Raw genomic sequence first — 453,960 nt, forward strand, 5'->3', positions numbered from 1 at the left:
CTCTGTCTACAGCCAAAATCCCTGCTATAGAGTAGTCAATATCAATATTATTTCAAAATAGTAAGAGTTTTAAAAAGTTCTCTAAAAGCCATATTTGCTGCCTGAGGTATTTCGATGCGGTTAGTTACGGCCTCCGGGTCGGAAGGTCCCGGGGCTGCTACGGGGATTATTTTTTTTTGCCGTTGCCGGTTTTTGGGGAGCGGAGCGATTCTTCGCGGGGAGCGCAGGGCGCTGCAGCCTGTGCTATTGCTTTCCCAGCTGGCACGGCCTGCCCTGCTCTCCCGCCTCCGGGCCCCGCTGGCTGCTCTGCCCGGGCTTCCACGTCCCCGCAAGGCACGGGGCGGCCCAGGAGAACGACCCCAGCTCACCCCGTCCTGCCCCCCGCAGCCGCGGGGACGGAGGGAGGGAGGGGAGGCCCCGCCCCGCCGCTCCGCCCCGCTCCGCCCCGCCGCCTACTCCCCAGAGAGGCGCCCCGGGACGGGCAGAAGGAGGCGGCCGCAGGCGGAAGCGAAGGCGCGGAGGCACCGGCAGCGCTGGCGAGTGAGTGCCGGGGGGCGGCCGCCGGGGTGGCGGGGGCGAGCGCTAGGACCTGCGCCGCCGGGGCAGAGCGGGGGCGGGGCAGCCCGCCCTCGCCGCCACGTGACGCGGCGGCCCCGCGCGGTTCGAGCGGCCGGTGCCCTTCGCGCGCCCTACTTCCCCCGCTCCCGGTGACGCCGCTGTGGAGCTTCCTGCGGCTCAGAGCGGTCGGCGCGCGCGGCAGGGGCGGGTCTCCGCGGCAGCCGTTGGGCAGGAGCGTTCCCCTGGCCGTGCCTCGCCGCCCGGCCGCGGCCAGCCATCGCCCGGCGGCCGGAGGGGCAGCGGCGGGGGAGCCCTCCGGCGGGAGGAAGGGGCTCCCCGGCACCGGCGGAGAGCACCCCGCCCTGAGGGCTGCGGAACCCGGTGGGGCAGCGGCGCGGCGCGGCCCTGCCGCCGGCTCGTCGCTAGGGCCGGGAGCTCCCAGGCCGGGCGCCGCGCTGCCTCTGTCGCCGCGGGAAGCCGGGTGCCCGTGGTGCGTCAGGCCTGTCAGGTGGGAGCAGCGTGCCTCGGCGTGCTGGGGGCTGCTGAAAGGCTTTTGCTGCCGTAATACGACCTAGCTCAGGGCGAGCGGCCCGGAACGCTGAAGTCGAAGCGGTGCTGATGGGCCAGGGTAACGAGCAGCTCGCGTGCTCCTGGTACTGAGGAGCTGAGAGCATCCTCCCACCACAAGTGTTCATTATCATCCAAATACTCATTTTAGGAACGTACCCTTACCTTGTAAGGATTGGTGGAGCGGATTTGAAGAACGAATATCTAAATTACAGGGAGAACGGAAAGAAAATAGTTTCAGGCTATCATAGATGAACAGAAGCTGTGGCAGGTGATACCCATGTCGTTACAAGATAACGCTTCAGAGAAGTATCTTTTTGCCTACATTGCCTGGACTAGATTGTGGGGGTGTTTTATCTTTTTTAGCCTCCTGGGTTTTCATTTCAGTATATTTTCATTTTCTGCTTTTTCTGTATCCCTTTCTGTTTTAGAGTTATGTAAACCTTTTGCTTTTGAGTTAAGGTTTATTTAGCTGTATCTGTGTTAACTCCAGACAATTAACTTCCTCATTTTTTGCTTCAGGGCTTTTTAATTTGCTACTTCTGTAATTTTTGCCATGGTTTGAAAATACCGAGGTAGCAACTTATACAGAGCTTAATGTACGGTGGCACAACTATAAATATCTCCATGACCACGTTGTTTCATGTAGGACTGTGTGAAGAGTGGACTTGTTTTATATACTCTGTAGTTTAAGCAGGCAGTCAAGCTGGAAAAGCAATTTCTTGACAATTAAAATTGTTCATTGTGTGACATAGGCCATTGAGAGAGGCTTTAAATTTCACATGTCTGAATTAAAGATGAGCGTATTTCCATCTTTCTTCTTCCCTCCCCTTGAGAAAAGCCTTAAAAACCTAGTCTGTGTCTGTAAAGCGTATGTATCCTCAGCCAGCACTCATCTCCTGCCCTTGCTCCATCACAGCTGTCAAAGTTGTATGAAAACTAGCATGTCTTGTTACTGAAGTGTATTACAGTATTCTGCTGCCATCGGTAAATAAAAGCTAAACAGAACAGATGTCTCTGTTACTGTCTGTCTCGAAACATGAATTGTCAAGGGTGTTACATGTTAAAACAAAAAACCGCACTTCCCATACCTTGCTAATGTGTTAAAATCTGCACTCTATTGCTGACAAATATTAACTACTTAATATGTGTGTCATACTTCATTTTGCTTGGGTTCTTGCAGCCTGTTTGCTCCTCACTTTCCAGATTACTGTGGTGGTCTGCATCAGCTTTGCAAGCAAGCTTCTTTGAGCTTGTTCATGAGTTCGTTTTGAGACCGCTGGAATACTGAACAAAGCTTTGCTCTGTCGCAGAAGAGAATGGGTCGCGTTGTCAATATCTGTTATGTCATCTGCTCCTTACAAATTTTCTTTTGGTGATTTCTTTATATGTCATCAGAGTTTTTTGCTGATCATTTTCTCATATCAATTCAGGGTAGAAATATTGCTTTGAATGCTTCACTTACTGCAGTGTCTGCTTTTTTATCCTTTAGAAAGGATCGTCATGTCAGTTCATGCTTTCCTGAGCTGATTTTTGACGTGGAAAGCTAGGTGCCCCCGGAGAGTACCGAGCACAAACCAGGACTGGTTTTGCACCGGGCCTCCTGCTGTCTCTCCCACCTGCTGTTAGGCTGAGCACAGCCTCTTCGCTTGAAAAAGCGTCGCCTACTGTTGGCTTTAGCCCTGCTCTGAGGGGGAGGCTGGGCTGGGTGACCTTCAAAGGTCCCTTCCAACCAACGTTCCTCTCACTCTGTCTATACATTTTCATGACTCCCAATAGTAACCCAACTACCTATTTCAAAAGAAGTTTCCTCTTGACAATGACTTTGATCTGACCGCTGATGTAACCACGATTTTTGCCTGTTCTGCTTCTGTTGTTCATATAGTTGTGTTTGCTCTTCTTGGGGAACTTTTGGGAAATGAGGTTATGTGACTGCCTGATCTACGTTTTGAATTTGGGAGCATAGGTACGGGCACAAAGGTGTAGTCATGAGGGTGTCATGAAGTGAAATAAGAGAATAATAAATTCTGGGGTATGTTGTGGCATTTGCTTTCTGCTACTAGCTCCGGTACGCTTTTGCTCTCTGATGGATTAGCCAAATTACTTTTCTGTGTAATCATAAGCAGCATTAATAGTTACTGTCATAGCCAAAAATACACTGTATTTTTTGTCATCTCTTTTGGAGCAATGTACTTTTTTTTTTTTTTTCCTGTTCAAGTCTTGTTGTATGTTTCTCATGCTCTAAAAGCATATGCTCTTTGACCTTGAGCCTGGTTAAATAATTTTCATAACTCTCTTAAGTAGAATTGAATGTGAAACTTGCATAACATTTTAAGTGACATGAACTGCCTAAGCAGAGAACACTTGCCATGATAGGATGCATTTTCTATACGAACTGGTGCTACCTTTCTTATCTTTCAAAATATTTTTTGCAGCATTCTGTCAGAGAGAGTAGGTATTACATAGCTAATTTAATAAGAGACAGAGGAGATGTATGGATGTAGTCACGTCATTGAGTTTGCAAATGTAATACCTTTTTTGTTCTATCTAAAGAGTGTGCTTAATACTTTTTTTTTTCTTCAAAAATAGAACTACTCAAGCAGTAGTAAATGATTTTTCTTAACTCAAGATCTGTAGCTAGTTAGAATTTTCTGCTCTTTTTCACTTCAAAAGTTTAATTACATTTTATGGACCATGTCAGATACAGTTCTCTTTTCCTCACTTCCAAAAACCAATTAATGCTAAAGAAGGACAGACTACACCACCATAGTATAACATTGTCTTGATTTACCATTATAGTGTTTTTTAAGAATGTCCTTTATGTTAAGCTTTTTGGCCACTGTAATTTCTTTAAGTGTGTCAGCTATTTGCTCTTAACATCTTGAGAAAACATATTGAGTATTGCTGTCACTCCTGATTTATAAGACACTCTGTCTTATAAGACACCTCTTTTCCTTTGGAATTACCCGTATATCCACCTCTCTCTGCAACATTTTGACTGTAATTGCTCATGCCCTTTACAAACAGCCGGAGTTACCGTCGTATTGCTGACGTCTGGCAGAAGTGCTTGGCCACATAGAATTGCTTTTTCCCCTCCCTTCCCCCAAATATTGCCTTTTCCCAGCACTGGGTGTTGCCACCATAGCTGCGAGGGAGATCATCCCACCCACACCAGGCTTCAGCTGTGCGAGAGGATCTGTATTAGGACGATACTTCAATTTTAAATGTATGTGCTGTCAAATAATACCAGAGTAATTACAAGTCTGTTTATCTTCTTTCCCTCCACTCATTTTGTCTAGCCCGATACAGTCCCACAGCTGTTACCATAGTATAATTCAGGTTGGAAAGGACCTTGGGAGTCTCTAGCCCAACCTCCTCATTCAAAGCAGGGTCAGCTGCGTGGGCAGACCAGGCTGTTCAGGGCTTCGTCTGATGTGTCTTGAAAACCTACAGGGACAGAGGCTACACAACCCCTCTGGGCAGCTTGCGTCAATGTTTGTCTGCGTCATGAAAACCCTTCTCCTTGAATCTAGTCAGGGCCTCTCTTGTTTTGGTTTATACCTGTTGTTTCTCCAACTCCCACATGCACTGCTGTGAAGAGCCTAGCTGCATCTGCTGGATAACTTCCCCATAGGTATGGGAAGACTGCTATTAGGTCACACCAAAGCCGTCTCTTCTCAAGTTGAACAAGCCCAGTCTCCTGAGCTTCTTTTCACAGAGCACGTGCTTCCAGCCCATCACCATCTGAACTCACTGCAGTTTATCAGTATCTTCCTTGTACTGGGGAGCCCAAAACTGGATGTGGTTTTGTAGGTGTGGTCTCACGAGTGTCAAGTAAAGGGAGATCATCACTCCCCTCAATCTGCTGGCTATGCTCCCATCAATACAGTGCAGGGCGCTCGCCACCTTTGCTGCTTTCTTTGTTCATCAAGGTGTATTCATGAATTTTAAGGTAAAGATGATTAAGGTAAATGATTGAGATATTAGAGGAAACATGAATCCCAGCCAGCATCATCCTGACTGCTGTACTGCACTTCTGGCTGAGTCCTGGCTCTCCAATAACAGTCAGGGGTTTAGCTTTCCTGTTAGTGAGGAGGGAGACATAGATGTTCATACCTCATCACAGGTCTGAAACTCTCACTGTTTGGTTATATTTTCCACAAGTCTCAGGAATACTTGTTGGTATTATGTTACTTTCTGGTAACAGTATTGTGGACAATTTGAATAGTGTTTTGGAATGGTAGTACAAAAGACTTCTCTTTTTTCCAAAATATTTTTTGCTGCTGATCTGGACTCAATCTTCTACAGTTCTTCTCTTGTATCTCTCCATATGCTGGGTATCAACCTGTACCTCTGCTGCGGCCTTCTGCATCACAGGGAGTGAGAGTTGTCTGCCTATCTAGTGGAATATGTCATTTGATACATTTTGCCTTCTGGTAGGCAGACCAGTTTGTGTACAGGACTTTAGAAAAAATAAAACCTTAATTATTTACTGATGCATAGTACTGAGAAGAATTGTGGTTTTGGACCTCACCACTGTCCCCCTCTTTCATCTACTTCTTTAGATGACAGACCTGCATTTGAAATGTGAGTTTCATTTGTAGTTGGTGGCAAGAGATTCAGCTCACATTTCTTTACATCAACTGGTGAAGCCTAAATGACCAGTCTAGATTACAAACTTTAGGAAATTAAAGTTAAGTGAGGTGAATATTACCGTCTTGTTCATAAGAAGTTATTAATAGCATTCTTTCTGAATTCTTTTACATTTTACCGAAGTGTTTGTTGTTTAATTGCATATTTAAAAGGCTACAGTATGGACACTGAATTTTAGCACTAAAATCAGTATTTAATTTTAATTGTGTCTATGGATTCTATCCACTGTAACTTCTGTAAATAACAGTTTTGTTGTTGCTTGGATCTCAGAATGTGTGAATTTCTGTAGAAATCAAGGGTAACAGGTTAGATTATTTCCCATCAGGAGAGGCACAGTCCGCATATACAGTAATACTGAAAGCTAGAAGGAAAATATAAACAAACCAATTTTCTTCAAAACATTGCTGAGAAAAATTATATTGGAAGTGAGACTGTAAGTGAGAAATGAGGGTCTTGGTTTTTTTGTTGGAAGAATGGTGATTGTGGTGGTTTTGAATGACATTTAGACCTAGTGATGAACAAGGGATTCATGTTAGTTGTGATATGAGAGTAAGGCCATGACAGAATTTCATTAGCTAATAGCTTAATTAGAAGAAATTATAGGTTGTTTTAATGTAGAAGGAAATGGTAGGTAGATAGGCCAAAGTACATAAAGGGCCCCACTTGAAGTTGTAATTCTCTTTAATTTTGCTTTTATTCTTTAAATTAACTCTTTTAATTCTTTTGTTAGCTTTGTATTTTTTAAGCTAATTTAACTAATTGTATGACCTGCAATTCGCTGTGGGTGCTGGAATAAAACATTTCAGATTCTGGTAGCACATAGCAGGTGCTTCAAGCTTGAAAGGAAGCATTTAAGGCTGTTTAATCGTTGATTTAGCATCTACAGTTGCAATTACTAAACTAGAAGTTACAAAATAATTGGTATCACAAGAAAGCGAACTTGCAGGCTCCAGTGGTTTGCAAGTCCAGAAGTGTGATTGGAAGATGTTGCCCAGTAAAGTAACTGTTTCTGCGTCAACATCTTCACAGCTGTCCAGTAAGGAGATATTGGCCCCTTCTTTGGGATTTCTTTAGTTTTAGCTTGTAAGACAGCATGTAATTGCTCTTCCCCATGCAGCCTATCTCCATACTGCTAGTCACCAGCCTTCTGTTTATCTTTCTGCGCAACTCCTGCCTCCCTTTTGTGATGACATTCTTCTGGCCTCTGTTTTTATTTATTTTCCTGTGCTCAAGGGGTGAGGGGGCTGTACACCAGCGATACATCGAATGACTCCCAGAACACAGTCTCTTATCTCAATTCACCCAACCCAGTTCACCTGGACCGAGAGGACATTGTTCTCCAGTGAGGCAACAGGTTCTTACCAGTGTTTTGGTCTGGGCCACAATGGGAATCCTTCATGGGTTTTGTTAAAAGCTCATGGAGAAGGAAGAGAAATGTTAATAACATAGTTACAAACTGAAGAGAAAATTACTGGATTCAGGTTTTTATCATTGAGATAGGATTTAAGCTCGCAACAGGACTTGTTCAGAGGTGAACTGTTATCAGAATATGTGGGTGGAAAAACTGGAGGCAACTGAAGAAAAGAGTTTTAAGCAATAGCAGTTGGGTACAGATGATCAGATGAGGGATGAAAAAAAAATTACTTGCCATGGTTGCCGGCTGAGATGTGATGGTCTTGGATTTATAGATAGGGTAGAAGAAGGATATAGGCATTAGGTTTCATTATTCCCCTGACTGCATGCCTGCACAGGTGCTCAACAGAGATTGTGGCTTGAAGAACTACTTAAGCCCAAATTTATTCTGGGCAAAAGAAGAACTCTAAAGAGGATGCAACAACCCTATAGAGATTAGGAAAGTTTAGGGAAAAGATTACTAGAGATTACTAGGTGGAAAATGTAATCTTGGAGTCAATGTCAGCATTTAAATATGTTCAAGAGTGTATATCAATTGCAATTGATTTTCTCTGAGGCTATCAAAACTTGGATTTTCTGTAGAATGAGTAAGTGAGAATTGAGCTCAGTGTTGCATAGTATTTTCACTGAAAGGAGATGGAGTACAGCACACATATCAAGTGTGGCAACGTGTGCTTCGAAGCAGTGCTTTAAAACTACATCGCTCTGCACAACGCTAAGTCCTGCTTTGTCTTGTGTTGCCCGTAAGATGTGGAGATACTGTTTGGTAAGTATTATGTTGGGATGTGGGCATAGGAGAATAACTAAATTGAATTTAGATGGGGTTGCACTATATTAGGAAAAATTATGAATAACTGAGAAACAATATGAACGAGAGAAATGTTTCGACACAATTTATGGAGTGGAGCCCCAGGCTTAATCTTGCTTTAGCTGAAGATTATGTAGGCAGTAAGTCCCAGCAGGACGCTTATTATACACATGCACGTTTCGCACATCAAACCACTAACCTGCTGCAAGGCTGCAGTGCTTGCTGTTATGTAGTTCAAATATACCAGCTATGAAAACTTGCAGAATATGAATCCAGCCACTAGCCAAATCTTACTAAAGCTTTCTGAATCTCATTTCAAACATGAAAAGTAACACAAAGTTAGATGCTTATGAACTTTGTCTGGTTGGGAAGAGCATCTTTGGGGATGGTGATATGAAGGGCTCAGAAAGAAGAATCTCTGCCTTCTGTGGACTCTGAATAAAAACCTGTTCTCTTAACTGTTGTCTCTAACATGAGTCAAATTCAAGAGGAAGTGAACAGAAAATCAACATTTAAGAGACTTAAATTATATTTTAGGTTAATGTTTTCTTTCTTTGGATTAAACTGTCCTAAGGCAGTGGGCCTTATTTCATGATTGTGGTTTCAGACATAATAAATTTCTCAGTAATGTGATTATTTATGTATGTAGTTATGTGAAGCTTCAGGAAACCTGCTTAACAGAAACAAAACATCCTGGAGAAGATAAACAGGTGCATTAAAGGGAGAAAAGAGGTTGTTGGTGTTTTTCCGTCTTTCTGGTATGGGGCTTCTTAATGAGATATGCTGCCTGTTTTTTCCTCTCTTCTATTCTTGTTTATATTTACCTTTATTTATCTTGTTGAAATATCAAGAAATTTAGGTCAAAATATATCTGGATCCATCTGCTCATCTAGTCTGTTCTTTTACTGCTAGTAGTTATCATATCTTTTAATTAAGTATGCTTAATGACAGTTTACTACATTAACGGGTGGCATCAAGTATCTTTAATTTTGTACATGATGAACTTACTAATGCAGAGAAGGTTTTTTCCTAATTTCCATATATCAAAACAATAATCTCTTTAATTTGTCAAATTCTATTCTATATGTCTTATCTATAACTTCTGTTTCATTGTTGTTTTAGGTGGAAACTCAACTAGGCTCTATAATTCAGCTGCCTTTTGCAGAGATATATTATTATCACAGTCATGTTATGAATACAGGAAATGTTTACTCATTGGCACAGTGATCCATTTCAGTTTTGAGTCTTGTTAACTACAGTTATTTTTGTGATAGAAGAACTTTGTGCTCTAAATTTTATGACAAACTTAAAAAATTATAAAGTCTGTGACTGACCTTTCAATTCTAGGTTCATCAAATGTTTTAATTTTTATTTTGTTTTTTGTGGTTGACCATCAATGTAACCTGATTTTAAACAGGGATCTGCAGAGTGGTGCAGCAGACACATCACCTGGTTGGTATGATACTAGAAGTAAGGAGCAGGTGATACTGCCTTTAGGATAATCTGCCTTTCATGACCCTGTCAAATCAGGTAATTCAGTTTCATGTTGGACAGGTCAAAAATTAATCTATTGGGCTAATTTTTGAGATTATATATGGGATGGAATATTTCTTTGACATTGCCCCCACCGTTCTCTGGTTCTCTACCCACTCAGTGGGCTAGCCCACCAAATCCATCAGCCCAACTACATTATCAGCTGGATTTTTACTTTGGGTAGTAGTGATGCCTTAGGAGTGTGTTCAGAGAAAAGTGTTAGGAAATATTTTCAGTGACAGTGGAGCAGACAATCTTAAGACTAATGATTTTATCTCTTACCAGGAATAAACTCCCCAGTAATCTTAATCACAAACCTGTGTAGCTTTCTACCTGAGAAGCAGAAGCTTCAGAGAGGGAATGGTAACAGTGAGCTGCACAGCTGTTCTTGAGGCTGTGGCAGCGCAGTCCGGGGTCGTTCTCGCACTTTGCCTTCTTTCGGTGCTTTAATCAGCCAAAGATGTACAGCTGGCCTGGCAGTGCTTTACCTTTGAGCCACACATACCTCATGTGTACCAGATCCAGCCAAAGCCACTTCAGGACTAGCAGCAGTGTTTGGTTGCGCCATCTCCTAGAAAGTAGAAAAGTCAGATTTGTGCCCTCTGTCCCGAGGGCTCAAACCCACGTCTCTTAAGAGTTTTTGGCCTTGTTTGGCCTTTTGAAGCTGGATCACAGTGCAGAAAGCGATGCAAGATTTGTGGGGTCAGAGAGCGTTCAATGTGGTACCTCAGGATTATATCTTGGAGTGTATTTGGAAGGTGCTACGTGGAGCAGGAATGGGTGGGAATACAACATTTCATTCTCTCCTTTCAGGGTTATTGCTTTTCGGGGAAAAAACCCTCCAAAATCAAGTAATTGCATAGTGTACAATTAAGAGCAGGGAGTGGGATTTAGAAATCTCTTCTTGAGGTAACAGGAATCTAATGACTAGATGAAAGAATCAGTCTCCCTAAGTCTAGTATTCCTTTCCATGCATAGCATGTGAATCAAACTGCCTTTTATTTTTACTGTTTAAAGGAGACCTGTCCAATTCCTTGGCAAAAGGCGAGTTTGGCAGTAGCAGTGTTACCTCTCATAGAGATTTGACTAACTTGCTGTTTAGGTTGGTAGCGAAGGATTCCCAACCTTCTGGATGGTTCCTAGGCACTGTGCTTACCAGTAAATGGTTAGTCTTTACTCATGTCCATTTTTGGAATTTAAGCTCATTGAGTCTTCTGTCCAAATAGATGCAGAAAGAAGCTTAGTGCCTCTCTTTTTCTACTACAGTATGCTTTCATATACTTAAAGGCACAACCCTATTTTCTCTAAAATAAGTGAGCACAGTACAGTCTCTTTTTTTTTCCTCTATAGGTTGTGCTTTCTTGACCTGTGATTGCTCTCTCTCTTCTTTCTGTCCAACTGATCACATTTCTCTAGAAGTACGGTGCTCAAAGCTGGACATACTACTCTATTTGTGACCAGATCAGAGCAGGAGATTGTGTTCACGTGTCTTACTAATGATGCACCCATTTGTACATAAACATTAGGATATTTTTTCCAAGAATACCACATTGTTGACTCATGTTGAGTTCGTGATCATTCTAACTGCCAAATCTCTTTCTGTAGAACTGCTGTTACACTAATCTTTCCCCAGATTTTGTTTATGCAGTTGATTATTCCTGGCTAATCTTAGAACTCTGCATTGGCCTTACTTGAATGGCTGCTGCAGAGCAGAGGCTTGCAGTTGTGTCAATAGCCTTGTGCACAGCCTTTTGCATTGTGGCATTGCCTGCATCTTTCACATCATTGACTATTTTCATTACCAGTATTTCCCTGCTACTGGAGTGAATATAACAAATTTTCTACATATGTCCAATTTGAGATGAACCTCTGAGGAATATTAAATAGTCTTTCTAAACAGTTTTTTACCTAAGTACCGACAGTTCTTGTTAAATCATCTTTTTCTAGCTTGCTTGTGGGAATATCATGAGCAGCAGTGTTGAAAGTTCTACCAAGATCAAGATAAATAACTAATATAGATCAAGATAGATGACTGCTTTTCAGCATCTGCACATCTTACCAGCTGTAGAGGTAGGAAGCTACTTCTGTACATATTCTAAATATTAATATTTATCACTAGAAGTTCTGCATCCCTTCTGTCTCCCATAGGAACTGACACTGGAAATATTAGGTGTCTCCATCCAAGTGGTGTCTCCTAGGTCTGCCTTGGCAGTCTTTTCCTGCTCAGCCTCTCCTGCAGAGCACAGGTCAGGCAGGAGATGTCAGGCTACTCTGCTGAGCAGCTCTAGACAAACCTTTTTGACCTGTGCATTACTTCACCAGTTGTACTTCACTTCTGCTCCTGTTCATGACAAGTTTAAGCATGTTCTGATTCAGTGACCACTGAATGCTTGTATCTTTTGGGAGAAAGGGGTCCTTTATGACCTGTTTTTGGTTGGGGTTTTTTTTGTTGTGTTTGGTTTGGTTTTTTACCTTTTAAAAAGGGATGAGGGGCTAGGGAGTCCTAAAATAACTGACACTTGTTTTACAGAAAACTTCTGGTGTTTGTTTGGTTTATTTTTTGTTGTCGTTGTTGGGGGGGGGTGTTGGTTTTGAAATGCTGCAGAAGCTGGACAGAACAAGTGGTGGTGTTCCACTAAATAAATCATGCACGTAAAACCTGTCTAACTCTGCTAGCTCACCAGACTTAGGTAGTCTCTTTTAAAAATTATTTGTTTATGTTAACGTCTATTTAAATCAAGCATTTGGGAGAAAAGCTCCATTTTACTAATGGCACAGCATCCCTCTTCTCAGGCTTCAGCTTTTTTCCTGCTTTCCATGATATTTTTTTCTTTATATGGGGTTATGTTATTTGATAGCAATATTCAAGGTTGTGTTGCTTGCCTATCTTCTTTTTAGGTGATCTTCTATCATCAAAAAAGCTGTGTGTACCCCTGCCCAATCAGTTACGAGCTAGTAAGTGCTTGCTGGAGCATAGGGATCTCCTCCAAACATTGTCTATGGATCCTAGATATGTGTTCACCTGAAAATCATAGAATGATTTGGGTTGGAAGGGACCTCAATGATCATCTAGTTCTACCCTCCCTGCCACAGACAGGGACACCCTCCACTAGACCACGTTGCCCAAAGCCCCATCCAACCTGGCCTTGAACACTGCCAGGGAGGGGGTATCCACAACCTCTCTGGGCAACCTGTTCCCGTGCCTCATCAGCCTTACAGTAGAGAATTTCTTCCTAATATCTAATCTAAACCTGCCCTCCTTCAGCTTAAGGCCATTACCCCTTGTCCTATCACTCCATGCCCCTGATAAACAGTCCCTCTCCAGCTTTTCTGTAGGCCCCTTCAGGTACTGGAAGGCCACAATTAGATCTCCCCGGAGCCGCCTTTTCTCCAGGCTGAACAATCCCAACTCTCTCAGCCTGTCCTCATAGGAGAGGTGCTCCAGCCCTCTGATCAGCTTCATGGCCCTCCTCTGGACTCACTCCAGCAGCTCCATGTCTTTCTTGTACTGGGGCCCCCAGAGCTGGATGCAGTACTGCAGGTGGGGTCTCATGAGAGCAGAGTAGAGGGGCAGGATCACCTCCCTCGACCTGCTGGTCACACCTCTTTTGATGCAGCCCAGGACACGGTTGGCTTTCTGGGCTGCAAGCGCACACTGCTGGCTCACGTTGAGCTTCTCATCAATCAATACCCCCAAGTCCTTCTCCTCAGGGCTGCTTTCAATCCATTCCTCGCCCAGCCTATAGTCGTGGTTGGGATTGCGCCGACCCACGTGCAGGACCTTGCACTTGGCCTTGTTCAACTTCATGCGGTTCGCATGGGCCCGCCTCTCCAGCCTGTCAAGGTCCCTCTGGATGGCATCCCTTCCCTCCAGCATGTCGACCACACCACACAGCTTGGTGTCATATATAATTCCTGGTTTGGCGTTAGCCTTTTTGTTCTAGCTTTAAAATCCACACTGGTTGGACTGAAACTTATAGAAGCCCCTATATCTTACTGAAAAAATACTGAAAGACAATATGACTTTTGGAAAGTCTGCTGTAGAAAACTTGTGTAATTAGTAGAAGGGAAGCGTCAGTCTGAATATGTTTTTACAAACTGAATTACAAATATCTTGACTACATCTTCCTCTGTTTTCCAATACAGAACTTTCTTTCAGAATAGAATCAAAAGGTTCTGAAGTCTCTAAAGTATTGCATTCATTTGTTATAATACAGTATTTTCAATCTTCCTTGTATAACAAGCTTATGACTCTTCTTTCAAAAGTTCAGGATTCTTTCACTTATTTATTTGAAAAGCTGTATTTAAAAAAAAAAAAAGCACAACTTAAATCTTACACCAGTTGATCTAACTGCCTCCCATAATTCTATTTGGAATAAGCATCAAAAACTGAGAAAGCTTTCATTCTCTTATGCTTGTTATCTAAAGTTTAAAGCAAATAAATACATGTACTTTCTCATTATTTTAATGAAATACAGCATTACCAATTCTGACTCTCTTTGTATTTTCCATGAATTTGTCAATTTTTTATTGGCTCTGTCTTGCTGATAGAGTGGAAGGAAGGAGAGACTGAGATTAATTAAATCTTCTTTGATATTTAATTTTTTTATTTTGTATCTTGGAGATTCAAGGAGCTCCAAACAATAATCAATCTATTGAGTCTATTCTCAGTGGAACCATCATAATAACCAATTAATACAGCCCTAGACTAGACAGAAAAGCAGCGATTAGCCAGTACAAAAATCGATTGCAATTAGCTAAATTCTGATGTAGCAGAAGTCACCAGTTAAAGCCTTTTTGCAAAGCAGGTGTAGGATTTAGCTTGTCCAAAATATGGTGATACAGCAGAATTTTTCACTTTGTTTTAGACCTCTTCTGACCTTGACTGAAGGATGAAGGCTTTTAGACACCTTGAGTTTCATTTTTAAAATGACCTGTCATGGTCAGTTAACTGATAATGTGTCATTTAATGACAAAAATCATCTATGTGCATCGCTTCCCATAATTTTCTATGGTTCCACTTCTTTTGAAGTATTACTGCCCTAAAATCAAAGCACACACAACTGCAGAGCATTTTAGAAATATACGGCGTTATTCTGGTGACACCAGGTGTTGAAAGTAAAAAATGTAATGCATTATGTATTCAGAAGCATGCCTTTATTGATAGTTATCATGGAGTAAATGGTGAACTGATGATAGTTTGTCATTCGACAATAATTCGAGTTATCTATTTTAAAAGAAATGTTCACATGTTGAAAATCAGAAGTGATTTTTAAGCTATATCAAAAAGACAAAAATAAATTCTTGTATGGTTTCTCTTCTTCATATGTCTTAAGTAATATGCTGTTTCTTGATTTACATCTAGTGTAACTCTCTAATTTTCTGATTAAATTTTTCTTTAGTTAATTAGCATCAGTAAGTGATTATTTGCTTAAAGAATGCAGAAGTAAAATTAATTGAGATTTCTAAACGTCCCTAGATACTGTCTGTCAAATCTGGGACAAATGATGTTTGGAATAATAACATATATCTGTATTTGGGGATTGGGAGTTACCAGAGACTGCTGTACTACATGTTTGGGCGGGGGAAGTGGCACTGGGAGGGCAGTGATTGATTTGTTCAAGAGCTGAAATGTAACTTTCTGCTGTCAGGTTGGACTAAGCAGTTATTTAGTAATGTTGGGTGCATTTTCAACATTGTATGGATAATGTTTATCTTTAAAATTTTCAGTTAACATCATTGTAAATCCAAAAATATGATATTTGGTTAATCCATAAAATCATCCCTTCTTATTTCAGCTGTCCATTGTGAAATGTATTTGATGTGAGGGTGTACAAGTGTTCACCCAGAACTACCTCTTGAAACTCCCAGGCCATTGTTGCTATGAGCCAAGACCTTTCAGTGGAAGCAATCTGTTTTTAAAAGCGTGGCGCTGACTTCTCCATGGTATTTAGTGAAGGTTCTTCTCTTTAGTTGTGGCAGAAAAATAAATAAGTGGTGGTTATAAATATAAATTAGGGGAAAAGCTGCTAACAAGAAAAGCACTTGTTGGTTTTATATCATACAGCAGTTTGTGCTGAGAGGAGATGTGTGTTGAAAATGTTTGTTGATCCCAGTGCAAGAAGCAAGTTTTCACTTAGAAGGATAGAGAAGTCCTAGGACTTGTTCTTCCTGTTCTACTTATCCTGTTCATTGACACTGAAACTGGAAAAAGTAAAGTATAAGGAAGTGAATTGGAGCATGCTCTACATATTACTGGGTATTTGGGACCTGTTTTTTCAGCTACTCTATATGTTGTCATGATGCAGGAACATATTGCAGATGGAAACCATTTGGTCCATAGAAGGAAAATCCTTCACAAAATTACCTGCTGCTGGAAAATATGAAACTTTTAGGTGCACAGGAACACCTTCAAGTCATTATGTGCAGACATCCATAACTGCAGAAAAAGAAGTATTAGATGCTTGCCCTAAGATAATGCAACTTGCACAACTGTAAAAACAATAACAGTCTGTATTTGCAAGTCTAAGCTGTTCCACCTCTTTATTTTTAACCCTATACAGTGAGCAAGGAAATGAACAACTTTCCCGTCTGTGCAGTTGTTGAACCTTTCATTGATGTTTCTGAGTACAGATGAGGTGACTTTCTTGCGATTTTTCTAAATGAGATTTTACTAGTACCTTTTGTGATGTCTCCAGTGTTTCCTTGAAATACTTGTTCCAGTTGTGCTGCCCTCTTACAACCATGTTGTCTTGATGGCTGGCACATCTGTGTCTTATAGCTGATAAGGATGATGTCCTGTGCTGGTATTTACTTCCAACATCCATGCACTCATTCATGTGAGAAGAGGGAAATCTCTGAATGGGAGTGGTTGGAAAACGAACACGTGAATTTCTGAGGACTGCAAAACATACACGATTATTCTTGAGTATTATTTTCTCCTGGCCTACAGCTTGTTTTTGTACACTTGTCATTCTGTGATCAGCCAAAATATACAAGAGTGTTTCCTTTTCTGACAAAATCACACATCTAATTGGCCAAGGGAAGCCAGTAGATATGGTGTTCTTGGATTTTAGCAAAGCTATTTCTGGACAAAATGTCCAGCACAGAGCTAGACAAGTCCATAATACATTGTGTGAGCAATTGGCTGATGGGTTGGGCTCAAAGAGTTTTAGTAAATGAAGTTACATCAGGCTAGTGGCCAGTCACCAGTGGGGTTTCCCAGCACTCAATTTTAGGGCCAGTGCTCTTTAATGTTTTTGTAAATTATCTGGACGCAAGATTCGAATGTGCATTAAGTAAGTTTGTTAATGATACTAAACTAGGAGGAGCTGTGGACTCCCACGAGGGTGGAGAAGCCTTACAGAGAGATCTGGAAAGACTAGAGAGCTTGGCAATCCCCAACCATATGAAATTTAACAAGAGCAAGCACCAGATTCTCCACCTGGGATGGGGTAATCCTGGTTATATGTACAATTGGGGGATGAGAGGCTGGAGAGCAGCCCCACAGAAAGAGAGCTGGGGGTTTGGGTTGATGGCAAGTTGAGTGTGAGTCACCAGTGTGCCCTGGCAGCCAGAAGGGTCAGCCATGTCCTGGGCTGCATCCAGCACAGCATAGCTAGCTGGTTGAGGGAGGTGATTGTCCCACTCTACGCCGCACAGGTGCTGCTCCACCTCGAGTACTGTGTGCAGTTTTGGGCACCTCAATACATGAAGGACATCAGACTATTAGAGTGTGTCCAGAGGAGGGTGACCAAGATGGTGAAAGGTCTTGAGGGCAAGACTTAGGAGGAATGACTGAGGTCACTTGGTTTGTTCAGCCTAGAGAAGAGAAAGCTGAGGGGTGACCTCATTGGGTCACCTCTTCCAAGCTCAGGAGCGATGCATCCCAACAAAGAAGTCAAGCGAATCTACCAAGAGGCCCCATGGATGAACAAAGAGCTCCTGGGCAAAGTCAAACAAAAAAAGGAAGCCTACAGAGGGTGGAAGCAAGGGCAGGTAGCCTGGGAAGAATATAGAGAAACTGTCCAAGCAGCCAGGGAGCAGGTTAGGAAAGCCAAAGCCCTGATAGAAATTAGTCTGGCCAGGGATGTCAAGGACAACAAGAAAAGCTTCTATAGGTATGTCAGTGATAGGAGGAGGAGGAGGGAAAATGTGGGTCCCCTCCAGAATGAAATGGGTGACCTGGTTACCCAGGATATGGAGAAGGCTGAGGTACTCAACGACTTCTTTGCCTCAGTCTTCACTGGCAAGTGCTTGAGCCACACTGCCCAGGTCACAGAAGACAGGGACTGGGAGAATGCAGAACCGCCCACTGCAGGAGAAGATCAGGTTCAAGAATATCTGAGGAACCTGAAGGTGCACAAGTCCATGGGACCTGATGAGTTGCATCTGCGGGAACTGGCAGATGAAGTGGCCAGGCCACTCTCCATCATATTTGAGAAGTCCTGGCAGTCTGGCGAAGCTCCCGCCGACTGGAAGAGGGGGAACATAACCCCCATTTTTAAGAAGGGAAAAAAGGAAGACCCAGGGAACTACAGGCCAGTGAGTCTCACCTCTGTGCCTGGCAAGGTCATGGAGCAGACCCTCCTGGAGACTATGCTCAGGCACATGGAAAATAAGGAGGTGATTGGTGACAGCCAACATGGCTTTAGTAGGGGCAAATCGTGCCTGACAAATTTGGTGGCCTTCTATGATGGGGTTACAGCATCGGTGGATAAGGGAAGGGCAACTGATGTCATCTAGCTGGACTTGTGCAAGGCATTTGACACTGTCCCGCACGACATCCTTGTCTCTAAAATGGAGAGACATGGATTCGATGGATGGACCACTCGGTGGATAAGGAATTGGCTGCATGGTCGCACTCAAAGAGTTGTGGTCAACGGCTCAACATCCAAGTGGAGACCAGTGACGAGTGGTGTTCCTCAGGGGTTGGTACTGGGACCGGCACTGTTTAACATCTTTGTCAGCGACATGGGCAGTGGGATTGAGTGCACCCTCAGCACGTTTGCCGACAACACCAAGCTGTGTGGTGTGGTCGACATGCTGGAGGGAAGGGATGCCATCCAGAGGGACCTTGACAGGCTGGAGAGGTGGGCCTGTGCAAACCTCATGAAGCTGAACAAGGCCAAGTGCAAGGTCCTGCACATGGGTCGGCGCAATCCCAAGCACGACTATAGGCTGGGCGAGGAATGGATTGAAAGCAGCCCTGAGGAGAAGGACTTGGGGGTGTTGGTGGATGAGAAGCTCAACATGAGCCAGCAGTGTGCGCTTGCAGCCCGGAAAGCCAACCGTGTCCTGGGCTGCATCAAAAGAGGTGTGACCAGCAGGTCGAGGGAGGTGATCCTGCCCCTCTACTCCGCTCTTGTGAGACCCCACCTGGAGTATTGCATCCAGCTCTGGGGGCCCCAGTACAGGAGAGACATGGAGCTGTTGGAGTGAGTCCAGAGGAGGGCCACGAAGCTGATCAGAGGGCTGGAGCACCTCTCCTATGAGGACAGGCTGAGAGAGTTGGGATTGTTCAGCCTGGAGAAAAGAAGGCTCTGGGGAGATCTAATTGCAGCCTTCCAGTACCTGAAGGGGCCTACAGGAAAGCTGGAGAGGGACTGTTTATGAGGGAGTGTAGCGACAGGACAAGGGGTAATGGCCTTAAGCTGAAGGAGGGTCGATTTAGATTAGATGTTAGGAAGAAATTCTGTACTGTGAGAGTGGTGAGGCACTGGAAGAGGTTGTCGAGAGAGGTTGTGGAGGCCCCATCCCTGGAAGCGTTTAAGACCAGGTTGGATGGGGCTTTGGGCAACGTGGTCTAGTGGAGGGTGTCCCTGCCCACGGCAGGGGGGTTGGAACTAGATGATCTTTGAGGTCCCTTCCAACCTAACCATTCTATGGTTCTATGATTGCAGTCTACAACTTCCTCAAGGTGAGCAGCGGAGGGGGGGTGCTGATCTCTGTCTGGTGACCAGTGACAGGACATGAGGAAATGGAATGAAGCTTTGTCAGGGGAAATTCGGATTAGACATTAGGAAAAGGCTCTTCACTGAGAGGGCAGTCGGTCACTGGAACAGTCTGCCCAGGGACGTGGTCACGGCACCAAGCCTGTCAGAGTTCAAGGAGCATCTGGACGATGCTCTTAGTCATAATATGGTTTGGTTTTAGGTAGTCCCGTGAGGAGCAGGGAGATGGGCTCAATGATCCCTGTGGGTCCCTTCCAACTTGAGATATTCTATGATTCCTTCATTGCCTTCAAGGGATGAGTCTCTAGAAGTTCTTGTCAGTGGTCCCTAAGCATATGTTTCTGCACCTTGTATCATTAAAAGCCATCTTATTTCAATTATACAGTTCACAGGCGATCTAATATGTCTGTAGCATGAACCAGACCTCCTCAGGATGCATCATGCACAGATGCAGTAGGCACACAACTACTTGCTGTAGCAACACCACTAATAAACAATATAACATTGATTCCTGAGGAATATGACCAGTAACTTCTATCTGGTCCTTATTTCAATACAGTCCATTATAATTTCTCCTTAACTAACTCCTTATTCATATACAGTTCTTCTCTATGACTTGATCTGGAGGTATTTTCACTGCATGTTAAATAAAGTGTTTTATTTGACTCCAAGTCCATTGTGTTACTCTTGTCAAAGGAGGTTGTTTTAATTACATTGGTCTGGCTTTTTTGCATTCAGAACCACATTGCATATTATTCCCCTTCTCATTTACTTCCACTACTTGATTCTGTTCTTCTGCCTTTATCAAGTTAGTAACAGAAATTCCTTCTCAAAGGTCACGCAAAAGAGGCTGCACAGCATGTATAAGGCTATTTTCATTTATATAAACATTTTATTTGTAAATAATTCTATCTCATATAAATGTCTATGTAATTCAGATGAATATTATATAATGTTTTCGTATTAGAGCCAGACCTCTGGTTTAAGATGCCTTTCATTAAGGCTTCCTTCCAGGGATCCGGGACACTGCCAAAGAGACCTTCAATTACAGTAAATTTTACATACCATCATAAAACTAAAATAGCTTTATTTTTGCAAGTGTATATCTGAGTAGAGATATGGAATTATTTTCATCAGTATTTTTGGGAACCTCTGTGGCTCCAGGAGATTTAAGGGCTTGCGTAGCTGGTTTTCCTTGTTCTTCAGTAAATACAGACCTGTGTTAAATTTTGCGTCAGAATACAAAACCTGTTTCTCCATCAGAGACCAAATCACTCCTTACCTGAAATAAACATTTAATTCAACACATCCTTATAGGACGGAAACAAACAAATTTGGAATCTCTTGTTTTCTTGCTTATCTTTGATTTGACAAGGCAGGAGGGTATGTGAGATTCTGGTCAGTACACTTTCTGGATCTGAAAGCAATTACTCCAGTGCCTTGCTGAGTGCCATTTTAGGATTTTTTGGATGCCCCCAGAATATGTATTTTTCTTCTGTGTAGAAGGCAGCCAGGCCAGTAAATGTATTTACTTTGAGGTAAGGATGCTTTCCCAGTTAATGAAGAACGATATGAGGTATTTTTCATTGCAAAACTTTATAAGTCTATCTTGGAGAACAAAAATCAGGACCAGGACAGTTGAACTCATTAGTTTTCATGCTGATATGTGACTTTTTATCTTTTCTATAGTAAACTCAGTACTAATTTCTAAACAGAAGTGATATGCTTTGCTGGGACTGAAGTAATTATATACATTTGTTCATGGTTCTTTGTAATTTTGATTTGGTGTTCTGTTTTGGTTTGTATTTTCTTACCTTTTATTATATTAGAAAATGGTGGAAGAGAACAATTAAGTCTTTTCAGTAAATAAAACTACCTACATTGCTTATCAAAGTAAAAGACTTGCATACACATTTAATTAATTAGGCAAATAAAATAACTGCAGTTAGTGAATTAGAATAGAATAGAATCATTGGAAAGGGACCTTTAAGATCATCAAGGCCAACCGTTAACCTAGCACTGCCAAGTCCACCACTAAACCATGTCCCTAAGCACCACATCTACACATCTTTTAAATACCTCCAGGGACGGTGACTCAACCATTTCCCTGGGCAGCCTGGTGAGCTGATTTGTTTTGTTACCAGTATGTCACATGTTAAATATTATGCTTTTCCACAAATTTGATTCATAGACTGAAAGGATGGTACAAGTACAAGGATGGTACAAAAAAAATAACAAAAAACAGAGAGGGGGAAAAACGAACACACACACACACACACCCCCAAACCCCCCCCCCCAACCATATTTAGTTTACAGCTTTCAAAAACTTGACCTGAAGAAATTAAATGGAAGAAAAATATTTCTGCGTATCACGGAAAGAAGATCTATTGAAATTTTTTAAACTTTTCAAATTTTCCACTGTTTGTCCAATTGCTGTCCCCACACCAGTGGTTTGACTTGCTTCAGAGCTGTAGCAGCAAACCAGTGATTCTACAATTCTCCATTATTATTACATGAATACTCCACTTTTCCTTTTTTGCACCCTTAGTAACCTCAGCTGTGGTCATCCAAGTATCAAGAAGGGCCTCCTCTTCTTCCAGTGCTATCTAGAGACATGCATACAAATAAAAACCATTAGTGTTATCTTCTATATGTATACATATGCCATATTATCCACCACCCCTTCCAAAACTCACAAAATTCGTGTGACCCTGCTTCTGAGCGAACGTGCTTGGCCATTACCCTGTGCCATTTGTACCCTTCTGTGTTGAGTATTTTAAAATATTGTTTGCATTTAAATCCGGTGGTTCCTCCAGTACAGCTGGTTTTAATCTTCCTCTCTCCTTTTTCGTGGGCCACTAACACTTTACAAGCAAAGCATGGCTCTGTAGATAATCTTTGTGTGTATACATGGATGCTGTAAATGTGTATGAAGTGCCTTTCCTTGGCCCCTAAAAGCAGCCTGTAGCTCCCCAAGGAATTGCAGACTGAAACCCCCCCGCAAAAAAACAGTCTGTTGGGGTATTCCAATGCTTCATTTCTGCCACGTTGGTCAAAGGTTTGTGTCTCAGTACCTGGTCCACGCTGGGGTACGTAGATGGTTTCCAGGGGAAAAATAATTTAGCATTATATGACGACATTCCCAGATTTGTGCCTGGAATTTCTGTTTGGCTCATTTAATGGAGCAGATTTTGTTTCCCCAACGCCCACACTTCCGTTTGGTTCTTAGTGAGGGTCGGTGCTGCGGGTTCAGTGACCCCAGGAGCCCGTCCCGGAGAGCCACCTGCCGGAGCCGTTGGGAAGTCGGGCCGCCATCGCCCCGGCCCAGCCAGGCCCAGCCGCGCTGCTGGGCACTCGCGGGGCTGCCGGCCCTCACCTGGGCAGAGCCCATCTCAATGGCAGCCCTGCGCTGCGGCACCGGCCAGAGCACAGGCATGAGATGGCCTCCAGGGCCATGGGCTCCTGCCACAGGGGTGCTGCTGTTGCTGAATGATGGGGCTTTAACTAACATCTCCTTTCGAGGCTCAGTCACGCTCCCAAAGGACAAGGGACGGTGCCGTGACCTGGGCACCTCTCCCTTCCTCTCAGAGCACCGTTGTACAGACGTCCCCCATTTCCCATGTGTAAAGGCACCTCACGATCTCGCACAGACCCCATCTTTTCTCCCTCCCCCTTCTCTCTCTCACCATCTTTTCAGTGTACAAAAATACGTTCCCATGCCTAGGTACTCAGTGTTTGCCGTGTTTCGCAGGCTGGGATGCTCTTCTCGATCCAAAACAGCAAACTGACCGCTCCGGGTATTGGCATGTAAATCAGTGTGCTGACCTCGCGGGGAACCCATCCAAGCTGCAGGCTGTGTCCTGAGTTTCAGGATGTCGGTGGTTTGAAACCCTGGGCTACGCTCTGCATGTCAATGATGGAAACCACTTCAAATTCACAGTAGCGTCTGAAACGGTACCGGCAGCAGGACTGGCATAGCAGGGCTGCCCTATCAAAAGTTGTTTGCTACTTTTTTTTCCTGTAACAGCGATCTGGCATTTAAATATAATGCTCCGGTTTGAGTGGGTATTTTTCCAATTTATGTAGATATAATAAACATTTATGCTAAAGGTGCAAAGATGAAACATTTCTATATGTATGTCATTTAAATTAATTGTTATATACTTGAAACAGCATCATAAGGACCCACCATGTGAGTGGATTTTTGAGAAGCCATCTAGTCTGCTACCTTACCCTAAGGCAAAATTAACTGTAGTATCCATGATAGTTTGGGCAAATATCTATTTTTCAAGAATTCTAGTTTTCAAGGCTTTGACACTGTTGGATTTTTGGTAAACGCTTCACACACCAGTTGCCACTCGCGACTAAGATGCTTGAGGTATTGTTGTATTCTTCCAAAACGTCCATCCATTGCTCAACAGCAGTCAAAAAGGCTTTGGGGGAAAGGAGTGTGAATGAAAGAGGAGACATGATTTATGTTCTCAAATATATTCTCAAATATTTAAGTTCTGGTTTCCCTATCTCAAAAATCTATAGGAGAACTAGAAAAGTTAGAGGAAGAGGTGGCAAAGATGATCACAGGTAAGGACTGGGTTTCACTCTGTTAAATACACAGGGACTCATCAGCCTAGACGAGAGCAAGAGCTGAGAAAGTATCATCTGGTGGCACGGAGGAAGTGCACAGAGACCCCCTGGCTCAGAGGAAGAGCCATCAGATGAAGCGAGCAGGTGGCAGGGGAAAAAAAAAAAAAAACAAAACAAAACCCAAAGCAATCTGCGTTTCATGCACCCGCGTGCAGCAGAGCCACGGGGCTGCCTGCCGTGTGCTGCCGCTGATGGTGACCGTTCACAGAAGAGGTTGTGCAAGCTCACAGGAGCAAAAGACCGTTATGCACCACGGCGCTCATCACCGCTGGCTTAGGAAGCGTCTGGACCCAAGTCTGGAAATGCATCACTGTCGTCTAGCCCTGTTCCTGTGCTCTTGCTGAGGTATCTGCTGTTGACCACCCCCAGGTAGGGAACAGTGGGCTCACAGGACTTTTTGTGGTGTCTTATTATGGTTGTTCTTATGCCCCGTCTGTTCTTATGATTAGAAAGCTGTTCCTATCCATGTTAATTACTCTGTGCAGAGATTTTGCCCAGCTGTGTTTTCATGTACGTGGCGAACCAATTGTCCCTTCTGTAAGACCTTCACCTATATCTGTGACTATGCCCCATCTCGTCAGCTCCTGGTTAAGCTACAGAGCCTCCGCTTGTTCAGTCTGTGCCCCAAAAAAACAGTCCTGGACTCTTTTTCTCAGTGCTCTGCCCTGACGTCTTTCTAACTGCTTTTGTAGTCAACAAGTTTCTGAATTGTGGCAGCAAGAACTTGATATAGTACTCTCTCTGAGGCTCTAACAATCATACTTAATATTATTACTTAATATTAGGGCAAAACAGTCAATACTTAATAATACTAATATAATACTCTCTCTGGGGGACTTCCCCCCCCAACTCATTTTGTCCACATCCACTGACTTTCCATTTTCTTCATCCTCCTCTTCTTGTCCTCCTGATGTGCCGGCAATCCCCTCTTGTCTCTGCATTGCCTAGAAATTGTTTGTTAATCAGTCTAACGGTGTGTCCAGCATGTTTCTGCGTCGCATCCCCAGCATCTTTTTTTGCATGTGGTGGTTTTATCGGATTGTCACTTGGAGGCCTCTGTAGCTGCTCCTAACAGTCACCTTGGAAATGGAACTCTTTCTGGCAATAGTAAAAATTAATCTAGCAAAGTTGCAGTAGAGTTGAAAGTCATTTGAAACAGTTTCGAACAAACAAAAGGCAAACGTTTGTTTGCTGTGATGCAGAATGGGTGCAAGGCACGGGAGCAACGCTGTGATTGATGCTTGTCCAAAGGCGAGAGACGTCCTCGCTCTGCCTCCCCATGATACACACCTCCAAGATCCTCCAGTTTAAGTGCAGGCGTATTTGTTGCGTTTGGGATGTAAAGTATCCAAAAGTGAAAAGAAAAGTATCTGTGAAGTAGATTAAATGGTGTTTCACGTAGTGCCTGGTAGCGTCCAGCGTGGCAGTGGTTACTCTAATACTCTTGTTTGTTTTCACAAACCAGCAGCTCACCGTTTCTGAGCGGACGACCGCTGCGAGGAGACCGTAACCTCTTGATTTCAAAGGAGCCATCATTTCGCTGGTGCCTCTGTGGTTAATGTAAGAAAGGTGTCTTGCCATAAACTTTTTCCGAGGTATTCAGCAAGGTTGGAAAGGGGTCGGCCCGGGCAGGAAGCCCTTGTCTGTGCTATAAAGAAAATAGCAAGCAACAAAATGAAAGCATCAAAGGACCAACAGGATGCGGTCCCAGGAGTCCTCTCTGGCATGTTAGTCCTTCTTGAAAGTTAGCATTGAGTGAAGAGTGACCTTAAAACTCGCTCCATTCAAACAGACTGGGCTCAAGTTTAAAGTTCAAGGCATTTTGTTTTTTCACCTGTTTCCTACAGTTTTAAGAAACTTCTGAAGAATTAATGTGTAACTATATCTGGTCACTGAGCCAACACAGAGAATTTTTCTCAAGGGAAAATAGTGTTACTGTATGGAAGGAGAGAAATGGATACTTTCTGAGTTGGGAGAAAAAGTTTCAAGAAAATAAAACCAAACTCCCTGCTACTGCAATTGCAAACAGCCCTGGAGCCAACATAGTACATGGGCTATTTCTTATTTTATTTTCAAAAGAAGCTGGTAGGATCCAGTAATTAATTGTCTGAATCGTGTTAAAAGGATGTTTATTGTCGAAGCTGCTGCTGCTTGGGAAGCGAGGTCTTGTTTGGGGCACAACCTGGGAGCAAAGAGCCTGGTTGCGGCAGTTCAGCTTCATGTGTGAGCGCTGACCGAGCCAGCGACTCACCCGTGGCCGCCCATCCCTCTCTCATGGCACTGGAGCTGCTGGGCCCTGAGAGGGGAAACTAAAACCCTGACCCGAAGCTGTGCCGGTAGTCGAGGGCAGGCGTGAATATGGTGATGAAGCCCTACCACCGCTAATGCCGAGCGGCAGCCTGGGCTGCTGGCTGGGCATCGGTTATGAGCCGCTTTTATTTTCACCCAACAGCATCTTCTGCTTTCGTGATCCTGAAGTAGTGACTTTACTTTCTGGTCTTTGCATCTCGCATAACGAAGTAACCAGTAATTGATCTTGTGAGCAGTTCGGCAGGTCATCTTTCGTAGCTAAAAGAAATAGTTTGGAGAGATGACATACAGATTTCGCTCGTGTTTCCCCTTGCCATTAAATTTTAATGATTCTGGCATGAATAGTTCATGAAAGTACCTTCTGAATGGGTTGGTTTTGTCCTGGCAGCCAATACTCAGTATGGGGGGGTGGGGGGGGTGTTTGGTTTTTGGTGAGTTTTCTTTTCCTCTTAGGTGCTTTAATGTAGGTAAGAAGCATGAAGCTAGATTAAGTGAGAAAAGGCAACTTCTTGTTGGTGATTCAGTGACGGGATGCCGTCTATAACGCTTTTCAGCTGCTTTGTAAAGTCTGTGAAATGACCCTTAAGTAAAATTCTGCTCTTTACTCTCCTGCCACAAGGTGGCTAAAAATGTTTTGAAAGCCCACGACATGCGAGTGCCAGAAATGATGCTAATACATCTAACAGCCTTTTGGCATCGCAATACACAGCGCACAGGAGACCAGATTTATTTCACAGAAAATTGTATATGTCTTACTTATATGGAGCGATGTTCAGAAAATGTTTTCACCAAGTTTATTTCAATTGCTCCTCAGCTGGGGTTGTCTGGGCTTGGCTTTGGGTTGTTTTTTTTTTAATAGAAGGAGAAATTGCACCCAGCCCATCCCACATGAACAACAGGGCCGTGGGTCGCAGCGATGTGACGGGGAGCTCCGCAGCCACCTGCCTGCGAAGCCACAGATTTACCGGTACAGCAGCCTCACGGCTTGTTTGTAACCACAAAATGTGGTTGGAACTTCAGATTCCCACTCCAGCTCCACTTGCGCTGCCTGCCAAATCCATCTGCTCAAATGCTAAATGGGAAACACTTCTCCAAACCCGGGTTAGCAAGGTTTGTTGTTGCGGAATTTTGTAGGACCTGCACTGGGATGCTGGGTATGTTTCTTTACATCGATGTTAATGTAATATTTCTGAATAGCCGGCTGCTGTGCCATCAGAATTTCTGATTTCTGGAGGGGTAACACTCTTCCCTGCAAACTTTTTGGATGCTTATCTCCAGCTGCACAGTAGGGACAGAGCTTTTGTTTAATGGAAATGAAGCGTATCTTTTTCTTACAGATGCACCACTTGCTATTGAGCTTTTTATGTGCGTTTTAGGTTTCCCTTTTTATTTTTTAATTTATTAACTCTGACAAGTAACCTCTTGGTTGTGAACAATTTAATTCACAATTCATTTTTCTGATTCAAAGTGAACACGAGTGCCCTAATCCCCTAATGGGAATTAATTGCATGTTTCAGTGCTTAACTCTGATCCTTTCTCAATCCCCACTGGGACAAGTTTCTTCCTGAAGGATCTGTGTTTGTTATTCAAAACACAATCTGAAAGGTAATGATTTCTCTTATAAAAGGGAGTCAGACCGACTGAATATTAATGCTCTTTTTATTGTGAGGGAATGAGCTGCATAAAAAAAAAAAAACCACAACTCGTTTATGTCATGAAGGATAAATTATGCTGAAGTATATCTGATAAAATACAGGGCAAAAAATCAGCATGGTCTTTTTTCCTTAAGTGAAAGCTGTTTGCCAATAAATAAGGCATGCACCATTTTTGCTTGGAAAACTGTACTCTGTTACAGAGAAAAACTGTTTACTTCACCAAGGGGGAAATTGCTTTGCTACTGTGTATGTTAAATGACACTGCTCTCGGCCAGCAACGTACCCTTTTGGATAACTACCTGATAACAGTTTACTTAAAAAAGAGTAAAGAGCAGAAAAAGGATTAAGTTTCTACATCCAGTCTGTTTTTAAATATTTTTTCAAACTTGAAAGACATTGTTTAATCACCCTCCTTCCAAAAAGAGCTGCACATGCTCCTCTGATGCTGGGGGTCTGGCCCAGCATTGGGGCTCTACCCAGTCAGCGACCAAGGGCAAAATGTGGGAAACCATCAAATGGTGCAAGAACTGCTTCTGCCCTACAGAACCAATGGGGGATGAACGGGGCACAGCGTGAAAAATAACCCAGGAACTGTGATAGTACCTTTTTTTCCACCTGCCTTTCAGTGAAGCCAGCCTTTATCACATTTAAACCAATTTTGAGTGTTTAATGCTCACAGATAAAACAAATGTCGAGCATCATCTTTCAGGGTCTGTTTTCAAGAAACGGCTAGCACATCTGCAGATTGGCTACTTCAGGTGGCTTAGCACTTTGGGGTACCTGGGGAAGAGGGGAGGAGCCCGGCATTACCTGGCCTAACTTCCAGTTTTGTCAGGGCTGAAATACTGCATCCCTGTCCCAGCCCAGCGCCAAGGTAAACAAATGGAAATAACACGTGCACAGCTCTCTTGGACGGGGGGCGGGGGGTGTGAAGGTGCTTGTGAAGACATTACCAGCTCTGCAAATGAGGTTTGTCACCTAGGATTGGTGAGGGAGGAGAGCCGTCATCGTTGTTCCCCTTCCCTGAAGGAGCAGGACAAAGGTGTCCTTGCGCTGGCAGTGGGACCTCGGTGCTGGGGTTACCGAAAATCCTTCAGCGTGTCTGTGAAATGACTCAACGCCAGGTTAAATTTGCCCCGCTGCCGCGCCGGCGTGCCTCATTTTGCTTGTAAGGTCTGGCGTGAAAGCCTTTTCATCCCTCTTCGTGACAGACAGGTCCTCTGTTCGTCTCGGTGATGTCCCAGTTTGTACATAGTTAGCTTGCTGCAGCTATGAGTATTGCGCTGCTTGCTTTTCTTTTCCCTTTTTTTTATTAAGACTGTTTTTTTGAAAAAACACCATCGAGTGCGTGCAACTGCAGCGCAACAGGACCAGAAGTTTGAATGCATTAATTTGCTTTCGGATAATTAATGCCACTGTGCTTTCTTTTACTGTGAAACAAGACGACACTCAAACTTCCAAACCGCATCCAGGCTCTTCTGTCTCCGAATAAAACGTTGTTTCTCAAATCCTGAGTGTGGCCACGGTGAAAGGAGAGCCTGAGCAGAAGAGGGGGAGGCAGGCACTTCCCCTGCGCCTGCTGGACTGCACCGGGAGGCAGCAGTGCCGGGTGTCCCGGGTAGCGTGTGACTCAGTCCGTCAGTTCAGGCTTTAAAAAACAACCCCCCCACCCCAACGAGGGAAGACAAACTAACTGTGGCTTCGCTCCTGCAAGTTGTACTAACGGGCTTGACCTGGGCTACTTTAACCATAAATGCAGTGGAGCAGCACAGGAAGGTGCCTGTGTAGCTGAGCTGAACCATGATTGTTTAATTTATTTTTTCCCCTATAAAGGATGTGCTAAGTGGAGCGTGTTTCCATTAGGGGAATGGCTCCTGGGTTGCTTTTGGGGTGCTACTGAGCATGACATCACACCGCAGTACAGCTCCAGTAGTGGTAAGAAGGAAAAGAATTGAGGTTTGGAGTTTTTCCCAAGGCTCGGGGATGCATTGGCTGATTTTGGGGATTCCTTAGAGAAACTGTGGGATGTAATTTGATTACAGCAATGAACTGCAAGGGTGACTTCCTCCTGGTGTCTGTTTTTCACTGTTACAGTTTTTGACTGAAAAGTTTAAAGAGAGATTTGAATTTTGTATGATATTTAAATGAGGTGTAGGACTATGAGACCAGTTCTGTACAAGCCCGAACAGTCTTGTGCGTACAACACACCTTGGCGTCAGCCAGAGCAGCCACATGGGTAACGTACGCCTTTGTCTTTCAGCAGCTTTTGCAGGTACGATGGCTCGTGTCTTCGTCTACGGCACGCTGAAGAAGGGCCAGCCCAACTACAAGCACATGATCAACACGGCCAAGGGGCTAGCAAAATTCCAAGGAAGGGGCCGCACGGTGGAGAAGTACCCGCTGGTGATCGCAGGAAAATACAACATTCCCTACATGCTGAACATCCCGGGGACGGGACACCACGTTGCCGGGGAGATTTACTCGGTTGACGACCAGATGCTGCAGTTCCTGGATGAGTTTGAAGGCTGCCCAGACATGTACCAGCGTACCCTGATGAGAATCGAGGTGGTGGAGTGGGAAGGGAAGGGTGGCACGGGTGAGGCGTGGGCAGCTGCCGAGGGCGTCGTGGAGTGCTTCGTGTACAGCACGACGACATACCCGCCCGAGTGGGTCGGCCTCCCCTACCATGACAGTTACGACTCCTCGGGGAAACACGGCCTCTCCTACGTCCTACGCGAAAGCCGGGATTAGAAATGGGAGATAACACAGCCTGGCCGAAGACGTAGTACTAAGCACGTGTCGATCGGTAACCTTTCCAGGAAAGCTGTAATACCTTTTTATTAAAACACAGGATCTCTCGTAACCTTCCCAACCCGGGAGCCTTGGCGCTAGCGTTGAAGTCTTGTAGGCCCAGAGATGGGGACTCCTCCCGGGTTAGTCAGCGTCCTCCTCGCCCCCGCTAACCTGATGCGAGTAACTGCGTTTGCACGAGGTGTAAAGTCACTGTATCTGTGCACGTTGGTTCTGGGGTCTTACTAGTTTCTCAGTCTCCCCCGTTGCCTCAGTGCATGACTAAGGTCAGTGCAAGGCAGAGGAACAGGCTAATTTTTTTTTTTTTTTTTACCTGAATTGACAAATTTCATTGTGTAGTTCTCCAAGGTGGGTGGAATAATGATGATACTATTGCACTAATAGCTGAAACTGATTTAAAAAAAAAAAGTCTGCAAAGTAAAGCACAACTCGCATTTAATATTGACTTGTAATGGTGTTTGGTAGGTTACTGAATGTGAACAGGGAGAGGTGACCATATAGATACTATGCGCTTCAAGACAAATAAGAAATTGCTGGAGAAAGAGAGAAAATTTACAGACTATTCTTACTCTGTATTGCAATGTTTTTCTGAACTGGAAAGGAGTATTTTTAAACCATGTTTAGTTTTATAAGGTACTGTGAAGAAGTATTAAAAGAGTAAAAGAGAATTACATTTAAAATTGTATTTTTAATTTAGCATTCTAAGCACTTTCGGTACCACTTCAGTTCAGTGAGTGACTCTGGGATTTGGGGGGCGGGAAGGTGTTGGGGACCAGGAAAAGCAAAGCTGATTTCAGCTGCCCACCAGGCTACAGCGGATGCAGCTGTTGTGAGCACTTACTGTCAAGGTGACTTTTTGCCAAGCACTTTAATGCAGAACTTGCAACCATATGCACACTGAATTTCCTGTTGTGGGGGGGAAGATTTTATATAGATTCTAAAAAATATCCAAAGGACCTGTATTGTGATTATTACAACATTTCAACTGGGGAAAAAAAAAAAAAAAAAGATGGAAAGGAAGACTATCATCCCCCTGACCCAACCAACTGTGCTGGTTTCTGTACAATCTGGGAGAATCGTGGCTTTCTGTTGTTACGCTCCTGTGCCTTATATTTTCCTTCAGCTGCAGTGTTTGGTACATACAGATTGTACAGTATACAAAGCTGCCAAAGGGATGTGAGCAGGGAATGTATGCCGTGCAGTGAGCCAGAGTACGATTAAATGTACTAAGGATACCACTTTTGCTTCACTGCCAGTAGCCCTGTGATGGCCGGAGGAGATCCGGGGTAGGGAATCAGCCCAGGGATCCAGGGTAAGGAATCAGCCTAAACTTTATCTGTAGTAGGCACTGCTGCATCTCATGTAGAAAAACAGAGAGAAAGCTTGTGTTGCTGCAGTAAGCAAATTAAGTCATTTTAAAGTAGAATACTTGTGTCTTTTTACAATACTTGGTTTTTTGGTAAGGGCAGCCTGCAGAAGCTGAACTGTGCTCCTGTTGGAAGGGGCAAGATGGCATTAAGAAGATTAGGAGGAGGATCTGCAGGGCGTCTGCCTCAGTTTCTCCAACTGCAAAAGCATTAATTTTCCTGGAGGGCAGGTAGTACCCAAACACTCTCCTTACTCATCTTGATGGGTTTTGTAAAATAATTAACAAAGCAGATCCCTGTACTACATTACTCCCCCTTGGCCATGCAATGTAGTTGTCAGTGTCTCAGTAACATGAAAAATGCCTCTTCAATCAGAAGGTTCAAGCAGAATCATGAACCTTTCTGGTCAAATACAAGTCACCAGGCCTGTCACAGACTGTTTTCATCCTTCACCTTCCGGTAGAGGACCCAGGTGCCTCTGGCCAGAGGTGTGGGGCGGTTTCTGGGAAGTAGCATGACTTTGCACGTCCTAGGCAAGAAAATAAGAGCAGGTCCCCTCCTCTCATTTGGGGTAGTGGCCAAGGCACAGCAGAAATGGTGACTTAGCTGTAGGAGGTGAGTGGGCAGCAGCGGAGACCTAGACAAGATCACAGGGACAGGGATGATGCTTGCAATGTGCAGGGACCGTGGAGGTATCACTGCATCTAGTGAGCTGCTGACTTAGAGAGCCTCTGTTAACCACACACTAATATTTTGAACCCAGTAAACTTCTGCTGTCTACACCTTCTTGTGCCATGGAGTTCCTGAGCAAGGAGGGGGGAAAAAAAAAATACATCATCTTACCTGTTCTGAACGAAGTCATCATCCCTCTTGCTTCTGTTCAAGTCTCTTAAATCTTCCTCCTCCCCAGGCCCTCTCTAGTTTCCCATACTGGATACACAGCTCTTCCAGCAGGATACAGTCCTGTATCATGAACAGTCCTAGTTCTTCGCACAGTGTTTAGTAAGAGCCTCTGCACAACAAAACATCAGACGCTTGGTCTCCCTTTCCTGTAAGAGTTCAGGAGGAGGCTTGGCCTGAGGGACAGCAAGCGCCTCTAGCGATACCTTGGGGTGGCAAAGGGGATTCAAGGACAGCGCCAGCTCCTGTAAAGGCTTGCAACCAGTAATCGATAGAAAGAAGATAAAGGGAGGGGGAAATTTGAGTATGGAGTCTGAATAAAAGAAGAAAATTCCCTTACAACTGTAAGTGAAAATACATGGGGGAAGTCTGCAATTTAAATCTAGTCTATACAAAGGCTTCAAAATATTACAACGAACCTGATCAGAATTTAAGCCATCAGCAGTACTTGTTCAGCACTGACACAGAGTGTAGGAAAACTGGTGAGTTCACTCAGTGGGTAATTTTTCACTCTTACCAACCATTCTGTACAGTTTGGCTGGGGCCTCAAACCAGTGAGACTGCCATGGAGAAGACAAATCGGATTTGGGCTTTTGTTGTGTGTTCTTTTTTTTTAAAAAAGAGGCTTTTTCTGTTTTAAAGCAGAAATGGTATTTTATTGATTTTATTTGATCCTGAAAAATCAAAGAATTACAAAGGTTATGTACAAGTATTTCTGGAAGTAAGAATCTGGGATCTGTTGCCAAGGTTTAACATCTGTGTTTGCTGTCTTAACCACTGATACAATAAATATGACTGTATAAAACCTTGCACGTAGGACTGTCCATTTTCCGTGTGCCTTTCTGTCTGGATTGCCTTAATCTTACATTACGGATGAAAATAATAAAGGCTTAGCTAATTCCAACAGTGTGGAGGCAACCTTTCATTCCAGTTCCACCAGCAGATCTCCTTCTCCAACGGTATCACCAGCTTTGCAGTGCACAGCTTTCACCTACAGTACAGAAACAGAAATAATTTCAAACCTTCCTCAACAGCATGATTAAAGAAATGGCTTGCTTGACAGTGCTTACATAGAGTATCACATCTGCACACACAGGGTAAACGGGTACTATGCAACATTATGACCATCACAGGGATCACAGATGAATGTATGTTGGAAGGACCTCAAGAGGTTGACAGCTCAACCTCCAGTGTTCAGAGTCCAGCTGAGTTTTGAGTGTCTCTGAGAGTGGAGACTCCACCACCTCTCCAGTGCTTGAGCAGATCGAACTCCATCAGGGTATTTAGGCACCTACCACTGCCTGGTTTTCTTATGACTTAGGTGCCTGAAGACCTGAACGTCAGATGGAGATGGCATTTTTAAAAATTAAAAGGCACCTTTCTTCCACCTGTTTGCACTGCTGTTCATTTACTACTAAAATTTTAAATCTTTTAGAGGAAAGGCTAACTCTTCAACACTCACGCCTGATGTTTCAATGAAATATTCCAGTATTTCTTGCATTACAGATTTTAAGTCTAACTGAATTTGAGGACTGCAGCCATGAAGTGGGTTTCCCTCAGTCTCTGGACGGCTAGGATAGATTGATTCAAATCCGAACTGGGATCCTTTAACATAACTGAACTTGGCAAAGGGCTACCACTGTCAGATAAATGCAGCTACATCTGTAGATGAATTATATACTCACGTGCAGATTCCTGAATTTTAAAACACAAACATCTTGTACTAGTCCTTCATTTCCTCTATAAAAGGCTGTAACGTGTTTGAATTCCCTTTCAGCACATGGAGCTCCAGAAAATATTTGAAGCTGTATATGAGAGTTTGCTTGCAATATTAATTCAGAGCTCACACTGACATGCCCAAATCCTTGGTCAAAACCTTGTTCAGCAGTTAGCTTAGTATAGTCATCCAAACATTACCTTGGGTCAGCAGTTAGCTTAGTTTAGTCATCCAAACATTACCTTGGGCTCCTAAGGGAAACCTGCAGCATACCCCAACTACCAGGCTACTACAGCTACACTATCGCCCACGTCCGAGTTCGGCAGCCTACAGCCACGTGAGCTGCGAGCGTAGCTCTGGCTCTGCAGCCAGGCATATTCACGGCACTGCTCGAGAAATGGAGCTGAACGCTGTACACAGGCAAAGACACCGTGAGATGTACAAAAAGGGGCTTTATTTCTAAATCAATAGCCAGGCAGCCTACCCGATTTCCGAGTCTCAATCTTTTGAGAGATGAAAGCAGTGTGGAAAATACTCTATTTCTTTCTTTTCTTTTTCTACAAAGCCCAAAGTTCAGCAAACATTGTAGCTGACTAGTGTTTCAAACTCCCCAGTGATTTCTGACACGCAGCGGGGCCAACTCCTCGTCCTGACCCACGCGCAGCTGTCCCGCAGGAGAGAGGAGGCATGCCAGTTCCTCTCCATCTTTCCCTCGTTTTTAAACCACCTGCAGCTGGAGTAAACTCAAAGTAGATAAAAAACAAGCCACTTTTCTCACAATTACAAACAGGAAGATGAGGTTTGATGCAGAAAAAGAACTCAGCCGGGAATGAAAATGGGAACGTCTTCCAGCTGAAGACAAACGAACTGAGTTTCAAAACACGGTTTCAAAGCATCAAAACGTGGACTAACAGCCAGGGCCAAACATCCCATTCCTGTGGAGGGGCCAAGTTATTTTAGCACTCAGAGCCATGACTTTGTACTGCAGAATGGGATGAATTCTGTTCAGCAGCTTCATTTCTACACAGCCCAAAACGTTTTGCTTTTTCAAATTCTTAAAACTCTAAAGAACCAAATAATTTGCTTATTATTAAAATGGAAACATCAAGGGGACACTACACAGTTAACATCGGGCCCACTGAATGGCCTGTGCACCATTCACATCCCGCTTTGAAGGATAAATAAGCCAAATGGGGGGTTTATGTGGCACCTGTGCAGAATGAAGGGGAGATGTTTATCACTGGGAGAAGGACTAGCAGGATTTTAAGGAACAGGCCCACGGGTTGCAGCACACCTTGGCGGGAAAGGGAAGGTTAAAGTAAAAATTAAAAGGGGGTGGGTGGGAGAGGGAATGGCATTTTAATTACCAGTACTCACTAGTTAAAAACAGTGGATGCAAAGAGCAGCAATAAGGGGTTAAACAAAAGAAGCAAAGATGAAAAACTAAATGCCGGGGAATATTAATCAAGTGAGAAAATAAATTATATAGGATTTAACGCATGAAATAAAATAATAAAGTGGCAATGTTAGAGCGACGGGAGAAGGTACGTTCTCCCTCTCTCCACAATTTTTTTCCTCGAGACCCAGTTTTGCACTAGACTCACTGGAAGAGGCAAGCCCTGGGCCCCAGTCTCAGCGACAATTTCGCTGCTGTGCCAAATAAGCCTTTCTTGTAAACACACAAACAGTCCTTGGCATAGAGACCCATCTTGAGATCTCAGCGAATCTTGCCAGTGACCAACCTCCTCCCTGCCCCGGGGAGTCAGGCTCCTTGCTGCCTCCCCCTGGGCTAAGGCACTTCGCGTCAGGGTTTAGCTTGTTATTTTTAATAGCAAAATGGCAGTGCTTCAGGGAGAGAAGAGGGGCCTGTCCCCAGGCGGAAAAGGGCTTGGACACGCTGGGAAATACGAGAATATATAACGCAGATCTTTGGCAAGGACTCTGACCAGCGACTCCTGAGGAGTGACTCTGCTCTCCCTTTGAAAAGGATGGAGCAGGGGCTCGTGTCTAGATGATGGTTTCACACTGTGAATTCTAATCTGGCACAGGGATGCTCTGAGGCCCCGATTTAGGGGCTGACAGTCCCCAGACCAGATGGGGTTTAAGGCATGCCCTTGTCATATAAGCTTAATTGGTTCCCTGCCCAGAGTGCTGGGTTTGGTACATCCTGCGCTGCAGGAGGAGAGTCCCAGCTCCGGGGCCGCAACGCTGATCCCCCTAGAAGCAGGACACCGCAATGCACAGCCTTGCAAAGCCTAAAACATTTGCAGATCTAGGCTTCATATTTAACAGTCACAGTAATAAAAAAAATTTCACTTTTCTCATCTTCCTGCAAAAGCACTTTCTGTGCCTTGTTCTGAGTGGTTTTTTTAACGTCAAATTGTTTGCCATTAATGAATTAACTGGCAAAGAGAGATCTCTTCTTCAGTTGCTCTCTGGAAAGATGGGATTTGGAGAAACGGTCTGCAACACCTTTCAATTCAACTTGGCATTGTAACATCATAGAAAACAAATCATTTAGGAAAAAAAAGAGTTATATGAATTTCTGAAGCCAGTAAAACTATTTCCTGCTGTGCTATCTAGGGCTCAGAACTACTTAACAGCATTCACAGCAAATGTGAATGTTAAAAATTAAAGACACCTTGCTTCGAAAGACTTACAACAATCAGACTTAATTCCTTAACAACCAGAATCTTCCTTTTTTCCTTTTTAAATTCCAACCTATTTGACAAGCTCCATATGGTTTTAAGTGACCCAAGGTATCTTACCTTGCCTGTTTTAGCAGCAATCATACTGTTCTGCATTTTCATTGCTTCAATTACACAAATCTCTTGACCTTCTGAAACCTGGTGAAATTAAAGCAGTACAAAATGAGGATAGAGGATTTGAAATGCTCTAAATGTGTATGATTCTTCTGGAAAATAAAGGGATTATTTCATTAAATGCTAAAAAGACTTTAGTGGCACAAGTCAAGTCAGCACGACACAAACCCCAATCACAAATCGCAGTTGCCTTTGACAAACTAGTGGTGACATGGGGAAAAAGGAATCACCTACTTAAAACTAGCACCCCAGGCAAAATTGAAATGCTCTTCTCCCATCCCATCCATTCAGCTCCAACTTCTACAGTTCATGTTTGACATCCATCACAGTTCGACATTAAATCCAGAGCAAAATTTAATCTGTGCAGTTTTGGCCGGGAAGCCTTTCCTTTGCTTCCCTGGCGCAGATCCTGCGGATACTAATCCTGATTCAGAAGCCAGAAGTTTCTTGGCACGTGTCCGTGGGACCATGGGCCGAAGCTCCGGCAATACCCAACGGGCTAATGCTGAGCAGAAACTCACACCTCTGCACGTGGCGGGATCCCGATGGCGGCTGATGACTTAGGGCTGAGGGAAGGGAGCACGCCTGCATGGAACCACCGCCTCTCATCCGCAAGGGAGGCATCGCAGAGGCGAAACCATCATTTCCACCACAGCTGATAGCCCTTAAAGGGAAACATTCAAGTGCCCTCTTTCTGCTTCTCTGTGCTCTGCTAACAGGCGTGTGCAAGCTCAAGGTCACCAGTGACCCACTGGGCTGCTCTGCTGGGCTCCCTGTGCCTCCCAGTCAGATCCTCCCTCCAACGCCTTGGGCCACGCTGTGCAGAGGAAACAGCTGCTCGGGGCTTTACAGCAGGCGGGGGGGGGGGCTGCCTACAGATGAGGGAAAAAGCAGGGGATTCAGAACTGATCCTTCATGTAACCCAGCGATCAGCCAGTCATCCTAAAAAGATGATTTATGCTGGAGAGGGAAGGGTGCTGGGCCCTACGCACCAGTATTTAGGACTTGTGCAGGTACACCCCTCTGGGACGCCTGGCTCCAAGCACCCACTGCAAGTCTTTTCAGCAGGCTCTTTTGCAGATGCAGTCTGCCATTCACTCATTACCCCAGCAAATTTGGGATGCTTTCACTCTGATGTCAAAGTTTCATTAAAGAGGGTAATTTGAGACCCACAGAGATCTGGTCTATGCATTGTTATATGTGCTAGTTCCCTCAAAATGTGTTTATTTATATACATACATATAGTTCTCTAAATATATGTAAAATGAATAATACATATTTAAGGACAAGTGTGTACCACTTTGGAGGAATACACTAACAGACAGGTGTGAAGTCAAAATGCCTATTGCATGAGGTACATTCTGAAAATTTAAATAAAGGGGGTTTCTTCCTCTAAAGTGTGCACTAGTGTTAAGCATTTCCCAGTGCTACTCTTGGCCAACGTCAACTGTACATTTTATAAGCACTGACTGAGAAGCATTGATGTCTGCCTATGGATCCTGAGCAAGACAGAAGAAAAGACGTTATGTTAAAAGGTGCTTACAAGGGGGTGGGTTTTTGGGGGTAAATAAGGAAAGTTTTTGCTATGGGAACATGGTGTGCCAACCGGATACAGAGAATAACCAACACCCAACACTTCACCTGCAGAAATTCCATCCCAAGCTTCAGGTCAGCATTTAAGTCATTAGCAGTGTCAAATTCAGTGAATAGTATCAGACTCGTTCTTTGTCCCCAGTTATTTCCCTTCTCTTCCATTTCCCCATCTTTTGTCTCCCTCCTTCCACACCTGCTGCTCTGCCTGTAGCTTTGTCCAAGCTGCTCTTTCTTCCCTTCCTCACTTTTCCTCCTCTTCTGCCTACCTCACTGCTCAGCTTTTCTTCCACCTGCTCTGAACTTTCCAGACATTTGTGAGGTTAAGAGGAAGCAATAAATATCTACTTCTAAAGAAGAAAAGAAGAGAAAAGAAAAGAAGAGAAAAGAAGAAAAGAGTTTTTTGGAGGGTTCTTACAGCATATTTCAGAAACAAATTTGCCACCCTCTGGTTAAACTCAGCTACCAGAGCTCCAAGAACATGGGCCTCTAAAGGCTGCTGAAGATTGAGACACTAAGGGCTGCAGATCTGAATTAAGTGGCCTAATTTTAAGGGCACGAGACACTCTCCTCTTGAGCCCCAGCCTGATTCAGCTTGCCAAAGTGTAAGATGGCTTCGCCAGGTGCATGTCATGCAAACGGATCAGTTAGCAATTATCTAAACAGAGTTCTGGAAACGGAAATACATCTGCTGGAAAAGCGCAGAATTGTGGCTGTAGATCTTAAGTACACCTGTAAAATGCAAAGAAGTATTAGAGGCTGTGGCATAGAAATGTCCTCCTCAGTTTCCCCCCCTTTCACAAAAATAAAGTTTTTGTGTTTTATAGAATACCTGCTGGGTTTATGACAAAGGAAGCAGCGTCTGAGAAAGAAATAACCCACCCAACCCACAAAATATATAGACAAAGTATCCAGTTAACATCTAGTCTTACTAATTTGGAAGGAAGGAGGCACTTTCAGCACGTACCACATGTGTAAATGCTGTGGCAGTACTTCTGATGATGTGCAATTTGTTGAAAATTACCTTGGCGAAAGTGTCACTTAAGCACAGAAGTTTAATTACTGGTCTTATGTAAAACCTTTACAGCTCCACTCATTGTGTTGCAAAGCGACAAATCCTAAAATTAGGCACTTGTATCTCTCTCTTCTCTTTTTCAGTCTTTTGGGCATTGTCCAATTTCTTTCATTCCATAATTGCACATATCCTTTTGCCTGTTATTTAGCCTGCAAATGAAAACCACAGCGATGCATATGAGTTCTTGCTTTCTAACTTATTTAAGGATTTATCTGGACCATTTTTAATGTTGCATTTTCATCGTATAATTTCTTTCTTTCAGTGGATGGTAAACCAATGTAAACCACCATCTTTACATTTCAATTCAGAGAGGTCTCAGTGATGACCCAAATCTGTCAAAACAGGCAAGTAAAATCAAACAAAAAATCTGATTGACTGGAACCAAGTAAAATAAAAGGGCTCCTTTTCTTAAAAGAAATTAAACTCAGGTATCTTTCTCACGGAGTTACGCTACAGACAAATAGACCTTTACATTGCTTGGAATATCAAAATGAACAAGTGATTAACTGTTAGACTTGCAGTCTGTATTTTAGTAGTTTATTTCTGCATGGAGCAGTTCAAAATATCTGTTCAGATTTGGACTCCATAGAATGAAAAGAGAAAAAAGGAAAAAAAAAAAGGGGGGGGGAGGGAAAAAAAAAGTCCTTGAAGAGGAGTGTACTTAACATCTCGATGTTGCTAACAATTCTGACATGAATTTGGGAACAGTCAACAGCGCTGCTCGAATAACTTGGGGACCGCACGGTGGTTGTTATCTCCTCTGGCCGAAAGGTTACAGGCAGGACAGAGAACTGACTCCAGCCACTTCCCAACCAAGCAACTCACGACACGGGCTGGAAGCCAAATTTGAGAAGCAGCAACCCCGAGCCGTTTTCACCGTACCTACGGGGGGACCGTAAAGACTAATTGCGCTTACGGATGGGTCTCCTTAAAACTCACGAGACACAAAAAGACAGCGCGCACCCGAGGGCACTGCTGCCACAGGATCTTTGTGAATATGGTACACTTTTCTCAGACTTTTGTGCGTCATCTGATAAAGCCTTAATGCTTGTGACAGGACGTCTTCGATGTTAGGCTTACAAAATGGTCACAAGCCCCACAAGTCTTTCTGATAAACCCAATGGGCGCTGATGTATTTCCCCGCTCCCCGTCTAATTGGTGTAAAGTTTGCGGATCTGAATCCCCGATCTTTTATCCAGCTTGCTGCGTCCTCTCCTTTGACATGAGGTCAGAGTTCACATTCGCATCCGATTATCGAAGTGGCACTCATTAACCGGCAGCCTGCCTCGCACCAAAATGAGTTCGCTGGAAGGGGAACTCGGCCCATTTACTCAGCAGATTTTAGCATTTTAAGGAGGCCTGAATGTCACACAGTATTGCTACGTTTTGAGGAGTTTCAGACATCTCCAGCTGATGATTAATTGTGAGTGATGGGAAATAAAATCCAGTAAAGCCAGCTGCTTGCCATGGTCGGCAAAATTACTATAATGGATATAGGCTGCCAATTTTCCAGTTTTACTGGCAAGTCTTCCAAGTGTAATTAAGGGAAGTTATAAATGATATGGAAATCTATCAAGTCCCATTTATTTTCAGAGGAGTCTTTCCCCTGAGACTTTTATCTTCAAGCTTATAGTTTGCTTTGTTGTGCTAATGATTTAAACCACTTCTTATTTCTGATTAAAGCCCCCAATATCCTTCATAAGAAGTTAGATCCACTTTATTCGGAAGGATTTAAAGAAACAGAAACCTTTTTAAAGTTGTGTTTGTTAACTGTGCTGAGCTCTCGCTTCCTCTGTGGAGGCACAGCAGAGCATCCTCCATCTTAGGCACCTCGCTACCGTCTGGACATCTGCTTCCGACAAAGTCTGAGGATTGGGAAAGATCTGGGGGTAGGGGGAGGGAAAAGAGGGAGTAATAAAAATGAAATTTAAAAAAAATCCACCACCACCAAAACCCCAACTTGCCTCCAAATCCTAAATCCTCCAAAAACAAAGATCGTAGGTGCTGCCTTAGACACCAGGCATTTAGCACAGGGTGGTGTTGCTCACTAATGTTGTTTGATTTGGAATAAAAGCATGAAAATGATGTGCAAAGGCCTAAAATTGGAGATGTAAAGGATGACTGCACAGTATTCCATTTCTCAATTTCATCCTTCAGAGCCACAAAATGGGGGTGATACAGTTACTGGATGAGATTTACAGTAACAGCTGTGGTCTTCCCACACAAGGGAGGACCTTCTAATGGGCTAAGGTCTGTTTTGAACAGACGGGGAGTAGCAAAACAAGGTTCCCTATTAAGGCTGTGCAGTAATATTCCTGATAAAGAAAATGAGTAGTGGTAGTCAGATTGCTTTAAGAGACTTAAATCTCCTTTCGCTGTTTAAAAAAAAAAAAAAAAAAAAATAGAGCTATTTTAGAAAGTGCTAACTGCTAAATAAATGAAAAACATGTAAATGTAAGGGTTTGGTTTTTTTCTTAATCTCATCGCTACGAACTGTAAAGAATGCATAGGAACCACTGCCAGGGGCATATGGCTTTCTCCTGTGCTGAACATTCATACAAAAGACAGGTTCATCAGTCATTGGAGTATCTGGATAAAAAATTAGCTCCTGATGGATGGTATTTAGAGCTTACCTGCTGCTAGTACATTACCAGAGAAACACAGGTTTTGAAACCCACATGACATTAGAAACTGCAGACCATGAAATACCCCACGTGCAAGAGCACTCACAATGTACGCCAGGTTATACAAAATAAGAAATAAGCTATTTAAACCCTCTGCCTAAAATTGGGCCCGCTGCAAGGAACCCTGGGTCAGCCCTACACAGGCCAATTAATGCACAGCATCTGCTGTATAGAAGCCGTGCATGAAGCACTTCCGAATGATTTCAGCAATTAAAAGAAAACTGTTTCCTGCCTGTTCTGACAGCAACTGTTTCAATGCAAGAGTGAGCACCAAATCATTGTGTGCAGCTGAAAAAATTAAGTCCTTTTTTTTTTTTTTTTTTTAATCTTGTGAAAAGGGGGTGGGAGGGATGAAGATTTCTTACGGAATCGGATCGTTCTTTTGTTGTCCGACATTCTGTGTTTTTCTGCCAAATTAGACAGAAGGCTCCGAGGGTTTACGGGGCCCTCTACAGTATCACCTTCTGGTGCACTGTGGCTCCCTAAAAAGATGGATCAATATCAACCCTGCTGATTTGCCTACAAAAGTGAAAATCCCTCAATTACATTTTTAAGACCGTTATATTTAGAACACAGGTGCTCCGATGTGTAACACTTTTAAGGCTCTTGGAGCTGAAGGGAAGAAAAAAAAAAAAATGATGAGAGCCCTAAGCAAAAAAGATCTTAGATTTGGTTAAAAGTGAAGCAAGAATTGGATTTTAATGATATCTCCCTTTCTCAGCTTTGGGGAGACACCAGTAAACATCCCTCATGATTTCCACTCTGCTGAGACTTGTGTCCCTATTGAGCCTTGTAAGTAACACGGGACAATGCAAGACGGTGCCATATGAAATACAGCTACCCTCTCGTGGAGCCTTCTGCAAAATAATTACACACATTCATCTTGTTTATGCTTGTGCAAAACCACCAAACAGTGAATTCAGTATGCATTCACTATCTGAATCCCTTATGAAGATACTGGGAGGGGGTGTTTGTTTATTTGTTGTTTAAACTAAAGGCTATGCCGGTATCATTCCCTTCCTGGATTTTTTTCTCTCTGACTTGTTGGCAATCTGGCAGCAAGCGTCCAACAAGAAAACAAATCAAGAGGAATTGGATGAACAGCAATTGAAATTCCTTGACACTGTCCATTACCATGTAAAATAATTAGTGCACGTTTTCCCTTCTTTCCAAATTAACTTTGAAATGGGAGCTACAGAGCTGCAAACGTAATTAGCGGCAATTAATAGTACTTGACAAATCATTATTAAACTTTTTTTTGCCACACTCCTTTAATGAAAGACTCCAAAGATAGCACATCCCAAATTTTGTGACCTCTGGCTAAGCAAAGGTCAGTGATGTCCCCATGACAGCAATCAGCACTGGCCATTGCACTCCCACTTATCCAAAACATGCTTCCCCGACTGCGCCTGAGATCCCAGCGTGTTGGGGAAACGATACGCGGACCGAGCGCTTCTGGGGGCGATTCTTGTGCTACTCAGCCCGAGGCAAGGCTTAGTTTCCATCGCAGCAATCTTTACCTGTCAACTTTTTCAGTTACAGCTAAAAAGTTGCTTACCATTTGAAAAGGTGAAGTGCACCAATTAAAAAAAAAAAGAATCTGTGAATTCTTTTCAAAGGACGGTAACATTTTTCCCCCTAGGAGGAAACTCTAATATTATTGACTATTTGTACCTCATCATCAGAATGGGATTTCATTCTTAATCTCACTGTACTCCAACACAAATCTTAGACTGTGCAATTGCATAAAGATATAGAAGAAAAATTTATTGAAGTCAAATATAAAAAAACTGCATAAACATGCTATGAGCAATTACTATAGTTAAGGGGTTTTTTTTAATGTAACCACAATTAGTACTTGAAGCTTCATGTTATAAAAGAATGGTGAAATATTTGAATGCTTTTACTCTTGAAATTTCACAACTGTGAAAATGTTTTGACTTCCCGTTTACCAATAGTTTTCACACACACACACACAAATACACTCCCCCAAAAAAATTTAGTACACAGAATCATAAAACCTACATGAGGTTTGTGATCACATTTGGTCAAGTTTGCAATTTCCCTTGAACTGAAAAATGCAGTTTATATTTGCACTGGGATCGCTGAAGAACAGGAGGGAGGAAAGGAGGTAAAGGGAAAAGGAAAAACAACAAGGAAAAAAAAGGGTTCACACACAAGAGAAAAATCTTATTTGAATTTAAGAATATCTTACTAAATTATTGATACCATATTAATCTAAATAAAACCTGAAATTGTTACTTAAGCAAATCCATTTCTACTGTTTTTCCTGGTTGTTATTTCTCTGTTATGAATTCCAACCAGTAGAATTATAAGATCAGAAAGAGAAATTTTTTTTTTTTTTTATTTTTTTTTTTAGATTTTGAGGTCTGAAGAGCAGGCAAGATTTAAAACAACACATAACTGGCTGATGGCAACAGGTAACTTTACAATTCCACCTTTTCCTTCACAAGAAAGGACGATGTAGTAAGAAACAGAATTTAGGAAGCTGGTTTGGTTTGGTTTTTAGTAGTGAGCATTTCAGCAGTAGAGGTCAAGAAAAACATATCTTTTCCCATAGCAAGAACTTTCCTAGGCTTGTGAAATGGAAAATTGTGGAGAAAGATTTTTTTTTTTAAACTACTTTTCTAAAGAACAGGAAAGTAAATTGAAATTATGTGCATGCAAATGAACTGGAAGAGAACAACTGGAATGCAGCTTAAAGCTTCTTCCTCAGTTGTTTTTAAAACGTGGGATCACTGACAGGAGTGTGTTTTATAAGTCATACAACTAAAAAAGCAGCCTTCAAGATACCCAGTTTCAAAATCACTGACTTAGCATATACATTTAATAGCTTACATCTTGGTAGAAAAAAATCATCCTGTGCAGTATCAATACCCGTGGCTACAGTAGCACCAATTTGAAATCATAAGAAATGAGAAAAGTCGATTCAAAGAGTGGTTTGAATGGTGATAACTTCCAAAACCTGGGGTAATCTTGAATTACTGGATAGAGGAAATTTAGACACTTAAGTCATAATAACTCACTGTCTCTTCTTTTGGCCGTAGTCCTACAAAGATTCAGTAATGCTGGGGTGTTTACCCAGAGGTGCTTTTCTTTTACGTATTTATGGACGGGGGAATCATTAAAATGATTTTGGCTATCAGCACTGGTGTTAGCTTATTGACCAATGCTGGGCTTAGTAATGCCACCTGTTCTGCCTAATTTAATTAAAAAAGAAAAACAACCAACAGAAACATACAGCTAAAAGGAAAAAATACCCCTTTGCATTTCTGAGACACAGAAAATTGGAAAAGCAAAAACTGTATTCACAGGTGAAAATACAGCAAAGGCTACAAGGCAATCAGGACAGTTGAGATCTTCTTTTGTTGCTGTGCTCAGGTAAGACTATCAAATTCGGAAGCAGTTGTGGGAGCACCTTGGGTGGCTTGCTTTAAACAGGGTACGACAACATTGCTTTACCTGTTCAACCATTAAGATCTTGGCCTTTCCCTGCTCCTGCAGTTTCAGTGCACAGAATCCTACACGCACAAAAATCAAGCCAGCAACTTGAGACGAAGAAGCAATATTTGCAAGTGCCTGCGTACTTCCTTGCCTCTAAGCAAAGCAGGGAATTTGTGCAGCTTCAGTAGTTTTCATGGTGCTGTATTTGTGGTAGCAGTGGGGAGATTAAAACCACGTGCAGTGCCATCTCCACGCTCTGGCATGAAAACACCGTCGTGTGCTGGCAGGGTTGGCTTGCGCTGCCATCGGCGTCGGCAGAGACAGAGCGAGTCCCTTGCCTGGACTCTTGAAGCCCAGTGGTTTCTCTTGCCCTTGGCACCACGGGGAACCAAAAAGTAACTCTCCCCATACCGAATTACATCCCGATGCACGCTCGGCATTAACCATCTACTTACAAAATAAACGTGCTAACACCATCCCTCTCCAAATGGATGTTTCCTACATAGTGTGACTGTGTTACCGTGAGGAATGTAAGTTAAATTTAAACCTTCTTTCCCTAAATAATATTAACCTTCTTTCCATTCAGCCAGATTTCAAATTGTTTTGTTGTTTACGTTGTTTTCTGCTTCTGAGTGCCTTCATTGTGTTTTCAGGAACAATTGAGTGACAACTAATTACAGTCTTCTGATCACATGAAGGAAAATAAAGAACGTAGAAAGTAACTAAAAAGCTAAAAAAATTGGCAGCATCACAAGTTCTGCTTCTCCCTAAATGACAAACAGCACTTCCCCACTGTGTTACTAAGATCTATAGATCATCTTACAGACAAAAGAAAATAAATTCCTTGCATATGCACTATCTTTTGGCAAAAATTAATTGAAAACTGCTTATCTGACCAGCTGGATAGAGGATGCTCACACAATCTTCTATCAGCCTTCATCAGACCAAAGTAGTTTTCAGCAACAGCAGCCAAATGAGAACACCGTGCTTCAAGGAAAAACAATGATACATCGAGTGGGGAAAACTAACACGGAGATCAGCATCGCCTTGTCATTTGGCTAAGGACACGCAGAGAGGGACTAACAAACACCCTATGCTTTACCTGACCAGGCGTGATGCCCTACAGCTGAACCGCAGGCAATAAACACCAGTTTGCAAACGCGGTCATTCAGACAAAGACTAGATGTTCCTCTCTAGGAGTTTCTTCACCATTTGTAAAGTTACACCTGAAGGAGGGGTACCGCAGCCCAGCTCCCCGTGCTACTGACCGCTCTGAGAGCATCTCTGTGAGCGCAGCGCTGTTGCGGGGACTGTGCTGCACTAACGCCATTTACCACAGACCACAGGTTAGGAGAAAACAATCTCAGAGCAGCTAGTAACCAGCAGCAACACCTGAGTGGAAGGACAGACAACTGCCTCGCGCTCTCCCATTTTTCAGCTGTGCTGTTTTCACACACCGTTGCAAATCCGAGCTGCCAAACCCAGCGTTCGCTCTACAGAATAGGAGCTACTTAAATTCCCATTTCTCCAGCAAGCTAAAGAAATCAGACTTTTCCCAAGCAGTGCAACAAAAAGAGCTGTATTTATCAGGGAGCTACAGTTCCCTGCCCATCATGCCTTGAACAGCTGTAGTGGGTGAGCTGGTTTGTGACGGACAGCCAAGACGTGTAATCTGAATCACACCATCCCACTGCTTATTCAGTGCCGATAGCTGATGCTACCCTCATCTCGCTCGCTGGCTCGCTTTTTTTTTTTTTTTTTTTAACGTTTTGACACTAGTCCTGAAAAGGAAGGATTTAAGTGAAACCCTTTTCAATAACGCAAATGTGTTTTTGCAATTAAAGCCACACAATTAGCATTGACAAGCTCAGGTCAGCAGAACGTAGATTATGCCGTTCAAATGTTCTGCCACTCAGTGCCTCCAGCAAAAAGCTGCAGGAAAGGAGAAAGAAAAATAAAATCTCCAGACATTATTTAACAACTTGTGCTCTGATGCACTGCACCACTTGTGGATTTGTGGAGGGAGGTTCATTTATTTATTTATTTACTTAAAATCTCTTTGGCTCTGGCCTCATTCTCCACTGGTTCTATTCCTTCAAGACAACAAGAACTATTCTTCAAGACCAGAAGGCTGATAACATTTCACAGAATTAACTTCTCCAAAAAATTTTAAACAAATTAAATAAGGCTTAAAATCCTTGCCTTAAAAAACATTTCCTTTTGTTCTTTGCAAAAAAAGTATTTGCTTAAGAGCTCCCTCATTCAACCACTCTTACTGCCCAGACACAGAAATCAGAGATTTCTCTATCCAGGCGATGACCTAGTGATTAATTCTAATTGAATACTGCTGGTTTTAAAGGTACAGACAGTGTGTGTGCACGTATAGATCACAAAACCAGAAAGCTAAGTGTAGAAGCTAAAAGAATTTCTCTCTTGCTAATTTTCACTCAGCTGTACTTAGTTCTGTTTTCTCAGAAATGTCTTTATTTCATTAATATAAACATTTGCACCTACAGATCTTTCATATTAACACGATGACTCCCTTCTCTCTGTAAATAGTTAGAAATATCCATATATTCTAAAATCAAAAATGGCATCATAGCAAAATGTAGGCAAACAAATCTCTTTACCAGCACGACTGATGATCGTCACATAGTAAGTGCAGTGCTAATTTTGGACTTGAGATCTCGATCCCACTTCTACATCATCTCTCAAGAAAATCTAGGTTTTATTGCCATAAATTCTGAACTCTGTGACTAAAGCTTTCTGTTTGTATCGAAGTGCCACAGACATGTTTATGGCATCATTTAACTGACAAGAGTACTTTAAAATTAATCTGCACATTCCGATTCAAATATTCCTGGACTGCATCATTCTATTGCTTTAAGTGGTTATAAGAGATAAGGGCCCTGACCTTAGAAATAACATATGATACAATGTGGTAGAGTTTCACATAAAGCTGAGTTCAAGTGAGTATTTATATGTTAAGTTACATTCGTTTCCAGCTCAATGTGAGGTAAGAAGCACTGGAAATCCCCAGGACAGCAATGGCACGTTCTGTTGCCCTTTTGTGTGTCGTTTATTCCGTCTGCAGGACAAGAGGATTCCCATAAGAGACTGGGAATTCCCAGCATGGAATTCCCAATTCAGGAAAGTCATATGTGATGCAAAATGCTAACATGAGTATTCTTAAAAAAAACAGGGGACAGGGATGGAACAGACACGGACAGGACACACAAGACAGTTAGGTAACTATCCTGTCCCCCTTGTGCTTAGTAATATTTTCATCGCTTTAGGGCAGAAAAATCAACAATTCTCTCCTGCTTGCACTAATAGCATAAATATACTTACATATATTTACATGCACATATTCACACACAAACACTTCCCCCCCTCCCCCCCACCAAGGCATTTGTGACCAAAAAACCCAAGCTTTTCATTGAGTTTCTTGCACCCAGCTAAGAATGTTCTTTTTACAGCCAGTTTAATTTGAATTGTGCTTATTAGTTTTTATAATTTAAATGAAAAGCAGCACACATCCTTCAGCACACTTTATTCTACAGGTGAGGTTAAAAAAAAAAAAAAAAGCAACTGTGACCTGTGGTTTCAGTTGCACCAAGGAGAAATTTGTGTGGAATATATAATGAAAATGCAGATACATAAATCACATTTCTTACCATGTCCCCAGGCTTGACAGAAACTGCCACCACTGCTCCAGGCATGGGAGATCTCAAAATGCTGGAGGTGTCCTCTGCTGCTTTCTCTGGCATGTACTTGCTCAGCTCTGCAGCAACCTTCGTCAGTATTTGTAATTTGTACTAAAGAATAGGAAGAGGAATGTTTTAGAAAACTACACCTTGGTGAATTCCAGTCAATAATCTGCACTATTTTATGGCATGTTTTTGTATAATACATCTGTTATCTATTCTTCCAGGAGTGTCTAAAAAATACTGTTTGAAATCCTTATTCAGAGTTTCATTTTCAGGATGTAGAAAGAAAAATAACACAACCCCAATTTGCAGCAAGGAGCACATAAAAGGAAATAATCGAGTACAGTAAAGAAATGTCGGATTCATTTCAAAAATAGAGGGTAGAGAGGGGAGATACAAATTTTTAAAAGAGCAATATCCTTATGCTTACTGCACATTATCTTTAGTGGATACAGAATATTGAGGGATTTGTTTCCAGTGCTGTACTGAATTGGAAATTAACCTTTTGGGAAAGTCTGCCAGATTTCCAATGACATGACTGATTTGAAACTTTAATGTTTACTTACATTACATACAGTAAAACTGAGTGTTTACTTTTTAAACACTTCTTTCAATCATGTATTTAATGTTTGAAATGAATAACTTGTTCAGATTTTGCAATTAGAACATGTTAAACAATTTCACTTCCATTTTTGCATGCAGAGGCAGAATGGTGAAACATTTTGGAAATATATCACCTGAATATATTTTTTTTCTGTAATAAAAACTGTTCAGCAGCTGTTATCTACCTTGAGAAAAAAAAAAAAAAGAAATGGTTTCTCTAGTACGTTTTATAGCAATTAGAAATGGCAAAGAACACAATGAACCTCAAGTACCTGAGAGCATCCCTTTAAACAAAATCTTTCTGAAAACGTGTAAGTGCGTGCAGCGATTTCAGCTCCAGGCTTTCAGGTTTTTAAAAAAAAACTTGTAATCACTTTGAGAGATAATTCATTGCACTTAGACAGATGGCCTTCACGTTTGTCCCAGTGCACTTGAAAATGAATGCAAGAAAGCCAGTAGATGGCAGCAGGTCTCTGCGTGAAACTCCTCCGCCTCACCAAGGCCAACTGAGTGGAGACCAGCACCACACTTCATCAATAATTTAAACAAAGGTATTAATAATAAGCATTGGGTGAACCACATTTACAATTCAAATGCATATTTTGCTGATGTAAAGTTCAACACCTTGCTTTGAACAGTATGTTTTCCTCCAAAACAATTAGCTATTGTTTTATTAGCAATAAAATGTCTTTACTTTTCATTTTTACACAGACAGAAAAAATCCGATATCCTTATGGTGAAGGTAAAGGGGGACTCTACCTTCTGCTTCTGTAGAGAGTAGAACAAGGTATTCAGAAATGCATGCAAAAGGTGATTAACTCTGCAATGACATCTTTAAAAAGCAGCTTTCAAAGCCAAACTAAAACAACGTAAGAGAGGATTATCATCCTCCATCAATGGCGTTTGGGCACACAAGGTTGCGTACAATGAACAGTGCAGCCGTTCCGTTAGAAATACTAGTTTCTAATCAGAAACACAAGCAAATGGTTAAATGAACCGATCCTCCACCACCACCCCAGTAAATGTAATCAAATGCCACAACAATATGCCCAGAAGCTCTAAGTGGCACCCAAAGATTTGGGAACCCATTCCCAAACGTGTGCCTTGGTTACAATTGATGGGGCACAGGGAAACCAACACCATTTTGTATGCAAAAAGCTGCTTTGACATCAAGCCTCCTGCAGGCATCATCATGACAATTAAGGCTGTGGCATTCACATTTTTCCAACCCAAAATACAGCTAGCTCTCTCCCAGCACAAGCAACTACATTCAGTGCGGTGTGCTCCTTGCGCTTTTTCTTTCTGAAAGTAAAGCGTGCGTGCGTGTGTGTGCGTACGCGTGCACGTATTCACGGGAGAGGGGAGGTGATGCCTATAGGAGATTTGATGACATAAGTTGCAAATAGAATTGCAGCAGTGTGACAAGTCAAATAATAACATCTTATGCATGTTTCTTTACTCTTGAGTGTCTGTTTTGCAATCAAGACATATAAGTGTCTGCCAGTTTCTGAAGGATATGATCCTTAAGTGAAATTACTGTGCAAATAAAAGCTTTTTACTCCTATTAAAATTCATCTGAGTCATAAGTGGCAAGGAAAAAAAGCTTGTAGAGTGTATTCTGCTGTCAATCTAATAAACATTCTGTGCAGAGGGACTATTTATCAAAGATAAATTGTACTTAAAAGTCCTTCATTAAATCTATGGGGGGGAATATAATTACACCAAATTGCACAGTTTCAGTATCTATGGTTAGTGTCTTCTTTGTACTCAGAGTTTGAAAATACAAAAATAAAAAAAAAAAAGGAAGAACACAGAAATAAGTTAGATTTGCGGACTGTATCGTTGCCTCTTGCAAGGGACTATTTTGATACAATTTCAAAGGATTATGTTTAGGTGCCATTTTTAGTTTTTTAAGCCACACACAACACTTCCAAGCTGCCCAATTTCCAAATTCTAACTAGAAGTGAAAGCTAGACCTTCTGTGTTCATCTAGGTCAGAGTATTTCGCAGGGACCGAAACACAGAATTCCCTATGCACTCCACAACGTACAGCACTGTGGAAAAAAGCTTGTTCCTCAGTACGCTGCACTTTAAAGCTCAGTTCTCCACACCAAGTTAAAATATCCCTACCCAACATTGTTTTCAGTATCTTTATAATTTTCATATCTTTTGGATTCCTTTCTCTGCAGGACTCCTGCTTTTCTTGGAGTGAGATGTAAGAGTCAGTACACTCAAAGCTTTAAAACGCAGGTCTTTGTTATTGATGAGCTGTTCCTTTTCCTTTTGTATTTGTTTATTGTTCTTTAGTCTGTTTGGGGGATAAGCAAGTTACTGTAATCAAAAAGTAAAAAATAACAACAGTAAACTTCTGGGGAAAAGCCTTTTTTGGCACAGTTGGTTCACAAATGACCTTTCAGAATATAAAAAGACAAAGCCGCAAAGAAAGGTTCCTTCTTTAAGATTACCTTTGATGTATTTCTGCTGCTGGCTGGACCCCACTAAATACACGCATAAGCATCTCTTTGTAACGCTGGGTCTTATCCCTCGGGGATGAGCTGTGCAAGGGGGTGCAGGGGGGGGCTGTTCACCTAAGGGAGGTGCAACGCCTGCCAGTGCTGCTACAACCAAGACAACTAAGAATATACCAGATTTTTTTCATTACGTGATTAACACTGCCGCTATGCCTTTGGTTCGGCGAGGACAGAGCTGAACGTACGAAGCAGAAGTTTTGATATGCTACTAATGGAGCATGGCCAAGATTTGGGTTTTCTTCCTTTATCCTCCGGAGGAGATGGGAGAAGGAAGGGGCGTAAATTGGGGAAGGCTGTGAAGTTTGGGTTATAAATAAGAGACCAGAAGGTTTCCACAGGCCTAAACCAGAAGAAACATCTGTTGGAGTCATAAATAGATTGTGGGATTGGACTCTCAGAGCAAGAAAATCTGCTAGCCATCAGATCTGCGCTGATGAGTAGTTGTCACCAGCCACCGTTCCACTCCGCAGGGTTTCAGAGCCTAATTCTGCCAGCCAAAGTCAAGTCAATAAAAGAGGTACCCGAAAGGAGCCGTACAGCTTTTGATGGCACAGAAAACAGGTGTTTCTTTTCCACAAGACTGTTGGAGTCCACAATCAGCTGACAAAAATTATAGTAGGGAAACATGATGTTACTTAATAGTTTTCTAACGGTAACAGTATCCTGTCCTACCTCTCCCACTAAATGAATTGGATGTTTATGTAATGCAAAACTACCTCTTACAACCAAATCTCCGTGACAAAAAAGAAGAAAACAAAAAGGTGTAATAATAGCAGTGCAAAGGAGTAAGGGGGGAACAGGGGGACGCAAATGCAGTGAAAATTGTACCTTGGGTTTTGTGGAGGGTTTTTGTAGATATATACTGTACTGATCCCCCAAGGCAGTAGGCGAGAAGTAGACCAGCTGCTACAAAAAAAGTGGCCAGGGCACATCTGACCCTATCTTTGCTTAAAAACAAGTTCTGCAGTTTGCAGATACGGTTCCCTCGCTGTGTACAACAGAATATTGTGAACCTTCAGTAAAATGCTGAAAACTGCACTCTGTTGCATCTCACGTTAAATATGATCTTCCCTGTACGCCTGAAACTCATGTCCCCAGAAGCTGTAAATGTTCAAACTCCATTGGAGATTTTATAGAGCAATCTAATGTATCACTACCCGTATGTTACTTACGGCAGTGTTTGGACTGCTGACCAGATGTGGATTTTCAGTATGCTTTACCTAAATGTTCACCCGGGCTTTTCAAACGCCTGTCATTCTTGTGGTCAGAAGGGTGAAAATCTCATGTAGCTCAGATTTCAGCAGAGAAACTGTCTGCTGGGCGTCCTCATTATTTTCACTAACCTTACAGGCTCCTTTTTGGAATCAGTGAAATTTATTAACTGTGGTCACATAACTTCCCTCTAACATTCCTAATCCTCATCCTGCCTCAAGTAACTTAACTGTTGTCACCTGCAGTTTGACCATCGTAGATTCACAAGCAGTATGTTATTCAGTATTCATTCAGAGCAATGCTAAGCGATGTTCCCATGCTGAATACAATAAGCACGCTACCTTTTTTATTAACCGTTTTACATTTTAACATCGCGACCATACCGTTGCTTAGATTTCCACCACGACATCTGAACAGGAAAATGATGTATTTATTCCCCATTACTTGAAGGTGTCAGGCAGCACCTTCTTTCAGAATCAAGGATTTCTTACTCAACAAGGAGATGCATGACATTTTGCAAATCACAGAGGCTTTTTTCCGAGCTCTGAGTTCCAGAGCTAATTTACTTCCACAGGGTGGTGGTGAGGGCTGGCATTAACACCTGCACAAAATAACGGCACTTTTAGTCTAATGGAGGAGCAACCACTCACCCTGCCATGGAGACGGTTAAAAAAACCCAAACCAAACCAAACCACCCCAAGCCAAAACAGCCACAAAAATCATGAGCCTTTAGTAGCAGCAAAAGGGAAAAAAAAAAAAAAGAGAGAAGCCTCACCACCACATAGCACACACTCCAGCAGCAGAAACTTAATTAGAATTGTAATTCAGCCACATTTCCCACTTTCCATTCCTCGTGTGATACATAATTAACACTCTCCAGCACCCTAACACGGGTTAAAAGCCACGTAAAAACCGTATTCCCCTCCGCTTCAGACTAAGGCTGAGCAGGCAGAATCCGAGAGGCACAGACTGCAAGCTTTGGAGGTGTCCTTCTCCTGGAGCCAGCACGCAGCCGAGCAAGGTGAAACGAGCGGGGAGGGAGCGGAGGAGCCGGCTGGAGCTGCAGCGGCTGGAGCAGCCTGTTCGCATAATGCTTTGACAACTCCATCAGCGCAGTCTCAAGGTAGCTGTCAATCAGGATGCATCATTTAATACAACAGCACTACTGAGGATTTTCTCCTACAACCCACATGACAGCGTATCTACAGCTCTATTTATATCAGCGCCCAGTTGTGTTTACAATGCCGTTGTAATTAGAAAAGATGCAACAGGCAGCAATATTATTCAGATTTCCATTTTGCCATGCTGCCATGTAAAGTGCGATCTTGCTTCACAGAGTCATGCTAAATGACAAAAGCGCTATTTTCTTCAGTCTCTGTGCTCAGACAGCACTTCATTTGCAGCTATCTATAATTAGATTAATGGTGTAGTGCCGTACAAAGCAGGCCCACTTCACATCAGATAGCATATGAATTAGGACAAACACTTATTTCAATTCCAGGCAGAGAAAGCAGTGACTGGGGTATTTAGCATACCCTTTATGGTGGAATGAGATGTTAATTGTGTACCATTACCTCTAAACTGCTTGCTTGTTGTATAAATCACTGTGCTAATTGATGCAGAGATAGAAACGTAGCCACGGGCAAGAAAGCAACGGAATGAGAGCTGAAGATGGTGGATAAAGGATTATCGAGTAAAACCATATGGAGATGAGGTTCCTTTGAAACCTGCCCACAAGCAGTACCACTAGGAACTACAGGGGGAAAAGTGCTGCACTGATGCTTCAGGGGAAAAAAAAAAAAAAAAAAAAAGAAAATATATGTATATTTTACATCATGGTTTCAGAACAGAATCTTAGTAGCAAATCCGAGCCAAGCAGAAAACTGAAGAATAAATGTGCGTAATGAACCTCAGCACACACCACCAGAAGACAAGTAGCAGGCTAAGCACGCCCTGGGAATAGACATCACACTGCCCAGATTCTGGGGGCCTGAGTTAATAAGTAACACTTGCAAACTATCCGGAGCAGATGTTCCCCTGACCCACCTGGGGACTAGAAATGCAGACCTTTAAACAGAAACTGTGTCTGTGCTAAAAAAAAAACCAACCCAAGACATTCAACTGGCTGCTGAGAAGTTAAATGTTGTAATAAGGGAGGAAGAAGGGAAGCAGCTTTACACACCAGTAGTAACAACTACATGTATTCTAGCTCGTGCACATACAGAGACAAAAAAATCCCCCTCCACGTACTGCGGACGCAGGAGAGGAGACTCTCTCAAAGTAACAAGTAGCTGTGGCAGCACCAGGACGAATGAAGCCCGCTGTCTCACAGGTGGGCTCTGAAGCTGGCTCTCATCTCTAAAACAGCATTACAGCTGCGGGGGCGTTCATTAACTGCACTGCCCAGTGTAGATTCCCTCGCCTTAACTAAACGGTGAGTTTGACCAAGCCCTCTGCCCATGCTCCCTACCACACAGAGTTGCAGCTTTCTCCTCTAGCTGGGCACCTTTTATTCACAGAATGGGAAGGACCATAATGCTTTTAGGACCCTTCTCCCTGTGCTACACTTGGCTGAAGCCCATCAACTGAGTCAAAGCTACGGGGGAGCTGCGGGACAAGCACCCACGACAGACATCCAGCACGCCTGCCCCGGCCTTGGTTTCCTGGCAAAGGTGACTAAAAATAGCATTAGGAACGGAAGACAAGCTACGATGCCATCTTCAGCGCCACATTCAAGGACAAGGCAACTGGGGGCCATGCTCACCTTTGAGCCATGCTTCTTCCCCTACAAACACTGCAAATCTGTTTGGCATAACTATTGTGCAGAAAAGTGGCTCTAGTATACATGCTGGAGCCAACGCCACTGCACTCTAAATCACCTCCCCTCTGCCCCCAAATTATTACAGAAACTTTTTCTTAAGCTCCTTGTTCAGAAAACTTGGTTGAACTTGCACACAGCCAGGACTTAGCTTCATACTTTGATCACTAACAAAATGCCAAGATAAAATGCTAGCAACTAAAATACTACTCCATGTCCTATTCTAAGAAAATATGTTCCCCTCACAACACGATACGTAAGAGCAAATGCTGACTTTCAGCCACGAGCTCCAAGATCTTAGCAACGTGAAATAAACTTCTGAAAAACACAAGTTATTTTCCCCTTGCATGTTCAATCCCCACTATTCTTCAGCATTTGATACTGCCTTAGCTTAAAAGAGCAAAGAGAATGCATTATATATACTAGCTATCTCACTGTCCTAAGATTCATTAAAAAGTGAGATGCTGGATTTTTCAATCTTGTTTTTAATTTTCTTTTGGAACTACTCATTTTTCCTACTAATGGCAGCTAATTATTACTTAGGGGTGTGGGTTGTAAAGTATTGCAGTAGTGCTTATTGACCTCAGTTACCAAAGTAATACACATAACAAATACATATATGCATAGGTGTATCCATGTATACAAGGGAGGGCTTAGGGTGGACAGTTACCCATTACAAACAAACAGTGCTAATGTACAAATTATTGCTCGCTTCAAAATCAAGTGAATAGCAGAAGGGAATCACTTATTGTTTGATGAAGTGCTTCAATTATTTTGGAAGAACCTTAAAATTATTTCCAACAGAACACACCAAACAGGAGTAAGATGAAGGGTGTTAAAGACAGCGTTCCCTGTTCTGAAATGACAGTAGGGTTCAACAGTTTAGATTTTGGTCACTGGACACACAAAGCCTGGGGATTATCCTCCTTTATCACTGAAGCTTACAACTTTAAGGAAACCCTAGCTGTATCTGGCCAACCAAAGGGACCTATGAAATAGAAACAAATGGCAGTAGAAAAAAACCCCACAACCCTGCGCTGACTACTTTGAAATAACACCTCCCAAGTGTGCGCTAGTTGACATAAATGGAAACGCATTGAGGAAAAGAGCTGCGAAGCTGTGTAACAGTCCTGTTCCTAATCATTAATCACTTTTTTTAGACCATTTAAACTAGCCCATTAGAGCCTGCAGCAAAATGCCAACACTCCCATCACTTGCATGTCAGCAGCGCTGGTGTTAACAGGAGAAAATATATGGTTTCTATGACTGTGCCCCAGTTCTACAGCATTTGCTACCTTTAATTGAAAAAGGCAGTTAAACACAAGGTAAATCATTCAGTTAGCTAAGCTGTTTAATAACACATAATTGATAATGTCAATATGCTACAGTGACATAATGCATCACTTTCATCACTCTTATGCTTCAAATACGGTCAACTTATACTTCAAACATTTACTTTATATCTGCTATTTAATGAAAAACCCAGGGAGAACTGCCTGGAGTACCACGTGTGGAACATACGTACAACACATACCACTGCTTCAACTCATCTGCGGGTTGGTTAGAAACAGGTTCCTGCCACAACGTTTGCAACTTTGTGAAAATGGTTTAGTTATGTCACTAGCAACTTGCTTTTTGTCTCGAAACACCAGCAGGTCCTACTGGAGTAATATATATCTCTCTGATAAAATCAGTTGAAAAAGAGCATGAAAAAAAATCTGCACAAGAAAAAGCAACTACTTGTTTTCTGAAATGTGTCCCAATCCCGCAAGCTTTTGCCTAACTTTTCACATGTAACCTGGCCAACAGTAGCCATCAGGACTTGTTGTTAGTATAAGGCAAATCACATGCCTAAGTGTTTACAAAATCATACCCCTGAAATATGGAATATGATCTGAAGTATGAAAAAATATATCTTATCAGCTGTGTACACACAGTGTGGTTAAACATGACTAATACCATTATACAATACAGTGGGTTTTAACATGTATTAATAAAAAACCCCCACACATTTTATTTCTATAAGTGTTTTAACTGGGCAAGATACATTTGACCTGTTTATTATATAATAATAAAAATGTCACTACTGACAAGAACTATGCAATTCCCTCTTCATCGTATAGTAGAGAACAAGCAAGAAGGTTGCAAAATAGGAGGGGTTTGGGGTTTTGTTTTTAAAAATAATACACCCCCCTCAAAAAAACCTCACCACCAAAACCAACCCCAAACACAAAAACCAACCAAAACAAACAAACAAACAAACAAAAGGCGCAATCAACTTTTAGTGACAGCTGTTATATGATGCATGCAGGAAAAGGCGACGGAGCAGGCTCAGCAGTAGCAGGCGAGACAAAGTGCACTGCCACTTTGAACCTCCGTTACCTACATTTAACTATAATATTTGTTTGCCCTGAGATTTCAGTTGTGTCATAGACAAAATGGCTAGGGTGGCTCAGTATTCTGAAAATAAATATATGCTGCCTCGTAAGTAGCCACTTGCCCTCTTCCTGTTCTTACAATTGGAAAGTAGGTAGTGGTAATGATATCACCACGACCAAGTCTTTAATCATCTTTCAAAGAGAAGTTTGGTTCAACTGTCCTGGAGTTCACTGTCCGAGGAGAAGAGTTACGCAGATGTCCAACTAATGAAGGTTGCAATGAACTGCACTGGCCACAGGTGACTGCCAAGATGTCTTCATGTCTTGCTAAGGTAACTTGCTAGGGTAAAGGATTCTCACAACCACAGTAACAAGTCCATTGATCGTGAAGCGCGCAAGGCTTGCAAAAGCAACCTGCAGAGTTTATTTTGACTAGAGACCTGGGTGATGTACGTAAGGTAATGACTTATAAAAAGAGAAAAGCCAACAAAGATGGGTAAAACTGTAGTACAAATTATATAGCAACCCAATGCCTGTAAGATACGCACTATTTTTCAGCCTGGTTTGTTTTGGTTAACTACAAATTTGTAAGTTATTCAGTACGTTCAGTAAGGAAGTACTTTTTGAAAAGTACTGTCTGATTTGGGGCACAACACATCCCCTTCTAGGAAAAAAAAATATTGAGTAGAACTGATTTACAGAAATGTCAAGCAAATGCTGTTTAATTTCTAGACACCAATGTTTTTCCCCCCCTGGGTGGTCAGGGAATAATACGTGTTTGACTCCTCTTCCCTTCAAGCTCAGCACTACTTTTGGCACTCACTTAAATGGAAGAAAAAGCAGAGCACAGTGGCCTTTCGTTCACCGCGAGGCTACCTACAACCATACGGAACATTTAGATAGGTCTTATTTTCCACTGACTGCAAAAATGGGTTTAGTCTGTGCATTTCATAGGGAGAAAATTGCAGAGCAAACTGCATTCTTTCACAGCTTACAAAGTTTTTTAATGGTTGGGCAAGCACTGGTTAGAGCTTGGTCTGTTAATTTGCCTTGGAGTGCTTCCAAACACTAGTTGGTAAGCCACAGCATCTTTCTGTTTTGTTTTGTACAGCAGGTAGCACAAAGACATCTACAACTGGAGAAAAATGTTTTCAAGAAGCCAAAGCCTTTTTACAGAGATTTGATTCAGGTTACAAAGCTCTCTGGATTGAAATATGGATTTAGAGAAGTTAACATATAAAGCCTCTTGAACCTGGGCAAGTCCAGATGTCTTAGTGAGGCTGTGGCAAACTCAAAATTCAAAGCAGGAGTCTAGTTGGTCATGAGGGGAAGCTGTGAGAAAGGAGTGACTACATGTATGAGAACTCAAGCCATTAAAGATGGTGCATAAACTGTGTCATAGTCTCTTCTGGACGTCTTTCTGCCAGACGCTCTGCTCTCACATCGTGGCAATTACACAGCCTGGCAACTGATTTAGGGGTTTTAGTAGCATTACTCTTCAGGTTAGAGATAGAGAGGCTTTAAATCCTGGATCTGTTTTTGTCCTGGACTTGTTTCTGTCAGTAGTCCCACTGATTTCAGTAAGTTCATGGTCTCACCCAAGTGTGTTGGGTTTGCGTGGCAAGGTTTTGGTAGCGGGGGGGCTACAGGGGTGGCTTCTGTGAGAAGCTGCTAGAAGCTCCCCCTGTGTCTGACAGAGCCAATGCCAGCCAGCTCTAAGACGGGCCCGCCGCTGGCCAAGGCCAAGCCAATCAGCGCCTCTGTGATAACATATTTAAGAAGAAGAAAAACACTTAGAGAGAGAGAGCTTTTGCAGCCAGAGAGAGGAGTGAGAAGACGTAAGAAACTCTGCAGACACCAAGGTCAGTGCAGAAGGAGGGGGAGGAGGTGCTCCAGGCGCCGGAGCAGAGATCCCCCTGCAGCCCGTGGTGAAGACCATGGTGAAGCAGGCTGTCCCCCTGCAGCCCATGGAGGAAGGATGAGGGGGTGTAGAGATTCCACCTGCAGCCCGTGGAGGACCCCACGCCGGAGCAGGTGGAGGCACCTGAAGGAGGCTGTGGCCTGTGGGAAGCCCACGCTGGAGCAAGTTCCTGGCCAGACCGGTGGACCCGTGAAGAGGGGAGCCCACGCCAGGGCAGGTTTGCTGGCAGGACTTGTGACCCCGTGGGGGACCCCACGCTGGAGCAGTTTGCTCCTGAAGGTCTGCACCCCGTGAGAGGGACTCCATGCTGGAGCAGGGGAACGATGAGAGGAGTCCTCCCCCGAGGATGAAGAAGCGGCAGAAACACCGTGAGATGAACTGACCATAACCCCCATTCCCCGTCCCCCTGTGCCGCTGAGGGGGGAAGGTTGAAGCTGGGAGTGAAGTCGAGCCCGGGAAGATGGGAGGGGTGGGGGGAGGTGTTTTAAGAGTTGATTTTATTTTCTCATTCCTCTACTCTGTTTTGCCTAGTAATAAATTAGATGAATTCCCTCTCTAAGTTTGGTCTGTTTTGCTCGTGACAATAATTAGTGAGTGATCTCTCCCTGTCCTTATCTCGACCCACAAGCATTTCATTATGCCTTTTCTCCCCTGTTTAGTGAATAAGGGGAGTGAGAGAGCGGCTCTGGTGGGCACCTGGCCCCCAGCCAGGGTCAACCCACCACACCAAGATACTTCAGGGAGAACTTTCAATTCAGTAAGAACTAAGTGAGCTGCTACACTGCACATTAATACTGACATACCTGCCTGGAAAAAAATTGTTTGAAAAATTAATCCTTCATCCTTACTGTCTTCTTCAGGGCGGGGCTGGTAAAAAACCTACTAAATAATAGAGGGAAAATTGTGCTCCACTTTTTCATTCCTTAGTTTAAGGAAGCTTAGGTTTTATTTCAGATGCAATAAAATTAACAAAAAAGACTGATGGCAAGATTATGCAAATCCACAAAAACTCTATAAATTTTATTATATGTAATAAAACATGTTTTAATTATGTTTCTTAATTATTCTGGATACTAAATCACCACAAAAGTCTCAGCAATAGTGCAGCTACAGCACCAGTATTCTACCTGTTTCCTACCATTAAATTTCCAGGGATTATTTCATGGCATTAGGATGGGTATCTACATTAGCAATAGATACACATTCTCTCATCTTTGTAATTCAGAAATACACGCTGCTGCATCTATGACTACTAGCAGCACTATTCATGTAGGACTTGAAATGCTCTTTTACATTACAGACTAGTGGTTCTATAATTCAAGCCTTACGTGACAATCTTTGCTAATATCTAAGGGCTAGAGCCAATAAAAAACTTACATACCCAAAACAGGACACTTAGGCAGAAGTGAAGCACCTAAATCCAAAACGGCAATACGAGCACCTGATCATCTGTCATCTAACTCCGAAGGTACTTACATTCTATCCTCCTCCTTTGTTCAAAGTATGTGTTTAGAGTTGTGCTGCTGCATCTCCTCAGAACCAAGTAATACATCTACTTCCTTCTCTAAGCCCAGATGTGACCCACAAGTCAGGAAAGCAAGGTCCAGTTCTGCTCCAGGGACTGTTTCTACATTTTTCTTTCAACTGACATTGCATATCACTCATAAAATCAAGAGCAGACAGGAAAAAAATAGAAAATTTAAGATCACATGGATAGTAAAAAATTGAAAAAAGAAAACTCTCAAAGACTATCCTCTTATTTTCAGCTTTAAGCACTCATGTAAGTTAAACATATCCCTTATGTGTGCTGGTGAATTGGAGCAGTTATTTCAAAAACAGGCTTATATTTATAAATATTTCACTCAGATACAAAGTTAATAATTGTCAAATACTCATTTGACAATTTATGGCTGAGCTGCCTTAGCCCAAAGCCATAACTCTCAAACAAGAGGTTCAGGTAAGAAGTGAGTCCTGGGAGTCATTTACCAGTGAACAGCAACGTTATTCAGTGGGTTTGGGACTGGGGATGAAGTGACGAACATCACCATATCCAATTATGCTTGACAGGGCAGTGAAATACAATCACCCAAACGAAGATCGGACTAGAACACCTCAGTTAACAACTCATAACCACCCCCCCCAAAGTTATTACTGTGTGAGCTTTGGCTGCTACTTCGTAATTTGATTTTACCTCTGTCCTCGGGGCAATATTTTGAAGTTGTTGGTTAAAGCGATTCAGTATTTATTTTTTTAATTAGACTAAGTTTTTGTGAGCCATTCAGAGCACAGAGTATATTGATCTCTCTATTTTCATCTCTGCTCCTGACTCAATTTTTGACATAACAATTAAAGGACTGTTTCAAAAGATCATAATGAAAACAGTAGAGAAAGCAAGCTAGGAATATGTCTTTAAATGCAAATGAAACTCAAAGATAACGGACTTTGAATAAATATTTTATCAGTCCTACTCTTCACAATCATTTTTTTATGCCATGGGAAATATATTTGCAATTGCCATTAAAGGATTTCTTTAGAGATGCATTTTATACATCTGTTCTATCTTATTATGTATCTAAACTATGTTTATTTCTCACACCATCATTTTTCCGAGTGTAATCTGACAGAATGATTGCTCAGACAACCTACAGTAGATTTGGACTATTACACTTGCAGTTACTACTGCTTTAGGCCCAAGAGTTATTTTCCAGTGTCACCAGGCTAATTTCTCTGCTGGTTTAAAAGGTGACATGCAACTTGTAGTGCACTGATTTTGATCCCCAGAGAACTTGGTCATGTTCCTTTAACTGTGGGTCCTTGCATCCAAAAGAACACCACCACTTTTCACAAGAAACCTCAACTAATTCTCAGCTCCGTTGTGAATTTTTCTACCCCAGGAGAAGACAAGACCAGGTTGGATGAGGCTTTGGGCAACCTGGTCTAGTGGAGGGTGTCCCTGCCCATGGCAGGGGGGTTGGAACTAGATGGTCTTTAAGGTCCCTTCCAACCCAAACCATTCTGCGATTCTATGATTCTAAGACTAGGAGTGATCCACTGGCCACAAGGTAAAAACCAGTCAACTGGAAAGAATTTTAACAGCGATAACATGGTAGGGTACCACATCCATAGTTACATACCTATTTTCAACATAGCAGTTAATCACACTTTGCATAAATAGCAACCTGAGTGAGTCTGTGTATCAATAATTATATAATTCTGGTGTGGGAACAGGAAAAGAAACTAGTAACAACAAAGAACACTGATGAGAAATACAAATTCCTGAGCATTGCTGTGTAGAGTAAAATAAGGACGGAGAGAAGGAAAGGGTTGTAAGACTGGAAATAGCTAGTACTGATTTTATCCATCACAATACTCTTACTACTCAGTATAATGTTAGGAAGAAACATGCAGGTTATCCTGATGCTTTAAAGCTTCCCAGTTTGTCTGTCAAATTTGCAAAGAAATAGAACTGAGAATGTTTCACAGTGGGATAAGATCAAACTTGAATAGATCAGTCTTATTAAAATTTTATTAGTAAATAATGTTAAGTGAGACATTGCAAAAAAAAAAAAGTCTCCTTTCCTTTCCCTTTCCTCTTTTTTTAAAAAATGTATCCAACATGGCTAGAATTTGGCTGACAAGGCATTCCTTGTGCTAAAAGAGGACTTTCATCAGTAGATGACTAAAACTGCACCACATGTGACCAAGCAGGGTAAATATACTGAAAGAACAACCAAGATGCAGCCCAGCACTCCATACTTCAAAAATGGACTGAGTAATTTAAACATTTACAAATTTGACTACAGGGTGCTCCAAGACCACCGCTCCTGCTGTGTAAGGCAGGCCATTGTGCAGTCACAATTGGAGAAAGGGGACAAGGAAGGAACAAAACTGGTTCTGTGCCTTAAAGGCTAAGGAACTCAGCTGGGGTGAGGAGAAAACTGCCTTCTGGTCTCTGCTCCAAGAGCTACCCGGCTGCCTAGTCTGACACAGGGAAATGGTTCAGAAAATGGGGACCAGAATCTGCTTTCCCAGCAGAATGGCTCAAGCACTGGGTTTCTCCTGCTACCTCAAGACTTGACAATTACAACATACTGGAGGGACAGAGCAGGTTTTAATCCCATCACGTGGAAGTCAGCACAGAACCCCTATCTCCAGCCTTCTAGGCAAGTGCTCTCGGCAGCAAGGGGAGCTGCAAAAAGTGAGCGTCTCTGCCTTCTTCCACTAGGAATTTTGATGAATGTGGCTACAGCCGCTAGGCTTTGGGTTGAACTCAATCCTGCCCACCCGTGCTAGATGTTTTCTGAAGACTATTCTCTCAGGAGACTTGAGATGAGTTAAAGTACTTTGTTTCAGCAGCACAGTGAGGAGAAATGAACATTTGACATCTGGTTCCCCCAGAGCAGGGCTGCTGAGAAGATGCAGGCATCTTTAGTTAGACAGCTGTGAAACCTATTTTAGGTGTTCTGAGGACACTCAGAAGGTTACCGGATCTTAAGTTTCCTGGATCATTTTCTTTGACTCAGACACTTAAATTGTACTTGAATCTTGCCGGAGGTGGTAAAATTGAGCCCCTCTGGACCTTTAAGCCTGATGCCTAAGGACATCTGAATATATGATACTGAAGTACTGTTGTCAAAAAACCCATCATACCAATGTTTATGTCGATTTCTGTAACATTGATTAGTGATAATTATTCATCTACCTTCATTTCTCTATGGATTACTTTCTACAGACAAATTTCACTCGAGATAAAATTGTATCCACCAGTTATAGCCATGTGGCTCACATCCTCTGCCTCCTCTTCAAATATGGACAACTGTGTTTATTCCTCCAGCTCTTTTGACCTCACTACTGTTTCCAAAAGTGTTGAATTCTAGATAGCTGTTAAACCAGCTACAACTCAGTTGCAAGTTATTTGATCTTAAATATTTAAAATGAAACAAGGGTCACAGGGCACTGGCAGAATTCTCAGTGTCTCCTGCTCTCTTCATATGGTATGTGATAATCAATAACTTATTTTGTCATATACTAATACTTCAAGATTAATTGTACAGCCCATGAAGATGAAGTTTGGGGTATATGACCAATGACTAAATCTTGATTGCCTGTAATCCAAAAAGGGTTCCATGTTTCACAGTTTTGTTGCTTTAGCTGCTGCTGTTGAACAACTTTACTGTAGTACAGTTCCTTAACATTAGAGGAGAATAGATGCAAAAGCAATTGTGAAACTACCTCCATGGCTTACTCCTGTTTGTGGTAGTTGTGCTTATTGCACTTGTCCTTCCTTGCTACTCTTCATAGAGCCAATAGCTTGAAAGATGATCAAGCAAAAAGGTATAATCAACACAACACCCTTCTCCCATTCCGGATTATTTGCTTATTTTGGAAGATAAAGAGTTTTGACAGCAGAGTACATTAGTCAGAATAATATTTGAAGCTTCAAAATCTGCTGACCTACAACATAACCGAGAACCTGGTTTGCTGCAGTCAGTAAAGACTATAGTTCCACTTACAGAGTGTCAGAGGATTTGGCACCAATTGGGATCCTACTTTAAGATCGATTACAGGCATTGGATTTCTCTTCCTCCTTTAATACAAAACAAAAACAAAATGTGTTTACTGCTATTATGGAGGGGTAACCTTGCTAAAGCTTGCAGCTGTAACTTGCCTCATGATATCATATTATTACATGACCTTCACTGTTTATAAGTCGATAGAACATAATTAAATGACTTCATAGAATCAAATTAATTTCTCCTATGCCGTATTCATTTTAAAATAAAATCAATATTATTTACCCTACCTGACAATAATGGCCCGTGCTTCACATAAGATTGATTCAATACCAGCAGGTAGTTATCAATGAATGCACTTTGCTGTGGTAAATGAACACAATCAATACTCAGAAATGTGAGTTTTCTGGCATATGACTGAATTGTAACTGAAGTGAAGGCTGTGTTTTGTTCAAGTCTTTTTACTTCTTCTTTTAGGTTTCATTTAAGGAGAATTTGAATTTCATAGGCAGCACTGGTACAGTAACCATCTGAAAAATTACCAGGCAGCACCATTGCACATTGAACTTCATTATCCTCTGACAAGGTTATGTCATACAAGATAGTGGACAGAAAAAAGGCAAAACTCAAGAAATATCAGAGATTCTCAGCATTTCTTGAACAACATGATTGTTTGAACTCTTAAGCATCACATGAGTACCACGTGAAAGACAACGCTGTATTGCAAAGGGCACCTTGCATGAATTTCAATTTGTTCTGTTCAAAACAGAGTAAGAGAGAAAAAGCTATAGTTCTTGGAAGGATATCCCAAGACATCATTTTTCATTTCGAAAAAATGTATGAATGTAATACCAGTTAATACAAGCTAAGAATCATTTTGTTACATTACATACATTGAAAACAAAACTAACGTCAACCAGATTGATGTAACTTCTCTGTTAACTTTAAAATGAACTAAAATGAGGGACTTTGCCAAAGTAATTTCATTTAGGGTAATTTTAAAGTAAAATGTGTGAAAATGACTTTTTAGAAGACATTAAAGATATGGGTGACCATAACCACTGACTTTCAGAGGCAGCTGGTCTTCTGGTTGCTTTCTCCCTTATGAAATGTGTCCTTGAATCCCTACAATCCTTCAGCTTTTTAATCTTTTTAAGGCAGTCCTCATTTTTTCCTAGAGTAACTTAACCTACTTTGCACTATTTCTGAAGTGTTGCTGCACCGGTCAGTTCCCCAGCTACCAAAGCGCCGCTCCTTCTTTCAAGCAAGTTCCTCAACCTTTACACGTACCGAGGAATCTTGCTTTCACTTTATAGAAAATTCTAGGAAGTACACTGAAGAAAAGCACTTCCATAGCACACTTGATCTCATGTTTTACTACTGATTTAGTATTCAGATTCTTTGTGTAAGAGCCAAGAAAACAAAAGCAGAATGCTTTAGAATAACATTGGCACATTTTTATATATTTACTGAGAGAGAGGTGAATGGCCATTTTAAATATAAACAGTCTTTACAGTTCACATCTTTCAGAAATCCACTACAACTTCACAGCTTTTTTATACGTGTGTTTTAAGACTGAAGTTGGCTTTCTTGGAAAAAACTGTGAATTCCTGAAAATCTAAAGTAGCTCCTCTCCTTAAAAAAAAACCCCACCTGATCATATATAACATCTATTATTGTTTTGATGTCTGCTTGCAAAAAATATGGCAAGCCAGCATATGTTATCCACCTTTCCTCCCCTTTACCTGCGTTTCATAAAAACATGCTTATGTCAACCACAATCTACCACAATTCTCCCTCAAAAAGCATTAATGCTATATCTAGCTTCACAGAATAAAGATAAAACTGAATTGCAATTAACAATCTACACTTAAAATTATTTCCCCTAAAATATTAAACTACAAGCAGAAGAGAAGCTTGCATAATTTACATTTCAAGTGCACATAATGACAAACAGTAATCAATACAACATATGTTCAATGCAGAAGAGCTACTGTAACTGCTGGAGTCCACAAAACTGAAGGTTTGCCAGTGGGGCAGCGAGGCAATTTAACATGTAGCAGTCAACAACAACCACCAAGGAATACTTTTTCTTTTCTCTGCTGTTTTTTATTTTATTCCTCCCAGCCTCATTTTCCCAATGTTTGACTATTTAATTTAAAATACCAGTTATTAACTGGCTTTATAATTCCACCAATTCATTTAACATTCACATCCACAAAGTTACACACAGAGGAAAAAAAACAACCAACAAATTAAGCTTCTCTGTCACATGCTACTACCCAAACACACAAAGTGCAATCATCATCTGGTTCGTTTATATTTACATTAAACTGTTTCCTTTTTATCAAAGTTTAATCTTTATAAACAATATTGATAGATAAGCATATAAATCTATACTGCGTATAATATATACATATTTACATGTGTGCATATACATATTTATGTAAGTAGATATAGATGTAAGAATTTACTTATGTTTTGAGGTTTATAAAACTTTTTCTCTTACAATTTTAAGAGTTTTCCTGTACAAGAATGTATTTAGGGGGGTTAAATGGAGGGGGGCTTATTGTGATTGGCAACATGGAACAAAACAATGCTTTCTCTTGTTCTCAATGTGTTTTGAAAGGCATCCTAATGGAAGTTTTGTTCTGCGTATTAGATAGTATGTCACACATTGAAGAGAAACTCTGTTGGCAATGCTCCTGGTAAATTCTAGGCTCTAACAGAAACTTCCAAAACATCTCACCCAGCTTTAGGGGTGAGATTCAGGTTTGCCATTTTGGATGCTTTAAGATGTCCCATCTGGCTTCTGGATGCTGCTCCAAAAAACTGCAGGGCACCTGTAGGTCCTGCATTATTGCTGTCAGCTCCCTGCAGCTGTCTTGGGCACATTACACGCATGAAAGTTAGATACCGAAGTTTGAACAGGGGCACTTTGACCCCTTTACAGTCCCCTTTACAGACCCAGCAGAGAAGCACATGGAAGAGAATTGCCCCTGGAAGTACCCCATTCTCTCTACTGACTGAGTAACCTCAGATTGTGATGTCTAATTTTTGGCCGCTTCCGTTAGGGTGGGTGAAAGTCAGCCTACTGCTTTTCTTTTCAATTCTGGAAAATGCTGTCCCCAGTTCAGGAAACATTAGCAAAAAAGGACACGGGACAGAAAAACACAACTACGCTCTCCTTAAAAAGGAAGCACAGCTACATAGTTTTATCAGAGTGGAATAATGGGAAAGAGCTCTTCACAAAAGGCTCTTTGTGAAAAAACAAAAATGAGGCAAGTCACTGTTTCATAAATTTGCTGGTGGATGGCTGGGAGGGAGTTTCGTGGCTTTCCTCCATGACGGTTAAGTTTACTTAAAACAAAATACAAATAGCTTCTGAATTTTCTGCAGGCAGTTTGTCTAAAGACATTACTGGACCTGGAGATGTGGAAAGGACCCAGGACTGTGGGGCCAGCAGATAAGGACTCATCCACAAAGTATACACCAAAGACTTTTGCATAGCCTTTGAGTAAAGAAGAGCTTGTAGGAGTGGGGCAGGAGCTTGGCAGAGTGTGAGCATGTGCACACGCACATGGTGAAGGAGAACAGGGCTGAAAGGGCCCATGGTCATCAAAAGGCATAATTTTCCTTGCACTTCTTGCCAGTCCTGGGCATCACTGCAGTGCATGCCCTCTCCCTTCAAACAACTCCGTGAAGTGCAGAGGATTTGCCTGCGTGGCATGGTAGCGTAAATACATGTGACCATATATAATTTCTGCATCGAGCAATACATCATTTACTCACTGCTCAACATGGAATTCCAAACAGACAAGTTTAATCATTTTAATTTCCGGTTATTTTACCCACTTTACTAATTACCATTACAGCACTGATTAGTTTGCAATAGTTATTCATTAGCTGTAAGTTGAACAAGAGCTGATTTGAGGTAATTGCTTCCTTGACACGTGCTGGGGATTAAGTATTTCATAGTCACCAGATAATGACTCTGACAAAATGCATGGTCAATAGCAAAGACTCAAAGAATCACTGGTGAAACTCTAAAATATTCTCAGAATCACCCCTGCTTTTCTGCATGAAGACTATTTGGTAAAACCAGCTTTCCTCCAGCCAGAGCAACCAAGGATGTTACTATAGATCATCCATTACAGAACTGAATATCAGACTTTGAGACAGCTCAGTATTATGCCTTACGTACTTTGTCTTGGGGAAAGATTGTATTTTGCCTATCTGTGGCTGTCCTTACAAATGATTACAATATCTTGTTTCTGGAGAACAGTGGTTTGTCCTCACACTCAGCTTCCTCCTCCTTATCCCATTGATCCTCCATGACAAAAACATCTTCCTCATTGACAAATCACACATGAGGACAATATCTCGTTTCATTGGCTTGGAGTTGTCATGACTGGAAATACAGGATATTTCACAGGGAAGACATTGAAATCAGGGCCAGAGGATATGTCTCCGAAACATCCCCAGGCAACTTCCTCATCCCCCTCAGTCCATTTACATGTTTAGCTTTCTCTTGCCATTTTGTTGGGGATTGTGTTTTGGATCTCATCTTGAGGAAGCATCGATCAAGCCCCCATCATTCTTACTACCTACCATTTAACTGGAAGACAAGTGCAGGATACAAGAAGTGATATGGTCCTAGAGACAGAATATTGATTCCTTTTTCCTCCGAGCAGTAATTTGTTATGCATGAGATATTCCTTTATCCACTTGTAGAAACTCACGGAAATTTCTGACTTTGATGTGGCCAAGTAAACAGGGTGTGCTGCCCTCGGACTCATCCCAGTAAATCTCCAATTGGAGCAAGCTGCTCTAGTGGTTACGTTCCTGACCTTAAACACCAGATGTGATCTCAGGAAAACGTATTATCAGGGAGGAGTGAGTTAAACCCTGTTAAAAACTGTTCACGTTCAAATCATCTAAGAGCATGGGTGAAGTGAAGATAGCTTCAGCAGAATTTCCTTGCTTTTACTGCTCAGCTCTCTTTAAAGTCCTGTCACTTACAATTTTGGCTACAACAGGCTACAAATTGAAGACTGGAGCTTTCCAATTCTGTTTCATGATCCTTACCTTAGAGATTGAATGGATTTGTTTTCAGATCCAGACTGTGCCCCCAAAGATGAGAACTCACAGTGAGGGACAAACATGAGGTTTAGAAGGATGGCAGCAATATAACACTACTCCCTCAAACGATTTGAAACAACTCAGAATTAAAAACAATGGAAGAAAACAAAACAGTGGCTGAGTTCGTATGCCCAGAACTAGAAAACCTAAGATGTAATTATTTGGGAAACACCCAAGCCTTTTCCTCTAAGCCTTGAGTCATTCCTTTACCCGATGGAACACAAATACAAAGCACAACACTTAGCAGAAACAAACCAATACAGAAATACCAAAACGGGTACAGAACAGGTCAGAAGAACTTCAAAGGGGAATGGGGTTTGTTACAGCTAATCATGGCACTGAGGACAGATAAAATGACCTCCCAATATATCTTGTACTCTATGAACCTTTAACAATGCTTGAAAAAAAAGTACATGGTAGGGGAAGATGGAAGTCTAGAATTTACTTTAGCTGCCTTTCTTAGCAACTTCTATTTTTACGTGATCTGATCTGTCGCCTTTGCTCATCACCCAAAATAATACTGACACCCCTCCTCCCCTGCCAAAGTCACCCCCGCCCCCCAAGTTCCACAATGAGTTCCATTGATTTTCGAGACATATTGTCAACTACCTAATAATTTAACTGGTGGCACAGCTCTTTCAGTTGAAGCTTCAGTTTCCCAAACAAAAGCTAACCACCTGAGACCACAGAGGACAGGATATGAGCTACTTATAGCAACACTGGACCAGTGAACAAGAATAGCAGGAAAGCTGCTTATTTTATTTTTTTTTTTCTCTCCAGCAAAGGCCTTTGAAGTAAACTATTTATTAAACATTATAATACTCGAAACAAAAATCTTTGAAGGCAGGTTATCCTCCTCTGCACCATGTCCCGTTGTGAATGAATTGCTTCCTTTTCCTTTTCGGATTTTTTTCACTTGTGAAACTGACACTCAAATTGTTCTCTTAAGCTACTTGGGTGAGCCCTCGCCTTCGCCAAGAGGAATAATCCATCCATCAACAAAGGGATCATTAAAAATATTTATAACTCAAACTACTTCAATATCACCGCACTGTAAGCGGCCACCCTGTTCATCAGGCGGCATTATATAAATACAATAAATAAGTTCCTTGTGCATGGAAAAATAGTATCGATTAATAAGTAATGATGCAGCCAGATCATTTGAAACAGAAACAAGTGGTCTAACAGTGAGACTTAATTTTTCACTTTTTTAATTAAAAAAAAGTAAATTCTCCCCACTAACCCTGTTACTGACGAGTACACGGGGGTTTTCTTTGTTCTTCTGATTAAAACATTTGTCTCTCTCCCTCTCTGTTGTTGAAAAAACTCATTTTTCTCTACAGTACCACCAAGATCATTGGGAGTTTCAAAACCAGACTTACAGAACTGCCGTTTCAAATACACGAATTTGAGCTGCAGAGATGGAACTGTCGCACATTATACTGCATTTGCATCTTTGAAAATCTGGCACTGACGTGCAGCAAAGGAGGGGATTGCTCTGAAACAATCACTCAGAACCATCTGAGCCTGAGAAATTCTCTGGCCAAAGCCTGGGAAATAATCAGAAGAGAACTGAAACTCCCACTGGGCCACCATGCATGCCTGCATAGTAAAGATGTCACTGGCAAGCTACAGACAAATTCACATTAAAAAAGGTCTTAACAATTCTCTGTTGAGAGAAACAACTTACTCCAAGCGAAAGACAGTGGAGAAACGTAGACTATCAATATCCTGTTTTCTGAAAGACGTAAGAATTTGCAACTTCCACTGATTTGCATGGAAGTAGTAGTGATCTACCACCTGTGAAAATCAAATCACAAAAATATGACTCAGTTTCTCAGTATTTTCCTAACTAAGGAGCAGATCCAGTCTTTATTCATGCAAAATAAGACCGAATAGGCACATTTTCTCCATTTGTTCTGCCTTCTGCTTTCAGGTGCAACCTGGCACATGTACAAGCAATGATCAAGCACTAAGAATTTTGAATAATTTTCTTCCCCATCTCCAAAACATTGTCCATCTGACAAATGTATCGTATTTCTGCGTTTCACCTTCCACAAACACCTATGAGCAATTTTTAAAACATGTATAAGGACTTTTGGTGGGCTGCTTCAATCAAAGCAAAGCTCTCCCTGCACAAAAAAGTAGAGCTAGCCTCCAATAAAATGCTCTTTTGGGTATGAAAGTATTCTAGATGCCTCCTACTTGAAGTCTGTCACTGCTAACTAGCCTTAATTTATCTGTGCTACGTATAAATCTTATCGTTTTATACTAGTGAGCAAGTGACTCATTTTGTATCCCCACCAGGCTAAGCCAAAATTCAGTAGACTTATTCAGCTCCATGGTAATGACTTTTGAAAAATAAAGAGTCCATCCTTTAACCATTTTTCTTGCTATTGGAGGGCATATACATGCCTGTAGCCATGTTGTTGCCTCTACCATAACGACACAGCATCAAGAAGCTGGATAAGTGACACACATTTGTAAAATTTGTACCAGTGGTAATCACTAAAGTTCTGGAGAATTTGCAGGATTCTCTCTGGTGGGGAAAAGCAGAGTGTAAGCTTATAATTTGCAGGAGATTTTACAGGCTTTCTATGGAACTGAAGTGCAGGACGGCTCTGAAAATACACTGTCATAAATGAAGAAAAATTCCTTGGGTATTCATAATTTTGTTACTTATGAATCCTTATTCACATGCAAATCACTGGGAAAACAAACTGGAGGGTGTATCCTAGTTTTCTCTGAGCTCACACAGGTTTTGATGGATCAAGATAAAAACGTCTATGCAGGTCTCAGCTCATAAAAGTTTGCCAGTATTTTAAGTGCTCCTAAAGTCACATTTTAAGTGCTTTCAAGGATAAGGACAGGGACAGGCTGATCCACACACTTAAGCACTTTTGTGACTAAGGGCCTTAAAATGTGTCAGCAGCCTCTAGTTCTGCCAGCTCTAAGGTGCAGTTGATAGTCTGGAGTCTCTTCTGAACGGACAATTTCAGTGGTTCCATTCCCAAATCTTTTTAAAAGCCTAGTAAGTTATTTGGAGAAATTGCTAATTTATTTTGAACGATCTCAGGAACAGCCATAAGATTAAAACTCTTCAGTTCCTCTGTCAACTTGCTTCGCTTAAAAATTCAGGAAGACTACGAGTCAAAGGGAGAAGGAGGTGGTTGTAGGCTCTTCCCACCACAGAACTGTTCCGATCTGAAGATTTTTCAGCAGTTTGCCTTCACATCTCCAAGCAGAATCGGATCTCATTCATGAGCTCCCCCATAGCATGCCCCATTTGTTCCAGCTGTTTAAATCTGAGCCTGCATTTCAGAGTCAACTCGCCCTCTGGCAAGCCAGGCACAAATAAATAAGGAACTTGCAGGGTAAAATGAAGACACTAATAAAAGATTTCCATGATTTCTCCAAGATCATTCAATTAAGTTTCACAATGACTGAACTAAATGTTTTATTTGCATAGCAAATTTCAATGTATTTTTTGATTTATAATCCTGAATTAATTTTTACAACTTTTTTGTGTTTCCATTTTTGCTATAGAGTAAATAAAAAGGTTTCGGCTATTACTTTAGAAAACACTTTTCCAGTCATGCATTGAGCTGCAGTTTACTTAGCTCATATATTGTATTCCTCACCAGTGCACATTCTGTGCTTCTTCACAAAGTGGTATGTGTCCTCACAGATCAAAACTTTAAATCAAGTTTTGCTCATCTTTCCAACTTCATTACAATCCTCACTGAACCAGCCGCAAAGCCATTGCATGTTCAATAACCGTGGTCTGGAACTGCGATGGGGAGGAGACAGGCATTCAGGGAAAATCAGAGGGTAAACTCGGGACCGGGCAAAAATAATTAGCAATTAATAAAGTAGCTTCAATAAAGTTTCATTCATACTTTTAGCTTTGTTGGTTAGAACAATCAGAGATACTCTCCTAGCAATGTAAGCAGAATCTCAGCTTTAATATGCATACACCTTTGCAAAATGCTTTCAAGTGTATGAAAAAGAGCTTTGAAATAAAGGCAAAACCGCTCATTACATCATTTTCAGACACCATTTATATCAGCTAGTGCCATCTCCAAGATTCATAATAGCATGATTTTATTAATTCTCATAAAGCCTGATTCTGCATTCAGGCAGTCAACATGATTTTAAGTGCCAATATCTCAACCTGAAAGTCAGCAAAATATAAAATAACATCAGTAGAATATTAAAATCTCCCACTGAGATAAACAGAAATATGAAGGTTCAGACAGAGCCAAATAGATTAGTGCTCACTTCCTACTCATTATGTGCTTTCAGCTAGCACAGTACAGTTTTATAATTTGATGGAAAGAAATTACACTTTTTAGCTATTTTCCAGCCTGACTTTCTAAGGCTGCACCTCCTTTTAAAAGCGGCATAGTATTATTACCCATAAAATAAAACTATGGCTACAGAACAAGCTCAGTTCAATGATGTCCGTGTTGCTGGGTTATATATTCTTTTCTCAAAACGCATCTTGGGAGGAACAGCAAAACCCAGAGTGGAAAAAAGGGGGGGGGGGGGGAAGGGGGAAATTGTTCTTTGACATCCTCCTTACTTCAGAACTTATTTGTAGTTCAGAATGGAGTCAAATGTCATATCGGCAATTAAACTTTGACTCCTACTAGAGCAATATTAAGGCAGAGCGGGTCCCAGAGCAGCACTGCCCAGCCCTGCGCTTGGGGTTAGCTCCAGTGCTAAACAGCACGTTGCTGACCGACACAGGAAATCCCTCTCCTGTTCCTTGAGTTGAACTGGAGGGCTGGCATAAAGAAAATGTCCAAAGTATTAACAGCAACAAAAACTACAGGCTCCGAGCCAGATTTCAAAGGCATTTAGGTGCCTAACTTGCATTAATTTTAGTGGGACTAAGTTGCCTCTGAAAATCTGGCCTTCAGTCTTCACTTTTCTTAAGCCACTCCAGATCCTGTGGCTCTGTCAGGATGTAGAAGCAATTACATTTCACAACTTTGAATTCAACAATGTATTTTGGAAATCATTCAAAGTACAGTGCTTTTTTAACATGAAGTTTCCTTGTCCAATAAAATACACTGGAATTTTATATACTTGGTATTTGCAGGTCTCACTCCTTTTTATTTAGATTGAGGCCAGAAGCTAACAGTACGTTGAAGCCACTGACATCCAAATAAAACCTGCTTTCTTCCTTTAGGTGGGAGAAGTGTTTAATGGATACGGATGATTTGACAAACACTTTATAAAGAGTAAAATACACAATTTCAGCTTTACTGAACACTAATGTAATCGCTCCTGAACAAAACCATTGCCTAAAGAATGCTAATCCCAAAAGAAATAATGTAGGTGTTACAGTGCGTATAGAAATCAGAAATTAGCATTTGAGGTGTCCATTCCCATACAACTCCAAAATGAGCTCAGCCAAACAAATACCAGCTTGGCTTGTAAAGGAATCCAGTGTAATGAAACACATTGAAAATGAGAAAACCAAATCCTCACTTTGATTCACAAGGCAGATGTGCATGCACTTCAGGTAACAAAATTGATCTGAGAATATTTTAATAAAAATAAACACAAGTAGCTGTAATATCTGTTAATGCCAGGCCATTTCATGAGATGATGCTCACACTGCACCAACAGATCACGCTCCAGCGCAGAAGCTGAATGTCCTCTCCTCACCCGTGCCCACGTCCCTTGCACTGGTTCCAGCTCCACAATGTCAAAGTATGGGGATGGAGCTTGTAAAAAGGTCGCAGGCAAAACTTTATCCTCCTTCCCCACTAAAGCTGCAGCAGAGAACAGGCCAAGATCTTAGTGCTGCCCTTTTTCCCCCCAGCATCATCGGTTGGTCTAATAAAAGATGCTGTGTTTTCCTGTGGAACTTGCCTCTCTAGTTTATACTAGTCAGTTGTTTTCCTTGCAGCAAGCCTTGCTTTTAGTATCTAGTGATATTATACAAAGAAAACACAGTGAAAATACATGTATTGCTATTTAAACACTCTTTTTTCCCCACTGGAAAAGGGTCTGCGGACCAGCACGTTAACCTCCTCCATGGCACAAGGCACATTGTCTCTCACAGAGAAGAGCAGAAATCTCGTTGTCTTCCAGGAGCACGCCACTTTCTCCCTGACCCTACGAGGCCGCATCCTTCTCCTCCCCAAAGGAGTTTCTTCCTCGTTGGTCTCAGACCTCCTTGTAGTTGGCTCACACACTTCTGAAAAATCACTCCTTAAGAGAATAACCCACCTCCCTTTAAGCACCTGCTTGAGTATAATTTCAGGAAATTTGTTCCTGACTGAGGCTAATCCTTCCTGGCTAGTCATCTTCCCTTTCCTCCCCAACTCGCTATTATCCTTTAATTGTTGATTTGATCCCTTACGTCCCAAGTCATCAGAGCTCCTTCCGCGCTCCTGCGCAGGACTGGTTCAGCAGGAATCCCTAGGACGGTTAACACCTGGTCAGCCCCATGGCACTGTATGAGGAACCCTTGTTTCAAACAGAAACTGCAGGCAGTAGCTTTGGCTTAGAGAAGACAAGGTTTTATTCTTCTTTTAATAAGGTGTAAAATTAAAGAATTTACTGCTGCTTATGTAACCTAACAGTTATTCAGGGTTTTTACTCCTTTGCCCTGGTTTAACCTTAGACACGAAACCTGTTGGGGGATGGAACCCAAAAGATTTAAAGTAGTTGCAGCATTTTTTTTCTCATCTTTCTTCTGGAACTCAAACAAAACTACCAGCTGATGAATGGCCATTTGTAACACAGATGTTAATGCAATACTAAATGAGACAAAAATCACCAATGCAGTTTGCAAGGCTCCCTGTGATGTACTGTCATCAGGCAACACTGAGACCAACCCTAACCTAAACTGGCTTTGTGTATGCAACCAATACATGTTTTGTTATTCATTTCAATGTTCTTATCATACCCAGTTGGGTTAATTGAATGTAACAACGATCACATTCCCCCAAACTGTACTAAAAAATATAAATAGTTTTTAAAGCGAGTACTAGCAACATCCAAAGGAAACACTCAAGATGCTTTCACAGATAATTTGACAACCTGTACTTGCAAGGTGAAGTACCCGTTACTGGCAGAACGTATGGACAGGCCGTCCAGCATATTCAAAATAACAGTTTAAGCCATCATTTGGCTCGATTCGCAACACATTCCAGGAACCCCATAAACAAAGACAACATGTGCAATGTTAACTTTCTCTTTTATGCTGACAGCTTTTTTCTCCCGTATAATGACCTTCCTGCACAGTGTGTGTTACCATAAAAAGAAACAGAGCCCAGTAAAATTAGAGGAACTGCTTAATATCAAAACGTTTTATCTGAGGAAGACACCACCGCCAGTGTAAATATAAAAAGCACAAGAATTAAAAAGTATTTGTTTTGCTGTCTCTTCTTTAAGTTTAGATTGTTCAAACAAACCTAGCTCGAGTTTTCAGTTACTCTGCACTAGACAGTCCTCCCAAAGGCTGAAACGGTACTCCAGAGAATGTGAGCTTGGCTCCAATTTCAGACAATTTTCATCTTCTTTTTTTTGACACAGAGAAAAGTATTTGAATGCTTTGTCTGTAGCCAAGAATTTGGATATGAAAGACGCACCAGTAAACAAGTCACCAAAATGGGCCACCACTACACAGACCATAGTGCATGCTTGTTTTTAAAAAAAAAAAAAAAACAAAACTTCTCTGGCCCAAAGGATACTGTTTTATTTTACAAGCAGAATGCTAATGTGAAATTTTAGTTAGAGATTATCCCTCTCATCTAAGTACAAAAGAAAAGCTACATGCATTTTTGACAGACAGAGCCTAAGTTTGCTATCTTGTTTGTACAAAGAAAAGTAAAAAGGAAGATAAAACAAGAACCTCACAGCTAGTCAGCTTGCTAAATGCTGCACCAAACAGAATTATTTTTTTTATAGTTTTATTTAAAATGCTGCAGAAAGCAAACAACCCTTATTCTTAGCATTCGTCTATCAGCATTCCCAGAATAAAAACTGAAACTTTAAAAATATCATTGCTTTGTACCAAACACACACTAGCTTCCACCATAGCAACTATCCCACAAAACTCAGGCAACGCTAATCACAGTTTCTAGATTTATCATCTTTTATGTCAGGGAGACATTCAAAAGCACTACGGCTGCCTGGCAGCTAAGGCAGATAATCGCCCTCACCCAAAAGAGTTTTAATTTCAGCCTCATACATTTGGTGAAAATACAGATCTGGAAATCAGAGAGCGTGCCAGGCAAGAGCTTACATACACCAGCTCCAGCACGGAGCTTCTTGCTCCGCAAAGTGGCACATACGAGAACGGAGCAATAGCTCGGTGATGCCAGGGAGACTTCACTGAACATGCCAGTAAAGTCTCCCTAAGCCAGCCAGAAACCCAAGGGAAGGAAATGAGAGTGATTATATACAGCTGAGCAAGCACAGTACAGAGACTCCTAAATCAGTGATATGGTGCTCGCTGCTGGTGTTCTGTGGTAAAAATGTTTACCATCTGTGTTAGTCTCTCTTTGTTATGGACACTAATGGAGCCTTCAAACATAAAAGCATGGGGGTGGGGAACAAAAACACGATTAAGCCAAAGTACTTTAAAATCACTTCTAGCTGTATATTACATAAGGAAATCCTGACACTAAATGAAAAATGGATCGAAACCAAAACAGAGCAGTTTCAGGCTGAGCTCAGGAGGGCTGTGCAGAGGTGGGTTACTCTGCCCTCGAGGTCTAGTTCTGAGCTGTCAGGCGCAGACAAATCCCTTAGGTACTGAGCAGCGGCTCTAGTTTGGACACAAGAGAGCGAGCTACACTCTAATCACTGCTAGGCCTTTCAGCCCCATCCTCTCGCCGAGCATGCCTCTGGCAGTGAGTTTCCTCGGAAGCAGCTGCGTTTGCACAAAGCTTTTCTGCAGGGGAACTTCGCCGACGCTCATCTGCTGCAGAGAGGCCACGATGGCCCGGGGAGTATGACAGTCTGCAGCGAAACCAAAAACTAATATACGCCATTCAGTTTGCAGTCGGCATGTAAACCCAAGCATCCGACTTGCTCGTGCCAGACGTCTCACACTGCCATCCATGAAAATAGGTGGAAATCACAGCCACCAGCCTGACTTCCATCTCAGCCATTTTTCACTCTGCTTGTCAAAATTTACGTAAGGGAAAGGAGTTCCAACAACCCGATATCTCCACTACAAGCTCAAGTAGATGTTTCAGGTAGGTTGTTACATCTCTCATGTTACTGATGCCGGTTCCAACGTAATTCTAGCAGAGCAGGAGTGGACTTCATGAACCACAAACCAAGCCAGGAAGAATAAAATCAGAAGTGTAATAGCATTTTGTTTTATCTTCAGCTGGAGGGGCCTCCTAGCAGTCTCAAAATGCTGAAATTTGCGCCATCTGCAACATGACCAAAACTGAAACACCACATGAGTTTGAAAAATACTTCCAGAGTTGTCACAAAGTTGGAGGAGCTTCCCCACCTGAAAAGACTGCATGGTCTCAGCAGATGAACCACTGAGGGTGGATCATTCAATGGTGTGCTTGTGAAAACCCCTTTCTGAATTCCAGGGAACATATTGACTTTCAACTCATGCCTCTCAACAAGCGCTCTATAGTTAGCAGTAAAAGGGAGAAGGGTAAAAGGCACTGTTTGCCACAAGTAGAGCTTCTCCTGGAGCGCAGTAAAAAACACTGTAGGGAAACCTGCGTGGAAATGAGCCAGCAATCATAATCCTAATAATAAAGGAAAACTCCATAACTAAAAGAGCAAAGAACAAACCACTGACTCTTCAGATCATGGAGGGAAATTAATCAGACAGCATTGATACTATTTTTCTAATAATTACCTTCTAAGTGAACCCTCATGTTACTGAGGCATGCACCTAGGGTTCTCAAAGTCATGCACTTTTTCTCTCTCTAATAATTTACCTACCATCCAAAAGAAAAATGGTGAACTTACATCTACAAAATCCACAGATTTACTTTTTAGCGTTTAACTGTGACATGGTTATAAAGTGTTTACTAGGAGGAGGCAGGGAGCCCTCTGTTTTGTATACCGATTCCCTTTGCTTGACTCTGCTTCTGAAATTCTGTTTCCTGCGTACCCTACAGATGTTTCTATTAAAATCTTTATTCCTTCTAGGCACTAATGGTAGACTGTTTGAGAGTTCAATTCATCTCTGGTGATAATCTCTTCTTAACCTTCTCTACAGCTTCCATCATCGCCTTTCCAGCTGGATTTTGACAGCTTAAGAAGCATCCACCTGCCAGAGCTCTCTTGATCTTCAAACCTGTACAACACTACCAGTGCATTCTGCTCCGTGCCTGTTTCCACCACAAGCGTCCATCCTTTTTCAGATTAGAAATGGAGCTTCTGACCTCTCCTCAACTGGATGCTTCTCAGTAAAGTCATACAAGTTCTTGTAAAGAACGATTATTCCATTTTACACTCAGCATTACCACAGACCTGGAATTGCCTGAACTGATTTTCTCCATCTATATTACTTCTGTGTCACTCCTCTGTAAAGCCTCCAGGGACACCCAAGAATTTGCAAAAACACTGAATACATTGTCAGGACGTGGAGTTGTGGAGTCCCTACAGATATTCAAAAGCCAGCTGGGCACAGCCCTGATCAGCCTGCTCTACTCGACTCTGCTTTGAATGGGCAGGGGGGATGTGGTCCCTTCCCACCTCAAATATTCTGACTATGAGAGTCTTCTCTGGCGTCTCTGAGAGTGCAAGTGTGTTCGTACAGTTACTGCACAGGTAACGTTGCATTTCTATTTGGCTATTTAAGATAAATTAGGAAACAGTAATGTTCTGGGTTTTCATCTTGCCTGCAGCGTGGTGAGAAACATTTTAAGGGTGGAGAAACTCACTGCCTCTCTTGCATCTTGAGATGCTTCCCAACTTCTCAAAGGTATCCTCTGCTTCACAGAAAAGATTAGTACAGTTTGTGCCTCATAAAAGCCATCACTTGATGCCATAAACCAGGATATTTTCATCATCACATACTCCTTTCCTAAGTCAGTGTGTCAAAAATGGGCGGTAGGACAGATGCCCTTCAGGATGTAGCTGTGATGATCTTGATGCAGTGTCCAGATCTGGCTTAGGTACAGTGACCACATCAGGTTGTTCTGCTCACTGAGTATTTGTCAAGTGTTAACAGTGGGCTTGGAACTCACAAGGCTAAGGGAGGGCTTCCCTGCAGCTCTTTTATAACTAAAAGATAAACCTAGAGAGAAAAAAAACCAAAATAACACAAAATCCTCAGAAAAAAACAAGGAACGCCCAAAGATTTGTAACAGAACACTAATGTAAGTATTTTAAACCTCAAACATCTTTGCTTTTCCTCACATGAAGACTGACATCAAAGAAAGCAGTGAGAGTTGGTTCTGAGGGCATGTGAGGAGAAATCGCTCTGAAGTAGGGAGGAGGAGGAGGTAGCAGTGGAAACGCAGGACATGACCACAGCTTTCCTACCTATGGGGCTTTTCGGCCTCAATGGAATATTCCTGTGTCCCGCTCAGCGCTGCTGTGTCATATACGTTGAAGTTCTCTGGCACAGGGGCAGTTTGTTTTCACTGTCCTTACAATAGTGTGGGCCTTTCCTTTTCATCCGCGATGCCCTGACCTCCCTTTTCTCCCTCCCTCCCCCCAATCAAACAATTATCATTAGATGCAGGAAGAACCTTGTTGTAGTTCTGCTGCTCATAACACAATTTGCTATGCAAATACTTCCTGTGCACCCTGCCAACATGGCACCTCTCCAAGACATAAGACTGGCGTTTGGGAGATGGTCACGCAAGCACGATACTTCCTACTACAACTGCTCTGCCCTTCACCTTCCTTCACCTTGCTATGGGCAAGGGCTATAAATAACAAATGCCATGAATGAAACAAAGATGGAGGCTGCCTGTACCAGTCTGAGCGTTTGCAGCAGTGTGGATTGCCGCCTTTCAGATAAGCAGGGATGCACGCAATCTTTGTTAAAGCATTGTTAACATAATTTTCAATGTACTTTACACAGAAGAGTATTTACATGAAACTTCAATTTCATAAAAAGTGAAATAAACTGTCTGTCCCTGCATGGTAAATTCAGCTCCCCCATGTGCTGGTTTTGGCTGGGATGGAGTTACCTTTCCTCACAGTAGCTACTATGGGGCTATGTTTTGGATTTGTGCTGAAAACAGTGTTGATAACTCAGGGATGTTTTCATTACTGCTGAGCAGTGCTTACACAGAGCCAAGGCCTTTGCTGCTCCTCACACCACCCCACCAGCGAGGAGGCTGGGGGTGCACAAGGAGTTGGGAGAGGACACAGCTGGGACAGCTGACCCCAACTGACCAAAGGGATATTCCATGCCATATGACGTCACGCTCAGCACAGAAAGCTGGGGGGAAAAGGAGGAAGGGGGGGGACGTTCACAGTGATGGTGTTTGTCTTCCCAAGTAACGATTACATGTGAGAGAGCCCTGCTTTCCTGGAGATGGCTGAACGCCTGCTTGCCACAGGGAAGTGGAGAATGAATTCCTTGGTTTGCTTTGCTTGCATGCACAGCTTTTGCTTTACCTTTAAACTGTCTTTATCCCAACCCACAAGTTTTCTCACTTTCACTCTTCCAACTCTCTCCTCCATCCCACTGTGGTGGGGGAGCGAGCGAGCAGCTGCGTGGGGCTTAGCTGCTGGCTGGGGTTAAACCACGACACCCTGTTATTTGCATAGAGCCTTAAACAACTACTAGGAAATTTTACAGAGATTCAAAATATCGATGGAAGGCTAACATTAGATTTACACGCAATGAATAAACTGGACCCAGATACTGTAAGATACAACAGGGACAAAGGAAAGACTTTTGTCTTACAAGAGTCCCTGGTGTTGCCTGTCTGTAGTACTTGTATGTTAACTCTGGTAGCTGTATGACTTGCTGATGCATAGCAATTTTTCTATAGTTTATTCTAATTCTCATACTTCTCCTAAATGCTATTTACAACATAAGACTTAATGTGGGATTAATAGTAATACCTCTCCTCTCGACCCATATATCTCTCTAGCAAAAAAACCAAGTATGCCTAAAAAAACTTGACGCAGGAAATGCACAAGAGAAGCAATCCGAGAAAAGATGGAGAAGATAAATATGGCAGTAAAAGGAAAAGATGACTAGAAGGAACAAATGAAGTATTAGGAAAAAGAAGATTTGACATGGCATAGCACAAAGTAATACAAGCCTTTGGTGATGAAGACAGGAGGACTGAACTTCATGTATAAGGCAATAAATCCTATCAAAAGAGACAACACAGAAGCAGAACATTTTAAAGACAGCATGGTTGAACACATATTCTGGAGTCCATGAAAGGCATCTGGAAAGAGGAACTGAAACCAGTTTTAGTTAAGAGACAGATGCACAGGCAGGGTTTCAGCTGTGGGAACAAAAAGAGTATGGAACGCAAGTAAAAGCCAACTGAGCGCACGATGACAGCACTTAGAGCCCCACGCCGGCTTCCTACCTGCTTCAAAGCACCGCACAGTGTGTTAAGTTTGACCTCTGACATGGTCCGAGAGTTGGCCTTTCCCTCATTGATGGTCCTAGCAGTAGAGAGATTTTAGCTCATAGACAGCCAAAATGCAATGAAATGGAAAAGTAAAAAAATTAGAGTTATTTCATCATTTTGTGAATTTAATTACATATCCTACTGTTTACTCATTTTTTGTCACATGTTCCACTGCTTTAACAATGGGAAAACAAAATTCACGAAACTAATTTACAGGAATCTCTTTATCTGAACTTAGGATACAACCCACAGTAATTATGAGCAGTCTGTGGCAATATTTTCACTATTTAGAACAGGAAGTGAAAAATACCAAATACATCTAAAATTGCATTAGGGATTTGTGCAGACAGAAGGCAATTACACAAAGTGGACTTTGGCCAAGACTCTCAGAATATGAAGCGGTCTCAGAACCTTGTGGAAATCACCATGGGATCTTTAATGATAAGTGGGCTAAATCTTTGTTTCAAATTGTCCTAAAAAAACGATGCCTTCTCTAACAGCGTGTTGTCCCTTTGCTACATGGATTGACAGCACCATCGTACTCCAAAATTAGATGGCGCATCCTACACTACAGCACACAACTAGAAAAACAAAAACAAAAAAACCCCAGAAACCCCAAAGCATAGCCATTTAAAAAACAGACCAGGAGTAGACATCTCAAGTGTTTCACATGCACAGAATTACTTGCTTCCCCTTCTAATTTATTTCAGATTAGTAAGAGATCCCCGTATTTTAGGTCAGTGCTATGACAATGGAATGATGCCAACGTAACCTTCATTTTCTTAATTAGCATTTAACAAGAAGTTTGTCCTCCTCTAGAAATATTTCCTTCCATAAGGAAGAATAACCTTGAACAGAAGACAAAACTAAGCCAAGGAGAGGAAAAAAATGAAACTGAAGCTCCCGATATATTTACATGCCTTTAAAATATATTTGTTTACATACTCTTAAAATTTAAGTAAAATAGATCTGAGTGAAAAATGACTTCATCTCCCAGAAGCAAGCACAGCACTGTATCTGTATTCATAACTACTCCGGGGAAAACCAACCACAAAGAAAGTCCCTCTTTTACACGTGCTTCCTACCATGGAGCATGTGCTCATGTAACCCATTGTTTATCTAGTCCAGAAACAAAAATGCCACGAAAAAGCAATCACAAGGCAGATGGCCGGTTTCACTAATCTGACCCTATTTCTTCCAAGTAAATCTAGTCAACTGTTACAACGGTGATGCCCTAAATAATCCACCGTTCCTATAATACTTAGATTTGCATATTTAGGTTAGAAATGGCTGGTATCGCTGGATCAAGATTTTCCTCCCAGTAAAACAATGCGTTGTCATAAATTCTACTCCAGCGACCATGCCGATTCTTAAACCAGAGGTGTCCACGCACTGAAAACCTCAATGGAAGCACGCCCGCAAAACATTCTTACCAACGCTCACCTCTATAGCTGAAATGCGTTTGGAAGCTTCCTTTTACTCTACTTAAACCCGACCGTAAAGAGTGACAAATGCAAAGATTCTCTCTGTAGCCGCCCCCATGATAACAGATGACAAGATGCAGCACAAGCTTCATCTCTTGCTAATTAAACGAATCAATTAAGAGACTATTGTTGCAACTGTGTAACTGCTGTTCTATAGTGGCAATAACAACCCCACGGGGAGGTCTTTTACTACATTAAAATGCTGTCCTCCACAACTCCATTTGATATTATTAGAAACAGTTATTTGCGTCTTGCTGTCATATTAGTAGCAAAGGCAAATTATGGAAATACGCAGACCAGAATGGTCCCAGTATGAGATCAGGTTTGGTTTTCAGCCTCCAAGGGAACAATTGCTGAAATTCCAAAGTTCCCTAAAGTTCTCTAATGGAACTGATAAATCTATCAGCACAGCATCCATTTAGATTCTAGGTAAGGGTCACATATTTGCATACTTTCCTGCTAAGCTGATACAATTCAACTAGATAAATTATCATATTAAGTTTACCCTCCTGAGTTAAACTGATGGAGTTCAAAATTGTTTTCGATGGTTGCCATTAATCGCTGTTACATCCTAAATGCTCACTTTGAAATCTAATTGTGCTGGTGTACCAAGGGTCATATTAATAGCATTTTTAATGTTAAATCTTTGTAAAACATGTTTATTTTACTGATATTACCACTGAAGCCTAGAAGACTAATGAGAAACAAAGTATATTTATTATCAATAAAAACTTCATTTAAAATTTACATTCAGAGACTTGAATTAGCTTTACTAACTTCATCGTGCCTTTGTTTCATTAAGATCCCTGGTTAAGCTTCAAAGCCATATAAATTAATACCTCCTAAATAGTTCCTGGGTACATGCCAAAGTTGCAGCCATCAAAAAGCTGTTTAAAAACAGGGGCTACACATATGTTTATTACTTGGCAGTAGGCATCATCTTCAGAAGAAAACACTAGATCTTCACTATGATGTAACAGTCTTGATACAGTTAAAAAAACCCCAACAATACTTCTTTGGCCAAACAAAGCAACTAATAATTATTTCGACATTGGTATATCTTAGTCTACTGAAGGAAATCACTTGAGTTACACTTGGGTAACCTGTCCACTTGTGTTCCAAGAAGTAACAGGCTAATCAATCAAGTTCAGTCCTTGTCCTTAAAGCATTACCGAGCTCAATAAGAAAGAAACTTGTTAAATGAAGTATGGAAAATCAGAAATCCTTATTTTTCCATTTGCTTATTTCTGAGGGATAAGGGGCATAATTTATTATAAGCAAAGACTACTATACTACAGATAACAAATGCACTGCAGAATCCAACATTAAGGACGTTCACAGGAACTCTGCCCTACTTGTGATGTTATCACACTTTTTTTTCTCTGCAAATTAAAACCTTAATTGAAAACAGAAGAAAAGACCAAGATTAAAAATTAACAAATAAAAAGCAAAACATTAGAATTTAAATGTAACAGCTCATTTCCAGTCTGGTTTTGTGAGAAAGCAAGGCTTGCAATTCAGATTTCTGCCTCTCAATCCCCATCCTCACCCTATTCCAGCTAATGATCCCACTTGCACTCACACACACTATATTAACCTGCTGATCAATTTCAACCAAATTTGAAGAAAAGGTAGATAGGTCCAACTCCCTAGAAGTATTGTAGGAACTGTAACTATGTTTCCAGAAATCTTCTGAATCATGGGCTGTGATAAGGAAACAAGAGACCTAAATCCATGCTCCAGCTGAGGGAAATTTGGCAGCAGCCAACTGGCCAGCCAACAAGCACATATCCAGCTTCAGCTTCACCTTGACACCACCACCTCTCGCTCAAGGTCGTCTCCGGCAAAGACTACAAGAAGTTGTTCTGTGGGAACTTGTGGCACTTCTGGTTTCTTTTAAGTCACAAAAGCAAAATTCAGAAAGAAATCCAAGTGCTTTCTTATTTCTCTTTCCAAAGGAATCCTGAGCAAGATTCCCAAAATAATCTAAGTGATTTTAGGACGTGGCTTTTGGTAATACCGGTATATCTAAATCTCTCAGTTGCTTTTGAGTTTGCCCCCAATGGACAGCTTTAATATATTCACTATAGCTTCTGCTTTAAAGCATACAAACATCTAACAGAGTTGAAATGAGAACAGCATGTACAGCTGTGTGGTTGCACCCGAACATCCCCATCACATGGGCCGGAACAATTCTCACTGAGCAGTCCTAATGATGGGTCAAAGTATCACTACTTTCACAAGTGAAATCCTTGTTGCATGAATTACCCACTTTCTGCAGAATACTGCAGCAGCTAGTAGCCAGTCTCAGGATTCTCACCACCCATGTTCAAAAGGGACTTGCAAAACTTAATGCTTCCAGAAGCAACTGTGCTTTTTTCCTTCTGCACTACGGAAATGCTGCTGCTGATAGCTCTACTACTAGAAGCACTGTGGTTCACAATGCCTCTGAAGCTGAGTGGAAAGAAAAAAAAAAATCTATACAAGAGTAGAATTCCCTTTAGATCAGCAGGGACCCTAATCTTAAGGCTTGTGAAAAGGAAAAGTACAAAAACCATTTTAAAAAAAGACATTAGCTTTCAAAATAAACACCTACTGGACTATATTTATTTTCTTGTGGTTAATACTCCACATATTCCAATAAATACAACCTTTGTAACCTCTGCAGGTTTTCGACCAATGTTTGAAAGTCTGCATAAATCTTCAGTATATAGTTTCAGAAGCGTCACATATAGAGAGAATAGCAGAAAGAAAGAAAACCTGTTAAGAACTGCAATGATTTGTAAGGGTGAAAGAAGCAGGTTGTTAAACATTTGTCATTGTGAGCTATGTCAGATTCATACAGTCAAAGCTTCCATCTTTATTGCTATTTAATTGGTCTTCGTAAGAATGCAGGGAGAAAGAAAAAAGGAGGAAGCTGTCTGGAAGTTGATGAGATTATATACAGACTGAAAAGTTCCAGGACAATTCATAAGCCTCAGTAATGGAACAGAAAGTTGGACGTTTGCTGTTGAAGTTATGGCAGGAGGGAGCAGGCAGAGGAATCGGCAGTGAGAAGCAAAGTTGGTACACTGACTTATAGCTCCTAGAGTTACCTTAGATACAGAAATGATTAATATGCAATAAGCCAGGAAGCAAAGGCAAAAATTTTGAGGAATGCCTTTTCTGTAAAGCTCTCCACTTCTGACTGACTTCATGAACAACATACATAACTAATAAGCCCAAGTGTGTATGAAACATCCTTTTCCCAATCTATCTGGAAGCAGCTAAAGAACAAAGTCATTAACACTGAATGATCACTACTGTACTAGAACATATACCAACTATGCTAAAAAAGCATGGCCAGGGCTTCATAGAGACTAGTTTTCCTAAATCCAGTGTTCTCAACCTGGAGTTTGCAGATCTGGTCATAGCAGTGGGTCTCTGGACTACTTTAAATGGTCTGCAAAAAGGCTGAAGAACAGCAAGCGTAGCATTAACAGGCTAGTAGTAATCATACGAGAGCATAAGCCTCCACAGCAAAACTTCAGATGTTTTGTAAATCAAAGGTGGCAAAAAGAACCCCATCAGGGATGAGACTGAAGGAATGGAAAGATCTCCAGTGAGAAGGCTGAACCAAGAAGCTCGGAAGAACCTAAAAATGGCTTGAATCTTAGGCCAGAGCAATTCCACTCTGTTCCATGTGGGTTCCTATATTGTGTTCGCCACTGAAGGAACATTGTAAAGTACTACACTGAGCAACATGACTAACATCTGTCACATAGGTCCTTTCATCCTTCCCCGGAGGACAAAACTAACTGTTCTTCTCTATATTGCTGCTCTGATGTTAGAGAACAGATCAAAGAAATGGCATGAATTATGAGCAGAGCATAGCGAAATTTTCCACTGTGGCTGGGACTCTCTCTTTTAAGGAGAGCATTTAAGGAAATTCTACACAGAGGCCATTACACACAGTCTAGAATAAGTTTAATGCTTCCATAATAATCTGCAGTTCTCTGTATATACTTGAAGCTTTCCTAGTGTTAATGACTGCCTGCCCAGATGTATTTCATTGCTGAAGTTCAGCTGACAGAGGTGTGAATAACCAGCAAATGATTGGGGCCGTCAGTGGGCCAGCAAAAAACATTCCTCTCACGTAAGAGAACAGAAGGTGGAGATACAATAGAAACTGGAACCTAACTAGAAAGAGGAACAAAGGGCGGCTTTTTGGTTCTCCAGAAGACTACTCAAACATACAAGGGCTTTTCAACTGCAGAGTTGAAGCAGAAGCTCTGTGTACACACCTTAATATTTCTCTATGGATCTTTATGTTTGTTACAAACCTACTTCTGTGAGCTGCCTGCACACAGGAAACAACCCCTAAAGGACTGCCTCCTGGTTTCCTGGCACTCTTGCTTTTGGGCACAGTTTTGGACATTAATCTGAAGCATGGATTATCTTGCTTCCTTTTTCTTTGTACAATATATAGCACAATAAGATTCCTTGGAGTCACGGTAATGCTATTAATAAATACACTATGTGAATAATTCTAGCTTAAAGTGGCAGAATAGCAGGACTCCATCAGCACATGATATCTAGTCATGTCCACCAGAGAGGAACAACGAGTAAAAACTTGTATCGAGTCTCAATTACAGCAATAACCCATCATCTGTTCTGAAATAATTTAATTAGAACTCAAAATGTTATCATCCCAAGAAAATTAAATCAAATCAGTGCAGTCGTCTATTCACCAACCATTTCATACAGATAAAAAGTATATAAAAGTTGCTTGCTCCTCAGGCAGAAACATCCTTGTACGTCCTCCAATAGCATGAGTCCTACATCAGATCTGATACTCATAACCCTCTACTGAAAAACAATTCAGAGAAAATAAGCTAATGCCACTACATTTTGAAGAGAAATGGTCAAGTAGCAAAGAATTTCTACTCATTATCAGAAACAAACAAAAATATTATTACAAATCCATGCAGACCCCCAAATGATGCTAACAGTGTGCACTCAAAGCTGTGATTTCACTGGGGAAAGCAACATGATTTTTCCTGTTCTCCTCCAGAACAACAGAAATATGCTGCTACACTGACAGAAACATTTGTCCAACTGTCCCCATGTTTATCATAAGTTATGCAGCAGAATTCATATTATAAACTGTTGTCTTTCTGCTCCAAAGTAGTTCTCTCTGTCCTTCACCTAGCTAAGTGGGACAGCAAGGATGTCTCTAATAGAGAAGCATACCTTTCACTTCTCCTCTGAGTGTCAGCTGGCTTCCTGAAGCAGGAGCTTGTGTTTTATCAAAAACCAGTAGCAGAATTGTTTCTGCTGTCCAATGTCAAAAAAAAATCAAACGAAGCCGTTTATCGAAGCTGATGCCCTCCTGACAAACCAGGGAGCTGTGCTCCTGATCAGCTGGTTCTAAAAATACGTTCTGATGGACAGGTCAGCAGTGTGTACACTCAGTAGCACCACGCTGCCTGCCACCACTGAAGTGCCATCAACATTTGCCCCCATCAAAAGGAACAAAAAATGTTCAAAGCTATCCCTAGCGTTTTCTACTACCAAAAAAAAAACCCCAAACCCACAGGGCAATACTTCACAAACTGTTTATTATGTTGGTAACAATACAGTATAATAATAATGAGCAACCAAGAGTTTCTTGCTGCTAAATATTCTTTTCAAACACTTACTGTCTTAATTGCACTTCTATGTTAGCAAAGGTTTAGTAAGAGATACCTAATGGTGAGCCCAAAATGTATTTCTAAGACCTTCATTCAAGATGAAATGCTTTTGACTGAACATTTACATTTGTGGGTGCGTACACATACACATGCAGGTACAGACATACAGACTGTATAGATCTGTATGCGTAAGTAATTTGTAGAGAACATGATTGTAAGGAAAATCCATCCTTCCCTCCCCTTTACCTAAGCTGAGGGTATTAAGTTGAAATCAAAGAGTGCAGAAGGATGTTAAAGGAGTGAAGGGCAAATTAAATAAAGAAAAGGACTTGGGGAAAGAAGGATGGTAGGCTAGAGGAACTGATAGGAACACAGGTGCAGGCTCTGGCTTGGATTCTGTGGGGAAACTGGTATCAGCGCAAACCCTGGGAAGCAGACTTCATTACTGTACTGCTTCTCTACCCTGCTCTCTCTGGGTTTGATCAGCACTATGTGCATAATTTATATTAAATAAAAATGGTGCATAGAGTACTGCAGGCTTTTCTTTTTAGTCCTCTTGAGAATTTTAGTGTAATCACATATTTGATTTCCCAAAATAGCTAGGATCCAATAAACACACATGAGCTAGTAGGATCTGATATATATTACAATCCATCGGCTGTTTCATCATCGATTTTTTAAAGCTAAAAACACATCAATACTATATCCTTTTTTGTCATCTTTTGCTGTTGCGCAAAACTCAGCACAAGAGTTCTAGTATGCAAGTGAGACCCCAGGGCACTTCTAACATGAATACAAAATATTTTCTTACCTAACTTAACAAAAAATTTAATTTTTAACATCACTAAGTACATACTTAATCAGATTTTTTTCTGCTACAATACCCACTTACAGGGGATCAATTAAAATATTTTCAGTATTGTCAAGCTGCATTTGTGTTTATATCTTATCTACTTGGAGTAATTATTTTCTTCTCACACAAAGACTATCAGATCAGTCAGCTAGCAGCAATCTCGCATATACAAGATGCAACTCCAGAGCCGAAGCATCATTAGGAATACAATAGCTTAGAACAAAACTTTTATTTTATGTCTTATTTGGAACTGCTGCTCTGCTTGATATTGAATAAGACAAATAATGTATCGAGATATATTTATAGAAGCAAAAAAATATTAGGGGCGCTTTTCATCTCTAAAAAACAACATGCAAGTCTACAGGTATTCTTGTTAAGTTTACTCTTACTGTGTTATACCTCCCAAAAAATGGCTTCATAAAACTTGCAGAAGAACTAATCATAAGTAGAATGAAAGCATTACCACATGCAATCTTAATCTACTTTTGTCCAAAACAAGTGCACAGATGTCAGGACTAAATTCTAAAGGGAACATTTCATTCCCAGGCTGTTCACTGTTAATGTCACTATAGAGAAACCTGTTGGCAGCAATCAGGACAACTTACTTTAGAGGATACTTCACTTTTATTTCATTTTCAGAACTATTTTTAGATGCATAAGGAACATGGAAAAATTAAATGACTGCATTTTAATCATGCAAATCATGGAAATGGATGCCACTTCAATCACATATATGTTTATAAGCATCCATCACCTAACACGAAACTTTATTACTTTCTATATTAACATGACTGCTCAAGACAATAGCAGACAAAAAAAAAAATCTACTTTGAGTGAATTCTGTCTAATGGTGTAAAATCTGATTAGAATTTTAAATGTACTTCTCTCCAACAAAGAAAATCTGGGGAGAACCACAGAACACTTTGCATCATTATACAGTCTTTTTATAAAACAGTTACTGACCTGCCTCTGGGACGTGAGGGTACGTGGTATGGTGCAGCAACAGAGATCAGAAAGTTGAGGTGGTGGGGAAGAGTGGGCTTGATCCTGATGTGGATCAAACCTGAGCATGTTACAATAAACTTACAAGTCTACAACCAGTTACTCTTAAATCCCTTGTAAATGAAACAGAGGCAGACTTGAATCAATTGAAATGTGGAATGCAGGTACTGTGCACTGTGCCTTGGCAGTCAGCTTCAGAAATTTGCCTTAATTCAGCTGTTAAGCTCAGAATATTTACACATAATACTAACCTTGAGAAATACAAGCATAAATGTGCTGCCAGTGTCATTTAACTATTTTCTATTTAGATTATATCCTTCTACCAACATAACTTTTGACAACAGTTATACATACTTACCACTGTGCCGAGAAACTGAATGCTTGTATCTCCAGAGGCATTCCGAGAAAGTCGCTGAAAAAAACAACAGATGTAAAAAAAAACGATTAGAAGCTTCTCTGGAACTTGAAACCATTCCATTTTCTTTCTGTCACATCACTGTAAAGTAATCAAAACTCATCAAGTACACAAAACTACACATAAAACAGATAAAATATAACCATTGCCTTCAAGAATTTCAGTACTAGAAGTCTAATTCATACTTCAACTCTCAGTTTTGTTTCAGTCAACTCAATAAAACTTATTTCTGGAGAACAATGACAACAAGTACAGTCAAGTACAACACAGAACAACCTTGGGCTTGCAGAAAGATGAATGTCATGAATAATGAGGCTTTCACCATCTCTAAGCACTTGTGATTTTGTATTCCCGTTACTCATATTTAGTATTATCTTCATTTTCTTCTAATGAGAGACATTTTAATCTCTTTTTAAAATGCAAACCTCCAATGATGCTACTTTGAAAACAGGGGGGGAAAAAATGACCTTATGAAATGTCTGGTCACCTACTGGGGTTCAGGAGTTGATTGAAGGTATTAAACAGTCTTCGAATATTTCATTATCAGTAAGCCACATGACAATGCAAAGGAAAATATGTTATTGATTTAACACAGTATCATCCATACTCTAAATATGCAAAACGCACAAAGAATTCTTTCCTCTTGTGAATTGTCTCCTCCTTCAATGTGAGAAGTTTCTTCTCCCTTTTTCTTCCTGCTGTCAAATTACAGCACATGTAGACCCAAAATCAGGGCCTTAATGAGAGAACACAACCCTAATACACAATGCCAGGCATACATACAAGTACGGTAGCACAGATTTGAGAAGGTGAGTATAAACTGCAAACAAAGAGCTGCACGAAGATCTTCCACATTTTAAGGACAACGAATCCTAGGAACAGGGCTGCAAATCATCTTGAGAGATCTTCTAGTCTGGTACCCCTGGCAGACTCAAAACACACCAGTGTCACTCCTAAATGATGTGTGTCTATAACCCATTCTTAAAATCTTTCCAATGCAGAGATTTCATGATCTCCCTGAGCAATTTATCCCACTGTTCAGTATCCTGATCATTAGGAAGGTTTTTTTCCTAATATGTGACTAAAATAACCCTTACTGCAACTGCAGCACATTAGTTCTCCTCTCTTTCATCACAGACAGGAAACACAGATTATTCCCTTTCTTTTTACAGCTACCTACAAGTATGTGAAGAGCCATTATCACGGCTCCCTTTAGTCTTGTCTTCTCCAGACTAAGCGAGAAAGTGCTATACAATAGCTAGATATCCCCCGAAACAATTTTAATAGCAATACATTAAATCCTTGTGCCTTTTCAATAACGGTGCGTATTCCTCAGCTACATTTTATGAAGTAATAATTACTACAGCACAAACATGCTTATTTTTTGACTTAACAGGTCACACACTGACACTGCAATCTGTACAATCATATGAAAACAAAGGATGATGTGCCAAAGCCTGACAAATTTCAACAATAATGATTAATGGAATGGAAAATATGGGAAATAAAATTTCATACAAAACCTGACGTTTACTTTTATAAAGGAAACAGGAATATACACTTTTCCCACAGTCTAGGATAAACACAATCAGGTTTTGGAAACCACAAAGAAGAACAAAGTACCAGCTGCCTACAATGAATGAGCCACATGCCAAAACAAACAAGTCCCAACCACTTGATAAGCTGTCAGAAAATGGCAAGCCGAAAAAAATTAAAGGATTTAATTTCTTTTTTTCCTGGAATGCCCTCCACCCTTGTTAGAGTTCTGTCACTTATTGTACTACCCTTTTGTCCGCTTTCAAGGGTCATTAGAGACCTTTTCATGTCCTAATAAAAATTCCATTTTTTTGGCTAATCTCCCTGTCACACAGAAAAACACAACTTAAAAAACAAAACAAAACAAAAAAGAAAAATAGAGCCCTTTTGTCATTTTCTTTAAAGGCTTTCAAAGTAAAGCCAGGTATCTTGACAACTTGACTTATTTTTCACAACTGAAAACCAAATCATTAAAGTATTTCCTCACACAGATTCTCTTTACTCACAACTAAACTAGCATAATCAAGCCCTTTCAAAAATAATTTAATATCCAATTTAATAACGCCAAATATACACATATATCAAGAAGGCACCTTCTAAAGCCACAGACTCAAGACAAGGCAGAGAGATAAGCAGCCTTCTTCCTGCTCTGATGCTGTTGAAGTGCACTGGTATCACAGTATAGTAAATCCTCACTGCTACTGTTTGCTGTGTCTAAAATACACAGCAGTGCGTTCAGTTGTCGATAGCATTAAGAATCGGTAAAAGCACTAAAATCCATCTCTTGAATTAACAGCCAGGGGCAGGGGGGGGGAAATAAATAACGAGGAAAGTGAGGAAAACCGTTAACAACCAGAGGAGAATGAAATATACCCAGAAGGGAAATTTCTAAAAAACAAAACCAAGAAAGAAAGGTAGAGGAATTCTCCAAGTCACAAAACATATGTTACATCAAGACCAAAAAGAGAACTGCCAAGCTTTTGAGAACCATGTTACAAAAGAAGTCAGCACATTATCATAATTAATGTTTCAAATTACAGTTGTAAATAAATTTCAGCTGTTAGATGTGATTAGATTTTTTGAAGCATATTGAAAGGAGTTATTTCTGTTCCACTGTTGGGCTTCTGTTTCTAGGATTTGTAAATGTAATTGATGTTTTCAAGAAAATGAAAGGACATGGTTAACAATTATTCTTTTATTTTCCACCTCTTTAGAAAAAGGACCAGTCTCCAGTTTCTCTTGTAAAGTTAGATATTTACATATTCTATACCTCATAATAGATGGTTTCATATTGCATGTGATAGCAGGAAAGTAATCAAATAGACGTAACAAAAGAGAATAGCTAATTATATGCATTGTCATTGTTTTCCTAATAAATTGCAAATTATTTACCAGGAGGTTTACACCGAAAAGCAAGGGAAGTCTACCATCTGAGCAAAGACAAAACACTATGTTTACCTGCCAATACCGTAAAATTACATTGTTGGCATCAATTACGTGATCGTAGACATAACCAATGCTTTTCTGGTTGACTCAACCGATAGAGCTTCAGACTAACTTAATTACCATAATATGAGTTAAAAGTATAAATTTTTTCCTTATGAGAAAGTAACAAGCTAAATCAAATCTGAAAAAAAAAATAATCACAACTTCAAAAAATCCATCTGCAGTCTCAAAGCTGTCAAATGGGTGTGAGTGTTACATAAATATTATATGTATTTTTACACACACAGGTTACAGTATGCTATACCGCATATGCTATGTATATACAAACAAAACGCTTATGCACGCATGTAAAAATAGACAAGTGTATGCAATCATACAAAATGTGTTTGATCTTAAGTGTATGCTATACCACAGTGATTTCACAAATAATCGTTTTAATCTGTAAATCCCCGTAAATTACCAGAGGTTAGTGTGATATGACTTTAAATTCCTCTGCTTTGCCATAGAAAATTATTTCCACTTAGTTGGGTATCAATGATCTATTCATCGTAAGATGCAGTAGGGTTACAATCAGCTTTGCATTAAGCCTGCAGTGGATGAGCACTTGCAGATAAAAATGCTAACAACCTTTACATGAAGAAGGATAAAGAAACCCAGCCAAACATAAAATATGTATTATTGAAAGACATTCTAAACCAACATAGACATTATTAGAAGACAGCAAGATCTCAGAGTATTTTCCACAAATCTTCTAGTATCTTGGGCTCTCCAAGCTACTGGAGAGGAGCAGCTGCAGGGAAGGAATGATACCAAAACAAAGAAACGCCAACAGACCAAAAGCAATTTTTTTTTTTTTGCTTTGCTTGCAAATGAAAAAGTAACATGTCAAATCAAAATGAATATGAACTGGCAAAGGAAATCATATATACATATATATATGTGTGTGTGTGTGTGTTTCCCAAACACATTTATCTTGAACTACTATATACTGCTTTTATTTGTTGAAAGCTGGAGACCATTTGTTACAGTAAATGTACAGATTGTCACTTGGCCAACGCTTTCTGAAACTTTTTCAAGCCATGGCATGACTACCTTAACAGTCACACAACATGTATCAGACTATACAGAAAAAAAGAAAAAAAAAGCCTAGAAAACCTATAGATAGGCTATAGAGAAAATTTTGAGTGAAACATGTAGTTTCCCAGCATGGTACTGTTTTTCAGAATGCAGAAGTTCTTGTAGCCCCTATGGCTTCATTTCAAATTCATTTACCAGAAATTCTGAACATCTTATGCCATGAATTTCAAATGGAGAATGCTATCCACATTTTGGCCAATATTTATAAATTCTTGAAGATTCAACCTAGCAAAATACAGGCCAGAATCATCCCCAGACAGGTTTAATTAAAAAACAAATTATTCCCACAATAGGGAAGTCAGGGGAAAGAAAAAAACCTTATAAAGTTATAGCAGATTCATCTGCTAGTACCTTATCTATGAGATTTTGTGAGGGTGCTTGGACATCTAGAAAGCTCCATCATCCATCTATGTCACTCTCCATCTTTGGAGTCCCATGCTGGGTCAGAGAGGAAGAGAAAGCTGCAGAAGTAGCTGTGAAACCCTGAAGTCATCATCTTGTCAAAACATGAGGATTGGTTTGACTTGGTCAAACTCTTTTTCCCCCTCTCCTCCTAGAACTTTTGCATAAAGCAGAACTTCATTTCAGCACTCCCTTTCCACTGTGTAAAAACCAAGTCTAGGGATGTGACCCCAGACTAGCAATGTATCTGAGCTTCCTGGTCACAGAGAGTTAGAGACTGTCTACACAGCACTATACCTTCAGACCTGTGCAGCCTCACAAACCTTTCTGCTTAGAGAATAACTCTACCTTTGTCACAATTTTAGTGTTCTCCACTGGTGGTGCCATCCTTTCCTCCCCTTCATGCGTTAACCTACAGATGGAAACATAGCTCGATTTTGTGTGCTGCTCTACCCTTAGCCATTATCAGGTTTAGATCACACTTTACAGAAAATAAATCCTCAGTTAGCTGTTCTTCCTCAGAGCATGTCCACATTTCCCAGGTTCTCACAAGGGCAGCAGTCACTCAGTGGGGAACGAGATGAACAAGTCCTGCTGTATATGAAGCATTTTGATACGTGAAAGATGTTCAAGACTGGCATAAATGGTACTATGCCAAAGTGGTCTTTCCCTTTACAAGGGATTCTGCCAGGATGCTGAGATACTAGCTTCCCCTGTTGCAAGCTCTCTCAGTCCTTTCCCAGGGACTAAATGGAATCTGCTCCCAAATAGTACAAATACAGATATTCAACACAGCGTGAATGGCTTACAGGGCATCAGTCCACACAGAGAAATTGCACCTGCACCTTTGTAAGGGGCTGAGGCACCATATTACTACTTTTAAAAGAACCACCATTCTCTGAACGCCTGGGATTTAATTACAGTAGATGGCTTAGGAACTCCTGTCCTCCTATAAACAGCAAAACGGAAACAAAGATCCTTCCCAATATTTCTTTAGGTGATACCCAATGTTACTATCACTTGTTACTTCTTTCTGCCAAGCTTTAGATGTGCATATGTTTAATATTAGTACCACTGCAGTATTGCTATTTTATATATATAGAGCGCCTTCTAAGAATGCCCATGTGCTTCTTTAAAACAAACAAGCAAAACCCACCAAAAACCCCACAGGAAAGACTGTTTATTTGGTGTTAGTAAAGAATGAATCTAAAAGACATTTACTCCAGCCCAACATTTCCAGCTATTCACAATAATGAAGAGTTTAGTCCTCCCTGTGAACTTCTGAATTTTTGCTGTTACTACATTAAAATCACAAACCAACGAAGATTTTTAGAAACTCCACCCATGTTTTGACATGCTGCAATATGTTTTGCTCTTTGCAGGTAATATGCTGCCATGTGATTCTAGATCTGATAATGTTTATGACTGCCCTGAGACAGACTTTACAGGATCCATAGTCCTTTCTGGCTCTTTGATGTCCCTCCTCTTCCTTCCCCTTTGCTCACTGAATGTGTTACCATATTCAAGTGAACCATTCCTTGTCTTTCAAGGTTTAGTTATCATAAAATTACAATGTCTGTCAACTACTGAATACAGTGCTTTGGTCTTTGGATGCATATAGAATCCTTATAGTTATTCATCTTGAATATTGTCTGTCATTAAAATTTATAGCTCCTTTGGGAAAAAAATGGTATAAGATACTGCGACAACTAACGTTATTTGATTAACCCCTTGAGTAGCACAGGATATTACTAATCCCATTAGGTTAAAGAAAGGCAGAAGTATGTTATTTGTAGATAGAGCTTTATTGTGGGAGACCTCTCTGAAAAAGTGGACAATATAAATTCCAGAGGGATTGATTTGGCATAGCAGTTGATCATTCATTTCCTTCCCGGCTGAAAAGAAAAATCATTTTCACAAAGAATCAGTAAGGGTGGTGGTATGTGCTTTTTGCTTCTGCTCAATTAGAAAAAAAGAGCAGCAATAATCTGTAATTTCATGATCTTTTATCTCCTTGAATTTCCTGCTTCCCTTCACACATTCTCCATCCAAACCATGGACAAGAATGTGGAGTCAGCCTTGAGTTAAACTGATTTCACACAAATTGCAGCTCACTCATGAGATTCAGGTACTTGCTATTTAAAGCACACATTAATACAAATACTCTGGTAAAGGATAACCGATACTTTTAAAGGCTTCATGACTCAGGAGCTAGGCATGCTGCTGTCATAGGCATACATGTATCCAGGGCTTATTATAAAAATTAATAATTTAAAAAATTTTGACAAACATCCGCGTCAATGAAGCCATAATAGCAATATTTGTTTCAATATGCATTATCGGCAATTACACCAAGAAGCAGTAAAAAGGCCAGCTTTTATACACCTTCCCTCTCCCTATAACCCTTGGAAGTAAAGGAAGTCTCAGTCCTTCCTTAGATCACCCATGATCAAACTACAAAATCTAAGTGATACAATCACTGATTTTCTCATACATAATCTTTCACAAACTCAGCAAGTTGAATTATCTAATCATTATCTAAAGCAGATCACTCAGGTCTTTCCAAGTACACCTAGGAGGTACGCATTGAATGTATGCTGATCAAGTTTCAGAATCCTTCTATGACTTTTCTCTGCTTCTGTGTCTGATCCTTTGGGAAGGATCCACCTCCACTCACAAGAACAACTATGTTGTTTGCCAAAGGCAACACCAGGACCTCAATATCTGTGCTCTAGAAAGTGGCACAGCTTCAACATTTCCTGGTAAAGCCTCGTTGCCAAGAGGAGGCTTTTCCTTGCCCACATGGTTTCCTTCCCCAGCCATTACCGACCAGAAGTGGTAATTCAATAGGAACATCAGCTCCATGCTTGGTTTTGGCCAAAAAAGCCAAAGGAAACATTTGACATTATTAATGAGAACAGATAACAAATCAGTGAACATCATTAAGTTATGGTAGAAGTCTAAGTTCTGCCCGTGCTTTTAACACTGAGCACAGTTCCTACAGCTCAGAAAGGAGGTAACAGAAATGGAAGATATTCAGAGAGCACCATAGACATAAAGACAGGTTTCTCTGCAAGGAACAGCTCTGCACCACTGAAGAGAGGCAACTGAGTGAGGATACAAGCAGCATGGACACAGTGGGTAAGGATCAACGGCTCACAGTCTCTTCTACTACAGGAACTAGGAGCAATTCAAATGAAGTTAAAGACACTGCCACAGCAATTATTAGGCAATGATAAGGCCGCAACAAGTAACTTGCCAAAATCTATGGTTCTCTCTGTGCAACTGCAGGGAAAGAAGTAAAAACAATCCCAGTGAGCTGACCAACAGATATTAATTCTTTCCAAAAAGATTTAGAAGCCTGAAACACAGCAAGACATACTACACTGTATGCAACAGGCTTTTGTATTTCTCTTCTACCTGGGATATTTGAGTCCTCGTTTGTACTTGTCTCAAATGCCAAGAGAGTGTCAAGTGAGGCGATAAAAATCAGTTTCTCTGTATCATATCCACTGATCATTTTTGGAGTTTCAAGGCTGAGCTCTGTTTTCTCAGATGACTGTGGTTGGATGAGCAAACTGGAAACCACAGGCAGCCTGTGTTTCTGTACTGCTAAACAAAAGAGAGCCATGGACTGATGCCTGGTCCCAAAGCCAAATGGCAATGACTATCTGAGTCCCACTCCTTGGGTCTATAGAGCAATGGTATAAATCTATACCAGATTTGTCTAGCTCAGACATAACTGGAACAGGCTGAAACAAAGACCGGGAGCAAGCTACCGATTAATCGATACGGGCCATCAGGAATTCAGTGCTGGGGCTCACACTCTGGCTTTTCCTTACCCAACAGAATAGCTATCTGGACATAGTATATGCAAATGTCTGCCACGTTTGCAAATCATCGCGTGCCCCACTTATAGAGACAATCTAGCAAAAATAATTCAGAAATCCTGGGTAAATGACAACAGTGTGTGTGCAGTAATTGCACAGCACTAAAAGAACAAACTGCGAGCAGTCTTCGTGTACACTGCTCACTAAAGCTTCCCAAAATAATTTTCAGGGTTTAAGAAAATAAGTGTGCTGAAGTAATGGTAATCATTATCACAGATTACATCTGAGATCTCAAAACAGTAAAAAAATATATATAGGTAATTTTTCTAAAAAAATAATAATAAAAAAAAAAAATCACACGTTTGAAAAAAGTCTCCACAGGGTTGAAGGAAATGAATACTTGGGCATAGGCTTTGTTCTCCTGTCAGACATTTCCCAGAATGTCAGACATTTCCCAGGAACAAAGGCTTCATAACCTACAGCATTTTCGTTTCTGTTCTTATAAACCAAAATAATAATCAAAAGAAACATTGTATCAGAGAAGCACTTAAATTTGTCATATCCCAGGATGTAGGATATACTCCTCCTGCTGCAATTGTTGATGCAATAAATAAATTAAATCAAAAAATTAGTAAGTGATGCTATCACTGAATTCCCTGTAACACTAAGTAGAGAAAACTCCACTGATAAATCTTCATCTGTTTTGTTCACAATGAGATTGATGATTTCAGTGTTACAGGATCATATTCTTGTTCAGTAACTTCATTAGTCTCTTAATTACACCTTGCTGTAACTGATAAAGACCTTTTTACTGTAGAGTTTGAAATGTCCAGAGTCACAGAACAGTTGGGCTGGAAGGGAACTCTGGAAATTAGATAGTCATATTCCCTGTTCAAAGCAAGGCTAATGTCAAAGTAATATTGAGCTGCTCAGGACCTTGTCCAGTTGAGTTCTGTCTACATCCTACAGAGCTTCAGTTCAGCCAAGACCAATCCTCTGAAAGCCAGGAAATACAAAGAGAAGGCATTGCCACTGCCGTTGTAGAATTGCTTTACTGAAGCTGCCAAAAGCCACCAAGAGTTTTCCGGGCTCCAGGCAGAATGTCCACGCTACCCTTTGGAGGGTGGGAGGTTTCATTACAGCAAGATAGCAGAGCTGTGAAACCAGTGTGGGCTGACAACATGTCAGTGGAAAGGCTGGGTGTGTATGATATGACAAAGAGGTACAAAAGTGTTGGCAAAAGATGGTGACAAATAATTCTAGCTCAGAATCCTTTTGCTATAGGGAACTGTCTGCAAGTAAATGGTATATAAGGTTGGGTTGAGTGTTTGATGATGGGATTAATGAAAGCAGAGCATTTAACAGCACTAAGATGTTGTAAAATTTGTCCATGTGGTGTTGCCATAGAGCAGCCTCAGAATTTGAATGGTCGGTGGCGTGTTTTTTGAGAACTTGCCCAAACACAAGTAGTGCCAAACCAAAGAGGGCTTGAGGATCTCCTACAAGCTTTTTTTTTCCTTGGGCAACCTGCTCTCTCTGCAGATACCTGCTCTTTCTGCGCAGTGTCCTAGCAGAAGGCAGCTACTTGCAACCTGACTGTAGCAAGGACAGGCTTAAAGTTAGGTGCAAGTCTATCTGCTGGACTTCATGGATTCATTGATTTATCTTGAGGTCCTCTTGGATTCTGGTTCACATGATGGAATAAAAGGAGATGTTCAGCTCTATGGAAAAGGCAGCTTATTCCCTTCTCTCCTTCTACCCACTCCCCATTTCATACACACAGGGAGAGAAAGAGGTCATAGACGACAGCTTCTGCAGGCACAGGGCTCACTGAAAGCCATCTTACTTGTACATGGGAGCAGAACTAGAGGGACAGAAATGCCCTCATTGTCCCAAAATACGCCTGCTGCCTTTTTTCCAACTGTTGTTACTTTCCAGGATACCATTCTGAACCCCCACTCTCCCTTCCAGGTTCCACTTGAGTTCTTGAGGTTCTTTTCCACAACTCAACCAACTTCCTCTTTTCTACTCGCTCTTCAGAGGAATCATTAAAGCACCTCATTTATTTGTTTGTTTTTACTCTAAATATTGCCTGAAAGGCTACATCATATTCAAATGAGATTTTATAGATAAATGTATTTTAAATAAGTATTTTCAATTACTAACAGCCAATCCCTTCAAATCTGAATCCTCAGGAAGACATACCGTAACTGCCTGTCTATAGTTACTTCTCTGATTTTCAGCAAAGGCAGATTCCGAATTCAAAATAGCTAGGTGTAAGTCAGATTCTCAGTCACAAGTGTCTTTGGAAACAGGTAGGGGAAACCATTTTGGCAAAGTATTTCCACATACAAAAATTTCATTTGCTTGGTGAACAAAACTCTACACTTCACAATGCCTTAAATTCAGCCTCTCCAAGTGAGAAGTAGAGTCTAGTTGTAAGTGTAGAAAATGCTGAGAAATTGAGATTAGCTGAGGAATTACTGAAAACAACAACAACAAAAAACCCACGATGGAATCTGACTACTACAAGAAATGCTACAGGATCTGCCCACACCCTCATCCCTGGAGGTTGTATCTCAGAAATATCCTGCTCAAGTGATCCCAAGTTTTCATCAGTTCATCACCTTCTGTAGCATCCTATGGATTTCACAGTAACCCAACGCAGCACAAAGATTTCAGAGCCCCTTACGCTGCAGCCAAACAGGCCTGCAGCGTACACCCCAGGGTTTTGGTCCCTCTATCATCTGGGGACCTGGCCAGGCACTCCGCAGCGCCCATCTGCCGCACACAGATGGGCTTCCTTGCAAAGGAAACAAAAGCGGGAGGGAGGGGGCTGCCACGCATCCTAGTTATGCCCTGACATGCCCTAGACAGACTGTGACCAGGGCATATACCTCTCCTCGGGTGCTCAGATGTATTCCCAGGTCCCGTACTCTAGAAACAGTCTTAGAAAACCTGGGTTTTAAACTCATAGGCCTTCTTAACTCTCTGCCAGAGTTGGTGCTCTGCTTTGCTCTAATACGCATTGAGCCTTCAGCAGAGGAGTGGAAATACAGGAGCATGCTTAATTACTTATTTTTAAATGTGTGACAGATATGCAACTATTTGAATGTCTAGACTATAATTTACATAAATACATTTTAAACCACAACATTTTAAAATTGTTTATTTCCTGCTTCTGTGCTTAAGTGCTTTGCTGGATTGGGGCCAGACTGCAGGATCGAGCTGAAGGTGCATAAATCAAACCTTCAAAGAAATATAATGTTCACAAAGACTGTATTTGGTTGAGCAAATTTAGAAGAATGAAACCAACTATGAAGAGAAATTAGATTGGCTGAAAATTAATAAAGCACAGCTGGAATTATTCGATTCATCCATATTTGTTGCTTAAATGGCTCTAGGGCTAAGTCTTGCTGAAAGAAGATACTTCAAGACTCAGGGGTCAATTGCTTTTGGAGACAAATTGACCTACAGGAATACACTTGTTTAATTTGGTTCTTGCAGCGGGGCAAGTCGACAGAAATATATAGCCAAAAAACCAATTTAGATTCCAGTGAGCGGATATCAGAGGTCAAGTTTAAGGTTCCCATAAATTTACATACATACACTAAAAGATTAATAACTTTTCAAGCTACTGGGTTTCTTTGCTAAAAGCAAACACTTATAGATAACATCTGAGAAAGAAACAACATATGTGCTTATTCCACATTCTGTCGAATAGATACCAAGTAGCCAGCTCATTGCTTGTCGCTGTGGCTAGCCCTGCAGTGTTTCATACTGTTTGGTCATACTCAGGGATTGCAAGTAGTACTATTGCTGGCTTAGCTCCTAGAAGAAAGCATGTTCAGACCTCACAATCATTAATTTTGAAACTAATTTCATGTGCCAGTTCAAATATTACAGTTTTAATTAACTGGTCTTACTACTATTAGTGTATGGAGACCTGTATCCAGCCATATAGTTATTATATAGTTTGCAATGAGACCTCCTGAATGTGTTTATCTGTTCTAAATCTAATGCTTTTCTCCTAGACAGATTTTTATATGTTCACACATCAGTATTGTTTCCTACTCATAATTAGAAATTTCCTTTATAAAATAGCAGCAAAATGGACCAGTATTAAAATACAAAGATACACTTTAGAATACAAAATTATTTTAGATACACGCAAGCCCTGAAACTGGCATTAGCCATCCAAGAAATCTACAAAACTTAAGTCCTGAATTTACTTCGGGCACATCATGAAAGTTTCACTCTCAGCCAATACTATCCTTGAAAGATACAATATTTTTAATCTGCAAGTCATGGTTTTTTAAATTCAGTCACAGCAAAAATAACATTTCCATTTGAGTAATTTACCATGGATGAAAATGAAAAAATAAATTCATATATTTCACTGTAAATTATCAGAAATCTGACCACTGTACCATTGATAAATATACAACATTATCTGTTTATTTTGTGTATGTACGAAATACTTTTAAAAACCTGAAAAATTTCTTACTTTGTTTCCTTTCACTACTTCAAGGATCAATAGATATTTACAAATGAATGATTTCTCAACAAATATATAAATCCTGGCCGGCATTGCCTTCAGAAAATTTGCATGGCAGTTAAAGGCACACCCTTTTGTTTGGAGTTATTTTCAAACACATTATTGGTCGGAAGGAATAACGTGTATTAATCTTTTTAGATCTCTTTTCTTAGAAACACATAGATTTGGGATGATCTCTACATTTTTCTTTTCAAGTCGTGAACTTATATTTTGTAAAAGCATGTATAAAAACACATCATGTGGGAGATGCACTGTCCTGCGTCTTTCAATCCGCAAAGGCCCAGAAGTGGAAAAACCACACAATCCAAACATGAGGAGAAGAATAGTTTTACTGCAGGACCCCACTTTTTTTGTAAACAGTAATATGTTCTTTATTTCTTAAGTGAGTAAGAAACTGTATCTCCTCACAGCCATTAAGTAAAGAGATCCTAGAAATTGGGCTACATTTCTGGCTAAAATAAGCAACTTCTTTTTAAATGAAAGGTGTTCAAAATTCTAGATGAGTAAGCCTGAGACAAGCTCACTCCACTGAAGCTCTGGATGCATCCAAAGTAGAAAGACTACGTTATATGCACAACGTAGCATAATTTTTATGATGCAGCAAGTTTAGACCCCACATATCAGTACTATTTGTATACTCAAAGGCTCCTGGTTATCTCAGCTGTAGAAACGAAGCGTTGGTGAGTTTACCTGTATAGTCCTCTGAGTGCCATCAATGGTGACAGACAATAAGGGTGAAGCCAGGTTCCACTCGCTGGTCACGTTTAGTTTCATCCCATCAACGTCCACCTGTTGTGACACCAAACAAGGCTGTTACTATGAAGACAGACAGAAAACTGATCTCAAGTTCATTACTGCATACAAAGCAGCAACCATTTTAAAACAGATGGCTCCCAAACAACCTGTCATGTTTACTGCTTCTGCCATAAAAGACAGGGTCCAACAACAGAGTCTTCCAGCTATCTCTGGGGAGAGGTGAAGGACCTGTGAACAGCTGCCTCTGAGTAGCAAGGTTTCAAGTGATTTCCAGCAAGTAACAAACAGCCATCCAACTTTTAAACCTATCTGGACATGCTACATTTACTGCAATTAGACAAGTAATGCATATAAATTCCAGTGACACCTTGCAACCCACACAACAGGGCTTGCATATAATATTCTCTCCAAGGACCAAGGAAGAACTTTTCCTATGCTTCTAATGAAGGGTTTTGCATTGTTATCTTAATTAATATGAGTCAGTAATTAATTCTTCGGTGTTTTGCATCCAAGTCCTGAAAAACTTTGTAAATTCTGTCATGTTTTCTTCCAATATACAGCTGATCAGAGGAATACAATTTCTGACTTGAATGCCAATATGGTTATCCAGAGAGAAATTTTTAAAAAATTTAATAATCATCCTATGATTTTTATATAAGAATATTTCTAAGCGAAGAGCAAAAATCCTGAGTTCTGAAAAAACTGTAGATACACACAAAGTAGCTATAATGACACTTTGTTATTCTTCCATTGTATAATACTGTCTAAAAACACATATCACATTCAACACTGTTAGAGCCTCAGAAGAAGAACTGAAAAAAAATATTGCTATACAAGGAACAATGTAATTACTGATTAATGTTTGTGGCATGTTTTGAACACTCATCATGCTAGTCAAGGTACATAAATATGATTTCAGTTATATATTTTACTATAAAGAGAAGAAAAATCATGGTTGGCTGATTTCGTTCGTCTCTCAAAATCTTCAAAATATTTTCAATCAGTAAGTTACAGACAATATTGATAATGACACAAATACCACATATATTCTCAGTAACCTAGAAGAAAATTACTGCATTTAGAATAAAAGCTGAGCCCATATTTTGCAAAATAAAACTTATAAAGCCTGCTCTTTCAGATCTCAGACTAATCATTATTTCATCTCATAATAAGAACAGGCAACTGTAATCTTAGCGTAACTTAAAAGAAATCCATAACAGACAAGTGCAGAGGAGCAATATGTAATTTGGTAATTTTATTTCAGTTAAGAAGAAAAACTCTGGCTTAAAAAACTTCTAATTTTATAGACCTTAGTTTAGAACACAAAACCTGTCTTTTAGTGATACGATCTACCCAATTTCTATGGGCTTTAACTATAAATAAAGTTACATGTAAAGAACATGAAGAAAAACAAGTCATTTATAATGGTTCACCAATAGGCCAGATTAGCTGGCATGCTTCAGGTACTTTACACTGCTCCAGTGATGCAAACCAGCCATAAACCTGGCTTGAGTTAAACCAGACCTGCAGCTGGTTTGCATTGCCAGAGCACTGCAAAGCAGCTGGAACACGCCAGTGAACTTAGCCCGGTCTCAGCAAACCTGAATCAGCAAATACTGTCTTTATTGAGAACAGCGGAAACATCTGAAAAAGACTTTTCAACTGGAGAAAAGCAAATCTGTCTCATCTCTCTGATTAGCAATTGAACTTTGGTAAGGCAGTTATTTAAAAAGCTGTCTGTCACTATCGCTATAACCAAAGAAAGACTGTCTATGCTGGAGCCTAGGTCTGAAAACATCATTTACCATATTTCTCCAGGGAAGGAAGGGAGATGGTATGAAAGCATACCAGGCTACTGGCCACCAAAAAAAGTTCAACTGTACACTGTGCTTGTTGCACTGCAGGATTCACACACAGCCTTGTGGAAAATCTGCAGCCGATATCTATAATCCTAGTGAAGGGTGCTCCAGTGGCACGATGAAAGTTGATACCTCTGCAACAAACTCAATTTCATCATTAGCTCTTTTGTCACTGTACAGATGAACAAAAGAAAAGTAAACTAAGTGTGTCACAGCAGTAAATGACCTGTTTAAAATCCCTCATGAGGGCCTATAGAAGTCTAGCCATCATTGATTCCAGATTACGTTAGTATCAAAAAATTTCTGGTGGAAATCACCCTGAAAGAAGAGACACAAGCAGTCAGATGGTAGGTCTAAACAAATCATGGCACTCTAGGAACACTATGGCTGTTTATGTGCAATAGAAAAACCAGCAGACAATATATTACCTCTTCTATGTCCTCCCTGTTCAAGAAAGAATAAATGGATGGGGAGAGGGGGGAGAAGTGTTATTTGAACTAATGCATACCCCACTAAACTGCAGCAGTCTTCTCACAGAACAGAGCTACAGGCTCCTAGCTGCCTTCACCTGGGGCTCACCGCAGCATGTGCAACTGGGGAAGATGATGTGAAGCCAAGAGGATCACAAGGAAGTTGGCTATCTCTGCTCTAGTGGGTAGGCTGATAAAGCCAGGAGGTCAAGCCATCAGAGAAAATGAATAAGGACCGAGGGCGAGAGATGTACCATGTAGCAAGCATATTACTTTCACTACAAATGAGGGGAAAGCAGAGGAAGGGGGAAAAATACCAAAAAAACCCCAAAAAAACCTACCCCACAGATGCGGGTCAAAATCAAACCAGTGCTTTACATGATAGAGCAAATCCTTCCTTCTGCAGCTCAGCAGCCAACAGCCAAGCAAGGTTAGTTGGTGGAGGTAGGGGAATAGATAAGATGTTTGAAGACCTTGTCAGAAGTTTGCATTTGTTTTCATTCCTCCTCTAGCAATAGATATGATAATAGAACCTAACAAATACTGCAATAAAACCAGGACCTTTTTGCTTTAGTCTTGAGGGGAGTGAGGATGGGGGTGAAGGGGGACACAGGGAAGACTAATGAAGAGTTACATTGACTATTTCCTGGTTTATTTTGTTTCTGTGCTCCTAAGACAGCCAGGAATGAATCACCACTTGATGAATACTAACACTTGAACCGTAGGGAGGAGATCCAGTCAAATCACTCATGCAGTGGGCCACACTGTGCTTTACACCACTGTTACATAGTCTAGCTTTATTCTCAACTACTCAGTTCCAAGTGTGGGCAGGTGTGTGTATGCGTGCACATGCGCATCGTGCTGTGTGCACAGGGGAATTACTCTGTATGTTTGTAACTATGGTTGGTTGAACCATTATAGTAACTATGGTTGTTTGTACCATTGCTACACTATATCAATGTGGCATGGTGGTAGTGGAAATTTTTTTTTTTTTTAAATAGGTTGGTTTGTCCCTGTGTAAGGGCATAAAAGATAAAAGCAGCCATGGTCCTCCTTTAGAATTATTTCCAATTCAAAAGCTATTGTAAATGAGGTCTCAGAAAGAAGAATGACAAGTCCAAGACACGATGCTAGAAAAAGGTCAACAGCTTACTCTACTGTCATAACTTTGCAGACTTTCGCTGGCATGCACCTGAACTACACAAGTAGCAGCCCCTTCACCTCTCGTGGACTGAGTTCCTGATGTTCAGCATGATAGGTACCAGCTAACCAATAGTGCAAAGAGCTGCGAAGCATAATCTGCATTCAGTTTCCTTTAGAGAACATCATTTGGCATTCTATATGCATGTCAGGCAATTAAAGGAGGCAGCACAAGCCTGAGTGTTATAGCCCTGTTAATTTACTAATGCAGAGTCTCGCATACATCTGGCACATGTCATTTCTTTTCTCCTGGAAATGAAGGTGGTTTTCCAGGAGACTGGAGGGCAGCTCCAGCAGTTGTTTCCTGCCTGATGCTTCAAAACATTATGCCTGAAGTTCCTCATGCCAGCCTTGAGTCTGACTAACTCTAGTCTGCTGACTTAATCCCATGGTTCCAATTTTGCCTCCCAGCACAGTGTTTAACTCGACTTTAACTTGATGCTTTTGGTTTAACTCCTGGCCCTAACTACCAGGTTATGCCACCCCAACCCTGATTCTTTACATCCCTTAATTCTGCCTCTCACTATAGCAGAAGTAATGGTTTTCCCTAGTCGATCAGATCAACCACATGAAAAGTCATCCTCTGCAGACTTGCCTTGCTGAAATCTTTCTCTGACCAAGACAGCTGCTCATGAAGATGTTACCTTTCAGGAAAACAGACGTTACTATTCACAGGAGATTTATGAATATTCCGTGTCATAGACTCCAATCCCTTCAACTGGCATTAATTTAGCTGTAAATCTAAAGCACATCCAGTGGGCAGCAGGACCTCTACAAACTGAAACCTTAAAATCATTCTGCAAGGAAGCAACAATGGTAGCAAGCATCGCTGTTGTAAACATGAAGTAGCATACACGTTTGAGGACTTCCCTCAAGCCTACACAAAGTAAAGATGTCCCTTTCTCTGGGAAAAGTAACTGTCTCGGGCAGAAGCCTCTTCACCTCCATTACTGCTAAACACCACCACCCGTGTCAAAATAGCAAGATTATTTTAATTTTCATGAGTCAGGTAAAGGATAAATATTGCTTCTTGTGCAGAAGAGGGGGCAGGCAGAGGACTCATAGCATGGTGTGGCAACAGAAGATCCATCTGTAGGCTGCAGTATTCGGTAACAGTCTGCAGTGACCTCAGACTGAGCCAAATCGAGTTGGACAAAGTGGCTGCTTTTGGTTCCCAAACAGTTTTCACAAAATTCCTGAAATTCTCATCTAATCTACTGTCCAGCTAATGGAGAAGCCCATGGAATTGAAAAGGCAAGTGAAAGCTGTGCTGTGCCAAAGCTATTGTCCCTTACCTTCTGCAGTTCCATGTAACCTTAGGAATGACAGCAAAGTCTTTATGGGGTTGATGAAACTAAGGCTTCCTTTAGAAGCCTGACACATGAAACTCCAGACATTTTGTAAAATATTTTGCTAGTCCTCAATGTAAAAAACCTATTTCTCAGCCGAAAGGAGAGCTCAAACACTATCTTGCATCTCTCTGTATATTCCCAAAGCTAATAACTACAACGCACTTCCTTATCATGAAAATTACCATCCACCTGGAGGCTGTAAGGACTTGTGGTCATTTGCAGAGCTTTCCTGGCAATTATTAGGTCTTCCTACACCATTTTCTCCAACTCCCTCACGTTGTCTTTAAGTACCTTCAATAAAAAGGGAGTCATATGTGCCACGTTACGAAATATTATTAACCAAATAGTACTTCACATGTTGTCATTCATAAATGCAAAGAAACTCATGAAGATTTTCCACGTGGGCAGTTTTTATTACTTAAGCTTCTCCTTCTTCTATATGCTTCCTCTCCTGTTCTTTGGACTGTATTTGCCAGTGCCAGAGGGTCTGATTACCCATAAAGCGTTTGACGTTTTTCACAGTCATGTCCTGGAAAAGGTGACAGCATACTCTGGTCAAGTCTGCAGATGGCACAAAACTGGGGCTAACAGTTAACACGCTCTAGGGCAGGGCTGCCATCCAGGGAGGCCTAGACAGGCAAGAGGAAGGGGGTCATGGAAACTTTGTGAAATTCAAGACAAATTGTTAAGTCCAGCATGTTAGAAGAAGAGCCCATGGCAACGATACAGGATGGGACCTGACTGGCTGGGGAGCAGCTCTGTAGAGAAGAACTTGGAGATGTGGGCAGACACGTCAGCTGGACATGGAGTCAGCAGCATGCCCTGGCAGCAAAGGTGGCTAACAACATCCTGTGCTCTGTTAACAAACGTATAATCTGCTGATAGAGAGAAGTGATTAGCCCCCTCTACTCAAAACTCAGACGACGTGTAGATACTGTGTCCGCAAGAAAGACATTAACTTTGTTTAATTATACAAAGTTCCCATTAGCCCACTCCTCTTGCCTGTCTAGGTCCCACTGGGTGGCAGCATTGCCTTTGACTGTATCGAGCAGCTTCCCCGATTCTACACCTTCTGTAAATTTTATGACCGTGCACTCACTCCCATTGCCTCCTCCAGGTCATTGATAAGGTTGGTGAACAGGACTGGTCACAATGCAGACCCTTTGTGATCTCTGAGTAACAACCCGTTAACCATGATCCACTGAGCCTGACCACTCAGCTGGCCTTTTATCCATCTGATTGTGTGAGATGGTGTCAAAAGACTTGTTAAAGTCAAGGTAAACGGCATTCACTGCTCTCCTCTAGCCTACAAATCCTGTTAATTTTTCATAGGAGGCTGTCAGGTTGATCAGCCCTCAGTAAATTCATGCTGACTGTTCCCTATCACCTTTATGTGCCCAGAAACGTGCTCCAAGAGGACTCACTTTATGAACTTCCCAGGGATTGGAGTGAAGCTGACCCTGTTCCATGGTGTTTGCTTTTGGCCTTTTCTGAAGACTGGTGAAACATTTGCTTTTCTCTAGTAATGAGGGACCTCCTTCAACCGTCATGACCTTTCAAAGCTATAGAGTGCAGTCCTGCTACCACATCAGTCAGCTCTCTTGGCACTCTCAGATGCAGTCTGTCCGGTCCCATGGATTTTCCATGCTCCCCCAATTGCTGACTGGATCTGCATTTGCCTCCTTCTTGAACTCTTGTCACTAATAACAGAGGCCTGGGAGACTGTGCTGGTGAAGACCGAAGCAAAGAAGTCATTAGGTGTCTCAGGCTTATCTGTGTCTGTTTCCAAACCACTTGTGATCCCTTTGTTGATGCAGCTTTTTCTTAGTAACACAGTGGTAGAAGCTCCTCTTCTTGCTCCTAACATTCCTTGCAACTGTCCTGGTAAGCTTCGGCTTTCCTAACACCATCCCCTTCACGTCCAGGCAACTTTTCTAAATTCTTCCTTTGTATCCTATCCCTGCTTCCACCTCCCAAATCCTGCCTTTTTGCACTGGAGCTCTGCCATTATACCTGCTCTTAACGAAGCTGTTTTCCTGATAAAGGTGCTTATTCTCCTGCGTATTCTTGCACTTAGAGGATGCTGTCCTTAAAGACCTGCCAGCTTTTCTAAGCTCTTTTGCTCTTCAGAGCTGTCTCCCATGGAACTCCTCCTACCTGCTAAACAAAGAAAGAATAAGCTGAAGTCTGCTAACCTAAAGTCAAGAGTCTGTACCCTGCTAATCTTGTTTCTTGCTCCCTGGATGTGAAGCACTTATTTCATGTTTGCCACAGCCAATGCCATCACTGACTATCATGTCTTCGACCAGTTCTTCCTTGAGAGTGAATAGTAGATCCAGCTGTGTCAACACCAGTTCACCCATCCAGTACCAGTATCAACCAGTTATTCCAAACATCCTTCAGAAATCTTCATCCTTGGATCCCACCATGTTGCCCTTCCAGAAGCTGTCAGGGTCCCCTGTGAGGACCACGTTCTGTGACACAGAGATTTCCTCCAGTTGTTTAAAGAAGGCCTAGCCTACTTCCTCATCTAGATCAGGGTGGTCTGCAACATGGTCCCACCATGCTATTTTAATATTTTTAGTTGATCAAGTCAGTAGCCTTCACCTACCTGAGTGATTTCATAACCTGGATACTTGGTTTTCAGCTTCTCTGTAGGCACAGAATGATTTGCTCTCCCAAAACCCATGGCAAATCTATAAACATAGATGGCCTTCTCCTTACTCTGGTGAAAGATCCTTGTGGCCACCAAGCGCTCACAGTCATCTCTGCTTCTTAAGCTCTGCCCAGTCACATTTGCACACAACATACATGCTGGTGCTGGTCCTTGTACTACTGTGGTGCATACACACACCAGCACGTATCTGAAGATTAACATCCATGCCAGCAACACGCACCAGTCCCTTTGCCACCATCACCACCCTGGCCTGCAGGCAATGCTGCCACTAAAACCCCAGTTCTACATGCATAGGTCATACAGGCTTTTTCAGGGAAATGCACATTGATGCCACTTTTCAAGATGACGGGTCTTATCTCAATGAAAAAAGAATCAAAGCTGAAAATGCCATAAAAAGGGAGACGACTTCCTTTTTTTTTTTCCCCATAGATAACTATTTTTTGTGCTTTCTTTTGAGAATGCCACTTGAGGAAACTTGGTAGATGGATGCTTCCTTTAGCACACTAAAATGTCTTAAAAGTTTTGCTTATCACAATCAGCAACAGTCCAAAAACCTGCAAGATTAGCCATCAAAAAGTGCATGTAATAGTAAATAGGTCAGAGACCCTGTGGCCAACAGTGCAGTGTATCAACAAACTCATAAAAACATCATAAAGAGAAGTTTCTTTAAGCCCAAAATAGTGGCTTTCAAATGAAACCCAAATTCACTGATGCGGCAATTTCTTTGATTCAAATTAACTAGTTGTTCTAGCGTGCATTTTCAGCTTGTAGTTATTGACCATATATTCACATCAGATTAACAGACTGACCTTTTTTCTTCTTTTCTTCAAGTGACTGTAAGGTTAGCTTTTTGGACTTTTGAAGTGGTTGGCCAGATGCTTTCAAAAGGAAGTTAAAATAAGTGAGTTTCAATCTCATTAAAAAGGCCTTTTTTTTTAAAACAAACTTTCCTTTTGTTCATATCAGCACTCACTTTTAAAAAAGACCCCAAGAGAGAGTTCCAGTCTATAGATCACTTGTCCTGAAGAAAGCTCTGTTAACTATTTATAGATCATGTCCTTTTGTACCAAACTAGATCAAGCAATTTATTCAGTGCATGACTGCAGGAGAGAAATTCATTTGCTCCAAATGTCATCAAGGCAGCCTTTTACCTGCTATGAACAAGACCAGAAGATCTGAATTGCTGGGCTTTTACTTCAAATGCACATTTTGACATTGTGTCATCATTTCTTTCAAGTTTTCAAAGTATTAAGTGCATTCATAGAATGGGCAGTCCTTAATCACAAGAGCAGCAACTAGCCCATCACCACTAAAATAAAGCAAACACACGTACACACATTCAAATTATCTCTCTTCTTTAAAGTAGCACATATAGATGCAAATTACCACTAGCTGCTTTGGTGTATCTCACTTTAGAATGGGAGTATGCCAGCCCAGATACCAAGGAGAAGAGCACACAACAGGCATCAGCTCCTCAGCTTAACAGCAGCAGAATCAAAAGACAAGAGAGAAGCGATGGCCTTCATCACCTCTCATCAGCAAGGCCTTCCTTCGAGCATTCACCAGGGAAGTGATCCTCTCTGTAAAACCTAGCTGAGAGGCTGTACACAGCAAAAACGCTCCACTGTGGCAAATACTTTGTTTTATTAGTTCAGCTTGCTTTGTGGAATCATTAATAAGATGGTATTTCGTATTTGTAACCTGCCTAAGCCCACTAAGGTTTAAAAAAAAAAAGTTAAAAATACCGCAAGAAAATAAGTCAGCTATTAAAAATCATTGACATTTGCTGCCAACAGCTTCAGACACAAAAAGCACAGCTGGTTTGGGGAATATGGGTGACTATTGTTATAGGACCAATGTGGAAGAAAAGAAGAAAGAAGATGCCTTACTTTCCTTTACCAGCTGCTCTACTGAGACAAATTCCCTGTCTCTGCCTAGCTAAATACGCTCCAGCTTGGCCACAAGTATTGCTCCTAGATGGCAGGAAAACGGTGCAGGTGTTCAAACAGTATTGCTCCCATCATGTGCATACCGGGCACTTCCGAAGTTGCTCCGCACTCCAACTTCCCTTGGCCAACAGGATAATGTCTTGGGGATATTCTCGTTTTCTGTCTTGAAAAGGGGTCTACAATAGAGACCAATGACAGAACCTGGGTCTTCAAGAGCGTTATGTTGAGAGTTAAAAATACATTGGTAAAATAAATACTGACAAGGTAGATACTGCTGTTTTAGTAGCTTTTGACTCATGATTCATGTCTATATACTGAAATCACAAGCAAGCCTGATTCCTAAATGACTTTCATCTGCGGAGTCTCCAGTCTTTCCCTTCGGAGGCACACAGGGATCCCAAGCCCTCTCCCTCTTGACGGTAGAAATTCTCAAAGAGTAGTATGACATTATCATACCAAAGTGCCACTATAAAACATGACAGCCTAAAACTTATACTACCGTTTTTGACACCGAACACATTTTGGAATAGTTTGGGGTTTTTTAAGCATTCATCTAATACATATATTCATTTAGTGAAAGTTAATAAGGATACACAAGCTAAGAACAGAATTTTTTTTGTTTTTTAAACCACCATATAACCAGAAGCTGGATCTCAAGCTTAGAGTCAAGAATTAATGAATTCCTGCCTTGACTGCCAATGTGCTGCTGACAAGTCATACATAACTCTCCAGTCTCTAATTTTTGTTTTCTTAACTGGGGGAGAGAGGTGGGCATTAACACTGGCTATCAAGGAACTCCCAGTACCACTACCCATATATCTATTTGGAAAATATCACAGAATATAAATTAGGAAGATTATTTTTAGAAGAATTTTTTTTGTAAGACAACAAGCAGATCAACATATGCACACACATCCCCAACATTAAAAAAAATGTGTTAGTCCCTACTGGTCTCCTTTCTAAAATCAAGAATTATGCATTAGGTAGACTTCCACATCTGGTCTAAGCAAAGCATACCACAGCAATTTGAAGAGCATTTGAAATCATGAGGACCATATCCATCAACTGAGAAGTGTTTTATTTCACATGCCATTTACAACTTGATACAGAGATCCAACAAAATCAGCAGGCTCCAAAATGGCTAATGAGAAAGAAAAGCATCACTTTATTATATTTGGAAGTTGTACTCTACCTCGGCCTAGTTATGTAGGGCAGATGCCCACACTGGACAGAATCTGCCACTGATTTCAATTCCTTTTCCCACTACACTACCATGGCAGCAAGGCTATCCTCTCTTCGAATTAGTAAACAGCTAGAATAAGCAACAGTTTAAAAAAAAAAAAAGTGTCTTTGATTTGACATTGTGTAGTGACAAGAAGAACGTACAGTGGGCAACTGGGTATGGATTTCATCCAGCAGTTCCAACCTGCTGCTCTCAGCTGTCACAACAGGATATAGGTCAGCAGTAGTCCTTCGGATATCCCAGCCCAAGGTTATTCACCACTTAAACTAAAAGCTTTACATGCAAAATATCTGCTGTTGCGTATCTTCCCCAAACCGCCCCAGATGCTTCAGGACAGTAAGCGCATCATGGAATGAAACTTGATTCTTTTTAAAGCCAAAGCTATTTTGATATCACCTGTGATTCAATGTATGCCCTTCAATCAAGCAGCTGAAGGGAACATTTCTACATGCTACATAAATCCACTGGATTAAGGCGGGGGGAGAAAAAAGGTAACAGCTAGACTAGTTATATGCTTTCCCAAATATAAGAAAAATAGTGGTTGTAGGAAACCTTTTCTTTCTTACAGCCAGAAGATAAAAAAAGCTATTTTCTTTTTTTTTTAAATAAAAATAAACACTGGGGAAGAGGAGACTAGATGTAATAAAAAAACGCCTGTAAACCTATTCCCATTGTTTGGTTTGTTTCCAAGTTTAATAACTTTAAAATCAAAGCAAGTGTTCTAAGTGATAACTTCTGACCAGCTTCTTGAAAGTAAGAGCATCACCAGATGCTCACCAAATCCCTTGCACCATTCCCTGCTCCACCATCACACACTTGATTCATCTCTCTTGGGCATGTTTGACCAGCACCAAGACAACAATAAGAATTTTTATCAAAACACACCAGACATCTTGCAGGGGAAAGAAAGAACCACAAGGAATTATCAGGGGTAATAGTAGGCATATTCCCTCTTTAGAAACCCCTCCTCTAGGTTTTTAAAATAAGCCCAGAAAAGGGAGTAAGAATGTCACTGCTCCAGAGGTGTCAGTCATAAAAAGGGAAGAACACAGGCCAGTGCATGAGGGGTAAGGATGCAAAGCTGACACAGGAGGGAAAAGGTGAGATATCAGAAGAGTTGTAAGCCACTTGCACAAAAGAGGAAATGATAAACATTTTTGAAGCATTTCCATAATCAGAAGAAATCAAGTCATGCTGCAATGTAAAAAAGATGTTTACATCTAATGCTACTTACCTTAGCAGTTAATGGGATTGCATTGTTTATGTTAAATCAATTACCATGAATCCACTCAAAAGGCATAAAAGTACTGTTTGTGAATAGACATCTCTTCGAATTCAGTATTTCCTCGTGGTTCCAGCTACTTACATTTAAATAAGTGATAGTGGCTTGCTACTGATTTTTACCAGGATAAACTCAAATTCACCGTGCTAATAGAACCAGTTAAATAAGAAACAATATTTCCTTCAAAAATGCCATATAAATTAAATTTGAGTTCTTTTTTATGTTTTGGGTTGCACAATCCTAATTACATTTTTAGCACATAAAAGTTGATATGGAAACTGTTCCACAAGTTGTTTGGAACATTCAGTTTTCCAATCTACGTAAACGTAGGGGAAAAGTAAAGTGCACACCCTGAAATAATTTGGCATTAGAGACAGATTACCCACATCCTTTAGCATTAAACAAAGATAATTTCCTCAACAGAGAAACCTCATGAAGTGATTATGATACTGTAACTACAAAATTGCAGTCAGCACCTGCTAAACAACCTCTTTATTTTAATCACCTATAAATATTCAGACTTCGGGCAAATCAAAAATATACATCTTTATAACAGTTGTCAACAAGAACAGAATAAGGTTTATACTGTCCTAAATAAAACATGCGATCACCACACGTTAAGATGTATATTTACTACAACACAGTAAAATTCTGGAGATATGAATTAGATATCAATTAGATGCCAGATCAGAAGAAAATGCACAGAGAATACAAAACAATCATGAGATCTGCTTCTCAGGCAGCAATGAATGGGGCATCCCGACACCACAGTTTCGATTGCCTTCGCTGGTTTAAAAACCACAGGGAACGTACAGGCTTCTTTTTTGAAGGTTTTGCCACAAAAGGCTTATCTTTCAGGGAATCATATCACGGAGCTATCTCTAAACACATTCTGGGATTGTTCAGAAACTCCATAAATATTTCTTTGTAGACCTGCTGCAGATATGGGTACGGCCTGGCGCAAGACTTAAACCCTCTCCCCCGGATTTCCATGGGCCAGCAAGAGCTCACCAGATGCCACCAGAACCGTCACGCTTTCCAAGGCGCGGGCCCCTCTCTCGGGGCGAAGCCATAACTGCAGCAGGTCTCCAAGGATGCACGGAGCCTCTGGGCCAGTCACGACGGGGTGCTTTTCCCAGTCATTCCCAGTTAGACTCACTTCAGCCTCCAGCAGAGTCAACTGTTGGGATCCCCCTGTCACACCAGAAATAGAGATGGGTTCCACCCCTTCATAGCTGGATGGCGTTAAAGTACACTGTGCACCGGTGTCCACTAGAGCCTTGTACTCCTGTGGGTCCGATGTACCAGGCCATCGGATCCACACAGTGCAGTAAACCCGATTGCCCCTTCACCACCACTATTTCACTCTCTAACTATGTTCAGTCCATGTTTTGCCCATTACCTCTTCCAATTACTATCCTTATCTCAATTTTCTCATGCCCCACACTGGGCGCCAAAAAAGACTGTGGTGGGTTGACCCTGGCTGGGGGCCAGGTGCCCACCAGAGACGCTCTATCACTCCCCTCCTTCACTAGACAGGGGAGAGAAGGCATAACGAAATGCTTGTGGGTTGAGATAAGGACAGGGAGAGATCACTCACTTATCGTCACAAGCAAAACAGACTGAACCTGGAGAAAAATTCATCTAATTTGTTATCAAACAAAACAGAGCAGAGCAATAAGAAATAAAATAAAACCTTAAAACACCTCCCCCCACCCCTCCCTTCTTCCCGGGCTCAACTTCACTCCCCATTTCTCACCCTCCTCCCCCCAGCAGCACAGGGGGATGGGGAATGGGGGTTGTGGTCAGTTCATCACACATTGTCTCTGCTGCTTCTTCCTTGTCAGGGGGAGGACTCCTCACACTCTGCCCCTGCTCCAGTGTGGGGTCCCTCCCATGGGACACAGTCCTCCACCAACTTCTCCAACGTGAGTCCTTCCCACTGGCTGCAGTTCTTCACCAACTGCTCCAGCGTGGGTCCCTTCCATGGGGTACAGTCCTTCAGGAACAGACTGCTCCAGTGTGGGTCCCCCACAGGGTCACAAGTCCTGCCAGCAAACCTGCCCTGGCGTGGGCTCCTCTCTCCATGGGGCCACAGGTCCTGCCAGGAGCCTGCTCCAGCGTGGGCTTCCCACGGGCCACAGCCTCCTTCAGGTGTCTCCACCTGCTCCAGTGTGGGGTCCTCCACGGGCTGCAGGTGGAATCGCTACACCCCCTCATCCTTCCTCCATGGGCTGCAGGGGGACAGCCTGCCTCACCATGGTCTTCACCACGGGCTGCAGGGGGATCTCTGCTCCGGCGCCTGGAGCTCCTCCTGCCCCTCCATCTGCACTGACCTTGGTGTCTGCAGAGTTTCTTACATCTTCTCACTCCTCTCTCTGGCTGAAAAAAACCTCTCCCTAGGTTGTTTTTTTTCCTTCTTAAATATGGTACCCCAGAGGCACTACCACTGTCACTGATGGGCTCAGCCTTGGCCAGCGACGGGTCCGCCTTGGAGCCGGCTGGCATTGGCTCTATCAGACACAAGGGAAGCTTCTAGCAGCTTCTCACAGAAGCCACGCCTGTAGCCCCACTGCTACCAAAACCTTGCCACACAAACCGAATACAGTGAGTAATTATTAACCTAATTTTTCTATCATCTTTTTCTAAAAACCTAGAAAACAGAACCTTTCAGTCTAATAGCTATCACTTCATATTCTCCAATGTAGCCACAAAACATCAGGGAAATTACAAAGATGGCAAAACGCGGGCAGTTTACCTGTGGATCATATCACTTCCATATTCAAAGCCCTGCCAGTCTGCAGAGATACTAACATTTTCCTGCTTTTCCCTAACACTAAACAGGGGTCCATTTCCTGAGCCCAGTAAACCTGGCTGGAAAACATCCTCCATAGCATACGGGGACCCTCGTACCCTCATTGTATAGAGGGTAGATTGTATGACCATCCCAGTCATTTAAAACAGTCCCCACACCAGAGCACAGAGATGCTCCAGCCAGGGATCAAAGAATAGGAAAATCTCCATAAGAGAAGTTCCTTCTCTTAAGAGACAGAAGAGCTCAATGCAAGGAATGCAGTGCCCCTGAACTAATTCTGTTCTATTTTCACAGTAAACTCTCTGCCAGGGCCATCCCTGCTCTTAAAGCAATAAGCCAGTCCAAATCATTCAACCAGGTATTACAAAGACAGTATGTACCTATGGTGTAGAAACAATTAGAGTTTACCTCCAGTGATGTGCTATAGGGGAGCAATCAGCTGACCATCTTAATTTTTTTTTTTAAAGGTGTCTCACTGAGAAGCAAGATTTAATGTTGACATTATAATAGAAAGAAGTAGTTGGAAGCATCACGGAAACTGGAAGGTACAAGACAAAAGAGCACATTAAAGATTTTGCTCTGTACAAGCTTTAATTCAGAACAAACATATGAGAAAAATATAACTGCACAAGGCATTCTTTGGAGAACTAGGGCTTTCGGCAAGTTGCACCTAAAATCCAAAGAATCAATGCAGCTCACGTGGGCAATTTAGGAGATGGTCAATGAAACAAAGCAAAGCCAAAACAAAAATGTTAAGACTTCCCTAATATTTTTAAAGAGCTTAAGAGCAGTTCTATGCAAGAGTATCAATGGGAAGTATAATATAGTACTAGTGCAAAAGTAGGTAAAACGAAAAATGAAGAAGCAGTGTTTAAAAGCTGAACATTAAAAAAAAATGCACAAGCAAGTTAGAAACATTGGGGAAACACCCCAGGAAACTTAAAAGAAAACACCAAACAAAAAAATTAGTTTGGGATTCAGTAAAAAGCCACAATAGCTAGTATAACCCCAGGTCAAAAAGGCAAGGGACATGATCTCAGAGAAGGGAAATCACAGTCCCTGTCTATACAGGGGCCCTACCTAGAAAACCATGTTAACAAAGCTAACTTCACACATTAAAAATCAAACATATCCTAAGTGGTAGGGAGAGGACTACGAAAAACCTGGTACAATCGTGTGTCCATACTTCAAGGCCTCATTATTCAATTGGTGGTGACAAATCGAGGACAGCACAGAAAGAGCAACAAGGACTGAAGGTGGGCTTGAATATACTGTTATGAAACACAGAAAAAAGTTGAAAGGGTCAGCATTCAAAATATCAGCAAGAGACCTACATAATACCACCGCACCACACTTGCTTCCCTCTAGACACCACCATGTCGAATGCTTTCACTTACAGATAGACTTTGTCGAACAGAAGACAGGCAGGAATAAAAACAACCATTTGAAAATCTCCAACAGACATAATCATCATGGCTCTTGACTGCTGTGAGTAATGGGACAGAATTAAGGAGAAAAACAAGGACGAGTCAGGAAGAATCTTACAAGCCAACGAACAAGAAACTTCCCTTGGGAACAAACGCCACCTCCACGTCAGTGGCCAAGGCTTCCCCAGCTAGCTGTGGGATAAAAACCCAAGAGAGAAGGTAGCACTGTACCTTCAGATTTCCCTCCACTGTCTTTCCCAAGCACAAGGACACAGATGTTTTACAGCACAACTGCTCCTATGAGAGGGAGTGGGATGACCCTCAGATCCACGAGCCAGTGTTTGGGCTCTATTACCCTCTGCACCAGGTGGGATGCAGCAAAGGACAGCCAGGAAACACAGCAACACCCCAGTCCCGATTCTTCCTGAAGGGCTCCTCGTAAGGGAGCTGTGCATCAGCCTTACTTGCGGTTTCAGAAGATAGGCTTTCCTTAACCCTGCGACATTAACAGCAGCATTTAGCATGCTTAAAAACAGATGCAATTCTACCCTAACAATAATTTCAGCTTATCCTGTATCTTAGGAACTTTCGGAGTAAGCCGCAGAACTTCCTATCACACATTATCAGCTGTACCAAGTAATGAGCTGTGTCTATAAACACTCTTTTAGGCAAGCTGGTTAACCTAGTGTTGCATGTACCAAGGGTCAGCAGATGTGAATGGAAGATTTGGCTGGCTTTGAATATTTAAAATAAAATTGTTATGCGGATCTAAACAATTTTGAACGATGCTAGCATGGTATTTTAACTTCCAAAAGAATCCAATAAGCTTTTGTGAACGCCATTGATAGAACAGCACACGATACTACAAGAGCTATTAGGAAGCAACTTCTTGGAAATGAATGATAGCACAAATCACGGACAAGCCCTAGTTTTCATACGGCCATTAAATACATGTCATTTTCAACTTGCCACTACTTGCACCTCCCGTAACAATTATTCTCAATTTCTTTTCATCTGTCCCATAAAAAATGATTGCTTCTGCTTTACTTAATCCTCCACTTACATCAACCCTATTGTTCGCTTCCTTCCCTTTCATCTTCTCCACATTAATTCCCCACATTGCTTTTGATCTAGCTGTTTGTTTCCTTTTTTCCCCCTACAGATTCTTCCTGATGAAGAATTTACAGCCATAATGTTCATCTGACATGCACGGTGATATTTTATTGATTCGCTACTCTATTAGTTTTGTATAATGAATAGCATTACACAAGACACAAGATGGGTTGCCTATATCTTGGATCTTAAAAATCAATTTAACTGAACTTGAAAAATGCTCCATTTTATTGGTAAATATTCATATTTAATTGTAATTGGAGCAGCATATGCAAGGAGCAGCCAGAGAAAACAAACATTTCCTCCTCACAGTCCAAAGAATTCCTCCTTGCCATAGTGGCAAGCCAAGTAAATAGAATAATTGCAATTTTCACTGCTGCTAAATAAGAAATATAAAACCTCTCCAGGAACTGTTCTGTGTGGCTGTAATAAATGCCCACAGAAACAAGCTAACCTGCATTATTTATCCCCCTGCAGAAAGGATGGTCCTTTTAGAACTGGAAAGACTGCAAGAAGTAGAGCAGCTGATTTTAGCTCATATAAACCGTAAGTTATATTTAAATACATGCTGTATTTAACTTTTAAGAAAAAATGGTATTTAGTTCAGGCAATTCTTAAAACTTAATGCTGAACAAGTACAGGTTTTATGTTGATAAATTAACAGCAATACACAAGTATATAAACCTCTCAAAAATTATTTTACTTACCATACCATACTTTACTTACTGCAAGATCATATAACCTAAGCTAGATTTTGTGTTTACTCAGTTGTGTCAAAACCAGTCACTGGATAAAATCCCTGAGCAGTCCCAGAAGTAGAAACCAAGTACAAGTACCAACCCTCTACACAGTTTTACTGGCAAAAAAAGCCCCAAACATTAAGCACCTGAAGTCTCTCACATACATTAAAGGTTAATCCTGGGTTTTGATGAAGGGAATTAAAGATCACCGTACCATCTGCATACAACACTGAGTTCTTCTACAGACCTAGGCTGGTTCTTCGGTATGCACAGTGACTCATGTGTGATGTTTACCCTCACATACTCACTAAGACTAGGGCAAAACCAGACAGGTTTAGGGAACTAAGTTCAACCATCCTCCCTCTCTGCCCTGCTCCAACTACTGGCTGGGGACAAACGCTCCTTCTTTAAGGAAAACTGAGAAATACTTCACTAAGGGAAAAAGATCCAAAATGCAGGTTTTAGGTCTCCTCACCTTTTCTTTTACCTGCTAGTGTTATTGTTATGAAAACAGAGCCTTTGCATTTTGGCCATACCCGCCACCTCTCCTAACCCACAAATTAAGCTCTCCCCATAACACGAGTATGAACGCTCGATGACTGCCTGGGCAAGACGACGACTTGGCAAGGGCACCATTTGGTCTGGGAAGCACTGCCCACAGCACAGCTGTTGCCAAACCTCGGGCTCGCTGTTTTGCGGGCATCCGGACAGAAAAGCTTTGGGGAAGGACTGGAGAAGAGGGTAACTATGTAATGGGTAAATTGAAACGATGTCTGTTGTTCTTCTAGTCAATAGATGGTAGAATGGAAAACTTAAGTATCCCTGAGCTTATTAATTTATATTATAAGCAATAAGTAACAGGAACAATCCTTCAGCAGAGACAACTGAAGTTGACAAAAAAAGCCTATTTTTTCTGCTCTCGAGAAAGCTCAGGAAACAAATCTTTTCTGTCTAACTATCTACAGCAACTTTCAAAGCAATCATACTCATAACTGCCAGCTATGAATACTGACACACATACACACCTTTGGCAGTTCACAGGTGAAGTACTCAGGAAAGGTCAAAATACCTAGAACAATTAACAAGACCAGCTGTCAAAGCCCTAAACGCATAACGAAATGCTAAAATTCTAACAATGAATCTTTTATAGCTACAAAATGATGACACAATAAAGCAAAACAGATACATTTTATGTATTGATTTTCTCATCAGTCCTGAAAATTTTTTGGCATGTTCCTGAATAATAATTCCATGAAAACTGAATTCAGACAGGCTCATTCTGCAACAGCAGACCCCATGAGCTAAAGCACCCATCGTTCTGGTTTACTGTTAACTCCTGTTCTCTACAATGAACAATCTCTGCTTTTTCCACAGAGGTAGCTTAAAATCTGAGATTTCTTAAATAGTTAAGGGACCCCTCTATTTTGCATCACAGCACCTATTGACTACAAAAATAATCAAAGCTTGTTAACATACATATAAAGTATAATTACCTGGCTGTGCACTGATCTTCACTGTGGGGAGTTTCCTTGTTATAACTACAACAAAGGTGGTGTCTAATGATAGTAACTGCAAGTAGGACCGGGAAAAATGAATATTCAGAATTATATGATTAATGAAAAGAAACTCTCAAAATCCCTGGAGTTTGACAAACTTTCTATCCAAGAAGCTGCCAGTTATAAGCATTAAGTTTACAGGTCTTCTGTTTGGTAATAATTGCAACATTTGATCATTTTGTAGCTTTGCACATCTCTATAGGAATCTAATATTATCCTGCCCATTGTTCGGGTTGAATTAGCTTTGATGCCATTAAGAGTGAGGCCCTGGGCATTGATATTTTCTGATACAAAGAATTTCAGCCACTTCACAATGGAAACTTTTCATACGTTTTTCCTCTGTGCAGCCAGATAATGTAAAACAAAGAGGGATCTCTCTTTTCAAATTCTCCAATTCTTTCAACATCTCAAGCCACTACACTACTTGCTGCTTAGGGAAAAAACCCACAATATAGATACATTAGTATTACATTTCATATCAAATATGTGCCAATTTTTTCTTCACACATTTATTTCCAGACAAAAGACAGCAGAACTGCCTTATAAGTGATAAAAACTGAATATACTTTCAGTACAGGCACGTATTCTGTATCTGTACTATTGCTGAAGGCATTAGTTCAGTTAATAAAGCTCAAACTTGCAAAATCCTCCTTGCCATTATGTTATGTGGAAAGGAGCCTTACATCTTCAGAAGCAGAGAAATACCAAATAAAGTAGCTCAACTAGGCGGAAAATAGAGGTTTGAAGTACTTTGCTCACCTAGTTAGTTAACCTAGTTGTGAATTAGGAGAATGACAAGATGGAGCCATATCAATAGGAGCACTGGTTTAACTGCTTTTACTTCATCTGTTGCTGGGACTTTGACATGTGAGGAAATGGGGACTATTTGGAAATAATCAATCCTTTTGTCATTCCAAACTCTGTATGTCAAACCACACACCTATTTATTGATTATTTTTTCCTTGAGGTGCATCCTGCTTTATTACAGCCCTAAAAATGAAATCTAGGTTTTATTCAGTTTGCTCAGTTCAACCAAATGCAGTTGAACTGAGGCTTGCAACAACAAATGTCTGCTGGGACATAAGCTGTAGTAAGTTAGTTCCACTTTAAGTTTAGGCAGTAGTAGCTTTAGGAGAAAATATCTGTGGGTCTTACGAGTTGTTGTCAGAATCGCAGCAATTACCGGGATAGCAAAAAAAGACAGTGCCCCTACTGTCGAAGAATAAATTTTTACTCCATTTCCTAGATCTCCTATTAGAAATAAAATAGATTTCTTTTATTTTGACAGTAAATGCTTTAACAGTAACTTTCACAGTCTGCCAGCCCTCCGTGCCCCTGGAAACTAAGTACTCACTCTCTTGTGAAGCTTCCAAAGGCTCAAGATTTTCCTGAAAGTGGCCACAACATGGTTCCACTCCCCTTAATCCAGCTTCTCAGTGCAGAGTCCACTTGCCTGGGAGATTTGCCTGCTTCTGGTGTGAGTAGTTCACAGACAAAGACCTCTCCATGAGAAGGTACCCTTTGTCCTTTCTTGAAAGGGCATGACTGTGCCATTTACATAGATGCTGCTGCTGTGTTGTCGATCATGTTAAGAGCGTACTTTTCCTCAAAAACAGCTTCTGAGACTTGATAATGACAGTGTGGTATCCTTCAACCCAAACCAGGCACAGCTCCCCTTCTGATCCGGCATGAACCATGCTCTCTGCATAGGGCTGATGACAAAAAGAATCTCCAATAAACTCGCTACTAAGAAAGCTGGAAGAGGAAAAGGAAGAGTTTTCAACTTACACCTACTTTGACATAACCGATTTCTTCCTGTTCCCCGCACTCATGGAGCCCGGCGTAGGGGTGTTGAGTGCGATATGCTCTTCACACTGAACAGGGTCTTTGCTTTTACACATACAGAGTGATGTATGGATGCTGACATTAGGCAGACAGACACTGGCCACCAGAAGAGCTCTTTCAGCGATGAGGATGGATCTCCTCTTTGGCATGGAGACAGCAAAGTATGCTACCCACAAGCAATTTAAAATACTGTAACGGACTTGCTTTTCACTGTCACTCAGGAATCTGGGGAGAACTGAAAAGAGATGGTATCTCAGGCATGCTTTAACTAATGTAGTCATTGTACATACTTTTTATGGAATTGTACAGTTCCTACAAGACCTTGCATGTTGAAGCACTTTGGGTAAAAAAAAAAAAACAAAAACACTTTGTTTCTGTGGAGAGAAACGATGGACAGGCTTTTCCTACAAGATGAGCACGCTTCTTATCCATAAAGTAACAAGTGCCAGACAATCAGCAGTTCCTCAGTGAGAAGAGAAAGATTTTGGTATCATTAGAATCCTTTTACCAATCAGCAACCAATGACCAATTAAACGAACATTGAAATACTTTCTCATGCAATTAAAACCACTCATCATCTATTCAGGTAACAAAATTATAAAGCTTGTACCATGAAGTTTCAGTAAAGCCACAAGTTTTAGAGCTTTCCATGATCCTAATAAGCCATTTCATTGCGTTAGATCTGGTATCTAAACTGCCAATAGCCCACACCTATAAAAGCCTCATTTCATGTCATTCAACATAATGCAGAATGATTTAATAAAACCATAATATAACCCTTAAATTTACAGAAACAAAACAAAAACCTCAAGCCCAGAACAATAAAAAATTGTATGTCTTATCCCTAGTGTTGCAAAAATCACTTCTTTCAAAGTAAGACATACTCCAGTCACCACTGTTAGTCCAACAAATACTGCTTAGCCTTAGATGCACGCAATCAAAATGGATATTATCCCTACTATTTTAAATACAGGTGCCTTACACTGGAACAAGGAGGAAAAACATCCTAGTCTTCCACAGCAGACTGCGCTAATGATAAAGTTTCCATAGAAGTTAAAGGATAGCATGCAACTCAGAGCAGAATTCCTACAGCACTGAAGCTGAAGGTTATCTAAACCCAAGAGATTGTTTACACACAACTATTTCCTTAGAAAGGCCAAAAGGTGCAACCAGGGAAAGAAGAATGCAAAAAAAAAAAAAAAAATCACAGCTCTCCCTGATTGAGAGATTGAAGACACTATGATGCTAAGAGAGTAATAACGCTATGCTTTTTTAATAATGTGCTAGAATATGATTAAATAGGATGCATAAATTTATAGATGTGTGCACTTAAACACATATACCAAAAACTTAAAAATACAACTGTGAATATCCACGTAAAAATCATACAAGAAGCATCAATGTACAATATTGGCACAAACAGAATGATCACTGGCATTCCTTTCTTTCAAATCACATCTTTATCATCAGCAAAAAATTATATGACTTAACATTTAAAAGAAACCAGACAGTTCCATCATGCCCTAATGATCACCGCATAAGAAAACCATTCATTAAAAGAGTCCTTGTCTACATAACTCATTTCATTCCTTCAAATCAAACGGTGCAAGCCTAGATAGCTACTTGTATAGGTAAAGACCACCAACAGATGTGCACCATAAAGCCATATCCAAGCTATATGTAGAACTCTCCTCCCGTGTTTTTGCTTTAGCAGAAAATAATGAATACCCTCTTCATAAATAACAGTTACATGAAAAGCATCATAATGGATAGGCCTTAACTTTGTATTTACAATGTCCTTAAACTTGAGAATAGACATTTTATCTTTGTTAATTCTCCCTTTAATTGTTTCTAATAGGAAGCATATATCAGTTAAGCAAAAAAATAAAGACACATTCATTTAAGCCAAACAAATATTTAAAGCCTTCAGTGGGAGAGGATAACAGATTAATACACAGTATTGGCATTACAGGAGTTATTCAAAGTATAAAGGGCAGCATGGATGGGGGGGGGGCGCGGAATCAAGATACCTGTTGGGGAAGATGACAAATAGGAATAAAGGCTGGCAAACTCAGCTGGAGATAAAGGGTACCTTACAGGTGAAAGGATCAGACATCTCTTTTTCCCAATGTTAATTAATCTTCTACGTGCTTTGCACAGACTGGTTCTTAATGTCATTACTTAACAAGAAAAAGATTTAACATAATAAGATATACTCAGAGATTATTCAAAGTCATGAGGCTAAATCTTATTGTTCTGAAAGTTACCTGTGCTTTTTATTTACTCTTCAGATATTTCTTAGGGATAAGACCAAATTGCAAAATTTGCATTGAGCTTTCTTCAGTACTGGTGCCAATGACGGGCACCACTGACACAGGTTCAGAGCTGGAGCGCTGTGTTCCAGTTCAAACGCAATGCAGGCTAGTGCCATTTTAACAACAACAAACAAAGCCAATCACCACAATAGTTTAAGTGAAAAATCCACCAAACTATGTCATGTGGATTGAAACAATTCTTGATTTAATATTTTAAAGAGATAATAAGGCCTAAATGAGAGAGAAAAATACAACATTATCAGATTTTGAAGAAATAATATGTCAGCCCATGTTGTTTTTCATTCTGATCTGAAGGAGTAACATGTGCTTTAAAATTCTAAGTACTAATATATGCTGGTAATTAGGAAAGCATACAGAGATAAAATAAAACCTAGAAGACCAAATGAGAATTTATACTCTGAAGTAATTTCATCAGTTAATCACTCCAGCTAACTGTACCAGAAGTAAACTTGCTAAAAAGATAAAGTAATGGAGACCATTTAAAAATTCCAGCTGAGGAATAAAAAAAAAAAAACCCAAACCCAGCACATATCCACAGAAAGCATTAGGCAAATCTAGTAAAGCAGACTAACAGTTCCAAATGACTGAAAAATGCCAGAGTTGTGTGTAACATCTAACATATTTCCTACTACCATTTTCAAAATAATTTCCCACCTATTCTGGAAAGCATTACTAATGTTGAACTTTCTGCGGCACACCCTCAGCTATTGAAACAGCTTCTGTTGGGAATGTGAATTGTTCAACAAATGCAAAAGATCCCACTCAGAAATGCTCTTAAAAGAATTTATTCTTAAGGCCATCTAGCACTTTGGTTGTTTCAAGCACATTTTTACAAAGCAAACCCACATACTGTGAATTGGGATTTATGACATAAGTTACATAAACCAAGCAATGAGTATTCACACTCTGCAGGGTCAGCCTGAGCAACTTTAAATCACCTTTGGTTCAACTGGGATTGCAGATGTATCCAACATAATGTGCCAACATGATTTGATCTCTCCATGGACTTTGGCTGGGGAGACGGACAGACAGATTGATTGTGACTGACAATGACCATCCCTTGGCCCTCTCCCCTCTGTTCCTCTTAACTCGCCTATTTCATAAAGTTTTCCTTTGCCAAAGCCAGAAAAAAATCCATTAGCTGTGTAAGGCAGAGGGTCTATTTCTCTTAAGAGTTGCTGCTGTCTTGTTCAAGAGTATCCTATTCCGGCTGGTTTTGTTCTTGGTCTGTTTAACTGTTAAACAAAGGAGGCCCAGGCTCTCAGTTTCCTGAGATTTGGCTATACTATCTATCTCTATCCTTCTATTCCTTTATTACTGTTATCTAAATTGGTCTTCATTCTTGCTTATTGTCTATTAAGTGTTTAAGGACAGGTTGGATGGGGCTTTGAGCAACCTGATCTAGTGAAAGACGTCCCTGCCCATGGCAGGGGGGTTAGACCAGATGATCGTTAAACATCCCTTGCGACCCAAACCATTCTATGATTCTATTATGCTGATTGGCTATCACTGTAGCTTTCCTTTGAGAGAGTTTAGATGATAAAACTAAAAGATCCTAAATTACTCAAAAGTATGTTTCTTATAAATTAACAATATGCAAAGCTCACCATCGTTAAAATAAAGATGCCAGTTTAACCGTACACGTTTTTCATTAAACTATTTCCCTCCTACCCTATCAGCTAGGAGAAAACACTAAATTAAAAGGGGATAAAGTGTGCATGCAAGCTAGTCTGTGAGCATCAAACAGCTGGGCTGCTCCAACAGTGACAAAGGGGTCACTGTGTGAAAATACAGTGATTACGGCAATAAAGGAAACAGCTGATAGAGGTTAGATAGTGGAAACAAGAGGGCAGCCACAACAGAAAGACAAGGTTGGAATGAAGACAGAAGGAGCATGGGAGGAGCAGAGGAAGAGCCTGCCAAAAGGCAAGGGTCTGGGACACGGAGCTACGGCATGAAGGGGAAGGGAAGAGCCTTAGTGCCAAAGTTGTCCAACTCCTCCCATCATCACACTGTATTTTCAGTTTCTTACAACTCAGACGAACTCTATTTAGGATGAACAGTCATTTAGAAGTGATTTCAGAAAGGGGAAATTTCAAGAGAAATATGCAGCCATTTCTGACACAGAACAAGACTACATTTTTGGCCATATTACATTCTATTGACTTTTCTATGAAAGGCCACACCATCTCATTTAAGATTTGGAACAGAGGCTTGAAAATCTGCCTGGGAAGTCAAACTGTTGGAATGCACCTGTACCATCCTCCTGTAAACTGTATAACTTTGGATGAGTTCTATGCATTTCAGAAAACAAATCCTATCTATATCTGTAGATCACCACACTTCACAGCTACATTTCTAGAAGACACTTGTATTTAACATGAACCAGCCCAGGGCTGAACATGGCTTCCCCTGAAATTGTGGTTCTGAATTACAGAATACCAGGTCAAGTATAAACCTAATAAGATTGTCACCTCTGTGGTTTCAGTGCTTACCCCTGTGAGGGCAGAGCACCAAAGGAAGAAGCAGCAGTATAAACAACCCACAAGCAACAAAAACAGGACACTGAGGGCCCTGTGACTGCAGAAAGCAGACTGGAATAAAGATTGGAAGTGTCAGTGAAGGAGGTGCAGAAAAGATGGAAAGTGTGGAACAACTAGTAAGGTGTAGGGGACTCACTGAGCAAGACGACAAAAAATGGAGAAAGGAAATGGAAGTGGTAACAGAAACATATGAAACCTAGTTCAGAGAATGGAAGAGATGGAAGCATGCACTGATTGTGCAAGTAAGAATGGGCTAGAAGCATAGGATGAAGGAAAAGAGAGAACTATCTAAGGAGTAAGAGAGTAGTCTTATAAAAAGGACTAGCCAGACAAATACTAAGGTAGAAGAAATAGGACTAGCAAAAACAATGCTGAGGCCCTGGGAAAGGAAAATGGAAATGAGAACCAATGCATGGATGAAAGCCTGGAGGCCTGTGGAGCAGCGCACAGCTTCATGGGAGAAGGTCCTGTAGAAGAGAAGCAAGACTGATCGCTATGTGGAAGTCCAAAGGGGACACTCGGACTGGCCAGACAATGAGCACAGACCAGGTAAGAAGACTGAAGAGTGGAAACTAGGACTAGCCAGAAGAATGAAACCAGAACAAAGAGACACGCTGGGAAGAGGGAGGACTTGAAAAATGACACAGTAGTAGCAGTGTGCAAAAATCAGCAAACACGTGGAAGGCACAACCTTTGAGTGCCTGACCACCCTTTAGAAATGGAGTCTGGAATAAAACTCAAATTCTTGGCCTTCACTGTTCATTTTTATTACTGTGCTGCACAGAAAATGGCAGTAATACCAGCAATTACACTCTCAGCTCACTGCAGAGGTCCATGCAATGACCTTAATGGATCCAACCCAGCTAACAAATCCTCAGAGCATCAGCAAATGGCGGGGGGATGGGGGGGTAAAGAACGAACTATTACATAACAACATAGGGAGTTCTCTCTCTCACACAGCGCTGCTAAATTCAGATACAACTTTATGTGAATGCGAATATCAAGAACTGACAAAATTTGAGATATGAAGCACTACCTGGCTTTGTCTCCTTTATATACATATTTTAAACAGATTGAAATGCTGTGGACATGTTACTGAACAATGCTCAATGAAATGAGTCTCCAAATTGTTCAGGTAGGCTTACTGCATGCTACTCAAGTCCTAGTCCAAAGACAGAAGTATTACTTTCATCATAGTTTTCATGTCTCCCTTAGTATTTCACTCTCTAACATTAGAGAAACATCAGTTTATTTTCACCACATTCCCATCATCTCCCACCATTTAGTAGAGGTGAGGCATCAAGAGATTACAGTTTAAAAAGACCCTACTCAGCAGATGATGCACATGAAACCCGAGATTGCAGAGTACTTTGCTTGGTAAGTTTAAATGTTCTGACAGCAGTGATTTCCCCGGCAGCTGTAAGTATTCAGCATTTCCATGACCGATTCTAGTGCGAAGTCTGAGGCCCAGAGAGTGAAGAGCATACAAAAGCGATTGCATTTATAGAAAGTATGGTTTCAAAGATTTGGCTAGCACCTCTGAAAGATTTTGGCAGAGGCAGAGATAGAAGTCAGCACACAGTCCCATTAACCACAAGATTGAGCTGCCCTTCCTTACCCTCCCCTCATACGTTGCCTCTCATTTCATTTCCCCAACAAATGAAACAGAGGTCTATAGACAACAGTCCCATCACTACACAAACTATGGGAAAACACTCAGAGCTGGCCTATAGAACGTACCAAACAGCGAAGGGATTCTGCATTCAGTCACATAGTTAACACTACGGCAAAATGCACACCTGACATCTGGCATTCCTTAAAGCTGAGTGATTTTGGAACTGCAACAGTCTTTGAAATAAAGACTGGTGCATACCATATTACCTGAAATAATTCTAGCATTGTGGAGCTATAGGTCTATTTTGGTTTCCAGTTGATTTCAATTTATTGTATGTCCTTGAGATCTGTAGGTTTTCTCTGGAAAATGAAATAAACCATTGGCAGTAGGTTATGACTACTTAAATCAGGTTCCTTTTTTTTGTTCTTTATATGAGCCACAGACAGTGATGCAACTCATTTTTAATAATTTAAAATAATTTCCCTCCTCTTGCATTCAGAACAACCTTGTTCTTTCTTTAACCCTTTCAATAACAGTACCTTTATCTTGGAAGGAAAAAAGTAGTTAAAAAAATGCACTGTTTATTTGTGAGTCCCTCTTCTAAATCTCCATCACACACTTAACTTTTGAGCCCACTGACCGGTCAGTATTAACCAAATATATTAAAATCCTTTTAAGTTTTATGAAAATGAGAAGCTGCACAGAGAACAAAATGAGTGCCACCATTCAACTCTTGGACAGACAAGGACAATTTGGTTGTCACACAGCAGCTGGGCTGGCCAACCTGTATGGGAGGGACTGCACAGCAGACCCAGACCTGCTTCTGGCAGGACAAACTGGGAATTTGAAGCTGCCTGCGGACAAGCAGAGGATGTAAGAAAGGAGGGTGACACGGTGAGAGGCAAATGGAGGAAACGACTGGGTGAAGCCAGGGGCAGGAAGAAATACTGCAGTAAGAGTTTCCTAGCAGACATGCAAGTTTGCTGTAGTTACTGATGTGGACAAGTAACGAGGACATGAAAGACAACCCTGCAGACCAGCCAGTTCCGCTAACACCAGACTGCTCACAGCCCATCATGCCACCAAGACATTACACAGCTACCTGAGCAGCCAGTGCTGCAGGGATCTTGAGTTTCTTCATGCACCTAAGAGACCGTCTCCTCTCCTATCATGTCCTAGGTGCCACCATCTGAGAAGGCTGGGCAGGACTGCCCTTCCTTTGACAAGGAAGAGAAGAGGTGAATGGCAACCGCCAGAGGCAAAACCACCTCAGCCACATTGCTGGGGAGCAGAGAAGCAGAGCCAGCACAATCAGCCTGTGTCTACAAACTGATTTCCCTTACTCTAAAGAAGATCATGACTGCAAAGCAGCCAGTGGGGAATAGACACAGGCAGAGCATCTGTCACCTTGCCTTCCTTCCACTCATTTTCCTTAAGTATCAACCACAACAGTATCCGAGTTTCACTGAATATTTTACGCTGATCAATCAGACGCCTACCACTACAACTTTTGTGATACACTTTGTTGTAGAGGTGTCACAACATGGCACAACGCAGTGTCATGTGGAGAGGTGCGTGCCAGCTCTGAACAAGTTAGTTCAGCAAGGAGCAGTACAGCAGCATTAATGCAGCACTGCCCAAACTAGGTTAGCCAGCAGAGGTTCCTTTGTACTGTACTAAACTGTGCCACGTAAACATATCTTAAAGGGTGAACAGTACAGAGTGCAATGCCTCTTTGGTGCCTACTGTATACAAATAATAAATGGGAATGCTATCCATTGATGAGCCTGATCATTTGTACCTCTAATCTTCATTTTCCTCCTCGTACAACCCAGGTTCCCTGGTTTTATTAGAACATCCTGCCTGCATTCAAATCTTCCTTACAATGAGCTTAATAACCAGACGTACAGCTGTCCCACTAGTCTCGTATAGCAAGATCTATTCCACAGATCTCTGACTTCTACCAATAGCCAACACTGATACCAAATGAACTCTCATGAACAAAGCTATGTTTTCTTAATAATAACAGTTGTATAAACATAAGGTCTTCTCAGTTAAAGGGAAACCAACATCAAAAAGCAGTAAAACATGGAACCCTAAACCCTTCTTTCTTTGAAGAAACACGTTTGAAGCGAGGTGTTTCTAGTTATGGGTGAATGAAATGAGAATTCAGCTGCAACAAACGGACTTCCAGTCCGTATGAAAGACTAATTAGATCCATCTGAGAAGCTGTGTCTAAAACTGCTTCACATATTTCAAAGGAAAGCTCTTCTAGTCTATCTTTTGAGAAGACTACATCAAAACATTTAGTCACAGCTGACACACATCTATCCACTACAGCAGCATTATTTTTTATAAGCCACAAAAGCTACATTAAAGTAATGTTAATAGTCTGGCTTACTTAAAAATTAAATTAAAGAGGGGGAAAAAAGCAGCAAAGAAATTTAGAGCTAAGAAAGCAACTCAAAGCAGCAACGACCTTATAGTTCCCCCCTATGCTAAAGCATCAAGAGATCCCAAAGTCGAGTGTCATACTGAATAGTAAATGTGCTGAGATTTGCTCAGAGAACAGAATTAAAGATGAAACGCCATCCAGGAGCTGCAGAGTTAACTATGGCTTTTGTGGTAATAAACCAGGCTCTTAACATTACATTAGCATGCTTTTAATTGTAACTACTGCTACTGCTGAACCAGCAGGAGGAGCTCACAACATTTTTTAATCTATTCATTCTACAAATTTGGGATGGGGGGGTGGGAAGTTGTTTTTGAGGGCAGGGAGAAGTTGGCTGGGCTTTTTCTTTCCAGTTTTGTTGGATGCAAAATCAATGGTAAAGAAAAGCATCCAAGTGATGTTCATGTAAACATTGTTTTCAGAAACCAGAAAATAATGATATGAATATTGTGGTGCAGGATCTGAAGTGTGCATGGTACGCAAATGAATTGCAAACACCCATGCCCCGAGGAGTTTTCAGTCTTACACCAAAAGACCACAAAAGGACTGGAAGGGTGACATTAAATGCTGTTATGCCAGAAACAATGGTATGTTATTGCTCTGTATCATTATGGATATTTCAGTTTATTGTTCACTGGAATTCTTGGAATCATTGGATCATGGCAGAACACAGTGTCCATTTTCATACCACAGGACTTCATCCTATGAAGCCACCTGTGTGGGCAAAACTCTTCATTAGGTAATTGAGAATTAATCATTGTAAAAACCTTGCTCCTTCTCTGCCTTCTAAGAACTATGCTTTAAAACAATGACGAGAAGCCTGATTCTAACACAAGGAAAATAAGTATCCAAACCGACCATGCTGGCTTTTAAAATATTTTACATTTTAGCATTTCAGACCTTTCATTGCATTTTGTTTTTAAACATTTCTTGTAGGCTACACAGCAGTACCAGACCATATGTTACTGTGAGTTTTGTAGCAGAACTACAAATCTCAAAAATCTACTATAACCAAGCTATTACACTGCCCTGACGTACAGGGGAGAGTGTATTTAAAACAACACAACTAATTCTTTACTTTTCATGTCATTTTTATTTCTCAACCTTGTAGATATTTGCTCTATATGCTTATGGAGTACTGTGTGAATAAACTAATCTGAGACATAAAACCCAGGCCAACAATCTCTCTTTACAAATCAAACACACACCAACCATACCAGTCCCTTACACATACTTACCGCTAAACTGGCACAGTATTTAAAAAAACATGCAATCCAGACACACTCTGCTTCTGTTTTTGCTTAGTATGCAAGCAAACCTAACACAAGTAAATACAAATATTATACAGGTATACTTAATATTTACCTAAGCATTTTTACCTCTATCTCATCTAACATGTCCCAGCATCTAAATTCTCTGTGAGACTCAATGCATCAGAGTGGAAATGCACACCAGAAACACTGAGTTCTCAACGAGATACTGAGGCCAAGGCCACATTCATTTAAAAACCACAACATCAGCAGCCACAGAAACCTAGCAATTAAAGCACTTGCCCACAGACTCAGAACACAAAGATCAATGCTCCCCTCAGATTGAAGGGTTCAAGTGCACAGTGTTTGCCTCTCAAGCAAAACTGTCCCCACTCCACCAGGATAGGATGGGACAGCCTCTAACCTTCCAGTAAATCTGCCACTGTACAGAAAGGAATGCAGGATCCGTAAAGCCAGAGAATCGGTCAACAAGTAGCAGCACTACTAGAGCCCAGTGAGCCATCTCATCAACGCTTACAAATATCTAAAGGGTGGGTGTCAAGAGGAAGGGGCCAGATTCTTTTCAGTGGTGCCCAGTGACAGGACAGGGGGCAATGGGCACAAACTGGAACACAGGAAGTTCCATCTCAATATGAGAAAAAACTTCACTGTGAGGGTGGAACAGGCTGCCCAGAGAGGTTGTGGACTCTCCTTCTCTGGAGACATTCAAAACCCACCTGGATGCAACGCTGTGCAACCTGCTCTGGGTGATCCTGCTCTAGCAGGGGGGTTGGACTAGATATGACCTCCAGAGGTCCCTTCCAATCCCTGCCAAGCTGCGAGTCTGTGATAACTAGTGCTTTGCAAGGGTGGAAATCACAGGTTCTGCTGTTGCCACAGGGCTAGCTTATGCATACCGCATTAAAATGCCATGACACGAACTACATAATTCTTACAAACAGAAAATGCTCTGGATTTGGACCTGAATTAAAAGAGTAAAAGGAGGTACGCAACCTCTAGAACCATAGTTCTATAGGTATATAAACTACAGAACTTGGTAATGAAGAGTTTTGTTTGCACAACTGCACGTGTACTGCAATGCAGAATTTGTGTGCTACTCTACAAGTAAAATATAAACCACCTGGAAAAAGGCAGGAAAAGTTTTCTGCTTACAGCTGTTAAGGATTATCTAATTGATCTACCCCCTCAACCCATGCCTTTAAAGATGCACTTTCCCTTCATTCACACTAAGACAGGAATTGGAATAACTATATTCTATTCCATACAGATAACAACATTCTGATATATAATTATATATATATATTTAGAACTAGACTACCAAAAAAAAAAAATCTTCATTTGCTGCTCCTATGGGTATATATTAATTTGTATCTCTACTGGCTACCTCTCTTATTGTTTTAATTCCTATAGGTATTTGCTTTTCATCCCTATTAATACAGCCCTCGTATTTCTTTTATATGACCAATTAGCTATATATTATGTACCTGAAGCATACCAGAAATGTAAAATAATAATAATTCTGGTATTTTATCAATTCTCTTAAGATTATTAATTTTATACTCATAGGGCTGGGCAATGTTGTTATTCTACATGGACTACTTGAAAGACAGAACTTAATATGCACTGAATTATGATCCCGCTCCATTCATGTTTGTGTTTAAGGAATTAAATGTGGACTAAGTTTGCTTAAAGCAACTTTCTGTATCATTGCTCTAATTTTACATTATGCTATTCCTTTTTACGCTTGATGCTTTGCATACTTCATCTGCATCTAGTTTGGTTTTGGGGTGATATTTCTTCTTTAGCATTTTTTGCTCCCCCTGAAGAGAATTTACAAAACAAAGAAAACCTTTCCTGATATAATTTTAAAATCAACTTACCCCTCAGTCATAAAATTTACAGCAAATGAATACAGCAGAGTTCTCCTAATTAAATGTTTATTACATTTTAATTTGAAGTCAAAGCTTAATCATAATAGATATACATGAATTCACTAACTAAACTAAAGCATAGAGACAACTACTTATCTACTCTGTGCCGACGATACAGGATGTATTCAAATAACGACAGTAATGCCTTAGATTTATATTTTTATGCTCTCATTTATGTACTATGCAATAGGTTTTCTCTTGCAAGTATTAAAAGGTAGAAAGGCCAATTTTCCACCTACACAGATGTCTAATAAATTCTTTACTTCTCATGAAAGAGATAGGAGAAAAAACATTGCTTCTTCCTAAAAATTACTAAAAACATTCATTAATCATTTTCTCAGTGGGCTGAACAAGCTTCACAAATTTGTCGTAGAGATTTCATGTCTGTACTTCCTAATTTGAATTTAGGAAGTGATCCAATATTTTGTGAAAATGGTAGTCCGTTCTCGTAGTAATCTGAAAAAAGTAATTAAGCTTTCTCTCCTCTTATTCAGCATTTGACCTATACAGGTCCCTCTGGAAATATATCAAATTTCCATTTGCTCAAAGTAACTTGTGAACTATTTCACCTTACACTTTAAAAAAAAACCAAACAACTTTCTTTCACCACAACTTCAATGATAAGAAGCTACTTTATAACTGAAAACATCTGGAAATTCTTTCTCAACTGAACAGTTGAGAAGATGAGGATAAGTAGTCTGGGAAGGTATGCATCTACTACAGAGAAGAACAACCGTAACAGAAAAGGCTGTTTTCAAACATGAAAAAGGAAAGTAACAACAATTACTTGCAAAGAAATTATGCAAATCAGCAATAAAAAATTCTCAAGACAGAGGATTCCTATACTATAGCAAGGAATCAGAAAACGGATTATGCCAAAAAGGTTTTCAAGAATGCAGTTTATTGCATAAAATACAGCTACAAATTCCTTGTTGAACTAAAATTAGGTCTTCCATCTACAGATAGAGCAACAAACTTCAAACAAAAAGAAACAAGACTATCTCCCAAAGTGTAATTATTTACTGCTGGTATTCATCATTTGAGCCTTTGGATTCATCCATTGCTTTTGTGAAACCAGAGACAGACAAAAATCAAAATGACCCATCCCTTACCTACCACCTCCTCTACCACAAAGATATTAACACAAACCATTCTTTAGTTGTCTAATTCAAGTGACATTCATAAAAGAAACATAAAACTGTAGAATATTGAAAGAAGTAAGGAGGGCGGGTTATAGCACTGAAAAGATTGCACTACAGTCATGTAATTACTTATCTTTCATTCTTTTGTGGAATTAAAATTATACGGTAGTGGATCCAATAAATTGAACTTTATTATTGTATACCTGGTCCAATGTATTTATGTTCCCCCTCACTTAGGCTACTTACACTCTTTGTTGTTATTATTCGTATTATACATTCTAAGTGTATTACCTATATGAAATGTATCCACATTGGAGAAGGTTGGTTCATGGCTGTCTGAGAGACCAAAGTCCTAACACACTGGTGGCTAAGGGTCTGCTCACAATGTGGCTGGGGAGGGCAGCTCCCATCCAGCACACCATTAGCAAAGGGACTCTACGCTGGCTCTGAGCAGTCAGGAGCAGGAAATCTGCAAATAGGCAACAAAGCCACCATCCCATGGATCCAGAGCGTCCTTAGTGGTTGACATCTGGCTTTGAAGGGTCAATTTGATATGGTGCAAGGAAACCACACAGCTGCCAGGTTTGCTCATTCATGAAGATCATAGGAGAGGCGCTCCAGCCCTCTGATCAACACAGGCTGAGAGCATTGGGGTTGGTCAGCCTGGAGAAGAGAAGGCTCCAGGGAGACTTTACAGCAGCCTTCCAGTACCTGAAGGGGCCTACAGGAAAGCTGGAGAGGGACTGTTTACAAGGGCATGGAGTGACAGGACAAGAGTAATGGGTTTAAACTAAAAGAGGGTAGATTTAGATTAGATATTAGGAAGAAATTGTTTATGATGAGAGTGGCAAGACACTGGAACAGGTTGCCCAGAGAAGCTGTGGACGCCCCCTCCCTGGAAGTGTTCAAGGCCAGGTTGGATGGGGCTTTTGGCAACCTGGTCAAGTGGAGGGTGTCCCTGCCCATGGCCGGGGGGTTGGAACTAGATGATCTTTAAAGTCACTTCCAACCCAAACCATTCTATGATTCTATGTAGGTTCCCATTTGCTTTTGTCTCTCTCACCCTTTGGTACTCTGCAGAACACTCAAGCTTTGTAAAGAAAGAACAGACTCCAACCTTCATGAGCCAAACTGGATCAAGTTTTTTATCAATGAAATTATAAAATAAACACATTTCATAGCCAGACTGGCAACCAAAAATGGCAAGATGAAAAAGATTCTTGTCTGAAACTGAACTAAAAAATTCCAGAGTTTGGTGGCAGGATGCTTCGCTGTTTGTTACTCTTTTACATTAGTCGCACGTAAAGGAGGATATTCTTCCTTCAAATTCTATTTTAGCATTAATCATGATTGTTAAGATCTTTAACTCCATTGATGAGAGGAAAAATTGTAAGCATAAGAATACTAATCAAAGCCCACAATCTGACCATCTGTCCTCCAGAGAACTAAATGGATATATAAGACAAGCAGTTAGCTTAAAGATTCTTCTAACAATTAATATATAGGACAAAAAACAAAGAAAAAAAGAATAAATGACATCTACATTAATTTAGTTGGTGAGTTCTTGGTACACAAGCAAGCAGATCTCACTAAAGTTGCTGAATTTTCATTCTCAAGTCAGGTCATTAGAATCTCTTAATTGAGAAAGCGTTTGTTCTGAAAAGTCTAGTATGCTAATTTTACACAAACTCAAGTATCAGCATATATGCTGCTGGCCCCAGAACAATAACAGAGCTACTTCTATTTTAAAAGAAAAAAAAATCAAATTAGGATTCACAAAAATTGTCTAACCTCTACTGGAAACAAGAAAATGGTATTTTTGTTTGCACTGCATCAGGCACACAGTATTGCTCACACTTGACCACTTATCTTTTAAGTCCTTCAGTTTGGGGAAGCAAGGACTCTGAAGCGGTCTAAACCCAGCTTGCATCAAGGACCTCTATTACAAATGAAGTGGTTAAAAACAGATGGTTACAAAACTCAAAATCCTGAAAAATAAAGAGCAGCAAAGAGCTGTTAACACTGCACGATTCATTAAGATTCTCATGATAAAGGAAGAAAACCACAGATGACCCATAGACCGAGATGCTGACGAATGATCTGCTCGCGAACAGCGGGATCCATGGAGAAGCCTGCTGCTCGCACTCCCTGCACAGAGAGCAAAGCACTGCACACTGTGAGGTGGCGAGGTTTCGGCTGGCAAGAGTAGAAGAGTTAAGGAAAAAAGAAAGGAGTCACTGTTGGAAGAGTCCCAGTGGTAAACAAAGTAAATCAGGATGCAAACGCTGCTGCTGCAATGCACAGTTTGCAGCGGGAGCAAACTTCTGAAGGGGAATGCGAAGGTGGCCCTCCCACTGGGCTATCTAACTGCACCACAGATTCAGCTATCTTTGTCACATGCCACAAGGGGACACAACCCACAAAGTCAGGAGCCTGTGTCACACCAATTTAATCGCAAAAAGTAAATGCAGAAGTTCAAAAAGTGAGGCTTGTGTTTCTGACAGCAAAGTTTTAATAAAGAAGGCTTTGAATTTCCCCATTTTTTCTGATGGTATGTTATACCTCCTGATCAGAAACAAGATTTCTCGTTCCTAGTCTGACTTTTCTCCTTTGAAGTTTTAAGGCAATTGTTTTTCCATTGTAAAGCTTTGAATAATAATTCAGAAGATTTTAGATTGCGCTGTCTTTACTATATTCTCGTGTCTGCAGCACAATCACACAAGAATCCCAGCAAAAAGAAAGAAAAGTATTAATAAAGAATAACATGCCTTCTGCTATTTATCCAGTAACAATGAAAAATAAGTGCAACTCTAAACAACCCTAGTATTCAAAAATAGTTACCTGCTTTTTTACAAACCCAAGCTCAGGAGTTAGTTTTACTACATTACACCTTCAGGTTTAAATGAGACAGACCTCTGGTCATAGAGAAGTCTACCTACTGTGATTTATTTCACCAGCTAAGAAATTTTCCAGATAGAAATGAATAAGGAATTATCTCTCCCCAAGTATATACGCTTGGTTAGGGTAGATCAGAATGCAAAACCTGCTGTCGCCAATCCCTCTGGCCCAACCTGGGGTGCTCCCCTCTCCTTACCAAGCAGTGAGAGGGAACAGCAGTAACATACCACAGGGACGCAGTATTGTTCCCTTCCCCACCCTGATGGGATTCATGCTGCTAAATCCCTCTGTGCTTTCCCTGCTAAGGAAAAACAGCAAAGGGGGGTCCAAGCAACTTTTTGAAAGATAAAGGAATTTACCAAAAAAAGCAACAAAAATAAGGTCATGCTCAACTACTCATTCTTGCCAGACCAGCTACTCGATTATGTTGGAGGTGTTCGAGTATGAGAAACAAATTGAAGGACCAGAAGTCAGACTCCATATATGCTTTGTTAAACTGGGCTTACATCAGCTGTAATGCTCGCACTGCTGCAAGACACCAGAACTGTGTAGCAGTCCCATTTAAACTGAAACAGGTTTGGACCGTGGTTATAGGTATTTTCTGTATGTTAAAATGATACATCAGCAGCAATAGCATTACGTGTTCGGCACCCTTTCTCAGATTTCGTACCTCCTGGAGATACACAGTGCAGTTTACAACACAGCTCAGCCTGCAAGTGGAATCCAGGACTGACCCACAGACAAGCTTGTATGTTCAGTTGCCTTCACAATCGAGACACAAAAGTATGAAAGGATGCTTAGGCCTCCTCTGTCTGTGAACTTTCCCCTGGCTTATTTAAAGATATATCTTTACTGAATTTAACTAAGCAAGTATAAGCAAGAGCCTAGATAACTAAACGAAACCGAAGTAAATCACTCAAAAAATACATATGCATGCATGCATGCACACAGGTGCAGGCCTGTGTAATTAACTGTGCTAAACCAAACCCCTAGTTTGGGGACGTCCAGCTATGGGAATTAGATTTCTGCGCTCACAGCAGAAAGGGTCTATGCAACACGCACAGCGACCAGCAGCCCCCCTGTGTCTTCCTCACAGCAGCCAGCAGCTCCAGGCTGACCACTGTCAGCAGCACTGCAACAGAAAGGGGGCAAGGCTGGAGCAACCACCACTCCCGCGAAGGGCTCTGTCACACCAACCCGCACCAGTCCAACTCTAAATCTGGTGGAGATGTTTTGTTGTTTGAGCAATGGGTGCATCCAACTTCACAGGATGCCTGTTAGGGCCATTATATAAATTTAATTCAGTAAAAAGCTGCAGGCAGACATTCGCTCCTGAAGCACCATTCCACAAGTGGGGTGAGTGTCCCAGCCATAGAGCAACATCATGTATTAGGTACTGAGTAAACAGCTGTTCAAGACCACCTGGAATTCTTTCTAAAAGAAAGACTACAACTAAAATGACCGTCGTCTTTCACACTTAAAGTAGTACACTTGCAAAAAAAAATTTTTAAAGGTGCCAACCACAACGACTGATCCTCTCCAAATCCTTTTTATGGTGTGCCTGTGATCCACATGGAACAGAAAGTATCCCTGCTCTCCATACTCTCACATTCATCAGGAGTATATGTAAAATACAGCGTGACAGAGGTAAAGGCAATATTAGAAAGGATATTGGTTAGGCATCTTCTTGCCCCAACTAGGCCAACAAAAAGATTGAAGAAAAAAAAAGTAATTCAGTTTTTTGTTACCTCGATTCACGTAAGTGAAAATAACCACCTAAAAACACGACCAGTTTCAATTAAAAATGTCTTTTATATTGAAATTTCAGTAGAGCAAAGCAAAAGTGAATCATTGAGACAATAATGTCTTTGTTGTATGAAATATTAATTTAAATGTCCTTTCTGAAAGGAATCTCACGATTCTGAATGCAACATAGGTATAAGCATCATGACTATAAAAAAATGTCACAGAGCAGATCTTGCAGAATTTTCTGCAATGAAGACACGCTCCTTGTACTCAGCACCGGTGAGGCCACACCTCGAGTCCTGTATTCAGTTTTGGGTCCCTCCCTACAAGAAGGACATTGAGGTGCTGGAGCATGTCCAGAGAAGGGCAACGAAGCTGGGGAAGGGTCTGGAGCACAAGTCTGATGAGGAGCAGCTGAGGGAACTGATGTTGTTTAGCCTGGAGAAAAGGAGGCTGAGGGGAGACCTTCTCGCTCTCTACAACTGCCTGAAAGGAGGTTGTAGCCAGGTGGGTGTTGGTCTCTTCTCCCAAGTGACAAGCGATAGGACAAGATGAAATGGCCTCAAGTTGTGCCAGGGGAGGTTTAGGTTGGATATTAGGAAACATTTCTTCACCGAAAGGGTTGTCAATCATTGGAACAGGCTGCCCAGGGAAGTGGTGGAGTCACCATCCCTGGAGGTATTTAAAAGACGTGTAGATGTGGTGCTTAGGGACATAGTTTAGTGGTGGACTTGGCAGTGTTAGGTTTACAGTTGGACTCCATGATCTTAAGAGTCTTTTCCAACCTAAGAGATTCTATGATTCTATAAAAGTAAACAGCTGTCAGAGGTAAACTAGAGAACTTCCGGGATTCCTCATAGTCCTACTTTTCAATGATTCTAAGACTGACTGACTTCTTTAGACCCTTTTGAAAACTTTTGCTTAAGAGTCAACAGATACTATGCAAGTCAGCTGCATATTTTCAAAAAAATCTCGGTTTGGTTGTGGAATTACCATTAACAGGCTTAAAAAAGGGTTCTCTATAAATTTACCTTCTCAGTACTCCAAGTAGCTTGTGTCTTAGCTTTATTTTGCTGAACAGCTGAGCTACTGAACAGAGCATTACCATTCTTCTACTGTCATGGTCTCTCTTTCTGCCTTTTATGCGGACAACATTAAGTGCTTATGTAATTATCTTAGAATATCTATAAAAACAATTGTTTATACACACGCATCTGAAGTGGCCTAGAAACATCTTGAAACACTGACATTTTACTATGACCACATACAGTTTTACCACTGAGGTACTGAATAATTCCATTCCAGTATGGTTATGCATTCAACTTGCTTGGTTCTATGATTTATTTTTTTAATCACTAACTTAAGCAAATGTAATTTTTGTCAACACTGCACTTATTTTCTTGCTCTCATATATCTACAATGGAGCATAAGACCTTATTTCTAAACAAGACACTAAACAAGGTTGTTAATTAGAAAACTAATTTAATAAACAAGTAGATACAAAAATGTTCCACAGGCATGAGCAGAGAAAACTCTTTGTACACTAGCACTATTTAATTAACAGAGAATCTTGTTTTGCAATTCACAGCAATGCCTACAAAAGAAAAAACAAATATCTATGTTTGGTCACTGAACAGATAGAGAATTGTAGTAGGTGTCAAGGATAATATATATTGACTCATGTGGTGGGTTGAGCCTGGCTGGGGGCCAGGTGCCCACCAGAGCCGCTCTCTCACTCCCCTCATTCACTAGACAGGGGAGAAAAGGCATAACGAAACGCTTGTAGGTCGAGATAAGGACAGGGAGAGATCACTCACTAATTATCATCACGAGCAAAACAGACCGAACTTAGAGAGGGAATTCATCTAATTTATTACTAGGCAAAACAGAGTGGAGGAATGAGAAAATAAAATCAACTCTTAAAACACCTCCCCCCACCCCTCCCATCTTCCCGGGCTCAACTTCACTCCCGGCTTCAACCTTCCCCCCCTTAGCAGCACAGGGGGACGGGGAATGGGGGTTACGGTCAGTTCATCTCACGGTGTTTCTGCCGCTTCTTCATCCTCAGGGGGAGGACTCCTCTCATCGTTCCCCTGCTCCAGCATGGAGTCCCTCTCACGGGGTGCAGACCTTCAGGAGCAAACTGCTCCAGTGTGGGGTCCCCCACGGGGTCACAAGTCCTGCCAGCAAACCTGCCCTGGCGTGGGCTCCCCTCTTCACGGGTCCACCGGTCCGGCCAGGAGCCTGCTCCAGCGTGGGCTTCCCACGGGCCGCAGCCTCCTTCAGGTGCCTCCACCTGCTCCAGCGTGGGGTCCTCCATGGGCTGCAGGTGGAATCTCTACACCCCCTCATCCTTCCTCAATGGGCTGCAGGGGGACAGCCTGCCTCACCATGGTCTTCACCACAGGCTGCAGGGGGATCTCTGCTCCGGCGCCTGGAGCACCTCCTCCCCCTCCATCTGCACTGACCTGGGTGTCTGCAGAGTTTCTTACATCTTCTCACTCCTCTCTCTGGCTGCAAAAACTCTCTCTCTAAGTGTTTTTCTTCTTCTTAAATATGTTATCACAGAGGCGCTGATGGGCTCAGCCTTGGCCAGCGGCGGGCCCATCTTAGAGCTGGCTGGCATTGGCTCTGTCAGACACAGGGGGAGCTTCTAACAGCTCCTCACAGAAGCCACCCCTGTAGCCCCCCCGCTACCAAAACCTTGCCACGCAAACCCAACACACTCAATACACTGAATTTCTTAGAAAATGAGCAGAACTTACAGAAAATGATGTGCCATCCTTTGAAATTGCAACTGGGTAAATTCCATCTCCTAGACGCACAGAGAGCTCCCAGCTACTTCTCTTTGATTTAGCAATAGGAATTCTAAAAAAGAAACAGACAGAAGAAGAATTTTTAACAGAGATTTCATGCTTCTCCCATTTTAACCAGAAGCTCTTGCCTCATAGGATGGTCATGAAGGATACAAAATATCATTAATCTATGGACACAGTTGGAGAGCATACTTAAAAAAAATACTAAATACATTTTTCTGTCAAATGGCATATAAGGAGAAAATACACTCCGCTCTCTTTCTAGATTTGCCTTGACACACTGGGTACGCTGATAAAGTTATAGGAGGCTCTTGAATACAGCCAGCACTTGCTGTAGAATTAGCTCAAACAGGATGAAAAGCAGATGAGAATGTGGGTTGGCAGGAGAATAGCAACAGCAATAGCTGGAGCATTCTTTTTAAGGGCAAAATATAATCACTATGTCTTTCATCTTGTTTTCAGTAAACCTTAATTAAAGGCCAATTACAGACAAAAGATTCAGTCAAACAAGTAATACAAGTAATTTTATAACTAATATACATTTTAGAGTATCTCGTCCACAGAGCCCTTCAAGCAAACTGAAAAAATAATGATGTATCATCACAGCCCACATGCAGGATTATACCTACTCCTGCAGCATTCTGTGGCTGCGCCATTTATCAGGCAATACAAGAAACCTGAATCTTTTCAAGTTCAGCTTAAAGAAGCACACCTGACAGCAAAGGAATAAGACCTGAGGCTCCATTCTTGGAAGTTCAGAGTGAAACAAGTAATTTTCAGCTATTTCATTTAAACGTATATTTGATTTCAGTTTCCTCATCCTAACTTTTCAAGTCTCTTCCACTTTGTTGTAACAACTGGTGTCCAAAGGCATGCCGCAACTTTTCTGATGAGTGGTTGCCATGTATTCACATAGGCAAGCACCATGTAGCCTAAAGAGAAGGTATGATGGTGGAATTTTGATACAGCTTTTCTTCCACACCAACTCTTACACATGTTCAGATTCTCTGTAAGAAATCTATAGAGATAACAAGCTCATCACCTTTAGGTCTCTTCTTCAGGATAATTTCTGCTATAATGTTCATCCATTGTATGTTATAGAACTTACTACATTATTTTACTGCAGCTTTCAGTCTTAAAACTTGGAAAGACATCTTTCTGTGCTGTGCCCCATGTGTCCTCCTGAGGACTCGGGTGCCCAGTGAACCGCATCTCCCCAAAGGGAGTGCTGGGGCTCCCTGGGGAATCAATGGGGAGAAGCATCTCTGAGGCCTCCAGGGGCCACAGGAGGAAAAATAACACTGACTTGCTAAGGATTTCAGCAATTATTTTAAGAAGGTTGGTGTTTTAGATATCCAAAATCCAAGCAAGTACAAGGCTCAGGTACCTAATCGGGAAAGGCATTTCTGAAAATTGTGCCTTGCAATGTGCCTGAAAAGAGGAAACGGAAACACTAAATGTATTAGCTCGACAAATAGATGGTACTTATCATTAGTTACTTTTACCTAAGCTACACCAGATTTTGCCTAACATCTTAGCTCACCTCTACCACTACCCACAAAGTTCATGAAAACAGATATTGAAAATAACCTGTTCCCATACTAATGATGCCAAGCCTTACCTTTTGCATTTCGTATACAGGGACAATTGTCAAAACAACAAATCTGAGGAAATATCTATGGCTCATTGGGTGCAATGACATTTCTCAGCACCTCATCTTCAAATTCCTGTATTTCACCAAAACATTTAGACTGGCTGATAGGAAACATGACAGACACGGGGGTTCCTGAAGAAGGGGAACAGGAATTTCCTGCACAGGTATCAGGCAGCAAGCTGAGAGATGTTTTCATTGCACTTCCTGGCATCCGAGCACCAGTAAGGAGAAACGTAGCGGGGTTTTGGCAGAGCCTGGCTGAATTCGCCACGGTACTCCACTGCAATAGCCCGACAGGATTTAGTGGTTTATAGAAACTTCATGTTTCTTGTGTAAGAGGTAAGACCTTACCTCAAACACAGTTTAGCAGATCCGCTTCACTGGTGGCATGAGATTCCTTATAACCTTGCTGGCACGGCCCTGCTTCATATTGCATCTGACCGGAAGTGACCTCATGAATCTGGCTGCTGGCCATCAAAGGAAAGACAGTCTTGTTCTCCAGCAGGGATTATTTTTGTTCGGTCCTGTCTTGCTGAGCTTTGTCAAGTGTATCTCCAAACAGGATGCATGCCTCTTGAAAGGCATGACTATGATCACGGCTTTGCCTGGGTTTCAAACAGCCACACAGGCATATAATTCCTCTTTCTGCAACACTGGTGGTCAGGAGGGCAAGGTCCAGAGCTGCATCTAATACCAAGTACATGGCAAGATGTACTTCCCTCCTGCAACTGCTAGATCCATTTGCACATGGACATTTTTCAGCTTTGCTAATCAAACACTTGCGGCTTTGTAACTGTAACCTACAGTTACAACGGCTAAGACAGATACATTAACTCGTAACAACTCTATTTATTCTTCATTAAATCAAATTTCTTTCAAATAAGTCATCTTGCAGTACTAGACTCTATTTTGATGGATTCAGAGGGGGATTTTTTTATATTAGTAAGGATTACAAAGTCCAAAAAGTAAGGATCAAAGTCCAAGTTTCTTGGATACAGAAAGGAAGTTGCTCAAGTCTGTGAACTACTTTAGAAACGCAGAAGTTTCTATCAGGATAAGAAAGGGGCTTTTTGGTGGGGATTTTTTTCTTGGTGGTGTGGGCTGTTGGTTTGTTTTTTTGTTTTTTTTTTTTTTAATGTCTGAGAAGTCCCAGTACACGGGAAATAATCTCTTTGTTCTCAAGTAAGGTTGCTTCCTTAGCTGAGAACTCTTCTAAGTCCTCCAAAGAGAAAATGTCTGGACTTCTGAATATATTTTCCACTAGTTCACAGAAAACTCCCCAAACTTTTGGCTATTTTCAAAAATGTGTAACTTTTAAAATTCTACATACGGGGCTGCAATCTGACACATTCTATTTACAGAAAAAAATACCAAAAGAAAAAATAATGTCATTTTTACCATCATAAAAGGCACAAAAAACTTAAGGCACTTCCCCTTCAACCCTAGATTCAGAATCCACACACTGTGTCTTTCACAGGGTTCAGCACGCCCTCCCTTTCTTCTCCCAGTTTTGGTAAATGACATATCATCAAAAAAAATCACTTTCTTTACGTATAAAGATCACCAGCTGCAGGGAGAAACGCAAGTTTGGCAGCAAGATGAGTGCCAGGTGAAGAGGAAGCAGGACCAGAGAGTTGTGCACTGTTGTCCCTTGCCAGGAGTATTACAGAGGAGGAGGAGGAGGAGACAGCAAAGGCAGCACCGTGGCTGCAGCGACAGGATGCAGGTGGGAGAAGGGCGTTATGAACTCCCTCAATACAAAAACGGGGAGTTCTGAACCTCTCTACTCCAAACTGTCTGCTAAAGGCAAGTACTACGAGCAATAGGGGCACATAGGAAGAGTACAGCGATGGCCTGGCTCTAAGTCATAAAGGCGTTACTCTAAAACACTGAAGTCATAAAAACACGTAAGCGGTTCAAGAAGAAAACCGGCAGTGCTTGCCTGCTTATTTATTTTCAATCTCTGTCGTTTGTTCAACTACAGATGATGACATGGTCCAATAATTTATTTCATACATTGCACAGCGTATTATGTCCCTTTTACCCCCAACTGCCAGGGGGGGACAGGGAGGACAGACGGATACTTTATAATAATGCAGCAATTATAGCTCCTGCTTTCTTTGCAAGTTTTCAATGAGGAAAGCAGACAACTGTTAAAAATTTTAGATCGACACACACTTACTGTGCTCATGGAAAACAGACACTAGTTAAACTATTATCTATTCTAGTCAAAAACAACGAAAGAAAACAGACATTCACAAAAGCAAGTCAAGTAATAACTCTGCCCTGGCCCGTCCATTTTGATTGTCATCAACCAATCACATAGAAGGAACTCAATAAAACCACAATCTTCTGCAGTTTGTGGCAAATAAACTCCCCTCTCCCAATTACTGTTGATGATGTAATGAGCTATGATAAATGTCACCAGCTCCTAAAGGGTCAGGAAATTGAGTATAGATTTTTTTACTTCCAATTCAAAATGTGAGTTCTCACACTGGGGGAAAAAACTTACAGATTCTCTTTACTTCTGATATTTTTGCTGCATAATACTTTACGTAAACACAGAGAAATCCCAAACTATCGTAACAAATTCTCCTGTTATGAAAGATTACAAGCATTTGAAAACCACATTATATGACACTCCATAAAGCTGTTTTTCAATTGCGCAATTACCTATTCAGCAGTTAAATAAAAGTGAAATATTGACTTAAAACAATGTTAATGGTCAAAGAATCATTAAGAAATCCTTCATCATAACTTTCACAGCAGGTGGCCTGTAAAATGATCAAGAATAATGTGCTGGATTCTGTAGCCACCAAGGTCAGTTTCTGCATACAAATCTTTGCAGGGGGAGAAAAAAAGACCTTCAGAAAGTGGGCCATTCATCTGAACCAAGTTCAGAGAATTTCCAGCACTGTGAAAAGATATGTTATGCAAGCACATAGATGTATTCAGTGGGGGTAGACTGAACCAGCTACATGGAGACTACAAAGGAGCCCTCCCATGGCTCATGAATAAGTCGAGGAAATGATCAGAAAAAAATGGAGAGATGTTTAGACAGATGGCCCACTTAAAATGCCTGGGACAGGGCATAAGCAATTTTAATGAAACTTTAGATCTACCATATAAATTGTTTCTTATTTTCTCTGCCCTCCCCCCAAAAAACTCAAGAAAGACAAATAGAAATTTAACAACTCAAACAAGAGCCTATCTTAGGGTGTAAAAAAAGGAAAAAGGGAAGCAAATCTCACACTTTTGAGCACTATTAGTTTAATAAGTTCATATACAAAGAAATATCCTTCACAGAACCTTCAACTATCAGATGAATATAAAAGCAGGGAATGGATAGATTAAAAGAATTCTAAACAGAAGTGTACTGCCAAACAAAACAAAAATCTAAGCTTTACTATCTGAGTACTTTCAACACTTTCCAACATAAAAGTTCATCGTTGCACAGAAAAGATAAAAGCAGCACTTTCACAGGATTATTTTAAGAACTAAAAAATTATGTGAAAGGAACCTAAGGATCTGGGAATATTTTATTCAGCAATTTGAAGTATTTTCTACATCTATTCACACAGATTTTCTACATATATTCAGATTGATCCATCTATACATATCACATGCACTTTTACATAAAAATGGGTTTTCCTTCCTTCTGCTTTATGTGTGCATACATATACACATACCCCTTTCACCAAGAGTATGAAAATATACCATCATTAGAGTAAATTATAGTTCTTCATATGTCATACAAAATAATAACCTCAACTAGCCTGTGTGCCAGCTGATCAGACAAAGGCTGAATTACTCAATGGTTTTGTCAAAATGATTTTACATTACATTTTCTTACATATTCCATTTAGATCAATAACAAATATGCATATTTATAGACATGTACTCTAGCTGAATAGTGACCAAAGGAAAAAAATTAAATTACATGGAAGGTAAACTATAAAATAAAAAGCACTGCTTTAAAAGGATGCTATGGAGTGCACTGTGCTTTGACTCAGAACAGCATACATCTGGATGCTTCCCTTTCCTTTAACAGAAGCCTCTGGGGTGATTTGCATTGACATAAGGGCCTGCAATCCAATGAAAACCTCCAGCACCTTCATCAGTGAACCCCAGATCAAAGCTAAATAAAAAGAGTTAAAGCTAGATCTTATAAATCTAGGGTGAATTTAGCTACCCAGATCTGAATGTGGGGTTCACCTTCATTTAACCAGTAAGTAACCCTGCAGACAACCTGAGCTCACCCTAGGTCACCCTCTTCCACTCTGAAGGTCTCTAAGCATGCATGGGTTGGGTCCTGCACAGAGGTTCGCCCTAACCCAAACGCTGTGCGGCTGGCTCCCCGTCAGGGCAGTAGGAACTAGGGGCTCCTCCGCCAAAGCTGTCTCCATAGCCTTAAGGAGAACGTGTGCTCCAAGCATGCAGGCAAACATCAACAATGCTAAGCCTCTTGAAAAATCTTTTATCTTAGCTTCAAATCTATGAGGCAAAGGAAGCAGGATCACTGCTTTTGCCCATCTTGCTATAACAGATTCATGCTTGCAGTGCATACGTCCAGAGAATGAAAGATCTGGGTTATCGTTCTCCCTCAGCCTGTGAGAGGTCACATCCACCTCCCATCTCTCAAGAGAAGGAGCCAGGGCCCAGGTAAGCATTAGGGGACTTGCCATCCTAACCTGCTGATGGTAGGAAGGAATGAGAGATCAGTGAAGACGCAGAGAACACAGCTTTGCAGCCTGATGACGCCTCCTCTGGGACAAAGAGTTTTGGCATTTGGTCCTATGCCAGGAAATTTCTACGCACTCTGCATTTAACAAACTGGATGAAACACAAAGCAAGCCTGGGAGCTGTAAGTACAGCCCAAGACCTCTCAGTTTCAGAGGAGGGTCAGACTGCCCAGTCCTTCAGCAGATGCCAGCATACCTTGAAAATTACAAATAAATAAATGTAAAACATGATATCTGAAACTCATTTCCTCTCCTATGACATGTTAGGGCCTACTTTAGCATTTGGTTTCTCTTGGAAAAAGGAAACATCACAAGTATTAATGCTGGATAAGAAACATTGCTCCTTGTCTCATTGCAAGCATTTGCGAGACGGGAAGCAAAGAAGATTGAAATCACGTTGTTCGCAAGTACAGAGAAAAGACATTTATTTTCCATATAATTTACAAGTTTGTGCTTCCAATCTGTTCTTTCAAATCATCTTTCCTAAATCAGCAAAACTATTTACCAAAGAAAGAACTACTTCCAAGCAGGTGTTTTTAATCAGGTCAGTCAACAATATTGACTTGTGCATGCTGACAATTGTTAAAGGGAGAAAAATCTGAAAATCTGTTTGTCATCAAAAAAAATTTTGGGCTATTTCTCCTCCTTTAAAGTATTTAGTTTCACAGCTTTGTCTCTCTCTAACACTCTTTATTTTCAGTAAGAGTTTACTTTGGGCAGTTGGAAAAACTAATAGTAATAATGATACACTCCACAAAGGGAAAATTATAAACTCATTTTCCTGTATTTCCTTGAACAAGGAAGCTTATTATTCCTAAATATCTGCACAATAAGAGAATTAGTCTTACAATAATTATCTCACTTTTATTTAATTCTCAGAGAGCTTCAGAACAAGTCACTGCGATGCAGCAGGGAGTACTACAGCTCTTCTGTTAGCATCATCCTGTAGCAGTCATATCCTTCCATGTAACACAACGGTATTGGGACTTAGCTGGTTGTTGGGCAGCTTGCTTCCCGCACTTCCATTCAAATAACAGTTATGCCCAGGAATAATGTGCTATTTTTCACTTTGTATTAAGTTTAGAAGACTACAGGTTTTCTGTGCATGTTAAAAATAGGCAGCAAGCAATCTCTAAACTGCTAATATGAAAAAGGAGGTGAAATGATTGAAAGATTACCTACTGATAAGTCTGATAATGTAATAGTCATTCAGTTTTACATCTACACATAAGACCACTTGCCATACTCTATTTTTTGAAACATCCAGGCAAACTTGGTGTTAGGTTTGCTGTAATCAACCCAGTAGTGAAATCTGCCTGACTTGTAGCCTAATAATCTTGAACTAAATTACCACTAACTGCTGTAAACCTGAATTCAAAACACATTTGCTATTTTAATCCGTCATCCCTTTTGTCAGAACTTAGAATTTCAGTTATTCACCCACTTTTTCAGCAGAAGTTCTGGAAAGTATGATATCTGAGAAGTAATCAAGACAACACATGCAGTGGGTGAGAGAACATCAGTGGTTTAGTTCAGATCAGGAGTAGTTCTCACAACTGGACCAGAACTAATCAAAAGTCAAATACATATAGCGAGGGTATCAATTCCACATCATGAACTGGAAATCCACTTGTACTAGTACACACTCTAATGATAACTAGATTAAATATCGAAGAATCTTTTATTCACATAAAGAGATTTTGATCTTAATGACAATTTCTGCAATTGCACTCCCTCAAAAGCATAAGCTCTGTATGTAGTTTAGATATTGGGCCATAGTTTAAAAGGTAAACAAAAACCTGATACTTAAATTCAGGCTCAAAACCCCTTATTCAGTAGTCCCAGTAAAAAAGAGTTATGTTAAGAAGTGCATAGCACCTGCCAGCTCCTCTCATTTGAAAGCAACGAGAATAGTGCAGTGCAGCACATTTGAAAATTCATTCTGCCAATTTGGAGGACAAAATACATACATTAGAATCAAATTTAAAACTTTCATTTTGAAAAAAATATCGGCCTGACATTCCAGTGCTGCCCCTATCCTGTTATATAACAACATCTTCTTGAACACATTGCCAGTTTTCCAACTGGGCAAAAGCAATTTTAATGAAACTTTACCCAAAAATGTTAATCCCAAAAAACACATTAATGTTTCTCCTTCTTATTCAGAGATACACATCTACACCCATAGACTGCCATATCCACCATTAAAGGCAGTAACATCTGACTGAAACGCAGTATCTCTTTAAAGAACAAAATTTATAAGACCCACTACAGTGAAACTTGTCAGCAACCTGCTCAACTTACTAAATGAAGCACCAGATCAGGAGTGAGATACAACTATTACAGTTAAGGGAAAATGGAAGATATCCGAATAAGGCCACCTCTGAGGAAATTTGGCAACAGTACTGTGAGAACATCAGCCTTCTTCAAGGCCCACAGGGAACACAGTGTGCAAACTAATGTAAAATCATTAATTAAGCTAACAAAAACACTCCAACGAACTGTCCTGGAGCCAAAGTGGAAACACCTTCTTATAGAACACCACCTCCAAATACCTTTTCGAGGTTATTGTGAGGAACTATGCATTGAATGCTATCTTTCCTGTGTTTAAGAGTTTAATTTAGGTCTCTCACCTAGGCCTTACTACTGTCCCCTTTTGATCTGTCAGTCCCTTCAGAACTAACCAGATTATATTGCCAGAAGTAAGGAATTTCTGCCTCACTGTAGTACCAATGCTTTGACTTGGCCTCTCTGAAGCCTGTTACATGCGCAATATCCCAAAGGTCACTATTTAAAACAGAATTCTACTCATTTTTTGGTGCATTTTGGAAAACAATGCATCAGATTTCAGTAAGGTTCTAGAGTATGGTAAGAGCTCACCCATCACACAGAGCTTACCACCTCCTGCAAACTTGGTTGCAGCAGAACCAGAAGAGTACATACAAGAGCTTAACCATCTCATGCCAATGAGATCAGTTTTGTAATACAGCTGTACTGATCATATTTGTTCTGTTGTGATTTCTCCTCTATAGGAGACTTAATTCAGGAAATACGTAGAATGCACATGCAGGGTGGCATGCAGTCCCAGAAAAGGATGGTCAAACTTTCCCTTACTAGTCATCCTATATGCCTTAGTGTTAAGAAACAGAAGCTGGCCAAGCACCATGATTAATTTGCAGCAATATACTCTTCTAGAGAGTGGCTAGCTTTTTGAAAAGATGCTTCTTTACTGCATACACATGACCTAGTGCTGGCTGACAACACAAATATCAATGATGTATCTACCAAACCACAGACAAATGTGATTAGAGCATTTGGCTAGAGGTACTCAAGCCAGCTTTCGACATGCAACGTGACAGCTACTTCCTCTCCCTAACACGTAAAAAATGTGGCATGTTTCACAGATTCTAAAGCTTTGCTCTCCATTTCTTCTGCACTAGATTCCTATGAAACAAATTGATGTCACTCTGTTAAGGTAAAGAGAAAAAATAGCAGATTAGAAAACCCCCAAGAGTTCATTAAAAATTATAGTTTTAACAAAAAAACACGCATGTCTTCAGTAAGTCCTAATTCTTCATGTTTAGATGATTATAGCACACAGCAGAGCTCCAGTGACTCACATTAACTTCAATAGATCTTCTACTGCACTTTCAGCTCACATCCAGAGTTCACAACACTGAGCTTTCACCACCTGGTATTAACCATCTTTTCCCTTTGTAACTAATGGAAAGGGAAAGGTGTCTCTCCATAATGAGTTAGACCATAGATAGGCTGAACTACCTGTAGGTGACGCTTACCTGTATTCACTACATTACTTAGGCACTACAAGTCTGGGCCACAGAAACCCAGGCTCTAATTGTTATTTAACAAAGCCATATATATTCAAAAGAAGATAAATCTCTATCGCCCTCCGCATATTTTCATCCTTTCAGTTGGACACCTGCCATTGTTCATGTTATGGTCTCACAGGAGAAGAAAGTCAGTAAGAAAAAAAATTGCGTGTAGGTTTCCTATTTAGCTATAGTTATAGGCATCAGATGGGAATGAAAGAATTCCAGAAGAAACGATTAGCTGAACTAGGGTTGATTGTGAACGCCAAAAAGTTTGTAACAGCTAGTGCCTCATGCTCAGTATTAGTAAAAAAGACAAAAGCTTTCTGCTCACTAAAGTCGAAGTAGAGAAGCCAGGCTGCGTAGGTGGGATGGACCCAAGGAGTGGCAGTAACACAACTGCACAGAAAGTTTAACACAAAGTGGGTCTTCTACTTAGATTTCCTTCCGCTTATTTTGCAAGAATCGCGATCAGTATACCATGGGAACATAAAAATGGTCATACTGGGTGGCACAAACGGCCTTCTAGTCCAATATTTAATGATCAACAGTAGATAGTTAAATAAGGTATAAGAACAGTACAAGACTGTAGTCACACTTCTACAACGTACTGAACTTGAAGATCTTTCTCCTTCCTTGTCCTTCGCTAAGACAATTAGCACTAATCAAAGTAGTTTACAAAGCAAAGAAATAAATTTCCTAAATATATATATTGTGTGTGAAAATTTTTTATATAAATAACATGACCCATATATATGTTATGTGCCACACAGTTACATTTTCATATGCTATAGAAAACACATTTTTCTTTAAACATGATTTCTTACACATCCAATTATTATTTAATGAATATGATTACACATATTGTTTAAAAAGATGGTACTGTTCCTTGTTCTTGGTAAGCTAATACATAAAACTATATTTTTCTGTGAATGTTCCTATAAAGAACCACAAGCAAACAACTTCTTTGTGGTCAAGAGGATGTTCAAAAAGAACATCAAGACTATTTTTTCTGACATGGAAAACACAGACACATTTTCAACAGAAAAAGTAAAGTACAACTGTTGCACAAACATGAGATGGCATACATTACCTAACTGGCTTTGATCCAGTGTCTGCAACTATGGTCACCGGTATCTCCTGAAAATTTAGATGGAAAACTACCAATAATCAGTAAAGAAACAAATAGCAAGGGAAGAGCCAAAGCATTTTCAAAATACACCTTCAGAAGTAGCATATGGCAGCTGAGAGAGAATACCTTAGGAAAACGTTCAGAAATGGTTCTCACAACTTTGCCTTCAACCATAACCCTTCCTTTGTGCGCTCCTGCTGAAGGAATCCATACATGATGACAGCCACGTTCCCTCTGAGCCAAAGTCTCCTCACCCGTACCCAACATAACTTCTCTAAAACACAAATCACTGCAGCCCCTTCTGGGCCTTCCTGTGTGAGACGAGCTGGCCCCATCTCTAAAGAGTTGAGTTCCACCCTTTACAGGCTGTGAATGCAATGATTTTTCACAACAATCCACTGTTTTTAAACTGTAAAACAGCAAAATGCTATCAGCTCTCACTAACCCTTGCTTCTGGGAAGACACGTATGAATGACTGAAGCTGAGGAAGCTGAAGAGTTGTGGAATGATGCTGCAATGCCTGATGTAAAGAGACTGAAGCTTAAATGGCCATAAGTCTACCAAGAGTTTGGAAGTCACCAGAATAGAGATTCACTTGCTTTCCTCAGAAGGGTTCACTTAAAATAGGTGTTAAGACTTGGGAAAAAGAAGCCTGTAGTAGAGGCAGACATGCAATGTCCGAGATCAAAGAATGGAAAAATCACTGCTAACAGAGGAATAAGGTGGACTTAATGTTAGTAAACATTTTTAAATTATTGTGATTTGCCTGAGGATATGAGTAACAAGAAAAAAGGATTTGCTACAGGGGGGTGTGGGGAAAATGTAGGATTTAGAAGAGAAGTGCTCTCTAGTTCAAGGAAACGAACAGAGAAGAGCTGTTGGTTTATGGTGTCTCCCTTGTCTAGGGACATCAAGGGCTGGGTGCAGCCAGATGAGGACCTGCTTTAAATTCCAGTGTCTGGTAGAAAAATGGGCAACAGGGCCTGGAGAAAATCATTACTGCGTGACCAAGGTATATCAGATCACGACCCGTGGCAGAGAGGAGCCTCAGAAACACGCACCACAACAATGGGGTAAAGACAGAAGTTAAAAGCCTCAGAAGGATAAAATTTTACAGATAGCCCAGATTTTTTGAGGTGTTTTTTAAATCTGGAATTCAATAGGCAAATAAATTATTTTATCATCCCACTACTAACTGCAGCAAGACTAATTTTACTAAGCACCGCAGAGAGACAGGATAAAGACCTGTCATCATCTCCTTTCTAAGTCAATGGGTAAACATCCCTGGTTTCAAAAGAATTGGGTCCTGCGCCGTTCTTTCCTGCCCAGTCTCTCTCACACTACAGGCTTTGAAGATACGTGTTAAAGGGAAGCCACAGCCAAAACAAACTCCAAGCACCACATTTAATTACACAGAGAAGTAAACCACTAAAGAATGGTCTGTGGAAGATATTAAAGAATTATCCATAATCACAAAAGAAAAAGTCATCTGAGCAGTCTCAACACCAATCCAGGGAAAAATACCCAGGCCTTTGAGCACTTACTATGAGCCAACAGAAATCGGGATATTTTTTATTTAAGGCACTATCTCTCCCAAGTATCCCATCTGAAATATGATTACATATCCATGTAGTTTTTCTTTTAAGGTCCACAACACCACCAGGTTACAGGGAGAAAAATATACGGCATCTGAGGTGGAACAAAGAGGGCTACCTCAACTGCAGGTAGCAGATCACTGATTTTGAGTTGTGCAAGTCTCAGGCATGACATTCAACTCCAAGAGAGTGAATAACAGCACAATTAGCAACGTTACCTCTCAAATACTTCTCCTATTAGAACTGGACAAATCTACATTGTCACAGGGCAACAAATGGGCCTGTACTCTTACATATAAAGAAATGAAAAATGTTCTTTTTTTTCCATTATTGCTTGGTAATGCATATACCAGGAAATTTCTTATCAAGAAAGTGAAGAAAGAGGTCTCCAAGACTTCTGAAAGGCAGGACTCATTTTTCTCGTGAAAATGTTTCTTTAATATTTTCACTTAAACACACACACAATAAAGCTATGCAGAAGCGAAAAGAAAGAAGCCTTAGCTCAATCTTACATGTTTACACTTTTAATCTTACCCTTAAACAAGACTGAATTGAGCATAACCGTACTGAAGGTCAGCTTCTATACTGGGATATCAAATTTCAAGCCAACAGCTCTTTTATTTAAAATATGTTAGATAAAAAGGTAATATGCTCTCTGTAAGAGTTCCCTTGAGGTTAGAAGAACCAATAAATTAACTGTTACCATATGTTTGGCTCCTTTTGGCAAAATTCAGTAACAAAACACTGCCAAACCTCTTTTGGCAGGTAGTAATATTTGGTAGCTCATAGTACAACTTGGGAAAAAAGGAAACTGGATAGAAAGCTTGGAAATTAATAGAAGAAAGTGCAAGTTTACCCTTGTATAGTTAGCTATATGCTGTTGAAAGAAAAATTCTAACAAAGTCAACTCTATGGGTCTGATCTATAATATGCAGCTGTCTCCTCAGAAAAAAAAAAAAAGCTGTATCAAATGCAAACCCAAACACTCCAGTTAGTACAGTAATGCAAATATTCCGCATTTGGGGTTTTCTAAACAATGCGAGATATGCATGATCTGTTTTGCAAATGAGAAGCTTTGTAAAATTAGTATTACAAAGAGTTAAATTGCATATTATTAGTGCTTTCATTATAGTGGGTTTATTTCATTATAAATGACCAAAGTCCGGACTTATTTGCAATTCCATGTTCTTAAGTTTCACTTTTGTTAAAATTAACTACTTCTTTTTCCACATCCTTTATACCTATATAATTGAGAATAGAACATGACAGATAAAAAGCCTGTAATACCATACCTCTAATTATAATTATAGACAGAGAATATGAAATTCTGTGTATTTTAAGGACATCTATTACAGACTTTTTTTACATTCCAGCTAAACAGGTGGGGGCAAACCTATCTGGTCCTATTCCTTTACCAAGACAAGCAGGACTTGCCCTGTAAGGTCACAGTTATATGAAATCAATGCTTTTTCAGATATGAAAATGTCCATTTCGTTTTATTTTTGTAATCATCTATGATAATGTACTCTAGTTTCATTATTATTCTCATTTCCAATAAAATAAATATAGCCTGTTGTTCATGCCATGATGGTTTGCATGTACAGGAAACACTTAAAAATTCCATATTTCTTTAATCAATTGCATCATCCCATTAAATTCTCTTTCTTCTTTTCTTTTTTTTTTTTAAATAAATCACTTGTTATTCAGCTTACAGTTTCACACACACATCTGGCAAGCAGTTTGAAGCAGGTTGACAGGTACAGGCCACACATTTCACTTCTTAAAGTCATGTTATTGCATGGTTAATCCTATATTTGCATTAATTTGATTACAAGCACTTACAGGTAAAAGTAATCCTAAAGTGTAGGTTTTTAAAGATTATGATATAAGCTTCTGGAAGGTTTTTCCAGAAGAAAAATATTTTTGCTATTCTACAGCTGCTTGCCTCATCCAGCCATTTGAGATTTTATTAATAATCTTCTCATTACCGTATTCATCTTCTGATTTCTTATTTTTTATTTTAAGTAAGGCAATTTCTGTGAAGACTTGACACTGAAATCAGAGACTTCATTACCCTGCAAAATATATCCCCAGTTCAAAGTATTTAAGAGGGTTAAACAAAATGCAAACATTTAATGCAACATTAAGCATGTGAAATAAAAACTTGATTGCCTAAAGAAAGCATGCTATGCTGTTACCCTGGTGACAGGTTAAAAAAGGATTGTGAGCTGAATGGCTGTATGATATGAAATTAAAATGTTTCACATTGAACAATCCAAAATGAATTGGGAAAGGTTAGAGCAGAGGAGAGAGAAATCAATTCTCCAATGGCAATGGTGAATGGAAGTGAAGCCTGAATAGGATTTGCCAGTGGGGTGCAACAGCTGCCAAATATCCTGCAGCCAAAGAATTACAATAATACTGATGAAGTGTGCAAGAGCTTTTGGAATCATTGCAGGGAACAGAGAAATACTCCTACAATAATGAGGCCATTCTGTGTCCCATCCCACTTTCGCAGTTGAATCAAAGGAAAAAGAAACGGTTGAAAATTGTAATACTCAATAACAAAGGTATAAATGAATTATCTATCCCTTCAATCAGTATCTTATATTTAACTATAGCCTTTGTGAACCATGAATGAAGCAAGCATGCTAAAGAATGGACAAATCAAGACACACACATGTAAAAGTATGCAGACAATATTGAATGAGACTTTTTCTTCCCATATTATTTTGTTGATAACATTTCTTCTGCAACAGCATCCAGAATGAGCTATACGCTACACAAACAGCAGGACACAGCCAGTGCCCCAAGGAACTTCACAAGGTAAGGTCCTGATGTCTGTGCTTATCATTTTTACGTTAATAATCTTAGGAAAGAAACATCAATAAAACTTCTCATGCGAATGCAGTCACACATGCATTTACTGAGCTTAGAGTCCCCCACAGTCAGGAGAAACTTTGCCCTTCCACAAAATCCTCCAATACAACTTCATTTCTGCCCTTCGAAACTCCAAATGAAACATACAGGTGGCAAGCAAAAACTATACTAAAAATAGCTGTAAAATGGCAAGGGAGCACGTGGCGATTAGCACATACCTTGTTAGTTCTGCTGTTTCATGCATATGTTTTTACACACAGACAAATATTGAAGAACAGGTTTAGGAGTTGTAAACCTGAATGAGAGGAAAGAATTGTTTGGCTTATAAAAGGGATCAAAGTAAAGGAAAGAGCGAGAGGTCTTGTGCTAAAGAGATGAACTTGCAGAAGAGAAATTCATAAGCAAAGCATGGATGAGAAAAGGGCCAGATTCACAACTGAAAAGAGCCAGGAATATGGCAGCACAGCAGAAAACACTCACATGTCTACACTATGTAAATTTAAGTTTCAGCACAAAGTGAACAGTAGCCACAGAAGCTATAAAGCTCCTATAGCAGCTGCTGTTTTCCCAGCAGACGTGGTGAAAATAAAAAAAATGAACACAGGGACTTAGCCAGGTCCATTTACTTTGAACGGCTTTCCCACCAGCAATCACCTCAGCAAGCTGTGTACCACTGCTTAGGGGATCTTCCCAAGAGATGCTCAGTGAGGTTCAAACTTTTCATAACTATTATCTTCATCATGATTTCATAATGTTTATCAACTCTAAAGACTGAGCAAGCATTGATACCTGAGTGGCCAGGACACTTTTTCCCTACAAATGACATAGGGATGACAGGCTATGAAAATTTCTCCGAACAGACCATTCTGTTTCTGGAATACACGTTCATGAATGACATGGAATGATGGCTCTGCTTTCAAATTACTATATAAATACCTCGTATTACTTATGTTATAAATTCTGATTCCATTAATTTAATCCAATCAAAGAAAAAATATAATACATACATTCTGCAGAAACAGTCATAAATGCTACCTTGAAATGTCCCATTTCAACTTTTATATTTTACATAAAAGTTCTTTTCCACTGGCCAAAAATACCCATTCATATATTTACATCTGCTTGTTTGTATCTAGCACATATGATCCTCTTTCAGTAAGCAACTGAACAATGTAGAAGGGTAAATAATGCCAGACCTTAAAGATAACTAGAATATTATATAGGGCAGTTGGTTTAGCAGTGATTAAGCAAGACTACAAAAAAAAAAAAAGAATTTAAGTAATTATTTATGAGAGGTCCAATAACAACATTAAATAACACCTAAAAGACAAGAGAAGGTTGTCACAATCAGAAGAGCCCATTATAAACAAGAATATTACAGGCAAAAAGGGAGAACAGAGTCTTAGTACCCTGCTAGTCTATGGGGAAAGAAAAAAAAACCCCACACAGTGGAATAATGGTCTGAAGCTGCAGTATTAGATAAACATATCAAGGACTTTCAAAGGCGTACCAGTAAATCATGAAAAGAATGCCTGACTTGTTGACCAGGGGACCAGAACAGTAAGGATAAGACAGGATTATTTTCATGAGCTAAGGATGACTGCATAACTCCAAAGCGAGGGAATGAAGAAAGCCGCAAGTGGGCTGGACTTAGTCATCCTTAGCAAATGAAAACAAAGTGGTTTATCTTTATATCACACTAGAGGGTATTTGTAGGGTAATGCAAAGTATAAATATTTAGCTGTACTTGCAATAACTGTTCATGTTATTACTGCAGTTTGGGGGGGGGGGGGCGGGGCAGGGGGATATAAAAATCATGTAATGCAATTGATACAATTCAGTGGTATCTGTGGTTGTGCTGCAAGTAAGAAACTCTCCCTCTTTCCAAGTGGCCAGTTTGGGTGACTCCAGTGAATTTTCCTGACATCATCTTCCTTCTTAAAATTAATGTAACATAACCTGATTTTGCGCTGCTCCAGCAGTGCGGGAGCGCCAGAAAGCTCTCCTGTTGGGCAGCCGACCATCCTTCCATATGGGGAAGCCCTAGGCTGGCAAAGAGCTGGCTCTGTCCCAGACTCCAGCAGGGTAATAGGTGTAGTCTATGTGAAAGCAGGCATGCCTGAGAGGTGTGGGGCTCCGCTGCTCGCTGAGCGGTTCCCTCGCTGTCCTAATCACGCAAGGCAAGGCAAAGCAGGCATCCAAACCAGCATTACTAAGTGTGCCCGAGGATTTATGTCAATGTATCTGTATCAAATCAACCTAGACACAAATCTACAATAATTCATTCAATAAAAAGCTAAATATGTCCATTTCTGTTCTTGCAGCTCACCAGTTATGTCTGCTGCACCAGACCCCTGGATTTTCAGAATTTTAAAACACATAAAAATTCAACCCAGCTATTTCAAAACTTGACATAAACTTGCTTGTACTTTATCTGTAATTTCTCACTATACACTTACCCTTCCTGTGAAAGTATTATTTTATGCTTAGAAAGCATCATCCATCAAAATACTTTATACATGTTGATAAATAGTTACAAAACCTCAATAACATGGTAAAATATTACGGCCATTTTGTCTTTTTCCAAACTGAGGCCCAATCCAACTGACTCTCTAAGGTCTCACAAGAACAGTTAGGAGTTAACTCAAGACTCCCTAATCCCAGTCTTCTATATTAAACACACAAGCAAGAAAAACCTTTACTTTTTTTTGCTACCAAAAAAACCCCTATTCTCCAATGTGTTACCATCTTTTTGCACATAGTATCAGGTAATACGGGCACGCAGCCTCACTGTTTTTTTCCAAGTCATAAATGATGAAAGGGTAAAACCCATAGAAAAATTAGGAAAATACACTTAGCAGCCAACACAAGCAATGCATAGGAAGTGCTGTAGGCAATTGGGTTTAGAAGTATAAACATCACATTAGTAGACCCATGAGATAGCATGATGTAGCCACACCTGGAGAGTCACTCTCCTATTCCCCTCCCAGCCCACTAATGAAAACAAGTCTGAAGCCAAAATGTGAAGATTCAACTGTACAACATCATTTTTGGTCTCAAAGGCTAACTACATCAAACAGACGTAAAATAAGCTGGATTCACTTCAGCCAAAATATGTTTCCACTTGAAATAAGATCAAGTTCTGTCTAGAAGACCTTGGGATTTTACTAGATGCTGTAAATCTGTTCAGCAGCTGTGGGTGGCACCAGTTTCACAATAAACTGGACTATGGAATAAGTAGGAAAAGTCCTAGGTAAAATAACTGAAAGCTGAACAATGAAACAATCATCAATCATTCATGGCTCTTTCCTGTAGGAAATATGCACCCCTTTTATCTGGATATCATGGTGAAATATTCACATTAGCATCTGGCTCACAAAATACCAAGCATTTTCATTAGCTAATTATGTCTTTTTTAAAAAGAAACCCAAAACACACCCCACACCAATCTTTTTCCCAAGAAACCTGGTGAAATAACAACCCGTTGTAAAAAAAAAAAAAAAAAAAAAACGAGCAAACACACACACACACACAGAGAAAATGCTCTAAATATTAGATTGCATAACAAAAGTAAGTATCTATATTCTTGTACCTCTGAGCATGCACAGGTCTTCAGCAGCTGTTCTAGCTAAAGGTTGGCGAATGAATCCTAGGAGACTGTTGGTGAGGCCAGGGGCACACAGCAATGCACACAGTGGAAACTCACCTGTGGGTGCTCCACCCAAATCATAATACAATTTATTCTAACACAGGAAAGGCAAACCAGCCTTCAGCTTGTGGCCTGTATTAACCTCAACACCACACAAACCACTGCAACAAAGAATGCCACTACAGGGGTCACATCTAATTGAAACTAGCTGAAGTTGAGTGTTTGATCCTAATGAGGCAATAGCTTGCTGAACTTCAGAGCACATTCCAGAAAGAACCTTACAGTTGATGATTCAGTCACCCAGAGGATTGCAAAATATGTATTTTCCAGTCACATCCCTGCAAATATCATCAACTGTAGAGGAGAACCCCCTCAAGAGACTGCTACCAGTCTGATCTGTGGCACAGAGCTAAGGCCCTCCTCTGCATCCCTTTTACAAGCCATCCTCTGCTCATCTCTTCCTCCTCGCTACACATTCCCACCCTTCTACCTCTTGCAGAATAATTCCATGCCATGAGTACTTAACCTGGTTCTGTCAGAATTTTCTAGGCTAACATAGGTCATTTTAGCAGAGCCAGAGTAGAAATCAACTGCACAAAGTCACGCCTGCGTATCTAGAGGAGGAGGGAAAAGGCAGAGACCAAGGGAGGAGCAGGCTGGGGAAACAGTTCCTTCATCTGGCTCAGCTCCACTTCATCTGATCACAGCCTCAGTAGCACTGCTAGTGAAAGGTGGAGCTTCTGTGAAGACTTCCAGGCACAGTTCTTTCTATCTATCTGTCTGGTAAGAATAACAATCCTCAGCTTGGGCTGAATAAATCATGGAGAAAAAAAGGGAATTCAAAATACCCCTGCAGTTGTGAAAAGAATGCATATTATACATATGGCTCCCAAAAGGGAAAAGAAAACAAACCAAAACCAAAGACAAGCATATAACTCAAGTTCAGCAAAAAATTTGTCTATTTGGCAGCTGTGACAAGTTTAGAAGAAATAATGCATGATTTCAGAATACCACTTTTCAGTGCAATTCCTCACACAAAAATTTCTCAACTGTTTTCAGTGCACGCAAAAGAAAAAAATGCCATCAACACGAATAGGGCCAGAGAGCTGAAATTTTGAAGATGATCATCAACATGGTGATGTAGTTTTCCAAACCATTAGGAGAATGTTATGGATCAACTCTGGAACGTGCAGTCTGTCTAATCCCCTTACATCCTCCAACATGGGTTTAAAATTCACACAGACTCCAAACACCCAATTCCGCCACAGTGAACTGCATCCAAGATTACAAATGGCCTTTTTGATTTGTTGCCAGTAGCACAGGTTCCTACTCTGCACTTTTTATTCACTAATATTTTTCAAACAGATTGCAGTCATACCAATAAAGATGCGCTTTCTGTGGCCACAATCCTGCTCCCTAAAAAGCACCCATGACGTAGAACGCCTTCAAAAACAAGTCAGATGCAGTTTGGGTAAGTTAAGGAGATGTTGCGAGGGATCCTTGATGGGGCTGCAGTAACTCATATGCTCCACAGTTCTCAGTCCCCTCTAGAGGGAGTCCACTAGCTGCTCTAAAGAGTGGAGAACACTGTCCAGGACACTGCACAATCCTTTGACCTCATTCTGCTTTTGTTTCCTTGACTTTTCCTCTGAAGAAGCTGGGGATTTCCTCTGAAGGATTTTGAGGAAGGGCTATCATTATCAGGTTTGGATTTCTTCAGAAGTTACATACCATAAGCATTTTGCCTTAACCTCGTCCTTATTTGGCCTCAGGCAGGTTTTCTATCACTAAGACAAGCAGATCTAACAATGTATGTGGACGGAAACAATGACCTATTCACTAAGAACCACACTCAGACACCACTTTGAGAAATCTTAAGGCTCATCTTCTGAAGGATTAGTTCCAGAGCTCCATATGTCACAACAGACAGAAAAGATCATCCTTTGAAAGTTGAGCTGAACATAAGTACACCTCATCATAGCAAAAGAAGGTGATCTTCCCTCTACTGAAAAGATTTGTTACCTCCACCATTTAAAATCTTAAAAAAACCCAGACCTTAATCTAGTCTTACCAAGCACAAACTTCATGTGGTCAGACTTTGCTGCCTTCTCTGCTCATGCTGGAATGGAGGAAGCTAGATTAGGACTCAAAAAGTAAGCTGTTGGGTTTTTTTTTTCAAAGCAGGAGCATATTTGTTTCCCTGATGCAGCACAAAAATAGATGAATGACCATGGCTGGCTGCTCAACGCAATACTTTGTTTATGTATTTGACATCTCTTAAAATAGTTGCGTATGCCTCTTTTTATTAAGATACACGGATACCTAGTACTGAAAGAAAATACTTGCAATAGAAAGAAAACATTAAAAGATTCTTCAACAATTGGACTCCTTTTCTCTTCTTATTAGCAAGTAAGAACAGGCCGGGGGGCGGGGGGGGAAATTCAAATCAGAGCAGGGAATGCAACAGCAGCTTGAGAATCAAGTACTTAAATCAACAATTCTATCCTTATGCTATGTACAAAGCAATCCATTACTTCTCTATAGCAGTACCAGACTACTTAACTTCCTATGTTGGCCAATAAAAACTACAATCAAGGCTCCTCCTAATTTTCCCTCATTCATCTTTTATTTAGGGAATAGTGGCCTTTGAGTGTCTGTTCTTCTCCTTATGCTATTTACTATGGAGGATATAACTTGTGGAAGGAAATAAAGAGGTGCTTTACTTTCCCCTATAGGTGCATAAGACAAGCAATGACCTAGCCCTACATATGCTATATATTACAAAGCCATTATGCTTGCTCTAAGTGTCTCTCTTTTTTTTCTTTTTTTTTTCCTGTTTTTTTTAACACCATATGGTACTATTTATCCTTGTGGGTACAAATAAAAATAAAGACTTCTTGAAACCACATTTGATTTATTCCTGACCACTGTAAAATCAGTAATAGAATACACTGTCAAACCACTGGCATGGAATGTGAATAATGTCTATCCTGCATTCTGACTTCCCCCTCTCTCACACAAACACACACACATGCAACTACACTAAATAACATGAGGCAAGACGAAAGAGTCCTGCTGAAGTTAGGATTCACTGTATGCAGCTGTTGCAAACACCAACTACCCAAGCAAGGTTTGCAAACTCAGTTGTTCTAGTAGAAGGTCTCAAGCCATTGACAATGATGAGCCGGAAGACAACGAAAGCTAGAAACATCCTAGAGGAAAAAAGCATACTGTTCCAAAAAGCCAAAGAAGTGAATTAGCATTTTGACACAAGGTACTGCAATGGTTGGCCAATTCACACTACCACCTAGGTTACTAGCAGCTACTATCCAAAAGAATGAGGGAGCGGGGAAACAAAAGCACCCAAAACACATACTTAAAGCAAGGTATTGACTCTTCTAAGCATTTACCAGTCAGAAAGTATTTTCAGAATTAGACCCTTAACTATTAAGGTTCCTCATCAATGTAGCAAATTACTCATGAATCCACAATATTTTAAAGCTCTGTAGCTGAATATTCATATTATCCCAAAGTGCTTAGATCGTTTCAAATGGACACATGGGAAATTTGTGATGCTCAATTTGTGGTTAGTTACTAATGCAGCAACATTTTGCATTAATGAAACTCCTGATGTGCATTAATTACTGTACTGGCTTGTAACACATTTTTGTGCCTATTAGTTTGCTAATATGTAGAATAAAAATAATCATGTATGACTTGTGTGAGTAGGGAAATGTAAGCCGCAGCTCATTTGAATTTAGAAAAAACAGACTATATTATTAAGAAACCATGCAGTTTCTCACCAGTGTGTCTCGTGCATGAGAAGATGCCATTAACAAAACGCATCAGCACATCTGAGTTCCTAAAAATGAACTTACCTTGGAGTCCCTAGAAATCGCTGTGATCTCAGTTGTTCAGCCACATACAAAGATGCTGCTGTTGCCAGTAGTTCTCTCCTTTCAAGATCTGTCAACTTGTGTCCTAGTTTTCAAAAAGCAGTTAAAAAAAATTAGATACCAGAGACCAACACAGACACAAAGAGTAACAACTACCAGTGAAGACATTGTTCAGTCCTTATACATGAAACCTACATTTTTTCCCCTAAATTAAGATGAGGCTCAGCATAGCAGACGCTCTGAGTTTCAGAGTTTAAATTGCATGTTTTCATACAGACCAGCCCTACTGCTAACACTGGTATCTCTGTTAAAAACAATTTGACAACTGAAAGAAAAAAAACTGAACGATGCTGCAGCATCTTGTTTTCGTTACTGAAATGTCACTGGTTGACATATTGTGCCTCATGCTGGTAAGGAATCCATCTGTACATTAGAACTTACTCAAAATATACAGCATTCTTTTGCAGTACTTTACCTTGCAAAGGCTACAGATCTGCCAGGCAAAAGGGATAACACAACAATATAAACCCCAGAAATAAATGTGTATAAAACTACTTGTCAGCCCTAGATCATTTAGTGGCATTTGTGCAATCATTAGTTTGTGACTAATGGAGTCAGTGTCATGTTTGGCACTTCATAAGCAAAAAATGGCTCAAAGCGGCCTACAAACTGAAGGCAGGCAAGCTAATAAAGATTTGGACAAAAAGGTGGAAACCAGGGCAACTGGAAACAGGTTTTCTCCCAACCTGGTTTTGTTGCAGAAAGTGAAGATAATTAGAAATTCTATTGTCCATTCAGCAGGCTAAAAGAGCACAGTGACAGAACTTTGCCTGTCACAACCTTTAAGATGTGAAAACTGAAAGAAACCGCACAACACAGATTTGGTATGAGAAGCTGGCAAATAGGTGGCCAAGACTGGCGTCACCAGAGAAGCAGAACAGTCAAATCTGATCTGAGAGGGAGCAAAAGGACAAGTAGCCAGTCCATAAGGCAGTGGTAGGAAGTTAAAGTTGACACAGAAGAGGACAAGAAGTGAAAAGGACTGGAGAGGCAAATGCACAATTTCAAAACAGGATATCTTCTGCACAGGATCCATCCTTCCACTGGGCACATTCAATATGGATAGGAAAGGAGGCTGCAATGCAGTCATGGCACGGTGATGGAAACACGCTCGTTACAGTTCCAGCTAACAGTACAAAGGAGCTGTCACAGACCAAAAAAATGTAAATTTAAAAATAACAAAAGCCAGCGAATCTGCATCAATTTATTTTTAATTTAGTCCATATTAACATATTCTGGCTAAAGATTACTGCAACTTCCTTTGCTCAGTGTTTATTATTTTTTATCTGCTTTCAAATGGAAACTGTCTTTAACAAACATATGCAGAAATACCAATGTTGAAAGGTTGAGACACTGGGTTAAGAAACAAACTTGATCTGTCCTTTGCCAGTTACTGGAAAAACTGATTGCAAAGCAAAAGTCAAAAAATGCTGAAGTTTTGTACTATTTGTGTATATATACATGTATATGTTTGTATGTATAAGCCTTATATAATTATACAATGCCATAACTTCAACTATCTGGCTCTGAAATGTGCCAATTTTCCATTTGTTTACACACAGCAAAGAAGCTCCGAGATAATTTTTCCAAAATGCTGTATCTAAAATTGTTAATTTGTTTACATGTCTCAGCTAAAGATACATCAGGAAATCCATCCTAAAAACCCTGGCTTTTCAGTCACTCTGCTTAACACCCATGACAAGTTCATGTGACCAAAACTGCATGTTCCCACCTGCTCCAATGCACGCTGGTACTATCAATTCATATAAAGGAACAAGGTAAAACTAGAAAGATCCCAATTTGAAGGTTTTATTGCATGACCTTCATCTTGGATGAAATCAATAACTGCTTTTGCACTTGCTGTGCTGCAAAAACTATTTTCTCCCTCTATCTTCAATAAAAATCAAACTCCAAACAGTGAACAAAGGTCAATAATTTGAAACAGGTTAACAACCGATCAAGAGTTACATTCACCTCTTCATTATCACAAACATGGGAAAAAAAAAAGGTTTATTCACTTTCTCCATTTGTCACTATTTGCATCAGTTGTGGCACAGACATGGCAAACAGAAACCCAGTCGTGACTGTAGTATCCAATGTAGACAATTCGCATTTAATTTCCTAAGTCTCGGAGATAATATAAACTGTTAACAAGAACATACCAAAATTAGGTTTTGGTCTTTGGCACTCTAGATAGAAACCTACCACGGAACGTCCTTAGCATGACTTTGGAGGCATACCTCAGAAGCTTGATTAAAGGCTGCTTCCTAAGGATGGCAATTTACCTTTATTATACAAGACAGACTGTCCTAGTTCTCTGAACTCCAGCCCCATTTCCCTTGCCTTCTGCTCTTGCTCTGCTGCTACACTCAGCGGAATTTTAAGCAGTTTTAAAGTTAAACTTTCAATTACATTACTATATTTGGAAATACACAAATGCGCCAGATAGCAACACCTTTGTTTCACTTCAAGTCTTATTTTACCTTACAAGCTACCCCTTAGGATTTCAACTGGATGTCTTGAGGTATAAGTTCATATTCATCATCAATAAAGATATAACAATACAGACTTTCTTGTTCACCATGCAGAAGATCGATCTGAAAAGTAAGAAAGCTACCTCTGGGGCATCTGTCCAAGTGCTGCCTTAATAGGGAGTGAAAGGAGTAAGTGGCAAAGGTTCTCCAGCTTCCAACATGGGAAGTTCTGTCATTGTTCTTTCCTACCCTCATCGCTGCAGACTCCTGGGCTACACGGAGATTTCACCTCCACCACAAAACGTAAGCCAGCTCCCAAATCTCTCTGCGCAACTTGGGATGTATTTCTGCATTCTCACTGTCATGACTGAACTGAATTATATAAAGTGAACATAAAATAGGATTAATGGCTATAAAATTAAGTCACAACTGAAGGAGTGGAAGCACTGTTGTTCAGGTTATTTAAAACTAAACCACACGCATCTATTACTACTGATGATAGAACCCTGGTCGGAAGGAAGACAAGAAAAAAGTATTTCTCTCTCATTTCCCTGATGTTATGATTGCTTAAATCAATATTATCCCAGTATCCCCCAAGCTGAGTCAAAAAGGTTCATGCAATTACTTTACATAACCAACTTCAAATTAAATTACATAAAAGGTCATTTTTCCCATAACAGTCTCATTTGCATTTTGTCCTAGAAATGTATTTCCTACTATCAATTACAGGGGGGGGAAAAATCCACAAAACAAACAAGTCCTGGTTCTATGCCTGGGTCTGTTACTTAATACTTGAAAAGTGACTGCCTTCTGATTGGAAAGAATAAAAATTAAAAGCAAACTGGGTAAGACAAAGTACAATGCATAATTCAGATCCATACCAATGCAGGCAATGTTTACATCATTCCTAGGTTCTGTTCTAGCTTGAGTTTTTTCCCTGATGGATTTTGAAGTTGATCATTACAGATGGCACGTATACCAAGTAGGCTGAGGTAGAAAACAAAGTTGCATGTTATTAGAGGTTTTAACTTCTTCTGAAGTCCGGCAGAGCTTTGCTCCACCCAGATGGTCATCATTGTCTGCATATGCAATCTCAAACCATTCAGAATAGTGAAGATGCGTCTCAGATCTCGTAATCACTTACAAGATGGATGCTATAGCATACAGAAAGCAAAACGTCTACTATTTTGAATTATAAAGGGATTAGTGACAGACCAAGAAACTTTTCTTGGCTTCACCTGTCAGAAAGAAGAAAGTGAAGCAAGCTATCTGTTAAGTCAATTTTTATAATCCAGTAGCTTTGTAGAATGAAGACAAAGATTAGATTCCAGTGTGGAGAAGATGAGTGGAATTAACAGCAACCATCCTCTCCCTTCTGACAGTAACACAGACATTCCCCCTTCCAACTAATGACAAAAATCTCCCGACTTAAAAGTCCCATTCACCTAAAAAGCAGTTTCATTCATAACGGAGTCACAGAACAACGAAGGTTGAAGGGACTTTGGGAGGTCTTTAGTGTATTCAGAGTGCCACCCCCACCCCGAGCAATCTCAACATCAAATTCAGACCAGGGTGCTCAGAGGTTTGTGCAGTTGTGTCTTGAAAATCTCCAATTTATGTGTACCTCACTGAAGAGCCTGGCTCTGTCTTTTTGGGAACCCCCTCAGAGGTATGCAAAGACTTTCTTGTTTCCAGGCTAAACAAGCCTGGTTCTCCCAGCCTCTCCTCATCAGTCCTCTGTTCGAACACCACCACAACCCTGGTGGCTCTTCGCCAGACTTACTGAAGTTTATTGACATCTTTCTTATACATGTGAGAGGGTTAAAACTGGACACGGTATTCCAGGGGTGGTTTAGTAAGTGTTGGCTAAAGTGGAGTAATCAATCCCTTCAACCCATACAATTATAACAAACGCAATGTGTCTACAAGCCTTCACCTCATACACACTCTCTGGAGCCAATATACGATTGCAGGAGGGAGGTGTTTCCTCTTTCTTCCCTTCTGTATTAGAAATTAGTTAACATAAAGGATTGCCCATCAGAACAAATGCTCTTTCTCTCTACCCAAATGAGGAAAGCGTGCTAGAAGAGGGGCAAGTATTCTTTTTCCTTTTCCCCTGTGTTTTGGTATGGCTCTTGCAATAATCTCTTGGAAAAGGCCTCATTTCTCATTTGCACAGGATTTGTCTCCCAAAGAGAGCGACCAAGCATTTGAGATGTCATTTAGTAACCAGGAAAAGGAGACCATTTAAAAAAAAAAATCACAGCATTCAAACAGATATCCAGGAAGAGATGGATTAACTGTGAAACACACTGAATCCAAAGAACGATCCAATGCATTTGGTACTAACCTAAGAATCCTTGAGTTTCATTTGCTCTTTGTCAAGGACTCCTCTTAGATCTTTGTGAAAACAGAGACACTTTCTTTGCCTATAAAATAAGGATAATAGATAGTTCATTTCTTTCTCACCAGGCAGGTTAGGAAATACAGAGGCGTCCCAGGCTGCTTGGAAGCCGTTGAAGGACAACTCATCTGACAATACCCTATCCAATAGTATGGGCTACTCCCACATGCCTGGCAAACATTTTTATTCTGTGACCAAAGTGCTTGGAGACCACTCTAAGACCGATGTATTTGTGTCATCTGACCCAGTCAGCGCCACTGCATCCACCCTCCTCCCAAAATATGCACGTGTGCTCAGAGCAATAATCCACTGCCAGCCGGCATTCTAACCATCCATCCCTCCTCCTATAGACAACAGGAGGGTACGACAGCAGCTGTTTTCCCACGCTAATCGTACCCTAAGCAAGCTTAGTTTCAGCACAGTAATATTTTAAAATAACTTGGAATACACAAACCGGTTTTGTTAATGAATGCTTATTTAAAGAATGGAAGAAAAAGAGTTAAATCCTGATCATGAAAATTACTAAACATTCCCATTCTAGATGTAATTTGAAGTGGGCATCACAGGTTAATGGAAAAGCTGCCAAGATATTTCTAATAATTAATTTTTCTTAACTTAGAGTAAAATCCTTCTAATAAAGGACTTATAACAAAACCCTTGAAAATGAGACTGGAAAACAAAGCATCTCTTATTTTACTCTTAACTAAAACTAAAGTCAATGTTTAGATTTGAAGAAAAATGCACATAAGAAATGGGCCAATACTTCATGCAGTCACCAGAAAACACAGCTGATGTTCATTACCAAAGACCAACAGTGGCAATTGTGTCATTTACAAAAGAAACACACTGGATTGCGCTCAAACATTAATATAGCACACATCTTCGTTGATTTTTTTTTTATTTTTTAAGTTTTCCAAATTTAAACACTTCTGATATGAATTTCTACTGTTAACACCACCACATATTTCTAGGTATTTCCAAATCTACTTTGGCTACACATTGCTCTAATTTTTCACATTATCTCAGATCTTTCTTTACAGCTATACATCTTTTATAAATAATATTAAGATATATGAAACCACTTCATTTTCAAATCCTCTGAGAAAGTTTACCCTGGGTATTTATATAAAAGGGTTAGATGAACTGAGTAGGCGACTTACATTGCATAAGTTAACTTGCCTTTGTTTCTCTTGCTGAGCTTCTATCCATCATCTGCCCACCACCCTTTCTTGCCTTCAACGGTTCCCATTAGAGTCTTTGCATTTGCAAAAATATTATTGAACAGGTACTTAAAAAAATATTCTCTAACTCAATACACCGATTTTTTTTTTTTTTTTTAGCCGTAAGAGTCTGATCCAGAGCAAGCTACATCATTACAAGGGTTCTCAATTACTTCAGGGAGCTTTGAATCAGTATTCAATGGATAATTACTCCTGACTTGAAATACGAATGCTTTCTAATAATGATATCTGCATTTTTTTTGTCATTAAGGTGGCTAACGTATGCTTGTATTTGATACATGCAAGGAGAAGAGCGAAATTTTCATACAGCAGGAACAAAGTCCAGTAATTTCACATGTCCCATTCATTAGTTTATCTTATGAACTGTCATAATATCTCTTTTTGTGTATTCTGGTGTCTAGAGCAAAAGCTTATCTTTAACGCTCTGTTAATATAAGACTACTGTTTACCTCAGTGACGTGAATCAGCCATTTGCATCAGCGTGTATGTGCACACAAATACGTGCATCTACAGTTCAAGTCAGATAACCCCAAAACAAATTTCTTGTAATCCTTCAATTTATGGACCAACAAGTAATTAACTGATTCTATACAGCTTAACATTGCAATATAAAATATTAAAACAAAAATAAAAGAACAAAAGACAAGAGTGCCTTTCCATCGTCAAAAATACAGAGCAAGCGGTCTCCTCCTGGTTCAGTAAAACTTGTTCCAGCTTCTTACAAGTGACCAAGGACCCCAACAGACACATTATGACAAATGAGGGTAGAATGGTTTGGGGTTTTGTTGTTCCCAGTTGTGTGCCAGGTGAGGCTGGCTTTTCACAACATGGTACGAACCTACCTAGCATCTTGCATCCTCGCCTTTCTCCCTCATTCCCTTTTCCCCATTCCTAGCCTACCACTCACTTTGCACATCTGAAGTTTACCAGATTCCTTCATGAACTAAGTCAATGCAAGAATTCTCAAAAAAACCTACCTGAACAAAAGCAGCAACAATAAAAAAAATGCCATTTTCTGGTGGTTTAGGGAACTGAATCCACTCAGGAAAAAGACTGAAGAGTCCCAGAACCATCAAAGAGACAGGACATGGGATTTCATATGAAAGTGTCTGGGAAGAGAGACAGACCAGCTTATCAGCAGCACTGAGCCTTCAGAGCAGATCAGAGCACCCTCAAGTCTATGCTGGATGAAAACCAGCTGACTGACTTGGCAATTAGTTAAGCACACCTTAGCAAAGATAACAAAGGAACATTTGAGAGCTTCAACCATCACAAGCTTACTGCCACCCAAGGTGACTAACTCCTACTGCTTTGGTTGCAGTCAGGAGCCAAAAACAAGCCGGATGCATTAATCCCACATGTAGGACTGTATCACACAGAGTTGCCAATTACATCATGATATAAAGTAGTTCTGTGGATGAATATTCTTTGCACCAAACTCACACACTGAGTCCTGAAGTAAGAAAAATCTGTTCTCCTCCTTAATGAGACTAGAATTTGGCAAAGCGCCCGTCAGGTCCGGTGACTGCCAACCTGGCAGCGTTGTCTCCAAAGGGGGATAAGGATTCTGTCACATTGGATTAATGATGAATGGGGGAGAAAGGAATCTCCGTGGGATTCATGAAGGACCCATGAATGATGAGCTGTAAACATTGCTGGTTTTTTTTTTTTTAAATAAGGAAGAGGTTGTGCCTGATGAATGCCAGCTGAGGTGTGAGGCCTGTATGGAAGGACTGGGCCTCTGACCACACAGATGAAGAAAGCATCTACAGCAGATTGGCTGGGAGAGAAGACAACCTTTTAAAATTTGATCCTTGTAAAAGGAAACCAATCTGTTTAGTTACATTTCTCTATCAACTGGTGTTATACAGTTTTGAAACAGAGTTGTTTGGGATGTTGTAAGGAAACATTTGCATTTGTGCTAACCTAGTGTATGAGTTACTAACTTCAAAGTGATGCCCATTACTGTGTGTAACGAGCATTAAGACCAGGTGACTGAAATACTCTGATAAAATGCCAGATCCTCCAGACAATGCTAAAGTGACTACAAAGGATGCCAAACAGCAATTCTAAAGATGCTGCACAAACTCACTGGAAATGCAATAGTGTTGAGTAAAGAGAAAAACTCATCTTCAGTTAACAGTAGGAGCACAGTCTGTAATGAAGCACAATAGCATGGTATAGTTGAATTGATGTTTATTTTTCATATTTCATATCAGCTACGAATCATTTTTCTTGACTTTGGGCATACTTCATTTACTATTTTGTCACTAGAAGTATGTATTTTGCCTTCTTGAAAGTAAATTAACTGTTTCAATCATGCATTATTTAAAAAATCTAATTGCATGTATGCACAGATACATTTGAGAAAAAATCTAAAGTGACTGGGGAACGCATCAGTCTATAAACATAAAGGAATAATTATCAGAAACAACACCTCAAGAAAAAATCTAAATGGAACAAACCTTTAAAACCATCAGGATAGACTTCAGGAAGGAATTTAGTGCTGATGTCTCCTTGAACAAAGCGTGGATGGACAATCACTTCTCGAAGTAAAGAAATATTGTGAGCCACACCTGCAAACAAAGTATCAATACAAAATCAGGTAAACGTATTAAACACAAATTACAGTAGGAAACAACTTGTAAAAATATGAGTTCTCATCTTTGTAGAATAAATACTTGTTCACAACTGAGAGACCATAGTAGTGATGTAATCAATACCAGACTTAACATTTTTGTTCCACTCCTGCCTCAAGATACCCTCCCTCAAATACTCAGTTTAATTAAGAAGCAAACCTTCCAAATCTTCCCCTCAACAAGTCTAATTCAAACAGTTAAGTCAATGACAGCACGCACAACCAAAAGACTTTTGGTTCAGTCCTAGCAGATGCAGGCAAGACCAGAGCCATCTCCTCAAAATGACAGATTAGTCATGACCAAAAGTACCAGCTCGGTTCCAGTGAACTCTGGCCCAACTTGTCATCTTGCCACCTTACCTACACACTCTCCTGGGGACGATATGTGCCATGGTACACCCCAATCACAGTAATGGATGATAGTAAAAAGTTTAATCACTTATATCATCTTCTAACATTTTTATCATTTGTAAATCATAAGAGACTCCTATGGAACTTACAAAGAAAGAAAGAAACCCTATTGCTTGCTCCATATATACTTTTATCCAACTTTGCCTGGCCAATTCTTTTGTTCCCCCTTTAGCACGATTCCATGATCCTGCTAGGCATAGAGGCCCCCCCCATATTTCTTTAATTCAAAAATTACTCATTATAGAGCCCTTATATCCTTTGTCCTTTAATTTCTTTGAATATTCAAAGTATTTTCTTTTTTCTGGATTTCATCTCCTTTCATTCCACTTCTCAGCCTGTTTTTTCATATTTTTCATTCCCTTCTTTTCCCCTGCTTTTTGTGCCAACAAAGACAGACAACTTCTAAGAAATGCAATCTAAAGCTACACAGGTCAAAGGATGCTGCCAGTGTTAGTCTGGTACTTGCACACAAAACAGTACGCCCTCTGCCCCTTTCTCACAGATGAGTAAAAGATTAATTTGTTTTCTCAGAGAGGAAAGGAATAAACCATATCCCGTTTCCAGCATAGGATGGAAAAACCATAATCAGGAGTAAATGTCAGCACAAGGTATGTACTCAGGATAGTTAACATCGGAAAAAAGATTGCCCAGGGAAAGATTCTGGAGTTAGTGAAAATGTTTAAAAAGAGGTTAAAGAAACACCTGTCAGGACGCAGATATAGTTGGTATACCTTAGTTCAGGCAGTGGGACTAGATGACTTTCTGAAATCCTTCAGGTTTTATTTTTTCTTTGAATTTAACAGGGCTGTGTAACTGAGTAACTTAAAGCTAAACTGCACTTTGCCAGAAGTACTTGCAGTTTAGTACTGAATATTATGGTCATTAAAAGCCATTTCACTGAAATTTTAAATACAAAGAAATATTTACAGGAGGTGGGAGAGAAACAGGAGGTGCAAAAAAATCCCCGAGAAAAAAATCCCCAGATAATTTAAATTATCTTCTGCCTCCTACACTCCAAACAATTTTCAAAGTATCAGAAGATACTTTCTCTTTTGGGAGTAGCACACAGGTCATCTCTGGAAAGTGTAAGATTATGCAAGTAAGAGGAAAACCACCATCTTTACCTCAACTCTCTTGTCAATTTTGGAAAGAGATTGTAACAGAAAATTTGAAGAGCCACCATAGTTCAATCCCAATACAACTACACAGAATAACACTGCCTTATAAACATGAATATTTCTGAAGAGAAGCTGAAAGAGACATGCAATTCAGGGGCACAAACGCTGTTACATCCAGTCCAGGTCTGGCTAAATGAGGAAGGTGCTATAGGAAAGAGGTTATCCAACCTTAGCTGTGCGGTGTGCACATTCTCACCCTTCAGGAAATACAAAGTAATTCAAATTCTTTCCTCTCAGCGTCAGAGGGACAGGCAACTCAAATCACATTGTGTTTTCCAGGTCACATGAACTTTGGTGTTAGGTGCACACCTAAATGCAGAGCACATCGCAAACTAGTTTATTTGTAAAAATTTGTCTGTGCACCCGTCTCTCTTGTAAAGCATGAGATTCTGAAGTTCAACTTTGCATATATTTACTTACAAGTTAATATGATTAATACCATGATGACACAACTATGAAAGTCATTTGCACATTTTTTTCTAATAGCTCTAGTTTAAAATAACATGAATAAGAATTCATTGTAAACTCAGGTCTCTCAACTGTAAATTAAGCTATTTGGATTTTTTTCCCCCATCGAGATCTCACCAAAGCAAAAACACTAGCAGTGCAGCAACTGTGAACTGCTGTAGCTCAGAAGGAGATTGTTCTGCACTCCTACTTCTTTTCCCTTTGTGTTTTTCCAGTTTAGAAGCATGAATAACATTCTTGTTATTTTATGTGCAGACCAGTTCAAACAGTTTCAAAGCTTTTTTCCCCTACAGTCTGCTGCTGGTGTGAATTTTCAAGCTCTCTGTGTGGCCGTCACTGAAACCACTTTCAACACACAGAGTCAGACTCAGCCTCATTGAATCATGAAGTCATAGCTTTAAAGACTTGTTCATGAGCCATTAAGTAGCACATTACACAACCAGTTCAATGACGACAAGATAAAAATTTGACCATTTGATTAAAAGAGGATCAGCCTCCTTGCTGCCTGTGACCTAGATAGTCATTCATGGACCCTGATTTCATAAACACTGAATTAAACCCACATTGCACCTCCACTAAACAAAAAAAAACTTAAAAAAATCTTATGCTGAATGACCAGAAACAAATAAAGTCTTTCTTTGGCTGATACAAAATCCTCCCCAAATTTCCCATTTGAAGAGTAAATTGAAATAGATTTTCATCTATTAAGTACAGCTTCAGAGCTATTAGACAACACAGAGGAGCCCTTCAACGCTCCCCGACTTTGAATCCAGGATTTAAACACACTACAATGTGTAACCAGATCATCTCATGTTTTTCTTTCCTAAACTGCTACAAGATCCCTGGCAAGATGATGGCTGATGACAGCTGACAGAGCTTGGTGTCTCAACTGACTGCCCCAAAAGACCTGAAATCAAAAAAATACTATGAGTATCTTAATTATTTCAAACTCACGTGCATCAGAAAAATCAGAGGCTTCCGCAATGTTTTAAGCTCCAAAATTCCTTTAACAAGTTTGATAGAGCAGACAAGCCTAGGTGTTTGTGAAGCAACACAATGTATGTATTTTACATATGCAAATTAAAATTTAATACGCAACAGTACTTTAAAGTATCATGAAATGCTATCTATCAGTTCCCATGATCATTATGTGACCAATGACTGCACGGTTGATCTGCGTCTCAAAACTGAGTTGATACTTTCAGTGATGTTCCCAATCCTATGGCTTTAAAAAAAAAAAGTACCAGTGTAATCCTTCAGAAGTCTAGAAGTTTTAGATTTGCAATTTAGTGTGACCTCTGTCAAAGTTCATAAGGTCTCCATCTGTGTGTGAGTAACTGCTAGGCTACAGAAATATGGACCCCTAGAGCAGCTTGCTCCTGACTACCTGCTGCTTCCAAAACACTGGCCAGACATTAGCCCCACACTCTCACAGGATCAAACAGAGGCTAACAGGCAGTGCTTATTTCATGCAAAGTTAGACACTAAACTGAAGTATATTGTATTTACGTTGCAGGGGTTTTCAGGGATTTTTTTCTTTTTCTTGACCAGGTCTGCAGTCTGCCAGGAACAAAATCACATCTGTTAACCTGACAAGCCATGACATTTCCAACAAACAAACAAAATCCTAAACTATATCAATTTATTTCCCCTCCAGAAAACATAATTTCACTTCAACATCGTTTTTTTACACTGTTAAGACTGGTACAGAACTGCAGTTACAGTTATATTCTTCTTTTCTCTAAGTCAAAATATAATAAAAAATAATAATCAGTGTTCCTTGTACCTCTATTTTTTATTTCACTTGGCTATAGTCTTCATACAATATTACATCAGTAGAAGCTCAATTTAAGACATACTTCTTGAATTTCAGTTTTGACACATTATTTCCCAGAATACATTTCTAAAAAAAGAAAGCAGACTAGCATTTAACTTGGGGAGATCTAATGAAATTTTAAAAAATAATAATTGCATTTGTATGTTTTATATATGAAGAAACATATTTCTGAGGTTCAATTAATTTTCCAGTTAAATTCTAGTTATTGCCTAATGAATACATGAGCACACTAAATAATCACATTGTTCAGAGCTCATTAGTAACCGCTATTTGAAGAAGCCCTCGTTAAAAAAAAAATAAAATTATAATCAGAAGAAATTACTCCCCATACTGCCTCTCTCTGTCTTGCCTCCTTCCCTTCCTCATTCTCCAGAATACATCTGCCTTAAAACCTTGCTAAATATACCAGATTTTTCATTAGCTTACAAACTGTAGCCTAACTCCTAACCTGTCTTACCAAGAAAACATGAAGAACAACAAGACAGTAAAATTTTAAAGAAAACAAAAAATTGTATGGCAGGTTTATGAACAGGATATCACACCATGCTTTTACTCACTAAAAACCAGAACTTGGAATGCCAAGGCACAAAACCATAGGCAATGTTTTCACTATAAATATTTACTGACACTAAACATATTCAGTGTTGATTAGCCTTTTTACAGTATTAAGCTTCTGTCATCTTGATGTCTGCAAACACAAATCTCCATTTATCCATGTGAACTTAATTGGAGTCCTACATGCGCCTCTGTAGATAAGCAGTTGAATATACTTAACTTGCTGATAATTCCAAATTGTGCTAAGTGGAATAGAAAGAACTTTATCTGCATACTTACTGATTGCAAAAACAACGTGTGGAGTACAGTACTAGAGGTTTCTTTTTTTAAAAAAAACAGTAAAGCTAAATTATCACCTATCAATTTAAATACTGAATAAGAACAAATGCTATCAAGTTTAGGATGCATCCCAGTTGATTTCTCTAACCAAAAAATTAAAAAATATTAACCAAGATCTGCACTGAGCATCATGAAACACTGATTATGTTACTCTCCACTTAAAACAAGAACATTATCAGAGATTTGCACAGACAACAAAAACACTCCTTTTAACACATGAACTTTTCAAAGTCCATGATTACTACCCAGCTAGCCTCCATGTTTGCAATTCCAAAAGTTGTCATAATATTCTCTAAAACCCTCAACATTCAACTGTTTAAAACTGCCTTTCAAAGCTTGTGTTTTGCTTCAATTCACTTCAGAACAGGCTATCTGCATACAAAGTCCCATCCCAAAAGCGATAAGAAAGGCTTTTTAAGCTTTAATTTTAACACCAAACATCCACATAAAGTTCTCATATAGGATCAATACACCACTGACCGTCAAAGCTGAACATGTATTTCAATTAAAACATTAATTCTTTTAGATATTAAAAGTCTTGAGCTCACAGGCCTCATAGACCAGAATAAAGGGGGAGGAAGAAGATAACATATGGTAATATCCTACTGTAAAAATCATTAATTCAAACTTAAAGTAGATTTTGTACTGCACGGACTTCTGAACCTCTTAATAAGATTATGCAGTTCATTATTTATGGTGTTAGTAAACATGTATGAATGTTTGAATCAGTAGAATAATTGGAAGCAGAAGTTAAGCAGGCTTTGTCAAGAACAAGTGAAAGAAAATGGATGGCCATCCTGCCATCGCCCTCTCCTCAGCCACTCCTTTACTCTAAAGAAGGGAATAGAACACCAGGACAACATTATATCCAAGGGACCTAACTAGAAATAATAGCATGTCTTTCAATGCTTCCTCAACCTGCCACACTGCATTTCTTGTAGTTTTCCACTGCCACAACTTTTTTCTTGATTTAAAAAAACTGCCTCTGACAAAAAAAAAAAAGTACCTTATTTTATTTCCCTTCTCCTACACCACTAACATCACCTTCCTCTTTTACCTGATCAGCTTGTACTTCAACTGCCCTTCCCTCTTTCTCTTCCATGACGTGGCAGTCTAGAACCCTTTCTAAACTACTTGCCGTAAGGTTCCACTGAGAAGCTGCCCATCCCACTCGCTCTCCTGTGACTGGCTTAAGGAAAAAAAAAAAAAAAAAAAAAAGGAAAAGAAGCAAGAGAAGAATCTTCCCTCATGCCAGCATCTGCGCTCCAAGCTGATGTTACCGAGCATCCTGAAACGGTCCCTTCTAGTGGTTTGGAACTAAGTTCGTTGCTTTCCCTTTTCCAATTTCAGTTTCCACACTGGGAACCCGTGGGTCCCTGTTGCAAACGGTCAGAGAACGCAAAGACTCTTGCAGAACTCCCAGCCCATTACCTCTCCTACACAAAGGGGATAATCCATGGTTCAAGCTGTATGACCTGCTGCAGTGCTTTTTTAAAGCACAACCAGCAAAACGAGGCCCATTTCATTCTTGTTTAAGAACAGACGCTGTATGTCTTTTGCAGGAAAAATGGCTTAGACACAAAGATTGTTTTGTTCATAACACCCATGAGCAGACTGGCATACCTGCATGGGATCAGAATACAGGAAAGTATAAAATTTACAAGTATCGCTGCCTTTGAGAAGTATCTTTCAAGAGATAAAAGACAAAATCATTAGTTAAATCCAAATGTCATCAATTACTGAAAGTTTATTGTGAAAACCTTTGTGCCTGAAAATTAATTTCTTTGAAATTATGATAAAATACTAAAATTAAAATAGGTTGGGGTTTTTTGGGTGTATTTGTTGGAAAACCAAGGCCTTCTCCACAATACTAAGCACAGTATTCTTTTTCCTCCCAATTAGTGTGTTTACAGCTGCAAAAACTCAAAACAACAGTTTCTGCTGCTGCTGTTCTGGCAGGTGTCTCTTCATATCAAAGAGTTAACTTCTAACATTATTCACACTTCCTTACCACTTTTCTGTTTTCTTTTCTGATTGCTCTTTTACCTCATCCTGGAAGATCCCCCTGGTTGGTGGCTTCCTTATTTCCCCCTCATTTCTACTACTCCTTGCTCTCTTCTTGCTCTCTCTGCTGCTTACTCTTTCCTCAGGTGCCCCTTTTTCCACTCTTCTTTCTCCCAAATGGTCTACTACATTCCTCTCTCCCCACAGCAAACAGGATCTCAATAGATAATGGTTGACTTTACAAAAAGACTATAAATTTCATGTTACTGCTTTCTATTTCAATCAGAAGGGAAGATAAAAAGCAAACAGAGGTCGAAGGAGAGATTACCGGAATCTCTGCACTCAAGGATATGAGCTATCTGCCCAATCAGACCTCTGGTGAACTGACAATCAGTTCTACTGGCTGCACAAATATATCTGTTTGTTTAAATAGATAAAAACAATTTCATACATAAACTTTCCAGAATTTCATACTAGGTTTTATATATGCCTTTAAATGAACGGATTATTCAGCATCATATATTACATGACAAACACATGCCAAAATCTTAAAGAAACTGTGAAGAGGAAAATCACACATCATGTTTATCCATACAGTACACATGCTGAAAGGCCTTCTTCCAATACCCTATTTCTGTTGTTCAGATTAAAAAGAAGAAAGCAAACCTTAAGTTCCTGAAAAGTGGCATAAAACAAGGGAAAGATGAACCACTAACAACAGTGCAAGCTCCCAGGAAACAACTCATGCGCCTCATCCTGATGAGCAACATCGCCTCTATGCTTGACCAATGGCTTGAACTTCTCAGTATTCACAAATTCTCCATTAATCACTGCATAAAATCAAAAGTGTATCTGCTTGAGACAAATCTGGGTTAGACCTTGAACATTAATCATCCCTGAACTATACTGGAAGACTCATGGATAAAAATATTACCTAATTAGACTCTTCCTCGTTCAGAAGTCTCAACTGAGATTGTTAATTCCAATCAGTTCTCAATGGAGGAGTCTGCTGCTAACAGAATAATTTAGAATGTAAAGGACCTTAGGAAATCATTTAATCCAATCCACCACTTAAAGAAGTGCTATCCTAGACTTTCACCTGCTCCCATTAATAACCCTGTAGATATTACACAGGAAATAAGATGCAGATTACATTCTCACGACCACACTGAATGTATCTTGAGTTAGTCACATTGTTAGCATCTACCAAAGAAGAGACTGCAGAATTTCTTATTTCACCATGTGCAAGTTGTTACTAGCCCAAACTGTAACAAAATATTAAGGCAACTGGCATTTTCAGAGAATAGCATTGTTACAAATATCACAATTTGATTTATTCAGCGTTTATAATCAAGATACTGCTGTTACAGGCACTGTATGATGCATTCTTCGTTGCTTAAAATATTATTTACTCAAGTTTTGCATAAGTCTGCTTTCTTTGCAAGTATTAGATTACATTTTTTAAAAAATTTAATTAATTTCATTTCCTTCATGAAATTCGTTGTCAGGCAGATTTAACTGGGAGGAATAGCTGAACCATGGATTCAAGGCAGGTACTATCAGGTCCTAGAAAACAAGTCAATAAAGACTGCCGTCTGAGGACTTGTTTCCTGTGAGTGGAATGGAGCTAAAAGGGAATGGGTGATTCTTGGATATCCTAAAGCCACAGCAGTAGAAATTGAATGTCTGCTCATACAGCCAGCAGACAAGGATCAGCAGTGTTAAGTCCTTGCACTTCATGCTGTCAGTGTGCCTCAACTCAGCCTGGACCAGTCACCTCCTGGAGGGTCACCATGCTGCTTCAGGCCCTGGATTCTCTGCTGGGACTGCCATGAATGACATTATATGGTGGCACTTGTTCCAAGAGGACATCTGTCTTCTAGGAACTGGATAAAGACCACTGATTTCACACAGGTCAGCAAGCAACCATCAAATTATTAGCGACTAAGAGTTCTTACCAACTTTTGCCTGCTTTGAACTGGTGACACAGAAGTGATGGGAAAGACTCCGTCTTCCATTAGCAGTCCCTAAGCTACCCATTAGATGGTCCTTGACCTGTTACCCAGTCACCCCATCCCATTCCCACCCTAAGTGAGTGAACAAGCATTTTTGCTTACAGGAATGTTGCAATTCTTGGGAATTTAAATCTAAATTCTCACAGTGTATGTTATCAATACGATTCACATTGACTTCAGCTGGTATTGCTTAGCTAAAATGCTTTGTAACTCAGAAGAGACTTGTTACTTACAGGGAGAAAACACACTGTCTCTAAAACACAAAGCAAACATAAAAGCTGCTTCCAAGGAAATTGGGGGGAACAGGGGCACTGTCTTCAGAAACAGGAATATGGAACACACTGTTCAGGAAGACTATGGTGATCTCTAAATAGTTATGTACAGGCTCGCTATTCAAATATAAAACCAAGTAACTTCAAAACCAGGTAAAAAGCTGTTTTGTATCTTTTACTACTACTAACTCAATTATGGAGACGAGTCCACGTGAGGCACTTTCACATAAGATCAAAATGGTTTAATAGTGTTTTACATAGCACCTAACATTTTAAAGCAATAATATACACAATCATTTTAGGAAAAGAAATGCATTAAATTGCTTTTACTTTTCTGATGCTTTATTATTTTTGTCCATTTAAATACCAATGTATTCCTACTACTTCATCACCTGTTAAGCTTACTTGAACTTATTTGAGACAACTCCTCTGAACAAGGAGCAGTTCTGCACGTGTCATAGAATGGTTTGGGTTGGAAGGGACCTTAAAGATCATCTAGTTCCGACCCCCCCACCATGGGCAGGGACACCCTCCACTAGACCACGTTGCCCAAAGCCCCATCCAACCTGGCCTTGAACACTGCCAGGGAGGGGGCGTCCACAGCTTCTCTGGGCAACCTGTTCCAATGCAGTTCAGAACACTACAGATAAGATGGTTTCTACAAACTGCCCTATCAAGCATCATTCACACTAGGCAACAGAAGAGACACTTTAATATCCAAGAATGTTTCATTTTAAATAAACCCTGAGAAAAAACTACTAGCTGTGCAAAACTACACAGAAACCCTGTTGATTTTCAAATGTAAACCACTGGCCGCTGCAACTAAGAATGTTTTCTGGAAATTCATCTACTTTTGAAACCTGTGGCACATTAAAATTTGTCCTTTGTGATACTTTAAAAAAAAAAACCCACATTCTGCCCCACAGTTCATTTTTTTACCTCTTTCAATATTTTTAACATATGAAGAGCTTTTTCACAGATAGAAATACTATGGAGATATCAGGTATGAACACTTTAATGCATACGTGCATATTAATAAAAGACTGTAAAAAAATCAAGAATGCAAATTAGCAATTTTCACATGTAAGGTGTCATATCCTTTGTAGGTATTTATATATCTCTGGAACTATTATCAGGTATATACATATCTGTCTAAAATACCTAAGAACAAACAATCAGGTTCTATCCCGTATTATAGCACACAATAAAAGATGATGCTCCACACAGAATTCCAATATTCTCAGTAAACATAATCCTTCTAGTATCATTTGCTATTAATACAACTGAGTTTGAATCCAGAGCCTGTCTCCATTAAAAACAACCAAAAAAAAAAAAACCCCCACAAATCACACCTCACATCAGTGTAGCTATAGCAGTATACATCTCTCATATAAATTTACCCAACTGTTATATAGCAGGGGTTTACATCAGCACATCGTACTGCAATAGTCTAATGGCTCAAGTTGCACCACTATAAATCCACTTTAGGGTTAGCAGTTCATTTACAATGGATAATCCTACCACCTAACTACACTGTAGTAGAAGGATGCTCATTTTCCCCTCAATAGATAAATCTTTCAAGTCTAACATGGCATCTGCAGTATTCAGCAGACAGCATTAAAGCCAAACCAAGTTTTACAGAAACATTCCTACGATTATCTACTATATGAGGTCTCTCCTGCTGCTTCTCCCAGCCATTCAGGGGAGAAATTAAATAAGCATTCCAAGTCTTTCTCCCATCTCAAACCATGGAAGAATCTGTCCAGCAACCAAAACAAGGAACAAAGTCAGCATATCATCCAACAGTTGCCTTCCCACCTATCCTGGTTTTTCAAGTATACTGACTAGTACCGGAAAAAATAATTCCCACAAATACTCACATAGTTACAGAGTAAAATGAAGATTTTTGCCACATGACAGTTCCCTTCTCTAATCACCTCCATGAAAAGAAAGGATAAGAAATCAATTTTTTCCCTCTCCTATCCTGAACTGTCCTTCCTATTTACCATAAGACACAGAGGAAGATCTAAAGATTTCTCCCACACAAACCATGACTTCCCTCTCTAAAACTTAAAAGGAGTTAAAGTGGTCATGGCTGATTCACTCCTGCTGCTTAGAAAGGCTGGAAGAACAGCTGCTTCTCCTAGACAGTCAGTCAGCAAGACCTGCAACACATTTTGATCATCAGCCCACATCTGTATTTGCCCAAATATAAACAATTACCTTGACAGTAAGAAAAAAAAATATATACACAATCAAATACTGCATTGTGATATTATTTGACCACAATTTATGTATTCAACTGCTATAAAATGGCAACTACTTTAAATTTCTTGCAGTGGCTTTTTCCCCTCTACAACATAATAAATTACTTATATGCTACCATTCTGTGAAAACTCTTTATGAGTTTAATGATTTAAATATTTATCTCATAATATTCAAGCAAAAACAATGGGGGAAAAAATGAAGTCTTTAGATTTGATGCATCTTCTCAGCTTAATTAACACAAGCTTTTCCTGTTTTAATTTGCACTTAAGAAGCAGGAACTTTACTCAATTTGCTAATTACTACATTTTCAAGCTGTTTTCTTGAAGTAGATGGCAACCTATCACACTAGGAACCCAAATTTCTGTAGTTACCTCGAATTACATAATTGTCCAAAGCTTCTTCCATTCTCTTCAGTGCTTCAGCTCTATTAGAGCCATAGGTAATCAGCTTAAAAAAAAAAAAGACAAAAAAGGTATTTCAGTTACCTAAAGATGAGAACTTTTTCTCTAGAATTTGAATAGCATTTAAAATTAAAATGGTTTGTAGAACTTCTACAGTCACAAAAGTATTTCTCACATATTATCTATGCTTCAAAGGCACTCTCTAAAATATCAAGAGAAAACTAAGATCACTTAACCCATTCAATGAAAGAAGACAAATCACTTTTCCTTCATAAAACTTAAAGCATCTAAACAAGATCTCTCTTCTTTAGGCACACAGAAAATTAGAGCAGATGTTCGATATCTAGTGACTCTCCTGACTTCTAATGCCCAACCAACTTTTAAGATTTAAGTGTGAATTTTTTTGACAACTGAACTCTGACTATAATATAATATTTTAATTTTACCAATTTGTAACTGATGAATAAGAACTAAGAGACATTATCAACCACTTCTTTCACCACTTCTTTTTGGAAGCCAGAATTATTGAAATTTTAGTTCTGGCAAGGTTGCATTAAAAACATAAATTGGCAGCACCTAAGTTTGAAAGTAATGGCTTCTGTTTAAATCAGAATCCTTATACTAATCAGAAACTGCAAGACAAATAATTATGGTGTCAAAAGACCAAAAAAATTATTTAGAAGTGACACTAAAATTTCCTCTGCTCCACATCTTCCTTCACTTCTTTCATATTCCCTTGAGGCATGTTATGCCTAGCACCTTTAAAATACTTATTTACCAATCCTTTAACATACTCTCCCTCATTTAAAAGATTAATATATAAAACTGGTGTTTCATATATTTAGAATATTGAAAAATAATCAACTCACTTTTGAGATCATAGGATCATAATAAATGCTAATATCACTTCCTTGTTGTATACCACTGTCAACACGTACCTTCAAAAAAGAAAAAGTAAAAATAATTATATATTGGGGAAAAAAATATTTCAACACAAGGATCAAATCCACCTGGCAGGCTTAAAACACAACACCCAAGAAGCTTATCGCATACTTTTTTTCCCCTTGAAGAACTAGAAGAATATTTGTTTTCAGAGAAGCTGGGAGGGGGGAAGGGGAGCTTCTTCCTCCACCAGGAAAAATACTTGCAAGTTATTCTCTCCTTTAAAAGAAACACGAGTGCAATCTTCAACTGGTAGTCAAGATTCTCTTTTGTTCTCCTACAATGCACAGTAAACACAATAAATTTGATCTAACAATTTAGGTTGCGTTACACATTCTAAACTTCAACTCTGAACGCATCCAATTCCGATTTAATCCCTGTAATAAAATACAGTTGTAATTATTCTTCTGACTGACACCTGGCATGAAGGATGCCCCTTAAAATCACATCCTTTCTGCATCTATATGTAATCACATCCCCCCTGTTCCACTACAGCCCTTCCAAGGGCTCCAGTAGGAATGCAAGTAGGGAGCATTCAGCAGGAACTTTGGAGCTCTGCTTATCAGCTCCATAGGAATACTGATCCTGTGGTTTTCATGTCTGTAACACTTTCCTTCTCTGCCTCACCCTCTCAACTGTGAAACACTTCTTTTTTTCTGTTGCCGCTGTTCCCCTGAGGCTTTAATGTTTACACAGCTTTTTCCATGGCTTTGCTTTGTAAGGACACAGCCCCAATTAAAGCTCCGATTCTGCAATATTCATGGAAAAAAAATAACACAAGTTCAAAAATTTCTTTTGAAGAGGCTGATTGCTGTTAACCAGCCAGCAAGTTAGTTAGTATATTGCTGATTCTTGTTTTCATCTCTCAGTTTGATTTCATCACTGTAGCAATGAGGTTAGCCATATAAAACTTTTCAAATGAGCAATTTCTGGGGAATAAATATTTATTAAATTGCTGCTTTTGAGCACTGGAATCTGAAATATTTTTTAAAAACTAATCAAAATAACTTGAGAGTGATAAACGCATTCCAGGGATCATAAGGACGGAGGGCTCTAATCAAAGCTGCTGAAGCAGCAGGGCTCCGATATACCACATTGTGAAGGGGGTGGGAAAGAGGGTCCTGGAATCTCACTTAAATCTTCACCTGTGGGAAGGAACCTTTGTAATAAACAGCAGCTCATCTGTCTGCAGCAAGGCAGAAAAAGGTCAACACAACGGCTGTTAGGCCTTTAATATTTTAATTTAGGCAATTATCAAGGGACCACATGTAGAACCTCTTGTCTACAGAATCCACATGAGGGCATGATGATGACTTTATTATCCAAATGACATAAAAAGATACCCTAGCAGGTGTACTCACTTTCTTCAGTAAGAGACACCATCTGACCAGTTTTTATGCCATTATGTTCTTTTTATTTTTAAAAAAGCATGTATTTATTCATATATTTTTATTTATATATTTATACTTATATATTTATATATTGTTTCTTATATATTTATGTTTATTTGTATAGCATATTTATTCCAATGTAAAGGTAGTAGCACTTCTGTCACGTATTTATCATATATTACCTGAATGCGCTTTATCTATGCTTAACTAGGCCCCCCACTACCTATATCAGGCACATTTAACAGTAGATACTGATGAGAAGGAAATTCAGACACCTCATGCTTACAGAAGAAACGTGCAGTGTATTTCCCAGGTCCCCTTCTTGTAACTGCTAAACCATCCTTCCTCCCAAGATGTCTGCCTATATATAAAGTCAATGCATACATTCTCACATTCAAATCAGAAAAAATTAATTTACCTACTTAGTCCTGGATAAATTCCCTGCCCATAATATTTTTTTTGTAGTACAAAATAAATACATGTATAAGACATGAAGGTATGATTGTACATACTCCACACATACTTGAATTATACTCTGACTTTTGTCTCCAAAATTGCACCTATAAAGTAATTACATACAAATCTTCAGAGGTGCTTTACATACACATACACGTGCATATAAGTATTTATACATGTATATCACATTTTGACAAAGAAAAAAAACACATGAAAAGTGCATAATTCAGACCCAGAGTAAGCAGGTTAGTCAGACCTCGAAGTTAATGTAAGGCTTCCGAGGCTACTATGTGCTCTGTCTGCTCTATGTTTCTGTTGATACACAGCATACATACCTACCACTATACAATTTATACTTTTTCCTAAGTACAATATCCTGAAAAACAAAAAATTAGTGAGAATTGAAAATTTCATTTTAAAAAAAAACCCCACAACTGGAGTACTCTGCAGAAGTTTAATTTTCATAAAATAAATTTAAGATGACTAAAATTGACAGCAGAAAAGAAATACATTTACCATCTTCAATTCTCCCTGTGGTGCTTATATTTTCAGAGCCTGGTAACAGTAGGTGATTTTATAAACTATATGGTGTGACAGAACTTAATGAATATTGGATGAAAAAGAAATCCTAATTCAACAGATACTCGTTTTAATGTACTTAACTTGATAAATAATAGCAATACTTATTAGGCCTCCAGCATTTATTTCTGTTTAACATACTTCCTTTCTTATACTCGGTATTTAAAACACCAAAGGCAGGCTATGATTCAAGATCCTACTGTACCCTACAGCTTGTCGGTATTACAGCCCCCAACACTTTCATTGCTGTTGTACTACCATTATGTGTTATTACACCGGGACAACAGTAAACTGAAAGATTAAAACAATCTATGTCCCAGTCCTGCAACGAACTATTAGTGCATCAAATTCTACTTACCAACACATACAGATTCTAGTATTTCTCAGTTCTTTGCCATACCAGAGCCTAGGAGCTTTCTCTTTCTGGTAAGAGTCATTAAAAGACCAGACTGCCCATCACGCTGGCAAAGAGCAATGCTGGAGCTCTTCAGATAGGGCAGTACATTTGCTATGTTGTGTAAGAGCACCGAACACGAATGCTCACCATCATAACACGGGTTTTTGTGGTTTCTTATCTGAAGCTTCATTATCAAAAAATGAAAAAAAAATTTATATTTACAAGTACCATGTTCTAAGGAGATTAGAGACTACATGACACAAAATAGCCAGTATATTCCTATCTATGACTAAGAAAAAACCCTCACACAGCCATGTACACCAGTTCCACCAGCTTGAGCAACTGACACACAGGTGCAAGTAGACAATCAGAGCTAACTCAAGACGAAGAAGAAATTAATTGAAAATATATTTGGCAATACACTACTCGTAAGCCAAACTCACTGTGACACACTACAAGCCTCTGCTAATTTTTTTTAAGCCAACTTGTTGACAATTCTAAAATGCAGAAAACAAACACTGCTGCACAATGGGCCTGTAATGCTGAATTTTTTTAGTTATATTAATTTTGTTCTTAGCAGCACGACATTCTCAGGAGAGAAATTAGTTTCACAGTGGCGCAAAATACGTATTACGACACCAAACCATGAGTGTCTACATAAAAATAGCTGTTCTATTTTTAATACGACAATAGAAGTAAGCAGAAAGAGCCTAGACACTCCATACGAGCTCCTCAAGCCATTGCTCTGAAGCCTCCAGCGTAATTAAAATTTCCTTCTCCAGTACCACGATGGACCACGTGAAGCGATCAGGCATCTCCCACCCTTCATTTTCAATTCACCTCTCTGCCTAAGCCCAACTCCCAGCCCACCCCATCTACCTGACAAGTGACAGCCCAATCTGATTAAATGCTTGCAAGGGAGGGGACTCATGGGCCTCCATGACAGGCCAAAAGTGATCACCATGGAGATACATAATTACAGCTGTCAACGCGTCTACTGTCCTGCTGGCATCAATTTGATTGCTCCCAGCAATAATGATAGACAAAGCTTAGTGTGCACTCTCCTGCACCCAATCACTTTATCTATTCTGTGGTCCATTTAGCTGACATGCAACATTCACACAAGCAAATAACAGCAGTAAGCAGAACATTTAAGGCATTTTAATTGTTTTTGCTTTGTATGGATGGCTCACAAGCGCAAATGTTATTACATAAAACTCCTGCTGCAGCATTAATTGAAGAAAGATTTGGTGGGACAAAGACTGTAGGGGGTATAGTTTGTCCATTATCACTTGTACTTTCAACAGGTCTCACGTTTGGAAAATTGCAAATTGCAAAAACTTGCAAGGGCAAAATGTTTGACATCCTGTTAGCTATTACAACATGGTGAAAACTTCTAACAACCACTGGAGTATTCATTATAAATTCTTACTAAACACACTATTTGTTTCATTAAAAAAAAGTTTAGATACATCCAATGATACCTTTTTCCCCTCATCTCCTCTTTAAGATCACATAATGCCTTTTAGATCTTCACGATTTTTTTCTGCTTTCAGGCTTTGAACACAGCATGAAGCCTTAAAGACCAGAAAGGGTCAGGTCCCTTCGGAAAGTACACGGGCAAAAACAATTTAAGAAGCAAAATAAATCATATATCCAATAACATCTCCACATGTAAGATTCCTCCTGTAATCTTTCACTATTTTCCGTGCAAGCAGACTGAATAATCGCATTCACAGATGGTACAATCTTGTCATTCCACTAACAGACACAATGTCATATATATGTGCATTTATGACTTAGACTACCTTGATTTTACAGAAAGGCAGCGTCCTTGTTCTTTACACACAGTAGAAAACACTATTTGTTAAACAGCCATTCCATATAGTTAGACTGTATCCTGAAATGTGTAATAATCGCTGTAACAAATTTCCTGTGAAGGCTACGAAGCTAAACAGAAAGAACTGGCAGTTTCTCACTGGTGTCCCCAATTCTCTGTGCTTAAAGAGCTGACTCAACATTTCATTGCCCTTTCTAATCACCACGGTATTTTTACTAAAGCTGTGTTTGAAAAACTTAAGCTGAAAGTTATGTTCTATAACAAAATATTTCAACATATAATAGTTTCCTGTTATACCCAATTTGAATATTTTAAGCCCAGTTTGGAATTGTACATTTTTAAGCAGTTTTTCAGGTTGCACAAATAAGTATTGCCATGTCCTGTCCCCGCCCCAGCAAAAAGCTGGAAAAAAGGTCTGATTTACAAAGCTGCTGGTACTTATAGTCTCTGACTATAAAAGAAACACTCAGCACCTATGAAAACCAGAACCAAGTTACTTACACTTGGCACGTGCAATGGTTCCTGATACTGAGACAGTTTACCAATGGATGGCAGGCCAAAAGATTTGTAGGGGTCCTGAAAGAAAATTCAACATGAGAAAGTGTTAAGCTTTTACAGATGCAGAGAAGATAATATCAAAAAGCTTGAAGTCTAACAGAAACCACTGCTGGAATAACTTTGTTTTCTTCCCCAGAATTACTTGTGTTGAAGTACATTTCTTCATCCACCTACCCCTGAGACTCCAAAATAAAGCAACTAGAAGTATATAAATTCTCTTGCATCACAGTCAAAAAGCAGGAAAGAAGTGCTCTGCACATGTACACCACCAAAACATACGAAGATGACATTTTAATTTGCTACTCTATGCCTTGCAAGAAGGATGGGAAACTATTTAGAAGGGTGGAGTTGAGAAGAAAGCATAAGGAAAAAACTTCAGAGATAAAAAGGACAGTTAGAAATTCAATTGTCTTAAGAAATCAAACTGACCTTTATGCCTTTGGAAATCTCCTACATAATGCAATAGCAATATAAACAGCAAATAAATATATGGCCTACAGAATCACCAAACTCACAAAGCAGTTGGCTCCATTACTTATAAACATGAGGATTCTAAGTCTAACACAAAAAAAAAACCCCAAGCATCAGTTACTCGAGGGTAAAGCCTAGTCATACTCAAAATAGCTCCCATGCCAATCACAGGGCAAATATTTATTCTTTATCAAAATAGTTCATATAACCTGTAATCAGTAGAGCACGTTGAAGACTAAGTGCATGTCATGAAGGGAAAAAACCCACTACGTAAAGTAAGATGCTCTAGGTCACAAAAGCCACAACAGTTAAGTGAGGCGGAAAACATCAAGGTGCTGAATTATTTTTGAAAAGCATGGTTCCCTAAAATGTTCCTCTAAAAGTGAAGGAAGCTAAGCATAATTTTTTAATTAACAAATCTTGATTTTCATGTATCAAAAATGACAGCAAAAAGACATTACCATGAAATGCCCTAAACATGCGTGAAAATGGGGTTTTAGTAAGCTTTTTTAAGGTGAGTCATACTGTAATTATGAAGTTGTTGTCTTGGAGTGCACTTTGAAAGTTTGTCCTATGAACTGCAGTTTCAGAAGATATATAACTTGCTTTTTCAGTAACCTATTAAAACGTTTTAGTACAACAACAGAAATTCTGTAAGCCATTGAATTTCAACTGTCTTTAAGACAACAAGTTTCAAGTACACAAGTTAAGAAACCCGGACACAGTAGTTAACTGTAGCAAATGACTCCAGCGCTGCGTCATTAAATGTGAACAGAACATAAAGCAAATGCCCGTAGAAAATAAGCCTTAGTTATCTCTTTTACCACTTTGAGTTTTGATTTTCAGAGAAGGTGGTATGTTGAAAGACATACTATACTATGAATTAAAAAATAAAAATTCTACGATTACACAAAAGGTCATTAACCATTTGTGTTACATGCTCTAAATCGTGACTTTCACATGATATTCCTTGACTTCAGCTCTGCGTCCATCCACACCTGGGTATTAGTACTCCACAATTCAACCACCTTCCCTCCTCCCCATTACTGCTCATTTACCTCAGCATAAACTCGACATTCAACCGCCCAGCCGTTGATGGGAATATCAGCCTGTTTGTGCCTGAGAGGGTAACCCTTAGCAACACGGATCATTTCTTGGACTAAGTCCAGGCCGGTAATGCATTCTGTGACGGGATGTTCAACCTGCAAGGTCAAGAACTGTCAGTCAGTAGGTAACAAAAACAACTTAAAAAAAATCCACCCTCCCTGTAAACAAACACAGATAAACAAGAAATTAGACCAGAAAAAAGAACAGACAAAGAATAGATTTTCATCTTGGTCTTCCCTCCCCCACCCACCCCACCCCCACAAAAAAAAAATATCTACTCGACAAACTCCAGCAACCACCTTCTTTGCAGGGAAAGCCCAAAAAATAAAATTATCAGATTACAATAACCAGGAGCAGCATACAAAAGGAAAACTATAGAGAACACCTAGGAGGGCTTGGGGTTTGGTTTTTTTCTTTTCCATTTATTTTACATATTCAAATGCACCTGGTGATGATGAGTTAATTTGCCTTTGTTCAGAAGCTTTTCCCATTCAACTTTGTTTTGCAAACACTCACACTGTAGCCATAAATACATTTTAACTGAAAAATCTCAAAGTAGCTGATAATCAACCCATTCTGCTACACTTAACATGGCACGTACAGGAGCCGCTTACAATTTTCCATAGAACTAGCCTACCCTAAATCTCACCCATTCGCCTGCTTTCACTAACCTGTCCTGACAAGCAACCAGATTAGCGTAATCTTGCATCAGCGCAGTGTAGCAGAAATGAGCAGATGGATCCTTCAATTTTTTTTATTTTTTTCCCTTCCCCCCCCCACCCCCCACTCCAGACTTATCTGGTTAGTGCTTAGCATGCACAATAGCTGGGCTGGACCAGCAGAGTCGCTCTGCACTCTCAGCAAATTGCTGCTAACGGCTTTGGATGATGCTGCCATGGGAATACCCGTCGTTCACACTAAGCCCAGCATGTGCGTACAAGCATGCACACATGTGCGCACATATGCACATACGTGCTTTTTTCCCCTTGGAATGGGAATAGAAATGGACACATTTATTAACTTTGAAAAACCTTTAACTACACATAGTACAGTAAAAAAAGCACCCAAAGACAGGAGGGGATGCTGTACAGATGAAGAAAGAGAGAAGCATGCTAAAAGCATGTTCTTCAGAGAGAGCTGTAAGACTTTCCATACAGAAAATATGACAGAACTGCTATTTTAAAATGTTTGTGTTCCAAGGGCCAAAACACCCTAAGAAAACTTAGCACTTCAGAATGGTTTCGCTATCATGAGAGGTCATACTACGTACATTTCGTGACACCGGAAAAGGTCAGTGACCAAACCACTCGTCTTTCTTCCTTCAACTACACTAGTATTAAGGAAAACATTTAGTCATTATAATAATCTTGTGGCTTTATCAAAACAAGAAGATGCTTTGGTCTTCAAGAAAAAAGCTTTGTAAAAATAAACAGATGGCATCCATAATTAGCCCTGTGTGTGCTGTGAGTTTGTTTAGAGTTTCAACAACATTTTAAGACGTTTTGACATAATTTTAATGACAAATCATCACTGAAACAAGCACCTATTCTTTGAAGGATAAAAGTGACATTGAAATGGGAATCTGATTATACAGTTTAAGGATGTACCTTTGGGATTCAATCTTGATTCTACCTAACACATAATATTCTCCAGCATGTCAAGCTTAATAACAGTATTTGGAGAATCTATGAAACATCTCAGTATCTACCCTGCAGTGCTAAATTGACGCAATTCACTTTCTATTAAGACTTGAAGTTTCTATTAAAACTCCTTAAGTTTTAATAGAAAGTTACTTATCGTATTCATATTTGGACAACAGAGCTTATTCTCTTATTTTGAAATTTAAGTTTTAAAAAATTACCTTCGAGTTTAGAACATGTTTGGAATTCTAACGGTCCAAGTAATTAAAATACAATATTTTTATTTCCTCACAGACATTTGCATTATTTAGTTAAACTGTCATTTTTCTTGGATTGCAATTGGCATTCCAGATTCAATAGCTTCATTGTTGTTTTCTGCTTTATTGTTGATGATCAAAATAGGATGGAATGTTTCTGGAAAGAAAAATATTTTTGTTGTTTGGTTCTTACAACTCACAAACATTTATTTAATCCATTCTTCAATACAGATCTTTGACTTGGTCAATATTTTCTTCTGTTTCTTCAAAATACTCCCTTTGTGTCTGCACACAAAACAGCATTCAGAAAATATGACGAGGAAATTTTTTTTCAGAGGTTTTTTGGGGTGGGGAGAAGTTGTTCTGCTTTCTTTTAGGACTGTGCTTCAACTAGTGCTGTTTAGGCATAATGTAGACAGTACCAATCATATCACTAATTTTTGGGTAACAAATACATTTAAAATGCATTTTTGGTATACATTAAGACCATCAGATCACCAAAACGGGGTAGAAAATAATTCTAACCTTGAAATCCTGGTCAACTTATTTGTAACTTTAGCCTTTCAGTGAGGTGCACAGCTCAAACTGCACTTGTTTTACCATTTGCAGATTTCTTTTGGCAAGGGGAGGTGCAGGAGGGGAGCGGTATTTTTAGCATGATACAGAATATGCTTCAGCATACAGTACAAAAGGACATTAACAAAGCAGTAATGCCATATCCTGGTTCAACAAGCACCCTGCAATGAGGTTCTGGAGGTGCAAGAATCCACCCACGGAGAGATACATGCAGGATCTGAAATTAAAGCTCTAATCTTTTACAAAGCAAGGAAGGATGGGGGTAGAAGTGAAGAAATTAGACCGCTCCCTCCCCTCCTAAAAAAAGATGACAGGCACCATCATTCCTTACTTATGAAAGCTCTAGAATAACTGTCACAGCTATTTAACTAAGGTAACTGTTGTATCTATTTTTAAATCTCTATTAAAAACCAGGCTTTAAATGTTTTCCTATTTTACTTTTCAGCTTTCTACTTCAAGTGTCACTCTTGTTTTGGCCACCTGTTGTATTTTCTTCTATTAATTTTATGCTATACCTCTTCTCCATCAACAGCCTTAGCATCTATAAAATGGCAAGTAAAGTCAAGGACTACATTTTTGAAGAAATGAATGCAAGTACAAAGGGAGCTGAATCACACTCAATTGATCAACTTCCAGCTTTGGGCCATACTCAGATTTTGTAGTCAGCTAATCCAAGACCTTGCCAATAAAGCCCCCATCAATAAGGTAAGAGCACATGGTGGTATGGTTATAAGATAGTGGGTAAATTCACACATTATCTCTGTCCTTAACACAAAGGGCAAAACCAGACATGTCTGCAGCAAGCAATATACAGATCATTGCTATATCAAGGCAGCTGTACCTTATTCTCAACAGGACAAGCAGAAAAATTGATCAGCAATAACTCTCAATTAGTCAGCTACCAAAAGTATCACTTTTACTATCAGTTCCTTTACTGGTCATAAACAATTTACAACAAAATCATCATTTCAATGTACTTCAGTACAATACATACCTCTTTAAAAAGTCTTACTCCCCACTTTGTGATCCACAAACACATCTTTCTCTGAAAAATGCCACTTACGTTCCTGCTTTCAAGTTCACAAAACCATAGCTGTTATGGCCAGCGACATCCATACAGGGTAAAGGGAAAGTGCTTCCCCTTCATACTGGATCTGCTCTTCTTCAGACACCTCTCAGTGATCAGCTTCCCTATGAGCATTACAAGTGGTTTTGCTTCCCTAACCTCTTTCAGTTTATACAGCAACACTGGTGGAAAAGCCTGGAAGAAGATAACAACTAAGACCCAGTATATAGATGGTGAAGCAGGTACAAAAGATCTAGGGGTACCTGCAACATCACAGTCCAGTTAGCATCCGTCCCCAGAACAGCACGGAGAGGCTGCTAACTCTCATCTTGTTCTCTGACTGCCAACGGTCTTAAAGCTTTACCACACTGGGGCTCATCCACAGCTACACACACAGTTGTGCAAGTTTGGAGCTTAAGAGTTAAATGAGCAATGACTGCTTCCCTTATATTCAGGGGAATAATTTCAGGCCACATTTTTCTCAAGACCATTAAGGTACTCAGATCTAATAGCAAACACTTCTGGATACTCTCACAGATTGCTCTTGCCCCTCTGTGCATAAGGCATCAAGTTACTAACACACCAGTTGGAGCATTCAAGCAGACCATAGCGGCCAAGAAAATCCAAGTTCAGTAGACTTAAAACTACAGCCTATGTCACCCCTACTACTGTAAATCCCTAGTTGGTGTCATATACTCCTTTACATTCAGATAAATAATCTCAAAACTAACTTTCAACATATACCTTAGTTTCCAGGAAACAGGATTCACCTGGAATTCCATGGGCTTTTCTGCAGCAGCCAAATCCAATATCAACTGACCCAAACCCATCAACTTACAGATGCTACTCAGCTTCCTTTTATTTCAGTAAGCCTGGGTTCTGTTTTGGAGAACTGAACAGCAACAGAGGTGCACACATGCTCTGTTCTTTAGGCATGCCAGCTTCCTGACTACTATGAGCAGGAGCACTCTGGGGTCACAACTTTCCGCAAAATAGTTCACAACAGCCATCTATATGAGGTTTGGGGGCACATAGTAAAAAATAGCTTTTCAAAAAGGCCGCTGGAGTACAGACAATGTTTTGATTAATGTACAGAATGAATGGAAAGCACACAGGAATACATAACAGCCAATCTCCTAGGCTGTCCTTTTCTATAGACATAGTGCATAATATGAGTTGCTGCTTATTTTCTGATTTATTAGTATGTGATTGAGGAACTGAAAGCAACCAGAACTACAAAAATTTCCATAAACTAAGACAGTCAGGTGGACTTCTTTTATTGTTTCTTAAGTAAGATGTTGCAGAAATAAAAACTAATGCACAGACATTTGGTACCAACTAATTATTTAATAACAGCATATAACAATTTAGAAAAATTCATAGGAAGTTATCTTCCAATAATAATTGATTCTGTTTTGTCAATTTTTCTTTGCAAGAAGGTGTTTGTTGTACTGGACAGACGCAGGTAAGAAACCACTTACATAGCTTATGAATACTAAATCTGTCTTTTCTTCGTTTTAAACAAACAGCATACACTTTATATCAACAAGTTATTTAGCTCACAGTATTAACATAACTTTCTCAATTAACATCGTGCACTTAAAAAAAACCCTCAAAATTCAGTAATTTGACACAATTTCCTTTCCACTATATACTCCACATAAAAAAAAAAATAAAGAAACTTACACCCACAAACCCTACACTTTCTTTCCTAAAGATACAATTCCTGCTTTCACTATATTTACTAGCACTATTAAAGCCCTCTGAGTACTTCGTTCAAGGTGGCTCTGGTCAGGCTGCAGCCATTCTTGGGTTTTCTTTACATCAAACTCACCGAAGGAAAGAAACTAATGTACCCTTTGAAGAATGCCTTTTTGTTTCTCTCATTAAAAATGGAGGGAAGCCGCCTTTTTCTCTACTTTTTTTAATAGCATTCTATGATAGTTATGGGGTAATGTTGTCTCTAAGATATCACTCCATGCCCTGGCAGCACTGTTAATGGCATCTTTCAGATTCAATGACTTACACAAACAATGTCGTTCTCTTCTGTCAACAACAATTAGCAATGCTTTTCTGTAGTTCTTTTGGGAAGCCTGAAAAGCAGACAACCAGTAGCTACATAATGGAAGTTGCATTAGGAGGCAAGAATGTGGCAAAAATCTGGTTAACTGTTGTCGGCTGACCCTCTTGTGTGAAGAAGTGTTGTTTGGCAGCAAAATCACCTTTTCTTTCGGTTCTAAAAATGGCCATGAACAGCTGGTATAAACTGTGTGCAGAATGGATTCTGGTGGGCTTAGGGGATTGGTAATGGGATAAGAGACCTTTCACCTTTAGGTCAGTAGTTCAAATTCAGCCCAGGTTAGCAGCAATTGAAAGTCTTTACCATCTGACACTGTTCGTTAGACTATTTAAAATGACTGAAGCAAAGTGTCACAGTAAAACAAGATTCCAGTATTAAGAAATATGAAGAGTCTAAGCAAACAGCCGCAACAGTCGCTTGAGACTTTCCTTTGAAATCCCGCCATTCAGACGTTGTGGAAATCTACTCCTCTAACTCCTGACAGCCCCTTTCACTGCTCCCATACTCCTGCCCACCTACCACAATTCATCCCCCAGGCAGCTACGCCCACTGAGACAACAAAACCACCTCTCGCCGACCCCACGGGTCCGCTACAGACACCGAAGTTACCACCCCCCTCTGTGGTTTTAGCTGGCAATCCAGACTCAGCTCCTCACTTTGCTATTTACATTTTGCTGCTGCTGTTTATATAGTGCAGCTGCAATATTTTCCAGTACTTCTTCACCGAGTAAACGTGAAGCAGGTGCTGCCTAATGATGTGCGGCAGAATACAGATATCATTAAGAGACTGTCAGAACCAGGAGTTTATAAACGGTGGCGTTCTCATCACTGACAGGATTTCTCCATACTCCTAGTTGTTTCCCAACCATGCTTTTTATACTTTCATGAGTGGACAAACAGATGAAAAGGGAGGTAGAAAGAGACGCATCGCATGTAAAAACTTCTTCCTCTGACTTTTACATCAGACACAGCCAGTTTTGTACAAAGACAAAGCTCTGGAATATAACATTTTCCAGAGGTCAGTAAAATCTGATGAAAACACTGAAAGTGATGAACAGAAATCTTCACAGTGGGTAATGTTTTATGGGTGTGTGGAAGTTTATTTACATTCGCTTTATGCCTTAGAATCAAGTTACTTTAAAAGAACTTGAAAACATTTACATAAAATAAATACTCTCTCTACAGTTAACTGTAAAATAAAAGCATACTGATATGCCATTTGCTTTCAGTAAGTCTCCTGCAAGCACATCAAAATTAACTTTTAATCCCTAAAAAGTTGTGACAAAAATATTCAAACTGTCACGTGAGGAGAAAACACACTGCTACTCAAATTACCATATTTCTCAAACTCCACTGTGCTGAATACAGTCTATACAAATGATCTTTTCAATCAGGTTGCTCTAAGCAAATTTGATCATGTTTTGAGGAGGAAGGGAGTGTTATTTATTTATTTAAACCGCACAACGCGTTGGGGAGGCAGCAGGTTGGGACCAGACCTTAGACACATGTGTACAAATTGTATTCAGGCTAAGTGCTCTCTTCACACTGCTCGTCGCACTTTTCTCAGCTCTCTTCGAACCAATGAGAGATGCTTCTCTCATCAAGGTACTACAAACTTGTAGAATATGTGACATTTTCCCTTTGCTGTGACCTATTGATTCACATGTAAGAAGCTCAGCCACACTGCACACCCATATGTTAACATATTCGTTCTTTACCGACTGCAGACTCTCCTCCTATAAAGAGGAACATTTTCTAATCTTCCAGTGAAAAGCAGAATAGACTTTTCTGATGAAAGCCAACGTTTCTGATGGTACCACGAGAAGCAGACTTTGCCACAATTTGTAAATTAGAAAAGCTATCATCAGTCTAAGGGGTCAGAAACTTTTTATTTATTTCAAAGCTCTTGTTTGGCTATTTTGGACTATGAGTGCCTTTGATTAGGCTGATGACAACTAGGTAACACAAAGCGCACCACAGTGTGAGCAGCTATAAAGAGTTAGATACTAAAAATCTGCTCTGCCTCAAAAATCCTAACAGTGGTAAACTGCCTGAAAACCACTCTGAAAGTGCCCTAAATGACAATATACAGAAGTTTTCTCGTAGCTGCTAGGGCAGCCATTTCTATGTTTTCTTGTGAAAAGCAAGAATAACTAGTTTTGCTGTGCAATCATCCAGTCTCATGTCTCACACTTATCATCCAGCCTCTGAAAGATGGCAGAGCAGCAGATACAACAAAGTACATTGCCAACAGCAAAGAATAAATCATTCTAGCTGAATCACTTAGAGGCAGTGAAACATCTGTAACAGATTTGTGTAGCCTACATGATACACAATGGAGCTGATTCACCAACTTTTTTCACTTTCCAACCTCATGTTGTATTGCAGCAACACTTAAAAATTAAATAAAATATAAACTTCCTGTAAGGTGCTATACTTTTTTGCAGAACTATGTAGCAAAGAGTTCCCAAATATTCCCTAAATTACCTATATTCCCAAAGAGTTCCCCAAAAAGACAGCCAAATAATAATCCAACTCTCAATTACTGCAAAATAATTTACAACAAACACTGGAAGATATCTGACAGATACACCAAAGGGAGGGAGAGGAGAAATCAGCAGGCAGTACAAAGTATAGGATGTGGTTTAGCTAGCTTAACACGAGTATATTCTAAGTCTGTATGTAAAGTAAAAAGGCTACAGTGATCTAATTAGAGATTGCTGAAATGTTAAAATAGACACAGGAAATTGCATAATTTAGTCGACACGTTCTGATGATGCTGACAGGTAGCTGCGTCTGTAGTGCACACTAGCAAAGACCTTAGGAGCATCATTTATGGATCAGATGTCCATCATTTAGAAAAGTTCTTCCAGCTGCAGAGCGTTCAGCAAAAACAGGGTAGATGAGCCTCTTAGCCACTGCTCAGAATTAGAAGATGCAAAAGGAAAAGGCTAAGCAATACAGGGACACCTAGAGTCTCTCCTGGTTCTGAAGTTAAATCTGGACAAGCTTCATTAGAGTTTCTATGTTTGGCTCTTAATAGAAGGGAGGAAGAACAAGATGTTAGTTGCATAACTGTTCGCTGAACAGAAAGTAAAGCTTGAGACCTGGGAGAAGTGACAGATCAATCGGGTAAGCCTGGGGAAGAATCAGAGAAAATTACTACTCTCCAGCCTCAAGCAGAAATGCTAATTAGAGACAATACGTACTCAGGATAGAGGAGTTAGAGAGTATCTACTCAAGTACTGTAAATCAAGATTAGCAAATTTCTTTAAGAGTTGGAAAGAATGAGTCTGCTATTATAGGGGATTGTCAAACTGCTTAGGCTATATTTCAAAAGGAGTCTTTAAAGTCCTTAAAGATGGAATTGTGAAAGCTTTCTTACCGCATATGTGGAGACCTCTACAATTAGGTAAGTTTGAGTTTTGGGACTTTCAACACCACCATGCATTGCAGGGGGAAGACACCACAACACAGCAAAGATAACATCTTAAAAACAAATCACAAAAAGAATCAACTCCAAGGATACTCCACCGCTAATTCCATTTAGGAATTGATAGACTATAATATACTACAGCAAGGAAATGGTTTTGAACTTCTGGTGGGTTATGCAGAAAACAGTAAATTAATTTTCTTCTATGTAAACAAGAACACAGAGTCACTAAAAAGTGCTCTCTCAAAACCTACGAAATTGGAAAAAATGTAGAGCATATGACCAAAGAGACAGAAATTCTTCATAATATTTTAATGAACTATACATTGTCATTAACCATCACCCTCTCTAACTGAGTCTAAAGGTAGACCAGGTCATACCTAGCAAACACCCAGCAAAAACGTGTGAAGTATAACTGTCATGACCAAGTGAGAAAAGGAGGATAAAGATGATGGAATTTACTTGCTTACAAGTTGAACTTTCTTCCTGTGTTTGAGAATGATATCCAGACTTTAAGTTATGTGCCTGTTTTCTTAGATTATGATCAGAAATGCATTATAACAGTCAAATAAGAGGTAGAGGGGGTTTTCCATAAAACAGGTTGTCCATACATTTGCAGTGTACATTATAACATCTACTACTGACTACATGAGTTGTTACAAAAACCCTACACTTTGTCAGCATGCTTTTTACACAGTTGCATTCCAGTCACAATTTCAATCATATGCGGATTGCTGGTGGTTTTACTGCCGATATACACATATAATATTAATCACCCTCCTAGAGAAACTCAGCAAGTGATCAAAGTATAAAACAAAATAAAAAAGAAACTTCAGGGACCACTGGGGAAAAGCATCAGAGCACAGTGGCTAGCCACTTACTGTGAACTCACAGTGGCACTTAACAGTGACCTCTTGCAAGGTCCTTAGGTCAAGTGTAACAAAGAGCAAAAGCTCCGAACACTTGAGTGCTGTGCAAGGGCTCACTGCTGCAAAGTCTCGTATAGGCAGGCTTAACTGAGCAGATCTTTTAAGTTCAGTGGGAAGTGCTCACGTGCGTCAAGTTAGTTATGTGTAAGTCTTTGCAGGAGCAGACCCCTAAGTATGGAAGGAGGTTATGTTCTGTTTTTTTAAATAACACTTTTCTGAATCTGTAGAGCTGTTTTTCTTACCTGAAGTCTAGTATTCATTTCCAAGAAGTAGAAATTCTTACTGGAGTCCACAAGGAATTCTACTGTTCCAGCAGAGGAATATTTTACTGCTTTGGCAAGAGCTACTGCTTGTTCTCCCATTGCTCTTCGAGTTTCAGGGTCTAGAAAAGTGCTACAATACAGAAACAATGCTTTTCTTTAGTTAAAAAACCCAATAATTTCATCTTCTGCTTAAACTACCACCAAAAGAGGGACAATATCATTATTTAAGTTATGAAAACATGTCTAGACTCTCAAATGTGTGCCTTTACATTTATATTGCTCCTAAATAGATATACTGCATGCTTTGCAATTACCGCTAATGTACAGGAAATTCAGAATAAATAACAGCGTTCTCTAAAATATAAAATAACAGAAGACAACTTTGTTAGAACACTAAGATCTCTAACAAAGCAAGTTAAACAAAAATAAAAACATACAAATCCATGATATTTTAGAAGGCATATCTATTTACCAAAACACTGTAACTAAAAAAATCCATCCAATGGAAATATGAATGTCAAAATACAAGACATGAAGTCTAAAGGAAATTTGTTTTCTGACTCTGAATTAAAACAGTGTGGCCATTTCATTGATATTCTATGCAATAAAGAAGTTTTGGAAATTAATGAAGCATTTATTTGGGCATCTTATGTGAATAAGATTGCAATGAAGAAAATTTGGTCATTCGTAATATTTAGCTAAAACATCATGACTTAAACCTTCATATGCTGTATTTCCTCTCTCACCTTTACTTGTAAGCTGAAGAATAGTTATCCACATTTATTAATTGCAATTCATTCCTTTCCACAAATCCTGGACACACTCAAGGGCACCCAAAGAGCAGCTCAGCTACCACCTGGGGAGCCACCATGAACACTGCCCAAATGCCAAGCCTTCTCATTCTAGGAGCACACCATGCCACATCCAGTGGTTTGAAAGACTGAGGAAGGTATATATCCCTGCTTGTTACTCTCCTCTATACTGCAAATTCAGATTTAGATTAACCTATGCAGATTGTTAATTTAGAGCTAGAGAAGTTTCTGTGGCTTTCCATTAAAGCTGTGAAGTTGTTTGCCCCTCACCCTGATACACTGACCTTCAATGAAAGACAACGTGTAGCTGTTCATCTTATACAAGCTTATAAATATGCTTATTATATTTCTGCAGTGACTTACATCAGACAGATAAAGTACTTTCAAAATGACAGCTGAGTTAAAGGAATAGGAAGTCATTTCTACCTTACCTCTAAATTACTGTTTAAAAAGAAAATACGTATTTCTTGGGGTGTCCTCAAGAGACAGTTCTAATTCTGCAAAGGAGCAATCAGGAGCCTCCACGTACCTGAAGGGGCCCCAAAGTCAGTGAAGCTCCATCTGGGGCCCAGGACTGCACTCAGACAGAAGCCAGTGCTGGGTCAGGACTTACTATGGGGTTTTTCACCAAGACCTGAACTCACAGAAGAGCTAGAGACTTCTGCCACAACGAGCCGTATTTGACACGACACAAAAAGTGAGGAAATATCTAGGCAAACTGGGAGACAACGGAATCCTTTTCTTTACAAGGAAAAGTACTACTTAGCACCTCCATCCTTCCAGTGTGTACAGCTAGATTCTGAGAGATGGTAGGGTAGACATTTTCAGAATTTAGGAAAAAATTTCTTTCTTGGCAAACAACGGGATCAACAGGAAAAGGAAATCAAGTCTGATCCCACAAAAGCTATCAGATCCTACAGCAGATCAAAGGCAAAACCAGGAGATGTGCAAAACTGTGTCATACCTTTCAAAAATAGGTACTGGCAGTGTAGAAGAGTTTCATAATATTTCTTATTTTAATTCAATAAGAAGAAAATACATTACACAAAATCAATGATCTATAATTCAATTTGTGGTTTCTGCAGGACTTTGATCAGGAAAGGTCAAGGAGTGGTTTAGGAATAACAGAACCTTTTCAATGTCAGCTTCATACTCTATTTCTAGAATGACTATTATTACTTCTGATATGGATGAAAGACAGTTACTCCCCTTTATTACAGTGGTGTCTTCCCTATGTTTGTTAAATGTAGGTCTGAGATTTCTCTGTTCACCTCCTGCTGTAGCCAAAGAATGGAACAGAGGTGTCACACTGCTAAACTTGATCTCTGCCACGTGGTTAAGCTTTATGCTCTAAAATGACTGGATCATCCCTGCAATCAGCTAAGTTAATTAACCAAAGTTTTCCTATTCCCCTCAGGTGCTTTACCTTTCATATACATTGTTTCTCTCTTCTTTAACAATGCACCTTTTACAACTGAAGTAACTCTTATCCAACCTAATTAGACATTCACTTGATAACACAGCATTTTAAACCTGACTTCAAATCCCTCTCACACATATACCTGTTATTCTATCGACCAAATAGCTCCTTTGGCAGCATGAAGGCTGCAAAATAAAAAGGATTCATGAGATAAAAGCACCAAAAAGAGAAAATAAGATCAGACCTGACATTTCACTCACAAGACCTTCTTCAAGCTATTGTCAAGTTGATCAAAGACAATACAGTTGGTTTGTTCCATTGTTTCTACATCCAGAGAGATGACCACACGGACAAGATGCTACCTCTCCACTTCTAGTTCATCAGATAATGTTTCCCAAAATATCTTCATCACCTTTACTCACAGGTAAGGTTGAGATTTTGAAAGGTACAGAGAGTTACACTGTCACTGGAAATTTACTGCTCAGCTTAGACAAAAAAAAAAACATCAATAACATTTACACTACCTCTGAAGATACCATTACACTGGGAGAAAATGGGACCTTCATTTTCCAAATGTCAAGGTCAGCTTACCTGCTCTTAGGAAATAGTTAGGCATACTGTTTGTTTAAAAAAATTACTTACCTACAAAAAGCATTCTCCTTTGTGATATCTCTTATGTACTACCACACCACAGGCATAAATACACTAAAGTATTTGAGAACAGTTTTGCCTCCACATCTAAACTGTGCCCACCTATGAATCATGTACACAGTCACAAACCTGACAGGCTCCTGTTTCTCTTAACCCCAAACCCTTCAAGGATCTCTAGACCAAGTGATAGGAAATGTAGAGTCTGACATACATACATGCAGCACAACTCTAAGGAGAGCTTGTACATGGAGTCTAGCTCAATAACATACCTTTCTGCTAAGTTCTTGTCTATATACATTTATTCAAATTGTCAGTGCCTTCAAGCAGCACCTTGGCAGTTAATCTGGAATATGATCCTGAAGTACTACACATCATACCAAGATCTTTCAGAGATAGTTTAGTGCTTGGAGAAGGTGAAAGAAGCTGCTGTCTGTGCACCTTCTAAGGACAGACACATTCCTGAGAAAAGCTAACAACAGAGCACGCAAAAAAGGTCACAAAAATAGTTTAATTGTTTCATTCGTATTCTAATGCAGTCGCTTACTGGTAAACTAGCCTCCCTTTTAAATCTCCTGCCTCTTAAATCTTTGTCACAGACAGAAATGGAAACAAATATTTTTGTCATTTGAACTGAAACTGAAAGAACATCTTTCAATTTAAAAAGAGACCACAAAACTAACATCTAGAATAGATAAGGCGATCTCAACTCTGAATGTATTCAGCTAGGAAGAAAAAAAAATCATAAATTATTTCCTGCCTGAGATGAAACTCAGGAAAACTTTGGGAAATTGTTGAGAGACTGTCGGAAGAATCACCTTATTTGGAAAGTCTTGGATGCAAAGGTTTAACCCAAAGGACATGGAATCACTGGAGAAAAGTAGAGACAAGAAAGGAGGCAGCTAGCAAATTCTAAGGACTTGCTCATTGTGGATGCTAATATGGATCTCGTATGCTGGTACAGAAGTCTTTGTAAAGCATGTTCCACAGAATATTGTGCAAACAGAAGAAAAAAGGTTATGATTCACTCCCAGCCATTGTCTTTTATCACGTGGGCAAGTTCAACGATAAATTTTCCTTCTTTGTATTTCTGACTGCTCTCAAAAGCATGTTCATATTTTCATCTAAGAGTGGTTTTACAGTTTTCACAATAGATATCTGCTACAGCATGTAAACCTGTTCCATCATTGCTTGTCCAGGAAACGCTTGAAAATGTAGAGAGAAGGCTTAACACTCAGTATCCTGAAGCTCAACGTTTTAAGATACCATAGTTAAGAGACCACAGTTCGAGTACCACATTCAGTTTTGGGCCCCTCACTACAAGAAGGACATTGAGGTGCTGGAGCGTGTCCAGAGAAGGGCAACGAAGCTGGTGAAGGGTCTAGAGAACAAGTCTGATGAGGAGCAGCTGAGGGAACTGAGGTTGTTTAAGCCTGGAGAAAAGGAGGCTGAGGGGAGACCTCATCACTCTCTATGACTACCTGAAAGGAGGTTGTGGTGAGGTGGGTGTTGGTCTCTTCTCCCATGTAAAAAGTGGTAAGACAAGAGGAAATGGCCTCGAGTTGCACCAGGGGACATTTAGATTGGATGTTAGGAAAAATTTCTTCACCAAAATGGTTGTCAATCATTGGAACAGGCTGCCCAGGGAAGTGGTAGAGTCACCATCCCTGGAGGTATTTAAAAGACGTGTAGATGTGGTGCTTAGGGACATGGTTTAGTGGTTGGACTTGTTAGTTTTAGGTTTACAGTTGGACTCGATCTTAAGGGTCTTTTCTAACCTAAGTGACTCTGTGATTCTAAATGGTATTCCATGGAGAATCAAACGTTGAATCTCTTTGACTACTACAGCAAAGGATAGTGCTGGATGATCATGGTCAGTGGAAGGGCCTTTGCGTGGCACTTCTCCATAACATTCCAAAATTTTAATTTTGGGCATCAAATAGTACAGATAGCCAAGTGCCTCTGAACAGTTGGACATTCCTTCACCCAAGTGGTGAGGCAAAAGTTAGTGTGCTTTAAAAAGCTTCTAACAGGTTCTGAAATGGTTAGATAGGACACCTGCTCTCACCAAAGTGAAGTTTAAGAGCGCTCCTTTGAGCTCCAGTTATTGAATAAGAAGTCAGCTAAGACTCTTGTATATTTACCTTTCATTGATCCCTTTACTTGAGATTGATCCTAAAAGATCAATAGATTTTCTGATAAGCTTATGGGTCTTGTTTCTCCACATGTGGAAGACTCCCCTATTACTCACTCTAGCAGACAGGAAAATACCACCACACCCCCACGTTTTTTCTTGCCAAAGCACACTGTCTCATAGCAACTGTCTCTGACAATGACTAGAGAAGAGTTTGCGCAGAGGAAGAACAAAAACTGAACTAAGGAACAACAACAACAACAGACTATTAAATGTTACTCATCTGTTTAAATTTCAGCCTCTGTGGTAAAATGAGAAGCCAATAGCATCTTCCAAAAGGATGTGAAGCTAGAAGCAAAGCAAATTACTGTAAACCACTGGAAGTTTTGTGTAGCACTAACTTTGCTCAGCACTAACTAAAAAACTGGCAACGATCAGATGTGTCTTATTGTCTGTGCTTCTCAGAACAGAGTAGGACAACTACGTAGTAGGACTACGTTAAAAGCATATAAGCAAAGTTTGTTGGTCTCCTAATTTGAAACTCAGGGACTGACCACCATGAACACCAGGGCTCCCTTGAATACTGTAAGGTGATCAGGGTGTGAACAAAAGAGCTTTCTCTCCTCAAAACACAGATTTTTTTTATTATTATTTTTTACAAGACACTGAGCTTGCCTAGGAAAACTGGACATTCAAACATGAAATGATCCCATAATGGTAAGCTTGACAGCTGCAGACTTTGCTTTAAGAAAATCATAGAGATTATTCTCAAAGCCCAAAGGCCTTCAACAATCAGTCTCTTAAAATAGATACTTAAGAAATCATCATCATAGGAAAAAAGTAAATCAAGACAGGCTTGACTAGAGGCCAGAGTCAAAGGCCCTAAATTGTACAAAAGACAAATAAGCTTTTTAGCCCATAGCATCCCTACCTCCTGGGCTTCATTAAAGAAAAAAAAAAAAAGCTTCAACCTTTCTCAGAGCTCTTAATGGCAGCAGGAGAAAAAAAACCACAACTGCTGAGGACTTCATATTTCCTCCACCCAGTTGTATAAGAAAAAGTGTTTCCAGGAGTCATTAATCAATGAGACTAGCTGAAACAGCATTCACAGCAATGGCTAACTTTAGGGTCTCTATGCTGTCTCACAGAAGTTAGTGCCCTGCTTATCTCCAACAGTCTTGTAACCCTTTGTAAATACATGGATTCTGCAGCCAACTGCAAGTGGCTGTAAGGCAGATAAGGCTTCCAAAGCTATGAGTAAAAGTCTGGCATAGTCTAAAACATTCAACAAGAAGGAAGAAGAGTTTTCACGCCCAATTTTGGAAGCTATTGAATTGCCCACACCCTTTTGTACAGTTATAGGAAGGAATGATAAAAATTACTGGCAATTCCAACAGAGAAGCCCAAGAAAGTTAAAAGGCTGATATTTCTGATGAAAGAAAACACACCACAGTTAGTTGCCTGGTGAGAGAAAGACAGTGTCACTTCCTTTAAGTGACCAGAGACATGGAGAATGAGCAGGCAGTAGTGGCAGTCAGTGCCTTACATGTCATCCTGAGGCAAAGGACCCTCTTAAGTGCTTAGGTATACATAAATGCACACGCACATTATATCAGGACCTGAAGCCTTCGCATTTCACAAACAAAAACATAGTAAGATCTTTAGGCACAAGGCTTCCGAGAAATCCACAAGCACTACAGGAAGCAACAGCAGCCATTTAAGCTTTTTTTAGTGGGTTTGTATCCTTAGATTTAAACTTTGTTTTTTCATTTAAGATCTAGGTTGTAAACAGTGCCGGTCCCACAATTATGATCCAACATAACTTATATGCTGCCTATAAGTAACCATCATTTGAATTACATATTTTCCTTACATCCTAACCTATTGCATCACATAGTTCTGTGCTATAAAATAATAGCAAACCCATCCCAGCTGGTGAACACATTACATTGGGAATTCCCATGGTTAAGGATATACCTATGTCTGGTTTTCTGAAATCAGAACTTCTGCCCTTTTTTCTACACATATTCTCTGATGAATGCAATGCAACAGAAAACACGGCAAGACCATACCTTGCACAGCAGCAATATATTTCAGCTCCATTTGAAAACAGTGGGATAAAGATCATTTAGTATGTTTGAGTTACTGGACACCTACATTTATAGTTCACTACCATGAATGGTACTGAAAGTGGTGCAGAGTAGTTAGTACTTCATGTTCCATTTCAAATAGAAATAAACAGTATTATCTGGCCCTCTTATAATTATTATAACATAGTCAAATATCTCTATCTGTGGTAAAATGAATACTTACTCCATATTTTATTTTACTCTTAAATCCAAAAGTTGAACGGCAAAGGAAAAATATCTCAGATAGCTTTCTTAATGTATCTCATATACCACATGTATTTCATTGGTAAGATCCATATCCATTTTATACAAGATAATGAAAAAAATTAACACTACAACACCTGTTTTCTTCTTACAGAAAGACATCATGAAGCAGGATCAAAAAACCCTCAAAGTACAACATAAAAAATTGTATTATCATCAAATGACTATAACTTAAACATTTTTTTCCCTTGACATTTTTAATAGAATAAAATCTGCTTGCTTTTACAATAAATAAAATCAGCAACTTTCCAAAAGAACTTTCAGTAACTATGAAGCTGCATCAAGAGTCTAGTATACGTACCTCGGTGCTTCCTCCACAACTTTTTGGTTTCTCCTTTGAATGGAACACTCTCTTTCATTCAACCACAAGGCATTACCATGTTTATCTGCCAAAACCTGAAACAATAACACACCGCTATTAAACAGATGCATACATATAGCCTTTTGACTATTATGTAGCATTGAGTTAGTTTAATTTTAAAATAATCTTTTTCCAATCTAGAAATAAAGGTTGGGAAAAAATGCTAGCGTAGAAAATTAATTGTACATGAAATACTAATGGAATGCTCCTTCAAATTTTGAACAGGATTAAAGCCATTATATAGAGTCTATATATGGCAAAAAGCACTCACACCAAAATTTGTGAGAAGTTCAGAAACTAGAAGTCAAAAGACTGAAATAAGATTAAAACTACGTTTTCAAGCATTTGAAATTGTATTGCATAATGAAACTACTCAGAAGCATATTGTTAAGCAATATCTTGTGTCAAGGAAGGAGAGAAAAATCTCAAAGGATACCAAATTTTGCTCCTGAATTACACAAAAAAGTTTTCAGAAACAATGGCTAACAGAGCTTTCTCAGTAGGCAAACCATACCACCCTATTTTTAACAAAGAAGAAAAGTCTTCACAAACTTTGCAATCTTTTATTAAGAAAAATAAAATTTGCTACTTCCTCAATTCAATGGAAATTAAAGCAGTAATTTCAAGGAATTTCTCAAAAATCAGGCGTCAGCTACAGTGCCTGGCTTCAGCTTCAGTTCATAGAAAAGTTAAATATACAGTCAAGCATCTAGATTCAGCTACCTAAATTACATGTTAGAAAAAATACAAGTTTGGCATAACAGTACTCTCACTTGATTCTGCAACTGGAAGGAAAAGTAAAAAACAAAACTCTATCCCTTTATGAAATTGACTGTATGGTGCAGCCACTTCCAATAGCAGGATACTAGATTTGAAAATTCAAGTAGACTTCTCCCAATCTTATGATTCTTATGACTACACGCTTATTCTTGGAACAATTTCTTTCATTGCAGACCACACCTGCTCCCTTTCTTCCTTATAAAATTTTCCCTCTAATCCAATTTTTTTTTCCATCTTCCTGCTCTGATCTGCGGGAACCTGTGCCAATATTCATGCTTCATTCTTTAGTAGTGCAGTTCTACACCGAAAACAGACAAGATAAAAAAAGGAGACAATCTTCCTCAAACTGTGTGAACTCAACCATATCTATTCACATTTGTGACAATGAATCTGTATTATTTATTATTCCTTTTAGCACTACAGAGCTAGTATGGCACTAAGCAAAATGAATTCCTGCATGTGTGACACCAATGTTTGCTGACGCGTAAATAATCTGGGTAGATGTGACCGAAAACGAGGCACTGATCTCATGAAGACAACTCACATGCACTGTACAGCATCAGACCCAGAGTGCTCTGCGCCCTGCAGCATCAGACTTCTCTTTTCCTCACAAATTCTGTTGCACTCCCATACATTTATGGAGCTTTCTAAGGGAAAAACCCCCTCCAAAGAGTTCTACAAGATCGATGACTTTAGGAGTTCCTAAACTACAGCTCATCCCAGAATCCTCTTCCCTGCCCAGGGGAAGGTTTAGCAGCAGCACGAGGGTACTGCAGCCAACTGCTAGATTCTGTAACAGGCAACTCAGTACAAAACCAGGAAGGAAAAAAAAAAAATTAGCAGCATCTAAAGCAACTTCCTACGTGAGTCCTAACCCATCCAATCCAGAACTAAACATCATGGAGCTCTACGGAAACTCATCTGGGAGGACAAGAGACTTTAATTTTTTTGTTTTGTTCTTTTGTCAATATTTAAACAGTACGTCTGGGGCATAGCATGGTACCTGATGGACAAATCACTGTGCTGTAAGTAGAATGATTCCTTGTAAGCCCTTCCATTTCATTGTTAGAAAGCCTACAACTCACACAATTCAGCCTCACCAAAACGAAGAAACAAACTAAAAAGTGCTGGAATATTTCAATAAAAATGAGTTCCTGTGCTTCTCTTCTCTCTCTCTGTATTTTTCTGAAGGGGATAATAAAATATTTTTCAAGTCAACTAGTAAATATTTTCTTTCACTTCAGGACATTTCTTGTATCTTAATTTCTACAACCTGGATCTTAAAATAAATGTTTTTCCATTATCAGTTAATACGGCTCAAAAAAAATTTTTAAAAAATATATGCATGAATATTTATTATGAAAACATGATTAGAGGTAGAATAAGCCAAACAACATCTAGTGTTAGGCTTTTACTTTAATTTTGGGTCCACTGTTTTCATTATCAGAAACTAAAGAAGATACTTCATAAAACAATTATATTTCAGAAGACATTTACGGAATACTGAAACCATCTACTTCAAGATGGCATGAGATTTTAGCATGCATCACACTAAAAATGCATGTCACAGCCACAGGTTTTTTCTAAACATCTAAGTATTCCTAAAAGAAAACGTCCCGTTTTGTGGGATTAGACGATTACGACATTAGTATATACACTAGGTACATTTATATGCCAAAAATAATTAAATATAATGTATCGCAACCTCTCCCACATGATTCAGCTAAATTCGATTTCCAGTTGTAGGGCTGCTATTTAGCCAAGCAACAGACATTCCATGTACTCTTACTTTAAACTCAGGTTCTTCATATCATATATTTCAGGAGAACAAGACTTCAAATCAGTTCAAGCACAAAGTCTATTTGGACTCTATTTTCCTGTTAATTGTTTTAGTCTTTTCTCATGTTTTACAAAGTGATTGTTTTATAGCTAGACACAGGAAACCCCTTATTTAACAATTTTAACTACCAATGCTTTGGAGCTATACGAGAACATTAAAAAAAGTTCTATTTAAAAGTTACTGCTAAATTAATAAATATTTGGCATCTGGTCTCAAATTGTTTGTATATTTAGCAGTTTGAAAATGAACCAAGGTCAACGTCCTAAAGCTGATTAGAACATGCAGCTAAAATGATACGCTATGATATTGTTAAAAGGTACCATCAAAGTGTACGTGTAAGGAAAACAACATTCATTGTACACTTATTATAATTAAAACTACAAATTATTAATGGCAAAGCTATTTTGTCTAATCTAGGTGAAATTGTTTGACTGTTCTTAATTAGTGCTGCCTAATTTTTTTTTGAAGAAACCTTTTTTAAACCTGAAGGAATCAGGTAAAATCTGCGTCCAACTGACGAAAGTATGGAGGAATCAATCTCATCTAACTTTAGTCATCAAAGAGTCAGAAGGAACCTGCTGAAGCTCCCAAACCTGAAAGCATTGATATGAATAGATCTTTAAGGTGTACTGATTTGCATACCAAAAAAACCCACCCCGAAAGACATAGGTATCCAAAAATTATTAGCCATGACAAAAGAATATAAGACGACGCTGTAGCAATCTGAGCTCTTGTAACTTAAGATAAATGCTGAAACTAAACATTCGCTATATACTTTCCGCGACCTTCAAAAGAGAACATGGCAGGGTTTAAATTTCATTTTTTACAGACTGCTTTTTCATTACACGTATGCAATAAGTTAGCCTGTGCACATAAAATAAAAACATAGGCAGTATCAAGTTGTGGGTACATATCTAGCACAGTAAAAAATGTTAAATATTTCTCTCTTACAAATCAACCCACGCTATCAAATTTATTGTTGCTGTTTCATTCAGTTATTGAACTACTGTCAAAATACTTCAGGCTCTCACTGTAAAAGAAAACATGCCACAACTTAGAGTTTAAATTTCGGACAAAAATTAATGAAATTTCTGTTGAGGAAACAGACATACGCCACATAGATTTCTTGTCAGGAAAGATTATTTCAAGGCTATTGACAAACTCAATTTAGTTGCCTCCATAAGATCAAACACATCAAAAATTTTCAAGGCATAATTTTGTTAAAGAATCTGTCCAGAAAAAAAAAAAGTCTTGTTTTGCATTAGCACATCTGGCTTAACACTAGATCCAATAAAAGATAAATGCTCACAATCCAGAAGTTGAGGAGAATACACCTGATTTTGAACCAAAACCTGCCCCAAATGGGACACAAATCCTCCTGAGTCCTCAGGGAGCATTAGATACTTCAGAACAGAATCCAAAACACTGCAAAACCACCTAGAACTTGCAAGACAAATGTTAATCATAGCAGTGCTTGAACTACATCCTCTGCTGCGCTCGAGCACTGCAATCAGGATCCAGAGTTCAAGCTCCAGCCCTCAGGATAGATGCCTACAACCTTCTCCCCCCCACCCCCCCCCCCAATGAATTAAGCACGGTTCGTTGTCTTCCTGCTAAAGAAAGGCTAGAGAATAAAAACAGGAAGGCTGTATTGTGCATGATAGCCATGTAGTTTGAGCAATGGCCCAAGACACAGGAAAACACAAGACTCCAGGCCTTTTTTAGCAGAGCATTTGAAATCTTTTGAACTTTAATTTATGAGTTCAAACCTTACTAAATAAACAAACACTAATTAATAGTAGTACTAGTAATAATAATACAAACCTGGATTTCTATGTGACGAGGGTTATCAATGAACTTTTCTATCAGTAAGCGATCATCACCAAAACTTGAAGCAGCTTCTTGAGATGAAAACCTAAAACCTTCCCTTGAATAATGAAAACAAGAATAATAATCTGTATTTAAAAAGTTCAGTCAAGTCTTGAAGTACACAAGGAGAAGGAAAGCTTATTCATTCCAGTCATCTGGCAACGCACGTATCCAAAATACAAGTTTTACCATTTGCATTCGATTCTTTAATAAGCATCCTCTTTTTCTTTCTTTCCTTACAAAGAAAACCTACGTTCTCAAAGCACAGAGAATTTCAGCGTGTTTAAAAAGTCTGGGCATTTGCAGCAATTATTTGTATGAATTTTCTTTGTTGGCATTTTCCTCTGTAAAAGTAATAAAGTAATAATTTTTTTTTTTAAAACCATTAATTACAAAGTACTTGTTATACAGTAGGTAAAGATGAAGATCACCACTATTCAAGGTACACAGCCCTCTTAATACTCAAGACCAGCAAAGGTTAGTTGCACATTAATTAGACGAAAGAACTGCAGACCTTGTAAATTTAATCATTGAACACACAACCTGAACATGCAATACTTTATAAGGCATACCAGCTGTACTACTATTTTTTCTCTGCATTAAAGTGTAATTGAGTGTTATGCTGCACATTCCATATACTTACCTCTGTTTTCTCTTTTACATATGTAATTACTCAAATAAAAATTGTAAGATATGCTATTTATTGACTTTATTTTTCATGGCAGAAAGATTGCTCCTATGGGGCATAACTGCTGACAAACAACTCTAAGTACAGCTTTCCCAGGCTCTTCAACATATGGCATATTAGTCCCACTTACGTTGATACATATGGAAAGTTTGGGCTAAATTTCTGTGGGATTGACTACTGAAATGCAACAGCCCTGATATTTGTGCCCAGAATAAGAACTACAGCACAACCGAGCTGAAGTTTCTGTGCCTTCCATCTCTTGAATCTAGTTCAATTCCACAAACAAAACCTGGACAATAAAACCATGAGATAGGCAAACTTACAGTATAAAGAACTGTATATTTAAAAGGCATTTCTTCACCTTTTTTAAAGACTGCGGAATAATATATGCTATAATTTTGAGAGATTATACTCAATGTATGATCGCTCCTAAATTAATATTTAACTTCAATATATTGAATTACTTAATAAAGAGAAAAAAAGGAGAAAATTTGTTATTCTGTACAGTACCTGATCTGTCAAAAAAACCAAAATGAGGTAACAAACAGCCATACGGTGTTTGAGCTTATTGAAACAGATTTAGACCTATTTTAACTCCTATATCAAAGGCCCTGTTTCCTTTTGTAAACATTCTATCACACAGTTTTATGCACAATTGACTATTTTTCTTTCATTGAAGGATGTGCTAATTAGAAATCTAAACTGCAATACTTGTTAAAAAAGAGTCAGGTGGCTAATTATCTAATCCATACATCTGTAAATCTTTTTAAATTATATATAATAGGAATGACTATCTCAGGTGTTCTGACCTTGTGTGTATCTTACAAATCTGTGCAGTTGCATTTGTTCAGTGATCAAAATTACCATAAACACACTTTACCTTCCTTAAAGAGATCATACTAACCAAATGGAGATGGGTCTGAGTCTCCTTATGAATATTCAAAATTTAAAAAGCTGTTTAAGCTAGAAAAGAATTTGCATTTGGAACTTCATCCTTTCACCAAGTAGCAGCCCTACAGTGCCTCACTGCAAGGAATATGCTCCCCACGCAGCACAACCACACTGATACGTGCAACCAAGTCCAAAATTTTCCTGCCCACGCTAACCCCAGAAGAAAAAGTGCAGGGAAACTTGGGAGAGGGAAACCTGAGCTTACTGCCCTTGTCTGGGCCCAGGTACAGTTTACCATACAAGTAACATGCTGTCTGCAGCCTAACCAAGCCCTGATGCTTGACAAGACACAATCATTCAGGCTGAAACCTCACCTATACGAAGGCCATCAATGATACCTCAGAACAAAGAGGCACTCTGGTCAGAGGGTTCCTGAGCAGGGGCTCTGCGCAGACCTACACTCCAAACATTAATCGCCTACTAACACAGCCATCTTCACAGTCCTCCAGTGCCAGGCATCTGCACTAGACTGAGGGGCAGGGAGGATGGACCATCCATTAGGCACTACTTGGTACCCCATGCTACAGGGACACCAGCCAGGCCGGTACAAAAGGAGCACAACAAGCAGCAGCAGCTAAGAGGGGCTTTGGCAGGAGATACTTTCGGTAGTTTCTTATAAGGAGGAGTTGGTGGTAGAGGAAGTTTTGACAGCAGGGTTGAGGAGGGTGTTTGCCATTTTGGTTGCAAGTTCTTTATTCACGCAAGATTTTCTGTTGAGGTAAGGTTTTTCTTAGGTTCTCAGTAACTTTTAGTGGCAGATTTCATTTTTTTCCTATATGCAGATATGCTGCTTTTAGGTGCTTCCATTAGCTTCTGTTTACCAACTCATAGATTGACAGACCGGTTCATGATGAAGAAGGGCCCTGACTTCCTCTTTGTTGGGATGCATCACTCCTGAGCTTGGAGGAGGTGACCCTTGAATATTAGCCAGCTGTCTTGGGCCCCTCTTCCTTCCAGGGCTTTGTCCCATGGTACTCTACCAAGCAGATCCCTGAAGAGGCCAAAGTCTGCTCTCCTGAAGTCCAGGGTAGTGAGCTTGCTTCGTGCCCTCCTCGCTGCCCTGAGGATCCTGAATTCCACCATTTCGTGGTCACTGCAGCCAAGGCTGCCCTTGAGCTTGACGTCCCCTACCAGGCCCTCCTTATTGGTGAAAATAAGGTCCAGCATGGGACCTCTCCTCATGGGCTCCTCTATCACTTGGAGGAGAAAGTTGTCATGGACACATTCCAGGAACTTCATGGATTGCTTGCACTCAGCTGCGTCGTCCCTCCAACAGATATCAGGGTGGTTGAAGTCCCCCATAAGGACCAGGGCTTGTGAGTGTGAGGCTGGTCCTATCTGCCTACAGAGGGCTTCATCTGCTCGGTCCCCCTGGTCAGGTGGCCTGTAGCAGACCCCCACTATGACATCCCCTGCCCCAGCCCTCCCTTTAATCCTGACCCATAGGCTCTCAGTTGGCTCCTCATCCATCCCCAGGTGGAGCTCCATGCACTCCAGCTGGTCATTGACATAGAGGGCAATGCCCCCTCCTCGCCTGCCCTGCCTGTCCTTCCTAAAGAGCCTGTACCCTTCCATCCCAACACTCCAGCCATAGGAGCTATCCCACCACATCTCTGTAACGCCAATAAGGTCATAGCCTTGCAGGCACACACACATCTCCAGCTCCTAAGTAAGGAGTTTCCAACTGGATGTAAGGAAGAATATGACTGGAAAGAACTGAGGGACAAGGCAGGCTGTTTAGAGAGGCTGTGGAATCTCAACACAAGACCCAACTGGGCAGAGCTCTAAGCAAGCAGCTTCAAATTCAGCACTGATCCTGTTCTGAGGATGAAACTGCATTAGATGATGTCCCTAGGTCCCTTCAAACATGAAAGATTCTACATGAGGAAGAACAGGATGCCTTTAAAGGTTCCTCTCTTTCCCTGCAGTACGTGTATTCACAGTGAAGTATAAGTTGTACAAAAGCATTTATTGATCTTGCCACAAGTTTTCTTGTGGTTGTCTGAAGTGAGATAGCTCGTGCCAACTTTCTGCCTCCAGCTCTGAAATCAGCATTGCCGCTTTAATTAAGACAACCAGTTTCTTTGGAGGCAGCCAGACACTAATGAAAAACTGCAGTCGTTATGTAATATTTCAGTTTCCAATATCAGCAAATAGTAAAAGAAAATAGTCTTTCTTGTCAAGGCCAGAATTAGAAAGGCCATCTAGTTAAAAACAGATGTTTGATAGCCATTAGTACAGTAGAATCCCTCTAAAACCATGACTGGTAGGCTAAGTAACCAATAAATACTGAAATGTTGTTTGATTTTACACACAAAACCAACATCCATTGCTTCAGCTTGACTCCAATTTCTAAAAAAACCTAAAATTACCTAGTCACAGCATTTTACATATGTTTACACATGTAGCTGGCATGGAAAACTGTGTTTTAAAAATACCAGGCTTTAGGAAACACTGTTCTTCACTCATCTAATTGACTCCTTCCCCTTACCTGAAGGCTTCTACAGGACAGACCTGTGCAGGACAGACCAAGGATGCCAAACCCATACACTCCCATTTTTGCAGAGCAGTCTGACAGGCCAAATGCACTGCTTTGAGCAGGTAATAAAACTCAGTGTACAGGTTTGTAATAGGGAATGCTGTTCAGTTTCTTAAAGCATTATCCTACAATACTGCATGCTTCAGATTTCCTTTGCCTTGGGAGGTGGGGGATTCAGAATGATTTGTTACACATTATTCCACTTTAACCTCTTCCAGTTCCACTGCTCATTCCTTCAGAACCATTGGATAATTACAACATCAGGAAAAAAAAAACCTTCAACAGATGTTTCTGAAAGAAGGTGGAAAACTGCAGAAAATGATTGCAGACTACAAAAAAAAATTGCTGGTAGTTCTCCCACATATCCTGTTGTTCCATCCCAGTGAAGAGCAGCAACTGTGGAACAGCGAAAGTAAACACAGCATGGTACCATAGGACCACAGAAGAGAAATTATAAGGGGTTATTCGAATTTGAGAACAGATGTTTGACTTTAAAAATTGGCATAAGTCAATAAGCAAGAATTTAAGTAACAGGACAATTTCTATTTTCCTGCTATTAAGTTAAAAGGCAAAATCTTTCATCTCTCTAAATATCTGTTGCTGGAAGCTTCCTTGTTGAAAGCTTTCAAAACAGATACTCACTAAGCATGCAACATTTCAATATCTAGGAAGTTACAGAAGTTGAAACAATTGGGGAGCAGAATTAGCATAAAGCTCCAAATTTCTCAAAATAGAATTGTTAGAAGATAATTCAGTACAAATTTCCAACTTAGGTTATCACTTTTGCAGCTGAAACTACTAACTGGAAAAACTAATCTTTATCTGCAAATCCATGGAGTTTAAAATAAAGGCCAGTAGTTCCTGTATGATTACCTCTGATACTGAACCTACAAGCCAGTAAGTATCTTCATGTGCAAAAATCCATCACAACCTCTGCCAGAAAATTTAAATCTGTTCTTTGGTGAGGATAGGGTCCTCAAATGAATTCCTTTTCGGAGCTGCCAGCAGACCATTTGAAGCCATGAAGCCTAAAGTCTTAGCTACAGGTACAATTGCTATAAGCATACTGAAAGCAAGAGAGCCTTCTGTTTCTCCATAATCAAAGAAGGAATGATACAGAAAATTTCTAGATATTCAGACACCTGTACTAGTCACGTTTTGTTGTACTTCATAAGGTTGCCTATATTTGGAAAGCACTTTCCAGTCAGGCTCTCTGGGATGCAAGCAGAGGCTCTTCACATACAAGAGCAGAGGTGGGATGAGCAGCCACACTAAGACAGAAGTACTTTTAGATACATACAGCAGGAAAACTTTCTCATGCTGTGAAGAACCTACAAATCTGAATTTCATGTAAACTCCTCTTCAGAAATCTGCATTTCATTTTCAATACAATTTCAAGTGAGTATCTATTATGTAAAGAAAGGGCAACCTAAATTCAACTGACCCAAACCGAGACTAGAGATCACATTAGAGAGAAGATAGGTTTCTTTTAATTTCAGATGTGGGTTAGTGGCTTGAATTGTACATAAAATTCCACACTAGAACTTGACCAAAATTTCAAAAAAGCAATAGAAGTGAGAGTTAGGAGTGATTCGTATCTGAAAGAATATAACAGCAGCCCTACCCAGATAAAGAGGCAGGGAGCAACATGGCAGCCATCCACAGTCACATGCACATGAAGAGCTATTTCAAGAAAAAAGTAATTCTAACAGTGGTAAAACTATTTTAATATTTCTAGTTAGAAATACTAGCTGGAAGTTATGGAAATCTTAGCTACAGCTGGAGTAATACCATAATATTTAGAGAATCTAAGAAAATTCTCATCACTAGGGATATTTAAGAGATGTGAAGGATGAAGCACCAGTAAATTATCACCATGAATAATTCTGCAACAGTGGCAGTTAAGTCATTCACAAAGGTCTTTTCCATTTCCAATGGTTATTTCCATGTCACACTACATAGTGCATTTAAACCTTCTTTTAATATTATGCATAGTCAATTCAGACAAGAAAAATTTTCAGCTATCCTGAAAATCCAAAAGTATGTTTCAAACAAAATTAGGTTATCAGGCTTTTTTTTTTTTAAATAGCATTTGGAATTAATCCCATGTGACAAAGCCAAAGCAAGTTTACAAATCAAAATATTATCAACCATTCATTGCACTCATCTTGCATCTATAAACCCTGAAATACAAAAGGCCATTCAGATACTGGCTTCTCAGATGCTGCTAATAGCTGAATATTAGTTTCTTTTTAGGATTACATGGATTTGGATGCAGCAAGACAACGAGGTCAACAACTTCTCATGAGAGATCAAAATTATCAGATACATTTTGTCAGTAACAAGTTGAGTCACCTTCAAAACACTCAGTCAGATGTTGCTCTTCAGACACATAAAGGAACAGCCTTAGTTCCATAATGCAATTAATGGGCATATACAACAAACTTGTTACAATCTCACAGATATTTCTTCAAGACAGACTATGAGAGAAACTCAGATGCTCTATTTCATATGTACATGCAAAATAATCTGTTTCTATCTTCAGTTCTCTTAACCTTGCTTTTGTCTTACTGTAACAAGTACTCTGCCAACTTAATTTTGCCTTCATTCCTGCTTACATGTAAATGCTAAAATAAGCATTTCTCCTTGATATAGGATCAGTAAGTAGTGTTGACCTGTGACTCAGTCTAGATGTTCTTTCTCCTAACACTTTTTAGATATTAGTCTATAAAATTATACTGTAAAGACAAGGCTTGCATAAATAACCAAAAGGATTATTGTAAGAGCACCACCGGCAAATAGGGACCTAAATGGTATTTCAAAGGCTTTGCACAAACAAGACAAGAACCTCAAACTAATATCACTGGGTCAGAACAATATTACTAAATTAATTTTGTATGCAAATGTACAAAAAACATGTCTAGCTGACTTCTGTTGATACCAATCAGCTCTATCTTTCTAAACAACCACCACAACTTTTCTCCAAACCAAATTAGCATTTAGATCCAGTTTTCAATTTTTAAACAGTTACTTTAATCGAGCTCCTTTGCTCCTTTCTGAGCAAAGAAGAAATAAATGCCTTCCTTTTAAGTCCAACAGATGCAATTGCTGCCTGAACAAGATCAAGGCAGTAATTTTGGATTTTAAAGCAGCAGGAACAAAGCATCCTTGCAAGAAAGCAGGTTATTCTAGATCTTCATTCCAATGTGCAAAACTATTTTCCTATTTAGATTTCAATATAAATGGGCTAGAGGTAGCAAGGTACAAAAACCCTCATGTTTTCTTAAATCTAAAATTTAACTGCTAGCCATTCATTGTTCTTTTTTCCATTTTTTAGGTTTTGACAAGCAAAAATTTAATAGGGAACAGAAAAATATGACAGGGCAGTCTTGCAGGTGACTAAATTAAACTAATGAAAATTTGAGTTGTACTTTGAGTTGATTCCAGCATATGTGCTGCTCTCCCCACGTGGAAAGGAAAACGTTTAAAAGTCTATCTCACTTTGGATCAAATAAGCTTTTTGTTGCAAGTCTGAAAAAAATCCCAAACGCATTTTTCTGTAACATCAGTGGCATATGGGGTTGAAACCAAGCTCCTCATTGTCAGAATATTAACAGAGAATGGATTGTAAAACTTGTCCAGTCAATAACAAACCATCTTGAAGTGTTCAGGATTCAGACAATCATTAAGAGACCTGAAAATGTCTGTGTATTTAAACAAACATTTTATCAAACAGGCAAAAGCACAATAGTTTGCTGAGACAAATATTTTAAATGCAGAAGTACGCAATTTATTAGAGCACATTCTGGAAATACCGTGTTTCCACACATGAATAATCAGTCTCATCAACTTTAACAGAACTAATGGCACGCATTAACGTTTGAGAATCAGGGCCAATAAGTATTCTACCTAACACACAGACAATTAATACATCAGCATTCTGAAAGGCATACAGCAAAATGTTATTTACAGTCTACCATTGGACTAAAGGCAGTTGTAAGTGTTCGGTTTTTACTCAACACATGCAAACTCCCAAAGTGTACCACTCACTATATGAAAAGGAGAAACCCAACTAATATCCAATTTCTCTGTTTAACATTTCATATCTGCTCAACTGTCAGCTCACAGTCGCTTAATGGGACTTCAGTAACTGCAGTATTCATCAAGGCAAGCTTTTGGACAGCATCTCACCTGGTCTCTTCATCATCCCAAGCGATTCTCATGCCTTTCCCACCACCACCTGCTGAGGCCTTGATCATGACAGGGTAGCCTAACAGCGGGGAACAATTAGACAGAAGTTCAAACTTTGTTCAGTTGGTCAGAGGAACATGACAACTGACCACATGTCCAATAATGCCAGTAGACAATAACTTCGTTTATTAAAACACTTTGTTTGGAGGGAGAGGAGAGATTTTTCTTTTCAAGACTTAGCTGTCAGTACTGTGATTTCTGAAGCCAAGAAAGGTTGTCTTCTCCATTTCATTTATACTAAAAAGCACTGAATGAATTATTCCTAAGTAACAAAGTGATTTATGAATAAAGGCATTTGACCTTTTTAAGCTCGCATTTCTTTAGCAACAAAGTTTTGTACCTTTTCTACTGCTGAAATAAGCTATAGCTTTGATAAAATTATTAAAAAGATTACTAGCAAAAATAAGCAGGAGATCTTCATAAACTATTTATTAGTCAAGAGATTCAGTAAGCAAACCTGTATCTTATCAACACTTCTGGTGCAGTACATTTTAAATAACAGAGGACCTCAAAAGAGCTGTCCTGCTCAGATATTATGTAATAAATATCATAGAAAACAAATTATTACACTTTTTTCAATAAAAAAGTATTTTCCCCAAACTGACAAGTAGTTAAAAAAAATGAGCAGCATAAATCTGACATCTTTGTGCACAACTGGTAATATTTTACTCTCAGAACAAGACACCTTAATATGGGTATGAGTCAGGACCTCAGTTTTCAGATAGCTAGGAAAGTACAGTAACAAAGTATGCTGTTTCAAAGCAGATTCAGTAATGATTATCTTGTAGTACAATATTTTAATTCAAAACAACTTCCTCAGCCAATTTCTTACTCATATCAGTGAAGTTCACCTTTCTCACATGAATGTACAAAAATTTGAAAATTAAGGACCTGATTAGAAATTTTTTGACATTTCTAGGATATAGCAGAAAATTCTTCAAGCCTTTGGTCTCCAGTATGTTTAATGAAAATCATCAAATTAAGCCAAATATCAGACCAGTTAATATTGCCTGGCAAGAAGAGTCCACCAGTCCTTGCAAACTGAAGACACATTCTATAAAAGGCTTTGATCTGGGGACAGAGAGGGACATTTGAATATGGCTCCCAATAGAAACGGTCAAGTCTGCTATCATGTGTAACTAATGCTTACGGTTTCTTTCTGGAATGCAGATCTACTCTTATTCTGTCAAGTGACAGTGATACAGTACGCCCACACCTCTCCAAAGTCATTTGACTGAAAGGAGGTTCAGGAGAAGATAATTAAAACCAGAAAGATCTGGAAAATCTTTTGCTTAAATAGCCCGAAGTGAACACACAAAAAAGAGGCATGGTACAAGCATAAGAAACAGAGTAGTGTTGATTGGAAGACAGGAAAGTGGCAACAGTACAAAAGAACATTAAATTAACAAAGAAACAGCAAAAATCAATAAAATAGTTTCCAACATAACGTTATTAGACCGTGGAACCCCATGCTAAAGAGCATTCATGTGGCTGAAAGCCGCAGAAAGGTAATAGATAAGCATATGAAGAGCACAAATCAAGTTCCTCTAGGCAGAGATGACCAAAAGGCTGTAAATCTTCATGCTTTAGAGTCTAAAGTAATCTCTAGTTACTAGGTATATGGGCAAGATGAAACAGAGCCATGCAAATACATTTGCTAGACTGTCTCTTAGGTTTTTTTATGAAATATCTGCTGTTGCCCACAGAGGGGTATGGGACAAGTCACAATGTGTTGGATCCAGAACCATATTAAGTATTTTCAAGGTCTCTACAATCCCAGGGTTAAAAGGGCACAAGCATAACAACTCTAGATTGCACGCAGCAAACAGTGAAGTTCAACTCATTTTCATGAAATGCAGTATATGCAACATCTTCACAGGTAGATTTTATCTATGCTGTTGCTGCTTTTCTAGATCCCTGTCAACTGCCAGGCTCCCAGACAAGTCACTGGCGATCTTGAAATAAAGCAAAAAGCACGTTTTGTATGATTGTTCATGCAAGAAATGAGATTTAACCAGGTAACACTGGTGAATTTAAACCTCTGGCAACACTATCACCAGCTGAAGACTCCCACTCAAGAGGCTGCAAGTCTGAAATAAGCATTGTTTTTAGCCTTATTATGACAAACTCACTATGGCAATCTCCATCACCTAATCTACCTTATTCAGTGTTAGGTGTACTTGCAAAAAAATCATCATCAATTATAGTAACAATTTCAGTCTAACGATATCAGTCTCTTGAATGGCTTGCTGATTTTAATTCTGTAAGCAGAGTCTAGGACTAGTGTACTGTTCTTTTGTTTCAACAGCAAAATAGGCATGCTGGCAGCGAGCCTTGGCAAGCTTTATATGCTATAGAATACAAAAGTTGATATATCACAACTATCAGACTGGATACGTGGATTACCAGTATCACTCACCACGTGCAGAACACTTTGCCTTCCCCTGCTCCCTTTATGAATACTGATCATACGTGTCAACCACACTTGTAATTAGGCAGTTACAGATCCCAGAGAACCACAATATAGTTAAAATTAAATCAAAGGCCTGTTTTGAAAAGATGCATACAGCTTTTTAGGTTGAGAAGGAAAAATTCTTTGCAATAGACCTCTACAAGTTAGAATGACAGTTAGCCAGTCCCCTGAAAATAAGGGGACTTGGACTTTTGCTCAAATATGCCTTTACACACTACTTGCTCTCTGGGGCACTGAACTAAACTGGCCAATACCAGAGACTGATGTGCACTCAGACAGGGCAGGCTTTGTAGAATCTACGTTTTGCGTACATATTGGATATAGGATGCTAGGATCAGGACGCATTATTTAGCATTCTCCTAACTCCTTTTGCACTATTCAGCAGCAATTAAAATCGCTGAAGTATGCTCACATAGATTGGTTGGATTAGTTGTGGGAAGGGAGAGGCGTGCAAACGATTTTTAAGAGCAGTTGTAAGAACCCACGACAACAGCAATGAAGAGTCTCACAAAGCAGGCATATTTTTAGTAGGTGTTAGGTTTTCAACCCTTCCCTCAAACTAGACAACAATTTACATGAAATTAAAACTGCATGCAAGAACAAGAACTACTTTTGTTCTGTAGCTTTACATTCTCACAACACATCTAAAGGATGGGTCTAAAAAGATCTTAGAAAGCAGGAAATAAAAAGCCTTCAAATTTGAAGGTCATCAGGCAATTTTTTGCTGTTAAATGGGTACTATTAAGACTGCTTTGTTTCCAGGGTGGTTACTATTCTGAGAATCTAAATGGTAAAAGGAGCAAACAAGCTTCTGATGTCCCACAGTTATTAGTTCCCATCCTTTGCCACCACCATGGTTTTAGAGTCATTTAATCATTTTTATAAAGTTGCAAGTAGTAGACCACAGAATACATTGTGCAATATCAGTTTGAGCAACATTGCATGTGACAATACCAGATTCTCTTCATTATCCATTATTGAAAAACTAGTACTAACTAAACCCACATAAAATGAAACCTAACAAAAACATGGTTTTCACCTCTTCAGTTTTGTATAGACTCATTTAGTTTAATTGCCTGCACTTCATAGTTGTTCAGTTCTTTCAAACTGAAGAGTAAGACTTTCTGGAGTTTCATCAATGCTTCCGAAGTCAAGAAGTCAGAAGTTCTTAATGTACAACTTACAGACAGACTTAAAAGCAGCATGGGAAAAGAGCCAATGTGATTAAGCACTACAGAAAGGATCACAAGAGAACAGCCCACACAGACAAATAGAGAAAAGAAACTATAGAAAGGAGCCTATATGACAATTTGTGCCCAAGCTTCCTCCAATTCCTGATTTAGCCTAATCTCTGTCACATTGTCTCTTGACAACTTGGGAGAGCACATCTCAAATGAGAGGCAAAAGGTAGGTTTTACTCCTGTACTTAGAAAATTTGTATCCATAAGTCACTGAAACAGGTAAAGGCAGCGTCTCAACCCAGAAGAGCCATGCTCTACTACTACTGCATCTTTGGCCAGAATGTAGCAGGGAAAAGCAAGAAAAAATGCAGGCAGCAAGAGAACATTACACAATGTTTTAGAGTTTTAAGTGCTGACCCACCATGATAATTTTTTTTTTTTTTAAGTAATTACTTACGCATTCTTGCAAGACTGAGGTTCTGGATAAGTGAAATTAAAAATAATCTGAAAGTATTCAATTGTATCTCAAGTGCCTTATATGTGAGGACAAATGCATTATATACTTAAGAGACTTTAATTTCATCTTATTTTAGACCCTTTGAAATTACAAACTATTGGATTTTATTCTGATCAGCAGTCATATTAGACAGAAGGTTAACCAAACTGATTGACTGGTCAAAACATGGGTGAGGAAGAAGCTAGAAAGGACATTTTTCTTTCACTACACGACATCATAGTATAAACCTTTTTTGTATCAAAATGGTTTAAGAATTTGCCATCTAGATAAAGCACCACTGAGCTGTCTGTAATTGACTTAATATCGACAGATTTAAGACTGCATGATATAATGACCTCCACAGTGCTACTGATGTCAAAGACGGGAACCAGTCAACAGAACACCAGAACAACTCAGAAGAAAATTAAGCAAGAATACATTTTAAAGGGTATCTAGGAAACCAGTGAATGCCTTCCAACATACATTAATCAAAACTGCTTTAAAAATACTTGCAGGAAATCTTTAAAAAACAAGAGCAAGAAAGACTATCGAAATGAAACTAAACTGACATAGTCATAATACTATGTATGCCCTTTTTAAGGGCTAAACCAAATTTTATTTACAGTTCTCCTCAGGATGTTCCAATTTGGTTGTTAACCTCTTCCTTTTGTTTTTGCTCCCATGACAATGATCAGCAATCACTTGATTTCCCAACAGGGACATAAAGGCTGACCCACAGAATCAGCCTAAAATCCAGCCAAGCCTACACTGAGGGGTTTCAGGGCAGTTAATCAATGCAGGGTAAGAACCCCAACTTAAACTCCAAGTGGAAAGGTGTTACAGAGGAAAAGTCATCTGCAGCAGTGCAAATCCCAATTTCTATTTGGCACATAAGGCACAGCCATAGTTTGACACAGGTGAGATGTATTCGTAGCTACATCAGTAAAAGAAGCTACAAATGTAGATACATCCTTTTGATTATGCACCTGTGATGAACCTAAAATAGCTTCTCATGGCTACTGTCTCTTAAAATGAAAATAAAAAAAACTAGAAAAAATCTCTCATTAGAGTTTTCTTCTAGAAAGCATTTAAGAACACGTGTAATCTCAAGCATATGGTTAAATATTTTCCCTAATATTAAGCTTTAGTAAATAAAAGCCAAAACTCATTAAAACACATATTACACTTAACCTTCATCAAAATGAGTCCCAGACAGTTTGCTGGTTGCTCTTTTCACCATCGTGTAAGATACTCAGAAGCCGAACAGTGACTTTATTCCAGAAAGCACAGAAGAAAGGCTGATGGTGTGGATGATATTTAGTCTAATTGCAGTCCACACGAAGATCATAACATCACTAGCGTCAGCCTCCATATAAAAAGAAATGTGCTGTGCCTAACTTCTGATTATCATGTCCAATTTCAAAGTATATCTTTGAAATAACTCCTTTAGCAAGCTACTCATTACTGCATATTACATGCATTTCACAAATCATGGCTGCACTTGTTCTGTAAAGTCCAGTTTGTACAGCTAAAATGTGATGATTTAAGAGACAGGGCGTTAATGCCTAGATTCTTCTAGTTCTATAGGCAACAGGGAACTGAAAAACTATTAAAACATTATTTGTTCTATAGGGATTACTTATTACACATTCAATTTAGTCAACCATGTCTGCTGAGAGGCACAGAAATCCCACCATAGCTAATTTAAGAACTTACCAATTTCCCTTGCAATTCTGACAGCTTCATCTGCATCCTGTAAAAGCAGGAAATGAGACCCAACGTTAATCCCATCAGCCATTGCACTATGTCCTGAGGGCAGTCATATATTGCACTACTGTCTCCTCTGATTCATTTAATGTTTGATTTTACAACCTTCTGACCCTTTTCAGCCAGAGGAATGTAAAATTAATACCATAAGTGGAATGTAAATTCTACCTCATCATTAGTATACTGAGAAACTCAAAGCAACGAGGAATCAGCTGACAGGAAACACAACCAGGATCGCAAAATGATTTTCTGCAGTTGTAGGAATTTAATGCTAGAATTTAGAAGTTTACAATCAATAATGGACCATAAATCAGATCGTTAAAGTTTGTCCACGGCCAGCTTTTTTCTGTCCTCACAGGTATTTCTTGTATTTTCCTGGTTGTTGTCAGTAGGGGGAGTTGATTCTCTATTGTTTGGGAGTGATTCAGGTTCAGAAAAAAAATCTTGCAGAACTTCTTTGAAGACAAGTTTTTTTTCTGTCTACTGAAGAACAAACACAAGCATTTCACTTTTGCAAGTTTTTCATTCTAAAGACAGAATAAACCTCAATACATCATTTTCAACTGTATCTGAAATGAGAAGATTCACATAATTGTTTCCATTAAGGAATCCACGCATTACTAGTGTACTACAATTAGAAAAATCTTTTTGTTGATGCCACCTATTGCTTCAGCTGACTCATACCACTATAGTCTGGTACAGAAAGAAGTACTAAGAACCCCACCGAATAAAAAACAAAATACTTGAACCTCTTAATAACCAAATCTCTTTTCCTGCAGTAGTTAATTCTGGTTTCTTCTACTGACAACTATTTCCATTATACAATACTAGAAAGAAAAAAGGGTTAAGTTACAGTGGCACAGGTTAAGTTTGAAAATTCCATCCAAATTTGCCAGTATTTATACTATTTCGTGACATGCATTAAAAAATTTGTATGGAAGGTAGTAATGTCTGGAAACCACCAGCTGCTAAGTGTGTCTGAAACTATGGGGGCTGACTTATGAACATTAAAATGAAACCTGATATTTTTAAAGCTTTCAAGGCAATCCGTTTTAAAAGCACCCAGGTCAGAACTTTAAAAAAAAACCCATAAGAAATGTTCATACCTGGTTCATTTATGTCCGATAATAAAACAAAATCCTCTTTAAAAGTCTTCAGTACCTAGTAACAGCCCCATGAAGAATAAGGGGGCTGGCAGGGGAAGTTGTCAGAAAATTTAATTTCCTTTCATTAGCTAGTCTGCTCCACAAATCGGTGCTTGTTAAGTTCAAAGCAGTCCTGAAAGCAACATCAGTTTTAAGTCTTTTTACTCCAGTCACATCTGTTAATGAGATTTTTCCAAATAACAATTGTTTTTAAGTCAAGAGATAAATCTAGCAAAAAACTTCCCCCCCCCCAAAAAAAATAAAAAAACCAGGGTTTACTGTTTTATTACACCTTGCTGCTTTCCATGACCCTGCACCCTCCAAATTTTAGCTTAAAGGGATAAAATGCATGAAAAGGGTCATTTAAGAATGTTAGTGGTTTCCACACATTGAGTTTGAAGGTTCTTTGTTCCTGCCTGTGACAGTTATGCGAGAATACTTCCCCTTAATAGCCTCTCTGTCAGGAAGTGTTAAACCTGCCAAATGCAGACAATTAGAGGCTCTTGAACAAAATGCAGGAAGAGTGATGACTGATGAAGAGCCACGATTATAGTCGAGAAGGAAACTTTTACATTTCTTTTCTCTTGCAAATTCACTCATATTTGCAAGATAGAATTAAGGGGGGGGGGGGCAAACAGGGTAATTTTTTTTCACTTAGTTACCTGCAAACAAGTGGCTAACTGACACACTGCAGTCCACAGGAAGACAAGCTGCAAATCATTATAGGGGAACTTTTCACTGCCACTGTATTTTTTTATGCATGCATACAACAACGTTAAGTAATAAGCGGCATCGTATCGGCAGCACTAATTGTCTCAGTTCTGGCTTGAGCAAACTGAAGTCATCTGCCCAGCACAGTTATTAATTTACACTATTTCAACATCTGTTTCTTTTACAGTTCTAATATATTAGAACCCAAGCTCTAAGATAAAAAAATAATCAATGCATATTCAAATTCTTTAGCCTTCAAAGAGACTTTCTGAAATAGAAAACAAAAATATGCTGTGCTTTAAAGAGAAAAAACTAATAAACAGAGAATTAATAAACAACTCACATATTGAAATCTCTGGTCTTTTGATCTTTTTCCCTAAGAAAGTATGGTTTAGTGTCATGCATTTCACTCGCAGATTACATAAATACAGCAGCAGTTTGAGTACTTATAAAAAGTTAGGACAGTTACTATAGATTTTTGGTGCAAAGAACCTGTGATAGATACAGAATATTTGCCATAGGGGGTAAAAACAGAACGCTATGTCACTGCATAATGCCAGTCCATACGTGCAAAATATATAAAACCACACTGGTACTAAAACCATTTTGAATTCTTTTTTAAAAGCAGGAGTCATCAATGATTTACTGCCATTTTCTCCCAAAGACACATTAGTTACGCTACCATTTTCCCAAAATAAACTGCAGATTGTAAAGAAATACATAATTTTAGCACCATGTTTATTGTACAAATAAAATTGTTCAAGTAAAGGTACAAGTTTATAAAAATCACAAGAGTTATAAAATGTCGGTGTTTTTACAAATGGCTGATTTCATTAAGTTAAAAAGACATAAAACACTCATTTTGCATAAGAATTTAACTTCCTAATTTCATGTACATGCCTCTCTGTCAAGTACCAGCAGGCGGAGACAAAAAAGCAAAACTCTTCTGATGTAGAGGAATGCCAGGATAAAGCTGTTTAAGAGACTCCTAGAGCTGTAAAGCATTTTATTAATTACGAAGAACCACATAATAGTTTTCATGGCTGAGGGTGTTGGCCTTAGAGAACCTCCAGTTCATGTCTAGTCTCCAACAACCTCTCCAGCAATACAGTGATCATTTAATACCAATGTCAATACCTCAATGCAAGAATGCAGCCAAAACAGGTACTTGAAACTTACATACAATAAACTCATAGCCTTGCTGAAAACCTTCAACATGTCTACTGACATCAGTGAAACTAAGTAGACACCCATAGACATTAATCTTCTGGGTCTTGCATCCAGCTGCGTTCTACCAGCCAGAAAACCAAACTGGCTGTATGTGGCAAAACAATATAAAAGTCTTTCTTCCCTTGCCATTCCTTTGCCAGTTTTTCTACCACAACATCTCCTTATACTCGTTACTCAGCCTCCACTTTCTTCTTGTCACTTATTCCTCTTTACTCGTTTACAGATAATCATCCCAGCTCTAACTTGAGCATAGCCATTGCTCACGTGGATTAACACTAATTCTTTTGATTAAGACTATTTGCCACTCTCTCCCAATCAGGTTTTTGGAAACTAATTGTAGTTACAGATTTTAAAGTTAACTACCTTTGAATGCTTTTGTTGGCTCTGTAGCTGACAGTACCAGACTCAAGTTCCTTACATGTGTAGACTGGATAACCCTTGCCCCAGCCAAATGAGAAACTGAACTAGCGACGAGAAAAAAATTACTTTTTGTCAAACTACCCTCTCTCCATGCCTTTCCATTCTCAGTTTCTTATTTGCTACAGCATATATGACAATAGTTAGTTCTGTTATGTCAACCATCTGCCTCTTCAATCCTTCCAGGTCCTTAAGTATACTGTTAAAGGTCTTCCCTTCTCTTTAACTTCTAATTTAATTTCTACTCACTGGGAGTTTTTCTGTATGCAACTTCTCCAAGATGTTACTACAAAATCTTTGCAATTGCAATGTCTACTCCGTGTAAGTGCTAAGCAACACAAATAAGAGGGGAAAAACACTTACATAGGTCCTTCACGTATAAAAGGTATCTGCAGCACTATTTAACAAGTGCTGGATAAAGACAGCTCTTCAAGTAACAAAGATTTTCAGTGCAGTCCTAAGTTGAATAACAAAGCACTAGAAGTTGTTACTCTATGTTTGCTTTAACTATTCATCCACAAAGAATACACCCAACTGATCTTTCTTAACTTCTGGCACTGTCAGCGGCATGAATGCAGTTTTCTTCCAGCTTTATTAGACCCCACTATAAAGATGAAGCTACCTCTAATCAACTCAAGTATCAAGTAGGCACTTAACTCCTTCCTAAGACCTTTAAAAATATTATTTCTCAAGAAGAGCCCTCAGATTTTGAAAGCTTCATAACTCTGACCAAAACAGGTCTTCCCACAGAATGGCAGAAATCCTATGCAGTCTCAAATTCCTTGTGCATTGCTCTTCCGATTGTACCTGGTATTGCACAGCTTTGCCCTTCCTATCTTAATCCAAATTGGCAAAATTGTACATCAAGCTCTAACCAAAGATCAGGCATCCTGTATGACCTAATTACCTGGGTATTCATCCAAGCAAAAGACATTATCACAGAAAGGAGATCAGAGGACAAACACAGGCACATATTTAGATCCATAGCAAGGATGAGAATATCAATTATCAGAAGTTTTACTTCCTAGAACTGGTAACCAAAGCACTAGTTAACCTAAAATTTTCATCTCCCTTTTCTGATAGAAACCACAACACTGGCAATGTCTGTGGACTCCTTTTTTTTGATGGGTACACTGTAGACTTTTTTTAATCTCATGTTCTTTTTCATCAACACTCTTCAGATAATCAGAACTAGTGCAAGGCTGAGGTATGTGAAATTGATATGATATGGATGCTTCAGGATTAAGCAACTACTGCATGAGTTCCTTTCAATAGCTGAGGACTGGAATTGTCAACTCAATCCTACATTCCAGTTCATTTGGTGAACTACCATTGCATATAGCCAATTGCCAGCCAGATCACTTGCACTCTTGCAGCTTACCAGTACCTGAAGGGGCCTACAGGAAAGATGGTGAGGGACTGTTTGTCAGGGAGTGTAGTGACAGGAGACAAGGGGTAATTGGTTTAAGCTGAAGTAGGATCGATTTAGATTAGATGTTGGGAAGAAATTCTGTACTGTGAGAGTGGTGAGGCACTGGAACAGGTTGCCCAGAAAGGTTGTGGAGGCCCCCTCCCTGGCAGTGTTCAAGGCCAGGTTGGATGGGGCTTTGGGCAACCTGGTCTAGTGGAGGGTGTCCCTGCCCACGGCAGGGGGGTTGGAACTAGATGATGTTTAAGGTACCTTCCAACCCAAACCATTCTATGATTCTATGATTTTGCATCAGGAAGTTGAGGTAATTGTCAAAAAAAGTACAATTACAGGCCTCGGAAACAAGTGCATACAGGTAAGTAGGTAAGTTTCACTAGTTATATGGCTATCTGTTCATTAACCACTACTCTACTTTGGCAGGTGTGTTTGTTTATATTAGCAGAATAACAGACCCTCACAGAAGTTTTAACTTGATTCAGTGATAAAACCAGCATTTTCAGTATTTGATTCTGCACTAGAAAAAGTTTTGTGGTGTTTAGATGATCAAAGTTATCTCCTAATCAGATGTTTTTCTAGAAGTTATTTTCAGGATTTCTAGAAGAATATACAGGATATCAGAGAGAACAGAGCATCTTAGACACAATAGCTTGGTCTTATACATGATAGCTTGGCTGCCGTTAAATCTTATGAGTGCTAAAAGGACCACATACACAAGGACTGCTAAAACACACAACAAAAAATCTGAAGGAATGCTGCCAGAATTCAGTACTGCCACAAATGCCAGCCTACCACTCATACAGAGCCCTCCAGAAGAGAAGCAATTCTTTGTACTTTTTCCTGTTGAAGCATATCCCACTGCCAGGCATTACATGAAACAGGCATTTCCATCACGAGTACTGAAGAATTCTCTTGTGCATTTTGACCTCAGCTACTTCATGATTTTATTGTTCTCTCTCAGTAGCCAAGTTCTCCAGACATCCTCCATCAGAATGATAATTTTATGGAGGCCTAGCCTCTTTGCACTCTGTTCATCTTTCTCATTTAGTTGGGTTTGTTTTCTTCCTGCTAACAGGGTTTAAAATCCAACTTAGCTGACATGATGCTGAACACCATTGCCCTGGTATATGTTGTTCCTTAAAATACAGTCTGCATTCCATCAATATATTCAGTTGTTCCCAATTATCTTGACATTTCCTATTTCATCATGTAAATAAGATTTATGATGATTGGAGGTCAGTAACAATTGTCATAAATAAAACCTGAAAAGCTTTCCCTTCAACTATGTTAAAGTGTTGTTGAAAAAAAACTTCACTTTTTCCTGCAACTCAAAGTTTTACTTAAATTTCACATGGAAAAAAAAAATCTAACTTGACATGCCAAGCACAAAAAATTTCAACCCAGGTCAACATTTTATAATACACCAAAGTTTTAGGTGTATACAACGAAGGTTTTAAAGGAAAAAAAGCTTATTTACCTACGTTAACACAGACAATATATAAAGACACACAGGATAGCTTATAAGAGCCCAATACAACCAAAGAAATACTTTATTTCACCTTACAAAATATAAAGAAACAACCAAAATATTTATAAAACTGTTGGAAATCATTCCTTCTAAAACCCCAGGAGGAACACTACCTCTAGACCCAGACAAAGAGCCACCAACTTCCCCCCACACCGAGTTTTGCAACACCTCGAAATCTATACCATTAGCAGAGACCATAAAATGGAAACTTCATACAGTGTAACAAGCTTCACTCTTAACTTCTGCCTGTCAAGATCTTGGCTAACAAGAAGCAAAGAGCCAAGAAGTGTAAGGACACATGCAGATAGTTGAATCCATATCTGATATTTAACATATTTACCTGCCTTCATGTTAAAGCAAAACATTTTTAGAGACTCCATAGAAGCAGTCCTTACTACATCATTGACATCATTCTTCTCCAAAGCTCTCTTGCTAGTAAAAATCTTTATCCCATTTTTAATTACATCTTACTGAAAAAGAAGTTGAAGTTATAATTACATTCTGCATCAGACCTTCAATAGCTGTACTTCAATTTAGACACTGTTCCTACAGTGGGTAGACAGTAATTAAATGATTTCTCACCTTAACTACTCCATCAAAGCCAGGGATCGTGTTGACCTTTGCATTCTTGGCTAACAATTTGCTTTCAATCTTGTCTCCCATAGCTTGAATAGCATGCGTGTCAGGTCCAATGAAGGTGACACCTTCTGATGCCTGTAAAGACAATGAAGGTATAACTTTAGGAGATGAAACTAAAAGTCAGCTTTACACAGGTATTACTACTGATTTTTTTTTCTCTCTTTTCGAACTGATTAATGAAACGTTTAGAAGACAGTGATCTGTTTATGTAACAGCCTAGCAATATATAAGCAGCATTTCAACCAGTTCATTAGAAATGTGTATGACCTTGTGAAACTATGTATACACACAGATTCAAAGCCCCTATAATTAGCATTTGTATAAATCAAAGCCAGGCCAAAGAAAAATAGCTGAAAGTGGAAGTACTCCAGCTTGAAAGTTAGAAATATCCCTTGAGAAAATAGAGGCTACTTAACTCACCATTGGAATAGTCACAAGTGATTTACAAAGATATGCTTGCTAAACTGTAATGCAGCTGAAAATTCCATTATACATTCCTTAAAATCAAACCTTGATGAAAATCAAAATGGAAGTCTCTTACTCAATGTATTTGAAGATCTTGAAAATAAGGTAGTAAGTAAAATAATTTCTCCCCAGCTCTCTCAGGCAACTCTTTCAATATAAATGCGGAAAGAGGTTAACATAAAATACTTTAATACTTAAAGTTTAATACAGACAGAACACTGAATTGCATTTTTTCCCCTCCTGTTTCTCTACACCAGCAACAGATTTCAGTGATCAAGTATACAGACATTTTCTTCAAACCTCTCCAGGGTCAGAAACATACAGAGCTAAAGGCAATTCTATCAGAACTGTTTCACTGAAAATTACTGATGCATCAGTGAGTACATGCATGTTTCCAGCAACTTAACATCTTTTGTACTATAGAGAAAAAAAAACACATCAAAAGAATAAGCATACTAGTAACCTTGCACAATTTTTTCCAACTGTTTCATTGATTTTTTTTTTGGCCGAATTCTAAGACACCTCTAAAACTCTTAAAAACAATGTGTTTCCAGCTGATGAGCAGTTTACTTAATACCAACACTAACACAATGGCAAACATTCAATTTCTTATATCAGAATTGGTGTCTTAATACACTGTCCTTCTGACATACACTTGTGCTGCATATGTTAGGGTTGCCAGATAGTTATAGTGACTAACAATAAAAAGTAATTTGCTGAAGCTTTGTGCATTTATATGATGAAAGTATGTGACCATAGAACAGATATAAGAAAAATACTGGTTTTAAGCTGGGGAACAATGTCCTCCTATTCATGATCTTGTAAGAGCCAAGAGCTCCCAACATGCTGGGGAGTCACTTGCTTTCACTGTCAGCAGCTTCCTAGCAGGAAGGGTGTAATAGCAGAAGCTCTGCATGGACAACTTCCTATCATCCTAGCTGACAGGGTGCTACAGATAACCGAGAAAAGACCAGGTTAAATATTACAGACACACTAGGAAGCTCAGTGCAAAGACACCCAAACCAAATGCAAAGCATTGGTTAGAGCTATTTCAAAGGCTCATTAGCTTCAACTCACAATGAACCATCTGGGTTTTTATCTCAGCTCACCTCTTCTATACCACAGTAGGCTTATTAGTTCACCAACTCAGTAATATTGATTTGATGTCTTACAAACTTGGGAAGATTGCAGCAGGAGGGAGGAAGGGATAGGAAAACTGACACAAGGGTACAGACCTATTAATATTATAGTGCCAAAGGATATGAACACTAAAGGAACTCACTTTTTAAGGAGAAGAGAAACAGAAGCAAGGAGCTGATGTTTGAAATCATAGCGACACAAAGTTTGGAGCTGACCATTTCAGAAACAGCAGATTACAATCTGGAAACTCTTAACAAGGGAGTTTTAAATAGGCACCTGCATACGCCTGGAGGTAGGGAAGAGTTGCCTTCTGTCGGACTGTATTCCCTGTCAGACTGTATTCCAATCTCAAAAAGCTTTATCGAAAAAGTTCGCTTACATATGTGGCAACTGGAGATCATGCTTCCGACTTTACCATATATTGCTTTGTCTTCCCACTCTCTTCTCAAAGTTTACAATCAAAAACATGGGATCTCAGGAGGTCATCAAGAAAGTGGGTTCAAAACTTTTGCTTTTTAGTGAAAGGCATACAGGAGACACGTGGCTTGACTTACTGTCTCTTCTCACTGCCTCACGGCATGGACTTTCAAAGTGCCCCATTCATTCCCTGCTCCCTCCCAAGGAGGCAGTCGGATAAGAAGAGGACAGCACCATTCAGGAGAGATTCATGAACCACCTGAGAAGAAACATCCCAGGCCATTTCAAGAAATGAATCTGCTGCATCCAGTATATTTGTTACGTGAATCTTGTAGAGCTATAATATTCCATGTGGATACAATCAATACTTGTTAAAAATTAAGTACTAGATTATGAGCAGCAGATTCACATTACTCTACTGAAAATATCACTAGGTGCAACTCATATTTTTGAATTTATCTTTTTCTTTTTTTAATGTATACTTTCAATGTCCAGAATTTACAAAATGCACTTGTCTACGCATGCACCTGTTGGCTTTAACTGCTTTGAACCTTACACAGAACAGCTCTTCAATTGTGAACAATCAGCAGCTTAGTACCACCAGCGAGTCCACTATATGGTTAGTCATCACATCCAGTTATTTCCCAGCAACAAAATCTGAAACAAAACAGTTCAACTCAATGTGATATCACAAGATAACTGAAACCACACAACTCTGCATGCTGCAATATCCTTAAATCAAAAATAAGTTAAACAAACCAAGGGGGATCAACCGGTTTCCAGCCAATACATCAAACCATCTCTTACACAGAAAAGGTGTGCATTATCTGACATGACTTGCAACCAAATTTAGCTAAGCTCACAAAATAAGACTTTGTCATCTTAAGGCACTATGGGACAAACTCTTGCAAGTCTTGCTACAATGATTTAAGACCCTGTCACTCAAAGATGCTCGCTCAAGCTCTCTGCCAAAGCTTCTCAGCTCATTCACCAGAAAAGTACCCCAGCTTCTTCACTGCCAATACTAACACGTAATGTACTAAATGCTCTGTTCAAAACTCTAATGCCTGATTCTGAAAATACCAAAAATAGACCATAAGAATGTGGCAGTATCCTCTTCCGTTCCCACAAAGATTTATCAGCGTTCATCCATTAATACCTTTAGTTTATGCAACACACAGAAGTGGTGAAACTGTGCAAGAAAAACTTTCAGTGCCTGATGACAGTCTGTCCACACACAGATTTGGCAACGTACTGCAAGCGCTAGACCCTCTGCTGTACATACACAAGCTTACACACTGCGTACCAAACAAGTTCTTCCAAAAGTTCTGTTACTCTTCCACATGTTCAGCAGCATATTCCAGCCTTGAAGGCTAAATATCTGGGCATAGGGAATGTGTCACATGTCACCATAAACATGCATCAGCATTTTCTTTAGAAACATACCTGTGTATCACTGCTCTACTTTGTATAGTCAAAGGTACAGACAAACAATAATGAATATTTTACAAAAGAACAATTTCAGAATACATTCTGTGCCATGAAAGCTAGTTCTTTCTTTGACTAAGAGGTAGGTATTGAAGAGTTTTCCCCAACACTCCTCTATTTTTGAGACCAGCAATAGCTGGTTTAATTGTAGTGCCTCAAGAATCACAAAAAAGGAAGAGAGAATGAACTGCTTTCCCCCCCCGCCTTAAGCCAGACAAAAGCTTTATTCTACCCTCAGGGAACTTAGGACCCCAAATATAGCAAAAATTAAGCAGTGTCAAAGTAGGACAAGGAAAGGTGAGATTTGGAAAATCCAATTGGGAAGTCTGTGGTTGAGCTGTATGTGACCTTCACAGTCTGTCAACCACGTCTGACTGCTCTGGGTACGGAGAGGGCCAAACAGAGCTATGCTAGCGTAATCACCATCCTCTCAATGTTTGGAAAGGACCTGCCTGTCTGACAAACTCTTGAGGACCTGAGGAAACTGAAGAGGAGATTCCTTTGCATCGCCTCCTGTCAATTATGAATGCAGAGATTCACAATTACCGTATTATACAGTCAGTAGTGTATTCAGCCTCAGTGACAGCATAAGCAGAACTCAGAACGGAAAGCATGAAGGAGGGAAAACTGCATAATAAACTTTCATACACACTAGCTCCCTTGGCAACATATACTCTTCTGTGGGCTTATGAATATGTGGCAAACCAGCCAACTCACTGCCAGGCTTCTCAGCACTGAAGGAAATGACTGAACAGTTCCAATCCAGCTTTAGACAAAACAAGTGATATTAAAACTTTTCCTGTCTTTTACCACGTTAGTTATGGACAATGAAACACACTTTTTGGTGTCCTCATTCAAGCCAAGATATTTAAATCTGCACATAACACCAGTTTAACTGTGCAGCTCCAGCAAGGAGGTATGCCACATACAAAAACACAGGTATCAAGAATCTTGTGGTTTCTTTCAGGATCATTTGGTATAGGGATTCTTCCACTTCCACCACACCGATGTGGCAAAACACACTCCAAGTGCCCAGCTGCTTCCAGGTGCAAAAGCCCCTATAATTATCTTACCACACAGAAACAATGCAATAATGCAGGCTTTGTGCTTGCTCATTCCCTGGTACCCAAAATGATTAGTTGTAGGAAAATGTTTCCCATCTCTGAGGAAGAAATGGCTGAGAGGATGGAGATCTCAGGAGCAATTGTAGCTGCTCTACTTTACTGAAAATAATCTTTCCTATCTAAAACAGAGCTGGTTTTGAACAAGCTCATTAAATTTACATAAGTCAAATGATCTGTTGCGTATAGCCATCAGATCATGTGTTCTCAAACCCAGACTTACATATGATGTTTTCAACATTATCCAAATTCAAGATACTACTTACCAGAAGACAGTAACAGTAATTCACTCAGGAGAAAAGGGCCTAACCCCAGCACCACTGGTTGGGCAGGCTCAGAGCCTGCAGTCTGTCAGGAGTGACCAGAGCCAACCTTCTCCGAGCCTCTCCTTCCTCTCCAGCACATCCCATCCCACAGCCCTATCTATCCTCCTTCTTAGGGCAGGTGCTGGCACTCCTCAGTTGGCCTAGCTGACCAACATGGCAGACAATGACCTATCGTTTTTTGGTGAGAAGTGTTTTCCATTGCTTTCATGAGTTAAGCTAAACAGAGAAGCGTCATGGGCGCTGGAGGAAGGACCACATAAGCTGCTGGAGCACACAACTGGGAACAAGAACCTTATTTTGGGGGAAGACACATCCTCAGCTCTCAGGGGGTACGGGGACGACAGGACTGCATGCCGCCATATTGGCTTGCTTTCACCTTTGAGTCTGCATTTCTGTTTTAAGGCTTGCAATGTGCAATAAAGCACATTGTTGCTTCTCTGAGAAGCACTGTTTTAATCACAGAATAGCTGAAGTTTGAAGCAAAGCCACTGCTTGAACCCAGTCTTTGACATGTGCTGTCAAGTAATGGAACATCTTAGGGGCAGAAAAGAAGCAGAAGCAAGATTCTGCTGCAGTGAGACAACAGCAAGACCAGCTACTGTGGTAACAACTTACCACACTTACTCAAGAACATACTGGTCAAAGAGATTATGAAGGAAGGTCCACAGGTAAGAACTCCAGTAGAAACTCTTATTATAGGTCTGGTTTTCAAAGGGGTTTTGTCCCAACCCTCAAGTTTCTTCACAGGAAAATCTGGAAGAGGTTTCCATGAAATACTTAGGTGCAGCTGATTAATTCTTTCACAGTTGTACTGGGGAATGACTGCCTTAATTTCTCTTCCCTCTTAACACACAGCCAGTCAAGGAGGCAGATCCAATGGGGAAGGGAAGGGGCAATAGTAGTCTATCACAAACAGTATAAGAGTTCCAGAAAAATTGGAATCTTCCACAAATACAGTCTCTCATCCACGGCAGGGACTCATGGCTCACCAGAAGTAAACAGACCTGTAGATGCAGCTGCCTGCAGCTATGTACAAAGCAAAGCAGCTAAGCAGCACAGCTCAAGGATGACTGTAATTGCTAGCTGGGCTCAAAGCCTCTAAGTTACACGGGCTAAATGCAGGGCTCAGAAGCAGAGCTGGCAGCAAAAGGAAGGTCCAACAGAGGTTGAAAACAACCAAGAACAGGAAAATCCAGTTAAAGTGGCCAGATGAAACATCCAAAGATTCAGGAGTCCTACCAGAAAAAAAAGAACAGGCATACTGGCATATATTGAAAGAAGTGGGTACATAACAGATCATCTCGCAATACAGGAACTGTCTATCCTGAAAGCTCAGAATAAAGAGCATACAGGAGTGGCCAATGATCTGCCTAGGCATCAATCTGTAAGTTTAGTATTAACAAACAGAGAATTTCATTTATGCAACTTATTTTAAGTTGCAGAAGGCCTGAAACAGCAACATGCCTAGGTATTATCGTGGATCACCAAAAGTAGTAATTCTCCAGCAGTTCAGCAAACAAGAATTTCTCCAATCTTGTTTAGAATGAAATAAGCAAAACTTTTGAAGCCAAGAGATCTTCAGAATATGCACATATTCATGTACACACACAAGAGAAAAGAAAATACTTACAGGTACAGTAGCATCCTTCATAAGAACAAGGTTGCGTTGATGGCTTTTTTTTGGGGGGGTGGGGTATGTTGTTTTTTAAGTGAGCCATACTGAAGGAAAGTAAACTACAGCCTTCTGTACAGGCTTACAACAGAACGGCATAGCACCTCTTGTGTGAATACAGTATGTGATATAAGCACATAGATAAATATGCTAGAGGAGGAAGGGCTGTAGCATCCTACTTTTTCTCTGACTAAATATCTGCCTTTGGCTACTGTAGTTCTTTCAGGAGATCTGGTCTTTGTTTTGTTTGAGGGTTTGGGAAGGAGACAGAGTATTATAATCACCTTGAATTGCATAAGCAGCAGGCAGACAGTGATAGCAACTAGCCTGGGAAGTAAAAGGTTAATTGGTGATTGGGAAAGTGACAGAACCCAATGCAACTTGCTGGAGTGGTGGTAAAGAACTGTGCTGCCCAGCCTGCCAGACCTCATTGCTTGTTCCAAGTTCTACTTCAAAATATAAACTTACTGTTACTTGGCTCCAAAAACCACTGCATTTTAGAAGCCAGACCCACCACACAAACTATGTCACCACCTGTGACACTATACTGGGCCATTTTAAATATCTGTATTCCCTGTCTCAAATAAGAGCACATACTGTAAGAGCAAGTGATACATTGGAAGTGTTTCTAAAGAAAGGGAAAAGCTAGCAGAATGAAAAAGCTTTACCTGAAATTGAACACAGCTGCAAGAAGTTTGTCTCACTTCTTAAAACTGAAATTACAGAACACTAAAGCATTTTCACAACCACTACCTTAAGTAAGAAAAGAGATGACTGCTGGGCAGGAATACTAAAAACTGAAAACCAGAATACACTGATTTACTTAGAAATAAATCAACACAGATGCCAGTTTCCATGTTTAACCTCTGGCATGGGGAGGGAGATGTGTTAACAAATTCCCTTTAAGCCATTATTCTAAGAAATAAATCTGATTTATTTAATCCTGGTGTGAATCTGTTCATGCTGGTCTCCAAAGTATAGTTTAAACTATGCAGAGCTATGAAAATACATTAATCAGTTACCAGAAAATCTTGCACTATAATTTAAGTTCCACCAGTATGACCAAACTTCTGAAGGACCAAATGAAGACAGGCCTTATCCAAGCCCCAGATATGCCTTCTCTAATGCAGGCTAGGAATAGAATGCAGGAACAGCATATACCTATATATCATATACAGAGAGATAGGCATATTTATGTTTTTCAAAATGTAATATGTGTATACTCAAATATTTGGGGCTGGGAAGAGGAAAATCAATCTGTTAGACTACTCTAAAGCTGAGCTTAAAAAGGCACAGTTACTGGAACCAGTATAAACACAATCTAAGGCTACTTAACTTCATTGTCCCAAAAAAGTGTGCACCTCTCAGAAGAGGTGCATGACCTCCTGCATAAACACCAAGGAGCAGCCAGAATAAATCTAAATAGTCAGCATCACCTTAAGCACAAATGCTGCACAGAAGACAGCTTTTACATAAACTTTAAAGTCATCTCCTCTTCAATTCCACAGGAATTACGTTTACAAAGTCAAAACTGTAAGAATCCAACTATAATCTGTAGACATCTTAACAAGATAAAAGCTACAAACTCGTACGATCATACAGCATATGTACAAAGGGTAAATGTGCTTGCACTGATTCAATTCTACATTTTAAAATTAAATAAGTTTCATTAATCAAACATTTCATAGTGTATATTATACTTCTAAGTGGAAAAAAATTATATTCAGCTTCCAGGTCATACCTTTGCAAGTGAAAAGAACACAGAAGAAGCTTTTTCCAAGGACTCTGCAAAGAACAAAAAAATACCTCTGGGGCTCTATAGTTCTAAGTTTTCACTTTGGATCTGATCATCAAGATGAAGTTTTACTTGATAATTTAAAACAGTTTAAAGCTTTAGATGGTCTACATATTATATCTTTGTCCAGAACCCAAATGCAATATTGAGTTATCCAAGATTTTAGAAGCATTTCTGAAATACAAACTATAAAAACTTGAACATACAGTAGTTTGTATGACATGCCACTGTCAAGGATGAATTGCTTTGCTTCGTCAGCTATAAAACATTCCCTACACACACACGAGCCAACACACAGGCCCAGGAACTTAGCCCTGCTCTATTGCAAAAAGTTTGAGTATTCGACTATATCAGTAGTAATGAATACCCAGAAAATTTAGGGAGAAACAAACGAAACTTAAGAATTTTCCCTGGATGGTTTCCATATTGCTTTTCTTCACTTCGTGGCATTGAAACCACCCTTGATTTTTACATGATAAAAGAAATCTGTGGAACTAATCCTAGAAACCTCTTTCTGTTTCCTTGCTTAACACCTCCAGGCAACAGAAAAGACAAAATGCTTCATTTGCATCCTTAAACATTAGAAACTGCGAATGAGCCTTTTCAGCTGCAAATGTTATTGCATCTACATTTCCAGAAGAGAAAGAAGGTTAAACAGCCTACTCAGGTTTATGTTAACTCATCTCTTTTTAGCACCGTGAGCACCACAAAGAGCAGAGAATGTGGAAGCTTAACAGCCCAACCTCTTTCTTCATTACGTTCAATTAGATGCTGGAAATGGATATAGCTGCTGATTACACAAAGATAAAGAGAAGAAATCAGGGATGCACAAAGGAAATGGCAAACACTAACAAGTGTAATCTTAGTCTTCTCAATCATCTAGCCTCATGAAGACCATTTCATTTTTCATGCAACACAAAAAAGTTTTATCAGTTGCGTGACCACACAAGGTTTTGCCTGATGTAAAAGCAGCATTTGTTTCATCATTAATACAAACTCGAAGTTTAAAATGCAATGTGCCAGTGTTGCACAAAGCCATGCTGAACACATTAGTAAGGTAAGAAAGATTCCTTGCTTGATGTGCTACACAGTACTTCACCTTATCAATTAAAGAATAAATTCAAACCACAGTCAAACAGCCAAACAACACTATTAAGCTACTTTATTTCACAATACAATTAAGTACAATTTATTCTGCAAGAGTACTAGATCTCCTACCTGGCAATTTTATTTTTTTTTTTAAATTAGGATTCAACCTACATGGTATTTTTCATTTGATTGCAGTGAAAAAAGCACTTGGAATTACTGTACTGAATTCAGTAAAGAAAGTTAGCAGCATTTTATCTTCTAGGCCATTTGGCTTCCAGTCTGGAAGAAAAGTCTTCAGCTTGGTAGAGAACGCTCAATGAGATGTTTAACAGAAAATATACATTACTCTAAATGAAAACCAGGCACTCACGGAAAAAAAGCAGGATGAAGTGATGAGAGGGAGAAACAGGGGAGCATCTTTCTAGCCAAACCAATGCCTCACATTACTAAGGACGCAAGTTTGACACATACAAAATTTCCTATATTGAACTATGAAACTGAAAGTTCAGTAGAGAAGACAAACTGAATAACAAACAGTTCAAAAACCTGAATGTTACAGCAGGTGAAGAAAATACATATGCTCAAGGCATTCTTTACACAGCCATACTATTTCTCCTGTCCTACAGATGCAATGCAAAGCTTTGCAAATGAATATGGAACACAAGCATACAGTCCGATTAGTAAGTGCACTTTGTAATGCCTTAGGTTGTGGGGTTGTTTTGGGGGGAAACGGGGGACGGGACATGAGAATACATTTAGAAGTCAACAAGTAAAGAAAAATTAGCACTGTGTTATTGAGATGTTACACTGAGCTTGCAGTCAAAGGATATTAATTGTATGCCTGCAAAAAAAAACCCTTAATAATAAATTGGAACCTGGAGAGAAAAAATTAATGTTGAAAAAAACGTGTCTGGTATTTTTGCATTTTTGATAATCCTTTCAAAGTTAGGTGACCATCACTATATTTACACCTCATATTCAGAAATCAAATTAAAACTTAAGATATCTGTCCAAGCTCACACCACCGTGAATTTATTGATGAGTTAAGCATCAGGAAGCCTGATATTGATAGCCAGGAAGATAAGTGACCCTAGAACGTCTTCCTAATATCCAGTCTTTAAATTGAGAAACAGAGTTGAGCAAAGCACGCAACTACATTGAAAATTGTCATTTCTCAAACACTATAAAAGACACAGACAGTGAATAAGCAACGCTTCATAAAAACAAGGCTGTTAAGCCCTCTGCCCTGACCAAATTGTAACATGGATAATCCCATTCTACCCACCTACAGCTCCCTCTTCTCAGCTGGCTGGTGTAGTTTAGGATCCTCCTCCCTGTCCTCACATGAAGGCTACTAGTTTACTTCCTGACAAATAGCTGACATCACTGACGTCAAGACAAGGTGGTATTTCTTCAGTAGATGCAGCCATCCTCAAACATTTGATAAAGACTGTTTCGAAGGCCTTCAGAGAGTTTATAAAGATGCCAGAAACTACACTACAAGACACAGAGCAGATCAGTGAGTTCATTTCAGAAAACTGGAAGCATCTGCATCTTGTTAGTAAATGGGAGTTATTTTCCCCACAAGAAGGGAGCCATTAAACAGCACTAGATTTAATTTCTGACATTCAGAAAACAACATCATATGGTAAATAGGCATATTTATTCAAAAATAAATATCAATCTGTCAATCACATAAATAAACATTAGTTGATTTACTGCTTGTTTAGCTCTTAATCATATCAGCAACAAAAGAGTGCATGTGCACACATTTGTTTGGGTTGGTCTGTAGTTTAGTTTGTCTGCTCCCCCTGCCCCAAAGCAGCTTTAGTTCACTGAATCAACACACTGTCTTCTACCAAAGCCAGCATATACTGACCCTGCAGTCACTAAAAAATCCACACAAGTAATGGAAGGACTAGGGCAACAGTTGCTCAAGATTAAAGCCATTATAAAACCCCAAGGATAGGATGCTGTCCCATAGATTATAGTAAACTGTCACAGGGTGGTGACACAACAACAACAGTACCCCCACCCGAGGTCTCAATTCCTCCAGCCTCTTACACAGCAAGCAGCATCAGGGCAGCTGCACAGTCATCAGTTCTGGAACCATATCAGCTAAAAACAGCTAAAGAGGCAAAGAGGATTTTGAAGGACAGTGGCAGTAGTGACAACTGTCAAATACACTGTCATCAGACATAACGGGGTACATAGGGGAAAGTGTGCAGAAAAGGTATACGCAGGACTGAACAAGGCAGGATGACTGAAAATTACACTTGTGGCCAGATATGCCTGTGGCAGAGAGTCATTAACAGGCAAGAACTATAATGGCAAGGGAGACTGGAAGACAGTGGTCAAAACACAGGAATGGGTAGCCCAGAGAGGCTGTGGAGTCTCCACATCCTCAGAGATACTCCAAACCCAACTAGATATGGCCCTAAGAAACCTGTTGCAGTTGATCCTGCTTTAAAAGAGGGACTAGGTCTCTGGACATCCCTTCCAAGCTCATCTACTCTGTACCCCAAGTGAAGAATATCAGGAAGATTATCATCTCTGGCCAAGTGAGGAAGGTTACAGCAATCAACAGTATAGTTTGGCACAATCCTTATTAAAAAAAAAAAAAAAACAAACAAGGCCAGACCCTCTTAGATTGTCCAAGATAAAGGGATACAGATCTTCCTAATGAATCTCATGACACAGAATCATAGAATGGTTTGGGTTGGAAGGGACCTCAAAGATCACCTAGTTCCAGCCCCCCTGCCATGGGCAGGGACACCCTCCACTAGACCACGTTGCCCAAAGCCCCATCCAACCTGGCCTTGAACACTGCCAGGGAGGGGGCATCCACAGCTTCTCTGGGCAACCTGTTCCAGTACCTCACCACCCTCAGGACAGAATTTCTTCCCAACATCTAATCTAAATCTACCCTGCTTCAGCTTAAACCCATTCCCCCTTGTCTTATCACTCCATGCCCTTGTAAACAGTCCCTCTCCAGCTTTCCTGTAGGCCCCTTCAGGTACTGGAAGGCTGCTATAAGGTCTCCCTGGAGCCTTCTCTTCTCCAGGCTGAACAACCCCAACTCTCTCAGCCTGTCCTCACAGGAGAGGTGCTCCAGCCCTCTGATCAACTTTGTGGCCCAACATTAATTTCTTTAAGAGAAAGCAATGCCTTGGCATACTGATCTCTCTTCTCTAATAACTGGCGGTGCTGCTGTCTCTAGCCGTTTATTTCTACATCTGTACTAAAATATGCTGTTCCTTTACTTTTGCAGACAAAAGTGGCACACATTAGATAGGTGAAATAGTTGTTTTAAAAAAAAATCCCATCCAAAGGTTCTCATCCCTGAAAGACAAGCTCTTCCAATTATACTAGGTGGTCTCCACAGGATACAGCACAGGGAAGACACAGCTGGGGGCAAGCAGGGAAAAGAGGGAACTCCCTGCACCAGCACTGGTATGGAAGCACTTAGGAGAAGCAGCTACTGTCTGAGGGAGAACGGTAAAGTAATATTTCTGTGATGCCCTCTCATCAGTCGAGCAAGCACTAGTACACATGGGATAACAACAAATGTCAGACAACACAGCCTTATAGCAAAAGACACCACTTCACAGAATTCTGTTAAGCACTACTGTCTTATCTCCTTCACTATTTATTTGTAAAAGGATGCATGTAGTAATATTACTAATAGAAGATGTTCTAATTTAAATCTTACACACAGTTCCTTGAAGAGAACTGTGGACTAATTACCCTGTAATGAAAGATAACTAGCTCTTACAGCTGCCCACTGAGAGAAGTCCAATACACTGCATTTAAGTAAGTGAAAAATTCATTGATTTTTTTTCCTCTTTGGAAACTAATAGAAAAAAATCCAAATTTTCTTAAATGTTCTAATAGTCAGTCTTCATTACTTACATAGCTGTCCTTCCAATTCCTATTTATGCTCAGCTAACATGAAGCTTACATTAAATATCACGGGCAGAGATGTGTGTGACTGTTGTCCTCTTAAATGTGGATGCTCAAATAAAATTAAGTGGCTACAAAAGCACCTGAGCCTAACTTAAATATAACAAAATTAGGACTAATATTTTTGTTAAGTAATGAGACTTGTATATACAAATTCAGATTTTCCACTTGTGTTGGGTTTGCATGGCAAGGTTTGGGGGGGGGGGGGGGGGGGGCCGCCGCGCAAAGCTGCTAGAAGCTTCCCCTGTGTCTGACAGAGCCAATGCCAGCCGGCTCCAAGATGGACCCGCCGCTGGCCAAGGCAATCAGCGCCTCTGTGATAACATATTTAAGAAGAAGAAAAACACTTAGAGAGAGAGAGCTTTTGCAGCCAGAGAGAGGAGTGAGAAGATGTAAGAAACTCTGCAGACACCAAGGTCAGTGCAGATGGAGGGGGAGGAGGTGCTCCAGGCGCCGGAGCAGAGATCCCCCTGCAGCCCATGGTGAAGGCCATGGTGAAGCAGGCTGTCCCCCTGCAGCCCATTGAGGAAGGATGAGGGGGTGTAGAGATTCCACCTGCAGCCCATGGAGGACCCCATGCCGGAGCAGGTGGAGGCACCTGAAGGAGGCTGTGGCCTGTGGGAAGCCCACGCTGGAGCAGGCTCCTGGCAGGACCTGTGGACCCGTGGAGAGAGGAGCCCATACCAGAGCAGGTTTGCTGGCAGGACTTGTGACCCCGTGGGGGACCCCACGCTGGAGCAGTTTGCTCCTGAAGGTCTGCACCCCATGAGAGGGACTCCATGCTGGAGCAGCTCATAAAGGACTGTAGCCCATGGGAAGGGCTCACGTTGGAGAAGTTCGTGAAGGACTGTCTCCCATGAGAGGGACTCCATGCTGGAGCAGGGGAACGATGAGAGTCCTCCTCCCCTGAGAAGGAAGAAGCAGCAGAAACAACGTGTGATGAACTGACCATAACCCCCACTCCCCGTCCCCCTGTGCCGCTGGGGGGGGCGGAGGTCGAAGCCAAGAGTGAAGTTGAGCCCGGGAAACAAGGGAGGGGTGGGGGGAGGTGTTTTAAGAGTTGATTTTATTTCTCATTCCTCCACTCTGTTTTGCCTAGTAATAAATTAGATGAATTCCCTCTCTAAGTTTGGTCTGTTTTGCTCGTCACGATAATTAGTGAGTGATCTCTCCCTGTCCTTATCTCAACCCACAAGCATTTCGTTATACTTCTCCCCTGTCTAGTGAAGGAGGGGAGTGAGAGAGCAGCTCTGGTGGGCACCTGGCCCCCAGCCAGGGTCAACCCACCACACCACTTAAACCTGTTCTTACTCTCACATATTCTTGCATTAATTAAACAAGCAGATTTGGCCCTTTGCCTTCAATTTAGAAATGAAAACAAAGAACTACACATGATCATAAACACCACTAAATATTACAAAAGGTTTAAACTGTTTTAAAAGTATATGTATATTATACTTCTTGGCTAGCATGACGAAATAACAAAGGGAATTGGGCATATTTAAATCTATTGAACAAAATGTGATGGAATAGCAGTATTAGAACACTCGATGCTACAGCTTCAGGATAACCACCTCTCACCATCTCAGTGTCATAAATAAAACAAGTCAATAATATGTATCGATATGTAGTACTAGAGAATTTATAAGCACTTATAACGAAGCAATCTATGAGCTCCCGTTGTGGCCCTGCTCTCTGTGAACCACAACCATTCTGAGCTCAAGATAACGTACTATGACAAAACTACCTACCATGTATTCTTGCACACCACCACCTCTGGATCTGAAAGATAAATTCCATCTGGTGGCTAAGGGTGAAACAGCTTTTTGGAACATAAGCAATCCAGTTCCTCCCTCCCCCTCCCAACAGATGGGCCTGAGAGTTGGGCAATCTGGCTTCACTCCTGCTATAAAGTAATTAGACAAACAAATCTGGAGCCTGTAAATAAGCATGTGCTTGAAATTAAGCATGCTTAAACAATTGCAGGATGAGGGCCTAAATTTCAAAAATTTTAGCCTGTAGAGGAAATCAACCTACTAAATGATGGCAATCTTTCTCACTTTTCTTCTCAAAGGACTCCACAGAAATGGGGATGGCAGGGAAGGAGAGAAACTTAGGTAAGCAGAGACTAGTCAAATATCCAATTTTTTAATGTATTTTTAAATACAAATTGACATTTCAGGAGTGCTTAAGATGGTAAATAAGACCACAGTACTCTGGAAAGCTTTTTCTATTTCAGTATTTCAGCTTAGTTATATGAAAATGGTGAAGTGCAACAGAAATTCCAGAAGTCCACCCTCTGGTTTACCCACTGGGCTAGAATTACTTAGGAATTCTTAGCAAACTAGATTTTTGTTCATGAATGGGGTGTTGAAAAGCATGTGTGACTAGATGATATTCCTCAAAGCTACAGGAAAAAAAATCCTTAAAATTAAAGGCAGAATATACTTAGAGATTAGCAGTGAAAGAGCAACAATAGGTATATACAAAAGGTTATACTTAAAGAAAATTATTTCGTAACTTAATTTGGAACATGAAATACACCAAAAAAGTTTCTTATCTTGCTTTTTTTTTTGATACACATCAACATCCTATAGGAAATCTGTAACAGACACATCCTGGATTGAGACCAATTCCCTTAAACACACCTTTTCCCTGTTCAGAATCTGCCAGCTCACACACCACCTACCTCCTGCACCCAAGGAGAGAAACAACGAGACAAGGAGAGATCATGACATTAGCAACTGAGAACCGTATCACAGCACAAATCACACAGGGAACAAACACAGGATGCCAGAGCAACTCTAACCCCAATATGCTCTAATTCCCAAAAGCCTCAAAGTCCCTTCAATGTCCTCATGGTCACCTGCTAACAATACAACAGGTAGCAGCAAAAGGTTTGCTCTGATGGGCTCAGCCAAAGAGGGAATGAATAGGAAATGTAACTGCCAACAGCTAAAAGTGCTGTGTCGTGAGAACTAAGTCAATCTAGTCCATGTTCTGCCAAAAAAGAGCAGGGTCCTGACCTCTAGGCTTTTCATTTTTCACATGTAGTCCATTGCATTTTGCTGGTGCTAGCACTAACTTCTCTCTGGATTGCTTTTAAGCTTGCTCTAGATGACCACATAAATAGTAGTCCCAGCACAAGGGAGATGGCAGGAACACGCGAGCAAGGCCAACATCTCCTTGCAACAGCAGGAAAACTTTATCTTATGGAGACTGTGAAGTTGTACCTTTGCACAAATATCCACAAGACAGAAGAGTGTATCATGGCTCTCATTCCTTGCTTTGCAGGAACAACCCACGTACCACCAGCAGCATGAACTATAGCAGGATTTGAAACATTCCCACCAGAGTCCCAGGAGGAAAAAAGGCTAGAACAGAAAGGAAATTGCCATGCAAGCTCTGTGTCATCTTCCTAAAAAATAATTGGTCCCATCACTGAAATATCTGGAATCATTAACCCTGCCTGTTAATCACTTGTTAAAAGAAAGATCTTTTCCTAGTTCCCAAACAGAGATTCCTTTTATCAGGTAAAAGGTGGGAGGGACCTGCTCCAAATTAGAGATTTTGACGAGCTTCAGAGCTATTGCTGAAAAACATTTCTGCATCGTCAGAACTCTTTCCCCAAGCCTCATCCTTAGGGCACTACTGCAATCTTCACTGAAACATGACTTAGAAAAAGTCTCGAATGGATGCAAAGTAAGCATGATGATATGGATGTAAAGGATCAGCTTGGCAAAGTAGTGTTAAAACAAGTAAGAATCACTACTTCTAGTAGGAAATACTTGGTTATTTTAAATACAGTGCCATGATGATCTCTCTATATTATCCTAATACAGGATTTCATTAACTGCTCAGAGGCAAGTTAAATTTATTCCTTCCCCATGCCAAAATTTCAGTCTGTGGATATTTTTGAACAAAAACACAACCTGAAGAGTGTATTTATTAGCCTCTGTGTAAAACTGACGCTCATCTCTTCAACAAATCAGAAATTCAAAACCAAATAATCAAAACTAAATGAATACTGACAATAGAGCTGGAGATACCAGCTATGCAAAAAAATGAGCTAATCCAGCAGAAGATGCTCACACACAGAAAACAGCTTATGAATTAGAGCTGGTGCTTAAGGAGGACTTTTTTTGGAAGAACAAAGTTCCTGGCTCCCAAGACTTTCAATACAGGAAAGAAATGCAAAAATAAGGAACTCATTAACTCATGTCTGGAATAAGTAAAGCTTTCACTCTGAATATAAATACATATCAAAAAATTCAAAAATATTATGCATAGGAAGGGGAAGTTCCAAAAAATAAAGAAGCCAGGACCAATATTGTCACTCTTTCCCAGTCAACTATACCCTCTAATTTTGACTACAGTCCAGATACCAGATCGCTAATCCTGTAGGATTTTATGAATTAATACCAAGAGCTTATCCTTTAAGAGACCAAAATAAAAGCTACATTAAGTAGTTTCTTAAGCTTATATTGAACCATAAATATTTGAAGTTAGAAAATTCTTGGCCTTTGTTGCTCACATTTTAAACAAGGTTTGTGCTGAAAAAATTACTATAAATAGAGTGCACAAGACTGTTCCCATGGGAGAAGCTTGACAGGTAACTTAGAAGACACACAAATGCCCATATCTTTGAATACTGTTTTGCCTGGCCACAAGGGCTGCTTGCTTTTCTCCATTTTCAAAAGAATGATGGGGGTTGAGATTTTTTTGTGGGTGCAGGGATTAAGGTTTCCCCATTTAGAGCCCCAGGCTTTCCCCCCCGCCATTTATTTTTAGCTTATTCCTTTTTATTTTCCTTGAGATGCTAACAGAATTGGAAGGAGGAGAAAAAAGCATAAACCACCTTTTCACTACACATGAGCACAATGGTGATTTAGTGAGCATAATTAGGTTCTTTGGATTCTGCTCCAATACAGATAAAGTCAACAACAGACATTAGTGATATTGTAATATAACTACATTTACTATACTCTGCAATATCTACCTTTACACACTTAAAAAAATGGAGTGTCATTTTAGTGTTGAACAGTCGAAAATGTGATTGATGTTAGAATCTAGTTGTTTCTATCTTTGCTCTTTCAAGAAAGTTTTTGTTCCAGGACTATATTTTCACTATTATTTACTCTTCAGCACTACCTCAGAAGACATGTATAGCAGTCTTTGCATAAAGAGCAAATGTCTTTGCTGCAGATGTACGAATGGTTCATACCAGAGTTTTTCCTGTTCACAAAATTAGAACTACATTCACTCCATAGATAAAGTTCTTCATCCAATGTATACTTCAACCAGTTTATGTAAGCATACATATTTTTATAGGTATTTTACATTTTCACTGTCTTATGATTCTTTCATTGGTACATTTATCACACCTTTTCATGAACAAGCTGAACACATTGGTGAAAGGACAGCTTCTGTTTTACTCACTCATATGGACCTCCAATTCCACAGTAAATCTGGAACCTATAGTTTTAATCTCTGAAGAAAAATTGATTTGATAATGCTTAATACATTAAATGTTTTTCTCTGTCTGAATACATATACCATTTGTACATATTATGATATACTTTTGTAATCCACAGAGGAGTATATGGATCTCCACACATACTTTCTAATAGCCAGTTTAAGTTTTAAAAACTGCATGGAGAATAAAACCCCTTAACCATTGTACAGAACCAATACTATTATCCAGCAAATACCAGTTGCCTTCGTAACGGGAAGTTACAGTATATAAACAGCTCAGAATATTTTTAATCACCATGACATTTGAGTTTCAAAATCCCCTGAAAATCACACTGGATCCTTGTTTTAAGAAATTGTCTCCACTATTGTCTATTACTAGGCAGATAATGTAGCTGAATGCTAAATTCCTTTAGAGTACGCAATTCAAAAAAGCCACAAGACATACAACTGCTTGATGCCTAACAGCATTTCCTTTCCTGCCTACCAAAGAAAATCTCAGTTATTTTCCATTCTTTAAAAAAAAAAAAAAAACAAACTGCTTAAAAGTCCACCTCACAGTCACCATCCCAAAGCTTTGTGACAATTTTAAGACTCAGGTTCAGGTTTTTGTAGTTTGCAATTGCACATCTGATCAATCTCAGTTTTGGCATAATTAACAAAGTTCCTGCAATAACTATGATACCTGTAGTTTAGACTGTAATCTTCAGAATATGGTCCAATGTGCATGTGAAACTTCACACTAAGACAGTAACAAAGGCCTAACTCCAGCTATCTTCTAATTTATGGGAATACAAGATCAAGACACAGGCCTTATAATCAAATAGGAGAGTAAGCAACCAAAGAAAACTCAAAAGTTAAATTTAACTTGTAATATTAATTTTACTTTACTCATTTTATCAATGGCATTCAACTATCACAGGAATACGGGTTACAAAGCTTTATCGATGCTGAAATCTAACCATTATTTAGCAAATCCTTTTTCCAAGTTCCATCTCCATTTCAACTCCCCTAACTTATCCCTGTAGTAACGTTTCCCTCCAAATATTTTAGGAAGGTTTGTCATTCCTAGAATGGAATCCAATCATCAGATCTTACCATATTCTAACAGAACAAGATACAAACACATTAAACTAGAAACTCTTTAAAAAGAGAATAACACTTCTATCATTTGAAAAAGCTCCATTTTCTTTCAGTACATTTTAGATACAGTTGCAATATCTGCATTTTTGTAGTATTATGTATCAAGACTGATGTGCCATTACACGACATTGAGAGTACCTGGCATTACAAATATTTCATTCATGGGTCACATTCAGTAGGAAACCATTCTTGCACTTTATGCAGACTTTATAGAAGTTAGCTGGACTGGAATCTTAATACACAGACAAGAATTCCCATCCCTCTTCAACTTTGCTGCTGCTGTTTTCCCTGGCTTTAAATTGTGGCCACAGATTTCCTAGTCTCCAGTTCTATGGACCATCAACTATGAAAATGGATTTGTGTATTTCTGCTAATCATATAGGAGTCAGAAACAGAAAAAAAACCAACTAGAAAACAGACTCATGGAGGAGAAGGAAGATAACATTTGGTTTTAACTGCCAGAGAAGAACGCCTGGTGTTGAAGTCCTCACAAACAATACTTCTTTCCACAGAAATGTGGCAGAACAATGCTAAATGATTCAAAGTGGTATAGACTTCAGTTCATGCATGAACATACTGCAGATACTTTATCCTTACTACTTCAATTTTAGGCTGCAGTGGAAAATTCAAAGAAAAATAATTCTGCAGTTTTCTGGCACCTGAAGCTAAAACAATAGCCTGCATTACAGCCAAAACATAAGCAAATGTGTAGTAACATGTCACTTCCATGGACACAATATCTATATTCTTTAAGCTGTCCCTTACAGATTTTTTTTGTGCTGTGAGGTATGCAGTGTGTCTAGTTTTTATTTTTTAGACAAAAGCAAAGATTTTAGTATTAAGTATTTGACATTAGAAGAACAGATATTGCACTTAACACGTTGTTATATTCGGGAGAAAAAGCCCTCACAAAAGCAAGAGACAAATCACCAGAAATAAGCAGAGCAAAAACACTCTGGGAAACCAAATACAAATTTATTTTCAAGAGAATCTTTAGCTTCTTGCCGTAGGAGCTGTTTGAACCTCCCAGCCCTTTAATTGTGGAGGCTACTTAAGAAATTCTATGTCAGTCAGGACCAACATTGAAATACAACTATAGTAGTCCACTTTCAAAATTCTTGAAAACCCATTTAAGGATATCGGTAGGGGGTAAATTAAAGCTGTATGCATTAGGAAGCTAATAATTTGAAAAATGTACAGGGGCAATGAACCCTGAAGTTATCAAGCACTGAAATGACGAGGAAAGTGTTTTGTATAGTTGGAAGTAACTAAATACAAAAAAGCTGTTGTAAAAAATACACAGCTATGATCTACTACACAAGCTAGTGTAATACTAACATCTGAAGTATAACAAAATCTTGTAGATAAAACATTAATCTGTTATCATACACACTTTTTTGGTATAGGTATAGCAGAGAGGCAGCGCCAGCCTGTAAGATACCAGAACTCAGTGCCTTTTAGCCATTCTTCATAAACACTGTCACTTAAATATACTTTCGTCAAATTCTAAACCTCGTTGGACTCAAGCCTTCCACTCCAAGCATTTCTTGCACAAGAATTTCTCTAAGCATCTGCAAAAGGCTAGAACTCTCAGTGAACAAAATTAAGAGAAAGAATAGCTTGAATACTGTAATTGTTCAAGTGAGGTGAACAGAAGTTTCATATAGAATCTGGAGGACTTAAATCAACAACTCAAACCCGAATGGAAGCCATGCTGTATCGTGCTTAATATCTCATAAATAATGCCTTTACCATTCTCATGAAAAGTTACCCATATTTCAGATCATAAGCCACTGAAAAACCTCAATTTGCACAACCTTCAAGGGAATTTTGGAGAGTCTAGCTGTCAAGTACTACAAAAACTCATTTACAACCGGAGCACGCTCCACCCACTGGACACAGGATCCAAACAGGTCTATCTGAAATTGCTCCTTGCAGTTAGAAATAACTGAAAATAAGGCCACTTACCTCCTGAACTTCCTATGCTTTTTAGATGAAAAAGCCAAGACATTCTTTAAGATCAAAAGACAAGAAAGGAGAAGAACATGCAAGGAAGCAGCAGAACATGAGCTGAGCAGGAAGGGATAAAGAGCAGCAAGAAGTTTTGAGAAGAAACGCATTAACATGTATAAAACTTACAAATACATTAGAAATTAACAAAGTTTTCCAGCTAAATTAAATATACATGTGCCCAATGCAAGGCTTGAATATTGTCTGAAGCCAAATGCTGAAGAGTGAACACAAAGAAATAACTGAGCCTGAGTAAGGCAAGAGTCCCATGGAAACAACTAAGCAACTACGTAATGCAAAACTGTGTCAATGCCTACGCATGCAAGACCCAAAGGAAAGCAATCTTCATTTGGGCATTTCTATACTTTCAGTAACCTGCTTTTAAAAAGCCTGATTTTTTTTTATCATGCTAGCTTTGAAATTAATACCATAAAATTAAGCGCAGCTCACCAGCAAGATGCCTTGCCCAAAAATCTGGGCAAGGAACTTATTCTTTCTAAATTCCAGCCAGAGTAAATTAAGCTGAACTTCTCTGAATGGGATAGGTGGAAGCACCACTCTGTAGCACACCTGTTGCCTGCCTTTGAAAAGCAAATTTACACACTGGATTCCTGAGTAGCCCTATTGTGCCAAGAAATATGTTCCACGTATACAGACATACATATACTTTCAGATTATGTACGTGCAAAAGCTCACACAGTATTTGGGTAGCCCACTACAAAGATAGTCATTTGCCAAAAGAGTTCACACTTGCATAATATTGCTGCTATGGGAATTATTTATCTAGATTATTAAAACAGAATCCATGAATAAAAGTGACAGTCTTACAAAATTAACGTGTTTCAGTTGGGCACCACCTTAAAACATGTTCTTTCTGCAAGAGGAATAAAAATATGCACTGAAATAAGAGATTGCAGTATCCCTTACAGATTTTATTCTCTGGCTTCCTAGAAGATGCAGAAACTCACGTATACTTACTGTCTTCCTTAGACTAAAAGTTTTTTAATCAAGTTTTGAGACACAAAAATTAATATCTGAAGTACCACATGTCACAATACTTATTACTTAAGTTGAGTAGCTTGAGAAGTATCCTTTGAACATTGCAGTAAGGGCTGCACCAGTCTTGAATTCACTAGATGCTGGCTACCAAAATCTCCTTGAAGACAGATATGGTTACAGACTACACCAATTTGGCTGACAAGAGCCTGCATCTCACTCCATAAAAAGCCAATTCAAAATCTAGACTAAGAACAAACAACTCCCTCCCCAAAAAACCCAAATCAACCAACCTGTAGGAACATCTTTCACATTTTGAGCTCAGATCCTGTTCCAAAGATCAAAGAAGCATGAATCTACTTCAGAGCTACCTTTGGTACAGGAACAGTTTTGCCCTAGCATTCACAGTTATAAGCCATCCCTACCCAGATCATGCATGGGTAGCTACAAACCACAACTCCTGCTCAACCAAGAAAAGGATCAAAGCACCAAAAAGCCACAAGATCCAGAAAGCAAACAGTTCACCTGCCTGTAAGAATACAACTACATACAGTAGACAGTGCCTTAGAGTACAACTTAATCTTACTCAAATGACAAGGACGATGGCACACAATACAGCCACCATTTGGTTAGTTCACCATCAGAACCAGATTCATGCAGGCAGCAGGAGGTCAGAGCTAGAGGACCTACTTCAGTAGAGACTAAGCCCCCATAAATCTGCAAGAGGGAATCTTAACTGAGAGCACTCTTCACACCTTCCCTATTTGATCCATTCAGAACCACAGTCGAAAACTAAGATGTTGAAGCTACAAATATTTTATGACAGTCACCACAAAAAAAAAAGAAACCAAAACCATTCTAAGTTTAAAGTGTAAATACTCTTCCTGCTCTTGCGCAAAGATCCAGTCAGGCATCCTTTTGACCGATTTTTTTTCTTGCTGGTCTCAATGCCTCTTTTCCATGCTTAACTGTGAGTATCTCCAGTTTTTTGAGAGAGTAAAAAACATGCAAGTGTCCTAACCACAAGGCAAAGTATCTCACACAATTTTATCCAGAAAAAAAAGCTTTTTTCTCCCTAGGTTTATTACAAGCCATGAAAAATGTCTTGTCTCAATCAAAAACTGTCTTTCCAGCAACATCTATAGATATGTTGCTACCTGTTAGCTCAAACTACTAGTTGTTGTTGTCTAGTCAGCCTCAATCAACTGAGGTTCTGAATTAGCACTTCAGATTCCTTCTGCGTGTTAGCACAGTGCTAAAGGCATCGCTCTTCCCAGACAATTCAAGTAGCAGCTATTTTGCAAATTAACAATAGCAATTCCAAATTTGACCAATGCAGCTATGAAAATATTTCTAGCATGTGAAAAATATTCAAATTACTCTACTTTCTGCAAACATTCTCATTTAAATATATGCACCTAATGTTCAGATAGGCTAATAAAAGGGTTCACAAGTTCTTACACAATGAACTGGCAGGTTTTATTCACAAGAATGTTCTGGAATATCTTTTGCTGGTTTTTCCCCCCATTCTAAATGTTTAATGCATTCCCCATCCCCAAACTGTATAATAAGTAGCTTGAATATAAACAGCGTTCACAATACCTTAGAGAGAGAGTGGGAAAGAGTAAGCACCAATGCTCTTTTGCTAGAGTTCTGAAGAACATGTCAGTATGATCTTAACAGGCATCTGGAGTAAAAATGCTTTAGTTGTCCGTGTACATATGTAAATTTAGCAATACCTATCCTTTCGAACAGAAAATATATGCAGGACTCTACAAAGGAAAGCGCAATTTCACAGTATAAGTTTCCACATAGTGCTCTGGAAATAGTCAGAGCAGCTTGGAAAATAGCAAGAATATCATTCAATCAAGAATACATTTAGTTAATCATATGGGTTTATTAACAAACTAAGTTGTTGTCACACGAAAGCATCAATTTTCCCCCAAAAGCTAGCAACCTTTGTCTTGCATCTCAGTTGCCAATCACAATGCTACTGCATCCCAACTCTCATATATTTGCCATTACAGCAGTGAACCACACACCTCTTCAAGCCAAGCCAATATCAGATGAGGCAAAGAAAAAAGGGCAAGAGCAAATAGTCAGAGGTCCCTGCCATTACAATCTGATAGCAGGAAACTGTACAGCCCATGAGATCATTTGTTTCTAGGACTTATTGCATAAGTATTACTTTCCTGTGCCATCCTTGAATGAGCAAGTAACCTGACTGGGATGTCTAACATACCACATTCTCATATTAAGAGAAGGCCTGCCAAGAGAGGAATTTCAAGGAAAAAGACTATAAAGGTACTTACAAAGAGAAGGGTTTGATGGTAAAACCTACCTGAAGTAACCTTTCTAGTCACCATCTCTGCATTTTCCTGCTGCTCCATGCATTACTAATCAGTGACCCACTGGAAACTTCGGCACCCATTGAAAAGCCTGGCAGGGTATTTGGCTCTCAATTCTTCTACTCAGTTTATTCCCAACACAAGTATATTCATCAGGCTTAGAAACAACTCTTGAACAAGGGCAGCCACTCAGCAATGAAATGTAAATTACTGACATGTGCTAAAACCTGGACTTGCCACTGCTAATGAGCACATTAAAGGAAAAAGCTCACTAGATATTACTGCAACCTTTTCACTTAACCCTGTGTGTACTGAAAGCCATAATTTAGTATCAATTAGAAAACCCATCTCTAAACAGAGAGACACTGTTCAGCAGGTGTACAATTCCTACACAATCTGATGTAAAAATTATAGATGATGGAGAAAAAGATGAACAAATGTGTGAAATGCCCAATCAGGAGTATGTGCACATTGACAGCAGTGTTATTTTTAATTTAGATTTCATGAAACTGTCCAAGAGGTCAGTAAAAAAAAATCATACACACATCCTGCCATACATAAATGGCTAAGTTTACAAAATTAATGGTGTCAAATCTTAGGTGATCAAATAAAACATGATTTGCTATCAACAAGCCCCAAGTTAGGAAGCCAACTTGTAGCAACTTTTCCCTTCCTATTATGCTCACAGGGGGTGCAGACCCTGAGAAAAATCTTCTCGAAACAGTAGTGGCTTGCAGAGTCAGGGAAAACAGTACGTTTGGCTCAATAGCATCTGCACAACAAAAGCCCCACCAAATATACGGTCACTCCAAGTTTCAAAGCTTTTAATAATTCAGACTAGCAATGTTGCAAGAAGCAACTGTAAACTTACATGCTGGAGGAGGAGGAGGAGAGACAATGTTTAGTAAAAACCATTCCCCCCACTCCCTCTTAATTTTGGAGGATGAAGGAAATTATATAAGGATTATTTGGTTAAGTTCTTGAAATGCTTTCATTACGTAACATTTTTGATAAGCATATAAGCAGACGGCACACAGAACTGATTTTCAAAATCTAAATTAGGTACCTAAATCCCTCTCAGTAAGCTTTCTATCAAATATTAATTCAGCTATAAACAGGTTAAAAGGTTGTCAACTTCACTTGCCTTTTTTCCCCCCTCTTACTCCCAAGGTACCATCCCTTTGAGTTTGCCTCCATTTTGAGACAGGTAAAACCTCAACGTGATTCAGCCAGAATCATCTTTATTAGCTTAAAGACTTTAACGGGGAGAGGGATGTGTTTAAACAAAGATAATTTTAACAGAACAGGGGTACAAAATGACCACACTTACAGTCATTCCAGCACATCCAAGGAGGGCAATAACTCCTCGTGGGAGCAGACAGCACCAAGCCACTGGGAGCAGGAATCTTCTTTTCAGCCAGCTTGGTCACAGAACAGCAGTCTGACCACAGACTACTAATCTGATCTTCAGAAGCTGAACACATGGGTTGGCATTCAGGGAGCAAGCAAGAAGCAGATGCTAGGTTCTACACAAAACATCACCTAACTTTAGGGAAATAATTTTTACTATTTGTATTAATTCAAAATTTCATTGTTGAAGACAATCCAACTGCCAAGTATTTTAACTATTTTCCCCAAAAACACATGCGTAGCAACTCTAGCAGAAATTGTTCAGTCAGCTCAGTGCTCTTAAGTTATCAGTGTTATTGATCACTATCATTCACTCTGAAATAGAAATGAAACATGCTGTGCAAATAGACAAAGCTTATTTGTAAGCCAACCTTCAAACAGAATTAAAGATAAAATGAAAAGGCAAATGCATTCATAATAGTGAGTAGGAAGTCTTTTAAAGTTCCAGGGAATTATTTAAAAGATTTGCAAAATAAACCACTAAACATATTAGGCAGCTGCAAATAATCTATTAAATTCTTACTCTTACCAGTGGGGTGGTCATTCCTATTGCACTGGCTAAAGGCTTTCATTAACAAAAACTGATAAACCAGGTAAGTTACTGTCAAATAGTGCTTATATTGGTGTGTGTGTGTTGTATAGATTTTTGTTTGTTTGAGCACATCTCCTATGAGGAACAGCTGAGAGAGCTGGGACTGTTCAGCCTGGAGAAGAGAAGGCTCAGGAAGGATCTCATCAATGTACATGAATACCTGAAGGAAGGGTGCAAAGAGGATGGAGCCAGGCTCTGCTCAGTGGTGCCCAGTGACAGGACCAGAGGCAATGGGCACAACTGAAACACTGGAGGTTCCCTCTGAACATCAGGAAACACTTTTTCACTGCCAGGGTAACCAAGCACTGGCACAGGTTGCCCAAGGAGGTTGTGGAGCCTCCATCCTTGGAGATACTCAAAAGCCACCTGGACACAGCCCTGGACAACCAGCTCTGGGTGGCCCTGCTTGAACAGGAGGGTTGGACAAGGTGACCTCCAGAGGTCCCTTCCAACCTCAACCATTCTGTGAAATAAAGATTGTATTTGATACCTGAAGCAGAAACAAGGTCTGAATTACGCATTCTACAACCATACGGTACAAATACACAACCAGCCTGAAGATATCATAACAAAGTAGCAGATATTAACTGAATGACTAAGTTATCAAGTGACATTAAACAGTTTAAATACTGTGAGACCTTATTTAACTCACACACCTGAATATAGCTTGCCCTGTATCCTTTACAGCTTCCACTGCTGCTGTAACTGGTGGATCTAGGCAACAGTAAGAAATAAAATTGAATTTTTCCTATGTTTCAATGCACTTTCAGTAACCAACCATGTCTGGCATATTAACAGCAATCCCCTCAACGTGTAGGGGTAACCTGAACAGTTCTCAGAGTCCACAGAAACAATGACCCCAGAGAGGCTAGATAACCACCTCCTGCCCAGGGAGCAACTTTGAAACAAGTGAATCCACACGTGAATCATGAGGTATACTGAACACACAAGTAAGGTTAAGTCTTGTTGCTGTGGAAACTATTCAGAATATTTGAGCACTTTACATTATGGCAGCAATATAACATACTGTACAGGTATTAAATACCTATTGAGAACAGTTTTAATCAAGACAGATATAACATTATAAAAGGAACCAAACAGCAGCATAAAATAAACCCTAATTTTATATAACTTGATCTTAAAGTTCTAATAATTCAACATGATCTTATGTACTAACTTCAAAAAAATACTTCCTGAAATAAGATTACAGTCAAAATATACACTGTGAAAAACAAAGCCAAACACCCACACATACACACCCACCCACACCCCCACACACATTCCCCCCCCCCAAAAAAAAAGTCTGCCAGCCCAGGATAATAGGTCATCTTTAGAAGCATATTAATCAAAAGCCTTTCAAGCTAACATCTTTTTCCACATCTAACACAGATATCACTCAAATGCCTTTGGAAGAGTTGCCAGTCATGATCCTCCCTTCATGAAGCTCATTACTGGTCTCAGTAGATCTATTAGCAGTCAGGTATCAGAATCTGATCTAAAAGTGTCAGAAAGTATGAGACATTCCTCCCCTGAAACTCAAACCAGAAAAGCCAACTAAAGAAGGGTGTGAATTAAGAATGAAGACTCAGCAGAGCACCTTCATTCTTAGAGTCACTAAAACAGAGGAAGACACATAGTATCACTTATTACAGCATAAGCATAATGAAGCTAAACATACTTCTGCAAGTAGAGAAACTTTTCCCCCTTCCCTCAAAAGTAATTACCTCCCAGCCACTGGATAAAAAACACTTAGTACGTTCATATCCCCCCTCATGTAACACATCACTATGAATAACAAAAGCCCTTGTGTATGAAAATAAAGTATGCTGTAAGACAACATCTTTCTGGCCTAGTAAAGAGTAACTTCAGTAGACAGATTTTGGTTCATAACTTGCTGCAATTCATTTTCAACTATACAACAGAACAGAGGTTAAAGTAGTCAGAATGGAGAAAGAGAAAATTGTTTCATCACACACATCATTGCTTCAATATATTTCAACTCTGTTGTAGTACACAAAAAAAATCCATCCTACCACTCAGTTGCATTCATCTTTAAAATCAGAATTAATTTTCTTGATGTGCATATGAAGGATTCCTGTAAGCCTGGAAATAAGTATTGTTGCAGTGACAATGCATGTCAAGAAATAATCATTTTTACAAATCAGGATTCCACAAATTCATTCATCACAGAATGATACACCCTAATAAGCATGCCACAGTGCTGCTCTTGAAAGGTATCCTAGTTTCAGCAGGGATAGAGTTAATTTTCTTCTTAGCAGGAGAAAGTAGAAGGTAGTACTGTGGTTTGGATTTAGGATGAGAATAATATTCCTAACACACTGAAATTTTAGTTGTTGTCAAGAAGTCAGGGACTTTTCAGCTTCTCACACTGCCCTGCCAATGAGAAGGTGGGGAGCGCCCAAGAAGCTGGGAGGGGGCACAGCCAGGGCAGCTGACCCAGACTGGTCAAAGGGATGTTCTATACCATATGTTCATCACTTACAGAATCCTAGAATGGTAGGTAGGGGTTGGAAGTGACCTCTGGAGATCATCTAGTCCAACACCCCTGTAAAGCAGGATCACCCAGAGCAGGTTGCACAGGATTGCATCCAGGCAGGTTTTGAATATCTCCAGAGAAGGAGACTCCACAACCTCTCTGGGCAGCCTGTTCCAGTGCTCGGTCACCCTCACAGTAAAGATGTTCTCACGTTCAGACGGAACTTCCTGTGTTCCAGTTTGTGCCCGTTGCCCCCTGTCCTGTCACTGTGCACTATTGAGAAGAGTCCCCATCCTCTTGACACCCGTGCTTTAGATATTCATAAGCATTGATGAGATCCCCTCTCAGTCTTCTCTTCTCCAGGCTAAACAGACCCAGCTCTCTCAAACATTTGTCTTATGAGGAAAGGCTAAGCCTCCTAATCATCTTTGTAGCCCTCCACTGGACTCTTTCCAGTAGTTCCTTGCCTTTCTTGAACTGGGTAGCCCAGAACTGGACACAGCACTCCAGGTGTGGCCTCACCAGGGCAGAGCAGAAGAGGAGGATAACCTCCCTTGACCTGCTGGCCACACTCTTCTGAATGCACCCCAGGATACCATTGGCCTTCTTGGCCACAAGGGCACATTGCTGGCTCATGGAGAGCTGCTTGTCCACCAGGACTCCCAGGTCCTTCACTGCAGAGCTGCCTCCCAGCAGGTCAACCACTAGCCTGTACTGGTGTCTGGGGTTGTTCCTCCCTAGATGCAGGACCCCACACAACTTGCCTGTACTGAATTTCACTTGGTTCCTCTCTGCCCAATTCTCTAGCCTTTCCAGATCACTTGGTTTTATCACTATTAATAGGACAGACAAGGAAGATAATAACAATAAACTGTCTTTATCTCAACCCATGAGTTTTACTTTTTTGGGGGTTCATTTTCTATTCTCTTCCCCATCCCACTGAGGGGGGTGGTGGGTGGTAGTGGTGGTATGTGTGAGAGCAAACAGCTGTGTAGTTTTAGCTGCTGACCAGGTTAAATCACAATAAAAGGCATCTCATGAGAAATATTAAGACTTATGATAGTCCAGATAGGCAAAAATCACTCTAACATATTCTTTAATCACATGCACAGCATTAAACCATTCCAGAAGTCATACAACCCACAGTTCATCCACTGAGATTCTCAAGTTGCCGGACATTACTATTTAAATCAAGCGATTTTGTGTTTGTATTTTATCTAAGAACAGTTGAACATGTTAAAGCTTTCAACTTAAGCCACTTCAAGAAAGTATGTAGCTTTAAGAAAACACAAGTTAAAAATAAGAGCTTACTCCAAGTGAAAAACAAATACAAATAGGTCAAGACCATCATGTCAGAGGACGTTGCCTAATCAGGAGATCAAGAAAAAAACCACTAAGATTATGGAGTTTAGGCAAAAGGCTCAGAAGGAAAGCATTTTGTCACAATTCACACAAATCTGCAAAACACCACCCTGCATCTTTAAATACATGCATATAGGTTATACACATGCATATCCACAAGACCTGGGGATATGCACCCTGACTTTTTGTTGTTTGTTTTGGGTTTTTTAAGTTTAGATATAAGCCTGCACTTGAAAAAGAGTACTCTAGCCATATACAGTATTTGCTCAAGATCAAGAATTGGAAGTTGCAATAGAGTAGAAGAGAGTTCTGCAGCACAGGCAATCTTAAACAGGACACTGGTGACAACATAAGCCATCATATGCTTTTAGCAAAGGTCTATGAAGTTTTCTACAGTAAAGGAGTAATACAGCCTTCCTACTTTCACACTAGGAAGTGTCTAAGCAGATGGTTCAGATGACTCAATTTCTTTTTTTCTAGCTCACATGTGAAGACTAGTAATGTCTGACAAATACTGCCCAAGATTTAACATGTGCACTATTTGTCCCTCCCATGGATTTCATACAACCTAGTACTGCAGATGATTTTGATTTTTTTATAGAAAAGAGTTTAATTGGGATTAAACACAAGTAACATTCTGAAGCATTCTGCCTCAGAACAGTACGTAGCCACCCACTGGGTACTACAGGCTCATATGCAGCGCTCTGAGGGGTAACTTGGTGGCCTGTTCCCCTAGACAAGTTCATTCCCCAACCTTTGTCTCCAGTTTCCATCAGACAAAGCACCTTAAGCCACCACAGGCAGTGGTGGCAGGCACTTGGCCACTTTGGTAGGCTATGACATACTAGGCACTGCAGGACAGTAAGAAACCCACATTAACAGCTCTGCTCCACTCCTTGAAGGATATAATCTCTGCTGTAAGCAGCTTCTTGACACCAAGCTTCCAAAGCTGCCTTTTTTTCAACCACCACTTAAGCATCTGTGCTTTCCAAACTGCAAACCAGTCACCTGAATTGCCAGGTAGGAAGCCTATGCATGTGGGAACAGCACGGGAATCATGCCAAACGCTTCTCAAAAATGTAAGCTCCACTGAATCGTGATAAAGGAACTTCACAATCTGCTTACAAATACCAAAGCCATGCACAGCAATTGGAAGGGAACACTGCTGCCATTAAGAGTTTACATCTTAAAAGGTGACAATCCCATAATAGGCTGTATGTAGGGCTATGGATCCACCTGCACAGAGTTCTTCGCAGGTCAGACATGCGTCCCCTTACAGAGGATGACATGTGTTGTTCTTTGTTTTACCTTTTCATTCGCAAACTTACAGCCATTTACAAACATGTGATCAACCATTTCCATATACATTGTTTGCCCATTTATTTCAGACAATACATTGTTGGGTTTCTTTTAATTCCACCAAGAATGTTAATCTAGCTTCAAAGGTAAAGAGAAACAGTGCTGGCAGCTTTGTTCTCCCCTTAGTCATGCCAAACAGTAGTTGCTAAAAGGGCACAAAAGCTGTATAAAAACAGGTTCCACTAGGAACTCCAAAGAAGTCCATATCTTATTCCAAAATTGAATCCTTTTGTCCCACCGTGTTTATGGCTTCTATTGCAAGAAGGGGATTTTGGCAGAGGGTAGGTTTTTTTGTGTCAAGAAACAAGGTGTCAGGATAGTATTGTCAAGCCTGCATTCAAAAGAAAAATATTCCAGATTAAAGTTTGCATTTGTAACCTTAATTCTTATCATTCTGAGATTATTTTATGCACAAATTCCATAGGTTTCTTGGGGAAAATACACCACAATGCACCATCTATGAAAGTAGGAACTCTATCATACACATATGTACAAGAGACCAAAATACACTGAAGATTAAATCCTGCAAACTGGTATTTTTCACATCAGACTTTGCAAAGGAATAGTATTCATTTAGCTGATTTTTTTTTTTTAAACAGTAGCTTCCCAAGGGACTTTTGTGGCAGAGGGGGAAGAGGAAGTGCATTTATGTTTTTCTTTTAATTAAAAACTGATCCCATTATGAACAACCGCAACATCAAGTCACCATACATCAAGGTTTAAGCTTCTAATCGTTAACAGGGAGCAAGAAGATACATAACCTCACCTACAGGAGTTAAGACTCCTACTTGCTGCTAACATCACCTAAAGTACAAGAAGCAGCGATGACTCTGGAAGAATGACTGTGCAACCCAGTCGCACACTTGCTTTCTCTCACTCTTTTCTCACACATTCCCTTCTTCACCCAGGTAAGAAAAGGAAGAAGTAAGGAGTCACTGGGACCACAGGCCAATCTCAAAGTATTCCACATGTGAAGAGAACTGACTCAGCACTCTCACCCCCCATCACAACAGCTGCCCTGCAGGTTTGCAAGCAAGGAAAGGAAAATGGCAATTTCAGAAGAGTATATCTTTAGTCAACAGGCCAACCAAAAGGCTCATCTGAGTCTCAGGACTTTCTCCTTGCCAAATTTCAAAGACCTGCTGCAGACAATAGAGATGAGAGCTTCTCAGAAAGGGTCTACGTTAATTTTATGTCAAGGGAAATATTAAGCAAGCTAAACTAAATCCAGAAGTCACTAGTAAATTCTTCTAAAACACGAAGGAACAAATTGTTCTTGCAGCTCTGCATAGCATCTGCGAAAGATATTAGCAATTTTTTTTTCCCAATGTGGCAATAGATTTTTAAACGCCCCTTTAGATTTATGTTAATACTGAATATGAGGGAATTATTCCTTGAAGGAAGCAAACTGCTTATGTGCAAATATATTTGCATGCATAAACTACAAGTAACAACTTCTGCACAGAATTTTACAACTTCAATGTACAGATCATTTTAATAAAGCACTGCAAGAGTTCCAAGTTGGATAGCTCAAATTTCTCAATTAAAATTAGAATGCAAAGTAAGACTCTAAGGAACTACATTCACTTGCACAAATCCGTGTTTTGTTATTCTAGCTAATAACTAATGTTATCAACATTATCTTAAAAGTTTTACAAGAGATTTCATATTAAAATATAAATCTTTAATAAATTGATCTTAGGGGTTAGGAAATCTTTGACAGACTCACTTATATCAAGTGCCATGGGCCCCTTTTCTGTCAGCCATCAACAGCAACCACAATAGATACACATGAAGAGGGGACTGAATTCACCAACTTTTTTTACTGGATTATAACAAACAACATGCCAGATATTCACCCACTGATTGCTTTTTGGAAATTTTGTTTTGGAAACAACAGATCATTTACTTATGTTCTCCCCCATTCTGAGAGAACAAAATTAAGTTTCTACAGAAGAAAAAAATAAAGACTAGTAATTTTCAATACCCTAAATGTATCCACAAATTCTTCACAAGGACTGTCTATAGCTGTGTGCTATTCCACGAATCATTAGGCAGTCATGAACAAAAAGACATGCTTTTGTTCAAATCACGCACAGCGGGATTACATGTGAACAGACCCTCCATGTGCTAATTGAAGACAAAGCTTTGCTTTCAGCTCATTACTGCTCTTACAGACACACTGGCAAGTTTAGAAAGTTTAGTGTATTTCTCAGTTTCTGAATCTAGGTTGTTCTAGAAGTACAGATAGATGCACACCAGGAAATAAGCTCAGGTTTCACAAGTTTCATCACTACTTTTACCTCAAAATAACAAAATAGTTTACATGCAAAGAAAGGGATAGGGAGAAAGAAAACAGAACAAAAACATATCTTTAGCAACTTCACAGTTTTGTAACATTTGTTACAAGTTTTAATAAAGAAAGAAACAGCAGGCAAGTTTTCCTCCTAAATATATTAATCAGGGTGTCTTAAAAAAAAAGCAGCCCTCTGATAAAAAGACAGATCATTTCGCCAATTCTCAGTGTGGGTTTGATATTCTCGAGCCACTGACATTAATGGAAGCATGTTTATGTCTTAATTGAAACTTTAAATAGTGCATTTCAGAAAGCAAAGCAGAACCACCTTGTTTTATTGTGCTGGTTTTGGCTGGAATAGAGTTAACTGTTTTCATAGTAACTAGTACAGGGCGATGTTTTGGATTCATGTTGAAAAGAGTGTTGATAACACAGGGATGTTTTCGTTACTGCTGAGCAGTGCTTACACAGAGCCAAGGCCTTCTCTGCTCCTCACACCACCCCACCAGCGAGGAAGCTGGGGGTGCACAAGGAGTTGGGAGGGGACACAGCCAGGACAGCTGACCCCAACTGACCAAAGGGATATTCCATACCTTATGACGTCATGCTCAGCATATAAGGGGCTAGGGAAAGAAGGAAAGGGGCAATGTTCGGAATGACGGCATTCGTCTTCTCAAGTACCTGTTACGCATGACAGAGCCCTGCTTTCGTGGAGATAGCTGAACACCTGCCTGCCCACGGGAACTGGTGAATGAATTCCCTGTCTTGCTCTGCTTGCACACGCAGCTTTTGCTTTACCTATTAAACTGTCTTTATCTCAACCCACGGGTTTTCTCACTTTTACTCTTCTGATTCTCTCCCCATCCCACCAGGGAGGGGTGAGCAAGTGGCTCTGTGGAGCTTGGTTGCCAGCTGGGGTTAAACCACGACATTTATTATATTTTATGAGAACAGAACACACTGGGTTTCTGAAACATAATTAAATCTATTTTGAGACTGGAGCACCAACCCAAACTTGAACATGTTTCTAGTCACCACATTATTTCAGGAATTCACTGTTCCAAGGATCCGAGTGAAAAAATGAGAAATAGGGAGAGGGGATCTACAGAAATGCTTGTACTTCCTTTATTTCTGCTTAATCCTGCCAAAAAATGTGTTCCAGATTGTCATGTCACCAATATTGTAATTTACATCACCAAATAACCACCAGATTACTAGGAAATGTGCCCAGTTTAGAGTAATAACTATCAAATTTCAAACTTTGGCAGCAAAACATACAGCAAAATAGCATGAGCAAGCACTTCTGTTTCATTTATTTATTTATTATTAAAAACAGGAACTGCCAACTAAAGCCAGTTATCCTGCTGGTCCAATCTAATGGGAACACAGTTTGTTCTAAATTAACCCAGGAATCTTCCCTCTTAAAAAAGGACTCTGTACATGAAGCAGAACAGTGATAAAATAAAGCTGCTAAACTGCATGAAAATAACATGTAAGAGATTACCCCAGATTTGGTAAATCCTGGCAAATGCCAAGTATTTAGAATTCCTTTCAACTTTAACATCACCACCACTCAGCAACCAGCAGGATGCATTCAGCATCACACAGAACCTGCACTTGTTTTTATTTAAGGGCTTTTAAAAAAAGCACTGCAACTGAAAAGTATAAAAATTTGAGATTTCATTCCCAAATAATCTCCTTGATGAGCAAGTGGTATTCTCTAACACCAAATAACCAACTAAATAAAGGTGTATACTAAAATTAGAACTCAAGCCAAAAGGGACACAGTCAAGGAAGAGATGTGGAAACAAGAGCTATTCCACAAATGCTAAGAACAAGAGAGCTATCATTTTACAGAATCACATTACTCATCTGTGGTTTTACCCTGAATCAAATAGGTGCAAATTACTTTAAAAGCCAGCAACAAATTTATCTTACTGCCTGTAAAACAAGATGTTTTTTCAGCTATATGGTTGATTTACTCCACAACAAAGTTGGTAGCTGCAACAGCTTTTTACTGGAAATTTCCATGTAACATGTGCTTGTGCTATTGTCTGTCGGTTTCGCTGAGAATAAGGACATGATCTGCAGCCACTACACATACAGCACCCATTTAGGACTTTGCTCAAACATTCTGTGTGTAACTTTCTCCTAGCACTGCTTAAGTTTATAAGCAGCTGCATGACAGTTTTTGAAAAATAATAAAATCAGTAAAAAGGCCATATATAATTTTCTGTGATATACAAAAACCCCACTGAAGTAAAAAGGTTGTGAACAATAATTTTTATAAATTCAGACATAAAGTGAAAACAGCACCCTCTTGACTCTCTTTGGTCCTTTTGGAGAATGCAGCTCCATGATACACGACCTCCAGCAGAGAAGCCAGTTTTTAAACAGCTTTCTGTTCCCATCCTGAAAGTGCAGTTCAGTACCTTCTCAGGGCTGCTGATACAGCTGTTCACCAGCTGTGCCATGAATCACCAAAATGATCACTTAAAAACAGATACTTTTAACCTGGATCATTTCAGTGACCCAATTTTACAGAGCAGTCTCATAAACAGTACAGGCACAAGTGAAAATGCCAAAAGGTTCTTATATCCTTGGTAAAGCTCTTACAAACAGCCACCTCCCTTTTTCCCAAAAGAAAACACAGGCTGCAATTACACACTCAAAAATGCAAGAAATCTGTGTGCTTTCTGTGCATGTGGAAGTTCCCTATCTTTAGGTATTTTTTAGATCTGCCTTGACCTTGTATCTTGATTCCTCAAAATACCTTAGAATGACTATATGCCACCTAGTGCATCATTCACAGCCAAGCAAATAGAAATAACTTACCAAACGTCTAGCAAATTCTTTATTTTCTGAAAGAAATCCATATCCTGGGTGTACCTTGAAAAAAAAATTCAAGCTGATTGAGTTCTGAAGCCAGACACCAAATTTGCTAGCAACTTTTCAGACACAGGGGAAGGTAAAATAGACCGCTAAGCATGTAAATTAGTTGAATACCTTAAGAAACCATCTTAACACACTGATTTATCTGTCCTAAATCAAGCTGTAAAGACTCACTAGTTGAACTGCCATTCTGAAATGAACATTTCTTACTAAGGAGAAAGGTGCTCTTTGCACTCCCTTTGGCCTTTTGCTCTTTTTAATTTCATTTTGCTACTTACCTCATTGCAGACTTCCACATACATGCTCATTCACACCTTTCTTAGTAACCACTACAATGTACTCACCCCAAATTTTTTCTCGCACTGATCACAACAGCAGTCTTAAGGTCCACAGTCATAAGCCTCCTACCTCTAGCGACCCTTGCTGGAGAACAGAGTTTATTGCCTCATTAGTATCCTTATGTGCCTGGTTTGCTACTCACACCCCAATATACACCTAGGAGTATATTGAGAGGAGCATAGGAAAGTTTCCATCTTACTTTTTGCAATTCACATAATATTCTTGATCCAATATACTCTGATAGACAAAGTATAAGCCATTTTACTCCCTCTCTTTTAAAGAGCCTGAACAACTGGGGTCCATATTCAGAAACTCAAAGGGAAATAAATAGATTTTTCTTTATAGGAAAGTTTTTGACCCCCAAAAGCACTATATCAAAACATCATCTTTGAAAGAAGGTACACTGCTGATCCAAACCATTCCAAAGTAGTGTTGCACATATACACCTATCAAATGTTATTTTAATAAATGCTGTGTACAGTAGCTCTGAATAATACGTTTATTTCACTGACAGAACAAAGAACATTAGGCATGTGAACATGACTACACAGTTTTTCCAACAGATTCCTGTTAAGCTTTGAATCTCTAGCCAATTTGATGGGAGAAGAGCAGAATAGCCCATATTTACACATATAAGCTACCATGCATTTTGTAAACATTCTGAAACAAAAATAATTATAGGATGCACCATTTACCTTACCTTCCTGCAAGTAACATGTATGATTTAAAAAGTGATTCAAACTAAGTTTCAGCAAAAGCCTTTTTGGACACACTTTGTAAAACGTTCAAAAAAGCCATTATGGCATATAAAGGGTTAGTGCTCAAAACTAATTGGGATTTTTTTTTTCCCCCAGCAAATTTGGAAATGAACTGAAGCTGCTCCCTGGTGTGAAAGCTGAATCCAGCAGCCACCTGCAGGATCAACGACCAGTGCTGCCAGATGCTACAAAGCCTTTGATTTCCAGTAGCGATTTCGGACACATTTAACTCATGTGACATGAACTAACTGGAATAGCATATTCAATCACTTCCCCCCCCACACCTTTAAAAAAATACAAACTCTGGCTTTTCTGCTTTCTATATATGAAACAGCTGCAGCAGATAGACTCATTCAGACTCACAGCTTGGGCCCTGGTTTTCTTAATGACTTCCATGATGGCATCCATGTTGAGGTAGCTTTTGCTGGTGGGAGCTGGGCCAACACAGACAGCTTCGTCCGCCATTTTCACATGAACCTGAAGAGGCAATATTCTGCATTAACAGATGCTCCCAGCAAAAATAATTACCGTCATCCTGAAATATGCACACAAATCTGATTGTTTCAAAGATAATTTACATACCATAACCACTAAAATACACACCAAAATTACCAACACTGACATACAAGAACTTGCACAATAACATTAAATCTCATTTCATTTAACTCTGAGCTTAAGTCACTGTCAAGATGTTTTATTATTCCAATATATTATTTTGAATTTGATTAAATAAAATCACGACAAATATAATTTCAGCTTCCTATACTGATCATCTATATGTAAATGCAGACTAAAAACTACTTTGTTACATGTAACCAGGGTAGTCTAATATCTTAATACTTAATAACAAACATTCATGACCAGTTCTAAGCAGGCTCCCCAGGAAGTTAGGGATAATTAGAGTGAATTGAATGAAGGGATGCAGTGAGTGTCCCTGCACAGCATCAGATCAGCACCATGCACAAATTAAAGCCTATGACTAAAGAGTTCAATATCACTACACATGAACCAGAAAATCTTGAGAATTATTTAAGCAGGCTCATGTTTGATTTCTAATCCATTGTACCCTCATTTATATGCATTTGCCAAACATTTTTTGGTCAAACCTGAACTACACAAAAGGTACAAACGTTTCCAACATTTTACCAGGAATAATAAAATAGCTAGGTTTGAAGTTTAAGTTGTCTACTTACAACTCATATGCATACTTACCTTGAAGTTTAAAAAGTTTAATTAGATTGGTCTTCAACATGTTTTCAGAGTTCAGAATACTTTTCCTTTAAAGTAATTACACACAGGCTGGAGAAATAAAACAATGAGTTTTTCCTCATTCTGCTCTCCTTTTGTAAGCTCCTTTTCAGTATGTATTAAAGAAAGCATGCCATAGCTTATACTGTGTAAGAGTATTAGCTACATGTCAGTAAGACTTGTTTACACTGACAGTTTGACATTTCCAATGCTTACCAATGCTAAGTTACTTTTATGAAATATTTGCTATCATCTTCAGCATCTGAAACTGAGAATACATTGTTTTAAAAGGATGTGATTTTAGAAAATGAGTAGTCACATATGTGAAATTTAAAATATTTTTAGTTTACCAATAAAGAATTTTGTTCTTTGTGAAAAGGAATTTTATTTGCAAGTAGCATGTCAAGTATGACAAAGTAAGTTTAGAAGTACTGTAGCTCGCATATACTATTGGATTATTCAGAAGAAATAAGGCCAGAAAAAATCATCTAGAAACACTGACAAGCAGTAGTCGAACAATATTGTGAATATTATAATAAGAAATAAATATTCAGGTAAGTAAAACAAACATGTATAACAACCACAGGAATCACTTATGCATTTTACTGTTTTCTTCGTTTTTATTGACATTTTTCCTGAACTTTGCAAAAGTTAATCCTACCACCAGGAAGGAACATTAACTTGCCAAGTTCCCTTCTGGGGGCCTCTCTTAAATAACTTCTGAATCTGCCATATACTTCGAGTATCTGAGTTCACAAAGCCTCCTGGAATCGCCACATATTTCACATTTGAATTATTGCTTCTCTAAAGTCACAATGGTTTCATTTTCCCACTATAGCATTAGCCTCATATTAAAAACAAAGTAAACAAAAAAACTAAGCACAGACAATCATCAGGATTTTAATGCTTTTTAGTAAGTACATCTCAGCAACTTAAGTCAGTAACCTATTTTGATCAAATGCTATCAAGATTAGCCTGTCATCCTTCCTGGAGCACTACGTACAAGAAACAGCATAGCCCACAGATACCCTTATTTGCATGATCAACTTATGTGCTTAAAGCCGTTGTTTTGAATTCCAAAGTGGTTTATATGTCTAAACAAAGTTATTCAAGTTTAAGCATAGTTAAGCATGTGCATTTTACAAAACCAACAGCTTCCTTACACAAAAGGACTAACTTAAGACAGTTAGCTATTTTTAGGTATCAAGAGAAAAACCCCACACCCACACACTTCTCACACCGAGACACACTAACAGTCCTACCAGTACCAAAAATAGCCACAGAAGATACTGCAAAAATCAGTTTTACACATATAAACAGTCTTGTATGCTTCTCACCCACCATTTTGTCCCTTCGCCTTATGAAATGTTTCATTGGTACTTCAATTCTTTGGAGTTGACTCTTCCTTTCCCGTATTCCCTTATAATCTGGCAAATTCATTTCTCCTTATGTACCTTACTTCAAGGTCCTCCCCACCAGTTCAAAACCTCCAGATCTTCAGGTTCCAGTGACAGCTCTTCAATCTCTGGACCTCTCTCATATCCACTTTTTCATAAATATGATTAAACTAGTCTACATCGAAGAAACAGATCCTCTATTTCCAGACTATTAGTAATTCATGATGATAATTTCTCTTCTAAGCATTCTTTCACAGTGCACTGTAGCTCATGAACAATACTCCAAATAACACAAATACACTACAGAATTTACAGTATAATATACAGAAATGTAATTACACTTGTAAGAATTTACTAGTAATTATGGTTAAAGTCATCACTTGAATCTACACGACAGCAGAATCTTTCAGCTTACTACCAAGCGGCACATAACAATTCACATCATAATTCAGTAAACTTTTCTCTGCAGAAGCTGACTTATAGTAACACAATATTTCTAGACAGTTCAATGAATCCAGCAACTCCCCTTCTTCAAGCATTACCAATTTCAAATATTTACTTTCAAATTTAAGGTTGCTTAGTGCTTGACTTAAATCACACAATCCTAAGTAGTCAAAACTTGTCCTTAACTTACTACAGCTAACACTTCAGAAGATTAACTTCTCCCTTTTCTGTTTTAGTTTACAAAAACAATGTCAACAAAACAAAGAAGCAAGTCCCAGGAGGTTCTTGGAAAAAAAATACAATTCCTTCATAAATATTAGAATTGACCTTGCAATCTCAAGCATGAATGGATAACAACAAAGGCTGGGAATGCAGACAAACCTTAAAGTGCTAAATGGTTTATACTGCAAGTTTTAATCATATTGGGCTACCTGTGCTTCAGAAAGATACATTTCAAGCAGCTACAATGAACTGTTATGTCAGAGAACACAAACAACTGAAAATTATGAAAAGACACATATTTGTGCAAAAGCAGTTTAATGTCTGTTGTATATTTGAAGTCCATTTCATAAGGGCTAATTATATTGCAGCAACAACAGAAATAAGACAAGAGATTTACAAAAAGCTACTGAATCATCATTTTACAGAACCTCCACCCAATTCAAAAACTACATACTAAATTTAGTCATCCAAATCCCCGTAACAGGTTTGTTACATCTTTGGAAATCCAAACTCAAATCAGTTGCAAACACCCAACCAGCCCATCACAGCCTCTCCTCAGCTCTGCATCTATGACAAATAAGCTACTAATATTACTCTGGATTTAACAAGGAGTCCTAGCAGAAGAACATTAGAATGAATACTCAAATAGTGTAACTACTTGTGGATTAAGATGCAAAGAGGACTAGACACAAATTGAAATATAACAATGAGTTCATCACACAATTCTTCATGACCACATACAGATGCAAGAACTAGCTCAAGTCCAACAAGCTTATTAATTCAGAAGCAAACTGCACAAAAACAGTCACCTGTTTCCAAAGCCAGTTTAGGTCCAGAAGCCACCTTCATGGCAAGACACCTAAAGCAGTAAACCCTGCCAGATCTTTATAGAGGAACAGCTTTGTGTTTCTTTACCATGTTCCCTGCAAATAGGCACGTGAAGCAAGGAGTCCATCAGGGCTGATTAACCAGCCATTTTTGGCCTAGACTGGCTCCAAGCACCATTCCAGGCTGCAGCAGCTCAGAGCACAGTGTGCAGTAAGTGATAACAACAGTATAGCAATTGGTTTTGAAGATCCCTCTTCTACATTATGTTTCAGTATTTTAGAAGGATTTACAAAGCAGGTTTGGTGCCAGGGATTGGCATCATATCCCAGAAAAGAAACATGTCAATAACTCAAAATTCTGGATATAAGCACCACAAAAATACTCAATATTCACTTTGCAGGAGATAACCCAATTTAGAAGGACTGCACTGAATCAGAGCTAGTAAGTACCCAAATTACCTAGATTATGTTAGCTCTCCTTTACCCTGGAGGGTGGCGCATGTACTCATTTGACAGCAGCATACTCTATTGCCCAGCCATACTCTGAATTCACTGAATTATCCTCTTGATCAAACCTGTATCTCAAATAATAATAATTTCCAGAGATCAAAATGAATAGCTTACTACGTAAAATATACATAGCACTCCCAGAGATGTTCTGTTTAACACAGCAGAATCAAGGTAACCTTCTCCAGGAGTCATTCAGCTGCTGCAGATTGCTAGTTGAAATCTGTATTATAAACAACTCGCATTTACATATACATGCCCCTCAACAGTTAAACACAGAAAAGTTTTCTTGGTATGGAAATAGAATGCATAAAAAAATTATTTTAAGGTGAAGAACTAACACTGTTTTATAGATTGCATATGCACTGAAAATGAAAGACAATAAGAGAATTTACAGATCCCTAGCATTATAATTATTCAGCAACTCCAAAGTTTATTACCTTCTTGCAGATCTGATTCATGACAGAAGTGGTTTTCTCCCGTTTTTTATGGTGATTCTCATCTACTAATTCCAAAAAAAAGGCTGACTTTGTCATCAGAACCAGAGGAACAAAAAACCAAATACATCTACATGTGTTTCCTAACAGAGAGCTTAATATCATCCACATAGTTTCCACAAATTATTTTATATACTTCAGCAGTTTCTGATGTTTATCATGTGACAGATGCCATTTACTTCAGTGTAAATGCCTAATTAACACATACACACATACACTCTCACACCCCCCACTCCTCCATCTCTGAGGAGGTAAATGTCAGGATTCCCCAGCGTCCCAGTTTCTGAGAGTAGGTCACCCTACGCATCCCCAGGTCTCAACACGAGTTGATATTCATACAGGAGAGACAGTTATACTACTGAGTTGCAAGACACATTTTTCCCCCAGTTGTTCTGTACCATTTCAGAATTTACATATATAGGAAAACTGTTATATCTGCATACACAGTGTTAATCAAACCTAAGAAGCAATTAAGAAAACCTCAGTGAAGAGAACACTTCTGTTTAGTACACTAGATAAAATCCAGCATTGTTTAGACAAAGAAATCTAATCAAACAAGTCATTCTCCTTTTATAGCTCGAATCAATATTACGCATTGGAACAACATCCGTTGGTGTAAGTGGATTCACTTAATTGGCCCAAACTGCATAATACCACTCAGCAAGACAAATCACAATTAGCTCAACCCATAAAATAGGGCTAATGAGTAAATCCTTTGTAAGGTAGCTAAAAAAACCAACCACCTCAAATCTTGCCAGCACCACTGTCAAGAGAGACAGACAAAACAGAACAAAAAGCTTGTGGCATTGAACAGTCTTGAATTTAAAAAATCAAATGGATGCAAAAAAGGTTCAAATTTACTGCTGTGCTAAAACCACATATTTCGTCTGACCTGTCTTCAGCAGCTTCACATTAAAATACACACACCAATAATACAATAAACCTGTGCACATAGCATGTGCAGTATTCATACAACCTTTAAAGTGCTATCTGCAAAAGAAATACTGCCACACAATTACAGCATTTAACCCTAAAATGAAATAACGTAAACATTTCTAAACCACATGAAAATCAGATCTGTGAAAGCCATAAATAGCATAACTATCCCTATTTTCCACATTTATTTTTACTCAACATTTCAAAAACCTAAATAAAATTTTATGTAAATAAAGAGGTCAACCTACAGAGAGTCAGCATAAGTAGATTTCTCTGTAAGCCTATTTTAACACTTTTTTTTAATTTGATGGCCCACAAACAGTTATGTGAGGAGTAAGGTAAAACAATTCTTCAACAGCCTTCAAACATTTGGTTTTGTGAAAGGTATTTACCTACCCCTCCAAAGCTGGAATGACTCTCAAAACAGCCCATCCGTTAGCATCTGCAGGATTAGATCCTGGGTTTGCAGACACTAGCCAAGAAAAATAGTCAGCACCCATTCCTCTACTCCTCCATCCTGCCTTTTGGTTTGCCAACTGGTCAAAATTTGAAGACAGCAATAGCCTAACTACTGGCCTCAAAATCCACGGATTTCAACTAAAATTAAAGTGGAAGGATCCAGATTGAACTGAAGAGTCTTTAAAAGAAGTCAGGCAAGGAAGACTATTTCTAACCAAGCCTATGAGAATGCACTTTTCAACACATATAAAGATTTTTCTCTGTTTGCATTCTTGCTCATAAACATGAATTTATTTTTGTAACCTTAAAAAAGGTCATCTCAAAATTCTCTCCCATGAATGAAGCACTGGAACTTTGTTGGCTGCTAAAGACACACACAATTTTACTTCAAAAGACCTCATCAACAGGAGAGGACTCCCTATCGCATCTAGAGGCCTGATCACTAGTACTGTGAAAACCACACCACGCTAAGGCTGTCATGCAGTGATACTCTGAAACTGAGAGTTCAGTTTGCTGGGACAAGGGAGGAAATGCCTCCAGAGCCCTGAAGACATCACAGAAAAGAATTCAGAGGAAAGCCTTCAAGAGTGGCTTTGGCTCCTAAAGCCTTTTCCTATATGCTTATTCTTTGGCAGATAACTTCCCAGCAAAGCACCTTCCATCAGAATTTTATTGCAAGTGCTTACTGTGTTTCATCCTCCAAAATAGTAAAGACCAGGAACTAGTAACTTAGTGCCTCATATAAACTTGAGACCACAGAACTGAAGTTTAGCCAGGTTGAGTAGCTGATTGTTGGGAAGACCATATAATTAGGCTAAGTAAGCCAGGGTGGTAGGGGTTTTGGCCAGACATTGAGAACTGAAGGTATGGTGTTTGTCTCTATACTATATTCTTCTGGACGTTTTCTAGGAAAGCTTGTCTCTCCAGGCTTCTATTCAGAACAATTCAATCATGCTTAGAATGAGACTTCTTCCACCTATCATGTCTATCTGCAGATAACCAACAAGTACAAATAAAAGGTTGCTTAACTTCTTTTCAACTTGAAGCAGTTTAAGACAAAAAAAGCTAGTCTGTCACAGTTAATAGCCAATAAAAGTAATTTGTTTCCTATTGAAAATTTAGCAGAATTATATGGTTGGTTTTTATCACAACCTTCCACATGTTTTAGTCAACACCAACCAGGAACAATCAATCTTTCTTTGACAGAATAACTGAAAAGGTAGATCAATAGCCATCTTGTTTACTCATCTACCTTTGGATGAGCTGCAGGATTAACAGAGGCAGAAGAATCAGGAGGGAAAAAACACAATGTCCCATTCTTCAACTCCAACTCATTGCATCGATAGCAAAATACTTCTCACAATCTTGAGGAAAAAGCATTCCCCTTGTCACTTCCTTTGATGGGGTGCAGCAGCTACCAAGTTTCTTCACCCAAGTGAAGATTAGAGGCAGCACAGCCATGCAAGACAACATTTGCTGATTTAGAGAGTGCTGTGAAGAAAGAGTCTGCAAGCTAGCAAGTGCACTCATACCTCTACAGACTATTTTTACTTTGGAATACATTATCTGGAGCAAGTCTCCAGGAGGAACAGGAGAATTTTACTTCAGAGCATACACTAACAACTTGGGACAATACTTAATAAATCTGTTTACCAAAGCAAGAGTCTCCATCTGTTGCAACAGTTGAGCAATTCATCATATTTAAAGCAGTCCACTATGCTCTGTGTGGAAGCTAGAGTTTCATCTTTGCAGTGTATGCGATTTGAGCTTTAAGTGTTTTTAAAAAATAATTAAGTTTTTGGTGATGTTAACAAAATAGCAGTGCTCTACAGTAGTATTAGTAGCCTCTTTGCATTTCAAACAAATCTGCACCCACGTGTCAGTCTTTCCCTCATGGAATCTCAGCTAAGCACATTAGCAAAGCAATAGGACAGATCTTTCTCATGCTGTTTCTTTTTCCTGCCTCTCCCAAAAACAAGCTCACCATGGAATGCATTTGATGCACATTGCTTTGCTTTGTTTTCTAAATTGGCAAGACATGGGAGATGGGAAAATTAGTAGGTAGGTCAGTCTAGAAAATAGTATCAGGTGGTAGCAAGGGTAGCCAATGCATACAGAACTTCATACAGTAGAAGTTTAGCTCTTAATTGAGCTAGATATTCCAGAAGACATATCAGATTCACAAAAAGTAGCTTAAACTCAGCCACATTACAAAGCAACACATAGTACGCATTGGTAGCATGCTCCTATCTCACATTTTCAGCCTAATTCAGATGGAGTTCCTCTTTCAGATGAGGTTCCCATCTAATCTCTAAATCTGCCTGCCCACACCTGGCTGGACTACAGAAATTCCTTCCAGCATCCAAAGATGGTAACAGAGCCAGGGGCCCCCGAAACCAGTTCCAGGTTTGAGAGAATAGCCCACACCAACAAGGTGAATTCACAGCTATCTGACATTTCAACTATGCAACGGTATTTAAAGGAAAGGTGAGAGGAAGTATAGACATCAGCTCAGGACAACATATTCTGGAGCAGAAGCTGAAGAACTAACAAAAAAAATCAGAAATGCAAAATAAAGACCCAACAGTAAATTAAGTTCTTCCCAGTGTGGATTAACTCCTGGCTCAAAATGAATCATATATTGAGACATGAATGAAGTTTCACAATATGCCTCACTTTATGCAAATACAAGTTGCCACTCAAAGAATGATCCCACCCCTAACTCTCCTCCACATGCAGCTCTAGCAATTACAGTGCTGCTGAGGCAGATCAATCAGCTGAACAGACCCAGTGGAAAAGTAATCTAAGGGGAGGGGAAATTAACCTTCTGTCAGATCAGCAAGTTAAGCTATCTCCCAGCCACGTGACCATTGTATCCAACACAGTGAATGAATGAGAGGGGACAGAAGAGCACAAACAGTCCTTTCAGAAGTATTTTTGACTCAGAGAAGTTTAGACATAATATGGAGCTAGATCTAAAGTGCCAGATCATTCATAAAAAAAATTCCCAAAATAGGTTGTGGGTGAATGCATAATACCTTAAGGATGATAAACTTTCAGTGCATGTTTTTAGAAAACACAGAAAGTTTTCTTTATGTCCATGCAATATATATGTATCATAAAAATATATATGTACATATGTGTGTGTATATATGTACATACACATACCCCTTAACCACTTTTGGTTACCCAGTGAGTGGGGTTTTTCCACTAAGGTTTAGTACTAAAGCAGTACCAATGATAAACCACAAAAATTCAGTCATGAAACCTCAAAATCATCATGCGCAGCATAAGATAAAAACATTTTGAGAGGAATGGAATCTTTAATACTTACAAATGCCTTATTAAATATTCACTTTATTACATAACATTCACAAAAGTAGGGCACTTTGCCTTCAAAATTCCACTAACATGAATATTCAGGTTTCTTAAAAATTATGCTTTGTTAGTTCAACAAAATGTTCGGTTCTACAAGAAAATTACTTTTCTGACAGTGTATTAAATTTATTCATTAAATTACAGGACAACTTTGAAGAAGATAGTCCTCTATACAAAAGCCTACATTTTCTACCCTCAAAAGTCTTATTTTGAAAGACAAGTCAGCTTTGAGATTCCAAGAGGCAGATGTCAAAATGAGACTAAAAAACAAAACTGTAATGGAGAAAAAGCACCAAGAATGTTTGCTGCGGGACCTCACAGAACACAGTAAGCCAGAAATCCCATGAAATCTACTTAAGTAACTTTTCAAATAGACTTTCCCTTGTAAAAGAAGTATAATTTTTAGCAAGAAACCATCCCTGCCCATGCCAGAAGTGTAATCACTTGGTCTTGTTACAGACATAGTAAGAAAGTACACAGCAGCATTTGTTAGAAAACAGTCAACCCACCACAAACTGCTATCCCTAACTTACATTGTAAAAAAGGGTCTGTAACAGAGTCTGTCAGTATTTGCAACCCTATATTCAAAGAAAGTTTAAACAGATTTTGCATAGTACTAGATAAGAGTGATCACAGAATACCCCAAAGTCGAGTACATAAAGAATTACATGGGGAAAAACTGTATTCCATAAAGGAGGATCAAACTAGATAATAGCCAGGGCCAAAGACCTCCAAAGGAAAAAAATAAAAAACAGATCAGTAGGAACTGTTACAGGATGAACAGTTCCAGAGTTGACTACTAGCCATGGCACAAGACTATATTTTTGCTGCACAGAAAATCTTAAACAGGGCAGAAGACGGCAGAAAAAAGTATTTCTCAGTTTCATCTTACAGCATAATGCTTTTACAAGTGTATTAACACTGTTCATGAGATTACTGTACTAATCTCCATTCCATTCTTAAATATAATTTATACATTATATTCTGCAATGCTAAAGATACATTAGCCATACATTAAGTGCGTATTTGCTATTACACAGTACATCCATACACTTGAAAGGGGTTGTATAGACAACCAGGTGGCTCACAAAAGTCTGTAAGGACTGTGCACAATCTAACAAATAGGCAGGAATAGACAAGTAAGCCTGTACTGTCTAAATAAGATTTTCGCACAGCTAATACCAGTACTGGACAATCTAACCATTATTGGATGCTGATGCCAGACTTCATGTGGTCCCATCCTCTTCCAGATCTGACAAAAATATTTTCAATGAGGGTTTTTTTTCCTTACAGCCAAAAGTATTTCTTCCCTTAAAGACTTCTGCCACAGAGTACATCTCAAATTGTAAAGATTTTGGTTTAGCATGGCCCCAGGAAAATCCTTAATTTGCTTTTTAGGTTATTGAGTATTTTCCCTGATAACATTTCTACCTCTCAGCTGATTTCCTATGATACACACTTCTCCATCCGAAGGTAATTCAAGGATAGCAAGCTGAATCTTAGTCTCTACTGTATTCTATTAATCTTACAACAACATTATTTCAGCATATCAAGCAGATTTAGTCCAAAAACAGTGCATTGTATTGAGAAAACAGGTCTTGATATATAAAAGAGCATCCTTCACAGGTCACTCGGAAGTTCCACCCACCAAGGGTTTAAGCACAGCTCCTGATCCAATAAAGAAGACTAGAGAAAAAGTGTCAAGTCCTCCCCCACACCTATTTCACATCCTTCTATAACAAGCTATGACTTCTAGGATTTCCTTTTTGGAGGCAAGAATTTAAGAAGCATGAAGTAAAGCACTCCTGATCTTCACCTTTGAAGACTAAAAATTAAATGCTAGAAAATATGGGAAGTATCACTATCATACTAGTTCAATTACAATATCATAAATACTTATGGCCTATAAATTCTAAGATATATATATATAGATCTTAAATATAATCTATTTGATCAATGTTAAAGCTATTTAGTATAGTAAAAAGATAATTACATTCTATACAGGCAACACCTGCACAACACTGAAGGAAAGAAACAACCTATTTCTGTAAGGTGACAATTGTTCCCATCTTCAAGAGGTACAAACTTCAGCATTCTTCACCTAATATATAAATATTCACAAGTCTAATAAACTAGCTCGACCTCATGCATAGTGCTATAAGATATCGGAGTAAGCTTTATATAAATAGATTCTTGTTTTTTAAAAGCCTAGAATTAAGAAAATCTTTCCAAATTGCAGGGAATCTGCATAGCACAGCACCACACACGCTCACACAACAGTTCCTTCTAAATCCTCTTTCCTGCTCACATTTAGGTTTGGGGTTTTTTTCCCCTCTCCAACCTAAATAAAGTCATATTTCCTGCTGACAGCAAATGATTGGTTTACCTATAACTCCAGGGGGGTTAACTATCCTTCCTTTAAGAAGCTTTGACAATTTAACCTGCTGAGCTCACTGCACCCAAGGGAGGGTCTTACTTGCAGTTTTACTTCTGCTGCTGCTGACCACTAGTACTGACTCCACAGATAATGGATTTCAATAACAACATCATACAGGTTAACACTTTGAGCACTAGCCATGATACTGCTTTAATTAAGTTAATACATGAAGGTCACAGTTTGGTAGAAAGTTTTAATAAATTTGGCAGTGCTTACAATAGCAGAAAAAATGCACATGCTCACCTGCCTAGTCGCTCTGGGATAAGTTTGCCTACAAATATAATTCAGTTGGTTTATGGGTTTACGCAGCTTTTTAAGTGAGCTCAGTTTATTAGTTCCATTTCCTCTAAACATGAATTTTTCCAGCATAACTGGTAATTTAATGACGGATATGAAATGGATGCCCCCAACCATGCTGAACACAGAATGTGTCTACCTGGCATATAAATAATCTATGCAGTACAGGTAAGGGGTGTTGGGTTTGGTTTTTTCTTTGCAAGGTTTGGAGCACCCTGATGGTAGAAAAGATTAGCATTTTTATTTCCTTGAGGCTAAGTTGCCAACATTAAGAATAAATTACGTTTTGACAAGCTATTAATTATGTAAAAGTTTAAAGATTTAAAAACATCTAGTTGAAAGTGGGAAATAATTCATATTTACTGAAAGCAAACATTTGACAAAATACAAGAAGTGCAGATTGGAGAGGCACATGTTTAAATGCAGTTTTTTGACTAAGTATTGGCTTATTCTTTTTCAACACAGCACTTAAAAGTACACATTCACCTCAAAACCAGAGGTAAATAGGTTCTTTGTTAAAAACCTGGTATTAAATTTACCTACAAAAACATCTATTTGTTGGATTTCATTTTATTTTTTGTTAAAGTACACAATCTGACAGACACTTACAGAGGAATAATGAAGCAGCATGGGAGCCATTTAATATATTTCTTGATTAACTCATTGTCTGTCCAGTTCTCATACAGACATGTGCTCACATGTCATAATCGTCATAACTCCCATCATCCTTACAGTTAACACACAAGCTCCTTGATTAGTGCACAACTCCCAGACGAGCCATTGCTAATGCTAAATAATGCCCTTCAGCCTCCTGCGACTATACCACAGGCTCTCCAATTAAATATAATGTCTCTGATGAGCCATATTAATACGGACAAATTCCTGCCAGGGATTCTAGCCCGCTCACTTTCACCAAAGAAGGAAGTGAAATAAAGAGAAGAAAAATTAGCCAAAAGAATAGTTTTGCCATGAGGCTTTAATTATAAAACTTCGCTGTCACAGGTATGTTTTTCTTAGAGGTATCCGGGAGACTGGCGTATTAATACAAGTTTACTGATAAATGACAACGAGTAAATTACCATTTTAATAATTGAAAAGCAAGCATGTAAAACAGATAGCTTTTCAATTAATTACAATTAGCAATATTTAATCACACATGATAAAATTAACTACAGAAACCCTCAGATCATTTGCTGTTGGTGTGGTAATCATACTCAGCTGGTCTTGTGCATTAAGCATCATTTGAAACATTGGCATAGCTGTACACACCTACACAAAAGGTTTTTCAGGTTATAAATATATTTCAGTAATGACCCATGCATGAAATTTTCAAAGCTTGCACCAAGAAGCTACCACGTTTTTTTAAAAGCCTGTGGTAGCATCAGAGATTATATTGCAAAGCCTGCATATTTTAAGATATTTACATACGTACCAAGCAACATTAAAATATTTTAATAATATAAAGGAGCCAGTCATGGGTAAAACATACAGGAGCCAAATTACGGTAATTCCCCCCTTTTAAAATGGGTTGAGTCCCTGGAAAACCCAATCTTTGCAGTGTACACTAGGATTCCTTAACATCTTTTAACTCAAAATCACTGCCATTAGCTGGAAATTCCCTACTCAGATTTTATGAAAATCATAAGGAGCTCCCAGTCCTTAGAGCAGTGAGTCTGATGTCCTTAACCCTAGTGCTGACCCTCTCACTAGAAGAGATATCAGCAAAGGACATGTAAATAGACTGGTGCAGAAGTATCCTTTAGTAGTTTTAAATATTGCTTGCAACTGCACAATTGTAAGATATTCAAATAACCCCCATGAAATTTTGATAAGCTCTTCCCCAAGGTCCTTGCACCTTCATCCTTACACTAATGCACTTCATCTTCATTTACCTGATCATTAGTTTCCAGTTTGTTCAGCTGGAAACCAACACACACTAATTACTTTGACATCACAAAGTCCTATCTGTCTTCACCACCTCCCCAGACAGCAGGGAGAAATTATCAAGGGTAGGCATGATAATATCCTGATAAATGATGATTCACATCACCTCACTGTCAATCATCCAGAAGTGCTCACGCAAGATACCACTCAATCTCATTACTGAATCCTAGGGCTAAGAGTACAATACACACCAGGAGTCATATTTCAAACAGCAGGCCACCTGGGTAAGATGCAGCGCTCTCAGATTTTCATGAATTTTGTGGGCTTTTTGTTTTAACATGGTAAATGTCAAATATTCATATATTTTACCCTGTGTATATAGGCTGGCAGAAAAGGACATGCTGAAAGCAAGGCAATTCATCTTGAGGGTTCAAGTGAGGGGAAAAAATCTAGGTTCTTTAGAAGGGAGAAGGACAGGTAAGTTTCATTAATTTAAGAAGAAAAATAAACCCATCTAAAGTTTCAAAGTTCAGTTTCATGATTTAAGCATCCTTCCTGCTGAAACATTACAAATGCATTCAGAGCTCTGAAAGAAGTAATATTACCTTTGAAACTCATTGACATAGGCAAAGTTTTCTTCTTCCACAACAGAAAGCAGATATTCATAAAAGCAATGTTCCTGCTTCAATAAATAGCCAATACTGGGGGGGCGGGGAAGGGAAGGAATCAGTCGAGAAGCAAAATAAAAACTTACTGAGAGCTGCTTTCTCAGAAAAGATCACCTCTTTCCCTGTTCCAAATTACTATCATCATCCTTCCAGCTCTCAGTCCAATTAGACACAAATAAAGCAACCTCCAACAGATAAATACCCCGGATTTGCTACTTAGTGCAGAATCTAGGAGTTCTCTGTGTTAAGCAATGGGGAGGGAACACCACACACCATCTCCTAGGTTTGTAACACACTGAGGATTTTCACTCAAGATAGATCATTCACCATCAATAAACTTGCACAATGACACATCATACATTGAACAATATGATCAATCACTGATGGAAAAGATGAGGGAGAAAACAGGAAGACAAGACTAAAAGAATACGGAGGGAAAGCATGAAGGAATTTCAAAACCATGTGTGATTCTCTCGCAAGTATGAATGATACTGCTGCATGCACACTGATGCAGCATCCAGCAACTGCCTACCCACACAACTGAGCCTGAACTTGGCAGGAACCCTCACACACACCTTCTTGCACCTCCGCTGCCCCAGACTGTTTGAAATATGATCATAGGCTCACAATGAAACCCTTGTCCCATTTCAAAGTACTCTCCTGTGGGGCTACGCAGGACAGGCAGCAACTTAGAGGCTCCTGTTCAGATAGTGTTAGCATAACATTTTAAGGAGAAACTCAGAGGACATGTTCTAAAATATATGTAAATGCAAATATAACAGAAATGCAAAGCTCCATAAAACCCCTGAATGAAGTCATTTAGGTGTGGCTGCACTATATATCCAATACACACACTATTTGAAGTCTACCTTTCGGAGCAGCTGCAGATCATGAACAACAGTCAAAAGCCAAGAGCTCTTCGCAAGCTTCCTGTCAGCATATCCACTCTAACAAAAACCAGCTTCTAGCCTACACATGCACACAGATTTCTCACTCCTAAGTCTGTGACCAACACTCCTCACCTCTTTGGCACAATTTACATTAAGGTTGGCTTATCAACCTTACCTATTATGCTAAGTATGATAGATAAGTGGTTCTACAACAATTTGGCCCAGAAAAGTTAAACACCATGTGTTCGGACAACAGAACTCTAAACATTTTTCCCCTCAAGAACCAAAAAGTCTGAAAATAAAGCATAACCTATTATCTCTAGCACATCAAGCAGGGCAAAATTATGAGCAAATACAGACAACTTTTTTCCACTGAATGCAACCTCAGTGCTTTCCTTCCTAGATTTAGAGAAGGGCTGCTAGGAGGGAACAAATTACTAAAATTGCATTTTAGTTTACAGAAGTGGAGCACTTAAGACAGAAAAGAAGCAAGCAACTCAGACCAAATACAACTCCAAACAGGCTTCAAAGCTACAAAATTTTAGAAATGTTATTCAATTATGAACTTCATGTAGAAGTGTGTTAGTTTTCATTTTAAATTTAAAACAAGCAGCCACATTCATCCCAGACTTACTGCACCTCGAATTTCTTAAAGAGCATATGATTTGACTATTTGCACCTTGAAAAGGCCACTGTTGGCTTAACTACTTGAAGTCACACAATTCAAATTTCTTCCTCAAAGAATACTGGTGCAAAGAATACATAGTCATGCATGTCTGCAAAATGAATTTAGAACCATAGTTAATGAGTTAGCTTTACTCCCAGAAATCTGAGGGTAGAAAATTGTAATAGTGATTGTATGCTTTAGTTCAGCTGATGAAAATATATGACATTGTGGCAGTTGAAGACTTTCTTAAAAAGGCATATCTTCAAAAACTTTGTTGTAATTTCTTTGTTAGGGCTATGACAATTACTTTACAAAACAAAGCTTTTAACACAGCACTGTCACTTCTTGAATCTCATTAGCCTAATTAAAAAAATAGCTTTCAGAACTAATTCATACAGAAAAACATACATGCTCGTTTTTGTTAGTTAAGTTGTAAAAGAAAATTCTCTGCAGAAACAGCAAAAAACAGGCACAAACTATTCTTGAGTGAATACTGAGTTGGACACATTAAGACATAAAAACTACATCTTTTAAGTTATCGAAGTTAACTTGCAGAAGAAATACGGTATTTCCTCTGAAGGAAAAAAATTAAACAAGGAAACTGCTGTCACAAGATTCACTACTGCAGAGCTCACAATCTAAAAGTTTATCTCTCAATCGAGCTCCACAGATCGTGAACAAGAAGCACATGACGACTTCAGGCTCAATTTAACCCATTGAATAGGCTGATTCTAAAAACTCTTCAAAACATTCAGCAAGTAGAAGTGAAATAAATTATACTTCTAATGTAACTGTCATAAGAAAAAAAATCAGATTTACCATTAAAATTCAGGTTATTACCTAAAAAAATTCCTATAGCTAAAGTCTCCCCCACATTATAGTCATAAATTTATATTCACAGAGAACTGTGGCATATTTTAAGGTAGCTGCAGATCCTCTACATACTCTTATCAGAATAAAAGCTAACATTGATCTACAAGATATGCAAGATCTTTATCACTAAAGTGACAATACAATAGAAAAATCCATACTAATACTGTGGTCTTGTAAAATTAAAGCTTTGAATTCAGCACTTATTTACTGAATAAAGAGTCACCAACCACTGAATTTATCAAGTATTACATACAGCAGAAAAAAAGGCTTCTCAAACCAAAAATGCATGAGATGTTACAGTGGTTTCCACACATCTCAATTTTTTACTATGCTTAACAAGGTAAGCACCACCTGAATAGTTCAACATTTCAATGAATCTTAAAAGTTATAGGCAAGAAAATCAGTACCTTGCTGAAAGCATAAAAGAAACAAAGCAACAGCTATGGTTTCACAAGTTCCAGCAGCAGGTTGCTGTGGCAGGCAGTGAGACCGCCCAAGCCCAGCCATTCTGCATTTTGTTGTTCTTTATGAAAAGGAAGGTTCAGGACATTGGCATCCGGCCTCCCACATACATAAGGTTTTCAGCCACTAAAAACGTACAAGCAAGCAGCACTAAGTCACCCACCTTCAAAGGCACTTGGGAGTCTTTCTCACCGCATGAGTGGCCTAGGAAGAGCCAGCCAAGCCAGGCAGGCTTCCAGCACCAAGGCTTCACTGCACCAGGCAGCAGACCTGCCAGGACCCTAATGAGGAATGTCACAGTACCGAAAACTTGTTAATCACAGCTTTTTTTTTAGCTGAAGACTGGATTCCTGTTAGTCTCCAACACATTCAAAGTACCAGCTTCTCACCTCCACAGAGCACAAGCATTAGCTGGGGAATACAACCACCTTTGTTATGTTCAGGAAAAGCCTTTAAGGGAAAAAAAAATCTGAAACAGCAGGGAGATGCAGCCCCCAGCAGCCACCCCACACAGTACACTTGCTTGTTAGTTCTCCTCCAAGATAAACTCCTTCACTTACTAAGCAAAAACAAGCCAAACAAAAACCAGGCTCAGCAAGTTAACTTTTGCCTGGGTTCAGGAGCATTTCTAGGAAACCAACAGTTCCAATGATGAACCAGGAGCAGCATCCAGAAGAGCTAGTTAAGAGCAACAGCTGTACGTGTTAGATCAAAACCCTCAAAAGTTGAGCTGAAGAGCTTACAAACAGCTAACGTATCATATGCAAAATTGAAAACTGTTAAGCAGAAGATCAGCAAAATTATATAGGGAAGTTTGTCATAAGCAAGAGCTATTAACTTTCTGGACATTATTCTTCAAATTTTACACTCAACTTTAATAAAAGTTGAGATACAACTAGAGACTTACATGTACTCTCATTATTACCTTTTTTTACATTCTCTGAATCACATCAGTATTTTGATAACTGTACATGCCAAGGAAAATCCCTACTGAAGAAAGCTTCCTCAAATCTGAATCTGATAGATGAAGCCATGGGTGACAAGCAATTTTAAAAAAATCCACATGTAAAGAAACAGGTCATACTTCCATAACATGCATTCAGGTTATTTATGAAGAGGCATTCCTTTTCTTATCAAATGATGCTATAAATGGTGAAGAGATGCTTCTTTCACATTGTATAGCCAAAGACTACAGAGTAATCATATTTGCTCATGTGACAACATAATACAAATTTAGTCTGTTTTGCTTTTACTTGCATAAAATGAGTTCTCTCCCCACCTTGTGAGTTTAAAAAAGTAATAAAAGTGAACAATAACTGAGGTTGGATGGGACCTCTAAAGAGCTGATCCAATTTTTCACGCACTTTGTAGTTTGGCTAGGTTGACTACCTCACAAATTCAGCTACTAAGATACTACAAGGACACCAGTAAGAGCCCTGGTAAAGCCAAGGTAATTGTCATCCACTGCTTTTTCATCCCTGGAGCTGGTCATATCAAAGATGGCTACCAGATTAGCCAGGCACGATTTGCCACAATAACCTCACATTGACTGCTCTCAGTTGTATTCTCATATGTATTTCTCATGTAACAAGGCATCACTTCCAAAAAATTCACACCATATTTTTTCCAATTACTTCCCTGTAGCTCTCTAGATCAAAGAAACAGTTACCTCCTTCCAGTCATCAGGAACCTCCCACCCTACTGACATTTCAAAGATGAGAGCACAATCTGCCAAAGAAATCAGCTCATTCCCTCAAGTCTCAGCTGCATCCCATCCCACGGACTTATCTATGTCCAATTCACTTACATAATACCCACTTGATCCTTCCCTACTGTCAACAGGAGTACACTTCATCTGGCACTGCGACTAGGCTCAGGGACCTAGGAGTGGACTTTCCCAAAGCAAGTTAGACACCAAGTATCTCAGATTTTTCCATACCCTTTGCCATTGTCAGGTACTTTGCCCAATGAGCCCATATTTCCTTTCTTTTATTGCCGAAATATAGAAACTTCCTGTTGCCCCTTCATATCCTTCAGTATGTAGTCAGATATAGTCAACGCCAGCAGAGTTTTGGCTTCCTTAATTATGCCCCTTCACACTCTGACAAGTCTTTCTCCTGGGTAACTCATCCCTGCCTTCACCCACCATATACTTGCTTTCTGCACTCGAGCTCTGCCTGAGTTCCCCAGACAGCTCCTGTGCTTGGAGAAGACTATCCTTGAGTATCAGCCAGCTCTCCTGGGCCACTTCAACTTCCAAAGCATTCTCCCACGGGATCCTGGCAACCAAATCTTCGCTCAGGCCAAAAACCTGCTCTCCTGCAGTTCCGGGTTTTAATTCTGCTATTTGTCTTATTCCTCTTGGAAACCTAAACCTCACCACTCCCAGAGTGATCATGAGGCTTCACATCCCTGATCACCTCTCCCTTCTTTGTAAGAGGTCCAGCACAGCATCTTCTTCTAGTTAACCCATCAATCATTTGTGTCAAGAAATCATCCTCCACACATTCCAGAAGGCTCCTCAATTGCTTTTACTCTGTCTTTCCAGCAAATATCAGAATGGTTAAAACCCCACGAGTAGTAGGGTCTGCAATCAAAAAGCTTCCTCCAATTTTCTAGAACTGGTTTAATCTGCTTCCTATTCTTGATCAGGTCTGTGATCAGATCACAACGTGGCCTAGTGGCAGAAGTCACAGCCTTCACTATACCAAATGTCTATCTTCCACTTACTCAAGCATAGCCACTTGCAAACTCTTGGCTCTGCAGGTTCTCTGCAAAGAATCTGTCAGTTCTTGTTTGTCCTTCCTGATCCTGCAGTCAGCTCATCTCCTCCCTGCAGCTCCTTCACCTGCAACTCAGCACCTGGACCAGAGCACACCTCACACTTGTGACAGCCCCCAGCCTCAGCACTAAGCATTTGCTACAGCCCTGAGACATGGAAGACTGCAGCCTTGTTCCTTCCATGTACTTTAAATATTAGTTCATGACTGCTGGCAAGATTTAATATTAACACATCTTCGTTCACTCAAATCTGCTTTTCTTTCATACTTACGATATGGCATAAGGAAAAAATGAGGCCATGGGACAACTTTTGCAAGGAGTATCATAAGAAAACAGTCCTCAATATTTAACTAGTATTACTTCCAAAGTGTCCTTTGGGAATATAGCATTGATACCATCTAAGAACAGACAAATACCTATTAAAAGTTTTGTTCAAAGAAATTGCACTACAAGTTTTAAGCTCCTCTGACATCTTGCTAAATGCATAGAAACCCAGTTTGATGCAGGGCCTCCGCCAAGGTCTGGTTACAGTTCAGAAAGGCTCTCCTGTATTCACCAAACTGGTATGTTCACCAGACATGTGCCCACCCCCTTATAAGCATACATCCTGAGAAACAGGATCAGATACCCACAGATGTTTACATATCCATATTAGTGAGAAACAAGACAAAAACAAAAGCATTCCTGAGGGGATAAACAATGTAATCTCTGTAAGACTAGAAAGGAAAGTTTGATTCAAGTTACCTTTGATACCCCACTACTGTATTAAATCAGGGGAGGAAATTAATTCTTAATAAAAATATGACAGTCAGATGTGCCTGCAGTGTTGAAAACAATTCTAACATTTTAGGTTAGTCAATACTAAGACATACAGCTTTTCATTAACTAGCCATTAGACATTCATGTGCACAGAACTTAGTACAAGCTTTCTAACAACATTCTTCAGGATCTCCACTATTCAGCATCATGACAGAGCATTAGAAAGGAGTAGTCCAAATACCAAGCACTCAGTTTCACACATCTGGAAAAGTAATGCACTGTGTGGGATCACACAAAAAATGAAGCCACTCAACAGGAGAAACTTAAAACTGCCTCTTTTTCCCTCTGTTCTCAAGAGACAACCACTGCCAAAGTAAGTAAAGAAATATCACCGTATCATCTGTACTAAGACAGGTCACCTGATCCTTGAGAAAGTGCCTATAACATACTTAGGTAAGAATCTGTCATAAAAAGTGCCAACGAACAAGAGTTGGAAGATCACCTGGTCACACCTGTTTCTGTGCAACAACACAAATCAACTGCAATCACTGGCCATGCGCCAGCATCCCACATTGCTAACTGGGATCTTATCTCTGTGCAATTCAACACAGCTGCCTCAGCTTCCATCCACGTTCTTCTCCCACAGGGCGCCATTCTCCAACAGTTGTGTTACTGTGGGACCCAAGCTCGATGCATGTTCATTGCACTGATGGCTGCATGCACTTAAAGAGAATCATGGCACCCAATTATAATTTAAGATTACCAAGAAAATGTAGAGAGATACAAAATGAATTTATTATTTCTTAACAGGGTTTCGAAGGCATTAGTGTAGACTAAGATTTCTTTACTATTGCAACAAAGGGTCTTTGAAGAGAAAAAGGAAGAGTACAAAACAGCTTTAATCAGGCAGCTCAGACTGCTCACATGGAAAAAAGGATGTGAAGAACTGTGCCATCTTTTCTTTTTCCCACTCCCCCTTTCAAAGTGCTATCATTCACTGCCCCCAACAGGTACCATCAGTGCCACACTCAATCTATGGCTGCTTCTCAGATTCATTTGTAACAATTCATGAAACTACATATGTAACAAAAAGGATGAGTACAAAGTTATAAAAGGTCAATTTTGGAGACATGCTACCTGGACAGTGATGTTCCATTACTACAGAAAGTAGACAAGGGAGATGAAATGCTTTCACAAGCAATCAGTGTGCCACAAATTTGTGACAGCTAAGCCCGCATTAAAAACTGTTTCACTTTAAAAACTGCCAGCATCCTACATTACAAAGTCTGTAAAATTACAGGTCAACAGGTGAGCAGATATTAAACACTAGCTACAAAGGGACTGCAAGAATTCATAGAAGGGGTTGGAAGGGACCTCTGAAGATCATCTAATCCAACCCCCCTGCTAAAGCAGGATCGCCTAGAGCAGGTTGCACAGGATTGCATCCAGGCAGGTTTTGAATATCTCCAGAGAAGGAGGCTCCACAACCTCTCTGGGCAGCCTGTTCAAGTGCTCAGTCATTCTCACAGCGATCATTTTTCTCATATTAAGATGGAACTTCCTGTGTTCCAGTTTGTGCCCGTTGCCCCTTGTCCTGTCACTGGGCACCATTGAAAAGAATCTGGCCCCACCCTCTTGACATCTGCCTTTTAGACATTTACAAATGTTCATGAGATCCCCTCTCAGTCTTCTCTCCAGACTAAACAGACCCAGCTGTCTCAGCCTTTCCTCATACAAGACATGCTCCAGTCCCCTCATCATCCTCGTAGCCCTCTGCTGGACTCTCTCCAGTAAGTTCTTTGTCTTTCTTGAACTGGGAAGCCCAGAACTGGACACAGGACTCCAGATGTGGCCTCACCAGGGCAGAGTAGAGGGTGAGGATAACCCCCCTCAACCTGCTGGCCACACTCTTCTTAATGCACCCCAGAATGCTATATATCAAATTAACATCCAGGAATGAAACTCAAGAGCATTGCCTTATTAGCACAGCAAGACAGACACAGAAACCTAAAAAGGTAATATCTAAACAGAATACATGCGCCTCTATCAACCCAAGTCACCACTAAGCATAGCTATTACTTGGTACCAACTATTCAAACACACTACTATTCTTCCCCTACATTAAACAAGATACATTAAGGTTTTGGACAGGGTGTAATTGGTTTGGGTTTTTTGTTGCTGGAGGTTGTGGGGAGGGGAGGTGGACAGTGTACAAGGGTTGCATGTGAAGGTTTTAGCAGTGAGGTGGCTTCTGTGAGAAACTGCTAGAAGCTTACCCCATGTCTGATAGAGCCAGTGCCAGCCGGCTCCAAGACATACCCACCACTGGCCAAGGCCACAGTGGCTCTGAGGTAACATAATTAAGAAGGGGGGAAAAACATGCACAACACCAAAAGCAATCGCAGCCAGAGAGAAGTGTAAGAACAGATGAGAGGAACAACTCAACAACAGACACCAAGGTGCCTGCAGTGAAGGAGGGGCAGCAGGTGCTCCAGGCACCACAGCAGAGATTCCCCAGCAGCCTGTGGAGGACTGGTGAGGTAGGCTGTCCCCCTGCAGCCCATGGAGAATGATGGGGAACAGACATTCCACCTGCAGCCCATGCAGGACCCCACACCAGAGCAAGTGGATGCCCCCAAAGGAGGCTGTGACCCCATGGGAAGCCTGCACTGGAGCAGGCTCCTGGCAGAACCTGTGGCCCTGTGGAGAGAGGAGCCCACACTGAAGCAGGTTTGCTGGCAGGACTTGGGGCCCCATGGAAGGGACCCACAGTGGAGCAGTTGGTGAAGAACTGCAGCCCATGGGAAGGACTCAGGTTGGAGAAGTTTGTGAGTGTCTCCTTTGGGAAGGTACTCATGCTGGAGCAGGGGAAGAGTGTGAAGAGAAAAGAGCAGCAGAGACATGTGATGAACTGACCACAGCTCCCATTCCCTGCCCCCCCTGCACCACTCAGGGATAGAGAAATCGGGAGTGAAGTTGAGCCCAGGAAGAAGGGAGGGGTAGGGGGAAGGTGTTTAAGATTAGGTTTTATTTCTCAATTTATTACCAATCAAATCAGAGTCAAGTAATTTCCCCAAGTCCAGTCTGTTTTGCCCATGACAGTAATTGGTGCGTGACCTCTCCCTGTCCTTATCTCAACCCACCAGCCTTTAATTCTCTTTCTCCTGTCCAACTGAGGAGGGGAGTGACAGAGCAGCTTTGGGGGGCACCTAGCCCCCAGCCAGGGTCAACCCAGCACAGTCCTTTTTGGCACCTAATGTGGGGCACAAGGAATTCAAGATGATAGTAACTAGGTGAGGTAATAGGCAAAACATGGATTGAACACAGCTAGAGAGTGAAGAGCAGAATGACTGTGGGGAATTTCTGTTGCTTAATTGTGGTGAAGGGATTAGGGGTGGATTGTGTGTAAATCATTCGCTGTCAATGGTGTTGTGATGTTATTTTGATTTTGGCATGGGGAATTCTTTTTGTTGATATAAGTGAAGCTTGTGAAGATTCTGTGATCAATGCGATGAATGTGTATTTTAATGATAATTCTTAAATGTGATTCATATAGGCAAGGGGTGTTTTTTCAGAGTCTTGTGGGTTTTGTTTGGTTGGGGTTTTGTTGTTTCTTTAATCAACAAACAGTCAAAGCATCCAGTACTACTTTTTGTTTAAATATTTCAGGATGTAAATCTATCCTGAAAAATAATCAGGAAAGTGCCAGGGCTGTAAGCTCTTTCAGAAAACTCCTTTTCAGAAACAATTTCAAACAGTTATAATTGACACTATCATTTAGAAGAATTGCTATCTTAATCTCCAATGAAGACCTGAAATCAGGCTTCAAGGCTGACTATACTGACCTAAAAGATTAAGCTTTAGCCATACATCAAGAGACAAGTATTAAACTAAAAATCAGGTATGTCACACTATTTATTACTCATGTTGGCCAAGACATGAAAAAAGTTTCATGATAGAATAAGAGTTTTATCATATCATTTCCTATTTTAAGGCCTATTACCAGCAAGAAATAGACAGTCACATAAACTCCTACATAAACTGATCTTTGACAGTACTTGCTTATTCATGCATACTCAAAAGTGCTTCCTGTCAGCCTATGACAGAAACCTGAGCTTCAAGGCCTTCATTGTAATAAACTCAATTTTAGGGAAAATTTTAATGGTGAGACATGATCGATCTAGCTAGTAGGACAACACCCATATGTACACAGGCATGCCGGTTCAAGGAAAACAAATATGGAAGTTTTCTACCAGGGAAAATGGCAGTTACTGTCCAGTTATCTAGAGCATCTTGTCTCAGAAAAAGTGAAAAATAATTTATATATGAAGCAATCAATTAAGAGGACTTCTTAATAAAATTTAAATTTAGACGTACAAAAATGTATTTAGTTTAACACAGGCCTATAATCTCCACATTCAACTTTGAAGAGTCTATTCATTCTAAGAAATTGAGTGTGACAAAATTTGTCACTAATTTCACAGTAAGAACTTGTCATTCAAAGATGATTTTTAAACAATGATTCTATTCCTGATTCCCCCACAAACACCCAAACTTGACAAGTTTGGAGGACAGACCTAAAGTTAGGGTTAGTTTGGTTTTGTTTAGTTTTTTTTTTTTTCAATTAAACAGACATCACCATGTGTTTGAAACAACTATAAAAGGTTGTTGCTACCTACAGACAATTCATTGGTGATAAGAGGGTAATCCCAAACTCATCCTTTTTAAATTATAATGCTACCTTGTGAAAAGTAAATAAGTGAAAGGCAGATGCTTTTTAAGAACAAGGAGAAAAGCATAACCTAAAACAACCCATAGAAGTAACATACACATCCATACCTATATCTTATACCCCACAAACTGTACTTTCCTTCTCCCTACTACACCTTCACTTTGTTTCCTGTCTCCAGTCTTGAGTTTTTTCATCTTTCAGACACTTCATATGTAATTCAGTTCCTTGTTTAACATCCCTCCCTAGAAAAAGAGCACCAGGATCCCATCCATGGAACCACAGCCTGTCAGCCACAGATCCCACAATACCCTGGTAGTGGTTTCTCAAGCTATACAGCCAACAATTAAGAAAAGTATCTGGCTTTAGATACAACCCTCTTTACAAGGGTCTCTCTTAAGATGCCTCCGCTTCCCAATCCAGCTCTTCACACAGCCCCATCACATACCCCACCACTGGGGGAAAGGGAGCAGAGAAGAAAACCACTATCAGGGATACAGGCTCATACTAACTTAAGACACTAAATCTAGACAGCCTGTCAAAAAGTTAATAGGATCCTCTCCTTTCTCCTGGTCCCCAACAATGTGTCCTGATGGCATTAACTGTTGCATTCATTAAGCTATGCAGGGAGTCACATCAGCTTACTCATCCATATTTCTTTCATTTTTTTCACTGGTCTCAGTAAGCATCCTCAATCCACTTAAAAGGCTGCACATGTAGTAGTGCCAACAAAAACATCAGGTACATAAGAGATCAGAAGGTAAGAAAGGGAGAGAACTACTCTTAGACAGGACAGTCTTAGATCAGCTGTAAGAGCCATTTCCCAAGCACTTGTGAACATTATTCACAAAAAATCTGCCTCAGGTCCATCTCTGTCTAGAAGTCATCTTAGCAGTAAAGGGAAATTCAGCCCAGGGGCTGCTGGCCAATGTTTATACCTGCACAGACAAGAAATGAGACAGCATTACTGAATAGCATTGCTCATGAATACTACTACCTCAAAACAGATCATCCTTGAACATCCACAGCCACAGCTGATAATAAATAGCACCACTGGGACAACATAAACCACAGGAGCAACAGATATAAGACAAAGAACTATTGGAGAGGGTCCAGTGAAGGTGATGATTAGGGGACTGGAGCATGTCTTGTATGAGGAAAGGCTGAGACAGCTGGGTCTGTTTAGTCTGGAGAGAAGACTGAGAGGGGATCTCATGAACATTTGTAAATGTCTAAAAGGCAGATGTCAAGAGGGTGGGGCCAGATTCTTTTCAATGGTGCCCAGTGACAGGACAAGGGGCAACGGGCACAAACTGGAACACAGGAAGTTCCATCTTAATATGAGAAAAATGATCGCTGTGAGAATGACTGAGCACTTGAACAGGCTGCCCAGAGAGGTTGTGGAGCCTCCTTCTCTGGAGATATTCAAAACCTGCCTGGATGCAATCCTGTGCAACCTGCTCTAGGCGATCCTGCTTTAGCAGGGGGGTTGGACTAGATCTCCAGAGGTCCCTTCCAACCCCTGCCATTCTGTGAATCTGCACAATGAAACAGTTACTGCTGAAGACCTGGGTGAAGGATAAGGTCAGGAAATAGGCCACTCAACCTCAAAGGAGGAGGAGTCCAAAGACCTTCTGGTCTTGTCTCCAAGGGGGTGAGATAGCAAGAAAAAAATGCCACTGCAGCACCTCTTACAGAGGAAGATGGCATAAGTATCTTTTTTGATCATGCTGACAATGTTTAATTGCATAAAAACTACTACATATAGCACTTTCCACCACCACTGGAAATGGCTAGAGATTAACACAAGCAAAATGGACAACAGGTGTACACCCACTTGTTTTCCTGGGGCAACTCTCTGTAATAAGCACAATAAGTTTGAGCCAGCATTATGGCAGCAGGAGCCATTGATCCAGAACTGCCAATGACAGTATTTTGAGCAGCATCCTCAGCAAACACTCATGTCTGAGAGGAGCTGCCTGCTCTTCCTTTACCACCCAAGAGATGCAAGTCTTCAGAACAAGTGAAGCCTATGACTTCAGCCCTGCTCAGCCTGTCGCCTAGACTTTAAAGTTGATCACTAAGGTGCCTATACATCTCTCCAAATTCCAGAGCTCTGGGTACAGTGTCAGAGCCCAGCAGCCAGCAAGGCAACAGAAGTCAGTTTAACTGATGGCTGACCTACTCCCAACTCACCTTACTCATACATGGCTCCAGCATCTGTCACACATTCCACTGAAATATTTTAGCATACTAAATAAGTAGAAAAATGTTAACAAACTTGTCAAATGAGGTGTTTGATGTGTTCAGAGAGCACTGAAACAGCTCAGCACAAAGTAAGGAAAGTGATAGAGCAAGAAAGGGCCCAGAAGGGCAGCACCATGCAAGCAATTAGAGCAGCTTCAGTGTACATTAGCATTTCAGTTCAAACCAGGACTGCATTCTTTTAACTTAAATGTGTTTTGGGGGCAACTGAGAGATTGTGTCTCAACCGACAGATTGTGTCTAACACACAGATGCCTCAAAGCACATGAACTGGATATCTTCCAGGCAAAACTCCACTAGAAGATGCAGTCCAGCAGGCACAAACCACAACCAGCAGGCACCAACTAGAACCAAACAGATTGTAAAAGGCAGGCAGCAAGGACACCATGTCTTCAGCATGAACCACTTCACTCTACAGATCCACTCCTGTTACTCTACACTATTTATTGATGTAGACAGTTGTCAGCACCCACAGAGGTATTTGAGTCTTCACAGGATGACCATCACTTACATCTCCTGTGCTTTACACGACTTTTCAGTAGTGCACTCGATAAAGCAAAGGGATAGGATAGTAACATCACCTCCACCATTCTCTTACAAAGAAATAAGCAACATGCTGTCTTGTTTTTGAAACAAAAAGGAAATACACTGAAGGAAGAGCAGAACACCAACTGCAAGTCTGACCCTAATGTTTCCCTGGTGTGATGTGGTACATTCCTACTCTGCACACCTTGCAAACAGCACCATTTATGAAGACTGAATTTCTCGAGACAGTACATGGAGGCAGAGTCCATTCTATACACTCCAGACAGTCTGGGAATCATGTGTTTAAACAATGCATTAAAATATTAGTTTCCTCTTCATATGGGTACTTGAACAGATCTCTCCTCAGGTTATCAGAGCAGAAACTCCTGAAGTGCCATTGGGTGGCAATGAGCTGTCAAAGTGACTGAATTTCTAGTTTTGTAGCAGATGACAAAAGAAAGCTTTGCATATTTTAAAGTAGTAAACAGCAAAAAAAGAAGTGAGACTTTGTCCAAACTTTACTAAGACCTCTGTACTTTAAGTTAGTTACAAGTAAAGAAAACTTACCAGTTTTGGATAAACTTCATTTTTCAATCCAATTATTTTTTTTTAGATTAAAACTTAAAGGCCAAATTCCCCCGCAGTATTTATTTTTGCCACTTAGATTTCTTAAGAACAAAAGAACCTGACAGTATATCATTAGGCTATAGGGAAGACTTCAGCAAAATTCAAAGTTTTTGTTTCAGTCAAAAGCTCAACTTGTTCACCCAAATTCATTCCACTCAATACAGACTTGGTATAGAAGCTTACGAGCTTTGCAGTTTTCCTAAACCACATTTCCCACAACTTCCTTCTGAAATACTGCCTCAGATTCAAAGCTTAAAGAAATAAAGCTAGGAAAGGAATATAGATATTCCATTCCTAGGTCATTTGATTTTTCCCATTTTACTTCACTTATAAGACTACAGTTTCCAGAGAACAGCTGAATTCTGTGCAATTACTTTTACATCAGTAAAAGCATTTGCATCATTTTTGGTTTTATATTATCTAGCAGAAAACATGATCTGCAAAAGCTAAAAGCATTTTGAGATGTCTGTTTACAGCAATTTAATAGAATAACACCTGAAGTCTTACGTGACTCAAAAAACCTTATGTTAAAGTATAACTAACTGTCCACTACTCTGTAAAGTCTTAGTAGTTTACATTACTTTCCCATGGGATTTTTTCAGTCATTTATAGTTCATTGCTTCGTATGGCTATAGAATCCCTGCTGTGTTAAAAAATGCCAAATAAAATTATATCTCATTCAGTGCTTTATGCTATACCTTCTTTTGTTCAGATCCAATTAGTGAAAGCTTGTTCTTCATTTATCATACTTTTAGCTGATTACATTAGGCATTACAATAGTTCTCTAGCTTTCCTTGACAATGTTTGCACCATCAGTGTTACATTTATGGTTGAGGAGGCTCTTTCATCTTAACCCTCTATTCCAATCAGTTCAGGGGGAAAAAGTACATACGATTACTGTTGTTCAGCCAGAACTTCTTTGCTTGTTTTCTCATCCCAAAAATAATTCCACCAGATGTTTTAATTAAAAACATTCCCAAATTCTATTAGTCCTTCTCCCCTTTACCTATCCAAGTGTAAAAAATTAGTCTTACAAGCTGAACTCTGAAGTTAAAAAATGAGCATTTTGAACAGTACAAAATTTCTTTCTTCTGCTTCCCCCAAAATAACAGATGTAATAAAGAGTATTAGCCAGGATTTTCAAGACCCTAAAAAAGCATCCATTATGACCTACTTTTCTCAACATACTCAGAACCACACAAGCTCTATGGGGGTCTCAGAAGCCATTTTGTCAGGCTGCTTTCCCCAGCCACCACAATGATTTTATTTCAGGACAGTTGTTAAAGCAGCAACTTCTCTTCCACTGCATAAATAACTTTGGACATGATCTTTTCCCCAATTCACACCCCCTCCCATCTCTGCAAAGGTAAATTTAATCCAATCCCATCTAATACCATTTCCAGCTACCTGTAGCTTTGTATTAATACACAAGCACCCAAAAGTCTCTGAAGTCACCTGCCTCCTTTTAAGCTTTGCTAACATTCCCTCCCTATCACCTTAACACTTTTAACATATAGATATCTTTCAGATCTTTGCCCATTTTTTAAATTAAGCACACAAAGTATTTTTGTAGTTTTTCTTTCTTCAGATAAGCTTTATTTGGCTCAGTAGGTTGTTCACTTTTTGCCACATTCTCAATTTATAACAGTCCTTTCTGCTGCTTCCCTCTAACAGTATGAAAATTCCTTTGTACTGTTATAGTCTAGTTTCTTTTCATTAACATGTGAAATTACTATGTCAATATTAATATTGCTCTAACAGCATACTCAAGACATTCGCCATTGTGTTCCACAAAAGTTAAGTCTGAAAAACAAGAAAAACTAAGTAGCATCATTAAAGGTCTATATGTATTTCAGCTATTCCCACCACCTTCATTCAGCACTGTAAACTCCACAAGGACTTCAGAGAATACCAACATTAAAAAAATGAAAGAAAACTTGAAGAGTCAACAAAAAATCCAAAATAAAGTTCTAAGATAAGATTACTCACCAATGAATCTTACAGTATCTTTATTCAAAGACCAATGACTTTAAGACTACATATATCATTCCCATCCAACACCAGTGAAAACGCCTGCTTAGGTCATGTACACATATGACACTGGATGGGGAATAAACTAGAATCACAGAAGAGCCTGCATTGCTGGATACCTTGTGATTGCTCACTAAAATATTTAAGGGGGAAAACCATACGCAGGGAACCCTACTTCAGTTCAATTTCAGTTCTGTTTTCACCCAGTATGACAAAGGAAAGAGAGTGATGTAACAGACCATCTGGTTTGCTCTCCTTTTAAAGTTATTTGTAACAATGAATTAGTTTAAAGAGTGTCAGACTATCCACACTTCAGCAAGTAGCCACACAGGTAGTGTAATATGGGGCTATTACTACATCTCAAAGGTTACTCTAAGTTCTAAACAGAAAGTTTACCTACTCCAATTAATGTTATTTCTAAACACTTTAATCAAAAATAATTTTGGAAATGATCCGTACCTACTTCAGTCACTAAAAACCAGGTCCCACTATTTTTAGTGACGACAAACAGCTTTGGAATGTGCAACTAGTTCAACCGTATACCTTTACATCTATTTCTGCCTTGGTTCAATGACTACCATCATCAAGGTAGCTGCTTATGATATTCATCGCCTTTGTGATATAAGTCTTAAAGGAGTGAAGGATGTCTTGCTTAATCCTGTCAAGCACAAAATCAAAAGGATATTCACAACTCTTTTACAACATCCCACCACTGAACAAACAGGTTTTTCTTAGCTACATGAGGACAGAGGTTCATTGGCAAGTTGCATCAGCTCCAAAGTTTGATTTCAGAGTGTTTGACACATTGCTACCACTGGTATAACCAAGAACACAACTAATGATGGAACCTGAACACAAGTGAACAACACAGGACAAACATTGTTTGTTACATTATGGTAAGTAACACCATCAAATGGCCTATGTTGGAAGGGACCTTAAAGATCATCTAGTTCTGACCCCCCCGCCACGGGCAGGGACACCCTCCACTAGACCACATTGCCCAAAGCCCCATCCAACCTGGCCTTGAACACTGCCAGGGATGGGGCATCCACAGCTTCTCTGGGCAACCTGTTCCAGTGCCTCACCACCCTCACAGGAAAGAATTTCTTCCTAACATCTAATCTAAACCTACACTCCTTCAGCTTAAAGTCATTAGCGCTTATCCTATCACTACACAACACAAGGAATTTGGCCCCTGGACTCATCTATCAAGATTGTCCAAACTGGCAGTCATTCACATCACTGCAATGACCAGGTCATTCCCACAAACAAAGAATAACTACACCTAAGTCATTAAGACAGATGACACTACTTAAACTATTTCCAGTGCAAGTACCCAAGGTAGTGATGAAAGGACATATGGTAGACATAAGCAACATATGTATAACTGGATCAAAAACTAGCTTAGACTCAATACCACCACCTTATTTTAAGCACACAGAACAGTGTTTCAAGTAACCTTCCTCTCATTTTCACTTAAATACTTGGAGCTTCTTCAATGCACACAGCTAATGTTTAACCTTGTACAGAGAGGTTTGATTGGTCTTTAAAGACCCAAAGAGATAAGCAGACACTTTCACTATTTGTTAGAGCCTCATCTCTAGTTCATGAACTCAAAACATCAGCATCTCATTTAACACAATGTTATCTTTATTAACTGTTGTGAGTATATTAATGCATTTCTGAGAATAGCTTGGATTTCCTTTCTTTTATGAACTATTACAAATTAAAGACCCTTTTCATATTCTAAAGCTAAGAAAGCACTGTAGATTGAAGCAGAGTAGACATTTTCAATTTCCCCTTTGCAACGTGCTATTTATACTTTCCTCCCCAAGGTCATGAATTGTACTTTTCCCTGTAATTTTTATTCCCATCATGTTCTTCAATCTTGGTTTTTACTTACTACTTTCAGATTTTTTCTTAGTTTCCAGCTCATAGCAGAGTTCATACAAACAAAGCTATCCAGACACACTGGAGAGAAGACCAATTAATCTTCTCAAGTCTATTACAGTCTGGTGAAAGATGTTTTCTTTTTTTAAACAGCTTTTTTAGTCTATTTTCAGGATGAATTCATGCCAATGAACAAGGCTGTGCAGTGCTGCTAAACAGTGAAACCATTTATCCTAACAAAAGATACCATATACATAAGATGGAATACAAGTACCCATCAGCATGCTTCAGTTTTACTTGAGAGATCATAGATCAGAGTAGTTCATATCCACTTAACCCTTGGCTTCCAAAGGAATTGGAATTTATCACAATGCCTGATACTCATCCATTAAGAATTCATTTCGCAGTTCACTGAGCATCCACAACCTACTATACTCTCCCAGCTATGGCTACCAGACAAAATCTAGACCAAGTATACTCTTCATTCACCTAAGAATTACTTGGTATAGAAATCCAGCAGTAGGGCATTTGTCCTGCCTCAGAAAATCCAGTTTTAGTCCCTTGCTCTACCTACAGCCTATTTATATAAAACTGAGCTGGTCATGTAAGAATAGAACCACAAAAAGACTCAGACAAAAGCACTGTCAAAGTCCAAAACTCCCAACAGATCTCACCTTTCACTTAACTCTGAAAACACCAAGTTCTAACTACTTTCACAGATAACATCAACCATGCTTCAGTTTTTAAATGTAGAGCAACCCACCACCTATATTCACAAGTCCTGTCCTGCATAAAATACACCTTTTTCTTGATAGCTTGTCTGACAGACTTCTATTAAATCTTAACACATGATTTTAACTCCCTTCCAGATTTCAACAACTATGACAGGACATGGGAGCACCCCCAGCCCTTTCCCCTGCAACAGTTCTTGCATGCAAGGAATAATATTTTCTTTCTAGTCAACAAGGATATGCAAGTATGAATACACTTGTTATACCAAAGGAAATTATCTTCCTATTCTTGCTAGGAGTGACTTAAAATATTTCTACAAGAAGAGACTACAAAACATGAAAATGGGCGACTAGCTAGACAAGTACCTTACTTGTCTAGATAGCCATTTTACCACCTTTCTGCCTGTTGCTGAATATTCAAGGAACCTCAGTATCCTCAAATGGAACAACTCCAGTAGGCTTATTTAGCACACCCGGTAGGGGAGGACATTCTTCTGGAAAGTAGCAAGCAATGAGTTGGATTAACCAGGCACAGGAACAATTTATATCAAGTTCTATACTACCTCCTAAGATCCATTTTTCATTGCCTTTTTTGCATACATTAGCAAAACAAAATTCAGGGTTTGCTGCCACTCCTATACTTGGTGCACATATCTACCAGGTGTTACTGTCTACTTTAATCCAGGGGAAAAACAAGGTAACATTTACATAAGCAAAACACAGAAGAGATCACACAAGAACATGCTAAATGCTTGTACAATCCTCGCCCTCTTGGTATCTCCCCTGCTTTCAAGCACATGGAAGAAAAGGACACATACAAAGATACTTCAGAATTGCCAACATGCCCACCACAGTAATCAACAAGCCTGCATAACAGCTGCAAGTCTTGTTGAACTACTAAGAATCCCATCTACCATTTGAATTCAAGCAGTACTTACAGCATTGGCATCAACGTCACTGTGTATGGCAACTGTTTTAATCCCCATCTTCTTACACGTTTTGATGACCTACCATATAAGTAGTGACAAATATCAATATTTAAAATACCAATAGTTTAAGAATTAGCTACAAAAAGAAAAAACTTATAAGATTACATACTTACTCGGCATGCAATCTCCCCTCTGTTGGCAATAAGGAGTTTTTCAAAAGTCTGAAGGGAAAAGAATGATAAAGATTGAGATGAACAGAACACAAGTTTTTCCTCCCTCCAGAAACATGCATTCTTTTCTCCTCCACTTCCACTAAAACCATGGTTCATCCATGAGCTTGTAACTCCAAGATCACCTATTTTTAAAAGGGTTCTGCTGATTAGCACAAAAGGTATGCTATACTAGATCAACCTAGTACATACACAGGTTTAGAAGAAAAAAGGTGTTGACTATTCACACCAGCATTCGCTGGATCTCCTTATCACACACTGTGCAGAAACCAGAACTCTACAAAGGCTCTAGGAGACAGTTACATTCAGGGAAGAGACATTCATAAGCACTGCCAAATACACACCAACCACCTCTACCCTAGAAGTGTTCAAGTTGCATGTTTTTTAATGCACAGAAGATATTCAAAGGAGGCATACTTACCATACTTCCCAGGTCTTTTTTTTAAAACTACAGAAAGAAAGATCCCACATTATGGCAGTACTCTAAAGATAATGTTTTAGAAGTTTACACCTACATTCTGCTAGGCACAGAGCAAACACCCATATCAATGTTACCGTCACTGTTGTTCTCCTGCAGTACCCCTGTGAAAGCTCCCAAATCTGCTTTGGGAAAGTGTCTGCATAAAATCTAAACCTAGCTGATTTTACTTCTACTTGGAGAACACTGGCAGGTAACTGTGGTCAGTGCCTCTAACCAGCACAGATGACCTGAAATACAATATTAATCTGTCATGGGAGATCTTTAAAAAGCATTCCAATCATAAGGAGGAGAGTTTCCTCTCCACCTAGGGCATGAATGTCAAAAAGACCAACACTTCTACCCTGTACAGGAACACTTGCTGAGTTGCACCAGCCTGGCCCCTCCTTGCAGCTGAGCCTCATGTGAGGAACCTGGCAAAATCCTGCATTGCCATCATGATGCTGTTACACAATAGTAAGTAGCAACCAAAGTGCAACAGAAATCAAGTTTAGTACACCCCTGAAATTCACTGTCACCTTTCACACTGGAGTGCACTTAATGCTGTAAATATTTCTTCAATACTCTGTCATGCCTGTAAGAAGGGGATAACAAACAACCTGAAGTCAATAAGCCTTAGATCCTAAACAAAAAACTTCCCATTAAGAGCAGTGGAGGAGCAGAGTTGCTCAGCATAAAAATTTCATTGTTGAGAATAAGGGTTATTGCTGTCACCGGCCTTGCTTCTAAATATATAGGTGCACCTGCTTGATTGTAAACACAAGCTGCCACTGAAAGGGGCAATCCTACTTTACCCACTTACCCCCACTGCTTTCCGCACATCAGACCTAGCAGGGATGCAGCTTCAGGACACATCAGTTCAACATACTAATCGAACAGTCCTACTCTGCCTCCCACACTCCAAATCAAAAACAGGATAGGGAACCAGCAGGACTCTCCCCTTCAGGGGCAGCCTGCAGTTACACCAGATTAGGTTTATCAAACTATACCCTAAGACATTCAATAGCTATTCTCCCTCTCCTATACCAAACAGCTGTTTTTCATATGGACTGGAACAGCATTGCCACTGCAACAATGAAAGTGTTTGTTACACCCACAGTCATTAGTTAATTTGCAGAGGGGAAGACAGGTGTAAGAGAAGGAACACAGCAAAACCCCAACAGGAATTGCTATTGACACACTAGGGTATATATTGTTTGCTCCCCTACTCCAAACAGGCACACTCAAGGTGCCCTTGACTAAATTTACTTCTTCAAAGCCAGGGCTGAGCTGGTATCACACAACCAGTTTAAAAATACTACCACGTGATAACATACAGAAAATAAGTGGGGAAAAAACCCTCTAGGTAAGAGCTGCAACAAGCTTATATGGTAGATTCACAGCCAGACCTGCTGAGGAATGCATACCACTGCCTAGTATATAGGCACACCCACACCCCACTCAAAAGTTGGACCTTAAACATCCTTAAGCAAGCTCAAGTTATCAGAGGTACAATTACTATAAGAACACCACAGGAGCTAGCAATTTGTTTGGAGAGCTTTTTTTAGCTGGGGACCTGGTCTAAAACCCAGTGAAAAAAAAAAACAAACGGTTTCCAACAAATTGTTCCTGAATCTAAATTTCAGCATTCTAGGCACCCGAAGCTTTTTAGGCATATAGACTCAAGGAGAAACACAAAAGCTCCCAGATACTTGGCATTGAAAAAGTTTAACTCCTCAAATACTTCATCAACTTCGTTCTTGGTATAACAGTGTTCTATTAATCAAGTATGGTCACAGTGTAAGACAAGACTCTCAGTAGCAAGATGTTAAAAATACCTGACATTGATTTTATTTTTCTAATTCTGCAATAAGAACACTAAAAGGAAGAGACAGGACTCTTGTTCCAGCTGTTAAAGACAAGTTTCAAGTCCACCATGTAAAAAAATCACATGCTGCTTTGAAGTAACATACATTACTTTAGTCATTTCCACTAACTAGCTGAAAAAGGTCTGATATGAAAGTCTTACCATTAAAAAGACAGTGGAAGAGGCAGTGAAGGGAAAAAGCAGACAACAATTTAAACTATTTACAGTAGCCAGTGGTTGGAATGACATAGCTCCTAGTTAAGAGAAACCAAATACCCAATTACATTGTCTAAACATTGTAACAATTACATTGCCTATGCCTTTAGAAAAGGAAGACAACCTTGATTAAGCAAGGACCTTAAGAAAACCGGTTTCTTCAGACAACTAAGCCATAGTTCTAGGCACATACTGGTTTTTCCCAGTTCGCTAATACCATTTCACTCCTGGTTAATTGCTTCTACACTGGTACATAAGGGCAAGCATATTGGACCCGAATTGTCAGCATTTTTACACTTCAATACTAGCATACCTTCAGCCACATTATTTTTCCAAGTGTGTTACTTTAGAGGCCATGCCAAGACAATCTCCCACAAGAAAAGTTTTTCTTGGCTAGTAACTGTAAATTGAGATTGCTACTGCACAAGTCCCAAGATGAGGATTTACTATGCTCTGCAGGCCTTAAAGGCCCATCTTTATCCAAGCTCTAAAGTTCTCACCCCTGTGTCAGATCATCTAGCAATCATGCTGCTACTATTGCATACTTTTGTTTCTATTAACAAGTTTTTGGCTACTCTAGCTCCCAGATGTCTTAACAGGCCTATACCTCCCACACAATGCAAAATATTAATAGTTGTTTCACAATTATAACAGGTTCAGGCTAGTATGTAACTTTCCCAAGCTCAATCACTTATCCACCTTTTAAGGTATGCACTTGAAGTAGCACCCCCCTCTTGACAAGTATACTGCAAAAGCAACTTTTTTGGTTTAAAAAAAGAAAAACATGCTGTTAAATCAGTGACTGTACATGGGTTATACTAGAACTACCATTGTTAATAGCAGCACAGGGGAGAAGATAGGTTTAAAAGCCAAATGTCTGTGGTACAGTAAAATGTTAAAGAGAAAACATGCACCATACTACTTACCTTCTCATTTGGATCATACACAGAAGAATACAGTTTATGTGAAGTTACAAGGCACCATCTTGAACACAGTGTTTCACACTACGGAATAAAGAATGAGTTAAACATTTTTCTCCTGATACAGTATTCCTGTAAGATAAAAACAGTTCATATACTGACATCTTGAGGAAACTCTTCCATATCCTTCCATTCCCCCACCAAGCAGATGAAAGCTTACAAAGATCTGCTCTCCCCCAACAAACAATAACCAAAAAATAATTCAGAAGCTCTAGATACAAAGTCATTATCTTAGATATAAATGGTTTTTTTATAAACACTCCACTATACCATCTTCTTTCCTTCTTGTTCCAAGAAATAGCTACCAAGAAGTTCTCAAAAGAGCACACATGCATGTGTCTGTACATGTGGGGGATGGGGAGAGGCCTTCACTGCTAGGGAGCTGTTGGGAACAGAGCAGGAGAAGGACTGGGCCAGTATGGAGAGCAAAAGTACAACAGACTTGACATGCTAGTTTGCTGTCAGGGGTTGCAGTGGGGAAGACTGAGTGCCAATCTGAGCAAGAGAGGCCTTTTTCTCCTGAGATTTCTGCTCTGAACCAACTTCTACAAAGGACTTAGCTCACAGTTTAACAATTTTGCTTGATATGTCATGAAAAGCAGTGTACATATGCTATTCCAAAGAAAACATTGATGATATAACAGATTTGCAAGTGTATCAAGGAGATGCACATAGATATTGCTCAAGTCACAACATAACAGCAGTTACAGTTAGCCATAAACAAAAGTAATCAGACAGATAAACAATCCCACATCAAAGTTGCATCAATACAGACCACTCTGGGACAACTACACTTGCTCACCCAGCTGGAATCAAACATTGTAAAAAGCCTTAATACTGAACACTGTCTAGTAGGATGCACAGAACAATGACTGGCAACTGCCAGAACACGGAACCTGTCAATTCTGTCTGAAAAAATTGTTTTCTTAAGTTGCAGAAGTCTAAGTAGTGGAAAGTAAAGGCTCTCCTGCGAGAAGACTGAAATAAAGATGAAAATTGACAACACTAGAAAAGAGACAAAAAATAAGGAAGTATATGTTCATATAAACAGGTTAATTAGATAATTCAGCTGCCCCTTCCACAACAAAAATGAACACAGAATTTTATCAACTTTCAACTACCTTAAGGTTACTGCAAGCTCATACTGGCTCTGAAGTACCAGGGCTGGCAGCCCTCTAAGCCTGATCTAGTTTGAAGATACTTTTCATATTGCATCAAGAAAGCAGATACCAGCTCAGGACTGAGAAGGGCATCACATTTGTAATGCAGCTGATATTATAATGTTATAAAAGAAAAATAATATATTTCCATACAAGTCCTATAATACAGAAATAAAGGAAGCCTTAGAGCACACTACCTCATGCCAGCTCAGACCAAGCTTCATGAGTAGAAAGCTGCTACAGCTACACAAATCATCTAGATGCCAATCACTAGTGGCAGACATAGCATACACTGTCCCAAGTATTCCTAATTACATTTATCTAGATTATCTAAATTGTTCCAGAATAATTATTCTGGAACTAAAAAAATAATCAGTGGAAAGCAACTGTTCCACCCCATTTCATGTGCTGGCTTCTCTCCCACTCAGTTTTTTGTTTTAGTGGGTTTGGAGGGGTTTTTTCCTGCTTTAATTTTTTCAATTCACTCTTCAAAAATAAAATCCAGAAGAATAACCTGAAGTGCAAATCATATGATGTGCTAGAATCAAATCAAAAAAGAGGTGGGTTTTTTTGCAGGGGTATATTATTCTCCATCTGAGAACATGACAGTACAAGCTGTTTCAGGAATTAAAGAGGGAGGATACAGTTAAGGACCAAATTCTGCCAGCTGCAACCACACCTACCAGCTGGTCATTAACCCAAGTCTACAGCAGGACTGCTACACCTTAGGAGACTACTGTGATCTAGATCCTGTCAGAGAGAGGAGCAAGGACAGCTACAGCAGAGTATACTCACCTGTCCCAGAATACACCTAGTTAAGCAGATTGAGTCCCTCTCACACTACTGACAGAAGTGCTTGTGGGACCACAAATAGTCTGAAGAAGGTCATACAGGACAAAAAAGTCTCCACCGAGTTAATATTATTCATTGAAGAAAGCACTTGTTAAAGGTCAGTGGGGCTAATCTAAATATTTGGAGTTAGCTGAGGGGGGAGGGAGCAAGGGAGGAAAAGCTTCTGAACTTTCTTGTAAACACCTTTTATACAAAGCTAGTTTTGAACGTATGTGAGAAGCCAGAAGTTATGCCACAGATGGAAACTGGAAGAAAAGGCTATGATGGGAAAATCGGTTATCATTAAGTTACAGAATCTTAGTCACATGCTGTCTTGAAAAAAACCCTGTCCTAACTTTTTATACAGAAAAGTTACCAAGCAATTAGAAAACTGCAAAAGCATTAAACTATACTCAGTTCTGTTTTTACACTACAGAATTGGACAGATTTCACATAAAGTCTCGTAGTAGCCTAACCTAATTATGCATCTATGTTTAAAAACTTAACTACCTCCTCCCACACACATTAAAATCACTCTGAGAACCAGGTTCAGCCCTGAATTGAATATATGTGGGGTAGTTTCCTAAAACAAATCAAGCATATTGCTCAACTCTGATGTGAAATTTTGACTAATTCAGTTTTGGAAAGAAGGAGTTGTGGGGGTTTGTATGTATCTATACCAATATACACTAAGGTTTAAGAGCTTGCTTAATCTAGAATCGACTTCAAGAAAAGTCTCTTTAGTGGTCTGCTCCCAGCCACTATGTGCAATTTAATAAGTACTAAAAATAAACAGATATTTTGTAAATAATGCACAACTAGGGCCACAACAGAACAAATTGCCATCTCCAAATCAACAGGTACTCAAGGTGCCACCTACTTCTGGGCTCCCAAGCTCCTCCTATAGGTAGGTTTGTTAAAAGCTACACCAAAACCTCTGAAGAGCTCTCAAACAATCCAGCCAAGCCAATCTAACTCTCAAGCTAGATTCTTAATTGGCATGCCCTAGGATTATACCTTATATAAAAACTTCCTCAGAACAGAGACCAGAGAGCTCAACTTGACCTAGTGACTCTCATACCTTGCAAAACTAGGAGAGGGCAGTAGAGTCATTGGGTATACCTATTTTTGTCATGACTTTTTACTTCAGTCTGGTAAAGCTTTTCACTCTTGAAAGCCCAAGAACAGACTATTCATTTATGAAAGCTCAACTATGGACTTCTGAGTTTGGCTAGGAGTTTCCCACCTCTACTAAATCCTCAAAAAACAGATAGTGTTAATACCGTATTTTGGAAAAGCATTTGCTTTATCTTTAATCACACAATAGCCAAACTGAGCCTAAACTTGAATAGCTGTAACACTTATAAAATAACTTTATATAAATCAAACTACACAGTAAGTTGTAGAACAGTACGCTCACTACACACCACCACTTTGAGGCCTAGCAGAGAACCTGCCTCCCAGGCACCCAGTGCAGCCCTAGGAAATCTCTTCAGGTGTTTTGAGGACACAGTACACAACAGCAAAATAGAAACTTAACTTGTTATTTAGAGATGGCTTACATGTGGGGTATTAAAGGCTTATATGTCCCTCATCAAGGAAAGCAATTTCTCTGCCATACTGGTCATCTTATAAATAACTCATTGATATTGAGCTTTCCAGGCAGAAAAAGGTCTCAGTGTTGAAGTGGAAATGCAGAGTTCCAGGTTTCAGGCAGGAAAAGCATCACATACCAACATTTGCTTTAAGTAGTCTAATATGGGAAGGAATGTATATTTTAGCATTACTAGAAAATACAGTAAGCGATGCCCAATAATAACAGGTAGAGTAGCATGCTTCTTTTCACTAGCCATAGATTCTACCACTTCCTTCTGTCTTCCACTAGCAATCCTACCAAGATTTTTTGCCCCTACGCTTTCAGAGATTCAAGTTTAAGGCACCACAAGAATAATCCCTTTATTCAGGAATGCTTAGAGCAAATGGGAAATACACTGCAAATATACTTATAAACATGAAGAAAATGTAATTTTTTCCAGATTGATTACACAGAAACTTCAGGTGTCTGCAAGAATTTTAATCTTTAAGGCTGAAAATGTAGCTTATTCATACAAGACTGTCAAATCTTGTAAACAAAACCAAACATATCCTCCTGAGGCCAACTGCAAACAAAGATGTAGTACAAGGTTCTATAAGGTATACTGCACTAAACATACAGTTCTTTCACTCTAACCAGGTTTGAGAACCACTGGCAATTCTAAGAGGGAGAGGATAGTATCTGTTTGCCAACAAAGAACACAAACTACAAGCAAGGAAACACCCATACACCTAAGGCTATTTTTTTAAAACTAATCATTCCTACACCCAAGTACCTTCTCCCTTGCGGCAGTCACAAAAGTTTGCATAGTCACATAGTAAACCAGACCAGGGAATACATCCAGCTGAGAAGACACTCACAGGGAGTGGGAAAAATGTGTTCTCAGCCAGATTTCAGTCCAAGCAGCAGTGCTGGCACAAGTTGGAGGGAGACAGGAGCTCAAAAGGAATGGCCTGTGATCAAGACCTAGCAGCTGCAGAAAGTTGGAACAATTTCTCACTGCAGCAGCTTAAACAGCTCCAGCAAGGCTGGTGAAATAGATCACAGCACTGTAACAATCTTGCAGGAACCACCAATGCAAGATTGGGACAGAAAAAACCAAGAATATTAACACACACAAATAGGGTTATGAAAAAAACTTCCATTTTTTACTCAATGTAAATTTTAATGAACTTAACTTTTTCTTCCAGAACTAAGATTTGCCCATAGTAGAGAGCACAGCATGCTTTGCCTACAGAATCCAAACAGCTGCTCCTGGGAGCAAGGAGAAAACCAGAAATCTCTACCTGTGGTCTGTTTTAAGAGCACTTGTCAGTACTAAAATCTGTAATTTACATACTAGAAACAATCACTGAACTCCAGAAGTTCAGGGCTACATTCACCTCCCCAGATTGGTAGCCATTTTAATTCCCTTCCCTAATGGCAGATGATACCAATCTTGCTCTCCCATCAGCCTAATGCTTCTGTGCTCATAAACAAGGGGAAAATACATTTCCCTGGAATAACAGCATGCTAAAAAGTCACAGAAGAGAGTAAGGAGCTCCCACCGTACAGATAACTTCCATGACTTAAAACTGGTGGGTGCACAGATAACTTAAGATGGCACAGATGGCAAAGAAACTTTCCATACATTTAGTTCAATGGTTAAAAAACTAATCTGCACTGATAAAATCCCTATCAGCAGTTTACTCTTGATTTCATGATGTACAGTATTTATCACTTCCTTCTACATTATTTTAGACAGTTTGACAGCTCTCAGAAGAGTTTCAAGACTGAAGTATCAAAAGCCATCTCACCCTCATTCTGTAACTACAGCCTTCTTTCAACATCAGATTTTCTCCCAGCTCCAGAAGTGCAAAGCACTCAAAAAGAACTTTTTGTTATATTCTAAACAGAAACAGTTCTACATAAAAGCTAAATAGAAGTGCTAAGCATTACATTAGAAACACAGCAATTCATTGAATCCCCAGCTCAGTGGTTCTGTAGTCTTCTTAGGTTCTTTATTGATTCCCACACGAGAGGGACAAAAGTTAAGGACAACTCACTAGCTACTAGCCTTTGCAAAAAAGTGTAAGGGCTCCAACCACATTAATTTTGAAGACATCAATTATATTGCCTATGTTAGCAAAATGTGAAAGAATCTATGAAAGTAATTACCATGCAAATTTGATTAAATCTTTTTCAATATGCTGATGTCTTGAAGGTAACTTTCATATACAGGTATTAAAAGCTAAAAATCACTTCAGTTACTTAAGTCACAAGTGCTATGGGGTAGCTATAAAAATATTTTGTTGTACAAAAGTGTCACCAATATACCATTTCTATAATGTTTACACTGACGCAGCCAAACCATACCCTTGAGTTGTTAGAAGGAGACAAAGTAGGCCTTTCACAGGGAGGCTCCAAAGGACTGACATCAAAGTCTTCGGACTATTTAGTGGGAAGAGCAGAAGTCTTCCACATCTATATAGCTACCAAAAATAAAGCCTTCAAACAGCACAAGCCCTCTGCTAATTCCAAATCACTATCTCCAGTCATTCTCAAACTTCTCTTAACATTTCAAGAAGCTTCTCTCACACCTTCACAGCAAAACCAGTTTGCTATGCACATTTCCTGAGAAAAAATACTTGGGTAAAGCACATCCTTTTTTCCTCTTCAAGCCCTTCTCAAAATACCCTGGCTACATAAACCACCTCCTTTACATGATCCATAAAGATATTTGAGGAATTCTTTACAGAATTGTCATGTGTTACATTTCTACAGAGAAACCTATCCCACACCCTCAGGGGTACACAGAGCAAGAGTTTTCTGCATGTAAATCCTCTTCTCCACCAGAACTTGAAGACTTCCACACATTTTCCTTTCCAGGAAAACAAGTAATTATAAATGCTTGCTATTGTATGCAATTAGAGATATTTTGCACCACTTTTCCCATATATAAACTATTGTGTCATTCAACTGTTACACAACATGGTGTGTGATAATGCTGCTTGTTCTTATTCTAAATAACCTCCTCTTTCTTTTAATGCAATCTATAGAAGTAATAGAGAAGAAAACATAGCAACTGCCTCAGTGAAGTTACTCCATGGTCTAAGGAATAAGGCTTTCTAGAAGTTTAAAGTCTCCACCAAAAACATTAGTATAGTTCTGCTATGAGTTTATTGCATTTCATGAAAATTAAGAAAAAAAACATGGTAAAGCTTTAAGTGACAACTGAAAGATCTGTAAGTATCTAAGGTAAGGGGGGGGAAGAGACAGTCTCACAAAGCAGTAGCCTTTTTCTACGAGCTAAAATTTTACTACTAAAATTAGTACAAAACTACACTCTACCCCTGAGTTTTAATAAGCTCCAGTTTAACAGAGAGAAAGGACAGAATTAAAGAGGGAGTAGCACATAACCCTCTGCAGCAGCAGAAAATTAAATTAAAAAAACCACTCCTGGCGACACACGAATAGGATGCACCACGGAACAAACTCTTGGATACAACCGACCCCAGGACCCAGCTTTTACAGTTTCACGGCCACCACCAGCCAGCACCCGCAGGTCACCAGCCGGCCGGAGGCAAGCCAGCTCCGCAGCTCGCCGGGCAGGAGAACGGCCGGCTCCCTGCCGCCCATCCCAGCCACCAGCCCAGGGCGCCCAAGCCGGAACCGGCCCCCCGGGAGCCGGAGGGGCAGCACCCCACCCCCTCCCACCCGACAACCTGTCACCGCCGCAGCGACAGGACCGCGCACACACACGCTCCCCAACGGCCCCTCACCCAGCCGGGGGGCACCCCCCGACAGCCCCAGCCGTGCAAATGGGGACGCCCCCTTCCGCAGTCCTCACCAGGAGGGACGAGCCCTCCGCCGGCCCAACGCCCAGGGGACAGCACTCGCTTGGGGACCCCACCCGCAGCCCCTCAGGGGGAAGGGGACTCGCCCCGGCCCTTTACACAGGGGTACCTCCACCGCCCCGGAGAGCGGCCCCCACAGCTCAGCGCCGAGCACCCCGCAGGGAACGGGGAAGGAAACCACGCTCCCAGCTCTCCTCGGTCAGCCCACCCGCCCCCAACGCGGCTCTCACCTTCAGCAGCGCTCGGAGCCCCCGACGACCGCCCGCAGCCCCCCAGCACAGCACCGCCGCCATATCTACAGCCGCTGCCGCCGCTGCCCGGCCGCCCTTTCACCCGGGGCGGTGGAGGGCCGGGCCGCCCGCAGCCAATCCGAGCAGCCGCCGCGGGCGCGAGGGAGCAAGCGCGGCCGCCTGCCGGGGGCGGGGAGGGGCGCGAGGGGTTAGGCAGCTCCTGCCAGCGGGTCCCGGCAGCTGCCGGCCTGCCTGCCTCTGGCTGTGCGCAGCGAGCTTTGCGTTGGTGCGTGCTTCCGGGTGTGTGCGTGCAAGCTTCCAGTCGTGCCTGCCTCCGGGTGCGTGCAGCGGGATTTGCATTTGTGCTTGCCTGTGGGTGCGTGGAACCGGGTGTGCGTTGTGCACGCTCCTACAAGTGTGCTTCGGGGCTTGCGTTTGTGCCTGCCCCTGGGTACAGGCAACAGGGTTTGCATTTGTGCCAACCTCTGGGTGCCGGCCTCAGGGCTTGCATTTGTCCCTGCCTCCAAGTGCATGTAACAGGGTTTGCATTTGTGCGTGCCTCTAGACATACACTTCAGGGCTTGCATTTGTGCATGCATCAGGGCATGTGCCTCAGAGGTCACGTGCTTTTGTAGGTGTCTGTCTCATGCTGTTATGTGTACATGCATCTCTCCTGTGTGTGGAGCTGCATTTGTGTGCATGTATATATAGCTGATTTCAGAAGTGCAGGCTTGTGTGTACAACTTGGGTCTGTCTATGGGTGATGATATAAGGGCTTTCCCCTGTGCATGCATGTAAATCTGTCTGCCTCTGTGCATCTGCTAAGAGTTACATCAGCACAGGTGCATCAGTGCAGAGAGAGGATTCATTGACCCTCGGAGTTGCCCTGGGATGAAGGTGAAGGACATAACCTGTGCCAGCAGACCCTATCCAAGCTCCTGCACTATGACATGCAAGCGAGGCTGGCACAAGGAGTGGAAGGAAATAGATGCTGCTAATCCTCTATTTCTGATCATCTGCAGGAACTACTTTCTGCTCATCTCTGGCACGTGACACTGCCAGTCAGCCTCTTCTGGCATGACCTGTGCAGCCGGGCTCAGGATCCCTGCTGCAGGTATACTGGATCGCAGCTGATGGAGATGACAGAGTGGTGTCAATCCCCAAGTAAATCGTCATCTCTGGAAAAAGAGTTTTACAGTGAGGAAAGTGCATAAGAAGCATCGCTGTTACCACCTCAGACTTTTGTTGAAGTACAAAAGAGGCATAGAGAGTGGCCTACAACACTGAACTGTAGAAAAGATGTGATCCAAGATGTTCAAATCAGTGTTCACAAGGCAAAGGAACAACAATTTTTTCATACAGTCACAGAATGGTTTGGGTTGGAAGGGACCTCAAAGACCATCTAGTTCCAACCCCCCTCCCATGGGCAGGGACACCCTCCACTAGGCCACGTTGCCCAAAGCCCCATCCAACCTGGCCTTGAGCACTGCCAGGGAGGGGGCATCCACAGCTTCTCTGGGCAACCTGTTCCAGTGCCTCACCACCCTCACAGGGAAGAATTTCTTTCTAACATCTAATCTAAACCTACCCTCCTTCAGCTTAAGGCGATTACCCCTTGTCTTATCACTCCATGCCCCTGATAAACAGTCCCTCTCCAGCTTTCCTGTAGGCCCCTTCAGGTACTGGAAGGCTGCTATAAGGTCTCCCCAGAGCCTTCTCTTCTCCAGGCTGAACAACCCCAACTCTCTCAGCCTGTCCTCATAGGAGAGGTGCTCCACCCCTCTGATCATCTCTGTGGCCCTCCTCTGGACTCACTCCAACAGCTCCATGTCCTTCTTCTGTTGTGGGCCCCAGAGCTGGACGCAGTACTCCAGGTGGTGTTTCACCAGAGCAGCGTAGAGGGGCCTTTCAATACTTAAAGGGGGCTTATAAGAAAGATGGGGACAGACATAGGGCCTGTTGCAATAGAACAAGGGGTAATAGTTTTAAACTAAAAGAATTCTTTTTTACGATGAGAGTGGTGAGGCACTGGAACAGGTTGCCCAAAGAGTTGTAGATGCCCCATCTCTGGAAGTGTTCAAGGTGAGGTTGGATGGGGCTCTGAGCAACCTGGTCTAGTGAAAGATGTCCCTGCTCATCGCAGGAGGGTTGGACTAGATGAGCTTTAAAGGTCTCTTCCAACCCAAACCATTCCATGATTCTATGATTCTAAATTCTCTCAGCCTCTGAGTACATTCACATCCTGCAGCAAAAGCCAGGCTGTCCCAGAACAACTGGTATATTCCCGTGCCACAGGAAGGCACAGGAGGAGGAGAAAAACTGCTGGACAATTGAGTTCACCCACATGTGAACTTGGACTGTTTTCACAGGAGTCTTGCTGCATGGTCCCCTCAATGAAACACAGGTTCCTACTTGCATTTACACATAATATTGAAAAATTTGGCTTAGTTTTATTATTTTTGACATCACTTTTTTAACTTCTCATGTCAGTACTTACGTTCAAAGTGAAAAGAGGTGAAAGCTGTGGCAACAGAAAGGAGAACGCTAGGTTCATGTCTGCTGCATGCTGAAGATATGTGAAATGACTTCTTCTCCCTTTCCTCCCAAGTGAGTAGCAAAAACAAAATGAGCATTGGGTCGCCTCTGTTGCATGTTTATGCATTTGCTCTGTATTAACAGTGCCTGCCACAACTGCACAGGTAGGAACAATGCGAGAAAACTGTTCTTAATATGTCTAAAGGAGGTCACCATATTTGCAACTGACAGTCACAAGCAGACACCACAGATTTTTTTCAGTGCACACGCAGAGTCTTGAAAGTAAAAGAGACCGAGAGCAGAAGGGAAGTACAGGCCGCATTGTCCTTCACCGCAGGCTCTGCGTTGGAAATATTAGATGCAGAGAGATACACACTGCAACATCATGTTATTGGATTAGAACAATATCCTGAGGCACTTGACGTCAGTTCCTCCTGCATGCATAAAGCAAACAGTCACATGGCATCGCCACGGTGTTTTCTTTTCCTCTACAGAAGAAATTCTGTTTGCAGGCCCCGGTTGAGGGATCGGCAGCCACCTCCAGAGGCACATCAAAGGAGGCCCCCCACAGCTGCAAAGGGAAACTGGCTGGGATTACACAGAGACAACCGCAGCAGAGAGAAACTTCACAGCCAGCTGAGTGCATAAAGAGCTCGATACAGCGAGAAACAGCCTAATGCGAGCCCGTTTCCAAGTGAAGCTGAGGCAGAACCTCTCGCATATGGAAGGGACTGGGAAAAAAACCTCAAGAATGCTAATCTTTTTCCACTTGCACTTGAAGTTTTCTGCTTTTAGCATGATTCGATTTTGACTGACAGATTTTACTAACGGTCTTTTTGCCTATGCTAAATCAAAGTGGGTACTGTGCCTGAAATATAAAGTTTTGTTTCTGTAAGAAAAGGAAGATATCTAATGGCTCAAGATTATACACTGTTACTGTTGAACATTTCAAACACCAAAGAGAGGTTAACATACATCACCATCGCTAAAGAAATTGTAGCTTTACAAAAATGAAATTACTAAAATAAAGTATCTAGAACAATTAAAGGATATATGAGTTTGGATAAAAACAAAGACTCTGTGCATGTCTGTAAGCACATTTGTAATGCTGTAACTCTCAATATATGCTCCTGTCTCAGTTACTAAAGCTATTAATATGCACAAAGTTAAGCATGTTTGTAAGAGACTGGAATGCTGCGCAACTTACTCTCTCATCATTTTGGAGGGATCCTGGGGAACTGGAAGCCTTTGATGCTGAGAATTTCCTCGATCCCTTCTTTACAGCAGAAAGTTACCTTTGTCTTCTAACATAATTCCAAATTTAGACAGGAATCATAAGTTGTTGTATCACCTAACTTTTAAGCTGTAACCCTGGGGAGAAAACTGGAGTAATTGTAATCCTTCTGCCTTTATCTAATATGGAATATATTGTATCAGGTTTATAGAACATGAAATGCATTATGCACAAAAGCTTGTGACTGAAGAACTCAAAGCTAGAAAAACTCTTTGAAGTATCTGTTATATATTCTGTAAACAGCCTTTGCTTCTATCAGCATTCTGCTCAACACGCTGTGAGAGACAGAAATTCAGCCTTGGAGTCAGCCAAGTCAATATTTCCACACATTTCCCTACTAAGTACCTACAGAAAAATGTTGACTGTGAGGAAAGATCCTTCATGCCAGATTCACCTAAGAGAGTCAAGAGTCAAAGGCCAGGGGGTCATCAAGCACCCCAGAGAATCCCTGAAGTCCAGAGCAGCCACAGACACCGGGGAGCCAGGATGGGGTCCAAGCTACCAGCTCCCTGCTCCTCCGGGGCACATTGATTTCAACCCCATGCCCAGCTACCCAGACTTTGGAGTTCATCAGGGCTCCTCAGGGGTGGCAGGAACATATTTCCCCTTCCAGAGCTCCTCAGGGGTGACCCTACCCCCACACACGTACGTCAGGGGTGGCTTGATCCCTATCTTGGCCTCCTGGCTTTGGGAGTGGTTTGAACCCCAATGGCTTCTGTTTCTCGGGGGTGGGGGGGTTTGCTACTCCCTTCTACCCCTTCACCCAGTCTCCTAGGCTCCTAAAAGCAAGCTTGAGTCTCTCCCAGCCTCTGGAACTCCTCTGGGGCACCCTGAGCGCACACACCCTGGGCCTCCCCAGGACAGCCCAAAGTCCTCTCGTCCACCAGGGCTTCTCAGGAGGAGCATGAACCTCCCAGTCAGTGTCATCAGATCTCATCATGAAAGTTCTGAAACTCCTTGGCCTCAGGAGCTCCTTAAGGGCAACCCAAGCACCCCTGGCCCATTCTTAGGGGTGCTTGACCCCATCCTCTACCTAGCTTCAGGGATGGCTTAATCCCCAAGGCACGTTGGCTTGCTCTGGGACATTGTGATCCCCTCGGCCACCCAGGAACAACCTGACCCTCTGCAACCACACAGCCTTCAAGGCTGCTTTGGGACAGCCTGGATCACCCCGGCTGTTGGGGCTGCTCAGGGAGGACTTGAAATCTGCAGGGCCCTGTGGTTTCTCATAGGTGCCACCTCAGCCCCTCTGACCATCGGCCTCCACTACTCCTCACGGTGGTGCAAGTCCTGTCCCCAGCTTCATAGGCTGCTCAGGAACATCCTGAACTCCTGGCCTCGTGGGTGTCTAGATCTCCCATCCTGGGGAGGCCTGCTCTGCAGTACCTTGATTTCACCCCTGCACAGCCACACAGGCTCTCTGGTGGCTGGATTCACTGGCTTCAAGGGTGACTCGACACACCTCCAGCCTTTGGGGTCTCCTCGGGGAAGGTCTGAGCCTTCACCTACCACAGTATGGCCTCAGGGATTAATTGATCCCTTTCCCACCCTCAAAGGCTGCTCTAGGAACCCCTGTTTTCATCCCCCCAGCCCTGTTCCCAGCCAAGAGACTATTCAGGCCTGGGTTGAGTGTCCCACCCTTGCCCAGCCTCACTGACAGCTTCAGCCTCATCCCAGCTTCCTGCTGTTGGTCAGTCCAACCCCCCTTTTCACCAGCCATCCAGTCCCTAGAGCTCTTTGGGGGGAGCCTGAACTTCCCCCAGCCACCCCAGAGGAGCCCCAGATCCCAGGCAGGGGTGACTCAGGGAGCCCTTACCACCAGGGCAGAGTCCTGCAGGATCTGAATAGGGTGGGCAGACCTGGGTGCTTGTATCAAGGTCTATCAACAATCACAGACTGTTGAAGGTAAGGTGACGACTCAGGTCTAGGTCTATCCTTGAACTCCTGTCAGGGGGAAGCAACCAGAGACAGGGCTGGATACAAGGCTGTGAGAGTAGAACAAGGTCCAGCCAGGAGACAGGAACAGAGATACAAGTGGACACAGGTGCACTTCCAACAATATAACTTAAAGCAAGGTTGAAGGCTCAGTCCTGAGCTTCAATGGACATCGCAGGCCATGGGCAGAGAATGTGGATGGAGGCCCCAGGTGAGGCTGGTCAGGGACATTAAGACCTATTGATGCACTCAGTGCCCCAACACCCTGGCAAAGTTGCTCACTGCAATGCAGGTTTGGTTTGGAAAACATGCAGGAGTTCCCACATTAGCAGAGTGAGAGTCCCTTTGTCTTGAGGACATTGTCTGGCTTCCTCTAGTCTGAAATTTGGATAAGAAACAACTTTTAACTTTTGCACATCCTCAGGATGTTAAGAGCCTGTTGACGTATGCATGACATAAAAACTAGGAGTTAAGCCCCGCCTGCCTCAGAGCTAGCTGCAGTCTGCACAGAGACAGCGGCAAGGGGGGTGGGCGAAGGCTGGGAAGCAGAGTGACTTGCAGAGTGTTTCAAGCAGCTTGTGAGATGCCGCCCTAAATGGCAGTAGTTATCAAGGAGGCCACGTGCACATTTCAGAAAGGCATCGCACTTGGATGTGATGAAGCGATAGCACTTCATGAAATTTCTTATGAAATTAGCACAGGAATCACAACTGCTTTGACACCACGGAGTGATGGCTCTGTGGGAATTGTGTTTTTCCTGTGATTTCATGGACTGAAGGGTTCTGCAGGACTGCATCAAAGTGGCAGAGATCCAGACAACTGGAGGGAGTTCTTCAAGGAGGAAAAGGATGAGAATGTGAAATTTGCAGAGAGAGTGTAAAAAGAACCCAAAAATGTATTCCAGTGTAGCCTGGAGGTCAATACAACCCTAAATAAATACTGAAAGAGGCTCATGGGCTGGGAAGGACTCAGACTGCACTGATGTAAAGGTCTTGCTTCCTTCTCAAGAGCCTCGGGGACAAGTATGTTACGGAACCAGGTAAGCATGATGGCTCCACAGGTCTGAGCAAATATAAACTCATGCTGTTGTTCACCCATTGCACAGAAATTAGCTTTGGTTTAGAGCCTGGCTGATGAAGTCCTGGAGTTGTCACACTTGCAGGACCAAGGAGGAGTCAGCATAATCACACAATTGCTAGGATTGCTGCTCAGCCCCTGTATAATGCCTCTGGAGGTTCTACATGAGTGGAGAGTCATCTGTCCAGGAACCAAAGAAGTGGCTTCTAAAATTAGGGAGGTCCGGAGCACTTGCTGTGTCTGAAACACATTGAAGAATGCCAGTACATGGACAAAAATTTTGCTGAACATCTTTTCTGTGGCGTTGTTCACATGGATTGACAATGGGCTTGGCTAATATTTTGAAATTTACTGCCTGCTTGTAACGTGAATACAGTTTTAAACAGCTTTGGATCCTTTCTAAGGCATTAAGAGTAACCCCAAAGATTAAAAACAAATTTGTAATTCCCTTCATTAAAAAAAACCAACATGTTGTCAGGACTAACAAAGATTTGCGCAATGGCTGTCTGGGCTGTCAAGCCCTAACAGAGTCTTGGTGAATTCCTGCTGTAGTATTTCTTGCCTGAAGGTTCACTGCTCAGAATGGTACATTTAAATTTAAGATTGCTTTTAGAATTTTGTACTCCTGGGCATGGACAAGCTAAAGGACATGATGGAGTTCCTTAAAAGAGGCAGTAATTTCAGCAAGGCTAAATCATTTGTTTGCATTCCAGCCATGGCATGAAAGCTTGAGGCAGAGAAAGGCAAGTTGGTTTGACGGAGAGGAAAAGCAGCTTTCTTCTTGGATACACAGAGCAACCATGCCCCTGAGTACAGAGATGGAAATGAAACACTGAGGGAGGAAAAGAGAACAGGCCTGAGATAAAGTATTTGCTCAGATCTGTTCCTGATAGTGGCACCTGGAACTGGCAAAAGAAACAATCTCCAGTGGATCACATCTTGTCTTGCTGTAACAGCAAAGACATATCTTAGAATCATAGAATGGTTTGGGTTGGAAGGGACCTTAAAGATCATCTAGTTCCAACCCCCCTGCCATGGGCAGGGACACCCTCCACTAGACCACGTTGCCCAAAGCCCCATCCAACCTGGCCTTGAGCACTGCCAGGGAGGGGGCATCCACAACCTCTCTGGGCAACCTGTTCCAGTGCCTCACCACCCTCACAGGGAAGAATTTCTTTCTAACATCTAATCTAAACCTACCCTCCTTCAGCTTAAGGCGATTACCACTTGTCCTATCTCTACATGCCCTTGTAAACAGTCCCTCTCCAGCTTTCCTGTAGGCCCCTTCAGGTACTGGAAGGCTGCTATAAGGTCTCCCCAGAGCCTTCTCTTCTCCAGGCTGAACAACCCCAACTCTCTCAGCCTGTCTTCATAGGAGAGGTGCTCCAGCCTTCCTGTCATCTTCGTGGCCCTCCTCTGGACTCGCTCCAACAGCTCCATGTCCTTCTTCTGTTGTGGGCCCCAGAGCAGGACACAGTACTCCAGGTGGGGTCTCACCAGAGCAGAGGGGCAGGATCACCTCCCTTGACCTGCTGGTCACACCTCTTTTGATGCAGCCCAGGACACAGTTGGCTTTCTGGGCTGCAGGCACACATTTCTGGATCATGTTGAGCCTCTTGTCCACCAACACCCCCAAGTCCCTGTCCTCAGAGCTGCTTTCAATCCATTCCCCACCCAGCCTGTAGATGTGTTTGGGATTGCCCCGACCCATGTGCAGGACCTTGCACTTGGCCTTGTTGAACTTCATGTGGTTCACATGGGCTCGCCTCTCAAGCCTATCAAGCCTGTCAAGATCCCTCTGGATGTTCTTACCCATCTCCTTCTGGTTTCTGCTGGAAGCACTGGGAATTTCAAACTTGTGAAAAGGAGTTCATGAAGGCTGAATCTCAAGGTCAAGCAGCACATTCACTTAGTCACAGCTCTCTGACACAAAGCGGTCTCAGTTGTGTGGATTATTCCATCCCATTTTCCTCAGAATGATTAACATCTTCTCTATGTGGCATGACATATGACACATGGGTGATAATCCTCATATCTACCATAAGGATGCTCTTGGCTGGTCCTCACTTGCTTGTGAAGGCTTTTTAAGCCCCCTAAGTCTTTACAGCTTTGCTCTGGTGTCAATTTCTCGATGCTCATGGTTTCATATTCCTTCTTAGATCCAGTGATAACAAGGGAGGACAATGGATTCACATGGTGCTAGAAAGCACTGGATTTTGGTAGTTCAAAGAGTGGTGGAGTTAAAGACCAGCTTTTGAGGCATTGATTTCAGGAGCCCCTGAGCACAAATAAGATGTTAAACACTGAGGGAAGAGCACCACCAACACTACTTGCTCTGTCTCTGAGGGAAACAGAGCTGTTATCCATTCAATCCATGGCTCGGAGAGATAAATAAGGAAGGCTATGCTGGGCTCCAAGGCCCTAATTATCCTGGTCAGCCTCACCCCACCCCTACCATCAGACCATGGACCCCATTTCAGCTCAGGTCTGGGTCATCAGGACTGATCTGAGCTGCCTGTTCCTGAATTATTGTTCAGATTTTCTGGATTGACCTTGTCTCTGGCTGATGATGGCTGGATTGTCAATGGGACCTGTTGCTGTCACTCCTCCCTGGGCTGCTGTGGGACTGCCCTACCTGGGTTATGGCCACCCTTGGCTCCTGGCTTACACGATCCCTGAAGACTCATCCCATTTTTCATGTCTCCCTTCCAGAAGCATCATCACCCAAACCCCATCTATTGCCAACACATTGTCCCCCCAGCAGTCATAGTGCAGGGGCAACCAGAGTACCAAGTGAAGTAAATTTTGGGCAGGCTCTAAACCAGTTTGGGATAAGCTTCGATACCTCATTATCTGGCTGGGCTACAGACCTGAGGAGCACTCCCAGGAACCAACTGGATTGGCCAAAATCAGCTTTTTACAGCAAATACCCCTCAAAATCCAGGGTGTTGTGAGGTGTGAGGTCACACCGTGATAGGAAGGAAGGCTGTGCTGGGCCCTGAGTGCACCCAAAAGCCCTAATTGCCCTGACCAGACTCACTTGGGACCTCAACCCTCACTCTCTGCCCGTGCTCAGGAGCCCCATTTCAGCCCATTTTCTGGTCTGAGCTACATCATAGGTGTGCCTGTGCCGAGTCCTATCCCGCTCTGCTCCCAAATTGTCTGGATTTCCTGGATTGACCTCGAACCTGACTTGTTACGTTGCTTTTGTCTAAAGATTGCTGGAGTGTTGATGGGACCTGTTGCTATTAGGACCCTTGCTCTGTTTGCCTTGCCCAGTCACGGTGGGACTCTGCCCTAACAGTGAGGGCACTGCCCTGTCTGTGCTGTGATCACCCTCAGCTCACCTTTCCTCGTGGAGCAGGCACATGCTTACTCCTCTGACAGGCTGTGGGGATTGTAGGAAAAAGGAAAGTCCTGCAAGGGATGGCTGGAAAAGAGATGGAGATAGGAGAGGTCCAGGGAGGGTGGCATCCCCCAGCCACCGCCACTAATTCCTGTGTTTCTGACAGTTGATCTCAGCTGTGACAGAGGAGATTACAATAAATGTGCTGATAAAATGTCCAACAAACTTGCCTGCCTGGTGAATTTTGTTTCTCCAGCACTTCAAGAGGAGCAGCGATGGTTCCAGCTCTTTTTGGAGGTAGCTACATTCTTTTCCCATTCACCTCATTCCTGCTGGGATCTGCCTACTTCAGAAAGATTTCTGCGTAGTGGATCAGCCTCTATTAGGGCTGAAGGAAGATCTGAAGGCAGCACCTTTTTTATTCCCTGAGGAAACATCCAAATTCTGGTCACTATTGCCTCGTGAGCAGACAGGTTACCTCCTTTCCTCCTCCGACCATAGCTCTGGGATGGCCTTATTGCCTCTCCCCGTTTCTCCACCTTTTTTTTTTTTTTTTTCCTGTAAGGATCTTAGCAAACCCATGTGGACCCAGACACCATTCCTGCAGCTGCACCTTGGAGAGTGGGTACCAGTGAGACTTCATCTCATCCAGACCCAGCAGTGGGGAAAAAGAGACCCTGATTTTGCTGTGACACTGCTGGTCCCTCAAATCTCTTTCAGAGCAGCACCTCCCACTGTTTCTGTCCATTCTCTGGCCGACAGCGGTGCTACAGTGGAGTCAGGAGTCATCCCCTCGCTGCTGGGACAGAGTCAATTGATGCTCTGGCCCCAGCTCCTGTGCAGCATTTTGGAGTGCCCATTATACTCCCCATAGGGTCATACCTGGAGGGACTGAGGAGGAGAACGTGATGAAGGCAAAGCCTCGCTGGTAGTGATCCACCAGGTTAGAGTTTGATTAATAATTAGAAGAATGTGCACAGACAGGAGGGATATCCGTAGTTACACAGCTAAAGGACAAATAACGTAAATACAGCTTGTCCTGTCATCCTTGAGGACACATGATACCAACCAAACCCGGAGGAAAAGAGCAGCAGAAGAGCCTCTATTCAGCAGGGAGCACATGCAGCCGTTTAAAAGACCTTCTGAGTGTGGCCGGGTTATTCACATGTTCAGAGTTAAGTGTGTACTTAGGCTCTCGCCTAAATAGAGGCCCGAAGGCAGTCAGGATTTGACCCGGATCACATAATGATTTAGTGAGGCTGTAGGAAATAATCTCTGGATACCCTGTCCCTCACTCCAGTCAGTGACTCACGGTGCCTCTCTAGGTGCTCTGACTGCCATAATCCTGGGGGAAAAGTAGGAAAATAAAACAGGATTTCCGTTTTATCAAGATAAAGCCGTAGCCAGAGCTGATAACGGGTTACTTGAAAGAATGCTGGTCATGTACGCTTAGTGATTGTTGATTAATTTGTTTAAGCTGAAAAAGCCTATTTCTACAGTGGAATACAAATTAGGGTAATTATGTTGTGATGGAGTACTGCATGTATAAGATGAAAGCCTTTCTTTACAAAAGCCTCTTCATCACTTGAGTAGAAGAAAATAAAATCCTGCTTAAACAACATGTTGTTTTCTGTATTTCCATTTGAACAAAGGACTTTTAATTTTATTTTTTTTCCTGTAATATTGCATGGCTTGGTTTTCTAAAAGTACTTTTACTTTTGACAGCATCACAATTAAACCCTCCAACGTACATTCCGATATGTAAATATAAAAGGCTGAGGTAAACATAGTAATGTATAATTGTTTCACAGCCTCCGTAGACTATTACTAGCTGAGCATTCAGATTATATATTTTTGGCCATCTCCTGACTGTCAGAGTTGCTCATAAGCTTTCTTCTATGTCATAAAAATGCAATGTACAAAGATGTTTGTAATAGGTTAAAATAAAGGACTGATTTTTCTTTAGATATTTTTTATGAGATACAAGCATCGTCTAACCCCTTTGTATGTAGTAGCACTGCTGGGTTCTCTCAAGAGTTGAAATAGGTACAGCCAGATCATCTGATCGTAAATTACTCAGAGATTGAAAGCAATTCATTGCACATATATGTGTATCCGTGATAATTATTTTGATTTCAACCTATAAAGATCTTCATTGCTACTTTCTATGTGAACAGCAGTTACCGTTTTGCATGGGACATCTTCTAAAGCATCAGTATGAAATGCTTATTGCACAGGCTTGTACTTACTCAATACACATACACACTTACACACTTATCCAAGTGATCTTATCCTGGAGATCCTTACTCACATAAGCAAATCTTCCTGTAATTTGTTCCAGTGAATTGCTGTGTGACTAAAACCTAATTGTGGAAGCAAGAATTTGCTGGATTGTGCCCTTAGTTAACATGACAGGTGAGAAAATCGATTTCCTTGTACAGGAAAAGTAGACAGTGTTAAAGTGAATACACGGAGAATCATTATTCATTCTCTTCACACTACAATTCAAAACCAGTATTTGAAGTTTGGGGGAATTGTCTTAATTAGGATTATTTTAAATTATGGCAATTTAAAGGCAGGCAATTTAATTACCAGGAAGACAGATCAAAGCAAATGCTTGAAATGGACATTTTAAAATGACTTATCAAGGAAGATGGAATTTAATAAAATAATGGGGGAAAGAAAGTAAATATGCAGACTGCCCAAGTTACTCACCTCCCAGGGGGTTCATGTGCTTGACTGGAAAACCAGTCATACTGGTAAGAAAGAAATATGTCAGACCTGGCATATGCACATGTACGGAAAAGGACAGAAAATTGCTTCTGTCTCCAAAAGAAAATGTTTTCTAGCTTACTTTTGCAAAAGTGAGGCTGGTATTTTCACATTCAAGTTGCATCGCTGTATTTGTAAGTAAGGTAAGGTGTCTGAATTATGGCGTTTACAGCTGTGGTTGACTGGGATGCGAGAAGGCACCTAAAAATGGCAGATGTAATTGGACTTGCAACAGCACAAGGCCACGCTGACTCGCAGGAATGTGGTGAGCGGGCAGCTTGTGCCTAGCCCTGCCTACCCTTAGTAAGGCACAAACACGCCAACAGAGGCACGAGGAGGGGAGCAGTCCTCATACCTCTGCGATGGGTGCAGAGGGAACTGAAATCCCTCAGTACTCTCTGTGGGGACCTGTCACTATTTGCTTATTCGTGTTTCGCTCTCGTTTGTTCATGATGTCTGGTAACCTGAGTTAAAACATATTCCTAGAGTCTCTAAAATTACAGAGTGTGCTAAGTAGGAGAAGCAAGAGTGACTTACTAGGCATTTTGTAAAAAAAAATTCTTTAGTCTATTACTACTGTGATTGCTTCTGATGCAGCCAATAAATTAGAGGCCACTAAACAAAAGACATAATATGATTAAAAAGCAACGAAAGCATTTAGTGGAGTTTTAGATTCTTAAATGGTCAGGGGAAGTCCACTGGCTCTTTGTGATTCTAGGCAATATGTAACTTTTCGGGCACCAAGTTTTTATTGCCTTTTTTTTTTCCCCTAAATGAAGCGGTTGGCAGAATATGCTATGGAATAAAATATTTTTATTATATTATTTGGTGAGTATTTGCCTTGAGCCTGTCTTGTCTCCTGCTGACATCAAGATACAAAAAGAGCTAAAGTCTAGAAGGTGACCCTGTGGTATTCATTTGCAGTATTTTTTCTATATTCTGAAATAAAGAGCAGATTTTCTCCATTTCAGTCCTCCAAAGTGATGGTTGCAGTTACACAGCTCATCAGAAAGCACCATCACTTCCTTAGTAGAGAGGTATCACACCCTACAGTAGAGCACGTTTTGAAGAATGATATTCAAATGTTTTGTAATGATGATGCCCTTAGGCTCAGCTCTGACAAAAGAGAGAGCGCGAGGTTTTATCTCTGTGGTCCAAAACAGGCCAGCTCACAGCACTGACCTAGCAGAGCTCTGGGTGACTATTACCATAACACACTGTTATATTTTTCTAAGATTATTCTGCCCTCTGGTCCTTCCACCAACATCCCGTGGGAGTTGCCCCTGTGTATCTGACAGCTGAATCGGTCCTCGGTGAATTTTTAGCACATGGAACTATGCACACAACTTTGGTTAACAATAACATGTTGCTATGGGAGCTCAGTGCGTGCAACTCCCTGCTTACTGTGCCGAAAATTGCGCTGGAAGGCAGATGTAAGTATGTGTAGTATTAGCCTAATTATTAAGCAGAATTAGAATCTGGTGCTCTATGAATATCAACCAGAGAAGGAGCATAGCATGAATAAGGATGCTCGCCAGCAGTGGCTGAGGTGCTTCTTCTGCATTCTTTTAAATGGAAATCACATCCATAGCCGGGAGACTAATTATTTTGGAACCTAAGGGAAATGCAGCCTATATAAGAGAGAGTGATCTGCAGTTAAGGATCAGTGAGCCAGCTAATGGCTGGTTAGTCAGGAGGGTACAACTCCAGAATGTTAATAAAACGTGTCTGAAGTCCAACACCTCAGGGAAGAGGCTGAATGCTGTGGAAGATATATGGAGACTGAGGCTCTGTTGTTTTCTACCACTGAACTACTTCTTTAAAGCAGGTTTTAAATCTGTTTCGAGACTTGTTTATGAATATCAAAATACCAGCAGGATAATAAAACAAAACTCACTGTGGCCCAAGCAATTGCAGCTTATAAAAGCAAAATATTACCGTTTTGTGAAGTGCATAAAACACGTTCAGTGCTTGCTGCACAGGTGTACAGTACAGTACTCTTGTACAGTAGAGGCTTGGCTGGTTTTCATCATGCCCGCACTAATATGGATCATGACTTATTAACCAAAACAGCATGTAACATTTTAAAATATCATATAAATGCTAGCTGTTTAATCCTCACAAGAAACAGCTCAGGTCAATACCATAGCTTTATTTTGTGGATGGAGAGAATAAAGTAGAAATCAGTTAAAGGTTTTGACAAGAAAGCCTGTAGGAAATACCAAATTGCTACTTAAGATGTAATACATAAAATGGTTGTTTTTCTATTTTACTTGATATAGTCCATGCAGCTGTGGAATAAGTGCCACAGACTAATATATTGATAAACACAAGAGAACACCTTGCTCCTTAAAATGTCCCCTCTTAGAGGACCAACTGCTGTGATCCTGCAAGCCCCACACCCAGTCTTGCATGGATCATCTGGATGGATCCCACACACCTCGGAGACCCAAGCGGCAGGGGAGCTGCAGGAATAGCTCAGGTGACCGCGCAGCTCCTTGGGGTGCATCTGGAAGTGGACACAGCTCCGTGTCATCGTGGCCCAGCCACGACAGCCTCCACCACTCCATCCCTTCATGCCGTAGTAAGAGACCCCGGCTCAAATCCCTCTGTCCACTGCCCTCTGAGGGATTCCTGTTTCGTATGGAGCCCTTTTATAAACGTGGAAACTGGCTGATAGTTTTGCAACTCTTTTACATCTCAAACCACAGCACCAGTTGCTTTGCTTAAATATATTTGCTGTTGGCAGAATCGTAATAGTTTCCTGAACAACAGGCACGGGCATTTTTTATCTGAGAAAAGTGCTAGTGAGACTGTGATATTGTCCCCAAGGCATTCTGTAGCATCACCCTTATAGAAGCAGTTCTCAAGGAAAGTGAAACTTTTTGCATTAGACCTTGAAGATGACTACAGCCATGCTTAATGTTGTGCTGTCGACAGCAGCCCCATGCAAATAATGCTATCACACCAGTCATCTCTTGTAGTCTAATCTCTTCTTCTACAAGAGTCTATAATGCATAGTCTCAATTACTCCACCTCCTCCTCTACTTCTGCTACCAGTTGTTGTAGTCGTCATAGTTTTTCTTCCAAAAAAATATTTGGAAGGGAGTTAAAAGTTTTTATACCAATTATACTGATACAAGAACTCAGCTGTTATCAATAGAATTTGTCTGATTTTTACAACACCATAATTAAATTTGCTCCTGAGTTGCCTAAAGCACCCACAGGAAAGATGTGTCAGCAGGTATTTTTGTAGTTTTCAGCTTCTGAAAATGGAAATATTTTAGTATATTAGTCTTTTTACTGGCAACATATACTATTTAGATAAAATATTTTTTTAGGAGTTAGGGACACTTCAGAATAAATGAGTGTGTGTATATATATAACAAGGCGGTAGGAGAACTCACAAGTAATCAGAGCCACTGAAGGACTTCTGCTCCATTGAGAAATATTAAGTGTCCAGTTTGAAAGATTTAACAGTGGTAAGTTTTAATCTAGGAAGAAAAGTGAAGTGGCCAGACCATGGTCTCCACATTCATATGGTGCAACGCTAGATCAGATGGTGAATTTGCACTTGCAAGGAACAGGGCAGTACCAGCCTCTAATGAGGGCTCTTGCTAATGGCTGTGCCATTAAATGGTATCTTTCTTACCTGTTGAACATGCATTATTTGGATAGTTGGCATTTTTTAATACCAGCCATTTTATCACACCCCTATAGGGATTTGAATTAAAAATGTCCGGAATATCCCATACAACCAGTAACAGACACAGATATCAAGTACAGCATAGGAGCTTTAAGTACAAGTTTATCCTTATTTCCGCATTTTTTTTGCCTTCAATAAGCTCTGGCATCTTTTTCATATTTGTAATCCCACGTTGGTAGAGATGGACATAAATTCAAAACAATACTTTGGCGTACGTCCCAAAAAATGAGTTCATACAATGAGAAATGGATTCTTAACAGAAATTGCATGTTTGTAATTGAGTTTGACCTGTTTTCATTTCCACGTCATTTGTAATTTTCTAACAATGAAGTTTGCAAGAAAAACTCATTGAGTGTTTACAGTGAGACCCTTCCAAAATGCAGTCAGCGTGTTTGGTATTTGAAAACACGGCCACAGCTCATGAAGCCCCAGAGTGAAAGGAAATCTGGACTGAGTTTTCAAAAGTGGAAAGTGGAGACCCGCACACTGAATTGGGTGTTGGGTTGCACAGCTGCGGTGGGCTGTCCCCTGACTGGGAACTGGAGCAAACAGCCAAAACCAGGAGCTTGCCTCCATTGCTGTGCTGGTGAGGAAATACTGGCCTCCATTGTTTCAGCGATACCATGTTATTTTGAGATGATGTAAGAGATCCCACTTTCCTAATCATGGGGGAGATCAAAGGACTATGGGCGGTTTCCTTGCTCTCAGCCACCTATAACTTCCCTTTCTGGAGATCTTCAGGGCTGTGCTAGCAAGTGCTTGAGTGGAGAAGACAGCAGCACGGCACAGTTCTACTCAAGTAGCTGCCCCAAAAAGTGTCTTTATCCAAAACACTTTAAATTCCTGAGCAAACTAATGCTTCTGGTTTGACTTTTGACTTCTGCATCAGGTCCCTGATGGCACCTTTAAGTCCTACTGTCCCCAACGGGCTTCCCAGGCACCTCTGTGCACACCACCTCCACCCAGGGTGCTGGACCCTGTTTTGGTTCAGCCATGTCCCATCCTGGCCCCATCTTCACACTGTCTCCGGCCAGGGCTGGGCCCAGCGCCATGGGGAGTTTGTCTCCTGGGCTCACTGCTTCCCAAAAGCATCAGGGGTTTTTGGTGCCCATGGGATGGCACCCATCAGGGGTCACGGCCAGCCCTGGGGTCCCTGCAGCACCTCACTACCCGGCCCCCTCATAGGGCAACACCACTCCTGCTGCACCCCACAAAACACCTGTTTTTCACAACAACCATAAATGAGGAGTGGCGATAGCAACCATCAGTCTCACCTGAACATAATCAACCCAAAACAACTGTGGTTGCCCGCTCAGACTGGGCACTGTACCTTCTGATAGGGAGTTTGGGACAAAAAGTCAAATTTGTCCTTTTGACTGTTGTGGTTGTGTTCACAGACATGACTATACAAACAGTTTCTGTGTGTCCGAGTAGTTTTCTATCATAGGGAACTGCAGTTTCTTTTGATGTCTGTTTTCTTTCCCACTTTTTTTCACTCTGTTCTTCAAACTTCATCTACTGGTGTGATATACACATTTCATTACCTTTGAAACCACGGTACTCATAGCCTAGGAACCAAATCCTCACAATGGACAAAGATCACATCTCTCACAGCCTCAGTACCTAAATCCTAAATTTTGCATATATTATGATGCCTTGAGGGCTTCTACCTGAGAAATTGAGATCAGTTTGACATTTTTTTAAGAATAGTAAGTTCATTATACTCTTCTCTAAACCTGGATGTTTTATTTCCTCAGCTGTTCCTATTTGCATTACTTCTGGAATAATATTGTGTTTCCAGTCTTCATTAAACATTGTTTGTAGTCCACACTTCTAGCCTGCAATGGACAAGAAAATATGTTTTCAAAGAACAGATGTCAATAATGAGTTATTACACCTGATGTAGCAGAGCTATAGCTCATGTTAGCACCCTCTTTTAGTCCGTACAACTTCCTGGCCGATTCCACTCAAAAATCTGCTTTCTCGCGGTCTGCTCAAAGGCAATTTTAATTGGATTTTTGATCAGGACAAAGCAGCAATCTTTGAGCCTCAAGACAGTGAGCAATACTTTTTTAAAAACTTTTATTTTTTTTTTAATTTCCAAAAATTGCAAGCTGTTTTTATCCTATCCTATGGACAAAAGGGCTGGGAATTAAGAGGAAAACATTCAACAGAATACTTCTTATTGAAAAGTATCTGTGAGTGACCCAGGGGAGGTAAGTTGAGATTTGGCAAACCTGCCAAGCCTTGAAAATTGTACCTTGTGCAGAAGAGTGAATTGTTGTTCTTCATCTGCATTGCGAAAGATCAGGCTGCCATGGATCATGGCTTTAAACTAAAAGAGGGTCGATTTAGATTAGATATTAGGAAGAAATTCTGTACTGTGAGAGTGGCGAGGCACTGGCACAGGTTGCCCAGAGAGGCTGTGGATGCCCCATCCCTGGCAGTGTTCAAGGCCAGGTTGGATGGGGCTTTGGACAACCTGGTCTAGTGGAGGGTGTCCCTGCCCATGGTAGGGGGGTTGGAACTAGATGATCTTTGAGGTCCCTTCCAACCCAAACCATTCCATGATTCTGTGATCTCACCTGCATGGCGAATGGCCATGTCTCCTGAGGACCATGTTGAGGGTCCAGGGCTGTGGGGCAGTGCTGTGTTACCTGCCCCGCAGCAGAGCGTGTGCTTGGGGTGCAGCCGTGCGGGGTGCTGAGTGCTTCTCTGAAACCCTGAGCGCTCTGACCACCGAGTCACATGGAAAACAAGTGAAGGGTCACATCTGTTTGTAACATCTTAAAGGACTAGATCATTACTTTTATGCTCTAGCACATTACCATTTGGTAGACATCAATTAAAAAACTTACTGTGCAGAGTTTTCCACACTTGCCTGTGTCAGTCTCTGCTAAGATCCTACTCTTACCGGCAAACTTGTCCACTATTTCCGCTCCTCTTGGACTTGAATGGTGTTACACAAACTAACTTTGTGTTGCTTGCATAGAGAATTAAATGTGTGTCAACTCTGATCCCTTTACAAATGGCCTTTTCCTCTTTGTAAGCCTCCCTACAGATCTCCTTTGGGCCACATCCTTCCAGAGCCCACCACAGTTCCCATCAGCTTTAGCGAGTGTGCCAACAGCATCAGGACATGGCACAGGCCAATATTGTATTATTGCAGAAAACAATGGTATATTATCTTTTTTTTTTTTCCCCAATACACTTACTACTATTGTTTTACAGACTTTTCGTAGCCTACATAAACCTCTGAATTTATTTAAAAACTTGTTAAAGGTCTAAGTTAATGTATCTAAAACATTTCTTGTTTTCAGAGTATTACATTTTTTAAGGACATTATGGCAATAAGATCTTTGTTCCATAAAATATGCTTACACTATGTTTTTTCTTATTACTTTCCACATTTGATCTCTTAATAGCTTTTGCAAACTTTCTCTCAGTTGGTGAGAAAGTAGTTTCCTGTTGATGACAAAGTAGGTATTGCCGTTTTTATGTTTCTGCCTCCACTTCTTTTCTGGGACAGATATCCAGAGGAGTATCACCCTCTTGCAGCAGATAAATCTGTTCATTTCCATTTCACTAATTTTTCTTTTTTTCCTCAGGTGAATATTCTTTGCGTTCTGTGACACAATGTCGTTACAGGAAGGGATACTAAACTTGACATATTTGGAAATATGTCTTAAATGTAAACATTTGGTTGTCTTTCAGTATACACCTGGCTAAGGTCTGAAGACCACAGCTACTGACTCTGGAATTAAAAGAAGTGGGGTTTTCAGCCTTTCTGGAAATCAATTTTGTTTAGGTCCCTCCATGTATGAGAGGCAGATACCAAATATTGGCATTTATCCATATTACTTTAAAAAAAAAAGAAAGAATACCCCCTCCAACTCCAGAATGCATATTTTATTTGTGTGTGTTATGGTTGTATTTCCCCCTACCATAAATTTCAGAGTGTCTATGGAAAGGCTTTTTTGATCTACTTCTTACCTCTACTCAGATATTAAGGCACCAGGTTCTTATCTGAGTAGCTTCTGTATTTAACACTGTGTTAAATTAAAGGTAGGTTTGGTGAATCCAAGAAACTCTCAGTATGAAGGCTAAATATTCTCTCTTGGCTCTGCTTCCTCAAGTATATGTTGACCTCTGCTTGTCAGATATGCTATGTAATAAGGCAAAACCGGGATTATTTACTGCACAACTGCACTGAGGATAAAAGTGGCACAAGTATGTGATTTCAATAAAGAATTGTTCTTCATCCAGATCCCTATGCAAGGCGGTCAGGATGGCTGGAGGTTGTCTTCTACAGGGGCTGACCAGAGCACCTCACTGATCTAGGGTGATGATTTCAGCCCATAGCTTGGCTATAATCCCTGTCCAGTTGAAGAAGCTACCATAGGCTGATTCCTGTCTCCCTGCAAGGGAACCATGGCCTGGAGTAGCACACAAACTGCAGCATCATCCTTAATAGGTGTCTATGGGACATAGACATCACACCAGGGCTTGCAACTTCTTGCTCAAGACAGGCTCCTGATTTATCATCCAAACATGAACTCCAAATATACGTGTGTACACTACAACTATACATGTAGCCAGGTGAGGTTCAGAAAAACACTTCATCATAGGATCTGGATGTGATGAATGTACCTTAATCTAAAAAGTCATGTAAAAAAGCCCTAACTGCAAAACTGTATGCTTCTCCTGATGTCACCAGTGTGATAGATGACCCTTGAACACGCTTATTGCATGCAAGAGCATGTAGTGCCACACAAAAACATAGTCAAAGTGGTGGGACACCAGACTGTAGGCTGTCCTTTGCCTCAAAAGATCCAGTCTGAGCTCCTTAACCATAGGCTTGCAGGCACTGGGTAGTTACTGAGTTCTGCTCTGGCTTCCCGGGATTATTTATGTACTTGGCTAGGTGTCTTCCCTCTTCTGGATGACTGCCCTACCCCCTAGGCTTTTATTTGATGTTTCTTCTTGCCTGCCTTCCTTCTGGCCTCATAATTCTTGCATTCCTGCCTCTGCCACAACCCAGGGGCAGAGGATGTGGCCCCCACTCAGCCGCCCTCCCCTTACAAGGCTCCCCAGGACAGTCGTGCTGTACCCCTCGACCCTACAACCGCTCTCAGCCCACCTCACTTAAAATTTCTCCCTTATCACTCAGATTGTCTCTGAAAACAAATCCAAATGCTCATTTCAGAGCAAATCGGGGTGAGGGCTAAAGCACATCATTTCTGACCCAGCTGTGCTGACCAATATTTGGGGTCTGGTAGGTTGTCTTTTGAGTTTAAGCATTTAATTTTAAGCATTTTGGTCCTTTTTTTTCTTAACATCCCTATGTGACCAGCCACCTCATCTGCCTGCAAAACCTACTTGGGAAGCAATAAGGCACCTTTCTGGATCACACCAAGGTTGCCATAACCGTGCTGCATTCAGAAGCACAGCAGCCAGCTCACCCTGCTGCCCCTGCCAGCGCTGCGGTCCAAAACCCGTTGCCAAGTGGGGTGTGGTGACCGTAAAACATTCAGCACCGAGTGCTACATGATCCCCGAGGACACTGGTTCTTGGAAGGAGAGGAGCTCCTGCCTCCTTAGAAGATTCCCCAGGGAGTGCATTTTCTTTAACAGCCTCCTTTTTTTTCCCTTACCACACCTTGCAGTAGACTTTGTAGATGCCATGGAAGAGAACTCAACAATCCAGCTGGGGTTCAAGAAAGACTTCAAAGCAATGGTTTTGACATTTTTAAGGTATCACGAAGATACTGATAAAATTTGTGAGGGAGAACAGTTAATAGTTGATCTCTCTATCAGTAATATATTCCAAGCTGTATTGTGTTTCTTTTGTTATTTTGTAAATGATTTGATTAGATTAACTTTTCTTTAAAACCTACTATGCATAGAAATGTCTTTTTCCTACATAGGCTACACTGCTTTTGTTTCACATAAGTAACTTTGCCTTTTCCTTTATCCTTTTCTAGTTGCTGAGAAGGGGGAAAAGTGATTAAAAAATAAAACATGCAGTCAGATAGGAAATTTAATTTAATTCAGGTATAAACAGAGTTGGGGAAGAGACAAATGCCTCTTTCTCAGTCCTTACTCACAGGTAACGCAAAAGGTATCTGGGAAAATACATCCGAAGACTCCGATGTTCCCCAGCCTGCAGTTGCTTTTCTAATAGATATGGAAAAAGCATTAGATGGTTCTTGGAAGATCTGAATTATGATACTAGAAATGATGAAAAAATGATGAAAAGAATATCTTAGTACTGCAGCTGTGGAGTGGGCAAATATAAAAATCCCTATTGGAAAGCTGTATGGGCTTCTTTTTGTTCAAGTTGCTGAACCTTAGCAAAAGGCACTACAGAAGACAAAATACTGTTTTTAATATAAAGGTTGGTTAAAGCAAGCTTGCTAGGCAGATGTGCCTACACATGATCTGAGACAAGTTTGTCCACTAATGTGAACTTTTGTGGAGCGTTCAGAAAAAAACAGTCCTAATGATTGCTTTTTCCTTAGTTGTAAATTAGCAGTTCAGGTTATTTCTTCAGATAGAGGAGGATTTCTACCACCAGATCCCAGAAGCTATGTCTCATGTTGCTGCTCATGGTAACTGCCAAGTGATGTCTGTCATGGAAAGAAACACTCTTCACCCTTCCCGATTTTAGCAGCCAGTCTGCTTTGAGCTTCCTGCTGCCGTTGCTGGTCCCCATCAGGGCTTTCTCAGGCACGTGGGGACTCAGGATTTAGTCCTGGTTTAAGGGTGACAAAACGTGGAGCAATTTTCATTCCCAGATTCATCGCAAAATGAAATTTAGTTTAGCTTAGTAGTTTAGTTTAGTTGACTTTAGCTTAGCTTAGTTTCATTTCATTTAATTTCATTTTGGTTTGGTTTGGTTCATTTTGTTCAGTTTAGCTTTGTTTTGTTTTGCTTTTACCCACAACCATGCAGAACATTTATATGTCCTATCACTTTCTTAGAAAATAAGGGTTAGAGAGAAAATTGAGCTTAATTACCCTTTAAAGCAGCTCCGTTGCAGCCCAACTCTTCGGTTGCAGCGCAATAGGGACAATTAATTAATTCCCCACAGCTGGCCCAGCTTTGCTGTCCTGAACGTCCCTAAACTGAGAAGAGGGAATAGTAGCCATCCTTCTAATTTAAAAGAGATGGCAAAGTCCCTCCCAGCCTGTCCTGGTCTGTATAACTGATGTGTAGTTTCAGCTTAACAGAACTGATCTGTAGAGACAAATCTAACTGTTGTTATAAGGTAACATCACTGGCTGTTTTTTCACTGAAGCTCGTTTGCTATGTATGGAGCAGTTTTTTGTATTTTATTTTATTTTCCTGAAATTGTTTGTGCCACTGTGACAAGTAGCAGATTTTTTGTCTAAGCGCAGTCTCTAGATGGCTGAGAACATACCTGAAAATGCCAGACTTACGGTAACAGAATGCTGTCCATTCAATTGTCTGCGTGCCTTTTCTACCAAGATCAAAGGAGTTTCATGTTAATTTTTGATAACACGGTAAAATATTTTATCTGTAGTTTATACCTAAGCAAAAAATTAAACATGATACGAACTCTTCAGGCGGGTCAGAAACCAGATTGAAATGCTGGAGCAAATTTGTAGCTGTCCTTGATGCCATGTCTTCTGAGATGGATATAGATCATGCAAATCTTGCTGTAATAATTCTTGAAGTTGGCTGACTTTAGAATGCTTAATCTTTTGACCTTTATGATGCATTAATGTTTTCAACATATTTATCTAAACTTTTAAGGAAAAGGCATCTCAAATTATGTGCGGAGAGAAAAAAAAAGCAAGGAAAGAAATCTGGAACCAATAAACTTGTGGAGCTTGTAAATTCCTTCTTTCCAAGTTATTCATCCTAAAGAGGGTACGAGCTCTGCTTCTTAGAAACAAAAATGCAGACGGAGGAATGGGACACTTAATGAGCATAATATATCTGGAGGCTTCAGACTGAGGACAACCTATGCGAAGTATCTGCCTTTCCAGTCAAGTCTCTTAAATTTCTTTACCAAAATGAAAAGTTCCTACTACAAACCAGTCACAATTAATGAAAAATTAATCGAAATCTGACTAGAAGACACTGGCCTTTGATACAGATTATGTCCATGGTAACTTTGCTGTGACTCTCTCATAGTTTGGGAGGTTTAGTCTATGTGGAAAACATTTTTTCTTTTTTTCTTTTTTTTTTCTTTTTTTAACCATCACCACTTCAAAAGTGGATGAAAGAATATTGTAAAAAAAGACTTAGGAAAATCATTTAGGGGCAAAAACCACAGAGAGGAAATTTGAAGCCACAGAATATTTTTTTAAGAAAATTGATCACATGAAAACAGGAAAGAAGATGATTAAATTGAAAATATTTGGCAACCTTAAGTATAATAGACACCAGTAATCATTTGCTGCTGTGTTTACTGTATAAACCATATATGAACAAGCTAAGTACACGCAGAACGTGTCAGATTTCAGGCGTGAACCAGGTTATGTGTGCATTGCCTTATGATTCACAACAATGTGTGTTTTCTCATCAATGTTCCCAAAAGTCTGTGAAATGCAGAGACTGTGGGATTGAGACTACAGACCTTAAAACTGAAATAGTGCACCAATAAAGGAGGGTAAGCTGCTTTACCATTCCCATTCTCCTATGGGAAATGTCATATAGCCATGAGGCCCCAAGCTTCATATTGGGGTCTCCTGTTCAACCTCAAAGCAGTAGAGTGAGAAGAGCTCACTGCACTAAATCAGGGGGATGATATTATCTGTCAGTTCTGTCAAACATTGACAATTTCATCTTGTTCTGCATGAATTGGGCATCTGGATTATCTATAGCACTTACCCCTTAAAGCGTGGAAAGAAACGCAATCTGTGTGCCTGACTCTGCTGCTTCTGCTGTCTGCTCATATCCCTGAGTGTAGCTATAGCCAGCTCTGTAAAATGCTAGCATTTCATAGGTTTTAAAATAAATTTCTATAAATTAAAATGAATTTTGTTTAGCTTAGAGACAGTCAGATTTAAGATAATAGAAAGGAAATACTGGAAATCCTTGTAAATGTTGAAAAACAGAAATGTTCTAACAGATTCCCAAAGAACTGATATCTTTGAGGTTAACTCTATCTTTGAGAAGGGGAGATTTAACCCGACTCCATGGGTCCAGTGGCCTCATAGGAATTATTTGCTTCCATGAGATGAGAAGAGCTGTATTATTTTACTACATGTGGTCTCCAGCTTTTAAGTGACTGATCACCCATGCTCCTGAGAGATGACTGGGGGAAACCCCACACAGCAAAACAGGCTCGTGGCACAGCGTGCCTGGGGACCCTGACTCTGCCTCCAAAGCCTCACCACTTTTCCGTCAGCAGGCACAGCACAACGATTTCTGTAGGATCAGTACAGTGAGATGCTGCCAGACGAATACTGCTCATTATATCCTGCTAATTAGAGGATACTCAGTCTAAGGCACCCAAGAGCTCCCTGGGAAGCAGACGGGGAAGGCACTGAGCTCTGGCTACCTGCGGGACAGCAATCTCGCACTGCCGCCACCTCCTCGGCAAGAAAAAGTTAAATGTTCCTCCAACTACAGTTTCACGTAAAATTTAGTCAGGGACAAAAGCATCTAGGTGGAATTTGGTTGGTCTCCTCAGTGTCGTAGGAAATACCGTGAGTCCCAATGTCACTGGAAACACAGACGCCCGGGTCCCTTTTAAACCCCCTGACCAGGTGACGCCATCCCTGATGGAAACAGGGAGGTTCCTCTTGCGCCAACATTTCTTTAGAGTCCCCCACAATTTCAGTCATAGACCTGAGCCTCCATACCTCTACGGAAAAGAAAAACAGATCATATGGATGCAGAGCTGCAAAGGGAGCATCAAGCCGTTTTATGTGGAAGGGCGAAGCCCCTGCCCGGCCCTGGGATAGGGCTGTGCTTCAGATCTCACCAGCCTGGCCTTGGCACAGCACCGAAGGGCCCCAAGCGAAGAGGGCTGGGCGTTAGTTGTCCCCCGTGCTCCTCCTCCCCAGGGCAGCACTTTGTTTCAGCCCGCAGGTAAAGCAAGAGCACTTTTGGATCATATAAGCCAATTTAGTAATGAGAAAATTCTATCCCTAATGAGAAATAAGTGGTCACAGTAATGCAGGAGGATCTACTGAATGTCGTCACGTATTACCAAATCTATTGTCATAACCTTTAAACTCCAGTTATCTGCTCCTGTCAGACCAAACCAGCCTAAACTCACAGACCAACCCAGTCACCTTGTGCCACTGATTGCAGACCACAGTGCTGTGTCTGGGGACATCTGCTTTTCTCTGAAACCGACTTGTGCGTCCCCTTGTAACCCCTCAAAAACCAACTTGGTTCTAACCATCAGTTGTAAGGTGAAGTATGAGCACAAACTGTTTTCAATATCCATTGCCAGTTTTCCACATTGGACTTTAATTCTCAAACTGTATGTTGGCAGTTGCAGTCAATAATGACTACAGAGTTTTCTATTACATTAACTTTGGCAAACTGAAATCTAATACCTCTGAAAATACAGAAAAGATCCCGAGTGTTATAAAAATAAAACAAATATTTCTGAATGGAGCCCAGCAGCTGTCCTCTAATTACTCTAAATTTCAGTATATAGAAACTATGTTGAGTCAATTTATTTGCATGCTGGAAAAGTTCATGTTCTAGGCATGTGTTTATATGATAACAGCTTCAAGCATATGCTTTTTATTTTTCCCAAATAGACAGATGATTTTTTTTTCCTAGAGGCACATAGTAGGTTTTCTGCTCATATGCTGCAGTTAGCACACATTTTTCCTTATTGATAGTTTTGTGGATGTGAATCTACTGTTCTTGGAAGATGTTGGATTGACAGTCCTACAAGATACTCCAACCTGCCCTGCTACTTTCCTTAATTGTGACCTGATGAAACCACCTTCTGGGGAGAGAAAGCCAGTCACTCTTCATGCCCAGCTAGTACCTGGCTTCTTCACTGAAGGCTGCCCACAAACCTAGGAAGCAGGACCACTTCTCATGGTCCTTGGTGTGGTTTGGGCATCTGCTTGGAGGAACAGGTTGAAGATTTATATTTGTTTACCAGTTTGTTAATTCTATAGATACAGAAGCCTAAAATGTAGTTTTCTTTCTAAAATGTAGGAATGAGGATATGTCTCAAAGGACGATCTTGCATGGAGCTGAATTAGACTTATAAAATTCAGTATTTTATATGGATTTCTTAAAAAAGCTCAAATTTCCTTGTTTTATAGAAACATTTCCATTTTACTAAAACATATCCTGGAAAAAAAAAATCTGATTGTCTACTTCTCTGCTAAACTTTAGGTCCCTTTCACAATGATCACAATCAAGCATTCAATCATAGTAGATTTAAAACCATTGGGGTTTTTTTGTAGAAGGCAAACTGCCTCACAGACACGTGTCAGACCAAACCACAGCTTGGGGCTAGAATTTGATGGGGTGAGCCTTCATAAAATTCGACCTTAAGAAGATGCAGAAATAACTTCTGGAAATAAATGGCAATTGAGTGCTCTGTTCTTTACTAGATCGATGCCCATGAGATTTTTAAAACTCAGTCCCTGAGATACAGAGTGTGGCCCTTGCCTTGGCAGCAGTTCAAATCAGCTGAAATAAATTTAGAGATTTCATTTTGTCCATCTTGCCCAAGAGACAACTCTAATCCATATGGAGGCTGGATATAAAGCATGTAGACATGCAGTGACAAAAGGTGCCTATGGGCAGCAAAGGGCAAGAAATCAGGATTGGTCAGCTGAGCAAACATCAAAGACTCTCAAATAACCAACAGAAAAGTAAATATTCTCAAGCAAATGGGATATGCCCATAACACTATTGAGATTTCATAGAAACCAGTCTTTGAAAACAGTTCTGCTGGGGTGTCTCTATTTATCTTTTCCACTCTGGAATATTGAATTAAAACAGTCTGTTTGCTCTTAAAGTTCATCCGTTCTTGCTACTCGTTCCCCACCGCAGCCTCTTGACACCTCAATTATCTCTTCGGCAACTCCCGATAGTACCACAGATGTTGGTGTTGCCCATCTGGATATTTCTAATGCTCCCCACCATGAGACTTGCTTCGCAAAACACATGTAGGTATAGAGGATAAAAGGTATTTATCCATAAAGGAACTGTGCAAGGTCTAGGAATTATTTAAAATCCACTTAAACCCTGTGAAGGCAAGAAGTAATGCATTTAAGGATTATTATTTGAGGGTATTAAAGGAACATATTCTAAAGACAAAAATCCCTACATGATTTCCATTGCTTCATCTCCTGCAGAAATTAGGATGAAAGATTAAGATACCCATTAATTTCAATGCTCAAGCCCATAACTTGGGCTAAACCCAGAATTTTTGCTGTTTCATTCTCTCACATAGCTTCTGATGTTCTTTGGTAATAACAACGCTGATATGAACTGTATATGATGTAATCATTGCTTAATGTAATTGGCTGGTTTTTTGGTATGTCAGTGTCATTCTGGCCTAGGTGGTGATGTCTTTAGTGGACTGCACGTGGGAGCTGATCATTTTGGCTGCACAAGGAACCATCCCAACAGCTGATTTAGTCAATATCTGGCATAAACAGTGGGATGAATGAATTCTGCTGGAGGGTAAATCTCCTTTAACAGCTGTAGCAGAAGGGAGGTTGCCAAAATCTCACGCTGCAGCCTGTGATTTCAGGCTAAGGTATAGCAACTTTCTGGAAGCACGGTGGGACAATAAAAGATGTGCTAAATATACAAGTCCATGGAAGGCAAATAAAATATATGAGATTTCTTTTGGCTGGTAGTGGTGGTTGGTTGGTTTTGCTTGGGAAGCAAGAACCTGACCCTGAAGCTCTTTCTTTGCACCTCCACCTCATCTCCTGCCCCTTCTGCTTCTTACTCCCTTCTCTGGGAAGAAAACGTTGCCACTGTATAGACAAGGAAAATGGATTTTTCCGTGTAACTGTTCCAATACCGTGTTACCGTTACATTTTACAGTACCTTTTGTGCAGTGGAGCATGTTTGGGTTTTTTAATCTTACTTGTGTCTTCACCAGGTGTGGGTTTCCGTGGGTATTTTAGTGCGTGTGGGGCGGGTAGGGGGCCAGCAAGCCGGAGCCGGCACGGCGGGCAGGGCTGCGCAGAGCCTCTGCTCAGCTGGCAGCGGGGGAGCCCGCACCCTGTGCGGGCTGCTCCCGCCTGGGTGCCCTTGGAAAGCCTTGGAAAGCCTCGGAAACGTAAGCCGTGAAAACCAAAATTAAAGGGCATTAATGTGGAAGGGCTCGTGAATGTAACTTATCCTTCCTCTTTTAAAAAAAAAAAAAAAAAAAGCCGGAACAAAGACAGTTTCTTCTTTCGCTACTTCATAGGTACGCTCCATATGTTTAAGGAGCAAAATGTTTTGGTTTCCGTGGTCCCGGGCTCCAGCCGCTGGGCCAGCCTCTCAACCTGACCGTGCCTGGGGAGCGGGGCTGAGCCCCCGGCACCCCCAGCCCGGCAGCCACCGCCGCTGCCCTCTCCGCTCTGCTGCTTGGGGCGGTGTTTGCAAACGTGCCGACCCCCGCAGAGCCCCGCCGGGACCTCCCCGAGGTTTCTTGCCCGCTGCTTCTTCCGATGGAGCGTACGGGACTCCTCCCGGGGGTGCAGCGAGAGCCAGGCGCCCCGAGGAGCTCCCACCACCGGAGACACTGCGGAGGAGGCCCTGGGGGGTGCCAGGGGCCGGGAGGGAGCCGCAGCCCTGCTTGTTCAACGTCTCTCCGGCTGCAAGAGCTGTAGGGGGCGAGCGGACGGGATTAACCGGGGGAGGTTACCCGGAGGCTCCGGAGCCCGGCCGGCATATTTCACAAAGTGAAATTTTCACTCTGTGTGTGCGTGTGCCCCGCATGTCCCTCCCGAGAGGGAGAGCTGGCGCTGGAGCAGCCCCCGGGGTTTTCGTCCCTCGTTGCCGGGGTTGCCCCGGCAGCAGGAGCAGTCTCTCCGAAAGCCCGAGAGCCCCGTGCGTCCCCAGCACGGCAGGCGTTTGCGGGCTGCCACGGGTGGATGTTTGCCGAAATGCCGGGATGCCGGGCACGGGGAAACGCGACCCAAAACAACGCCGTGCCCCGGAGTAGGAGCGGGTTCAGGCACCCATCACTCGCTGGCACCGCGGGTGGAAGTCCTGTGTCTCGCCCGGCAGCGAAATTCAGGGCGACAGGTTGCACGGCCGAGGTGGGGAGGGGGAACGCCGCTGTTCCCGCCGCGGGAGAAGCAGGGGACGGGACGGGCGGCCGCGCCGGGGGAGGCTCCGCGCCCCTCACCGTGGAGTCTGGGCGCTCTGCGGGGCTGCACGTCCCCGGACTCGGTGACCAAAACCTGGAAGTGCCAGGACGCACATCCTCTTCTTAACCTGCTCAGGGGGGCCGATTCCAGTGTTTCCCCGAGGGGGATAAACCGGGAAAAAAATTAAAATAAATTAAACTCCTCGTCGCGTTGCCAAATTGCGTTCATCGGCTTTCGGGGCAAGATCCGTCTCTGGCTTTTACCATTCATTCACCCCAGTACCGCAGGCGCAGGGACCCCTCACAGCAAGCGGGAGCAGCCCGAAGGACTTGCCAGTCAAATCCCCTTCAGTTGCGAAAGCACCACTTGAACCCGGGTTCCCCTTGTCTCAGTGAATTGTCGATGCTTTAATTAAACACAACTACTCCTTTTTGTTAAATCCCCGTCTAGAACGGTTAGGTTCCTACTTGTGAGGCAGCCGGGGTGTGTTGGCTGCTATGTCTGAGCATCAGACTCTCCGACCGGAGCGGGCGGTCGCTCAGCCCATCCCTACCAGACCTGTACGCACGAAGCACCTTGACAAGGAAAGACGTGGGGGTGTCGCGCCGGTTTGCTACAAACCCACTAAAGGAAAGACACGGGCCGGGTGAAACTGGGCGGCAAGATCCGCCCCCCCCTCCCCTCAACCGACAGTCTGTCTGCTGCAGACACCCTCGGGGCACCCGCACCCGAAATTCCTCGGGGCACCCGTACCAGAAAGCGCGGAGGGGCGGTGAAGAGTCCGACCCCCGACGGGGGTGCGCAGGGAAGAGGCACCAGGACCGGGGGTGATGGGGCCAGGAGGGCTGCTGTGCTCATAGGGCCCAGCGGGTCCCGGGCACCAACAGCGCACGTCCCGTCGGGGATTGCAGTGGCGTTGCGGAGGGGGCGCGGGCGGAGGGGCTCCGCAGCCTCCCCTGGGGTTCCGCGGGACACCCCGCTGGGGGAATCGCGTTAGCAAGCGCGTCCGGGCGGCTCCAGCAGCCTCCACGCGAGGAACGGGCCCTCCGCGGATTTCATCGCTGCCTTTGCCAAGTCCCAGACTTTCATGTAAGACCTGGAAACGAGAATCTGGGGCCTCCTTTTTGGGGGGGGGGGGGGGGGGAGGGGGCGGGGGCGACCTGGAGACCGCGAAAAACCCGCAGCCCTCCGCCTTGTGCGGGCGTAGTTTGTCCAAATCGGAGAAACCCCCGCGCCCCGATGCTCCTGTCCCCGCGATTCGCCGGGGCGCGCAGAAAACGGCCGCTGCGACGGACGGGCAGCGGGTGCGCACGTCGGGCAGCGCTCGGGCAGGTGCGGGCAGGCAGCGAATCGCGAGGCGCTGGGTTCGGGCAGCGGCGATACCCGCCGGCAAGGCAGAGCTCTCCAGCGGGGAAAGTCCCCGCTCTCGTCTTAACTTTTGGGCGCACGTCGAGCCGCGACGGCAGGCGGTCAGAGAGCCCTCGGTTCGGGACCCAGGGGACGTGTAGTGGCCCCGCTTGGCAGGCGCTGGTCCTGCTCGCCCCCTCGCCGCGCAAGCACAGCCCGGGAGCATGGTGCGGGCTCGCCGCCTGCTTCGCTCAGCGCTGCGGAGCCGCTTGGATCGGGAATAATTTGGAGAGGGGGAGTTATTCGATCTGTTTCCTAAAGCGAATTACCCTTCACTTTTTCTTTTCTTTCCTTTTTAATTTTTTTTTCGACTTTTTATTTCTTTTTCGACTGTGTGCGTACCAAAGACAAATAAATGTGGGCAGGTATGTCCCGCTCCCCTTGCCTCACCCATCACTCCGATGACGTGGGGAAAGTCTGGCAAAGGAGCCGGGGGAGATGATGGGCAACACGAGTTCGACCGGGTACCCTCCTCCGTGGAAAAAAAAAAAAAAAAAAAAAAAGAAAGAAACAGGGGATGGAAGAAGAAAGACTTGCAGCGAAGCTCCCTTCTCAAGTGGGGTCACTGGAGGAGTAACCACTAGGTTACCGGGAGAAGTAGAGATTAAATCTACCTTCACATTGCTCAAAATTAAAAGACATCCCAACGTCTGTGCTGCTGAGCCGCAAGGAGGCTTTGAAACCCCTGCTTTACTGGGTAGAAATGACTCCGGGCACGTCTACCTCCCGCAACTGCCCCCCCCCCCCACACACACACACACACACACACCTCGCTCCCTCCCCGCACCCCGAAACCTGCCGAGGAGCACGAAATCTGCCTGGTCCTGCCGGGCACCTCCACGGAGCAGGCCTGCAGGTTTTTCTGTAATTCCGGGATTCCCTGTTGTAAGTTCTTAAAGAGAATATTGAAACCATTTTCCTTATGGTGCCTGTTCTAGCCTTGTAGCGCTGGCATTAAACAAATAGGAAAAGTGTGTTAAAGGGAAGCTACGGTTACGGCATCTTGGCCTGACATTCCCACATATAATTAAAACCATCACCACAACAATACATAAATAAATAACAGCAAACAGAAGGATCCGTTCCTGTTCCAGTCAAAATCAACTGTTTTGGCTCTGTCACTGTATTATTTTATTGGAGCGGTCTACTCCGGTCCGCCCTAATTTTATTTTATTTTATTTTATTTTATTTTATTTTATTTTATTTTAGTAGGAGGGACTACAGGGAAAGAAATGAAGCATTTGGGGTTTTTTTAAATCCGTGTTTAGTTTTAATTTTCCTGTATTTTAAAATAAACACGTTGGCTGGAGTATGTTTGATCTTTGCAAGAAGGAAGTCTATATTGTAAAGGAATGTGCAGCAGTTTGGTATGAAAATGGGGTTGTGACTCACAGCTGCAGGCAGAAAAAAAAGGTGTTGTGGTGTCAGCCAGAGGTGTTCAGTCTAATAACTCAAGCTGTAAACTGTATCCTCTAAAATTACTTACGTAGTAAATCACTCAGGGGTTAAAAAATAGACTGGAAAGTGTAAGGGAGAAAAAAAAATCTTTTAGAAGTTCCCTTCATGAAAATTATTTGTAATGACGGGAATTAGGAGTGTAATATCTCCCTCATTTTCTTAAATGTCAGCCTGATATAGTTAATTGCCCCTATATAGTCGATGGTGCTTAACTCTAGGTCGTCTGCGAAGCAAGAGAAACTTGAAACGCGTATTTGGGGATAGCTATTTCATTGACTGCTTTCCCCGATTTACAGCTAATTTTGATCATCTAGAAGGGAAGAAAAAAAAAATTCCAAGAGGGACCCGGGGCAGCGAGTGATCCTTAACCATTTCCCAGGATAAAACCCTCCGAAAAGAGCCTCCTCCGCCTGCCTGGCCAGGCTGCTCTGCACCGGCGGGGAAAGCGCCTCTGCAACGCCTCTCTCCCCGAGAGAACGGCATTTGTTCCGTCTCTCCTTGCCTACCGTAGGTGTATCTAGTCTGGGAACAGTTAGGAAACTGGGGAGGCTTTGAAGGGAGAGCTCTCTTCCAGCTTAAGCGCTGGTTTTGCCGCAAGGTCCGAGAGAGGGGCGGGGGGGGGGGGGGGAAGAAAAACCCAACTCCTGTGTCATCTGCAGCATTAAGCTGCGAAGGAATGGAACGAGGAATGACACAGATATCCGAAAGGTGGATTCCCAGGTCGAGATACTGCCTTTCAGAAGAGCTTTCCCCCTTTTCCAGCAGCGGTTGCCTTCGCTGCGCCGTCTCATGGAAACGAGATGCGGGTGGTGGCTTTCTGGGGGCTGCGCCTCGGCTGCTGGCGAAAGTAACTTGCTGGAAAGATTTCCAATGGGAGATACACTCAGTGATTGGGGGAAAAATAAACAAAATAAGATAAAATAAAGTAAAACAAAATAAAATAATTTAAAATAAAACCGGGGGGAAATGCCCTACAGAAGTCAGCGAATGTTTACGGTGGAAATAGGTAGTCAACAACAATTAAAATCTGGAAGCCACGTTCATTAGTATTCAGGACATAGGATCTAGCTTTTATGTTTATCTTTCTCCACGGATCAATATTGTAGCAGCATGTGCCGGGAACGAGCAGAAATCTGGCCACTGCATGTGGCTGACCTTTCCCTCTCTCCCTACAGGTCAGATCGTCTTCATCAAAACAGGTCAGATCGTCTTCATAACTAGCATCACCTAATGCGGCCACAGCCACGGCTCTCATTAAAACCGGGATTTAATCTAGGGGCTGTGACTAAGAATCAAAGGAGAAGAGCTGTTTGCCCACACAGAGGAATTAGTGCTCTAGGAAGAACAAGGGGAAAAAAAAAAAAAGTTGGAAGGAAAATTGCTCTTTTTTTTTTTTTTTTTCCGCCGCAAATAACTGCTTTATATGGGGATCCGGACCAAACCCACGCACACGGGAGCACACACACGCACAGACCCCGTCTCCTGCGGGGGCTTCGCGGCCAAGAGCGCTCGCCGGGCGGCGGGTCGGGCCGAGCTCTACCACCCCTCCGGGCCGGGCCGGGCCGCTGCCCCTGGGCCCGCGGGACGCCGCGGCCACCCACGGACCTGCGGCGGCCGAGGCGCGGCGCGGCGCCCCCACGACACTCGCGGCCGGCGGAACCCCGCGGTGCGGTGTCGGGCGTCCCCGTCCCACGGCGGCCAACCCCGCCTGCCCTGGGCTGGGCACCCTGCGGACCCCACGGCCGCCCCCAGCCCTCTGCGAAGAGCGGTGTCGCGCGTGTAAAACACCCGCTCATTCACTTACGGGCGCTTGCGTTACTTCCCACCCCCCTCCCCCGCTTCAGTTGCCGATTATTTTCTTTTCAACACCAAAAGAGCGTCCTTCCCTCTCCTGCACGCAACAGCTGGCTCCCGCGCGTGGGGCTGCGGCGCGGCGTGGGGGCCGCCGGAGAAGCGCTCGCTCCGCGCCGGGTCCCGCCGCTCGGCCCTGCTATTTCCCCCCCACGGGCGTCATTGAAAAGCTCTTCGGGCCACGGGCGAGGGACGCGGGGGAACCTGCTCGTGTTTCCTGCCCTGCGAGGAAGTGGGATCGGCGGTCCGTTTGGTGCCGCGCTTCCTCTCCTCGGGACAACAGTAGGGCAGCCACTTTGAAGTATTATTAAATAAAGACATGAAACCTCTGGCGATAGTCCTCCCTCCCCTGGTCGTCGTCTTCTTTTCTTTTCCCCCAAGTATTAAAGGCAGAGAAACCCTCCAGCCCGACCGGGGGAAAAAAAAAAAAAAAAAAAAAAAAAGAGACAGAAAACCCAAAACACTGGGGAGGAACTGCAGTTTGGGAGGGAAGGGGGCACCGTGCCCTGCAGGGTGGGACAATAGTTTTTGCTTGCTCTGCTGGTAAAATGCGGCTCCTTCCCCAGCCGGCTGGCTCGAAGAAAAGAAAGGGGGGGGGGGGGAAGGAAGGAAAAAAAAAGAAAAAAGAAGGGAAGAAAAAAGCGACCCACGAGATTAAAAAACACCAACAAAAAAACCTAGTCATGCATGGAGATGAAAAATATACGTACCTCGCTGTGCCCGGGAGCACGTCTAGCGTGCACGTGTGGCTGGGGAGAGGTTTGGGGGAGACTGTTATGTCTTCATAGCGGGCAGGAAACGTGTACGAGTTTCTGAAAACAAAGGGGAAACTTAAAAGGCTGTTAGGGGTTTGGGGAGGTCTGGCCAGAGCCAAGTGGAGCGGTTGCAGCCCGGGCTGCTGCCCCCCGGCTGCCCGCGGCGGGGGCTTGGCCGGGCAGGGCAGTCCCTTGACCGCTGCGGAGCCCCGCCGGTACCGGCACCGGCAGTGACATCTCCGGGCTCGGCAGCCGCTCCGTGCTAGGGTTCGGGGGAGAGCTGCTGTATTTTATTTTATTTCGGTTTGGACTGTTGTCATCTCTGTTTGGTGGAAGGTTGGTTTGCCTTTGAGCTTGATTTTTTTTTTTTTTTTTGGTCACCACCAGCTGCAACACAAAGACACTAGAGCAGCCGAACCAGGTGAAGAAGAGAGTTTCGTTCGGTGCAGGCAGCGGGGCAGGTGAAGGCAGGGAAGAGCCCTGAGTGGCGAGCTGCCTTCCTATTGCGGGTGCTTGGGGCAGAGCACAACTTGTTTTATGGACGGAGCCTCAATTTTTTTGGCTTGGGAGGAGCGCATAGGGAGAGAGCAATTCCCAGGGAAATCACTCCATCTTTTCAGAGGGTTTCTAGGCAGAGTCAGGAGCGAATTTTATGGTTAATAATAATAATAATAATAAAAATTAGAATTAAAACCACCACTCCACGATTCTTTTCACAGTAAACGAAGAGTCACGTTGCCGGAGGAGAACTGGGCAAGTGGAGCTGCCGCAGCCGGGCACCGCTCTCCAGGCGCGGGGTGCCGGCGGGACGGCAGCGCCGTGCCCCCCCACTGCCCACTGGCGGCGGGGGACGCGTGGCCGGGGCCACCCGGGACCCGTCGGGGCAACGCCGTCGGGGCATGCGGACCGCTGGCCGGGGCACGCCACCCGCTGCGGCTGGGCATGGGGTGGGCTGGGGCGGGCGAGAGTCGGGGCTGCCGGGGGAGCCCCCAGACTCCCTCCAGGTTGGTCCCCAGGTTGCCTTCACAGCCGAGGAGGGGAGGTTTGGAAAGCTCAGGCTCAGTGTGGGAGACAAAGGAGGGGGGGTGGGGAGGAAATTGGGGTGAGGGGGGTGACGTGGAGGAAGGAGAGGGGGCAGGAGGGGAGCAGAGGAGGACTCCGTGGCCAGGGTTCCCTGAGCCCGGGCCACCCGCGCACAAGGCTGCGAGGCGGATCTTGCCTGCCCTCCCCCCCAAAAAACCCCAACCCCTGAACCCAATGAATTACTGCTCTCCCTTAAGCGTGGCAGGGCCGGGCCCGGGGTCAGGGCCCGGGGGAGGCAGGCGGAGAGGGGCTGCGGGCTGGATGCGCCAAGGCCAGGGTCAAGTTCAGGGCCAGCTCGGGGAGGACAGGGAAGGGGAGGGGGGGCTTGCTCACGGCCACGGCCGCGCAGCCCCTTACCCGGGCCTGCCGGAGGAGAGGCTTCCCTGCCCGGAGGGAGCGGGGCTGCCCCTGCTGCCACAGGACCTGCGTTTTGGATTAGGAGGGCCGCCTGCTCTGCGCATCCCCGCTATCAGGGGTCGAGAGGGGGGGTCACCCATGGGGCTCCCCCGAAGCCAGAGCGGCTCCGAGGGGAGGGAGAAGGGGAAGCCCAGCTCCGGGGCGCTTCTCGCTTCTCGTCCCGGGGCTGGGGGACCAAGGGGGGGGGATCGCTGCCCTTGGGCAGGGCTGCCCGTGCGCCCCCGGGCCCGGGAGGGGATTTGGGCAGCCGGTGGCTGGCAGAGTTTGGCAGCACGCGCCGGGATCTGAAGCGGGCCCCCCGTTCGGTTTTTCGGCTGCGGGGAGGCCGGCAGGACAAAGAGGGATCCTCGCAGCTGCGTTTCCCACGGATCTCTCCAAGGGGCAGGCGGCATATGCCAATGATTTTAATAAATATTTTTTTGGCGTAATATTATTACCGAACATAAATTAGGTTTTAATAGCCGTTTGATTACCCGGGGAGCCTGCCGTGTGCCCGGGGATGGCCGCGCTGGGAGGGGCGCGGCCGCAGAGGACGTTCCGTCTCCGCTCCGCATCTAAACTTCGTTGGCAGCGGCGGGACGGGGGGGTCTTTCCCTCCCTCCTCCCCTCCCCCTGGGTGTAGGTTACCCCCACCTCACCCCAGAAGCGAGCAGGGCCCCTCGTACCCCCATCTATCTCCCCATCTCTCTCTCCCACACCGGCTCGGGACACCTCTATTGCTATCTGAACACGCGGGACCAAAAACGCCGGCTGGCCCGGGGGGGGGGGTGCGATGGGGTCGGCCGGGTGTAAGGAGCAAAGGACTCTCCCTGCCTGCACAAGCTGCCGCTGAAGGCAGCGCAGCCACCGCAGGGCGCTCGGAGCCCGGCTCACGGCGCCTCCTCTTCGCAGGGCGTACTTCGGTGGCTTGGCAAGGACGAGTTTTTCCACGATTTCCCGGCTGGTCTCACACTCGCCTTGGGTGTCCCGGTGCGGCCGGGTGTGCCCGGACAGCCGCTGCTTGCCGGCCTCAAACGGGCGGCTCCACCGGCCGGGCCCCGACGGCGCCCGAGGAGCGCAGCGCTGGGCCAGCACCCCGGGAAAGGCATCACCCGGCAGCTGTCCGTCCCTCGCTGAACACGTCTGACAACCCAAACCGCTCCCTGGGCTAAAAAACAAAAACAAAACCCCAAAAACCAGACAAAAACAACCAACCAACTAAAAAAACCCAAATCCGACCCCACAACAGAGAGAAGGAAAAAGAAAAAAAAAAAAAAAAGCTCGAAGGGAAATGTGAGCTCTCGGGCATCGCCTCTTTCTCCTCTTCAGGGCTGGATGGAGGCTACGAAAAATACGGGGAGGCGCAGAAGGACAGGCTTTAAGGTTCAAAGCGGCCAGCGCCTGGCCATTGCCCCTCTGTCTTCGTCCCGGAGCGCCCCGCTTTGTCACCCTGTGGGGCAATGAGCTCCCCAGACACACACGCACCGGGAGAGGAAGCATAAGCCCGAGTAAGGTAGAAGAAGGTAGAAGCTGCGCCGTGTAAAGCTCTTCCTAAAGGAGATCCTGCCTTGCAAGTCATTTGGGGAAGATGCAAACGCTCACCCTGTTCTTTCAGCCCAGAAGCTTCCCAAAATGTTTGTTTTTGTTTTTGTTTGTTTGTGGGTTGTTTTGGGGTTTTTTTTGGACGGGGAGCCCAGCTGGAAGAAATCCTCATATTCCAGAAACCGGCGGATATTTAAAAGCATTTGTTTTGCAGCCGCCGCTCAGCCCCTCACATGCACTACAGCAGGTTTCAGAGAGCCCTTGGCATAAAAAGGAATCAGCACATGCAGTTTCAACACGTTTTATTATATTTCTGTATGCATTATTCTCAAAACATATCACAAGAAATGATGAAACCACTTAAACCTTCAAATAAAAAATCTGAAACAGTTTATGCTCACAATTGTACATATTTATAGTTAAGAAACATTCTTTATAAATACTGTTTCCTCTGTAGCAAGTTAATACCATAATTTAATTACAAATGGATAAATATGGTAACAGGTATTTACAGGAGGAAGGGTGTTATTACGGAAAAGCTAACGGCACAACGTTTATTTTTCCTCACAATCTTCCGAACAGGAACTAACAAATTGAACTTGCAAAAGCACTAAAACATCACATGTAAACCCAGCTAACAGAAAAAATACATTCACAAGCGTTGTTGTTCGTGTGTGTGTGTCTGTGAGTAACAGAATGGAGACTTTGGCACGGTATTTCTTCCCCAGTCTATAGTTGAAATGCAGTTTACAATCAAGTTGCCTCTTAAAAAGGAACACAATATTCAAGATATCACAATTACAAAAGAAACCATTTTTTCTTCCACGTTACTTTTTTTAAAGGGGTCAACTAAAAAAGGAGGAGAGAGGGAGGTGGGGAGGGGGAGCAGGAGAAAAGAAAACAAGTCCATCACTTTCTCGGGGAGGGAGGAAGAGGAAAAAAAGAAAGAAAAAAAAAGAAAAAAAAAAGAAGGGGACCAATCCGCGGTTTACAAACGGGACGAACTTCTATACACCAAGAATCCAGGAAAACTTCTTTCCCCACCTCGCCGGAGGAAGGAGAGGGCCACTATGTACACAGTTCGTGGGGCGGGAGGGCGCTGGCTGCTCCGGGCGGGGAGGCGCAGGGGCCGGAGGAGTTTGAGTCTCTGATCTTTTGTCTGGAGGCTCCGGAGGGAGAGTTTCTTTCCGCCGGCTTGAGAAGCTTTTGGCTGGGTGGTGTGTTGGTGGCGTTCGGGGTTGGTTTTTTCCCCCTCTCTCTCCCCTTTCCGTTCCTCGATTTATTTACTCATTCTCTTATGTTTTTCAGCACGTACTTTTATAGAAAATTTTTTTTTTTGCTGGTTCAAAATGTTCTCAAAAATAAAAAAAATAATCCAACAACAAAAAAAAAAAGACCCGAAGGCGGGAGGGTAGTGGGGAGATAAAAGCCCCCCGTCCCCATCCTGCTCGGCTGTCATTTCGCTGCCGGCGAGTGCGGCGGCATCTCCCGGCACGTCTCCGGCGGGTTCGCTCCCTCCTTCCCGCCGCCGCCGCCGCCGCCGCCGGGGCGGGGAGGGCGCGGCGGGGCCGTGCAGAGCAGTCCGGCGGGGCCCTACACGTACCACTCGTTGAAGTTGGAGGAGAGGCCGCTGTGGCCGCCGCCGCCGCCACCGCCGCTGCCGCCGCCGCCGCCCCGGTGCACGGCGGACACGGCCGCCGCCGCTGCCGCCGCCGCCGCCGCCGCTGCCGGGGAGAGGTTGCTGGTGCTCTGCGACTCGGCGCTGGGGGACACCAGCCCCGGGGGGGTGGAGGACTCGTAGCCGGAGCTGGCGGCCGGGGAGGACTCGGAGCCTTGCGGGGACGACTCGTGCACCTGGGGGGCAAAGGCAACACGGCCGGGTGGAGGGGGGACGGGGAGGCCGCCGCCGCCCCCCGGGCGCACCCCCCGCCGCCGGCCCGGCCCGCCGCCGCCCCCGGGCCCCGCGCCTGCCGCCCGCCGCCCCGACGGGGCGCCCGGTGCGGGGCGGCCGCCCTCCCTCCTCCCGCCGTCGGCTGCGGGGCCGGGTACCTTCATGTGCTTCCGCAGGGAGCTGGGGTGGGTGTAGGACTTGTCGCACATCTTGCACAGGTAGGGCTTGTCCGAGGTGTGGACGTGCATGTGCTTCTTGCGGTCGCTGCTGTTGGCGAAGCGCCGGTCGCAGCCTTCAAACTCGCACTGGAAGGGTTTCTCCCCTGCAAGAGAGCGGCGGAGCGGCGGGGTGAGCGCGGCCGCCTCCGCGCAGAGCCCGCGCAGCCCCCGCGCAAAGCCCGCGCAGTCCTGCGCCCGGCTCCCTCGGGCTTTACCCGCTCCTCTCTCGGCCCCTCGCTCCCAGCCACTTCGCCCGTCAGCTTCCCAAAGCAAGAGGCCGATTTTGCCCCGGCCTCCGGGACGCTGAAGGGACGCGCTGCTCCCGCGTTGCCCTGCAGCGACGCAGTGCCCGTCCCCCGCCTGGTTTTCCTACCAACCAGCCCCCCCGGGCACCCCCGACCCGGGGCATCCTGCCTGGATGGCCTCGAAAGATATTGAAGGAGAAAGGCGATTTAAAAAAAAAAAAAAAAAAAAAAGCAGCAAGCATCGAGCCGTTTCGCCTCCGTACCAAATCCGCTATCCTGTTAAAGTGGAAACCATTACCGACAGATTTAAGGCCGGGCAGATTGTTTCGTGTATGGTTATTCGAGATAAACGCACATCCGCTGGGATAACTAAACGTCTGTAAAATACTTCATTTAATTTTCATAGGGATTCTTCTCGCCCGGCTGCCAGGACTCCAAATGCCGAGGAGTAATTTGGAGGTGAGAACTCCACATCCCCCCGCCTTTGGAGGGGGAAGCATTTAACATTAAATTCCATTAGCACCTAAATTGTTTCTTAAAGACATCCGCTCAGACACAATGACTTCAGTGCGGGCATCTCATGCAAATACATTTCTCAAATTTTAAACCTTGTTAAAGCTCGTCTCGCACCTCGCATCGGGCTTAGCACTTGAGAAAACAATAGGCCTCGAGATTTTTAGCCTTTCTCCGGGTAAATATTTAGAGTGGAAGTCGCTAAAATATTTGGCCGTCTTTTATGAAATAGTCTGGCACGGTTCGAGCCGGCAGGAGTAGTAAATGAATAATAGATGAGGCGGGAGGATGCGTTTATTTTTGTTACCCTTCGGCTCAGGCGGTTTTCCATCGGGAAAGCCTGGGCTCCTTCGCCCCTCTTCCACCTGATTTGGGTGGAAGTTTCCGAGTCTCAAATCCTCTGTTCCCTATTACATAATTTAATAAACTGTTGCAAAACACCTTCAATCACCTCGAGTGAGACCTTAAAAAACACTTTTTTTTTTTTGTAAATGAGAAAATTTTATTGCCTTGCTCACACCATTTAAATTTAATGGAAAGCATTCCCAGAAAGGGACGTTTTGCCACTTCCAGCGGGATTTTGGACTAATGACGGATTTTGCACGTATTATACAGTTTCTCTCTCTCGGTATCCATACATGAAAGCCATGCTTACAAGCGCAGAAGTTATATGCAAATACCTTGCGCGTTGCAAACGTATAAGGCATTTTATGTATATATCTTCCCGTCTTTTAGCAGGACGGCAGAATTTAGTTCACGCTGTATTTTGCGTTTCTGCGGAAAGACTCCGCCGACTCTCAGCACGAACCTACATTGCTCACCCCACAAAGCTGTAAAATGTCCTTTCGAAAGCTGGGAAGGGGTGGGGGTGCTGGTGGGGAAGAAACCAAAACAAACGCAGCCGTGTGATGGAGAGGGAAAAAAGATATTGAACGTGATCCTTATTTTATCACTCCTATCATTTTACATCTCTCTGTTTGAGTCTCTATCTGTTTATATATATACATATATAGGCACAGGCAGAGGGAGATAATCTGCCAAAAAAACCCCCCCAAAACCAAAACCCAAACCAAAAAACAAACGAATTACCTGTGTGCGTCCTTTTGTGAATTTTGAGGTTTTCTGATCTGGCGAAAACTTTTCCGCAGCCGGGGAAGGGGCAGGGGAAGGGTTTCTCGCCCGTGTGCACTCGGATATGATTGACCAGTTTGTATTTCGCTTTGAAGGGCTTGCCTTCCCGGGGACACTCCTCCCAGTAGCAGACATGGTTGCTCTGCTCGGGTCCCCCAACGTGCTCCACCGAGACGTGGGTGACCAATTCGTGCATGGTGCTGAAAGTTTTATTGCAACTTTTTTTGGGGTTGTTCAGCTGCTCGGGGTCGATCCACTTGCAGATGAGCTCTTGCTTGATGCACTGCTGCCGCATGTAGCGGAAAAAGGCACCTGGGTGGTGGTGGTGGTGGGCTGCCATGTTCATGCCCATATTCATATTCATGGGGCCGTACTGGTTGTGCAGCTGAGCCGCTGAGTAAGGGTCAGTCCTGGGGCTGGAGACCTGGCGGTACTGATCCGACCGGGCGAACACCTCCCCCGGCAAGCCCAGGCGCATCTGCCCGTTGAGGACGTTTTGGGAGGCGTGGGGGCCGTGCTGGTCGTGGATGCCCGGGAAGAGAAGGTGGCTCTGAGCGTCCGTGTGCGGGTGGTGCAGGCTGCCGGCCGCAGGGCCGAAGATGCCGTGCTGCCCGCCGGCCGGCGACGAGTCCCCGAAGCCGCGGCTGCGAAACAAGAAGTCCCGGGTGGAGTTGAAGGGCGCCCCGGAGTAGGAGCCGACGTGGGCGGCGTGGGGGCCCAGGGCGGCGGCGGGGTAGCCGGGCGCCTGCGAGGTGAACGCCGAGCTCTGCCCGGGGGAGAGGTCGTGGGCGCCGGCGTTGAGCTTGAAGGCGCCCATGTGCGCCGCCGCCGCCGCCGAGTCCACGAAGCTGTTCTGCGCCGCCAGGCTCAGCTCCCGGTCCTGCATCTCCGCCGCGGCCGAGTGGTGATGCCGGGCGAAGGTGCCCACGCCGAGGGCCGGGAACTGCGGGCCGGCGTCCAGCAGCATGGTCCGCGCCGCTCCGGGGACGCCGCCGCTGCCGCCGCCGCTGCCGCCGCCCCGCTACCGCCGCCGCCGGGCTACCGCCGCCCGCCCGGCCCGGCGCGGGGCCGCCGCCGCTCCGCGCCGCTTCCCCCCGGCAGCCGCCGCGTCCCCCCGCCTCCGCCGCCGCCTGCGCCCGCACCGGCCCGCTGCCGCCGCCGCCGGAGCCGTATCCGGAGCCAGGCAGAGCAGAGTCCAAAGGCGAGCGGAGAACCAAAGTGTATTAAAGGAGCTGAGGCGGGGGCGGGCAGGGGAGGGGAGGGGGAGCAGGGGAGGGACAGGGCTGGGGACGGGGACGGGGGGGGGGGTGGCAAGGCTCGCCTCGCCGTTCCCTGCGGCACACACGCACGCACACACACACACACGCTCGCACACACACACACAGACACACACGCCGCCGCCCCCCCTTCCGCCGCTGCCACCGGGATGTCAGCTCCGCCGACCCCCGCCCGCCCGGCTCCGCGCCGCTCCCCGCGTGGGCCGCGGCCCTCCCCGCCGCCTCGGGCCCCCCGCCGCCCCCGGGCCCCTGCTCTCGTTTTATCCTCCGCCGGGCATTAGCGGTGTCTCTCACGGAGAAAAACTTGCAGCCGCGGGTTCCCACGGAGCGAAGGGACCCGGGGGGTGCCCCGCGCCGCGCCGCCCCCGCCCGCCGCCGCGGAGGGGCGTGGGGAGAGGAGGGGGGGGAGAAGGGGGGTGCCGGAGGCAGATTAAAAACAATAAGGGCGGCAGTGGGGGTGGGGAGGGGAGGCGGGGGGCGGGAAGGGGCCGCGGAGCGCCGGGGCCGGAGCGGCGCGACCGGGGCGGCGGAGTTGCAGCCCCGTTCCGCCCGCGCCCTCGCTCCCTCTCGCTCCTCTGTTTATTTCGGTGGGCGCTGCTGAGGCGGCGGCTTTTTATTTTTCTCCCCCTCCCTCCCCCTCTTTTTCTTCCCTCCCTCTCTCCCTCCCTCCCCCGGCCTCTCTCCCTCTCCCCGCCCGCACTGTCGGCTCCTCTCCCAACGCCGCCTTTACCCGCCGCCCGGCCGCTCTCCCGGCGCCCGCTCATTGGCCCGAGCCGCCCCGTCCATCCGGGCGTCCCCGGCCACCGGCTAATGGCGGCGCGGCCGCCCCGCGCCCTGCCCGCCCCGCCGCCGGCCCCGCGCCCCGCCGCGCCGCCGCCGCTCGCCCCGCGGCCGCCTGGCCCCCGCCCGGCACGGCACGGCTCCGCTGGGCGCCGATTGCCGCCTGCCTTCAGCCCGGCACTGCCGGCGGCTGCTTTTTTTTTTTTTCGGGGGGGGGGGCGGAGGGAAGGGGGTGTCCCTGTGTCCTGTGTCCGTCCCCCCCCGCCTCTCCCCCGGCGAGGGGAAGGGATAGCGTGGCGGGGGGGCGAGGCGCGGCAAGCCACACGCACGGAAAATATCGATGTGCGCTTGGCCATGCGATCCTGCCTCGGGAGGCAAACAAACAAAGCGAGGGGCTTAAAACATAAACAGGGGGTGGGGGGGTTGGAGGGGGGGCTGCCTGCTTTTTTTTTTTTTTTTTTAGGTGGTGGCGGAGGGAGGAACTCACCCATCCTGCAGCCCCTTCCCCCTTTTCGGCTAAAGCAAATCAAACCCACGATCGATAAAGGGAGCGAAGGGGGAATCAAATAAAAGTCACATTGGGGCGACAGTGGCTGGGGGAGAAATAAAATAAAATGAAAAAGAAATGAAAATATAAGAGGCAATGATCGCCCTGGTTGTTTGGGCTTTTAAACCACTTGTGCGGGAGCAGAGATCTGTATGTGTTGCGAATGTGCATCTGAGAGCAGATGCTTTAGGAGTTTTCCTTGTCTCTTCCCTTTCTTGAAAAAGAAACAAAAACAAAACCAAAAAAAAAAAGAAAAAACCCAACCCCAAAACCCACCCTGCCATTGTTATTTGGAAACCGGATTCTTACATGGCAGGAATAAAAAAGCATACAGCCGGCACACACACCCGCACACACACACACACAGAGCAAACAAGTCCCGTTCCCCTCCCCCTCCAGTAAATACATGTCTGGCCCCTGCTTTGGTTTGTTTTGTAGTGGCTGAAAAATAATCATCTCGGGGCCAGCAGCTCACCAGTAAATAAGGCTTTGTAAAAATTAAAACCCGACATAACATTTGTCGTCTTAACCGTCCTGCACTTAACCTTGCGTCTCGATCCCCATCGGCTCTGTGCTTGGCGGACAACCAACCCAAAATGTAGGGGTTTGTGGGGTTTGGTGGGGCTTTTTTTTTAAGAGGCGGACGAAATTCTCACTGCGACATTCCTCCTGTGACTCCTCACGGCATTAAATCCCGCATCAGGCACATGCACGCCCGAACCTGGACCCAGCTTCTGAGCAGGGGTTTTGCAGCGAGAGTAAGATAGATGGATAGATGGATAGATGGATAGATGGATAGATAGATACATAGATACGTAGATACGTAGATACATAGATAGAAGATAGGTAGATAGATAGATGGATAGATGGATAGATGGATAGATGGATAGATGGATAGATAATGGAAGGAAGGAAGGAAGGAAGGAAGGAGGGAAAAGGTAACGTTGCCCCCAAGCTAGGGTTGTTTAAATAAGGTTTTCCCCATTGCCGTCTCTAAATAGTTAAAATATTCCCAAGCGTGTCGAAAGTGTCTGAAATGTGCCAGTACCGGACATTATTCTTTGAGCAAAGTGAGGATTTAATTTGGAAGAAGTGGGATTCCTTCTAATCCGAAATGGGCATTAGAAGATAAACTGAATATTAATGCAGAGCTACACCTCTGATGCCAACAGAACTCTTCACCACTCCGTCAGTCGGTCCTGTCTTTGCAGGCAGGAGTGTCTGCTCCCCAGATATTGCCTTCCCAGGCTGCAGCTTGGGAGCATATGCTGTCCTTGTCCTGACCCCCCAGGCTCCCAGGGACAGACCGCGCACAAATTCTATTTTCCTTCCTTGAAAGGTTTCTGAGGCGGAGGTCTGAGAAGTGTCCTCCACCACTGGTGGGGATTTCGAGAGCCCAAGGTGGAGAGGAAAACTTAGTCTCCTGCGTCGTCTGCCTCCAGATTAGTGAAAATAAAATCATACGGACAACTAGATCCTTGAATACATCTTTTTTTTTTTTTTTTAATTATTTAAAAGAAGTTACTACAAACGATATTAGAAAGGGAACCAAAATGCCCAGGAAAAATCTCAGTTAAAAATACTGTTTTGTTGGGGGAAAAAAAAAAAAAAGAAAAAAAGAAAAAAGTGAACGTTCATACAAATACCTACCTTCTAGATTTTTACCCCGTTCTTCCTTCCTTCCTTCCTTCTTTTCTTTCTTTCTTTCTTTCTTTCTTTCTTTCTTTCTTTCTTTCTTTCTTTCTTTCTTTCTTTCTTTCTCTTCCCCTTTCTTCCTTTTCATTCCTTTTCTCTTTTTTCTCCTTCCTTCCTTCCTTCCTTCCTTCCTTCCTTCCTTCCTTCCTTCCTTCCTTCCTTTTCCTTTCCTCCCTTCCTTCTTTCCCTCCTTCCCTTCTTTCCCCCTTCCCTTTCTTTTTCTTTCTCTCTTACTCCTTTCGTCTCTTTCTTTATTCCATTCTCTTTTCCCCCTCTTCTTTCCTTCTTTTCCTGCCTTTCCTGCCTCCTCTCCCCTCTCCCCGCGTTCTGCCCGCTTAGCGGCGCCGGCACCGGGGCGCTTTTGGGGGTGGGGGGGGGCGCGGTGAATTCCAGCCGGAGCCCCCGCGGGCTGGCCGCGCTCTGCTTTTCTTTCAGGGCTCCAGCCCTACTCTCTCTGCAGGAAACAGAGGAGCTGATCCAAGTTCAAAGTCACGTCGCCGTCCCTCCTAAGTAGTGCTTTATTTCCCTCCGAACCGCAAAACCCCTTTCCCCCATGTCACAGGGTAACAAGGGAAGGGAGCGAGAGAGGGAGGGAGTGGGGGCAGAGGCACCGGCAGCCAGCCCCCCACTCGCTTGCCGGGCCACCGCCAGAAACGCAGCCTTCGGCTCACGGCAGCTTTCGAGGGAGGAGAGCAAGCGGTCACCCAAAGTCGGTGTTAAACCGGTTTATTAAAAGAAGTTTTTCAACAGGTTTCTGGAGGTGCCAGATCTTCAAAGCAAACGTCAGCCTTCCCGGGAAAGCATCCTCCTCTTTGTAAGTTTTCCGAAATTTTCTTTAAAACTGCTCTGCCGGCTGCTGATGCGGAGGGAGCTGGGGGGTGGCTGGGGGGTAGGGACGAGCGAGAGCAATTTCCTCCTTCCCTTGGACTGCATGTATCGCCCTCGCCTTCTAGCCCCTTTCCCCGGGAGGTGTCACCGCCTCCGGGCCGGGGGTGATGGGGGGGGAGGGGGGCTGCTCCGCGCCCCCACTTCCCTCCCTCCCCCTGCCCGAGCAGCCGAGGGTACCGCGGCGGGGCCGGGGGCTCTGCCCACGGGAGGCTGCGGCTGGCGGCAGCCTCGCCGGGGAAGGAGAGGCGGAAGGTCCGGGCGGGGGAGGGGGACGGGGGACGGGAAGAGGGGGTCTTTTCCCCCAAATTCAGGTTACGCTTCTCCTCGGAGAACGGGACGAGGTGCTGGGCGGGGAGGTGGCATGCGGCCGGCCCGTAGCCTGGGAAGAAGAGGCCAATTGAGCGGAATCACTTGCACCGTTGTCTGTATCACAGACACTCATAAATTCAACAAGCTCATCAACAGGATATTAAGTTGCAGGTTACCTTTGATGGTGCCGATCCGAGGCACTTCTAGGCCGTTCGACCTATGACCCGTGAAGACCACATGTGTTGTGCTGCAGCCTCCCTCTGTAAAACACACTTCGGGACAAAAGTTCTTTGTCAGGCTCTACCGGCAGCGTAATGTAAAAGAAAAAGGGGAAATAATGAAAATCTCAGCCAAAGCTGTAACTTTTAAATGCCTTTTTTTTTTTTTTTTAAACCGCTAGGCAGGGCGGGGGCAGCAGGAAGGAGAGCCTCGCTTTCGTGCCGTTAATATTTATTGTTCTTTCAGTTGCACTTATATATAAATACATATAAAAAGAAGTTGCCATATAAACCCCCGCGCTCGGCGGTGATGCCGTGAGACGGAGGGGGCGAGGAGCAGCGTAGCGGTGGTTTCCAGGACGGGAACCTCGGCCGAGCGGCAGCCGGTGCCTCCGCCCTGCCCAGCTGCCGCTGAGGGACGCGCAACGCAGCGTACTTTGCGCGCTCCGCGCTATGCCCCGCTGCGCGCCTCACTCCGCGGCCGGCGCAGACCTGGCGCAACGCCCCCAAAATGGGGTCACCCGCAGCACCGCCGAGTTTTATTAGATGCACCTTTTTTCCGCCCATATAAACGTTAGAGGCAGGGGAGAAGCTTCCCAATAAAGCGCGATGGACTTTGTAATACAATTTATGCTGTCATTCATAAATAACAATGCCATATGGTAACCATATTGCTTATACAAGTAAAGCCGTCAAAGTGTCACTATTTGATTTATCTCAACAGCTTCTTCCAACGGTGACGTTCAGCTACAGAGAGAGGGGAACGGGAGAGAGAGTGCGGAGCAAAATTTGGCCTGGGTTTCCTTAGGCCGCCTCTCTTTTTTTATCTCTTCCTCTCTCTGTATGCATAAATGTATATGCGCGTGTATATATATATATGGATTGAAAAATTGAAAATTTTGACCTTATTTTGTCCCCTTTGAGCAAATCCACCAAGGGGACGTGCGGGGATGGACGCCGCTTTCCCTGGCGAGGCGCGCATTGAAAATGGCAGCCCCGAAACTTTAGCAGACGCCCCCAAGTCCCCGTCCCGAATGTGCGGCGGGTCCCGGCCCCGACGGCCGCGGTAGCCCCGACGGCGACCACGGTGCCGGCACCCTCTCGGGGCCATGTCCCAGCCCTCGGGCTCCCACTTGGGTGCACGAGGCGACGAGAACCGGGGGTTTATTTGTTGCAGGAGAAATTTATTTTTAAAGGTATAAAACATCCATCCCCTGATCCCCTCCAGAAAGGAGGGGCGGATAGCCTCTCCGCCAAAGCGCCCCTCTCCTTTTCGAGCCCGTGGACAGTCATGACCTCCCTCTCCCACCCGGGGTCCCGGCGCCTCTGTGTTATCCCCCCGACGGGACGGTGAGGGGGGTAGTGGGGTTACTCCCCCTACCCCGTTTCGGCCGCCGCGGGGCTGTGACTCGGGGCGCTCCCGCCTGCTGCTGGCCGAATTCAGCGCCGGTCACGAGTGTTCGCGCAAGGAACCGCTCCACAGGGTCCCCCACGCCGCGAGGCAGCCCCACGAGCAAAGCAAGCCACCCGCCACGGTGGCTGTTTTGGCAGATTTGGGGAGATTTAGAGGTCTCGCCGAGGAAAGCGGCAATCGCACTCACTTTCTAATGTTTCCCCAGAAGAATGTTTTACACGTTATAAAATATTGCTCCTCGTTCCCTAACTATCAATAAGATGTGCATTAAAGACGATTGTTTATAAATGGTGTTCATGATCATTAGCATACATTTACATAATGCAGCCTTACAGCACAACATTTTACAGCTAACCACCTCCTAAAGCCGATAGCCCGAGCTCGATTTCTAGAGGAACCTTTACGAAATATATTTGAGGGCTTCCAGGTTTTCACCCCGCCTCTGCAGCCTTCCCCGGTGTCCCTTGACGGGTTTGCCGGCGAGTGGGGAACCGCAGGAGCGGTTCTGCAGCCGGCTCCGCCGCGGGAGCGGGATGCGGGGCCGACCCCCGACGGGCACGGCCGGGGGTTTATGGGGAGGGGGGAGGCACCGCCGCCTCCCCCTGCTGCAGCCCCCCCCTCCCCCCTCCGCCCCCCCAGCGCGGCGGCAGCCTGGACTTGAGCTGCGGTCGGTGAGTTAATGGGCTTTAAATTCTTCACGGCCCTCTTGGAGCTGGCACCGTCCAAAATTGTCCCAGCCCGGGCAGCCACCTTCGCTTCCCGGCGTCCTAAAAATGGGCGAATTTCCACGTGAGTCTCGGCCAACCCCTCCCTCCCCACAGTCGCAGATCAGCTGCCTATTACCCAGCTATAAAATATTTTCTTTGTTTTATAGCCCCTCATAAAAAGAAATTGATCGGGGGGATATATTTGAATTAAGACGTATTAAATCGATGACAGATACATATCACGCTGCGTTTAACAAGAGCGGGACGAGGAGGCGTGCGCAAGGTACCGCGTAGCCGCGATGGTGTTCTTCACCTCCACATCATCTCCCAGCAAACCATTACAGCTCGGGAACTCGGTCCAGCAACGTGCCCAGAATTTGGGGAGGGCGGAGGACACTGTTTGGATACACGTATAGAAAATACACGTGTATGAATACTCGTATAAACGTACGGCTAGTTTGCGAGGAGAAGTTTTTACTGTGCAATAAAACCGACGAGCAGCCCCTTTTAAAACCCGGGGATTATTTATTCTCGTTCCTTGCCTTGCAGCATCACTGAAACCCCCACCACGGCCAGGCGAGCCGGGAGCATCGGTTCGGGGGGCGGGGGGGGCACCAGCGGGTCTCGCTCCCCCTTGGCGGGGGAGGAAGCCGGGGCTCCCCGCGGGGCCGGCTCCTGTACTACAGCCCATGCCCTCCTTTTGGCAGCCGTGGGCCAAATCCTGCGAGTTTTCCCCACGTGAGTAGCGGGGGGAGGGAGGAGGAGAGGGCTGGAGCTTGGCCCAGGAAATGCCGGACCAGCACGGGGCTTCCTTTGGACGTGGCTCGGCAAAGGGCAGCGGCAGAGAGCCGCAGATGTGCTTTGGTCAAGGGGATTAGGTGGCCGGGGAGGGCCGGGAGGTGTGTGTGTATGGGTCCGCCGGCATCCCCCGCCCCGTTTCCTCTCCTGGCGTAGCGGAGGAGCGTCTCTCGCTGCCCCGCAGGCAGGGAAGGGCAGGCAGCCTGCCTGCACTTTTTAAGGAGCTCGGGAGCGCCAGATATTCCCAGGGGGACCAGCAGTCTAAGGAAAGCAGATGACATATCAATAAAGGCCATCTCTCCTCCCGCAGCCCCAGAGAAAAGTCACGGCAATGCTCTTTTCCCCCTTGTTTTGCTTGGCAGGGAAAGCCCCGGCCCTGCCTTTTTGGCACCCCCAAACGGCAGCATCCTCCTTTGTGCGGAAGGGGCAGTTTTGCCGCTCCACAAAGCGCTTCGCTTTCGAGGACCAACACACCCCGCACCCCAGGGACGGTCCCGTCGCTCCCCCCACCCGTCCCTCACCTCTACCTCCCTTTAGGGGAGCCCTCACTTTTCCTGTCTTTTGGTCGAGGGCAGCAGCTCCTGGCAGATAATCATCAGCCGGAGACACACCCCCCCCCCATTATCCCAGCCCACTGCCCCCCATCCTCCTCGGCATCCCAAAACTTCGAGGGGCGTGGGGCGGCTCTCCCGACTGGCCGCACCGGGAAGGAGCTGCGGGGAACCCCGAGAGAAGGAAGCCCCCAAGGAGGCGGAGAGCTCAGGCTCCCAAAACTTCTCCCTAACATGTGCTGCAGCCTCCCCCCCCCCGGCTGCTTACTAATTTTCTAAAGGAAAGGAATCCCCCCCCCCCCCGCCCCTCGCCGCCTTCTTTTTAGGAAAACGTTGGCTGCCTTCACCTAGTGTTGCCTTCAGTCGCCCGCCTTGGGCACGAGTACACACAGCTTCGGCCTCGCGTAGGTGTGTATGCGGGGGGTGTGTTGCATCAGGGCGCGCTTTCCCGCGTCTCATCGATGAATGAATGATGGGAAAAAAAAAAAAAAAAGATAACAGAGAAGAGAAGGAAACCGAGCGCAGAGCCCGGCAGCAGCCCCGCGCGTGGGCTGCTTCCAGGCGAGGAGAGAAATCCCGCAGCCCCGCAAACGTAAACACGGCAGCGCAGCGCCTCCGAGCAGGGCGCCCCGTCCAGCGCCGGGGGAGCGGCAGCTGCTGCCCGCTGCTGCCCGCTGCCGGCGGGGGGGGGGAGGGGGGGGCGACGGGTGCGCCCCGTCGGGCCCCGCGCGAAGTTTTCAAGTGCAACTTCGGGGGGCGGCGCGGGGGGTGGGGGGGGAAGGGGGGGGCGGCGGGGGCGGATCCCCGCTGCGCCGGCGGCCTGAAAGGGAGCCAATCGCGGCGCCCCAGCCGCTGCCAATCATCGGGATCCGTCCAATCCCTCTGGTGCCGTGTCCGAGCCGTATTTCCCACCGCGCCGCTGAAGTGTGGTGAGGGCTCTGCCAATCGCGGGCGGCCAGAGCGGGGCCGGGGATGCGCGGAGTTAGGAGCGCAGACAAAAGAAGTTAAAGAGCCGCTTAATATATACATGTTTTTGAAGGCGGGTAGAGGGAAAAAAATAACAACAGAGAGCGTAGATGGGCTTGGCTGTGTCGTTATGGAGCCCCCTTTGAGCAAGAGGAACCCGACACTGAGATTAGCGGATTTGGCAGCGGCTCAGCCCCATCCTCACCAGAACATGACAGGCTTCCCGGGGCTGGGGAACCACCACGTCCACCCCCACCACGCGGCCCACCTCCACCCCGGGGACGCGGGCGGAGACCCCGGCGGCGCCCTCACGCCGCTCGGACCCGAGCACATGGCTCAGCCCGCCGCCCTCAAGCTCACGCCCGAGGCGCTCACCGCCGCCGCCGCCGCCTTCGCCGCGCCCGCCGCCACCACAGCCGCCGCCGCCGCCGCCACCGCCGCCGCCGCCACCACCGCCGCCGCCTACGCACCGCCCGCCGCCTCCCTCCCGGGCTACCCGTCGGGGGGGGCGGCGGGCCGGGACTTCCTCCTGCGGCGGGAGCTGCCCGCCGCCGCCGCCGCCGTGCACGGGGCGCTGGGCGAGCAGCACCCGCCCGCCGGGTCCCCCCACCTCCCGCACCCGCCGCCCCACGGCGTCTTCATCTCGGCCGCCGGCACGTACGGCGCGGCCGACGGGGCGCACGCCGCCTTCCCGCCGCCGCCGCCCGGCGAGCAGGGCGCGCCCGCCGGCCGCCACCCGCCGCTCAACGGGCAGATGCGCCTGGGGCTGGCGGCCGCCGCCGGAGAGCTCTACGGGCGTGCCGAGGCGCACTATGGGGCCGCCGCCGCCTCCTCCTCGGCGCTGCAAGGCTACGGTTCCGTCAACCTCAACCTGGCGGCGGCGGCGGCCGGCCACGGGCATCCGCACCACCCCCATCCCCACCACCATCACCACCACCACCACCACCACCACCATGCCCACGTCGGGGCGGCGGCCGCGGCGGCCGGGGCCTTCCTGCGGTACATGCGGCAGCCCATCAAGCAAGAGTTGATCTGCAAGTGGATCGACCGGGAGCCGCCGCCGCCGCCTCCGCCGCCGCCACCGGGCGGTAGGAAGCCTTGCTCCAAAACTTTCAGCACCATGCAGGAGCTGGTGAGCCATGTCACCGTGGAGCACGTCGGCGGGCCCGAGCAGAGCAGCCACGTGTGCTACTGGGAGGAGTGTCCCCGGGAAGGCAAGCCCTTCAAAGCGAAATACAAACTCATCAACCACATCCGAGTGCACACGGGAGAGAAGCCCTTCCCCTGCCCCTTCCCCGGCTGCGGGAAGGTATTCGCCCGCTCCGAAAACCTCAAGATCCACAAGCGGACTCATACAGGTGGGTGTCCCCCTCCTCCGCCCCCCCCCGCCGCCTCTGTAAGCGTTTTCTTCCCTTTTTCTTTTTTTTTTTTTTTCCCTTTCCCCTTCTTTTCCTCCTCTCCTACGCACCGCCGGACATGTGACTTTTTCATGAATAAGTAATTCGGCAGCACACGGGCCACGCACACGGAGCCACGCACACGCACCCGGCCCCTCTGCCCTGCACACACGTGTGTCGTGTGTGTGTGTGTGTGTCCCCGCATCTTGGGCAGCTCCCTCCCCACCCCCTCCGCCACCCACCTCCCCACACTCTGGCACCACCGGATAAATACACCGATTAATAAATAACGCAGAGCCCGAGGGGAGATAAACGGAAGCCCCTGCGGAAGAGCGACGAGAGGACGAACGCCCGCCCGGCCCAGCTCCCGCCGCGCCTGCCCGGGGTACCCCAGGGGCTCCCCCCACGGCTGGGGAGAGCTGCGCGGCGGCCCCCCCTGAAGGACGGCAGTTCTGCTTTTCCTGCCGGCGGGGACGGTGCCGGGCGGGGAGCGCTTGGTCCGGTGAAGATGGGGCCGGGGGGGCTCTTGGGGGCGCAGTTCCCCTGCACTGCGGGCGGTGGCGGCGCGGCGCTCGGGGCTGCCGGTACTGCCGGGGCTACCGGGCTGCGACCAGAGCTGCTGGGGCCACCCCCGCTACGGGACTTGCCTCCACTACCGGGGCTACCTCCCGCTGCCGGGTCTGCCCATACTACCGGGGCAGATACTGCTCCCCTGCCGGGACTACCGGGGCTGCCGGCGCCGCCGCTGCTACTGGAACAGCCGGTACTACCGGAGCTGCCCGTGCTGCCGGGGCTCCCCGTACTGACCCCGCTGCCGGTGCTGCCCGGGCTGCTCCCGCCTCCGGCGGTGCCCGCGGAGCCGGGGAGGAGGGCGCAGGGCGGGGAAGGCGCTTGCCGGAGGACGCTTCCCTCTCTTTGTGGATCTGAGGAGGAAACTTCAAAGCAGCTTCTGCTGCCCGGCGGGGCTTCACGGAGCGGGAGCTGCGGGAGGAGGGAGCGGCACCCCCGGGGGATGCCCCGGGGGACGGGCTGGGCCCGGTGCGGGACTCCTGGAGGGGCTCGGGGTGTGTTCGAGCCTTTGAGGTGGTTTTTTTTTTTTTTCTTTCTTTCATTTTATTTTTTTCTTTCTCTCTCTCTCCTCCTTTCTCACCACCTCCGAAATACGCATTTCGATCTGGGTGTAAAAACTCTGCCGAAAATGAACCAAGCCTGGATTTATAGTGGTAGACAAATATTATTCCTCGGAGGACACTTAAGGAAGTGGAGTTGCCGTAATTGCTTTCTTGATTTATTGTGTGCTGCTCGGGAAGAGAAAAGCGGCGACCGTGCAACGTGTTGTTCCGATATAAAACCAAATGGCCCATGGCGGAAAGGATTATAGATTTTTATCTCCAGAATATGTCAGGCATGAGCCCATATGTAGCTGCGGAGACCTGAGGATGCCCAGCTTTCTGCGCCCGAAGCTGGAGGCGGGGGGGATATCTTCTGGGGGGGTGTGTGTGTGACACATTTTTGGGGGGGGGGTGGTGTTGGTGGTGTTGTGTTAATGGCACCGCGGAACGAGTTAAGCTCTGGAGGCCCGTGTTTTTGTCATTTAGCCGTCCCCATCTGTCATGATTTGGAAAACAAAACTTTACCGCGGACCTTTCTGAGCTCCTCAACTTCCCAACTCCGGGGGGGGGGGGAGGGGGAGGGGAAGGAGCGAGTCCAGGGGAAGTTTGGGGAGGGGGGCAGGGGGATTCAGCAGGAAAAGGCGCCCCAAAAAATAACCTAAATATATATCGGGCAGAGTTTGCAGCTCTGAGCTGTGGTCGAGCATTGCCCCGAGGGCCGGCGTGGGACATGACCCCTTGCAAAGGAAATTTGGAATAGTTTGCAGCCGGGGGCTACTCGCAGCCCCCGGGAGGGTGCTCACGCGTGAGCCCACGAGGGAAGGCTATCTCCACGCAGAAGAGGCCTTTGCAACAAAAGAGCCCTTGGGTCTCGAGGTTGGGGGGCAACAGCCCCCCTCAAATGGCAGCTCGGCCCACGGGAGGGCAAAGGGGACGTGACTCTTTCCCCACGCACAGCCCTCGGGTGGATGAGGGATCCTAAACCTTTTGCTCGTCCGTATCAGATTAATTACTGTAATTTTGCCGCCTCAGCTTTAATTTAGTCATGTGCAGCCTGGGAGCAGGAGAGATTTACAAACTATTTGTTTATTAGGGGCATTTGGGGGGGCGGGAGGGGGCAATAACAACACTGTAATTGTATCTTTAGGGGATTTTGCGAGTTTCTGGTACTCCTGCAGGGAAAAGAGTATGTCGGTAATACAGGAGGTGTTTGCTTGCTTGTTTTTTTCCTCGTTTTCCTCGAAAGCATCACCCTGGGAGCTTCACACCGCGCCCTGCGGCTCCAGCCCCATTTTGGGGACAACTCGGTGTCCCCACCCCCGGTGCATCCTAACGGGAACGGGAACCCCTCCCGTCCTACAAAATCGCTGCCCCCTCGCCGGAGACGGTGCTCAGGATCGCCAGGCTTCCCCCTGACTATTCCCCCCCCCCCCAAAAAAAAAAAAGGTGACCCCAAAGCCCCTCTGTGCCCCCGCCGGCGGCGGCACTGCTGCTGCCGGAAGGAGTCAGGGGACGGCGCCCGGCATCTCGCCCCCTTCCTTGGGTTGAAACCACCTACAAATGGTTAAACTCTGACGTGACACCCTCGTCAGCTTGCCAGGGACCTTCCCCGCTCCTGGATTTCTGTGGAATTGGACGGTCGCGATCCGGAGGCTGGCAAGAAGGAGCTATCCGGGGGCTGTGCACCCCTCGAGGGGCCGGGGGAGAGGGTCCTCTCGAGGGGGGTGCACAGCCCCGGGACCATGCCCACGCGTGAGCCCACAGGGAAAGGCACTTCCCTAAGGCCCCGACGGAGGGGGACGCGGTTTGGTCCGGCGAGTCGGGGCATCTCTCAGGGGGACTGCATCCTTGGGGTAATACAGATATAAACTGACCAAACTCTGGTATATTCGCTTTGTTTCTGGAGGGGAAAGAAAAAAAAAAACAACCCCCAAAAACCCCGAAGTGACTCGAGATTTATCTCGGTGGGAGTGGGAGCGTGCGTGAAAACTCCACTTTAAACTCACGAGATACATTTTCTTACCATTTTTTTTTTAAAGGATAAACTTGCTCTTTCTAGTGCTACCACTTCGTTGATAGGTGAGGCGATTTTAATTGAAAAAGTTGACGCGTAAATAGGCTGCGGAGGCACATGTTTCTATAGTAACAGCCGAGAAATAGCTAGTTTTTAAAAATAAAATCGTTTTCTTTTTCCATTATTATTTTGCTAAACGTGATACGATTTTACAAACGGAAGGAGCAGGAAAAATCTTCTGGTGAAAATTAGAAAATGTCCACCGAGAGAGCCGCTGGGCTGTTATTTCTGAGCGCTCAGTGCAAAACGGATCTGAAAATAGGCATCAACCATGGCTAAACCGACAGCATTTTTAACTGAAGAGTCGCAATAGTCGTGACAAGGATTATCTATGCAGGTCTGTCTGCGCCGGGCTCACGTGTAACATGGCAGGGAAAGAAGAAGTTGCTGTAAGAAACTCCAGTGTGCAGTACGGGGATCCAGCACGTTTTTCTCCCCCTGGTCTCTCGGCAATAGGCATTTACTCAGCCTTATTCGCGAACTATGGGGAAGGGTCGGTCCGGGGCACAGCTATATCTACCAGAACATATATGTCCCAGGGTATGGTATGTCAGGAGACGGGAGGGGGTGGGAGGGTGGGGGTATGAAAGGTACGCCAGTCAAACCCTCCCCGGGCTGATTTTCACAACCCCTGTAACTGTTAAGCAGTGCGTAAAGCTCTTAAAATAGGTCGGCCAGAAATTTTTAGACTCAAATTAGCCTGAGATAAGCAGCTGCGGTAACAGCAGCCTGCTGCTGTCATCACCAGTGTCCGGGCTGCTCTCCCCAGCCTGCAGGTTCCCAGTACGGGCTGCTGGGTGCTTCCTTTTTATATCGGTATGCTTAAACAGGTGTTACTTTTATTTCCCCCAAACTAATTATTCCCCCAGCATAGTGCCCCATTGGGAAAGGATTACGCAGGAGATGTGCCAGGCGAGCCAGGCTGCCGGCAAACGCCAGCCCTCGCAGGCGAAGGCATTGAGGGGTTTTGTTTGGGCTTGGTCATTAGAGCGGTAATGAAGGTTTCTCGTGTGCGAGGGGAGCGCCACAGAGGGCAAACAAGGCAGGGCCCTGCCGCCGCCAGCCTGGGGCTTCAGGTTTGGAGGCCGCCAGAGGCAGTTCACAGTTTGCCAAAACACGGGGGAAAATCGGAAGCCTCGGGCATGTCACGACTGTCGTGACGGGGAATGAAAAAGGGGAGAGGGAAGGAGGGAATGGGGAAGCTTTGCCCTGCTGCTCGACCCCGGAGGCCGCGCTGCGGAGGGGCTGCGCCGGGCGGCGGTGCCGCGGGCAGGCTGCGGGCAGGGCCGTGCCCCCGCCCGCCGTAACGGTGCCGTTGCTGTGTCCCGGCAGGGGAGAAGCCCTTCAAGTGCGAGTTCGACGGCTGCGAGAGGAAGTTCGCCAACAGCAGCGACCGCAAGAAGCATTCCCACGTCCACACCTCCGACAAGCCTTACTACTGCAAGATACGCGGCTGCGACAAGTCCTACACCCACCCGAGCTCCCTGCGGAAGCACATGAAGATCCACTGCAAGTCCCCGCCGCCCTCCCCGCCGCCGGGTTCCCAGGGGTACGGAGCGACGGGCCCCCCCGACGGCCCGCTGCCCCCCGAGGCCGACCCGGCCGCCGAGCCGCCCCGCGGCCGCGCCGCAGCCCTCTCCCCGCCGGTCACCAACCTCAGCGAGTGGTACGTCTGCCAGGCCGGGGGGGGGGCCCGCCGGCCCCGCACTCCCTCCAGCCGCGACACCTCCCCGGCCTCCGAGGGGGATGAGCCCCACAGGACCTCGGCGGGCAGAACCGCTCCCTAGGGCCGTGCCGCGCCGCGCCGTGCCGAGCCGAGCCGTGCCGTGCCGCCGGCGGCCCTGTCCCCGCTGCACTGGCCCAGGCTGCAGCAGTAGCCGCCTGGCACGGGGGGCTGGCGTGGAAGTGCCATCAGGTTTGACTCGCGCTATTTATTCCGTGTACGAAACCCTATGGTGTTTGTACGGTAACTAATTTAATTAAAGAGACTCGGACTTTTTTCTTTTTTTTTTTTTTCTTTTTTCTTTTGGTAAGAAAAAGCATTAATAACGCCACGATGGGCCATCTCAGCGACCCGAGCCGCACGCTTTCCAGGGGGACGGTGCCAAGGGAGATGCCCGGCTCCCACCCTGCCCATGCTGTACTGCTCTTGACAAGAGAGAGAGACGAGGGGGGAGGCTGCGAGCTGGCAGAGCCCTGCCGTTCCCTGGAGCGGCTCTTAAATACTTCAGCTGCCACCCCAGCGCCTCCCCTTCAGCCTGGGTAAAGCCCCAGGTTTGCAGTGGCCTCCTGACTGTAAAGCAGCACCTGCTGAAGCTCCAGCCAGTGAAGGACAGGTTATACATCCCTTAAAATAAAATGAAATAAATACATATATCCACCCCCCCCCGCTTGCAGTTCAGCTCCTTTGTAAATGTTGGTTTCTCTCCCGAGTCGTGGGGTCCCACCCGCACCCGGCATTTTCCCTCCAGCCCTCTTTCTTTCTCCCTTAGCTGTAACCATGTGAAAACGATTTAGGGAAGGAAAGACAAAAGATGCAGCACTCCCTTGCAGCTCCTCCACGGTTTGTATGCGTATGGCTCCTGAAACGTAGCTGGAGAATAAAAGAAACCCGCTGCTATTTGACAACTGTGATACATTTTGTTTTTTCCCAAAAAACCAAACCCAACAAAAAAACAACACAAGAAACTGACAGAAAATTTCCGTTTTCTTGGGGTTGGTATTATTATTACTCCGGTTATTATTATTTTTTTTTAAAGTTCGTCTCGCAGAGGAAGACTTTTCCTCTTGCTCCCTCCAGCCCAGTGTGCCAGTTCTTGGATGGGGGGGAGCAGACCCCCGGTCCCAGCGAGCGCCGGAGGGGAGGGGGGCGCAGGGCTGGGGGGGATTTATTATTTTTTTTTAACATATATATATAGGTTTATTTTACTCTCTCCAGCCGAGCCGGTGCCTGCGCGCACTCTTGCTTTTCACCACCCCCTGCGGTGGCCGGGCAGAGTCACCTGGGAGGAGGGGACCAGAGCTGCTGGGAAAGAAACGGGGGATGGGGGAGCGGGCTGGGGTCGGGTGCCCACCCCCCTCATCCCCCCAGCAGCCCAGCCCAGCGTCCGAGGGGCTGCGGGGCGGGAGGGGGGGAGTACGGGATACCCGGGCCCACTGCCCATCCGTCAGGAGCGGGGCGCAAATAAACTAAAGAGCACTAATTCCTCCTCAGAGACCCCGAGAGGAGAAGCGGCAGCCTCCCTCCCCTCCCCCAGGGCTTGTGGAAATGTGTTTTTGTGTGCCGTGAATGGTGGATGTCGTCTTGTCATTGTTAATAACGTGTATGTGAACGCGATTATTTTGTACAGTCGAATTAATTTATTTTCTGACATCATCCTTTTCTTTTTTCTTTTTTTTTCTTTTTTTTTCCCCCTAGAAGAGTACAGAGCACACCAAAGAATTCCCTTATTAATTTTGGTGATAGATTGTTGTTTATGATGCTGTGGTTTGTACAAAAAAAAAATCGTTATATTTTTCAGCTTACTTGAACGAACGATGTAATGTGAAACAGACTCTTTCTGCATGTCCTCCGTGCGGTGTGTTGGTGCTGATATATATATATAGTTCATAGAGATATTATATTATTAGTACAGTGCATGGTGCTGTCACTCTGGAAGCCTTTAAACGTTGTCTTCATATTGTTGTGTTGGATCTAAAGAAGCAGACATTACTTTAAAAACAAACAGAAAACTTGAATAGAAAATAATTTTTTAAAGTTCACTCGATTTGCTTTTTATTCGTTTTTCAAAGCCCATTTGAATAAATAGAAAATAATAAAGTAAGGTATGGACTTTTTAAAGAATAATTTATGTAATGTAATCTTATTAGAGATATTTTGGTGCTGATTTATAAACGGACTTTTTAATTTATGCATTTTTTTCAACAACAGATTGCACTATACATTACTACATGGCAGGGTTTATAAACTATGGCTCGGGGGGATATATCACTATTTTTATGTACTTGCTACACGTAGGGTCACACACTTGCCCATCAATTTTATGACACATGATACCTCCTAAATAAAATAATACTAATTTAATTTTTTTCATGTCTGTAAACCCCATAAAAAGCAAAAAAAAATTGATTATCATACAAATGAATAAAAATATTATTTCTATGTATTGCATGTGCCTTACTGACAGACGAGGGGCAGAGACAGACCAAAAGACCCCCCCCAACCCGCCCCCCTCCCGAGGGTCAGTAGGTAGAGTCAGATACAATCACAGCCTTACAGCGCGCCAGGAGCAGCACTGGGAGATTTGGGGGTGGCTGAGATACCCCGGCTTTCCCCAGCGAAACGTGTGAGTAAAACCGGTTCTCCTTCGGATTTACGTTTCTGTTTGCAGCCACGCAGAGGGAGGATGCTCTGGGCCGAGCCATCCCTGCCTCCCCCCGCGGCTGCAGGCTTTGCTCCCGTAGGTGTTTGTCCCTGGAAGTCCGGCGGGCTAATGGCGGGGGGGGGGGCGGGGGGAGCGCAGGACTGGGGGGTTGCCTCCTCATGATGGAGCAATTGGGTGCTCTGCTGCTGGCTTTAGACAGGGGAGAGAGAGGGATAGATAGACAGACAGCAGAAGTCAGGCATTTATATGCACGATATTCTTAATCTCTCTCAAGGAGAGCTAATCAAAGTATCAAATCAATTAAAATGTTAATATTTCTGTTGGGGAAAAAAATATCTTCCTGGCATTCTCCTCTTGCAGATACTAGTGAGTTAAACAGCACTAGTTTTCAGTAGAAGACATAGTGGCAAAACCGTATGTTAGAAGATTATTCTGAGATACAGAGTCATGTCAGGCGAGAAATAACGCCAGGAGATCACTGGAATGAAGGAGGAAAAAAAAAAAAGTTTTCAGAAGCTGAGTGAGGACACACGTTTCGAGAGAGGAAAGCTGAGTGAAACCCGCTGTTGGGAAAAAATCCGGGCAGAATCGTGTGTCAGCATAGTGCAGGATTAGTTCCTTTTTTATTTTTTTAATAAAATAAAATAAATAAAACTAACCCAGAACTATTCCCCCCCCCCCTCCCCGCCCTGTAATTTACCAGTGCTCGAAAATGACTGGTCAAAATGTCAAGAACAGTTTCACCGAAAGGTTAGAGTGTTTTTTAAGTCAGTTTTGTTAAATGTGGTAAAGGTGAAACAGGTTGCAAAGAGTTGTTTCAAGCAGAATGACAATAACCAACATACGAAGCAGAAAAACACTCATAAATGAGGGCTCCAATCAATGGGAAAACTTATAGCTCCCTAATGAAGTTTCTTGTGAAAAGGAGGGCGACACAAAGCCACCGAGACATGAATCATTCATGGGAAATATAAAAGATAAAAGATATCTGACAATGAGCAGAACCTTGTATAGAGTGTCTAAAACAAGTTTCCCCTTCTTATTTTCTGCTTCTCCCCCCGCCCTCCCCCCCCCCTCCCTCTCCTAGTGTTCCCTGCCCGCCCTATAGAGTTAACATTGACCAGTGCACGTCCTGCCCCACTTCAAAGTAATTTAGCCCAGAACGGAAGGCTTGGCGCTTGGACAATCTTCATGGTGTGTTAAGATTTCTATGGCAATTGGCAAGCAAGACGTTCCCATCTGAATATGGCTCAAAGAAAGCCACTTATTGACACCGAGTTGGCCATCATCAAAGACTTCATCTTTTCCTAGGCGAAACGTGGTCCTAGCAAACACTGTTTAAATCATCTACCTTTGTAGTCGGGGCTGGGAGACATCCCCGCCACACACTATTGCTGGCGCTCGGCCCTTTAAAGGCTAGAGCGGCGGTAGCGAAGTTTGAAGGGGCTAAGAAATTTCGGGAGTGTGGGAAATGGCATTGCGCGGGGGGGGATGGATAAGCGGGGGAGCTCTCGGCGGAGACCCGCGGGGCTGCGCTCCCCAACGCACCCACCATGGGAGGGCTGTGCGGGGCGCAGGGGGCCCCCAACCCGGGGCAGGCTGCTGCTTTGCTTTTCGGAGGGTGGGGGAGCGGGGGAGAACCAAAGATTTTCAAGGTTTTTCTCCGCGTGTTTCGTGTTGCTAAAGATGTCGCCAGGGAGTTGGAAAGCGCTGGGAAGGAGGGACTGTCAACAACACCCCCCCACCCCCCCCCCGGAAAAATATTTCCAGGTAGAGCAAACCAGGAGGGGTCAGAGAGTGTGCCGGCAGACATACACTCACGCACCCCCCCCACACACACACACACTCACACACACACACTCACACACACACACGCTCCCCCCTGGCTCGGACACCCAAACCCCGGCGGGGCGCTGCCCCCGCTCCCCTCCGCATCCCGCGTACCGCCGGCACACACAACCACGCTCCCGCATTCACACACACACCACGCAAGTGCCTAATCAGGCAGGGAGAAGTTCAAAGGCAGGTTCTTTGAAATTCAAACTACTGCTTTTATGGTACATCAACATGGAGCGTTAGGATTGCTATGGCAATGAGCGCAGCAAAAGCAAGCTGCATTTAAAATAGTCCACCTCGATTCGAGACACTCTATTAAGATACAGTTGCATTGACCTTTAGTTTCATGCCGTGTTAGCGCAGTCAATTTTCACTTCATCAGAACGTCTCATATTTTTTTTTTTTGGCCTCTCTCCCAACCCCCCCTCCCCTCCCCTTTTTTAGGACATCCCTCTCCCCAACTTCAGCAGATAAACAAACAAACAAATAAGCGGGGAAGAAGCTCCAGCTCTTCTCATCCTTCTCTACCCCTCTTTTTTTTTTTCCCCACCTAAGCACTTTTATTTGCAGAGCGATTGTTCTTTGTTTATTTAATACAAGTACTGTGTGAATGGTGAAAAATAAACACGATGAAAAATAACCAAACAGATGATTCCGCCAAGTGAAAAAGCCCGGACTTAATAAAAGTGCGAAGCAGTCACCGTTGAATGAGAAATCCTTTGAAGTGGAACTTATTATAGGAAGAATACTTTTTGGTTTCCCTAACGACGCTGCTGAATTGAAAGGGCTCGCCTTTGTCAACGATTTGTTCTCCTTTGCCGGGATGCCCGCAGAAATTACTTACATGGGCTGCCTTAACATGCAGCCTGCAAATCAGTAACTTCCCAGCTCAGACTCGCAGACGCCGCTCTCCTAAGGACAAAAAGAAGTCAGGAGGAAAACACCCCAACCTTTCACTCAGCTTCTTATTTTGGGGGGCGGGGGAGCGGAGGGAGAAAAGGGGGTTTGGGACGGGGACGGGGGGGCGGGTGTATCCCCCCCCCCCAAGCCCCCGGCCCCCCTGCCCCCGCCCCGCCCGGCGGCAGGCACCCCGAGCGGGACCGCTGCTCCGCTCCGTCCCGGCCCCGGCTGGAGCAGGGGGGCGGCGGAGCTCCTCCGGCAGAGCCGTGTCTCTCTTTCCCCCACCCCCGCTCCCCCTTTTTTCTCCTCTGCCAAGTGATTTTCCCAGGCAGAGACATATTTAATAAGGGTCGTTTATTACGAAGGCGCTTTGAAGGGTCGCCCCTGAAGCCCTGTGTCCATTAAAAACATGGAGGTGACATTTAAACCTCGTTTTAAAGGAGCTCTGGGGTAGTTCAATGAAAGGCAACTCGTTTGTCTTATGAGCTTGGAAACAACCTCCCTTCTTCTCCTTTTGACCACATGGCATAACTCAAAAACAATAGTTCAAAAGTAAAATGGCATCGTGGTGTTCAGCCTCAGACAGGCACCCATCTAGCAGGAGAGAAAAGGGATAGTCCATAACACAATGTGCTTTTTGTGTCCGACTCTGTCACAAGGATTTCGTTGTTTGCTTTAGAGGCTGCGCCTGTTATACTTTCTTGAAAGTGCTTGTGTTAAACAAGAGTTATAAGTCATCCAAAACAACAAACATTTTGATTTTCTTTGCCTAAAGGGTTTTCCCTGGCCATGGGCACCGTGAAAAAATAATGTACTTGCTGAGAAAGGAGCACCAGTAGTAGCATTACAAGCACAGTGCATTAAATATTGAATGACACGAGGAAAAAAAGAGCTTGTCGAGGGGCACTCAGCCTTAAAGTCTTTCTTCAACTTTGTCTTCAGTGCCTGTTGGACTATTTAAGATGGTGTTAATTAAGGGCTGCATCTGATTCCACTAGCCCCCAGCTTTGTCTCTTTGCAGCGCTCCCGTCAATAGCCCCTCTCAACCGCAAGCTTTCCCCACACGTTGGTTTAGTGGTGCATGTGTCACTTCTTATTTCGAGGCTGAAGAGAAACCCGGATCGTGCGTTAAGGGCAACGGGGAGATAGTAATCAAGCGGTATTGTAGGGCCGGGAGGGGACGGCGGCGGCGGAGGGGCAGGGGCAGGAGGAGGGTGCGGCGGGGCCAGGGCTGGAGCCGGGCGGCAGGGAGCGGAGCGGGGGCACCGCGCCGGGGTGAAAGCCTGTTTGCACATTGCCAACAGCCTGTTTGGCAAACAAGAGGCGGGCGAGCTTCATTTGTTTCAAATTAATCGTTTTCTACCAAAAAAAAAAAAGAAAGAAAAACGAAGAAAAAAAAAGCAGCCTTCCCCAAAATTCTGCAAGGGAACAGAAGGAGCCGTCTCAGGCCGTTTGGTTCCGCGGTCGCCCCGTGTGCGAGCCCACACGTGCTTGCGTGGGGACCCGTGGCGTGTGCCTGTGCACCTTCCCGGCTGTACCCCGGCCGTATGCAGGCAGCTGCTGGCGTTTGCATTTGTGGCCTCCCCTAAATGCGCCCTGCCCCGTGTCGGACATCCTCGACTGTGCACCGGGTAGCGGGATGGGCGAGGGCAGAGCCCCCGGCAGCCACGGGGAGGGACGACGACAGGCTTGGGGACAACCGGCGTGGCATCACCCCACATTTACCTTCCTGTATCGAGGGGCCCGCTGCTCCCCCCTCCGCACAGAGGACGGAGGCACCCCGCATTTCGGGAAGAAGCCGTTCCCAGGCTCCGTCCCTGCGCCGCCTGCCCCGGTTGCCCCGGCCATCGGCGGTGCTGCCCGAGCCCCAGTGGGGCGGCTCGCCTCCCCCACCCCAAAACGCTGGAGGCCGAGAAGGGCTTTGCTCGTGGGGGGCATCGCCTCTCCGCTTAGCAAATGCCAACAGCAGGGACGAAAATTAGGGGGCGGCTCTACTTTTCTCCCCCACTCGTTTGCAACCAGCCAAAGGCACCGGGCGTTAAAGGCAAGGGGGCGCAGAGGGGTCCTTTGGCAGGTGGTGGTGGGATATGCCCCCGTTCCCCCAGAGGAACGGTCGCTCGGAGCTGGGGTCTGGTTAGGGGCCCCCCTAAATGGGGACGACGACGAAGGGCCACCTCCTCTCTGCCCTGCCCGAGGGGCGAGGGGGTGAGAGCCGAGCGTCCGGCTGGGAAATCCAATAGCCGGATTTTCTTCTTTCTTTTTTTTTTTTTTTTAAATGTCTGTGTTCCCCCTCTCCTCCTCCTCCTTTCACACGGCGAGCCCGTCTAAAGCGCTCCAAATGGCCTTTCAAACAAGAAAACCCTTCAAGGAAAAATGGGCACACATCCCCTTCCAGGCACCTTGCCAAAATCTCCCAAGCACCCTACCTGGCATCCTAGCTTAAGTTTCTTCAAGAAGTGTGTGTGTGAGTGTGCGGGGGGGGTGGGGTGGGGGGGGTGTCGGGGCCGGGGGGGTGGAATTACAGCCGCCCTGTAGTGGTAGACACAAGTTCAGAGCTCCACTTCCCCCCTCTTTAATTAGGCTGGGGAGAGCCGCGGAGGCGCCTGGTTGAGGTGCAGGCGAGGCGGCCGGGCCGAGCGAGTGAGTACCCAGCGCAGCCCCGATGGGACGGGGATGGGCGCCCAGGGGAGGAATGGTGGGGGTCGGGGTCCGCGCCGGGGGGTTCCGGGCTGGGGAGGGGGCGAGCAGCCGCCCCCCCGGAGGAAGAGATGCCGGGAGAGAGTGGGGTGAGGGTGGGAGCAGTCGGCCGGGGGTGTGCAAGGGGGACTCGCCTCCCCAGACTTGCGGTGCGGGCCGCTGGGAGTTTGGGGAGGCCAGTGCCGGTGCTGCAAAAGTCAGCCCGAACCAGCTGTGACTTCACCTATTAGCCCCGATGTCTTTCCGAGGAGATTGGCGGAGTTAAACATCCCACAATGGGCGCTCTGGGGCGTCTCCAGCCTGACCTCTACCCGGTTTTAATAGTTTCATAGGAACTTCATTAAATCAATTACTTAGTGAGCACATCATCATTTATTTGTAATTAGCACTGAAGAGCTTGATTTTTGCAGCAGCCCGCAGCCCGGTTCCCAGCGGGGTTGGCCATGTACTACAAGCACTTTTGTTTGCTGTGTGTGTTGACTCGTGGTATTATTCGGCCGCCACAATAAAAGTGTAATCTTCACGTCTTAATCTAGCGTTCAGGGGGGAAAGGAAAACAAACACGGCCCGGATGAGGCGCCGGTTCCCCGTCACTCCCCCCCCCCCCCGCCGCCCCGCTCCGGGCCGCCGGCCTCACTGCGCGCAGCCGGGCGCGGGGCGGCGGCGGCGGTACGCGGCCCGCGGCGGCTCCCGGGGCGTGCGGCCGGGAGGAGGGCGGAGGGGCGGGAGGGTGGGACGGAGGCCGGGGCCGAGGGGGGGAAAAGGGGAAGGGGGAAAGGGAGGAAATGGGTCATCCGCAGCCAGGACAAAAGGAAGCGGCTCGGTGGCTTGAAGGGCATGAAATAAGCGCTGCAGCTGCGAATCGGTTTCCCGGAGCCGGGCAGGGCGTGGGTGTACGTGGGCGTGGGTGTGTGTTGTTGGGGGGCAACCAGAGGGGCTCGGCTTTGCAGGAGGCTGGGGAGGCGGGCAGCAAGGAGGCTTTCGTTTCGGGCGTTTCGGGGCAGGAAAGGAATGGGTAGGGGGCAGGCAAAACCACCCAGGACGTGGGGTGAACGCGACCGCTGGGGTGTGCGTGGAAGAGGAATGACTCCCCCATCCCAAACGGGCAGGCCTCCTCGCTTCTCCCCATAGCCAGCGAATTGCCATCGCAGCCCGCCACGGGGCCACGCGTGGGGCGCCCCACGGCTGCCCCCAGGCGACAGCCCCAGCCCCTTTCTCCCACCGCAGTGGCCCATCGCTGCGCAGCCGCGCCGGGCCCGCCAGCACGGTGCGGGGCAGCGACCCCGGGGAGCTCGGAGGGGAACGGGGCTTTGCAGCCCCCTCGGCTGGGCTGGCTCCCTGCGGAGCGGTCTGAGGTTTGGGGAGCGGGGACGGTTTTTGGGGTGTCTGTCCGCCGCCCGCTCCCCTCCATCCCGGGGCTAAGGCGGCGGGGACTGAAGTCCCGTTAGAAACGACAACACACCTGCAAACTCCCGGGCTCACCCGCCCCACGCGCGGCCAGTCGCGGGTGGTCATCGGGGTAGGGACCCACGGGAAAAACACAGGGCCGAGGGGGCGGGTAGGGCTGTATATAGTCCTATATGGGGAGAGTACCGTGTCTCGGCCCTGGCGACACCCCCATTTCTGGCCTGCAGGTGCTGCCCACATTTGGGCTATTCACCTGCAGAGGGGCTCCCCCTCCTCTCCGCCCCGCTGCCGGCCCGGCCCTTCCACACGGAAACCCGCCGAGGTGAACGGGACGAACAGCCCCGCCGGTACCTGCCCGGGCCGGCTCCTCCTGGCCGGGGTGTGGGCGGGGGGCGATCCTTAATTTCCATCCTCACCGCGGCAAGAGCCCGGGCCCGGGGCAAGGCAGGTGCAGGGGAGGGTGCAGCGTCACCCGCGGCGGAGCCGCCCCTCACCGCGCCGTCGGGCACCTCACTGGGGGCGGCGGGTGTCCCTCGGCCCCGGCCGTGGGGCAGCGGGGCACGGAGCCCCACAGCTGCAAGGGCCGAAGCGGGGGGGCCCGTGGCTTTGACAGAACGGGGGCTGCCGTGCATCCACCGTCACCCCAGAGTCGGGGCACGGCAGAGCCGCCGGGGCGGCTGCCAGGCTGTTCAGACACGGGTGATAAAACGCGCGGGGCGGGAAACAGAAAACACCGCTCGGGAATGGCGCAAATGTTTCAGTAGGTTCCCAAATTCACACAAATAGCGGGAAAAAAATAAATTAGCTGGGACTCGGAGAGGGCAGAGGTGCTTTACCTGCTACTTGCGCGGAGCAGCCGGGACGCGGCGTGTTTTTAATTGCTTCATAATTTTAGTATTAAAGCGCTTAACCGAGTATATGGAACATATCCAATCTCTCCTGGTCCAAACTAGCCGCCCGAAAAGCCCAGCAGGGCGGTTTTGGCCCAGAAGTTGTTATAAGTGGGAATTTTCCCGCGATAGCACCGGGGAGGCGGCGAGCGAGGCTGCGCGGCGGCGGAGATTGCGCGGCGGCGGCGGCCAGCGCTTCCAGCTCTCGGCAGCTCTCTTCTTCCCGGGCAGGAGAAAGTGAGCAGAGCCCACACCCCAGACGTTAAAAAGAAAAAGACTTTTTTTTTTTTTTTTTTTTTTGAGGAACTCTGTTACACCACCCCACGCCCCCCACCCCGGCTTAGACTAGGAGCTGGGAGCGCGGTGCCCGATTCTGCCCCGGGACGGGCGGCCAAGTCCGGGGTGCTCCTGCCTCCCCCCCACCGGGGTAGTTCCGTCCATGTGCAGTCTCCACTCAGGGGCGCGGGGCCGGGACGTTTTGTGGGGTGCCATTTTTGGGGCGTGGGGATGGAAGTTGTGGGGCAGTCCCGGGCTTTGTGCAGCCGGGGCGGTGCAGGGGAAGAAGGCTGCGCTGGGTGCAAGCCGGGGGAGGCAGCGCGCCGGATGCCGTGAATTGCTCGTGCGTGGGGAGAGAAAGAAAGACGAACCACAGGCACTCCCCCCCCCCCTCCCCCCCAAACTAAAGCCTGAATTTGCCGGACAGCCGCCCGGGTGCGCGCTCCCGGTGTGCGCGGCCCCGAGGAGCGGCGGTGGGCAGTGCCATCGGCACCGGCCCGTGGCCAGGAGCGGGTCCTGCCCGTGGCCGTGGGGTTTTATGGAAGCGGTGGCAGGTTCCCAGCCGGGAAGTGTTTTATAGCCCATATCCTGTTTGGGTGGGTGGGGGGAGCTGCCGCCTTCCCGAGGGCCCGTGGGTATGCGTGTGTCACGGGGGGAGCCGCGGGCGGTGCCGTGGGGGCGGCTCAGCCCCCCCCGCCCCGGTCCCTGCTGCCCGTCCTGCCCGGCCACGGCTGCTCCTGCCCGTGCCTGCTTGTGCCTGCCTGTGCCTGTCCGTCCTGCCCGTGCCTGCCCTCCCTGCCCGTCCTGCTTGTTCCTGCTTCTCCTGCCTGTCCCTGCCTGCCCTGCCGGCACCTCCCCGGCATGCCCTCTCGGACTAGCAACCCGTCAGCCTCTGAAGCTGGCGCTGTTAATCGCTGGCAGGGAGTTAATATACATTTATTGGAGGCTGCACACTCTCGCAGCCGACCCTTTCATCTTTAATAAGGAGGAGGAAAGCCGCCTCCCGTAGGAAATGGGGGAGGAAAAGGAGATTCAACAGGACAAACCCAGTCAGCTCTCCTCTCTCCTAAAATCTGGAGGGGGCTCCTTGGACACCCACCATCACCAACCTGCATGGCAAGTAGTACTTGAGAATTGGGGCTGTGCTACAAAATATTTTACAGCAGCTGTTTAACATTTCCCTACCCAGTTATTAAACACGAATGAGAGTAAATGAAAATGGCAAAGTAAAATGAAATAAAAGCCCTCTTTTCATTCTGCTAAGAGACAACACCTAATTAAGGAATATTTGAATCCCACAAAAATGCAGACTCTCCGTGGTGACATCTAACTTCTCTTTTAAAACCATAACCAAACACAAACCAACCTAATCCAGCCCAGGTTTAGGCACAGCCTCAGTCCCAGCCCCAGCTCGCCAAGGGCCAAGGCAGGCCTTGCTGCCTCGACTCTACCCCAGCTCCGATCCCCTCGCAGGGGGCTTCTTTTAGGCTTTTATGTTCTCATTTCTTGCAGGGCAGGGAGGCAAGGCTCGGCCCAGAGCAGCTTTTCAGATTCTGAGTTTGCTGGTGGCAAGCCAGGGCAACCAGCCACTGGCTTCAACAGCCATGCCCAAGAGTGCCTAACAGTCGGGGACAGCCCTTGGATCTTTTTTTCCCCTTTCCTCTAGCACATTAAAAAAAAAGTCTCCCTTGAAACTGCTCGTCGCGCAGTCACTAGGAACCTTGGATTATTTTATGCTGTGCCATCACCTGACCAAGAGCCCAGAGCAATCTGCCTAGGATTTTACCAAGATCTTCCTCCCTGTCCCCATTTACTTCATCAGAGCTTAATTCCTGTTCTCCAGTTGGCAATGATCGTATGCCAGATGTGTTTGCCATTTGGTGCATGCTGCAGAGGTCAGAGAAATATAACCCAGGACTGAGCTTAACCTGCCCCGACTGCTGGGACCGTACCTCTGGGGCTTGATGCTTGCAGGTGGCACCCGGGACCTTCCCAGGGGTACGAGCCTGCCAGGCAGTGCTTGGAGGTGAAGCTTTAGGCTGAGTGCATGCAATCCCACACCAAGCTGCCCTTAAGCAGAAAGTAGGGGGAATGGGAAGATCTTAAATCCAAATATCTGGGCACAGAACTCTTTCAGTGGGATAGCTAAGCAGGGAGGAGAACAGCCCCAGTTCCCCAAGACATTCATGAGCTGGCGAGCTAAGGATTTAGCAGCATTTTATAGCCATGAAAATGAAGCTACATTTGTTGTTTTGTAAGCCACGATAAAGCACAAGTTTATCTGCCTCTTGGCTGCTCCAGCTCTGCTTTGTGTGCTCCCCAAATAAAGACCATTTCTGCAATTGCAACTAAAAACACACTACACACAGATGACACGTGTGTACATACATCTGGTTCCCAACTCTCCCCTCCACATGGACACCGATGTCATCCAAATGCCCTCAGATCCTGCTTATTAGGAGAGTAAAATCCACAGGGATTTTTCCAGGATATAGGGGAAAGAAAAACCCAACCTTGGAAGGCAGGCAATGCTGCTGCCATTCAGCCATCTTCTCCCTTGAGCTCTCCAAGGACACAACCAACCCCTTGTCACCACACAGAGCCCAGGGTGCAGGGTGACAGCAAGGTCCCTTTAACAGCAGATGCAGCCTTATATGAATGACCTGTTTTGTAGGGTTTGCTTTCTTTTTATTACCACGCCACTTAAGAAGCAGAGTCCCAAGTTTGCTAGGAGTCAAAGCATTGCTCCCTCCCTTTCTTACTTGCCCATCTGTTGAGGAACTAAGAATTTTACAATGCCCATTTATTGGATATAAATAAAATTTCAAAAGGGGTGTGGGTGGAACATTTTATTTAAAAAAAAATTGCTCTGAGCTTTAGAAAAGATCGAGCCAAATCATGCTGTCCTGCCCAGGTCAAGCCTCTCTTACCTGCTGCCCTGTTAGAAGCATCACTTGCAGCTTCCCCTCTCCCCAAAGGCTCCGTGGGTCTGAGAAGCCAGCAAGGACAGGGGTAGGGGAGGAACATGTGTCCCATCCTCTGGCTGGGCAGGGGTAGGGGCAGCCCAGATGTGGGGCTGGAAAGGGTAACTGCTGAAAGGCCACAAATGTGCAGAGAGCCCATGCTGGTCCCCAGGCAGTCCCTGTGACCTCCCCAGGGGGGAAGGATGTGCACCTTTTGTATACCACCCTCTGTCTACTCCTTCAAGGAGAGCCACCTTCAGCTCCCGAGAAAAAGACCCCACCTCTACCCTTGCACTGCTGGGGCAGTGCCCGTGCTCTGACATGGCGCGACACCTTCCAGCTCGGGATTCCCCCCGCCGACACCGAGCTCCCGACTCACAGAGGGCAGCAGTATCGTTTGCTGGGCTGGCACGGGGCCCTGGGGCTCCCCAATGACAAAAGGGACAGATATGTGGGCTGCCAGTGACTTTTCCATGGCTGCCAGCTCTGGGAGTGAGCATAGATCAGCGCTGGCAGAGGGTGCTTGATTGATGACTGGGTATTATGGGGGGCTACGGTAGATGTGTCATGCCACCTTCAGCGTATCCGATACAGAAAACCAGGGATTATATCAAAATGGCAGCTTACAACCACACCTAAATAAAGGTGCTTGCTTACAAGCGCAGTGAACCCAGCCATTTCCTAATGCCAGCCCTAGATTTGCTTTCCACATTTGCATCTGTGGCTTGTCTGAGCTCTGCACGTCGGGGAATTTAAAAACAATCATTCGTATTTTTTTTCCTTGTTTCTGAATGAACCAGGCTCCTGCAGAAAAATAGCAGGGGGGAATATATTTCTGTTCAGGGATATAGCATTCTAGTCAAGGCATTTGGAGAGTAAAAGCGTGAATGTATAAAGCTGCGAAGAGATAATACACGGGGAAATGATTTTTAAAATACAGAGGTAAAACTAGGATTACACTTTTCCAGAAGCAATTTGTAGACTATGTGACAATAAGAGTTGGCATGGCAAGTGCGAAACTTGGATATACATATATAGATGCTGTAGGGATCCTTCACTCACCATTTAAAACAAACGACTTAGGTTGCAACATTACGGTGTGTAAACATTAAGGTGTGCATACATGCACACTCCCACACACGTATGTGCACGCACACATCTTTACAACTAACACTGTGTGATTATTCTTTTGTTTTCAGAAGGTTTTGACATTTTGAAGCACTCTGATAATTTACACTTACCTATAGCGTCTCAACCGTTGGGGTGGCACCTGGTTCATTTCTTGGTGATGCTGGTGTCAATAATTTATTTAAATGACCAGAGGGGACGTGCTACGCATTAATGATTACTTACGCGCTTTATACATATTCAGATTTTGACTCCTGAGACTGCACAGGTTTGGTTTGCCAAGAGATGCTGCTGTCTCTCCAGCAGGTGTTATTAACTGAGGCAGCGTTAAAGCAGCAAGCGGGCAACGCGACAATATCTCCCATAGCCGAGAAGAGCCAGGAACAGATCGTATACTAAACTTCAGTAAAGCTGAAATACACTCAGGATGTTATCTTGCAATCAAACATTATTTAAACCTCAAGTCTGCCTTTGAGCGCAGAGATTATAACGGGATCTGTTACATTTCAGAGCCAAATCTGTGTTGCCAGGTTATAAACTCGCATTTCTGTCACGGTCCAGTCGCTGCTGGCTAACCATCTCTTCAGCCACCAGCACTGTATTTTTAAAGGATGGTTTGGGAAATGCGGGACTTGGGAAGAACCAGGGATGCCAGGGAGTTGGTCTGGTTCAGGGCTGACTCTTTTTGTAGCAGGGGAGGGAGCGCCGGGCCCACGGCATCATCAGCTCAGAGGAGGTGAGGGAAGCACAGACAGAATTACTAATCACATGTCCCTCCACGACAAACTTGGTTCCCTTGTAAGAGGTGAAATGCCTCTTCAAAGCACAAAGGAGAGAGGATAACTGGCAGGTGGGGCTCTGCTTGTGCGTGCAGAGATTTTCTCCCCTCCCGCTCCCTTCCCCGAGGTCTAGTTTTTGTGGTTGTGGCTGCTTTTGAAAGTCAGTAATGAGGTAGGAAATGTTCACGCTCCTCCTGACGTCAAAGGGATTCAGAGCAGGATTGATGCTGGACGGCTGGAAAGAGAAAGTCCAAAACGAGAGCAGTATTTGGGGGTAGTGTAGACCAACGTGCGTTTTTTCGGTTGTACGTGTGCAGATCACTTGATATATGTACCTACATGGACATGGACCAAAAGCAGAGCAGGATCATTTAAAGGACTTCTTAAATGATGCTTCTTGTTGCTGATCACTGTTGTGCAAACTTGGTTATTCTTGCTTGCAAAAGCCTATCATCTTCTTTTGGGTCTTTCTGGGACAATATTAAATTTTAATTGACAATATGGATTTCTAACTCAGCTAATCCTAACAGTGCCCTTAAGACAAATCAACATGGCATTGGTAGGAAGAAACAATTCCCTTAGTGGAAGCTGGAAGGTGTTTTTTTTCTCTCCTGTGTCAGAGAAATGAAAACCTTCCCCCAAATCTGTTCCAAGAGGCACGGTCTATGCACGGGGCTGAGCGCTGGGACCCATAACTACTCATCCCAGCTCTTACAGACCCCCTTGGTGGCAAATCTCCCTAACCTCCCTTTCAACACCTGTAAAATGGAGATAATGAGAATGACGTCCTTCCTTCCTCAGGGTTCGATGCGTTAGCTAACGCGTGCTGAGCTGTCGGGGGCTGGTCCCGCAGGCATGCCTGTGTACAACCAGCTCGCCCTGATCCACGCGCTGGTATTTTGCTGCCATTTGGTTGGCATAAATATCCCACAACAGCGCAGTGCTCCAGACTATCATGGGCAGACACGTAGCAGTCATCCTTTGTTTTCTTTAAATGATTTCAAGCACCAAATAACATCTCTTTTCCCGGAGCTGCAGGCAAACCATTTGGCCTCCTGGCACGCAGCTTTCCTAGTCCTCGTGAGCACGCTGACGTTTGCCGGGTAGGCTCATGTTGTGTTTTCTGCCCCTTCCTCTCAAAATGTTTCTTTCTGAGGGGGGAGAGGCTCTGGTTTGTATTTTATTTCATCTTTTTGAGCCCCAGAGCTGGCATAAAATAGGTACCTCTGAACGATCATGGCCGTGGCGGGGATGCTTCCCGGCTGCATGAGCTGTGCACCTGCCTCGTTTAAGATTGGTGTCCGAAAGAAAGTGGCACTTTGAGAGGCTTTTTCAGAAAGCACCCAGCAGACCGCAGCATGAAATGACAAGAGATCTGGGAAACACCTAAATGGCACTTGAAAGTGCAATTTTTTGTCCTTGGAGAGATTTTTTGAAAACTCTTCTATATTGACAAACTGTCAAGGAGCGAACAGGAGAGACGTATTTCTGATTCTCAGGCTGAAACACAGCACAACGACTTGCGCTACGGCCATAATAAAGGCAGGCAGGTGAAAAAAAGGAAGGGGAAAATAAATGCTTGCTCGGCTCCTGCCTCCGCACATCTGCAGCTGGAGCAAGCTGATACCTCTGCTGCGTGGCTGCCACTGTGTCGTGGGGAAAGTTTCCGGCAGCGGCCACCCCATCCCCACTGCAACCGTGGACACCAGCCACCAGCCCCCGCCTCCCGGAATAACCCGCACCAATGGTTACCACCATCTCTGCTGCAAAACGCCGAGCAGTGCCACCCTGATCGCAACAAAAGCTGCTCTCCCCGTTGCATCATTAAAGTGCTCCCCCCGTCCCCATCTTCCACTTTCCCTGAGAAAGACATGTATGAAGTTGTGGCAGAGAGGGCCCAGGCCACACTGAGGACTAGAATTTAAGAGATGTAAATTCTACATCCACCTCCCATCCTGTTACTCCAGCTTGGAGAAATCATGTTGCCTCTCTCCCTCTTTCCTCCCTCCTGTTTTTTAGGTCAGGCTTATTGTTGCTATTTGTACCATAGGTAGAACCAAGGGGGCTCCCAATTCACTGTGGTAGTAGTAGTAGCACTAGTAGTAAAAATAGTAATTATAATTATATTAAGAGACTGGGCTGTAGCCAAAACAAAATCCCTTTTCACACATTTCTATTTAGATGTAATCCATAAAACTGCATTTTTATGTCAACACATTGGCAATGCAATAACCCTGCAGTGGAGGCTGGAATAGGCATAGGCATAGCTATATGCATATTTATTTTATATCAGCTCATTTCTACGTGAGTCTGTGTGCAATTACATGGCACGTAAGAATTTATTCTCCTGTGTTCACTGGGATATACATACATATGCACCTCTCCTATGAGGACAGGCTGAGAGAGTTGGGGTTGTTCAGCCTGGAGAAGAGAAGGCTCTGGGGAGACCTTATAGCAGCCTTCCAGTACCTGAAGGGGCCTACAGGAAAGCTGGAGAGGGACTGTTTATCAGGGCATGGAGTGACAGGACAAGGGGGAATGGCCTTAAGCTGGAGGGTAGATTTAGATTAGATATGAGGAAGAAATTCTTTACTGTGAGGGTGGTGAGGCACTGGAACAGCTTGCCTAGAGAAGCTGTGGATGCCCCCTCCCTGGCAGTGTTCAAGGCCAGGTTGGATGGGGCTTTGGGCAACGTGGTCTAGTGGAGGGTGTCCCTGCCTGTGGCGGGGGGGTTGGAACTAGATGGTCTCTGAGGTCCCTTCCAGCCCAAACCATTCTAAGATTTTATAGCAGCGTGCCATTTACACAGCAAACGTGAAATGACTTTGGTTTGTTGTTCTGGGTGGTGTACAGGTAGCCTAACCTTTTTTGATCGACTGCAAGCTGGTCTAACTCTTTTATGGCACCAAAGGGGATCGCCAGGCTTATAACTTCACAGTGGCAAGGAATTGGCCCTTGCCACTTGTAGCTTCAAAAAAAAAAAAAAAAAAAATAGACTAATTGCATGAGGTGCTACCACTTCCCTCCTCTGATCTGGCATCTCCCGTAGCAGCAGATTGTCTCTCTGGCTCATCCAACCCTGGAGTCAGGCAGTTGTCAAGAACTGACTTTTTCCCCTCTGGTATTTTGGCTCTAGGTCTCTGGGTTGGAGGCCACATTTTTCAGCACCTGCTAATAATTTTTTAACAGATGCTAGAAAGGAAAATTTCCAAATACAGCAGATACAATCTGCTGTAGCCTGGGTCAAGCATGGACCACAGGGTTCATTTGCCCTAGAGATGGGGGGCTAATGATGTCCATCGTTTTAGCAAAAATATTGTCTTCCTTGAAGGCAATGGTCAACGTAGGGCCTTTGCTGCAGAGGGGAAGCATGCTGTGTGCAAACTCTCCTCTCAGCTCTGACAGCAACTGGCTCCTTCATCAGTATGGGCAGGAGGAATCCACGCTGCCAAGGATGGTTATTTGCATTTTTTCAAACGAACTATTATTTAAAATCCAAAAGAAACGTTGAACTGATTCAATATATGCAGGTTCAAATTGCAGTACTGCCACAGGAAGAATTCAGAAGCTTTGCTCCTCACAGAGATTAAGTCTAAAACAAGTCTTGACATAAAAACTCTACTTCAATATTTCTGGCAGCTCTCTGTTCCATGACTTCCACCATCCTTTGCTAAGCAAGTCCCCTGCCCCCTTCCGTCTGTTTTTCTTGTGATAGTGTGTGTATTTTAATCCACTATAATTATTTGTTCTCATAGCCTTCCCTGGTCAGCAGGATGTAATGGGACCTCTGAACGGCTCTTGAGAGGCAAGGGAAATAAATAAAAGACAAGGAAATTGAAACAATAACAACAAACATACCATCCAGGGCAGGTTTCCATTAGGCTCAGGAGGCAAATGACAACAGGCGTGGAAGGCTGAGGATGAGACAAAATGTCTCATAAGGTTTTGTCATTCTCTCATGGCACTGGCTAGATATGAATACGCCTTTTTGTCTTTCTCCTGGGTCCTAAGCTGACACAAGGCTCAAACCAGGAGAAATGCAGAAGGATGAGCATTTGCAGAGTGCACGTTACAGCTGGGGTTTCTTCCACTGCTTTTTCCAAGTATGTATGTATATAACCACAGAAGCATACATCTGTAATGTCAGCCAGGTCCCTGTGCTGCTAAATGGTATGGGAGAGCTGCGTTGCCTTCCGCCAAGGAGTCCTTGCTCATCCTCATCCCAGCCCACAGGTGACGGGCACACATGCTTCTTTCCCATCTCAGGTTCAGAAGTTACCTTTAAGCTCTCTTTCTGACTTTGTACAAATCAATTACCTTCAAACATACCCAAAATCATAGGGTCAGAGTCTGAAGGTAAAATCAGAGAGTCCAGGTGAATGCTACTTACCCTCCTCCTTTTTTCTCTTTTCTGCTTGCAATACTGCTTTTCAAGTTTGGAAATTAAAGTTATTTTCCTGCCAATATTTTCTGCTTCCATGTGGCAAACATTTCTCTTTCCAGTGGAGCAGGAGCCAACATGGCTGCCTCGAGCGTGCATCGGTTTTGTGTATCCTGTCGACTCTTTCCTAGACAAAGTGAACAGTCCTGAGATCTGTTCTGCCCCCCCCCCCCCCATCCACTTGTGTGTCACCCCTCAGTTTTAGTACATCATGCATGAATCTGAGGCAAACTACTGGCTATTTTTTTCTCATAAATACAGTTTTGAGGACATTGCTCATTATATCTTAACTATGAAACCTTTTCCAACTTTTTCCTGTACCTTTTCAAGCCTGGATGTACTAAAAAATGTGACTTACCATCTGAGGCACAGGCTTCCACATGATTGTGTCTGAGTGACTACTCTTATTTGCTCAGCTCATGGATAAATGGATAGTTTGTCCTAATTGTTAGTTTTGCACGCTTTTTGTAAGGGCTCTGGTCCTTACAAAATATAGATGACTGTTGGTGCAGGGTCTGAGACAGTACAACGAGCTGGGGTATTTCACTGGCCTTGACAGACAGAGGAGGTGAGTGGGCTGTAGAAGTACATTGGCAGTGTCAGTGCTTGCCCTTATCCTTTTCATTAGGCACCCAGCACACGCACCCTTGCAGGCAGGATTCCTGGCTTGATGGCCATTATCCATCCTGAACTGTAATGGTTGCTCTTAAATAAGAAAAACGTGAAACATAAGGGAAAAGTGATTCAAGGCAGGCGACAATTTTTTGTCAGTGCATCTTAAATATTCAATGTCAGTTGTTCTTATTACATTCATATTCTTTCATATATGTACATATATAAAATCAATAGGTGTAGTAGTTGTATCTGCTTTTTAATACCTAGGGCTATGCACCACTTCTGGATAAAATCCATGGTTGTGGATGAATCTTATCTTGAAACGTGTGTATTCTGTCCCTTCGCCATGGACAAGTCCCAATCCATGGGAACTTGGGTAATGAACGGGACATTAATTCATGTTTTCTGTCATATTTCTGCTTGCATCTATTAAGGGGGCTTCTTACGGACTCAGTAGCTCTAGGTCCTAAGGAAGTGTCTCATCGTTTTTCTCTCTCTCTCTGTTTTCACATTTTGCACTCGGGAGAAGAACAAGTCTAATACTGTCCATGTACTCTTCCTTTTTCACATAGTATGAGCATTGTGGCTTCTGCTGAATAGTCTTTAGCTCTTTCTAAGGATGTAGAAAAAAAACCAAACCTCTTTGCCTCACATGAATACATCTTGGAAAATTAGACCTTAAATACAGTTTGGGTTTTTCAAGCATTGAATCAGGTGGTCATGGGTGGATTTTTGCATGCTACATTAAAATAGATGTAAAATGAAACAGGATTTCAGCCCATAGCATAAGCTAAGTGCCAGCTTTCAAAACCTGTATTTCAGGGTATGTTTTAAGTCTTGCTTCAGTCTTCATGATATCGTTGTTTACTGTGCTGTCAACACAGTTTTGCTTCTGCTATACTTCTGCCCTTACGATACATGTATTGATGACTGCTTAACTCTTGCCAGAGTGTGTCTCCCATATTGTGAATAAATTGCAGCTTGAAGTTGCCACTTTTTGCTCCCATTGAATAATCACTGTTTAATTTATTATGGTGTTCTTATGGTTCTACCATGATGGACTTTGGGCATGATTCTGCTAGTCTCAGCAAGTACGTGGAAAAATGATGGTGTCTTGTCCTCTGATCTGCCATCTATAAATCAAACAATATGATTTGTCATATAGCTAGTCAGAAAATTGCCAAAAGCATATGCCAGTTAGGACAAGCCCAAAACAATGTTGAAAAATAACTGACAAATCCATGGTCAGGCATATCGCTCAGGGCAGAATGTGCCCCTGCAACTCTATTCAAATAAATCCAGCAATGCCTCCAAACGTGGCTGCTGCTTCACATCTGCTCTTTTCTTTTGGGCTCCATTTTTTTGTGTCACTGTATTAGACACCATAACCTAGCACAGGTCCCAAGAACTGCAGAGGTTTGTGCTGTGGCCAACTGGAGTCTTGGATCAGCTGCATTGCAGCTTCCCATCAGCCACATGTTGGCGGGGCAGGGAGGGAGGTGAGTTTGGAGACCAGCAGCCAGTGGGTGCAGCATGAGGGCAAAGGCTGGGACTGGTGGCGATGAACTGGGAGCTTTTGTTTACACAGCAGCTTGCAGGGAAAGGATGAGGCAATGTAGAATCATAAAATAGTTTGGGTTGGAAGGGATCTTAAAGACCATCTAGTTCCAACCCCCTGCCATGGGCAGGGACACCCTCCACTAGACCACATTGCCCAAAGCCTCATCCAACCTGGCCTTGAACACTTCCAGGGAGGGGGCATCCACAGCTTCTCTGGGCAAGCTGTTCCAGTGCCTCACCACCCTCACAGTACAGAATTTCTTCCTCATATCTAATCTAAATCTGCCCTTTTTCAGCTTAAGGCCATTCCCCCTTGTCCTGTCACTCCATGCCCTTGTAAACAGTCCCTCTCCAGCTTTCCTGTAGGCCCTTCAGGTACTGGAAGGCTGCTAATATAGGGAATGAAAGGAAGGGCAAAGACCAAACAGCCTGGATGCCTCTTCTAGATCTCTCAGCAGACACTGTGGGACATGCACCTTGGCAGCTAGCCAGAGCTAAGTAGCTCAGAAAAGTCCACCAAGAGGCAAGGCACAAGAATGAATGCAAGCCATCCTACACTGACCTTGAGCTCTGACTGAAACCAGGTGGTCATTTCTGCAGTCCTTACCCAAGCCAGACCCTCCTTGGACCAGTGAGACTTTGGCCTCTGTACGAACTGCAGATTGGGGCTCTACATGCCCCGCGGTGGCAGATTCCTGCAGAAAACTGCTGCTGCAAGGCCATGGCTTGGGGCTTCACAAGGAGAGAGCAAGCACGGCGGGGGGAAGGGACTCTTCCAAATGAGAAATAGTGGGTTTTGGTTTTATTTTTTGTTTGGCTTTTTTTTTTTTTTTAAACGAGTGATTTGTTGGCTTCAGGCAAATGGCAGAAGGTTTTACTGAAAAGGCTTCTTTATGGGATTGTGGTTTTGCTTGGGGTAGCTGAGAGAAGTCTGTAAACCCCAGGAGCTCAAGGAGTTTGACAGGTTTGACAGGCCTTCCTGCTACTTATGAACAGGAGGTTGGAGCGAGTGTTCCTGAGATCACCTCCCTGTTTTCCATCAAAGCATGCTGGCAAGCCAGAGGAAGAGAGAAGCTGTTTGCTTCCCCCATTTTATTTTCTTATTTAAAGACAATCTCAGAAATCTGCATTTCTGGATCTTTTAAACTTTGTATTTTCTGGACTCAATCCAGAATTCCTCTCAACCTTTCTAGGCTTTGGATTAGACCCTCCCACAGAGCCTTGAGCACCTTGAAATAGTCATGGCAATAATCATTAGCGACAATAGGAGAGTCACACCAAAGACTGGTGTACATCACCTCTAAAGAACATGCCAGCTCTAAAGAGCAACGTTCTTGCCTGGACCACAATACCACTGTCATCCCTTCTTGGGTCCACTTACCCTACCACGCTTCACATGCTGCCCTGGCCCAAAGTGAAAGACAGATGAGAAAATAAAGAAAATGGAAATGGAAATGGAAATGGAAATGGAAATGGAAATGGAAATGGAAATGGAAATGGAAATGACTGTAGAGCTGCATCAGTGTTGTGTGAAATGACAGTAAGGGCTGCAGCTCCTGGTGCTGACAGGGAGAAGAGCCCTTTTTACCCTCCCTGGGTCAACCTATGCCTATACACCACCCCTGATCTTACTCAGTAAGGGGAGTGAGTGCTTCTAATTAACATCACATACTTCCCGAGTTTGCAAAGCAAAGGGTTTGGATTTCTGCTGTAACAGCAGTGGCTGCTGCAATACTTAAACCATCGGTGGTCAGAGAGCTGTTGCAGTGTCTGAGCCCAGGGGTCACTGCCCTGGGCATGTGGCGAAGGGAAAGCCTGGAAAGAATCAGTAATACATGAAAAATGTACACATAAGGAGGAATTTCCTATTTCTTTGAATGACGGTAATTTAATTTAAAAGGAAATCCAGTGACAACTTCCCAGGAAATAAATGCCTTTTTGTAAATCTCTGTTTGTGGTGAAAAGGTGCTTAGCTGAAAATCAGCTGAATTCTTCTTACTCTGATTTCTAATCTTGCCTTAGTTCCTAACCCAGCCTAAAGCTTGGGAAACTGAAATCAGCTCTGACAACATGAACAGGCTGCTTAGGGCAGAACAAGCCCAAGAGATTAAGTTAAACTTGCCAGCTGAAGCAAGCTTCTGAGCTTTATCAAACATGCAAGCTGGAGAAAACTCCAGAGCCGACATGTGATCCTGCTAATATCTGAGGCACTAAATCTTCCAGCCGCAAGGAGCTCCTGAGACCTGGGGAAGTCTCCTACCTCCTGAAGAGAAGGAGCAGCTTAGCTCCAGAGGCCAGCCTTGTAATTCCTTCGCCTTATCCCTGGCAGCACCTGACCAGCCCACCTTATCCCCCTGGCCCAGCCTGGAGGCTTAGGGGCAAACCACTTTATTTAGCACCAGCTTAAAAAATAGAAATGACAATCCCATAGGCAAAGCACCAGAGAAGGCTAGCTGGACTGAAGGAAGAAAAGCAAGTCCTTCAGCATAAACCCTCTAGTTCTCTTCTACTTTCCTTTTTTTTTTTTTTTTTTTTAGTCTTACTGAGGTCTTTTAATATGTATTTCAGCAATTTCATTCTCATATAAAGCTAGTTCCTGGTTCTCTGTGCTCACCGTGGTGGACTATGTCCTACCATTCTCAAGTACTTTCATGGAACAAGTATTTCTTCCCCTTTCTGGACAGAGAGTCATGAAATTTTGGGGTTTCTTCCATGCCACCTGGCCACTTAGCTGGGTTCTTTGTGCAAGTCGATAATGTAGCCTCATGCTTTGTGTATTGCTATTCAACTGGGCTAATGACTGCAAGCCCCAAATGACTATGCTAGGACTGTGCAAACATGCTAAGAGGTCCCCTGTGTCCCAGAATGTATCATCTAAATAGACAAAACAGAGGAAGTGCTAACGTTCCAGCTGTGCAAAGAGGAACTGAGGCACACCGAAATTTAAGAGACATTTCCACATAGGAAGTGTATGCTAGAAGCAAAAATTCAAGTTGATCCTACCTAGTGCTTTGCCACCTCGTGGTTCTCTCTCTGACTAGCTTTTCTGTCTGTGGGATTAAATGTCACCCTCCAAGTCTCCTCCTTGTAGGTGCAGATCAACTGGGGGGGCTAGAGGAGTTATCACCACAATTCACAGATTTCTCATGGTGAGTACAGACCCGATGATGCACGTGCTCTGAGTTGCAGCTAACTGCCAAGTTCTCCCTGTTTGCATAATCATCTGCATCACATCCTACAAATGAAAACCAGACAGTCCTTCAGATACCTCAGTCATTAAACAGTTGGTTACAACCATATGAAACCCTTCAGGAGCTGCGGGAATTTCCCTATAGCTCCCAGTCTGGGCTTTGGGGTGTGCCTCATCCTGTAGTCCTCACTCCCAAAGCATCCCTGCACCGGTGACTGCCCTTTGCTTGAGTAAGGGATGTCCAACGCAGCCTTTCAATTTGAACTCAGCTCCCACTCCACAAGTCATTTTTATTTTACTGGGATACCAGTGAAGCTGTAGCTCAGTAAATGATGTTAAGAGGTACTTTTAACACCTCAACAGCAAATGGAGGAGAGTGTTTCCCATTAGTGGCTGAGGAAGTAGTGCTCCTGTAACTTCAGCCTTGAAAGCTAATGAAGCTCAGATTGTGGCTGTGGCCTTTGATGTAGAGATGCCTGAGGTCAGTGCAGCTTTCAGAGGTGCCAGTGCTATGCTATGTCACCGCGTTCGTCTGGGCGAGGGCCCAATAACTCTAATCCTGTAATCATGTTTTTGTAAGCAACAGCATTTATTGTGCAGATAGTGGGGGACAGCTGCAGCGATAATTAAATCAGGGATATGCTATAGAGGAGAAGTTAATCCAACCCTGTAATATCATTTCCAGTAGAGGAAGTTACAGCCAACTACGTCAGTAAATAAGTAGCAAAATATTGGAATCAGTTTAGGGAGAGAGCGCAGGGATAAAAATGCCTAGTTTGGCCATCTAATCCATCTCCCTGCCAGTGCTCTCGTTCCGTTAGGGGAGTGATGTTAGCACACTGGCAAAAGTCAGGAAATTCAAAGCCGTGCCTCGACACTCCATCTTTGGCTCCCACTAATACATGGGGGGGTGGTGGTGGGGTGGTGAAAGCACCCACTGATGAGTTTGGCACTGTTAGCTTTGGATTTAATTCCTTCTCTTGGGTTGTTTCACAACCTCAGGCCACATACTATGTATTTTATGTCTTCTAATGTAGGCTGTTGTCTCCCACGTATACGTGCATTGTCAGAAGAACACGATGGCATATTCCACTCTAGTGGGGGGAAATACACATCTGTGTGTAAATATGCTTCATCCAGGAGATGAGGAGAGCCTCCAAGGAGCTGTTCTGCTGTACTAATTAGTATGTGTTTAGACATTCCAGTTATTTTACTTTACACAATCTACTCAAATCCATTATAGATAAATCTCTTCTTATGTATATATTTTTAAATCAGAGCTATTTTATATTATATAAAAGATATTAAAAAACTCCCACTATTTTACAAAGGAGAAATGAACAGGGGTACTTTGTACCCCTTTTCTATGTGAATATCTCTAACTTTGATGGGGTTTCTGTGTGTGAAATGGCCACAGAATTGGTTATGAAGAATCAGTTCTATATACCAAAGAAGAATGAAAAACGCTTCTTTGAAGAAATTTTGATGGCAAACTGCAGGCTTCGGTTGTACTACGCACAAATGCACGCATGCACATATACACATGTATACATAGTATGTATGTATGTATATTTATATAAAAATATACACACATAAACCCATTTCCTTTAGCTCAGTGCCTGAAAGTTCATTTGTGGGCATCCTGGTTCTTGATATATTATTTGTAAACAGAGGGCCAGGGGACTGGAGTATTTCCTTGACTTCAATGGATGATGAGGCCTCAAGCTGTGAACTCAGATTGGGACCTCTAAGTGTCCTGCTGCTACCTAACAGCTTGCTGAAAAATGACATAATTTGTGACATCAGCAATATGCTGCTTTAATAGAGGTTTGTAAAATGGTTTCCACCCTTGTGTGTCAGGACAAAAACATCTATACTTACTAAACCCAAGGCGGCTCCCTCCTGTATTCCTCACACACCTCACATCCTTTGTACTTTTTAGCTATATGTTGCTATAAAGTTGTGATATCCGAAGAGCGGTAAGAAATCATTCAGTAATATCCGCGTGAGAACTCCCACCCCATCAGTGCCAGGGAAGATGTCACTTTTCAGGAGAACGGTGGCTGCCAGCGGGAGGTTCAGCAATGCAGATTTTAATGCGGAGATTTAATTTCAAATACAATTCACAGTTTGTACATGGTTGAAAAATGTTTATTACCACCTGGATGTTCAGGACACTGTTTCGGAGGAAATAAATTTCAATTTGGACAATGCCTTGTCATTTCAATTGATGCCTTTAAAGCATTTCACAGTTCTGCAAACAAGATGTTTTATACAATTCTAATAGTAACAGCAGAAAACACACCAATTTAAAAATCACCCAAAATAATAACAAAAAAATAACTGACAGCCTTGGATAACAGGACACTAGCCTGAAATTGATTCAAATGCAAGAGTTTTAATGATTTTTGCAAATGCTCCATTCTATAATACAATGACAAAAGAATTATTTGCTTTTTGGAAATGATATTGCACCTGGGGTAAATTTATTCTACAATAAGCTACAAACTAAAAAAAAAAAAAGTTTTAAGGGATATAAAAAGGATATAAACATTGTCAGAACTTGAAGGGCAGTAGGAGGAGTGTGCCTTAACATGAAAGAATTGGCACTCTGGATTCATTGCTGCATTGTTGATACACGAAATGAAATCAGTAGCTGTTAGGGAACACACCTTGGGAGTCACAACTGTCCAGTCACACCTTCAGCATTGCTGTGGTTTAACCTCAGCTGTTAACTAAGCACCATGCTCGTTCCTCCCCCCGGAGGGGATGGGGAGGAGAATGGAAAAAAACCTCGTGGGTTGAGATAAAGACAGTTTAATATGATAACAAAGGAAGATAATAATAATAATTGTAACAATAATAATAATGATGATGATGTGATACACAAATGCAATTGCTCACCACATGTGGAAGGCAAAAAACCCAACCGATGCCCAGTCTGGTTCCGAGCAGCGATCCCACCTCCTGGCTAGCTCCCCCAGTTCTATCCGGAGCATGACACTGTATGTTAGGGAATATCCCTTTGGCCAGCCTGGGTCACCTGTCCTGGCTGTGCTCTCCCAGCTTCTTGTGCAGCTGGCAGGGCATGGGAAGCTGAAAAGTCCTCGGCTTGGTGTAGACACCACAACTACCTAGCAACATCAGTGCTACAACTACAACTATCTAAAAACATCAGTGTGTTATCAACATTATTCTCATCCTAAATCCAAAACACAGCACTATACCAGCTACTAGAAAGAAAATTAACTCTATCTCAGCCAAAACCAGGACAAGCATCTATTGGGATTTAGGGTTGGAGGGAGGTTTGACACACTCATGGGAGGGGGCCATTCACCCATGGCTCCTTATAAATGGTAAGGGAAAGGATGTCAAGAGACAGACCAGCTCCACAAGTGAATGCGTAGTGGATGAAGCAGCGTACCTGCCTGTTCAGAAGACTGTACCCTGGGTCTTCCAGCCCACCACAGTCTGCTCCCTCAGGCAAAGGTGCACCAAGAGAAGAAGAACACTGAAGTCAGGAAGGCCTCACAGGGACTTCTTTACCTCTCTAAATAGCAGTGTTATAGGCCTTCCTCGCCAAAGGAAAGAAAGAAAGAAAGAAAGAAAGAAAGAAAGAAAGAAAGAAAGAAAGAAAGAAAGAAAGAAAGAAAGAGAAAGAAACGTATTTTTCAAGGGGGGAAACAGTCCATTGGTGTAGATGTTTAGGCAGGATACTAACATGCAAGCACAGCTTGACAAAATATAGGGGTAGGACGGTAAGCTGCCTTGTTAATTTTCTAAGGTTCTTCTTCCCCTCCTCCCTTTTTTGTTGCATCTCTGTACATTTTAAAACATCCAAAAAAATTACTAGAAAAGATCTCAGGGTTCACCTAGTCCACCCCCCTCATGAAAGCCCTGCCACAGGTGCTTACCTAGCCTGCTCTAAAGAAACCTCATCCTTTTCCTTCAGTGACTTATCTCCTTGTGCAGCTAGTCTTCAATTAGAGAGTTTTTTAATTGTACAAATAGTTAGATGTTCACATTTTCCTTTGCTGCAAATTAAACCAATTTCTGTCTATCCTGCCTACAGACATGGAGAACAAGGGATGACTCCACTGCAGAGTATGAGAGGACAGGCATCCATCTGTCCTCTCCATCCCCATCCCTCAGCCATGTCTCAGCCACTCTCCACCAGTATTTCCCCACTCCTTCGGCCACCTCTCTGTTAACATTTGCTCTCCAGCTTGTTGTCCACGCCTGCCTATTTCTTGTAGTTGGCTCTTTGTTCAGGTTGGTAACTGGATGCACCAGAGGAGAAGTAGCATAAGTAGCCAAGTGCAAGGTCCTGCACATGGGTCGGTGCAATCCCAAGCACGACTATAGGCTGGGCGAGGAACGGATTGAAAGCAGCCCTGAAGAGAAGGACTCGGGGGTATTGATTGATGAGAAGCTCAACATGAGCCGGCAGTGTGCACTTGCAGCCCAGAAAGCCAGCCGTGTCCTGGGCTGCATCAAAAGAGGTGTGACCAGCAGGTCGAGGGAGGTGATCCTGCCCCTCTACTCCGCTCTGGTGAGACCCCACTTGGAGTCCTGCGTCCAGCTCTGGGGGCCCCAGTACAGGAGAGACATGGAGCTGTTGGAGTGAGTCCAGAGGAGGGCCACGAAGCTGATCAGAGGGCTGGAGCACCTCTCTTATGAGGACAGGCTGAGAGAGTTGGGGTTGTTCAGCCTGGAGAAAAGGTGGCTCTGGGGAGACCTAATTGCAGTCTTCCAGTACCTGAAGGGGCCTACAGGAAAGCTAGAGAGGGACTGTTTATCAGGGCATGGAGTGACAGGACAAGGGGGAATGGGTTTAAGCTGAAGGAAGGTCGATTTAGATTAGATGTTAGAAAGAAATTCTTCCCTGTGAGGGTGGTGAGGTACTGGAACAGGTTGCCCAGAGAGGTTGTGGAGGCCCCATCCCTGGCAGTGTTCAAGGCCAGGTTGGATGGGGCTTTGGGCAATGTGGTCAGGTGGAGGGTGTCCCTGCCCATGGCAGGGGGGTTGGAACTAGATGGTCTTTGAGGTCCAACCCAAACCATTCTATGATTCTATGATTCTATGACTTCCACAGACAGGTCCAGAGAAAAATCACCTTATATGAGGTTTTACTATGGGAAGAGATGGTTTATCAGATATTCTAGGGCCGAGTGGGAGGCGTGCATGGAGGGGGAGCTGCAAAGGCAGAACTCAGTGGGTTCTACCAGCTCCTCCTCAAATGCCATCAGGAGCCTCGGGGATGCAAAGAGGATCATGTTGAACCCGCAATGCAGTTGGAGGACTTCAGCCCTGTCTTTATATCCATGATAACAGAAACAAAATATGGTGTTGAAGCACAAAACAATTTCTGTTTTTGCCTGTAACACTGACTTATAACTAACCTCAGATCTCTGGTGATTTCTGGCCTGGTTTTATGCACATTGGCTGTGGCAGGAGGGAAAGCCATGGCTTCTATTTTCATACTTGGTTCTCACATGAAATAATGGCGGGGGGGGGAAGAGGAGGAGGGGAGAAGATGCAGCTGCAAAAACAGTCAGCGAAACATAAAAATCCCTATTGTTTTGTTGTAGTTCTCAGTGCCCTTCAACTTCTGGGCACAGACAAGGCCTCCCCCTGCTCAGGTTCAATACGCAGGGGAGCCTTGGGGCTCAGAGCTCCCTCCCTACTTTCCCTAAGCCTCGCCGTCAATTGTGCTTTTGTTCACGGAAAAAAAATTTAGCCCAATGCATGCTAATTTATAGCCAGGGAAGCAATTAAAAAAAAGTTTATTATCCTTCCCCCCCCCCCCCCGCCTCTCAAATGGAGTGTTACAGCAGCAGGGTTTTTTGGTAAACTTGACACAAACTGATGTCAGCTAGGGGGGGGAGCAAGGCCAGGAATAGAGCACAGCTCTTTATATCTCCCCTCCACGTGAAATGGGACAGCCTTCCAATTTTCTGTGTCTGTCTATACTCGGGAATGTGCGTGCTTCATGAAAACCCAGGCACAAAGACACACTCATTTCCCTAGGCTTTGACAGCAAACTTGCGCTGTACACATCGCCCTCATGTATCCCTTTAACGAATGCTAGTTAAACGTTAAAGAAAGAATTGCCTAATATAGCTACAATGTAGAGACATATTAATATGACTGTGTGCCTTTTTCTGTAAATTTGGCATGTCTTTAATAGTCAACAAAATCATATTCATCTGTATGGTGAAGTCAGTCAATCCAGTTCACCTCTGGATTTTGTAACTCCTTGCAAAACCTTAGAACTGCACCAACAGAGATTTTGCCGTTAGTACAGGACTGACTTTTTCTTTCAGGGGCAACTCTTTGGTTTTTTTATTTTTTTTCAAAATCAATTGTAAAGAAAGCAAAGATGTCTCTACCTACTATATATTTTAAGCAGAGCATCATGATGTGGAGGTGAAAGTGCCTGAATGCTTTCAAATGAACAGGTAGGCTTTCGCTTGTACCCCAGCAGCCACACGAGTACTGCGGTTGCAGCATGGCACTGCCGTGGGGCAGGCAGGGATGGGCAGCCCCTGCCAGAGAGAGCTCCGAGGCATCTGGTGGGCAGAGACCACAGCTCTTCCCTGCACTCTGACCAAGTATCACAGACCTGTGGGACCACATTAAACTCTAAAATAAAACACAAACCCTTCACTGATGGCCCAAACTCTGATGATTGAAGAGGGTGGAAGTGATTTTGTTCTGCCACCTGTGTTGTCACACAGCAACACCAGCGATGTAACTGAACAGCCCTTGTACACCCTCTGCCACTGGTTTCCCCCTCACTTACAAGTATTTAATTCCATATTATCCAACCATGGGCCTCTTGGTGACAAAACTGGAGGCAGGGCTGTCCGTGATAGTCAGATTTGTAGCGACACACACACACTACCAACTGTATCTGAGCTGCATTTTTACACAGGACAGGACGTGCAGAGTTAACATGAAGCATTTCCAGTGGCATCCCATAGTGTACCAGACCTGCACAAACACTGCTATATATTAGGGACTACTGCAAAAGCAAGCCAGGAATAAAGTCGGGTATCAGGGAGCCTAGACCAGGTCTTCCCAGCAGCATAGAATCATAGAACGGTTTGGGTCCACCCCCCCTGCCATGGGCAGGGACACCCTCCACTAGATCACGTTGCCCAAAGCCTCATCCAACCTGGCCTTGAACACTGCCAGGGAGGGGGCATCCACAGCTTCTCTGGGCAACCTGTGCCAGTGCCTCACCACCCTCATTGTAAAAAATTTCTTCCTAATATCTAATCTTAATGTACCCTCCTTCAGCTTAAAGCCATCACCCCTTGTCCTATCACTACGTGCCCTTGTAAAAAGTGTCTCCCATAAATTCTAGGCTATTGCAGGCATGTCTCACACAGGGACAAGGTTTTTACCTTCAGCAAGCTTCACTCTGGAAAGTTCCTAACTGATGTACGTGTTTGATATCACAACTTTAATAACATTAGCAGCACTAGCAGTACTAGGAATGAAATTATAAGCATAAGACTCAAAGCTATGTGGAGTCACATTTTAAATTACAGAGGCCCAAGAAGGTAGCATAGGCATTTAGCGCTCCTCATTCTCACCACGGTGATCATCTTCAAATGATGCCAGCAGACAGCGGGCACCTACAACAGCTTTAGGAATTGGGCCTCTTGCATTTCTAAAGACATCATTCTGAGCAGCACCTTATGGTATTGGCTTTGCTACCACAGATTTGGGAGCTTCAGACTTAATTTAGGAAGCAATAACCCCAAACATATAGAGGATATCTGATCTCTCCCCTGCTTGCTGCATGGGCACATGCAGGACATTTCCGCTCCACATCCCATTCCCTGCACCCCTGGGCATGGGGAGGAAAGCCCCCCCCCCATCCTGTTCCCGCTGAGGGACACCCACTGTTGGGGGGTGAAGGGAGGCCTGGGGCGCACCGAGGAGACAAGGAGACCCAGTGGGGACTGTGAGGGGGAAGGAAGGGGTAAAGGAAATGGAGGGCACTAATTTCTTCTCTGGCCCTTGCAGGCACCCGTGGTGCCGGGCTGGCGTGTGTGTACCTCTCTGCAGGTGGCCGTTCCACAGGTGCCCTGGTCCCGGCTGAAGGGGTGCTGTGGGCATGAGGGCGGCTGCAGGAGACCGTTCTGGTGGCGGTGTAATGGTTGTGATTAAGGCACTCCTTCCTCCTTCCCCTTCCCCCCTTCCCTTTCTCCGCGGTGTCCGGGGCTCCTGGCAGCAGCCCAGGAAGTCACAGGGCTGTCCCGGTCCCCGCGGGGCCATGGGCCGCCCTGCATCCATCCATCCATCCATCCATCCATCCGGCCCCCGCGGCTGCAGCCCGGTGGCCCCGCGGCGGTGTGGGGCTCTGCAGGGGTCCCCTCCCGCCGCCCCGGGGGCCGTTGGGAACCTCTTGACTGCAGGGGAACCCCCCCCCCCCCCCTTCCGTCAGCGCGGCGGCTTGTGCAGATACCAGCACCCCAAAACGCCCCGCAGCCCTGCCCGCCCCGCCGGGGCGCTGCGCCCCGGGACTCCCCTCCGCCCCGGCTCCTCAGGGGGGTGCGTGGCTCCCAAGCCCCGGGGCACCGGGAAAAATAGAAAATAATATGCTGGCCTCACGGGCTTTTATTCCCCTCCTTATTATCTTTAAAATAGTAGTTAAAAATAGCCCTGTCTCGGCACTTCTCCATGCTCTGAACCTGAGGGAGGTGAAGGTGAGAGAAGAGGGTTGGAGCCATAGGATGGACGAAATGCGGTCAAAGGTGGGTTTTCTCCCCCCACCCACCCCCAATTCTAAATCAGAAATTACTGCCTGAGAAGCAGATACACCGTTTTATTGAGTCGTAAAAAAAAAAAAAAAAAGAAAAAAGAAAGTTTTCAAAGCCTAATTTCCACCAGATACATTTATTTTCCGTTGAAAGCAGAATTAAAACAATACGCGCGAGTAGGTGCCATTAAACCTAAGCCATCTTTTGCTGTTAATCACAGGAGAGAATGATTAGAAGAGTCAGTAAAAGAGCACTGTGTTTTAAACGCAAAAATCCAGATTTTTAGGAAGAGTAAACTCAGAGGAGAAGGACTGAAGTAGCTTAAGAAACAAGCAGAGACCTTTAATAAGAGTTAAAATTCAGTGTCAGGTTACTCCTCGATATTGCAGGGAACATGCCGTTCCTGGAAGGGATTTGTGAGTTGTGAAACGCATCCTTTGGTAAAATACCGTTTGATGCTTGTGTTGAAGACGAAACCAAAGCAATCTTTGCCTTTTAAGCCCCGACTTCAAAACAAAACCAAAAGAAAACAAAACAAAAAAAATCAACCAACCAACACCCCCCCCCCCCCCAACAAACCTCTAAATTTCAAACTGCAGCTTCGAACAGCTTTCCTGGCGATATTTGCTTCAAACCTCACAGGCGGAGTGCCCCTGTGCTCCCGAGGTCTCCCTGCCCTCCCTTCCCCCGTTTCTGCTGCTTGGATGGTAGGTTCAGAAGCAAATGCCCTGCTAAATAATTGCTAGAATTTGGGAAAAAAAAAAAAAAGAGAGAGGAAAAAAAAAAAAGAAAATGCGCACCAGCATTCAGGTGCTAACCTACTTATTTGAAAGTAATTTATTTTCCATTTTGCCCGTTTTCCCCCTTTAAAACAGAACGCTGAAAGAAAGAATAAGTGCTTTAACATTTCAATGTTGTGCTCTGGTAATTACTTTTTCACTTTTCCCCTAAGTTCCAATGTGAAAACCTCACAGGGGGGTCTTTGCTGTAGCAGGGCTACAGTTCCCAATCCCAAGCGCAAGATCTGCAATTACAAACCCATTCGGTGCCCTTCCCTATCATTAATATGCACAAAATCCTGCCGCTAATCTTATAATCTGTTTTGTTTCATCAATTGCTTGCCTAGCACCAGGCGGGAAGGAAAAAAAGAAAGAAAGAAAGAGGAGAAGAATAAAGCCGGAAAAAACACGGAAAGCTTCCTAAAGTAAACGAAAAAAACAAATAAACCGGATTTTGTTTCTTATAAAGCGAAAATGGTTAAGACCGTTAAATGAAAGCAGGATTTTCCGCCTGGGGGGTGTGTGTCAGGGAAATTTAAGGAAAAATCTGAATATAGCCAACATTTTATTTGCATATTTGATTGCTCCGCGTACGGGTCATGAAGTGAAGTTACTTAAGCACTCAGCTGCGGAAGCGAGAGGTTGCGCGTAAACACCTCGAGAGAGTTTATTATTATTTCATGGGTTTAATGAGGCAGCGGAGGCGGCGGGCGGGGGTCGGGTCGGGTGCGCCTCCGCCGCCCCCCGCGCTGCCCTCCGCGGCCGCGCATCTCCCGCGGGCTTGTCGCACGCTGTCATTAAGACTTCAGTAAAACAATGAAGACATTATTTTTTGAAATCCTCTTGTTCTTCCCCCCCGTCCCCCCGGCGCGGTATTAAGGGAATAAAACAATCTACGCCACACGGGTCCTATTGAGATTAATGAAAAAATTATGCAAAAAAAGCAAGTCTCCCCCCCATATCTCATAAATCTCATTTTCCGTTCCCTGCGCCAGGCCTCGCCGCCGTCTTGCCTTGCACCTGATGATTTATTAACGTAATCTGCGGGGATAACTACACATGTGCCCAGCTCCGGCTTGTCCCAGCTCATCTTCTAAGTAATTGTTTCTCATTAGTTCTGATAATGTTTTAATAGTGTTACCCATAATTTAGTCAGCCAAGAATTAATAACGGAGGGTGCCCTGAAACGCGAGGGGGGGAAGGAGGGAGAGATGGGGGGGTGTGTGTGTGGAGGGATCTGCGAGGCGCAATATAAACAGGTAGTCTTTAATTAATCAGATTAGCCTGGAGGTCCCCGCGCTGTAAGGGATCACCCGGCGCAGCGCCCTCGGACGGGACCCGGGTGGAGCGGGGGGTGTGGGGTGTGTGTCGGCCCGCGCTGCTCATCCCCAAACTCCGCGGGGGGGGCTCGGCTCCCGCCCTGGGTGCTGCCCCCGCCGGGCCCGGGAGCACTGCGGGGCCGCCGGAGGAGGCGGGGGGGGGGGGGGGGCACCTGCTCCCTGTCCCGCTCCCCGGGCCGAGCCCAGCCGTGTCCCCGGCCGTTCCCGGGGGGGCCGCGGCGAGGCGCTCCCGCCGTCCCCGCGCTCCCTTTCCCCGCCGCTTCCGTGCGGGTTGGTCGGTGTTGTGTTGGTTTTTTTTTTTGTTCCTCCCCTCCTTTCCTCTTCCCTTAATTAAACCAAAACCAACCCAAAATGTTTAAAGTCGCTGCTCGGAGACGGAGAGGAAACATCCCAAGCGAGCAGATGGGAGGAGTAAGCCACTGTGACTCCATACGTAAAATGGCCATGGAGGCGGTGAAAAATGAAACTAAAAAACAACTGTTTTCTATTTACAAATTTAAATAAACAGAACAGCCTTCCCCGCGGTGTTTGTCTAAGTGCAGCAGCATTGCTGCTGTGTAGGTCATGAAAAGGTTGGTGCATAGTTTAAAACTTCCCATTCTGTTAATTTCTTAAAGAACAGTCGTTCATAGTCTGAGCACAAAAGCTCATGATTTAATGAGGAACAGAAACAAAATCTCTGATTGTTGGTGTTTCAAACTTCATTGGAGTCCTCTGGCAACCACAAGTTGATCCTCTGCAGCTTCAATACCCTTTAGCCCTCCATATAAGAGTACACGTTGAATAGAGGACAATGCCTGGTTGTTATGTTTATTTACCCTTACTACAAGCTGGGTTAACCTCTTCAAAACAGCTTTACTAAGCCCGTTAACCACACGGCCCACATGACCTGTAGCCGTATCCCTAATGTGATGTAAATCTGACTCGAGACCATATGCACAAGTTCTGCTGCATTGTGCCTCCGAAAACTACAAGTTTATTGCCGTCCAACCCTTCCTGGGCTGGACGCTTCCAGGAGGAAATGCTCTGAATAGCGACTGCTTAAAAAAGGAGAAAAAAGTCAAGAGTCCTGCATTGTTGGAGCGATATTTTTAATGGCTGTTGCACATTTGGGGGGGTGGGGGAGGGGGAGAACACGAAGCCCGCAGAGAGAAATGATTTTCATCACAATTATTTCAACCGGTGCGTAATTATTCAAGGCTTTGCCCTTTCTGATGGGAGTTCTGCACCGGAGCGGGAAGATGCGTAGGTACAAATAGAAGCGATTGACCCGGTTTTCATCTGCTCTTTTAACAGAGCTCACAGCTTACATTTTGCTTTTTTCCTTCAGTGAAGTCATAATCCCACATTCGTAGTAATTATCATGATGTCACACAGTTGGTGATGTAACTGTGTTGCAGGCTTAAGAGTAGTACGCGGGCCGTACAGGAGCGAGCAGTGGTTTGAGTCAGGAATAGTTTTAGTAATTAGCAATGCTGGCAAGCAAATTATGACAGATCTGCAAAATGGACATGAATTTCTGCTTAAACTTGATGTCTTTAATTTTTTTTTCCCCCAAGTATTATAGTCATCTTTTAAAACAGCTACTGGGGCCCCATGGCGAGAGCTTCATTTACCAGCTCATTTTTTCTTGATGGCTGTGGCAAGCGTAACAATGTTCTGTGCCTGCTTCAGTAATGGCATGTCGATCATGCTCCCGTGGAAAGTAAACGCTCCCTGGAAAAGAGAGAATATAAACTTCCTGAGAGGACGTCTGGAAATCGTAGTTGGCTTGTCTTTTTCTTTAAAAACATATCCTTTTGCCAAGAAACACCAGCTCCCAGAGGAATCCTGAATGAGTTTTAGGAGACAAACTAAGCGAGACGGGGCAAACGCATTTAAAGAAATGTGGTGGGTGCCGAGTGCTCCAAAGAGGAGGCAAAAAGAGAGAGCAAAGAGAAGCCCAGTGCGCAGCCTGCCTGGGTCACCCTCTTGAGCTGGCAGACGTCGAGGGCCAAGAGCAGCGAGGCTGTGCATGCCAGCCGGGGGGGCTGGCGGACACCGCGCCCCGGGGGGGCCAGCTCTGCTCCCCACGTCCAGCATCACCCTCCAGCACCGGGGCTGTGCCACAGGGCTGGCGCGGAGCTGCCTGTGGATGGAGGGCAAAGCCAGAAGCGTTGTCTCCATCAGGAAACGGCAATAGGGGGTTTGGGGGCGGGGGGTGGAGGGAAGTTTTCCTGACTTGGGGGTGTGTTGAGGTTGTGCTGCTGCGCCTCTCCGTTGGGTCTCCGGTGCTAAAGACAGGCTGGGCTTGTGCTTAGAGCCAGGGGCTGGGATGAAAGCTGAAAAAACAAGTGGCTGGCACGGTAATATTGCCCAAATCTGCTCTGGAGCTAAGGTAAAGCCCACCTGAGCACTGCGGCTAGGGAATTTCCCCGAGCGGATGCAGGACTAGCCTCAGCCGTGGCAATCTGAGAGCCAGGGCAGGTTTCAGAAGTCGCTTTGTATTTCAAGGGATTTTGTGGTGGTACCATGGTGACAAGTTTAAAACAATTAACTGTGAATCACAGTTAAATCTTAAACAGAAGACACATGTTTTAAATAGGGCCGAACCTGACTTGTTCCTTTGGATACTTGAATCCACACGTGTGTTGGAGAGAGAATTTTGAAGATAAAACACTAGGCATCAAGACATACCAAAGTTCAGTAGGAAAAGAAGAAAAAATCTTATTTGTAATTCTGACAGTACTTTGACACATTCCTGAAAAAAACACCAAACCCCAAATACAAAGATGCAATCCCTTCCCCGAAGAATTCAGAATTGAAGGCCTTGCCCCAGCCTTGCATAGGGCGTCTCTGTGAAGCGCTGCGCACCCTTTTAATGTCCTGCCACAATCGATACGGGATCACAGATTTGTCAGTGAGCGAGGCTAACCAAGAACAGGGTACGAGCGATAGCGGCGTGCGTGGCTGTGCATGCACAGGGAGAGAAATGCAGAGGAGAACAAGCCATTTATTGTTTTCTGGTTTTCATTTAAGGCTTGATAATCATTAAATAGAGGACTCTAATAAGTGAAAATATAACCCATTTACAAAAATGTTTAGGAAACGTGTTACTCTAGTGACATATCTCGCTTGACTGAAGCAGTATTAATTAAATATTAAATCACATTCTAGAACAACTAAGACAAAAATCCACCTTAAACAGTAATCTAGTACAAATCAATATTGTTGCATGTAAGAACAGGCTGTATTAAAGCCATTAGAACCCTAATAGTTAAAACTATTATTTTATCCTAAGTAGGATTTCCTACTATATCTTGCAGTATTTTAGGTGGGTTTGGAGAATAAAGGGACTGACAGATACTCAGTGGTAGATACTTCAAATTGAATTTCTTGTTTGCAGAGCAACCAATCAACCCTACGTTACCCCAACAACAACAACATTAATACTGTTATTATTACTATTATTATTAATAATAATACATCACTTTTTATCTTAGCTATCTTGGCCATTTTCACTTATGCTTTTAAACCTTTACAAAAAATGCAGCCTCAAATTATTCATTTTATTAACTTTTGTGAAAATAAATTGGGAACTAAGTAAACATTTTATGACATAGGACTTCAGAATAATTCAGGTTCACACAGTGATCTCAGACTGTAAGATACATTTTTTTCACTGTAAGAAAAACGTGTTTTAACTGTGCCTAATTTTCTCTAGACGTTGTCAGATAATAGCAATTGCTTAAAAGAGAAATTTGCATGTGGGTCGACAGTGGTAAGTAGAGATATCTTAAGGGCTGGAATCATTCTTCCTAGTTCTGTGAAATGGCTGACGTAGGAGCACAGTTATCGTAAGTACCTGCAATAGTTTGCAGAAAGAGATGGGGGCCTGGGAATGGCAATTCTGATGTCTGGTGGTCCGAATCATGATCAGGAGGGTCTTATCCCTTCCACTGAGTGTGTACACAGGATGCTCTGAAGTCAGGTACCTCTTTGGAGTGTGATGAATCTGGGTCAGAATGTCTTTTTTGAAAGCAGGAGTTAATTAAACAGCATGCCTGTCTTCTCTTCATTAAAATAACATGTTTAGAAAGGAAACCAGGATAATAGTGTGTCTGTGGACACATGAACGCTGAACCACTTGCCGTACGTTCTCTTCTTGTCAGCGTGCAGCTGTAGTTTGGGTTGCTAGGAATTTGAATTCTTGAAGGAAAAAAATGCTTTTTTTTTTCCTAACAGCAAAGAGTAACACGAAGAAGTTGGCTTCTCTGCCTGTTCACTCTGAGGCTTATTTTCTCCCTGCTAATTTGCAGCGTTGAGCTAAAGTCCAGAAAAAGAAACCGATTTTAATGCCATTGAATATACTCTATTCACTGCCTCTCTTTCCACCCACAGGTTTCAACAGATAGGAAATACCAGTAATTATAGCTTTGTCCCCATGCTCTCTTTTCCAATTCTGCTAGATGAAATTTGCCTTCAGCATTGTTTTGATTTTCTCTCGCACGCATATAAAGAAAACAAGACTTTCTATAAACACCATTTACTTTGATAGCATTAATCTGGGGATGAATTTAGTCATAGATCTAAATTTTCTTTTTGGCTAATTTTCTCAATAATCTCACGCTTCCAGCCTGTACTTAGACTCCCAGTAGTGCAGCTGTGGGACCCAGGGTCTGTTCTTAAGGAAGCTTGCAGCCTCAATGGGAGCGACGGCGGGTGCATGGGGCGAGGCTGGGGTTTGCATCCATCGCCTTCGGTGGCTGCGGTTCTCGCTCACTGCGAGGCATATAAATCGTTCGGTGGGAGCCTTTTCAGAAAGCTGCAAAAGGGTCCTGCCGTTGGGTGAGTCAAACGTGTCAGACCTGCCCTGGGAAGAGACAGAACTGCCAGGTAAAGGCTGATGGAGGAGCTGGGAGAAGGAGCGGCTGGGAGGCAGAGTTGCAGGCGGTGGGCACAACCTTTGGGTGACAATGCGTGGGTGAAAGTAGCTTGGGTGGAATGAGAAGTGGAAGAACGGAGGAGAACTGCGGCACCCACCGTACCGGTGGCTGGAGGTGCAGCCCTTCTGAGGAGCGGGCGGCTCCGTGCGCCAAAGACGCTGCCCCTGTTCTCAGCAACGCAGCCCGTGTTCTGCTGTCCTTATCCAGTGCCATCCTTCGTGCAGCAACACAGCGAGCGTGCTGAGGGCGAAGCCCTGTGAGAAATGAGGTGACTTTGGCACTCACCAGCCTGTAGGGTGTGGGAGCTATGGGAGCGCTTTGGCTGGCCTCCGCCGTACAGCTGTGAAGGCAGCACAGCGCAGCAGAGGGGTTTGTATTTGCACAACCTTTGCCTTCCCTCAGCCTGATCGCTGTGTGCCTCTGTCAGGGCAGACTATCAGGGAAAAAGCAAGGAAGAAAGGTGAAGAGATGATGTTTCCCATTTGGGTCCTCATGCAGATGAGCTGAGAGTCCTTCCCAGTCGACTGACAAGTGAGGAAAGACTCAAAGGTGTTTTCTTCTGGATAGCTCTGTGAGAGCAAAGCAACAGGCAGAAGGCAGAGCCATCCAGCTCCCCTTCTCTCCGCCTGGTCGTTGAGCTGCCCACAGAGCCCCCCCGGTCGTCATTTCCCCGTCCCCATCTCTTCTATCAGGCCACCTTCTCCAGGCTGAACGATGCAGGACCAGTACTGTGCAATTTGCTACATCCCCCAGGAACCACGTAGTATTTGAATGCAATAAATTCACAATGACATTTAGTGGTCTGTTAAAACAGTTGTAACATCTTTAAAAACGTAACAGCTATTTACGCAAGATGCAGGCCATGCTGAGTAAGGCCTTAACAACTCTATTTTGAATTTCAATATGTCCTAAAGTGCTTTGAGAATGGAACGGAGAGGGCTTTTGGCAAATACAGAAAACAGCTGAAAGGGAATTAAAATTATAGAAAGCTGCTAGGGTTTTTGTTTGTTTGTTTGTTTTTTCCAGAAAGAAACAGCAAAAAATGATAGTCTTGGAAAAAAGAGAATTGAGCATGGTCAGCCCCAAGTGATACAAAGATCCAGCCTACAGACAAGGGAATCGATAAGGCAGAGTTGATAAAGAACAGTCATTTTCATAGGTCAGCAGCTGAAGATACAGGCTTATGAAAAAAGAGGGCAAATCAAGTTATGCATTAGGAATATCTAATGCAATAACTTTCCAGGTGACTGTGGAGAGATCAAAGAGATTCATAACCAAACTTTCTAAGACATCAGTTTGTCAAAGCTCATGCTTGTACCTTATGAACCTCCTTTTGGATAGATGTAGCCACTACCAAACCCAACTCAGGTCCAACAAAGTTCAACATATAATTGAGGGCTTTTCTTTGACAACTTAGAAGAAAACTCTGGCCTTGTGTTGCCGTGGATCTTGGACATGGCTCCTGTCATATCTATATGTCATCCTTAAACATTTCCTGTAAGAAATGACACGCATCAAGTGGCAGAATGAGTTTCAGCATTGGTCTGTTATTTGCCATGGCCAGAAAATGAACACGTTCATGCAGTGGTTCCTGCAACATGAAGACTTCCTCTTATTGTGTGTGTCTGTATGTGGCAGCATCTAGGAACGTTTGCTCTGTGAAACTTTTGGGAGTAGTTAAGAGCTTGGTAAATCTATACAACCATCTTATAAACAGAGTATATTTTTTTTTATGGCAAGAAGCATTTTGCCTTTCTAGAAGGTACATGGAGGGGATTCAGAGTTAATCAATGACTTCTGTATCAGCTGGGGATCAATATGTTCTGGAGGAACCAGGAAAGGGGAAGGAACGATACAGCCAACGCTCTTGCTAGTGTTTATCATGGGTGGTAGAATTGTGTTGACTTTGACTACAACAGGGGATGGACAGGACCACAAGCGAGGTACCTTTCATGTTCTTCCAGAAGATCAGGGAAAATTTCAAAATTCTTCATCTCTCCTGAAACCTTTTCATATAATATGCCATGTTATGTGGGATTTTACTCCCCCCATCTTTTGTTTTGTTAGGTACCACTTGGGTAACAAGAGAAACAAGCCAGCTAAAACTATTATGATACAGAACACTTAAGGCACCTCATAGTTATGTGACGCACTTCTCTCTGAGCTGTGGCTTGGATTAAAGTACATGAGTTAATTAAAGTAAAGAAATAATTGTTCTGGGACATGTGGGACAGTGATCAGACAAGCTAGTCCCCTTTGGTTGACAAGATGGAAGAATTAGAGGTTCTCCTGCACCTGGGAACGCTTGTGGCTTTTCCCTCAGCATTTGCTCTGTCTGTGGTTATCTGTGCCTCTATCCACGGCCATCTGGATGACTGTGATGAACTCATCGAGAGAGTTACTGCAGACCCGCGGTTCTTAGACCACTGGAAACTATTAATAATATCATCAGTACTGAATGTGATGATCGGCTTTCCCAATACATAGCAAGTATATACATTTTGAAGTACCAAATAAGTCCTATAAGTTCCAAAAAGTCTACCGGCCTCCTGATTGATTGCAGATGGGACTCCAAATGTGAGCACTGGTTGTGAGAACTCTGCGCTCTGTTTTGGGAATGACTGCTGTTGTTATTAATTACCTTGACCATTGCTAAACCTTTGCTAATAAACCTTTCATCTGATGCCCTGTTCTACCAGATCTCATCATACATGTAGCCATCAACTTTAACTCCCACATGACAGTGGCCAGGCCTTTCTTAAAGATATCTATAAAGACTACATTAAGCCTGCATCTTATCTACAGTAGAACCCCCCCCTCAATTGTCTTGCATCACGTGAAAGAATACAGCCAGCAGTGCTGCATTCATTTGTTGTGTGTGTCAACATATGGGCTGTCCTGGGCCAATATGTAGAGACTGCCAACTTTTTTAAAAGCAGTTTACTTCGGGGATTTAGATGGCAGGGTTGGAGGTGCTAGGGGATCCTGGTGAGTAGGTAGGGCTTTGGCATGGGGGGCAGTCTGGGTACCCAGGCCAGTGGGAGGAAAGGAAAAGCAAGCCAAGGTCATGTTCCATGAAATTGCCATACAGACAAGAAAGCTCCTGCTGCTGAATTTTGAATTACGTATAGCTCTAAGATATATCTAACTCTTATGAAATTGCCAAAAAAATCTCTGCCACTAGTTAGGTGACTGTTGCTCAGAAGACAAGCAAACTCATGAGTGAGGGGAGGTCCTTCGAAGGCACTCTGCTGTCACGGGGTTGGAAATACTGCCCTGCTGAGGAAGATTTCTTTTTTTTCAATTACTTTTCTTAACGGTTTAGCTAGCAATACTTACCTTTGCAGACCAAAACCCTGCAATGAGTATGTGGCAGTTGGGTTACCTCCTCACCCTACTTGGTTGCCTTCTGAGAGGACATGCATCTAGGACCTAAGGGAAATGGGCATAGGGGCACCAGTGAGCCAGCCACCCTTCTCTCCTCCACTCCCTTCATCATTAGGAGATGTCGTGAATCAAACAGAGCTGCCACACCTCTCTGGTAGCGCGGGCCAGAGGCTGTGTGTGAATACAGCCATTGTCTAAATAAGTAATAACGTAAGTCCCTTTCCAACCCCTGTGCCCTGTATTGGCACTCGCGGGCAGATGCCAGGATAAATGGAAGCAAGCAGAACAGGTGATGCCAGCTGGCCAGTGCAAACCTTGCGTATCTCCCACAAGGGGAAATGGAGAACTCGTATTGACAAGCATCCTCAAGTCCACAGATGCAAGAAATCTTTGATCCACAGTTACCCGAGAAACATGATTTTTTTCCATGGTAATTTAGTGACTTGCCCACTTCTAAATCCCAAAGGTCTAGTTATGACTTTTTGGAGACCACAAAAATACATGGAATAAACCCACTAAAATCTGCTTGGGTCTGAGAACATTATCTCTAATGCTGCACAATGTTAAACTGCTACAAGGAAATAAGAGTGTTGTGCTCTGGAAGATGGGCAGATTTGCTCTTCTGGGGAGGGAAGGAAGCAGGTGGATGGCAAAGGGTGCCCCTAAAAAGCAGGGCATTCAGGAAGATAATTCCCCTGGGATTAAATGAAAACACACATTGTTTAAATGACCCCCTGCAGAGGAAATTTGGAAATCTTTGCTTCGGGGCTTAAAGACTGCTTGGATTTGGTTACAGGTAATGAACAAAAGAGAAGAGAGTCCTGGACGCAGCAAATGGCGTTGGGTCTGTGCCTGGGGGAGGAGTGATTATCCTGACTGCAAAGGAATGACTTTCCCTTGAAACAGAAGGTTGAAACCATAGTTTGGGGGAAGTCAAGAGTAGGAAATAAGCTAACAGCTGTGATGGTGCTGAATGTGGGTTTAATTATTATTTTTTTTTGTTTGTTTTGTTCTGCAAGTTGTAGCCAAAGAGCCATGATAAAGAGCTGGGTCACAATTCCACCTTTTAGTGATGAACTTCCAAAGGTTAGCGAGCTGCTAGGAGGTGTTCAATCATATCTAGGTCAACTGAGCACCTTTTTCGGGCTACAACAAGATAATGTCTCAGGCCTGTCCTGCCTTCAGCTCAGGTTGGCACGAAAGTCTTGGCCTTCTTTTAGCATCTTTGCAGTAGGTAGGAAATGCCCAAATAACTAGTGTAGTCACATATGACAAACTGAAGACTCCACGCACAGCGAGTTATACAAACAGAGCTTTTTGGGTTACGTATTTCTGTATCCTCTCCTTTGAACCCTTTGACATTCACTCCTTTTCTGTAGCAACATTATGGGAGAAAAGACCTCCCGTACGCATAATCTTTGGGGAAAATAAATGATCCTTGAAAAGGTTTGTCAAAAATGTCTTTTTGGCAGGAAGAGATGCTCAGTGCGTCTCTCTGATTTGTTGAAGGAATGGATAGATGGGGAGGGAATTCTGCAAAGTATCAAGACCAGCAAGTTTCTGTAGCCATTTTGTTGACATGAAGAAAACATTAAATATCACTACCTTTTGTTTCTTTTCACCAGTGTAAACTTCCACCAGAACAGAAGCAGTTAGTTAGTTCAGAGGATAAATCAGCTTGTGACGCCAGAAGCAGACCTGTTTGTATGAGAAAGGCTTCTACCTCTAGGAGCAGATGGAAGGACACAAAAGGTCGAGAAAGAAAGAGCAACACCAACATGAAACAGAGATTAATTTTTACTTCAGATAACTCCCTAGCAGCAGTACAAACAGTCTGACAGAAAAAGCCCTTTCTAAAGCTCAACAGGTAGGAAGGACTTTGTGATCCCTCAAGTCCACAGTGGGGTAGGAAAGATGAAGAACAGGGACCCACAAGGTCCTTTACTTCTCCTCTGTCTGACACTATCGCTCCCAGCCCATGGATAAGGGTCTTGCCTTGCTGTGTGAGCCAGACAAGCTGTTTTTCCCTCTTACCTCCCTTCCAAGCTGGGGGACAGCCATATAGGCTGGGATGGGCCAGGGGATCCTGCTTGGTCCAGCTCCAGAAACTCCTTCAAGGCACCAAAGTCTCTACCTCTCCCTGAGCAAACGGCCTGTTTAAGATCCCTGAATGAAAGACAGACACGAGGGTGTTTTTTTTTATCGCTGTCTTTACATTTTCTTTTGTTTCCTTCTCATTATGGTTGTTGCTTTCCTGCGTGCGTCTTTAGAGTAGGAAAGAATAAAATTAAAGAAACAGAAGAAAGTCCTAGAAATCAGGAATATTCTCCCCTGGTTTCCATCCTCTGTCTTGTAATGGTATTGGGAACGGAAGAATCCTAGAGAGCACACTTGCTGCTGCCAAGCAAATCTTTATTTTATAGCACAAAAGCAGCTTCCTGGACAAACATCCTATCCAACCATGCATTTTTCCCCCTAGTAAGCATCATGGTTATTACATGGAAAAATGAAAAGTAACTAATATTAAGACTCCCGTATCCTCAGATGCCCTTAATTAAGTCATTTAGAATTAACTTGAGGTTTATAGTCATGGAAGCTATCTGTTAAATATCAACTAGAAAATTTCATCTGGAAGTAAATGACTACAGGCCACAGAAAAGGCATTTGATACCAAGGGGGAAGGTAGCTGGAAAATACAAAGGAGGTGAGAAAATAACAGCGAAGCTTGTTCTGTCAACAAGAATGGAATCGCCGGTATTTTTGTGTTCTATATTTTTTCTAATTTCAGATTCATTTTCTGAATAGGATTGAACAGCCATTTTTTACTGCGATTCTCTATTTCAGCTGAGGAAGCTTTTGCAGAGAGCTTCTCCAGGTCCCTGAAAAAGCTGGCTAGCACAGAGAGGAGCGAGGAGGCAGCAAGACCGCCGCTACTTAAATTAACTGAAACAATATTTTGGCTGTACAGGCTTCTGAATTCCCTCAGTAAGCCTTAAAAAGAGCCATCTGGTCAGAACATTACATCTCTGGTTAGATCCTGCTTTGGAAATTGAGGCGAGGCTTGTGAGCGCTTGTTAATGCTTTGTAAAGAGGGACTTGGGAGGTGGGTAGTTGCCTCAGTGGGTTGCTTGGTGCAGAGCAGGTTTTGGCACGACAGTGGGCAGGCGTCTGCGGCGATGGGCGTCTCCTCTCTTCCACGCCCGCAAAAAATGCATCACCTGCGTTGGGAGCGTGTCGGCACGGCACGGCCCTTCCAAAAGCAAGGGCACTCACTCACCCTGTCTCACCGAGACCCCGCACGCACCTCCTTGATGCCGCAAGGACAGAAAGGTCGTGCCTTGCTGAGGAGGAAGCCAGAGGGGTGCCATCCCGTGCCCTCTGCAGAGCCCGTGTCCCCCGGGACAGCAGCCGCCTCCTCCGGGAGCTGCCTCTGGGTGGAAAGGCTACGGAGGGGCACAGCATCCGTCCTTCTGCTCCCGGCTCGCGGAGAAACTTCTCCCTGCGGGAAATGTCGAAGTGCCATCCGAGTCCCTCTCCCCCCTCCATGTTTTGGACGTAGGTCTTTAATGAGTGGAGGAAAACAGATTAAGAGCCACCGAATGCCTGCTGGGGAGTGGGAGGCAGGGGGAGTTGGCAAGAAAATGTTTTGTATGAGTTTCTGCCCTGCTTAGGAGCTTTTGCAGCCCCGCGTAGTAAAACCTGTCTCCTTCTCTCCCCACCTGGCATAACTCCCTCAGGACTGATTGTGCCAGTGTAGGAACCAGTATAGCACAAGCAATTAGCTAATATAGCCCCTTCTGCTCTATTGTAAAGGTTCAAAATTTGCCCCCAGATGGATCTTTCTAAGAGAAAAGCCTTCAACTGTGACAGAAAACACATTTCTAAAATCTTTTTCAAAGAATAAAATTGTATACAGAAACTTTAAGTACTATCATGAGCTCTCTCAATGCCTATTTATTCATCAATTTTCACATTAAAATTTCACTTGGCCACTTTTAAAAGAAGAAAAACAATATAACAGTGGTCCATGCTTAAATCCCACCAGTGCTCTCCATCTTTGCATAGCGATGCACCTGAACTTATACTTCTTAACGCCGAAGCTCGTAAAAGGTGGCAATTTATCGCAAATCTCTGAATCCCCCACTCTGCAGCGTGAGGAATATACATTGCCTAATTAACAGAAACGATAGCAAATGCCCTGCGTCCTCGGAGCGAGCGCTGACAGCGCTGCAGCCCAGTGGTGCACAGAGGTACCCCGTGCTGCTGGTGTCACCCCGGGATGGGATCCAGCTTGGCTGGTGGCACCTCAAAGCTCTGCCTGCAGTCTGTCCTGGGCGAGGGGAGCGGGGAGCCGGGCTGCTCCCTCACCCCCAGCTCCGTGTAAAGCCCTGAGATATAAGGCCCTATAAAGCGTGATATAATCCCTGCGGGTTGATGGGGTCCCACACTGCTCCATGCCAGAGGGATGCTCCGGTGCATCCCTCCCAGGAGGCAGCCCAGAGGAGCCTGCCACCCCCCCGGGGCACAGTCCTGCTCTCCCAGCACCCACGGGCTGGATTGGGAGGGGATGGATCCCTCGTGGCTGGGGCCGTACAGAGAAAGCCTTCCCAGGGGCCGCGGCACTGCCAGGAGAGGGAGGGCAGCGGGGAGAGACCTCCCCGGGCGGCGGTGGGAGCTGGACCTGGCCCAAGCACGAGGGCGCATCGTCTCCAAGATACAGTGGCTTGGGGTAGCTTTTCCTAAACAAAGAGCATTATAAAGGAGCCACTGCTGGAAATTTCCATTCCTTTGTTGGGTGGATGCTGTGTAAATAAATGCATTCCTCAGATTTTTCATAATCCTGGAAAGATCCGTAAAAGAAACTGTACAGTTTGTCAAATTACTGGAGTTTATATACATTATTCCTCAGCCGCTGGGAACATGATATACAATGGCACAGAATATAATGCAAGAAACATATGCTACAGATCTTCTAAGCACCACTCAGTGCATTCGTATGTGGCATGTACAGATATTTCTTCTGTTTTGCCCCGTGGGATCTAAAATATTCAACCTATATTACAGCTCGGGTTTGTGAATTACTTACCTTAACTCTAAATAATCCTTACCTGACAGGTGACTTCACCAGCAGCATTTAGCTCCCTATTCCCTGGTTTAATGTGTAGGTGCTTTGAAAGCATTTGTAAATGAGTACATGAGATAAATGTGTAAGCAACCTCTCACTTTACTCTTTAGAAACATCTCACTTTACTCTTCTGTTTTTCTTTCTGTCTGAATTTTATTTAAAAAACAGATGATTCGGGAAGATCCCATTACAGTAACGATATTGTGCCTGATGTATTTACAAGTCGAATGGCTCAAAAAATGCATTTTCAGTGTCTTACTTTCATGTCATATATAAACACTAGCTACATGCAGAAAAGATTACATTCCTGTATCCAGTGTATTGGTAATGTAAACGCAGGAGTTGTTACTTACATAGTAAAGACTATTGTACCTTCATTGATAGAAGTGAGATCTTTTTCTTGAAATAAACTCGTAGCTTTTCCCACTAACTCTACCCTCTTGGACTCAGTTAATCTGGATTTATAAGATCATTTCCCTGTTTAATGTAGTGCAACTACTTCAGAAATTTAGAACAGAAACTGTCCTTTAGACTACCAGAACAATGCTCATTACCCATCTTTTTCATTTTTGAACACGCTCTGACATTTATCTTGTATTTAGATTTGCCCAACAGCTACCCCTGCTTTCTTTAGGATGAATTTTTGAATTTTTGGAAATCACATCCCCTAGTAAAGCAATTCTACTGGAAAAATACTGAAATGATACAGAAATAATACTTTTCTTTTTAAGCACATTTCATTTTTAGATCTCAAAGTTCTAGACAAAAGAGAGCACTTAGTAAACAGTTGTATAAAATGCAAACAGTACTATTTCGACATTTGTCTTTTAATTGTCCAAAATACAACATTAGCATTTATTTCCTAGCTATGCTATTTTTCAATCAGATTACAAATATTAAACACCCCCCCCCCCCCCCCCCCCAACCAAAGCAACCTACAAGCCAAACCAAAACAAGCCCCCAGACAGCACGATCTCCATAAGGCAAGCCCAAATACTTTTGGCTAGCTGGTTAGCTCTCTAATTTCCTTCTGCTTGGACACTGTCACAGCATCTCCAATTCCGCAGTGCTCATCCAAGATCCTAATTTTTCCTGACCTCGGTACTCACATTTGGGGGGTCCTATGTCAAAGCATTTCAGCCTCCAGGATGAAGTAGCCTGGTTCAGTCTTCTCTCAAAGACAGATTATTACTGCAATTGTAGCTCTCAAACAGGAATAGATTATAAAAGCTTATTACTGTATTTTAATATAAAATATTGTTGACTAAGGGCACCAAACTTTAAACCCAATTAATAACAAACTGTGATCCCAGAGACTGCAGACCAGTAACTTATCTACCACACAAACAGCCGCACAAATCCCTCACATTTATTTTTTCCAGGCTTTCAACTTTGATTAATAACATGGCAAAACCGTGCAAGTCTCAACCATATTAACCACAGCTATATTTTTAGTCTTACTGACATGAACACTTTAATATAATAAAAGGAAAACAGAAGAGGTGTTTCATTAGGACACGAGGATTACTAAAACCGCTGTGTGGAGTATTTGTCAGGAGGTGGTAGGGGAAGAGTTATTACTTACATTTTAGCATGTCTCTAGGACGTGGAGCAAGAGGCTCCCTCAGTGAGATATGTTTGGTTTGGACAAAAAATTTAAGTAATCAGACCGTCCAGGCTCTTCTTACTGACACATTTATAATACCACATTGCAAACTCGGTTACGAAGTTTGCAGCACTACACAGAAAACTATTTTTCCAGTTTTGTTATGAAGCCCGGCAATACGGCAGTGATACAAGATCCACAAGTTCACATATTAACCTGCCAGTCCTTTTTTATTGATAGAGGGCTACATGCAAAAATATACAAAGCATGCAACCTGGTTGGTTAAAAAAACAGCCCAAACTGCAAACCCTCAGCAAATATGTTCTTGCAGCTGATTATAGAATCTTATAACTTATTTTAAAAGAATTTATTAATAAATAGAAAAAAAATCCCCCAAACCCAAACAACCACCCCGAATGGCCGATATAAGCAAGAAACCAGCATTATGTCAGTAAAATAACAGCTTCAAAACAAATCCAAAGACTAATGCTTGCCTAATACAGAATTCTTCAATATTAAACATGTTTGGCTTCATGATTGTGTGATAGCGAGACTAGAATTAAATTTAGTCCAGTCTCCTCATCGATTGTTCATATGACAGGGGTATTCCTTAGATGAGTTTCTGACACCAAATTCAGCTGAATGAATAGTATTAAACACATCATAAACATAAACAATATTTGGCTAAGTATGTAATTTGACTTTTTTCTTTTTGCACCTACCTGCCTACACATTTGCACCAGCAGTATGTTTTTAACGATGCCTTTTGTCAGAGAGCCAAGCTTTGTAAATCGGAATAATGGGCAAAACCAGTCATACATTTTATACATTTTCTGTTTCTAAATCGTTTGCATGAAGACACCTCCATTTCAAAATTGAGGGAACAGAACAAAGAGATACAGGCACAGAGCATCCTAATAGTGACCCTGAAATAACAGCTCAGGACAGCACCCAAATATCATGGTCATGGATGTGTTTGAAATACCCGGGTACCACAGAGGGGATGCGATAGCCTAGCAAGGAGAAGGGCAGAGCAACAGCAAGTACCTTGTCACACTTTTACCCTGAGATGAAAGCATCATTTCCGCTTTGACATTTTTAGCATTTCTAATGCACAGCATCTGCAGTATCCGAAATGCAGGGGGACGGGGAAGGCACACACCCCAATCTGTTTCGACCCACCAGAAAGCGAAGAAATGTACAGAAAACCTTTATACGGCACTGGAGAAAGCGAGACCCTATGCACAGTCTTATATATGAACTTCACTACCAGAGAGATTTGTCTCCCACTTGAACGCCACACAAGCGCACGCGAACCGTTCCCGCTCATCTGCGCTCCCCGTTCTGACATCGGGACTTTGCTTTTTAACTAGCCCGGGCTTGGCTGCAACTAAGATAAACATATTTAGCTGCAACTTTTTTTTTTTTCTTTCAAAAAGAGGCAAACTGGATTATAGCAAATAACCTTTAAGATAATTAACTGACAATGCCGCAACTAGCATAAAATCTTCCTTCAGGCGACCCCTAATTTAAGTATTACTGGCACAAAGTGGAGACAGATTGTGCATCACCACCGCAATATTTACATAGCAGAAACCCACAGAGCAGGAAACGTGAGACTCAATGATGCACTAAATTAGGAACAATCATATTCTAGTGTTAATTTGCTTTCTCCTCTATCCAAATTTCAGGTCCAGCAATTGGTACAAATGCACATAAAACATTCCCATTTTTAATGATTAAGAACCACAATCTGCAAGCAGTTCTGCTCATAAGTAAATTCACTCACTACCAGGGATGTTTGCAGGATCAAACCCCCAAAAGTGAAACAGGTTTACCAACATAGAGATTTTTCAGAAAACCAAGATTCTAAATCGTTTTATTTCTTGCCATAAATGATGTCTGCACAAGCAGTCTGAGCCGTCTGCCAGGCTACCTGCCTTTTGATTGCAAATATTTTCCTGTGACAGCAGCACCGTGATTCTGCGGCATAATGGAGGAGCGGGTTTAATTCACCGACGCTGTAGATATATGCAGGTACTCAAAAGGCTACGTACTCAAAGAATTACAGTTAAAACAGGGGAGAGAAAAAGACAGCCGGTCTGTTTGTAAATACATTGGGAAGTGACACATTTATAATAAAGATACACTCTCTAGTCTATCCAGACACAGATTTCATGAGCACTACTCTCAGTTACAGCACACTTCATAAGATAAATGCAAAGAGCCATCACCAATCCTTCTAAATCTTAAATATTATTCCAATTTGGTTTCCACTATGGCATATTAACAAAATATTTACCTTGCCTAATCGCTGATGTTCTTCAAAAGCAGAAATCAGTTCTTGTGCCCACTTTATTTTTTCAGGGCTCGGAGAGAACTGTTCCTGGACAACAGCAATTTGGTTGGGGTGAATCACCTGCTTACCTACAAAGAAGATTAATAACACCAGAATCATGCATCGACAAACAGATGTTCAAGCAAAATGTTCCAACCACTTGAGGCTCTCATATGCCTCGCAGACTTTCTTGCTCTTTAACTAATTATTTTACTTGGTTTCTTTTATTTTTTAAACCGGACAACAGGCAGATCGCCTTTTGCCGGATTGTTTTAAGAATAAAAATCTCTTTGAGCTATGCTTGCGTTCAATATAGTTTGAAAGAACCCACGATTCTTTCTCCTGCCTCCCCATTTCAATCCATACATCTTCTCTCAGTCATTTCAGGTGCAATTGTTTGTCCGGGGCAGTCAATAACACTTAGGTGTAATGCATCTCTGAATCTAACTATATAAATAACAGCTCCAGCCACTCTTAAATAAGTGGTATTAAAGTGCGTTAGAAAAATGAGCTCCGAAGAAGGTGGCGAGAGATTTGTAGGACTGGAAAAGTTACCAGTCACCTAAGGATCATGCCCTAAACTCTCAGTATTGGCTTAGCATCGTAAAATCCTCAATATTGTTTAAGTTGTTGTTGTTGTTGCAGTAGTTAGCAGGTGCAGGTAGGTTGCAATATTTATTCAGTCACCGGTCCATTAAAGAACTCCTGAGGTTTTATGAATCAGGTTTCTTTTTTAATCCCGTCTTGTATAAACATACGTTAAGAAAATAAAAATAGATGTTGCCTTTTTTTACTAGAGATTTTCAAACGTGAATAGACAGCCACATAATCTGTTTTAATCTGCTATTGTGTTTAGCTACCTTAAAACAAATACATATCTAATTTGTCTGACAGTTTTCAAAGTGTAACATTTGACATTATGAGTTCATTTCTAAGGGAATTTCACAGACCGGGTGTGATTTCTGCACTTTGGTTTCAAAATGTTTTAATAAAGAGAGGCTACCGTAATTCCCAGCTTCCCGCGGAACTGCTGACTCTCCTCCGTGCCGGATAACAGAACCAGGGAGAGGGATGAGCCTGATCCTGCAAACCTGCCAGCAAGCGAGCAGCCTCCTGCACGCGGAGGGTCCCACGGCCGTGCCGTCCCGCCGCGGGCCCCGGCCTCTCCTGGGAGCCAGATTTTTTTTTTTTCTTTGCACGCAAGGAAAAGTTCGAAGCGCCGAGGACCTAAGGAGGTTTGCTGCGCGCAACGGGGTCCGCTCTGATGTTCTTACCGACGTTAAGCCGGCCGTACGTTAGACATCAGCCCCTCGCTCGGTGTAAGAAGTCTCACGCGTGACCGCAGAGATACACCTCTTTTAAATGAAATTACCGCTGCAAAAAAACACCCCCTGGGATTGTTTTTATCAGACTGCACTGGGTCTGAGTGATAACCTGGAGTACAAACAAAATTTGAGGACGCAGCAGCAAAATCTACTTAATTTAATGAGCAAAGAAATAGTAATTTTTTAGTGTGGCCACGTTTCTTTGCTAAAAAGCCATAAGTAGCTCAATTTTATTTTATTTCCTATTAAACAACCTTTACTTTATGATCTTACGGGCATCCAAATATTGAGTTTGAAATTTCAATGTCATAACTATTTAAAAAATAGCTTAAAAACAGGTAAAAGCTTGAAACTCAGTAAGAACTATATTTTTTGAAAGAAATTACATGGAGACATTTTTTCTTACCTAATGTGTTTTACATTAGGTCTAATCAAAGGGGTTTTAGTCAATTTAATCAAATGTCATCATTAATAAGATTATGACGTTCCTTATTTATAATACAACAAATTCTCCCTAGCTAAACTACTAATTCTGAACTTGAAGGGTGTGCGCATAATTCCTGCAAAATCTAAGGAGTTTAACTTTCTGGGAAAATTGTAGAATATATTTTAAATTACATGTAAAGTCACTCTATAATTATAACAAAAATGAAAATACTTATACATGATTTTTTAAGTGTAAAACATTTCTGTAAAAAGATTTGCTTTTGATAAAGTTATCTGCAGCAGTAAGCTATACATTTTATCATTAAAACACTACCGAACAATTTACAGAGAATATAATCGAATTTTTGATTTATAGCACTCAGCTGATTTTTGTCACAGATTATGTTTCCAAATAATTGTATAATAGACATAATGCCATGCAAGAATGAAGCAAATATTTTAAACAGAATTGTTGTTATTGACAAGTTACTGAGAGAGTGCAAAATTGGAAGACATTAAAATTTATGACCACGAAATCCTTTTTACAGTACCACTTGATATATCGTGCTTTAAATCAATACCTGTCAAGTCTTTTAGGTAACTGTATGATGGTGTCATTTTAGTCTTCTACAAAAGACTGCAAAAAGAGAGGAAACCTATAGTGTTTCGTATTTATATCTGGCTTCTCAGCATGTAGCACAGGACTTTCTATAATGACTAAGTCAGCTGTTAAAGCTTATGGCGAGGTTTACTTAATTTTTTACATAAACATTCCTAAAACTGATGACCGTTTATATAGGCAACACACTGACTTTAAGTCCACAGGTTCTGGCATTGTAAAACATCTTCCTGGATGTGTATGCATGTGTGTGTGGGTGTGTATATATATATACATGTATATACATAAAAATCCCCCTAAAAAATTATATATATAAAAAATTAAAAATCAATAGACATATAAAGCATCTATTAATTTGGCTAAATTACATTTGAAAACATTTGATTTTTTGTAAACACACTCACTGAAGGCAAAACAGGCTGCTTTTAAGATAACTAGAAAAGAAAGCTTGGCTAAAATAAGCAAATGAGGGTCACAACAGTAACTAAATAGATGGCAAATTCTTCACTATATTATTTTGCTCATTTAATCTTGAGTGAACATAGTTGATTACATTGTGGCCAATTCTACCAGTCTAAATCTGAATATGGAAAAATCTAAGCACATATAACTTTGCTGAATATTTTGGATTTGCATTAGTTTTGAGGGTGGTGAATTTGGCCCTATGCATGCAAAGAAGCGTGTGTTCTCCAGCTAACTCGGAAGCCCAAGCTCGTGTTAGTCCTGTTGGTTTCAATGATTTTGATTCTTTGTGAAAAAGTAGCAGGAAGGGAGCTTAAATATTTAAAAATAACAGGAATCGTGTTTTGAACTTGCTATTAAGGCGACACCAGTATTTTATTCTCACGTTATCAGCGGACTGTCAGTGGCAAAGACGATCTGCAGACTTCTGCTTTATACAAGGTCATAGATTAAGCTAAGACCCACTTGTAATTTTCTGTGATGAATATTAAATTGGAAATGTTAAAATGCTTCATTTATATAGTTTTGGATGGAAACATTTTTGCTTTCAGTTTTGACATGACATTTTATTTTCATCAAAACAAGCAAGCAAGATTATAAAAATATTAGATTAAACTGAAAGCAAAAGAAACAAAACAATAAGCGAAACATTTTGGATCGACGTAATTTTTTTTTTTTTAACCAAAAATATTAAAAATGTTGTTTTGTTTTGACTTAAACAGATTTTTTGAATTTTTTTTTTTGGCCACCAAATCAGAAAAGTCAGTATTGCCCTGTCTCTAATTATAGTTGGACTGGTTGTCAGGCTCTTTGCTGGATTTTGGAAATGTGCTGATGATAGTTGTGGAAAGGCAGGAGGCAAAGAGCAGGAGCTGCGGCTTCACCTTAATGAAGTCTGTACCTTTTACAGATCTTTACCCCTGGTACGGCAAGGCAAGATGCCGCTAGGGCCGAGTTAGAAATTCACTTTACACCCTAAACTGCCACACGTGACCTTCTTATTTGTCTCCTATCTGGGCCCTATCCTGATGTCAGACAACTTCCACCATGAAGTCAGAGGAGTCCAAATCTTGTTTATGCTGAGTATGTCTAAATTTCCTAAATTGACAGCCCCAGTTAAGTATTTAAATACACATTAAGTGTTCAAAAAGAGTGCTCTCAAAGGTGTTAGGCATCTGTAACTCCATCTTCTGTCAACAGGAGGTTCACGTGGTTAAGTTTTTTTCAAAAATCAAGCCTTTCCATAAGCTAGGAAATATTGGTTGAGATTAGGTAGCCATCAGCAGGTGCTACCATTCAGGAACTTTACTATTTTCCCAACTTTAATCGCAGGTAAATGAAGGGTAGAAGTCCACATGGACGTGGTCAACAAAGCTATGAGGAGCTAACTGTTCTGCCTCTGAAACGAGATCTGGTTTTGCAAATGTTGAAGCTCAACAGACAGCGAGGCAGAGTTTGTGCTGAAGAGCATCGATTGCTATTCTTTCACTGGCACGTTGAGATCACTGAAAAGAATGCTTGGGGTTTTTTTTCTTGGTGCTTTAAAGTATCGTATACTGCTAACTGTAAAAATATAATTATTTGCTAGATGGCATCACCAGGACGCATGCCTTTGCTAACAAAAACCTAAAAGGGATGTACTATTACCGTACGTATATCCTGAATGATGGTCAGAGACAACGTAAAACGTTTGTCCCATATGCTAGAATTTTCTAATGCATGTGTCAAACGGCTGATTTCTATCGCAAAGCCCCAATCTTTGGTGGCTGCACCGTCCCACCGGGGCGTCCGAGCGATGTGGTACAGCAATCACAGGGTAACAGGCTGCGTTACGGGACGCTGGGGCAAGGAGCCTGCTGCTCTTGCTGCCTGCCAATACCCGTAGGTGACACCAGCACTTACTGGGAGGGCAGCCAGGAGATGGAAAACAAATCAAAGAAAATAATAAGAAAATAACTTTCCCCTAGCAATTAGCATACGAGATTTGCCTCTCAACTCCTTCACCTCAGAACTGATGTTTACCGACTGATGTTTAAAAATAAACAGGAGAAAGGGAATCACGTATTTTAAGAAGCAGTTGTAGGACAGCCATCGCAGAGTACAGTATCGCCTTTCCCGTGCTCTGTGATGGGAGGAATCACTGCACAGCCTCCACCCCAACTTCTCTTCAAACACACTCACACGCTTCATGGGATGTGATTTTTAAAAAGGAGCCTGTGACTTTTCAGGCAAAATTTCCAGCCCCAGTTTTAAAGGTTCTAATAAACATAGTAGAGCTTGGTATTACTGAGTTTTTCAAGAAGTGACCTGAAATAAAACCCAAGTTATTTGTATAAGTGCCAGTAAATGTAGCAATATATTTAAATTGAAGAAGCTATGCATTATTTTGAGACATTGGCAGAAAGCCATACCAGTGAATCCCATTGAGGCACCTTCTCTTGATTGCTTGCGGAGCCCATCTTCATCTCGGAAATCGATGTAAACAAGGTCTATTGCTTGAAGGCCAAATGCCTTTGCTGTGACTATTATTTTTTGCCTGGCATAGAGAATATCGTGAGTTTCCTTACTGCTTGTTGCACCTGCGAAAACAATGAAAACAAAGAAAAGCTGACAAGAGTGTTTTAAACCTGTCTATTTTAAATATTTCCTATGTTAAAAAAAGAAAAGTTTGAGATTTCATTTAGCTGATTTAGAAAACAAACGAGGGGTGCAAGGCTATATTGTCAAAATGATACTCTGCTGAGAAAAAAAAAAGCTGCTTTGGCAAAAAAAAAAAAAAAGAGGTCTCTTTAAACACTAGCTTATAAAAATCAGATTTTGATTTAGTTCAAATCAGAAGTTGTAACCCTGAAGTCAGTGGAAACTTTGGCTGGTAAGGACTTGGGACTAACGTGAGGTAATTTGATTACATTATTTACTGTATGCAGCGTGAGAGGCATTACAGCAAGAGAAGCTTTACACAAATTCATATACTGGGTACAAGTAACGAGTTAAAAAATTCACACTGAGAATAGAATTGCACTTTTCTTGGTTCTGATTCTTGTCACAACTGATGTCCTAAGCTGAATATTTAAGCTTTAGTATTTGGATAAAAAAATGATGGTAGATGAAGCAAAAGTATACATGAGACTTCATGTGCTCACAGGGCACCAGCTAAGCAACGTGCTCATGTAAAGGCTGGTGTGAAAAAAAAATAATGTTTCCTTTCCTTAGGGTCATTATTTAGACACAGATTTCCAGTTTGTAAGGAGTATTTGAGTAAAGCAATGCTAATTTTTTACATTAATGTACTTATTTTTAATTTAAATGTTGATAGCTCTGGACTTTTTATCTTTAAACTGAATCAGATAATAAGAAGCTAAGCAGCTTGTCACAAAAGAAATTGTGAGATACTTTTTATTTTTGAGGAAGGCTAATAGTGCTTTCACATGAATACGTGGCTGTATTGACATGGGACATCATAGTTAATGTATGAAAGCAAAATGCAGCAGGAGAGTATTTGTGCATATTGTCAAAAGCCTGGCTGATAATTGTCTGTAACACTGTGATGAAGCAGACATCGGAATTTTAGGACTTTAAATGTAATTCTTAAAAGCATGTGCGTGTTTCTTATGGATATCACATTTTTAAATAATTTCAGGGACTCAACAGGTTTTGGGGGTTTTTTCATTAATTTTTTTGGTACTGCATGGCAAGAAGCACACGAAAGTGTCAGTGCCCCGTAACGCACAGGGACTATGTTTTACTTTGCCGGTGACACATTCTGCGCTGAAAAGAATTAAGCAGAAAAGTGACAACGTAAAATGCAGAATCAAGTGTCGTCATTACTTTAATTCTTGCTGTCAGAAAAGCAATGGCCATTCATCACATCGGGCTTCTCCAATGCAAATCCCATACATTAACATTTATAGGAAACACACAGGTAACAACCTATGCTGGCACGGAAATCCTCTCCTCCAAAGACGACTGCGTCCAAATGAAAGCCAACCTGGGATCCCGTTCTCAGCGCTTCTTCGCAGACAGCCTTCAAACGAGAGCAGAGTATTAATTTCTACAGAAATGCAGCAAGCAGAGAGACTACAGAAGATATTACAGCAACTCGGCGTTACCAAAATGCTTCAGCTAGAATTGCTCCTATTGAAGCAAAGCCATTATAGGTGCTCGACTATGCGCAGTGCTTTAAAATGACTCAGCAAAAGACAAAACGTTATCTTTCCCTAAGTGCTCATATGCCGAGACTGTGTAACTACAGGACACGGCAGCAGATTCCCTACCTTCTGGCTGACAAAATACCCTGGGTATCACTGTGATCGGTACTTCAGATATTTGTGTAACAATATGAAATGAAGCGTTTGTCAAATACTGCTCAAAAGCAAACAAAAAGTATTAAATTTGATTAGTTTGACGTGTGCTGTATCTGCATGAGAAACAGAAATAAGGATCAGAAGCTCTTTTATTAAATAAATAATATGAACGGTTTAAAATGGTTGTGGGTTCCTTATAGGGTATCAGGATTCCTTACAGGATTGCCAATTTAAAGTCTTCTGCTACATATAACTAAAAAGTAGCCAAGGAAGCTAAAAATGCAACAAGTGCTGCAGAAAAGTATTAAAATTAAAGCAAGCAAAATGTTGCTGCTGTAGCTTTTCTATAAAGAAGTGCATTGCCAAAATATTACTATTTTATATCGATGTTTGGATAACATCAGTATTTTTTAAGGCTGAGGTACACAGAGAGAGACAGATGTCATTACAAGCTCTGCTAGTGGGTGTTCTTCTATGGCAGCTGGCGGGATAAGAAATTATTCTTAACTATCAGGATCGGCAATATTAAAAATTCCACTGTAAAATACTGCAGGTGAAGAAAAACCTCAGCTGGTTTCAAATACGATTTAATTCTGTCTATGCAGACGGGAGAGGAGCGTGTCTGTTTGGTTACTGCTTTATTCCGTTCCCAGAGACGTTAGCGCGTGTTGTGAGATAAAGGGCTG

General features: G+C 42.2%; 5 protein-coding genes across 14 annotated transcripts in view; 2 read left to right on the top strand and 3 right to left on the bottom strand.

Annotated features, from left to right (window-relative positions):
- The first annotated feature begins 293 nt into the window (after positions 1–293).
- Positions 294–33,977, top strand: GGACT (gamma-glutamylamine cyclotransferase). Of its 5 annotated transcripts, none has more exons than XM_054821162.1 (3): positions 491–540; positions 11,480–11,602; positions 30,355–33,977. In XM_054821162.1, exon 3 carries the CDS (start codon positions 30,372–30,374, stop codon positions 30,843–30,845), a length of 474 nt encoding a protein of 157 aa, XP_054677137.1. In that variant the 5' UTR covers positions 491–540; positions 11,480–11,602; positions 30,355–30,371; the 3' UTR covers positions 30,846–33,977. The 5 variants fall into 5 exon arrangements, with proteins under 5 accessions (XP_054677118.1, XP_054677107.1, XP_054677137.1 ...); XM_054821152.1 differs by having other exon boundaries at positions 30,358–33,977; XM_054821143.1 differs by lacking the exon at positions 11,480–11,602 and having other exon boundaries at positions 294–540.
- Positions 33,799–332,859, bottom strand: PCCA (propionyl-CoA carboxylase subunit alpha). Of its 4 annotated transcripts, XM_054821090.1 has the most exons (24): positions 332,626–332,852; positions 324,921–324,998; positions 321,398–321,445; positions 321,234–321,302; positions 286,228–286,341; positions 284,711–284,764; positions 246,858–246,989; positions 239,768–239,804; positions 233,842–233,920; positions 225,428–225,530; positions 220,924–221,018; positions 213,195–213,345; positions 202,923–203,066; positions 201,337–201,411; positions 196,100–196,168; positions 195,201–195,276; positions 183,310–183,420; positions 174,648–174,750; positions 151,237–151,339; positions 108,944–109,042; positions 95,288–95,341; positions 50,203–50,343; positions 37,658–37,735; positions 33,799–34,163 (listed from the first exon to the last, which is right to left on the bottom strand). In XM_054821090.1, exons 1-24 carry the CDS (start codon positions 332,686–332,688, stop codon positions 34,095–34,097), a joined length of 2,145 nt encoding a protein of 714 aa, XP_054677065.1. In that variant the 5' UTR covers positions 332,689–332,852; the 3' UTR covers positions 33,799–34,094. The 4 variants fall into 4 exon arrangements, with proteins under 4 accessions (XP_054677065.1, XP_054677075.1, XP_054677092.1 ...); XM_054821100.1 differs by lacking the exons at positions 33,799–34,163; positions 37,658–37,735 and adding an exon at positions 67,212–67,285 and having other exon boundaries at positions 50,204–50,343; positions 332,626–332,859; XM_054821117.1 differs by lacking the exons at positions 33,799–34,163; positions 37,658–37,735; positions 50,203–50,343; positions 95,288–95,341; positions 108,944–109,042 and adding an exon at positions 130,740–130,772 and having other exon boundaries at positions 332,626–332,854.
- A 39,531-nt stretch (positions 332,860–372,390) lies between these two features.
- ZIC2 (Zic family member 2) lies at positions 372,391–377,478 on the bottom strand. 2 transcript variants are annotated; one of them, XM_054840826.1, is made up of 3 exons: positions 376,020–377,478; positions 374,113–374,276; positions 372,391–373,917 (listed from the first exon to the last, which is right to left on the bottom strand). In XM_054840826.1, the coding sequence occupies exons 1-3, from the start codon at positions 377,026–377,028 to the stop codon at positions 373,657–373,659; spliced, it is 1,434 nt and encodes a 477-aa protein (XP_054696801.1). In that variant the 5' UTR covers positions 377,029–377,478; the 3' UTR covers positions 372,391–373,656. The 2 variants fall into 2 exon arrangements, with proteins under 2 accessions (XP_054696801.1, XP_054696793.1); XM_054840818.1 differs by having other exon boundaries at positions 372,391–374,276.
- An 8,794-nt stretch (positions 377,479–386,272) lies between these two features.
- ZIC5 (Zic family member 5) lies at positions 386,273–392,581 on the top strand. Its single transcript, XM_054848875.1, is given in 4 exon segments — positions 386,273–386,607; positions 386,609–386,691; positions 386,694–387,569; positions 392,127–392,581. Coding segments are annotated over 4 exon segments (1,749 nt in total).
- Positions 392,582–429,831: 37,250 nt separating this feature from the next.
- Positions 429,832–453,960, bottom strand: part of CLYBL (citramalyl-CoA lyase) — a 176,656-nt gene continuing 152,527 nt past the window's right edge. For both annotated transcript variants that reach the window (XM_054812018.1, XM_054812022.1), the window contains 4 exons: positions 452,901–452,994; positions 451,382–451,549; positions 446,103–446,227; positions 429,832–430,473 (listed from right to left, as the gene is read on the bottom strand). In XM_054812018.1, coding sequence (XP_054667993.1) covers positions 430,378–430,473; positions 446,103–446,227; positions 451,382–451,549; positions 452,901–452,994 — 483 coding nt within the window. In that variant the 3' untranslated portion in view covers positions 429,832–430,377. The remainder of the gene's footprint in view (positions 430,474–446,102; positions 446,228–451,381; positions 451,550–452,900; positions 452,995–453,960) is intronic.

The sequence above is a fragment of the Grus americana genome, chromosome 1 (assembly GCF_028858705.1).
Source record: "Grus americana isolate bGruAme1 chromosome 1, bGruAme1.mat, whole genome shotgun sequence".
In the NCBI taxonomy this organism is placed as follows: Eukaryota; Metazoa; Chordata; class Aves; order Gruiformes; family Gruidae; genus Grus; species Grus americana.

Excerpts from the sequence above, each read along its gene's own strand:
- GGACT (XM_054821143.1), top strand. The coding sequence starts at position 30,372 with ATGGCTCGTGTCTTCGTCTACGGCACGCTGAAGAAGGGCCAGCCCAAC.
- PCCA (XM_054821090.1), bottom strand. The coding sequence starts at position 332,688 with ATGGCGGCGGTGCTGTGCTGGGGGGCTGCGGGCGGTCGTCGGGGGCTC. Across the intron at positions 324,999-332,625 it reads GGCTCCGAGCGCTGCTGAAG|TGTGAAACACTGTGTTCAAG; the intron begins GTGAGAGCCGCG and ends TTTATTCCGTAG. Across the intron at positions 203,067-213,194 it reads AAATGAATACTAGACTTCAG|GTTGAACATCCCGTCACAGA; the intron begins GTAAGAAAAACA and ends TTGACCTTGCAG.
- ZIC2 (XM_054840818.1), bottom strand. The coding sequence starts at position 377,028 with ATGCTGCTGGACGCCGGCCCGCAGTTCCCGGCCCTCGGCGTGGGCACC. Across the intron at positions 374,277-376,019 it reads TCACAAAAGGACGCACACAG|GGGAGAAACCCTTCCAGTGC; the intron begins GTAATTCGTTTG and ends GCTCTCTTGCAG.